This window comes from Desmodus rotundus, chromosome 10 (genome assembly GCF_022682495.2).
Source record: "Desmodus rotundus isolate HL8 chromosome 10, HLdesRot8A.1, whole genome shotgun sequence".
NCBI lineage: Eukaryota > Metazoa > Chordata > Mammalia > Chiroptera > Phyllostomidae > Desmodus > Desmodus rotundus.
Genome location: NC_071396.1, coordinates 611,880 through 1,150,757, shown reverse-complemented (window position 1 = coordinate 1,150,757; position 538,878 = coordinate 611,880). Strand labels below are relative to the sequence as shown.

The window sequence follows — 538,878 nt, the reverse complement described above, 5'->3', positions numbered from 1 at the left end:
TTCTCACCTTCCTGCCCTCACCCCCTCCTAGCCCAGAGGGGTTTCAGGGTAGATTTTGGTCAGGGCCCAGGGCTGCTCTGGGCCATTCAGGGTGGAATCCAGTCCCACCAGTGCCCCGCCCCACGGTCCCTTCACCTTCTAGAACCACCTGGCCAATATGCATCCCTTCCCCTTGTCCATTCGAGTCCCTCAGCCCCATGGTCCGGGGACAGGTGGATGTGAGGTGCCTGGTGAGTTATCTGGGTCCAGGACCAGCCGTTGGGGGTTCAGTGGTGAGGGGACTGCAGGAGCGGGGGCGGTGGGCCTGGGGCAGAACTGGATTCCAGGCGTGGCCACAGCTGGGACAGCTGGGCTGGGACGATTGTTGATCAATTGTCTACAACCCCTACCCCCTCAGGCCCCAACTCTGCCCCTCAGGTGGGGGGCTGGCTGTTTGTCGAGTTGGGACCTTGTACGGAGCTCTTCCTGTCCCCTGCCTGGGGACCCATGCCTCGGGCAGTCCCATGTGGGCGTCTGATTTAGGGTAGAAAGGGTGTCACCAGACACCTCCTCCAGCAGCTGGCGTAGCCAGGAGTAGAGGCCTCGGTGGGAGGCTGACCCAGGAAGCTCAGGACACAGGGTGTGACCCAGCTCGGGGGCCAGATCTCTGGTTGAAGGCCTGTGGCCTGCACAAGGACACTGCGGTCCCCGGGGCTCTGAGAGAGGGGGCAGCATGGGTCCTCCCTGTGCCCGCCTGGCGGCTCTGTGGAGACCACCGTACCCCTGTCCCCACAGACGCTGGGAGGAGCTGGAGAGGGAGGTGGCCCCTCGGTGCAGCTCAGCCTCTGCTGGGTCCTCAGCAGCCTCCTGCCCATGGGTCTGCAGCTGCTGGGGTGGCGGAGGGTGTGGGGGTGTCACTCTGCTACCACCACTGATGGTGCTGCGTGACGGGAGTGGGGAGCGCTTTGGGAGGTGGGAGACTCTGAAAGCTTCTTCGCTCTGGAGGAGAAACCCTGCCTGTCCCGTCCAGATCAGAGGAGCCTCCTCGCCCCCTCAAGTCCTGTCTGGTCAGACTCCGTGTCTGGGGCAGGGGAGGGGACCCAGTGCTACCCAGCGGTGCCCGCTCTGGGGCGGCTCTGCAGGCCCCTCTGGGCCCTCCTGGGCAGGGAGAGTAGAGAGGGGCCAATAATTAGGAGCTGAAAGGCATTGGGAGCGAAAAAGAAAAAAGAGCACACAAACCAAAAAGGGAAAAGCAGTAGCCACCCCACACCCTTGGGGGCTTCATCACACCCGCCCCAGAGCGTATGTGGGGCAGGTGAGGCAGGTGAGAGTGACTAGTCGGTGCTTGGTGGGCGGCGGGGAGCGGGAGGTGCTGCCACACCAGCGGGTGCTCTGAGCGGGATTATCAGCTGGCGGGCAGCCCCGCAGCCCTGTCTGCAGGAGGTCTCCACCTGCCCACCCAGTAGGGGGCCCCCATGGGCTCTGGGGCCTGGGCCGTGTGCCTCTGGAACCCAGGAACTGAGTGGATTTTATTCCACTGGCATCAGAGTAGCCCCACGTGGCTAATGGCTTCGGGTTGGCAGCTCCGAGTGTCCAGCAGCTCTGGACACTCAGAGTCTGTGAGGTAGTGGCCGCGGGCCCTGTTCCTGGGCTGTGCAGTGGGCACCCTGGGCCGGGGGCTGTGCCCACCCCACCCCCGCCTCCTTTCCACCATTGACCTGTGGCCTGTGAACCACCCCCTACTTGTCCCTGTGAAGATTAGGAGTGGTGGGGGTGGGTGTCCGTCTTCCCGGACCAAACTCGTGACTCCGCCCCCAGCTGCCTGGCACATGTGAGGGCAACTGCCCCACCGTTTCTTCAAGCTGACATTTGCAAAGAAATCTTAATTCTTCTAAAAGAGCAGAGGCAGGTGGCCAGAATTCATTAAGAGGGTATCTCTTCGAGGGAGGCCCAAGGCAAAGGCCAGCTGAGGCAGCATGGGGTTGGCCGGGCTCCAGGGGCGGGACAGGACGGACGCCCTGCAGGGTGGACAGCGGTCCGGCTGAGGAGCTCGGCGCAAGAACTGCCCGGGCCCGCATGGCCCATGTCCCAGTCACTCGACTGCCCGCCCAGCCAAGGCAGCCGGACGTTGTATAAGCAAATCCGTAGCTGCGTTTCAGGAAAACTTTATACAAGTAGCCAGTTGACCAGAGTTGGCCACGGGCTGTCCTTTGCCCGTCGCTGTTATAAAAAAGCTTTGAAGCGGCTGGGTGTTTGCCTTCGGGATTTTCTGGGTGACGGCCTCGGTGTTAGACCCAGTAAGGGGAGAGAGGGTTCCGAGCTGGCTGCGGTCAGACTGTGGAGGTGAGAACTCCGACCGCCCCCCTGTGGGCAGACTGACCGCCACGGCGTCACTCCTCCGGGCTCAGTGTCCTGGGCGGCTGCCTGGAGGGGCTCAGAGCAGTTTACCTTAGAGGGGTGCTGGGAGGAGCCCCTGAGTTGACACAGCCAGAGTTTGATTATCGGCAGGATGGAAATACTAGTGGGGACCCCGCCTTCCTCCTCTTTGTCCTCACACCTAGTTGAAGGTATCCGTGAGGTCCCCCCGGGTCACGTGAGGCAGATTCTTACCATCAGAAGGTCGCAGTTTGCCGCAGGGCAGCGGCCAGCACAGGTCCCTCTGCTTTGCTGGGGCCCGGCTGCGCTCTGTGGCCGGTGGAACACCCTCATCTGGCCGACCCAGCCCAGCAGGGTCCCCTGGGCTCTCGGCTCAGAGCCCCGATCGACAGCTCTTGCTGCTGATGCAGTTCTCCCACTTGGGGTCCCTTGCACCTATAATGGCCAAAGACTGCAGAGAAGTTAGCAAAGTTCCTCCATGCCAAGGGCCTTCCAGAACTTTCTCTCCCCTGCCAGCAAACGCTGGCTGTTTTTGACCGATGGGGAAACTGAGGCCCACAGCGTCAAACGGCTTATTCAGGGTTGCAAAACTAACGTCAGCCAGGAGGAAAACCGGATTTCCTGACTCCTGGCTTCTAACTTCTGACTTTTTTCTATTTCCAATAATAAGTTCACGCCCGGTAGAGGATTGAACACACAGCGGGCACTTCCTGACGGGGATTGGGGGGGGGAGGGGGCAGGGCCAGGCCTGGCAGCCCCGATACCTGTGCCCGCTTCCTCAGCTGGTCTCCTCTCTCCCCAGAGCTCTGCGTCTCGGACGACAGCTCTCTCTCGGATGGGCTGCTCCTAGAGGAAGGTGAGTGGGGCCGAGTAGGGATGACTGTCAACACTGGGCTCCTGTGGCAAGACTCCAGGGCTCGGGCAGAGTTCACGGGTGAGGACTGCAATCGGGGACCGGGCTTTAGCAGCGGGTGGATGCAGCCGCCCCACCTACCAACACTGGTGTCTCCAAGCCCCAGCCCATGCTCAGCGGGCGTGGGGACACGCTGGCTGCTTTCCCTTCTAGATGCTCAGTCACTGAGTCAGGAAAGGGACGGGTCCGTCCCAGCCGGGCCCCAGGTCTCCCTGCCTCCATCCGGGGCGTTTATTTCAACGAGCACCTGTCAGAGCTGAAGGGCCGTCTGGCGCAGCCGTTGCTCGTGGCGGGAAGCAGAAGTCCTCAGTTATGATCCCTGCTTATAAACCGCAAGGGTGCTGGGGGTCAGGGTGGCTGAGAAGGGGGGCAGTCCTACCCAGAGGAGTTTCTCAGGCCAGTGAGAAAACAGGGCGTGTGGGCACAGAAAACAGGTACACAGATGGTTCTAGGCAGACGCGGCACCGGTAGCGAAGGTTAGGGAGTGAGGTGATGAGAGCCAAGGAGAGTCAACCTGGGCAGGCTTCTCGAAGGAGGCAGGCGTACACTAGGGCCGTGAGGCAGGGATTGAGCCCCAAAGGAGAAGACGTTTTCGTTCCTGACTCTCTGGGCCCAGAGCCACAGCCTGGCACAGCCAGACAGGCAGCCCAGGGAGACAGGTTCCTGCTGGGCTGGTTCCCCAGCTGCTGCCTCCACAGGTCTCTCTACTCCTGCAGAGGAGGCCCGAGTGCCGAAACCTGCCCCGGCGTCCCCGCCCCAGAGCCTGGAGGGGCTGCAGCCTGCGGGGCCTGAGCCAGGGTGCCTGGACCCAGCCCCCATCCAGAACGGCCCCTGGAAGGAGACCAGCCTGGACCAGCCCTACGAGAAGCCGGGGAAGACTTCGGACTCCAGTAGCGAGTCTAGGTCAGGGAGGGGGGCAGGGACACGGGGCTGGGAGCGGGGGTCAGCTGTGGGGCCTCCCTGTCCCTAGCTGTGAGCTACAGGACCGGGGGGCCATTTCTATGCACAGCGTGAGCCCTGAGTGGCGGCATCCACCCTGACCCACCTCTAACCCTATTGCAGCAGCCCGGCCACCACGCCGCAGGACTGGCCTGCCTCCTGCCACGCGGTCCCTGTCCGCAGTGTCCCCAGCCAGCGGCAGGGCCAGACGAGTGCCCCCACTACACCTGACATGCAGGGGCGGAGAGCCCAGTCGCAGTCGCTGAGGTAAAAGGCAGGCCACCCCGGAGGCATAGGGGGCGGGGTCCCACCCTCAAGAGCTCACGGCACAGGGTGGTGGCTCCTAGGCACAGGCAGGCACCGGGGGGCAGCACTGGCCAGGGCCTGCTCGGGGACCCTCCAGCAGAGGCTGTGCCCCAGCCCGGGACGCCTGGGCAAATCGTTGGAGAAGCCTTTTTCTTCCCAAGCCTCCCGTTGTGTCTTCCTGCACAATTCACCAGCCCCCGCCCCGGCTGCCGAGTTCTCAGGGACAGATTGTGGGTGTCGGTGGTACTTGACAGTTGGTCTCGGACCACGTGCCACCGATTCTCACCAGTTCCGTAGTTTAACATCCCGTGAAGTTGCTACAAACACTGAATTCACCAACACCACGCCGTTGCCCCCAAGGGAGTGCGGTGTTAGGTCCCTGAGAGTGTCTGCCCACGACGTCCCTGTCAGCCGGCATCCCTGACCTTGTTTTACGGGGTTTTCTGTTAAAAACGCCGTATTTAACGCATGTCGTTGACGCGTTAACTCGGAACTCAGGTCCCGATAAAGCCCGTTACCACCTTCGGGGTGGGCAAAAGTAGGCTTCCGGCTGTAATGCAAACTACTAATACAGTAATTAGTGAATAATAACACAAGAATGAACTGGGACTTGTGCACTCACAGCTGTAACCCTGCCCTTGCCCACCCCGTGTCCTCTGCCCGAGGCCTCTCACCCCCCTCGTGCCGGGGACACTAGACAGTGTCCATGTAGAACAGTGACGTCCCCAACAAAAAGCATGAAAATGCAAAAACATGGCCCTAGATTGGCTGGAAAAGACCTTTGCGTACAGTATGAGCGGAAGCCAGAGGTCCCCTGGCGCAGTGTCGGCCAGGAAGGGGCCGGTTCCGTGTTCTGTCCCCACACACCCACGAGAGTGCCGTGCGTGTCCATGTTGGGTCACAGGCCCATTGTAGCTGCAGGAGGGTTTGCTCACCCCGACCCCGTGAGTCACGAGAAGCGCGGCATGTCTCCGTCTGCGCCCGCTGCGGCTCCGTACCGTTGTGAGGGGCCCGTCGGGGCAGCCGCACCGCACGCGTGCACGTCCGGGGCGCCAGCAGGGCCCGGCAGGGTCCCCGGCCAGTTTCAATTCCATGTCAGGCAGCGTGACTTGGGGAGCGGCCTGGGACCACTTACCCCGTGAAGAATGGCCCTGGGCTCTCCGTACGCCAGCCCTCTGGCGAACAGTGCCTTGCTGCGCAAGAGCGAGAAGCGTCCCCTCTGGGCAGACAGCCCCGTGTCCCCGTGTGTCAGCCCTGCTGGGCCTGGGCTGGTGCCCTCAGGGAGGGCCGGCCAGCGTGAGCTGCGTGCCTGCGTCTGCCGGGGCTGTCGCAACAAAATGCAGCGGACAGTGGCTGTGGTGGTAGAAATTATTGTCCCCGAGTTCCGGAGGCCTCTGTTGTCGGGCTGTAGGCCACAGATGGTGTCCCCTCGTCCTGTGATCTTTCCTCTGTGACACAGGACAGCTCCTTTTTTTTTTTTTTAAAGATTTTATTTATTTATTTTTAGAGAGAGGGGAAGGGAGGGAGAAACATCAATGTGTGGTTGGCTCCAGCACACCCCCTGCTGGGGACCTGGCCCACAACCCACGCATGTGCCCCGACTGGGACTTGAACCATTGATGCTTTGGTTCGCAGTCCTGCACTCAGTCCACTGAGCTACACCAGCCAGGGCCCACAGGGCAGCTCTTACGCATCGTTTCAGTTACGTGGCGGTGGCCTCCTGGACAGGTGCTGTGGGTGGAACGCCCTGAACCCAGGGTCCCTAGCGAGACTACGTGGCCCTGCGGTGGCCCAGGGGACACAACACAGGGAGGTGCGTGTGGAGTGAGGGCTGTGAGTGTCCGGCTGGGTCAGGCCGGAGCCCGTCCGTTTGCTGAGGTCCGAGCTGGCCTCCTGCCTGGCCTGGCCACTGCCACCCCTCTCAGACTCAGGGTGTCTGTCTTTGCCGCCAGGATGGACTCCTTCCGGGCGGGCCCCCGCCGCCGCCCCACGCACTACACGGTGACCGTGCCCAGCTCCTGCTGGCCCCCGAGCGGGCCCCCAGGGCCGCCCCACGCCCCCCACTCCTGCTCTGAGGACAGCGGCTCCGACGGCTCCAGCGCGTCGCACGCCACCTCGCCTGGCAGCAGCAGCCCCGACATCTACGCTCTGCAGCCGCTGTCCCCACCCAGGGTGCCCCGCTACCACGGGGCCTGGGGCCCGGACGCCCCCCGCCCCTCGCTGCTGCTGCCCCCCGGGCCCTTCCCGGCCGAGCTGTACATGCTGGTGACCGAGGGCTACCTGCCGCCCGGCGAGGCGAACCGAGTGGCCCTCGAGGAGGAGCGGCTGGCCCTGCGCCTGCAGCAGCTGCAGCAGCTGCAGCAACACGTGCGTCCCCGAGGACGCCCAGTGCGCGCACCCTCCCTCAAGGACAGCCCCGCCGGCCGAGCGCTCTGCCGGGCGGCCGTGAGCCAGGAGCTGCAGTCCTGGCACGAGCGAGCCCGGCTGCGGGGTGCGCGCCCCCACTCGCTGGACCGCCAGGGCGCCTTCCGCGTGCGCAGCCTGCCCCTTGGACGCTCCCTGGGGCCCCGGACACAGGTGAGGGTCGCTTGTGTCCCTTCCAGCCAGAGGAGGGTGGCCAGTCCCGCAGTGTGCCGGCCAGGAGATCACCAGCTAGAAGGACAGGCCCACACCATCCCCTCGTGGCTTTGGGAGGCACCGGGTCCCCCGCTGTGTGTCCCGCTCACGAGCACAAGCCCACGCGTGCTGAGGAAGAGGGTCCCCCGAGAGCTAAGGTCTCACCAAAGTCCAGCCCACATCAATGCCCCGGCTGTCCCGGCTCAAGTGGCCAGGACAGAGGGAGCGTCTGGGAAAGGGTCGACTGAAGCCAGAGCCTGGGCAGCCTGGCGGTCAGCGGCCTCACTGACACCCTGCCCACCGGCAGGCTGGAGAGCAGGGCGACGTGTTGGTTAAGTGCACAGACCTGAGGGCAGACCGTCCGGGTTCAGATCTCAGCCCTGCCCCTTGCTGGCGATGGGCAGGCGAGTGAACTCCTCCCGGCCTCTCACGCCCTCAGTAGGGAGGGAGCACTTTCATCCTGGACCGTTGAGGACTTTAGTGAGTGGCTACGTGCAAAAGGGTTAGGGGGGAGCATCGTGAGCACCAGACAGCTGGACCTGGACTGGGCTGGGCAGCTTGTGGGGCTGAGAACCCTGGCCTAGGATGTGGGGTGGCCACAGGGGTCCTGCAGCCAGTATCTTCACTCCGAAATGGGGGTAGCGCCCACCAGTGCGTTCTTCTCCTGGGGCAGAGGGCTCTGCAGGGGGCATGCTCCTGAAGTGGCCCACAGGCTGCTTCTCCGAGACCCTAGATGTCACTGGCAGGCCCAGCTGGACGTGGGCGTCCCCCGCCTTCCACCACCTCAGGCCTGGCCACACCCTCCTCCTTTCCTTCCCTGCGAGCCTGGACCTGCCTGTGGCCCAGGCCCAGCCCAGCACAACCTGCCAGGCAGGGAGGGTGCTGAGACGGAGCTCAGGGAAGGGGGGTAGGAGGTCAGGGTGCCCGTCATGCCCCCGGGACAGCTGGAGGGGAAAGGGGCTGAAGGGTGACTCCCTGGGGGACAAGTGGCCTCCTGGGGAGGCTGGGGCTGCCACCAGTCATGTGGTGTGGGCTGCCTGCCAGGTCTGCTCACCCTCCCGCCTTTGTCCCCGGCAGGTGCCCGCCGTGTGTGTGCTCCGCCGATCGCCCGAGGGGGCGCCCGTGCAGGTCTTCGTCCCCGAGAATGGAGAGATCATCAGCCAGGTGTAGCCGCGGCCTGGGCGCCCCGGGCCCCAGGTGCTGCTCCCCAGCGGGGCTGCAACCCCCCTCCTGTGCCTTCCGCAGCTCCCCCGTCCCCATCGCAGGCCGATGGCCTGGAGCTGAGACTTCCTTTTTTTTTTTTTTACACCAGTTTTTGTTCAGAAGTCCTGCTCTGTGGATTTATATTGTCATTTGTTCTCAAATCGCTGTCACATGGTGATGCGTTGCTCCTCAGAGACTGGCCACTTGGACCCGAGGCCTCCCTTGCCTGTAGGACCGACAGCATGTCTCCTTATGCAACTCAAGTGGCGGGATGCAGGGGCAGCTGGGGCCACAGCGGGTGCCCCCACACCGTGCCCTCTGGTTCTGAGAGTGTCCCTGAGAACAGCTGGGCACCCCAGCCCCGCTCCCCAGGTCTCTGGGGAGCCCCTTCCCCCCGACACTGTGCTCTGTGATGCACACACCAAGTGAGGGTGACCAGTCTGTGTCCTGGTGGGGGGCTGCCTTCTTGCCCCCCCTAAATCCCACGTGGGGTCCCCGTCACTAACTGCTCTTGGGACCCCATGGGTGCCCAGCATCTGCCGGACTCTGAGCCTTGGGCACAGGCCGGGCTGGGGGCCAGCCCGCGGTGCTGGCCGGAGAACAGCTCACTGTGACCCCTGCCCCGGGGCATCAAAGTCCCAAAAACCAGCCCTGCGCAAACACTGTGGAGAGGTGGGCAGGTGGGGCGGGGTCACGGGCCCTCCCACTCCCCGCCCCACCCGACTCAGCTCTGCGAATGGACCCGGGCCACGGGCCAGCCCCTGCTTTCACCAGCAGCGGGGAGTGCCCACGCTCAAGGGCGTTAACGACCTGTCCCAGCTGCCCAGACTTGAGCAGGCCTGGGCGGCCCGCTGAGACCATCGGGCGGTCCCCCACTCCTGGCTTGTCTGGGGCCTCTGCCGCTGGGCGTGGTGCCCGGGGCAGTGCGGGGGGCTGCTTCCAGGAGGCAGGCACCAAGCCCAGGCTCCAATTTCGCCCACGCGGACCCTTTCCCTCAGAGGTCCCTGGACTTGGTCGGCAGCACAAACATAGCTGCAGCCTCCAAGAAATTGACGTGTGACCCCCAAGAGGCCCCGCCGTCCCACTGGACAAAGGTGGTGCTGCCCAGGGGGCCGTCCGAGGACTGAGGGAGGAGGGGTGGCACCTGCATGCACGAATGTCCTGTGGATGTTGTCCTCACCCAGTTTGTCTCTCAGCCCTTCCCTCGGTCCAGCCGCCTCCCCGCCCAGTGTCCTCTGAGGTGCGAAGCCAGGGGGCGGTGGAGCACCCCACCTGCCCACACATACCTGAGCGTCCTTTATGTTAACTTATTGGTCCTGGAAGGTGCTGGCTGTGTCCTCAGCGGTAGGGCTGCACCTGTGTGGATTTTAGTGCCAAATACTCCAATAAAGTCTGTTTTCTGTGACCGGCTGAGCCGACTGGGTGAAGGTTCTTTTGCGCCGAGTAGCCCAGCTCCCAAGTTGCCTGCCCGAGGACTGCATGGTCCGTCCCTGGGCAGTCGGTGGGCCGGATGGGGTGGGAGGGGCCTTTCGGGCCACCTGCTTCCCCGACAGGGTGGGAACGGGTCTCCCGGAGCCGGGCTGGACTGTGGTCAGCGGTGAGTGTGGCTCAGTCTCCGGCTTCTCTGGCTGGTCCACCAGCCTCTGCTGCCCCGTCTCCAAAGCTGGACAAGTGGGAGCTTCCTTGGGGCGGGGTGGGGGGTGCTCTGAACGGCCTTCCCCCTCCTCAGGGACCACGGAGTGGGAAGGGGGCTCCCACCGGGACCTGCCCTGCCTGTCCTGCAGGGGTCGCCCTGACCTGGATGTGGGTGTGGTGCCCCCTAGAGTTGTGGGGCCCCCTGGAGTTGTGGCGCCCCCTGGAGTGCCATCCCTGGAGGAGGAGGAGGAGGAGGACTCGTGCCTGAGTCTGAGGTACCCGCACGTCAGGTAGGGGGCCCTGCCCGTCCCCTCCCAGCTAAAGGGGGGACTGGCAGTTCAGCCTCACGCCTGGTGCTCAGCCCTGGGGACCGAGGGTCCTTGTGGCTGGGGGTCTGGCTGGCTGAGGCCCTGGGCGTCTGTTCTTGGGGGAGGAGGGATTGGGGGGGAGCCAACTCAGTCTAAATGCATTGTGGACACACGGCACTTGGTGAAATATCTCAGGCAACTGTGAGGAGTTAGTCCCCAGTGTTGGGGACTCCTGGGGACAGCAGCTCCCCAGCCACAGGGTGGTCCAGGAGCAGCTCAGGGGAGGGGAACAAGGGGAGCAGGCGGGACCCCCACAGAGGGAGCTGCTAGGGGATGCTCTTCCGGGGACCCTGAGTGCTGGGTGAGGAGAGCCAGGTCAGGCAGGAGTTCCCGGCCCTCGGCCATCTCCCTGGGAAGGTGACCTTGGGGACCTGTCCGAGGACAGACTGGGATTCCGAATGGGGGATGTGGGGTAGGGGCCTGTGTACAGGGCCGCAGGGCCTGAGCAGCAAGACTCCCAAGGCACAGGGGTGGACACATGACTTAGGAGGTCACGTCTGAGTCTGAAATGTCCCCTGGATGGGAGACTCCTGGGAAGCCAGGGTGAATCAGGCCCTTCAGAGGGTGCCCAGTCTCCCCCCGGGGAGACGCAGGAAGGCTGGTGCTGCAGCTCAGCCACTTTCCGTCCCCGACAGGACCAGGGCCTGCCTCCTGCATCTTCGCCCCTCCGTGGACAAGCTACGTCCCCAGGAAGGAGCCGCTCGCCTGGCCCAGTTCCCACGGTCATCAGAAGCTGCGGACCACCGCCCCTCGTGCACAGATGAACCCCAAGCCCAGCAGGCCAAAACCGAACAAAGTGACCTTCGCGCAGACCCCCGAACATGTGCCCTCGAAGCCTCACCTGACAGGTGAGCCCCTGGCCCGGCCACGCCTCAGGTCACCACAGCCGCTCAGAGGCGGGCGCAGCCTCCTCTGTCCCCTTTGAGCTCCGCAGGCCTGTCCCTCTGCAGACTGAGCTGGGCGGGGACTGGGACCCCACCCCGGTACATCTGAGTGAGACCCCTCCCAGCCGACTGCAGAGCCACCCAGCTCCCAGATCGGTGTCTGAATTCCAGATTTTTAGCAAACCTCCACTTGGACACCTAGCAGAGGTTGCCCGTTTTTATGTTTTGCTTTCAAACATTTTTTAAAAATTCTCGCCCAAGGGTGCATTTATTGGTTTTAGAGAAAGGGAAGGTGGAGAGAGGGAGAGAAACCTCCACCGTGCCCGATGGGAGGTCGAACCCACAATCCCAGGTGTGTGCCCCGACTGGGACTCAAAGTCACGACCTTTCGGTTTACGGGACACTGCTCCAACCAACTGGGCCGCACCAGCCAGGGCAGAGGTCTAATATTGAGTATGTCCCCACCTGTACTCCCAACCCCCAACCCTGCCCCACATCCGAACCAGCGCCACTCTGTCCCTCAGGCCTGCCTGAGTCTGGTCTTTCTCTCAGATGCCCCGCGGGCCCATCGCTGCTCCTGCTGGCCCCACCTGCAGGGTAGACACAGCACCTGACCCCTGGTGACAGTAACAGACACATGGCGGCCATGCCTGTGATAAGCTGGCCGAGCTGAGACAAGGTGTGGGGGGGTGTGTGTGCATGACCTCGTTTAACCCCCACGGCAATGACAGAGGCTGCCTGTCACCTCCCCCACCGCAGAGACAGGGAAAGGAAGTCCAGGCTTTTATTTGCCGAAGGGCATGGAGCTAATAAAGTGGAAGGCGTGAGCTTTGAACTTGGTGGTTTGACACTTAACAGCCGACTTGTGGCTTGGAGCCCCACCCCTGGGGGCAACTTTGCAGGCAATGGGAAATGGCCTAGTGGCCCATGTTGCTTGGGGTCCCAACTGATACCATCTCTACCCTCTTCCTTCATCCCCTGCCGATGCCCCCTGGGGTAGACAGCCTCGGTTCCTAGCCTCACCCCAAGCAGCCTAGCCCCTCACGTGGACACTCGAGTCCCTGCTGAGGGAGGCTTGCCTGGATGGGGGCTTCCAAGGCTGATTTGGGGTTCGAGGCCCATTCACATCCAAGAATTTCAAAGCCCATGTAGGATAGGACAACTCCAGTGGTTTGGGGACACAAGGGCTGACCCCCACATCTCTCTCTTTGCAACCTTCCCTCACGGGCCCTGCCTGACGCGGGAAACCGCTTAGCCAGGTCCCACGTAACCACCTTTTCCTGGGGGCTGCTGAGGTCCACGTGGGGCCGAGGGCCTGGAGAAACGTGTTCTCAGGCTGGGACCAACCCCACAGGACCCTGCTGGCTCCTGGGCCTTCCCAGCAGAGGGCCGGCTGGGTGGGGGGGCTGTGCTTCCCAATGCCACCCCGAGGAGCCAATGACGTCCTCTTGCAGGACTGCGCCAGTCAGAGAGAGAAGCCTATTGGTTCATCCTGGAGTTTCTAAAGCAAGAAGACGTGGTAAGGAAATTCTCAGGAATGTCTTGAGAGCTGGGTGGGGAAGTAGAAAAACAAGATGCCTCCCTGCCCCCTTGGGGTTTGAATACTAGCCCTGGCTGGGGAAGCCCCTGTGTTCAGTCTGGGGGCGCCCCCGGCCCGGCCCACCTCAGGTGGCTGCGCCCCCAGGCAGATCTGCATGAAAGGACGTTCGTCATAAAACCCGAGCCCCACTCACTGACCCCGGGGGCTGCAGAGGGGCCTGGCCACCGCGCTGGCTGCTCTGAGAGCTGGGCTGGGCAGGCGTGAGCGGCCCAGGTGTGGCCCGCAGGAGGCTCGGGGGAGCAGGCGTGCTTGTGATCTGTCCTAGTCCGAGTTCGACAAGCTCGAGTTCCTGAGGGCTGTGGACACTCTGTGCGGCGCCGTCCGCGCCCAGACCGGCGGCACCATGAACGATTACTTACCCAAAACCGTTCTGGCCAAGGCAGTCGAGGTGAGGACGACCAGCTCTCCTGGGAGGAGGGTGGCAGGTTCCCCCCCCCCCCGCCCGGACCCCAGCATCTCTCTCTCTGATGGGGATTCTTTAAAAAAAAATTATTTATGTACTTTTAGAGGAGGGGAGGGAGAGAGGGAGAGAAACACCAATGTGTGGTTGCCTCTTGTGCGCCCCCTACTGGGGACCTGGCCCACAGCCCAGGCATGTGCCCTGACTGGGAATCGAACAGGCTACCCTTTGGTTTGCAGGCCGGTGCTCAATCCACTGAGCCCCACCAGCCAGGGCTCTGATGGGGATTCTTGTTTCTTCCCGGCCCTTCCAGACTCTGATCCTTAAAGAGGCCGGCGAGCTCCTCACCAGCAGCGTGTGCCAGCAAGCCATGCTCTGCATCGTGGACCTGAGGTGGCCCCCTGCTGTCCCCTCCTCCCAGCCCTGGGGTCTCGACGCTGAGACATTTGGGTTGGGAGGAAGGGCAAGGTCTAGGGACTTGATTTCGGGCTGTGGGTGGAGGGCCCCATGACTGCCACCTCATCCACCAGCCTCCGGGTGGTGGGGGGTCCCCAGCTTCACCACTGGGATCCTGTTAGGACAGGAGTATGGGGAGACTCCCCAGGGAGCCAGGGCCACCATCCCCGGCGAGGACTCGGGCCTCCGTCACGCCCTGCGCCTGAGGGAAAGCAGCAGGCGAGATTCTTCCCCAGGGTCCTGGACACGTCCCCCAGAGCCTTCTGTCCTCCCTGCCCTCACCCAGCCAGGTGGACCCGCCCTTCCACTTAGCCCAGAAGCTGGACCTGGTGGGCGCGGCCATCTCCTGTGTGTTCCCCCTGCCACCCATCACGCCCAGCCTGGACCACAAGGATGGCGCCAGCCTCTACCTGCAGGTGAGCCCGCACGCGCCGGCCTCGGCTGGAGTTGCTGCGGGGGAGGAGCCCTGTCCTGGAGGCTCCACCTGCCTGGCTCCCGTCTCCCCGGGTAGCTGCTCCTGCACACCCCCACACTCCGTCTCAGGACCAGACGGTCTAATGAGAAAACCGGAGTCTGGGGAATAACAGAGCAGTGGGTGCCGCGTCCTCTGGCGTTCAGGGTGGAAGTTTCCCTCCCCCTCACCAAATGGCTCTAATGGGCAGGGTCCACAGGGGCTACGTTTGTCCGGGAGGACCCCCATTGCCGGCCTTTCCCTCTTTGCCCCCACTTCGAGTAGGCTCTGGTCCCACCCACTGTGAGGCCCAGGAAGATGGGGGCACGGCAGCAGAGCTGGACTGTCCCCAACTGTCCTTGCTCCTGAGGAGCATTTGAGGGGACGGGGCTGCTGTGGCTGTCGGCCCCCCAAGCCCCACGTGTCCTGGCTTGCCAGACGGTCCAGGCCTTAGACGACATGTTACAAGCCCTCGTGATGGACCATCTGGCCCCCGACATGGTCGTGCTGCAGAAGCTGCTGGAGGTGAGTGGCCGGAGCAGCCAGGCAGTGCCACCTGGCGCCCGCCTGGCATGTGGTGTCCCAGGGCAGCGGGAAAGTGGAAGGAAATGGACCCCAGGGTCGTCCGGCCGTCATCCTTGACCAAGGTTTCAAACCTCATCCCAGTCGCCTGGGGACAAATTCCTCAGTATCCAACAGAGGGTTTAATGCTCTGGCAGAGAGGCTGCCCTCGAGGGTACCTGTTCCACAGCTAGGAGGGTGGGGCACGCTTTCCGAAAGGTTTGTGCCAGCACTGGGCCCCTGCCCCGGACAGTTCAGCCTGGGGGGCGATGACTGTGCCCATCCCACAGGGCTGTTGGGAGGGTCAAGTGAGCTGTGTACAGGGTACTGGTCCCGGCAGTGCCAACCTCCAGAAACGGGCGTCTCCGCGTCTCCTGTGACGAGAGGGCCTCGGCCCGGGGCCGGCCAGCAGGCTGCAGGCGTGTGGCTCTGCCACAGGGAGCCCCTTCTCCCCACTGTCCCCTGCTCCTCCTGGCCCCTGGCTCTGCAATTCAGGCAGCGCTGTCTCTGAACATTCTGGTAGGAAGGGCCAGAGACGCTCAGACACACCCTTGCTCTGCCAAGTTCAGGGTGCTGCAGAGTCTGCTTGTCTTTTCGGCTGTGGAACTCATGACAGGGAGGGAGGGGGCCGCAGAAGGGCATGGTGACCCCCCTCCCTCCCAGATTGTCCTGCCGTGGTTGACGATGTCAGACAAAGAGCAGGAGCAGACCCGAGCAGCATACACCATTGCCCACCTGCTGAGGTTTATCTGCAATTTCCCGGAGCTGCTGGTGAGTGCTGGGGGCAGGGGCGCCAGCTGGTCTGGGGACCTCTCTGCCCACAGGCACCTGGCCAAGCCTGAGGCCGTGCCGGACAGAACTAGAGGGTGGTCAGAGCACCGGCTCTGCTCCACTCCGATGGGGCACTGCCTGTGGCCCCGTGAGTGCCCATTGGCCGGACACAGACAGACTGCTGGGTTGGGTCTGCAGCTTTCTGCTGGCTAATGGGTTGCAGGGGGCTGGCTGCCCGTTTCCCTGGGAGCTGATGTGGAAGGGTTCTCCTTGTGCGGAGCCGACGAGGTGGAGCCCCCTACAGGCCAATTGAGTGGAGGCTGGGGGGCCGTGGCCGTGGTGGGGGGACTGTGCACGGGACAGCTTCCTCTTCACGCAGCACCTGGAGGAGTTCTCCGTCAGCGGGAGACTGATGGGCATCCTGGGGATCTTCTGCGTGAACGCCAACCACGATGTCAGCACGGGCGCCTCAGAGGGGCTGCATTATTTGTTCAAGCTCCTGGTGCTTCACAGGAGTAAGCGATAGCGGCCCAGGGGACCATGTGGCAGATCTGGGGGGCACCCCCTGACCCGCAGAACCAACCTGTCCCAGGCACCCCAAGGGGCAGGTCCAGTGGCGGGGCACGGGCTTGTTTTATCTGCACAAACCCAAAATCAATTGCTGAGGCAATGCCCTCTTGTAAGAGATTCTAGAAGATTCTCGGGGGAAAGGGGGAGCTGGACTTGCAGCCACCTGTGAGACCACCTTGGATCCACAGGACCTGCCAGCTGTCCCATCCTGGCCGCCGGGGGTAAGGCGCAGGAAATGAGCATGCTTTCCAGGGAGCAAACCGGGGAGTCCTGGCCTGGACTTTCTCTGCCCCAGGAAAGCCAAAGATGCCGACAGCCAGGCACACCTGCGGGGCTGGGGCAGAGGAGTTTGTGAATACCCTGAAGGGAGGAGTCTCAGAAACCTTGGCCTCTTGTGATTCCTATGTGGGATCCGCTCCCCAGGAGGGTGTTTGCCTAGCAGGGGGGTGGGGGTGGGAACGTGCCCACCTGTCAGGGGGCGGACAGCAGCTGCCACCTCCCAGCCACCCCTGCTCCCCACCACCGCCAGCCCGGCTCCCTGTTCAGCAGCCAAACCTTCTCTGCCTTGGAGGGGCAGTGGGGGAAGGTGCATTCCTTTTCCCCGGTGCGGCCCCACCCCTAACTGCTGTTTTGGATGCAGGTGGGCCGCAGAAGAGAGAGATGGTCCTGAAGGATTTGCAGAAGCACTTCCGTGGGGCGTGGCTCGTCTACATACAGGACCTCTCGATGGTGACCCTCCCTGCCTGCTGCTGGGGGCGTCCCAGGGGGAGTGTTCCTTTGCAGGGGAGAAAGAGGGCCTGGCTGGGGCCACATGGGGTAACCCTCCCACAGGGGAATGTCCCCAAAGGTCAAGGCCCCTTGTCCTTGCTGCGCTTGGTTGGTTGAAGTTTGAGGTCGCCCCAGTTTCTGCGCTGCAGTCAGGGAATTCTTTCTAAACTACAAACACCCCGTGTTGTCCCCTTTCCAACTTGGCGCTGACTCCCAGCTTTTCTTACACTGAAGCCCAGCCCAACGTCCTGTAACCCCCGAGGGTGCACCTTACTGAACTACTCACACTCTGGCCTCACCTGGTCTCGGTCCCCTTTCCCGCCCTGCCAGTCTCCCCTGCAGGACGAGGCAGCCAGGCTGAGCTCTGTTCCACTTCACACCTTTGCAGTCTGTTCTCTCCGCCTGCAACTCTCCCCCATTTTCACCAGGCAGGGACTTTAGAGGGACCCCCTCCAGGAAGCCTTCCCTGATTATGCCTACCTTGTCCCTCACCAGCATGTCCCACCCTGACTTCCTCGAGGGCAGGGGCAGTGGGCGTCCTGTCTGGGGTGCCCCCGCCCCCAGCAACAGAGCCAGGCAGAGCCAGGGTGGGTGCTGTCGGAGCGAAGGCGTGCCTCGGGGATGTGCAGATTTGGGTGTGAGGCACGCCGTTGGAGACCATCGGTCGCCTTGCTTTGGGGCCTGACTACCACGCCTCGTCCCAGTGGGCTCGCCGATTCCGGAGTTGCAGACCTGGCAGAGCAACGCCTTTGGCACTGCCCTTGGTCTGTCTCACAGTGTCTGGACCACGGCTCCTGCCCGGGGACCTCAGAGCGGCAGGCGCTCTGGAGCTCAGCCTCCCACCAGGGACCAGCCGGATGCCGGCCGGGGCTGCCTCTGTGGCACCTGGTGGCCAGTTGCTGGGAGTCCCGAGGCTTTGGGTGACGCCCGAGGCTTTGGGGGCTGCCATGGCAGAGACCATGGTTCTTTTCTTTCTTCAGTTCTTCAGGAAGCACCTGACCCCCGAGGAGAGAGCGGATGTGATCCTCGTGTTGATGGAGGCCGCGGCCAGCGCCAGCGAGAATGACGTCAGTGCGGCGTCCAAGATATTGAGGGTGGTCCTGGGGTCCTCCGTGCCGGACATCGGGAAGGTAGCAGCCCCGAGGGCCTGGGTGGCACTTCCCTTCTGCTCTGTGCAGGATCTCTGCCGGTGGGGGTTGAGGGAACCGCAGTCCTTGAACCCAGAGGAGAAGAAGGTTCAATGGCGAGGGTTTTTTCTTTGTGTGAGAGGACTTCTGCGGGAGGGGTGACCGCCGGGCGCCCCTCTGCCTGGGAAGGGACAAGGACGCGCGTCAAAGCTCTAGGAGTAGGTTAGCATCAGCACGACCTACTGAGTCACCCTCGTGCTTCACGTTCGGGCTGGGGGGGCCTTCTTCGCTCTGGTGGGAGATTCCACTGTCGGGACCTGTGTACACGCCTCTCACACGTGTGTGGACCTGTGACACAGACATGCACGAGGGATGGAACGCCCAGACTCTTGTGAGAGGTGGGCTGGCTCGCCATCCAGTTAAAGACCACAGTGCAACGCTGAGGTGGATTCTTCGATTTCCTTTGACGTACGATGCGATGCTGATTTCAGGCACACACTATGTGTGGCCCCGCCCTCCCGTGGGGGCCTGGCTGGGGGTCTCCTGATGCCTGGGCTTGAGTGTCCAGGACAAATTCTCTCTCTCTTCCCGACCTCAGGTCCCGGAAATCGTGCGGTACATTTATTGCAACATGAACAGCATCCCAGAGCCCACGGCCCAGGGGACCGTGAACACGGTCCTGCAGCTGCTGGCCCAGGCCTACGCCGACGACGTCATCCTGACCTTGTTCAAGCTGCAGGACCAGTGCCAGAGGTGGGTGGCTCTGTCACCTCCACACGGACCAGCCCCCACGGGCTTCCGATTGGCTCGTTCTCAAAGGGACCCAGTTTCTAGCGCAAGTCAGTCCCTTGCTTATTTGGGGTGAGGTGATCGTAAACTCACGTGGGCTTGCTGCTGAAAATTTGAAAGCATGTCCACCTTGAAAAAGCAAAACAGAAAACACTTAAACACGCCGCCCCCAAGGCACCCTCTGCTAACACTTGGTTATAGTTTTACAATCCACCTACCTTTTAAGAACGGTTTTAAAAAATGAATAGTCAAGCTTGCACTGTAGCTGCCGATTAGCGTATTTTCCCTTTAACGTTGGAGCGTGGCATTAAAAAAAAAAAAAGACAAAAGAACAACAACAACAAAACATTTGAGCGTGGCAGCAAAAAAGAAAAAAACACACAAAAAAAGACAAAATCAACAACCACCACCACAACGAAAACATTTGAGCGTGGCGTTTCCCCAAGTTAAAACCGTTTTGCAAGCATAGTTTCAATGGCTGTGTCATATTATTTTACCTGCACGTCTGATGCTGTGCATCTCCTCTACTCAGCATTTCAGTTCAGGTTGTAGGTGGCACAATCCTCCCTTTTGCTGTACGGTTCTCCACGCGTCCTCACGTGAGCAGTTCCTCGAGTCTCAAAGCGTCCTTGTCACCCCCCAGTCCCCTCCTGCTGCTGCCCCCTGGAGCCAGCTCCTGCCGCCGCCCCAAACCCTGGGGACCACAGATCTGTCCCCACAGTGGCAGAGTCCCGCTTCTGTCACTCAGCGCGGTGCAGGTGGGACCCGGGAAGGGGGCTGTACATGTCTCCTAGCTGAAGCGCATCCCAGGGTGTGGACGGCTGCACTTGGTCCATTCGCCTCTGGCGGTGTTTCCAATTTTGCGTATTTATGAATAAGGCCGCTGCCAACATTTGTGCACAAGTTTCAGTGGGAATCCTTCACCTTTGTTTTTCTTGGAGGAGTTCCCAGCTGGGCGGGGTGGGGCGGTTCCCGGACTATCTGGGGGATGCAGGGTCTCCCACAGCAGCTGCAGCCCAGCGTCCCCACCAACTACACGGGGGGGCCCTCAGTTCCCACCCTCACCCGCGCTTGGAACCACCTTTAAATGAAGCCCGGCGGTTCCAACAAGGGCGTAGCGCCATCTCCCAGGGGTTTGAATCGGCCTTCCCCTAATTCATCTGCAACCGATGGTGTCGAGACTCCCCGAGCGTTATTTATCCCCCGTCCGTGCATCCCCTCTGGCGCCTGCCCAGATCTACCCGCTTCTTAATGGGGCTGTGGGTTTTCTTACTGCTGAGTTTTGAGAGCTCTGTGTGCATTCCGGATACAGTCTTTTGTCAGACAGGGTTTTCGCGTATTCTGCCCTTTTTTGTGGATTGCCCTCCGTTCTCTGGAGAGCGTCTTTGGCAGCACGAACGTTTTCGATGGACAGAAGTCCCGTTTATCTTCTTTTCTCTCTCACGGAGGAAGGTTTTTCTGCCAGCTTTTCCTCGGGAAGTATGTTTTATGTGTAGTTAGGGGTTCCTTTTTAGTTAGCTGTTGTAAGGTCCGAGGAACGGCCCCTCAACTCGTCGTGAAGGTGGGTCCAGCACCACCTCGTTGCCGGCAGACGTCTGATTGTTCTGGCACCGTCAGCCCGGCAGACTAGCCTTTCTCCACTGGGTTTTTACAGCTTATCAGAAACCAGCTGATCGGGGCACGTACAGGAGTCAGCCAATGAATGCACAGAGAAGTGGAAGAACTGATCAGCATTTCCCCCTTTCCCTGTCTCCCTTCTTCTTCTTTAAGACATCAATCGGCCACATTTGTGCCTACTTCGTCAGTGCGTGTCCAGTGTGTGCATTTCAGGAGGGGGTCACGGCACCGAAGTGGTCATACTTGTGGGGAGGGGGCAGGTGCTCTACTACCTAATAAGGAGCGGCCCTTTATCACCTGTGCACGCCGCCGGTCGCCACTGCCCCGCTTCGTTCCCGACGTTGGTCGTCTGTGCCGCCTCTGGCTGTTGGTCCGCCCGGCTCGCTGTTTGCGAGTCCCAGTGCTCTCCAGGGCGCAGCCCTTACTGACCTGTTCCTCCACTGCTTTCTGTTTCCATTCCCTCAGTTCCGCTCTCATCCGGGTGGTTGCTCTCTTCTGTCTGCCTTGCATTCAACGGGCACGGAGCCAGGGGGGCTGGCGGAGCCCGTGGCAGGTGGTAACCAAGCCGGCGGGCGTCTGCCTCCACAGGGGCGTCCGCAAACCCTGGGGAATCCTGGCGGCGTTTCCGAAGTGCTACGAAGCAGTCATGGGGCACCTGCTGCAGAGGCTGACGCTGCGCCCGAGACCCGGGGACCCGGAGCCCAGCGCCAGGACCCACGTTGAGCCACTGCTGGTAGGGCGGGGCCCCGCGCAGGCTGACCTGAGCTCTTCAGGCCTCCGCCTTTCCATACCAGCGTCTGGCTGACCATTCCAGAGTCTGGGGTTGGGTGGGTGGGAGGGTTTCCCAGGTGACCGGCCTTGGAGGGAGACAGAATAGCTCCTGTTCCTCCCTGGGTGGGCTCAGGGAGGACCAACACCCCCCGCCGCTCCTTCCTTCTCAGGGATGGTGAGACAATGAACAACCACCAGGATGACGAGGGTGCTTTAAGTCAATGACATTCTAGAAGTTTCCCTCTATCTTCCTGGCTCACGCTGATTTAGCCTCCCACGTGGGTTTTCTGGGCCAGCCCATCACGGTAACTGTGGGCTGAGGTTTTCCGGGGACAGGACCCGGAGGTTTTACAGGACCCACGCGTGGACACTGAAGACGACCACGCCCCACTCCCTGCCCCGTAGGCCACCAGAGCCATCCGAGAGCTGCTGCTGCAGCCCAGCCGGCGGATGGAAGTACAGGCGCTGTTCCCGCCCCTGTTCATGGCCCTGCTGTCTCAGACCTCCTTCCTCGTGGTGGAGGGGGGCGCCGAGACCCTCCAGGATCCGCAGCATGTCACCGAGTGGATGGACCCTGTGAGGTACCTTTGGGCTCCGGGCCACAGTTGCTACTGACCGTGCTCCCGAGCCCACCCACTGAGCACCCAGGACTGGGTGTTTCTTGCCACCCGCCTGCCTGATCCCACCCCCTGCTGGGGCGCCGGGTCCCCGCATCTCATTTCAACAAGTCTCAGTGGCATTTTTAGAAGGCTCACCAGGCTGAAGCAGCCATTCTGGGCCCAGGGAGAGCATACAGTGATGGGGCCCCTGAGCCCACGGCCCTGGCTCGGTCCCCGCCCACCCCCTGCCGCTTCCCGCCGCGGACACACAGCTCTCTCGGCCTGTGTCTCCAGGGCTGTCCCACCAGCAGCCAATCTCAGGGAGGTTTGGGCGGCCAGGCAGGTTGTGGGTGCAGGAGGGGAGCACGGGGTGAGGGAGTGACCTCCTGTCTGTACATCCCCCAGCTCCACCGTCGAGACTCTGAAGACCTTGATTGGAAGCGCTGGGTATGGAGACCATGTGTCCTATATCCAGAGACTCGGGGGCTGGCAGCTGCTCAGCAGCCCCGAAAGACACTACGAGGGGGTCGCTCTGCTGGCCAGGTAAGCCGGGGCTGCATTCCCGGCCCAGCCGCCCCCCGTGGGTCCCGTCCTGAGGCCCAGACCCGACCCCAGTGCCCGCTCCCGCCACAGGGCCATGGTCGTCAAGAACTGCTGGCACAACCGCCCCGTCTTCGGCCTCATCCTCACGACGCTCCGGGACCCGGGTGGCAGGAACCACTTACCCGCCTTCGTGTTCCTGTCGGAGGTGCGTCTCCTGGGCTGCCAGTCAAAGGCAGGCGACCGCCGCCGGGTGTTCTGTGGACACACCCCTGTCACGAGGGCCACACATGCCGTCACACACGTGTGCCTCCAGACACGAGCATAGCTAGTTCAAATGTGTCGGGGCCGCTCTCGTCTTTTAAGTTTTATTTCTGATAACACATGCCCATTTAATTGCACACACATGGGGCATGCGTGTGCAGAGAAGTCACGCATGCCACATTCTCTGTCAGTGCAGCCTCCTTAAAATTGCCCGGTTTGCCTTCTCCCGTGTAGCCCATCGGGCTTACCCCCGCCTCTGTCCCCCAGGGTCTGGTGGGTGCGCACGCGGCCTCGCCTGCATCCGCCCTGCCGCAGCCTCCTGCCGGCTGAGCCATCCCTCGCAGATGGGCCTGACCGGCAGGTCACGACCTCTCTAGCTCTCACACCTGTGTAGCACGTTGGGGTGCGCTTCTCACTTTCACCCCACAGCCCCCGAGGCAAGCTTGCAGCGTGGAAGGACAGGGTGTGAACCTGCGCCCTTCACTGGCCCCACACCAGTTCTCCCCACCAACCCTCCCTGCCCTTGGCTCCCACCCGTCTCGGTCTCTCCCTCCAGCTGCTGCGGTGCCCGGACGTGGCAGCCATCGTGGATGACGCCACCGTCCACACCCTGGCTGGCTGGTTCCAGTGCGAGGAGCCCACCACCGTGAAGCTCCTCCTGCGGGTGGTGGAGGTCTTCAGGCAGCATGGGAACATGGTGACATGGGGCGGGGCCAGGGGCGGGGCCTCTGGGGGTTGGTCGCTCAGGGAGGGAGTAGAGACCGGAGGGGCAGTGTGTCCATTAGCCACGGGGCAGGCGCTCTTGGGATCAGAGCGAATCCTCGTGAGGCCCAGGCTTCAGCCACTGATGGCTGCGCCCCCCCCCCCCCCATCCGGGAAAGGGAAGGGGAGGGTCGTTTTAGAGAACGGCCAAGCTGATCCCAGGGTCGCAGCATCCCTGAGACTGGCCTCATCCCCAGGATGAAAGGCAGTGGAGGGAAAGCTCACGGGGACAGCGAAGAAGGGCTGTCCTGTGTCTTCCCCCCCTTGATTGGCAGCTGCCCACCCCTGTCCCTCCCCAGACCAGGCAGCTCCACCTCCTGCTGCCCTACGTGCTCAACTGCTGCTACTCCCTGGACGGGGACGTCGTGGCAGAGACGCTCCTGGTGCTGCGGGGCCTCGTGGACAGTCTCAGGTGGCCGCAGTCCTCGTCCTTCCTGGCGCAGCTCACCTTCACGCTCGGGCCCTTCTTCGAGGCGGTACGGTCCTCTGACGGCGTGGCTCCCGCCTCGGGGCGGCGTGGGGCAAGGGAGGCCCAGCCAGACTGACTGGGACGCAACCCTGGGGGGCTGATGGCTTATGTCCTTTAGAATAAGGACTATGCAGGGGGCAGGGGACACTTGTGGAGGGGAAGGGCCCAGGGCGATGGGTGGACAGAGGCGGAGGTGTCTTCCTGCCCAGGAGAAGGAGTCCCTGCGCCTGGCAGCCTTTGAGATCTACAGCGCTCTCTTGGCCAAGGTCATGGGGACACACCTTGCATTCCCTCTGAAGCACCAGGTCCTCAACCTGCTCGTCCTGCTGGTGCTGCACCTGGCGGACAGGAACGTCAATGTGGTCCAGGTGAGGGGCCTGCCCGAACCCAGCTCCAGCCCCGTTCTCCCTGGCGGGCTGGGCGTAGGTGCTGCTGGGATGGGGCACACTTACAAAGGGGCTTTGCGAGACTGGGAGACTTGGACGGGGCCACCCACCTCCGGCCCAGAGAGTTGCAGGAAGGGGCAGGGACCCAGGTTTCTCAGGCTCCAGGCTCACTCCCGCTGTCCCCCAACGTACAGTGGACACACTCCCTCCCCAGCCGGCAGCACGCCCCCTCCCAGTCCTGCCCCCCCATCACTACTCACGCCAGGCCTGTGTGCCCAGGTCTGCCGGCTGGCCCTCCGCCATGCGGCCTCCATCCTGGGCTGGTCGAGACTCAAGGCCGTGTTTGCCGAGAGGGACATGTGGACAATCCTCACAGCCCTGGTGAGCAGCAGCCTTCCCACCGGGGCCAGGAGGCTGGGAGGCCGGGAGGCCGGGGACCCAGCTGTCCGGGTCACCTTCCTGCCACTTTGGGGTCCGACCTAACCCAGCACCTTGTCCAACAGCTGAAGCAGGAGGCAGGCAAAGCCCTGTGGTTTCTGAAGCAGAGTGTGACCCTCTTCAAGAGCCCACAGGCCCCCGTCCGCCAGGCGGCGGTGTGGTTTGTAGGTACGGCTGCAAGCCCGCACTTACCCCAGGGTCCTCTAGACAGCCTGAGGACCTGGGACACGAGGAAGGGGGACGGAAGGGCTGTCTCCGGCTGCTCCGTCCCCTGCAGGCTCCTCGTTGGGTGGGTGACCTTCCTCCTGTGGAACGGGCCTTGTCCTGGGAGGCCAGGCCACCCATGCTCCCAGGGGGCGGGGTCAGGGCCTCCAGTGCTGCCCTGCAGGAAGCTCAGAGCCTGGGGGACTGCCTCGCGTCTCCCCAAGGCAAAGAGTCTTCGGGGCACAGGGGTTCCCTCCCCTCCCCCAGCTCGATTTGCTTCAGACCCTTCCGAGAGCAGGGGAAGCGCTCCAACCTCATGGGAAAAGCCCGGACCCGAGGCTGGCGTCCACAGCCAGTTGTGGGGAGGGGAAGACAGTCAGGGAGGGCGTGTGGGGGTTCGGGAAGAAGCCCAGAGCAGGGGCAGCCAGGGCCCCTGTCCTCTGTGGACCCTGAGGCGCCGTGTGCCCTGCAGGCCAGATCATGCAAGCCCTAGACTCGGACGCAGGCAGCGCCATCGAGGAGGCATACGACGGTGAGTGGCAGCCCACTCCTTGCAGGCTTCGCGGGCTCGCGGGAATCACCACCCGGGAAGGGTGACACTGGCCAGGGCCCTCCTGTCCCCCTGTGTCCACTCGCTGACCCCCCTCCCGCTGAGCTGCATCCCGTTCGCCAGCTGGGACTCTTCCCGAGCACTTAGCGCAGGGACATCCCACCTTCTCCCACCAGAGGGGCCAGGAGCTCCCCCGCCAGGGTGGTGGCCCGCGGGTTCCCTCCACCTCGCCTTGCTCCAGCCCACGGCTCTGCCACCACTTGTCCCTGAGTGCTGGCTGCCTTGGGCCACAGCTCTCTCTGAAGTTGGGGGGCTTTACTTGCAGTTGCAAGTGAGGCTGGTCTGGGCACAGGGCTGGGAGCAGCCCACCTGGCCTTCCCGAGCCTGTGCTTGTGACCACGCAGTGTGGTCCCCAGGAGGAACTGAAGCTCGTGTTTCCATTCTGCCAGCGACCCCCACTGCCCTCTCTGCACAGCCACCCTGGCGAGTCCCCGCCCCCCGCCCCTGGGCCCAGCCTCCCGCCCCCTCCAGCCGGCACCTCTGGGCAGAGCGCCGTGGCCTTTCTGTTACAGCCCTGAAGTCCATGAGGGAGGACCCCGACCCTGCCGTCGGCTGCCTGGCCGAGCAGACCTTGTACGTCATGGAGGCCAAGGAGCAGCTGCCGCCCAGGACCCCGACCTCCTGCCTCTGCTGCAGGAGGCTCTGAAAGAGCTGCTTCTGAGCCAGGCCCTTGGGTGATGGCTGTGACACAGGCCAGGCTCTGTAGCCCTTCATGGGAGAGGAGGCCGAGTGTGCCCTGCCGAACCTCAGAAATAAAGGGAGGAGCGTCTGTGGAGCGGGTTTCCCGGTCTTTGTGTGGAAGAGTCCCGGCCAGCCAGCCGGGCAGGCAGGGCGCACGGGCCACCACTTGAAAGCGGCCTCGTGTGCAGCGCCTCGTGATACAGGCTGCCCGTCTTCCCCCCACTGCCCCTCTCCCACTCAGAGACGAGGCTGAGGGCCTGTCGCTCGAACCCTGTCCTGGGACGGGAGGGCTCTCGGGGCAGGGCCCGTGGCGGCGGTGAGTCATGCCGGTGCCATAGGCTGGAGAGGGTTTATTAAGAGGCTGTGGAGAGCTCGTAAAAGCTCTCGGGGGATCCGCGGGTTTGGCTGCTGCTCTGCAAAGCCTGTGCGGGCGGGAGCCTGGCCGCCACTCCTCAGGGCAGCCAGACGCTGCCTCCTCCCACACCCACGGGGCAGCTGCGTGGGCCCAGCTCTGGATGCAGGGACAGTTCACCCAAAGTCCTAAAAAGTGGTGTCCCCCGTGGCCAAAACTGCTGTAACTTGGAGGGAGCTCCACCTGGCAGGGCCAAGTCCCCCCGGACACGGACCTCCCCCCGTGCCTGATTCCCTCCCAGCACTATTTCTATAATAAGTAGATATTGCTCTCATAATCGGGGGGGGGGGGCAGAATTCCATATTAAAGGAATAAAGGAACCAACGCCCCTAAACCTGGTGTTTCCACCTTCCTACCCCCAAGTGCCTTGGCATCTTCAAGACCCAGGGTGTCCTGAGTTTGGAAAAACCAGCTTTTTGGCAAACATTTGGGTGGGGTGGGGGTGGGGAGGGGAAGGGCACAGTCCCAGGGTGGAACCCGTTGGCAGAAGTTGGTTCCCCACCGTCCCTGACAGGTTCAGCCGCTCCTAGGCCTCTGTTTTCTGGGTTCACCCCCACCCTCCCGGTCACCTCCTGCAGTCGACCGTGGCTCTGACCCGTAGGGGAGCCTGGGTGTGGCTCAGCTCGTCAGCCAAAAACAGCATCCTCAGAGGCCACCTACGTCCCAGGCTGGGAGGCACCTGTGCCCACAGCCCGAGGGGTGTGGGCAGTTAGGTGACTCTGCCCACTGCGTTCCCTGGGCGGCTCAGGTCCCCTCTCGTGTGCCAAGGTCCCTGCATCTGCGGGCAGGAAGCCCCCCACGACTTCTGCTCCTCCAGACTTCCGGGAACGCGGTCCTGCAGAACACCCGTGACGAGGTGCTACTGGGCCGGAGCGGCTGTGTCTCGGAGTCACGCTCCCGTGTCTTCGGGGCGTGGCGCACGTTCCAGGCTGCCTGGCATGTCACAGACTCAACAATATTTTTAAGTTAAAAACAGTGGAGTAAAGTCAGAGCGCAGGAGAATTTCAGGGGGAGAGGGGACATGAGTTTTAAAGATTGGAAAACCCTGACCAAGAACTGGGGACCAAGGCCAGCGTGGGGCTGGGTTTCACTTTTACGTTTTGTAATTTTTTATTTTTAGAGAATAGGGAGGGGAAGGAGAAAGAGGAGAGAAACATTAATGTGTGGTTGCCTCTTTCATGCCCCCTACTGGGGACCTGGCCCGCAACCCAGGCGTGTGCCCCGACTGGGGATTGAACCTGCTACTGTTTGGTTCGAAGGCTGGTGCTCAGTCCACTGAGCCACACCCACCAGGGCTGGAGCTGTTTTCTTCCATGAACTTTTCATGTTTCGTCACCTCCTCTTCAGCGCTACGGGGAGGCAGGCACCTGGCGCGAACACGCAGCACGCTCTCTGGGCCCTCCGAACCCCCGATTGGACAGGGGTGCCGGGGACGGCAGATCCGGGTTCCGATCCTGGCTGTCCTCACAGCTGTGACCCTGTGCAAGTCACTTCCTCTCTGAGTTTTCTCATTTCAGAGAACGAGGACCTCGCCCATCACAGGGCAGAGACGACTCAATGAAAAGCCCGATACTGTGCCTGGTGGGAGCCCAGGTGTGCGGCCCAGGTGTGGCCCATCCTAGGAGGCAGCACACGAGTCTTGAGGAAATGCAACACACCCCACCGCTTCAGAACCGAGCCAGCCCCACCCTGCCCACCCAGGCCAGCTGGGCCCTGAGGCCTGCCGCCCCCCTGACACCCCCCCGCCCTGAGAAGGGCCATCAGGCCAGCCAGCAGGCTCAGGGACCCCACCACAGCGGATGGCAGTCACCCGGGTTTTATTCAGGACAACTTCTGAGGGCAAACACACATCCAGTCTGGGGACGGAAATGTACAACGTGAGGCTTAAATAACTTCCATACATCTGTACAGTCACGGGCAGAGGTACGAAACACATGTGCACCTTGTGCTGGCCGCAGAGCAAGGGGGCACGCGCCCATGGCCCCTGCGGCCCAGGCAGGGGCGGCGGCTGGAAAGAGCTGGTGGGTGGGGCAGGGCCCCGATTCACTTCAGAGGTCCTCTCAGACCCTCGGCTCTTCTTCGCAGAGTAGTCTCCACCTCCGTGCAAGGCCCTCGGGACGGGGGTCCCAAGGACTGGACTGGGGTGTGGCTCACTGAGTGCTGGGGAGGGGCAGGGGCTGGGGAGGAGAACAACGATGCCCTGGGAGAAACGGACCTTCCTGGTACTGAGGGGGCAGCGAGGGTCTGGGAGCCAGGAGAGGACCCGGCCCAGGAGGCCTGTGGGGGGGCATCGGCCAGGCTCTGGCTGCTAAACCTGGACTGGAAAGCTGTGCTCTGTGGGGAGCGCAGCGTGCAGCTCCCCGTTTGGGATGGTGAGGGGGCAGAGGACGCAGGCTTGGCTCGCCCCATGGGGAGGAGCTCAGCGCTCTAGCACAGACCTGGCAGAGGCACAGGTGCTGGTGGGGTGGAGCACGCTGGAGGGGAGGTACCCTCACCCAGCCCTGGCTGCAGGGGAGAGGCCGGGACAGCCCAGTACTCCGACTATGCAGGAGCCTTGGCCTTCGGCCCTGCCTTCCTGGTGGGAGAGAGGATGGGCCGGCCACTCCCAGATCCACAGGAGACCCCAGGTGCAGCCGCAGCCGGTGGCCTTTCCTCCTTCTTGGGCCATCTCCAATGGCCACTGCCACGCTGCCCTGGGGGACTCCGGCTGCCTTGGGGGAACCGGTCGTGCCCATGAAAGAGATGGGGGATGTGGGTCCAGGCTCGTAGGGACCCAGCATGGGCTCAGGCAAGAGAAGATTTGGGGTGTGGGGTACAGACAGGGTGTTCCTCCTGGGCCACAGCTTTCGCACGCGGCCTGGCCTGCAGTGGCCCGGCCTCACGCCCTCAGAGGGCCACATTACAGGACGAGGATGATGACCAGCACCAGAATGAGCCCCGGGCAGCCCTGGTTGGAGGAGGGCCGGCCCCCACAACGAGTCCCCCTCGGCCCCAAGCTGCATGGAGCCGACTGGGAGGAGCCGCCCGGGCCCAGAGAGCGCGGGCCACCTGCCTTGTGCTCAAACCACGACCGACCAGTTTGTGCTTCCAACACGGGGGCGCTTGTGCCATGAGGCCAGGGGGCTGGCCCCCAAACGTGTACCTTGGGCCCCACGAAGGAGCGGCTGGGATGCCGCCGTCACTCCGGGCGCTTGGCTCAGAGAGACTTCAAGTGTCAGGTCAGTGCCGCGCCGGGACAGCAGAGCCGCCCGCGGTGAGGTAGTGCGCCCATCAGCAACAGCAGGGGAGCACCTTACAGGCCGCAGGGCCACCCCAGCAGGACGCCGGCTGCCAAGTCTGGGCGGGGCAGTGGCCAGTCTGTTTGTTTATGCGGCCTGCGAAGTCATGCAGACAAGTCTTCCTTACAGGTCGGAGCTTTCAGCTCAGGAGGGCAGAGGTGGGGTCAGGGATGGACCCGGGGGCGTTGCCAGGTGCCCCTGGGCAGCCGGAAGAGAGAGGGTCCAGTGTGGAAGACAGTTCCAGGGGCCCGAGAGGGCGCGTCCGGCCTGCACAGAGGCTCACGGAGACGTCACCACCACGTCCAGCGGGGCCACTCGCACAGAACGGCATTCTCAGACTGGGGACGGCTCCGAGCGGGGTGGGGACAGAAGGGGACAGGCCAGGCTCCGGCCCCAGCAGGTGCTCTTCCCTTTCAGAAGGCAGCTCGCCCTGGGCCAGGCGGAGGAGGCTCCCACACCCTGGCCAAACGGAGGTGCCGGGGCGGAACAGAGCCACCTCCGGAAGGCCCGGAGTCCTGTCCTCTGAGCAGAGCTGGGCTCCTGGCCCAACACGAGGCGGGCAGCGCCGGAGCAGAGAAGTGTCCTTAAAGCGGCGGACAGGCTGGGGCGCAGGGGCTGTAGTGGCCGAGCTGCCCCAGCAGGGGCCCGCACTCACGTTAACAGTGTCCCTGGGCGGAGCCCCCAGCCCCAAGTGGGGAGGAGTCCGGTGAACCCGGCATCGCTTTCCTGGAGGGGAGCCCCTGGCCCACGCCAGTGTTAAGGCTTCAGAATGTCTCCTGAATACACAATAGAGAGAAGGACTGAGGGGCTTCCCGCCCCGTCAGGGGAGGATGTGAGGGACTCGGGACCATCAAGCCGTTTCCTACTGGCCACGGTCCTCGGAGCTGCTACCCATGTGGCCCACGAGGGACTCTGGGGAGGGGGCTCTGGCCCTGGGCTCAGGGTGGGGTACCCCGCCTTCTAGAGGCAGCAGGCATGAGACCCACGCGTGAGAAGACACAGGTGGTGCTATTCCCCAGGAGAGGCTGGTGTCGGGCTGCCCCGTGCGGGCGCCAGGCCTGGGGTGGACGGAGGAAGGCACTGGAGCACCAGGTGGCCGAGATTGGATGCACAAGGGGGCCCTGGGGTGATGCGGGGACGGCCTGGGCTGCAAAGCCAAGGGGGGCATTTCCCTCCTCTGCACAGCTAGAGGGAGGGTGACGCCAAGGGCTGGTGGATTCCTGGCCCCCAAGAGCAGAGGGATGGAACATGTGGAAGAAACTTCAAGTCAGTTTCCAGGAGGCAAGAGCAGAAAATAAAATAAATAACTGAATATGTCTGACCCTCTGCCCAAAGGAATCTTTCAGCAGCCCTGAAAGCTGGCCCGTCAGCAAGGGACCCCAAGAGTTGCCAGGGTCAGCAGAGAGTGGGGGTTCATGGCCAAGGCGCTGGGAGCCCAGCTGCCTGCACGGTTTCCACGGTTACCTGAGGACAGCGTTAAGGGCTCAGAGGCAGCAGGTGCGGTGGTCTAGAGGCTGGGCTGGAGTGCGGGGAGCTGCCTGGCGCCCCCTGCAGGGCCAGCCCTGGGCCCAGGGCTCCAGGAACGGCTCAGCCAGCTCAGCAGGGGCAGTCTGGCCAGTCAGGGGAGGCCACGGGGCCCCAGGAGAGGAACAAGAGGGGAAAAACCCTTTGGTGTCACAGCTTAAATTCCCTCTACGTCTGCCTCCCCAAGACTGGGGTCAGCGTCCATGGTGGGAAGGTCCAGGGAGGGGAAGGAGAGCAGGGTGGGGCACAGCCATCACCCACACCCTGTCCCCAGGGCAGCTGGCCCTGCGGTTGCGGCGTCCCTTCTGTACAGTGCAAGCTGCTGGGGGCCAAAGGCCAGGGCTGTCCTCTGACCTCAGTCCTAGGGGGGGCCCCTGGGTAATCGCCGGACGCTCCAGAGCTTCACTGTCAGGTCACTGGGGGGACAGCAAGTGGCTGGTCAGCCTCGGCCTGGGCCTGGCTGGCCGCCCCTGCCGCCCCCCAGATGTGGCCAGGGACCAGGGGCAAGCCCTGTGAGGACTCGGGTGCAGGGTGGTGGGTGGGGCAGGGGCCCCCATTTTCCTATCGGCTCTTCCCTGAGACTGTTTGGCCTCGTCTGGCCCTAGCTGCCCTCCCTGCTCTCTGTGGCATGGCCCCCTGTCCTGGGGTCGCCCCACCGTTCCTGCTCGGAGAGGGGCTGGAGGTGAGTGGCGCGGAGGAGCAATGGTCTCATACCGTGGAGAAGCAGCTCAGGTCGAAGTGGAGAGAGAGGGAGAGAGGGGAGAGCGAGAGGAGGCGGGGTCAGGGCAGGGTGGTGGCACGGCCCTTTATGGCCAGGACCCGGCGAGGAAGGCAGGGGGTGAGTCCGGGGACGTAAGTCCACAGCTTCACCCTGCAGTCGCTGTGGGGGACAGGCGGAGAGCGGAGGAGGCGGGAGTGGGTGGACAGAGGAGGGACAAGCGCGGAAAAAGAAGGAAAGAGAAGGAGAAAGAAGAGACCTCGGTGAGTGGCTCCCCATGGGACAGAGCGCCTGGGCGTCCCCTGGACGGGGCCAGAGCCTGGCTCTGGGGGTGGCTGGGCTGTGCTGTGATTGAGGACACCTGCGCAGGTGTGAGGAGAGAGGGGTGGGGCCTGCTGGGTGAGGCGTTGGTGACTGTGGGTGAGGCTCCACCAGGGGCCCAGCACCACTGGCTGTGCCGCCCTGCCCCGGGGCCCTGGGGTGGGGTCCAGCCCTGGGAGCCCTCCCACCCGCTCCCCACGCAGGGAGGGCGGGGCACCCGCCAGCCGCCCCTGCCTGGCGCCCACCTGGAGGCAGTGAAGATGTGCTTGGCGTTGGTGCAGATGGCGTTGATGGGGCTCTCGTGGCCCTTGATCTCACCGATGGGCGTGAAGTTGTCCACGCTCCAGACCTTGATGATGCCCGCCCGGCAGGCACTCAGCAGCAGGGGGCGGCCCGGGACGAAGGCCAGGGCACACACCCAGTCCTTGTGTGCGTTGGGGATTTGCTGGGGGAGGACAGGCGGGTGACACAGGGCCAGGGCCCCTCTGCTCCCGGTGTCCCCAGGCAGGCAGGTCCCAGATGAGGGTCTGTCAGCTGTCCCAGGCTCGAGCCTAAGACCCTGCCCTGGAGAGGCACCTGTCAGCCCTCGGAGGGATCAGGGAAAACGAAAGCTCCAGCAGCAGGAAGGGAGACCGGCTTCACAGTCAAGTCCGGGGCAAGGGGTTGGAGAGGGTGGAGAGCAGGCTGGCTGGGGGGCCTCTGGCCTGGGCTGGAGGGAGTGCCTCCCCTGGATTCCCCACCTATCCCCCCACCTGGATGAGCTCCTGCTGCTCCAGGTCCCACTTTTTGATGCCATTGTCCCGGGAGCCACTGAAGAGGACGTCCCCGTGGATGGCCAGGCACTCGATGCCGTCGTAGTGCGGCGGCTCGAAGTTGTGGGTGGGGCCGATGGTGCCGGCCACATACTCCCCCAGCTCGAACATCTGCGGGGGGCGTGTAGGGAGGCCCATGAGTTGCCCACCTTGGCTGCAGCCCGGGGTCCCAAGAGGCACGGTGGACTGGCACTTCCCGCCCTCGGCTCTGGCCTCTTCGGGGCGAGGGGCAACGGGAGAAACGCTGAGCATCTCAGGCACCTTGACGTAGTGGTCCTTGGAGCCGGTCACCACCAGGTCGTGCTGGCTGGCCGTCCGGGTGACCGTCAGGCACATCACGGGCCCGATGTGGCCGGTCAGCTTGCCGATGGGCTGGAACCTGTGAAAGGCCCAGCGGGGGCAGGAGGGTCAGCAGGCCTGTCCTGGGCAGATGCACCTCTCCTTCTCGGACAGAGTTGCTGTTCCCCAGGGGCCTCGGAGGACGTGGGGGACAGGAACACAGCGGGTCCTGCAGCCCTGGGGTGGCCACCAGCTGAGACCCGTGTGCCCTCCATTGGCCATGCCCAGCCTGTCCCGCCCCACCCCCAGCATCCCCGGACCTGTTTAGCTCCCAGATGCGGACGGCGTTGCCCGAGGCGGCGTACAGCATGGTGCCCGAGGGGCTGAGGGCAATCTGGTTGATCTGGTGCTCCCCCGGGGCGCTGGTGATGACTCGGGTGGATGTGGCCGCGCAGGCGTCCCCTGAGACCACCTGGCCCGAGGACCTGCCCGTGATGAAGAGAGGCCAGGTCAGAGATAAAGCTCGCCCATCCCACAGTCCCAATCAGGCCTCATGCAGAACAGGCCCGTCACCCACTTCTTCCAGGAAGCCTTCCCTGACTGACGGACCAGAGCAGCAGCTTCTCCCGGAAGCTTCTGCTCCGATGAGTGGGACCCAAGGGAGAGCAAGACCCACACCCCCGCCATGACCTTCGGTCTGCCTGAGCCAGGGCTAGGAGCTGTCACACTAAGTCATGACCATGGGTTTGCCGCTGGGTCCTGTGGGAACCTCTCTGACCCCCGGCCTCTTCCTCTGTAAAAAGGGGTGACACACCCAGCCTGCTTCCTCCGCCTTCATCCAGAGCAACGTGGAGCGGAAGGCGCCAAATCTGAGGCTCACTCCCTGCCACCCCACCCCTGGCCCCTCGGCCAACACCCTCACCAGCTGGCACATTTGTCACAGCCGGCCACCCTGCGCGGATGCACCGCTGCCGCCAGGGCCCACGGTTTGTGCGAGGGTCACTCTCGGCGTGGTGCATTCTGTGGATTTGCACAGGGGTGCAACGACAGGCCCTCTTTGTTCCCGTGTCATGCAGGGCACCCCCACTGCCCCCAAGACCCTGTGTTCACTCTTTAAAGAATCAAACGCAGTGACAGCCCACAGCCTACAATGCAGGCATGGGAGGACGCGTGGCTCTGCTAAGAATCAGTTTCGCTGTGTCAGCTCTGCTCTCTGTCCACCGCCCGGCTCAGGCTCGGGGAGCGGGACCACCTGGGGCTGGTTGTGCAGGCAGGTGGCCAGCACGGAGGAGGCTGCCGCCTGCTGGTCTCACCCTTTTCCCCAGCTCCCCTCTCCATCTCAAGCACAGCTCGCGGGACTGGACCAAAGGTGCGGCCAGCCAGGCCAAAGCCTCCACCAAACTGCTGCCCCAGATGCTGCCCCCAGCCCAGGGGTGTCACTTCATCCCTCAGCGTCAGGTCGTGCCGAGTGGGGCCCCTGGGCCGGGCACCGGCGGCCAGCCCGCCGAGGGGAGGAGCACTCACGAGAGGGTCCGAATGCACTTGGCCGAGTCCCGGATGTCCCACACCTTGATGTAGGAGGTGGACACTGAGAACACGAGCCCTGAGTGGCTGCAGTACTTGATGGAGACCACGTTGTTGGGGTGGCCCTTCAGGGCCGCGATCTCCTGCCCTGTGACCAGGTTCCACATCTTACAGCTGCGGTCTGTGATGGGAGAGCCGAGGGGAGGGGACAGGCGTCAGCGCCAGGGACAGTGGGTGTGAGGCTGGGGGCTGGGCTCCAGGTCCCAGGGTCGGGGGGACCCAGAGAGCAGGCTGGCTGAGCCAACTCCCTCCCGCAGCAGCAGCAGCAGCAGCGCTCCGTGGCGGGGCGCCAGGGGCTGTGCTCCACGCCCGCTCCTCCGATCGACTGCTACTAGCTGCTAGGGAAGGCGTGGCCAGCGAATCTTACGGGAGACACTCAGACTCCCCACACCACGGCGAGACTGGGCACCGCACAAGACTGGTCTGCAGCTAAAGCTTTCCTGACTCTGCTGGGGCCAGTAACGCAGGCTCCGTGGGGTCCTGAGGTGTGATCTCAGGTGGGGTCATGGCGGAAGGACTGGGACCAGCAGGTGAGCTGGGCACCCAAGAAGCTTCCTGTGGTTTCCCAGGGTGGTTTGGGAGGCCGTGCTGGACAGCAGCCCCAGGGGCAGACGGGATGGGAGCCCAGGGCCAAGGCAGGAGTCGCTAGACAAGTTCGAAAGCAAGTCGACCCCGCGTCCTCCAGTCTTGGGGATATGTGGGCCCTCCCTGGCCGGTCTGGACCCCAGCCACCTTTGGACCCTGTGAAGAGCAGCTCGTCCGTGGCGTCCAGGCAGAGGATGGGCTTGGTGTGACCTTCGGCCATCGAGACGCACTGCAGCGGGGCCGTCCGTCCACCCTTGGCTCCTCCGACCGGCGAGATGATGCCCCTTCCAGGACAGAGGGAGAGGGGGCACCCATCAGCCAGGGACACCGCACCAGGCTGAGAGGGGGACAGGGCAAAGGGGGCCTGGGCCTGGCCAAGGAGACCCCAGAGATGCCAGCCACGGCCAGCAGTCTGGTGTTGGGAAGAAGGTGCACAGGCAGGGCAGGCGCCGGGTCACACACAGCCAGCTGTCTGCCCCCATCCTCCGTGCTTCTGGGAGCGAGCCCGGTTTAGTCATAGCCCTGCCCATAGGGAGCTCCTGCTGATGCCCACCAGAGCAGGTCCCAGGGCTGGGGGGCCCCTGCACCCCCACAACTGCCCCATGCTGCTCCAGGTCACCCAGGCAGGCGAGGGGCGCACAGGGCAGGCGCTGGGGTCGCCCCCACACCCTTCTGCCAGTGGCTGCCTCAGGCCTGCACCCCCCATGCAGGAGGGCTCACGCACACACACCCCACCTACCGCCCCTTGGACCAGCGCAGTCAGACCTGAGACTGTCATTTACACAGGACCCTTCAGGGACCCGGAGCTCAGCTCTGGGTTGAGGGCTCTGGGGTCCCTGGCGGATGTGGGAGAGCACCTCCTGCCCCACAGTCCCCACACCGCCCTCCCACAGACGCTGGGGATGGGCTGTTCCCCAGGGATACGAGGCCCCAGGTGAACACACACCCGAGCTCTTCCGCAAGAGCACTCGGCCCCCGACAGGAACACTGTGGCTGGGACGATCCACATGCCTCCCACAGGCCTCTCAGGGCCCCGGGGACTCAGTCAGCACCCCCCCACCCAGAACAACATCAGACAGGCCCAGCTGCTAGCCAGGGCCACCCACGGGGACAGCCCCTGCCACGCCCTAGCTCCCTGCTTCTGACCCTGCCCCGGGCCCAGCTGTGCGGCTGGGAAGGAGCCAAGACGGCTGTGGGCACCGTGTTAACAAGTCAACCCTCCTCCGTGAGAGACTGGGGGCTGGCTAGCCTGGGGGTGCACCTGGCCCCTGCAGGAGGGTTGGCAGGGTGGCTCATGCCTGGGGTGGGGGCACGGCGAGTGGTTATCGGGGGCCACGTTGGGAGAGTGGGTGGGCGTTCCTGGCCCAGGCATGGCCCTTTGCTCGGGCACCCCAGTGGGTCCCGGGAGGTGTTCCCTGTGGGGGCTGCTGTGTGGGTTGGGTGGGGGAGAGGGGCATCCCAGCAATCCGGGTGTCCCCCAGCAATCTGGGGGATAGAGCCAGGTCTGCACATGCCCACGCTGGCACAGATGGAGCAAGTCACCGGGACCCTGGGCAGAGCCCAGCCCAGCCCAGCCCAGCCCAGGCTCCATGCTCCACGCCCCCACCCAGCTGACAAGGGAGGAGAGGACAGGGCCTGGGACAAGCACATGCACGCCCTCCCGAGCCCCCAGCTCCAGCCGGCGGCATGGTCAGAGGCCCAGCGGCCACCCTGAGAGGAGAACCAGGGGCAGGAAGGGCCGTGGAGAGGCGGGGTGCATGCTGAGGGCAGGGGTGCAGGCAGAGGGGCCAAGGGGAGCAGGGAGGGGAGCACTGGGGACCAGCATGCAGCTGTCTGTGTACCTCAGGGCCTCCGACAAAGAGGAGTCGCTGTCATCAGACCTGGGAGGGGGCAGAAAATTAGCTGGATTAGGGGGAGGGTGGGAAACACACAGGGGCGGAGGCAGCAGCGGGAGGTCAGAGGGCGGTTATTCTCTCGGGGGGAGCGGAGAGAGGCGGAGGGATGCGGCGGAGCGCTGAGGGATGGAGGGCAGGAGCTGGGGGCGGGCTGGCCTGGGAGCTGGGGACACTCCTCTACTACGAGGTAGAATGAGGAGGGGCTCAGGGAGCCGCCGGGGCACTGGCCCCGCACTCGGGGGAGCCCCTTTCTGGGCTGTCTGTTGTCCCAAGCCCTCCAGCTGCCCCATTGCACAAGCTGGGGGCACCTATCTCACCGGGCAGCGCGGGGACCTGCCGGCTCCTCCCGTTCTGGGAAGCTGCCAGCTTCCAGCCATTCCTCAGGGACTGATTGGGATACAGAGCCCACTGTCCCCAGAGAGCCCATGGGGACGTGCCAGGAGCTGGCTGTGCCCCTTGCATGAGCCCCAAGACCTGGACCCCAGGAGAGGACCATGGGCCGGGCGACTGACGGCCAGGCAGGGATGGCGAGAGCCCACCCCACCCCTGCTGCTTCTGAGAAAGGGGCCTGTGGACTGTAAAGCTGTGGGGGGCGCCCTGGTTGGTGTGGGCCAGGCTCGGTGTGCCCCCCCACAATGGGACCCTGCCCAAGCGGACCCAGAAGGGGTGTTTCTGTAGGCAGTGCTGGTGTCAGGCGCCCGCCCGGTGCGAGGACCGGCACTCTCTAGCCTGCAGGACGGCTCCGTCCCCCTCACCCCGGGAGAGGCCAGCGCAGGGCCACCTGAGATCATGAAGAGGAACTCCAGGCGGACAGGCCCCCGTTCCCCAGGCCAGTCCCCTGCTATGGACACATGCCACCGCAGGTCACAGCCCCAGGGCCCCTGTCCAGTGCTGGCACTTTCTAGGGGGCTGCTCTCGGGACCCCTTGGGCCCCATTTACTATTGTGTAAAGTAGGGGCGACTGTCCCCACGGCTGACTGACGGCTCAGGTGAAACCGCGGGGGTGAAAGCAGGTTTGTGTAGGCCCACTCTCTGCACCTGTCTGACCAGCAGGGGCTGCCCCGGTGGGGTCAGCTGACTGACCATCTGAGCCTTTGCAGTGGGAGGGGCTTGATGAAGCTGGAGGAGGGGGCGTCACAGAATCAGGGCCTCAGCCGAGGAGGCTTCCAGGGCAGTTCAGGGGGTGTCTCTGGGGTGCCAGAATATCCCTTCCGTCCCTGTGGCTTTCTGCGCACTCTCTCCCGAGATCCCCGCTCGCTCCGGGATTGGAAGCGTCCCCGGTCAGGACGGAAAGGGCAGAGAGGCCAGGAGAGGGGCCATCCTGGCCCTGCCCACGGCCACGAGCAGCCCCAGGCTCCCTTCCCCCAAGGAGCCGGCCGCCTGGCTCTTACTTGTCCAGCGCCGACCCTTGGCTCTGGTGGCTGGTGAGGCGGGAGAAGACGTTTCGATCATTGCGTGGCCGAGTGGGAGGGGATGAGGGGGGCGTGAACCCCACGTCTGTGGACCTGGCGAGCGGGGACAGAGCAGCGTCGGTGAGGGACCACGGCCCGGCCCGGGCCCCGCTCTCGGCTGAGCTCCCAGAGTTCTCCCCGAGCTGCCCAACCTCCTGCGTGGTCCCCCAATTCGCCACCTCATCAAAATGTGTTCGTAGTCCTGAAACAACCCCAGTGCCTTTGCGGTCAGTGCAGACCAGAGGGCAGCGTCCAGACATCAGGGTCCCCGGCCACCCTGGCTGCTGGCTGAGGTCAGTGAGGTCACACCCTCTGCCTGTGGCCTCCGCTCACACTGCTTGCACTGGGCCTCCTGTGGTCTTAGTGCTACGGTGTTTGCAAATCTGTGCTTTTGCTGGTGATTTCTGCTTAAATGGCCCCCGGTGTGCTGTCGAAGCGCCGTCCCGTGTTCCTGACCGGGAGGGGCCGTGACGGCCTCGCGGAGAAAACCCATGCGCCAGCCAGAGTGCAAGGCCCATGTTGGGGCATCGGGGACGTACGTTAACTAACCGTCTCTGAGCAGAAACCCAGGGCACGAGGGCTCGTACTGACTGGGTGATGAAAAGGTGGCCACCAGAGGCCCTGGGAGTGAGGACGGCTCAGTGTTTCGAATTCAGTGTTTGGGAGAGGACTACCGGGAGTGACGAAACACCCCCACCTATGGCCAGCCACTCTGCGAGGCACCGGCAGGGGGGCGGCTGGCACTGGAGTAAGTCCTCCAGCCTCCCTCCAAGGCAGGTGGCGACCCTGCCCTTCCACTCCTCAGCTTGTGACCGGGGCGGCCACCCGATGTCCCAGAAAATTCAGTAACAGACCAGAGGACCCCAGAGGCACCAGCGGTCTGCAGAGGCTCCGCCGGGCCGGGCCAGGGAGCGGCTGGCCTGCCCGAGACTTCCCGGTCCTGCCTGGTGGATTGACCATCTGTGGGTTGTCTTTAAGCTCCTCCCACATGACAAGAGCCTAAAACGGGCTGAAGTTCGTCCAGGCAAGGGCAGCCCACCGGCGCTGAGCGCACCCTGCCTACGATTTCAGCCGCGGGCTCTGCCCCCAGTTCTAGGTGCTTACGGAGGCTGCGCGCCCTGAACCCACTCCAGACGCGGGCAGGTAAGTGACGCAGTCTGGCCCTGACAGGCGTCTGGTGCGCTCTCTCACCTGGCGGGCTGCCCTCGGTCATACGACTTCCTTCGCGTCAGCGGGGAGGTGTCGGCGCCTCGGGACTGCCGGGGGCTGGAACAGAAGGGGCCAGTGAGGCGCCGCCCGGCTCCCTGCCCACCCCGGCCTGCCGCCTGGCCGCCCTCCTTACAAGGTGCTGCCTCTGGTGGGCAGGCTGACGGTGCGCGAGACCTTGTCCCGGAGGAGGGGGTCTCGGATGGAGAAGCCCATGCCGTCCTCGGTGATCTCCACCAGTGAGGCCAGTGACTTGGTGATGTTCTTGGTGGAGATGTCCAGCGGGGGCCCCAGACACTCAGCAGACACGGCCTTTATCTGGGCAGACAGCTTGGGCTCACCCTGGAAAGGAGGCGCCAGGGTGGCCTGTGACCGGGCAGGCACAGAGGGTGGGGATGGTGTGGTTGTGGAAGGACGCACCAGACATCACCCAGAGCCTGTCTCTCGAGGCTTCTGGACAGTTCAAAGCCACAGACATGGGTTTCCTGTGCTTCCTCGGACGGCGCAGGCAGCCGCTCACCAGCTGGTTGGCCCCGCACTCTGCACAGGCCCACTAACTGGGCCTCCGTGGGCACCTAAAGCCCCTCACTGCTGACCCTGCTGGTGGTCCATCTGCTCGTACAGGAACCAGAGATCTAGTCTGTTTCTGACTCGGGTCTGGGGTGGGGAAGAGGGAGGTTTTGAAAGTGGGGACCTTGGCTACAGTGGTGTCACCAGGCAGTGGCCCTGGCCCCTTTGCCCATCTTCCACACCCTCCAAAAAGAATGGGCTGTATTGGGTCACACACCTGGCCCCACACCCCCTCCAGTCCCAGGCTAGACCCTTCCCGGACCTCCACCCCAGCTGGAGGCAACACTGGGTCAGGGCCGGGGGTAAGGGCAGAGCTGCGGGAGCGGGGACCTCCGCACCTCACCTGCCTCCCGAGGAAGCTCACCTTGAACTTGAAATCGTCGTGGCTGGTAGAGCCTTTCATGGTGAACGACTGGGAGAAGCTAAGGAAGAAGCAGAGGGAGGTCAGGACCCGGTCAGCCTACTCCCCAGTGCTCTGGGACCTCGACTTGGGCCCCAAAGAGCCCCCAACCCAGGCTCCGCCCTGGCCCTGGGGCTCCCCCCACCCTTAGCCCCAGGGGGTGCTGGGGTGGTCACTCTGGGTGTGGGGCCTCACCTCCCCTCGGAGAACTCTGAGACCTCCTCATCTGTGCTGGCGTAGCCGTTCTCTGGGGAAGGGGAGAGAAAGGGGGGATCGGGACGTGAGAGGCCCCAGTGAGGCCTCCCTCCCGCGTCTCGCCCACTGGGATCAGGTGGGCTTCTGGCGGCGTTCTGGGGAGGCTCAGGTCCCAGGGTCAGAGCCGGGAGCCCTGGAAGCGCCCATGCACTTGGAGGCCCGAGCCCCCCCGCCCCCCGCCCCGTGCACCTTGCTGCACGTTCTGGATGAGGGCCTGCAGCTCGGGGTGCGCCTCCGCCTTCTCGCGCAGCGCGTCCAGGAGCAGGTGGTTCTGGGAGGAGCCCGCAATGTCCGTCTGCCTCAGCCGTCCCTCCAGCAGCCGGATCTGGGCCTCCTTCTGGGCCACCTGCAGCCCCTGGGGGCAGGGAGCCGGGCCTGGGTGAGCCTCCCTGGCCTGGGACAGCAGGCACCCTGTCACTGCCCCCACACCCCCTGCTCCCACTGAGACCCCCTGGAGGGCTCCCCAGGACTCCTGGATGTCACCCTGTGCTTGTCACAGGCCTGAGATGCACCCCAGGCCCCTTAACTCCCCCTCACAGACACACACTCACGGAGGTCCCCTGAGACACACTCCTGTTACGGACTGAAATGTACCCCCAAATTCACGTGCTGACGCGGTGACCCCAGGACCTCAGAATGTAACCGTGCTGCAGAGCGGTTCTTGAAGGAAATTGCTAAGTGGGGACTTTCGGGTGGGCGCTGACCCACATGGCTGGTGTCCTTCGAAGACGAGGAGATTGGACCCCCAGAGGGATGGCCAGTAAAGGGAGGGGATGGCTGTCTACAGGCCGAGGAGGAAACCAACCCTGCCCTGACCCCGGACACGCATCGTCCAGGACTGGGAGGAGATAAACCTCTGTGCTTAAGGCCACCAGCTGGTGGCACTTTGTCACAGCCGCCCGATTAAGTCACGTGGTCCCAAAGACACAAGGCAGAGCTGCGAGCTCACTGGGGGCTGGCGAGGAGTCGGGAGGACAGGCTCCCGCTCTCATCCAGAGCTGCGTACGTGCCCGGTGGTGCCTGTCCCCAAAGACCCCAGCGCCGGGCCAAGGAAGCACAGCCTTCGTCCGGCTGTCTGTCCAGCAAGGAGGAGAGGAGCACAAGACACACCCAGCACCACCCGAGGTCCCAGCATGAGCCCTCCTGCGGAATCTGGTCCATCTGTCTGTCCTCCCCCAAGTACATGAGCATGCACTTTCCCTCAATCTCCAGCAGACTCCAGCCAACGGGGCTCCGGACGGGCCTGGGTGGGCACACAGGGTCCCCTTTCACGGAGGCCACGCTCCTTGCCTGTGTCAGCTCATTAGAGCCATGGGCGCGGGGTGTCATCGGCTTGGCTCTCTAGCCTGCCCGAGTTGGTCCGAGATGTGGCCCACAGGAGCCCGGCCGGGGGGCCCCGCCCAGGGGGAGAGCTGCGCCCACCTTGTCGATGGACGCCTTGAGGAAGTTGTCTAGCAGGAGGCGGGCCTCGGCCAGGGAGCAGGAACTGATGACCACGGACGTGTCTGTGGAGTCCAGCTCCTCCTGGGGGGCGGGCGGCAGAGAGCTCCAGTGTCCCGGCCGCCCCCGCCGCGCCCCCCAAACCCTTGCAGCACCCTCCCCACAGCACCTTGGTCTCCTCCAGCTGCACGATGGTGGCCTGGCAGTCGGAGATGCTGTCGTTGACGTAGTCGATGTTGGCCGCCAGCACCTCCATCTCCTCAGTCAGCTCCTGCAGCCCCTTGTCCTCGGGGCTCTCGGCCTGCAGCCGCTCCCGCCTCCTCCGCAGCGCCTCCTGCAGGAGGAACAGCTCCTCCCTTTTCTAGGGGTGGAGGGGTGCCTCAGGATGCTGTCCAGCGCTGCCCATGGCCACTCCCTCCGGGCCTCTTGGGGACCCCAGCAGCTCTGGATTCCAGAGCCACCATGAGGAACAGGGGGCAGGGGATGAAGAGAGGTGGGGAGAGCCAGAGCAGCCACAGCAGACGGTGGGCACACGAGCGGGTAGGAGGGGGCCATGCCCACCTTGATGAGCCGCTCCATGTCGGCCTCCAGGTTGACAATGGTCATCCGCTGCATGACGATGTCGATGATCCTCCGCTCCAGGGACTGCCACTTGAGCCGCGCGGCCTTGCTGAAGCTCTGGCTGGCCCCCTTCTTTTGGAACTTCTTCCTGGACCCAGAGATGAACAGGCCTGGGTGGGATCCTCGCCCGGAGCTGACTGTCCCGGGGCTCATCTCCTGCCGGCCCTGCCCCAGGTCCCCAGGCCCCGCTCACCTGGCCGGGCGGGTGCCGTGGCCACTGGACGCGGGGTGGTCCAGGAAGTGGTTGATTTTTCGGTTCCACTGGCGCACGATGCTGGAGACAGAGCGGGCCCCCGACTCGGCCTCCGACGAGGTGCTGGCTGACACCTCAGCCCCCGAGTCCAGCATGGGTGGCTTCAGCCCCACACGCCCTGCCACCCGGTCAGACATGGGCTTGGCCAGACGTCTCAGTGCAGAAACCTGGGGGTCATGGAAAGCGGGACCCAGTGAGCAGGGCACCCAGAGCCCAGAAAATGCCCAGATAGGGGGAGGGAACCCTCTTGTCCTGGCCTGGGCTGGGGCTGTGAAGGGGCCTGTGTGTGTTAGGAAGTGACCACAAAAGAGAGATTTTTGTCCTTTCAAAGAAGAATGAAGAGTGTGGGCATTGGGACCAGGGCCTGCGGCCTGCTCCCCATCCTCAGCCCAGGCCACACCTGCATCTGCTGGAAGGCTGGGGGGCCCCAGGCCACTCGCTGGGGGAGGGGAGGTCCTCAGGAAGGGGCCTCGCTCACCTCCTGGGTCTTCCTCCTCAGGACCAGTTCCTGCTGCCGCTTCTGGGACTCCAGGGCTCGGATCTGAAACTGCGGGTGCAGAAGAGGGCCCACCGGCTCAGGGCCGGGCCGGCTCGTAGAGGAAGCCCGGCCTCGAGACCCCACCTGCTGATCTGACTCGCCCGGGATCTAGGCCCCTGTCCCAGAGGTCACAGCAGCCCCCTTCTCCGCCACATGGGCACTTCTGTGGCCTCTTGGCTGGTGACCTCGGGCAAGTCCCGGCCCTTCGCTGCGGGGCCCGGCCCCTGCTCTGCGCAGCTCAGGGCTGTTCCAGGAGCCTGCAGGATCCGGCACCCGGGGGGAGGGGCGCCCTCACCTCCTGTCGCCGATGCTCCTTCTTCAGCTGCGCAATCTCCCGGTTCCTCTTGGTCTCCATCAGCCGCCGTCGCTGCTGCTCCTCCCGCATCTGCTTCATCAGGGCCACCTGGGACAGGCAGAGGGGGCGGCGGGACAGGGCTGAGCAGGCGGTGAGGATGCTGGGTGGGCCACGGGCAGTCTCTGTCCCCTCTCCTCCGCAGGGGCTGAGCTGCCCCATCTCCTGGGCCACCCTGCCACGGAGCAGTCTTCCCGCTGGCCCCGCGGGGTCCGGCGCTGGCCCCCACTGCTCCGAACGTGATGGGGCTTCCCCAGGGGGCAGTCTGGAGCAGGATTCCCTGGACAAGCACCCAGGCCCAGGCCAGGTCATCCATAGGGACAGAGTGACTGCCGAACGCGGGAAGTGGACCCCAGGGCAACACCGTGGCCGGCCGCCCACCTTGGCCTTCTTCATCTCGGCCACCTCGGCCTGCAGCTTCTTCAGCTCCCTCTCGTAGCGGGACTGGTTCTTGAGCAGCCGTGCATGCTCCTTCTGGGCAGCCTGCAGCTTCTGCAGGTCCCGGTGCATCTCGCGCAGCCTCTTCTCATAGTCGGCCTTGATCTTGTTGGCCTTCTCCTCGGTGTAGCACTCCATGGTGCCTGGGGCGGCGAGACAGGCGGCGTCAGGGCCGTGTCCTCGGGGCCCCGCCCCAGGCCCCTGCAGGACCACTCTCTGCACCTGCTTTTTGATTTGGACAGTGACGGGGTCAGGCTGGAAGACACCCCGGGACCTTTCCGCTCAGCATGCCACGGACTTGGACTGGTGTTAGCATGTTAAGCTTCCCGGGAGGGTCCTGACCCAGGATTGGAGGAAAGGGCCAGGCCAGTCAGAGGGTTAGGGTTAGAGACAGAGCGATGGGGGCCGCAGCCAAGGGAACAGGCTGACCTGCACCCCTGACCCCCTCCTACTACGCCTCGGACCACCCCCAGGGGAGTTACAGCCACCTCAGGGCCCACCCCCACCCCTGCAGCCTTCCTCCTAGCAGGTGTCATCCTCCTCCTTCCGGATGCTCACACCCCAGCGGCATCATCGGGCCTCCCCTCGCTCCACACCCCTCACCAGTCCATCCACAAAGCCTGTTTCCCGCTTCAAACGACACCCACAACTGACCACTTCCCACCACCTCCCGCCCAAGCCGCCTTTCACCAGGTCCCTTGTCACAGCGCCCAAACGGGTGCCACGCTTCCACGTTCATTCCCCCCAGCCAGCAGCCCGAGGGATCTTTTCAGAGTGCTTTTTAAATTCACATTGAGCCCTTCTCTCAAAAGGCCACGCCTTTCTCACCTCCCTCAGAAGTCAAGGGCACGTCTTCACCCTGACCGACGTGACCTGAACCCACGTTCTTCTCTGACCTCCTGTCTTGCTACCGTCCCCTCCCACGGAGCTTCAGCCAGTTGGTGCCCTCAGCCTCCCATCAGCAGCCAGGCAGATTTCTGCCTCAGGGCTTGGCGCCTTCTGTTCCTTCTGCCTGGAATGCCCTTCCCTGCACTCATTCTGCTCAAGCCCCGTGTCATCTCCTCATCTGTGCAAATGTCACCGGCTCCGGGAAGACTTCCAGGACTGTCCTTCTAAGACTCCAACCCGCCCTCCTTCCCTGCTGTATTCTTTCTGTCACACTTATCACTGCCTGACACGCTAGGGCTCTGGGATTCGTCTCACTTCTGTCTGTCCCACTGCCAGAATGCTCACTCCAGGACCCCAGGGACCTCACCACCCCAGTTACTGCTGTGCCCAGGACAATGTCTCCCCGCGCTGTGTTGATTCATTCAGCAGACGTTTGCTGAAAACGTGAGTGAGGGAGCGAGTGAGCGAGTGAACGGGCTGGAGAGCAGCGTAAGGAAGACGATGTGGGAGCAGCGGGCTTATAAATGGGTTCAGAGGAAAATACCCCAGGTACTGAACGCAGGAAAAAAGGTGGGAAAGTGCCCTGTTTGTGTGCCTGGGGACATGATGGACTCTAATACTTAAGATGATAGTAAAATAATAAAAATAATTTAAAATGTGGCATAGACCTGGGGTCGGACAGAAGAACCCTTTGACTATGGGCAATGTCCAAGCCCCACTCCCGGAAATCAGGTAAATCCCATAGACACCAGCCAGGGGATGGGTGGGGCTTTGCACAGGGTACCGCCCACAAGGGTGGTGGGTGGGCCCAGTGGGCGGGGCCAGAGGAGGGCGGTGGGCGGGGCCTCACTGAGGTTCTGCAGCACTCGGTCGCGCTCCAGCTGGGTGTCCCTGATCTTGTTCTGCAGCAGAATCAGCTTCTCCTCGTACTGGTGCTTGAGCGTCTGCAGCCGCCGCTGGCTGTTCTCCAGCTCGTCGATCAGCTTCTGCTTGATCTCGATCTCGCAGGTCAGGTCGGCCAGATCGGCCTGATAGTTCACCTCTGTGGGGCAGACACCAGCCCGCCTGACCCAGGGCGCCAAGGTGAGGGGCGGGGGCGGGGGGCCTGGGGATGTCCGGGGTCAGGCGCCACCAGGCGATGACCCGAGGCTGGAGGAAATGACACACCCGAGTGGGTAGGTGCTGCCAGATGGGAGCACAGTTACGAGCAGCCCACGAAACGCAAGGCCAGGTGGGAGGTCCAGGCATTCCCTGCTCTGACCCAGGGGCCACTGTCTTCCCGTCTGGACGACCCGGGGGGCAGCCTGGGTGGAGGTGGGGGAGGGAATGGGGCGCACCTCGCAGGGCCCTGGATTTAAGACGACATCAGGGCAGAGCTGAGGGGGCCGGAGTCCCCCGTGGAGGGGACCGCAGCACCAGCTAGACCTGCCTTCCAGGCCCAGCCCTGTAACGCCCGCACGTGGAGACACGCTGTCCCCTGTGAGCCCGCCCTTCCTGGTAACGTGGGGTGAGCCCCCAACAGTTCGGGGGTGCAGGGGCCGGGGAGGACTGGGAGAGCCAGGCTGCCCAGGCGTCAGGCTGCTCAGAGCCCGGCAGGCAGGCGCCGCCCGCGGGTCCCAGCCGCTGAGCTGCTGTGGCCCTTGATTTCACATCCGAGGCTCTGGGCCCCGGAGAGCCACTGTGTCTGAGACCTGACACCTCGGGGGCCTGTACCCACCCCAGGGGCATCCGGCTCAGGCTCCGCCAACCAGGAGGTGCCCTGAGTGCCCCGAGGGCCCCGGTGGTCACACGCACCCTTCCCTTCATTGTCCGAGTCCGAGTCCACCAGGCTTTCGTCGCTGCCCGAGTCCTCATCCTCGTCCTCATGCCCTTCCTCCTCCTCACAGCCACTCTCGTCCGGCTCTTCCTCCTCCTGGGCACCAAATGCCATCAGGGTGGGCTGACGGCCCCCCTGCCCTCTGCACGAGCTGGACCCAGCCTCAGGGCTGCAGGGCGCCCAGAAGCAGAGGCCAGTCCGGACCACACCGCAGGCGTGTCAGGAGGGTGGGGGACAGGGTGGTCTCACAGGGCCCTTGGGCCCAACCCCCCAGCAGCCTGGGCAGAGCCCTGTGCGGCACTGGGATGAGGTAGGAGACTGAGGCATGGAGATCCCCATGGTAACCAGGCAGCCTATCGTGAGGCAGACCAAGCCTCTCCCCTTGGTGCAAAAGGAGGCAATGGGCCCCTCCCAGCAGAGGTGGGGTGAGCAGGAGCTGGGGAGAGGCGGGCGGGCTCACCTCCTCCACCTCGTTGTCTTCATTCTCATCTGTTTCCTCACTGTTTTCCTGTTGGAGTTTCGCCCTCTTTTTGAAGGCCTCCTTCTCTGGGCTGCCCAGGAGCGAAGGGGAGGCCGGGTTAGGGGACCACACCTATCTGAGAAGGGGGGCGGGGTGGGAGAGGCCAGTCCTGCCCAGAGGTCAGAGGCCCACCCAGAGCTAACTGGAGGCTCTCCACCCTCCCTCTCCCTGGGGAGGCTGCAGTAGAAATGGGGGGGCCTCTGCCCAAAAGGCCAGGCCAACTTGCTCAGGGAGTCGCCGGGTAACCCTGGGCAGCATCCTCCTGGGGGGCCACCCCAGGGCGCTCACTTGCCTCTTTCTCCGCTGCCTGATTTCCTTCTTCTTGAGGCGCTCCAGGTCCTGCTTAGCCCGGCGGATCACCTCGGAAGCATCCTCCATGGAGCTGGCTGGGCTGCCGCCAAAGCCCGGAGCCACCGGAGAAGCACCCAGGGAGTAGGGACCCCGCGCCGAGGCCCGAGAGAGGCTGCGACGCAGGGACTCATTCATGGCCTCACTCTCCAGGAGCTTTGTCCTGCGGGGAGGCAGTGGGTGGCCAGCGTTAGCTGGGTCACCCTGGCCTGGCTGAGCCCAGGGCCCCCAGGTATCCCGGGTGTGCCGGGCTCACTCACCGCAGCTCCTCGATCTCCCGGATGTAGCTCTGGATCAGAGCTCCGATGGCCTCATTGCCATCACCTGGGGGGGAAAGTCACAAAAGGACCTTCAGCTCCAAACCCGTGGTGGCCTTGCCTCCATGCCCCCCGCAGGGCCACACACATGGGCCTTTTCCAAAGAGGGGTCTGTGTTCGAGAAAGGCTGTCCTGTGCACAGGTCTGCACGAGCAGGTCAGTAACAGTGAGACACTGGACCCAACCACCGGAGTGGGTGGTCACCACGCACAGTTCTTTGCCACCACAGACAGGGCACTGCCATTTACAAAAACTGGGTCGTTCACAGGTTTTAAAGCACAACGCTGGGCAGAAAGTGGACATCGTGGGACATCTGAACTCCGGTACAGAGAAGGAGAGACTGTTTCGTCACCATGCATGTGTGAGTGTGTAGGGAGGCACACCCACCCGGGGAGCACTCGGTCGAGGAGCTGCTCCCGGAGGCTCCAAGCAGCAGAGCCAGAGCTGGGTGGAGAGGGCAGGGAGAGAGGGTTAACCTCCCACTGTTTGTGTGCTTGTGAGTCACAAAAGAAGTCACAAGTGACTGGCAGGAACGCACAAAGGAGCCGATCTGTGAGCCTCTCGGCTGCCTGGCCCGGCCTGTCCCAGCCCGCCCCACATCCTGGCTGCGGGGCGGAGAGGGAGCCCTTGCCCACCAGTGCTCCAAGCCGCCCGGGGCACCGACTCACCGGCCTTGGCCAGCAGCAGGTTGGCCTCCTGGCTCATGAGCTGGGTGACGCGGCTGTTGATAGCGTCGATGGCCTCCTGCATGGCCTTCACCCGCAGGCGCAGGGCCCCGTTCTCCTTCTGCAGCATGGCGTTCTCCCGGAAGAGGTCACTGTAGCCCTCGCTGCCATCCTCCCCAATCACCCTCTTGCCCTGGGAGGAGGGGCAGCGGGGAGCAGTCAGGTGCTGGGGCCCCGGGAGAGGGGAGGGGCCACTTGCTTTGGCCCCTGCCCCAGCATTCCTAAGACACAGCCCCTGCCTCCCATGCTCGGAAGCTGTACGTGGCTCCCCGTGACGACAGGAAAGTCCGAAGTTTGGGACCTGCCCTCGCAGGCCTCCTGCTGTGCTGCCTTGACCTTCCTTTCCTTGGCTCCCCTTCCCACCCCCACACTCTACCCCGAGGGCCAGACCCAAGGGGCCCCAGGCAGGTGGCGCAAATGAGTCAGTCAGTCTGGGTGTCCGACAACAGGGAGCGGTGGGGATTGGAGCGAGCAGAGTGCCACACTCCATCTGAGAGGGGCCGCCGCTGTGTCCCTGCAGCCAGCTCTGTGCCCCATGTCGGGGCAGCTTCAAATGTTTAAAGAGAAACAAAAACTACCCAATTTAAAACAAAACAAAAACAGAAACTAAGTCACATTCTTTTAAAGTCAGGGGCAAGTCAAACCAAACCCCACTTGTGTGGCAGCCCCAGGCCTTGGGCCACCCACCAGTGACCCCTGCCTCCGTCTCAAGGAACAAGGCACGTCCCCCAGGGCACCCATTTTTTTCCATCTCTGTTGCCCGTGCGGGGCACGTTCTCATCCTACAAGCCTGCTCCACTTGCTTTTGCTGACATCTCATTCATTCTGCAAATTCCAGGTGAAAAGCCTCCTCCTCCATGAAGCCCTCTATGACCAGCTGAGGAAGTAGGGCCAACCCCCTCCTGGGCCTGCCCCGGCTCCACCCACTCTCCTCCCCATCATGCGCCGCGGTCTAGGAGACTCCTCCCGGCCACACAGCAAGCAGACAGACGCCGTGCAGAGCAGCCGCCCCGCACGAGGGCGTGCGAGGCGCGCTCACCGCCTTATACTCCAGGAGCTCCATCTGCAGGCGCGCGACCTCGGCCCGCAGCGCACCGATCTGCTGGCTCGTCTTGTCCTGGTTCACCACCACCTTGTTCTTGATGTTGCGGGCGCGGTTGGCGTACTTGAGCGTGTTGAGCGTCTCCATGAAGTCCCGGTCCGAGGGGCTCACGCAGGCGATCATGATGGTCTGGCTGCGGGGCGGGGGGTGGAGTGAGCGTCCAGGGGCCCAGCCGCTCCTCCCACCCCCACCCCGGAAGCATGCATGGTCTGGGAGCGGAGCTCCTGCCACACGCCACCCCACCCGCCCCCTGCGGTAACTCCCGGGGACCTGGACCGCCCCCAGCGCAGGGAGCGAGTCCAGGTCAGCGCCAGAGTGCCGGCCCGCATCTCCTCACCACCTCACCACCTCACCACCTCCCATCTCTTGCCCCATCTGGGCTCCCTCACTGCCTTTAGGACTGTGCCCCCCTGTTGTACAGATGAGGAAACTGAGTCCCCCATATTGGCCAAAGGTCATGGGTATCTCAAGGCGCCTATGGCCCACACAGCCCAGAACGGAGGTGTCTCCTTGCTCTGGGGCCTTCACACTCGAACCCTCGATCCTGTTTTCCTAGGACACCCCACCTCCTGCCCCTCCCTGGGCATTGGTGAGTACCTGTTGCCCCCGAGTGAGTCCTGCAGGAGCCGAGTGAGCTTGGAGTCCCTGTAGGGCACGTGGACCACCTTCTTGCTCTGGTCCCCCAAGGCACTGATCACGTTGCCCAAGGCCAGCTGCGAAGACAGACCCCGGCACTGGAGAGGCACTGGGAGGGCCGGCACAGTCCCTGAGCCCTGGCGCCTCCCCTGGCCCTGCGCCTACCAGGCCGCAGTTGATGGAGATGCCCTCCTTGGCCCGCTCGCCGGTGGCCCCTGTCCGCTTCAGCCGCTCGGAGCCGGCCAGGTCCACAAAGTGAAACTTGGCCGTGAGTGTCTCGTACTCCCTCCGGGGTGCCGCGCCCTCGGGAAGCCCGGGCACTGTCTCCGTCACCTGCAGCGGGAGGCGGTGGCTGGCTCGGGGCTCCCAGCACCTGCTGCTCCCTGCGCCACTCCCTCCCAGGACCCCCGCGCTCCTCACCAGCTCGGGCTGGGCGCAGACCCGCATCTGGCAGACGTGGATGGTAAAGATGGCGTGGGAACGGGAGCTCTGCACGTTCATCTGCGTGCTGGCCGTGGTGCGGGAGAGGGCGCCCTGCCGCAGGCACTGGACCAGCTGGGACGGGAGGCGGAGGTGAGGGCCCGGACAAATGGCCCTGGGGCCGCCCCTCGTGCCCCAACCCCCCCTGCAGGCTCACTCACCTCCTCCTGAGAGTTGATGAGGCGGGACGTGACGCCCGTGGTGTAGATGCCGCCGTTGGCGTCCTCGTGGATCTTGATGTTGGACTTTCGGTGGCGGGCGTCGGGGTCCCGGGTGGCATCGAACAGGTCCAGGATCTCCTCATTGTAGAGCTGTGTGGGGAGGGGACAGCCGCTGGGACCTTCTCCTGCCTGTGAACCCTCTCCCTTCTGCGGACATGGCAGCTGCAGCTCGGGGCAGCCAGCTGCTGGCCAGCCCTGGTCCCCTCTGGCTCCTGACTCTACCACCTTTCTCCTGGACAGGGGTGGGTGGGGGCATCTGGGTCCCGGGTAGGATGGTGCTGAGGCTGCCCCTCCCCCAGCAGTTACGGTGGAACACTGGGGACCCAAACGGGACAAGGGGCCTCAGGTCCTACATATAGATGAAGAGATGCCTATGACTTGGGCAAATCCTATTATGTGACCGCCTGGGAAAGACAGGGTGAGGATGCACTCCCAGATTTGGGAGGGGAAGCAGAGCCTGGGGGGTCTAGGTGACGACCACCTCACGGTGGGGGAGACACCTGTCTGCGTGCCCTGCACTCAGGGGGGAAGGAGGCTCAGCCTCCCGGGGAGAGCCTGGTGAGGCCACGAGGGGCGGGGGCCTGGCCAGGCCCAGTCAGCCGGTTTCCGAGTGTCTCCGCCTCAGACACACCTGTGTTTGGAATCGCTAGCAGGGGAGTGCCACCTGCGGGAGGGCTGGGGTGCTCAGCTCAGCAGGCGGGGCATTGGGGCTGGGTGTGGGGGGTGGGAAAAGGACCGGGCAGCTGGGGCAGCAGCCAGCAGAGCCCTGCAGGGGGAGGGGCGGGCTGCTGTCCTCCAGACATCCGAAGCTCTGATGGCCTCACAGGGACAGAAATACGCACAGGAAGGGGAAGAGGAAACGGAAGGGGGCTGGTGCCATGGTGTCTGTCTGTCAGGACGGACCTGGCACCATTTAACCCCTTGTGGTCCACCCTGGGACGTGGGTTTTCTACGAAATGGCCTGCCCTTTGGGGATCTCCATGGCGACGGGACAGAGAAGGGAGGAAAACGAAGAGATGAGCTTATACAGACTCTCATCGGTGGGAAAGACAGACACACACACACAGAGGAAGTCTCTGTATCCAAAAGTCCGGAATGACGAAAAGGCAAACGCAACACAACAAAACCCCACAAGGTGGCCCAAGGGAAGGGCAGCCGCCCTGTGCGCTTGGGAGGGAACGATTGTGGGGCGGTGGGCAGGGCTGGGGCATGGCGACCGAGAGCCAGCTCCCCGCAGAGGACGACCTGGGTGCAGGCAGAGCACAGGGCAGGTGGGGTGAGCACTCGGGCCAGGGGATCTCTGGGCTGGGGTAGCAGATGCTGAGAAGCAGAGCTGCCTGGCTCAGGTGTCCCAGAGGAGGACCCTGGGCAGGTCCACTGGAGACCACTATGGATACCCTTTGAGAAGCCCCTCTCCAGGCCCCAAAGCCCCTGGCAACCTGACATCTCCCCGAGGGAGGCAGGCCCTTCCCGGAGGATCTTCCTTCCTGGGGTCAGAGAAGACTCAGGGGATCAGGTGGGGCCTCCACCAGCAAGGGACAGGGCAGGTTGTCTGGAGGCTGGGAGGCCAGAAGGATGGGTGGGAACCCCAGTTCTCACTACGTGCCAGGCATGTACTTCCTCTCGTGGTCCCTAAGGAAACGTGTGGTCACCCCGTTGTGCAGAGGCCTGAAGTGACTCGCCCAAGGTCAGGGTCTGAAGGGATCCCATTGACTCAGGCCCCATCAGACACAGGGAACTCCCTGACAGTCCACCCTGTGGTCTTCCAGTCCTCACTTGGATACTTCCAGCAGCGGGGAACTCATCACCTACAGATGCCTCCAGGGCTCCCCGGCCTCCTCCCACCACTCTGGAGGACGGCCCATCTTCTATGGTTTCCCGGTTCCCAAGTGGCCCCCCTGCCCGCCCTGTGAGGCCACGGCACCTCCAGGAACTGAGCGCTGACTTTGAACTCCGGCTCGGCCACTCCCTGCTCCTGTGCCCGCTGCTTGCGCTCAGCAATGCCCCCAAAGAGGTGTGCGATGGCCCTCGGGATGATACCCTGCTCCTCCTCAGCCGTCACCGTGTCGAAGCCGGTGCCCATGGTGTAGGTCTTCCCGGCCCCCGTCTGTGTGGCGAAGATGGAGGGACGTGTTAGCCAGTGCCCCCCATTCCCTCACCATGACCTGCCACCTGGTCCCCTGCCCCATGAGAGTCTCGAGGCCACACCCTGGGGCTGTCATTCTGGCTGGTAGCCCTCCCTCTGCGGCATCCTCGGAGGACAGCACACCTCCACGGCTCTCAGGTGGGGCTCTCGCCCACTGCTGGGGCGGCAGGGCTGGTGCAGCCAGGGGGGTGGGGGGGCTCACCTGCCCGTAGGCCAGCACTGTGGCATTGTAGCCCTCGAAGCAGCCCTCGACCAGCCTGCGGACGCAGGTTGTATAGATGTGCTCCTGCCAAGTGTCCAGGTCGAAGACAAAGTCATAGGTGAAGGCCTTGTCCTTCCCCAGAAGCACCTGGGGCTCGCCCGGGGTGACGGAGGTACAGATGTGACAGCCCTCGATTTTCTCCTTTGACAGCTGCGGCCGGATCCTGCCGGGGATGGGGGGGGGACAGAGAGCCGGGGTCAGCCCTCTACCCTGGCCCCTGCAGAACCCCCACAGCTGGAGGAGAAGGAAGGAAGCTTAGGAGCGCCCCCCCAGAGGGCAAAGGCAGCTTTTGTAAAAACACCACAGTAATAGTAATAACATCAACACCGCCCGCATCCACGGCTGCCCACGTGATTGAGCTTTCTGTCAGACCTGCATGGAAAGGGTTTTCATGTGTTCATGTTAATGCGTGTGTTTGCCCGAGGCAGGTGCTGTCCGCTGGATTTTACAGGGGAGAGAGCGGGATTGAGAGAGTTTGAGTGACTGGTCCGGGTTGAATAATGCAATGTGACCCCAGGCCAACCCCAGGTCTGTCTGACCTCACGGCAAGGGGCCAGGTTGGGGACTCAAGGAACAGGCCCGGCCACTCCCAGGGGCTCAGCTCTCCAGCTCAGAAGCCCTTCCCCTGTGCTAGAGCCTGGCAGAACCTTCTTGGGAACCAGCTCTGGTTCTTCTTCAGGAGCCCAGGGGGCCAAGCCAGTGTAGTCCTGCAGGACCAGGCCGAGGCCAAGCGCGCTGGAAAGGGCAGGGACCCCTAGAAGGGACACCTGGCCTGCCGCCACAGGAGGGGCCCACACCACAGATCCCGGCCGGGGAGGGCTCCCCTGGAATAAGGTAGAAAAGCGGCAGCAGGGCTGAGTGGGCGTCAGCGGTGGACCAGGCTGTCTCCATCCAGCCTGGCTTCCCCCGTGTCTTCCCAGCAGCCATTGCCATGACGATGTCACCATGGCAACCAGAGGTGAATCAGTGAGCATGTGCAGGGATTGGCAGACAGCACCTCTCAAATGCCTAAAGTAAAGGGGGATGGGCTGGCGCTAACACTCCTGGGCCCATCAGAGCCAGCCCTTCACTGTCAGCACACTCACACAGCGCCCCTAGTCAGGCCCTGGCTCCCTAAGCCAACGCTCACCCCAAGAAGGACCGAGAGAGACGCTCCAAGGGCCCAGGGCTGCTGGCCACAGAGCCAGGGCTTCCCGCCATCCTGTCCCTGCTCCGGAACACTGCCAGCCACTCCGAGCTCGCCCGAGCCTGCCCCTGCCCTGTGCTTTGGGGACGGGGAGGGGGAAAGCCTTGGGGGGTGGGGGTGCGGGTCCTGCGGGCCCAGCTCTCCCACGAAACATGGCCTGGGTGTTCGCAGAAGCGCTTCCCCTCAGACCAGAACGGGGCCCCTTGGGTCAGGGCTACCCGAATGGACGGCAACAGGACGGAGGCCCAAGGAGGGTGCACGCCTACCCACCCGGTCCAGCGGTTCCGGGCCAGCTGAAGCTAGAACCCAGCTTCCCAGGATCCCCCAGAGTGGTTTCCTCTCATCAGACCAGACAACTGACCAGCCAGCCAGACGCCAAGGCCAGCACAGGCTCCTCCTGCATGGCGCATGGCGGCGGCCGACACCCATGGGCTCTCTCTGTGTGCGCCAGGCAGAGCGCCCCACAACCTCTGTTCGACCTAGAGGAAGTGAGGGGCCTGGCAGCCCGACAGCGGGGGCATGGGGGCTGGAACCCGTGTGTCTGCAGCCCATCAGTGGCTCCGCTCTGCTGTGCTGCTGAGGGGCAGGCTCAGCGTCCTCTGGGGACGGACGCGCACATGCCTGGGACAGAGCCCGCAGCCACCTGAGCAGCCATGGCGCCGAGCACAGGCCCAGGCAGGACCTGGAGCTCTGGCCCTCGGGCTGGCTCTGGCCCGCGCCTCTGGGACTCAAGACCAAACACATCCAGCCCCCGGCGGCCTGGTACTGCAGGTGAGTGGGGCCCGGCTGGGCAGCCCCGGGGACCCTGTGGCTTTGCACCAGCTCCCAGGACACCCGCGCCCCCACCACCATCACTCGGGCTGCTCTCGATGGGAGTTCTGGATCCAGTTCAAAGACCATTTAATTACCCTGGGCTGCTGGCAATGCTGGCGATTGGAGGAAATCGAATCAGGGTCCCTGGACACTGGGAGCAGCGGGAGGGGCAACCGCCCTGTCCATGCGCTGTGCAGTGCTGGTTCTTCACCAGCAGCCCCCATGCTGCGGGGTTGCCTGCCTGGCAGGAAGGGTGGGGGCAGTGTGGGAGGGGACGAGAGCAGGGGATGCTGGGATGTTAGGGTCCGGGAGCGGTGGGGTCTGTTGGAGACTTCCCCTGGGACCCTGCCATCCCATGTGGGGTGCTCTGCAGTCAGACAGAGCCGGCCAGCCTCACACCAGCCCATTCTAAGCACCAGGGTGCTGTGCGGGATGTAGATGGGTGAGCGACGTCACCCAGAGGAAAGGATGCCGGCTGGGAGACGGGAGCCGTGGCCGGGGAGAGGCACTGATTCCCAATGCGGCTGACCTGGACACGGGAGAGAGTGCCTGTCCCGGAAATGGGGCTGGAGGGGTGACTGAAGACGGAAGCAAAGGAGAAGTGAGGTTCCGGGGAGATTTCTACGCTGGTGCTGGGCCAGGTGTGTGCGGCGGACCGCCTCTCTCAGCCCCGCCCTGAGCGGGGGGGCCTCCAGAACCCGTTTATCACTCGTGGCCCTGCTCCTCCCTGGGAGTTTGGGGAGTTGGTGCGGAAGCCCATTCACAGGTTGTTACAGGACAGACCCAAGGAGCTGAGGACCAGACCCAGGACTGGGGGGCGAGGGGAGCGAGGCGCTGGCTGGCCTCAAGCTCAGTTTAAGGGGGCGTGAGAAACTCCAGGATGAAGGTCAACTATAACTTGATGTAGCGTTTGAGAACCTCAGATTGGCTGACTACGGCCCGTGGATCTGCTCCCTGCTTTTCTCAGGGAGGTTTTCTGGACCAAACCTCCAGTCTCATTTTCATCCAGGACCTCCTGAAGCTCATCTCAGGCCTCTCCCCCGAGCCCCACCCATCCGACGCCTGCACCCCTTCCTGCAGGGAGGCAGCCTGACGGCCCTGCTCAAAAAAGCCCGGAACCTCCCGGAACAGAGCCTGGTCTATGTGCCACTTGGCACCGGCAGCCTGAGCATGGTGGGAGCCGGGCAGGGACGCGGAGAAAGGGCCAGAGCTTTTCAGTGGCAGGATTTGGCACTGGGCTTCCTCTGTTCCTGGCTGAGCGGGAGCTGGCCGCTGTGGTTAGTGATTCTCAGACCCACCCCCCACCGCCCCAGAAACAAGCACACTGCAGGGATGAGACTCAGGGCCCACCCCCCAGCTCGGAGCCTGCGGGAAGAGCTGAGCTCAGCTATTCCTCGGGCCTCCGGGAGCCACGAGGACAGGGCAGGAGGGAAGGACAGAGGAGACAGGGAGGAGGCGGCCAGGGGCACAGAGAGACAGCCAAGGAGAAAACTCCCTCAGCAAAGGGTGCCCAGAGCTCCACACCCAGCACCGGGCAGGCTGGGGGGCGAGGCCGGGATCAGCTCTCTTCCCCTCCACCCTTAGTGACAGATACACAAAGACAGCCAGTCCCGGTCCCCCAGGCGCCACCCAGTGACCTTGGGCTCCTGGGGGTTTGCTCAGCATCTCAGGTGAAATTAGTCCCACCGCTCAGCTGGCAAGGGCCCCTCCCTTGTCTTCTAACCGACCTGCCCCCAGTCTTGACCCTGAGCTCCTACAGGTGCAGCCCAGGGGGGGAAGAGTCTCGGGTCCCACCCGGAGGCTGTGATATTAAAACAATGAGCCAGGACAACAGTGGTGTGTGGTCTGGATTCCTGACCCTTTCTCGGCTGGCACCTGAGACCCCACACCCCTCAACTCCTTCATCTCCCCCAGTCACAGCCGCACCACTCCGGAGCGGGGCCGCCTCTCTGCCAGATACTGTGCCCAGCTGCTTCGCACAGGGCACGTCATGGCACAGCCGTTTAGGTGTAAGGCTGGAGTTTTTGCCCCTGACTGAGCGCTCAGCAAAACTAAACAACTGGTCAAGGCCACACAGCTAAGAAATAACAAGGCCTTCCAGGCAGACGCCTCCAATTGCCATCAGCCCTGAGGCTGGCTCCAGGAGGAGAGCTGGGGAGGGCCCACACGCGTGTAGCTGTTCACGCATGAGGCTGGCTGTTCATGTGCGAGAAACGTGCACCTCTGGGACTTCCAGGTGGAGAGACACCCTCTCAAAGGCTGGGAAAAGAACCCGAGACCTGGGCTGGAATCGCCCCTCACCTGGCCCAAATAACCAACTAGTCTCTTTGGAAACAGCCCCAGGGGAGAGAGCCTGTCTGTTCTTTTCTCCTGTGGGACCCTGATGCCTGTCTGAACCCAGAAAGGGAGCCCCAGGGGCCAGTGGGACCGCCCAAGAGGAGGGCCATCACCCTGTCTCGGGGTGAGCTGCCCTGAAGACTGAGGGACAGAGCAAACCCACACCCAGCCCACTGGCAGCCTGCAGCTGAGCTGTGGAAGGCCCACTGTGAAGGGGTGTGTGTGTGTGTGTGTGTGTGTGTGTGCGCACACACATGGCAGGGACTCGAGCAGCCCCGTGACCTCTCATCTGCCTGTCACACTGAGTCACGAGCCACCACTGTGACCTGCCACAGAGGAGCCAGATCAAAGGGGAACTGGGCCACAGCGGGGGGGATTCAGATAAGCCAGCAGAAAGAAAGAGCTTCCTCCCGGCACACCGCTGACCTGGGAAGGGGTGCCTGGCAGTCTGCAGTCTCCTTCCTCAGAGTCACAGTCGCCCACGGCCCTGATGGTTTGGAGAAGCCGTGTCCAGCTCGCTTACACAAGTGAACCCCTGGAATGTGTCAGGACGACCCCCATTGGGCTGAGGCTCTAACACGCCCGACGCCACACGACTGGCGGTGGTGGAGATGGAATCCCAACCCATCTGTGTGCAAACCTGCAGCGACGCGGAGGGGCCCTGCGCCAGGTCAGGCAGGGCGGCTGCAGAAAAGTGACCCCTGGAGAATGTCCAGACCGGTACTGCCGGCAGCTGCCACCACGCTAGGAGGGGAGCGCAGAACTGGGACGAGGAGGACCAGGAGGACGAGGAGGCGGCTGCCGCTGAGGCAGGGAGCGCATCCTCCTCCGGCTGCCCGCCCCGTGTGGCAGCCCGCCAGCCCTGGATCCCCGCTCTCCCAGGGGAGTCTGGCTCACAGACACCGCAGCTTTAAGTGGACTTAGCTCAGAGAAGGCATCTTCCCACAGAGGCCAGGCCCCCTGAAACGGGGCGGGGGGTGAGGTCTTCTGTGGGGTGCTGGCCCTTTAGCTGCAGGGCTGCAGTGTGGAGAGAGGCAGCCGGAGGGTTCCTCTCTGGGCCTCTCAGACCCTCCCCACCCACCCAGCAGAGGCTGCCCTCAGTGAAAGGACCTGGTTGGCTCTGAACCCCAAACAAGAAGGCTTTGTATTGGGGGGGGTCAAAGGGCACGGGTTAACGAGGTCCTGGCAGGCCTGGTAGAAGAGTCTGTCGACCCTCTCTGCCTGAGTCCTGCCGCCGAACACGTTCGTGAGAGCACAGGGCGAGGGTGCAGACTCAGGGAGCCTGCGGTGCAGGACTGTGACCCCACTTCCCTGGGGCGAAGTCCTTGACCTTTCTTTCAGTTCACCCAGAGTCATGGCCAGGGACAGGCAGTCCGCCAGGGAGGGAACTGGAGGACCTCCTGGTCCACGGCCCCCAGTGATCCCAGCCGTCTGGCAGGGCACCCCCAGAAAGGCTGGAACAGGCAAGGGGAGGAAGCGGACCACCCGAGTGGAGTGACAGGTCAGCAGCAGGGACCTGGATAGACCCCAGCCTGCCACACAGGCGGCCCGTCTGACTCCTCTATGGCCAGGCCCGGGAAGAGCCGAGGGAAGAGTCAGGGACCCTGCTCCACTCTGCTCCAGCATCCTCGGCATCACGGCCCCACCCCCACCCCGGCATCTGGCAGGGGTTTCCCATGACCTCCCCGGAGACAGAGCTGCGGAGTCAGGCTGAGCTGGAGCGCCCGGAGCCACGATGGCATCTGCATCTGGTGGGGACAGCTCGTGGGGACTGGGCCCTGGAGACCATCTCTGCTGAGGAATGCAGAGCAACAGGCTCCTGGCTGCGGGCGGCCGGCTGCGGGGGGCAGGGAGCCTCTCCCCGCCACCCTGGCCAGGGTCTTGGGAAAGGGGGATGGAGGCGCACGTGCAGGGAAAGGAGAAGCTCCCTGGACACAGGGAGCAGGGGCGTTAGGAGCTGGGACCACGGTGGGGACAAGCAGCCTCATGCGAAGCCGCTCCACAAAGGGAGAGCCTCGACCACCAGGCCTCACCACACACCTGCATGGCTGTCGGTCTCCAGAGCACCGCCCCATGGGCACTCAGACAGCCACGCGCAGTAGGGCAGCCGTGCGCAGTACAGCATTTGAAGAAACTGAGGCACGAGACTCGCAGCAGCGAGCAGCACGAGGAGGGTGTGCTTGGAAGGGACTGTGCCCCGGACTCAAAGTCAGCTCCTCCCTCTGCAACGGCAAGAACCTCAGGTACCTCCCGGGGCTCCACTGGGGTGACGTGGGCACACACCTGGCACAGAGGAAGGTTCTGGAAATAACAGCGCTTAGCCACCTGAGGTTCAGAGTCCTTTCCCTCACAGCAGCCTCCTGCGATCAATCCACTCACGACTGGGGGTGGGGGTGGGGATTCTGCATCTCAGCTGACAGTCACTGCAGCTGAAGCCACAGGGCTGCTGCCCAGATAGCCTCGTTTCACTCCTACTGACTCCTGCGGAGCCCGCCAGCTGCCCCATTCTGCGGTGGGTAAAGCGGAGGCCCAGATGGCCCAGCCCTTTGCCCCCAGAGCTGTAAGAGTGTGGGTGCCGCTCCCCCGGCCCCGCCCCACCTCCCCAGAGGGTTCGAAAAGCTCCAACCAGCCAGGCTGCCGGGTAGGGGAGGGCACGCGGCTTCCGGGGCCTGTGGTTACTCTAGTCCACTTCCTCGTGATGACATAAACCCTGTTTCTACAGCAGGAGGCCACCACCAGGGCCTTGGGTCTCCACCCGGCCCCCAGAGGTCCTGCTGGGGCCTGCACGGGGCACAGGTGGCCTTGCTTGGGGCTGATTGTTGGGGGGCCCCCACCCCCACCCTTGCACACTCCTTTGTGTCTCCTTCAGCCTCTGCCCCATGTCACCAATTCTCTTAATTCAAAATTCAGACGGATACTCTGAAGACTTCAGAGCGGGGGTAGCTAGGGAGAGATGGCAGCGAGAGAGCCCAAGGGGGACAGGGCTGACATGCTCTCAGGGTCCCTGGGGTCCCCTTCCCAGTCCCTGCTCCGCCCTGTGGTGTCCATGAAAGGCTGTGGGCTGGCCGAGGTGCCTCCCCCTCCCCCACCGACCGACCAACCGACTGGGAAGGAAGCTTAAGGAAACTGGCGGAGATAAGGGTAAGGCCATACTGAGGGCGGCCCTCAGGGAGGGGGCTCAGAGCTGGGGCCTTGGAAGAGTCTTCAGTAAACACACCGTATACTTGGCTTCCTTCCCCAATTTGAGCTATGCCAGCTTGCATTTCCTAACAGCTTCCCCCTCTACCCGCCCCCCCCCCCACCAGTCGCCCTGGTGTTGCTGGCGGGGGGAGTGCAGGTGGCAGCTAAGGCTCACCTCTCTTGCACACCCCACCCCCAGACGGAGGCCAGCTCTAGGTCCTGATCCTGCACGGGGATTAATGGACGAGGGGATGGCAGGCAGGCTGCCGGGCCGGCCTGGCAGTCTCAGTGCAGACAGTTCAGGGGCAGAGGGACCAGACTGCAGGGAGGCATGCGGTGGGGTGGGGCATCTGGGGTTGGCTCACACCTGGACCTGCCCTACTTTCCCACAGCCCAGGACATGAAGGCTTCTCCCTCTGGCCCTGCCCCAGCCCAGGCTGCCCTGCAGTGACCTGCTACAGCCAGCTTGGACCCTGTCTCAGGAGCTTCCCGGCCAGCAGCCTGGGCACTCCACGCATCTCCCCTCAGCTAAAAGCTCCCCTGCTCCCCACCACACACACACAGGGCAGCCCAAGTCTGTCTCCTTGTCTCACTCCTGGTCTCCCGGTCCCAAGAGTTGGACCCAGGGCTCACAGCAAGTGATTCTCCTGGGGACTCAGAAAGCACTTCAGTTAGACACAAGAAAGGACTTCCACAGCGTCAGAGAGACAGCGACACCCGGCACTGGCAGGCTCTCAGCAATCCCAAGTCCTTGGTCCTTCCCACTCCACTCCGGCCCATGACCCAGCCCTGTAGTGGCGAAAGAGACTCCTGGGGGTGGGGGTTGGGGCTAGAAAGAGATTCAAAGGCACGAGGGACTGCCCCCTACACCAGCCCTATCCTCAGCTCTCTGATTAGAAGCCTCCTTCTGCCCAGGCACTGTCCGCCTTCCACGGCTGGCTGCCCGTTGAGGTCTGGCGTGTGCTGGGCACTCCTGCTGGGGTGCACGGGGCAGTGGGGTGGGGGGCCTCACCCACCAGGAGCCCTGAGACATGGTGATGCTCAAGTCTCCCCACCCCTCCACCCAGATCAGCAGCTCAGGCAAGGAATGGGGCACCCGGATCTCCCTGCGAGACCCGAGGGGGAAGCAGGGAGGAGCGGGGTGCAGTGGGCAGGCCCAGCCTCCTTTCTGTGGAAAGCGTCCCAGGGACCTGGTGGTGGTGGGGAAGGGACTCCAGCGAGTCCTCACTCCTCTACACAAAGTGCCAACCCCAGGGGGCTTTCCCACTTCCAGCCGTGCCCCAGTCCAGCCTGGGGACCCTGCCCCGGGGAGGGGGCTTTGTTTGGCTCTCCCCTGCAAGATGGAGTCTAAAGGAAAGCCCCCACGGTGGGGCACCCCCTGCCCAATCCTTCCCAGCCGTGGTTCCGTGGGGGGGGGTTGCCTTTTCCGTGCACTCAGACTTCCCGACCCGCAGATGCCACATTTACACTTCTCACCCACCCCACCACCACCCAGGCACCTCCCTCCCTCGACCTCTCCGCTTCCTGCTGCAAAGTCAGCTCTGCAGCAGCCTGGCCCCACCCGCCGGCTAGCCCACCAGGCACCTGCGGGCTCCCCTTTGTCTGTTAGGGCCAGCAAAGCAGAGCTCAAGGGGTGCCTGGGTGCAGCCTGGTGCACGGTTGGGGATGCCTCCGTCTCCCTCCCTGGACTGCAGAGCCCGGGAGCCGTGCCCCCTTCTCTGGGCAGCAGAGGGCTGGCGAGGAGGCTGAGAGCATGTGCCCTAGGGCAGGAGGAGGGATGCCTTTCCAGAGCCGGTTCCAACCCTGTCTAGGTGACCTTACTGGGCTCCTGGAATACGGGTCACCTACCACCTGCCTCAGATCCCCACCCTAAACCTGGACCCCAGACCTCCACACATCACGCAGGGCTGGGCATGGCTGGACGCTCCTGTCCAGCATCCCTGCCTCAGTGGAGCAGTCCCCAGCAGCCCTCTCCCACCCACCAACCCCTCTCCAATGGACAAACCCAAAGCAAGAACAGTGAGAGGGGGTGTGGTGTCTCCACCCAACAAAGGGCACCGGTGGCTCAGCTCACCTTTGCAGTGTTCCCTGACCTGCACCTGTGTGTCCCGCCCCGTGGAAGCCCCAGCCGTGTCCTGTCCCCACCTCCAAGGTCAGGGCATCACTTCAAACCCCAGATAAGTCCATGCAGCCCTCCCCGGTCCATTTTATCACAGCGCCTGAGCAGCGTACGCCGGGCACACCCTCCTGGCCTCTAGCAGTGGAACCCCGGGGACATCTTTTCCTCTGTCCCCAGTCCCCCTGTCTGCTTGGGGCAGAGCCAGCAGCCTCCTCTGCCTCCCCACTGAGGCAGGGACCGTCCCAGCCCTGCACTGATCTTTGTCTGCAGGCTTGGGGGGAGGGGGTTGCTGCCAGCCCGGCAGGACCCAAGGCAGAAACAGCCCACTAAGGTAGATGAGGGGAAATTTCCCCCCAACATCCCGGTATGAGACAGCAGCCCCGTGGGGAGGCGAAGAGGAAACACACAGACTCTCAGCCTGGGCCAGCCCTGGGTGTGAAATACCGGATTTCCTTGTTTATTCGATTTTCTGATTATTAAGGGCTCCCAAGAGGGGCCCGAAATTACCACCCAAACAAAGCCACCTTCCAAGAACCCGCGGGTCCACGCGGCCCTCCCTTCGGGCGTGCGGGCTCCGGACCCAGCGGCCCCGTGGCCACGCGACACAAAGCCCGAGCCCCTCGCGCCCGCCGTCCCCTACCTGACGGCCACCTTGACGCAGCAGTCCCCTTGGCCGGCCATGGCCCTCGGGCTCCAGGGTCTGGGCCTGGATCTGGGGCAGGGGTCCTGGGGCCACTGCCCCAGGCAACGGCGGCGGCCAGAGCGAGCACCGCAGGGGGGACGGCGCGGTACCGGCGCACACACCTCCCGCCCGAGCGCACCGCCCACCTCGCTGCCACCCGCGCGCACAGCAGCGCGGACAAAGGGGGCGGGGGCCGGCCCGGTCCAGGCCCCGCCCCGAGCTCAGGCCCAAGCCACGCCCCAGCCACGCCCCCGGACTGGATGACCAATCGAGGGCCGGTGCCCGCAGCAGGGGTGGGGCTGGAGCATTTAAAAGGACCTCTTGGCGCGCGTTCCCCCGCGTGCTGGGGGCCGGCGGAGTGGCGGACCCGGAGGAGGATCCACGCACGCTGAGCAGACAGCGCCGGAGCCTTGGCCTGGAGGGGACCCCGGTTTCATAAATGAGGAAACTGGGACTCAGAGAAGGGAACTGCCCAAGGTCACAGCGAGTTAGTGGCTAAGCGTGGGTAAGAACCCAGGTCTCCAGGCCGACAGCTTCCCTTCCCAGCACGCACAGCGACCTGCCCTTGGTACGTGAAAGCCCCAGGAAAGCCCCCCTTTATTCCAGTGAATCTGCGACCTTCACTGAAGGATATTCGGGCCAGTGTTTAAGACGCCTTCCAGCTCAACCCTGCAGCATCATAAAGCCCGTCTTTTGGTTAATCCCTGGCCAGGCGCCCTGCCCTTCTACCAGACCTTTGTGACCCACAGGGGGTCGCCACACTCCGCTTGTTGTGACCTGGGGGGACCGGCTGGGGATCCGTGTGGGAGGCCTGAGCTGCCCTGGGGACAGGAGGGAACAAAGGGGGCACTCAGCTGACACCTGGGTGGCGGCTGGGGGGCGAGGTGGGTGGGGGAGGGGGAAGAGCGCAGCTGCCTTTCTGTGGGCACAAAGGACAAGGGGAGCCACGGAGGAGACTGGAGCTGCGATAAGTCTGTCTCCCCTCCTGCTGCGCCCGGGCATCTTCTCTCTGCCGGTGCCCAACATTGGGGCCATTCACAGCCCCGTCACTTCAGCCGGCTCCCTTCCCTGGAAGGGGCCCAAGCCGAGGACCCAGCTGCAGCTCCAGATGTGCAGGGAGCTCTGTGGAGGAGGGGAGGGCACGGAGCCTGGCTCCAGCCTCTGGCAGCACCCTGGGATGATGCAACCAGGTCATTGATTTGGGCACGGACGCCTCTGGTGGTGCCCTCCTCCTCCCCTTCCCTCCCTGCCCACCCCGCAGAGCCCTAGACCAGCCAGAAGCCCAGACCCCTTTGTAACCCCAAAACAAAGATAACTCCGAGGGCGAATCACTGTCCCCCATCCTGGTGGAAAGTGGGAGCGCCACCAGCAGGGCGGAAGAGGGGAGGCAGGGGGTCTGGCAGGACTCTGCACCTTTTACTGTCATCGGGACCCACAGGCCCCTCTGCAGAGCAGGCAGTCCCCGTCTGCCAGAGTGTGTGGGGGCAGCAGAGTGCTGAGTCAGATCCCCGACATTCTCTCCCCACCCATCCACCACAATGAGAGGTGAGGAGGAGACCAGGGTTAGGGACCTTCTACACGGACAAGGTGCTTCACAGGCGTATTCTCACTTCACCCTCAAACCCTGTGAGGGAGGCTTTACCACTCTTTCAGTTTTGCAGAAGGGGAAACGGTCTCGCCCTGCACAGAAGCAGCGGCCCGGGGAGGGGCCACGTGGGCCCAGGGTTCTGCTCCAGGGGCAGCCCTCCCCATGGCGATGGCGGGGCCGCATCTTGCAGAGGCGCTCTGTGGCCCACCAGCTTCTGGACTTCTCTGGGTTCTAATTCTGGTTTCCTGCCTCCAGGAAGTCCTTCTGCCTGCTGAGAGTAGGTGGCCCTTCTGACTCGCAGCTTCCCTGTTGGGAAACACCAGAGCCACTGCCCCACTCGTCCCTCCAGGACACAGGGTGTCAGAGCCAGGGGCACAGGGGGTGGAGACCCAGGTTTCTCGGAGGTCAGGGTCTCAGGTCGCCAGGCCAGCCCCTCAGCAGGGACTGCTGGGCCTCCGGGAAGCAGCAGGGTGACTAGAGGCCCGGACCCCAACTCCTAGGTGCTGCAGCCCCTAGGGGAGGCTAAAACTGGGCCAAGAGGTTGGGGGGTGGGTGGCCAGAGGCGGGACAGGGGCTTAACCACAGCTCAGGAGATTCTGGTCGGCAAGGTCAGAGGGAGCCTGTGACCTCCCCTCAGTCTCTGTCCAGCTGCCACTCAGCTGAGGCCTCCTCTCCAACTGGTTCCCACCCCACCTCCGCCCAGCTTCCTTCCGTCCTCCCTCCCTCCTAAACCTGAAGTTTCTCCAGGTCGGCTTCCTGTACACACCTCCCTCCCACCTCAGCCCTTTCTTCCTGGCCTGATAGAAACATGCACACACATACTCACACACTCATACACACTCAAACACACTCACATACAACCCTGTGTTTAGCCCTGAGACCCTAACTGGACTGGATTTTGGGCCCCACTCTTGCCCTGAGCTGAGGCCCTTCCCCCAGGGTTCTGGGGTCTCCATTGCTCAGGAGCTGTGGGGAGCCAGGCAGTTAGGAACCTGGGGGAGTCTGGGCAGGGGGGTGGGGAGGCCCTCTCCCAGGCAGCAAGCTCCCACGCCATGTAGTTAAAATACTCAGCAGTGACTCGGGGCTCAGATCTCTCAGCCACGGACCTCCAGCGACAAATCAAAACACCCAAGAGATAGATACTCTTAGGCCCTAGAAACATCTCCAGGGGTGGCCTGATGGTGAGTTCTGTTCCCCTTCATCTTTAGGGCTGGAACTAGGCATCGGCATTTGCTGAAGCTGTCTGAGCTTCGACCTCACATTGTGGGTGGAAAGTCCAGCGTTCTGGACCTCCAGTTCTAGCACCCAGCCCCACCCAACGGCTGCACTTGGCTTGGTGGAAGACCCTGCCCAGCTGGCTGCCCACACCCTCCAGTGCTCACCTGGAGACAGAGCCCAGATCTGCCTGCCAGCAGGACCCCAGAGAGGGTCTACTGGGGCGCAGACTCGGAGGTCTTAGCCCCAGCACGGGCTGAGGCCGACTTCCCCTCTTACAGAGGAGAGAGACTTAGCCGTAGAGGAAACCAGAATCTGTTATAAATAGCAAGAGGGAGAGAGAACTGCTGTGGATTACAAACTCCCCAGCCGGTCTATGAAAAAACAACTATTTTTGGTTTCGAGTGTTACTGAGAGGTTAGTTGCTCTGTATAACCTCCAATACGGGTCCTCACCCGCCCTTCTCTGCAGTGGCTCTGATGTGGGACAGGGCCACAGCGCCCTCGGTTGGGAAAGACCCTGCGATCTCCTAGTTCAGCCCCTCTACTTTCGGGTGGGGAACCTGAGGCCCAGAGAGGGAGAGAGACTTGTCCAAAGTTGCACAGTAGTCTAGTGGCTGAGCAGGGACTGCAGCAGGGTCCCCAGGCTCCCCAGGCTCCCGGAGCCAGGCAGGGCCCAAAGGTAAGCACCCGAGGCTGGGCCAGGGGAGAGTTTGTGGTAAAGGCTAAGTCAGTGCGTAAGAACAAGGGACAGCCCGAAGCCAAGGGTGGTGGTGCCAGTCTCAGAGACCTGGGTGCAAATTCCAGCGACTGCCCTTCCACGTGACCCCAGGCCGGTCCCCGGTCCTCAGCATGACGATAACCACGCTGGCGTCCTCTCAGGAGGTGGAAGTGAGGTCGCAAGCCCAGGCACCCAGAGCAGATGTGAGTCTCCATGTTCCACGGACCTTCCATCCCCTCCTCTATCGGTCATAAGAGTGACTTTGTCACAGTGAGGTCTCTGGTGGGTAGAAAGTCTCAGGGATGAGTGTGGATAAGGCTGGGTACAGGGGAGAGCGGTGAGGATTCCTGGCCTGAGGGGTCATTGATCCCGGGGAAGTGGGAGGGGCCGATTCACAGGGAGTGGCTCAGCCTCTGCTGACCACTCAGGGCAGGCCCGGGCTCCAGGCTGAGTGTCTGCCGAGGCAGGAAGGAGCCCTGGCCTGCTGACCCCTGCTGGACACGACGCCCCAGGTCGCAGCCTCACAGGGGGCCGTGTGCAGGGGCGTCTGAGTTCCCGCTCAGTTGCCCCGTGTGCTGCCCTGGACCAAGGGAGTGGCACGGGTCTCACTGAGCCCTCACAAAGATCCCTGAGACGCCTGCTGCCGTTGCCCCTGGTCTGCAGAGGAGGAAATGGGCTCAGAGGTCACTTGGCTGGTGGACTGGTCATTAGTGCTGATCACCAGCTATTTCCACTCTCTGCCTTCTGGCTCAAGGCAGGCCTGCCTATCCTCACTCTGATGTGGGCGGTGGCCACGTGACTGGCTCTGACCAATGTAAAGCTGCCAAGGGGTCCGAGTACCTTGGCGGACTAGCTGCTCATCGAGGACACCCAGAAGCTCCTTGGGTTCTGATCTCCTGGGTTACCTGGAGTTCTATGGGGCAGGCGGAGGGGGGCAGATGGCTCTCCACCCCTACCTGTGTCCACCCCCAAGTTTACTACGGAACTGCCGTCTTTCCACATGGCTGGGTCCTGGGGGTTGGCTACGTGCACTGGTTTCCTGTTAACCCTCTGGGGGCTCAGAGCCTTCTGGTCAGCTGTGCAGGGCTGCCCATCAGGGACCCCTGAGAAGTAACTAGGAAAGTGCCAGGGGATTCCAGGGCCACTGCCCCTCACCTGCCTAGGAAATAGTCACTGAGGTACAGTGAGGACAACAGCTGAGTTAGCCCCCAACTCGCAGACCAGCCCTCGTCCAGGCCCTCCTTTCCCTTGGGGACTCGGACCCTCCTCCGTGACAGGGGTCCAATGTCAAAGGTTGGGGAGGTGCGCCGAGATCCTGGATGAAGCCAACTTGGGATTCTATGGAGCTGCTGAGGGGCCCATGCAAACTAGTAACAGCTACCACTTCGTGGCGCTGGGCATGGTGCTCACAGCAGCCTTAGGACAGAGGGAGAATGACCACCCCGTAACAGCACAGGTCACCCTCAGTGGCCGCAGAGCAGGTTCAAACCCAGGCGAGATGGTTTCCTGTTTCCTCTGGTGCTGGGTCACAGGGAAGGATTAGGGGTGGGTCCAGCCAGGCAGAGCTGAGGAGGCCCCTGAGGACTCGCCCTCAGGGTTCACAGCAGCTCCGTGCTCATGGCCCCAAACTGGCGACAAGCCCGATGTCCGTGCCCAGAGGAAGGGCCAAGAGGGCCTATCACACCGTGGGACACTGTTCAGCGACCACCAGGAGCGAACTTTCCACACGGACATGGCACCGATGAACCTCATGGTAACTACACAGGTGAAGGAAGCCAGACCCCCAAGAGCTCAAACTGCGGTTCCATTGGTAGAAAAGTCTAGAAAACACAAGCCAATCTAGCACCAGAGAGCTGCTTGGTGGTTGCCCGGTGCGGGGGTGGGGAGGGGGCGGAGCAGCAACAGGCACCAAGACATCTTGGTGGTGGGACGGTTCCAGGGGGGGAATTCTCCAGAAATAACCAAACCGCTCTTTGAACATGTGCTGCTCACTTCTTGTTAATTATAACTCAGCAAAGTGGTTTTAGAAGGGCAACGTGCTCCAACTTCTTTGCTCAAACAGAAGTGCGGGGCAGCTGGTGAGGCATCCGGAGTCACTGGGGCAATTAAGAAGAGTCCTGGCCAGCTAAGGGGAGCTGAGCCCACTGTCCTGCCCTATGGAGCCTGTGAGCTTCTAGAGGGTCCCCCGTCCCCTAGATGGGGGACAGTGGTGGGGAATTAGAGAGCAGAGAGGAGAGTGGGGGAAGAGAGATGGAGCCACAGGCCTGGGTACAAACAGGGAGGGAGGGTGGGAGGAAAGGAGGAGGCCTCCAAGGCAGTCCCCAGCAGGGTCCCCGGAGCCCCAGTGGCGCCCTGGGGGTCCCTCCTTCTGGATAAGGCAGCGCACATGCCCACCCTGCCCAGGAGTGGCCGATTTCCAGTCCCCAAGGATGCACCCTTCTTTGGATTTTAATGAGACATTTGCCTCAGCCAGGCTCTGCAGGGCCCGAACATGAGCATTCAACCCTTTACAAACAGGAGGAGGTGGGGAAGGGCGCTGGACACCAAAGAGGGAGCTGGTGGGGCCGTGCCAGCTCTGATCTGCGGCCTCTCCCGGAGCCAGCGTTTTGGACACTTGTGTCCTGGACAGAGGAGACGCCTTTCCTGGGAGGACTGGAGCAGGACTGGTGGGCAGGCAGAGAAACCTGGACAGGGCTTTTCTTCCTCTTTAACTTCCAGGGTAGGAGGCAGGCACCAAATTGAAGACCAGGACTAGGGGGTTGGGGTTTGCAATGGGCTGCAGGTCCTAGCCAAGGTTAGAAAGAGCCAGAAGGCAAGACTCAGCCTCTGCCTCCTCTCCCCTCTCCCCCCACCCTGGATAGAGGCCCAGGCCTTAGAGGTCAGCCCCCAAGACAGAAGGCCAGATGTGGGGTGCTCCAGGAGAGACAGTGAACCCCTGACAGTGGCTGGAACTGGGGCAGCTGCCCCCGCCCTGCAGACCAATGAGCCCCCTGTTTAGGCACTTGCTCTGGGGGCAGCCCAGAGCCCTGGGGCTATGCTGGGAGGCTGGCAGAGGGAGTATAGTTACCATAGCAACAGCCAGAGCGCTCAGTGGAGGGAGGGGAGAAGAGAGAGCAGCAGAGTGGGAAGGGGCCACAGGAGGGACAGGACGTGGGGCCTCACTGCCCCTCGCCGGCTGTGTGACCAGGCACGCATGTCACCTCCATGTGCCTCCCCACATCCCCAGGCTACGGGGGGCACGAAATGGGTGTCGTGCGGGCAGGTACTTTGTAAAGAGGATGGTGGGCACGGCCAAGCCTGAGGCTGGGGCTCAGGAGGTGCTTGGTCAATCGTGGCCGCTGTGACTGGTTGTGACTCCGTGTCGTTGACCATGGGGGGCCATGAAGAGGCGCAGCTGAGGCTTCGAGGCCTGGGCTGGCAGCAAACTCTGGCCCACAAGACACGGCCAGGGCTCAAACAAGGGGGGCCGCGGTGACAGCTGGAGGTGGGGCTGCTGGGCACATGCGAACTGACAGTCCAGGTGGCCCCTCTGGCCTTCCCAGGCCCAGGCCCACCGGGAGGGCTCCTGGGGAAGCCCGAATGAACAGGTGACAAGCAGAAGCCAGGTGCCCACATCACAGGCCTGGAGACTTTAATATCCTGCTGGGGGGTGGATGTGGCTTGTGCCACACACACTGGCTCTCCCTGTACTTCGCCTCGGGGGGCTGGCTGGGTCCTCCCCTCTGGCTGTCTGCTGTGTCCCCCATCCCCACCATTCACTCCGTGGACACAGGGAGGTGGTCTGCACTCCAGCTCCCACCCCCGACCCCGGCTCAAGGCCTGGGGGGAATGAGTGTCTCCTGGGAGCCCTGAGGCTGGTCAAGGCTGCCCAGGGAGGACTGGAGGCTCCGGGATCCCAGGGTGCTGGCCGAGCCCTCCGAGGACTCTCGTCTTCGCAACAGCTCTGCGGCTGCCACCTCCACTTCCTCTGGTTCCATCCGGCAGGCCTCTGCCAGGGCCTGGCTTGTCGCCTTGATGAAGCCGGCGTCAGCCGCCCAGGAGTCCAGGCCCCCTCGGAGCAGAGCCTGTGGGCAGAGAGGAGGTGGGTGGGTCTTCCTGGATTTGCCCCAGGGGCCCACCCTCACCATCCCCACCCCTGCCCCAGGCCATCCCAGGGCCAGCCCTGCACGTGGCCCGGCCTCACCTCTTGGATCAGCTGGGCCGTGGCTGGAGCCTGGCACCTGGAGGGACTCTCTGGGGCCCTACTGCTGTGGGGGGCTTCCTCAGGCAGAGACCCTGGCATGGGGCTCCTCCTCACCTCAGGCACGGGGGACTCCGCCCTGGGGCGCTGTTCCAAAGGCACAAAGACCCCAAGAGGATGCTGGGGCCACTGGGACCCAGCGAAACCCCAGCTCTTCCGAGTGGACCTCAGCCAAGACCCAGGCCCTGCAGTACCTGGCAGGGGGCAGGAGGGGCCTGGACTCCAGGCGCGGCTCCCCAGGTCAGCTGTCCTCTCCACTTCCCCTCACAGGACTTGCTGTGCGGTGCTGCGGGCGAGATGGGGGGAGGGCTGGGTGGTTGTCAGCAGACCCCCACCTGGCCAGTGGGCCACACTCTGAGACCCTCAGGCTAGGAAGGGCACCCTGGAGGGTGGACATGCTGGGGACAAGCACTCCAGGACAGCAGGATGCCCTGTGCCCTCCAACCCCCGCTGTGTGGGCCGTCTCTGTCCTGTGGGTGGGGGAGGGGGTCAGGCCAGAGCCTGAGTGGGGGTGTGTGCTCCTGTGTGTGTGTGCGCGTGCGTGTGAGTGGTGGAGCAGGGTGAGCTCCCACATCTCCATGGAGCTCCCTAAGGGCCCCTGTGGTCACACGGTACTGCAGGGCCTGCTGGGAGACTGCTGGGCCATCTGCTGCGGGACCCGGAGCCCTGGTGTCAGCATGTCTGGGGCTGTCCTCAGGGTGTGTTTCCTGGCCAGGGCCCCTTTTATGGTGCACACACTCCCCTGCCCGCCTCACTCAGCCACCTAGATGGCACCCTAGTCCTCTGCCAGCTCTCCCACCCAGGGCCCAGCTGGCTCCCGTTATACCAGGCCACCCTGCCAGGCTCCCGGCCAGGGCCAAGCGGCCTCTTGGAGAAGGCTCAGCATCCGTGGGCAGGAGACACTGGCCTGGGGCTGCGCAGGTGGCAGCGGTGGGCGGCTCTGCCTCTCCGGGGGACTCCCTGTCATAGTGGACGCTGAAAGAGAAGCAAGGCCGGGGAACTGGTGGACCGGGGAACCATCTGGAGCAGAAGCTCTGCGTGGAGCCCGGCGCCTGCACTGTTTTCTCCACACGGATGTGGCCACAGGTTTGGGGCGGTGGGAGGGTAGCCACCCAGCACAGTGGGCTCTCCCTGAGCCCCTCCCCAACGACCGACCCCCAGTTGACGGCATTTTGAGTGAGTGCTGCTGACGGTCCCCCTCCTTCTGACCCAACCTGTCCTGTAGGCCTGGGCTCCTTGCCCTGCTGCAGGTGCTGCTGCTAAAGCATGCCCCGGCCAACGCCCGCACGCCGCTGCCCCCTGCCGGCCACCGGAGCCTCTGCAGACCAGGCCCTCCCAGCCCCACCCCAGGACCCCTACACCCAGGGCTGCCAGGCGCTGCCACTACCTGGCAAGCACTGGGCTCCTGCTGTGGTGGCTGTTGCCGGGGGCGGCGTTGGCGTTGGCGTTGGCATTGTTGGTATTGGCACGAGCCAGCGGGTGGGTGCTGGGACCCGGAGGGAAGTCCTCCAAGAAGACGGGCGACTCCAGCTCCTCCATCTCTATCTCCGAGAACTGGAGGGGTCTCTGGTTGGCCATGACCGGGGCCAGGGAGTTGGGCCTGTCCAGGAAGTTGTCCACTTGGCCGAACAGGCCTCCGGTCCTCTAGGGGCAGGGAGGAGAGAGGAGGGGCTGAGAGCAGGGGTGGGGGGTGGGGGGAAGCTGAGAGCACAACTAGCTTGCTAAGTGACATCGGACATCTCAGGGCCTCTGCTTGGGCCACCATTTCATCACACAAAACCCCGGAAGATTTAACCAGGTGGCCCTAAGGACAGACCTGCTCTGCAGTGCCATAGGGACATGAGAGCTGAGGCTCGAGGACCCTCATACCAGATGGCTTTTGAGAGGAGGGTTGGCTCAGGTTGGGGTGGGGAGGAAAGCGTGAGGCTTGGTGGGTGGGACAGGATGTGTCATATGAGATCCCTCGATCAAGGAGGTTGGGTCATTGATTTTGAGTCCCCAGAGATGTGGCAGGGGGAGGTCTTTGGCTTCCGCATCCCCTCCTGTCCGGCCGGACTCCCGGCCCTCCCTTCTGTGATATGCAGCTGCCCATAGGAGGCCCTGCCTCACCCACCCGGAATATCCCTTCCTCCATGGCGGCCTCCACCATGGCTCTCTCCAGCTCCTCCTCGGCGGTCAGGTCTCCAGAGATGGTCCTGCGGATCTCGGGCGCGGCCTCCTCCTCGATGGTCCGCAATCCAGCCTGGGGGTGGAGAGGAGACCCAGTAACCCTCAGTGCAGGAGCAGGGACCAGACTGCAGCCCATGGCCTCCTTCCCTTCCAATCCTTGCCACTGGGGCTTCAACTCGGGGCCCCTCTCTCTCCGGCCCCTACACTGTCTGGGCCCTGCCCGGCCTCTGGGATAGTCCAACCCCTCATGGCCCGAGGAGTTTCCTCTCTACCTCGTGGTCGGTTTCACAGCCCCCAGGCCTGTGGGGTGACGTCCCTTTGTGCTCAGCATGGTCTTCTAGACAATCTCTTTCAATTGCACACGCCATTAACATAATTTTTTGAGCTGATCAAAGATCCTGTCGCCAGCCACGGGACACATCCAGATTGGTGTCCCTGACAGTTTGCACCAGGAACATAGCATCACTTCTGTGACATTCCTGTCCTAGAAGCGTACCCTAAACCTATCACGAGGGGACGTCCCCCAGACCCAAATGGAGGGATACCCTGTCCTGCAAGCTTCCCAGCATCCAGGTCAGGCCAAGGAGAGACCCAGAAGCGGCTCCGGATGGACGAGACTAAAGGGCTATGAGCACTGAACGCAGTGTGGTTCTGGGTCGGGCCCTTCTGCCGTGAAGGGCACTGTGGGCCGTGGGGGCACCTGCATGGGCTGGCAATGTGCCATGTCCATTGCCCGGTTTTTGGGGTGGCACTGTGGCACGGAGGGGAATTACGTAAGAGAACGCCCTCGTTTGCAGAACATTGACCTTAAGGTGCCCTGAGTTGATAGAACCTCATGCTGGGAATTAGTCTCAAAAGGTTCAGGAAAAAAAAAAAAAAGGTTCGTGTGTTATACATGCCACTTTCTCAGTTGTGAGGTTGTTTCAAACTAAAAATTGCAATGGGAATAAATTTCTGAACACACAACCCACGGGCGTGTCTATTTTTGAATTTATAAATCATGTGCATTATAATTAACACCAAAAAATAGAAATAAGGAGCAGATGAGCTAAAACCAAGTTGTCCATAGCTTTGCATGCCCTGTGGTTCGTTTCAAGCGCGACCTGGGAGAGCAGTCTGCTTTGGAGATGGATGCTCTGATCGACCTCTAACCCCTCCCTTGAACGGGCCCTGTTGCCTTAGGTCCTGTCTTCCAGAGATGGAAGGGCTCCTGGTTCTTCCCTTGAGGCCAGGCCGCCTTGGTCAGCAGGAACGCCTTGGTCACTGTTCTGGTGTGGGCCACCAAGACCCCTCATTGCCTTTCCTTACCCATCCTGGCCCCCTTGTCCCCGCCGTGCCCCCATCACCAGCCCTCAAGGATGCAGAGAGGGAGCGGGGTCCTGAGACCCTGGAGCTCGGGCGGGGCTTACCTGGATCTGCACGGTGTCCTTTTTGGGCCGATACCCATAGTACTCCTCCTGGCGCTTCATGAACTTGCGGAAGTGCTCCTGGATGAGGAACGTGGCATAGAACTTGCCCACCGTCACCTCGTCATCTGTAGAGGGGCCGACAAGGGGTGTCCTGAGGCCGACGAGAGTCGGCTGCAGCTCCAGGGTGGGGTGCTGGAGGCCAGCCCTCCTCTGGCTGACCTGGTGAGGGACAGTTTCCACCCCCAGGTGCTGCATGCCCTGATGGCCGCCCTGGGCTCCATCCAAGGCATTTGTGGAGGGTCCTGGCCATTCCCAGATGCCCCCAGGGCCCCCGGAGAAGCCTGTGCCTCCCGCCCCCCCCAGCTGCCTCCAGGGTCTGCTCTCCCAGAGCCGAGCGTACCTCCAATGGGCGGGATGACCTGGTCCAGCAGCTTCATGCTGGTTCTCTTCCAGATCTTCTTGATGATGGCCCTCAGCTCCTCGTTGGCCTGCTCGAAGTTACCTGGGGGCAGGGGATGGACACGGGTGTCACCCCAAAGTCACCCAGGTCAAGCCAGCCACACCGGACACAGCTGCCCAGGACTCTGTGAACCCCTCACCTTCCGTCTTGATCTTGAGGGCCGTGCGGACCAGGGCGAAGAGCGTGGCATTGAAGGTGACTGTGCCATCGCTGTTCAGGGGCATGTTCATGCCCACGAGCCGCTGTGCAGGGAGAGGGGGGGTCACGGCTGAGTGGGGACCGCGCCAGGCCTATGGGCCAGGCGGGACTGGGACCCCTTCATGAGGGGTGGAAGGGTAAGTTGGGGATGTTGTCTGACCGCGGGGCCCAGCAGACAACTGCTCTGAAGTGACACCAGCTTCCCCGCCCCAGACCCGTGCCTCTTCCTGTCCCCAGGGCCCCTCTCCCGCAGGTCTGGTTACCTTACAGGCTACCCGGTGGGGGCAGAACTTCCCGAAGCCCAGCGGGGGCTGGATCCTCCTCAGCAGGGTCACCACGTCCAGGTGTTTGATTCTGCCTCTGCAGGAGGTCGTGGCCGTGAGCCTGGCAGCCCCCTCCCCCACCCCACGGCCCTCCCTGCTCAGAGAGGGCCCAGGAAAGAGAGCCAGGAGACAGGCGGTGGGTGGGGGGGGGAGTGGGGAACGCTTCCTGTGTCCCGTCCTGTTGGGCAGGTGGGAGCAAGCTCCCTTCTTAAAGAAGAAACAATGTTTGGTCTCCTGGCCGCCCACCGTGAGGAAGGGCTCTCTCCTGGAGGCAGGTGGAGGCCGGAATCCCCTCCAGGCCTGGCACCTGGACCTTATTCTCCCATGGCGGGGCCTCCCTTGGGTTTTGGTCAAGCTGGTGGGGGGCCTGTGGGCTGTATTACTAGAAGTAGAGGCTAGGGGTCAAGGCAGGTGCGAGTCCACCTATGACCTGTCTCGTCAGTGGCTGCAAGAATAAATGAGATAATACTCGCAGCGGTTAGCATGGTGCCTGGCCGCTGGAAAACAGTCCTGGACTAGGAGCCTGTTGCCTGTTCAGAAAGATGGGCGGGCAGGCAGCAGTGCATGTGGACCTCCAGGGCGGGGTTAGGAGCAACGCGGATTCCGACCCAGTCATTCTGGGGGTGGGGGCGGGGGCTCTGCGTCTTTATCAAGTGCGAAGCTGTTGGTCAGACGACCAACCCTGAGTAGCCTGGCGGGGGTACTGAGCTGTCTGCTCCTAAAAGCATCCTTGCAGAAGCTGGGCAACCGTTTCCCAATGAAGCCAAGGCAGTTTCTGCCCTGGTGGGGTTGGGGGTGCTATGGGGTCCCTTCTGACCCTGAGAAACTCCAGTTCTCTGAGCTGGGGCCTCGGGTGTTGGACGGAGAGGCAGTGGCTCGTTCCCTCCAGTGCCTTCTGGTGGACCCAGGACGGGGCCTGGAATGGAGGGCTGACAGGGGAGGGAGGGTCCAGCAGGGGCCTGCAGACGGGACTCACGTGGCCTCGGGGTCGTACTCAGCCCAGATGGCCTTGAACTCGTCCAGGTGGTGGGGGCCCAGGATGGACCAGTCCCGAGTCAGGTAGTCGAAATTGTCCATGATGACAGCCACAAAGAGGTTGATGATCTGTGGGAAGGACAGGCGTCTCCCAACATGGAAGGCAGGGGGTACAGGGAGGAGGTGGGGGCTAGGGCGTCTGCCGGCTGTGGGGTCCACAGTGTCTCCCTCCCTGGGCCCTTCTGAGTGACCTGCGGCCCCCACAGGGGCAGCTGTGCCCCTGTGCTTGGACCCAGCCGGCGTCTCTGCCCAGTGCTGGGTACCAGCCTGAGCCCCCACACCCAGGAGACCATGTCCCTGCCTAGGAGCCCTCACGGGACCCCACCCCGATGCTGCACTGGCCTTTTCTGCATATACAGGGGGTGGGGGCTCCCCTGGAATTGCAGGGTGTGTTGACACATGACTGCTGGCCCTCGTGTCCCGCAAGCGCCTGCCTGTGGGTCCAGGACTGGGTGTCACGTGCGTCTCTGTCCCCTGCACCGAGCCCGGGGCCTGGCCCATGGGAGGCGCTCACACAGTGATCTGATTGAATTCAGGAAAGAATACAGAGCGAAGGAGCGAGGGCCCCCCAGACGCTGCCGGCTCTGCATCATCTCCACACGAGCTGACAGAGGCCAGCACGGTCGGGGCCTCCGGGGGGACCTGCTTCTGGGGTCCCGCTGCCTCGCCGCCCGAGGAACAGGGGAGGGCCTGCCTAGTGAGGGCGGAAGCTCATTCCCCCCTTTCATTGCTAACACACAGAAAACTAAAACCTTTTCGCACCCCTCTGGGGACAAGAGGGCAGGCGGAAAACCTAGCCACACCCAGATGACCAGAACCAGCTGGGACCCCCCAAGCAGAGCCTTCTGGAGCCTCCCGCGCCCCTGCTGGCCCGGAAGGTGGCCAGGGCGGCTGCCGAGGCTCACCAGGAAGGCGCAGAGCATGTAGAAGCTGATGAAGTAGTAGTAGGCGAAGTTGGTGCCGCAGGAGTGCTCCTCGCCCGGAGCGTACTCCGACTCCGGGTCGCACAGCTTGCCGTAGCTGCTGGCCAGCAGGACCTCCTGCCACGCCTCCCCCGTCGCACACCTGGAAGGGGGGCCCTCTTGTTAGCCCCGCCATGCCTGGGCTGGGGCAGGAGGGCTGATGGGGGCTGCCCCCCAAATTGGGGGGTCTGCTATGAACCGGGCCTCAGCTTCCCCTTTACACTGCCACCCCCTGCTCTGCGTATTGGGGCAGCAGAGTGGGAGTTAAGTAACAGAAAAGGGGCTTCTTGGATGGAAGGGCCAAATCAACCAATGATTTGCGTTGTTGGGAGGGGGGTGGCAGGGGAGGACATAGGGCTAACCGAGGGGAGGCAGCGTCAGAGGTCATCCAGGCCTCACTGCCCCCCTGGAGGACATTTGGCCTCTGTCTCCAGCTCCTGGGGTGAAACTGGGGGACAGCCACCCTGCACTCAGGCCCGGCTACATCCCACGTGGGGCCCAGTGGGACGAGACGGGGACAGGGGAGCCTTGGGCTCTGAGCCCAGGGCCCAGTGTGGCCACGCAGGCCACTCTGGCAGTCCGCCCGCTCCGTGCAAAGGCCCAGTGGTTGGGGGTGGGCTCCTGCCTGAAGAGCAGCAGCACAGCCTGGGGGAAGGTCTGGAAGTTGTTGTTCCGGTTGATCGGGGTCCCGTCCACCAGCGCGATCTTCCCGAACATCTGCAGAACACACAGGCTGCCTGGGGACCCCGACGGAGTCTGCACGGCGCCCTCCCCACCCTGCCCTCACCTTCCTCCAGCTCCCCCAAGTCCCCTTCCCTTCCGGACCCTCAAGGTTGCGTGAGGCTCTTCCCATCGAGTCCCAGAGAAGTGGGGGGTGGACAAGCGTTCTTAACAGTGAGCCGACTTGGGGACTCCGTGCGGAGAAGGGGGGAGGGCTGTCTGGGGAGGTGGGCTAGGACTCCCTGGGCCTCTGATAGGCTTTAGAGATGGAGTCGGGTCCCTGGAATGGTGGGATGGCTTCCCCGAACTCCTGCTGCAGCCACCAGGTTCAAGGGGCTGCCAGGGGGAGCCAGGCAGGAGGGGGAGGGGGAGGGGGAGGGGAGGGGAGGGGGAGGGGGAGGGGAGGGGGAGGGGCAGGGGAGGGGAGGGGCAGGGGAGGGGAGGGGCAGGGGAGGGGCAGGGGGAGGGCCCACCCCTCCAGGGCCCACAGACGCCCCGGCTCACCTGCATGCCGATGACGGCGTAGATGAAGAACAGCATCACTATAAGCAGGGCCACGTAGGGCAGGGCCTGAGGGAGGGGCCAACGTGAGGCTCTCCCTGCCCCACGCCCACTGCACCTGGCTCCCTGAGCTCCCCAGGGACCCCGGGTCCTCCCTGGACAGCACCCTGGCCGGAGGGCTGGCACACACACCTGGAAGGACTTGATGAACGTCCACAGCAGGGTCCGCACCCCTTCTGCCCGGCTCAGCAGCTTGATCAGCCTCATGACCCGGAAGAGGCGGAAGAAGGCGCTGGAGATGCGGGCGCTCTCATCGGGGTCCTGTGGGGCAGCGGCCCCAGAGGTCAGTCTGGGGGCGGCACCTCCGAGGGGCTGGGGTCAGGGCAGCGGGGCGGGAGGGGCAGGTGTCCCTGGAAGGGCAGGTGGCTCCTGCGGTGCCCTCTGCTGGACCTTCCTGGGCTCGGGGCTTCAGGGCTCTGGGCTTGTACGGCTAGGAGGAGGGTGGGGGGCGTGGAGCGGCCCATGCGGTGAGCCCCCCACAGGAGAGGCCACAGGGCCTCGGGCAGGGGTCAGGCTGTGGCCAGGCCCTCGGCCTGCCCGTCTGGGCCTCCTGCCTCATCTCCCCTTCTCTTCAAGCTGCCGCTGAGCCGAGGACCCTGGCAGCTCTCCTGCCCCCGCCCCTGCCCAGGGTCCTCTCAGTGCAGAGCGTCCCCAACGCTCACTCACTGTGCTGTCCCCAGGACAGGGCCACGCCCCAGCCGGGCGGCCGCACCCTGTGGAGCTTTAGATACCCCGTGACCCTGGGAGGGGGAGGCCCCCTCCCAGTGCCCTGTGTCCCCGAAGACTTTGTGTTTGAGACCTGTCCTAAGGTCCTGCATCACAGGCCGCTCTGGGTGCCCCCATCTGCACATGGAGAGCCCCTCGCCCCACTTCCGGGGCTCTCAGAAAGCCACTCCGTCCATGCACCATCTACCGCTGGGCCCCGCCCCCACCCTGTCCCGGACCCTGGGGGTCGCTGCTCTGGGAAGGGAGTGCTGAGTGCTGGGACCCCATGCACCGCGCAGCCAGGCCTCGGCATGCCAGCTGCAGGGGCACTCATGCAGCCCGGAATTACAACGTTCCCGCAGCCGCCACCGAGGCAGTACAGTCCCCCGCTGGAGGCCAGGAAGGTCTGCGGAGAGAAGAGACGAGGAGGGGGGGACACGGTGGGAGGGGGTGTCAGAGAGGAGGGACACGAGATCAGTTAAAGAGAGAGAAAGACAGGGAGGCAGGGACGGAGACCCAAGTGGCTGCCCGTGCTGGGCGTCGGGATGAAGCGGGGGCGGGGCGGCTGCAGGCTGGGGGCGGGAGCAGGGAGGGGGGAAGACTGGCTCCCAGGCCCCTTCTCGTCCCCAGGTGCGTCTGCAGCGGACCAGGGGCGCTCGGGCTCTGGCTTGTGTGACGCTGACGACGACTTTGGAGAGTCATGCCTGCCCACCGGCATAAGTGAGTTCACACCCTCCACCCCAGTGTGTCTGGGCCAGGGACAGTGTTGGGGGGTGGGGGCAACCCCAGAGGAGATGTACCCGCCCTGGCCTGGCAGAGGCCGGTGGCCGCCAGCTGTGGCCAGGCTCTTGATGAGCAGGCGTGGGGGGTGGGGGAGCAGCTTTGCTCCTGCTTATACTCAGCTTCTCCTTTGGCTGCATGTCAGGAGCAGCCTGTTCTGGGGTCCTGGGATGGGGGTGTCCTTGCTTTATGTTCCCACTATTTACGGGTGGGCTGGTTCCCCGCCCCCCCACATTCTCTAGGGCAGCTCCGCCCTCGACTACCGGTTTCGACCCTGACATCAGAACCACACAGAAAACTGAAAAACACATCCCTTCGCCGGGTGTCCAGCCAGGCCTCTGGGGGCGGGGCCTGGCTTTGGGGCATAAATTCACCGTGAGCGGTTCTAATGGGCAGCCAGAGTGACCGCAGCCTCCCGCGCTGCCCAAATGGCGGCCACCGGGCTCACGCGGCCGGATTACAGTGAAAATCAAATACGATTAGAAATTTGTTTCCTCGGCGGCACTGGCTGCATTCTGAGTGACCGACAGCCACGCGTGGCCGGTGGCCTGTGTGCTGGAGAGAGTGCGACGTGCCTGTCATCACAGGAAGTCCTGACACACGGCGCTGTCCGCGTCTGTCCCCCGGCCTGTCCCCTGGCCTGTCCCCTGGTCTGTGCGTCAGCAACAGCAGTCAACGTTGGGACCTCGGGTCTTACCGTGACGTCAAACCAACATGACCGGTTAAGGACACCTGATGCCCCTGATAATGACCGATGACACCTGCGCCCGTCCTCCACCACCAGAGAAACTTTAGATCGAGCAGGCGTCCCCTACGCAGACCTGGGTGGTTCGTTTAGAGTTCCCTCCTGACTGAGCTGGTGAGAGGCTGATCTCCACCCCGGGCCCGTGGGGGCCGTGTCCAGCAAACACGGAGCAAGATGGACATGTATGACACACTCATGCACGCACACGCATGCATGCGCCTGTTTCCTCCCGAACCCACCCACCCCTCGGCGCCGAGGCAGGAAGTCCTGTCTGTCACACTCTGTTCCCCAGGTGGGGGGGACAGGACCCCCAGGCCAGGACCCCGCACCCCTGGGTGGCCAGCATGGCTGCTGAGTCCTGAGAAGGTGACGCTCCCCGCCAGGGCTCAGCCTTCCGGTGGCTCAGGTCGAGGGCCCTTTCTCTCAGCTTCCTCTCAGACTCCAGACCTGCCTCAGGTGCTCACGCACCCACCAGCATCAGTCAGGGGTCGCTAGAGCCATCGTGACCCCACCTCAGCCTGCCGTGGGGTGGGGTTCGTGGGCTCGGTGCTGGGTGTGGGAGGTTCAGAAGGAAGCCTCTGCATGGGTGAGCCCCTGGCTTTGGGGCTGATCCCCCGCTGGGCTCCCCTGGCCAAATCAGCGCCCTTGAGTGGACTCCCGCCCCTGCTGCTGTTCCTACTACACCCATATCTCAGTCCAGCTCCTGCTGAGCCCGGGGTCCCCAAAACATGCCGTGGCACCCACACCAACTCGTCACCACCTCCTCTTCCCTCGGGCCACACTTCAGACTGTGCTGCCACCACCAGGAAGCCTTCTGTGACCACCCACCCAGCAGTGACTCCCTCGCAGGCGGCTCTGGCCTTGGCCAGCCTAGCACGCCCCTTAGGTCCGCCTGGAGCCTGAGCTGTCTTCTGCTCTGCAGGACTGTCCCCCAGGGTGCCAGGCTGCACACCCACTGTGTCCCCCCCGCAGACATCTGTTCACTGAACAAGTGACCCCCCGACCCCTGCCCAGGGATGGCTCCGCCCCCCAACACTCACGTCGATCTCACTGAGGATGACGTCGATGATGCTGCCAATGACGATCAGGAAGTCAAACACATTCCAGGGGTCCCCAAAGTAGCCCTGGGAGGACAGGGACGGGAATCGGGGTGAGCACTTTGAGGAGGAGCTCTGGAGGCCAGCCAGAGGTGGAGGTCCCAGCCAGCTATGGGAAAGCAGACCTGGGGCCAGGCCCAGGGCACTCCCCTTTCCCCTGGGGCTCCCATGAGCCCCCACTCCCATGAGCCCCCACCCCCATGCCTCCTGCCTTTGGCTCCTTGTTTCCTCCAGAGTGAAGTGGTTGGTGGGGAGGGTGGTCAGGAGCTCAGGATTTGGAGTGCAGACGAGGGGCACCTTCACCCTGTCCCCCTCAAAGCCTCGGGCAGGACAGTGCAGCCCTGACAGGGGTGGCTGGGCTGGACATCGAGTAGTGGACTTGGGAACCGAGGCCACCGCAAGGACCCCGGCCCTGGGCTGAGTCCTCAGAAGCTCGGGAGGGGCAGCCAGTGCCCACTGCATCCTCGGCCAGCTCAGCAGCCCGACTCTCTTGCCCGCCCTGCTCAACAGGCAGGCGTGGCCCCAGGGGTGAGCAGCTCGGGAGCGGGGGAAGGGCCTTCTATAGAACGAGGCCATGGAGTTGGGGGGCAGTCCACCAGAAAGGCCTCCGCCAGGCCTCACCAGCTCCTGGGGCCCTGGGGCCCCCACACTCACCCTGGCCTTGAAGGCCACGAGCTTGAGCAGCATCTCCAGGGTGAAGATGAGGGTGAAGGCCACGTTGAGGATGTCTGAGACGTGGTTCATCTGCTCTGACTGGTTGTAGTGCTGTGGGGGAGGGGCACAGGGCGTCTGGGGAGGGGGCGGCCTGGTAGCCTGTCCCTGGGCGAGGGAGGGCTCTATCGCCTCGGGGCTTAAGAGATCAGACGCTTAATGCAGGCTGGATAACGCCACCGGCTGTGGCGTGGCCTGGACCCTGTGCTCAGCTCCCGCGACACCTGTTCTGCGAACACTGCACCCAGTCTCGGGCCAGAGCCAAACCCACAGCCAACGCAACGTCCCAGATGGGCAGCAGAAGACAGACGGAGAGAGCGCACTCTCTCCTCCCGCCCCTCGTCCTCCGCACGCCCATCCACCCCCCTCACGGAACTGACCGCTCATGAACCATCAGGCCTGGGTCAAGTTCACTTCTCTAACCCTCGAAGCACCTCACCAGCCAGCAGGTGCCAGGAAGAGCAGTCGGGGGTGGGGGCGGCCTGGCGCCCGGGGCCCTCACCTGCATGCCCAGGCAGATGGTGTTGAGCATGATGAGGGCGAACATCAGGTACTCGAAGTAGGAGGAGGTGACCACGTACCACACCTGGTACTGGTACGGGTTCTTGGGGATGTAGCACTTCAGTGGGCGGGCCTTCAGGGCATACTGCACGCACTGGCGCTGGGGCGGCACAGCGGGGTGTCAGGGGTGGGGGTGGGGAGCAGGCGGCTGGCCCTCCCTCTCCAAGGCCCCACTGCCCACAAGCCCGGAGCCTGGGCCGAGGGGCCTGCCGGGCTATAGAGGGGAGAATCCCAGAGGCGGGCAGGCTCCCTCCGAGTCACCACGGGCCTTTCCGAATGTGGCTCCTGTCCAGCCTGGGCTCTGACAGGCTTCCTCCCTCTGGGCGTCCTGAGGGGCCCATGAGAAGACCCCACCCACCAGCTCTTCGGCGACGGTGGATGGAGATGGGGTGGGGTGCGAGTGGGGGGCCTGGGGTGGTCCTGCCCCCGGACCCTTCCCGGGCAGCAGCCCCCACCACTGCCGGGCACCTGGTTCTTGTTCAGCTCGCAGTTCTTGTATTCCGTCTCCCCCTGCTCCTGGAAGGTGACGATGACGAAGCCCACGAAGATGTTCATCATGAAGAAGGCGATGAGGATGATGTAGATGATGAAGAAGATGGCCATCTCCACCCGGTTGTTGTAGACCGGGCCCTTGTCCTCTTCATACGAGTCAATGGCTCTGTACAGCAGCCTGGGTGGGGGGACAGGGTGGGCTGGGGGCTGGGCCAGGCCAGGCGGGCTCCACCCCTCCAGGGGCTTTGTGAAGGGCGAGTACGGGGACAGGGGTCAGGGTCGTGCCAGGGAGGCTGGAACAGACCCCGGAACGGCCTCCTTGCCTTCCTGTGGGGCGGCCCCTCTACCTCACCGGTTAGAGGCCTACGCCGACGGGGCACGGGGACGTGTGCTTGGAGGCCCTGCTCCGCTCCCTTCGGAGTGACCACACGCACCAGTCCTCCAGAGCACCCCAGCCAGTGCCCCCAGCACCCCTGGGAGCAGCCGAGGGACCCCGGCCCGGCCCCCACTCACTGCGGCCAGCCCTCGAAGGTGGAGACGGTGAAGAGGGACATCATGGCGGACAGCACGTTGTCGAAGTGGAAGTCATTGTGCACCCACTCGCGGGGGCGCAGCTCGATCTGCGTGGGGTCCCCATCCTTGTACACGTAGTAATGGCCCCTGGGCCATGGGGGCGCCCAGTCACTGTGCTGTGCGTGGCTGCGCTGCCCGCCCACCATGTCCTCTGGGCTCCGGGCATCGAGTGTGCAGGCAGCCGATGCCCAGACGGGACCAGAGGGGACCCGCTGGGCACTCCCTCCCCACAGAGACCCAAGGAAAGGTGCAAGGGGCTCCGCTCCCAGCTCCCACAGCGGGAAGGGGCTCCAGCCCCCCACACACATCCCCATGCGGTGGCCCTCCGCAAGACGCACCTGCATTCCTCCTCTGTCATCTTGGACAGGTCGGTGCAGCGGAAGAACTTGCCCTGCGTCCAGAAGGAGGGAGGGGCAGACACGTGGTCATGGAAACGGGAGTGCAATGGGACAGTGGGCAGTCTGGAAGGAGGAGTCCCTGTCTTCCTCCCAGAGGGTGGCCAGACCAGGGGCCAGGGCCCCAAACAGTCCTCCTCCACCATCGCCCACCCCTCAGCCTGCTCCAGGCCCCAGGCCGGGCTCAGGAGCCCTCGGCCCCGCCGCCGAGGCCCTGGCCCAGGGAGGCAGCCCTGTCCGGGCTTGCGGGAGGAAGGGGCGAACGCCGCAGCACAACTGACTGAGTGTGGCCGAGGTTCTACCTCGTGGGTTTCAGACAGGACACTTGGGGGGAAGAAGAAACTGGGTCATGGAAGGGTGAGCCAGGGTGCCGGTGACGTGCTCAGGTGTCAGTGTGGGCGACCCAGAGGTCTGCTCGGTGGGAGGGACACCTGGCAGGGCTGGTCCCTGGAGAGGAACTGAGGACGGGGCGGGTCTGCTCCCAGACTAGCGAGCGAGTGAAGATGGCCCCCTCCCTCAGGAGCTCCCGGGAGACTGAACGGTGCGGCAGCACCTGCTACAACGGTGCGGCAGCACCTGCCTGCACTGCTGCAGGCGCCCAGGTGACTGCGGAGGTAGGGCTGGCTGGGGGTGTGTTTTAGCAGGTCTGGGGGTAGGGGTGGGTGAGAGTGACGGAAGGGGGCCGTTGCAGGGCCTGGCAGGTGCAGGGAGGCGCCCCCATCCTGAAGGGGAAACCACAGAAACCCGGGAGACGGCAGGTGCGCTGGGCGCCTGGGGACAGCTGCCCTCCAGGTGCGGGGCTCCCTTGGCTGACAGGCGGGAAGGGGCCACTCCGGCCTGGGCCCGCGGGCTGGCCCCCTGGCCGGTGGCTCACCTTGAAGAGCTGCACCCCGATGCAGGCGAAGATGAACTGCAGGAGCGTGGTGACCAGGACGATGTTGCCGATGGTGCGAATGGCCACGAACACGCACTGCACCACGTGCTGTGGGGGAGGCGCGAGGGGGCCCGGTCGCAGTGCCCCACCCTCGCCTTTCCGGCCACGGGGACCCCTGGCCACCAGCCTCTCTGGGCCCAGCTGGCTGCCCAGCCTCACCCCCACCACCGACGACAGGCAGAGCCGGAGTTGGGCCCCGCAGCCCCCTCTTCCTTCGCCCCCGGGGCCATGTGGGGCCTCTCACCTTCAGCCCTTTGGCTCTGTTGATGGCTCTCAGGGGCCGGAGCACCCTCAGCACCCTCAGGATCTTCACCACGGAGATGGAGCTAGACCTGCACAGGCGGCCGAGGGTGGGGCTGTGGCGGCTGCTCCAGCCACTCCCCGCTCCTGCCTGTCCCCAGGCTGGGTGTGGGCTGCCCCGGGGAAAGCTGCCACCAGTCCTGGAACAGGCTTCCTGGTGGCAGGGGGTGGGGGGGGTGCAGGCTTGTCTGCCCCGTCAACTGGGAGCCCCAAGTGCGGCGCCAGGTTCCCCAAAGGGCTGCCGATACGGCCTTCTCCTCTCTGATCTCCTCCTGGTCCCCAGCTCGTGGCTCTGCCCACTGGGCACTGTGACTCCAGTTGGTGACAACCCAAGGGAACTGGCTCCTCGTTAATGGCTCTGAGACACCCTCCCCAGGGGATGATTCCCATTCTCAGGCCCTGGGGGGGGGTGGGCAGAAGGGTCCACGCCCCCCCTCCGGCCTCTGCTCACTCAAGCCTCATGGACACCAGGGACACGGCCACCACCAGCAGGTCCAGGAGGTTGAAGTAGTTGCGGCAGAAGGAACCTTTGTGCAGGAAGGCACCGTAGGTCGTCATCTGTGGAGAGACAGGCAGCGCCCTGGCTGGGGCCAGGTGGGGGATGGGCCTGCGGCTGACCAGGAGGGGCTGCTTGAGGGTGGGCCCCCCTCGGTCTGCTCTGAGGGGGCAGTGCGGCCAGAGAAGCGGTGGGGTGGGGGGCTGTGTCAGCCCACGCCTCCTCCTCGTGTCCTAGGGGCTGTGTGTTCTGTTTTCTACTCCAGTTCTGGGGCAGCCATGCTAGACTTTGACACAGGGAGCCCTGGCTGTGTGTCCTCGGGGGGCCACAGAGTCCGGAAGCCCTGGCCTCCCCTCTCCTGCAGGACACGACACAATTCCTACTCTGCCTCAGGAAGCTTCTCCAGAAGTCCCGCAGCCCCACAGATGGCTGAGTCGGCTAAATAACCCTCGGGGATTTGAAGACTGTCACCAGGCCCCTGACCTCTCTCTTTCCAGCCCCGGGGCCACTCCCCTCACTCACCTTGCAGTTCCTTTCATAAATTCTTGATAACCTCCCAGGCCCTTTGCTCAACCACCTGTGCCCTTCACGTCTGATGGGGCTGAGGCCTTCGCTGTTCGCCTCTGAGCCAGGCTGCCCCTGGATGCAGGCATCTCCCCACCACAAGGAGCTGCTCTCTGAGCCCCTCCCAAACGTCTCCTCACAACGCCCTGCCACCATGCAGTCCTCCTGGACTACCCCTGCTCTCTCTTCCTAATGAAATCCTGTCGAACTCCAAAACCTGCCCAGGCAACACCCTGAGACCACCTGGAGGGGAGGCCTCTCAGCCACTGGTGATGCAGGTCTGGGGACAAGTCACAGCTCCGCAGGCCGGCTGTCATGCTGGCCGTGCCTTCAGTGTGGGGAAGACACCCGAGGCTCCGCACACACTCGGCGGTGCGGCTGAGAGGCATGCGGGCTGCAGGTCAGCTGCGTTGCCTGTCTCCTCCGGCTGTCCACCCGCTCAGCCCTCACCCCGGCTGTGAGCCGAAACCCCTTCTGGTCTCCTGGCTTCTGGCTCTTTCCCAGCCTCTCTCCACCTTCTCGCTTTTCCCTCACCTTGCCGTCCAGCCCGAGTGAGTGACACGTGAGGAAGTTAGAGCTGTTCTGGGTCTGGTTTCCGGACCCAGAGATGCCCCATGCCCACGCTGAAGCCTTCCCGCGGCCTTCACTTACCTTCAGGATGATCTCCACGGTGAACACAGAGGTGAACGCGATGTCAAAGTACCCGAGGATCTGGGGACAGAGAGGGAGGCATTCAGTGCGCGGAAGGGTGAAGCACAATATCAGTGTCACCATCAAAACCACCACGACCCCCATCACCCCCATCACCATCATCTCCATCACCATCACCACCACCACCATCACCACCATCACCGTCATCTCCATCACCATCATCACCATCACCACCATCACCATCACCATCATCTCTATCACCATCACCATCATCTCCATCACCATCATCACCATCACCACCATCCTCACCACCACCGCCACCACCACCACCATCATCTCTATCACCATCACCATCATCTCCACCACCACCATCACCACTGTCATCATCATCACCACCATCATCACCATCATCATTCGATCCAATTACAAGAGTCTGACTGTGCCTCGCACTGGGACCACAGTGTTCAGAAGGAGCGGACTGGGCAGTTTTGTCCTTCAAGGACTTGAACTCTAAGAAGCTCTGATGCCCATGGCCACACAGAGGACACAGCTTCCCCCAGCCCCAGAGGGAGGCGTGTGCTGGCTGAGGGCTGCAGTGGGGGTGGGGTGGGGGACACTGAGCCAGCAGAGGGCAGGTCTGCCTGCATCACCTGGTTCCTCATGGACTCGGCCCGGATGGGGTCCTCGGCGGCCAGTGCAGCACTGCTGAGCATGATGAAGAGCAGGATGAAGTTGGTGAACCAGGTGGCGTTGACGATGCGGTGACACAGGACGCGAATCCTGCAGGGACGGGGGGTCAGGAACAGTGAGTTGCTCGGGCCTCACTGGCCTCTGTCCTGCGGGGGGAAGTGGCCCCTCCCTCCTGGCCTAGTGGAGGGCAGCCTCCACCTGGATGGGCCTCAGCTGGACACGCAGGGCCCTGCCCCCTTCTGTCCCTGCAGCCTCAGTCCCACCCCAGCCAGGCCTCTCCCACGACCCTCCCATCCCCAGCACCCCCCCACCACCCCAGTCTCCCCACCAGAAGAGGCAGTCAGAGAAACACCGTGAAGACCCTAGTCCCTGTGTGTTTGTAAAGGCGTGAACTTGAGAAGCCGTTGAGAACGACAGTGTCCCCAGCCCTGGTCCCCTGTCTAAAACTGCCCTCAGAAAGGAGCCAGTGCACCCAGCCGGCTCGGTGCCAGCAGTGGGCGGGGCCGAAGCCCTCCTCCCCCTGAGCTGCAGAGTTGCAGGCAGGGCACAAGACCCCAGACTCAAGGAGTGAGTTCTCCTGGTGCAGAGAGTCAGGAGACGGGGGTCTCGGGAAAGCCAGGGACAGCCCCGCCCACCAGAGCCCTGTAAGTCACTGCGCACAGCGGCCAAGGGGACACGCACTTATTGGTGGAGCTGAAGATGAAGAAGGAGCTGGCTTCTGGGATGGGCACCGCTTTCTCTTTCAGCTGCAGCTCAGCCAGGGGCCGCGGCCGGGGGCTCACTGGGATCTCGGGCTCATCTTCTTCATCGTCCCCTGCGGGGCGGGGGGTCTCGCTGTTGGATTGTCTGTCTCAGACACTCACAGGCTGGGGGGCGGAGGGGGTGCCGGCTGGGGACACATTCGAGAGGGCCCCTGGGGAAGAGGGCCCAGGACTCTCACCGGGGAAGTCAGCCGAGGGGTAGGGGTCCTTCACCTCATTGACGTTGGACTCAAATTCGTCAATTTTTAGCTGTAGGAGAAACGGGAGGAAGAGGACGATGAAAACGAGACCTGCCGTGTCCACGGGACCTTCTCAGGAGGGCCTGTGTCAGCTTCCGCTCCCGGAATCTTCCCTACGGCCCGGGGACAGGGGTCACTATAGCCATCCCCTTTTACAGATAAAAGCCAAGCCCAGAAAGTCAGACAAACTGCCCCAGCTCCCGTGCGGTGGAGCCAGGACCCCAGCCTGTGGGGCGGTGCACCGTGCCCTTGCCCCACTGACTTCTCCAGGCTCCTGCCCCCGCCAGGAACCCCAGCCCCTCGGGGGTCACCCTCTGACCCTGGGAGTCTCAGCCCCCAGGAAGGCTGAGCAGAGCCAGGCTGGGACAAGACAGGCAGGGTAGGAGAGTGGGAAGCCAGTCTGGGCCTCTCTGTGGAAAAGGGGTGCCAAGTCGTGGGGCAGGGGTGGGCGCTGGGACTCTGAGGAAGTCTGGGTACCGGCTCGGGCATCTGCACTTCTCAGCACAAAGGTTCACCTGCGGGAGCTGTAGCTGTGGACTGTCCCCTGCTGGAGCAGGGCAGGTGCCCTCACCTGGCTGAGCTCCTCTCTCCCACCTCCCACCCTACCCCTTCGCCACTCTCAGGCTCAGGGTGGGGGCGACCAGAGGAATTTCCGAGTGGAGCCTGTCCCTGACCTGCCTCTGAAACCCCCCTGTGCTGGGCTCACCTTGGCAGTGGTGGGGATCCCCTCCCCCTTGGGCTTCTGGTCCAGCTTCTTGGCTACCACCGACTTTTCCTCCTCTGGCTTGTCTGGGAGACCCCTGCGTTGGAAACCAAGAAGACCCAAAGTGGAGCCCGGGCTAGAAAGTTCTCGAGGATCTGCTGGGGCTGGAGGCCCCTTGGGGACCCTGCACCAGAGACCCTGAGACTCAGGCTCCAGAGAGCCACCTGCCTGGAGCTGGGACGCCAGCACCCCTGGACAGTGCCCTGCCGAGGACGCAGCACTCACCTGGACATCTTCCTGCGCTTCCTCTCCTCAGCCTTGGCCTTCTGGGCGGAGGTCAGGCTCTCGGCCTCGGCCAGGTTGTCCACCGCGATGGCCAGGAAGACGTTGAGCAGAATGTCTGGGGGGTCCAGCTAAGGAGATGGGGCTGCGGGAGGGGGGGCCCGGGTCCTCCCTGCCTGCCCCCTGCCTTTGCCCCTGGCTGGCTCTTCACGGCTCCTCCCCCAAGTCCTGCCCTCCCACCATCCTGCAGGGGCCTCAGGGGGATGAAGTCCTCCCCTGCAGCCCGTCACCCCGCCCCCTGATGGGCTGGAGGAAGGAGCTGTCCCACAGTGACGCCTGCACTTGCCCTTCCCCCTGTCCTACCTCAGTCCTCCCCCCAGGGGCCTGGGAGCTGCCCTCCAGCCAGGGGGCACCCTTCACCACATTCTCAGCTCCTCTCCCAGCCCCCTCCCTACGCTCTTCCCTGCACCTGCGCACCAGGGGATACAGTTGCCGCAGACGAAGAGGATGATGAAGTAAATGCACACGAGCATGCCGGGGTAGTAGGGCCCACCGTAGGCCATGATGCCGTTGTACATCACGGAGTTCCAGTCCTCCCCTGTCAGGACCTGGGGGACAGGGAAGGATGGGAATTCTGGTCTTCCCCTGTCAGGACTTGGGGGACGGGGAGGGCTGGAGAGGGGGCGTGCAGGGACTGAGATTCTGCCCCCAACCCAGACCTTTCCTCCCTCCATCCCCCGCTGGGACCAAAGGTCCCTGCTCTAATCCCGGCACTCTTGCAATGAGTGGAAATCTTACCACTGGCTCTCCAGGGCCACGGAGTGTGACTGTCACCGAGAGCGGCCACTGCTTCCCCGTGCCCTGTCCCTAACTGCATGGCTCTCACCCAGGCCTCCTGTCCCTCCAGCCTCCAGAAAGGGCACAAGGTGGCTGTCAAAGACGCTACACCCGCCCAGCCAGAGGGGTGAATGGGGGACAGAGAAGCCGTGTGTTGGACTGGCCGAGTGTCGCGCACCTGCCCCTCCAGTGTCCCCATGGGGGTGTTCCTCACAGGGGCCCGCACAGCAGAGGGGAGTGCCTTGGCTCTGCACAGGGCAGCCCCCCCCAGGGGCCTCTCAGGGAGCCCCAGCCCTGCTCCCTGGGGTGGCTTCCCGTGCGCCCTGGCTGAGGCACGCCTGCAGGGTGAGCGACGGTGCATGCTTCTCAGGAGGACACAGCCTTTTGGGCGGAGACCCACCCGGTCCGGCTTGGCGCTCAGAGGCAGCAGCGGCACACGTCAGACAGGCGCCTGGACCCCCAGCCCACCCCAACCCCATTCGTTCACAAACTGCCATCCGACTGTGGGCCAGCCCTCGGCCGGGCACCAGGGAGGGACACACAGGACGAGCTCAGGAGTGTGGAGGAGGCAGATGAGCGACTGTCATGGAGAGAGCCACAGGGGACGAGGGAGCCTGCAGAGGGACCTCGACCTCAAACCCACAGACCCGAGGCGGCTTCCTGGAGGAGGCGACGCCCGCCCTGATGCGGAGGAACAAGAAGCGCCCGGCCCCGTGGGCGGCCCACCTGGAAGACGCTGATGAGGGCCTGCGGGAAGCTGTCGAAGTTGCTGCGGCGCACCTCGGTGTCCTCGAAGTCATACCTGCCCCCGAAGAGCTGCATGCCCAGCAGGGCGAAGATGACGATGAAGAGGAAGAGCAGGAGCAGCAGCGAGGCGATGGAGCGGATGGAGTTGAGCAGGGACGCCACCAGGTTGCTCAGCGACGTCCAGTACCTGCAGGGGGCGGTCGCGAGGTGGAGAGGTGGCCCTCCCCACAGGTGTTTGTGAACTGGAAGACCCCAGACCGCGGCCGCCGTCCCGCCCGCCGGCTCACTTGGTGATCTTGAAGATCCGCAGGAGGCGGATGCAGCGCAGCACGGAGATGCCCAGGGGGCTCATGGCGCCCGACTCCACCAGCAGGATCTCCAGGACGCCGCTGCACACCACGAAGCAGTCGAAGCGGTTGAAGACGGACATGAAGTACTGGCGCAGCCCCAGCCCGTACATCTTGATCAGCATCTCCACGGTGAAGAGGGACAGCAGCACCCGGTTGGCCACGTCTGGGGGGCACAGTGCCGGGCTGAGCCGGCCGCCTAGGCCTCCCGCCCCCGTCTCCAAGCCGTCACCTGTCCCCCAACGCCTCCTCAGTTATTTGTTAATATCTGTCTTTGCCTCGGGCTAAGCAGCCTCATGAAAGTGTGTTCCTTCTCTCCACGCCCTGAGGCCCTTCTCCACGCCTCACGCTGAGCGTGTGGGCGATAAAGACATGGTGGACAATCCCTGCTGTTGGAAGCTTGGACCCCGAAACGACGGCTAGGCTTTACATCTGGTGTCGGTGGCGGGACGGTTTGCACAGACACCTGAACACGCTCCTGGAGGTCTCCCAAAGCGCTGCTGTTATCGCCCAGAAGGGAGGTACCACCGGTCCGTCCTTGCTAGAAGCCGACGTCAACATCTAACTGGCCCCTTCTGCCAAGCCCTCGGTGCCACGGACTGGCCCCTCCCTGGCCCGCCTCACCTTGCAGGTGGGTCAGCCACGCCGGCTGGTGGTGGTGCTCGGAAGCGATGGACAGCGTGTTGAGGGCCACAACCAGGATCACCAGCCAGTAGAAGGCTCTGGACTTGATCATGTCGTGGCATTTCCAGCGGAAGACACGATTCCACTGCCTCCAGTGTCTCCTGGGGAGGGGACAGAGCAGGAGGAAGGCCAGGGGCTGCTGTCCCTGAGCCCTAGCTTCCCGCCTGGCTTCCAGGCAGACCCCGGCAGGCCACGCAGGGTCTGACCGCCCCTCCCCCCAGCCACGCGAGCGGTAGAGCCACGCAGGTCTAAGATCTCTGCTCTTCCTGGCTGCGCGCTCCCTCCTTCAAAGGCGAGTGACCCCAATGCCCAGGACAGAGGACCCAATGCAGTGCTGGGCACAGCACCCAGCGCGGAGCGGGGCTCCGTACTTCCCGTCTTAGTGAGGCCAGCCCTGGGCGCCGCATTGCTCCCGTTTCGGGAGCGATTCTTTAGCAAATCAATGGCATCGGGTGGTGGGGAGGCTGCGGGCCGGGCGCTTGGACCGTCGGTGCCTTTTGGAGAGCAAGCTGGCAGCGTTTACCCGGGGTTGCCGTCCATGCACCTTTGACCCAGCAGGTCCTGTTCGGGCGATTTGCCAGCAGAAACGTTCACACTTTGGCAAAACTGCTCCCCGCGGGGAGTTTGTTCGCGAGCCCAGACCGGAAAGCGTCATTCGATCTGCCTCTAAGTCTGCACACCATGAGATATTCTGAAGTATGGCTAAGTACCCACACCGTGGGCTCCTTAAAGTATTAGTAAGCACCCTACTGTGGAACATTTGACATCGAGGTTAAGCCAGAAGAAGGCGTGTGAGCGATCAAGCCACGTGAAGGCCGGGACTACGTGAAGGGAGCCAATCAGAAACTGCGGCGTTCCGCGCACGGCCCGGCCACGGGGACTGCGGGGAGCACGGCAGGGGGCGGGGGCGGGGGCGGGGGCGGGGGGAGGAGGGGGCGAGCGCGGCGGCGGAGGTGCTGTGGCAGCGGCGCACGGGCACAGGTCGTGTGTGCACTTGTCCAATCCCAGAGGGTGTCCAGCACCAGGAGCGGCCCTGGGGCGGCTGTGGACGCTGGGAGACGGTGAGTGTCAGTGCAGGTTCATTTGGGCGCCAGATGCACCATCTCGTGGGGGTGTTGATAGTGGGGGGGGCTGTGCCGGGGGGCGGGGCATGAGGGATACGGCCACGCTCTGTACCTTCTACTCAATTTTGCTGGGAACCTAAAACTACTCTAAAAAAATGTCTTAATAACAACAAAAAGAGACATTTGTGTGAAGTTGGCCTCCAGAGCTCATTTTAAGTCACAAAGGTAAGCCAGTAGGTAATGAGTGCCTGACACGCATCTGTTCCCCGAATACCCGGCAGCCCCTCCCGGGTGCGGGGCCCTGCCCTCGACTCTGAAGTGACAGTAACTACGTAAATAGCCCTGCGTGGAAGAGGCCCAGACAAAATCCGGGAAACCTGCTCTGTGTGCATGTGTGTGTGAGACAGAGAGAGAGGAAAACGTGGAAAGGCCCCGGGGATGCTGCTCTGTTACCATGGTTACTTCTGTGCAGGGAGAGGGGCCTTCATCTTCCCTTTGATGTGTTTCTCTGCCACCTCGGTGATGTTTGAATTAGTAAAAGACGGCAGCCACCCAAACCAGCCCCGCCCACGCCACTCTGGTCCTCGGGCAGCAGCAGCAGTCCATCAACGGGGCATCTGCCCATGCCCTCCCTCTGGGTGGGCTACGGGACTGGGGCAGTGGCCCTTTAGCACTCGGAGGGAGGTGGCGGGGCTCTGACGCACGTCCTGGGGCCCCAGGGCTGGGGGCCTGGCGGCGGGCGGGCACTCACACAAACTGGATGAGCTTGTTCAGGCCCTCGATCTCGTACAGGCTCTCAGTGTCCGAGCCACCTTCATCCAGCGACAGCTTCCCTGAGGGTAAGAGAGACAGGGTGGGCCGGCCCTCTGTGCCCCTCATGGCTGGACACACCCGGAAAGGGCAACGGGCTGGGGGCCCCTGAGACAGTAGGCCCTGGGGGGACCTGGGTGTCCCTGCCTTCCTGGGACCAGGTTGCCAGGAGTACAGGAGGGGTGTGGATGTGCAGGTGATGGGCAGGCAGGCGGGGCTTGCGCTCCAGAAAGAGTGCTGGGCCCACAGGAGGCCACTGTTAGGAGTCGTGAGGCCTTGGACCAGTTGCTCACCTCTCAGGGCCTCGGTTTCCTCACCTGCACAGCACAATGCTATACCTGCTCTGTGGGCCACCCAGGCTTGCGGGGGCTTCAGGGAGGGGTGTGCACTGGCAGGGGAGCTGGGGCAGGCGAGGGCCCGGGCCCGAACCTTCTCTCAAGTCCTCCACGTCCATGACCTCGCCCTGCGTTATCCAGCTCATGTAGCCCCGCAGGTCCTCCTCCAGCTGCTGCTTCTCCCGGAGCTTCTGGAAGGTCCCCCTGGACTTGGCCTTCTCCCGCTCTTTGGTGAACTCCCTGTGGCAGGGCAGGGGGACATGGGTAAGGAGCAAAGGGGCAGTGTGGGAAGGACTGAGCTGCTCAAAGACAGACAGAGCCCAGACTGTGGCTGGGTGTGCCCCCTCCCTGAGGCTTAGCTGGTGCCTGGGATACAGGTGCCCTTTCAGGAGGCTGAGGGACGGCTCTCCCTGCCCCTTTCTGTTCCCCCTCCAGAAGCCCTTGGGAACACTCAGCCCCCTCCTCATCTCTTCTCTTCCCCCCTCAATTCCTCCTGCCTCGCCTTGGGGGGCATCAGGGCTCAGTGACCAGACAGTCTGTTGTCCGAACAGAATCAGCCACGGACGCTCCAGTTTCCCAGGGAGCGCTCCCGGGCCTTGAAAGAATCGGGGGACAGGAACGGGCCCGAGGATCAGGGAGGGATCCTCAGGCCACCATGCGGGGCAGAAGGGAGCTTCCAGCACAGCTGGGGACTCGCGGCCCCTTCGGTGCTGAGCCCAGGCACAGCCAGGGCCAGGAAGCTGGGGACGCGGAGGGACAGAAGGAGGCTCGAAGGGAAGGGAGAAAAAGAGAAATGGAAGGGCTCCTGCCTCATCGTCTGCCTCTTCCTTGCCAACCGGGGAGCAGGCCCATAGCTTCAGGGGACGCAGGAATGTGTGGAGCTTCTAAGTCACAGCTCCCTGTCCTGTTCTTCCTCCTCCTCTCTCTCCTTCCAGCTGTCTTTGGGCTTCCTTACCCACTCAGGACACCCAGCACCAGGTTGAGGATGAAGAAGGACCCCAGCAGAATGAGGGTGACAAAGTAGATCCAGGGCCACTCGTTCCCGATGGCATCGTTGACCTGGAAGGACAAAGGGGTGAGTCTGGTCCCCTGACTGGGTTGCCCGTTCCACCAACCCTGGGAGACAAGGACACAGGCCGCCTGGGCCACGGGAGGGGACTTTTTCTCTCTTGAAAACGCAGGACCTCCTAAAGGGGAAGGGCCTGGCTGACCCTCTTCTTGGCCCAGGTGGCGCCGACCCATTTCTCCCTCCCTCCAGCCACCTCCCTGGCCTGCCTCTCTCAGGGAGTCCACCTCCACTTGGTTCCTTTGCAGTCAAACGTTTTCAACATAGAAGCAGTGAGGAGTCTCAGCCTGAGCCTGCCGGCAGCCTCACAACCAGCATCTGAGACCTGAGATAAGCCGCCCGGCAGGTCTGAGCATTATTATATCCGCCTCCCGGGGCAGTGGTACGCCCTGGGGCCGTGTAGCCCAGCTGAGGCCACCCAGGGGACTGCCCTTTCAAGTGGTGAGTGATTTGCTTCCATGGTGGGAGCTCATAAGAACTGTTGACACGAATCCTCCATACTTGCAAAGCATTTGACACGTTACAGTGTTTCCCCCACCGTTACAGTGTTTCCCCCACTGGCAGCTCATGCTGCTGCTGCTGAGTCTCAGCATGGGAGCCACATGGACTAGAGTTCTTAGTTCTGTTGCTCACGAGCTCTGTGACCGTGGGCAAGTTACTGAACCTCTCTGAGCCTCAGTTTCCCCATCTGTGAAATGGGAACAACGCCTCCGACGGTGAGGCGATTAAATAGGAAATGCAGCCTAGCTCCCGGTAACACCAAGTAAACAGCAGACACCACACGAAGGTTTCCGTGGCATCGGCTGCGGGCCGCTCTGTCGTGATGAAGCGAACCCTCCCACTCCCCCGTCGGTGCTGGCCCAGGACGTGGGCAGCCCTCTCCTGTCGCAGATGAGGAAACTCACGTCCAGTGTTTCTCATACGGGAAAGCAGTCCTGCCCAGTGGCCAGAAGAAAGACTCAAAGGGCCCGTCATCCCCCAAGAGATCTGAGACTCCGGGCCCTAAGGAGTGAGTCACACCAGCCAGGCTGAGGGACGAGTTAGGAGGGGAGACCAGAGCCAGACCCGCAGCTCCTGGCTTCTGACCCTCTGCTCGTCCCGAGTGCTGCACAGAGAGGCCCCACACTGGCGGTGTCTCAAGGATGCTGGGACACACGCCTGGGGACCAGAGGCGGCTCCCCGGGAAGAGCGAGAAGAGGCAGGGCCGCCCCTCTCCCCGCCAGCCCAGAGGAAGGGAGGGGCTGGGCAGGTGCGGCCGACCCACCCAGTACAGGACCTCGGTCCAGCCCTCCATGGTGATGCACTGGTACACCGTAAGCATGGAGAAGCCGAAGTTGTCGAAGTGCGTGATGCCATGGTTGGGCCCCGGCCAGCCGCCTCGGCACTCGCTGCCGTTGATGGTGCACGGGCGGCCCGAGCCTGTCCTGGCACAGGGGGACGGCTTCTCGTTCTCCACGGTGGCCACGATGTCTGCAGGCGGGAGGGTCAGACACAGGAGACGGTGGGTGACGGCAGGAGAAACCTTGCTGGAATCTGTCCCAAGGCCGGCAGCTGTGGCCGGCAGCGACCCAGTGTGCGGCGGCTCCGTGGCAGGGCGGTCCCCCCCCCCCCGGGACGTGTCGGGGCCCCCGGGACTCACCGGTCCCGGTGAAGTAGCAGGTCTTGTGCATCTTGCCCTTGAAGAGCTCCAGGCCGATGATGGCGTAGATGATGACCATGAAGAGGACCAGCAGGGCGATGTGGAACAGCGGCAGCATGGCCTTGAAGATGGAGTTGAGGACCACCTGCAGGCCTGCAGCGGGCGGCGGGGGAGGAGGGAGGGCGGGTCAGCGCCCCAGGGCCCCCTCCCGCTCCCCCCGCCCTGGGAAGCCTCTGGGACGCCAGGGTAGGAGGAGGACCCAGAACTGGGCCAGGGGGCAGGCTGGGGCGGGGTGGGGGGCCTGCGGGGACACTGCCACCCACTGGGCACCCCGGACACCAGCCGCAGGGGCCTGAGCACGCGGAAGGCTCTCAGGGCCTTGGCGTCCAGGCCGGCGCCTTTGCTGCTCAGCGGGGCCGTGTTGCTCTGGATGACGTCCACCTGCTCCAGAATCACCGTGAAGACCCTGGCGGGGAGGGGAGAGGGCCCAGCGGTCAGATGAGTACTGTCCTTGGGACCCCATGTCCTCTCTGTGCTCAGGGGACCCATGGGAAGGCCGAGGGAAAGGACAGCAGATGCGGTTCCCCCATGGCCAGCTCTGCTTCAGGGATGCCTGCCCAGGGGTCTCACTGCAAACGGTCCTGAGGCCAAAGTCAGGCTCTGTGACGAGGATCGGATCCATCTGTGATGTCACCTCAGGGCACGGGTTGGGGAGACCTGGTGTCCACGTGTCACCTATGACCAGAATCCCCAGCCCAGGGGCTTGGTAACCCCACGGAGGGCTGCCGGGCGGCAACAGCCCCTCATCCTTTGGGACCCGGGAGGAAGCCCGGAGCTGTGCTTCCTCTCCTGGCCCCTCCTCCTCTCTTCCTCCTCCTTCTCTCTAACAGACCCAAACATCCATCGTTCCTCGGGAGTCCATCTCAAGCCCTTCCTCACAAACCCTGCTTTTGACAACTGAACCCGGGGACCCACTGTGTGCGAAACAGTGGTGCCCAGCGTGGGGCCGCTCCTGACACTATCGTTCTGGACGCCTGTGTCTTGGGCTCCAGACGGATGCTGGCTCACCACAACCCTTGGCTCCCCGGTGTGCCCACGGCAGCACCAGGACATGGGTGAATAGTCAACAGCGTACACGGCCCTGAAGGGCCATGTGGTGGGGAGGCAGCTGCCTCTGGGGCCCAGATGGCCTTGGTCTGGGTCCGGCCACGGCCCCTGGGGAGCAGCGTGACCTTGGGCAAGTTGCTGGACTCCCTGGGGCCTCAGCTTCCTTAGAGGGAGAAAGTAGCCGGGTGATGGGGAGAATCGAATAAGGTGTCGCGGCAAGCAAATCGGATGTTGCTAGCAACTGCCTGACAGAGGCCGCCGTTACAAGGATGTGGTCACGCTTAAATTATCTTAGGGGCTGACCTGTGGCCCCCGAAGTTATAGGTTGAAACCCTAACCCTCAGGACCTCAGATGGGGACTGTGCCTGGGGGCAGGGCCGTTAGAAAGGTCGTCAAGGAAAACGAGGCTGTGAAGCTGGGCCCTCATCCCGATGGGTGTCCGTGGAAGAAGAGGGACTGTGGACCCACGGAGAGATACCAGGCGTATGTGTGTGTGCACGGGGGACAGGCCCTCGAGGGCACGGTGAGAAGGTGGCCCTTGCGACCCGAGGACAGAGGCCTCAGGAGACGCCGATTCTGCTGGGACCTCGACCTGGAACTGCCAGACTCCAGAATGATGAGAAACACACTTCTGTTGGTTAAGCCCCCGGCCTGCGGTTCTCTGTGATGGCTGCTGAGCTGACTGACGCAGGGGAATGCATGTGCATTTTGCGACCCCCGAATGACAGGTACTCAGCGCAGTCCTTGGGTTAAATGACTGGATGGGGGCAGGATGGGGAGAAACGGGCGGCCACTGGGGACACACGCATCCTCGCTGGTGTGACTGGCCAGGCAGGGTGTCCTCTCGGGACCCCCCATCCTCTTGGCCTCACCCCAGGAAGACGATGGTGAAATCTAGCACGTTCCAGCCGCTGCGCAGGTAGGCGTCCTGGTGGAAAAGGAAGCCGTAGGCGATAATCTTCATGGCAGCTTCGACGGAGAAGACGACGAGGAAGAAGTACTCCAGCTTCTCCTGTGGGGGCGGAGCCGTCACCCTGGGCACCCTGAGCCCACCCTCACTGTTCAGCCCCCCCACCCCAGAACCCTGGCCCTCAGCGCCTCGCGTCCTGGGCGGCTGACTGGAGCCCCCCGCCCACGGGCTCCTCACTCCCTGCAGGTCACCCGCACCGAGGCTGTCGCTGGCCACCAAACTCTGTCTGAGCCTCTGCGGACACTTGGGCCCCTTCCCCTGTGTTCTCGTTCACCCCTCGCTAAAGTACCGGACATGGTTTCCTCCTCCTCGTCCTGTCTCACCCACTGAAGCATAAACTCCATGGCATGTGGTGTGTGGGGACCGTTCAGCTTCTACTACCCTTCTTCTGCAGGCAGCCCCCCGGGAGGTGCAGCACGATCAGGCAGGGGAGGCACGGGGTTGGGGGGGGTCAGCCAGCTCCACCCTGCAGAGGGCTTTCCTGACTCCCCCAGGCCTCTTCTGTCACTCCATCCGTGCCCTGGTCACCCTCCTTGCTCCCGGCCCAGGAGAAAGCTATTTCTAACGGGGAAAGCAGGTCCCTGTTGGGGCTCCCGGCTGAACCAACTCCCCGCACAGCCATCCGAGCTGGGCCTGGTGGCTTTCAAGAGCTCTGCACCCCGCCCCCCTCCCCTGGGCCTCCCCTGACAAGCCCAGTCTCCCCGGGGTGTCGCCCCACCAGCTGCCACTGGCAGCTGCAGGAGGCTGATATGGAGAACCTGGCACCTCTGCAGCTGACAGGGGTCCAGCCCCACCGTCCACGCTCACCCCGGGCGCTGTCCCCAGGCCCTCCATCCACGCACTGTGGACGCATAGCTCCTTTATGCCAGGACAGGGCCACGCACCAACAATTTGGAAGAAAACTCATTTTCACCCAAGGCGGTGGGCATGGGAGGCGAGGGGCAAGGTCTCCCCCTCAGGTCAGTACCAAGTCCATGGTCCCAGAATCCCCCCGACTTGCTATTCAGAAAACAACCACATGCGACCGGAGTGGGAAACCGCGCCTTCCTGCAAAAGGGCCTGTGGTTGGGGACTGTGCTCAGCGTAACCCTCGGGGTGGATCGTGGGGCTCCCTGCTCCCTGGAAAGAAGTTGCGGAGGGTGGTCTGGGCGCTGTCCCACTGAGAGGGGGCAGCCCCGGAGGGCACCCTGGGCATGGGCAGGGGTCCCATTCCTGAGCAGGGTGGACTCCCCAGGGGCCAGCCCCATGAGAGGCAGGGAGCAGGTGAAGTCACATCCAGGTGCTGCAGCCCCAGGGGCCCAGCAGGAGGGGTGGGGCTGTACGACAGGGCCCGAAACAGTGGCCGGGCTCACAGGCAGCGGCCAGCCCTGTGCCTGTGAGGGCAGCCCGCACCTGCTGCCGCCTGTCCTGCCACCACGCAGAGCAAGGCTGTCCCCGTCCATGGGCCGCAGAGGAGTCACCCAGGGTCCTTGCCCGCTAGCTGCAAGGCCCAGCTTCCCCACCCAGCCCAACGTGGAGCACCCAGGACAAACCCATTGCCACAGGGACCCTGTGGGTGCACAGCAGGAGGAGGGCACCCAGGTCCTGCCCTGTGTGACGGGAACCATGTCCCACTGGGTCGCACGACCCGAGGCCCCTCCAGCCTGGGCTCTGGGTCTCACAGAGACATTTGTTCCAGACGAGTAGGAAGGACTGGCCTGGGCACCCTGGGGAGACCTGGCTGCCTCTCCAAGGCAGTGTTCCCGAAACATCCCCCTAGGGTTGCTATGTGGGAGGGCCGTCACTGGGCACCTAACGCCTGTCACCGGCTCTGTGCCCGACTCGGCCCAAAGCCTCCAGGAGCCTCGGTTCCCTCCTTTGCAGAAACGAGGTGGCAAAAACCACTTGCGTCCTGTGGGGACATGTCTACCGTCACCGTCACCCTCAAAGGCTCCGTAAACCCCAGGCCTGTGGGTCTGCTCTCCTGCCAGCACCCTGTCCATTGGTCCTCGCGGGGCTGTGGATGAGGCCATGTCTGGGGGCTCTGTCCTACCCCGGGCTCATCGTGCTCGCTCTGACGTCTTCCCCACCCCCGGACCCGCTCGTCCACATGTGTCCCTGTCTCTGCTGGTGGCACCCAGTGTCTCTCGGGACCCAGCACCTGCCACTTATGCTTCCTCCTCACCAGAGAGGGGCAGCGGGTGCCCGGGCTACTAGGCCCTGGCCCACCCACGTGACGGAGTTGGCAGTGCTCCAGGTGAGCCAGCCTGTGTGACTCCAGGTGAACCGCAGGGACCATAGGTCTCAGGGCCCCGGCCTCCGTCCCCATGCCCACGGCAGCCTCCAGGTTTGGAAGATGACCCGTTGGGGGTGAGGGAAGTGGCTATATTTAGCCCGATGAACTCTTGCCCCACCGACTGGTCTGAGCCAGTCTGGGCTGGTCCGTCCTACCTCCTCCCCCAGGACTGGGCTCTGTGGGACCTCAGCTGAGGGCCAGGAGGGCCAGGAGGGCTGGGAGTGCAGAAAAGGAAAGAAATGATTTCCTGAGTGCCAGGCGGGACCCGCGGCCGGGCACTCATTGAGGGGCCATGCTGCCCAGGAGATTCCGTTGCCCTTGTGCCGAGATGGGGAGGCCGGGGCTCAGGAGGGTGGAGAGCTGCCAGCAAGGGGCCGGCTCCAGGCAGCCTGGTCTGAGTTGAAACCCTCTGCCGCCCCAGTGATGGCCCCGCTGGGCTTAGTGCTCAGGGGTTATCCACGGGGCTCCTGTTCACCCTCAGTGAGCGAGGGCTCTGGGGGAGGGGTGGCTGGTGCCTGCGGGGACAGGGGCAGCATCAAGGTGGGGCCTCAGGTCATTTTGCCAGGCTCCTGCTGGGTGGCCAGGCTCCCTGCCTGCGCCCCGCAGGTCCTGGCCCTGTGACGGCCAAGGCTGGAGCTGCGGCAGGCCGTCTTGGGCACATTCCTGACCCTATAAAAAGACAGCCACCCTGCCTGCCAGAGGCTCAGGCGCAGCCTCCCGAGGACTGGGCAGCAACCTGAACCCCAGGAATGTCCCGGGGGCCTGGCCCTGTCTGCTGACACCAGAGGGGCAGGCGGCCCTGTGAGGCCAGGGAGGGGTTGGCCTGCCCCTGCCCCTGGACAGCACCAACACCTACTTGACGACTGGTACCAGAAGTCACCCACAACCCGGGAGTCCGACAGAAGGGAGGCACCAGGTCCCTGCGGTGTCACAGTGGAGGGTGTTCTGGCCGGCCAGGCCAAGGGCTGTTTCATCACTGACTTACGGGGTTTCTCACCCTCAGCCCCAGTCAGTTCAGGCCGGGGGGCTCTTTGTGGGTGGGAGGGGGGTCCTGCGCATCAGGCAGTGTTCGCGGCCTCCCTGGTCCCCACCCACCGGAAGCCTGCTGCCCCTGCTGCCCCCGTCCTCCCCCAGGTCCTCTCGAGTCCTCAGAGCTGTGTTTGTGACCAAAGCAGCACCTGCCCTCCCTGGGCCCACCAACCGCGACAGCCGCCGGCCCGGACGTCCGAGATGACGTCATCGCCTCGAAAAGCTTCCTCTCCCAGGGAGCTCGTGTCCCTCGCCCTCGAGCCCCAGGCTGGGGAACTCCAGCCCACGGCCAAGGCGACACCCACGGGACCCTAGGAAATGTTTAGGGCCATCATTCTGTTTCATGATGGGAAACAGCGGAGCCCCCACCCCGGGGTGACTGAACACCCTCCCAGGAGGCAGATCCTTCTCAAAGGAGTCAACTTCTTAGGGAGCTGACGTGGAACCCAAATCCGCAATCCCGAAGGGTGGGTGGATGCGAGGGATGGGCCCAGAGCCCTCCCAGACTCAGGACCAGAGAGGAGGCCCCTGTGGAGGCGAGGGGGCGGGGCTCTGAGCTGCCAGTCGGTGCAGCTAAATTGTGTGGCCCCGCCCACGGCTGCCCCACCCTCCTGCGGAACCCAGGAGGGAGCCGAGTTCTCCGCAGTAGAGCGCAGGTCACGCAGAAGCCCACCCACCCAGGACCGATTCCCTGGAACCCACGTGAGGAGGGCCAGGTAACACCTTTGTCTCAGACTCCCCACCCCGGCAGGGTAGGGGCAGGGACAAACCTGTTGAGATGTGTGTCCCTTGTCCCCACCCCTCGGGACCACGGTGTCCAGGGACATCCCCTGGAAGTCCTCATGCCGTCACTACGGTGGCAGCACAGCGGTCCCAGGGTAGGGCTGGAGGTCACAGGCCTGCGTGACAGATCCCCCGAGGAGGCGCACCTGGGGTGTCCCTGGGCCCGGCGCCCCCCCTCTCTGAGCCTGCATTTCCTCGTCTTATGACGTCAGTCCCCCACAGGGGGACTAAAACAGACTGTCAAGGAAAGTGTTCAGCCCTGAGCTGGCATCCAATAAGGATGTAAATGGGAAGCACTTTTACTGGCTTTGGGTAGGTGGGCCCTTTAAATTAAGCCTCGATTTTCTCCCCCATAAAACAGGGAGGCGGGGAGAAGAGGGCCCAGTTCTGGACCGTCCTTCCAGCCCTGGCCTGTGCCTGTTCCATTGCAGGTCATGCCTTCCGCCTGCGTGCGGTCCTCGACGGGACCTCCCAGGAAGGTGAGCTCGGTGGGGACAGGGTTTTCTGGATTCCATCCAGGAAGGGAAGTGGACACTCAGCCCCCGAGCCTCGGTTTCTGCCCCTGTCACATGACACTGTGCAGGGGACCCAGGAAGGGACACCCAGGAAGGTGCCCGGGCACAGTGACGCTCTCGCGGGGATGGGTGGCAACGTCGCAGAACCCAGAGGAGCGGAGGAGCCCCTGGCCAGCCCTGCCGGTGGCTTGGAGGTGTCTGCACCCTTGGGGCGAGAGCTGGTGCAGACCGGGGCGGGGGCGGGGCCTCTTACCAGGCCCACGTTCAGAGTGTTGTTGTCGTCCTCCGGCATCGGCAGGTACACTGCCAGCGCCACGCAGTTGGCGAAGATGGTGAGGAGGATGATCGTCTCGAAGGGTCTGGCACCGCGGTTAAGGAGAGCCCTCTCGTGACGTGTGGCTTCGCAGGGTGAGGGGCAGGAGGGCGCTGAGGGTCGGCCTGGGCTGTGGCTCTAATGCCCCGGAGGGAGGGCCCCCCTCTGGCAGGTGGAGAAAGGCCCGGGATCCCCTGGGGGCAGGAAACATCCCTCCCGTGCTCTGAGGCCGCCAGGTGCTGGCTGGGGCTAAGGCCCAGCAGCTTCCAGGGCCAGGGAGCCTTAAGGCTCCATACCTGCCCCACGCCTGCCTCACCTGCCCTCTCCCCAGGAGCCCTGGCCTTCTGAGGTTCTGCCCAGACAAACTGGGGGAGCTCCCTGGGGGAAATGGGGCTGACGGGGATATGCGAGGGGCCCAGAGAGCAGGACCAGGAAAAGGGACAGTGGGGAGGGATTCCTGAGCCCCAGAGCCCGAGGAGGGGGTGGATGCCCACCAGTTGGACCAGCACCCTCAGAGCCACACACAGCACCCCCACCCCTGACATACCTGCCCCTGCACAGTCATCTTCTGGGGCTGCCCAGGCCAAGCCAGGGGAAGCGGCATTGAGGGAGAGAGTGGAGGGAGGGTGGGGGGCTCGGGTGGAAACCCCATTCCCCAGGTGCTGCAGGGAGAGAGGCCTGGGGGGGAAGGTCCAGAGGGCAGAGGCTGGGGGAGGTCTCCGTGTCCCCAAGCCCAGCCCCAAGGAGGCAGGGCCGGTGGCTCAAGCAACTGAGGCTGGATGGGGGAGCGCAGCTGGCTCTGACCCAAACTACTCCAACCCGGTCGCTCCCAGAACCCTTCAGAGACATTGCAGATGCGCCTGCTCTTCTCTAACAGCCCCACGACCAGACCGCCCTCCGCCTGCCTTCTCCCTCCTTCCCCAAACAGCCCCGATACCTGCCGCCCTCTTCCTCCCAGAGCCGGAGCAAACAGAGCCGGGCTCCAGCCCCTGAACCCAGGTGCAGTCTGAGCTCGGGTCGCCAGGCTTGCGGCCCTTCCTTCAAGCCCGGTCCCTCCACCCCATCCCAGCTCCTGCCTCTGTCCACTCTCACCCCGCCCATCAAGGGGAAGGTTTCCTTGCAGCCCCCCCCCATCCTATATAAAAACAAGGCTGTTGCGTCAAAGCCCTCGGGGAGACCCGCGATGACGTGGACTCTGGAGCACCTGCCAGCAGCCCGGGAGCACCCAGCCCAGCCACAGAGGTCAGTGGACATCTTGGGTGGGGGTCACCAGGACCTGGCCTCACACTCAGGCCTCAGAAGCCCCCCCACCAAGTCCTCCTCCTCCTCCCTCTCGCCTGAGGGCTTCGTCCAGTACAGTCACCATCTCCTAGTCCCCCTCTCCCGTCTCCCGAGTGCATGGCCCATGACCGGCCGTCTCTGCGTGGCACGCACCACCCCGCCCTGGGCCTGGAGGATACTTCCACTCCACGATGCTGATGCAGGCCTTCCTCAGTGGGTTCTCGAGGGTCAGGCAGAGCAGGGCCCGGGGGGGCCTCGGCAGGATCTCAGGGGCAGGCTTCTTGGGCTGCTTCTTCCTGAGGCCCTCGTCCTGGGGGGAGGACGGCTCCATGATCCTGGCAGCCCTGGTTCCTCCTGCTGCCCGCCCCACAGCCTCTCCTCCCTGCGTCCCTGTGCCCTCGCCTCCGGGACTGGCCTCAGTGTCTGCAGGGCCCAGGCTGCCTGCTGGGCCAGCGGGGGTGGGGCGGAGGATTACCGTCCAGGCTTCGGGAGTAAAATTAGACCCTCAGGCCAGGCAGCTGTCATTCCTTCCCAGCCCAACAGTGACATCCCAAAAAGTCCCTGGGAGGGTGGGGGTGGGGTGGTGGAAGGCACAGGGGCCTGGAGTGGGCAGAGGGAGACGGGAGGGAGGTTCATGGCTGGGCAACACCCTCCACGTGGACCCCCAAATACGGACTGGCTCCCTCACGCCAAGATTAGCTCCACCACCCCCAGCCCCGTGACACCCACCATTCAGAAAAGGTGTTGGGTGGCCCGCTGGGCACGATCCACAGCCCTCCCACCTCAGCACAGGCAGGTACCAGGCCAGGACCCTTCCCCACCCTCACCCCGCACACCCCGTCAGGGAAGTGAAACCCACACGCAGGGCGGAAGGCTCCCAGGACAGCCTGGGATGTGCCTACCTCTGGCTCAGCACCTGCCACACCCCGGGCGGACTGTCTGCTTTGTGTCCGCCCCCCCCCCCCCCCCAACTGCGTGAGGGCCGAGTGCTTTCTCTCTGGGGCTCTGGCCACCCTGAGCCTGCAGGGCGTGTGCCCAGTTCCCTGGGAGTGGGAGTGGAGCACACCCACACACCTCACACAGCCAGGACGGAGTGAGGATGAGAGGGGTGGGGGGCTGGGCGCGAGGGCGGACCACAGTCCAGGAAGCACAAGCTCGATGCATATTTTATTTCGTCCCTGGGTGCAAACGGTGCCAGCATACATACCCATGCGGTCCCACCGCCCACAGAGACAGACAGCTGAGGGGGAAACCGGTCCTCACCCAACCGGGCAGGGGAGATGCTGGGAAGCGAGGAAAAGGCCCTTCGGGGAGGAGAGGGCCAGTCGATCGCCCTCCCTCAAGCAGGCTAGAGAGCGCCCCCGCGGGGACAAGACGGGGTTGCAAACAGGCTTCCAAAGAGGACACTGTTATCTGAGGCCATCTCGTGGCGAGTCCAGCAGGGTGCATCCGGACCCAAGCGCGTGGCTCCCCTCCCAGGGACTAGCAGACCCAGGGCTACGCCTGAGGCCCAAGGATACCGAAGGGCGCCGCGGCCGGCTGTGCACAGCCAGGAGCTGGGCCCCAGCTTTCCCCAGAGCGGGGCTGAAGCTGAGCGGGAGCCAGACCCGCGGGTGACCATCCTGGGCCACTCTCTTGCGGCCTGTGGGGCAGTGTGGAGAGCACTGGAGCTTCTTCCCCAGGCCCGCGCTCCGCTGCGCCCACACAGCTCCTGGGCACGCATCCCTGCCCTGCACCTCCGTCCAGCTGGGGAGGAGGAGGTCAGCCGTGGGGCAGGGAAGGAGGGGTCGTAGACGCGGAGCGCTCGCCCCTCGGACTGTCCGCTGTGCCGCCCCGCTGTGACCCCGCAGTCACGGGCGCCTTTGGCAGTGTGGCGGCCCTGCGAACCCCGATCACTGGCTGGAGTCCTCGGACTCCAAGGCCGGCGAGGAGGAGAAGCGGGGGCTCTCGGGCGGCGGGGCGTCCCCCGGGCGCTCGGGCCGGGGACCATCGGGCGCGGCGCGCAGCAGCTCCTGCAGGTGCCGGATGTAGCGGATCGCGGCTCGCAGCGTCTCCACTTTGCTCAAGCGCCGCTCCGCCAGCGCGCCAGGCAGGTGGCCGCGGAGGCGCGCGTAGCCCTCGTTGACGCAGCGCACGCGGTGCCGCTCTCGCTCGTTGCGCTTGTGGACGAAGGCGGGCTCAAACGCGTAGTCGTAGCCCCCGAGGGAGCCGGGCCCGGGCTCGCAGGGGAACAGGCTGGCGTAGGCGGCGGCGGGGCCGGGGAACAGCAGTAAGGGAATGGCACCCGGGGGCTCCGCAGGCGGGGGCGCCGGCCGGGGAGGGGGCGCGGTCCCCAGCTGCAGGACGCCGGGAGGCGCCGCGGGCCCACGGTCCATCAGCGCCCGGCAGAAGTGAGTGTTCATGGTGCCGCGGGGGGCTGCGCCCACAGCCAGCCGTTCCCCGAATCGCCCCTGCTCGGGGTCTGTGCGTCCCCACCGTGGGGACGAGTCACATCGCCAGCAGCAGCTCGGGGGTTCCAGGACAGGTTAGGGTTGCTCTTTGCTCTCTGGGGTGGCTTCCGCGGCCCCCCTAGCGGGCTCCATCGCTGCGGACTCTGGTGGCACCAGGCAGAGCCTCAGAGCGCACAGGCTCGAGTCAATCCCCGAACCGCAGGACTCGCTCGGTCTCCTCTGCTGCCCATGGGCACCTGCCTGGCCGCAGTGCCGCGTGCTGGGGCCACAGTGCTGGGGCCTGGTTCCTCACGGCCTTGGAGTCCCCAGGCCGTCTGGGGGTGGGAGGGCGGAGGGCTGGAACTGACTGCTGCTCTTAGGGCCTGGCCAGCTCCGCAGAGAGTCCGGGAATGGTCCTAAAGGAGAGAGTGGACAGACATACCAGTTAGGAAAGGCCCACAGTGACGGCCCCGTGTCACCTCACCTTCCAAGGGGTCTGTGGGCTTTGGAGGGGGAGGCAGGGCGCCTGCTGAAGAAGAAGGGCGCAGAGTGGCACTGCAGCCCCATGGCCGGGCTCTGTTTTGGAGGACTGAGTCCCGTTCCTCAGACGCAGGGAAGGGAACCCCTCCCCGAGGGCAATGGCACACGGGAACTGAACGAGGAAATATACACCCCAGACACCCCTGAGGCTTCTGACGAGTGCCAGCGATGGCACTTCCTCTGAGAGCGGGGACGAGTCTCATCGCTGACACCTCGCAGGGCCTTGCATCGGTTCCAGCAGCACTGCTTGGTACCACGCAGGATCTCACTTGGTACAGAAGGACATGGGTGTTCGGACATGTGGTTGGGACTTTGACAGCCCTCTCTGTGCCCGGCAGAGGGGCATCACCAAGCCCCCCACACCCTGTGTGGACTCGCACACCAGCCGTCCTGGGGGCCTGGGAGTGTCTGCCCTGGGGCGGCCGTGTCCAGAGCCGGGCCCAGCTCCAGGCACGTGGAGACGCTGCAGAAATTTGTTGAAGAGCCCAGAGAACTGGGCAGAACGGTGGGCTTGTAGCCCGTGTTCCGCCCGCCTTTCCCAGACTCCAGGAAGCTGAGCATTTAGGGGTGCTTGGCCAGTGTTGGGTGTAACTGCCACACCCTCATCGCTGCTGCACCCCTGGGAAAGTGATGAGGAACCCCCTTGTCTGTGCTCAGAAAAACGCAGTAGCGGTACCCCTCCCCAAATAAAACCCACGCAGAACCCAGGCAGGACCGTGTCCAGCCTCTGGACTGGGCAGAACCGGTGGAAAACAGTGTCACCATGTGCCCACGAGAAGCGATGGCAGCCACAGGTGTGGGTAATTCCAGGTCCAGCCCTCTCACTGGTGGACGTTTCCACTCCCTGCTATGCCCACCCTTGGGGACCGTGGGAGTCCCCAGGTCTTTGGGGAAATTCAGGTGGCACCTAATAGGAACGGAGTTACTAGTGTCTGGGATTGTTGGCGGGGCAGGGGCAGCCTCGGGAAGGCCTCCTAGACGTGCTGAGAGCCCTGGACGTGGCTGTGGAACACCCAGACAGCGTGAGCCGCCCCTTGCCACCCTGGGCACAGCGCTGACTGCATGTCCCGATGCTGTTCACGGACACACCTGTCCTGGAAGAGGAAAGTCCCACCCACACGGCTCTGTCTTTCTTTTCTCAGGACCGGCTGGGGCCGGGCTCCCGGGGCACAAGCTCAGCGCTACCCCAGTGTGGCACTGGCGCAGCGCCCACCACACCGCCAGCGCTGTCCCACGTGCCGGGCCCTGGTCTCAGTGTCTCGGCCACGGACGGTGCCCCCAGATTACAGACGAGGGGACAGAGGCTCAGAGAGGTACAGCCACTTGCCCAGGGTAGCACAGCTGCTACCGGGCAGAGTCGAGAGTCACCTCTGGGCATTTGGGCTCCTGTGCACACGTGAGACAGGGAAAAGCTAGACTGACCTTCAGAAAGGGGCCTGCTGGCTCAAGGGCCACCGAGAGGTGGGAATCTGCCTTCTGGGACCAGAGAACACAGGTAACCTGCAAGCCAGGCTTCCTCTTCGTCGGGCACGATCCTAAATGCCCGTGTGGGCGCTCCCACACACTCACCGCCGTGCGATCCTCACTGCCGGCGGGGACTAGTGTTCCCCTTTTTCCACAGACAGGAAAGCGGAAGCACAGAGAGGCGCAGTAAGTTTCCCAAGGTCACACAGCCAATGAATGGTGAACTTGGGCTTCAAGAGAAATGGGGATATTCCCTGGGGCCGGCTGGGCCTCACCACCCTCTCCAGGGCAAGTCTCCCTTAACAGCCGAGAGAGAGCATGAGTAAAGCTGAGATGTGGGAGAGCCCAGGCGTTGCTCTCTCCTTGTCTGGAAGGCCCATGCTCATAGGCGGTTAGTGTTTCACGGAGAAAGCCCATGGGCTCCCAGGATGACGGGAGTGTGAGGTTTCCGGGGGCCGTGCGCCACCCCAGATTCAGGGGCTCTGTAGGTGGGAAGCAATGCCCCTGTCACCAGGCTTCAGGGACACAGCGCCTCCTTGGCGTGAAGGTATGTTGCTTTGTCCTTGCAATGTGTCACACCCTGGGTGTCCGGATGAGGAGGTGTCTTCTGTCCCCCTCCACCGGGAGGAAGCTGGGGCTGCGAGAACATGCACTTGTGGCCATTTGGGACAGTGGCCCTGGCTTCTCACGTCCCCATCCCAGGTCACTCTCCTGGTGGCTGAGGTGCTGGGAGCTCCGTGGGCAGAGTCTTCGCCAGATTGCCCCGTCCACCTCTTGTTGTGCGGTCTCCCACGCTTTAGGGGGAACAGGTGTTTTCTGCGTCCTGTTGAAACTTAGCTGATGACCGGGGACTCAGGCCAACGGAATGGGCTTTGGACCGTGACTTTGCACCTACCCAGCTCCAGGACCACGAGCAAGCCCGTCTTCTGTCCTGCATGCGGGTGGGGACAGCGTCCACACTTCCTTCCTGCAGTTGCTGCGCCGTTCAGGGAGACCGTGTCTGAGAACGCCTGTGCCCGGGACTGACGCGGGGCCACCGGTCCCCCGGCTCTGTCTGGCCCCACACAAGCTCTCTGCACGCAGCCAGATCCCTATCGGTGGGGGCTCCACTTACAAGGAGACTGCCATTGCCGCAGGAACTGAATCCCCTCGAGGGAACTTCCCGCCCCCCTGTTACAGATGGCAAAACTGAGGCTCAGAGAGCTTCCGTGAGCTTAGGCAAGACCATGCTTCTGGGAAACAGCGGGGTTTAAAAAACAACAGGAAAGCCCGCACAGGCCTTGCTCTGGTCTGGACACTCGCCTGAGCTTGCGTGCCACCCACGACAGGGCTCTGGGGCAGACACTGTAGCGGCTGACCCTCTTCCAGGAGATGGGGCAGAGACCCAGACAAACGGAGGCCTGAGGGCACCCAGCTGCTCAGGGACGGGGCTGGGCCTGTGCCCCCTCTCACAGCCCCACACCTCTCAAGCCGTCTCCCACCGCCACCTGCAGCCCAGCGCTCCCAGGCCCCCAGCCTCCCTTCCAGGGAAGCCCCCAGCTGGCGTCCCCCCCACCAAAGCCCCGCTTTGTCTCCGAGTGTGTCAGGCATCCGGCCAAACCCAGTGCCCTGGGGCAGATCCACAAAAGCGCCCGCAGCCCCCCCGCCCCCCCAGGCAGCAGGAGAAGCCTGTGTCCCTGCCTTTGGGGAGGGAAGCAGTCGCGGATGAAGCCCTCGGGGAGCAGATTCCTGGCCTCCTGTCTCTGGCCGCCACCTGTGTGCGGTTACCTCCTGGGTTGGCACCTCCAGCACAGCGACCTGCAGCTCGTGGGCCTCTGGGCAGGGAACAGTGGGGCCTCCGTGCCGCCCGCCTGCCCTGGTGCCTGGCAGCCTCTGCTCAGCTTTCTGACACAGCACCAGGAGCCAGGTATGCTTTACCTGATGGAGCTTCAAACAGGGACACACCCAGAAGGGGAGAGGGGAGGGCGGAGGGGGATCGGCTGGAGGAGGAGAGAGGGCCACTCCTGGCCTGCTGTGATTGGCCACCCGAGCCCTGGCAGGTGGGGATGCTCTGCCCCCAGGGCACTGCCCTGCGGAGCCCAGGACTGATGGCCGCCTGCAGTGAGTTTGCAGGGCAGAAAGACACGGGGCCCCTGTGGGGGAGACCTTATGGCCAGGGAGGACACCTGTCTCTGAGTTCAGGGGTCGGGGGCTATCAGGCGGCCCCTGGGCAGGCCCGGAGACTATCATGTGTAGGTCCACTTGGCGTCCAGCAGAGCCCCTTGGCCCCACGGCACCAGCAGAACGAAGACCCCCACTCAGCATTCCTCACCCCCCCCCCCCCCGAGACCCCGGGGGAGCCTGAGCCGGACAGGTGCAATCCGCGGGGGCCTGAACCGGCACAGTGGCACCAGGTTCCTCCAAAGTCGCCGCAGCCCAGGGGCATGCTCTGTTGGCTGAGCTTTCTTTGCCTCTGCTCACCCCCCTCACCTGCCCTTCCCATTGATGTCCACGGAATCTCAAAGCTGGTGTGCTGCAGTTTTCCCCTAAAACTCATTGAAACAATCACGTGACTACTAGAATGCGCGTGTGGGCACCACCGGAAAGGCTTGTGGTGTGCGCCCCGTGTCGGCAAGGAACAGGCTGCTTCCCCACCCTCACCCCGACTGGAGAAGACCAGCAGCTCCAGGGCGGGGCCGGGGCTCCTGCCTCGAGGCTGGAGTCCTACCCTCCGTGCCCGCCACCCGGCCGGAGGGGTCCAGCGTCCTCAGGGTCAGCCTGCCTGCGGCCTTGGCTCCCACTCAGCTCCGCGGTGGGGCACAGCCGGGGCCAGGGGGTCCACCAGGGTGTCGCCCCAGGAGGTTCTGAGTGGAGCTCCCCCAAGGCTGCTTTAGCTGCAGTATGGGTTTTCTGGCCACGGAGGGAGGCCCCTGTGACCCCTGAGAGCCCGAACTGAGGGGTCCCGCTGCAACTGGCAAGAGGGACAAAGGCAGCAGGCACTGTGAGTGTGTCCTTATGTGGGAGGCTTATCCTCGGCTCTGTACAGGTTCCCTGTCTGCTCCTGACCACCGCCCAGGGCTCGAGGCTGGCACCCCACTCCCAGCGACGACACAGAGGTACAGGAGGCTTTCGGGGGGACTCGGTGGCCTTGCTGGCGAGTGGCAGTCGGCCTCTGCACCCAGGCTGCCGGGGAGCACGGGTCGCCACCCGGCTACTTGCTTTACTAAATGGGGGGGGGGTTGGGGCCTGGCCCCCACAACAATCCCGTCTTCTGATGGGCAGCTACAGGTGAGGCCCTGGTGTCCTTGGAGAAGGGCTCAGGGACAGCTGGGGGTGCCGCAGGGCCAAGGGGGTGGGAAGCCAGTTCTTTCCAGGCCTTCTCACTGCCGGCCTGTCCATCCGCCCTGCCGGGGCCCCTGGGAGTCGCCAGGTCAGCAGAGCACAGAGCTGGACAACTGTCCCCCAGCCCTTCGGCCACTTCTCCAGGCTCTGCTCCCTCCTCAGCCCCACACAGGGCAGTGAGCTGTGGGGTCTGGTAGGGAGCCAGCCACCTCCCAACACCCCCTACCCCTGCACGGGCTGGCAGGGGCCCTGTCACCCCTGCCAAGTGGCTCTGGGGCCGCAGGCCCGGGGGGCAGGCAGGTTGTAGCCTCCCCCAAGACCTGCAGCCTCAGGAGATGCAAGCCTTCGATGGCTGTGCAGGAGGCAGGTGACATGATCTGTTGTGGGCCCTGAAAAATGACAAGGACATGGACAGGGACCATGGTGCTAGGGCAGAGGGGACATGAGGGGACGGGTTCCTCGGTCACCCAGAGGGAGAGCTGCTGGGACTTTGTGAGTGAGGGGATGGCAGAAAAGGGCAGAACCTCCAGGTTTCAGCTGGAATAACTCTGGTCCAGATAGAGGAAGCCAACCACAAATAGGCTGAGGTCTTGATGCTCCTTTTGATGGCTACGTGGCACCCTGGGGTTGGGTGGGGGGTGGAATCCACCCAGGAGCCAGCTAGACAGGCCTGAGGCCCCGGAGTCAGGTCTGGGCCACAGACAGGGACTCCAGCACAGACACTGGGAGACCAGGAAGCAGAATAGCCGTTTGGGGAGATGCTGAACCCCAGACGGAAGGAGCCACTGGGCTGGGTGGGATCCTGGGAACCACGACCTTCCGGAGGGGAAGGGGCACCCAGAGAGCAGGGAGCACTAGAGGCTGGGGCCCCAGAAGCCAAGTGCAGCAGCTCGCCAAGGGAGGCCCACGGTGCCCCCTGTGGTCGACGGGGTTGGGGGCAGAGGTGAGAACAGGACTCGCCCCTGCCCGACCTTGCTGCAAAGGGTTGGGCTGGAGGCCTGAGGTGGTAGGTAGGGGAGGGTGGGGAGACAGAGGGAGGCTCCCGTGTCCCAAGGTGGATGTGGAGCCCACCAAAGGCTCTTTGTTGGCAGGAAGCTCGTGCACGTTCACAGGCTGAGGAGGACACCGGATGGGTGACATTGAAGTGGCAGTGGGGGCCAGGAGAAGGGACAGCAGGCGGCTGACGTGGGACAGGAGGGGCGTGCTGCCCCGAGGCCGTGTGAAGGAGGCCAGGACCTGCCCGAAGACGGGCTCGAATGTGGGAGTGGGGCTCGGCTCCTGGAGAGGCTGAGCTCACACCCACTGGCCTTGGTTTCCTTGCAAGGTTTCCTAGGGGAGGGGAAGTGCAGGAGGGGTGCCCAGTGGCCGGCAGAGAGTGAGCCTCAGGGAAAGGGTTCACGGCCCCGTGAAGGGGTGGCCTGGCAGCCACGGACCCGCGGAGACCCAGCAGTGTCCCTGACCGCAGCGCTGAGCGGCAGGGGTCAAGCGTGCTGGACCCACGAGGGTAGAAATGTCCCCAGCGCTGGCTGCTCGGGCTTGGCCTCACTCACAGCTGTGGCACGGGGACTGCTGTGCTGGCTGAGCACACCTGCTCAGGGTCCCACAACCAACTCCGTCCCCTCTCGGCCATTGTGTCCTGCAGGTTTCCAGCGCCAACCCATCTGTGCTCCTCCTGGAAGCCCGGCCAGCAGGTCACCCCCCGCCCCCAGCACTGGCATGGGGCTTTGCAGACCGGGCCCCCGCCTCACCGAGCACCCAGCCTGGGGCCACACACGAGGTCCCCAGTGCCAGCTCCCCGGGTGGCCTGGGGACAGACACTCGGGTCATGGGTCCCTCAAATGCCCCAACATCCTGCTTCTGCCTGGGCCCCGGACACCCCACAGCACTTTCTGGGTGGAGGTGGAGCGACCAGTGTGGCTCCCACTTCTGTCTCTTCCTGCCACCCCACCCCCAGCAGTTCTGCGTCGAGTACCGGCCGAGTCTGAGACCCCGGTGACATGGGCTCATTCCCAGTCTCAGGGGACAGTCCTCGAAGGTGCAATGGAAACAGGCTCTCGGGGGAGCTCCAGGGGCCGCCGTCCCATGCTCCTGGGAGTGGAGGGACCCATGCACCTTCGCTCTTGGAACCTCTTGGAATGCAGAGAGTGAGAGACACAGACAATTTACTGGTGACTTCCGAGATTACAGACCACAAAGGACACACTCCCTCCGTCTCCGTGCACGGGCACAGCGGAGCTCGGGGACGAGCGGGGACCCGAGCACAGGCACCGTGGCGTGCAGAGCCTCTCGTGTCCCACGGTGCCACCGCTGTCTGGCTCAGCTTCGCAGACACAGGAGGCGGGGCCGCCTCGTGTCCCGAAGTGGGGTGAAGGCCCGGCCAGCAGTCTGCAAGGGCATATGGCCCAGGCCGCTCGGTGGGGGACCAGTGGGGAAGGAGGGGGCCAGTGTCCCGGTGTGCTGACCGCCGGTGGCTGTCCCCCCACACGGAGTGGCGATGGCCCAGCTCCGCCCTCCGGGGGTAAGAACATTCCAGATATTTGGAGCTGGAAGGGCAGCACCGAACGCCTCCCTCCCCACTGGCTGCCCATCAACGGGGATGTTGCTACAGAGGAGACGGAGGACGCGCCACACGCCTTTACAGGGAAGACCTCGGAGGGTGGCCCAAGAAGGGGACGTGGCCCCAGCTCCGTCCAGCCGGAAGCCAGTGCCGTGGCCCGCGCCAGCCTAGCTGAGCATCTTTTGCCGGTCGAAGACCGTCTTCCTCTGCTCCCGCACCTGCAGCTTCCACCGCTGCTGCGCGCCCTCCACGCGCCCCAGCACCGAGTCGGCTCGGGGGCCACCAAGCGAGACCGCGGCGGCTGCCATGGAGCGAGCGTCCTGCAGCGGGAAGAGAAGAGGAGAGCTGAGCCCCACAGCAGGCCTGCCCTCCCCGAGGCCCCAGGCTGTGGGATCTGCAGGGCGGCCCTTTCCCCCGACTCCGGGGCCTGGGAAGGACCTGGAGGCACCGCACAGGCTCCTTCTCACCCACAGGAGGAGGACCCTGGATGTCACAGGCTCACAGCCTGCACGGTGGCAGGAAGTCCAGCCAGGGGGCAGACAGTCCACTGCACTGAAGGGTCTGGGATCTGCTTGGAGGGGGATGGCAGGGACGGGCCTCCACGCTGGACGCGGCACTGCCCCGCAGGGCCCACCCTGGACAGAGCAGGACGGCTGGGCACCCTCCCTCTGCCCCATCTCCGCCCCTCTGCTCTGACAGCATCCCTGGCCTCAGAGGCGGCATCCACCCCTAATTACCACTTCGCTGCCTCTGAAGCCGGTGAATTTCCTGCAGGACCCGAGCCTGGTCGCTGGGGGAGTCGCAGCCCATGGCCGGCCCACACGCCCATGGGGATTTCCTCCCAGCTCTCCCTGCCTCTCATCTCCCGCCACCCGTCTCTTAAGGGATTAGCACAGCCATCTAAGCCAGAGCCGCCCCGTAAATGCAACCTTGCTTCTAACACCAGGCTGGCACGGCTTCTGTCACCACCCAGCTGCCAGGCTGGGGGATGGGGGGCGGCGCAGCACAGCAGGGCGTGGGGGCTGAGCGAGCAGGTGGGCAGCTACAGAGAGGGGTCTGGCTAGGGCTGAGGCTGGCAGGCAGCTCCTGGCCTCCATGGAGCTGGGCCACTCATCTTGATCACTGCCCAGGGAGAGTCAGAGGCGGACCATGTCCCGGGGGCCCAGGTCCAGGGCTGAGTAAGGGCCGTAAGCCAGGACTTTCCTTCGGCCTCTGACCGCCCGGGGCTGTCACAGGGCCTGCCGCAGGCACCAGGAAGGAGGGACGGCCGACCACTTGGCGGCTGGCTTTCCCCGGACAGTGGTTTCTCCAGGCTTCAATGTAATAATTTAACAAGCCCACCGTTTTCAGACTTTCCAGGCTGCAGCGTCAGCAGGGGTCACACGCACGCACACAGAACTCAGGCCGCGCGAGAAGCAGCAGACAGGTGAAACGTGCTGCCCCCGACACCAAGTCGGTGTTGTGACCCAGTGGCCGCGACCCACAGCTGGAGAAGCGTGGTTTACAACCAGCGCGAGTGTAGCCAGCTCAGTGGACCGTGGGAGTGAATGAGGCGCACAGCACACGGGCCACCCCAGAGCAGGGGCTCTGGGACTCGCGGTGTCCCCTCACAGCTCAGTGTGGGACTGGGGCCACAGCGGACTCACAGTCCCAGCGCTGACCACGCCCAGAGCAGGACCCGGCCGAGCAGCCCTCTGAACCTCCGCCCCTGTGCTTAAGGGAGGCAGTGCATGCAGAGCCCTCAGCTGGCCCTCCACGCACGGCAAGAATTACCACTGGACCCGGCTCTGGTGGCCCAGGCAGGCACAGGGGCCCCTGCCCTTGGGAGTTCCCACGGCTTTGCACACCTTCCCGCTTCAGCCGCTTCGAGGGCACTCCACGGTGCCTCGGACTGGCCCTCCACGGCTCGATGGCTGAGGTGGGCGCTGAGGCCCACTTCAGACACTCTGGGACACCAGGACATAGCCACCCTGTCCCCTCTGGAAGTGGCGAGGAGCCGGGGGAGCCCCGCAGGCAGCTGGAGGGCAGGGAAAGGCTCAGCCTGCTTCTCCTCCCTGCTCAGGAGGGGAGGCTGGGGGCGGGGCCACGCCCACGCCCACTGCAGGAGCAGGCTTCACCCAGCCACCCTTCCTGTAAGGTCTTGACAAGCAGCTCCTAAGAGGTGGAGTTGCGGGGGGTGGGGGGGCTCCCTGCCAGTAGTCTGATTAAAGGTGTTAAAGACCCCACTTCTGTCCCAGCGATGCCAGCGTGGGCCTCGGCCTGGCCTGCGCTGCAGTGGGGTGGCAGCTGAGGGCTGGACAGGCACTGGCACCCCGTCCCCTGTGAGGTTCGGTCTCAAGAGGCTTGGGGAGCTGGAGGACACAGTGGGGAGGAGGGGTGAGCCCCTCTCTAAGGACAAGGAGACGAGGAAAAGACTCCTCCACCCCATCTCCGATCCTGGGCTCGGAGCTGGGCAGGCCATCTTGTCACTGACCCAGCCGCACAGCAGAGAACACCCCTGGGGCCAGCCCGTCAGAAGGTGGCCACAGCGCCTCCCCCAGGTCTTCACGTGTCTCAACCTCCCTGCTGCAACTGCCCCCACCGCGTCTGAAAGGCCAGGCTCTCCCTGGCCCCCACACCCCTGCCACTCCCACCTCGGAACACTTCGCATAAGACCCCCGGACCCTGCTCCAAGGCCTCGCCTGGCCACCCCACTGCTGTGGGTGATGCACACGCCTGATCGCACCCTGCTGGCCACCCAGCCCCGCTGGTCTCTGAGGCCTTTCCCGGCAAGGCGGCTGCCCGCCCTGCGAGGCCGCTCCACCTGCTGCCCTCAGCTGACCCTCCTACAATCACAATGCTGCGTTGGTGTGAAGACCTGAGCAAACCACCTCGTCGTAAGGAAAAGGAGCACTTCTAAAGCTGCCTGCGCACCATCGTGGTAGGTGAGAGCTCCCCATGGATCCCAGGCTCAAGAAACGACCCCGGGGTTCAGCACCGCGGACAGCGATCGGCAGCACGCGGAGGGCAGAGTCAGCGCCCCTCACCACGGGCTGGGCCCTGTGGCTGCTTCAGAGCGAGCACCCTGGTCCCTTCATGTCCCCAGGTGCCATCACCATCTCTCCTGGATTTCCCGCTCACCCTTCCCACAAGGCCCAGTGCTGTCCCCACGCCCTGGGGGTGGGAGGACCACTGGGGCCCCACTGTGGGCAACAGACACCCAGAGCCTCCGAGAAGACCTGCCCCCTCTTCAAAGAGGACCAAGCCCACAAATCTGAACAGCTCTGTTTCTGTCCCAGCAAACACGCTCGCTTCCTCCTTTCAAAGGGCGTCTGAGCCCGGGGATTAGGCCCTAATGCCACTGGCATCCTGGGGGGGCAGCGCCCAGCGCCAAGGCTGCCAGGCCTTCAAAGGGACACGCCAGCTTTCATCTCCCTGCACGGTGCAGTCCCCGGGCAAGAGAGCTCCCTGCTCAGGAGTTGGGAGGATGGAGCCAAGGGCCCCCAGTCCTGGAGTGTGACCAACCTCCGTATCTGACCCCTGACTGGGTCCCAGACTCGGGTAGGGCTTAGGGGCGCAGGGCTGAAGCCCGGGAGCCAAGGCAGAGTTCCTGTCTCACGGCCACCGAGTTGTACCGGCTGAGGCGAACGTCCAAAGAACCTGAGAGGTCTTATTCTGACTTCACTCCTCTTGGGGCAAAAGCGAAGCCCCCCCAGCCCGGGGGCGGTCCCTCCCTGGTGCTCTTAGGGAGAATTCTCCAGACCACTAACAAACTCAGAGACACAGCCTCTGCCCGCCCCAGCCCTACACCCTCCAACATCCCCACCTCCATGTGCCCAGAGAGGGGAGGACAAGCTGAGTGTCCTCACCATCCAGGACCAGATGGGACCCCGCGGCTCCACTCAGCCCTTGTGCTCCCCAGCAGTTGGGTGGTCACTGTCTTCAGAGCTAGTTTGAAGGCCCCCTCTGCCAGGAAGCCCTCCCAGACTGATGAGAAGGAAGGGTAAGTCCCCACCCCTGGCCTCCTCCCCAAGCATCCGTGTCCTGGACGGGATCCTGCCCACACCTTTGTGTTCCCCACCTGCTCGGCTGGCTCAGGCTGTCCTGGGTGGACACCCCTAGAGGTAGACACGAGTCTGTGAGCCCACACAGTGTGGGCAGAGGGAGGGAGAGAGGCATGTGCACGGGAGAGGAGCCACTGAGCCCCAGGAAGGGATGAGCAGGAGTGCCTAAGGCGAGGCCAAAAGAGGCTGTGCAGAGTAATGGGGCAGTCCTGGGTCTGAGCACCGGCAGGGGCCCTTCCTGTAACCGCGGTGCAGCACCAGCGCCCCTCCGCTCAGACATCAGAGACTGGACACGTGGCTTATTCCCTCTAGAACCCCCCTTTCCCCGGACCCCCTGCCCTGCCTCCCAGGCACCCCGACACAGGGCCCTCACTGTGGACAGTCCTCCTTCCTACTCCGCCAAAATCTGCCCCCAGATGTCCACCCTCTGATCGGTCTCTGCTCCAGGAACTGCACTGACCACACCTGGCCCCTTCTCCCCAGAACCCCCCACATGGAGGCAGCCCTGACTTGGACTGAAAGTGGAGAACCCCGCAGCGGACAGGGGCCAGGGCCCGGGGCTCATGCCGGGAGAGCCTGCCCCTCCTCCTGCTCCCGGTCCAGGCGGCAGGGAGCCTGGCATTCCAGGGAAAGCCAGCCTGCCCGAGCTGTAATCAGCACGCATCTCTCAATTACGCCCCTTCCAGGCCTGCAATTAGCACGGTGCCCTAATCGCTGAGTGTTTATTAGCAATGCCCCCACCCCCGGAGCTGCTATTACCTTGAATTAATAACCAGGTAGGCCAGCAGGGTTTCCTCCTGAACACAGACCACCCAACTCCAGCGCTCCCCTCCCACCCCCAACAGGCAAGGCTCAGCCTCTCTGCCCCACCTCTGGCCCAGTGGGAGTGAGCCGAGGGCCGGGGCGGCTGGTGCCTGTCCGGCAGGTCCCGGGAGCAGCAGCAGGGCCACACCCCCGGCACCAGGCAGCTTCACACTCAGGTCTGAGCCCGACCCTCCCGTTGGGAAGCCTGCCCTGCCCCACCTCGGTCCTGTGCTGGAGACGCTCTGACCTGGGGCTCCCAGGGGCAGTTCAGCCTAGGACTGGTGACCCTGAACCCCGAAGTCACTGTCACACTGCAAGACTGCTCCGCACTGGGTGTTAAGTCCCCGCCCCTGGCCCCGACTCTGGGTCCTGCTGCCCTGGCTTTGCTCAGGGGAGGCCCAACTCCCCTCTGAAACGTCTGAATGCCCCGCCTACTGGAGGTTTCTTTTGTTTTGTGTTTTTTTTAAGTTAAACATCTCCAGTTTCTTCAACCAACTGTCCCAGGGTGGGGCGGAGACCGAGACTCCCAGGGGGACCGCTGTCCCCACAGCGCACGGCCCCCCGACGCCCTCCCTCTGCCCACCCTGCTTCCCCTGCAGCTCGTCCAAAACTCTTCAGCAAGGGGCAGATGGGAAGGGGGTGACAGCGGTCATTCACCATGCCGGCCCCCACCATGCCAGGGCCCAAGGGGGGTGCAGGCTGCCTGGAGTCAGGGGTTCCCCATCTAATAAAGCAGAGACCCCTCAGAGAGACATGGGGGGCCTTCGATAACTTGCTGTAAGCTGCCGGCCGCACGTCAGACATGCCCACCTCAGCCCTGAAATGCCCAGCTCCGCAGGTCGACCACCCGCCTGGCGCCCTGATGGTGCCCGAAAGCCCACTTTTCCCTCAAGCCCGCGGGGCCATGCTCTGCGCTGAGTGGTGGCTGGAGTCATGGGAGATAATCCTGCCACCTGAAGCCCACCGCCAGCCTGACACCACGGAGCAACCAGGACGCCACTCGTCACGGGCTGGCCGGCTCCCACCCCCTGCCCCACAGTGTGGCTGGAAGACCCAGCTGCCCAGCTGCCGACGCTGGGCATCCGGAGACACCCAGGGCCGCCCCCTGCGTCATCTGGGGGCGCACAGGGCAGGCCCTGCCGAGGAAAACGCTGGAGTCTGGGGGCCTGCGGGACACTGAGCGGGGGGTGGGGGGGCCCGGGGTGCAGGACCGTGTGCAGCTACCTCGTCCTCCTCCACGTTGTGCAGCTGCTCGGTGTATGCGTCCGGCTTCCGGATCAGCGGGTCCACCAGCATCAGGAAGGCCATGTACAGCAGCAGGGCCCCCACCACCGACAGGTAGAGGACGATGGTGACCTGAGGAGACACCCGGGCCCTGAGGCTCGGAGGGATACCGGACGGCGGCGGGGCCCCCCTCTGCCTGACCCCTCACTGCCTATCAGTTTCCCTGCACAGAGAGACAAGAGGCAACGGACCCTGTGGATCAGGACGCCCTGCGATGCCCCGGCTGGCGGGGGGGGGCAAGGGCCCAGCAGCCGCCAAAGGGTTCTGCACTGGGTGGTGAGCCGGGGTCACCGGGTAGCTCGAAGAGGGGCTGCCGGGGGAGGGGCTGAGAGGGAAGCTTCAGTTCTGAGGGCACAGCACCGGGTGGGGGGGGATGGGGAGGGCCACCCCGCAGGGAGCGGAGAGCCAGGGACAGAACGGCAGCCTCGAATCTGCTGCGCCCGGGAGCGCCTCCCAAGCTGGACTGGTGTTTGCTGGGCAGAAGTAGATGGCTTCGAGAGGCGAGCTCGACACTTCTCCGTGGGCGTGCCCTGGGCACGCGGGACAGGGCTCTGGGCCCCCCAGGACACTGAGCACCGAGGTCGCTGGACCGGCACCGGTAACACCTCCGGTGATTGGGAACACAGAGACGCGTGCCTCCCCCAGAGGGCAGCGGGCACCGGGCACCTGACTGAGGACAGCGAGGCGAAATCCTTCACTGAGGGCCAAGGCTGGAGCCCGGCAGGGTGTCACTCACACCCAGTTTGGGGGCTGCATCTCAGACCTCCCGACGTCTGGCCATCAGTCCCTGGCCTCTGACCCCCGCCCAGTCCTGAGCACTCAGACGAGAGGTGAAAGGAAAAGGGGCCTCAGGACTTTCCAGTTTGCTGCCCCTTCAGTCCGCACCAAGTTCAAGGGGGCCCTCCTCCAGTGACCTCCTGCCTGTCCTGGGGGGGGGGGGGCAGGGGATGGAGCCTGAAGGTGGGGGGGACTGCAGTGAAATTTCAGGGATTAAGCATGTCTGATGAGGACCCCGCATCGGGGAGTCCCTCCCTGCCAAAGAGGGAGAGGCGACATCTGGCTCAGGGCTTGACTCGCTCCGGCAGCCAGTCGCCTTGGGAGCAAGTTCAGAGACGGGAAAGGCGGCTGCAGGAGGGGCAGCAGGGAGGGAGGATGATGGGGACCGCGAGGACAGAGCGAGGGTCACCTCCTCTCCCCGTGAGCCTGGAGGGAGCACCCAGCAGGTGGCCACATTCCCGAGTCACTTCTGAGTGACACTTCCTCTGGACTCTTTGCAGGTCGAGCAGGAATGAGCTGAGCGCTAACACTGGCTCTGGAGGGCCATCAGAAATCAGGAAGCGGGCTGGGCTCGGGCCCAGAGGGGCTCTGGGCGGCGAGTCCCGGGGAAAGCCGGTGTCCAGGTGAGTGTGCGGGGAGGCCCAGGACAGAGGTCACAGGACAGCTGGCTCCAGGGGCGGGAGTGGGTCTCTGTGCCGGGGACAGGCCCACCCGGAAGCCAGCCCCAGAGCCACCCGGAATGTTCTGGAACGGAGCCCCGGCCTGTGCACGCTCACCTTGATGGTGGTGGTGCTGCGCTCCTCGTACTGGCACTCGCACAGCAGGCAGTAGGCCTCCGCGTCCACCGGCATGGGCTCCACCACGCGCAAGCAGTTGCTGCGTCAGACGGGCAGGGTGCGGGCTTCAGGCCTCCGCCACGGCCCGGGCGGGGCCGGGGTGACTGGGTGCGGTGGGAGCCTCTGAGGTGGGCTGTCTCTCAGCTTTCCCCACCCCCCGGCGCTCTCTCAACTGTGACCACAGCAGACGAGGTCCCAGGGCTCCCCCAGGGCTTCATGTCCTAGGGCTTCGTGAACGAACATCTTTGGGGGATGTGATGGATGGGACAGGGACTGCCGTTAACAAAACTGTATATTTATCGTCCCCTGGAAAGCTGCTGAGAGTAGACCTCCCTGTTCTCACCACACACACACACACACACACACACACACACACAGCAACTGAGTGAGCGGACGGAGGTGCTAACTAGCCCTACATACGTGTATCATGTCATCCCCATGCATCTCAAACTTACACAGTGCTGCATGGGACTCGTATCTCAATAAAGCCGGGGAAAAACCACCACCACAAAAGTCCAAACTCTTATCACCGTGGGATCACCGGATCCCACCGTGTGTGCTCAGCTCCCTCCAGAACGGGGCAGGGCAGCACAGGGCGCCCCAGGTCCTGAGAAGCCCGGTGTAGAAATGCTCCCCCAACCCACACAGACACCCTCGGCCCCAACTCTACCCAATCAACATGGAGGGTGATGGATGTGGTAGGTGCGGCGAACCCGCACCGGCCAGCGTGACCTTACCAGTCCTTCTGCGACACATTCTGGCTGTAGATGTGCCCGCTGATGTTTCTGTACGGCGGGCAGGTGCACTTGCACCTGGTGTCCTCGGAGCTCTGGGGGAGACAGCAAGCATCAGGGGGGCCCCGGGCTCACCTTCTAGCAAGACTCCAAGTCTTGGCTCCCCATTCCCTACGGCGAACATGTGAAGGCTCTTGACCTTTCCCCATCCCCAAGTTCAGCAAAGAAGGACGTTCGCAGGAAGGGTGCTCCATCACAGGATCCTCCAGACAAGCTGGCCAGGTGGCAAATGACCACAGGAAGCTGCCGAGGGTAGGGGGCTAGAGGGGTGGAGGCGGCAGGGAAAGTGGCAGTTCTCTCCCCTGTGCCCACACCAATGTGTGCACCTCTGTCCTGGTCTTTGTAGCTGGCCTCTCCTCCCACCCTGCCCTCCAACTTCCTAGGTTAAGATGGGGAAAGAGACAGGGCAGAGGAAGGAAGGAAAAGTGGGTCATTTCCATGAGAACACTCACGCTGCCCCTCTGAAGCCATGAGAGACAGGGCCACACAGACTTTCACCCGGGGCAGGGACTCCCCAGAGGCAGTGGACGCAAACCCTCAGTCGAAGAAAACCCCACGGGCCCTGGATGCTGTTCCGTGTGCTGCAGCCCATGACTCCAAACCAGGATGGAACACCTGACCCAAGCACAGCCGCAGCCTTTCCCAGAAACATCACCTTCATCAACCAGTCTGGGGTTTTCTGGCCAAGTGCCAGGAAAGTCACGTGACACATGGTCCCTCTCTGTCCCCCCGCGGAAAGAAGGGGCAGCCTGCAGGGTAAAAACCTTCCCTCTCTCTTCCCCAAAGAAAAGATGCCCAGGCCAAAATTAACCCCTCGTTTCCTCTTGTCCAAAGCTCCCTTCCCCACCCTTCTTCCTGTAAAGTCCTTCCAGTCTGCACACCCCTTGGAGCCCATCTAGCTGCTGGGTGGGCTGTCCCCCGTTCATGAATTGCCTGAAAAAGCCAGTATATGCCCTGGCTGGTGTGGCTCAGTGGACTGAGCAGCAGCCTGCGAACCAAAGGGTCGCTGGTTTGATTCCCAGTCCCAGCACATGCCTGGGTTGCAGGCCAGGTCCCCAGTAGGGGGCACTGGAGAAGCAACCACACATTGATGTTTCTCTCCTTCTCTTTCTCCCTCCCTTGCCCTCTCTAAAAATAAATAAAATTTCTTTTTAAAAAAGCATGTAGATTACTATTCATGCTTTTAAAAAAACTCAGTATCTTCAGAAGTGCTTTGCTGAATTTTGCTAACGCCTCAGGCCTCCCTCCAAGCTTTGGTATGATCCGAACTGCACGGACCTACCCACACCCAGGTCCTGGTCGCTTCCCCTGACAGAGTGGAAGTGACCTTAGCAGTCCTAGCCCTACGGTGGTGGCCCTCCACGCAGAAGCTTCCATCTGTGGAGGACCTGACATCGAGTGAGCGTTGCCGCAGAACCGCTGCGGTGACCCAGGAGCCGAAGATGGTGCGGACACCTCAGGCCACTGCCGCAGGCACGGAATCCCAGGCTGGAATCCCACCTGGAGGTCCCGCCCCCTGGGAAACCCCCGAAGGCAGGGCCGCTGGGGAGTGAGGGCGTTGCCCATCTGTCCACAGGGGTGCAGGCCCCTCCCCCTCACCTTGTTGGCCTGGGCTGGGGGTGCCAGCAAACAGCCGACTGCGGCCACCACGCACAGGAGCTTCATGCCAGTCATCCTGGGGGCCCGGAGACCAGACACCTGTGAAAGGACTCGGGGTCAAACGGGGCCAGTGGCCGCGGCCTCACCTGGGATGGGTGGGGGCTGGGCTCCGGGGTTCCAGGGCCTCCTCGACCTGGCGCCAAATGCTGCGATCCCTCCCTCTCCCCAGTGTTGGGGCGCCCGGAAGAAAGAGGGGGTGTCCTGGGGCCCCGACCCCCGCTCAGGCCCGCTGATCCCCCGCCCCGAGGCCCACAGCCCACTCCGCCCGCTGAGGCCCCACGAGACCTGGGGCGCAGAGTCTGGGAGCTCTGGCCCTACGGCCAAGCAGGCGCGGCCACACCCGCGGCCTGGGGTCACTCGGGGCCCCTCTGGGCCGTCACGATCACGCACCCCTCCCCCACTCCCGGCCTCACCTGCCAGCTCCGCGGTGGCCGCGCGAGACCCGGCTGGCCCCGCCCCTCCAGGCTTCCATTGGCCGCCACCACAGTCCCTCAGCCGGTGGCGCTGTCGTCCAGGCAACAAGGCCCGCCTTTGCCTGGGTGCGGGGACTCCGCGCAAGGGACAGCAGGCATTTTCCAACCCGGAGCAGACGAGAAAAGCGAGCGTCGGCCTTCCAAACGGGTGATAGGAGGGGTCCGGCCCTCGTGGGCCCTTCGAGAAGCAGCCCTTGGACACCCGGATTATAAAACTCCGGGTTCAGAGACGGGCTAAGCTGGCTCCGCCTTGCTGTGTTCAAGAGAAAGCACTATACACAATAAGCCAGCAAACACGGCAAGAAGAAGAAAAATCGATCAGAGGGCTTTGTCCGCAGTCATGAAGCGCTACTTAGGGATTTGAAGGGTCGGAGCCAATCCCCGCAGGGGAGAGCAGACGCCGGGCTTCGGGGCCCGTCGCCAGTGTGGACCCGACCTTGGCTGTGCCCGGCCGCTCTCCCACTGGGACAGATTCCGCCGTCGTCGCGTCTCCGGGTTTCAAGGTCACTTCACCGTCTTGCGAGCACACCATTTGCCGTCCACACGCTCCTGTCGCCAAGAAGGGGCAGCGTGGTGGACAAAGGTCTCCAAGAATCGCATCTAAGGTCAAAAGATGCTTTGTGAAGATGGCGGCGTGTAGATGGAGGGTGGGGGAGGGTAGGGACGAAGGTGGACACGGCGGGGGTGGACAGGTCATTGTACCTGCCTGGTCACAAGCAACACCTCGGTCAGAGCACTATTTTATATTGTTGGTTGGAGTGGGTTTTCATGAGCTGTCAAATGAAAAGTAAATACATCTGCCATAAAGAAACCCTTTAAGGCGGCGATTTTCAGCCGGCGTGCAAGAATTCGTGCAACATGCAACACCTGCGGATGTAGGCACCGGCCTCTTTCCCCTCAGATTTCATAACAAAATGCCAACAGCCAACCCAACAATAGCTGCCTGGTGTGAATCAAAATTGCACCTATTTTTTGGTCAGGTCTTCAAAAAATATAATTGGTGTATGAGATGCAAAACACTGACAATCACTGCTTTACGGTTACGACGCCCTTCTGAACCAGGCGAACTTGGAAAACTCAGAAGTGGGTCAATGTCATTGTCGTGAGCAGCCCGCACTGCCCTCTGGTGGCCACAGGAGACATGGCTCGCGGGCTTCCTGGCTCAGGGTTCTGTCTGCAATGGAAGCTGAGGACAAACCGGGACGTCTCGCCAGGTTTGCTGCTAGACCGAAATGAATTCTGTGGGGGTCAGTGTTTGGGCGTGCCTTCCAGTAGAAGTCACCGTCCTGCTGTTTCCCACGAGGAGGGCGCGGGCCTTGTCCCGTGTCCGGCCTTTCGGGGAGTGTGTACGGAGCTCCTGAGGCAGGCCCTGGGTACCAGGACAGGAAATGCAGACGAGGCGCCACCCCCGGCCCCGCAGGGGTGCGGCAGGGAAGCCTGGGGGTGACTGGTCTGCGTCACCGTGCCTCTGTCTGTTGGAAGAAAATAGCGCGTCAGACCAAAGCACAATCAACATGAAACGGTAAACATTGAAGGGAATGGGAAAACTAACCCCGCTTTCGGCGACATTCAGACATCAAGTTACTTATCACAAAAATAAGATGGCCTCATGTTCTCAGTCACTTTTCACTTAATGTGACTAACCCCCCCTCACCTTCCATGTCTTTGGGTCTGTGGTTTTCACCGCAGCGTAGTATTCCTTATTAGATGTCGTGCCTAACTGACCTTCCTGGGGTCCCAGCTGCTGCCCCCCTCCGCCAGCTGCACCTTCTTTATCTCTGAGAGCGGGGCTCAACTGCCGTGAGCTGCAGGCAGCCCCCAAATCGAGGATCATTTCCCGGACGTCGGAGCACGGTCCCTTTCTCCTTTTCTCCTAGGGTGTGGGGAACGACATCCTGTCTCATCTTCTCTTGGTCAGGAGCTTCTCCAGGACACGGTGCGCTCCGTCGGGTCCCCATGGAGCTCAGCACAGGGCTTAGAACCGTGAACCTCAGTAAAGACGGGAAAAACCCCACAATTCTAAACGAGCTACTCACGGTAGCGGAGAACTGGACGTGCCCGTCAGAATCCGTTGTCGCCTGGGGCGGCACATCCCAGCCTCCCTTGTGGCCCTAGGACGCTGTCATTTCCAGGGAAACAGGACAAAAACCAATGTGTACCGTTGCGGACCTGGCGGTACAATCCCCCAGCATGCAATTCTCCATGTTCTGCCCCCTCAGGCTGATGGAAACAGGGGGAGGTGACATCCTAGGGATGGATGGATGCATCCTAGGGATGCCTAGGGCACGTGATAGAGGAATTCTGGGTGGCCACCTTAAGGGTGTGTCTCTCCGACCTGCACACCCGCCAGGCACTGGGACGTGGGCATAGTGACAAAATGCTACAGAAGCTGGGGGAGGGGTTATCTGGCCATCCAGCTTAGCACACCCTGAAAGGCCGGAATCACGGGACTAACGGACATAGTTATGGATCTGGTCCATTTACAATGACCAAAGTCGGTTTGGCTCTGACAGCTGAGCTGGTCAGTGTGCAGACAGACCCTCCCAGGTGCTCACTCAGCACCTGCACCTGGAGCGCCCGCACTGCCCCGGCTGGAGAACAGCCAGCCAGCTCCCCACCCTCCAGAGTTCCCGGGCCGGAGGGGAAATAGACAACCCCACGAAATCAAAAACCTGGGGAAGGAAGGGGCCATGGCGGTGTGGACACAGGCAGGGGCCCCGCGGAGGCCACTGGGACAGGTGACATCTGTAGTCCCAGCAGCATGGCCTGGAGGAGCCGGCCCGGCACTAACTCAGGTATATTTAGCCTGGCGGAAGGCCAGCCGGGCAGACGCTCGGGGGCGGAAGGTGTCTGGACAGAGAGGAGGCTAGAAAGGAGGTTGGTGTGGCTGGAGGGCGTTTGGAGGAGATGGGAGAGGGTCAGGGTCAGGGCAGGGCCGGGAGACCGGACAGCCGCACGGCAGCCTGCTAGGTGCAACACTGTTACTCCACGCTCAGTGGCTTAACCAGCAAACACCGGTCATCTCCCCGTCTGTGTGGCCGAGTGGAGGCTTCTGCCAGGACTCTTGGGTCCCCAGGTCTGTGGCCTGTCTGCCGCACTCAGGACCCAGCTCAGTTGGGGGTTCTGGCTGGACTCCGTGTGGATGGACGCCCTCTGTCTGCTGGTCTGTCTCAGAGCAAGGCCGCATGGGCCTCTGCAGAGGGCAGCTCTTGCGTAACACGGAGCCTCGCTCCCCAGAGACAGGGCCTGAGACAGAGACAGAGAGAGCACAGGTCCGAGCGGACAGGCGGGCAGGGCCTGGCTTCCGAGAACCGAATCTCGGAAGTGGCCTTGGATCCCTTTGCCGTCTTCTGTGCGGTCACTGCTGCAGGCCACGCCCAGGGCAAGGACGTGTCCACCGGGCAGCAGGGAGCATGGGGGCTGTCGAGGGGACAAAGGGAAGGCCCTGAGGGGGTTGTGCCTGCCTGGAATCCCCAGCTGGTCAGAGTGCAGAGCTGGGGGTGGACTCAGTTCTGTGTCCTCGAAGCTTGGACCCTGGTTGTGCCCAGGCGTCCCCAGGGGCTCTGGCAAAGGCTGTGGTGCTGTCATTGCCACAAACACAGAGACAGCCTGGGGGCGGGGCCGGCCTGCGGCTACCTAGACAGGCATCTAGCCAGTTCTTGTGCGAGGAAGAGCCTGGCGGGGGTGTGGGGGGACCACTGCGGTGCCCCACTGTCCACGCCCCAGCCAGGGTGCCCGAGCGATGTGCCGTTGCTGTGCCCTGACTTCCCGGGGCTCCTGCTTCCCGAAACCCCGCAATGGGGGTTTTTCCGGACACTGCAGATGTGAGTTCAGCCCTCGTCCCCAACGTCTCTGGCCATTTTCCAGGAGACCCTCTAAGGCAGGGGTGTCAAACTCATGTTCACTGGGGACCACATCAGCCTCAAGGTTGCCTTCAAAGGGCCGAACGTGATTTTAGAACTGTGTAAATGTAACTACTCTGGCTGGGGCTGCCACCAGGTAGAAACAAGGTGCTGGGCTGGATAAAACAAGGTGGAGGGCCGGACTCCTCCAAACACAGGTGTTTGCCACCTGTTCTCTAAGGAAACAAGGCAGCCTCCGGGGGCCCTCCCTGGGGAGCCCCCACACTGGGGGGCCAGGTACAGGCCTCCAGCAGTCTGCCCCCTCTGACTAGAGGTGTGCAAAGGCAGCCAGGAGGCCCCGGCCAGCTGCTCTGAGTTCAGTTCACCGTGATCCCGGATGAACCAAGTCACCCAGGCTGGACACAGCCCACAGGGATGCCCGGGGTCCTGTGAACTGGCTGAGGATGGATTTCCCTCATCCTTGGTCACTGTCCCGCATTCAAAGTCCAGGAGAGGGTGTCAAGTCCCGTGCTCCTAACGCTCCTCGGGGGTGCCAGCTGATGCGGTCATCTGCAAGTAGTGTCCACGGTGTTGGGGCTGAGACGAGACAAATTCACACGGACTACCGAGTCCTGTGGAGGAAAAGGGACCACAAGGCCACTCTCTCAAGGGGAGAACACCCCGACCCTTGCCTTGGCAGGCTTTTATTGCTTTTTTGGCCCATTACATTGAGGATGATCCTCATTTACTATGCACAGGTTCGCTTTGGGTGGTTACCTTTTACAGAAACCAAAGGAGAGGGTGTTGCTAATTACATCAAAAAGGAAGGATATTTGCAAATGTAAAGGGAAAAGTGGTTGAACTGGTTACAGTTGTCCTTGGAAGATTTAGCACAGATTTTAGGAAGTTACCTTAAAGATACACAGTAAACGTTTACTGCCTCAATTCAGGGAGAGGGAGTTTTAGCAAAAGCAAGTCTCATAGTGGCCTAGGTTCAATGCAGGCCTGACTCCCCACCGGGAGAATAGGGGGTGGGGTGGAGCGCAGCCCAAGGTCGCCCTGTCTGTCAGGCCAGGGACGGCCCGCAGAGCTCGGGAGCCAGAGCTCCAGTGCCACACCTCAGAGGAGTAATCCTCACTCCACGCCGGTCGGTCCTTGAAGGTGAGAGCCTGGGCCCTCGGACGCCGACGTTCTTACGAGCAGCACGTCAGCCACTTGTCCCAAGTGCATGGTGAAAATTCCAACAGGGCCGAGAACATGACTGCTGGCAGCCAGACGAGCGGACGGACATGCGGACCGACAAACAGGCGTCAGGTGGCTGCGGTGTGTCCAGCCCTGTGCCGGCCGCCAGGCACTGAGCACTGAGCCGGTGCAAAAATGGAAAGGGTACACGTTCGCCCCACGATTACAGACAGAGGGTAAGCGCGGTGTGCAGTGCTAACCAGGCCGGGGCCGGCCAGGGCGGGGAGCTTGCGGCCCCCGGCCCCACTCACCCGTGACCTCATGGTGCCCGTCCAGCTCACCGCTCCCCCCATCTAGACCCTCTAGGGGGAGGGCGGTGCCCTCACAGTGAGGACATTTCTGACCCGGGCCAGCAGCTGTCATCTGAGCAACGCGGAGATTACCCCACCAGGCGACAGGCTTGTTGTAGAGAAACAGGGGCAGCTCAGATTCCCTCCCGAGGCAAAAAACCCAGGGCAGAAACATGGCCCCTCTCCCGGGGCCTCCGCCCTCCAGCCAGCTGCCCACCCAGACAGGGCTGAGCCAGGGAGGAGAAACCTGCTGGGGCGGGGGTCTCCTCGCCTTCCTGGGGAGCAGGGCTGGGGAAGCACTTGGGATGGATCTCGAGGGGACGTCCCGGGCCACAGACCTTGGCCCCCTGCCCAGGCCTGGGCGAGAAGCAAAAGGCCACAGAAAGTGAGCCTGGCCACCGGGCTCCAGGCGCCGGCTGAGCCCTGAGGTCACTGCTGGTGTCCTCACCAGCTGCCCGGATCCTGCTGGCCCCAGGGGACATAGCAGGGCAGAAACGCTAATCCAGTTTTTACACACGCTCGCTTCACACTTACGCAGCACGCAACGCCCTCGGAGCGGGAGGGGCTGGTGGTTTGGGAGCCCTGGGCCCTGGAGGGACTGAGCCTCAAGGGGCGCCGACCGATCCCAGAGCTGCCACTCACCCTACCCCCTCCGTCACAGCCTCTCTCTGCACCTGTGTTCCCATGGACAGTGGGTTAAACGAAACCTGCTTCTGAAGGGCCAACAAGAAACCCCGAGGAGATGTTCGGGAGGTGGACACGGGGCAGAAGTGGAGAGGTCCCTGTGTCTGAGAACCTCACGGCCTCTCGGGTGCACGGCTGCCCACCCAGCAACCCAAAGCTCACTTTTCGTATATATATTTACTTACTCACCCTCACCCGAGCACGTTTCTTCATTGCTCCTAGCGGGACAGGACGGGAGGGAGACAGGCATCGATGTGGGAGAGGAACACGGATCGGCGGCCTCCTTGTACGCACCCCGACCGGGAAGCGAACCCGCAACCTTTCAGCTGTGCGCTGGCGCTCCAGCCAATGGAGCCGCGCTGGACAGGGTCCCAAGTTTATTTTTAAAAAACGTCTATAACTGACTTGAAGGGAACCCACGGAATTGCTTGGTCAGGAGGGCAGGAGCCCCACGGGGGCGACGGGGGAGAGGGCTGCGGGGTTGTCCCAAGGAGGCGGGGCTGGGAGGAAGGCCTGGGTGGGGGTGACTTCTGTCTAGACGGCTGCCCGCAGAGCCGGGGAGAGTCTGCTGACCAGAGAGGGAGGCCGGGCACCGCTGTGAGCTGGAGTCCTCGTGTAACAGATGGAAACAGAGGCCCGGGTGGGGTCATGGCCCCCACCCCGCGGGCGTGCTGCTGGTGGCCCGAGTCAGTTCCGGGTCTCTCTGAGGCTCGTGTGACCCCGTCCTGCCTCCCCTGGCCTCCAAGCCCCGGTGAAACCAGGACCCAGGAGTGAGGCCTTTCTCCCAAAGGTCCAGAGCCTGTGGCTTCGGCTGGTAAGCCCACACTAGCCAAGCGGGGGAGGCAGGTGTCGGGGTTCGGGGGTGCCCCCTGCTATGGGCACCCAAGCTGGCTTTACCACCCACCCTAACTAAAGGCCACTAACCCCAGCAGCTGTGACGGGACCATTCCCGATAAAACTTTATTTACAAAATCAGACCGCAGACAGGGGGCGGGGGGGGGGGGGGCGGGGGTTCCGCCCTTCCCTTCGGGGCTGCATGTCAGCAGCCAGTCACAGCTCACAGGGGGCGCCAGGCCTGTGACTGAGAGCCGTGCTCTGGATTACAGGCTTTCGTGCCTTCGAGGGGGTAACCTCTGAGAAATTCTCTCGGGGGGCCACTGCAACAAGCCTGCCTGGACGCTCAGCCAGGCCCAGGTCACAAGAAGGCCATGTGGACGGGATAGTAAAAATAGATCGCAAACAAATACATCGCTCCCTTTGCATTCCTGGCCATTTGCCGCTGGCCTCTCCTCCTGGGGCCCTTGAGGCAAGGGCTGACAGGCCCAGATCCCCCTCGATGCCCAGATCCCCCCGACTGCCTGCCGCGGGCGGCTGGCTGCCCTCCACGCTGGTCTCCGCCCCTCTCTCCTTACCAGCGACAGCCCTCGCAGGGGAGCCTACAAAGCCGCTGACAGCCCGGGCAGCTCCTGAAACCCTAGAGCTGCGAGGTGCTAAGTCTTCCCCAACCCGCCAAGGGCGCCCGCCTGCAGGCCCTCCAGCAGGGCAGGTCTGCCTCCCGTTCTGACATTGGCCTCATGGGCGAGGAGCTGAAGGCCAGCACCCCCGGTTCCTGGACAGACGCCCGCTCCGCCCCCCATGCTGCCCATCCAGTCGCGTTTCCTAGTCATGGGCCAGTGGCCTAGTCTTCAATTTCTTGACCCCCAGTTTCCTCATTTGCAACAGGCGGTGATGATGTTAGCAGGTCGGACGCTGGGGTCAGGCAGGCGCGGCTGACACGCCGTGTCCCCGACTGGAGGCCGGGACCTGAGGGACTTGGGCAGAGGGCAGGTGGGGGATGCCATTGGAGAGGCAAGGTGTCCGCCACCACCAGGGACACACGCCCCCGGGCACCAGGAACTCCGTCTCAGATTGGAAGCCCTTCCCTCCTGTCTCATTGTTCCTCTCCGAGGCCTGAGCTGGGGACAGAACATTCTCCTGCTGCGCTTTATCCCAGCCCAGCGGGCCCCCCAGAACTTGGCTCCAGCATGTCCAGTCGACGGCCTCCTTGGCCGTCCCTGAGCCTGGCGGTGAGGGCACCTAACCCGCCTTTTTTCTCCGCCGAGCACCCTAGTTCACTGCTTGTCGAAGGCCCTCATCTGCTGGGAAGCCTCCTGGTCAGTCCTTGGGACTCACTCGGCCCCTCCCGCCCCTCCATCGGCTATCCCCACAAACTCGAGGAGGCTGGGCATGGCTCCGCCCGAGTCTCGTCCCCTGTCCCCTGCCTCCTGTTGGTCGGCTCACATGGCCCCACGAGCTCCCCAGGCCAGCACCTTCTCCGCCTCCCTCTGGGTCACCCCCTAGCGCCCCATCCTCGGTTCTGCCCAGGAATGACCCACCCCTGGGTGTTTTGCCAGGAGGTGGGATTCTTTGGGCAGTGACCTGAGCACCCCACTCCGGTCGCACATTCACAAGAGACCCGTGGTGGGCAGCATGGGGGGCGGAGCGGGCGTCTGTCTAGGAACTCGGTGCGCAGGCCTTCAGCTCCTCGCCCATGAGGCCAATGTCAGAACGGGAGGCAGACCTGCCCTGCTGGAGGGCCTGCAGGCGGGCGCCCTTGGCGGGTTGGGGAAGACTTAGCACCTCGCAGCTCTAGTGTTTCAGGAGCTGCCCGGGCTGTCAGCAGCTGTCGGCTCCCCTGCGAGGGCTGTCGCTGGTAAGGAGAGAGGGGCGGAGACCAGCGTGGAGGGCAGCCAGCTGTTGCTAATCATATTCTTGATTATCTGCACATTTGCAAACCCCGGCGCAGACCGCCCCCGCCCCGGCCTCCCTTTCTTCTACCTAGAAGGTCGTAAATGTCCACCAGGGCAGACCGGGAAGTAACTCCGTTGGCAGCTCACATCCCTTCCACCACGTCCCCTCTAATTTATGATTTCATTTCTTCTCGGCCTGAGGTCTCCGTCCTTTTAGCCGAGATTCAGTTTAAACTGATCCTGGAAAGTCAGCCCAGGATTGGCGATTCTTCTTTCTTTAAGTCCTCACGCTACCTACACACAAGGTCAGGGCCGTTTTCCGTCTGAAGACAGCCCCAGACTCCTGCAGAGAGGAAACCCAGGGCCAGGCTGCAGGGAGGTGGCCGAGACAGCAGCGTTCCTGTGTCACCAGGGGAAGCACCGTGGGGACAGAGGGTGACCCTGGAGAGTGCGAAGGGGCCAGGGCAGCAGCTGCCCTCGGGGATGGACACAGACTGGACCGGGAAGGGCCCCAGGTGTTCAGGTTCCCGGTCCCCTGGAGCCACCACGCAGGAGCCCTGTCAACAGGTTCCTGATCGAGCTCCTCCAGGGCCACCAGTCAGTCATTAGACAGCAAAGCCCTTTTCCGCCTTGGGCTTCAATGAGACCCAGCCGCCCCTGTCAATCTCCCCAGGGCGTCTAACTAACGACCGGCTGACAGGTGGCCCCTGGGACCAGAGGTCTCTGGTACAGCCCGGGCGCTGCCTGCCGGGGGCATTTTCCAGAATTAACTGCGGGGAGCTGGAATGTGTGGGGGATTCAGGGAAAGGGAAGTGGGGGCGGGGGGGGGGTGGGCACACACCCTGGGTTCTGAGATCCCTTGTTGATGCTGGCTGAGCCTTTGGAAGGTGTCGCTGAGCTCACACAGCAGCAGGGCTTGTCACCTTGTCACCTTGCTCTGTGCCTGGTGCTAATAGTGGTTTCCTAGTGGGTTCCTCCCTCCCTCCCTCTCTCCCTCCCTCCCTTCCTTCCTCCCTCCTTTCCTTCCTTCCTTCCTTCCTTTTTTTTTTCTACCTTCTTTCTTCTCTCTCTTTCTCTCTCTCTTTCTCAAGGGGGTCTTTCTCTCCCTTTCTCTCTCCCTTCTCCCTAGCTCTTCTGTCTCCCTGACCGTCCAGGAGGACGTTCAGTTCCCAGGGGACAGGGGACAGGGGACAGAGCTGCAGTAAGTCGGATGAGCTCTCTCTTGTTTTACAAATGGGAGACACCAGGTTCCGAGGAGCAAACTGCCCCACCGCCTGACCCCACGCCCAGCTCTGCCCCAATCAGGGCGGCCCCATGTCACTTCACCTGTCACTGTGTCAGGCTCTCTCTCTGCAGGACTAGGGCAGGAGCCCCACCTCACCCCGCAGCTGTGGCATTAAAGGGGCTCTGGAGCTCACGCCTAGCACGGGGCCTGGCACCCGGTCAGGGCTCTCAGCTATCTTGCTGGTAAAGGTCTCCACGCCCGCCTGACCATTCCATCACTCGCTGGAATCTGACCACTGCGCATACCTTCTGGAATGTGGAATTCAATCTTTGGAAAAGAAATGAGCGTCTGTTTGGAGCCATGTTGGGAAATCAAATGGGTGGGACTCCGTTGTGGAGCAAACATTCAGGGGAGGTCAAAGAAGGGACGCTTGTCTGGGACCAGAAGTCCTGGCACCTGCACCCCCATGGGGACACCGAGCAAACAGCTGTCACAAAACAGGAGGAGAGGCCTTTGTCCCTTTCTGCTCGACGGCTGCGCTGGCGAGAATGTTTCAGTCTGGGGCGGACTTCCAGGCACTTTGCCCCTCAAACCCTGGTGGGGCAGCTAAACCCCAGACCGCTCTCTCTGAACCAAAACCAGCGGAAAGGGGTCCGTTTAACTGTTGGCCTCGGTTCCCTTCTGTCTTCAGATGTGAACCGACTCACTCTCTGTGCGGAGCTGGAGGACAGGCGGTCTGTGTGACCGTTTGGCGGCCCTGTAGTTCACGCTGACTCAGGCAAGCGTCCTTCTGTCTGTCCTACCTCTCGACCCTCAACCTCAGCCCCCAGCGTCGACGACAACTGAGGACACTTCCCACAGCTGCTCCCCGTGGGCTGTGCGAGCTCCGTCCCGGGGCTCATTGTCCCTTTTACAAATCTGGGACCTCTCCCTTCCGTGATATGACACACAGACAGAAGCACAGTGACACAGCAGTCTCCAGACGGGCTGGGGGGGGTGGGGAAACTTCGTCCTGCCCCCCAGTTAGAGTCGGGGCACAGCCACTCAAGTCTTCAACTCAGGGAACAAAACGGACTCTCTCCCCGTGGGGTCTGCACTCCAAGTTGGGGAGAGAAGCAATAAACAAACGCACAGATGGGACCCAGCCACTCCCACCCGGCGTCACAGAAGCTCCCAGCCAAGTGACAAGGTGACAGCGAGGCAGAGGTGGGCGCCGACACCTCCCGACAGCCCAGTGGAAGCAGTGAAGGAGATTGTTCAATGACACAATGCCACCGAGGGCCCAGCTAAGTCACCCAGGGCTGAATGCACACCAGTCCCCGCCCCTACTCGCCCCGAAGAGCTGGCGGTCCACAAACCACGGCGATGGCAGCCACCATTTACTAGGGACATGACTGTGGGTACCAGGTCTCCCCAGTCTCACGGAGCTCTCCCTGAGGACTGGGGCTGGGCCGCTGCCACCACGGAAAAGCGGGTCCCCATCAGAGGAGGAGCCCCGGAGGGCAGGGACAGTCTCCTTTCCTGTCCCCCAGGAGGGTCCTGTCCTTTTCTTCAGCAGGAGACCGACGGTCAGCTCTCCTCCCCCAGGACTGGGCCTCCCAAGGACGCCGAGCGCCCGTGGCCCCTGCCCAGCCCCCGCCCAGCCCTCAGCCTGGGCTCTCCTGCGGCGCGCGCTCTGGCGCGGTGCCCCGGGGCCAGGCCGTGGGCAGGGATGGGGTTTCAGCCTGATCTTTGCCACCAGCTGTGTGCGGCCAGGCTGCCGGGAATTTGAGAAGCTGGTGCCAGAGGGAGAAGAGCTGAGCCCGGGGAAGGAGACGCTCTGCCCTCAGACCCAAGGCGGGGGACCATGTCGTCCCCGGGGTCCCGGTCTCTGCAGGCCACTGGGAACAAGGGGTGCCAAGAACAAGTCCGAGGGTGAAGGCAGGGACGCGCCCCTCTCCCTCCTGAAGGAAACGCCTACCAGGAGGTGTGACAAGGCTGTGCCACGGGGAGAGGCGGTGAGCAAATGCCACCGCTGCGTCCCGTCTGGGCCCGGGAGAGATCACTGGAGGACGGTCAGGGCACCTGTCGCCGGCTCGAGTGGCAGCCTGCAGATTTCCGAAAAAGGCCGGGCCCCCTCCACCCCCCAACCTGCTGCCCATTCCAGGATCGACACTGGCGTCTGACCCAGGACCCGTCACCCAACTGGAGACGCCGCCTTCGCACATGGGGCACTGCGTGTCACCGAGGGTGGACAGAGGGCAGAGGCGCGTGAGAACCATTTGACCCATCTCAGTTCCTAGAGTCCAGAAACTTCCATCTATGGCAAAGAGCGGGACCCCAGTGTGGTGCGGGGCCGGGGACAGGCTCCCCGTGCAGGCTGCTGGCCACCTCCAGGCTTCAGGGGAGATGCCCCAGCACCCTGGGGGCCAGCGGGGCACCCAAAGTGTAGAAGGACCCCGTGCCATCCTGGGGCTCAGGATGTCCCAGGAGCCCAGCGCCCCACTGTGAGAAAGACCAGTGGGGGACCACAGGACCGCCCTGCTGGGAGCTGCCTCTCTCTTCCACCCCCTCGGACCCCTTCCACGCAACACCCGAGTGAGCTCTCGAAGTGCAGGTTGCACCTGGTTACCCCTCCAGCCGAAACGGCCCCCTTAGTCCTCAGCACGGAGATCTAACTTTCCAGGTGGCTTCCAAAGCTCACCCGGGCAAACGTACCTCACCCCACCCACCGCGCGGCACCCTCAGCTCCCTGCTCTCTGTAGGTCCGTCAGAGCATGAATGACAGTTAGTGACTGGCCATTTGACATCTGTCCACCTCATGGGCTCTAAGCTCCAAGGGGGGCCCATGATTTGGTCACCTTTGCACCCCAGGGCCTGACACAGGGCAGTTGCTGGGTCAGGTGGAACACTGGCGTCTGTGGTACAGCATTAGAAGCGCTCAGGGACACCCTCGTCCATGTGTGCACACCCCTCCCCCGTGAGCTCCCACACAGCTCTGTGCTCTCCAGGTCGGGGGCCTCTCCAGGGTCCCTCGAAGGCAGGACTGACCCCATTTTACTTCATTTGAAGCCTCCATCGAGCCTGGTGTGTGGAGGACAACACCCAGGTCTCCGCTGTTAAGGGGAGAGCAGGTGGTAGACCAGGCAGCCTTGGCACCTCAGCTCCTTCTAGGCCTCACCTAGCCTTCACTCTCATTAGGAAGATCTGTTACCAGACACATTGTCCCCAGTCCCCATCTTTCCTCCACACAACCAACCATCTGCCCACCTGGCTGGGTCACCCCTTCTGTCCCAAGAAAGCTCACCTCCTCCAGGAAGGCCTCCTGGATGCGCACAGCCCCCAGGGTCTCTTTCAGGGGAGTGCGCCCCACAGAGCCTGTGGGGTCACGCCCTCTCATCTGTCTGGGTCTGACTAGCTCCCAAAATGTGCTGTCTGCTGGGGGAGACTGGGTTGTGATTCCCAAGGGGACAGCGGCTTTCTGCCTCTGTGTGACGGGTGGTGTCCTGGGCCCCCAGGATCCACTCAGCTAGAGAGCGAAGGCTTTGGGTACTGCAACACCCCGGCTAAGAGGGTTCATCCCCATGGCGCAGGCATAACTGAGCCTGCCTGGTTCCGAGCTTAAAGCTTTGCAAGAAGAGGCGTCTGAGGAGCCAAATGTCACAGGACCCTTCCATCTCTGACCTCTGGGCAGCCGGACACCAGCCCTGGGGGGCCTGGCCCTGCCAAGCCCAGACTAAAGGAGGAGGAGGAGGAGGAGGGAGGCGGGGCGAGTGGGAGGGGCAGCAGAGCCCAAAAAGGCCACCATGACCTACATCTGCCCCAGCACCGCCTGTCCACTGCAGTCCCTCCAGAGGAGGCTCCTGCAGGGCACAGCAGCTGGAGACAGGGAGGAGGGAGCAGACAGGAGGCTGGAGGCCGGCAGTGCGCCCAGGTAAGTGGGCACCACACACCTGGCTGCCCACCTGAGGTGGAGGTGGGGCGCAGATGGAGATACCCGAGTGCTCCCTAACTTGTCCACTCCAGAAAGGGCCAGCGGAGGACAAGGTTTGCCCAGGACATCCGCTGGTGGCCCTGGGGTGCGTGGTCATCCCCTGGGGACGACTGCGGGCTCCCGGAGGAGAGGGTCTCAGTGATGCAGCCGGTGCTTCTGTCCCGGCTCGGCTCTCCCAGGCTGTGCTTGGCTTAGAGTGTGTGACGGTGACCAGGTCAAGATCTGACGAGCCGTCCAGAATGAGGTCTCGGGCCTGGACTAGGGGCACCTCCACGCAGCCGAGAGCAGCCCCAGCCGAGGACAGGAAGGCAGCCGGCGCCAGGATCTGCAGGCCGAGGCCCAGGGGAGGGCAGGGGCGGGGGGCCGCCACGTCGCTGGGAGAGGCTGGCCTACGGAGGCTGCGCTGAGAAGGACCGGACTCTTCTCGGCGGGGAATGGAGCGTGGGGATGAAGGTTCCTTCTGTCCCCCCACCCTCCAGTGGAGACCATAGTCCCCGGTCTGCAGCCCAGCCAAGCTCTTGCCCATCCGTCGTAGACTTTGCACCAAATCTGGTCCTTCCTGAAGAGAATGAGGGTCCAGCAGGTTACATGGGTTTTCCCCGGACCCCCTAGCACCGAAGGCAGGGTGGGGCGCCTCTCCCTCTCAGTGGGGACCTGCAGGCAGGAGGCTGGCGGACAGGACCGTGTTCGCATTACCTCCTGGAGGTGACAAATGTGAGGCACTGAGCTGGTGGTGATGATGACAGGTGACGGAGGTGACAACTAGGAGATCCATGTTGCGTGGCTGCAGGGTGGGGCCGTGGACAGGTGCCTGGCTGCTGCACCGGGTACGGGTGGGATGGGGGCCCCTCAGCCAGCTGGGCAGCTGCCCTCATCCTGCCGCTCCCTTGTGACTCTCTGCTGCCCCGTGGCCATGGCCTCTCCAGAACGCCGCTGGCACTCCGTGGCATTCCAGCGTGGCGGGGTTGGAGAAGGGACGCGTGGGGCAGGAGTGGAGGGGTGGGGAAAGGGGGTGTGTGCAGCGAACTGCTCTGTCTTGTGAGCCCACTGTGAGCGCAGGGCTGTTTGGGCAGGACGCGGAGTGGCCGAAATGGAGAGCCATGGCCACGGGCCAGCCACACCGGACGTGGGGTGGCTGGAGAGCCCTTCCGAGACATCCCCTCCCTTCCCATTCAGGGGTCTCCCCGAGGGTCTCTCCCAGCCCAGAGCCAGCTCCCTCTTGGCCACAATGGACGGATGCCAAGAGGGGGTGGGGGACAGCAGTGGTGGCTGGAAGATGCTTGGAGACACTTGTTCCCCAGACACTATAGTTCACCGGCCTCAGAGCAGGGCAGGTGGATTCTGGGGCACAAGCCTGAGAGCAGCTGGGGGCTGGGGGGAGGTTCTTCTGCGGACCTGGTGTTCAGAAGGACCCGGGCTGGCTGACGGAGGGAGGCCCAGGGCTGTGGGGACCCACGGCAAAACCCTGGGACAGTTACGTCCCACATGCAGCGGGCCAGGCTGTCAGAGCTGCGAGAGTCCTGGATGCGGGAGCTTGAGCTCCTGAGATGGAGGGTGCTGTGTCACCTGCCCGTGAGCGGCCACAGCACAGTGTGCAGGCTCCGCCCCCGGTGTCTCCTCTCCCTGGGAGAGGGCAGCACCCAGCCCCTGCTTGTCTCTGGGACATCGGTCTTGCAGGAGACCCGTCAGCGTTGTCGGCTGGGGTTAGACAAGCTCTTGGGAGGACGGGCAGCCACTGAACCCGGTCCCCGGATACTGGCCGATGACGCTGTGGGAGGGACGGGCTAAGGCCAGGGGCCTCCGAGGAGTGATTCCGCCTTCTGTTCTCAGGACTCACCGCACCCTCGGGAGCCTAGGGGAGCCTGACCATGGCAGGTGAGCCCCTCCCGCCCTCCTTCCCCGCCCGCTCCCAGGGGCGCTGCAGGGGTGGGTCAGAGCTCCACCCTGCTGAGGGCGCCATCTCCCATCCTCTGTGTCCCCAGGGAAGCCCCTCAGGAAGCACGGAGTGACCGTCCGGCAGCTGGTGGAGGAGGTCCCCGCAGGACGCAGCCTGCCAGACTTTGAGCAGAAGCCTGTCACCATGGCACTGGCGGAGGGTGAGGCCAGGGCGGGGGTGGGGGCTGCTGGGGGGACCCCATTGCCCCGCTTCCAGCACGCACAGCCTCCCCGGTCCCCAAGTCCCTCACCAGCCACGCCACATGTGCCTGCCTGGGCCCCAGGAAGGGCAGAGTGGGTCAGGGGAGCAAGCCTGCGAGAGGCATCTGCGAGCCGGGCCCGGGAGATGCTGGTCTGGGCACAGGGAGAGGCGGTGGTTGTGTCCTCCTGCCCGGCCTCCGGTGGCTGCAGGCGTCACCCTTCCAACCGGAGTAGTCCCCTTGGGCTCCTCTGTCCAGACACCCGCTGCTCCCTGGCCCCCAGGCTCCCGGCTGGGCTCGGGCAGCCTTTTCCTGGGGGCCCTGGAGAGAAGTGCCCAGCGGGGTGCCAGCACCTCAGTTTACAACCTTCCGGCATCAGAAAATGTGACACATTATTTCCCTAAACCAGACTCCAAGTCCTCAACGACAAGGTCACGGGAGACTCTCTCACCTTTGGGAGGGGCCCCTGGGGGTGTGTCCTGCCCCCCACGGAGCTGTTCCTGGGGGAGCTGAGTGGTCCTTGAAAAGGAGCCCCTCCGGGGCTTCTGGGCCGAGCATGGGGTCTTAGGACCAGCTCCTCCTGGCACCCAAGAGCCAGCCCTCTCTAGGGTTGTCACTCCCACACAGAGAGTGGCGTGAGAGTCACAAAAGACCCATCCCCTTCCCAGCCTGGGGACTGTCCTTCAGACCCCTTATCCCTGACACTTGCAAGGAAAGACCCCTCCCTCCCAAGCCCTGCTCCCTGGACACAGTTCCTCCCTCAAGGACCCTGCCATACAAAGCTACGCAGCTACCCCTGGGTGCCAAGAGACAGGAGCGTGGGAGCTCCGGAGCCGGTGGACAGCGCCAGGCCCCCTTCCGGAAGAGGGCGGTCGAGATGCCCAGGCAGTGGGGTCACACTCACGAGCGACTCAATAACAGGCACTGTCACCCTCCTCGCCTGCTCCCCCTCCCCAGGGAGAAACGCCATCTTCCGGGCGGTGGTCTGCGGGGACCCCATGCCTGAGGTGCGCTGGGAGAGCAGCAAGGGGGAGCTCAGCAACTCCAGCAAGTACCAGATCTTGTCCGCCCCTGGCAGCAAGGACCACACCCTGCAGGTAAGAGCCCTCTGTGCCCCCGGCGGGCCTCCCCAGCCCTTTTCTTTCCTGCGGGGCTGCTTGTGACCTCCAGCTCTGGAGTTGGGCTGCGGGGTGACAATCCTGGCCCACTGTCCTGGATGGAAAAGTCACCTTCTCTGAGCCTCTCTTTGCTCACCGGGGCAGGGGGGCAATGACAGTGTCTGGTTCAAGGTGGTTACGAGCAACATGGGTTTGGGCAAAGTGTCGGCCATTGTCCTGGCCTCCAGCGGGTTGGTCTGTATGAGTAAGACTTGTAGCTGCCAATCATGAGATACCTACTACCTCGTCCTACCTACCTGCTGGATCTCAGACGAACCACTTTCCTAGATCACGTCTTGTGACCCCGACCACTCACTACTGTTTGAGGTATTGCTAGCCTCACCTTCGAAGGAAAGACACACAGGTTCAGAGAGGTGAAGTAACTTGCCCAGGGTCACACAGCTTGAAACGCATGACAGAGAGGACACTCGGCCCCAGACGCGCCTGAGAGACAGCTCCCTCTGCCTCTGGCCCATGCTGGCACATCCACGCTCCCCTGCGGTCTCAGTTTGCCCGGGGCTGTGTCTCCTGACGAACAACACCAGCTCTCTGGGCACAAGGCCAGGCCTCTGTGCCCCTCGTTCAGAGCCACGTCCAGTGACAGAGGAGGGGAGAGGGCTAGCCCCACTCCTCTGCCCTTGGCCTCTCCACAGATCAACAAGCTGACCGGTGAAGACACAGATGTGTACCGCTGCATGGCCGTGAACCTGTATGGAGAGGCCGTGTGCTCCGCCAGGCTCACCGTCATCGAAGGTGGGCTCATGCTCCCCCTGCTCTGGCCACTGGGGAGCCCCAGAGGAGGCAGAGGCGCGCTTGGTGGGGGAGGGAAGGGAGCACCACAGCGGAGGGCGTGGGCGACTCAGGGGCGGCCATGGCTGCAGGACCAGCCAAACAGCTGTGGGACGCGTTTGGCGGAATGGGGCAGCTGCCCCTTCAGATGTGGGTCAGCTGTGGCCCCTGGGGGGCACACACCTCATGTGGGCCGCCACCTGGTCCCTGTAGACCTTTGAGTGGGTCGCCCCACAGTGGTGGGGTGTCAACATGTGCATGGGACAGACCCTCTGCCCTGCTCATCCCTGTGGCTGGGCTGTGCCTGTGCCTTGGGGGACAGGGAGGCCGGGGCCCTGGTGCGTCCTGACCTCAGGGAGACATCCGGTGTGCCTGGCTTCCCCCGCTGCCAGCCCACCCTGACACCCTCCTCTTCTCCCCGACGGTCCAGTTGGCTTTCGGAAGAAACGGAAGAGGGAGGAGCCCCAGCAGGGTAGGTGGAAGGGTGGTCAGTGGTCTCCTGGGTGCCTTCAGGGGGTGGCTGGCTCCTGGCCTAGTGCCTCCCACTTGGCCAGGCCCACATGGGGGCTTCTTGGGCCCTCACCTGTCCCTAGACTACACAGCTTCCTTCATCACTGCCCCCCAACTTCCTAGAGGAAAGCCCTGCCTTGGCCCCTCGGACGCCCGCCCTGGGGCTGGGGCCTCACTCCCATTCCTTCTGCAGACCTCAGGCAGGAGCTGATGGACTTACGGAACATGCTGAGGTGGGTGTGTGCCTGGCGGTGGGGGTGGCGGTTCCAAGGTCCCCATCCCTGCAGCTTCTGTTTGCATGCAGGGCTCAGCCCCTGAATGCACCCCGGGCACTGGCAGGGGGCCAGGCTGCAGGTGCAGGGAGGTGGGGAGAGGGTGCAGCTCAGCCACTCCTGAGCTCCGTCCCAATTGAATCATCACTCCTCGCTGGGGCCCGACTTGCTCCTTGGTAAAGCAGGTGCCCCACTAACACAGGGGATTTATAACATGTTTTAAAGCAACAGGACAGTCACCCCTAAAGACATCTTTCTCGGAACTCCACCATGCAGGTCGCTAGGTGCAGGTTTCCCCCAGGAGTCTGGAGCTGTGGGCAGCCCCAGACCACAGTCAGTGCACCCCTTTCCCAGAGGGCAGAGAGGGCAACCCCCAGGCCCCTCTGGGTATCAGTTCCTGAGGCTCCCAGGCCTCTGACCCGCTGGCCCTGCTCCCCAGGGCCCCGCCTCCCACTGCCCAGAAAGTCATCGACCCGCAGCAGGTGTGGCAGCTGCTGCTGTCGGCGGACCGGAAGGACTACGAGAGGCTGTGCATCAAGTACGGCATCGTGGACTTCCGCGGCCTGCTGCGCAAGCTGGAGAAGCTGCGCAAGGAGCGGGAGGAGAGGATGGCACAGGTACCCGCACCCACGTGCGCACCCGCGCAGGGCCGCGCGGACCAACCCTGGGAGCTGGGCCTGGGGAGACCAAGCCTGATGAGGTGTCTGCCCACACTAGCCCCAGTGTGCTGTCCAGCCAAGGACCCAGGCTGGCCGTCAGTGTCCTGGCTTTGAAACCTGTCTGTGACGCTAAATCTGGGCTTTGGAAGGAAAGGGCCACTCTGTCTTAGTTTCCATATTTTCAACACCGGTGTCACAGTCACACCCATCTCACAGGGCTCAGAGCAGGTGTGAGGAAAGCATGAGCCGAGTGCTGGCACTTAGTAAGGGCTTCCTGTCAGCCATCACCATCGCCATCGTCATCACCATCAACCTCACTGTCACCACCACCACCATCACCACCATAATCACCATCACCACCACCATCACCATCATCATCACCACCACCATCGCCACCACCATCATCACCACCACCACCACCATCACCGCCGCCACCACCACCACCACCACCACCACCATCACCATCACCACCATCACCACCACCATCACCGCAGACCTTGGGGACCTGTCATATTTCCAAAGCCCTCCAGGGGAGGGGTTTCATGGTCCCCCTGGCACCCTAATTCCAGTGTCTTGTAAAGTGCACAGGAAGTTCTTTCCTGTGTCAAACCTAACTACAGTCTAGTTCTAACTTTTCTTCCAGGAACACAGACAACTAGCTTTCACCATGCTGAAAATGCTATTTTATCAACCCTCCCATCCTGGGCCTTGCCCTGTCTCCTCCGAGCTTTCTCGTCTGCTTTAGCACAGGCCCCAGCAGGGGACTTGGCACACAGCCGGTGCTCCCCTGGCTTTTATGGGACAGGCACGAAGCCCTCCTATGTTCCTGGAGCCCCCGAACACCTGAGTTCTTCCTTGCTCCCCCTCCCAACCTACTGTCTCCTCTTGGGGAATATTCTGCTTCACAGGGCTACTTCTAAAGTGGGGGATGCGTGTTGGACTGAGCTTTTGGGGTTCCGTGGTCAGAGAGGCTGGGGTGCCCTGGAGTGAGCTCTCCTGGGGGTTTTGTCTCCCCTAGTATGTCCATAGCACCTCCAACATGACTCACATCACCGTCAACAAGGAGGGAGTCGCCTCCTTTGAAATGGAGCTGGACCTCAAGGATCCTCAGAGCAAGGTCTCGCTGTGTAAGGTGAGGCTGGGGGCCAGCGAAAGGGGTGGGCTCTCACGGGGAGGCTGCAGGAGCTGGGGCAGGGGCCTCGGGGGTCCTGGGTGCCCCTGCAGGGACCACGGCATGCACAGGTGGTGAACCCTGCATGCCGGCTGGCGTCAGGTCGGGCCCTGGGTTAGACATGCCACAGGGGCCTCTTGCCTCTCAGGAGCAGCCAGGTTCTCCAGCCGGGACCTGCGGGTACAAAGACATTCTGAGAAGTGAGCCCCCTTCTCTGCGGGCTCTCTCCAGAGACAGGGCCATCCCTGTCCGGGCTCCAGGGGTAGTTACCCCTCACTGGGGCAGGTGGAAGGGGCAGCAAAGCACAGTCTTGGTTCTGTGGTCAAACTTGTCCTGGCTCCACCACTTACTGGCTGTGCCTCAGTCTCCTCGTTGGTGACAGGAGGGAACTGTAGGGCCAATCCCAAGCAGACATGGTGAGCTGATGCGTGAGAGCCCTCCCTCACTCTGCCCCGACCTCCTCCCTTTTCCTTCCCTCAGCGGCTCCCTCTGCCTGCCAGCTAGTCCGTGAGACCCCCACGGCCCCCGCGCTGTCCTGGCAGCCCTGAGTCCACACCCTCCTCTCTTTCCTTCTCCCAGCTCTATCGCTTTCTAGCAGGCCTTGCATTACCTACTTCGGATGTCTCACACGTGTCTGTCTCCCCGGGAGCGGGGTCCTCGCCTTTGTCCCTGGTGCGTCTGTCCCATGTGCCTATAGCAGAGCCCGGCACACGGCGGGCACCTGAATGCTGGGCGATGGGCTCAGTGGTTGGAGTCGTGCGCATTGCTACAGGCTTATTTCCCTGCAGCCTGCTCACCACACCCCCGCCCGCCCCATCTCCTCTAAGGCCCAGGGACATGTGGCCAGGTGCCTGGGCCAGTGGGAGACCAGAGCTGGCTGCTGCCAGAGTGGGACAGGGGCAGAGGCCTTGAACCCCCCTTCTCTCCCGGCCTCAGGACGGAGAGGAAGTCCCCTTCAGCTCCGACGGCCACGCCAAGCACAGCTTGCAGCAGCTGGGGAAGCACTACAGCTTCCAGATCCAGGACGTGTGCCCTGAGGACGCCGGCATCTACGAGGTCAAGGTGGAGGACGTTGAGATCTTCACCACCGAGCTGGAGGCCGACAGTGAGGGGATGCCCTGCGGGGGACAGGGGGACAGGGCTTCGGGGCCGTGGCAGGGACACGGGTGCAGGAAGATGAGTGTGACAATGACGGTGGGGAGGGGAGCCCACGGCTGAGGGGTTTTGTGATGACCTCCCAAAGTCTCTGCCAAGGTCAGTGTTCTCGGCCTGGTGACTGGGCCACGCTGGGCCGTGCTGCCCCCATCGGCCTCTGCGGCTCACTCCTTCCTCCGGCCTGCCCTCCTCACCTGCGGCTCCTTAGCAACCCTCCACCAAGTTAGCCCACGGTGCCGGAGACCAGGCAGCGCCCTGCCTCCCAGGCCTCTCCCCGCACCTGGCGCTGTCCCTTCCTCCTCATCACACCCGGTCCTGTTCCCACAAGTAGTCGTGTGCACTTCACCTCCGAGCACCCGAGCACCACAGGGGCCAGCGGGCATCAGGAGAGGCCGGGGAAGGAAGCTGAGCTGGGTGGGGGGAGAAGAAGGGGTGAGACCCCCACAGATCTGGGCGGGGCCGGGAAAGCCGGGGCCTCCTCTCAGGTGTATGAGACAGTCAGGCCCTTCAACTTTTAAAGCCCGTGCTTCCTTACCTGTAAAAGGGACAGAACCACGCCTGCCTCGGAGGTGACCGGGAGAACCGATAAGGTGACATGTGCAGAGCACTAGCTCGCCGCACGCCAGGGTCCTCACGCGCCCCCCTTGCCCCAGATCCGCCTTGGGGTTTGGAATTAACGAATTCCCTGTCCCAGGTGACAAGGGGGTTTGTGGTTGAGCTGGTCGGAACTGGATGGGTTTCTAGACAGCCGGCCCCACCATGCGGGGTCACACTGGGCCCCCCTGCCGAGCTGACAGCCCGTCCCTGCTTTCCCAACAGCTATCCCGCCCAGCGTGGTGGTCCCATTGACCGAGACGCACTGTGAGGAGGGGGGTGACGCTGTCTTCGAATGCGTCCTTTCTAACTCCTACCCCGATGCCTCCTGGAAATTCCAGCACCGGCCGCTCCAGCCTGGTGACAAATATGAAGTGTCTGTTTCCCCTGATGGGCAGACCCACCGGCTCGTGGTGAAGGGGGTCTGTTCCTCAGACACGGGCCCCTACTCCCTGGACACTGGGCTCCAGGCCTCCACCGCCTGGCTGGTGGTTGAAGGTGAGTGGGCCTCCGTCTCCCTGCCTCCACCAAGGCCAAGGGTGGCACGTGGGAGGCGGAGCAGGGGTTGCCTTCAGTCACGTGTGCCCTGGCTGGCGCCTCCACTCCTTAGGTCTGTCCGGCCCCCCTGCAGTGTGAGGCCTTCACAGCCAGCCCTGTCCCCCTCAGCTGCCTCTGTTCCAGGGCCCGTGGGATTCTTCTGGGGACAAAGGTCCAAGACAGCCTGGGGTCCCAGTCAGAGCTTGAGACAGGGGCCCAGGTCCAGTGGATGAGAAGACCCTGGATGACCCCCAAGAACCCCAGGCTTGGGGGTCAAAGGGATCCCAGGAGACCAGGAGCAGCCAGCAGGGCAAGCGGGTCTTTGGAGAAACCACGCAGCTCTCGTGGCATTTTCTCCTGAAGTCCTCGGGAGCCCCCACACGGCAGGTGGGGGCGGGTGGGTGCAGGTCTGCTTGCATCTCTCCTGGGGAAACTGAGGGTTGGGAGAAGCAGTTGGGTTTGGACAAGTGACAATCAGCCTGATTTCACGGCTCTTTTCTCTGTCTCTCCATGGGGGCGGTGACCTGTCACCAAAGCCGGCAAGGACAAAGGCCTTCTGCCCACAGGCGCTGACCACCAAGTTCAGGCTCAAGGAGCCTCGACCGCAGACGAGGGAGAGTCCAGGAGCCCCAGTGGCCAGGGCAGGGAGCCCAGAGAGCAGGGCCCCGCGGGGGGCGCCCTCAAGGCTGCTGGGCGAGCTTCGGGGCTCCAGCTCACCACCAGCCTGGAGGGAGGCAGCCTCGAGGGGCATGGCCAGTCCTTGACAGGGGGCGAGGGGGCAGCTTGGGGACCTGGGCAGGCAGGAAATGGCTTTCTGGAAGCAGACGGACACAGAGCCACTCTCCTCGGGGAAGACCAGCTCCATAGGGACAGGGGCTGGGACACAAGCCTCAAGGGGAGGCCCCGTCCACAGGGAGAAGGTGCAGGGTCGGGGCTGGGCCACCTGGACGGTCACCAGCTACAGCAGGGCAGAGACAGTGACAGAGACCGGCGCGGTGGGCCAGCAGGGGGCTGGGGCGCTGGGTCCCAGCCCCATGTAGCTGGAGGACTGGGGTACAGCGGGGAAGGACAGAGGCACAGCGGGGACAATAGGAGCCAGCTGGACAGGGACAGCCAGGGACAGCTCTGGGGGGCTAGGCTGGGCCCTGGGACAGGAAAGAGGGCCCTGCAGGGGTGGCAGCCCAGTCCCACGGGGTCTCGGCCAGAAGGGGAGGGCGTGGAGAAATCACAGCAGGAGGGGCGCCTGGGGCGGGCTGGGGGTGGCTCTGCTGTAGGAGGGGGTCCAGGTGACCTGGAGCCCCCTGAGAGCAGAGGGTCCAGCTCCGAAGCAGGCAGGGGCCCTGGGGCCTGGGGCTCTCGGGGATGGGGTACTGGTGACCAGGGGGAAACCCAGGGCTTTGGGGGCCCAGGACAGTCTGTAGGACGGACACCTGCTGGCCAGGACCTCACGGGCCCTGCAGTATCGGGGGGCAGAAGCCTCCTGGGGCACGGGAGTGCTGAGGGCTCAGGACAGGAGGCAAATGGTCGGGGCCCCAGGGAGCCTGTGGGTGAGGGGCGGGGCTACAAAATTCGAACTGAAGGCCCCGGAGGCCCCGGCGGCTGGACAGGCGAGGTCCAGGGGGCACTGGGGGCCTCGGGCAAGGTGGGGGATGGCAGAAGCCTCCAGGGTTACCCCAGCAGGACAGCAGGTCAGAAGGGAGCCGAAGGCGGCAGTAGAATGGAGGTGGGGGGCCCAGGGCCATGGGGCAAGTCAGGGTCCAGCCTCAGCCAAGCCGGGACGCACCCTGGGCCGGGCATGCAGGGATCTGGGGAAGGGAGAGGGGGGGCAGCTGGTGCCCAGGCTCCCGGGCTGACAGAGTCTGGTCAGAGGGGCGATGCCAGCAGCCACCGGCTAACTGGGTCCCCAAACCAGGGTGCTCAGGGGCTCTGGGGGACGCGGGGAGGTGCAGATGGAGCAGGAGGCCAGGGGGCCATGGGGTCTGGGCCAGATTTCCTCAACGGGACATGGAGTTTTGGGGAAGGAGAGCCTGGAGGAGGAACAGGCTCTGAGGCTGGCTTAGTAAGACCCCAGGACGGTGGCAGCCTGGGGAATTTCAGGGGAATGGGGCCCCAGGATGGGGCTGGGTACCATGCAGCCTCGGGTGCGCTGGGAATGGGCTCTGCTCCCAGACCCGGGGTCCCTGAGGGTGCAGGGCCTGAGGAGAGGGGTGGTCGAGGGGACGGCTCGTGGGTTGCTGGGGACAGGTGGGTTGGAAACCAAGATGGCAGTGGTTCTTCATGGAGCGGGCCAGGGACACCTGGTGGTCTCCAGGGGGGCCCCAAGGGAGCTGGGTCGCAAGCAGAACCCTGGGATGCATCCAGAACCTGGGGTGATATCGGCCCTGGGGAAAGAGGGGGACTTGGGGGCACTGTAGCAATGGAGACCTTAGGGGGGACACATGCAGGAGCAGAGCCGGGGGCCTCTGGGATAATAGGACCTTGGGGTTCACCTGGAGACAGTGGGGGCTTCAGAGCCTCCGGGGCAGTGGGAGCCTCTGGAGAAGGAGGCCCTGGGGGTCCGGGGGGCCTGGGGCTAGGCTCTCTGAGGGCAGGGGACAGAGGGAGTGATGGCACCAAGGGACCAGGTGCTGGGGCCCCTGGAGCTGGAGCGGGTCGCTGGGAGGAGTCCAGGTGCCCCGAGGCACAGACTCCTGACTCAGGGGTCGGATTTGAGAGCCAGGGGCCTGGTGGGCCTGGCAGTGTGCCAGGCTATGGGGAAAGGTCAGGGATCCCAGGGCTGCAGAGCATGGAATGTTCTGGAGGAGAGGCAAGGGGTCCAGGGCCCGGGGGGGTGGGGTCAGGGAGGGAGGGTGGCTTTAGAGATGGTCCAGGGAGCCTTGGAGGCATGGGGTCCCGGAGCAAGGCAGGTCACAGGGATGGGACGGAGGGTGCTGGGGACGTGGGGTCGGTAGATGGGGTGGGTCACAGGGATGCTTTGGGGGGCTCTAAGGGAATGGGGTCCCGGAGCAAGGCAGGTCACAGGGATGGGACAGAGGGTGCTGGGGACGTGGGGTCGGTAGATGGGGCGGGTCACAGGGATGCTTTGGGGGGCTCTAAGGGAATGGGGTCCGAGAGCGAGGCAGGTCACAGGGATGGGACAGAGGGTGCTGGGGACGTGGGGTCGGTAGATGGGGCGGGTCACAGGGATGCTTTGGGGGGTTCTAAGGGAATGGGGTCCCGGAGCAAGGCAGGTCACAGGGATGGGACAGAGGGTGCTGGGGACGTGGGGTCGGTAGATGGGGCGGGTCACAGGGATGCTTTGGGGGGCTCTAAGGGAATGGGGTCCGAGAGCGAGGCAGGTCACAGAGGGGGATCAGGAGGGTCTGTGGAAACTGGGCCAGAGAGCGAGAAGGGCTACAGAGACGGTCCCGGGGGCTGCAGGCTAGCAGGCTCTCTGGCTGCAGGGGCTCATAAGGCTGGACCCCAGGGCCAAGAAGCCCAGGGGCCCGGGTCAGGGAACTGGGCAGCATCAGAGGGGCCTTACGGAGGTGCCAGCTCCACGGGGGATCCCAAGAGGGGCAGGGGATTGGGGCTGGTGGACGGGGCTGGTGCCAGGCTGGGCTCTGGGACGCCCGGAGGGGCAGGCGCTGCAGCCGGGCAGGGCTCCAGGGTCGGCCCTGGAGGCAGGGGGGATCCTACTGGGGAGGGTGGGTCTGCAGGCCAGGCAGGGGGTGCGGGGGCTCCTGGCTCTCACGATGGTCGGGGGGCAGTGGTCGGTGACTCCTGGGCAGGGACCACTGTTCCAGGATCCAGACATGAAGGGGACTCCAGGAAAGCAGGTCCGGGAGCAGCAGGCAGGCAGGGAGCAGCTGGCCAGGGAAGACAGGGGCCTCCGGGAGTGTTGGACTCGCTGGGAGGCGGGAAGGTGGCAGAAGCGCCGGGGACAGGCGCAGGCCAGGGTCTGGACAGCAGCCAGGTGCCCAGGGAGAGGGGCAGGTCCGTGTCAGACGCTTCGACTGGGCCAGGGCTCAAGCATGCTCGGGGCACAGGCAGGAAGGACCAAGGGTCTGAACAAGGCCTTGGGGGAGCTGGGGCCCAGCTTCCTGGCTCCAGGGTTCAGGTGGGGGTTGCAGGCCAAGGAGAGGCTGGTGGGAGGCAAGGCCCAGGGTTCCTGGACAGCAAAGCTTCAGCCCCTGGAAGGGACAGGTCTGCTGGCCCGAGGGACCTAGATGTAGCCCGGAATGGCCTAGAAGGTCCTTTGGGCGGCAAAGACTCTGGGGGCCTGGGCTCCCCGCTTGGCAGAGGACAGAGAGGAGACAGGGGGCTCCTGGGGGCTGAGAATGACAAGACCCAAGGCCTAGGGGCCATGAAGGAGGACAAGGGACAGGGAGCAGCCGAGTCCAGAGGGTCAGACAGGCCTGGCCCACTTGGGGGCAAGTCCCGAACACAGCGGGGCACCAAGGGTGGAGCCACGGAGGGGCAGGCACAGGATGAGGCCAGAGGCAAGGGGCAGCAGCCTGGAGGAGGGGACGCAGGGCACACTGGGGAGACTCTGCGTGAAGACGGAAGCTGGGAGCCCTCGCATCACCTGGGCGGCAGCAGAGGTCGCACAGAGGGCAGGCTGGACATCGATGGTCAAGGGGAGGACGCCACCCGGAGTCCCCGATCGAGACGCAAGCCCGGCGCTGGTGTTCTCTCTGAGGAAGCCCAAGGTGGGTGCTATTGCCTGGCTGGGGCCCCCCGGTTCCACCTCCAGCCCCAGGTGATTTTCCTTGTCAGTGCCCCCCCCATTTTGGGGGGTCCTTTCCCCAGTCCAGGAAGCAGCCCTCTCCTCCTTGCTCAGGTGGGATCCCGGCCGAGGGGCTGGGGGTCCCCGGTGGCCTCCCAGGGTAACATGCGGCTGTGGCCTGGGAGGCTGGGCCTTGGGGGCCTGGGTGACTGTCCCCAGCCTCTGTCTGTGTCTCTCCAGGCCCCCGGGGCCACTTCTCCCAGGCCCTGGCTGACACGGAGGCCCAGCTGGGGGAGGCGGCCGTGCTGTCCTGCACCCTCAGCCGGGACCTGGGCCCTGGCGCCTGGTTTAAGGATGGAGTCAAGGTACCACCCCCTCACCTCTACCAGCCAGCTGGGGGCGGGGGCAGAGGGGGCGCACTTTCCTTTGTTGTCCCAGTGCCTCTGGGAGTTTAAGAGCCAGCAACATGGTGTGTTTACAACACTGAGGATTTCGGACTCCTGCGTCCCGGTCACCGTCCCCCCACCCCCACCTCCCGCTCTCAGCTGCCCCAAATGTCTCTTCTGTTCCAACACCTGTTGCCTTCTGAGTGCCCTTCAAGGCCCCACACAAAGGCTGCCCTGTCGGCCTCACCAGGCGAGATGTCCTGGCCCCGGGACAGCCATCTGTCCTCCGGTCTGGCTGTCATCTCGGAAGGGGACACATCACAGTGCTTCAGAGTTCTGGCTTCTGGGGCCACTCGTGTGGCCTCTGGTTCCATCTGCAACTTGGGCTACTAATGGCCCCCGCTGCTTGAGGGTGCAGTGGCCACTCAGTGAGGCGGCAGAGCACGGAGCGTAGGCACGTGGCTGGCCCATGGTCCCGTGCGATTCCTGCCTGGCTGCCGGGCCTGGAGGAGCCCCGGGCTGGGGCTGACCGGCTCTGCGGTGGCCTGTTTCCAGCTCAGCGCCCAGGACGGACTTGTCATAGAGCAGGACACGCTGGTGCACAGGCTCCTCATCGCCCCCGTGCAGGAGGCCCACTCGGGGAGGTACGCCTTTGAAGCCGGCGGCCAGAAGAGCGAGGCCACCCTGACCGTCCGAGGTGAGGCCCGGCCCGCCCTGCCCCACCTGGCCGTCTGCCCCAGGCGGTAGGCGGACACCTGGGTGTGGGGGTGGTCTGCGTCCAGTTTTGAGGAGACGATTTTAAAATTCCTTGTCAGAGGGTCATTCCTGCTAGAGATGAGACCCCCCCATTAGTCCTCAAGAGGTGGGGGGTGGGCGCCCTGCCTCTTGGCCCCAACTCTGGTCTCTGGGTCCCTCCTTGCCGGCCCCAGGTGCCAGAGCCCTGGCTTCTTTGACCCCTTGCCCTGTGTCCTCCCTAGATCCCCCTGTCATCGCGCCAGATGTGACGGAGAGGCTGAAGGAGCCACTGGTGGTGAAGGCCGGGAAGCCCCTGACAGTGAAGGTCGACTTCCAGAGCCGCTTGCCGGTCCAGGCCTCCTGGACGAAGGATGGAGCTGAGGTGGACAGCTCCGGCGGCAGGCGGGCCCAGGTGGCCCTGGGCAACGACTTTACCAGGCTGTGCCTCCCCAGCGTCAGCAGGAAGGACAGCGGCCGCTACAGCGTGACGCTGCGGAGCAAGGGAGGCTCCGCACAGGCCGACCTCACGGTGCAAGTTCTAGGTGCCTGCCCGTCTCACGCCGGGGCCTAGGCTCCAGGCTCTGAGCACCCCCTGCTGGCTGTTTAGCACCCAGCCTGCCGATGCCGGTCCCCTGGCCACCCTCCGCGGCCTGGGCGGGAAGAAGCAGTTCCCACAGGTGGAGGGCTGGCTGTGCTGACGCAGGATGGACCCTGAGATCCTTGCTGGGTGGGATGGGGCCCTACAGGAACGGTGCCCGCAAGATGGGCAGGAGGGTGGAGCGGGGTGGCTGGCCCAGGCAGGCACCCCCCACAGGGCGTCCTGGGTGTGTGTGCAAGTCCCCACAGCAGGCTTCTCCGCTGACAGGGGGCCCAGCTGGTTCCGCTGCAGTCCCTCTGACGCCCCCTCCCTTCCTCTGCTCTCCCGGGGCCCAGACAAGCCCCAGCCGCCCCAGGGCCCCCTGGAGGTGCAGTACTGCCGGGGGTCCGGTGTTTGCTTGAGCTGGCGGCCCCCACGAGACGACGGGGGCCGGGCGGTGGACCGCTACGTGGTGGAGAGGCAGCAGGCGGGCCGCAGCACGTGGCTGAAGGTGGGCGAGCCCCCGGCGGACAGCACCAGCTTCACCGATGCCCACGTGGAGCAGGGCAAGAAATACGCCTTCCGCGTGCGGGCTGTGACCTCAGAGGGGCCTGGGGAGGCCCTGGAGTCGGAGGAGGTGCTGGTGGCTCCTGAGGGTGAGAGGATGGGCTGGGCCGGGGCCGCAGGCACCATTCCCTGGAGGCAGGGAAGGGTCTCTGGCCCTCGGAGGGCACCATGGGGTCTGGGAGCTAGGTTGATGGGGTCCCTCCCAGCTGCGGCTCTCCAGGCGGAGGGGACAGACACGTGGTGCCCACGCTCAGGACCCTGGATGGGCTGGCATCACCCTCCACTGGTGCCCCATCTGGAGCCTTCTGGGGCCTGGGGGCCAGCTGCGCCCCTGGGCTGCCATGCTTGTCTGTTCCCGTCACTCCCTGAGGAGCCAGAACGGGGTCCCGGAGCACCAGGCTCAGCCCCCAACGCTCCCCAGGAAAGGACAGAGTGCTCCCCAGACATCCCACTCGGTCCCCGGGGCGTTTCCCCAGCCTCTGGCTGACTGCGCCCTCTGCCCCCAGCACTCCCCGGGCCCCCCTCGGCCCCGACCGTCCTGTCGGCTTCCAGCAAGAACATCACTCTGACGTGGACAGCGCCACGTGGCCCAGGCAGCGCCCACCTCCTGGGCTACCTGATTGACAAGCGCAAGAAAGGAAGCAACACGTGGACGGCCGTGACTGACCAGCCCGTGCCCGGTAAGCGGCTGGCTCCTGGCCTGCCCTGCTGCTCCAAGGGGTCCTCCCGGGTCCGGGTCCCAGAATGCCCTCTCGCCAGGTCTAGTGCCTTGGGTGCCCCCGGGTGGCTCTTCCCTGGGGACATCGGGCAATGCCTGGCCATTTCGAATTGTCACCACTGCAGTGATGGAGTGACACCTGGTGTGAAGAGGCCAGAGATGCCGCTAACCACCCGGGACAGCACCCTGCCCCCCCAACTTCCCCAGCAAAGACTCAACGTGGCTAAAATGTCCACAGTGCTGGGGGAATGGGAAGGCCTTGGGTTAGTGGGCATCTCGGGAAGGAAGCCGGAGGTAGAGCGGTTGCCCTGTCCGTCCGCCTGCCCCGGGCAGCTCACCCTCTTGCCCGGACCTCAGCTCTCACACCCGCATGGTGACAGGTCGAGCATGTGCCCACGGCCACAGGCACGTCTGTGGCGGGGACTTGGGCCCGATACCCGGGGCAGCACCCTCCCCCTTGGAGAGGTCTGGGTCCCCCACTGGCCGGAGCGGAGGGTCGGGCCAGGGCCCCAGGCCAGTCCTCTCCAGGCACCACCTCCGTCCCTGTGGCTGGTCCGTCTGGTGGCACTGACGTGGTGGGCCTTTCGCAGAGCGCAAGTGGACTGTGACGGACCTGAGGCCCGACTGCCAGTATGAGTTTCGGGTCACGGCCGTGGCTCCCTCCGGCCCTGGGCAGCCCGGACCCCCGTCGGATGCCGTCTTTCCCCGGGACCCCATGAGTAAGTGGGGCAATGACCCAGAGTGAGGGTGGCAGGGGTGCGCTGCGGGTGGCCCTGGAGCCGGAGGGACGGGACAGGTGGCCGCAGGTCAAGGACAGTCCCGGGGAATGGCCAGGAGGGCTGGAAGATCAAGGTCGAAGGCCTCATGGTGAGGCTTACCTTAGGGGCTGGGGGAGGCTCAGGCCCCACACTGAGACCACACAGGCCTGGGGTCAGGCAGCCAGGTCACATCCCTCCCTCTTCACCTGGGCCGATGGGTCCCCAGTCTGGCCGACCTGTCCCATCCGTCAACCACAAGCTCACCTGAAGGAGGGGCAATCCTCCCTGCAGGGTGGGCGGGGTCACAGCAGAAGCTCCCTATCCGGGGACTGCTGGCTGCTCCGGAAAGGGATTAGCCTGTGGGGGCACAAAGTTCCCAACCCTGCCGTCTGCGCTTGAGGAGTGTCCGGTCTAGAACAGCGCCTCCCTGTGCCTGGTCCTGGGAACAGCAGGGCACAGAGAAGGGCAGCAGACACGGCGAATGGCAGCCACGACCAGAGGTCCGCGTGACCAAAAATGTTTGACGTGAAGCCGGGAAACCCCTCCTACAGGAAGGAGGCTGGTCCTGCTCTGTTCAACCCAAATTTTCCAAATCTGAGCAGAGAATACCTTTTCCACAAAACACCTCCCAAACCCTCACGGGGAGGTGCACAGCCCCGGGAACGCAGCTCTGGACCCTCCGTGGGAGACAGTGGTGACCAGCAGCTTAGAGCTCGGGCAGACAGATACAGGATGCTAGTCTCCCGGTCTCGGAGCCTGAGATGCCCCCCACGGCAACACCAGGGGTCAGGAGCCACAGGAGGATGGCTAGGGGAAGGGGCTGGCATGTGGAATGAGTCAGGGAGACTGCCTGGAGGAGGTGTCATTCCTGACTCCCCACGGTGCTCGGCCAGGACCCCCTGGGCCCGTGCGGGACCTCCAGGTCACAGGCACGTCGCACACCAGCATCAGCCTGCGCTGGGCCCAGCCTGACACAGAGGATGGGGACGAAGCGCAGGGGTACGTGGTGGAGCTGTGTGCCTCGGACAGCCTGGAGTGGGCCCCCTGCCACACGGGCACCGTGCTCGCCACCACCCACACAGCCAAGGGGCTCCGGCCCCGAGAGGGCTACTTCGTGCGGGTCGCCGCAGTGAACGAGGGGGGCCGCGGCCCGCCCACGGCGCTGGACATGTTGGTGCACGCCGTGCCCGTGTCTGGTGAGTGCCAGCTCCCTGCAGGATGTTTCCATCACTTAGCCACGATCCCCTTCCCTGGCTCAGTCAAGTGACGTTTATTGAGCACCTACTGGGTGCCAGGCAGGCTCTTTCTCAGAAATGTTTTCTCGTGACAACTTGTAAAAATCCCGTGAGGTTAGTATTTGTCACCCCAGTTTACAGACCAGGTCCTTTGCCCTGGGTCTCAGGCCGGCTGGGGCAAAGGCAGGATTTAAAGCAGGCCACAGATTCCAGAGCTCGGGCCGTCCCCAGCACCTCGGCTCCCCGAGCCCAGCCCGGAAGTCCCAGGCGCTGTCCTGCACACTCAGCTCGGGGTCCAGGAGGCCCAGCCTCCTGCTCTCCACAGGTGGCTGGCCTTGCTCCTCATGCTGTGGAAGCAGCCGGCTCATCTCCAGCTCAGGCTGACCCCAGGCCATCACAGTGTCCTCTGGTGTCACTGTGACAATAAGGGAGACAGCCCAGTGAACAGACACTGCACCCGAGTCCAGGATCCCGGGGCCCCATCCCTGGGGGCTGAGGCGGGTCACCTCCTGCCTCAGACCCGCGGTGGCCTGGTCTGCAGAAGAAGGGGTAGGTTAACTTTCTCCGCATCCACCTCTGCTCCGGCCTCCCCTGACCCTCCCCGCCCAGCTCCCTCTCAGCCCTGGGCAGACACCCATCCCTTCGGGTCTCCGCATCAGTGAGCCCGGCCCCGCCAGCTGGCCCCCAGGCCCCCTGCAGAGGGAGGTGACACACCATCTCGTGTGTTGCAGTCTGTCCCAAGTTCCTCATGGACTCCAGCATGAAGGACTCGCTGACGGTCAGAGTTGGGGACACCGTCCGCGTGCCCGTTCCCTTTGAAGTGAGTGTGTCTGCCTCGCGGGCGTGGGGAGGGGGCCTGTTGTGGCCAAGGGGGCCAGATGCAGCCCTGTGGTCCCCTCTGGCCCCCGGCCAGTGCCCGCGGCTTGTGCTGGGCATCAGGCCAGAGCAAGGGAGGAAGGAGGAGGCTGCCTTTGAAGGCCTCTCCCGGCCCCTCCCAGGGCCTGCTCTTCGCCTCGTCCCTGCCGGCCTGGCTCACAGGTCATGGCTTTTCCTCCTCGGCCCCCAGGCTGCCCCCATGCCGGAGGTGACCTGGCTGAAGGACGGCCTGCTGCTGCCCAGGAGATACGTGACCTCCACAGAGGACGGCCTCACTCAGCTCCTGGTGCCGGTGGCCAGCCTCGCAGACAGCGGCGCCTACACCGTGGCGCTGAGGGGCCAGCAGGGCGAGGAGGCCACCTACACCTTCTTCCTCAGGGTGGCAGGTGAGGCGGCCTGGGCCAGAGGGCCGGTCTCCACTGTCTTGCCTCCCAGGCCGGGCTACACAGAGACCCCACCTCAGCCCCCTTGGTGCTGACAGCTGACAGGAGGGGAGGCCAGGGGAGTCAGGGGGATCACCGTGCTCCTGCCCGGGAGCTCGGGGACAGGGAGGCCCCATCCAGACTTTGGTTAGTTGTCCCTTTGGGTCTTAGAGGACAGGCAGTCACCCCCCCAACGTCCCTCAGAGCCCTGGGAGACCCGTCTGCGGTCCTCCTAGGAGGTGTAGCCACTGTCCCCACGGCCCGCCCGGGAGGTGAGTCCTGGAAGGCAGGAGCAAACGACTAGCCGGGCTCTGTAACTCGGCCTGAGAGAGCCCAGCTGTCCGCTGTCCCTGCCCTGGGGTCCTGGGTCACGTCACTTACAGACCCAGGGGAGGCTCCCACCCTGCAGAGAGCGCCCTCTGGTGGCAGCTTCCGGCCCAGCAAGAACACGCCCCCCACCCCCCAGGCAAAGATGCAGGGAGGGTCACGTAAATGCCCATGGGCCTCAACAGGCTCCCTGCTGGGTCCCCCAAACCCAGTTCTTCTGGCCTCTCCCCCGCAGTGAAGCCGATGGCGCCCGGGCCCATCAGCCTGAAGGAGAACGTGCCCGGGACGGTGACGGCCGAGTGGGAGCCGTCCCCCAGCGAGGCCCAGGGCGTGCCGCTGCACTACACGGTGCTGACGCGCAGCTCCGGGAGCGGGCCCTGGCGCGAGGCGGCCAGCCGCGTCTACACCAACCGCTTCACCCTCCTGGGCGTCCTCCCCGGCCACGAGTACTACTTCCGAGTGGTGGCCAAGAACGAGCTGGGAGCCAGCGAGCCCTCCGACACCAGCCAGCCCTGGTGCCTGCCGCGGCAGCGAGGTGAGCCCTGGGGCGGCGGGGCCACTGGGGCTGGAACGACCTGCAGCGCGTGTCCACGTAGTCGGACCCGGAGCTGTCGCTCCCCTGCTCCTGTCCCGCCCCCCACCCCGCGCCGAGGTCCTGCGTGTCCCCAACTCGGGGGTCCTCCTCCCGTGGGGAGAAGGGCCGGGGCTGTCGGGGTCTGGGACTCCAGGATGCCTGTGGGAGGCAGGGGCGAGGCCAATGCCCTTCTGAAAACATGGTGTGATGTGTAGCCTAAGAGACGGGCTTGCAACGCGGTCGCTGGGAAACGGCTTCTAAAATCAGGGGCCTGGCGTTTTCTAAAGTGCAAGAATGACGGAAGGTCCCGCACCAAACTGCGAGATTGTGCCTGGCTTCCATTCTTTCTCCTCCTGACTCACTCTGTGTTCTAATATGTGCACAGTGGATGTGCATTAGCTTGTAGTTAAAAAAAACAATAAAACCCAAACCCTGGTCCGTGTAGAAAAGGATAGAAGAGCAAGGGAAGCTCTGGGGGAGGAGACTGAAGGAGGGAGGTGCCTGCGTCCCTGCAGGAATGACCGGCCCTGCTGTCCCCAGCCAGCCTGTCCACCTCTGACCCTCCTGTCTGACCCCGGCTCCCCCACAGACACCGTCACAGTGAAGGCCCCTGGCCACCGGGAGCCCAACCGGAGCCAGAAGCCCTGGTTTGCCGTGGGCCTGCGCTCCCACCTGCTGCCGGCCGGCTGCGAGTGCCGCATGAGCTGCGCTGTCCGGGGCTGGCCCCCGCCCCGCGTCACCTGGTTCAGGAACGGCGAGAACCTGGACGGAAGCCCTGCAGTGTACACCACCGACACACTGGGCGTGTGCTCCCTGGTCATCACCAGCGTCTCCCTCGAGGACAGCGGCCTGTACAAGGCCGTGGCCGAGAACGCGCTGGGCCAGGCCATCAGCACGGCCACCCTCCTTGTCATAGGTAAGGCGCCGCCCCGTGATGGCCAGGCTGGGGAGGGGGGGGAGTCAGAGGAGGGACCACCTGCCTGCCTCCCAGGGCCCGAAGGGGACCCGCCCTCCCTGGAGCAATCGGCCAGGATGCCGGGGTCTTCCAAGCAGCTGCCTGTGGACTCTGTCCTTGAATCTGGCCATCACTGGCCACCACTGCCCTCCTGGGGCCCTGACTGGCTGTCTACTTACGAGCTGTTTGCACTGCGTCACTGATGAACAGGCACAAGGGGCTCCATGTCACCCACCTCGGCTGCCCAGGATGGGCTTGGGACACCTTTCAATGGGGAGGGAGGGAGGGGCTGCTTCTGTGCTGTGCCTTCGTGAATACACCCACATTCGGACATTTGGCGCCCCCAAAGCCACACCGATCCTCTCGTTGGTAAACTTTTCAGTAAAGCAAATGATATATGTTAATAAGAAAACATTTCCCCCTGTAGTACTGAAACATCTTCCAGTTAGAATAGCCAAACAGATCAATAGATAAATAATAACCCCGAAACACTTTAATTATTCAGAGTTGTCCTTTGTGACTTTCTGGCCCAGGACTCCCTCCCACGCCCGGGCCCCAAGCTCTCTGTGCCCAGCACTTGGGGAGCTTCCCGGAGGCAGGGGCAGACGCCAGTGTCTGGGCAGTTTGGTTTGCCTGGGGGGCCGGGAAGGGTTCTGCCTGAGCTCAGAGAGCACCTGGTGGCTCAGGATTTGAACCCACGCCCCCGATGGCAGAGCCCCCAGACCTGACCCCCTTGCTGTGTGACCTTCACACTAACAGGAGGGGCTATAGGCTGCTGCTCCTCCGGAACCAACGACAACACCCGGTGCTCTGTGTCTTCCAGACTCCAGCTCCTAGCCTGGGGAACCCTGGGGTGGCCTTGCCCGGCCACCCAGCCAGGGATGGCGAAGCCACCGACCTGACTCCCACGCTGGCCCCGGCACTGCCCAGAGCCCTGGGGAGGCCGGAGGGAGGGGCCGCTGGGGAGAGCCCACCAGTCCCCTGGGAAGAAAAGGAAGGATCCAGGACGTCCGGCCTCTGAGGAGCAGCATGAGGGAGAGCTGCCCTCCCCCTGGGGCTTCTTTCCTCCCTCCAGCCCCAGGGAGAACCTGCCTACTGGGCGGGGCCAGGCCGTGGGGTGCAGAGCAGGCCTGCTGTGGCCCAGGGCAGGGGCAGTAAGGGGGCCGGAGGAGGGTGGGGACCGGGCCTGGAGGGCACGCGTGTGCGTGGGAAGGGGTGCTCTTTATGTACTTCTCCTCATTAAAGCATTAGGCTGATGCAGGCAAACCTGTGTCCAGTGAGCTGGAGCTTGGTGTGCTGGAGAGGCGCGGGGCTGGGCCTTCAGACTGGGCTCCAGTGGGAAGTGGGGGAGACTGTGGAAAGAATCCGGTTGGAATCAGGTAACAGCCAGGCCTGCACAGCCTGCTGGGGAGGCGGGGCGCCCCACTCCTAAGCTGAGTCTCCGGCCCTGGTGGGCCTGGGCCTCCCCTGCATTTCACATAAGCACATACCCCATCTGCGGGCTCTCTGACCCAGTATGGCCGTGGCTGGGGCTATGGGGGCCAGCAGCTCAGGCTGCAGGCAGCTGCCTCTCCTGCCTCCTGGGGGGCCTGCGGGCCAGGGGTGGGAACATCAGCCTCCTCAGCATCCCCAGGAAAAGTGGCCTGCCATCCCTCACTTGACCACCAGGTGGTGCCACAGGCCCTGCAATGGCTGGGAAGGTTGCAGGAGGAGAAACCTAGGGACTAAGGTGGGCTGGGGCCGGTGGGGGCACCAGTGGGCCTCTCTGGGGGGCTTTTGCTGGACACAGGAGAGCAGCTCCACAGAGCAGACCCCCCTCCTTTCTGGGTCCAAAGCTGGGGCCTCCCTGAGGTCGTAGAAAGGTGCGGAGGGCGCAGCCAGAGCGAAACCCCTCAAGGCCCAGGCTCAGCTGCCCCGGAGGAGACTGCAGTGTCCCACTGAGGACGCCATGAAGCTATGGCCAAGGAGGAGTGGACAGGGCTGGTGGCAGGGGACACGGAGGCTGAACCTGGCCAGGGGTCAGGCCCAGAGCCACTGGCGGCCACTGTGTGGCGCGTGGCCCTTCCCCGGCTCTTGCCCACCTCAGCTGGGAGCCGGCCGGGAGGGAGGGCCTTGGGGCGTGCCCGGCCGCTGACAGCTGGTTGCATCCCGGGACATAGTGTCCTGGGTGAGGTGCCTGGGATGTGGGACATGGGCTGGGCCCAGGCTCCAGAGGGAGGGAGCCCAAGGGCAGGGGCAGGTGCTTCTCCAGCACATGCCTGCAGCTGAAGCTGGAGTGGCAGACGGGGGCTGCCCACACACCTGTGGGAGGGCTCCGCCCAGCGCAGCCTCGGTGTCCATGCCCCCTGGGCCATGCCTGCCAGCCCTGGCCGCCCCCGGAGGGGAGCCTTCCCCTGACCATGAAGCCCCAGACCCTGACGGTCCTTGGAGGAGCTCTGCTCGCATGGGACCTCTGAGGCTCGGCCCTGTCCCTCCATCCCCTTCACCCTATCTTCCCAGCTCCCACACCCAGGCGCCTGTTCTCCAGGCCGGGGTCTCCAGGGCACCCTCTCGGTTCAGCCTGGGCCACAGAGAAAATGCACAGGTGCCCCTAAGGCAGGAGCCCGCCCATACCCAACCTGCCCCGAGCTGTCCCTGCTCAGGGACCCACTGGGACCACGGCCGTGGAGCAGGTCTGATACCCACGGGGCAGTGGACCTGGTGGCCCACTACCCGCTGCTGTGTTGTCCACGTTTGCAGGCAGCCTCACCAGGACGGCCTGCCCGTGTCCAAAGGTCGGAGAAAACGCGTGTGCGGGACCACTCATGGGGCCCAGGGCCCTGGACTTGGCCTGAGGGCCCTATGGGCTCAGGCAAGTCCCTCCCTCTACCTCTTAGTTTTGAGGGGTGGGTCCCAGTTCTGCTGAGCCTACCTGTTTTACTCCCTTTCCTGAGAGGTTTTTTGTTTTTTAATGGTGAGGGAGTCGGTCCCTGCTGGCTCCTCCTGGCCGCACCACCAAGCCCTGTGGCGGCCCGCCTGAGGCCCTCTGTCTGCCCTGGCGGGAGGGCACTGGCCTCCCCTGTGCTGGGGCAGTGGGTTCTGTCTGCTGTGTTAGCAGAAGGCAGGCTGGCGGACATGCCACCATGCTGGATACAGGAGGTTGGGACGGGCAGGAGATGTGTCTGGCCCAGGGAAGGCAGGAAGGCGCTCACCTGCTACAGGTGACAGTGCTGTGGCTAAGCTGTTTCCTGGAGGCTCGGCCCGCCCAGGGAGCTGCCACCCGGGAGCCCTCTGGCTGTGGGGCCAGGACAGGCTATTTGTCCCTGTGGAGGCCCAGCCCAGTTGTGGGGTCCGGATGCCTCTGGAAGGACCCTGGGTCCATGGGGTGCTCACCTCAGGGCTTCCCCCACCTCTAGGCCTCGGGAGGCTGCGGTGGGATGGGGGGGACTGTCGGGCACACCTGCCCCACCCCCCACCCAGCTGTGTCAGGGGAGCTGTCTGCACTTGCTCTGGCTTCCCAAGCGATGAGACAGCTCCCAGCCTGCCGCCCCACGCCACGGGCGGCTCACGCCCTGTCCTCTGGGGTTCCCCAGAGACCCCTCCGCAAGAGGCCCTTGGGATTCGGGACCCCAGGCCCTGGGTTCAGGGGAAGATGAGGAAGACCCAGGCCGAGCGCCCACTATATTGGCTGGCCAAAAAGTTTGGTCGGTCAGCCAAAAAGTCCGTTTGCTTTTCTGTACGACGGCTCTAGTAGGGTTTAGCTGTCTTCAGCTTCACTGGAAACCATTTTGTTCGATTGTAATGTGACATCGACGCGCATTTAAATAAAAACTTATCGAAATTGGTGAATTTTTGTGTAGCCACTGTAATATTGAAGATGGAAGAAAATAAGCAACGTTTCAACATACTTTTACTTTATTATTTCAAGAAGGGAAAAACGCAACTGAAACACAAAAAAAGATAAAAAAAAGATGGGTGCAGTGTGTGGAGAAGGTGCTGTGACTGATCGATGAGCTGAGAGCGGTTTGTGAAATCTCGTGCTGGAGATTTCTCGCTGGACGACACGCCTCGGTCGGGTAGAACGGTTGAAGTTGACAGCAATGCAAGAGAGACATTAACTGAGAGCAATCGATGTTATACCACACAGGGGAGAGCTGATACGCTCAGAATGCCCAAATCGACGCAGTTATTGGTGAAAATAAAAAATGTGTCTTTTATTTTATGGAAAAAACTAAACGGACTTTTTAGCCAACCCCGTAGAAGCAATTGCAGAGAAGAGAGGGGTTTGGAAGATAAAAAATAAATGAAGATCAGCTGGTCTGAGAATAATTATTACTGAGGTAGAGAGCCAAACAATCAAAACCGAAACGATGTCCAGGTCATGCCAGAAAACCAACAAACCAGAATGCTCGATGCCAGGGCATAGCCCGTTTTAGTTACTGGACTTCAAAGCGTTCGGGGTTCTCCAGGTGCCCCGGAAGAGGAAAAAACACGTCCTCACGAGGGGAAAAGCTAAGGTGGGCCTCACACTTCCCCACCTTCAACACCAGAAGACCATGAAGTAATGTCCACAAAATCCAGAGGGACAGAACGTGGACCCACAGAGACGTCCTCGGGCCTGGAAACCTGCCTGAAAAAAACTGTGTGGCGATAGGAGGCAGAAAACCATGAATGATTCAAGCGGAGGAACTCAGGGGGAGAGAACCCAGGGTCAAAGGCGGTGAAAACATTGTATCCTTTACGCGTAGAGCTGTTACACCACAGCACACAAACATTTAAAACTCCCAACAAAATAGATGCCGTGTAAGCACCAAACATCAGGCCTTGGGAGAAGGGGCAGGGCCGAGTGCAGGGTGCTGACCACCTGCCCGTCACAGCCAGGAGTTAGCCGCATGGTCAACAAAGAAAGCGTAGTTAAAAAAAAAAAAATCAATGACTGCGACATTGGAAAAGGATTTTGCAAAATCATCCATTCTCTTATCTTTAGAGGAATCTTACAGGTACAGATGTCTCTTGTGATTAGGAAACATTTTTTCAAGATAGAATCATGCCTTTGGCTTTCTTCTTCTTTCGTTTTGTTCTAAGTACAAATAAATGCAACACTTTATTCTAAAAGCACAGAGCGTGAGGTCCTGTTCTTATACATTGTTCCTGTTTGTCCGTTCTGGCTGCCATGATACTTCGAGATCGGCGGGAGACATTTCGCCAAACATCCACGTTGGCTCTCTCTGGGGGGTGGAGTCTGGGTTACTTTCTAGCTGTAGATTTCAGGGTAGCTTGATTTTTATAATCAACACGTATCACTTTGACAAAAATCATCGAACTCACTGCACAGAAAAAGAAAAACTTCGGATAGGTGTCACCTAAAGTGAGTCCCGGGCACAGCAGGGTGGGCGCCTCAGGCTGCAGGTCGAGCACACGTGCCAACCTCCTTCCCCGACCTGCATCGGTGGCTGCAGAGGCGTGGCGGGACCAGGACGAGGTCGGAGGAGAGGGGTGTGAGCTGGACCTGGAGGAAGGGGCGGGTGTGCAGAGCATGTGTCTGACCTGGCGTTTCCCAGATCAACTTCCTCAGCCCTCTGAGGTCTGGGGTGTACGTCCTATCTTGTCTGAGTCACAGATGAGGAAACTGAGGCCAGAGAGAGAAAGCAAGGGCAGGCCGTGGCAGGCAGCAGAGAGCACGTGGCCCAGGGGAGTCAGGGAGCCAACCTGCAAAGCCGAGCCCTGTCCCCAGGCCCAGAACTTCGAGGGGGAGTGTGCCCCAGGTGGAGTGAGGGGACATTGACTCTGGGTGCCACGCTCAGGGACTGCCCTCAGAACTAGGGCCTGAGGGGGAGGAGGCTGGGCTGGGGAGGGAGCAGCGACTGGTTCTGGGACCAAGTCCCCCCACCCCCAACCCCACAGAGGGCAGCACCTGGTCCAGCTGCAGGTCCTCCCAGGTGACCCTGAGCCCATGAGAAGAGGGGCCAGGAGAACCGAAGCCTTGGAGCAGACCGAATTGGTGACTCCACCCACGGAGCCTGTGGGCACAGAGCTCAGCACTGCCCCGGGCCACGCTCCCAGAGGCCACACGTGACTCCTTGGACCTCCCGAAGTCATTAAGTCATTCATTAATGGGTGGCCAAAAAGTCCCTTCCGTTCAGGTATCGAGTTGGCCATAGCCAAAAGAAGTCTGTTCACTTTTTCCACGAGACGGTGGATCGGTCCTTTATCAAAAGGTAGGGTCCCTTTCTGCCTCCAGCCACGGTCTTTCTCTGCAGTCCACTTTGTCCGAAACTGATGTAGTCACTCCCGCTTTCCTTCCGTAATTTTGCCCGGTAGTTCTTTCCCCTCCTTTTACGGCCAGCCAGCCCGTGTGGTTATAATGTATCTCTGCCTCTTTTCATCTGATTACACTGGTTTCGAGCCTTTGTGCCCTCCCATGTTTAGCCTTTTTTGCTGTTGTTTTTCAGCCTTTCATTAGACAAGCGACTGTATTTAGTTCTCAATTTTGTTTTCTGAAGCTGCAATCTCTCCTCGCCTCACTCAGTTTTATTACGGCCTCTCTGAATGCACACTGCGCTAGCATGCTCTCTAAAATGCGGCCATGGGTGAGGAATTTGTTTCTGTTTTTAGCTTGTTTTTTTTCCCAGGCGGCCTCTGCCCACTGTTCCCGCGGTCCCTCCCATCTCCGGGCCCCCGTGAGTATTTTCATAGCTGCTGTGCTGTTCCTTTTTCATGTGCTTACACTAACACGGCAGTGTGTCCGCACCCTCCGTGAGCTCGGAGGCAAAGCGGGTGAGTCACGTCTGTCCTCTATTGTTCCCGGGATTGCCTCATGCGTGTAAGTCTTGCCCTCCTGCTTCAGCCCTTGTTCCCTGGCACTGCGGGCCCAGCCCTCCGTCCAGCCCGAAGCCTGCGTTCATCCACCCCGCAGCAGCCTTCGGAGTGGGGCTGGGCTCAGATGAGGCAAGGGTGGGGCCGGGGAGGCAGAAATGCATGGCCTGTTCCAGGTCCGGGGAGCAAGTGGCGGAGTTGGAAGTGAGAGACAGGGCTGGGTAGGACCCAACAGCGTCGAGAGCAGGGACTCACACGGGCGTCTGTCACCCACACTCATAGCGGCGCTATTCACAACAGCCAAACGGCGGCGCAGCCCAAGTGTCCACCCACGTGTGAACGGGCAGACACAAGGTCTGTGCGTAGACAGAACGGCGCTCCGCCGTCAGAAGGACGGAGATGCTGAGACCGGCCGCAGCGCGCGTGTCCCCGGCAGACTCAGGCACAGCAGGACAGGCACACGCTGCGTGACCGAACTTCTACTCCCTGACTCGTTGAGCCCAGGGAACCGGCGCAGCAGAGGGTGGTGCTGAGGGTGGGGGATCGATCACTCCCTGGTTATTTTCAACGGGCCTGGAATTTCTATTTGGGACAATGAGAAAGTTCTGGAAGCTATGGCAGTGATGGCTGCCCAACAGTGGGGATGTGCCTCAGGCCTCTGAACAGGGCCCTGAGAAACGGTCGCGATGGTAAATTCTAGGTTCCGTTTTAACACGATGTTGAAAACGTACCAAAATAGCTAGGCCTGGAGAGCTCTCTACAAATGACAACTCCTAGGCCTCCCCACCCCAGCTCGGGGGGGTTCCTGAAATGAGCCTCTGGGAGGAAGTCCCCGGCTCTCCATCGGCTCAGGCTGTCAGCGACAGGAAGCTGGGTTGGCCGAGGGCGTGGGAATGCCGGAGCCCCCGAGGCTGGGGCTGCCCAGCAGCCTGTAGGAAACCTGTGCACCTCAGAGGTTCGGCTTTCCCTGCACCCTCTCCCTGCAGACTGATCCTGCACCTAAGGGGGCCGGGGGTCGATCCGCTCCTACTTTGACCCGATCCCCTAACACCCTTAGAACGAGAGGCACTGGGGGTGGGAAGGGCCTGCTGCACCGTGACCCTCCCAGGCCAACTCGTCTGCGTCCACAGGGAAGTTTCCCCAGAAGCGTCTGGGGGAGGGCGGACACCCGCTGGCGGCCGCAGGGCTGTGCTGGGTCACGGGAGCCAGGGCGTGTGGCAACGCCAGGCGCTGAGGAGCTGCCTCAGTCCCTGTGCTCATCCCTGCTGCCCGGGCCACTGCCCTGCCGTGCTCCACACGGTCCGTCCTCAGTCGCCGTGGGGCCCCGTCCAGGGGACGCTGCGAGGCCTGCCCTTCCTCGCTTCTCTCCCATCCATGGCTCTCCGGGCACTGCTTCTCTGCTGGTCAGTCCACAGGGCTCTCGAGCAGGGTCCCAGCACCCATGCAGGCTCCCCTGTGGGCCCCACACTCGGGGTGCACGCCACATGAATATGACACGGCCACAAACCTAAACGTGGGGACAAAGCCAGAGACCCGAGGCCTGGAGCAGGGTGTGGCTCCGGCCCAGACGGGACGGGACTGGGCATTGGGGTCCCTCCGATCCCCCTCTCCAGTGTCCTGGGCTCTGGGCGGCCCAGGGGCTCCCTGGACCAGGCTGGGTGACTAACACCTCTCCCATTGTCAGGCTGGTGATGGCCGGGCACCCGGCACGGGTGACAATTAGGGTAATTGTTCTGTTCACACATAACTGGACTCCACTGCTCAGTGGACTCCTCACTGGGCAGCCCGTCCTGGGCCTGGGTGGGGGGGCAGGCTGCACACCCCGTGCAGGGCTCATGCTGGGGTGGGAGACACGGCTGGGGGGCGTCCCTGCCCTGACGGTCTGGGAGCTCTGAGTATCCCCCACCCCCCGGCATCCAGTAGGTGCCCCACCTCATGCTGCATGCTGACACCACAAACCTCATCGCCTTGGAGACCGGCAGGATCCTGCCGAACCCAAGCGCCTTAGAGCAGCAGGCAACTTCCTGAGGGAAATGCAGCTCAGGCCCCCGGCCCAAACCCGGTTGCGTGTGCTCACAGGTTCCCCAGACGCTCCAGGGGGCGGCCCCTTGCCCTCGGGGGTCTTGGCTGAGGGAGCTGCCCGTCCAGCCTCCAGGAGGGTAGGAAAGTGAGACTCTTGGGCAGGACCTGGGGAACCCAGGGGACCGAGGGGCCACTGTGTCCTGGCCTGGCAGGCTGGACTGCAGGACGAGGAGGAGAGCAGGCGTGGGTAGGAGCAGCCCCGGCCTGGCCGTCCCCACGCTGCGAGGAGGGGGAGAGCTGACCGCACATGTGTGCTCAGAGGTCTTTAGCGACGTCTCCTGAGCAGCCCGTGGGGCAGCGTCTGGCACCCCACGGCCCAGGCTGAGAGGACTAAAGGCCTGGGGTCCTGCACCGGGTCCCTGGCTCCCAAATGCCACATCTTTAATGTGACTGATCACCCCGATCTGTTCTTCAGAGTGCCCTGGGGGAGGCGGGGACGGCAGGCTGGCCGCCGGCCGTGAGATGCAGCCCTGAGCCTGGTCTGAGGACCCGCAGCCCCGAAGGCAGTAGGTGCCAGGTAGAAATGCAGCGTCTTGGGCCCCGCCCCGGACCCGCTGGCACGGAATCTGTGAGATTTCCCGGTGACTCGCGCACATTAAGATTTGAGAGGGGCCGAGGCAGAGCATCTACCCCAACCCCTGGTTTTACAGGTGAGGAAACTGAAACCCGGCGAGGGCAAACGACTCGTCCGCAGCCACAGCGCAAGGTGGCAGCTGAGCCAGGCCCGGGGCCGGCCTCGCACCAGGCAGACTGAGGCATCGAGGGTCCCCGGAGCCCTGCGTTCTCCCTCTCGACCCACCTGCCTCCCTCGGCTCGTGCAGCCGGGCTGAGCCTCACGCTGATCATCTCGAAGAAGGTGCAGCGAGTCCTGAGGGCTTTTCCGGAAGGAAGCAGAGCCTCCCGGGGAAGCCAGTATACCTGGCTAACGGGAGCCCCATGGACCTTCAGAACCAAGTCCTCGGCCTGAAGACTGAGTGGTAACTGGCCCTCCTCCCAGACAGTCCCTCAGTTTACCCATCTCAGAAGGGAGAACGGGGCCCCCCAGACTCCCCCCAGTGGCCAGCTGTCAGGAGGAAAGGCCTGTGGAAAGACAGAGTCCCTTTGTGTCCTTGTCTAATTGCCACCATATGGCACTGGCTGCCGAGAGCCGCCCTTTAGGTGGGAAAGAATGGGAGGGAGCGCGGCTGGTCACTGGAGGCCGGGCCCCTGACTTCCGGGCAGGGCGTGGCTGGCTTCCTGAACCCCTCCACTGTGGGGGAGCGTGGGAGCGTCACCTCTTCTCGGTGAGAGGCTGGCTGTCTGGGGCTGGCGGGAGTCGGCGGGCCCTGGCCTGGCACCCTTTCTGAGGGGCTGGCTCATTCTGCTCGTCCCCTGGGGCCAGTCCTGGGTCCCATCCGCTGGAGCCCAGTGCTGAGTAAGTTTGCTGAGAGAGGCTGGCAGCTCACAACAGGTGCCCGAGACAGTCTCAGATTCATGGCCGTTTCCTAGGGCCGGCCACGCTGTCACGTTCTCCAGGGGACCAGGGACTCTGAGAGAAGACCGCGTTCCTCCACCCCTGGCATGGCTGGGCTTGGGGCAGCGTGGCTCTGGGCCCTGCCTCTGTCCTCAGTGGTTTCTCCTCCCTGACCCGGGTCTCCCCACCTCTCTCTCTCCAAAGGACACTTGCCTTTGGATTTAGGGCCGACCCTAAATCCGGGATGATCTCATCTTGAGGTCCTTATGTCTACAAGGACCTTTTTCTACATGTGGCCACGTTCACAGGGCCTGGGGGCTGGGCCGCGGGTGGAGCTGCTGCGGGGGGCCGCCACCCCACCTGCTCCAGGTCCCCCCCCCCCAGGACCATGCGCTGCAGCAGCTCTCTGCTCCCCAGGGAGGTGGTGTGGCGTGGGTGCTGGAGAAGCACTTGGCTTGTGGTCGAAGCAGGAACCTCTTCGTGACCAGTGGAGAGTTAAGCCCAGAGACGGCCGGAGGGTCAGATTGCCCTGGAGCCCCCTGACACCCAATCCCTTAAGGGCTCTGTGTCAGAATGGGCCCAGCCCCAACCCCACAGGGCCCGAACTCAGGGCCTCAGTAGGAAGACCCAGCCGGCGAAGAGGGTGAGGGAGGAGTGGGTGGAAAGGGGCCAGGCATCTGTCACGGACGCGTCACGGGACACTGGCTGTACCTCCTCGCGTGTCGGTGGCCAGGACAAGCTCTCAGGGAGCGGTGCTCAGGGCGAGGGGCAGGTCTGCCAGCGATGCCAAGGGCTTTCCGTGTGCTGGGGGTGCTGATGTGAAGGGCGGTGCAGATTGCTCTGAGGGTGGGGGAGGGGAGGGGCCGCCTGACTGTGGGTGACTACAGACCCTCAGGAGCAGCCCGAAGCTGGCCCCACGGAGCGCAGGTCTGGGAGGTGCCGGCCGAGGCCCGTGATTGGCGCTCCCCGTGGGAAGGCACCTGGGCCGGGCTGCCTACAGGAGGCCTGGCCGGGGATGGGGCAACGCAGACGGGAGGCGGTTCCGCCACTCAGCAGCTTCGTGGCCCGGCCCACGGCCCGGAGCGTCTTGGCTCCCCGTCAGTGCCCCTCTACCGCCTGGCAGGCTGCCGGCTCAGCAGCTCAGAACAGAAACACCGTCCGGGATGCCAGCTGCCCTGGGTGTGGCCGCCGGTCTGCAGGCGCGGGTGGGTGACTCATCAAATTACCAGGAGGCCGTGCCGGGCTGGGGCCGGGGCTGGGGCCGGGCAGGTGACTGAGACAGAGGGCAAGAGCGCAGGGCCGGCTCGCTGCTCTCTGCTCGCGCACACACCCGACGCTCCTGCCAGCTCTGCAGCTCCCACGGCCTCTCCTGGGGCCTCACTCCACCTCCCAAGGGCCATGATCTCCCGGCACTGGGCGGCAGCAGTGGCACCTCCAAGAAGCCCTCTTGGATGCCTCCCCTGCCTGGCTTCCCTTCAAGCCTCAAGCTTGTTGCCAGGCCCCCCCACCTCATTCTGCCCCCAGGGGGGGGCCAGGCACCCAGGCCCCCACAAGGCCGTGCCCCGTGCTTCTCGGTACGTCTTCTGACAAACCAAAGGCCAGACCGGCATTTTGTGAGGCTCCTCCCCCTGCGAGGGTCTGAAGTTCCCACGGGCCGCGTGGTAGCCCCCGGATGCCGGGATGTGGGCCGGGCCAGGAGGAGAGGCCCACAGGGGACCTGGGCCTGGGGGACGGCAGAGTCCAGCAGAGAAGGCAGCTAGAAGGCCAGGTGGTGCGGCTGGAGGGAGGAAGTTCTGTTCATTAGTAAGCTCCTGCAGTACGCCAAACCCTCGGCTAGGCACTTTATGTATTTTCAAATATATATTTCTGGTCACGGGACCCCTGTGAGGTAGTACTGATCCCGTGTTAACAAAGAAGGAAACTGAGGCACAGAGGCTGAGTGGCTTGTTCCAGGTCACGCAGCCAGCGGCGGGAAAGCTGGGCACACACATGTCCCGTTTCCAGGCCACCTCCCCGGGCCTGGGGTCTGTGCCTGAGTGCTGTTTGGTCCTGGGAAGAGCTGGAGGCCCCTCGGACCCCGAGGCCAGGGCTCAGGCCCGGAGCCCCCGTGGACCAGGGGGAGGGGCCGGTGGAAAGGCGATCCCAGGTGTACCAGCTTCGGGAGGCCAGGACTGGAATTTTCGGTTGGCAGAGGGGAGGCGGGCAGAGCCAGCCTAGTGCTGACGGCAGCCGGTTGGGATGGGGCTGGGTCGCTGCCCTGTTATTCATCGCTGTCCCGGCCGCCCCACCCCGCTCGCCTGGAGAGACCAGAACGGCAGCTCGGAGAGAGTGCGGGCGTGCCGGGGGCCCAGGTGCACGCCCCGGCCTCGCCCCTCCGCGGGGCTGGCCCAGCCCGCTGTCTAGGCCTCGACGCACGACCTCCGAGGACAGGCCGGGCTGGTGGCCCTGACACCCCGACCCCGCTGTACCGGCCATCAGTCCCCCGGCGGCCTCTCCCACAGCACTGAGCGGCTCTGAGCGGCTCATCCACCAGCTCCTGCTCCCCAGAGCCCCCCACGGATGTCAGCCACGCAGTGTTAGGGCAGGAGGGGTCTGGTGAGCTAGCAAATCGCCCCCTCACCCCTCCGGTGCTGGGCCGAGAGGAAGGGGCCTGTCTAGCCTCAGGAAGCCAGCTAGCGACATCCAGGAGCCGGAACCCCGGTGGCCTGATTTCATGCCCTGAGAGGGGCTCAAGTGCTGCTGGGACTGGTCCGTGGAAGGCGGCCCGGCATCCAGGCTGCCTGTGCTGGACCTGTCTCTGGCCACTGAGCAGCAGGGCGACCTCCCCGAGCCTCCATCTCCTCATCGGAGAAAGGAAGGTGGGGCAGCGGTGCCCGCCTCCTCGTCATCACAAGGAACCAAGCGCGACGACGGGCATTGTAAATTAGGGCCAGGGCCGCGCCTGGTTCGAGGGCACCCAGCCTCGGCTGGCTCCTGGTCTGAGCCTGTCACAGCGGCGTCGCTGTCCAGGCAGAGGAGCACCGGCGAGAAGCACTGAACTCCGTGCCCAGAAACAATTTCAAAGATTACGTGTGCCGGCAGCGTCCAGAGTGTGGCCTCCCACAGCAGTGCGGGCCGGTCCAGTCGCCTCCTTGGGGCCCCGCGCCGTCCGGAAGGCAGCAAAATTATCGTTCTTTACAGACATAATTAACATGGACTGTGGCCAGCCTATTAGGTTTTAGAGCAGCCAAGTGGGTGACACGGTGCATGTTAATGTGCTGTCACTTGGACTTTACGGCACTTCAGGGCCCTTGGTAACCCGTGTGCAGGGGCCGTAATGCCCACTTTATAGGACTTTTATAAGGGAGGCCGGGGATGTAGGGGAAGACAGTGGCCTGGGAGCCACCGGGCCTGATTAGAATGGAGGCTTGGCCTGTGTTGACGGGTGACTGCAGGCAAGCCACCTGCTCCCCTCAGAATGGCCAGAGGCTGGGCAGGGTGGCCCCCAGGCTCTGCCAGCCCTGGGGGTCTAGGGCTAGAAGCAGAGTCGTAACATTTTAAGGGGTGAGAGGGGCCCCCCTGCTGCTGAACGCTCGTATCCATGACGTGTCCTTGGTCACATCTCTGGTTTATTTGACACTCAGCTCTCAGGCACATGGCCCTCAATTAGGAAACTATTTCTATTGGACCCTATAATGTGCTTTACAACATTCTACACCACACGTGGCGACTGGGAATGCCTGCGGGGGAAAGCTGCGGCTCCCGGCATAGAACACCCATGTCCCAGGAACTGGACCCCGAGACTGTCCCTCGGGCTTCGCCACCCTCCCTCGACATCAGGTGCCCAACAAGTGTAGACTCTGAGGGTCTGTTCCTCCGTGGATTAGAAGGGGCCCCCAGAAGGCCAGTGTGAGGGCTGCGGGCAGCAATGAGAAAGGGCAGCCAGTGGAGTCCCGGACCCGTGGGGGCTGACGGCCGGACGGGCCCTGTGGGGGCCCCACCGTCATCCGTGGGAATGCTGAGTCAGCAGGGAGCATGCCGGGCTCAGGGTCTGGCGCTGAAGGAGGCGACGCAGGGTGGGGCACCTTTTCTGGAGATTTCTGTCAATGTCATTAAAAAAATACTCAGCCCATCACTCACCCAGTGGCCTGACGTGGGCTCCCGGCGCCCAAGGGCGATGCTGCGACAAGGGAGTGGCACCCCACACGGGTCCCTGGGGATGAGCATGGGGTGAGGCATCCTCGAATCAGAAGTCCACCCTGGGGGCATTGTGTGGGCGAGGCAGCCTTGGGGGGTTTCGGGAGGGGTCGGCTGGGGCTCCTGCTGGACTCAGTTTACCTGATGTTCACCTCCTTCTGTTCGGAGTGTGTTTTGTTTGTTTTCACTGAGCCTCTAATCTGCGCCAGGCGCCATTTCAGGGGCTGAGCCTGGAGCTTCAGGAGGATCTCCCCGGGGACCCACGCAGGCAGTGACCGCTCCGTGTCTCACATTCTGGGTCCGGGCCCTGGTCTCGCTGCGTGTCCCCACCCCACGCTCTGCAGGCTGGAGGTGGCCTTCAGGAGAAGGGGCTGCCCCCAGAACATGGAGGAATCCCTTCCGGCAGGGCCTGAAGCTCTGCCGCCAGACCAGGAGCCTGCAGTGAGGGATTCTCCACGAGTTGGGGACAGAGGGGGGTGGGTGTGTGGCTGTCCCGGGCTCTCAGGAAAGACTCTTTCTTCCTGGAGAGAAGCCTCCCTGAGTTCCTGAGTTCCCCAGCTGAGGACATAGTTTTTCCATAAGCAGAGGTATAGGGCGAAGGGGCGGGATCTCCCCCCCCCCCCCCCGTTTGTAGGGGAGGGAGGCAGAGAAAGGGAGAGACAGCAGCCCCACACTCGGGAGCACGGCGGGTGGGGTGGGTGGTGCGCGCAGGGGCGGTATATCCAGTCTGACGGAGGGCGGGTCCCGCCAGTGCCTGGGGAGAGACGAGCCCGGGCGGAGGCCCAGGAGCAGCGCGGAGACTCGCTCTGTGGGCGCAGGGAGCCGCTGGGTGAGAAGAGCCGCCGCCGCCCCACGCACCTCGCGCCTCCCGCTCTCCGCTCTCCGGGCCGGGCCGCGCCGCCGCCGCCGCCATGAACCACTCGCCGCTCAAGACCGCGCTGGCCTACGAGTGCTTCCAGAACCAGGACAACTCGACGCTGGCGCTGCCCTCGGACCAGAAGATGAAGATGGGCACGTCGGGCAGCCAGCGCGTGCAGCAGCAGGTGATGATGACGGCCAAGCGGCAGAAGTCCAAGTCTTCGCAGTCGTCCACCCTGAGCCACTCCAACCGAGGTAAAGTCCCGGCGCGTGCGCCCCTGTCGGAGGCCCCAGCGCGCACACGCCTGCGGCGGCTGGGGACCAGGGAGTGAGGCCGAGGCCAGGGCTGCGTGCGGTGCGAACTCAGAGCCCCCAGCAGGTTCCGATGGGGTGGAGCTGCCACCCCAACCGACCAGGTGGCCAGCTCCTGGAGTCAGCACAAGCCGGTCCCCCCCCACCCCCGGGCGGCTCCCATGCCACGGACAGGATGTCTCCCCACGGGCCGATCGCTGTTCTCTCTCTCTCATTCCCAATCCTGCTGGTTTTCTGCCCCGGTTCCCCTATGGGCCACGGCCCCGGGGCTCACCCTCACCAGCCCCATCCTGCCCGAGTGTGGAGTTCCGGAGCCTTCGGCTGGCAACCACCAGCCACCAGCCACCAGCCACCGCCCAGGCAGGTGGGATCCCGGCTGAGGTGGGGAAATGCATGGCTGCCAGGCAGTGACAGTGTCATCAGACTGGAATGGGGGACAGGAGAGGTGCTTTCAGGCCTGGACAAGATCTTGTTGCCTCTGCAGCATTTTAGCAGGTCCTGGAAGAGGCCTCCACAGGGCTGGCGTACTCCCTGGGGATCCGCAGGGGGCCTGGAGATGCCCTCTTTCCCTGATAGCCAACGCAGAAGCTCCCTTCCCCACGGATTCTCCCTACTGCACTCAGCTGCGCTGGGGACAGTGTCGTGGGGAAGAGTAGGGATCGAGGTTGGTGAGTGGGGGATCCGACTAGGCCCCTGGCTGAGCTCTCACAGGGGGCACTTGTCCAATCCGGGCACTCATCTGACCAGACAGCCCTCCCAGGGCCCCCACAAAGTGCCCCCACTGTGTGAAGTGAAGAGGGAAGGGTTAGGGCCCCCGAACCTCGAGGAGGGAGGCGCAGTCGCTGGTGGGCCCGTGCGGAGAAGTATTAGACCCAATGCTTTAACACAAACAACTCCCAGTGAGAATGCACGCAAATTGGAGAAGCTTTTATTTCTTTAGCTGAATTTAGTCAAATGCTAGTGAAGAGTGAAGACTTCAGACCAGTAGCGGTCAACCGGGATTTGTGTGTGGGGTCAGGCCCTGGTGACAGAGATGGGTAGGGGATACAGGGGAGGGAGAGGGAGGGGACAGACCCCAGACTGAGCAGCCCAGGCCAAGGGCTCTGCGTTCCCTGGCGCCTCCACGCAGAGCCTGGGCCTCCTCCTTCATGTGGAGCCTCGGTAGCTGCTTCCCAGCTGTTTCTGGAAGCAGGTTTGGGAAAACCAAGTGCCCTTTGTCCAGCCGAGCCCAGTCATAGCTGAAGCCAACCCACTCTGTTCTCCACACAAGACTCACCTGTCCTCTCCCCACCCCCACTGCATCTCTGGCCTGCTTCCGGCCCACAGCTCCAGAGAGACCGCAAACCGGTGCCCAGACACCGGCCACCCCAAGGTCCTCCAGGACCTTCAGCCAGGTGAGGGGTGACTCTCGTGGCCCATACATGCGTCCGCAGACCCGGGGCTCTGCAAGTCCTGCCCCTGTAGGTGTGTCCCTGCCCCTCCAGCTATGGTGAGGATCCCACAGGGCCAGCTCCCCCGCGGCATCAGAGCTGGGGAAGCCGTGTGGCTGCTTGGGGCCGGAGCTTCTGGTTTAGCTGGCTCCTTCCACCAGATGCCTCCTCTGCGCCCGGGCACCCAAGGCTCCCTGTGTGGCCACTCACTCCTCTCCCTCTGTCCCAGGCACCCGCCCTGGTTCCTAGGAGGGGTCTTGGTGGCTCTGGAAGGGCCATACCCCAGGCCATTTCCCTCACCCCGTGGGATAGGCTCGAACTCTGCTTCTGTCCCATCCACGGGGGGAGCAGGTCCTTCCGGGGCCTTCACTTCTCCCAGGCCCCTGACTCCTTCCAGGACCCTTCTAGTGGAGCTGTGGCCCTGGGGAAGTCCGGCCACACCGCACTCCTTGGGCCCATGAAGGAGAGTCTGGAGGACTCCTGGGTTCTCTCCTGTTTGTCTGTGAGGGGAGCTGAGCGGCCGGGGCTGGAGAAAGAGCTCCAGGGAAGGAGCCAGGGCCCTCGTGCCCATCCCTGTTCAGGCCCAACCAGAAACAGGCCTCGAGATGGACCCCTCACCCTGGTCGGGCCGCCCCGGGGGCAGTGAGGGCCTCTGAGGCCCGGAGACCCCACTGAAGGAGGCTGCTCTGTCTGCCTGGCCAAGTGGCTCTCTTCTGTCCTCTGGCCCCTGAACATCCAGAGGGTCCCCTGAGCTCGGGTCGTCTTCCAGGCTGTGTGGGAAGCAGGGGGCGTGGCTGCCCAGAGAGACCTCTGTGGGGCATTCGGCCACCTGGGCTGGGATTCCCTGCAGGGAAGGGTCGGTCGGGGGTAAAGGGGATGCTTTCCCACGCTTGGGTTCTTTGTAACTGCGCTAGAATCTCTTCTTAAAGCTTAACCCAAATCTCATTTGACTGCCCCCTCGCCCACCCCCAACCGCCGCACGCTGATACCACCCACAGGGTTTGACAGATTCCACTTTTTTCCCTCTCCCATCTCAGTCGGGAAACCCTAACACTTAGCTGGGATTTGCCAGCCTTGGGCCTGGTGTCTCGCTTCTCAGAAGCATCATTTCCATCTCAAATGGCCAAACCTGTATTTCTCCCTGGTCAGAGGCGGGGGTGGAGGACACTGGGCGGGGCGGGGCCTGTCTCCTGGTCCTTCACAGGGCAGAGGTACTTGGGGCCTCCTGGAGGCAGGCTTGTGCTTGGGCGCATGCGCACGGGCGAGGGGCCACCCTCAGCTGGGGGGCCTCCCGGCACGGCCTTGTCAGCGCGCCCGCCCGTGTCTGTCTCAGCCTGAGAGCGGAGGGTCGGCTCACCTTCCCCTCCTGGGTCACAGGCCGAGAGCGGGCCTCCCGTGCAGGACTGTGTTTTCGGGGCCAAAGCAGAGATGGGGGATGGCAAAAGGTGTTTGTGCCGTAGCTTGTTCTGGCAGCGAACCACTAATTAAACTTCAGATGAACCAATTTTTGTTTCTTTACAAGGCATCTTGGCTGGAAGTTGAGGTTTGGGCCTGAATTTCCGTTCTAACACATGCAAAAATGTGGGGTATTTGGGTGTTTCCTAGCAAATGCTGTTTCCTGGATCCTGCTCCTTGGCTCAGCTCATTGGCAGATTTTTACAAAAAAGACACACACACAAAATTCTCTCCCCACACACCGAACTGTAAATATCCACTGGCCATTGTTCTCAGCTCAGAAATCTGGGCTCCACTTCTGCGACGGGGCGCGGCTCCCAGAGTGTGTGCGATGTTTGGACAAAACAGAACAAAAGGACATTAGGCGTCCCCGTGTGGCATCCTTCGCGGGCACATCGCACGTGCGTATGCGCGAACACACACCTGCGCCCAGGCCGTGCACGTGCGCAAACAGGCGCGCATGCGCGCACACTGCTGCGGTGGCTGGTGCTGTGGCTGCGGCCCTCCCGGGGTCAGGAGAACTGGGCGCTGTCTGGCTCCGTTGCTGACGGATCTGGGCCAGTTGCCGCCTCCCCCGAGTGTCTGCACCTGGGACAGATGGGATTAGATCATCTCCCAAGCGCCGGGTGCTGGTGACGCTCCTGGGAAAGAGGCTGCGTGGTTCCCCACCTCTGAACTCAGCCCCCAGCCCGCCCACGGTGGACCTGCGGGGTGGCGCCCCCTCGAGGCGGATCGCTCACCGTTTCTCTCTAGTAAACATCCAAATACTCGGCTGTGCATGGGGATCCCCTGGGATTCTTTAAAAAATGCCAGCACCCTGGCTGTGCCCCAGAGGCCCTGGTGTAGTTAGTCCTGGAGACGTACAGCCGAGCTCCAGAGTCCCGGTTCCCATGCCCTCCCTCCCTCACATGCAGACCTGCAGGGGCCCCCCGTGACACGCAGTCACTCGCTGGCGCACACACACATGCACGCACACTCAGCAGGTGCAGGGGCCACGCTGCCAGGGACACTCGGGCCAGCAGGAGGGTAGACGGAGTGCTGGCCATGTCGGCTGCAGGGCGGGCTGTCTCCAGGGGTTTGTGCAAGGCCTTGAGTGCAGGGAGAGGGTTTGGGTGACAAGAGGGGAAAGCTGTCTGGGCAGGGCGGGAGCTTGGGGGTGGGGGGAGGAGTCATCTCCTCAAAGGTCCCTCTGTCTGCCCCCCCCAACGCCCCCCCCCCCAGAAAAGAGAACTCTGTGTGTCCTAACAAGGGAGCTGCCTGCGTTTTCCAAGCGTCTGTTGGTGAGAAAGCTTAGGGGCGTCAGAGGGAAGCCGGCTCCAGGGATGAGCCACCGGGGAGGCACGTCCTGAGATGGCGTGACCAGGGCGCTGACCAGAATGACAGGGGCGGTGTCCCTGGCGTCCTGGGAAAGCAGCGCCTCCCTGAGACTGTCGCTGTTGGAACTTGGGGTTCTGCGGGGGTTGGGGGGGCAGAGTCCCCCTGGGGACAGGGCACAGGTTGAGCCAGCTGCCAGCGTCCCTCAGCCACGCCATCCTTTGTCAGAAGCGCATTCGCCCTGCAGGAGAGACAGTGGGATGCGGATGGTCACCTGGGAGGTGAGGATGATTCTGGGGGGAGCGCCGCATGCCGCGACCACCTCCCCGACCACTCCTGGGCCAGGAATCCTCCTCAAGGGGATGGCCTTGGTTCTGGAGCAGTGCCAGGCTGCTCTCTTTTCCTGGTTTACCGCACCTGCCTGGAGGGGGGCCTGGCTGAGCTGGTCCAAGGGCCCTGGCCCTATGGTCAGGCAGGGGCACCCCACTTACCCTGTACTGAGAAGACAGTCTGCCCAGGGAGGGGATCAGGGCCAGTGAACCAGCAAAGGCTTCTAGGAAGTTGGGGACCAGGTGAAGAAATGAAACCTGTCACACCTGGCCCCGTTACTCTCGTGGAGAGGCCCTGTGTCCTGGCTGTGGACCTTGATTTCCAGAGCGTAGAGCTTCCTGGCCAGACCCCCAGGGCCCAGAGAGGGAAATGTTGCTTCTGTTTCCGGAGCAGAAACAGAAGCTCTGGAAGAGAAGCTCCGGAGCAGCTCTCTTCCAAAGAGAGCTCACCTCCCACCTGCGCCCTTGAGCTATGAGGCCCACTGCAAGGGGTGACTTCAGGTGTGCAACATCTCTGGACTCCCCGCCCCCCCACAGCCTGGGGCCCAAACACAGACCCCTCTGCCAGAGAAGCCGTGATGGCTGGTGTGATAGCAGCCTTGTTCCCACAAGGAAGCCAAGCAGAGCAGCTTAAGGTGGGGGTCAGATGGTCCAAGTCCCGGTTTCACAGGGGACATAGGGGGGCCATCAGGGGCTCCTGGGAAGGGCCTGGAGGCCTTGGCCCTGCTGGAAGTGAGTTGCCACCTGTTACCACCCATGTCACCCCTGGGACATGGGACTGGCATTCCAGAGGTGGCCCTGTTCCCCTCGCTCCCGCTTCTTCTCCATGGCAGGGAATGCCCCACCAGCCCCACCCAGGGAATGAGGGAGCAGAGGCCGGCTGTTGGGGGGGGTGCTCCCTGGTGGCCGAGGGGGTATGACTTTACTGCTGACAGGTCTGTCTGGAGGGGGGCGGAGGCCTGGGTGCTGCCTCCCCAGCAGGACTCTGTCACCACCCCAGATTTTCCATCCCAAGCCGCTGGCTGACCCACACCTGCCCTTTGGTGAGAACTCCCTGCTCATGGGCAAGAGCCAGGTGAACATGGGCCTGCCAAGCCCTGCAGAGGGGAGGGAGGTGGACCAGCCAGGCACGCACCTGGCTGCAGCCCCCTCCCAGGGCGGCTGACAAAGCCGTCTCCTCCTGACAAAGGCTGCCTTTTCAGGGGGGCAGCTGCAGGAGAAAGGGGGACAACGAGCCACCCACCCACACTCAGTGAGGATCATGGATTCAGACAGAGGCTCAGAAGCATGTCCCCTGTGGAGCCAGGGCCCGGCTGGGTCTGGAGGCCCCCAGGCAGGCAGCGGGGGGCCAAGGTGGCTCTGCTGTCTTCGTGTCTTCCTCGTAACAACCCTGGACCCTGGAGAAGGGCAGCCGGGCTCCTCCTGTGCCACTGTCATCCCCCATCCAGGGGACCCTGGGGCCATGTGGGGCCTCTGGGAGCACAGAGTCCCCCTTCCTTATACGAAGGAAGGCTGAGGCTGCAGGGCGCACCCCACCTGCCCACATGCTGGAGCATCACCAGTGTGAGTGCCTCTAGGCTCCCAGGGCCCCAGCTGAATGTGCTGAAGGCCGATTGGTCCTCTGTGGCTGGGGGACGGGGGTCAGGAGCAGTGCCCTGGCCTCTGAGCTCTGGGGGGCCAGTGACATTGCACAGAGGAGGTGGCACCAGATAGCGACCCCAGTCCCCCCCCCACTAAGGGTTTGGGAGTCTGAGCAGGTGGGGCAGGTGAGGGAAGGGCTCCCTTACCAGGTGAGCACCCCCAGCTCCCAAGACAGGGCCTCTGCCACTGCACCCCAGCCATCACCTGAAAAAGAGGGGGTGGTTTCCCCCCCAGGAGGCTCTCACAGCCCCACAGAGGCCGTCATTCTACCAGAGCAGGGGCCAGCCCTGCTCTGGTGTCCTGCTCAGAGGCGTCCCTAGTACGGCAGGCAGTGTGGGGATGGAGCACCTGCCGAGCGGGACCTGGGCACAGTTGGCAGGACGGCCGTGAGCAGGGCTAGTTGAGAAAGGCTCCCCAGAGGGGTGGGGTGTTGAGCTCACCTTTGAAGCGTGGGTGAGGTGGGTGGTGGAGGCCGAGGAGAAACGGCCGACATGACAGGCAAGGTCATGGCCTGTCACTGGCAGCCCTGTTCCAAGGACAGTAGGGACTGTCCTCTAGGACCCCTGCCATCTGGTGAAGAGGGGAGCAGAGGGATGGCCCCCCCCAGGAGCCCAAGTCCAGTCTGATATCTGGGATGCAAAGCCACTTTGCCACTGGTAACCCTAGTGACACTCTGTCCTGCAGAGCCTGTCATTTGTGGGTCGCTAAGCACCCCCAAAACATTAGTTAACCCTCTGAGGTTGAGGGCCACCCCCTTCACCAGCTGGAGCAGCTAAGAGGTACAGGAAGGGACAGGAAGAGGCAGGAAGGCCCCTTGTCACTGGGGGGCCGGGCTGAGGCTGGAGCCAGGGTTCCGCCCCAAAGTGGCTGCTCTGTGTCCCTGACCTTGAGGCTCCGATCCTGGCATGTCCAGGTCCTGCCTGTCTTCCCCGAGTGGGAAGCCTCTTTGTTGGACGTGGGGTCAGGATTCCTTGGAAGGGCACAGCGGCCCTCCACCTTTGCCAGGAACAGGGAGCCATGGGGTCCCCAGGAGGGGGCTGTCCCTGCCCTTATAGGGCCTGCCCTGGGCCCTGCTGGTGGAGGGCCGGGGGCTGGAGGCAGCACTTGCAGCCTGGGCCCAGCCCCTCCTCCTCCAGCTCAGACCGGGACTCCTTGGGGGCTGGGGGACCTCGGGTGGGAGTGGTGGCGGGTCAGGGTCTGGGCAGTGGGTGACCAGCACAGCCAGCCTGCCCTAACCTTGCCTCTGCCCTCAGGCTCCATGTACGATGGCCTGGCCGACAGCTACAACAACTACGGGACCACCACGCGGAGCAGCTACTACTCCAAGCTCCAGATGGGGAACGGCTCGTGGGGCTACCCGGTAAGAGCTGCGGCCGCTCCGGGGCCCCTGGGACGTTGGTGGGCGGTCGGGGTCCGTGGGGCAGAAAGTCGCACTGTGGCTAAGGGGGCGGTGGCGCAGGGAGGGGCCGCACGAGACGAGACCCAACTCTGACCAGGTCCCTCGGTGTGGCCAGTGTTTCATGGGGCTCGGCACGCACGCCCCGTGTGGGCTGATGGGACATGTCAGGATGTCGCAGTGAGAGCGGTTCTTACCGAGCCTCCAGGAAAGAAGGCTGGTAGAGTCCCTTTCGCCGCGTCTGCTGTGATCACACCACAGACGTGAATTCCCGAGGCCCATCTGCGGGTTACATTAGACCTTCCCAGGAAAATCCTGGGGGGTCTCCATCTTCGGCAGGTGCTGATGACGGAGGAGGGGGCCCTAGAGGGTCCCCCAAGGCCAGAGGACGCGGCCAGCTGGACTGAGAGCTGGCCACACCAAAGGCTGCCTCCTGGGGTGTTACCAGGATTCGATGAAATTATGTCTATCCAAACCGATTTCATCCGTCTTAAGGTTTTGTTTTAATTAACATGGATAGAGATGATTCTAGATCCTTTGATCCCGGCCCCTCGCTGTCTTTCTGTGTGACCCCCGCGGTTTCTGCCAGCCCCCCAGTCCCACGGCTGTCATTTATCTTGAGATTTCAACACGAGCCCACGCTGTGGTTGGAAACTCGTTTACGAGGCCCTGGAAGCATGGCGCAGGTGGGGATGGAGGCTGCTTCTCTCTCCGCGGTGCTCCAGGCCCTCGGCAGCATCGCTCGGAGATGCCCCCTGACCGCTGGGGTGCTGGGCAGGGGACGGTGGGTGGTTTACCAGTCAGGGGCTCTTCTGTTGTCTGTGTGGTCTCTTCCTCCCTGGGTTCTTCTTGGGGCTGATTTTGGGGGGCTTGTGCTTCTTGTCTGTTAGTGGTCAGGGACTAAAGGGCGAATCCATCGGGTTGCTGAAAATGTACTTTCCTCCGTTTTTTTCTGATTCTTAATGTCAGTTGACGCTGTTGGTGCAGTGTGAGCACAGGGGACTGAGGCAGGTGTGAGTTGGGGGCTTTGGCTCCGAGCGGTGACCCCCCCAGATTGTGCTCACACGGGGGGAGGGCAGCTCAGACCAGGGAGGGACCGGCAGCTGGCTGGCCCATCGCGCTGACGATGCAGATGGTCCGAGAAGGTTTGGTCCTGCTGCTGTGACTCCAGGTACACCTCTGGGCCCCCCCAGTTGCCAAGGTTCTCGTCCATGAAACGGGATGTGCAACCTGGGTATGTGCTTCACTCACCAGTCGATACCATGTTGTGTTAACGCCAAAGTGTTGCCAGCGTGGTTACAGACTTGAAAATTTGTCACCAAGCACTGTAAACATGGCCACCAGGCCCATGGCGAGCATTTCTTCTGCCTCATTCACTCAAACTCACCGGCTTTTGTGTTCCCAGCTGCCCCCACCCCCGCCCCACCCTGCCTGTTTTCTGACCACCAGGGGCAACCCCTTCCCTTTCCCGCACCCAAAGGCCCACCCTCCTTGCCCCTCCTTCGCTGGCAGGACCTCAGACATGACTCACCTTGGGGCAGCTGCTGGGGCACGTCCCGTCTCCTCTCAGCTCAGGAGACTCTGGGAACAGTGAGGCGCCGAGCACACATAGGCTTTGGCACGGGGAGGCTGAAGGAGGAGGAAATGGAATCACTGGCATGGGAACCAGAACTACAGTCAGACAAGGAGTAGGCAGACCACAGGGGCCGGGACCTGGGGACAGGGAGAGCGGGGGACGATGAGACAGAGGTTGGGGCCGAGAGAGGCCCCAGCCTATGGGGTTTGCTGTACAGCAGGCCCAGGGCGGAGTGCTCCCTGCCACACCGAGACCAGCATGGCGCAGAAGGCTGGCTGGGGGAGGGGGCGCAGCCCTTGCACCGGCCGTTCCCTGCCAGCGGGTCCCGAGCAGCTAGGTGGGCACAGACACGGGGACGGCCTTCGCCCTCCGTGAGCTATGAGGTCCACAGACCAATGGAGCATGTCGGCTGCTGTCCCAGTCGGGCACGCCAACACTGCCTTCGCCCCGGGTCTCTCTAGACCCGCTAACGTTTTTTCACTGATTGTCCACCGTGTCATCTCAGGGGCCAGGAGAGTAGTTTTTTCCTTCCCGGACTCAGGCTGGAGGGCTCAGCCATAAGCACTGGAGCAGGTCGGCGCTGAGTGCCCGGATAAAGTACGGTACTTGGGACACACTTCTGCTAGAGAGTGCTTGGTTGTTTCCCTGAAACTCAAATGGAACCGACGTTCTGTGTGTGGGCGCCTGCACCTGGCAGCCCTGTGATAGAAACAAGGCCCCTCCACGGCCTCTCCCGGGGGCGGGCCTGGCTGAGCGACTTCAGGACGCAGGTGTCGCTGGGGAGGAACAGAGGTGATGTGACGCATCGGGGCCCCTCATCATGGCCCTCGGTGCCTTCCCCGGTCGCCGAGACCAGGCGGAGCTGGAGGCACTGCCAAGCATGGCCCGTCCTCCAAAGCTGAAAGCAGACTTCCGTCCCGTGGGTCTGTTCTCAGGGAAGCTAAAGCCAGTGGTCAGTTTTCATTCCCAGGGGGTGACCTGGGTTAAGACAGCAGCCTCTCTGTCCAGCAGCTGCAGCCCCGACGGGTTCTCCTATTTACAAGTCCAAGAGCATAGCACCCTGGGATCACCTGGCCAGCAGTGTGTGTGGTGAAGGGTTGTCCACGCCCACCCCACCGGGGAGCTGCTCTGCGGTCAGCCAGGCACTCTCGGCCAGCGCTCAGCATGGGCCATTGCCGGCCCAGCTCAGCCACAGCCGGTCGGTGGCCCTGAGGGACACGGTCCCCAGGACCGGGCCTCAGCCCTCACTTTGTCCTGTTCCCTGACTTCATGTCTCCACGTGAGGCCAGGGCTGGCCAGTGGCCTCTCTCCCGGCCCTTCTCCGTCATACTTGACAAAGAGACACAACAGCATTGGATGATCCCACGGTGAAAGGGCCCGATGGGACCAGCACCACCTGGGGGAGCCTCCCTTACAGGTGCAAGGCCAGGTCACAGCAGGTCCCCCAGGGGTGGGGAGACCCGAGCTCAGCGCACCCCAGTTAGCCGTGGACACGGAGTGTCCACGGGGGGGCTCTGGGTGGGGTCTCAGAGTAAAATACACAGGCCCTGAGCCCCTGGGACAGAGAAAGACCGGCCCGCGGTTAGCACAGTCCGGCCCCAGAGGCGGCCTGCTGTGGAGGGACGGGCCCTGGGCTTCGGCCAGAAACTTTGGGTCCGAACTTGATTCTGCCCCTTCACCAGCTGTCTGGCCCCAGATGCTGAGCACCCACAGCTCGCCCCCTCTGAAGTGGGTGGAACCCCGTCACAAGGGGCTGTAAGGGCTGTGGATGCAACACAGCAGGTCAGCCGTGGGAGGCCAGGGTCCTCAGCTCTGCTGGGCTGCCACATGCCGGGGACCGGGGCGGCCTTCACCTCCCCAGACCTTGGCTTTCCATCCTCGGAGCCGGGCAGCCAGACCAGATCCAGCAGGGTCTGACCAAGGGGCGGCAGGGACCTGTAGCCCAAGCCCTGAGGTGGTCCAGGGCTTGGGCAGCCCCTCCCGCTGAGCAGTCTCCCTCGGGCTGCACTTCCTCTTCCTCTCTGATCTCAGGGAGCAGCCAAGCAGCAACTAGTTCACCCCCCCATCCCACACCCCCCAGGACAGGAGGAGGCAGTCCTTCCTTCCTTTCCATCTGTGAAGAGAGCGTGTGGTCCCATCCAGCAACTCCCTGACTTGGGTCCCCCGGCCCAACCCCTTCCCTCCTTCCCCCACCCCTCCTCCCCCTGCCCAGCTCTGAATGCTGCTGCCCACGTGCGCCAGCAGGGCGGTGCCCATGGGGCCTTGGCCTGTCCTCACAGAGACCCAGGCAGGGAAGCGAGGGACACGGGCCCCGTCTTCCTCCCCAGCGGGACCAGCCGCTGCTGCGAGAGCGAGCGATGGATGTGTCTGCCAACCCCATGTCCCTGTGCCAGTGTGTGACTCACTGCCACCCAGCCCGGGGAGACAGGAGGCCCCAGGCTCTCGCCCAACAAGAAGAGACAGGGATCCCACTTGCCGAGGGACAGAATGTGCCTGCAAGAGGGGAGCCGGGGAGCTGGCAGGGATGGGCTGCTGCCCGCCCCCCCTTCACCCCGAAAGCAGCAGCCTGCTCTTCTCGTGTTTTCACAGACTCCTTGCTGAGGCCGGGGACACTCCCCATGTTCAAGCAGTGGCAGATGCCAGGGGCAGATGCCCATGTCTGCCGTGTCCCCTGGGGATGAGTCCCCTCCATTGGCCACTGTCCACAGTGGGGGTGGTGCCTGTGAGTGGGCAGCTCCCCCTGCTTGGGGGCTGAACAGGAGGAGCCCCCTTTTGTGCTCATGTCCCCGAGTCTCAGGCCCACGGTCCCTCCTCCTGGCTGAGGCCTGGATGAGGCCTGGGTCCTCCCTCACTGTCCAGGGGACCCACAGGCCACAGGTATATCGTAAGTTGCTCAGCTCAGCCCCATGTGACCCTGACACCCCGTATCCTTGCTCAGAGAAGTCAGAAAGTGTGCCCCCCATCAGCACTGTGGGCTTGCAGCTGGCGGGGAGGGGGGGTGGCATGCTTCCAGCAAACACATGCAAGAGCTACCCATGGGCCGGGGCCGGGCGCAGGAGCAGACAAGCTCCTGGTGTGGGGACAGCGGTGAGAGGAGGGGCCGTCTTAGCAGAGAGGAGGGGCAGGGGCGCAGGAGCATGGCTCCCGGGGCTGGGGCTGGGCTGGACAGTAGCCCTGGGGCCTCCTTTCTGACGGGTCACCAAGGAGGGTAGCTGGGTGCCCGAAGCCTTCTCTCGGGCCTCCTGTAACCGGTGCCTGGGGACATGGAACCCACGATGCCCCTCTGGCTGAGCATGCACGCTGGCCGCCCTTTCCTCCTGCCCCAGTGAGGAGTGGCAGCCTCAGGAGAAGGTAGAATCTCACCTGTCACATCCTGGATGGGCCTTGTGGGGAGCGGAGGCCAGGCAACTTGGTCTGAACGTTCAGGGAGTGAGACCACTGCCAAGGGACTCGGTGTGACAGCCGTCCAGCTGGTGGAGGCACCGGGCTGGGGCGGCCCAGGACACTGTACGGTGGGCCCTCCCAGAGGGCCCATAGGGAGGGGGCCACTCTCCTCGCAGGAGACAGGGCCTGACAGATGTGGGGTCCGCGTGGGTGGCCGTGGGTGCCCGGCCCGCGTGCTCACACTCCGACCCAAAGCAGAGGCTCTGGCGCTTCCGACGGAAGATTTGGAGAATGGAGGATACTTCTAGATGTCTCTGTTTCACTTCGGAAGAACATCAGTGGGGTGTTGTTTAGGGCCCTTTTCCCTCCGGTCCCGACAAGGACTCAGCTTCTCAACCCACGAGTCTTCATGTCCTTGGACAGCAGGCAACATCAACGACCGAAGCGGCAGAACAGAGGCCCTGGGGTTAAACCGAAACGCTGTGGCACAGCCCCCTTCCACTGGCCTCTGCCCCGTGACCTTGTCTGCAGGGGGCGGGGGACCAGGGGGACTCAAGCCTCACCCAGCCCCGGGCCCCATGTTCTGAGTACTTGGGGGTGAGCCCTCGGGTTCTGGGTAGCAGGGGAGTGTCAGCCTGCAGGGTTGCCCAGCCCTGCCCCCATCTCCAGTGGCCCTCACATGGGGGGGACTCCAGTCTGCAGCCCCACATTTAATAATCCTGGAGGGGGTGCCACATTTTGAATGCACACCAAGTGTCATGATCCCCTCCCCCACTGGCTCTTTCAGGCTTTGTGAGGCCGGCCAGCGAGCCAGAGTTGGTGGCCAGACTCGATGTGCCGGGAAGTCACTCTAGAGGAGGGTGGGCTCGCCTGGTTCCCCCCGGGCGGACCGGGCCAGAGCCCAGTGGGCTTTGTTTGTGTGGGGGGTGGGGGGAGGAGGCACCAGGGCCCTGAGAGGAGTGACTCAGGGTGTCTCTCCTGCCGGGCGAGGGCAGGTAGCCAAGGCCAGCAGCAGGGACGTGAGGATGGACAGACCACAAAGCTGGAGGGGCTTCTGGTGCCTGTTTTCTGGTTCGCGTTTTCCTCATGTCACTGGGCTCGCGGAGACCCAAGCTGGTGGGAGAGCCGTCCCCACCCTGCAAAGGGAGAGGCTCAGCCTCCCTCAGGGCCCCGGCATGTTCCTGCAGAGGCCTTCCTGCCAGAGGGAGTGCTAACTCAGCTGAAAATAAAATCAGGTGCGGGCGGGGGGCGGTGCGTGGAGAGATAGCTAGGGAGAGAAGCAGCTTTGGCTCCTGGGGGCCCTCCCCACCCACACCCGCACCCGCACCCGCACCCGTACCCAGGAGGACAGAGGCGGCTGGTGGGCCTTGTGCCCAGGCCCCGAGCAGGCCGACATTTGGGCAGTGGGCAGTCGCATCCCCAGCCGAGCAGCTGCACCCCTCCTGTCCCTGGGACCCCAGTCTGTAATCCTTGGGAGGGCTCTCGGTGGGGCGGGGGCGGCTTCCTGCAGGGCGCCCTGCCTGTGGAGGCTCTTAGCTGCTCAGACGTGATTCGAGACACCAGACTTGGTGGCCGAGTGGCTGGAGGACGGACATGGAAGAGGGTGGTCGGAGACCGGGTCCAGGTCCCAGGGCCGCCACATCCTCGCTGCGTGGCCTTGGCCCAGCCCCGAGTTCTCGGGGCTTCTTGCACTAACAGAGACAATGGACATTGGTGGGGGCAGGGGAAAGGGCACCGTGCGGCTCCCAGGAGACAGTGCGTGGGGGAGCTCCACGCCTGCCTGGGTGTTGTTAGGGTGGATGTGCTCGGGGAACATCCCTGCCCGAGCGTGCCCCCATGTCGGCCGGCGGGCATCCACACGTGGCTCTGTGTGTGTGTACGTGTGTGCGCACGCCCTCCACACCCAGCAGGCATCGGGACCTCTGAGCAGTGGGGCTTGTGCGTCCATCACACTCTACACAAAGGGAAAGAGCGCGGGGTCCCCCACGGTGGGACTGCAGACCCTGGCCGCAGGGGGGCTGCTCAGGAGGAGACGGGGACTGGCACACCCCCACCTAAGTCCCACCTTAGTCCCACCTTTGCTGACTCAGGCCCAGTGGCTCCCCGTGGCCTCACACTGCAGAGCCAGCTGAGCCAGCAGCGCCCCCTGTCCCTGCCAGGAGCTCCCCAGCCCTGGTCTAGCGCCCCCCTCCCAGGCAGTGCTGTCTGAGAGGAGAGAGAACCTGTGCTCTCCCCACCCCTGGGGAGGGCAGAGCAGAGCGGCCAGCACCTGCCGACGCCCCCCAGCCATTCTGTGACTGGCCAGCTCTGCCCAGACGTGGCCCAAATCCCAGGAAGTTCCAGGGGGCACTGAGCGGGGAGTCCCAGGAGAAGAGGTCCTGTCCCTGGGCCCCCCAGGGCAAAGCCCTCCCTCAGGAGAGCCCTCCCCAGGACTGAGAGGCAAGAGGACCCCACGACACCTTGGGCTTCGCTGTCCTGAGGTGGGTGTCGGACACGGCCCTGCTGGGCTCTCTGCTGGGCGTGTGAGCGGGAAAGGAGGGGCAGGGCGTGGCCCTGGGAAGCCGGTTTGGCAGCCCCACCTCGAGGGCAGAAGCTGGTTTCACCGGGGCTGATGGCTGGGCCCCAGAAAGCCTTTTCATCTGGGCCTGCTCCGCACACCCCTGGAGCCCACCAGCTTCCACCTGGTCAGCCAGGGCTGGACACAGCTCTGTGGGTTTGGCCAGCCAGCTTCTGTCCCCCAGGTCAAGGGGCCCAGGGAGGGCTCGTGGGCCTTGCTAGCCTGGTCCTGTGCTGGGCCTCCACACCGCTCCCTGAGTGCCCCGGGGGTCGAGGTGCCCGCGCCACCCACGCTGCCCACAGCCCGAGTCTCCAGCCCCCACACAGACACCCTTCTGCTGAGCACTGAGTGCCCGGCCCTGTTCTGGGCACAGCAAGGGGCCTCTGTGTGAAGAGTTCAGGGTGACGACAGAGACTGACAGTGGCAAAGGAAGAGCACCCCGGGCGCAGGTGGCTGGCTGTGAGAGTTGCCGGAGATGCCCAGAGCAAGGCCTGGGGGGGGGGGGGGTGGTCAGAGCCAGCTCTGCAGTGCTGGCACATGGAGCTGTGGCCTTGGAGAAGCACAGGCCAGCATGGACAGGAGGGGTGAGGAAAGGCCTCCGGGACGGGCGACCCGCCCGAGCCGAAGCAGGGAGGCCAGGACAGGCCGATGTCACGGGGCTGCATGAGCAGTGGGCTGGGAGGGGCCCAGCCAGGGCGTTTGTCCTGTCCCTAGCTGAGAGACGCAGCCGGCTCCCTGCAGACCAGGGCTAATGAAAGCTTTGTCTGAGGAAGGCCCGCAGACTGGGAGGGGCTGGCGGGAGGCACTGCAGGTAGCTGTCCAGTGGAGAGCCGAGGAGAGCCACCGGGCTGGGTCTGGGCCCGGGAGGGGAAGGGAGGACAAGAGAAGTAGCTCCTCCCTGCCGGTTTAGTCCTCAGCCACAATCCTGTCCAGCGACCCCAGGCTCTGTCAGCTGGGACCCCTGCACACCGAATGCGCCGCGTTCAGCTCCTCGCGACCCCGGCCCTGACGCTAACCCTGCTTTACTCTGGTCTGGTCCGTCCAGGACTGTCCCCGCGCCTACAGAGTGAGGGGGCTGGCCTCAGAGGGCTTCCTGGCTTAGAAGGAGCGGGAAGGAGAAGAAGGTGCTGGGCAGGGGAGCACTCAAGTGGGGGTACAGTCCACACACCGGAGAAGGGAGGGGTCAGGGCAACAAGCTGGGCGAGTCACGAGGCCAGAGCGTTAGCAGAGGGGCCCTGCTGGGGGGGCCCCTGTCTGGCCCCCCCGGGAAGGCAGGGCCAAGGCTCGGCCCCGCTGCAGAGCCCCACTGGTCTCCCAGGTGGAGACCCGCCCCGGGCCCCCCTCGCTGTCCAGCCCAGGCTGGTCAGCTTCTTCCCTCTGGAATGTTCTGCTCTGTGGCTCCTCCCACCTGAGGCCAAAGTTTCCCAGGAAAGCCTGAGACAACCAGACAAGAGGGGTGTGTGTGTGTTTCCCTGTCCTTTGTATTCAAAGTGGGGACGCTGCCAGCAGATCATTATCGGCGTGTGGGGTGGGGGTGCCCGGGCCACACAGAGCAGGGCTCTCCTGCCTGCCCAGCACATGGGGCCGGGGGGGGGCGGGGCAGGGTTTGGAAGGGAGGGGGCCTTCTGGCAGTCACTGCGGCCGCAAGTGAGGAGCTGTCCTCCCCGAAGGCTGGCCTCCCTGTGTGTCGTCTGGGTGGACCCCCAGCCTCTGGTTTTCCGAAACTAGCGAGGCCTCACCAGTGGCCCCGGTGGGGGGCGGGGAGACCACCAGTGTGGACCCCTTTCCTTTTGGGGCTTCGGGGTTCATCCCTCTCCTGATCCAACCTGGCGGCCGCTCTGGGTGGGGCTTCGGCTGCAACCCGTCAGCCGGGTCCCGGAGTCAGCCAGCCTGTCCTGGCTGGGTGTCAGCAGGGCACAGAGGCGCCTCTGAGCAAACCCAGTGCGTTGCTGTGCTGGGTGCCCTGTGACCACGCGTTCACTGCGGCAGTTTGACCGGGGGGGACACTGAGCCCACTGGGTCCAAGTAACTCGCCCCAGGCTGCCCACTGGGCAGGTGGCTCAGCCAGAGCTGGCCCGGATGGTCGGGCCCCAGAGCCATGTTCCTGACCCTGGGGCTCTCTCTGCTACGGGTGTCTCAGCCCAGCGAGCTTGAGGGGTGTCCCTGGAGCCCCACGGTGCCCCTGCCACCTCAGCCCAACAGAGAAAGGGGAAGTGTAGCTGACTTCGTCCAGGACACAGGCCATCTGTGCAGGGAGGGCTGGGCGGAAGCTGCCCTCAGCCACCCCCAGACAGTGCGGCTGGCCAGCAGCAGGGAGACAGGGGCTAGGTTGGGGTTTCTGGAACAGGGAAGGCTGCTGGCATGTGGCTGGTGGGGGGCTGGGAAGTGCGGGCCACAGGGGTGTCCCTACTTGCCCCGCCACACCCAACCTCCCCCCGGCCCCTCCGCAGGTACAGCCCACCGCTCCCTGTGGGCAGGGTGGCCCTGCTCCTTCCCCAGCCAGCAGAGTGAGGCCCCAAAGCCTCCGGGAGCTTATTCAGCAGGATCGCCTTGGCACTGGGCCAGGGCCAGGATGAGGCCCTGGGAGCCGTCGGGTGGTGGAGATGACGACAGGGAGTGTCATTTCCCGAGAACAAGGGCCCTCCTGCCGCATTTCAACGTCAGGCCTCAGCAGCTGGCCGGTTAGGGAGTCTTTGGCTTTCCCTCCGAAGTGCCACGGTCACCTCCCTCGCCCGGGAAATTGAGGCGAGAGGGTGGAGCTAATTGCATATTTTGCGAGTTATCTGCAAGGTGTGCATTCCTGGTCCAAAGGCTCGCAGAACTGCCCCCTCCCCTCCCTCCTGCCTGTTCCTGCCCCTTCACCCCTCCCTACACCCACACACCCACCCCCTTGGGGGAGGTCGGTTAGACCAGCTGGGGGAAGGAGGCTGCCTTCTGGCACCCAGCTGGGTGTGCTGCGGTGTGCGGGCACACACTCACACGCACTCACACACTCACACTCACACTCACTCGCAGGTGGGGCGGGCGGACTCCAGGCTGCAGCCCAGGCGAGTCCCCTTGCAGCACCTGTGTGGAGCTGACTTGTCAGGCTCTGCGTTGGTCCTCTCGTCTCTGGACAAGTTGGCGCAGGCAGAACCCCGGCTGCGCTCTGGGAAAGTCCTCTGTGGGCGTCTCTCTTCCCAGCTCCTTTCCCAGCTCCTTTCCCAGCTCAGTCTCGGGCTTGTCAGGCTCCGCCCAGGGGGGCAGGCTCCCAGGTGGGCTCCCCCAGCCCCAGGGGCCTCACTGTCCTGTGTTTTCCTGCTGGGTCCAGTTTCTGCCCGGCCTCCCGCCGCAAGCCTGACGACGAAGCCCGGGGGCCCGCGGCACCCCACACCGCTGACCCCACTCCATGTGTGCAGGCGTTGCCCAAAACAGATGGCCCCAGAGCAGGTGGCTGTTCCCCCTTAGGCCTTTGACGGGGACCCCCTAGAGAGCCTGCTCCACTTGGCTTCTTGCCTGCAGAGGGGAGTTTGGCAGAGAGGCAACGGTGGGAAACCGTGGCCGCCACAGCGGCAGACATCTCCCCACACCGCGTCCAGTGGCCGAGGAAGGCCTGCACCGGAGCCTCTGGCGTCCGGGGCTGGCGTGGGACAGCAGAGCGAGGGCTTGGGGACACGGGCTCAGGCCCCACTGTTGCTCTTCCCTCTGTAAGCCACTGTCGGCCAGGAGGGTCCTCTTCTCTCAGGCTGGGCCTCAGGCTGCCCTCGCATGTGGGGCCAGATGCAGCCCGCAGAGAGGAGGCCTTTCACGGGGCCGCCGGCACTGGCGTCAGATAGTCCGGTTCATGTCGTTCCAGTCTGTCCTTGGGAATGATGGTTTCAGTCTGATCACATAACGGGCCACAGCCTATAGCTCAAAAAATAACACATCAGGTACTGGCGGAGGTTCCTTGCCCCCCCGAGCCCTCTGGTGTCCCGCAAGCATTGCTGTGGGGCCCAGGGACCTCCACTGAGCCTTTGTCCCTCCCTTTGGCCAGATCTACAATGGGACCCTCAAGCGGGAGGCTGACAACCGGCGCTTCAGCTCCTACAGCCAGATGGAGAACTGGGGCCGCCACTACCCCCGGAGCGGCTGTCATGCGGGCAGTGACATCTGCTTCATGCAGAAGATCAAGGCCAGCCGCAGCGAGCCCGACCTCTGCTGCGACCCGCGGGGCACCCTGCGCAAGGGCACGCTGGGCGGCAAGGGCCAGAAGACCGCCCAGAGCCGCTACAGCTTCTACAGCACCTGCAGTGGGCAGAAGGCCACCAAGAAGTGCCCCGGGCGCCCGCCCTCCTGCATCTCCAAGCAGGAACCCGTGTGCGTCCCGCCCACCTCCTGCAACAAGGACATGTCCTTCAGCCACTCAAGGGCCAGCTCCAAGTGAGTGCTGGGGGGGGGGGGCGGGGAGGGTGCAGGGGTAGGAGACCTCTGCCTGGTGCACTGGTGGGAGCTTCCCAGACGGGAAAGACCCAGCCTCTGTCCCCTGGGAGTTCCGGGTTCCTCCCCGGGGTGTCCCCAGTGCAAAGGGGCTGCACTGAGTCCACAAGCACCGACACAAACGTGCTGAGTACCTGGGCTCTGAAGGAGCCACAGGGAGGCTAACTGGAGCAGGTGAGCTAGGCCAGTGGTTCGGGAGCCGAAATCCTGGGAACTTGGGAGAAATGCTCGTTCTCAGGCCCCGCCCAGACCTGCTGACTCAGCCCTGGGAGAGGGGCTGGCACCCAGCTCTGCCACACGCCCTGCAGGGACGTGACTCATCCAGTTTGATGTCTCCGATCTCAGGCATCTCGCTCCGTTTCTGAGAGGGGCTAGGGGTGTGGACCCCGGCTGGGGAAGGGGCACCGTGAGGACCAGTCCCTCAGGAGCAGACCCTGTGAGGGGCTGGGGAGTCAGGCTCAGTGGAGCCCAAGGATTAGGTTGAAAATAGGAAATTGCTGCGTTTGCAGCCCAGAAAGCGTTGGCTGTCAGCCATTCCATGTGGTTCGACCGAACAACCACCCTTGGGTAGCAGTCCAAGCCGTTCGCCCTGGCCCTGTGGCACAGAGGGGACACGGATGGGAATGCACAGTCCACCGGGCTTAGGACAGCTCAGCGGGGCCACAGGTGTCAGGTGGTAGGTGGGGGACGCGGAGGAGAGCGCTGGCTGCGGGGTCTCTTGCTGTGGTCTCTGTGAGAGTGGTCAGGGTTGGAAGGGAGGCGGCGGCCCTGAGGGTGGGAAGAAGCAGATGTGAGGATCTTTGTGTGAGAAGAATTAGCTGGACTTAGGAATGGCAGGAAGGAGGATGGATGGACGGAAAGATGGAAGACGGATGATGGATGAATGATGGATAGAGGGACAGAAGGAGGGACGACAGATGGAAGAGTGGGCGGGCAGGCTCACAGCCATTCCCTTCCATGTCCCAGGACCAGGCACAGATGGCAGAGCAGGTGGGGAGCTTGCCTCAAGAGCAGGCAGAGGTCCCTTACCTGCTTGAACGTTGACCTGAGGCCCGGGCCCCAGCCCAGCGAGCGCTCACCATGGGGTGCAACTCTCCCTCCCCCGGGGGGGGGCAGTCCCACAACCCTGTCCCCGGGTGGGCCTGGCTGCCTGGTCCTGGCTCTGAAGAGCGGATGATGAGGCTGCGACAGCTTGGGTGTGCAAGGGGGACACCGAGTCCCTGCACCAGGGCCTGTATGACCCACGCCCACGGCCATCCCTCGCAGGATCTGCAGCGAGGACATCGAGTGCAGCGGGCTGACCATTCCCAAGGCTGTTCAGTACCTGAGCTCCCAGGACGAGAAGTACCAGGCCATCGGGGCCTATTACATCCAGCACACCTGCTTCCAGGATGAGTCGGCCAAGCAGCAGGTACCCGGCGGCCTGGCCCTGCACTGACAGATGGGTGGGGACGTGCCGGGGGCTTCTGCCCACCCTGCCCAGCTGCCTGGGGCAAGCAGTGCGCTCGGCGTTGCCCCTGGTCAGAGCCGGACAGCTGCACTTTCAGTGCAGAGCACAGCGCTCTGGCCGAGTGGACATTCCTCCGGTGTGTCCCCCATCGGTGACTGTCACTTCAGTGGCAGCTATGGGTCCAACAGGAACCCCCCGACGAACATGACGACTTCCCACTCCTCAGCGCCGTCACCCATCCCCTTTCTGTCTGTCTGTCTGTCTGTCTCTCCGAATCATCTGTGGTGGAGTTTGGGGCTTGTCTGTGCCTCCCAAGCGTGGCTGGTGGGGGGACACCGCAGGGCTCTGCACTCGGCCCAGAGCAGAGAAAGCTTCTGTGGGAGGGTCTCCATCGGGTCCATCCTGCTTCAGGGGCTTGAAGTGCATGAACGCCCATTTCCCCTCCGGTCCCCACCCCGGACTCCAGAGGAGGAAAGTGGGGCGTCGGGGTCTCAGGCCCCATCCCGGCTCCTGGCCCGGGCCATTACCATTTTGTCATTCCGCTTGCCCCTTTGGGCTGGCGTGGGTGTTCTGAGAGCCCGCTCCCTGACCGGCGCCGCGGCGCCCCTGTCCCCCAGGTCTATCAGCTGGGCGGCATCAGCAAGCTGGTGGACCTCCTGCGCAGCCCCAACCAGAACGTGCAGCAGGCCGCGGCCGGCGCCCTGCGCAACCTGGTCTTCCGGAGCAGCACCAACAAGCTGGAGACCCGGAGGCAGGGGGGCATCCGGGAGGCCGTCAGCCTCCTGAGGAGGACCGGGAGCACGGAGATCCAGAAGCAGCTGACCGGTAGGGAGCCTGGCCACTCGAGGGGAGACTGCTGTGAGGGCGGGGCCGAGCCCAGTCACGGACTCATATCCTGGACGCCCAGTGCACCAGCTCATGGGGTCTGCGTGGTGACCTGGGCATTGTGCAAAGTCACAAGGGGTCAAGGTCTTTTGGAGGTTAGTGGGGGAGGGGTGGAAGGCTGGTGTCCATCCTGAGCAAACCTTGGGGCTTGTAGGGGAAGGGGACAGGGGCCAACAGGTCTTCCGCATCCACCCTGTGTCCAAAAGCATGCTAACCCCAAGGGTGGGGCCCAGAAAGTCACTCTGCAGCCCCCGACCTGACGGGGAGGCTCCTGAGACCGTGGGCAGAACGCCCGTGACTGGCAGGCCTGGGACGTTAGGAGGTTCTGAACGTGACAGTCCCTCCTGAAAACCACCGGCCAGTGCTCTCGACCGCCTTCCGTGGGCATCACTTTGACCCACACAGAAAGCTCTAGAAGGCCCCATGAAGCAGTGGGGCAGGACATGGGGTCACCAGGTCGAGCGGGCAGGTGACGGATGCCCCAGGAGGCTCATTGGCTAGAGCACTGGGTCCCGGGAGTCCTCCTGGGCCCGGCCTGAGTCGTCGGCGGTCCCTGTCCCCACGTGCAGGGCTGCTCTGGAACCTGTCCTCCACGGACGAGCTGAAGGAGGAGCTCATCGCCGACGCCCTGCCCGTCCTGGCCGACCGCGTCATCATCCCCTTCTCCGGCTGGTGTGACGGCAACAGCAACATGTCCCGGGAAGTGGTGGACCCTGAGGTCTTCTTCAACGCCACCGGCTGCCTGAGGTGAGGGAAGAGGGCAGGCCTTCGGGGCCTCGGTGTCCAGCCTTCCGCCGGCCCCCCAGCCACTCCCTCTCAGCCGAGACTGGGCCAGGGCTCAGTGCAGCCCACCGGGCCCTCAGGGGCCGACCCCAACATGGCTCCTCGCTTCCCACCACCCCTGTGAGGGGCCCAGCGGCCTCAGGCGTGCATCCCAGAGGGGGAGTGCCCGCTCCCGACCACCCAAACCAGCGCCATTCTCCCTCCCCCGCCCGCGAAACCCGGCCTTTCATGCAGTGTCCCGAAAAGCATTCTTTCAGACAGAAGTCGACTCTAGTTGCTGAGTCACTTCCAGGCCGTGGGGCCGAAACCCTCACATCCATCGGCGTGAAGCTGGCACTTCTTCACCCAAGTGCCCTGAGTTCCTTCCCAGGGTGGGGCAGAGCGCCCGGGGGCGGGGGCGGAGGGCCCTGGGTGCATTCCTTTCCCGACAGGTTTACAAGCTGGGAGTGGGTGCCGGTCCTGGGTGGAGCAAGTGCTTTGGTGTCACACCTGCCTGAAGGGGAGCCCTGTGCTGGACTGGGTCGGTGGGCAGGGGCCCTGTGTCTCAGCTTGTGTCCCTCCCCCCAGCAGCCTCCATGGCAGCCTCTGGGAACAGGGGCTGGGTAAGGAAGAGACAGGGGGCTAGGGCTTCGAGGGGCTGCCCCAGACCTGTGGGCCCAGGGTGTCTGGGAAAGAGCCTACTGCAGGGGGCGGAGTGCAGCTCCATAGGGGCAGGTGGGCTTCTAGCGCCAATCCCAGGCCACCCCACACCCCACGGAAAGAGACAGGGAAGGCAGGAGCCCCAGCCCCTGTCCCACAGGATCCTGGGGCCACACTAGTGCCCCTGACACTTGTGGGAGCTAGGCTGGTGTACCGAGTGGGCAGATAAAAAGGTAGAAAGAGCCGAGATCCAGCCAGACCACCCCCGACCCTGGCCTTGGCCAGGGCTGCCAGGGCTGACCACCTCCTCCTTTCCTTCCTTCCTTAGCCCTTTGTCACCCTCCAGTCCTGTCTGCTGCCCCTCCTCCCAAATCTGCACGTCCATCGTGCCCTCTGACCCTGCTGCGTGTCCCCCATTGCTGTCTTCCCTCTCCCTCAGGAACCTGAGCTCGGCCGACGCTGGCCGCCAGACCATGCGGAGCTACATGGGGCTCATCGACGCCCTCTTGGCCTACGTGCAGAACTGCGTGGCAGCCAGCCGCTGTGACGACAAGGTGAGAGAGTGTCCCCAGAGTGGCATGCCCACTGGGGACAAACCTGCCCCCCCGCTGCTCAGCTGGGCACCAGTGGGCAGCTTGTCTCTCTGCTCTGGGTGGAACAGCCCCTGCAGCCAGGTCCCCCGGATCCTGGAAGCAGGCCACATGCCCTGGGGACAATGATGGACCTCTGGGGACAGTGGTGTGCAGTTGGCCTTGGGTCTCCTGTCCGTGTGGACGGGCCAACACTGTGATGCTGGGGGCAGAAGACCAGCCACAAAAAGAGGGACCTGTGGGGACATGGGGCTTGGTGGCTTTGAACCCACAGAGCCCAGGGCCTCTCCTGAAGGCGCCCACCCATAAGTCTGCCATCCTGCCAGGGGCCAGGCACCTGATGGGCACTTTCCGAGCACATCCTTCCCAAGGCCCAGCAGCAGCTACTTCAGCCCTGTCTACAGCTGGGGTGGGGGTGGGGGGCAGGGAGCCTGAGGCTCTGAACAGCGAGGCGGGTCCCTCAGCTCACACAGGCAGGCACGAGGGGACCGGGCGTGAGGCCAGGTGCCCAGGGCCCTGGGGGCAGCAGCCGGAGGGGTGGCTGGGCGGGCGGAGCCGGGAGCCCGGAGCCCGGAGCTGGGGGGACTCCAGCAGCGGCTCAGGCGCATGCACCCCCGGCCCGCAGTCCGTGGAGAACTGCATGTGTGTGCTGCACAACCTGTCCTACCGCCTGGACGCCGAGGTGCCCACCCGCTACCGGCAGCTGGAGTACAACAGCCGCAACATGTACACGGAGAAGTCTTCCACCGGCTGCTTCAGCAACAAGAGTGACAAGATGATGGTGAGCAGGGCCAGCCCCCGTCCCCGCCCCCGCCCCCGCCCAGGCCACCCTTCCCCTCTGCCCACCGCAGCCTGCTGGCCTCCAAGAGAAGACAGAGGGGTCCCTGCAGACAGGGGTCTGTGTGTTGGGACAGAAGGAGCTCAAACCGCCCCAGGTCACAAGCTCCAGACCCCTTGGGCCTCATAGCCTGCCCGTCGTCTCCCGTAGCCCTGAGGTTCAGAGTAACCAGGACTCTAACCCTTGTCCAGACTGGTTCCCCGGGGCCTTCAGTCTCCCCAGGTTCCCCAGAAGCAGAAGGCACTGTGGCCCCAGGGGACAGACTTCATCCACGGGGCATGATGGTGGCATCCAGGCAGGGGCCACCTGCCCCTCTTAGCCCAGGGAGGGTCAGGCTTGAACCCTGTGGGGGTGAGAAGCATCATGCAGTGGGAGTGGGACCCAGAAGCAGCCTCACCTGGCAGGGAGGTTCAGATGGAGGCCAGCCACACTGCCCAAGGGACTGAGAGGCCCTCTGTCCTCGGCCCCAGCCCCAAGAACCGTGGCCGGTCCCCTCTCCTCGCAGTGGCCGCTGTGAGGGAGGGGCTGTGGGCAGGCATCTCCTTGGTTCCTCAGGCAGGAGCCCGGCCTCTGAGGTGCGAGGGGGCAGCGTGCATGGGTTCATGGTTCATGGGTTCAGTCCCCTCTGAGGCAGCCTGCTGACCTTCCCACTGTCCTCAGAACAACAACTATGACTGCCCCCTCCCCGAGGAAGAGACCAACCCCAAGGGCAGCGGCTGGCTGTACCACTCGGACGCCATCCGGACCTACCTGAACCTCATGGGCAAGAGCAAGAAGGACGCCACCCTGGAGGCCTGCGCGGGGGCCCTGCAGAACCTGACGGCCAGCAAGGGGCTGGTGAGGGCCCTTCCCACCTGCAGTGCCCCTGCCCCTGCCCCTGCCCTGGGTCCCCCACTCAGGGCAGGTTGCCCCCTGCCATCCCCAGCCCCTCCTGCGTCGTGTCGGACACATGGGGGCCGGGAGCCTCGCTCTGCAAAACCAGAACGCAGGGTCTGCCGTGTGCCCAGCTCAAGGAGAGGATGAGGGACCAGAGGTGGCCCTCCGGGGAGAGGGGAGGTGCCTGGGCGCCTGGTGTCCCACAGTGCCTGGTGAGCACACGGCCACCCATCGGTGGTTGTGTGGCCAGCGTGGAGGAGGGGGAGTGCCAGGTCTCTCTGTGGGGTCCCCTGCCCCCCTTCTCCTCCATGGGCCCGGGGAGCTGCAGGCCGGGTCCTCATCCAGCCCTTCCGTCCAGATGTCCAGCGGCATGAGCCAGCTGATCGGGCTGAAGGAGAAGGGGCTGCCGCAGATAGCCCGTCTGCTGCAGTCCGGCAACTCGGACGTGGTGCGTTCCGGGGCCTCCCTGCTGAGCAACATGTCTCGTCACCAGCCACTGCACGGCGTGATGGGTGAGGCCCCCAGCCCCAGCCGCCCCTCCCCGGGTAGCATCGGCAGACCCCACTTTCCAGAGGCTGCGGAAAGGTCACCCTCTAACTGCTCCCTGGCATGTGCCTTCATTGGGGGGAAGCTCAGCAGTAGGAAAGGGCAGGCCACCCGGGATGGCCAGCAGATGGGCACAGTCCTACCAGGGTCCTGAGCCCCCAGAGGTGCTGGAAGGGAGCCTCAGGGCCCGCTCCTCCCAGCCCCTGACCCCGGGCCCGGCCCGCCTGCTCTCCCAGGGAACCAGGTGCTCCCCGAAGTGGCCCGGCTCCTCACCAGCCACACTGGCAACACCAGCAACTCGGAGGACATCCTGACCTCGGCCTGCTACACCGTGCGGAACCTGATGGCTTCCCAGCCGCAGATGGCCAAGCGGTTCTTCTCCAGCAGCTTGATCAACAACGTCATCAACTTGTGTCGCAGCAGGTAGGCAGGCGGCGGTGTCCCCTCCCCCCCCCCAGCGCAGCCCCCAGCCCTGCAGAGCACACGTCCCCAAGTGCAGCGGGGGCGGCTCCAGTGCAGACGCCAAGAGCACCTTGGGGCTGCGGGTCCAGCAAGCAGCCAGGTCTCAGGGTAGCGCCTGTCTCGGCCAGGGGCCCCCAGGGGCTCTGAGTCCTCAGAGGGCCCGCAGGAGCCTGGAGCAGCAAGCAAACCCAGCCATGCGGGGGCTTCATCCTGCTCTAGGGGGCTCTCCTCCCAGGACACGGGCGTGGAGTTGTGCCTGCTTTGTAGAGGGGCCAGCTGGAGGCCGAATGCAGTTCCTCTGTCAGGCACCCCCGGGACCCCTGTGTCTCCAAGGCCTGGCAGTGGGGGTAGGGGTGGGGAGGAGGGCCTGTCTGCATGTGTCCCAGACTGTCACCCACAAATGAACCTCCTGCCTGCCCAGTGTCTCGTCCAAGTCCGCAGAAGCTGCCCGGCTCCTCCTGTCCGACATGTGGTCCATCAAGGAAATGCAGAGCATCCTCAGACAGGTGTGGCCCCCACGCCTCCCCCGCACTGCCCCTGTGTGAGCCAAGTCCCCTGGACCGAGAGGGCGGGAGAGGGGATGGGGGCGAGCAAGTCTGCAGGGAACTCGTGACCTCAGGGACCCAAATGGTTGCGGTCTGTCCCCTTGCAGCAAGGGTTCGACAGGAACATGCTGGGGACCTTAGCCGGGGCCAACAGCCTCAGGAACTTCACCTCCCGCTTCTAAGAGAGGGCTGCCTGAGTGGGATCAGTTTGCAGGTGAGACTCGGTGCCCCCCAGGGTGGAGGGTAGGGGGCAGGATTCCAGGCCCAGCAGCCTCAGCCGGTCTCGGACCCAGGGGCCAGGCCCGAGCTCCCCAGGGACCCGGACAAAGCCCTCGGTCTGGCTGACCAAGGGGACAGCTGTGTAGGCCACTCGGCCAGGGCACCACGGCTGTCCCAGCCTGACGTCAGGGGCATGCGATGTCCTGGCAGCATCCACAGGCTGAGGTCTGGGCCAAGCTGTGGGGTAGCAGGGAGCTTGCGCACAGCCCCACCTGGGGCTGCCGTCCGCGGGGTCTGCAGACAGGATACATCTCTCTGGGCTGGAACAGCTGCCGCTCAGGCCCCTGCCTTCTTTAGTCCACTCCCAGCCTCTGCACGTCCCCAGGTCTGTGACAGGAGCTTGCAGCCCTAGCTTGTGTGAGGACCACCCAGGAGCTTGCCCAAATGCACACCCTGGCCCGGCCCCAGCCTCCGGGGCTCTGGAGTGGGAAGTGCGTTTGTAGACAAGCAGGCCACGTGTTTCTGGCACTCCAGCAGACATCGGTAGGCCACCAGAGGCAGCCTCGATGAGGAGCCTCTGCGGAGAGCCAGGGGTGAGGACAGGGACTCCGGAGCTGCCAGCCCGCCAGCCCCACAGAGGGTCCCAGTGGGGAGGCAGCTGCAGCAGGACAGCAGCAGCCTGAGGGTGGAGAAGGAGAGGGAACTACATCCACAGCCCCCGCCCCCCCCCCCCTTGACTGTCAGGCCACTGTGCATCCCTGCGGTGTGGGGGGGGGAGGGGCCTCTTGGTTTCAGGCTGGTCAGCAGGCTGGTCACTAGCCACACTCATGGGAGGCCCCTCCTTTTGCAGACACCACAGGACCCCGAGAAGGGGCCTCAGGCCTGGCTGGAGGGTGGCTCTGGCCACCTGTGCAGTGTTTGGAAACGTTCAAAGCAACAAGAACAAACCTGGAAGCTGCGGATGATGAAACTATTTTTAGATTCTTTTTTTTTCCTTGGGAGAACTTGCAAGCACTGGGGAGGGGGGTGGGAGGGGGGCTGTTCTTGAGTTAGGCGGGCTTTTTCTGATGTTAATACTTCTTTTGCTCAGAGTTGGTACTATGTATGTTGTATCACGTGTGTGTGCAGCACCCCTGTGTGTGCGGAACTGCCTACCGGCGTGACCACGGACGACACGGATTTAGTCGGGTTGTCAGATAGCAGGTCAGAGGCGGTAAAAGTCTCTCCTGTTACTCGTAGTCAAGGGCTTCACGTTGCCACGGGAACCGTCTCCTGGGGGGCAGCTTTGCAGGAAGGGAGGCTGGCTGGCGTGGAGAGGTCCAAGGGTCTCCTGGGAAAGTCTGGTTGTCTCACGAGGCCACTGTCCTGCAGTGCCACAGCACGGGGCTGGGCAGGGCCTGGGACCTCAGTGAGGCTGGTCCCAGGGGCTGTGCTCCCCGGGGCAGACTCAGCCTGTAAGTGGGACCACCTTCTCCAGGGGGCTGGACACCCACGTGTCGCAGGAGAAGGCAGAAATGGTGCTCAGAGTCAAAGAGTTGTCCAGGCAGTGGCCTGTGGGGCAGTCACAGGCTGCGGCTCGACAGGGGCCATTTGGAAATTCAGCAGAGGGCATGTCCCCCGGGCTTGGGGGCCTGGGCGCCTCAGTGAGGGAGGGCTCGGGGCTCAGGACCACTGGAGGGAGGGAAGGATAGTCATGCAAAGGGACTGTACTGTCAGGCCACCGACAGGCTCACCCCCCAGCCAGAGGCCCCCACCTTCCCCTGAGCCCCAGCGAGGCCTGTCCAGGTCCCTGAGAGCCCAGCCTCCCGGACATTTCAGGTGGGAAGTGCAGGGCCCCCTCCGCCAGGGCAAAGCTTGCTGTAAATAGGCCTTAATGTGCCAGTAGATGGGGCAGAGCACAGAGGCCCAGGACATTCCTGCCCCAGCCTCCAGGCATCAGGTCGGAGCTCACTGCCTGGCCCGTGTCCTCCTCTGGTGCAGTGTGAGGTGCCCTTTGCCCCCCGCCCCCTCTGCACTATCCCTGTCCAACCAGCAGTGGGGACAGAAAATGCCCTTCCGGGCTGAGGGGGTGCCCTATCAGAGACTGGGCACCTGGCACAGACCTGGGAGGACGGCCGTGTGCCCAGGTGGCCTCGGTGCTGGGGGTCCCACGGGAGGTCCTGGCTCACCCCCTCCTGGGGCGCACATGTGGGCCCCGTCCAAGGGGGCGTGCTGGGAGGGGGTTCAGGGATGACACCCTGCCCGTCCCCAGCGGAATGCCTTTCTGTAAAAATCAGGGCACACATGAACAGACCTTGTCTTCGTGAGTAGACGCTGTCCTGGACAAGAGGAGGAGAGGGTCCTCAGGGTGACAGGACTGTCCCGTCCTGACAAAGGTGTCCCATGAGGCCAGGCCTGATTTTGGTAGCCTCCCTTGTGCCCCTCGGGCCGGCCAGCTGGCCTGTCCCCTGTCGCTTCGGGAGAGGCAGGGCGGTAGAGGGGGGGCAGGGGGGTGGGGCCACGTGTGACCCCCTGCAGCCAGGGCCTTTGCTGTCGGGGTCACACCCAGTGAGAGAGGATGTGGAGCAGCCAGGCTCTCCAGTCCCTAGTCCCTGCCCCGGCCCCAGCACCTCCTGTGCTTAAGACACACCCCGTCACTGGCCAGCAGCGCTGCCTGGCGGGACCGCGCGGGCAGCGGGGCCCCCACACTTGTCCCGGTGCTCAGCAGCAGTGACACGCTCTCTCGCTCACCTCGGAGCCTGGCAGCGGGGGAACGGCTGGGTGATGGTGGCCAGGCTATGGGGTGGACAAGGCAACACCGTGAGGTGTCCGACACCCCTCATCCCCTGCCCCACGTTTGCATGACAGCTCTGTGCCGGCCAGGCCCGTCCGCTTGTGAGATACGCTGTATATTCGCTTTTTTGGAAATAGAGGAAATCAATAAATTGCTGGCATTTCTGTGGACTTTTGAAGCAGTGGATTATTGGGGTGCTGCTGAAGGAGGAACGGCTGCTGGCTGACCATGAACCAGGCACCACCCATGGGGACAGAGGTGTCACCAGCCAGGCACCTGCTCTCTGTCAGTTCTGGGAGGTGCGCTGGGTCCTGTGTGGACGTGCGGGTGATGGGAAAGTTTCAACTCACAGAGCTCAGCCAGCAGAGGTGACAGCCAGGGTCCCAGGGTGGGGCTAGCTGGTTCAGTTTGTTAAAATACAGGACCAGACCCACAAGGCAGAAATATGGGTCAGTGACTCCAGCAGGCACCCCCGAGGCACCAGCAGTGACCCTAGCCATCACCCTGCACCTGCTGCTGGGTCAGAGAACACAAATGTCACCAAGCGGCATGTTGGCCCCCCAGGGAGGCACGTGAAAGCCCATGACCCACCCGCAGGGGCGGGGGGAGGGGGGTCGATCGGGCAGCAGACACACCCCAGCCAAGCAGGGCTCAGAGCTCCACACCCTCGGTCGGCCGCTCACAGCGCCCTGATGGCGAGGGAGGGGGAGCACTCCAGCTCGTGCCCGGGCTCAGAAAGGGGCCTTCTACCAGGCCTCCTGGGCCAGGGGGCCCCCACAAGCCTCCGGGGGTCCTCAGTCCTCTCTGGCCCACACCCCTGCACCCTGCAGCCCGAAGGCTTCCTGCAGGATAGCTGAGCCAGGGCTCAGGTTCAGGCCTACACAGGACTGACCGCCTGTTCCTGGACCCCACTGATGACCGGTAATCTTTCTATCAGTGACGCCACAAAGCGGGTGTGGTCCTTCGCATTTCCTGAGATGCTGGGTGGAGGAGGGGGCGTGGGGGGGGGGGTCTTTGCTGTGTTTGCTTATGCTGCTGACCGTTCAGAAGAAACTGAGGCAACAGGAGGAGGGCCTTTCAAGCTGCTTCCCAGCCCCACCTGGGGCCTCCCCGTCCTCACCCGGGGTTCCAGGAGTTTAAAACCAGCTGGGACACACAAGGCAATCCCTACCCACCCAGTCGCCCGAGCAAGAAAGTCGTCTTCAATGCCTACTTTCCCAGCCAGGCACCAAGTCCTGACCACTCCACCGTGTCACTTCGTCTCCACGCCCACTGCCACTGTCCCAGCCTGGGCCATCTCCAGAGCCTTCCCAGAAACGACATGGATTATATGCTTTCTTGCCTCGAAATGTCGGCCTGCTCCCAGTTTCCTGCAGCCAGCATGCTGAGGCTGTGCCCCAGCCCCCGGGCGGGCCCCGCACACCCTCTCCTCCGTCTCTGCTTCTTCCCACCGCTCGCTGATACCCTGCCTCCACCCACTCGAGACACGTCCCAGCCGTGCCTTGTAATTCTGCTGTCCCGTGCGGTCTCTCCTGCCTGTGAGCCCTGCCCCACCCTGCCCGGCATGGCCCTGTCTGTCCTCGAGGCCTGCTCACTGGCGCTCCCCCATGGGACAGGGAAGCTCACAGCTGATTGGAGGCCCCGGTCGGGCCAGGACTTGTGAGCATGTCCATCGTTCCGTCTGTGTGACGTGGAATTCCCACACACCGCGCTGTGTCACGGGAATCCGAGAGTCCCACGTAGGACTGGCCTGAGAGCCTCCCAGGCCTCCCTCCCGCCTATGAGACTAAGGCCCGTGGTCACCACAGCCTCCCCAGTGGCCAAGCAGCCGCCCGAAGCAGCCCTGCCCCTAGACACGGCCACATCTGCAGTGGACGGACATGAACATTCCCACACTTTGTACCTGCACAGTCAGCAGCTATTCGAGTATCCGTTGACAGCTGCAATGTCTTTAAAATGTGCTTTTGCCCTGGCTGCTGTGGCTCAGTGAACTGAATGCCAGCCTGCCAACCAAAGAGTCACCAGTTCGATTCCCAGTCAGGTCACATGCCTGGGTTTCGGGCCAGGTCTCCAGTAGGGGGCGTGAGAGAGGCAACCACACATTGACGTTTCTCTCCCTTTCTCCCTCCCTCCCCCCTCTTTCTCTAAAAATAAATAAATAAAAATGTTCTTTGAAAGAATGTGCTTTTCCTTGTTTCTATCAGCTACCCGACTGGGTACAGTGTGCCATGCAAATAAAAACATAAAACTCAAAACAGCCAGAGCTCAAGGTCGCCCCGCGTCTGGGAGCTGCGGTGTCCTCGTGAGCAAAATGGGGTTTTTCACATAGTAACTCTGCAGTTCCTGCAGGTAGGGAACGTGTGTGAGGGGCTCAGCACACTGCACAGCACCCCGTAGGGCTCAGTCCTTGGCAGATGGGAGGTCAGAGGGGGCGGGGTCCCTGCGTCAGGTCGAGAGAGAAAAACTCCGTTTGCCCTGTACCCCCAAGCAGCAATGAAGTGACATCTGCCTTCATGCATCCTGGTGGCCGTCTCCTTTGGGGAACTGGCAGGATAGGGGCGTGTGGGGACAGGACAGGGGTGAGGCCCCTTATGCTCAGCAGGTCACCCTGTCCCCCCCGTCACGACTGCGTCAGCCCCAGCTCAGCCCGGAAGGCGCCTGGGAACCAAACCACCTCTCGGCCCGCCCTCGTATTCCTTAAGAGCAGCCCCGCCCCGGCCTGATTTCCGGGAGCCTGTTTTGGGGTCGGGGCGTGCGGAGGGTGTGGCTGCTATGTCTGAGGCCTGAGAGCAGGCCACGGGCGGGGCGCCCCTGGGGCCTGGGCGCTCCAGGCCAGGGAGAAGACAGCGTTCCCAGAGTCTGCAGCGGACAGCACTTTTCATCCTGGTAGCTGCTGGGGTGGGGCCGGGAGGAGCCGCTGGATGGGACCAGGATGGGCGGGCGGGCGGCACCCAGACCTGGTTTCTGTGAGTCACGAGCCCAGAGAAAATGGGCCTTCGGTGTGGGTCCTCCAGGAAACATGAGGGGCGTTGCCTGCAGAAGCCACTGCACTCAGGAGGGCCCCCCAAAGACTGCTCACAAAATCAGGGACTAGAGCAGGCCCTTGGGGATGGGGATGAGCAGGCAGAAAGGTGGGGCGTTCTGGGGGAGGGGCGAGCAGGGACCAAGGCTCTGGCCTGCCCTGCCCTGCCTCTGCCCGCCCCCACGCTGGCCTGGGACATCAGAGAGCCTGGCACCAGGACTGTCCCTGAGAGAGGACCCACCCTTTCCAGAAACCAGCTGCAGAGTCAGGGGTGGAGCCCCTGGAAGGGGGTTCTGTGCCTCCATGCTGCCCTGGCACAGACTGGGCCAGCAGCCGGGGCGGGTCAGTCAGCAGCCGCAGGTTCTCGACTTTCCCCTCCTCCCTCTCCGGCTCGGTGTGGACACCCTCTTTTCCAGAGGCCCCCCTGTCATGGGGACTCAGGCCCCGGTGTCTGGCAGGGGAGGGGCTGCTCTCCTGTCGGGTGAGACCAGGGTCTTGCCTCGGTTTCTCTCCTTCTGAAGGGGAAGTGACAGAAATGCTATGCAGTGTGCGGTGGCTTTTATTAAGGGCATGATGTGGACATGGGAGGCAGCTGTGCACGGCGGCTCCAGATGGGCCCGTCCTGGAGTCTGAACAGGAGCTGCCCCCTGTGCCAGGGGGGCCCCGGAGCTGGGGGCATGCAGGGCGAGGATGCAGCCAGGAGCAGAGCTGGGCTTTACTTCCAGCGCCCAGTAACCTTGGCCTTCCCGCGGGTCTTGGAGCTGCAGGAGAAGCAGGACTCCGTCAGAGGGGACGCAGGGCAGGGCGGGGGCTGAGGGTGGAGAGGGGCAGCCTGCAGTGGGCAGTGGCTAAGGGGGAGGAGACAGGGAGGCCCTGGAGGGGCCCCAGGGGGGCATGAGGGCAGGAGCGGGGTGGGGCGGGGCAGGAAAGGCCACAGGCAGAAACTCACACTTTCTGGTTGTCATTGATTCTGTTTCGGAGAACATTGATCTGTACGAAAAGTGGTCGAGACAGGGTCAGCCACAGCCCCTGCGGCTCAGGCCCCAGGTGGCCTGGGGTGGGGGCAGGCGGCAGGGCATCCCTGCTCCCCTCACCACGACCCTGTCGACCCTGTCAAGAGGCAGAGCCAGAGACCGGATGTGGGCAGTGTGGCTCCAAAGTCCTCCCTGTCAGCAAGGGAAGTGTGTGGGGAGGGGGGACCTGTGTCACAGGCCTGAGCTATGTTGGGGGATGCAGCAAAGTGGACCCCGAGAGGGAGGCCTGCTCCGGGGGGCAGTGAGGTGCACGAGGGCTGGTGCTGGCTGGGCTGTTTCAGGGCTGCTGTCTGACCCCTGGGGCCCTGCAGGCTGCGGGCTTGGGGCTTAGCCCAGTGCTTTCCCACCAGGCACCAAGCAGTGAGTGTGTCTCCGGTGAGGCTTCCTTCCCCCCCGGGAGGCCTATTTCCTTGCATCCTTGTCCCCAGCCTGGCTCAGGGTATCTGGCTGCTGCCTCTTAGCCTTCAGAGCTGGTCCCTCTCCGGTGACAGGGAGGGACATCCCAGGGCTGGAACCCCAGGACGGTGCTCTTGCTCAGCCCCAGAGAAGCCTCGGACCTGCCCAGCCACGGCAGCCCAGCGGGCGTCACTGACCACTGGTGGGGACGAGGCACCTGGGCAGGTGCATGACTTGGATGGGTGATGGGCCGGGGGCATGGGCGTGGTCCTGCATCAGGGTGGGACCCACTCAAACCAGAGGAGTGGGCTGGGGAGGGGGCGCTGGGCCAGCTCGCCTCGTATTTCTGCTGCTTGAACTTCTCCTGCAGGTCGAACTTCTCAGCCTCCAGGTTGTAGATGGTCTGCCACAGCTCCTTGGCCTTCTCCCTGCGGCCAGAGTGGGGGTGGGGGGTACTGAGGACAATATGCCTTCCTCCACATCCTGACCCAGCTCCCAGGGGTTCAGACCGACTGCCCGACTGCCCACCTGCCCGCCTGCCCACCTGCCCACCGGCTCAGCGCAGGCCTGGAGGGCAGGCGCCCAGGGCTGGGGACCAGTACGGGGGGGAGGCAGTTGGGGGGGGTGACGAGGACACCTGAGACAGGTGACTAGTGGCACCTGCAGACGCCAGTCTCCCCCAAGTGCACCCTGGCAGGATGTGTGGGGTGGCGACGCCCCCTGGTGGTCGCAGGGAGAACGTGCCCTGGCCGACACCCTCCCAGTGCACAAGCTTGCAGCCAGGCATAGGCCCCACCTGAGCTGGTCTTCATTCAGGTGGTCGATGGACAGCACCTTCCTCCTCTCGGCCAGAATCTTCTTCTTCTTTTCCCGCTCCGTCTGCCTCTTCCCACTTCTCCGCTCCGTCTGGCGAGCAGAGGGCGGGGCATTAGCTAGAGGACATCCCGTCCTGCTCCCCAGCCCCCCAAAACCCAGTGGGGAATGGGCACAGCTGCAGAGGGGCCAGGTGCTCATCCTCTCCCCACAACGCCTGCCCCAGCCCTGCCCGGACCCCCAGAGAAACTGAGGCGTGGGCAAGGAGAGTCATTTCAGCCGACTCCCTCGGCCACAACAGGGTCCGTCTCCACCCCCGCCCCTCGCTGCCGGGATCCCCTGTCCAGGGGGCCCCCAACACTGAGAGGAGGCGTTGTACCCACCTGTGCTTGCTAAACCAGCGCACCATGACAGAAAGCGCCCGAGAGAAAGGCAGAGGAGACGACAGAGACAGAGAGAGTGCAGGCCCAAGGCGGAGAGACAGGGGGACAGGAGAAGGTGGCTCAGACGTGTCTGGGGGTGACCTTGGTCACCAGGACACCAGGACGAGAGGCTGGGGCGGGGCAGGGCTGCTCTTGACAGCAGGGCCAAGCCAAGAGTTGGGGGCAGAGGCGGGGAGGCAGCTGGCTCTGAGCTGGGGACTTCAGAAAGTCACAGGCACCCCCCTCGCCCCCGTCCCGTGGGAGTGCATGTCCCACAGGCGGGACATGGAAGTCAGGAGTGGACAGTAAGTCCCCAGGAGTGAGCCACCTTCCCAGGGTGCTTCCCATGGGGGCTGGCTTGACCTCAAAGCAGCAGGTGGGCAGATCAGGAGGAAAAGGAGGCCACCACGGCTGTCCCCAACCCAAGTCCCCTCCAGCAGGAGCTCTGAGTCCAGCCTCGGGGGCTCCTGGGTGCAGCAGGGGTGTCCGGGCCTCACCTGCATCCCCCACCCCAGCAGGTCCCTCTCATGAAACCACAGTCAGGCCGAGGGGCTGGAGGCTGCTGTGTGGAGGCCCTGCAGTCTCACCTCCAGAGGCTGGGCAGCTCCTCCTGGACCCCTGGTCCCTCAGGACCCCCGCCCCCAGGACCCCTCAGCCGCCCACCTTCTGGATGTAGCCTCCAAAGTGCATCATGTTGGACAGGGCCTTCTTCTTGCGGGCCTCGTCCTCCGCCCGCCGCCGGCTCTCCTCCTCCTCCCGCCGGGCCCGCTCCTCCTGGGGGCACGGGCAGCAGGTTAGGGTGGGGCTGGGTTCTGGGCCTGTGGACGGATGAACTGTGCTTCCTCTCCTCTGGGCTAGAAGCTTCTGAGGGACCCTGCATAGGGGCTCCACCCTTGGGGCTGTGCAACCTTTGATTGTTGAGAGAGGAGCGAATGTTCCATCCAGGCCCTGACTCCTGAGCTGGGGCCCCATCGCCGCTCGGCCGGGAAGAGGGTGGCAGGACTGAGTGCCCACGGGCTGGATGTTCCTGCCTCGTTCCCCGTGTGCGATCAGTGCCCACACATGCCCGGCGGTCACTACCTGCTTGTTGTCTCTTGACCGGATCGGTGTCTGAATAGAGGGGAGCTGGGGCATGGGGGCGCCCTGGGCTGGGGGCCACTCACCGCCAGGCGGGTCTGCCGCTCCTTCTCCCGCTCGCTCCGGATGCGCTGCTGCTCGGCCCGCTCTGCCCGCCGCTTCTCCTGCGGAGAGAGGCCGAACCCGCGCAGTGCTCAGTGTGTGCGTGGGGGTCCTGCCACGCTAAGGCCACACCACGCCCGACACCTGCAGACAGCCCTGCCCAATGTCACTCGCTGGGGGATTGGCCTCTGAGATTTGAGTGAGACCCCTGCCCCGCCCTGGCCTCTGCCCTGTGCTCGGAATCCCACCTCGCCTTCCCTTCACAGTGGGGCAGTTGTGCCCGGAGGTGGAAGGCAGGGGCAGGGCAGTAGGCGCTGGCCAGCCACCCCACAGCCGGGACCTGGCTGTCCTCAGCTCCAGCCCTCAGGGAGCATCCAGGCTGCTGGGGAGCAGGTGGGGCTCCTGATGGACAGCCCATGCCAGCAGGGTTTGGGGCTTCAGGGAAGGCTGCCTGGAGGAAGTGAGGCCTAAGGATGGAGAGGGGAGGACAGACACGGGCCTTGGGAGTCCTTGGTGGGGAGGCGGGACACCTACAATCCGGTCTTTGAGGGAGAGGAGCTCCTCCTCCTCCTTCTTTCGGTTCTCGAAGTGCGCCTCGATCAGCGTCTGCAGCTCATTCAGGTCCTTCTCCATGCGCTTCCGGTGGATGTCCTGTGGGGGCGCCAGAGCTCCAGGGGAGGGGCGGCAGGCCACGCCCCCTCATCCTCACCTGGGGCCCGGCCTTGCTGGACACCCTCCCCGGCCATCTTCTCCCAACCCCCAGGGCATAAGGTCTCACTTTCCAATCGGGGCCCCTGCGACCGCCCCAGCCAGGCCTGCCCTCCCCGCAGCCCCCACTCACGTCGAAGTCCACTCTCTCTCCATCGGGGATCTTGGGCGGCACCAGGTTGGGCATGAAGGGCCTGTGGGAGAGAAGGAGGGGCCCTGAGTGCCCGCCGTCCGGAGAGGCTGCCTCCTGCAGAGCATGGCCACCTCTGCATCGCAGCAAGAGCCCCCACCCCGGGGACACCCACATTCTGTCCTCACATTGTCACTGTGAATCTCGGGCACCCACCCTGAGGCCCAGGGAGGGAATGGGTGCTCAGAACCTTGCCCCAGGACGTGGAGAGGCTGTGACACTGTGACAATGGGCTTGTCAGAGTCCAGGCCCCCATGGTGGGCCCCCCAGAATCTTCCCAGGGCCTGGGAGCCCTGCGGTTTGCCCCTTGCCCTGACACAGGTGTGCCGGGACGCCTCAGCCTCCTACCCACCCACAGGTCTGTGTGGGGCAGCTGTGTGCACACCGGTGACCGGGGGGGGGGGGGGGGGGGGGGGGCGGGTGCTGGACAGGTGACAGCCGGGGTGTCAAGCTGGGCTGGCCTCAGTCTGCCCCCTGAACCTGGATGTGTGTCCCGGGAGTGTGCCTGCCACGCCCAGCCCACAGACCAGGCCACCTTCCCTCATAATCCCTCTGTGCCCAGGGCCTCTCCGCAGGTGTGTCCTGCTCACCTGGGCTTGGGTTTGGACTCCCCCACGGGGCCATCTGGAGAAGAGAGGGGCACACAGCCGCCGGGTCAGGAGGCCTCGGATCTGGGCCCGGCTCTGTCCCAGTGAGCTGGGTCCCGTGGGCCTCTGTCTCCCCGTCTGCACAGCGAGTCCCCTCCAGCCCTAGAGCCCCTGGTTCCAGGAGCGCCCCAGGGGTGGCAAAGCCCACACATCCTCTCTGAGCAGCTCCCTGGGGACAGGGGCCCAAGCCCAGCTGGCCGCTCCCCACACCCCGGAGCTGTGACGATGGCCACAGCCATGGCCCACTGCGAGCACTGGCCGTGCTCGGGGTTTTAGCCCTACAGACCCCATGCCCTGGGGACGCTCCACCTGAGCTCCCAGAACCTCAGGTGTGGACATGGCTTCCGGGAGCCCTGTCTCGAGTGGGGTCCCCGACGTGGGCCCCTCTCCCATGGGGCAGCCCCAAGGTAGCTTCTCTGGACTGAAGCGGGCACCAGGGCTGTCTTCTCCCCGTGAACCCCTTCTCCCCACCTCCCTGAGAGCTGTCTCCCCCACAGCCATGGGGAGGAGGCCCCCGCCACCCCAAACTTCTCTCCTGGGCCTGCACTGCTCACCTTCGGCCTCTTTAACTTCCTCTTCTTGTTTGTCTTCTAAACAGAACGTGAGAAGTGAGTGAAGCCCTAGCTCTAAGCTCAGGACCCCTCGCCGAGAGCCCCCCATAGACAGGATGGGACCCAAGTGTGCCCTGCTGGCTTCTGGGGTCACGGAGCTGTCTGTTCACACAGGCAGGCACACACATGCACGCCTGCCCTGGGCCCAGGCTTCCCCAACACAGAAGGAGCTCAAGGTCTCAGTTCCTTGATGGACAATTGACTGCTGAGTCCCAGCCCAGACGGGAGGTGCGGCTGCCCAGGTGGGAAGGCAGGTCCGGTGGATCCCTTCCTGCCAGAGGCAGAGTGGCGGGGCCCAACCACCCGGCACCCTCCCCCAGGGCCCACCATCTGCATGGGTCTCCTCAGGCTCTGCCTCGCCGTCAGCCTCCTCTTCCGCTGCCTCCTCTTCCCCGGCCTCCTCCTGCTCTGGGTGAGTGACAGCCACAGTGAACCCCCAGGCCCCACCCGCGCTTCACGCAGCTCCCAGGGCGGGAGGGGTGGGCAGGGGGCTCAGCGACCCCGAGTCGGCACCCTCTGGCCCCGGTGTGTCTGGACACAGCACTGGGTGGACATGGCCTGCTGCGCAGGGCGCAGAGCGGAGCGGGGCCACCGGGCTGAGTGGCCCGTGACCTCACATGTTGACTCCCTGCTTCTTGCAGGAAAGCCTGCCGAGCCCGGGCGCCACTGGGGACATGGCCGTTGAGTCTGTGGTCTGGGGACTGGGGCTCCTTACCTTCCACGGCCTCTTCTGCTCGGAGGAGGCCACGACCACGTGGAAGGAGACAAGAGGTAGGTCAGCGTGGAACCCGGCAGTCCCCGTCCAAAGGAGTGCCCGGGCGTGTGCTTACCTTCCTGCTCCCTGCGGGGCCGGAGGAGACGCTGTCAGGACTGCGCACACGCACTCACACCCACTCTCACACTCACACACGCTCTGCGGTGTCCTGGGGCGGACCCCGGGCCTTGTGCCCTCACTGCCGGCCACAGTGCTAACACTGAGCCCTGAGCTGGGCGTTTGAAGGCAGGGTTAGCCCTGTGGCTCTGGAATCTGTGGATCCGCGTTCCAGGGACCCAGCCTCCAGGCTCCTCTGCCTGTGACCAGTCCCCCAGCCAGTCCTGGAAGGCAGCATCTTTACCACCAAAGTCCCCGAGCCTGTGCTCAGCCTGGGATCGGCAGCCAGGGGCACAGGGATGGGAATGAAGGGGGTTATCTCTCCTCAGTTCCCCAAGACAGGCAGAGCTGCACACACACACCCCCACCCTCCTGCTCCCAGGGCTGCTCCAGGGACAGGTGGGAGGGGACAGTGCAGGTGCAGGTGGGAGGGGACAGCAGAGGGACAGGTGGGAGGGGACAGCAGAGGGAGAGGTGGGAGGGGACAGTGCAGGGACAGGTGGGAGGGGACAGCAGAGGGACAGGTGGAAGGGGACAGCAGAGGGACAGGTGGGAGGGAACAGTGCAGGGACAGGTGGGAGGGGACAGCAGAGGGACAGGTGGGAGGGGACAGCAGAGGGACAGGTGGGAGGGGACAGTGTAGGGACAGGTGGGAGGGGACAGCAGAGGGACAGGTGGAAGGGCACAGGAGGCTCCCCCACTCACCCCTCATACTCCTCCACTGCCTCTTCTGTGTCAGACATGGCCTCTGCTGTCCCCCCAGAAAGAGAAAGACGTCAGTGTGGGGGGCACCTGGCTTCCTCAGCACAGCCCCTTGCCAGGTGGGGACCGTGGCTGGGTCAGAGCGGGCTGTGACCACGTCCATGTCCCAACTGTGACTGGTAACACAGTTGTGCAAGTGTAGCCACGGGGGGTCCAGGCAAAGTGCCCAAAGGTGCTGCCTCCTCTGCTACAGACGCTCCGGTCCTCAGCCCTTGGGGTCGGTGGGGAGTCTGTGGCCCACAAGCTCTGTCCACCCCCGGCCTGGGCCCCCGGAGACCCGCCATACCGGCAGCTGAGAACCAGGGAAGCTCCTCCCAGAGCCGTTCTCTCTGCCCCTGCCCTACCTCCCACCAGCTCGGAGCCGCTGGCCCTGGGGTGCAGCGCATGAGGGAGCAGTGTGGAGCCTTCTCCCTGCTCCTGGGGGCACACCAGCCCCCAGTGGGTGGGGGAGGGCTTTCAGATGAGGATGCTGCCAGGCTAGTGGCCGGAGACAGGACTGATGAGGGGCAGGGACAGGCTGAGCAGAGGCCAATCAAGACCCTGGCGGAGCAACTCTACCTCTCTTCCACACCCCCCACCCCCTTCCGCAGAGTTGGGGTCACCTTTTTGGGGACTACATCACACACAATAGACAGCAGAAAGTATACTGGCCATGGAGTCAAAAATCTTGGTTTCAGAAAACCTAGTTTTGCTGTGTGACCTTAGTTCAGTTACTTAACCTCTCTGGGCCTCAGCTGACCTCTGTAAAATAGATGAGCTTCAAGTTCTAGTCTTGCAGAAACCCTGAGATTCTGAGGAGTGTAGCCCCACCCCTCCGCCCTTGTCTGCCACACTCTGCAGGGGATGGGAGGCTCGGGGCAGAGGGCAACTTGATCCTCACAGATGCTTCTCCTGCCCCGGGGGAGGACTGGCCCTAGAAGATCCGGGTCAGAGGGAAGTCAGGGGCCTGGAATGTGCTGGAAATTCCTGACACTCCAGGCAACCCCTTCCCCCAATATTTTCTCCACCTGCAGAGCAGAGGCTGAAAAATCAAGGAAGTATCTGTGCGCGTGTTGGGCGGAGCCCGACTCTGGTCCCTACAACCCAGTGAGCTGGGCTCACACTCCCTGAACGGACCTCCCAGCCCTGCTCTCTGGCGAGGGGAGAGCACGGGGTCTCGGCCTCAGGCTGCAGCCTCTGCGGCCCTGGGGAGAGACTCTGACCCCCCCGACCGGCCCTGGCCACTCTCTCTCCGCTCTCTGGGGACCTGCCTGGAAAGTTTCGGGGGGATGTCAGCCTGGACGGGGGCAGCAAGCAACCTGGGGGGGCCCCTGTTGTTGGAGCTTCATTGTACTCGGAGCAGACGATGGTGCCGTCCGTCCTGCTGATGAGGAACAGGCCCCCCCATCCACCCAACAGGTCTGCGGTGGCCCATCCAGACCCCACCACCAGCCTCTGGTGTCTCTTTGAGGGTCCAGGCTACTGCCCTTGGAGTCCCCCACCCCACCCCATCCCACGCCACACTCCTCCAAAGTGTGGCCTCCTCGCCCAGGGAACGTGGATGCCTGTGACCCCGATAGTGCTCAGAGCAGACGCAGGCCCCCACCCCTCCGCTCCCCACTGCCCGCTCAAGCGTCTGCCCGAGTCTCACCTCAGACAGGAGCTGCCAACGGGACAGGACACGGCGCTGCTGCCCCTGGGCAGGGACTGGGCCAGGGCCGGGGCGGGCAGAGCTTTAAGCAGCACTCGGGCTGGGCCGCGTGAGCCCGGCCTCACAGGGGGAGGGGGGTGTGTGGGGGAGGGGGGTGGCCACGGGACGGGGGTGTTGGCTGCTTTGATGGCAGGTGACAGGGACAGGGCTGACAGGACATTTACTCCTCACCATATAAGCCCATGCGGTGGTCCGGCTGCCGAGATAAGCTATTTAAAACCAGACCAGATAGCAGGGGCCGGGCTGCGGGAGGGGAGCAGGCGTGTCACAGAAGCCAGCTGTCCCTCTTGACAATCCTGATAGAGCAGGTGCCAGCAGCCCGGGCCTGGGAGGGAGGCTGGGGGCAGGGCAGAGCTGGGAGCAGGAGGCACCCCCCCACACACTCCTGAGTGTCCGGTGGGCAAAGACATCCCCCAGGCCACCGGCTGCCTCTCATGGGCTGAGTGGCCTTCTCAGAAGGCGGGTCTACCGGCCTCCTGAGGACATCTGCAAAGCCGGACTTCTCCAGGACCCTAGAGCCACTCGACCAGCCCTGGGCCCGGGAGAGGGGCGATCTGGACCACAGGAGGCCAGATGGAAGGCAGGGCTGACTTTCAGTCGCCGGTGACGGTTCTCCCGGGACAGGCGGCCGTCCGTGTGAGGGCCGGGGCGCTCGTCCTCGAGGGCTTTCAAAGGAAGCCGTGACCTGCTGGACCTGCCGTTCCGTGAGACCCGTACATACGGGGACCGGCGTTTCTGCTGCCTGGAGGGTGCCGCAGCCCCCAGTCCAGGGCCTGGGACACTGTGGGACTAGGTGTGTGACCGGCGTGAACGGGCCGAGGAAATCGAGTCTGGTGGTGGCCGAGCTCTCTGTCCTTGGCCATTCAAGAGTCCCTAAGGCCCCCATGCGGACTTGGGGGAAGGGGAGGCGCTCGTCTGGACCGGCACCCCAGCCCTGACCCCTCGGCCCTCCAGATCTTGCCCTTCATAACTCACATCCTCTGTGGCCAAAGGAAGTCTAGCCCACCCTCTGCCCGCTTCTCCCCTTGGCTGACCATGAGCCCAGCCTCCCCAGCCCTGCCGTCTTGGGGACCACAGGCTGGAGTGGCCGCTGACATCCCCCAGAGGCCTCCCTGGGCCAGATGGCCACTTCCTTCTCACCCACTCTGCTCTTGGACTCCTGTCCCATCACTCAGCTGAAACTGTCCCCACCATGGTCCCCAGGGGCCTTGGAGCCCAGTGGCCTCATTCCCCCCACCCCCACCCCAGGCTTATCCCCGCCACACGGCCCTGCACCCTGCCAACAGGACAGGCTCGGGCCATGTGACTGCCGGCCAGCATCCCGGGGTCAGGCCCAGAGGGGCGGGTGCAGGGGCAGAGTCACAGAGGAACGGCAACAACCAGGCTCCCCCATTCGCGCCCCCCAGGGCCCGCCTTGCTTTGGGTCCCGGCCTGGAATCTCCTGGCACTTAGGCGCTGCGTTGCCGAGACCCTCCCTTGATCCGAGCTGCTTCGGTGGGTCCTGGCTCCTTGTAAGCCCCACGATGCTTCGAACACGCCTGCGCCCCAGAGAGCCCCACGGAAACCCGCATGTTCCTGCGTGACTGTGGGGGGCTCTTCCTAACGGTTCGGAGGTAGGGATCGGATTCGGAGAGCTGGGAGGCGGTCCCTCAGCTGGTGTGACCACCTACCCGCCTCCAGCAGCCACACCGTGACCCGGAAGGGCTGCTCCCAACCTTTCTCTATGTCCTCTGTCCCTGCATATGGGCATAAGGCCACCAGCGCCGAGAGGACAGAGACGGTGCTCATTCAGGGCTGTGCTGGGAGAAGCACAGGCTGAAACGTGTTCGAGGACCTGAGGACGCACGAAGAGGACAGCCCCTGGCGGGGTCCCAGGCCGTGGGGACAGGAAGGCTGGCCCGGGAAACTTCTCGGGAGCCTCTTCTAAGAGAAGCTGATGTGAGGACCGTGGTGCCTGCTGGGCACGAAGCTGACAACCCTCGAGGCCCCTTGTGTGAGCCCAGGCAGTGCCCGCTCTCCCCTCTCCCCGCCCGGCTGGGTCCCCACACTCTCCAGGTACAGCCTCATTGAGGGGGGGCCAGGGTGCTCAGGAAAGGCCTGGGGCCGGCACAGGGGACCCGCCAGCTGGACACGGTCCGGCCGGGTCACACATGGGGCTCCGAGGGCCTCCTGTCCCTAGAACATGGGATCCAAGACAGAATGTGCCTCCCTGAAGGGCCGGGTTCTGAGAAGCCCTCTGCTTCACAGGCCTGCAGAGGGTGGGGAGTGGAGGGGGGGACAGGGGGTGGGGCCAGGCACCTGTATATGTACGTGTTTTAAATTACAGCATTAAGAGGTGTGATGGGGCGCCAGACGGTCACAGTCTGGTTTGCCCACACCCTCCGATGGCACAGCTTCTCCAGGCTCTCAGGGGCCACAGTGTCATGGGACCAGGAAGCTGGGTTCGGGGAGAGTGCGTGTTTGAGGGGGGCTGGCAGTTCTGCCCCCCCAGAATCAATCACTATGTAGGACAACTGAATGCAACCCAGCTGCATGTGAGGAAAACGGGGGGGGGGGGGTGCCAGGAAAAGGGTGACTCATCCCCCAGCCCAAATAACCCCCTCCCCACACCCCGCAGATGATCCCTGTTAAAAAGCAGAGCCTGCAGACAGAGTCCGAGGAAGGTATTATTGGTCACTTACACCTGAGAGTGAACGGGTTTACCGGATCTTCCTGAGAACAGCGAGCGGTGAGGGCCGCACTGGGGACTGCCAGGCAGTGAGGGGCGGACAAGCGGGCGACGGTGGGCTGAAGGCAGGGCAGCTGCACCCCAGTTGGGCTCAGCCGGCGGGGACCGGCCCCAGAGGAAGGTGGGGAGCACACCAGACAGGAGGCCCGGGAGTCCCTGAGGTTCCACGCTCCCCGACCCCAGAAGTGAGCAGAAAACAGGAGATGCCCCAGGCCAGGGCACCGAGGCCCCAGGTGTTGACGTGGGTCCCAGCTCCACTGTGCCTGCCTCGGATGGAGCCTGGGCCCACCTGCCCCTGAGGCCGCAGGGATGGGGCTGCGGGGGTCTCCCAGACGGACGGTCCAGCCCAGGTCCAAGGCAGGGAGGGATCAGGGTGGTGTGAGGCGGGGACGCAGCTGCAGGAGGCAGGCCTGGCTGGAGGGAGGGCCGTGGGCACAGAGCGGCCAGCTGGTCACGCCTGTGGGACAGAGGTCTATTTGGTCAAGGGGAGGGGGACAGCAAGGCATTCCCTTGTCCAAGCCCCACACCCACACTGGGCCACAGACCGCCCTGCGTGGGGTGGGAGGGGGTGGGGCTCCCAGGGCTTCAGGGCACAGCCAGCTGGGGTGCACCAGCCTGAGAGCAAGACCAGGAGCATTCTGGGTATGTGGGCTGGCCCACCGCAGGCCAGTTGGTGTGTGAGGGTGTATGTGGGCATGTGCAGATGTGTGCGGGAATGATGGGCATGTGTAGGCATGTGTGGGTGTGGGGCGGGCATGGGGTACCTCCCGGGCATCCCTTCTCCACTCCCCTCACCTCAGCATCTGGGGATGAGTCTGCTTTCTTCTCTCCTGGGGTCCTCTGGGTGGCTGCCGACTCTCTCTGTACCTCCTGATTTGGGAGTCAGGTTGGGGACCAGGGACTAAGGCCTACTGCAGAGGGGCTCGGGATCCTCAGCCCCTCCCCCTTCCTGGGAGGACCCCAGGCCCACCCTCCTCTCTACTGCCCCCCTCACCGACCCGCAGGCCTTGGCACAGCCCTGCCCACTCCCACTCTCCCTTCCTGCACGCCCCTCACTCTCGGGGCACCTCATCCCACCACGAAGGGGCCCACGGCTGGAGGCCTAAGGCAGGGCCCGGGCACCTGGGGGTCCTCCTCTCTGGGCTCCTGGGTCCTGCTGATCCACAGATTGAGCCTTGACGTCACGACCCCGGAGAGCTTCAGGTTCTCCTGAAAAGTGGGGCTCCATCAGGGCTCGGGGCCACCACCCCATTCCTGGGGGCTGTGGACACTGGGACTCAGGACACAGCGGTGACTCAGGTCAGTAGCAGGTGCTGCCAACGGCGGCACGTGAAAGCACGGTGCTGTCTAGCAGCACCAGGGCCATAGCTCTGGGTCCCGAGACCTCAGGCCTCCCAAGGCTGAGCCCCTCACCTTCCGGCCGGAGGCCGACTCCGCTCGGCCCGGCCCTGCCAGCTCCTTCTCAAAGAGGTGGCGCTTGCTGGCCACCCCCACGGGCGCCACGAAGAACTCGGTGCGGGAGGAGCCCAGAGCCTTGATGGACTCCGACCTCTGGGGACAGAGAGCAGATGCTGACCCTGGGGTGGGGGGTGGGGCAGAGGCACCCGCACACCTGCACACCCGCACACCTGCACACCCGCACACCGGCCAGGGCCACCGCTCCGCCCACCTGGATGGCTGACTGGTATCTCTCCAGCTTCTCGCCTAACTTCACCGGGAGCCTCACGCTGGCGCTGCAGCACAGAAGGACAAGACAACACGAAGCAGGTGAGCCCCCGCCCCCAGGGAGACACAGTGTGTCCCGCCCCCGTCGCTGGCAGAGGCCACCTCGACTCGACCCAGGGAGAGTCTACTGACCCCAGGACGGTCCCCACTGCCCATCCAGTAGGACCAGAACCCTGCCATCCCCCCTGGGCCTGCCACTTGTACCCCCACTTGTCCCCTGAATCTCCTCCTCATCCGCACCCCCATGCACTCACCCCCCAGCCCCATCTGCCACGTAAACTCTCTCCCCACCCGAATCCCATCCTGTGCTTCCAGCGCGAACCGTCAGGCGCCAGGACAGGGACCAAACTCCGGGCCCAGCCAACAAGGCTCCCAGGGTCTGGCCCCTCCTCCCCTCCAACCCAGTCCCCCTCAACCCCCTTCTCCACACACTTGTGCCCCGAACCAGACACGTGATGCCCATCACACTTGGCTCTCCACAGGCTGCTTCCTGCAGTTAAGATGCACCCCCCACTTCCCATGTGGAAAGCGTGACTCCCACTCAGATGCCAGCTGCCCCGCGACACGCCCTCCAGCCCCACAGGCCCGCTGGGCACCCTCATGGCTTCGTCGTGACATGAGTCACAGAGGGCGGCACGGAGTCATTCCACCTCTGTACCCTGCCCCCCGCCCGGGCTGGCCTAGGGTGACAGGCCTCAGTGCCTGTCCAGCGTGATGGACCCGGCGGGGGGGCCGGAAGCCCCTACCCGCACGCCAGCCGCTCTCCAGATCCAATCTCAGGCTTGTTCTTTGCTCTCAACATGCAGTCCTCACCGCACTTCCATCCACATGCCCACTAACCACACAGGTTCCCGGGACCCCACCCCCTCCTCTGCCTTCCCAGCCCCACCCAAGCCCTCCTCCTCCACCTCGCTCCCCCGGATCTGCCCTGCCCTTGGCCTCTCCGAGGGCCTCAGCCTACCCGCACTCGCTCCGTGAACCCCGTCACCCTGCTGACCCTGGAGCCCTGGGCTGCCCCCTGCATGTGGCCTGCAGAGCAGCCAGGCTCAGCAAACACCAGCCCACACAAGAACATGACCAGATGGGACAGGCCACACATCCGGCCCCTGACCTGCGGGTTAGGGTTGCTTCGGAGCTGTTTATCCGGGGGCTCATCTGAAATGAGAGAGAAAGGTTCTGATGAGTCAGGGGTACCCAGGGAGGCCATGCCCCCTCAAAGGGGGGCTCAGCACTCAGAGCAATTCCTCCTCGCGCCTCCCACCCCCTCACTGCTCAACCCCCAACCAAGCCTCTGGGGAAGGACCCCTCCTCTCTGGGAGACACCTGTCCCCACCTACCAGCCTGGGTCAAAAGCCTCTCTTGGGGCCCCTGCAGGTGTTCTTGGGGCCCCTGCTGTGTTGTCTGCTCCCCACCGCCCATGGCCCCTGTCAGGACCTCTGACCTCCACCCCAGACCCCCCCACAAAACACAGTAAAAAACGAGTGAGTGACCCAGGGAGCAAAAGAACTGAGAGTAAGCACTGGAGTGGGCAAGGAGAGTGTCCACAGGGCAGGTCATCTGTACTTCTGGGGCTGAGCAGAACCCTGCCTGCTTCTGCCCTCTCAGGTAGGGCCGGAAGTGGTGAAGGGAGGTGTGTGGCCGTACCAGCACCCCACCAGCATCCCCTCCAGCATCCTTTCAGCATCCCCTCCAGCATCCCTCCAGCATCCCCACCATGAGCCATCTTCCTGCAGCCCCAGCTCTCACCACCAGGGGGTGCTGCTCTTGTGTGTCCACACACACTTTCAAGTCACTAAGCTTCCTCTCCTAACTCAGCCTCCTCTGCTTTGGCCCCCAGGAGAATCCGAAGCCCCCCTCTGTCCAGACAGTCATCCTGATGTCTGACCCAAGGCCCCTGTGCTGTGGCAGATGCTGCGGCCCCGGGCTGTCCTCCAGGGGACAGACAAAGGGGCCCAGGGCTCTCACCCGGAAGGAGATGGTCCTGGGGCTGGACCGCCGGAGGGAGCTGCTGTAGGTGGCCCTGGGGGATGAGGACGTGCCCTCCTCTTCCTCCTTCCTAGGAATTTTCACCTGGATGGATGGGGGAGGGTCACACAGGCAGTCTGGGCAGCCCCAAGCCCGAGCTGCCACAGGGACGCCAGGTGACCAGGCCCATCCCAGGAGCTGCAGGAGGAGGGGAGGGTGGGGGTAAGAAGGTCCTGGGCCGGCCTCTGCTGTGGGGATGGTGGGAACAGCTCCACAGAGCCAGATGGCCAGGCAGAGTGCCAGGGGAACTTCCAGAAGGACCCAGAGTCTGGGGTCCTGAATCCCTCTCAGCACCAGCATCCTGCACCCCCCCCCCCCACAACGGTGCCCCCTGTTCTGACAGTGAGTGGGGGCAGACAGGGAGAGAGGACACGGCCAAAGTCAGCCTGAAGGTGGGAGACGGGGAGCCGCAGACACTTGGGCAGGACTGGGGCGGGGCGGGGGGGGCAGCACTGCCAACCTTGAGTGTGATGGGAGGGAGGCTGGCAGTCCTGGGTGGAGGGTGGCATGTCCCTGGCCCTGCTGAGGACAGCTGGCTCTTCCCAGGGAGAGTAGTGGCTTTCTGGCTTCCCTCAGCCGCTGGCTGCTCCTGAGCCTGAAGCTGCACCTGGGCCTGGGGCTGCTCCTGAGACTGAGGCTTCTCCTGAGGCTGAGGCTTCTCCCGAGGCTTGGGCTTCTCCGGAGGCTCAGGCTGCTCCCCAGGCTGGTGCTGCTCTTGGGCCTGGGGCTGCTTTGAGCCCCAGGATCTCTTCGGGACTAGCTTTGTCTCTGAGGTTGAGGACTTCTCAAAAAGCAATGTTTTCTCAGACACCAGACTCCTTTCTGAACTTGACATCTTCCTTGGGGTTGGCAGCTTTTCGGAGATGCCTGTTTTTTCTAGAATTGTTTTTTTTTTCTCTGACACTGCCACCTTCTCGGACAGTGATGTGCTCTCAGAGCTGGAGGCTGCCTGTGAGCTTGGCCTCTTCTCCAGAGCTGCCACCTCCTCTGGTGCAGAGGGCTTCTTCTCCGAGCCTGGGGACCTCTCCGAGACCCCCTTCTGCCCGCCTCCTGGCTCTCTGCCCACCAGGCTCTCCTCATCCCGGGCCCAGGGGCCCCGCTGCTCCCGGCTCAGTTTGCGGCGAGGTGGTGCCCCCACCTCCTTCTTGGGTGTGGGGGACTGCTGCTCAGCCTGCCCAGGGCCTGAGGTGTCCCTTCCTTCCTCTGCCTCCAGCTGCTCCCGGTCGGGGGCCTGTGAAACCTCCACCAGCTGCCGCCTCTGTCTCCGCTCCTGCCGGGTCCTGGGGACAGCCTGGACATCCTCTTTCTCACCTCGGGAGGCTGGGGATGGTGGCTTGGGTCCCTCTGCTTCTTCCACACTCGGCAGTCTGAGCCAGAAGATGGGAGACAGTCAGAGGACATCGGAGCGGGGAGAGACCCTGGGCCTGTTTGGAGGGCAGGTGAGACTCACCTCATGGGAGAGCCCAGCACAGTCCTGGCCACTCAGCGAACCCTGGGCCTTTCTCCTTCTGCCCTCAAACCCCAAAGCCTGGGTGGCCAGGCCTGTCCCCACACCCCCCTAGAAGGGAATTACGGAGAGTCTGAGACTGGGGCTCAGCCTGGTTTAATGGGAAAACCGGAACCTCGGAGCCCTGCAGGTCAAACCGAAATGCTGGCCCTGCCACTCCAGGTGTGTTACGTCAGCACGACACCTGTGTACGTTCTGACTCAGTTTCTCCACCTGTAAACGGGTTCATGGGTCCTCTCTGGGGGAAATTGTGAAGCCTGAGTGAGGGATGTCCATCAAAGGCCCAGGAAAGCTCTGCCTCCCAGATGGAATCCAGGGATCATAGCAGGTTGAGTTGTGAAGTGAGGGGGGCCGGGCAGGTGCAAGAGGGCCTGGGGACGGTGGGGCAGGTGACATTCCTCTCCATGGCCTGAGCCACAACCCCCGGGCAGGCCAGATGCCGCACTGAGTCATCACCGGGGAGAGGATGCAACACCTGGCCCCCACCCTGCTCGCGCACCTGACCGAGGAGGGCCGCCCTCTGTCCCGGGAGAGCCGGGGTGCCTCGTCCTCGTCCGTGGTGGAGCTGAGGTTCCGGTGGCGTCGCCGGCGCTCCCGCCGCTGCTCCTCCTCATCCTCCAGGCTCCACTGCTGGGCCAGGCTGCGGTGGGGGTGGGGTTAGTGGTCAGCGAGGCCCCCAGACCTGGACCCTGGCCAGCCGCCTCTAGGTGGCACCCTCTGCAGGTGTCCACGGGCGCTGAACCCACGCACCTTCAGCGCAAATACACACCGTTTGGGGAGGAAGGTTCAGAAGACCGAACTTAAGACATCTCAGAAATAATTCTGTGCGTGGGTCACAGGTTGAAATGATATTTTGGAGTAAGTCCGATGTCATTTTAGAATTAAAATCTCCTGTTTCTTTTTACTTTTTTAATGGGTCAACCAGAAAATTTTAAATATGGCTCATATTCTACATCTATTAAGTGTCTCTTAAATTCCTGCTAAAGCTGTAGGGTTTGGGTTGGACCGAGTTTCTGGGTCGCAACCTGGCTGAAGTGGTGACAGGCTAGCTCCGTGGGCGGGGTTGCCCTGAATAGCAGCACCCCGCCCCCACCCACGGGTTGCCCGTGGGGTCCCCACCCCTCAGTTGTTGACAACCAAAACTGTTCCCCGACATTGCTGGGTGTCTCCTGGGAGAAAAAGCACCCCCCACTGAGACCTATGGGGTTGGCCTTGACCGTGGTCCCACAGTGGGAGTGTGGCTGGGAAGGCGGGAGGGGCAGGAGAACTTGACTAACATCCCCTTCTCTCTGGTCCTAGGCTCGGTGGACAGCGACATTGTCCAGCTTTTCAGAGGGGAGACTCACGAAGAAGACTGCCTGCCCCTGAAAGAGTTCCCCATGTCATCGTCCCTTCACTTCCCAGGCACTCTTGGGTCTCCTTCACCTTTAGAACCAGCTCTGATCTGCTCCAGAGCGAGGGGACACTGCCCACCCTTCACTGTCACAGACGCCATCACAGCCACCCACCGGTGCCCTAGCTGCTTCCTCCAGCCATGACCCACCCACCACCTGCCAATCAAACACCCCCGCCCGGCCCCACCCCCTGCCCACCCACCACCCACCGCCCACTGGATCCACCTGTCCTTCCATCCCAACCAGAGCAAACACTCCCCGAGCCAGCTCCACATCAGGATTGTGGGGTTCGCCAAACAAGGCAGGGTCCCCGCCCCGGACACACCAGCCCCACCAGAGCACAGAAATCGCTCTGCGGAGGGAGTGGGAGTGGGAACTGCAGATTGTCGGGAAGGTTCAGGGTGGGGGTGGGCAGCCCTCCTGCTTCGGGGGTGTCTCTGCTCCCTCAGTGGAGATGGGGGGCTCCAGTCAGGGCCGAATGGCCTTGGCCCCGGAATGAGGGCAAGACTGCCCTGGCCTTCACACGACCCGGCAAGCTCTGCGTATCACTCCCTCATTCATTCATTCACCACCACAAACAAAGGAGGGTCTCTCAGGGTCCAGGACCCTCGGCTTCCCTTGGGCAGACTCGGAAACGCCAACAGCAATCCGACCGTGTCCCCAGCTCGCTCCCTCTCTGGACCCTCCCCTGCCCCTAGTCCACAGTTTGGGATCGGCACCTGGCCTCCAAAGCTGAGGGCTCTGTCCTCCAGAGACAGTGACCCACCGAGCGGAGGCTCCGGGCCCCTGACAGTTATGGGAACCCCCACCGTGGGAAAGGGTAACTCAGGGCTGAGGAAGGGGCTCACTGGACCTTGAGGGGCACACCGATGCCTGCTGGAGGGAGGCTGGCAGGGCGAGGCCCTGACTGCGGTGCCACCACCCTGCCTGGCCCTGTCCTGAGCGCCCTGTCGGCCTCAGCGAGCCCCCACAGCCCTGGGGGAAGGCAGTCTTGTCCCCATTTGCAGGTGAGGTCTTGGAGGCTCGCAGCAGGTAAGACCTTTCTCAAGATAGCCCAGTGAACAGAGAGGGGTCAAGACTGCCTCAGGAGAACCTCTCAAAGCCAGATGCCCGTAAAAGGCCACCTTCCTGGAGCTGGCAGCGGCGGGGAGGAAGGAGCGGCCACAGAGGGTGTGGGATTCCCCACCCAGGACAGGCTGAGCTTGAGGACAGCCGGGGAGAGTGGGGTTGGGGAAACCCCGTGGCCAAAGCACTGACCTTTCGGGCTCCAGAGCCCGGGGTGGCGCCCGTGGGCCCCAGCGTCCGGGGAGTCCCCGCCACTCTCACCAGCTGATGGCCTCCCCCTCCCTGTGGACAACCCTCTGCTCCGCCTCCACCTCCTCTGGGGCACGCATCCCCTCTGCCTCCCTGTGGGGCTGCGGTCCCCAGCTGCTCTGGTTCAGGGGGGACAGGAGTGAAGGCTGCCCCAGCGCTGAGTGTCCCATGGCTTGGGGGGCACAACCTGCCACCCTCAGAGGACAGAACAGACAGCACCACTGGCTGCATGACCTTGGGTCAGTCCTCAGCCCCTGAGGGTTCCACACAAGGAGGGTCACCCTGGGTGGTCCCTAAGGTCTCTCCTGGCCCTGGTGGTCCGGGAGAGGTATGGGGGAGGCCGAGGGCACCTTGTGGGGGGGGTGGCTGCTTGAGGCCCGGGCAGGAAAATGATTAACCACGGGCTGCTCAGGGCAGGAATTCTCAGATCCACCTTCACCCCCCGCAAACAGGCCCTGCCCAGCCCCGCCCACAGCCCGGCCATCCCAGGGAGGAAAGGACAGGGCCGCTGGCCAGGGTGCCCAGCCAGCCAGCCAGGCCTTTGCTGCCCCCGAGCCAGAGCATTGGCATCAGAACTCGCACCCCATGCCGAGGGTGGACTCCAAGCTGGCCCTCTGCTCCCCCACAGTCCTCCCAACCCAACGGGATGGAAGTGACTCACAGCCCTCTCCCTTCTGCCGCCAGGCATGCTCGCCAGGGAGTGGCCCTCTGCTCCCGGCGCCTCATCGGGGCCCCTGGACACCAGTGGGAATGGAGCCCCACCCCTGCTGCCGAGCAGGGGACAAGCTCAGACCAGACCCCGGGCCCACCTGAGAAGTTCGTGGCACCCACAAAAGGCACACTCCCAGCACACACACAGGTGGGCGCTCGGACAGCATCCCCCACATCTGAGCAGAGAGCTCCAGGGGAAGCGTGTCTGCTGTGTGCTTCTGACCCAGCGCGCTTCGCTGAGGTCTTCAGTCAGCACTCAGAGGGGCTCTCCTCACACACCCAAGACCCAGACGTGGCCACGTGGGGGCCTGCCGCCCTCACAGACACCCACTCGCGCCACAGGCCACAAGCACGCCCGTGGGCACACTTGTGCACACACACCCGCAAGAGGCACACCCACATCCTGCCCCAGGCCCGCCGACCCACATGCAGAGTCCAAGGCCGTGACGCGGCCCCACCCGGAGCGCATACCTCCCCTGGGGTGTGTCCAGCCTCCCGGGCAGCCTGGGCTCCTCTCCCAGATCCCCAAGTCCCCTCCATTCCTGGGGCTTAGCTTCCCCCCTGAAGACCCGAGGGTCCTGCTGTGCTTCAGGGCAGTGGGACCTGGAACCCCGCCCAGGCAAATGAGTCACCAGGGGGAGGCTGAGTGAGGCCCTGGAGGAGCTGTGGACACCCTCACCAACAGGGAGGGGGAGACGGGGGTCCCAGGGCCCCCTTAATGGGGGAGGCTGGGAGGGCAGCAGCTGCAATACCCCGGTGCCCACTTGGGAGGGGCCAGAAGCCAGCTTCTACCAGCCAGAGCCTGCGGGCAGGGGGAAGCAGGGGCCTGGGTGGGAGTTATATGGGCCTCAGTTTCCTCGGGGGGCAAGGTGTGCGTGTGGCAGGGCCTCGGGGCTAAGAAGACGAAGGTGCTCATGGGAGAATTTATGGGGGGAGGTGCAGCGGCTCCAGGACAAGCCCCCCTTCTCTGGTCCTCACAGGATGTCCAGCAGGCAGGGGACGACACACCCAGTCCCCAGACCCTTCGGGGCCCCACTCACAAATAAGACACACTCGGAGGGAGACAGCATCTGTCCTGAGGTCACCCAGCCCAGACAGCGCCCAGAAGGCCACCCTCGGACTTGAGGCCCACCCAAGGGAGGGGCTCTGTCCCTGCAGCCCCTCTCCTCCTGGCCAAGAGGGGCGGAGGGGCTGAGGGGCACCTCGGCCTAGGGACCAACGGCTGGGAGACGCACTTCTCTGTGCCAACCGGTCTCGGCCGCAGCTGCCGGCCTCTCAGTCCCCAGGGGCGGGGGTGGTGGAGCTGGGGGCTCTCCAGGCCGCTCTCCCCTGACACCCTGTGTCCTCGACCCCAGAGGGGAGGGGGGGACGCCTGGGCAGCGGGAACACCGCCCCTCCCCCTGAGGGCCCCCCAGTTCTCCCGATGCTGTTCCCCTGAGGAGCAGCCAGACGGGTCTGGCCTCAGTGCCAGGATCCCCGCTCCCCGGCTGCCCGCTCCCCGCCACCCGGCTCACCTGGACAGCGCCGACCAGTCCTTCCTGCCCGACATGCTGCCGCCGAAACCGCGAGCTCCGCAGGGCCGTCTCACCTGCGCGCCCCTCCCCCGCCGCTGGCCCAGGTAAGTCACCAGGACTTATATCCCCTGCCCGCCCCACAGCGCGCGCTGATTTGCCGCCGGGAGCGGCCCCGGGGTGTGGGCTTCCGAATCACCGCCCTCGTCCCCGCCCCGGCCCCCGCGCGCTGGACAGACGGCCGTTCGGACCGCGGGACCGAGGCCCGGGCGGCGCGGAGCGCGGGCGGCCAGCTTCCTGCTCAGAACCAGTCGGACCAGCTCGGCGCTGGGCGCCTCCTCGCGCAGGTGTCGCGGCCCAGGGTGCCGGGCGGGGGGCGGGACCGCAGATCGGGGTCAAGCTGAGCTCACTGCCGGGAACGACTTCGCCCGAGAAACCCAGGGCAGGAAGCTGGGGCGGGAACCGGGCGCAGGCACCGTAATCTCCGGGGGAGAGCGCACTGTGGGCCCCGGGCTGGGGGCCCCGGGCTGGGGGCCCCGGGCTGCGTGCGGGGCCCGGGCTCGGAACAGGCCCTGGGACAGGCTGGGCCGTGCCGCTCCGGAAACGCGATTCTTAGATTCAGTTCAGCAAGATCGGAGCGCCCACACCGCGGACGCCCGCGGAGAAGTCCCCCGCGCTGTTCTCGGGCTCTGGTGACGGACTTTGGGCTGGAGGGGCAGGCGAGCAGCAGGCCAGAGGAGGCTTCGATTCCCCAGAAGGAAGATGTGGACACGGATAACTGATTCCAGGGCAACTTGAGGCCACTTGGGCACCACCAGCTCCTGCCCACACAGGAATCAGCGTGGGGAGCGTATCTTCCCTGAAGGGTCAGAGCTGCAAGGTCAGCGCCCCGGGCACCCCGGTGCGGGGACCCGGACCTGGGGGCACCTGCTGGGCTTCCCTCCAGCCTGGCCTCCCTGTGGCACTGTCCCAGGGTGGAGGGTCCTGGATCTCCCAGGGAAGGCCAAGCGGCTACGGAGCAGAAGCCTAAACACGCACAGCGCCCACCCACTATGGCGTCTCCTTCCCCAAACACCCCCTCCTCCAGGGAGCCTTCCTTCCTGGCACAGGAAGCAAGGACGGGGATCCAGGGCTGAGTGCTGGCCTGGCCTTGAGCTCAGATTCGGCCATTTGTGAACCACGTGACTTGGGTGCACATCACCTGCTTCCTCACCGGGCTCCTGGAAGTCAGACCTTGCCCTGCCAGCTTCCTGGCGGGGGCGTGGGGTTCAAGTGAGTGATGGCTGAGCATCAGTGTCGCTGGGTGAGCAGTGTGACAGGGGACAGGCCCCAGAGAGCCCTTCACAGAGGCCGAGGCAGGGCCGCCAGCCTGTTTCTAGGGACGGGGAAGAGGGGTGGGCAGCAACCTCTGTGCCTGGGTCCTGGGCCTTACAGGGCCCGACTCTGGGAGCCCCTGGGGGCCTCTGTCTCCCTGGGCAACGGGCATCCCCCGGTATCAGCGTTGGTGCCCCAAGTTGGGAAGAAAAACCCTCCAGGCACTTGGAGCCTGGCCCTTCCGAGGACACTTCCTGAGGCCAGGGGACCATCGCGCATCATCTCGTATCTCAGACTTCAGGGTCGAAGTCTGACGCTCTCTCTGCAGACATAAGAGCCCACAGGCGGACGGTAGGCGTGCGGACCACGCGTACAGGTTGTGTGTGTGTTTTCCAGCCCCTGTGCCCGGCGCCGCCCCTGCAGCAGGTCCTTGGACTGCGGTCACAAGGGCCGCAGCTCGAGCTCCATTCCTGGCGGCAGACGTCCAGAAACCACCCCCGCGTCTCTCGAGAGGAAAAGGGGGGACAAATGATGGCAGTTTGGTCCTTTCGTCCCTCCGCCTCAGAGAAAGCGAGGACACGGCCTCCACCCCGATCACTCGCACAGGACAAAGCGGAGAGCGAGCGCGTCCATCAGGGTGACGGGAAGACGGAACGGCCGCGGGTTGTGCAGGAATTTGTGCACGCACGCCGACGCTACACAGAGGAGATGCGGGTGGACACACACACACACACACACACACACACACACACAGCCCCCCTGGGGTTCCGCGCTCACACCACCAGCCCAGGTACAGCCACACTTCCCCCCTGGACCAGAGCACAGGGCCAGGTCCCCAGCCCCAGCGAGAAGCAGGTGTTGGCACTGGCAGCAGGCACGTGCTGAGAGGGTCAGAGGTCGGCTGCCAGCCCAGGTGCCCAGGCCTCCGCCTCCGGCTGGGACATGGAGCTCTGCCCACGCACAGCGCTCTCAGGGCACCGCGGGTCCGAGGAAACTGCGTTCCAGTCCCAGTTTAGGTCAGTGACCACGAGCAAGACACTGTCCTCTCTGGGCCTCCAGGGCCCAACTGCCCCCCCCACCCCGCTCTGTAGCCAGGGCTACGGAGCTTGAGCTGCTTGACCTCCAGGGCCCCCAAGGGCCAGCTCAGGAGGGTGTCTCGGGAGGAAGCGTGCCCCGGGCCCAGTGCAGGGTCTGCAGGTGGCCGGCTCCGGGGCTTTTTGAGGAGAGCGCTCTGCTGGGTCAGGAGCGGGGCTGCAGTCTGTGTCGGCCCCAGCAGCCTGGCCTGGGCTTCGGCATCCTGGTCACCCGCCCGGAACGGAACTGCCCTCCTGGCAGTCCCGCCCAGAGTCTGCGGGGAGTCTGGCTCACTTCGCAGGGGGCCACTGGGGCTAATGTTTAACTGGCGTCCTCCTTGTCGGGGCACTTCAGCCCGGGCATCCCTGAGTGCCGGGCCTGCTGCGAGGCGGGCTGCAGACAGGCAGGGGCCTCGCCGGGCGGCGGCTATCACTGGCCACCCGAGGCTCAGACAGCCGGGGTGGTGGCAGGTGGCACCCTGCCCTGGATGTTCCTCCCGAGGAGCCCCAGGCCCCTCTCCAGCTACAGAGGGGGCCCTCACCACTGTTGTGTGTGGGCTTGCCCTGAGCACCCCCCCAAGGAGCTCCTACCCCTCCACCCTGCCTCACATCTGATGCCATTCGCACACGTCCCCTTGGGTGGGGCTACTGGACCTTGCCAGGCACAGGTGGAGGACCCTGACCCCCAGCCACGTCCCCATGGAAAATGGCTGGCTAGGCTCTGTGGACACGAATCTGTTCCCAGAACAGAGCAATCCCCAAGGCCGGCTGACCTGCGTTCCAGTTCCCAGTCTGTGGCCACCAGACCCTGTAACTGAGGGTGGCCGACTGACACTCCCCGTGCCTGCGTTTCCTCCCCCGTCAGTCTGAGGCCACAGCACCTCCCCTCAGGTTTTTGTGGGCGCCTGTGACTTGGGTAAAGCATGCAGCATCCCGTCTATCGTGCTGAAAACAGTGACTGAGCGGTGGACTAGGACACCCAGCCGCCTGGGGTGAGTCCTGGCCCTCAGTTTACTGGCCGAGTGGCCGTGGGGGGCATGCACCTCTCTGTGCCTCAGGGACCCCGTCTGTGCAATGGGGGTCGCCCCCGTCCCCGTCCCCTTCTCAGAGGGGGGCTGTGAAGGCTGGAGGAGTCCAGTGTCAGCGGGCCCAGCGTGCAGGGAAAAGGGGCTGTCTTCCCTCCGTGGGGGCCCGGCTCTGCCCTCCGCATCCGGTCCTGGTGCTACTGGCCCTCCCTGATGACAGGAGGCTGCAGTGGGGTTGAGACCCCTCCCCACCCGCACTGGCCCCTCCATGGCTACAGCTCAAGTCCCAGCCCCTCCCTGACTTGCTCCCTACCCAGGGGACCTGTGGGCCTTCCCCAAAGGGCCTTCGCTGGGGTGTGTGCCACGGCCCCACCTCCTCCGCCCACGGGCTCTCTGCAGCGGGTGCTTGTTTTGCGTCAGGCCTTGGGCTGGTCTCTGATCTGGTAGAGCAGGGTGGGGACCCCAATCTGCCCTGGCCCCAGCTTACTGGTGAACTAGCAAAACCAAGATTTGGCTTTGGGACCTGGGCCCGGCTCCCCTAAAGGGCTGACAAGAGGCAAGGCAAGGAGACCAAGCTTGGACCCGGGCCAGCTGGGAGGAGCCACGGCAGGCAGGGAGGGGGTTCCATGCCACCTAGCCACGTACCCCAACCCCTTCCTTGGAGGCAGGGAGGCCCCGCAGGTCCTCCACCTGAGGGTGAGTGTGTGTGTGTGTCCCCTAGAGCACGGCCACTGGGTGTGGTAGGGACGGAGTCTCTGCACACCTGTCTGCCTTTGTGCCCGCTGAGCTGTTTGCAGCAGAGACCCAGGCACATCGCTGCCTCCCCTGACGTGTGCCACCGCTGGTCCCTCGCTGGCTGGCGCTGAGCGCCCCTGGGTGCCAGACCCTGCCCCAAAGCGAGTAGCTGGCCCTGAACTTTGCACCCGGCTCCTGGCATTTATGGCAGACAATATGCTGGGGGCAGGGGGCAGAGGGCAGAGGGTAGAGGGCAAGATGGGGACACACGGTAGTGGCAGGGGCTCCTCCTACCCTGGGAGCAGAAGGCCAAGGGGCTCAGGTCAGGGGCCAGACATTTGCTCTGAGGGCCGAGTTCAGCGTCTCCAGGACACGCACTGTAGGGGGGTGGACTGCCCCCGTCCCACATTCCCCCCAAGGCTGGCGTCCTTGCTGGGTGGCTAGAGTAAGAGAGTGAGGGGGGGGGGTGGGCAGGGGCTGTTTGCAGTCAGGGTGGGGTGAACTGTGCGCCCAGTGGGGCGGGTGTGCTGTGGGAGCCCACCGGGACAGGGCACAGGGTCCCAGGGGTCCTTGGCCACCCCGCTGACCCCTTAGCCCTCATGCTGACCAGGCTGCTCGCTGGCCGGGACAGAGGCAGTGGGGGCACCAAACCCTCTGGACACAGACTCCCCAAGACGCTGGCAACACTGGGCTTTTAATGGAGATGCCACCAAGCCTGTGGCCACTCTGCAGGTCAGAGCAGCGAGGACGGAGGGGCACCAGGCTGTGTCCACTGGTGCCAATTCCAGGGGACAGAAATGTCACTCAGGCTGGAGGAGGAGGGGGTGCGGGGGGGCCGGTGGAGGTGGAGAGACATGCAGAGGAAGAAGGACCTTGCAGGGGTCCAGAGCCAGTGCAGCCGTGGCCTGTGGGGGGAGAGTCGGCCATCAGTCCCGGGGACCTGTGTGCACCTGCTGGGTGCCTGTCTTGCCTGCCATGCCCGAGGCCCTGGGGTTCAGCACCCCAGCCACTGCCCACAGCGGCCCCCCCACAGCCTCCATTCAGGGGTCCAGGGCCCCTCCAAGCCCCTCTCTGAGGCTCCATGCGGGGCTCCCTGCTCCCTGGCCACCACCTCCAGGGCAGCCACCTCCCCTGCTGGGTGTTCACACCCCTGCTGTCCTTAACCTTCACCTCTGACCCCTCCCACACCTCCCACAGCCCCGCTCCCTGGACCGGCTTGCCTCCCAGAGCATCTCCTGGGGCCTCATTTGCTGCTCTGTCCAGTTTCCCCAGAGAGCGGGAGTCTGTCCTCTCCACACGGAGCCCCACCCCACTTTGGGCAGGACCTGGGGTGCAGGACCCCTTGCAGACTCCCCGGAGCTCAGACTCCCTGAAAGTCGGAGCCCGAGGGCCCTGGCTCAGAGCCCCCTGGAGGGCCGGCCCCATCCCCGGTTCCCTTTAGTGGCGCCAGGTGGTGCCCACATGGCTGGTCCACAACCACGGATCTGATGCACCTAGGGGGTGATCTAGGGGTTAACGGAACCCCCTAGAGGCGACCTGCCCAAGGCCTCAGGGTGCTGAGCCAGGACAGAGCCACGAGCGCTGACCTCATTGCTCTCCTCGCCCTGCACCAAGCTGTCCACCCCACCAGCCTTCTCCCGGGTCGCTGTCACCCTCCGACCCCAGTGGCCTCAAGTGGTAGGAACCTGTCTGCAGGCACCTCTAAGGTGAGGTGGGACCCTTGGCAGCGTCAAACATCTTCTTCCGGCCCTCCATGCCGGACATGGCCTCCACGTTCTTCCTCCAGTCTCCCACCTCCACAGGCCGCTCCTGTGGGCAGACCCCACGCTCAGAGACGCGTCGGCCTCTCCTCGCTGACCCTCCACAGGGGACCTGGGCTCACAGGCCTGTGCCCACCCAGGACCCACAGCCCAGCCTCACCTCCAGGCCCCACTCCCCCCACTGCTCCCACTCAGCAGCCCAAGGCCGCCTCTTCTGAGAAGCCTGGCCCTGCTAGTTGGGCTCCTTTTCCCTGCATCAGCATCCTGCCTGCCAGGCCCTGTGGGGGAGGCCTCACCTTCTCGGAGTCCTCCTTCTTCACGGACTTCAGGTTGGCCCTCAGGTCCATGGACACCTTGTGCTTGGAGCCCAGCAGCGCACGCAGCATGGCATCGGCGGAGACGCGGACCCTGCGCAGGGGCGGGCGCTTGAACTTCCCGCGGAGGTCCTGCACAGTCAGCTTCAGGTCCTTAATCTGCAGGAGGGAGGGCCAGCGCTCACTGGGGAGGGGGTGAGTGAGAGGGGCCAGTCCTGTCAGGCAGAGGAGTGCGGGGCCTCAGGAGGACCGTGGTGCCCTCCATCTCTGTTCAGGCCCAGCCTTGTGGGGCCCGAATGAGGGCTCGGGGGGCCACTGCGTCCTGCTGAGTGGCCACCCCAGACCATGCAGAAGTGGCGGGACTCGTTCCCCAGCTGCACATCTGCACACCCACACCGCCTGCTGGTCCCCAAAGGCTCACCTCCCTGTTGTTGTGCAGGCACTTGGCCTCGATGTCGTACCTCTCCTCGTCTACCGTCTCTGCCTTGGCGTGCAGCTCCCGGCACAGGTCCTGGGGGAACGGGATCAGTAGAGGGGTGGGGACCTCCTGTCCTGCCTGCCTACCTGGTGCCCAGGATGCCCCAGCCCCTCTGCCCCGCCCGTGTTCCAACAGGAGCCCCTTTTCTCTGAGGTTGGTGATGTGGACGGCCCAGCGAGGAAGCCTGTGTCTTCCGTTCTGCCGAGGCCTGTTTCCCGGAAAACATTTTCTTCTGGTGAAAGTAACAGAGGCTTACTGGGCAAAGTTTGAGAGCTATGTAGCAAACAAAAGTGATAAAATAAAAGTGACTAGTGATGCCACCACTGGGGGTGACGGTGGGTCACGTGTCCCTCCATGTCTTTCTCTGCAGCTGCTGGTATTCAACAGTGACTGGTGTGTGGCCGACATGAAAGCCCACTCTGGAGGGGAGGACCATATGTCTTGGAGAAGTGGGGCTCCCGAAGTCCTGCCACCTCCCCCTGCAACACCACCCACATCATCCACATCTGCCCGCCTCTGTCCACTCCGTCCGCACGGGGCACGGACTCCGCCCAGCTGGGAAGCCTCTGTTCCCGCGGCTGGTACGACCAACGGGCTCTAACCCCACCACGATCCGGGAATTGAACCAGTAAAAGCTGCTCCTAGATTGCAGAGCTGGGAGCCCTGTGAGGTGAGAAGCCTGCCACCTGGTCCCTGGACTCTCCCCAGCTCCACCCCCAGCTGCCAAGCTCACCTGCAGGGCACTGAGGGACAGGCCACGGGTCTCCAACTTGGGAACACGCTCCGCCAGGTAGCGGGACTTCTCTGCCTCTCGCTCCTCCTGCTCCTGGTCCCAGCACTCCTTGGCCTTGGCCAGCATCAGGCTCTGGGCAGGACGGGGCTGGTCAGCCAGGGCCGGGCCCCAGTTCCTCCCCACCACCAGGCCTGAGGGGAAGGTGGACCCCCAGCTGGGCTGGCTCTGGTCTCAGTGGGCTGTGCGGGCTCCCTGTTCTCACACCCTGGGAGCCTGGGACCAGGACAGGCGCTGAGTGTGGCAGTGTGTGAGTGGGCCGTGTGAGGACAGACACCCTGGGGACCACACACCATCGGGGTCCCCAGGCCTGATTTTCCTCCTAGGCTCTTTCTGCCCGCTTCTGTTGACTCTGCCCACAAGCCTCCTGAAGGAGACTCTTACCTAAATGGAGCCAGTCCCTCACCCCGTCGTGGCCTGCCACCCTGGCCTCCCACCCTGCTGCTGCTCACTGCCACCTCTCAGGACCCACAGACCCAGGGGACCACCTCAGAACCTGGCTGCAAGCTCACCTTCAGCTGGAGTTTGCGGGAGGCAGAGATCTTGGATTTTCTCTGCAGGTGAGAAGGGGAAGACAGGTGAGGCTGAGGCTACAGAACCAAACTGTCATCTCCAGAATCCTGGCCTGAGGGTCCCTTCAAAACCCCTCACTGTGACTGGGCCAGAACTCCCAGAGTCAGAGAGGGCGATGGTGTCAGCTCCCTGGGCCCAGAGGCCGAGCCCTGGCTTGGATCTGGCTCTGCTGGGGCTGGTCACCTGCCAGGCACTGGGGGCACGTGGCCTCTGGGGGCACCGCCCTGCTCATCTGCAGACAAGGACGCTGAGCGCCCCAACTGCGTGCAGAGTTATCACAGCGAACAGCCCCAGAGAGGCGCTCTGGATGCTAATGCCTGATATCTGGGCGGGACAGGCTCTCAGAGTGGGTCACCTGGGTTCAGTGCTGGTGAGGGTGCAGGGCAAAGATAGGGTGCTGAGTCACAACCAGCTCTGCTGCCCTCACAACCCCAGGGTCACCTTCCTGTGACCCTGTGCACTGGGTACCCTTCCCCAGACCCTGAGAAGCCCATGGTCCAAAATCTATACCCACAGATTCTATTCTGGGAATTTGCTAAGCCACTGAGCACCGCCCCCTGCCCCGGGTCGTGACCCAAGCTCGCCCTCCTGTCCCCCAATGCCCACCCACCTCCACCATCCTGAGTCTTAACCCAGACAGAGCTACCCCACACTGACTCACCTCGCTTCAGGCATCCATCACAGAAGGACCAGGGAAAGAGCAGAAGGCAGAGAGGGCACGTTATTCCTGCAGCCGCATCCCACGGGTGGGCAGCTCATGCACGGAGGTGAGGTGACATCGGGGCCCGGGAAGGCCCCGCCCTCAGGGAGGGGACCAGTCCAGGGTCCCCTCAGAAGAGAATAAAACACACAGCCCTCTGGGCTTGCTGGACGGGGCTTCCCATGCCAGGGGGGTGGGGTGGAAGGTCAGGGAAGCCCGGACTGGGGGCCTGGCAGCGAGAAGCTTCACTCCTGGGCTGGCAGGTAGGGCCCCAGCATCATCCATCTACTGGTGCATGTGATTGATTGGATCGGAACAGATGGACAGATGCTGGAACAGGCCGGGAAAGTCTTCCCCAGGCAGCCTGAGCACTTGAGTCCTGCTCGAAGGCCCGGAGGAATTGGGGGACACGGGGCACCCCGGCACTGAGGACTGCTTCCGTTTTAGGATCCAGCCTTCTGGGGACCGGACTCGGGGGGGAGCTGATGAAGCCCAAGTCTGGGGGTGAATCCCGCTGGGAGTGGGGAGCCTGCAGAGCCCGAGCGGGGTGGGCGTACTTACACTTCCGGCATGGTGGCGGCGGGGCAGCACCTGGGGGCGCGGAGGACTCATTAGTGGGGGGACTCACAGCCCAGCGCCCCAACCAGGCAGGGAGCGAGAGCCAGACCCCAGGAAGAAACGCCCAGGCAGAATGGATTGCAGTGGGTGGGACGGGGTGGAGCCTGTGCGTCTCTGCAGGGGGCCATTCCCGCTCCTCACAGTGTAGTTGTGCCGGGGGTCACCCCGACCGAGTGGGGCTGCACCCGGGCAGGGGCCGAGAGGAGGCCCTGGTGGAGTCTGAGCTGGCGGGAGGCGGGCGGACCTGTGTCTCCCCTGGTCTTCGCGCTGACTGGCCCCAGGCCAGTGGGCCTCCCTGCAAAACCAGGGGCTGGAGAAGTCGATTTCCACTTCACACTTAGCTCTTGACCCTTGTTTGACTCGAATGTTCCTTGTAGCTCAAATAATCCATCCTTGAGAGTGGACGGCTCTGGTCGCAGGGGTCACCATGGGAGCACAGGGTCTTCCAGGGGACCACCAGCTGGGCGGACAGTGAGAAGCCCCTCACCAGTGGATGCTGGGCTCCCTTTAACCTGACAGGTGGGTGACCGGGCTGAGTAGGGGTCCTTGAGGCTGCCGAGGGGCCTTCCAGTTCAGGCCTGACCCCTAGAGGGGTGGGGTTGTACAAAAGGCCAGGGGAGAGAGGGGCCAGCTGGGGGCAGTGGCGTGCAGGCAGGCCAGTAGCCCTGACTGGGGCAGGGAGGGAAGGGAAGGGCCAGTGTGTCCAGGGTGAGGAGCTCCGGCCCAGGTTTTGGATTTGGCCCAAGGAGCTGGCTTGGAGCAGGGAGGGCACCATCCAGAGGACACCAGCCAAGTGGCTCCCATCTCTGCCTGGAGACTCTCCTTTCCCTTGTGCCCCTGAAGCATCTCCCCATCGCATGGGGGAGGCTGGACCACGACTCCTGAGTCCCTCCCATCTGGGACCCTCTGGCCCCAGCTCTGCCTCTGCTTGGCATGGGGGTAGGGGTGGGAGTTGACCCTGGGGGAGGGGAGTGACCCCGGAGTCTCAGCTGTCACCCTCTGCACAGGGGGATGGGTGGGCACCAGTCCATCCCTACATTCCCGAGATGTTTGGCTGAAATTAGATTTCATCTCCAGCTGTTGGTTCTGGGACTCTGCTCCTCCAGAGACACTGAGGAAGTCCTAAAGGAATCTCTCACTGCGGCAGAGCCACCCAAGGCCGGTCTATCCCTGCAGCCAGCCCTCCCAGAACTCCAGTCCGTGTGCCAGGTCTCGGCAGTGCCTCTACCCTCTCCTTCCCGGGATGCGCCTTCCCCTCAGTGGGCACCTGGCCGGGCTCCCGCCTGTGCAGTGGGCCCCTCTCACCAGTGTGGAGCCCACCTGCCCAGCACCTGCCAGTCCCGGCCTCCTGCCAAGCTCCAGGGCCCACCCCCTGACAAATGCCAGGCCAGGGTCCCCAGCCTGGGCTGTGACTCCCAGCAGACAGGACCCCCTGACAGGTCCCGTGGAAGACAGGCAGGGGCCCGATAAGGAGTCAGTATGCAGACAGCAGCCAATGGGAGGTGGGAGGCCAGCATTCCTTGCCCCCCACAGTGGCCCACAGGAGATAATCGGGACACCCACATGCGGGGGGGGGGAGGGGAGTGGGACTCAGAGCCGGGCTCACAACCCCCTGAGGCCCCGGGGGTGGGACTGAGACTGGGGACCCAGTGGGCAAGTGTGAGTGTGTACGTGGCTGTGTGTGTTGGGGAAGGACTGGTGTGCTTGCACAGCTGGAATCAGGGACTCACATTTCATGTGAGTCTCCTGCTCTCCCTCCTGGTCCCCACTCCTGTCCTTGGACCCAGTTCAAGGGCATCTGGTCCGTCATGACTGGCCATTAATAGGTGTTGCCCCTTAAGACTCATCTCAGGACTGGGAGGGGCTGTCTCCCAACCTGGCATAGGTGCCGCCTTCAGCCCCCATGGTGGACAGAGGGCCTGGCCCGCCCCCAGATGCGCAGCTCCAGGGAAGGTGCCCTGAGTGCAGACTCTCGGGCTGCAGCCCCAATGCCAGAGCCACCTGCCCCTACCGCCCAGGGCTGGGCAGTCTGCCCTCACCTGCTCTTGTCCCGCTGTGTGGACGGGCGGGCACGGGGAGCTCAGCCATCCCTCAGAGACAGAGACAAAGGGGCGAAGGAGGGGTGTCCTCGCTCAGGGCACCTGGCTCCAGTCTTCCGGGCCCCTGGGTCCCTCTCTCCAGGCCCCCTTCCCTCTCTGCTGCAGGCACTGGTCACTGTCAGTGCCCACCGGGCGCCTCCTGAACTTCCACATGGGGCCAGCACCCCCCACTCTGTCCCCACCGCCTCCCCTCCCAGAGGCGCCCTCTCCCTCTGTTCTCCCCACACCCCACCCAGGTGTGGAGTCTGAGCTCAGGACTGCAGACACTCACCTGGGGCAGCGTGGGTCCGGGAGCTGGGCTGGCTTGTCCCAAAGTGGAGGGTAGACTGTGGGGCAGCTCGGAGGGGAGGCTTTGAGGGCTGCCGCCCACAGAGACTGGCCGCTAAAAATAGAACAGACCTGCTGGCCCTCCCACCGCCCCCTCCCACCCTCACCTCCCCCTGGCCGACACCACACAGGCTCACACACAGCTGGCCCAAGGACTGCAGACACGTGGGGGGCTCAGAGGACACCCAGATCCTGTGTACACAGAGGTCACCTCTGAGTGACCCCCAGGGAGCCAGGATCCAATGAGGGGAGAGAATGGCCAGGCTGTCCCAAGGGGGCTAGAGCAGGGATGGGACCTGGGGTGGGGGCCACCAGGAGTCCTAGGGCTGCATGGCTGGGGCTGGGGGCTGGGGGACTGTCTCCATGACTGGACACCTGTGTCCTGGAAAAGGAAAAGGGCACACGAGGACCCAAGCCCACATTTCTAGGGACCCCTGTGGTTTTAGCTCGAGACTCCAGCAGGTGTCTGGGGCTGAGCTGGCCTGGACGCTGTCGCCCAAGAGAGACTGAAGGTCAACAGACGTCTTGTGTCCTGGCCACATGGGTCCTTTAGGAATCCAGGTTTCCCGGGGACCAAGGGGCACCCCACACCCCAGGCCTGGACCTCAGTGAGACTGTGTCCCCCTCTCCCACGACCCTTGTCCCCAGCCACTTGTCGACAGGTCTGCACCTGTTTGTGGGGTATTTTTAGGATGGTTGAAGAACACATAATACCCACCCATAGTCAGAGAAAGACAATGCCTGCTATGTTAATCCTGCAGCTATTATTGTCGGACATCTCCTGGTGCTGAACCCAGGCTGGGCCAGGACAAATGGGACACTGGCCCCTATTGGACGCCCAGGAGATGCCTAGCCAGTAGCCGGATGTTAAGGAGCTTCACCAGGCCCTTATTGGTGGGGAGAGCTGGTGGATGTTGTCTAAGGAGATGTACCCAGAGAGCCCAGGGAGGAGTAAGGCCCTGCCCTCCTCTCTGGTGAGGACAGGAAGTGATGAAGGCAGGTTGTGTGGTCCCTCCAGCACCCCAGCCACCATCCCCTCCAGCATCCCCTCCAGCATCCCCTCCAGCATCCCCACCAGCATCCCACCTGCATCCCCTCCAGTATCCCCACCAGCATCTCCTCCATTATCCCCTCCAGCATCCCCCGAGCATCTTCTCCAGCATCCCCCGAGCATCTTCTCCAGCATCCCCACCATGAGCCATCTTCCTGCAGCCCCAGCTCTCACCACCAGGGTGTGCTGCTCTTGTGTGTCCACACACACTTTCAAGTCCATCCTCTCCTAACTCAGCCTCCTCTGCTTTGGCCCCCAGGAGAATCTGAAGCCCCCCTCTGTCCAGACAGTCATCCTGATGTCCTGGGCTCTCACCCGGAAGGAGGTTGTCCTGGGGCTAGAGCCTCAGGAGGGAGCTGTTGTAGGTGGCCATGGGGAAGGAGGACTTACCCTCCTCTTCCTCCTTCCTAGGAATTTTCACCTGGATGGATGGGGGAGGGTCACACAGGCAGTCCTGGCAGCCCCGAGCCCGAGCTGCCACAGGGACGCCAGGTGACCGGGCCCATCCCAGGAGCTGCAGGAGGAGGGGAGGGCGGGGGTAAGAAGGTCCTGGGCCGGCCTCTGCTGTGGGGATGGTGGGCACAGTTCCACAGAGCCAGACGGCCAGGCAGAGTGCCAGGGGAACTTCCAGAAGGACCCAGAGTCTGGGGTCCTGAATCCCTCTCAGCACCAGCAGCCTGCCCCCCCACCCACAGTGCCCCCTGCTCTGACAGTGAGTGGGGGCAGACAGGGAGAGAAGACACGGCCAAAGGCAGCCTGAAGGTGGGAGACGGGAGACAGCACGGGAGCCGCAGATACCTGGGCAGGACTGGGGCGGGGCGGGGAGGCGGCACTGCCAACCTTGAGTGTGATGGGAGGGAGGCTGGCAGTCCTGGGTGGAGGGTGGCATGTCCCTGGCCCTGCTGAGGACAGCTGGCTCTTCCCAGGGAGAGTAGTGGCTTTCTGGCTTCCCTCAGCCACTGGCTGCTCCCTGCGCTGGGGCTGCTCCTAGACCTGCTCCTGGACCTCAGGCTCGGGCTTATTCAAGACCCTGCCCTCGCTGGGACCAGCTTTGTCACTGAGACCACTGACTTCTCAAGGGTAACTTTTTCTCAGACACCATGTCTTTCCTGAACCTCGTGTCTTCCCTGGGGCCTGAGCCAGTCTGTTCCCACGGCTCCTGTGAGCCCCGGGGCGGCAGCTTCTCTGTGGGGCCCTCCATGGTGTGGGGCCTGTCAGAGCCTGGCAGCCTCCGAAATGACTCCTTCCCCGCCTCCCCAGGTGGGTCCTGGCCCAGAGGAGTCTCCCAGGTGTCCTAAGTGTCCCCCAGCTTCCCACCAATACCACAGCTCACCCAAGGGAGCGTGACCGCCCCACGACCTGCTGCCCAGACAGGCGTCCAACCCCACTGAGACACCGGCCCAGCCCTTTCTTGGCCACCCCGGGCGGCATCATCCTCTGGACAGGACACACAGGGAAGGGGGGGCAACACAGGGACGAGGGTTGGTCTCTGGCAGGGAACTCAGTGGGTGCAGTTATGGAAACCCCCACATACAAAAGGAAAAATCAGGGCAGAGAAAGGGGCTTGTTTGACACTGAGGGGCACAATGACACCTGCAGTGTGTGTGTGTGTGTGTGTGTGTGTGTGTGTGTGTGTGAGAGAGAGAGGGGGGGGGGGGCTGGAGACTCTCGGGTGTGACTTCCAACCCAGCTGGTGTGGGGACAGGGATTCCCTGGGATCCCCACTCTGGCCTCTTTGGGGAAGGAGAAGCTGCCCTTTGAAGGCGGGGGTGGGGGTGGGGGATTCCAGAGCCTGACGCCTGTTCTGGCAGCAGAGATGGGGCCCCTTCCCACCGCTGGCCGGAAGTCTTGGGGGCTCGTGGCCTTGACCCGGGGCTTCCCCCAGAGGAAGTGAGCAGTGCACACTGACAAGCGTTTAATGGACAGACAGTGGAGAGAAGTACAAAAGGAGCAACTCTCACCTGGTCTCACCTGGAGACCAGGAAGTTGCACCTGCCTCAGACCCCTGGGCCCCGTGCCCTTCATGACCTTCTCCCTCCCAGGAAGCAGAGCACGGTCGGTCCGCCAGCATCTCCTCTGTGTAACGTCGGCATGCGTGCATGGATTCCTGCACAACCCACGGCCGTTCCCGTCTTCTCGTCACCCCGACGGACACGCTCACTTTCCGCTTTGTCCCATGCCTGTGAGTGTGTGTGTGTGTCCCCTCGAGCACGGCCACTGGGTGTGGTAGGGACAGCGTCTCTGCACGCCTGTCTGCCTTTGTGCCCACTGAGCTGTTTGCAGCAGAGACCCAGGCACATCGCTGCCTCCCCTGACGTGTGCCACCGCTGGTCCCTCGCTGGCTGGCACTGAGCACCCCTGGGTGCCAGACCCTACCCCGGCGAGTAGCTGGCCCTGCACTTTGCACCCGGCTCCTGGCATTTATGGCAGACAATATGCTGGGGGCAGGGGGCAGAGGGCAGAGGGTAGAGGGCAGGATGGGGACACGCGGTGGTGGCAGGGGCTCCTCCTACCCTGGGAGCAGAAGGCCAAGGGGCCCAGGTCAGGGGCCAGACACTTGCTCTGAGGGCTGAGTTCAGCATCTCCAGGACACGCACTGTGGGGGGGGTGGGGGGGTGGACTGCCCCCGTCCCACATCCCCCCCAAAGCTGGCGTCCTCGCTGGGCTTTGGGCCCAGATGTCAGGGAGGTAGAGGAAGGCCCTGACGCAGAGGACAGACTAGGATGGCCCACCCCAGGGGCGGGGCCGGGACCATCCAGGATCCTGGAGGAGATAACTGGGACCAGGGAGGATGCAGGTGAGGAAGCCCTGGGAAAGGCGCCACCTGGTGGCCACCTGGGCACCTGCCCTGTGCCTGAAGGACTGGGCAGTGGGGCTGAGAGCCCCGTGATGGCTCCACCCAGGACAGCCTGGAATGTCCAGCAGCAGCGGGGAAGGTGTCCTGTTGCAGAGGAAGGGGCGGTGGACTCAGGCCGCGTGGGCTCTGGGTGCCCGGGCCCCGCTGGGTGGCTGGAGTCAGAGGGTAAGGGGAGGGGGGGCCGGGGCTGTTTCCAGTCAGGGTGGGGTGAACTGTGCGCCCAGTGGGGCAGGTGTGCTGTGGGAGCCCACCGGGACAGGGCACAGGGTCCCAGGGGCCCTTGGCCACCCCGCTGACCCCTTAGCCCTCATGCTGACCAGGCTGCTCGCTGGCCGGGACAGAGGCAGTGGGGTCACCAAACCCTCTGGCCACAGACTCCCCGAGACGCTGGCAACACTGGGCTTTTAATGGAGAGGCCACCGAGCCTGTGGCCACTCTGCAGGTCAGAGCAGCGAGGACGGAGGGGCACCAGGCTGTGTCCACTGGTGCCAATTCCAGGGGACAGAAATGTCACTCAGGCTGGAGGAGGAGGGGGTGCGGGGGGGCCGGTGGAGGTGGAGAGACATGCAGAGGAAGAAGGACCTTGCAGGGGTCCAGAGCCAGTGCAGCCGTGGCCTGTGGGGGGAGAGTCGGCCATCAGTCCCGGGGACCTGTGTGCACCTGCTGGGTGCCTGTCTTGCCTGCCATGCCCGAGGCCCTGGGGTTCAGCACCCCAGCCACTGCCCACAGCGGCCCCCCCACAGCCTCCATTCAGGGGTCCAGGGCCCCTCCAAGCCCCTCTCTGAGGCTCCATGCGGGGCTCCCTGCTCCCTGGCTGCCGCCTCCAGGGCAGCCATCTCCCCTAATGGGTGTTCACACCCCTGCTGTCCTTAACCTTCACCTCTGACCCCTCCTACACCTCCCACAGCCCCGCTCCCTGGCCCAGCCTGCCTCCCAGAGCATCTCCTGGGGCCTCATTTGCTGCTCTGTCCAGTTTCCCCAGAGGGCGGGAGTCTGTCCTCTCCACACGGAGCCCCACCCCACTTTGGGCAGGACCTGGGGTGCAGGACCCCTTGCAGACTCCCCGGAGCTCAGACTCCCTGAAAGTTGGAGCCCAAGGGCCCTGGCTCAGAGCCCCCTGGAGGGCCGGCCCCACCCCAGGTTCCCTTCAGTGGCGCCAGGTGGATCCGGTCCTTATGCTCCTCGCCCTGCACTGGGCCAGGCGCCCTGCCAGCCTCGTCCTGGGTCCTTGTCACCCTCCAACCCTGGTGGTCCCGACAAGAGGGAACGGGTCTGCAGCTACCTCTACTGGGGGGCCGGGGCCTTGGCAGCATCAAACATCTTCTTCCGGCCCTCCATGCCGGACATGGCCTCCACGTTCTTCCTCCAGTCTCCCACCTCCACAGGCCGCTCCTGTGGGCAGACCCCACGCTCAGAGACGCGCCGGCCTCTCCTCGCTGACCCTCCACAGGGGACCGGGGCTCACAGGCCTGTGCCCACCCAGGACCCACAGCCCAGCCTCACCTCCAGGCCCCACTCCCCCCACTGCTCCCACTCAGCAGCCCAAGGCCGCCTCTTCTGAGAAGCCTGGCCCTGCTAGTTGGGCTCCTTTTCCCTGCATCAGCATCCTGCCTGCCAGGCCCTGTGGGGGAGGCCTCACCTTCTCGGAGTCCTCCTTCTTCACGGACTTCAGGTTGGCCCTCAGGTCCATGGACACGTTGTGCTTGGAGCCCAGCAGCGCACGCAGCATGGCGTCGGCGGAGACGCGGACCCTGCGCAGGGCTGGACGCTTGAACTTCCCGCATTGGTCCAGCACAGTCAGCTTCAGGTTCTTAATCTGCAGAGGGTGAGGGGTCAGCGCTCACTGGAGGGGGCCACCACTGGGCAAGAGCTGCACCCCAGATATTCCAGACGCCCCGGAACATGCAGACGCACCCTCCCTCTGCGAACAGCCGCGTGTTCGTCAATAGGTGAACATTGAGTAAAGGGACAGACGAGGCCGCCTGGCCTCCCTGCCTCGGGGGCCGTGAACAGTGCAGCACCCTGCTCAGAGACAGTGCAGCCTCCTGAGCCCCTCTGCCGAGCTCATCCTCCCCGCCCAGCCTCAGTCTCGCAGGACGGATTAACCCCAGGTCCTCACCCTGGAGGACTTTCCAGGGTGTGACGGCTGGGGAGTTGGCAGACCCACAGATGTCACTGGGACGGAGAAGCAGGCAGTGGCCCTGGGACCTCCCTGTCCCGCTCTGCGTGGCCCGTGCCCTGAGCAGCTGGGGATGGTCAAGGGGGCAGGAGCCGTGGTATGTGTGATCCAGGCCCCTCTGGCCTTCAGTGCCCCCCTGGGGTGCCCAGAACAGCACCAGACTGGTCCGCAGGTGTGAGGGAGGGACAAAGGCACAGGAAGGCCGATCCCACAGGTAGGAAGTCATTCACCAGCACCTGCATCCCCGTGGTGAGTGAGAGGGGCCTCTGTGTCAGATGCAGGAGCGCTTGACCTCAGGAGGACCTCTGTGCCCTCCATCTCTGCCGGCTCCAGCCCCGTAGGGCCCATGTGAAGGGCTCAGGGGCCCACCGAGTCCTGCTGAGCGGCCGCCCAGACCATGCAGAAGTGGCGGGACTCGTTCCACAGCTGCACATCTGCACACCCACACCGCCCGCTGGTCCCCAAAGGCTCACCTCCCTGTTGTTGTGCACGCACTTGGCCTCGATGTCGTACCTCTCCTCGTCCACTGTCTCTGCCTTGGCGTGCAGCTCCCGGCACAGGTCCTGGAAGAGCAGGGTGAGTGGGGGCACAGGAAGTGGGGGACAGGAGTCTCCTGCCTCCCTAACTAGTGCCCCAGGAGCCCCAGCCCCTCTGCTGGGCCAGGGATCCCGACAGGAGCCCCTTCTCTCTGAGGTTGGTGATGTGGACGGCCCAGCGAGGAAGCCTGTGTCTTCCGTTCTGCCGAGGCCTGTTTCCCGGAAAACATTTTCTTATGGTGAAAGTAACAGAGGCTTACCGGGCAAAGTTTGAGAGCTATGTAGCAAATAAAAGTGATAAAATAAAAGTGACTAGAGATGCCACCACTGGGGGTGACGGTGGGTCACGTGTCCCTCCATGTCTTTCTCTGCAGCTGCTGGTATTCAACAGTGACCGGTGTGTGGCCAACATGAAAGCCCCCTCTGGAGGGGAGGACCATATGTCTTGGAGAAGTGGGGCTCCCGAAGTCCTGCCACCTCCCCCTGCAACACCACCCGCATCATCCACATCTGCCCGCCTCTGTCCACCCCGTCCGCACGGGGCACGGACTCCGCCCAGCTGGGAAGCCTCTGTTCCCGCGGCTGGTACGACCAACGGGCTCTAACCCCACCACGATCCGGGAATTGAACCAGTAAAAGCTGCTCCTAGATTGCAGAGCTGGGAGCCCTGTGAGGTGAGAAGCCTGCCACCTGGTCCCTGGACTCTCCCCAGCTCCACCCCCAGCTGCCAAGCTCACCTGCAGGGCACTGAGGGACAGGCCACGGGTCTGCAGGGTGGGGACACGCTCCGCCAGGTAGCGGGACTTCTCTGCCTCTCGCTCCTCCTGCTCCTGGTCCCAGCACTCCTTGGCCTTGGCCAGCATCAGGCTCTGGGCAGGACGGGGCTGGTCAGCCAGGGCCGGGCCCCGGCTCCTCCCCACCACCAGGCCTGAGGGGAAGGTGGACCCCCAGCTGGGCTGGCTCTGGTCTCAGTGGGCTGTGCGGGCTCCCTGTTCTCACACCCTGGGAGCCTGGGACCAGGACAGGACAGCTGAGTGTGGCAGTGTGTGAGTGGGCCGTGTGAGGACAGACACCCTGGGGACCACACACCATCGGGGTCCCCAGGCCTGATTTTCCTCCTAGGCTCCTTCTGCCCGCTTCTGTCCACCCTGCCCACAGCCTCCTAAGAGGAACTCTTACCTAAATGGAGCCAGTCCCTCGGCCCCGTCATGGCCTGCCACCCTGGCCTCCCACCCTGCTGCTGCTCACTGCTACCTCTCAGGACCCACAGACCCAGGGGACCACCTCAGAACCTGGCTGCAAGCTCACCTTCAGCAGGAGTTTGCGGGAGGCAGAGATCTTGGATTTTCTCTGCAGGTGAGAAGGGGAGGACAGGTGAGGCTGAGGCTGCAGAACCAAACACCCTGGCCAGGCCAGGGTGACTGTCATCCCCAGAATCCTGGCCTGAGGGTCCCTTCAAAGCCCCTCACTGTGACTGGGCCAGAACTCCCAGAGTCAGAGAGGGCGATGGTGGCAGCTCCCTGGGCCCAGAGGCCGAGCCCTGGCTGGGATCTGGCTCTGCTGGGGCTGGTCACCTGCCAGGCACTGGGGGCACGTGGCCTCTGGGGGCACCGCCTTGCTCATCTGCAGACGAGGACGCTGAGCACCCCAACTGCATGCAGAGTTATCACAGCGAACAGCCCCAGAGAGGCGCTCTGGATGCTAATGCCCGATACCTGGGCGGGACAGGCTCTCAGAGTGGGTCACCTGGGTTCAGTGCTGGTGAGGGTGCAGGGCAAGGAGAGGGTGCTGAGTCACAGCCAGCTCTGCTGCCCTCACAGCCCCAGGGTCACCTTCCTGTGACCCTGTTCACTGGGTACCCTTCCCCAGACCCTGAGAAGCCCGTGGTCCAAAATCTATACCCACAGATTCTATTCTGGGAATTTGCTAAGCCACTGAGCACCGCCTCCTGCCCCGGGTCGTGACCCAAGCTCGCCCTCCTGTCCCCCAATGCCCACCCACCTCCACCATCCTGAGTCTTAACCCAGACAGAGCTACCCACACTGACTCACCTCGCTTCAGGCATCCGTCACAGAAGGACCAGGGAAAGAGCAGAAGGCAGAGAGGGCACGTTATTCCCGCAGCCGCATCCACGGGTGGGCAGCTCATGCACAGAGGTGAGGTGACATCGGGGCCCGGGAAGGCCCCGCCCTCAGGGAGGGGACCAGTCCAGGGTCCCCTCGGGGCTTGCTGGACGGGGCTTCCCATGCCAGGGGGGTGGGGTGGAAGGTCAGGGAAGCCCGGACTGGGGGCCTGGCAGCGAGAAGCTTCACTCCTGGGCTGGCAGGTAGGGCCCCAGCATCATCCATCTACTGGTGCATGTGATTGATTGGATCGGAGCAGACGGACAGACGCTGGAACAGGCCGGGAAGGTCTTCCCCAGGCAGCCTGAGCACTTGAGTCCTGCTCGAAGGCCCGGAGGAATTGGGGGACACGGGGCACCCCGGCACTGAGGACTGCTTCCGTTTTAGGATCCAGCCTTCTGGGGACCGGACTCGGGGGGGAGCTGATGAAGCCCAAGTCTGGGGGTGAATCCCGCTGGGAGTGGGGAGCCTGCAGAGCCCGAGCGGGGTGGGCGTACTTACACTTCCGGCATGGTGGCGGCGGGGCAGCACCTGGGGGCGTGGAGGACTCATTAGTGGGGGGACTCACAGCCCAGCGCCCCAACCAGGCAGGGAGCGAGAGCCAGACCCCAGGAAGAAACGCCCAGGCAGAATGGATTGCAGTGGGTGGGACGGGGTGAAGCCTGTGCGTCTCTGCAGGGGGCCATTCCCGCTCCTCACAGTGTAGTTGTGCCGGGGGTCACCCCGACCGAGTGGGGCTGCACCCGGGCAGGGGCCGAGAGGAGGCCCTGGTGGAGTCTGAGCTGGCGGGAGGCGGGCGGACCTGTGTCTCCCCTGGTCTTCGCGCTGACTGGCCCCAGGCCAGTGGGCCTCCCTGCAAAACCAGGGGCTGGAGAAGTCGATTTCCACTTCACACTTAGCTCTTGACCCTTGTTTGACCCGAATGTTCCTTGTAGCTCAAATAATCCATCCTTGAGAGTGGACGGCTCTGGTCGCAGGGGTCACCATGGGAGCACAGGGTCTTCCAGGGGACCACCAGCTGGGCGGACAGTGAGAAGCCCCTCACCAGTGGATGCTGGGCTCCCTTTAACCTGACAGGTGGGTGACCGGGCTGAGTAGGGGTCCTTGAGGCTGCCGAGGGGCCTTCCAGTTCAGGCCTGACCCCTAGAGGGGTGGGGTTGTGCAAAAGGCCAGGGGAGAGAGGGGCCAGCTGGGGGCAGTGGCGTGCAGGCAGGCCAGTAGCCCTGACTGGGGCAGGGAGGGAAGGGAAGGGCCAGTGTGTCCAGGGTGAGGAGCTCCGGCCCAGGTTTTGGATTTGGCCCAAGGAGCTGGCTTGGAGCAGGGAGGGCACCATCCAGAGGACACCAGCCAAGTGGCTCCCATCTCTGCCTGGAGACTCTCCTTTCCCTTGTGCCCCTGAAGCATCTCCCCATCGCATGGGGGAGGCTGGACCACGACTCCTGAGTCCCTCCCATCTGGGACCCTCTGGCCCCAGCTCTGCCTCTGCTTGGCATGGGGGTAGGGGTGGGAGTTGACCCTGGGGGAGGGGAGTGACCCCGGAGTCTCAGCTGTCACCCTCTGCACAGGGGGATGGGTGGGCACCAGTCCATCCCTACATTCCCAAGATGTTTGGCTGAAATTAGATTTCATCTCCAGCTGTTGGTTCTGGGACTCTGCTCCTCCAGAGACACTGAGGAAGTCCTAAAGGAATCTCTCACTGCGGCAGAGCCACCCAAGGCCGGTCTATCCCTGCAGCCAGCCCTCCCAGAACTCCAGTCCGTGTGCCAGGTCTCGGCAGTGCCTCTACCCTCTCCTTCCCGGGATGCGCCTTCCCCTCAGTGGGCACCTGGCCGGGCTCCCGCCTGTGCAGAGGGCCCCTCTCACCAGTGTGGGGCCCACCTGCCCAGCCCCCTCCAGTCCCGGACTTCTGCCAAGCTCCAGGGCCCGCCCCCTGACAAATGCCAGGCCAGGGTCCCCAGCCTGGGCTGTGACTCCCAGCAGACAGGACCCCCTGACAGGTCCTGTGGAAGACAGGCAGGGGCCCGATAAGGAGTCAGCATGCAGACAGCAGCCAATGGGAGGTGGGAGGCCAGCATTCCTTGCCCCCCACAGTGGCCCACAGGAGATAATCGGGACACCCACAGGCGGGGGGGAGGGGAGTGGGACTCAGAGCCGGGCTCACAACCCCCTGAGGCCCCGGGGGTGGGACTGAGACTGTGGGACCCAGTGGGCAAGTGTGTGTGTACGTGGCTGTGTGTGTTGGGGAAGGACTGGTGTGCTTGCACAGCTGGAATCAGGGACTCGCATTTCAAGTGAGTCTGCTGCTCTCCCTCCTGGTCCCCACCCCTGTCCTTGGACCCAGTTCAGGGGCATCTGGTCCGTCATGACTGGCCATTAACAGGTGTTGCTCCTTAAGACTCATCTCAGGACTGGGAGGGGCTGTCTCCCAACCTGGCACAGTTGCCGCCTTCAGCCCCCATGGTGGACAGAGGGCCTGGCCCGCCCCCAGATGCGCAGCTCCAGGGAAGGTGCCCTGAGTGCAGACTCTCAGGCTGCAGCCCCGATGCCAGAGCCACCTGCCCCTACCGCCCAGGGCTGGGCAGTCTGCCCTCACCTGCTCTTGTCCCGCTGTGTGGACGGGCGGGCACGGGGAGCTCAGCCATCCCTCAGAGACAGAGACAAAGGGGCAAAGGAGGGGTGTCCTCGCTCAGGGCACCTGGCTCCAGTCTTCCGGGCCCCTGGGTCCCTCTCTCCAGGCCCCCTTTCCTCTCTGCTGCAGGCACTGGTCACTGTCAGTGCCCACCGGGCGCCTCCTGAACTTCCACATGGGGCCAGCACCCCCCACTCTGTCCCCACGGCCGCCCCTCCCGGAGACGCCCTCTCCCTCCCGGGACCTGCTGGGATGGATGCCCTCGGTAAAGACAAGCCAACTCCGCTGTGCCCTGGACTCCTGGAGCCACTGGGGAGGAGCTCTACTCTGGGTCCGTCCCTCCTGGTGGACGGGGCCCTCCTCTGGACGAGTCCCTGTAAGTGGGTTCAGGGGGCTGCTCCCCCCAAGACCCTGCTGAGTCAGCATGTCAGTCCTTCTCCACCTCTGAGCCCTCCGTCTCTGATGTCCCGCCCAGGTGTGGGGTCTGAGGCCCAGGACTGCAGACACTCACCTGGGGCAGCGTGGGTCCGGGAGCTGGGCTGGCTTGTCCCAAAGTGGAGGGCAGACTGTGGGGCAGCTCGGAGGGGAGGCTTTGAGGGCTGCGGCCCACAGAGACTGGCCGGTAAAAATAGAACAGGCCTGCTGGCCCTCCCACCGCCCCCTCCCACCCTCACGTCCCCCCGACCAACACCACACACACACAGCAGGTCTGGGGCTGCAGACACATGGGGGGGTGAGAATGGCCAGGCTGACCCGCGGGGGCTGGGGCAGCGATGGGACCAGGTGGAGGCACCAGAATCCTGGCACCACAGGGCTGGGGGCTGGGGGCTGGGACTGTCTCCATGAACAATACCTCTGTCACGGGAAAGGAAAAGGGCCTCGGTGAGATGTGTCCCCTCTCCCGCTGCCCTTTGTCCAGCCACACTTGCACAGGTCTGCACCTGTTTGCAGGGTATTTTTAGGGTGTTGGATGACACATGATAACCACCCAATAGTCAGGGAAAGACAATGCCCACTATGTTGATCCTGCGGCTATTATTGTCGGGCCTCACCCGAGCTGGACCCAGGCTGGGCCAGGACAAGCGGGACACTGGCCCCTCCTGGAGGCCCGGGAGCGGCCTGGCCGGCCGCTGGACATTAGGGAACTCCACCAGGGCCTCATTGTGGGGGAGCGCTGAGGGACGGTGTGTAGGGAGAGGCACTCACAGTGCCCAGGGAGTGGTCAGTGGGAGGCCCAGCCACGGCGACTCTGAGGCTCTGGCAGGTCTGCTCGGGGAAGCCTCTGCTGGACGGCTGCCTGGGAGGGAGGACAGGGTCCGGCTGTCCTGGGAGCTGGGCCAGCTGGGGGGGACCACGTGGGACTCCCAAGCCAGGAGGAGCCAGAGGGCAGCTGGGGTCAGAGAAGGAATCGGGGGGCTGGGCTGAGACCACAGGTGTTCGTGGTATTGGTTATGATGACGTCTATGAGTTGGACAAGAGCTTTCTTGTAACACAGGAATACGCACACAAAAACTGAATTCTCTGCATGGGTCAGCCTGCTTCTCGAGAAGGAAAGACGGACAGAGCAGACTGACTGACACATGAACAGTAGGCGGTCAGACGCGCCCGGAACCTGGGGTGAACAGGAGCCCCTCCGTGCGGGGAATCGCAGACTCTGGGGGTCTCGGGTGCAGTTCCTGCCCAGGCGCTGCTGGGGCAGAGTGGGGGCAGAGTCCCTGTCCCCAGTCCAGAGTCCCCTCCCAGGACGTGGGAGGCCACGGGCAGGGAAGCAAGTGTCTAGCCAGGGAAGCTGAGCCTGGTAAGGCCGTGGGTGTGGAGTCAGGGCCCCATCCCTCTGCGGCCCGCACCTGTCAGCCCTGCTGCCTGGCACTGGGTGGGAAGCGAGGAGCCCAAATTAGCCAGTGACCAGACTCAGCAGCATCTGTCTTCCAGGCTCCAGTCCTGCTGGGGCCATGGCCTCAGAGACAGTGGCCTCAGCCCCCTCTGCCGCCTCCTGCACCTCCAACTGAAGCCCCCTCCCCCACTGCTCCAGAGCCAGGTTTCCTGTGGCTGAGTTCTGGGTGGAGGCCCAACGTCCTCGCCCCTCAATTCTGTGCCACAAAGGGGCTCACCGCTCGGGCCTGGGGCGTGGGAGACACAGCCCAGGGACACTCACACCACACTGGCTGGAGTGACGTTCCCAGCTGAGCCCTCTGGAGCCCCCCCCACCACCTGTGACCCAGGCAGCCCGCGGGCCCAGCCAGCAGGCAGCTAGGAGCTGAGGAAGGACCCCCCCAGTGCCTGCGGGGAACCCCTGACAGAGGTTCGCTCGCCAGCGTCCCCCGGAGGCAGGTACTGTTCTTAACCATGTTCTGGGAAGGAGGAAACAGGCTCAGGATGGCTAAGCAACCCCCCTCAGGGCCCACAGCTAAGGGGCTGGCGGGGCCTAAGCAGCCCTGGACACCTGGCCCAGAGCACAGGCTCCGCCAGCCGCTGGTGGGATTTCAGCCAGCGCAGCAGCCTCCCCTGGGACCTTGGAATGAACCTCAAACTCATTGTGACACCAAAACTCTGCGTGATGCTTTGAGTGACTGATTCTCTGCGAAGCTCACTGCCATCGGTTTGGCTGTGTAAACAGAGGGTGTTAGTGTCATTTTCAGGCTGAGAACCGGGAGGAGGCGGCCTGGGTGGGGCCAGGGGTGAATGAGTGGCAGCTCGAAGGGCCAGCTGGAGCGGGAGAAGAGGGAGGGCGGGCCTGGTCAAAGCCACCTCCCTCCCCCCCCCCCCCCCGCCCCCGCAACTTCCTCCCACACCCACCCCAACCCTGTAGCCTCACTTTTGCCTGGAGCTGCCCGCCCTTCAGCTCTGCCCTGCCCACCTTGTCCCATCAGTCCAGTCTGAGGGCCACCCCCAGCCCCCACCGCACTGCCAGCTGAGCCTTCACACCTGAGAGCCTGGGGCCAGGTCTCGGCAGGTCCCTGCAAACCAGGCTGCTTCTCCAGAAATCCCATCATAAGCAAATGGGGTATAGGACTGATCCTGTAGAGCTGGGGTGGGGTGGGGGGCACAGAAGTGGAGAAGGACCTAGCAAACCAGGCTGCACCCCACCCTAGAACACAGGAGCAATCAGCAAGTCTGGGATGGGAGCCCAGCTCCCTGTCTCCCAGTGAGGTGGTCTCCTCCCAGGTCCCGCCCCAGGTCTACCCTGCCAGCTCCCAGCTCCCAGCTCCCCAAACCTCCACCCCTGCACCCGCCTAGCGGTGCCTCCCAGCCCAAACACTGGGGTTCTGCCCTGCTCCTTGGAGCCCACAGGTTTCCACAGTGGGAACGGTCCTCCCTCCCTTCTGCCCGCCCCCCACTCTTCCTTCCAGGCCTAGGGAGCCACCACCTCCCCAGTCTCCACCCCAGACTCCACCCGTCTCTCCAGCCACCACACCCTCTGCTGGAGACACTCCCTGGGTCCAGGGGTATTGTCCCCTCTCTCAGGGGCACATTTTCCGTTTCCGCTGAGAAGCTGTTTGGGGGCAGGTGAGGGGCTCCTGCTCTCTGTCCACCCCCACCCCCACCCCAGGACTCTGCGTGGCTCCAGGCAGGGCAGGCCCCTGCGAGCCTGTGGTTTTCAGCCAGTCGGATGCGCCAGAGCCCCGAGGGCTGAGTAACCTGAGTAACGCAGGCTCTGGGCCCCACCCAGAGTACCTGGCTCCGCAGGTCTTGGGTGGAGCCCGGAAATTTGCATTTCTAACAAGTTCTCAGGTGATGCTGTTCTTCTGGGTGCCCCACTCTGAGAACCAGGGCAGGTAAATCAATTAGGAAAAGACACACCCTTTGGGTGAACTTGACCTCACCCTGCACCGCCCCTCAACAGGGCCCTGGAGTTGGGCACCAACAACCCAGCCCCCCGCTTACCACCCCTCCCTCCGAGCTCCAGACGGGGAGAGCTCCACAGCCCTGCATTCAATTGCTCCTGCAGCCGGATCTGACAGCCCCGCCCTCACCTGCGCCCGGGCCTGGGGACAGCCCTGGGCCCTGAGATGCAGCCCTTCACTGTCCAGGTACACTGCTCCTTCCCACGCTGCCGACGGGGAGGGCCAGGCATTGTTTTCTTCTTTGTCAGAGGGACAACGTCATCCTGGGGCTGTGCGCGGAGGGTGAGTCAGAGGACCCAGGATCCTGGCTGTCCTAGGGGCCCAGGCCACCCCCAGCATCCTCGTGAGCACAGCCGCCCGTTCCACATGGTGGCTCAGGTGCCTGCGGCCCCCACCCATGGGTCCCACCCTGGCCCCCACGACCGCTTCTCCTGCCACATCCCAGAAGAAGGCACGGCCACTGTCCTCGGGCCAACCCAGATCTCTGAGGCCCCTCCCTCAATCCCTTGCTCTGCTCAGTGCCCAGTTTTGCCCGACACCTCATGCCGGGCCCCCAACCTGCCCGTCTGCCGTCTCTGCCCAGGGCGCTGCGTTCTTTGCAGGCTCCCCAGTACCCCACTGCTGCCAGAACCATGGTCCAGGAATGAACATGGGGTCTGGTCACTGCCCCATTTCTCCATGAGCGACCGCAGGATGAAACGCGGGTTGTTCTCCAGCCGCCACACACGCCCGGGACATCCTCCCAGTGCCCCTGAGTTTGGGGCGCACAGGAGGCTCCTCAGACAGTCCTTCTCTGCCCCCAGACGAGCTGCCTGCTACCCTCCCCCAGGTCTCCATGGAGCACCGACTCCTCCAAGAAGCCTGCCCTGACTACACCTGGCTGCCCCCGTGTGTCCCTTCCCTGTACGTAACCTCCGTGTTGACATCATCGATTTCCTCCTTGTCTTTTTCATGTTTCTGTCCTCAGCACCTGGCAAGGTGCTTGGCACATAGTAGGTGCTCAGGAAGTGCTCATTGAGTGAAGGAGTGCCCAAGAAACCAGGAGCGAGCCGGCTCACAGCACTGCGAGGGCTGCGTCTCGGGGTTCAGGAGGGATCCTCACTGTCCCCTGGGTCCTGAAACGAGGTTGGGGAGCCTGCGGCTAAGGGCACAGGGACAGGGCTGCGGGGGAGCCATCTTGCTTGGGTCCTTGGAGCCGAGAGCATCCAGGCAGCAGCCACCCCCAGGGAGGGCAGTCACAGCCAAGAGCTGACCTTCACATTGGCCATGGACCGCTGTCCCCTCCAGCAATGTGCTCAGACGCACATGGAAACAACAGGTGGGCCACTGGGCCTTTGTTGGTGTCAGACTCAGCCCCTCAGGTCACCCTGAGCCGTGACCACCGCTGCCACCCGTGTCCAAGCTGAGCTGGGAATGTCGGGGCACGCAGGTGCCAATGCACACAGAGGGCCCGGCGTGGTGCCTGGTGAGCACCGGCCTCCCTGCCCGACCCCCCCACCCCGTGTCCTCTCCACACCCCAGACCTCCGCACGCACCACACTCTCCTGTCCCCACTCCCTGGCTGTCCACAGGAGCTCCGGGGAGGCATGGGCCAGGGAGGGACCTTCTCCATCAGAGATTCTAGTGAAGTTCCGTCAAGACAGCAGCCCAGATGAGATGACCTCCCCCAAACACCGCCCCTCCTTCCCAGAGCAGGGTTTCTGGGGGTCCCCGCCCTCTCCACACAGCAGGCAGGGGGGCTGCCTCCGCCTCTCTGCGCAGGAAATAGGAATCATCTCCTTGCGTGTGTCCCCCTCCCCAGCCAAACACGGGTCACAGCCCGCACCCACCTCTCCTCCCCTTGTCCGTCACACGAGCCGCCTGCAGGAGAGGTGAGAACCTGAGGGGCGTCGGAGGGGTGGGGGGTGGAGGGATTTGTCCTCCAGCCACAGCTGGTGGCCGTGGTGTAGGGCGGTCACCGGGCCCTCCCGCCACACACACACCCACAGGGGACCGCCCCAGTGAAGCAGAAACAAGGTGGTCGGCGTGCTCTGAGCCCGTGGGGGCTGCGCCCGGTGTGACGGAACACCGAGCTCCCAGTCGGTGTTTCCAGCGTGTCGTGTTTATTTGAAAGAATGACTGGAAAATGACAGGTGGCAGTCTTGAGCGTTGGTAGATATTTTCTCAAACATGGCCAAAGTGGGCCTTTGTTCCGAGGAAAACTGCTGAGCGTGTTGGTGGCCAATTGTAGAAATCCCCGCTGAGAAGGGAAAAGTGAACCTTGGAAACTGTGGATCTGCCGCTGGGAGGGCTACGGCTTCCCAAACGTGCAGCCTTTTCCAGTCGGATGGGGGTTGGGGGTTAAAGGCCGTGGGGTCACCGGTCACTGTGTGGCCTAGGGAGCGTGGGAGCATCTGGAAGGCCCGTGTAACTCGGGACACGCCTCATGTGGGAAAATCGCGCGGGGTGGCGGTCAGCTCAAATGCCAGGGTACCACCGGGGTTTCACAGAAGGGAACGAAAACTTCCCTGTGCCCTGGCCGGGCGGCTCCGTGATTCGGGCGTCACCCCACAGAGTGAAAGGTCGCCAGTCCGATTGTGGGTCAGGGCACATGCCTGGGTTGCGGACCAGGTCCCTGGCTGAGGTGACCAATCCACGTTTCTCTCACTCACAGGAGTTTCTCTCCCTCTCTTTCTCCCTCCCTTCCCCTGTCTCTAAACATAAATAAATAAAATTTCTAATAAAAAAAAAGGAAAGAAAACATTCTTGAGAAAGTTCCAGATTCCACGCTGTAGCTAACCCTTTAAGAAACTCCCACTGTTGAGTTTTGAAACAGTAACCCAAGAAGAAGACCCACAGGTCTCTGAGTAGTCCATTAAAACCCTCCTCTCCTTGCCGGCCGCGTGTCTGGGTGAGGCTGGATGCTTTCAAGGAGCTTCAACCACTACATCTCAGCACAGAGGACTCCAGAGGAGAGACAGGAATCCCGCTGCCTTCTGGTAAGCCAGATGGGGAACAGATTTGTAAAACTGTGAAATAGTTCCATTGTCTTCTTAGCATTTTTATTTTGTAATTTTACTGTTAAAATTTTTCTTGATAAGAATTGCTTTATTTATATTTATTCATGTTTACCTTATTTATAATGTTATATTTATAAAACTATTTTATTTATGTTCCCATGTGAGATAGGCTTATGGTTCTAATTATGAAGGGAATTAATCAATATTTTAAAAAATTTTAAGTTTACTATCTAATATGGTAACTATTGGCAGCTATGACCTACAAAGGTCTCTTTTAAGTAGATTATTATTGTTATTATCCTGATCACTTATTTTTATCTCTAAAAGAAAGTAACAAACAAAAATGGTCAAGAAAAAAGGAGTCTGAGCTTTGATTCTGTCCCTGGCGACAGTGAGGGGAGTCAGTCCAGAACCCTCCAAGATACTGAGTGCAGGATTGGCCGCCGTAGAGGCCCGGGGCACGGTGTGGCCCCCTGGTCTCATAAAACGTCCCTCGAATAACAAGTTAGGGACGTTTTCCTAAGGAACCGCCCGGTTCAGTCTGGGCCTTTCAGTCCCGGCCAGAACGTGGGTCTTCGAGCCAGAAACCCTGGGTCTACGGGCATGTTCCCAGAGCCGGAGGTGAAGTTCTGCTCATCGCCACCAGAGGGAGCAAGTGCGTGAGCGCGCTGTGTGCGTGCCTGTGTGCTCACGCACATGTGATAGAATGTAAACGTGACTTCCCTGTGCCCTACCCACTCTGGACCTGAGATCGGGCGTGTGTGAGCATCAGGAGTGGCTGCCAGTCTGAGGGTGTCCCTTCTCTCCACCCCACCCCTGCCCACGTCCACCCAAGTTTTTCAGTCCCAGGCCCCCATCCGGTCACTGGCTGAGCCTCCGTGGCTCATGGTCCTGATGGACACCAGGTGACCTGAGTCAGTTCCAGACCCAAAGCTTGGAGAGCAACAAACACAGCTTATCTGATGCAACTGTTTCACAATGCAGTTCCTGTAACCTCCATGTTTCATAAACTGTGAAAGTGTTTATCTTTCTTAAAGTGCCGCTCGCCCTTCCCCTGAGCATCGAAGTGGTTCCTCTGCGGGGGCGGTCAGGGTGGGGGTAGAACTTCCTTTGAAAACTTGGGAACCCCAGTGCATTCACACACACTTGGAAATTCATAAGTTTTCACACGTGCCTGTTCCAGGGGCTCAGACACCCTCGGAAGTGCATTCAAGGACACACGTGGGAGGGGTCCCTGGACCAGCTGTGTGCACAGCCATCTCCAAGGACTCATGGGTCCTTCTTGCAGGCCGGGGGCGCTGCAGCCCTGCCACTCTGGGCCAGTGGGTGATGCTGAGGAGCAGGAGGCGCACTGGAGGGCGGTGGGTGCTGGGAGTAAGTAGACCTTCTCTCAGCTCCAGAGACAAAAGGCTGAAGGTGTGAACTAACCAGGAGCACTCCTACTGTTTACGCTGAGGACGCTGAGGTCCCCAGAGTGCCTGTGTGGCCACCAAGCCAGGTCATTTCACAGCCAGAGACAAAAGGATGCTCATTCTCACCAGCCCTGCACCCCGGTGTGCAATCACATCCCAGGATTGAGGAGGCTCAGCCTAGGGGGAAGGGCTCCTCTACCCTCCCCCTCCATGATAAATGTGAATTCTGCATGAGTCAGACCAAAGTGGGCAGAAGGCAGCCTTCCTCTCCTGCTGGGCTGTCCCCATGGGCATGCTCCTCACACATGTCACACACGCAATAACATGTGTGTTTGCGTACTGAGAAGGTGCAATAAATTGGCTCAGGAGGAACTCACAGTGGCTGTCACGGAAGGGGGTGAGCCCCAAGCTGGGTTTTCAGGAAGGATCTGAGTTTTCCAGGCATCCAGGGAGAAAGGGCATCTCAGGCCCAGAGGACAGGCTGAGCGGGGACGCGGTGGCAGGGAGAAGCGTGGGCGCGGGGGACCGCAGGCAGTTTGCTCGACAGTGTGGAGGACTATGCTGGGGACATTGGTGTGTCACTGAACCAGATAATTGAGGAAAACCTCCGACTCGGAAGACAACTAATACAAGCAGGTTAAAAAGCAACCTGGAGCTGCAAACAGTGCAAAGAAAGAACAGAACAAAACTTAAAACCAAAACTATGATTAATAAGGAGAGAGAGAAGTGATTTTGTCTAGGAAATGGGAAGAGAAAACTGTGTAAAAAGGAAAAGGAACATTCAGGAAATAAAAATAACTCTTGGAAATTAGGACTATGATAGCAACAATGAAACGTTCAGTAGAAGGGCTGTCGACAAAGTTGAAGAAATCTTCCAGAAAGTCCCTGCCCCCCTGCAAAAACAAAAACAAACAAACAAAAAAAACATGCAAACTAGGTCAGGAAGGATCACCCAGGAGGTGCAATAGTGTACTAGCTAGAGGTTAGAGAACTTAGGAAGTCATCAAAACGTAAATAAATAAACCCACACCTTCCAAAACCCAGGGGACAGGGCTCAGCCAGCACTCGGCTCTGGCACTGCAGACACCTGACACTCGGGGGTGGAGAGAAGAGGGTCACACCCAATCCGTGGCTGCACTGGCACCCAGGACGTAACAGACAGCAACGATGTATCAATACCCATTCATTCATCATAACCTGCCGGACAATAGGAGAAAGTGTGGGTGAGTGAGGACAGCATTCAGGAATCTTTCTGTGAAATCTTTCTGTAAGCCTAACACCGCTGTAAAAGAGAAAGTACCTTTTAATGGAAAAAAAATGCTTTCAAAACTCTAAGTGAGAATTATTTCCAGCCTGACCGCCTCCCAGGACCGCTTTCCCACCCCACCCAGGGGCCCTGGGACCAGGACGGGGTCCGGACGTCGCCTAGAAGAGGACATTAGAGGGTGCTGGTCACCAGCTCAGCGGGGCACCGCGGTGCATGGTGCGGACCGGCCACCAGGGGGCGCGCACAGCCCCGCCGCGCTGCGCCACGCACTGGGAGCCCCGCGGTCCAGGGAGAGGCGGCTGAACAATGGGGTGATTGATGCAAACGCACATGAAAGACAAATTGTTCGCAGGAAGCGCTCAAGGCCCAGGGTGTGTGGAATTTCAAGGAGAAGCTGAGGAGAGTCGGGCTGCGGGCCGCGACCTGTGCCTCTGTCCTGGAGCTCTGCAGGACTGGCCTGGGCCCCTAGAGGCCTGCCCGGGGATGAGGGGTGGGGGCGTCGGTGGAAGTGGACGGAACACGTGGGCGATGGCTGGGGGGCAGCTCCAGAAGGGACCGGACACCCGCTGCTCAGAGTGCACTGGGCCCTGAATAAACTCCTCGCGCCCCCGCCAACCTCATTCCCAGAGCGCTGTACACCCCGCTCCCTCCTCCTCCCTGGGCGGCCTTGGGTGAGGCGGCGCCTCTTTGAACCTCTGCTTTCTCATCTATAAAATGGAAGTACCACCCTCCCGTGTCTGCCTCCCCCGGGCTTGAGGGTCAAATGAGAAGAATCCTGGGGCCTCGGCCCCTCTGTCCCCTTCGGCTCCGAGCCGAACACCTGGGCGCCACCCACCCTGCCTCCTCCAGGCCCCAGACCCCCCACCTTGCTCCCCAGCTCCCCCTACGCTCCCTGAGACCTCCAGGCCCCATCCACGGCCTGCAGTGGGCGCTGGGGCTCCTCCCACCCCAGGGTCTGAACTTCCGACCACCCCCAGCCGGGGAGGGTGGAGCAGGATCTGAGGCGGAGGCACAAGGGCGCCTTGTCCCGCTGGGCAGGCTGGCACCACCCGTCCTGTCCCCAGGAGGAGCCTCTCTCCGAGCACTACTGTCCTCTGCTGCAGCTTGGGGGAGGGGCCCCCCGGGTCCACTCGGGCCAGGCCAGCGGGGGGCTCACCGCGTGGCGCACCCCGCAGTGTGCAGACTCCTCACCTCCCTCCTGCTGCAGCGGCCAACACCTGCTAGCCTGATGCCTGTGCCCCGTCCCCTCCGAAAACCTCTGTTCCCACCCTGTTCCCATCCTCACAGCTTCCATCCTGTCCCGGTTCCTTTGCTGTCTGTCCTTAGTGAGTGACTACTGACAATTCATACAGTGGCCCAAGCGGAGTGCCCAGCCACCCCCTCAGTCACCCAGGGCAGGGGCAAAGTGCCCTCCTGCCCGCCCCGCAGCCCCAGCCCAGCTCTCACTCTGGCTCCAACGCCGCACAATCGCTGGGTGATGCCGAACTAGTGACTAGCCGTCTCTGGTTCTCAGTGTCTTTACCCGCTGAGTGGGAGGGTTGTGGGTGAGATCAAATAAGACAGCAGCCACGAGGCCCCTGAACCGGCCCCCCAGGCCACACAGCAGGGAGCATGAAGGGCTGATGGCCAGCCTCCCCTTCCCCCCAGCTCCTTCTCACGCCCCTCAGCCCATCATAACTTTCCCAAGTGCATCCAGTCGGGAGAGCGAGGGAGGGAATGAGAATCGCTCCGGGCAGCTGGCAAGGTCAGCGTCCTTCACCCTTTGGGTCATTTGTAGGGAATTTACGATCCGCCAAAGGCAGACAAGGTTCCGGCCCCTACACCCCCGGAGTCTGGTGAGGAGAGCACTCAGTCCACCGAGCCCCTTTCAGCGGCCGGCCCGGGGCTGGGGCGGGTCCGAGGTGCACCCCAGAGCCTGGTGTAGTTCACTTCGGAACAGAGACTTTGGGGACTCTGGGGTGCTAGTGGTGACCGAAGAGGAGGCAGGCATATGTGCCCCTGACTGTCTCCTTCCTGCCCCTGCCAGTCACGGCAGGCGCTCACCCGACCTGGCCAGACCCTGCCCGGGTTCCGGCAGACCCTCCACACACAGTCCTGGGGCCGTGGCCAGCACCGCGCTCACGAGCTGGAGCTCAGGCCCAGGGAGCGGTCAGCAGGCCTGGAAAGGGTTAAGTCCACAGGACATGTGCCTGGGACCCAGCTGTTCCCCGTGGGCGTGTGGATTTACAGGCTCCAGGGCTGGGGGCTGCCGAGCCTGTGCTGGGGGGAGACCAAGCTCGGGGAGAGAACAGGCAGGGTCCTCAACCTGTGGCCAGATGCCCCCGTCATGCAGCCGGGGCCTCCCACGCAGGCGCCGCCGGAGAGGGCCAGGACAGAGGGGCCAGGGGGCCAGGAGCGGGCAGGGCTCCATTCAACACCAGGAGGGTTGGAGGCAGAGCTGGCCCTGTCTGTGCTGGGCCTCTGCCCACTGGGCAGAGTTAGCACAGCAGAGAAGTCGGCCTGGGAGCTCAGACTTTAACTCCAGGTGAGGGTACGATGCCAGGCTGCTCTGTGCCTCAGCTTCTCCCCTTCTGGGCACACCCTGCAGGGTTGCGTCGATCATGGACCCCCACAGTGTCCCCATTCTGATCCCCAGAGCCTGCGCCTGTCGTCCTCAGTGGCCAAGATGTGGCAAGTGTGGTTGCGTCAGGGATCTCGGGGTGGGAGAGCACCCTGGGTTACCCAGGCGGGCTGTCAGCGTGGTCACAAGGGATTGAGAAGATGGGGCACGTGGAAGTGACAGACAGAAGAGGAGGCAGCAGTGTGACCCCAGAGGCAGAGATGGGGGGGACACGGCCACTGGCCCAGGGGCCCTGAAGTTACCAGAAACCACAAGAGGCAGGGCCTGATGCTGACCCGGAACCTCTAGAGGGACCCGCCCTGCCTGCACCATGACCTCAGCCCCGTGTCAGCCCAATCAGCCCCGATTTGGGGCATCTGGCCTCCAGAACGGGGAGATACTACATTTCTGTTGTTTTAAACCATCAACTTTGTGGCAATTTGCTGCAGGGGCCCCCGGGACGCCGGGGGTCACACGCTTCCGGCCCACAGGCTGCAGAGAGCGTGGCTGGGTCTGGCTCCTCGCAAAGCTGCTCTGCTTCTCTCTCAAGTTCACGTCCCCGCTGTCAGCCCTTGTAAGTGGCCAAGGATCGTCCCAGCCCGAGACGCCGCAGGCTGTGCTGAGGTAGGAGGTAGGGTGTCCCAGCTACAGACGCCGAACTGCTCTTCCTGACTCGGTGCTGGGCGCCCTGTAACTCCCGGTCACCAAGGCCCTGGATGGAGCCCTGAGCATGTCCTCTGTGCTCGCCAGGCCCTGGGGACTCCGTCTCCCAGGAGACCTAACCCACTTTCTCAAAAGGCCAGATCTGGGGAGGGGACGGGATGGAGATTCAGAATCTCAGTGGCTCAGCGAACCCTTACTGAGGTCCCCCCATGGGCCAGACGCAGGCCAGCACTAGAAATGACAGTGGAGAAAAGGTGGTCCCTCCCAAGAGGGGGAGCGAGGAACTGGGGTTACCGGAGGGGGCCTGGTGGGCTCGGTCCATCCTCCCATCTCTGAGCACCAGCCTCCTTTAGGATGAGGATGCTAATCCTGCAGGGATGGGAGTCTCTCCGGCCGCGGCCTCGTGTTAGAACAAAGCCCTGGTGAGCCGCTAATTCCAGTGTAACTGCAGGCGGCCTTCTGCAGGGGGATCGGGCGAAGCCAGGTGGCTGAACTCTCGCGTGGCCGCCCGCCGTCCACGTCCTCATCTCCTTTGCAGACACGCCAACTCTCACAGCGACTCTAGGCTGCCGCCATCCCGCTTCCGTGTGGTGACAGCTGCCTCACCCAGGTCACACAGCTAGTCAGAGGCACAGTGGGCTCCCCGCTCAGGCCTGTGACTGGAACCCCACGTGTGACACGGGTACGGTCCCCCCTTTGCACCCCACCACGGTCAGGCCGTCCCTGTCCCCCACGGTTCCCCTGCCCCCGGGGTCTCCTGACTCTGTGACCACACCCCTTGCAAAGTGCCCTGTGGGGTCCCTCCCACTTTGAGAATTTCCCTAGAGAAGCAACCAGATCTCCCTGGCTCTCCCTGGCTGGTGTGGCTCAGTGGATTAAGTGCCGGCCTGCAGACCGAAAGGTCGCCGGTTCAATTCCCAGTCAGGGCACAAGCACAAGTTGTGGGCCAGGTTCCCAGTAGGGGGCGCTCAAGAGGCAACTACACGTTGATGTTTCTCTCCCTCTCTTTCTCCCTCCCTTCTCCTCTTTCTAAAAGTAAAGAAATACAACCTTAAAAAAAAAAAAGTAGCAACCAGAGATAGAAACGGACAGAAACGGAGATTTCAAAAAAAAAGTAGCAACCAGAGATAGAAACGGACAGAAACGGAGATTTCAGGAGGCAAATGTATGTACAACAGTGAAAGATGGAAAGGACACTGTGTCCAGCCAGACAGGGCTGACTTGTCAGTAGGTAACAGTAACTGCAGTGGAAGAGCATGCAGGCCTGCACCCACTTCGGGGTGTGGCCTCCTAATACGTCATGCTGACAGGTAAGAAATAGGAACGGAACGGAATACACTCGGGGACCCCACAGTAGTTACACGTCACGTCACACACGTGTGTATAGAGATCACGTGGAGGGGCGCACACCGAGATGCCCCTGGCGGGACCACTGCCCACGGCGCCCACGGTGCCCACGCACCCCCTCTTCGGGGAAAGGCCAGTTTCAGGGTTCCACATCCCAGTGCCCTGTAGGTCTGCCCTCCTCTCTCCTGCTGCTATTCGATCAACAGACTCCTGGAGGAGCCGCTGCTTCCGCCCCACTCGCCCTGACTAGCTAAAGCTGCCCCTCCACCCGCTGGCCTCCCCACCCTCCGGCCCCGTCCGACTCCCCGGGGCCGGGCTGGGACTTGCCCTGTCTCATTGTCCTGAGGATGACTCACGCGGCCCCAGAGGCGGGCAGGGCTGAGGCAGGGCTGCCCAGGCCAGGGCAGAGATGGTGGCCACCGCCCCGTCCCAGCCGTCCAGCGTCTGCAGGCCCGACTGAGCAAAGTTTTCCATCTCGTGCATGTCTGCTGGCACTGCCCGGCCTGTTTGTGCCCTTGCCAAGGCCTTGACCCCACTCTGCGGTCCAGCCAAGCGTTCCTGAGGCCAGCACTCCTTCTCCAGAGTTCGGAGTTGCCAGCACACGGGGGACACCCCGGAACCCAGGAAGCAGGCCGTGCCCTTCCCTGGCAGAACAACACACGCTCCCCACAGAGGGCACACACGTGGCGTGGGAGCCCCATCTCCGTGCCCAGAGTTCTTGGGGCCTCGGGAAGCCACGGACTCTTACAAACGCTAACCGATTGTCCCCATCACAGCAGCCACCACTTGCGAGGGACCCGAGAGCAGCACCACCACCAGGGCTGGGACCCCCCAGGCGCAGGGAGAGACTGAAGCTGGGTTTGGAAGGAGCCACCCCACGCTCAGGGCCGACAGGGCTGGGTGTCCTCAGGCAGAGAGCACTGGAGACCGGGGCTGCCTCCCCTCGGCTGTGCGTGCCCTCCGCCACCCAGCTCCCAGAAGGCTTCCTCAGAGAGCGGCTGAGGCCAGTACAGAGCGGCTGAGGCCAGTACGGGCAGGGCACAGGCTGGGCCTGGTGCTCCCTGGCTGCCCACGGCCAGCTCTATGGCACCAGCTGGCACTTTGCGTCCCCGCTAAACTTGGCTCCTCAGGGCAAAGCCCCGCCCAGGGTCTGCCCACGAGGCCCTGCCTCACTGGATCCGACCTGCTCACCAACACTCGCCTCTTCCAGAGGGCCTGGGCGTCTGCTTGGGGCCCGAATCCCCAACGAGGGTTGCCTCTGGTTGGAATGGAAGAGCAGACTCTCTTTGGGGGCCAGGGGGTGGAGAAGCTCACCCTTCCTCATTCCATCCCCCGAATCTCTCCGCCCCTCCACACCCAAGTGAGTGGGCATGGCCACATCCCCACGCCCTCCCAGAATGCACCCAGACCCCCACGCTCCAGCCAGGCCCAGGTCTTTCTCGGGCCTCACTGGGGCTAACACGGGAGAGAGGCCATGTGTGGCACCGCAGGACCAGGCTATCCAGGGGACACGTGAGCAGCCACGTGAGACCACGAATGGCATCTCCGCAGAGATGCCCGGCGACCTGTCACCCCCTTCACCAGTGAGGGGCAGTTCCCGCATCAGAAGAGAAGCTGCGCTGGGGACCCCGAGGGGCTGGGGCAGAGGATGGGGTTCTGGTTGGATGGTCAGAGAAACATGACAGGGAAAAAGCAGGCTGGGGGCGCAGAAAGACTTGGCCTTGAAGAGGACCCCTGAGCCCCCTCTGCTGCAGAGGTGCCTCAGGGGAGGCAGATGTGAGCGGGCGGCGCAGACAGGAGGGCTGAGGGCCTCGTGGGAAGGCCTCGGGTCCCCGATTAACAGTCTCCACGGAACGTGGGGCACCGCTACTGTGCCTCAGTTTCCCCCAGACTGACCTCACTCCTCTTAAACCATCCATAAGGAGCAGTCACTGTGTAAAGGTTTCAAGCCTTAGTCTGCAAACTCGGGAGAGAAACGCTGCCCAGAGGCTGGGCCGCTGCCCAGGACAGCAGGGGAGGCCACCTTCCTACAGGAGAGGCGGCATCAGAGCTGACCAGGCCCATGAAACATCCGTCGGTCCAGGCCCTGCGGTCGCCCCTCCCTAGGACCACTGAGGCTGTGTCTCCTGGGGTCGCGCTGCCCACCCCCACCCAGGCTGTCGACTTCAGGTCAGGCTGTGCATCGGGAAGGTGGGGTGAGGATAGGGACGCTGGAGGCACTGGGCCTTTGAGACCAAAGAATTTCGCGCAGCAAACAGTGCAGACACCGCCCCCTGCAGGGCGTCTTCATTTTGGGATAAGGCATGAAATGGTAACGGCCTAGCCTCCACCCCACCCTGCCACCTCCAGGCCTGGCACCCCAGTGGGGGCAGAAGGGCGGGACGGGGGAAGAAGTGTGCAAAGAGAGGGCCCGGAGGGACGGGGGTCTCAGAGGGACCTAAGCAGCAGGAGACCCCCCAGTGTGGGCCTCAGGCCCGTCAGCTCCCCCCACCATGGTCAGTTCCGAGGCTGAGCTCACCGGCCCCCTCCGGTGCGGCAGCAAGCCGGGGACCAGCAGCAGTCTGCAGAATAGGGAGCAGGGCCCTGGGGCGGGGACTTTCCCCCCAGGTCTCCATCAGGGTCCATCAGTCAGGCCTGTGGCTGGAAGGCCCTTAGCTGGGGATGTCCTCCGAGGCGGAGAGGGTCCAGGGGCCGAATCTTCATCCTCAGCCCCGAGAGGCCTTCTGCCCTCCTGCCCAGGGTGTCTGACCCTTCAGCTCCGAAGCCTCCTGCTCGTGACCGTGACTCTGCCCCGCCAGGTGGAGCTGGGTCAGCCCCCGCATGCCACAGGGGGCCGTGACGCTGCCAAGAAAGAGAGAGTGTCTGCTATGGGCCGCTGTGCACCAGCTCCCCGACTCTCCCACAGCGGGACCAGCACAGAAAATAAGGTTCATCAACGCACAGCAGTTGATGGGGGAGCCCGCCGCCCCCCCAGACCTGAGGGCTCAGGGAGGCAGAGTGTCAGGCTGATCGCCACCCCCAGTGAGGGGACATCTACAGGAGGAGCGGGGGGGGGGGGGGGGGGCGGGGGGGGCGGGGGGGGGGGCGGGGAAGGCCCACAGGGCCCCTGGCTCGCTGGGCCCCTCCTGGTTAAGGTGGTGAAGCTACGGGGCAGGGAGGCCAGGAGTGGGGGGTGAGAGCCAAGGGGGACTCGGGTTCTCAGCAGGGAAATTAAAGCCGGAGCAGTACAAACAGTTCCCAGGGGAGGGAGTGGCATCTGGGGCAGAGGGCACGGGGTCGGGAGCCAGGCCTTCCACGTTCTATTCCTGGTCCCTCCCCTGGGCCTCCCTGACCGCAGGCCGGCCCCCACCCCCTGCCCACTGCTGCGGGAGGATGAAGACGTGACAACCACGAACCATGACCCTCTTCCTGCCTCCATCCCCCTACCCGCCCCAGGGCCCCGCCCCTCCAGCTCAGCCCTGGGACCCACAGCAGAGGGCAGTGGAGCCCAGGCCAGCATGCAGGGCCCTGCTGCCAAGGCCCCTCCTGGCCAGTGGGGCTCCTCCGTGTTCCCACAACCCCTGAGGACCCTGCCAGCAGAGGGAGGCCATCTTTCTGCCTCAATCCCATGCTCAAATACTCCTACGAGGAGCATCCATCCTAGGGGCAAGCTTCAGTACCTCCCACCCTGGGCTCTCCCAGCTCCAGGGAGGCACTGCCCAGGCACTGGGCCCCAGGCAGCAGCAGAGGCCCAGCAGCCTGGGGGCCTTGGGGGCCAGCCCCCTCTGCCGGAGTCAGAGCAAGGCCCCGCTGGGGCCCACATGGTCAGGCTCCTGGGCTCCTGCTGTCTGGTGGCAGGAGGATGGTCCATCTTTCAAGTGCAATGCTGGCAGAAGTGCCCCTTCTCTCCAGACCGGAAAGAGGGGAGCAAGGGCGCTCGGCCCCAGAGGGCTTACCCAACGTGCCCCCGGGCGCCGACTCCTTGGGGAGCGGGGAGGTAAGATGATGCGCCTGGACGTTCAGGACACGAGGGTTCCGGTCCCCAGGCTCTGCCGAGCCCGCACTGTCTGGATGGCTTGCTGGTTCTTGAACTTGACCAGGCCCAGGGTGATCTGGGCATTCCAGCCGGGGTCTTCGAGGGGACAGCGGAAGTCGATCTCGCCGCCACCCTCGGTCACCAGCGTGAAGTAGATGTGACGCCCGGTGCTCTCCACGCACTCCACGGCCTTGATGCGCGCGAAGCTGAGCTCCTTGGGCCGGCCGCCTGTGCCCTTGGCCTCGAACAGCTGCAGCCCGCGTTCGGTGAGCACGCAGCGCTTCCGCTTCCACTGCTGCAGGAGACCGCCGCTGCGCTTCTCCAGCACGCCCTCCTTCAGCACCGCCGCCGCCGCCGTCATGGGGCCGGGGCCCGGGCCCGGGGACGCCGCTGCGGGCCGCGCGCGGTGCGCCCTGCCTGCCCGCGCCCGGACCGCTGGTGCGCGCGCCCCCGCGTCCGCCTCGTCACTCCGCGCCCGCTTCGGCCGCAGCGGCCCCGCCGCCTCTGCCCGGTGCGCCCAGCCTCGCTCGCACCCCTGCCCGATCGCTGGCTCGCCTGGGCTCCGTCTGCGCGCTGGGCGGCAGCTCCGGGGACTTGCCCTTACTTGTCCCGCCGCTGCCTCCTGCGCGGCGCATTCCTGCCTCGCTGGCCCTCCCTCCGCACCGCTCGCCCGCCCGGGCAGCGCCTCGGGGGCGGGGCCGGCCGGGGGCTCCGTCACGCCCCGAAGGCTCTAGGCGCCGGCGAGAGGGCTGGTACAGAGAAGGAGCCGCTTACACAACAGCCCCAGCCTCTGGACCCCGATCTGCCCCTTCTTGGTCCCACTGCTCCACGGGTCCCGGCTGCAGGGGAGACAGTGCGGGAGGAGGGGCAGGCTTGCACTCACCCGCTGGGACCTGCGTGGTGGGCGCCAGGCAGCCGCCGGCGCTTTGGGACCGCTGCCCCCTTTCCCAGCGTGGCCCGCTCCCCCGTGGCATTGGGCGGTCAGAAACTTGAGGAGGACCCTGGGTGGGGGTGGGGGTGGGAGGAGGACGGGGAATGCAGCCTGGATCCCTCCCCCAGAGGCAGAGTTCTCTGTGCAGGGCCCTCAGGGGCACCCACCGCTGCCCCTGCTGGGAGGATCCACCCCTCCTCCCACCCTGTCCCTGGAGGGGCCCCCCGCAGAGAGAAGCCAGGGTGAACTGGGGTGAGGTACCTGGAGGCCACTCAGCCTCTGCTTGGTGGAGGAGAGACCTGGTGACCTGCTTGCCTCCTGTCCTTCACACCCACAGCCCGCATCTCCCTCCTAAGAGAAAGGACCCCCCCACTCTGAGCCCCAGGGGACGGGGTGTTGGGGGGGCAGCGGGCTTGGCTCTCTTCGCTGCCTGAAGAGCACTGTGGAGACTGGGGCTTTGCAGAGCTGGGTTCAGACCTCCGGCTGGGCCCTGCCCACCTTGGGCAGCTTCACGACCTGTCAAGTTCCTCATCTGTCACTGGAGGATGAATTTATTCTCATCTGCGGATCCTGACGTTAGATTGCTGTCTGGAAGGCCCCGACGCTAAGGCCTGGCAACTCCCACAGTCTCCACAGACATGATTCCCCTCCCCCACTGTCCCGGCCTTACCAGGGGAGGGGGCTGGGGGTGAGGCCAGGCCTGGAAGGCGAGACTCTGCCCCATCTTGCCCTCCCATGTCTCAAGGGCCTAGTCATTGACGTGTTAATCACAGACGATTATGGAAATAATGAGGGTAGTAATGACACTAACAAGACCTCTCTGTCCCCACACCCAGGGTTCCACCCGCCTGCCGGTGAGGCAGAGCCTAACGGCAAGAGGGGGGTCCGGTGTGGAAGGGGGGGCCCTGCCCTGTAGCACCCAACCCAGGAGGCGGGCAGAGGGGGCTGCCAAGATCCCATCCACGGTTCTCCAGCCCGTGAGCTGCAGGGGCCCCCGACACAAGGGACCATGAACTCCCTGACCCCGTCTGGGAGAGAGAGTGGGCAGCACCGTGAGAAGGGAGGGGGCCAGGATGGGTGTCCCCTGAGGCCCAGAGGGGGCAATGAAGGGAGTTCAAGGTGCCCCACCCCCAACTTAGGGACCTCCAAGGACTCAGTCCTCTGCTAGCAGTGCCCTCCCATGGTTCCTCTCTCCAGCCACCCCCACCCCACAGCCCTCCGTGGGAGTCCCCTGAGTGCCCCCGGGCAGGCACAGTTTTGTGGTCTCTGTTACTTCCTGCTCTCCCCGCACGAGGCCTGGGGCTCCCAACGATGCTGTCCAGCTACAGGTTAGTTCTCAAACACCTCTCACAGGTGTTTGATTCCCACAACAGGTACGGTTTTACTGAGGAGAAAACTCAGAGAGATGAAGCAACCTAGATAAGGTCACACAGCTTCACCACTGGCAGAGCTGGGATGAGAATGGGGGGTGGCCAAGAGGACCCGGCTCTGTGGACGACACCGCGCTGGGTCCACGTAGGTGTCTATAGCCCACCTCCCCAGCGGCCTGTGCAGGTAGGTCCTTGGAGCCTGGGAGTCCTGTCCTCTGGTCCCATGAACCCCTGGGGCAAGGGCAGATGACCCACTCTGAATCTTGCCCCAGAACTGGCGTCTTGCCTGGGAGCCTCGTCTGGGGGAGGCGCAGGCCCAAGGTGGGTGACTTGAGCCATCAGAAGGGTCGGAGGCCTTTGGGGGCCAGGGGTGCAGGGTGCAGGGGCTGGTGCTCCGTCCCTGTGGGGCACCCCTCCCCCACCCCAGCAGGGGAGCTCTAACTCAGCCTTTCAGGGGCACTGGCTGGGGCAGTGCCGGGCCCTAGGGACACTCGGTTCTTACTGACGTGCTGACTGCACACTGGATGTCCCCCGGCCACTGCCCAGAGCCGGCTCCTCCCTCTGCCCACCCTGCAGGAAAGCCAGTCTGCGGCCATGGGTCTGTCTGCACCCAGCTGGAACGGCGGGACTGCACCACAGGCCCCAGAGCTGCGTGCTGGAGCCACTCCCGCTAGGTCCAGGCCGTCCCCTGCGCGGGGACGAGTCTGAGTCCCCTCTAGGGCCTCCTGGGACAAGGTGGGAGAAGATCGGGAAGGGGGGCGCCCAGCGGGGCACAAAGCCCAACACCGCTCTCCAGAAGGCCCGTTACAGATTCTGGTTAGTGGCCACCCGACAGGCCCTGCCTTTCTCTCTGACCTCTGTCCTCCCTCGCCCAGGCTGCCCGAGTCTGACTCCTGTCAGGAAGAGGTTTCTCCAACTGAAAGTGCAGATTCTCCCTTGGTAGGTCCGGGATGGGGCCTCAGATTCCACATTTACAGAAGCTTCCATGTGACACCAGTGTCGCTGGAACAGGGCACACACTCTGGGTGGTGAGGGTCTAACCCCATGCTTCTGGGTCCAGCCTCACCCTGACGCAGGGAGCCTGTTAGAAACTCATTGCCAGAGCTCCCCGGGCCTGCCCAGGCAGACCCCCTGGGCCTGGGGCACAGACCCCCTGCTGTACACACGCAGGGTGCAGGGACCTGGTGCGGAGGAAGGGGCCCCGAGCAAGGACACCACAGCACCCGCGCAGCCCTGTGACTGTGTCCCTCTCCTTCACACAAAGCCATGTGGCCTGTATTAGGTTTGCGAGAATGCCGGCTGGGTCATGGGGGCTAGGGACTGTCCACATCGGTGGCCCCCCTTTCAGGTAAGGCCAGAGGATGTGGCTCCTTCCTCCTCAGCCTGACGATTTGTCAGGCCAGGGGGCTCCTGCTCACACAGACAGAATGGAACCGGAACCAGGGCTGCTCCCCGACCTGCCCAACCCCCAGCTGACCTGCCCCTCAGGCTTCCCGAGTTGCCCCACCCCTTTGATGTGGGGCCTCCTGTCCCAGGGCTGTGGTTTCCTTGCTGGGAAACAAGAAGCAGGAACAGATCAAGGTTTCAGGTCTCTGAGGACCTGGGCTTTATGGGGTTCCATTGCAACAGAGCTTGAGGGGGCAGCGCCCGGCCAACCCGCCCTGGCTTGCTCCTGGGCCGGGCGGCTCTCTCCCTCGCTCTCACTCTCTCTCAGTGGAAATCCCCGCCCACACTCAGCTCTTTCATCGTCTTCCAGCCCAATTACTTTCCTGATTCCCAGGGACCCCTTTGGTCTGGAGGGTGCCCCCTGCCCCCGTTGATGAGCCCGGGCGTGATGGCATTTGATCCCAGCTTGGGTCTGGCAGAGACTGGACTTGTGGGTGCGGGGTTCAGGTTGGAACCTGCAGAATTTTCCCTTTCCCAGGGCATGCTGGCATCCGCACACCCGCAGTGTAGGAGCCCAGGGGCCTCCCCGGCATGACCCTTGTCCCTGGGGACACTAAGCCAAGGGGCAGGGACACCAGAGGACTGGCTGATGCCCAGGGAACTCAGGGCCTCAGCCAACCTGCCAGTGCAGCTGTGCGAACTGGACACGGGTTCCAGGTAAGTGCTGCGGGCCAGGCTCTGGGCTCCGTGCTGGGACACCACTCTCTTTTCGGTGGGGATTGGCCAAGGGGGGCAGCAGCGTCCCTGTCCTCAGGCAGCCCCGTCCGACCCGAAGAGGATCCCAGAGTGACTCTTTCACCAGCTGGGACCTCGACTTTGCAGAAACCTGTCCCCCAGGACTGGACGCAGCTGCCCCAGGTGAAATCCCTACGTCACCGCTGACGCTGGAGTGTGCTTGTCCAGACAGGCTGGGATGTGCCCCACTAACAAACTCCCCAAATCCCACAGGCTGGACCAGCGCAGGCCACCCACTCAGCCCACACGTCCGACGCGGCGGACGGGGCCAGCCGCTGGCCGATCCAGACGCTCAGACCCTTGCAAGTGGCGCAGGCTGACGCCCAGCTCACAGGCGGATGCAGGGCCAGCAGAGTCCACATCCCGAAGGCCTGCATTAGGCTGTGACACATCGTCAGGGCATGTGACGGGTGGATGGCACTCTCTGTGACAGGTGACGAGTTTCGCCCACAAGTGACATGTCTCGTCTCAACTCAGAGGCCAGAGCAAGCCACGTGGCCACATCTCACTTCACGGGAGGAAGAGAAGTGTGCCTTGAATGCACCCACGTGGGGCACATGCGTGATCAGCCCTGCAGGGCTGGCAGTGTGGCCACGGGGGGGGGGGGGCGCCCCCAGGAGGCAGGGAGAAGCCACCCCCACTCCAGGCCCAGGACCAAGCCGTGACCCTCTGGAGGAGTCTGGCTGAGGTCAACAGAGTGGAAATGCGGACGCTCAGGGGCAGGCACTTTGGAGATGGCGCCCAGGCCTGTCCAGGCACGAAATGCCCACAAAGGGCTTTATTCAGACAGCCCGCTTCCTGAATTTTCCTGGCCTTTGGGGCGCGTCATCCCAGGCCCATAGACTCAGAAGCTGGGCGTCAGGCGCCCTGGAGTGCAGTCAGGGCCACAGCGGCAGCACCATCCTCCCCTGGGAGCTGGGGGTGGGGGGGCACCAGGGCGGGCGCAGGCCCCACCCGGCATGCCTGAAAGTCATCTGCATTTTCACAAGGTGCGAGGTTCCTGAGAAGCCTCCTCTGGCGTTAATTGAGGCCAACGTCCCATTTCACACGGGGGCAGGTGACACCCAGACGGGAGGAGGAGACTGGCCCGAAATCACACAGCTGGCTCCAATGTCGCTGCCATCGCTTGCCAGTGACTTCGACTAAGTCACCTAAAACTTCACCAACTTCAGTTTCCCCTTCTGTGATAAAAGGATCCTGCAACCACCTCACGCTGCTGACGTAGGAACCGAGTAAGACAACATGGGAACCAGCGCAGGCCCCGGGGTGGACTCAAGGCGTGCTGCCACTGCCGCGGCCCTAGCAGGGCTCCCCCACCTCCCCGCCCGCGGAGTCTTCTAGAGAAGACGCCGGGGCAGGGGTGCGGGAGCGGGGCCTGGGCCCAGCTGCCTGCGTTTCTGTCCGGCCCCGCCATGGGACCTCAGGCCGGTTCTGGGCTTGTCCTTGGTTTGAGCACTTGTGGTGGGTACGATGGCAGCATCTACCCCCGGGTTATTGCGAGGACTGTGACTTAATGCCCTAAGGTCCCTCAGAGGCTATGGCACAGAGTGAGTACACAGGGTGGGTGGTGACGATGCTTCCAAAACGTCCTGGGCAGAGAGGCTGGGGGGTGGAGCCAGCCTGGAGGAGAGGGAGGGCCTTTCGCAGAGGGCGCCACTGCCGCCCCGCCCCCTGACCTGTTTCTCGGCGCAGGCCCGGGTCTGTCCTCTGGGCCCTGCACAGCCGCGACCCCTGCTGGGCGTTTCGTTCTCAGCTGATGAAGTGGCGCTGCCGGGCTCCCCGGGCCTCGGTCGCGAACCGCTGGGCGGGCGGGCAGCTGTCACGGAGGAGGGGGATTAGACCCGCGGGACAGAAATAGGAAGTTCCAGGAAGTCCTCGGTAACCATCAGAACCGGTCCGAGCCCAGCGGCCAGTGAGGCCGGGCTGGGACGGGGGGGGGGGGGGGGGGGGGGGCTTTGCCCACTCAGTCCCCAAGCCCCGCCCAGGCCTATACGTCAGAGCGCCTGGGGGCGGGGCCGGGAGTCCACTTTAAAAGGCTCCAGTGATTCTGGTAACTGTCCGGGACTGGAGGCGGGGCCGGGGGTGGCAGAGCCGGGGCGCCTGCGCCAGACTCTCCCCGAGGGGTCTTCCCCTGCTCGGCCCGCTGCCTTCCCCTCACCTGACCCGGGGGGCGGCCCCTCCCACAGAATTTCCTGTCCTGCTCCGAGATTAATTGCCCCACACCTAAGAGCAGCTCTCCCCCAGTCTCCCTCCCCGGGGCCTCACCCCTCCCGTCCCGCTCCTCTGATCTCCGTCCTCAGCTCGCAGGTGACCCACACAGGTTGCGAGGGCTCTGGGAGGAAGGACCTCCCTGAAATTGGCCTCCAATCAGGAGGGCAGCTCTGTCCCATCGCCCCCTCGGAGCCAAAGAACAGCCACTCCTGCCCCGGAGCACCCGGGGGCCCGCTCAGAGATGGGAGAACCGAGGGAAAGAAGCCCGCATGGACGCGAAGACCTTAGCCCCCTTACTATGGGTCAGTTCCGCGGCGCGCTGCGCCGCAGGCTGGTCAGCGGAGGGCCCTCCCAGGGAGAAGCTGTCACCTGGGATTGCAGGTGCGAGCCCCGCGCCCCCAAACCCCGCTCCCGCAGGGCCCTGGAGGAGAGGAGGTCGGGCGGCCCGGAGCCTGCCGGCGGCCGCGTCCCAGCAAGGGGCCCACCCCAGGTGCCTGTCCCTGCTCTTTCAGCCCCGCCCCTCCCCCACTACCTGCCCTCGGGGCGCTTCTTGGCCAGTGACCTGACGTACCCGGCTTCGCTCCAAGGAGGTGCGTCCAGCCCGCTCCCCACAACCGGGTTGGCGGGTGGCTTCGTGCAGAAACCTGGCCGAGCAGCCAGCAGAGGGCAGCCTGTCCCGAGCTCTGGGCCCGACTCCCATTCCGGCGTCTCCCAGAGCAGGGAGACATCCAGACCATCCCTGCATCCTCCTTCCCCACCTCCCGCCCACCGCAGACCTCTCGGGACCCTGAGACCTTGCCTTGCACCGTGCACTCCTCCACCTGCCACGGCCCCGCTACCTGTCCCCGGGCACTCACCCTGTCCCCGACGCCCGTGTGGGCCCCATTCCCAGGGCGAGGCAGGGTCTGTCAGGCCACAGCTGGACCTGTTCCAGCCTCTGGTTACTGTATTCCACTCACAGGGAGGGCCAGGGAGCCCAGACCCCAAACACCGGACAGGGCCCCTAAGATGAAGGCCAGGCTGTGACGAGACCCCTTCCAAGCCAGCCTCCCAAGGCATGTCTGTGCCCCCCGAATTCCTGTGTTGAAATCCTAACCCTCAGGTGACCCCAGGTGACGGTGTGAGGAGGGTGGTCTTTGGGAGCTGACTGGGTCAGGAGGGGGGAGCCCCTAGGAGGGGATTAGTGTCCTTGGAAAAGGCCCAGAGAGCTCCCTGTCCCTTCCACTGCGCGACAGCAAACACTGCCCATGCTTTGATCTGGGACTTGCAGCCCCCAGAACTGTGGTTTGTAGGCACCCCATTTGGTAGCGCAGCCCAGGCAGATGAGGGCAGGGGGCCCTGGCCGTGTGGGAGCTGAGTCAGGTCCCCTGCCCCCCACACCGGGCAGAGCAGAGTCTCTGGATCCCACGGGGAAGTTCCCCGGGCCAAGTTTCCCTCGCACGCCGGGGCTTTCCAAGCCAGGAGAGGTTCCGAGCACAGCTCTGGGGCCTCACTGAGCCCCTCAAACCCCGAAGTACACGCAGCTTCATGTCCAGGGCAAGGGAGGGGGGCTCCGGCTGAAGAGCAAGCAAGAGCACAGCAGTCCAGGCCCACAGGCCTGCGGCTCAGGCGAGTGTCCTGTCAGGCGCCACCCCCCCCCCCCCCCCCCGCCCCCAGCCCGGGCAAGACCCAGAGCTCTGCTCTAACAGCGTTTATTGACCAGATGAGGGATCTGCTCGAGGGTGCGCAGCCCCAGCCCACAGCCCTCCCAGGCCCCAGCCCGCAGCGTCCTCGTCCTCGTCTGTCCCTGGGAGCAGCACGGCCACCCCTCCCCTACTCCTGCTGCTCCTGACCTAGGGGCCGGGGAGGGTGGGGGTGACCCTGGGGAAGGGCAGGTGGAAGGGGCGAGGCACTGCGTGGGGTGGGAGGTCCGGAGGGCTGGGTGCAGGGCAGGGGGTGTCCAGGAGACCGAGGCTGAGAGCCTCTGCACCTGAGGCTCAAGCAGGCGTGGTGGAGGCTCACTGGCCTGGGCGTGCAGGGAAGGGAGCTGCGGTCGTGGCCGCCTCAGGACCCCCAGGGGGAGGGGCAGATCCATCCAGCCCCCCATCTGGGCCTCTGAGAAACAGAAGCGTGTGTTGGGGTGCTTCACGGGGGCCGCCCCTCCCATGGGGAGACGAGGCCACATCCTGACTGGTTCTCAGAGCCGGGTATTCTCCGGCCCCGAGGGAAGGACAGCAGCCCCCCACAGCCTCAAAGGCTACGGCCTGCAGCCCTCCGCCCTGTCTGCTGCCTCTCTGTCCCTTCGCCCCCGCCCAGCGACCCCTGGCTGGGGGGCTCCCCAGGCCTCTCCAGAGGGATGCCCAGAGGCCCACCCCCTTCCCTGCAGGGCAGAGGCTCCGCAGTTGACGAACCGCAGCCTCCCCGCTGGCTCCGGGCCTGGGTCAGACAATGGTGGGCGCTCAGACCAGGAGGCTTAGAACAGAGGGCTGTGGGGTGGTGGTGGGTTCAGCTGTCCCATCAAACTGAAACCGCTGGGGTGCCTGCTGGTGACAGCGGCAGACCCCAGGCAGGGGAGCCCCTGAGAGGTGGGAACCTCGGGCAAACCCCAAACCAGAGGGTGTCAGACACTGAGTTCCGGTCCCTAGTGACATGTGGCAGGGATGAGAAGAGGGGACCAGGGTGGCTGGGGCTGTGGGAAGGGGGGCAGCGAAGACAGCTTGTGGGCGGGCAGCTGGCGGGCAGGCCGGCCTCACTCAGAGTGCACCAAGGCCCCTGCTCCTTGCCCGAAGCCAAAGCCCTTGGGCCCGAAGTTTTTAGCGTAGCATCCTGCAGAGAGAAGAGACGGTCAGGACCCTCCACCTCGGGCCCCCTCCCCTGCCCCACGGCAGACTTACCACCCCCTGGGCCCGGCCAGGCCTCTGTGGCAGTGCTGTCCCCAACCAACCCCAACAGTGAGGAGGCCCCTGGCCACACCCCACCCACGCCCACACCCCTGAGACAAGAAGGGTCTCCTAGATGCTCTGGAACTGCCCCCTCGGCCCCCCACGGGCTCACTCCAGGGCACCACCGCTCAGCCTGGCCCCGCGCCGGAAGCGACGCACCCACCTTTGCAGTAAATCTCGCCGTCCTTGTCGGCCAGGGTGGTTGACTCGAGGCCTTTGCCGCACTTGGCACAACGGAAGCAGGACTTATGCCAGGACTGTGTGGGGAGGGCACAGTGAATGCCGCCCCCGGGGATGGCGGTGTCCCCCCCCCCCAGCCCCATTCCCCTGACATAATGACCGGAAATCCGCTCAGCCAGGGCTCCTGGGAGGACATGGCCTGGGGCTGGGCAGTGGAGGTGTGGCAGGGACCTCACACCACTGCCTACCATCGCCAGCAGCTGGAGGATCAGCACCACCAGCTGTACCCACCAGAGCAGACAGGCCAGGGTGTGGGACGACTGCCCTGCAGGGCCAGCGGCATGGACAGGGCTTGCGAGGCCCTGCCCCTTCCTAGCTGCCTGGCCTCTGCTGCTCCCTCCTCTGGGGCCTCTGTGCCCATCTTGCAGAAGGGATTGAGAACTAGAGATTCCCACGGGCAGGGTGGGCTTTGGTCCCACCCTGAGCTCCCCGGAGACGGGCTGGCCTCTGAGCTTCTAGAACGGGTGCCTCATCTGCCCGAAGGCCATCGGCCCTGGGAGAGGGGCCGGCAGTGGCTCCCTCACCAGGCCCCTGACAGGACCACAGGGCTTTGGCCCGGAGGAGCCCTGAGCCAGTGGCGCCTGGTGCTGCTCTGGAAGGGGGCCAGGTCTGCGCAGCGCTGTGATCGCAGCAGGAAGGTCCCAGTGTACCTCCTCCAGGGGACTCAGGAGGCCCCGCTGGCTCCAAGGGGAGCTGGGAAGCTGCACAGGGATAGTGGCCTGGCAGGACCCCAGCCAGCTCTGCACCCAGTGACGGAGCTGCCAGGGCAGGAAACTTCCCAGAGGCTGGCAGCAGCCGGCAGGCCCAGTGGCTGACTTGCAGGCAGCTCTGCAGGGGGCCGGTGGGTGGCACATGGGCCAGACAGCACCAGGCCTTTTAAGGGCAAAAAGCCTCCCTCAGCCCAGTCCCCATCTGAGGCTGGAGGGCGAGATAAGAAGCGGGACCTCCTGGGGTCCCGTGGCTGCCAGACTTCTGTAGGCCAGCCCCTCCTCCCAGACAGGGGCAGCCTACAGACCTTGGCCCCACCCCACCCCCCCAGGCGGGAGGAGGAAGGCTTGCCGGCAGACCACCCACTGGCTGGGGCCTGGCCTCTCTCCTGCCATCTCCCCCAAGTGCTCCTGCTCCTCCCTCTTTCTTTCTTGGCCCAGGTCGGGGCAGGGCCGGGGGTGCTCCTCCCACCTCATCTGCTTGGACGAAGAATTCTCTCATCCTAATTCCTTAGCAGAACAGCCTTAACCCGGACTGTGACCCACATAGGCCATGGAAGGAATGATTCTTCGCTACTTCTCAGCAACTTAGTATAAATATGAATATCTCCTGTTTGCATTACCCCCTAATCAATGGGAAGGGCCTTCCCTCTGACCTCACAATCCCCCAGAGCAAACACTAGCCGCCGCTGGCACTGGGCGGTACTCCCAAGTGATCCCATTTAATCTTAAGGGGACTCTGTGCTGGGGTCCATCATTTCGGACTGGAACTGGGGCCTGGAAGGTGGCAGGACCTCCCCAAGTCACACAGCTAAATGGAAAAGCTCCCGGTGGGCCAAGCTCCAGAACCCGCGTGTCAGGAAGCTATGTCCCGGGCCCGGCCCTGTCCCCGCTCCCATGGCCCCAGCTGCCAGCTCACCTTCCCAGCTCCGATCACCTTCTCAGCAGCGTAGACCGCCTGGCTGCAGCGGGGGCAGCGCTCGGAGCTGCCGATCTTCTGGGCGAACTTGGACGCATTGGGGTTGGTGGTGGGCCTGTGGCCGGGGGCCCTGCAAGGGGAAGGATGCCGTGAATCACTCGGAAACTACTAAGGAGGGGCTGAGCTGCGTGGGCTCGACCGTGGGGCAGGGCCAGGGCCTCAGGGGACTCTGGGGTGGTCTGCCGTTTCACAGATGGACAAACCCAGGCCCCACACAGCGCACTTTTCCTGGAAACACCTTCCTGCCCCTGTCGCTGGAGTCCTGTCACACCTCATCCCTAGGCCCTGCTCCCCCCATTCCTGCAGCCTGTCTGTCATCAGATTCTGTCCTGGACAGATCTGCTGAGAAGTCACTTCCCCTGGGCCATGACCTTGGCTGGAATGTGGCCACACATCCATCAGTCATTTCCGTGCATCCCCCTGGGCCAAGGAGCCAGCCAGGGTGACCTTGGACAGCACCCTTTAGAGCCGGCCAGAGGTCAGAGGGTGCCGGTGAGCTGGTGACAGCCTAGTAGCATTTCCGAGGAAGGGACAGACTTCCGGCAGCAGGGGTGACTGGTGGCTGAGTCCGTCTGGCTCCGATGCGCACTGGCCAGGGGACCCCTGACGACGGGTCATGGGTGCAGGGCTGGGCTTTCTCATCTGGGAAAGGGGGAGCTGGGATGCAGTCACTCTTGGGGTGCTCTTGGCTGAGCCCCAGAGGGAGGCGCGGGGCCTGCCTAGCCCCGCTGGTGGGCCTGGCACGGACTGGGGGCTCCGTGGTGACCGGGAAGTGACCTTCTGAGCTGTGGGCACTTCACCAGCGGGGGTGAGGGGTCGGCGGGGCGGGGGGGATGGGGGGCCAGTGGGGCCGGTACTCACTCCTCGTGCCGGATGCCCAGTGACTCCCCCTTGTCGGTGCTGAGCGTGCCGGCGCCCTGCCCGTAGCCGTAGCCCTTGGGCCCGTACTTCTTGCCGTAGCAGGACTTGCAGTAAATCTCCTCGCCGTGCACGGCCACGGTCGTGCTGTCCAGGTTCTTCCTGCAGACCACTGCGGGGAGGGGCAGGGCACATGAGGGGCACGGAGGCTCCCACCCCGCTGGACCCCCGTCTCGCCCGACCCCTGACCCTGGAGGAGCAGCTGGGAAGTGTATTGGGGCGGCCCAAACTGGGAGGAGACAGGGAGCGGTCTGAGCCCCCTCCCCCGGGAGCCTGGGGGCCTCCGAGGCCAGGCACCCACCCCTCCTCCTCCCAGGCCGCAGTGCACCGTGGGGTCCAGGAGGTGGCAGCAGCCTAAGCTGACCCCAGCCACTGGAAGCCCGGTGCCGCCTTGGCTCCGCCCTCCAGAAAGAGACCACGTGTCCAACCAGGAGTGGAGAGAAAAAGAAAGGAAGGAAGAGAAGGGCAGGGCCTTCCTGCTCCCAACACCGAGTCCCGAGGACCACAGCGCACACCTGCAGGGAGGAAGGGGAAGAATGCGCCCAGAGGCAAGTTCAGTGTTTCTTAGGTGGGCTCGCAGGCCACACTGGCAGCGTTTGAAGCTCCCAGTCTCGGCAGTACCTCTGGGCCAGGAGGATCGGCGGGCAGACCCTGGAGGGCGCCCCAACTAGCTCCGTGGGCCTGGGTACCTCCCCGAGTACCCCGGAGGGGAGCTGGGCCCGGCCTTGCAGGTAAGACAGCTCAGAGCAGCTGGAGGCAAACCCTGGCTCTCCCTCCGGCTCTCCCAGTCGTGTGACCTCTCCGGGGGCAGTGTGACCTCCGGCCAGCTATCGTGATGTACATGTACAAGTGACACTGAGACTAGAGAGGCAGAGTCCCCCTCAAAGAGAGGCTGTGAAAAGCCAGTGAGGTCTCACACAGGAAGTGCTTAGCGCCACACCCCGCACACAGTCGGTGCATAATGAATGTTGACCCCTCTCATTAGTATCTGAAATTAGAGCCATGGGGACCCAGGGAGGGACAGGCCCAGGCTCCAGAGACTCCACTTCATTCTGTCTCTCCAGCTCCTGTCCTAGGACGTTGAATTGGTTCCACAACATTCCGTGAATAAACATCGGGATTCAGTGCCCCTCCCTCCCAGGAGGCTCTCAGCTCAGCGCCTTGTAAGTGGCTGCTCTTGCCCTTAAAGGGCCAGTTCTCTCCCTTGGAGCCCCAGGTTAGAGCCCTCAGGCTAAATAAGGCCCCCCTCTCCTGCCCGTGAGATCCCCACCTCACTCCAGCTCTCCGGGCAGCCCAAATACGGAGCTCCCATCACCGCCCACGGCCTGGCCCCAGCACGGAGGGAGAAGGAGCAGCAGGCCAAGGTCCCGACATTCCCTTGCAGGGTGGGACGCGGGGTGCTGCTTCCTGTAACACCCAGGCTGAACTGGGGATCCCAAGGCCAGGGAAGGCGGAGAGCGGAGACAGGGGTCTCTCTCTGGACCTGTCTCCAGCAGGAGCCCCAGACCTCAGCCAGAGGAGACTCCAGGGCCTCCAGGGGGGTCCCTGCCGTGTGGGCTGAGCCCCGACTTCTAGATCTACGGCAGCCCTCCTCCCCGGCGGTTTCTGCTCTGCCTGCTCTCCCAGAGCCTGCCCTGCCCACCTGGGCCAGCCCTCTGCGCCTCCGCCTCCCCCAGGCCCTGTGCTCCGCTGGCCTGCCCGCTCCACCAGAGACTGTTACGGGGGATTCTGAATGCAGGCCTCAGCGCTTTCTACCAAACGATGTTAAGCCAATAAAGAGAGGTTCGGGTTAGCTATTTGGGCTAATTAATTATGTCTCTGGACACTAGTGCTGAGTGAGGCCTAGGGTGCCGTTTGGACATGCAGAGAAGAGGCAGCCCCAGGTGAGGGGTGGTGCCTCCACACCCCAAGTCTGAGGGTGACTCTCTCGGCTTTCAGAAGGGAAACCAAGGCCCACAGAGAAGCTCAAGCCCCCAGGACGGGCAGAAGCGGGGCCAGGGCAGCGGGACCTGAGTTTCTGCAGCCCACGGCGGCGCCAGGAGCCGAGTCCTGATGGCACCCCCTGCCCCCCACTGTGGACGAGGAGACAGGAGATGCTGGTCCGAGGGCACATGGCTTCTGGGAGCTTCCCTGGGCTCTCATGGTCTTTGACCAGCCGCTCCATCAGCCACCACCATGGGCTGAGGCCAGACCACCCCCCTCAACGACTACCCCAGCAGGGAGCCAGTCACAGCTCAGAGGTGGGTACTCACTTCCCCCTGTGGCAGGGCCCCGACCCCGACCAAGAGCTAGCTGAGCATCCCTGCCTGCCAGTGGGAACTAGCTGTCCCGGCCACAGCCCCAGGGGCTCAGAGCAGGAACGCTGCTCTCGTCCCTGCTCTGGGGTCGAAGGCCAAGCCCAGGGCAGAGGCCGGTCTCCACGAGTCGTTCTATCGCTCCATCTGTCTTCCTGTCGGTTTCAGACCGAGGAAGGGAGCATAGGCAGAATCCAGAGCCAAGGACTGGAAATAGCCAGAGGAGCTCTGGGGACACACTCAGGCCCGGCCAACAAGGGGCTGTGGCCCTTCACGCCAGCCAGACCCAAACCCCACGGCCACTCGCTTCCTTAGAAGGGAAAGTCCTCTGGCTTGCGGGTTATTCTGGATTCCTGAACACAAGCTGGACAGTTTTCACTACACAAGAGAAGTGAGACTCCGTCCACCCTAAACAGGCTGCCAAGTGCTCGCTGCTGTTCTGGGCACTGGAGCAAGCACATCGCGGAGGTGCCTCCCACCTCGGGGAACCCTGGAGCTCAGTCACCAGGAGAGGCCCCGAGACAAGAGACTGCGCCCTACAGCTGTTAGTCCACGACTCCCCCTCCGGAGACTGGCTCTGACAACTGTCACTAAGCCTCCACGCCCCCTCGCACCTGACCCCGCTGGCTGCTTCCTCTGTGCCCCCTGAATTCCCGACTGCCTTCAACGGCCTGACCCACAGCCGCCTCCACAGGCAGGACCGCAGGCGGCGGCCACAGCTGGCCCCTTCTCGTCACTGATGGAGCAACATCGGAGAGCAGAGAGGCCCCAGGGACCCCGGCGCCTGGACCCTCCTCCCGGCCAAGCCATCCTGCTCCCTCTGAAAAAATAAACGTCCGGAACATTCCTCGGCCAGTGAAGTGCTGATAACACGAAGCTGCTGTTTGCGGCTCTCCCCCGGGGCAGGAGGGGGCAGCAGTGGACCTCGCTGACTCCCCATCCATCAGAATCGCCTGGCCGGCGGGCTGTGGGCAGGGGTGGAGCCCTGCGGCCTCTGCTGGTGGCCTGTGCTGATCCACCGGGAGGCAGGCAGCAGCAACCTGGCGAGCAGGTGGCCTGTGGCCCAGCTGCTTCCTACGTGGGATTACGAGGCACCTGGAACTCGGAGGCCTCTCCTGCCGCCACTCCCAGGAGGCAGAAGGATGGGACCAGTTCCCAAGTCTGCTGGACACCGGCTGGGTCTCCGGCCTCGCCTGGGGTCTCCTCTGTGACCCCGTCTGCCTGTGTCAGCTGTGTGGGTCCAGGAGTGTCTGTCACTCACTGAACACTCACACTTCCTTTAGATGTTCGATTTCCCAAGCTTCATGTTAATGTCACAACAGCCTGGTGTCATTATCTCCCCCGCAATAACGAGAAAACTCAACCAGACAGAGATGGACTAACTCGCCCATCGCCACACAGATAATAAAACTGGGTGGGACGCAAACCCCGGCGACGGCCTGGCTCGGAAACCGGCGCCGGTCCTTCCTGTGCCCCTCTGCCCGCCCTCAAGGGTGACATGCCAGCTGATCACAGTGAACCCGGGGAGGCCCCCCACACCCTCTCTTCCGGGGGGCTCTGAAAGCACCCCTGGCTGGGGTGGCGGCCAGCACAGAGCGAGGAGTCGAGGTCCTGGGCGGCTGAGGTCTCTGGGTCGCTAGGTGTTGGTTGCCCGGCTCCCGCTCCCTCAGGTGGTGACCGGAGCAGGCCTTGCTCTGGGCCATTGGGAGAGGGTGTCACAGAGAGCTCAGGCTCCTGCTGGCCTGTCCCAGGCTGTGGGGGCAGGAAGGGGAGTGCCAGGGAGTGACAGGGTAAGTGCTGGCGGGGGCATGGGGTAGGAAGGGACAGCCCGCTCTGGCCCAGACTCAGCTTCCCCTAAGGCTGCAGCCAGCACTGCCTCTGAACCAGTGAGGACTCGGGCCCACAGGCTGGTGAGCCCTTGGGCTGGATGTGCCTTCCGCTTACAGGGTGGGATGTGGCAGCCACAGAAGGCAGAGATAGCCAAGTGGAAAGTTTTCCTAACCGAGTCTTCGCAGCTTGGCTCTCGGCCCCCGAGTCCCCCACCCCCCACGGGCCCTGGGCTCTGTCCCCATGGAGAGCTGCTCCCGCCGGAACAAAGAGGCCCTGAGTGTTTCCCGCCCCAGCTGCGGGCTGCAGCCAAATGTCAAGCTGTTTACATCCCACAGGGCCAGTCCCCTGGGGAGCTGACAGGCCCGAGTGCCCCATCCCGCCCGTCCCCATGGTGACCGCAGGGCCTGGCCATACTCACTGCACAGGAAGCAGGACTTGTGGAAGCTGCTGCCCTCACACTGCACCTCCTCGGCGAAGTACACGGTCTTCTGGCAGACCCCGCATTTCTTGCCTCCTCCCCAGTTGGGCATCCTGAAACTGGGCACAGAGAGGGGAATCAGCGTGCCGGACGGTAGAGACGCGGGTTGCCCAGGAGAGGGGACCACAGCAGAGCCTGGGAAGAGGAGAAAGCCAGGGCGGGGGAGGGGGCAGGTCCTTGAGGACACGGAGGAAGGGAGTTGTGGGGACCCAAGAAAAAGCACCCCGAGCTTCTGAGAGAACCTCCTGGAAGCAGCCCTGAGGTCAGGGGCTCTGGGCCACCATCTCCAGGGCACAGGCAGGCCCAGGGTGCAGCTGGCAGCAGGGACCGCAGAGCTGAGAGGCAAAGAGACCCAGTGCGTGCCGACAGCTTCCAGCCACTGCGCTCAGCCACACTCTGAGTTTTCCAGTCCAGGAAACCGGCACGTCCCCTTGACAGTGATGCCTGGGGGCTGCTCTGGAACCTGCGCCACAGCCATCAGTGACTCCCTCGTGCCTGAGAAAATCAAGCCCCCACCCCAAGCCCCACCACCACATAGCTTCCACTGACTGTCCAGCTCTGTCACCTGTCCCTGCACCCACACGCGATTGGGGCTGGTGATTCCGTGCCTGCGCCCGCCCGTCTGGTGCCCAGTGCAGGGCCTGGCCATGGGAAGGGCTCAGCCAGGCCTGTGCAGAGCTGGGGGCTGCACGAGGTGGGGGGGGGGCCTGCTGTTCCTTTCCCCTCAGCGGCTGCTGCAGGCCGTTTGACCGCTGCCTGCGTCCAGCTTCCCCTGTCCAGGTCTGGGCCAGCCGCAGCTCACACGCATCCCAGACACACCCACAGGTAGGGTTTCCGCACCTGACCTCTAGGTGCCTTCCTCGGACACCCCACCCCCAAAACGGGCCTGAGCTCCCAGGTCCCCAGGGACAGTCCTCGCGCCCCACTGTTCCTCCGCCCCTCTCTGCCCTGGGGACTCCAGGGGCCAGCTGCCTGGGGGGGCAGCGCTCAGGGCTGCAGAACCACGTGACGTGGAGGACAGTTAGTCAGGAGAGCAGCGAGGATCGCTGTCTGCCTCACCACCAAGCTTCTCCTCCTCCTCACCCCAGAGCCCGGCTCTGTCCAGACAGCCACCTCTGCCCCGAGTGACACCGCAAGGTGTCCCCAGCCCTAGGTCCAGGGCACAGCCTGGTCACACAGCCAAGTGCGGTCACGTCCCACATTTGAGGAACCGTGGCAGAGGTGGCTGTCCTCACGTGCTGTGAGGAGAACCTCCTGTCCTCAGACCAGTAAAGTGATAAACCAGTCCATGGCCTTAGGTCCAGTGGAAAAAACCCATCCCTCCCGGCCCTCCAGACCCACAGCGCACGTTCCCTGGGGCCAAAGAGCAACTCTGGGCAGAGCTCGTGACCCCGCCCGCGAGGTCTGGCTGGGACCTGCCAGGTGTGTGTTGGGCTGGAAAGGTGCTCTCACATTACCTGCACTGGGCAGCGTGTGGTCAGGTACGCAGGACAGACGTGCTCCTTCCCAGCACCACAGCCTGGCCTCTGCCCGCACAGGCCCCGACAGGTCCAGAGGGCGGCCAGGGAGAGGAGGGGCCCGCTGGTCAGGGGTCAGGGCCGAGGCTTGGAGGTGACAGCGGGAAGGCCAAGGAGAAGACCTCCCCTGAAAGCCACGGTCCCTGGCAAGGACAAACGGCCAACGAGGAGACGGAGGCTCACCTCAGCCCCACACCTCACCAGGGTTTCTTCAGAGCCCCGAACTCAGCTGGCCTCTCTCAGCAGCTGACGGCGCCACCCAGGCCCCTCGGCCCCCATCTCTGCCGGTCCCTCCAGCTCAGCTCGCTCTCTCTGCCCCCTGAGTTTTTGCTCTCGGAGGCCATGTCCACGGCCCCTGTGGGACTGTGTATGACCAAGGCGGGGCTGTCTGTGTCTCTTCCTTTCCTGTTGCCACCCCCTCCCTCCCCAGTAGAGCACAGAGCTCTTCCCCCTTGGAGTCAGAAATCTGAAGGTCAACCAAGGTAGACGCTGGGGTGTACGGTTTCAGCATTTCAAGACTCTCACAGGAAATCCTACATTATAACAGGTCCCCCAGCGTCACCCACAGATCCGGTCCCTTCGCCTTCAGTGGAACCATGTCAGTGCGGCTCGGTAACCACCGGTGACCCCAAGCTGTCAAGGTTGCAGTGATTTCTGTTCAATTCACTTGAAAAACAAGTCAGCACCTTCTCTCACACAAACGTCTCAGGGAGCCCGGGCCCAGGCACCCAGGTGAAGAGCACAGGGCACCATCGGGTGGAGGGCGTGGCGGGAGGCTCTGGCCGAGCTTCCGCCCCAGGGGCCTGCTTGGTGGCTGGAGGAGGCAGTGCCCTGCGGCCCTGGAGGCACTGGAAAGGCCGGTCTGGAAGGCTGCCTCTGCCTCGGAATTTACACACTTTACCATACATGGGAATCCCTGAGAGCTGACGTCAGACGGATTCCTGGGGAGCTGCGTTGACAGCCAGCCACCGCCACAGCAATTACTAACAACTGGAAACCACAGGCTGGGGGCTGCTGTCAGAACCCGGGACCCCTCCCCCCGCCCCCACCCCCACGGGCCCGCTGTGTGTCTGTGTGTATGATTCCTCAAGCTCACTTTCTTCCAGGCTTTTCCCTTCCCGCAGACCTGGCACCAAAATGCAACCACACGTCAGACCTGAAGAACACATGCCCGATGGGATCAGGGACCTTCCGGGGTCCCCTGTCCCCAGCCTGGCCATGCAGCAGAGTGAAAACCTAGAGGTGTGAGTTCTAACCCCAACTCCATCCACATTCGTGCTGACAAAGCCACATGGCTAGTTTGTTTCCAAGCCGCTGTAAAGCATTTTGTGGAGAGCTTTTGTGTGTTTTGTCTCACAGGGGCAGGTATTTCTTTAGTGAGTGGCTCTTGAAAGAGGAAACAGAGTAGCAAAGAAAATGGTAACATCGGGACTGAGGAGGGTTCGGTGACACCCGACGCCTGGGGGTGAGTGCGAGCCTGTGACTTAGCACCTCTGAGCCTCAGTTTCTTCCACGGTACAACGCAGCACACGGGCACCTGCCTCATAGATTGTTCCGGATAACACATGGAGGGCTCAAGCCGGTGCCAATACCTGCTCGCTATTACCTTAAGGAAAGACCAACCCGGGCACATTGCTCAGTTCTGGGTCTTTTTCCATGTCTGCCAATTTGCCTGAGTCCTGGCAAATGGCTGACCTGGAGAAAAAAGCCCTTTCATGCCCATTAGCTCCTCGTGATCCTCCCCCCCCAGAAGCCAACTTTCACAATAAGCCGGGTGAGCACAAGAGTTTAACCCCTCAGCAGCCTATCAAGGAAGCCTTCCCCGTGAGCTTTCCTACCTGGAGACCCACAGTAAACAGAAACGACGCCTCCCCCCTCGCCCCGTGCTTGCTCACTGCCCCTCGAGCCAGAAACTGGCCGGTGGCTGAGAGCAGGGGCTATGAGTGTCCACCCCTCGGGGCAGCTCAGCGGGGAGCCCAGAGCTACTGCATTTGTCACTCATCGCCAAATATTTACCGACGGCCAGCTGAGTGTCAACACTGTACTCCCAGGCTGCAGCTCTGGCCGGACTTCTGGCTCCAGAGGCAGACGTTTGCGATTAAAAAAGAAAACATGGGGCCAGGAAGGAAGGGGCTGGAGCAGACCAGAGGCCAAGGCTCTAGCCCTGCTGCTTGTCGGTTGTGGGAGCTGGTGGGTCCTCACTTCTCTCCTGCATCCTCCCCAAACCCTCCCACTGGGCAGGGCCCCTCTCCCCCTCCTCTGGCCCCACCGCACCCTCTGCCTCATAAACTTCCTTCCCTGCCTGGACCCTCCCTCCCAGAGGCAAAAGGTCATCCCCAGCCTCAGGGCACTGAGAGCTGAGGACCCTCTCAGCAAGAGGCCAGAGCCCAGCAACAGAATCAGGTGACCACCGCGAGTGAGAGCAGAGCAGCTCAGAGCCTGCCACCCCCAAAACCCCACCTGGGATGCACCCCTAAGATAAGAGATGGGCGGCCAGCACCCCAGCCTCCCTAGCTTCCTGGGGGGAGGGAGGGCAGGGAGAAGGCAGTGGTTGGCCCCAGTGCGTGCCTGGCCTGTGCACTCTGTCCCCAAAAGGAACCGAGCAATGAGATGTCATTTGTCCACTGTCACCCACATATGAAGAGGCAGCTGCACTGTGAAGAAGCAGCCGGTCTGCCTTCCAAACCATCTGTCCCTGAGACGGCAGGCTGCCTCTTCCTGGTACACTCTGTGCCATGGCCCGGGGACATCCCCCGTGCACCGTCACGGGGTCCCACGCAGAGCCCTCTCGGCTGGGAAGAGCCTGCCCCGCTACCCTTCCGCAGAGCAGGGACGTGTGGCTGGAGCCCAGGCCGCAGGGAAGGGCCGAGGGCTGGCCCCAGGCCTAGACCCAGGTCCTGCGTAATTACAGCAGACAGGAGTTTCAGAATGTTCTCCACCCCCCCACCCCCAGCACCCCGCCTGTGAGCAGACAAAACACCTGTCCAGCAGAGGCATGCCCGGGAACACACTGCAACTGGCTTTACCTGCACTCACACCAGCCCCCTTCCTGCACCCCAGCCTTCAAGGGCTGAGGCCACAAAGCACCCACTGTGGGTTATCTCTGGCTTTGAAATGTCTCCATTTGGCACCAAGATGTGGGTGGCGGAGGTGAAAGGTTGCACAGATACCCCAGGACAGACCATGCGGCCAGATGTCCCTGCGCCGACCAGGAGGGTGGGGGAGGGGTGGCACGGATGCCCTCATCCCCTTGCCGTACCATGGGCGGCAGAGGCGCGCGAAGCCGCCCATTGTTCTGCCGTGGGACCTGCGGGTGGCGGGGCAACCGGGTGCCCGGGTCAGGGCACGTGGGAGCCCTGGCGGGGAGGGACCCAGCGCCTCCCGGAAACAGAAGCGCCGCCGGGCTAACTGCGGCCACTTGTCCCCACTCCGCGCCCGCGACCCGGCTGCGCCACTTCTCCTTCCAACTTTCCTGGCAGTAGGAAGGACCCGAAGGCGCTCGGGAGGCATGGCGCTAGGGGTGCAGCGGAGGGTGGGGGCGCATGGGGCCGGCTAGGCCGGGGGCGCGCGGTCGGAGGCGCACTCAGCTGATGGGCTCGCCGGCACACTCACCTAGCGCACTCACCTGCAGCGGGATCCGGCGGCTGGGCGGGAAGCGCTCAGGAGCGGCTGCGGGATGCGCCCGCGCGCGCGCGCTGTTTTGTTCCGCTCCGGCAAGGCGTGTCCCGGCCCCGCCCACCTGTGGGCTCTGCACACCGCACCACAGCAGGCTGACGTCAGGGCGCCCGCCAGTGGCGCGGCCCCCCCAAACCTGGGTGGCCTGACTGGAGACCCGGCTTCGGCCTACCCTGTGGACCCACTGTGCGCTCAGAGCCTGTCCGGGTTTTCCTGTCAGCCAGATGGTAAGGTGGACGTGTGATCTGAGACCCCTGATTACCTTGTGCCCCAAGGGAATGGGGGGGCGGGTCTCACTGTTGCAGGCCCGGTGGCAAGGTGTAAGGGACACATTTGGGCGCCAGACTGAGACCCGTCTGAGATTCGATTCTGCCCCTTTGCTGAGCTCTCGTCCTCAACACAGCCCCTCTGGGCTTCTTTAAAGTGGGGGCCGTGACCCACAGGAGTGCTGTGGGGGACAGGTAAGACCCTGTGGGACACGGTGGCTCTGCCCTTTGATGGGTGCTCAGTAAATTAACTGGCCTCCTCCCCCCCCAACAGCTCTGGCCCCCTCGGTTTCCCCAGCCGCCCCTGCTCTCCAGGGGAGAAGGTCCCGCCCCCCTCCAAGAGCAGCAGTTTTCAAAAGTGGGGGCCTCCACGCTTCAGTAGGACAGGCTCGCGTCCTCCAGCCTGGAGGGAAGCCCCCAGCTGCTGAACTCGCTCTCCCCCAGGAGTAACGTCAAGCATCTTACAAGGCAGAAAAATAAGTGTTTATCGAGTGTTTCTTGCTCTCTGCCATCAGCACCATCGATCCTTTGACAGGCCTTTCCTATCAACAGGGCTCTCCAGGGCGAGGACGCCCACCAGGACATTCAGCTGGGGCCTCTCGGAAGGATGCAGAACCGGGGAGATCCCTGGGCACACCACCCTGAGCAAGCAGGTGATGAGCAGGTATGGAAATTACATTCCAGCGCCACAGGCAGGGTCGGACGGCACGGGCTTGCTGCCCGAAGATCATGCTCTCCTGAGATCACCACCTGCCCCCCTCCGGTTCTCAGGATCCTGGAGAGATGAGCTTCGGAGTCTCGCCCCCCGCCCCCTCCAATTTCACAACAGGGCAAAACTGCTGCATTTTCTTCTTTGGTCTCGTTTGTCCTCTCAGCGGTCTGGGGCTGACTCGGTGACGTGCCACCTGCACCGTGAAGTGTCCTGTGGAAGGTCTGGAAAAGAGAGGCGGCTGCCATGCACCCCCCGCCCCGGGCTGACGTGTTACCCAGCCTGCTTGGATGTGAGGGGCGCGACGGTGATATTCAGGCAGCCTCGGGGCTATCGCGGTTCCGTTCCAGACCGCGGCCGTAAAGCCAGTATCGCAGTGAAGTCGGGTACACGGATTTTTTAGGTTTCCCAGTGTGTATAAGTTACGTTTACACTTTACTGTCGTCTGTTAAGGGTGCGATGGCACTGTGTCTAAAAAACAGTGTGTGTACCTTAATGTAAAAAATGCTTTAGTGCACCCTGGCCAGTGTGGCTCAGCTGGTCAGAGTGTGGTTGATTCCCGGTCAGGGCACCTACAGGAGGCAACCAATCAATGCTTCTCTCTCTCTCTCCTTTCCTCTTTCTCTCTCTAAAAGCAATGGGGGAAAAATATCCTTGGGTAAGGATAAAAAATATTTTATTTCTAAAAAATGCTAACCATCATCTAAGCCTTCAGTGAATTGTAATCTGTTTGCTGGGGAGGGTCTTACCTTCAGTCTGCACCACATGAGGTGAGCCTGTCTCCATAACCCCGTGGAAGCCGCGGGACCGCCCCCGGCAAACCGGAGCTGGCCACCCTGCATGTCCACCCACAGACTGTGTCAGGACGCTCGTCCCAGGAGCTGTCCAGACAGAGCTGGCGATAAAGGAAGCCTAGCAGGCCCAGCCTTGCCTGCCGTTTTTCCGGAACCTTCCAGCTTTGGGTCACACCACCCTCTTGCCTTGGACATCCCCTTCCCACATAAGGAGGACTCAGGGGTCAGGGAGGACCTTGGGGTGGAAGCGATCAAAGGTGTCTGGGAGTTGCCCACCAGGCACGCAGGCATGGGCCTGAGGGTGAAACCGCAGAAAGGCCATTGGTACTTGGGACACCACACAGGCGGAAGGCTCCCCCGGCTGACCTCCAAACCTGCCCGCCGGCCAGCAGCCCCGCCGCTGCCCTGACAACGCAGCCAGAGCTGTGGGGGCCCCGGCCGCCTCTGAGCAGCAGGGGCGTCTCTGAGGCCCCTTCCCCTCTGGACCTTCCTGGTACGTCTCCCTGGATCGGCTGTGACAAGGCAAGTCCAAGGGGACCGGGCCCAGCAGTTCTGAGTGGGACCCTCAGTCTCTGCCTCCATGTTCCCTAGGGTGGGGCCTGGGGCTGGGGTGGGGGGCTGCAGGGGGTGAGCGACTGCCTTGCAGAGGTGGGGAAGTCTGGGAGACCACACAATGCTTGGAGGCAGGAAAAGGGGAAATCCATCTGCAAAGGAACCGAGGCCCTGGGGACTGTGAAACCAGGAGATTCAGTTTCCAGTGACCACTTCCCCCCTCTCCCCTGGGCCTTGAGCCAAGAGGCCGCTTCCGCTCCTGCTCCCCCTGCAGCCTCCTGCTACTTACTGCGGTTGAAAATGGTCCTCTGGGGGGCGGGGCGCACCTCGCCCCTCCCATGGGCAGGGACACCAAGGGGCAGCAGGGAGGGAAGGGCATGGGAGCTCAGGAGCTACCACAGGTCTGGGTGGGACTCTGGCCACAGGCAGGCGGGCAGGCGGCTAAAGGCCAGGAGAGGTTCCCCTGATGGACATAGCAGGGTGTACCCTGTCCTGGCTCCTGATCTGTGTCCCCTCCTGCTCCATCCAGGACACGCCACCTCCTCTGTGGCCATTGGCCAGACAGCAGAGGGTTAGGGCCGGCAGTCGACTGGAAAGACAGACCTTAGGAAGACCTCCAGCCCCGCGGAGTCCGCCATCCAGAGACAAGCTCGAGACAGAGCTGACCTGGTGGGAAAGTCTCGGAGGGCAGGGGCCATCGCCTGCTCTGCTCAGCAACTCACCACCCTCTGCCCGAGCAGGTGCTTTATTAATATTCACTAGTTTACAAGCGAATTCCTCGCCCAGTCCATGAAGTAAGATGTGTGAGCAGCGCTGCCACCTGCTGGTGAAGTTGTGAATGACGCTTCCCCACAGCCTCAGCCGCCCGCCTCATAGGAAACCCGGGGTCCCTCAACCCTGTTTTTCCCAGGATCACATGATTCTGACAATTTTTAGTGACATCTTAGGTTTCTAGCAGAGAAGGCAAAGTGTCTGGGACACTGGTCGGAAACAAGGCCTCTGAAGGTAGTGGGAGCTCTGTTCTGTCCTGGGCCCTCCTCTCCCTGTGGGCAGACGTTTGCTCCCCCGATGGCTTCCCTGTCGTCCCCCTGGGTGAACACAGGAGCACCGCCCGTGCCCGGCGAGGGGCGTTCGGGAGGGTCCCCCGCGGGAGGAATCGGGGAAGGCGGTACTGGGGCTGGTGGCCAATGCCCAGGAGCAGGTCACGTGGGCGGTCAGGCGTGGTGGCCACGGGCAGCATTCCAGTTACCGGTTGCTGGACGTCACCCCGAACTTAGCTGCTGAAGGCAACAGCAGCTTTGTCCTTCCTGCGCGCGGTTCTGGGGTTCGCTGAGGTCAGCGGGAAGCTCTCTCTCAGGACCTGCCATGGGGCCGCTGCGCTCAGCCGGTGGCTGGCTGGGGTCACCGCAGCTTCCTCACCCCCGTGGCAGGCAGCTGATGCCTGCCGGGCCCCCTCCTGGTCTCTCCCCTGGGCCTGCACTCTCACACGGCAGCTGGGCTGCGGGGCCAGAATCCCGGGAGGGAGCCTGCTGTATCCCAGCCTCGGAAGGACGGACTTCGCCCAGACTCTCCTAGCTGAGACAGGCACGAAGCCCCACGCAGCCTCAAGGACAGGGGACAGACCCCCTGTCCCCTGGACGTGTGAGTAGCGAGTCCTGGAAGAGCACATGGTATGGACCTAGTTCTGCTGAGCTTCTTGGAAAATACAATTGCCGCACCCAGGAAGGTCGTTCCGGTGGCCGCCATCACTGGAGGTAGCGCCGGAGATGCATTTTCTGGGACAGAAAGCGGCTTTGGCCAATGAGCACCGCTGAGAGAAAACCTGAGCTGGTGGAGGCGGTCACCGGGCCATCCCACTAAGCCGGGTGAAGACAGCTCTCCGAAGGGAAGAGTCTAAGAATGCAGTTTCGGTGTTTTCTCCCAAAGGGCAGCGGGAGGCTGAGATGTGGGCCAGCACCTCTCGGCCACAGCAGGGCATCAGGGGCATTGAGGGAGCTGTTGTGTGAGGCTCGGCTGGGGCTGATTCTTAGAATGAGAGGGCTGGCTTCGCGTCCCCACAGCAAGCGGCCAGGAAGCCAGTGGTGGAGCGCAGCTGTGGGCCGTGACCAGGGAGCAAACGACAAGTACCAGGACGCTGCCGTGTGTGGAGAGCGAGCAGACGCGCCTGCGTGGCAGCTGCCGGTTTGGGGCGGCACAGAGACAGGAAGCCGTCCGCCGGCCAGGACAGCGCTTGGTCGGAGACGATATTGACCCCCGGGGCTGGAAGGCAGGGTGTCGCCGACATGCTACACACAAAATGTGGGTCACAACGGAAAGGTCTAGAAGAACAGACGCAGCGAGACCGAGTCACACGGTTAAAGTGTGCAGTGGGGTGAGGGTCAGGTGATCGACACCACCCCGTTCTGTGGGTGTTTCCTCTGGGGGGAGCAGGGAGGGGCTCCAGCTGCGTCTGTGCCGATTGATTTCCTGCACCGCGTGGCACCCCTGGGGTGACGGGTACATTTCATGTGTCGACCTGGTGGGGCCATGGGGTGCCCAGATGTTTGGCCAAATTGTTCTGGGTGTTTCTATAAAGGTGTTTCTGGATGAGATTAACGTTTAAGTCTGTGGACTAAGTGAAGCAGAAGCCCTCCCTGATGTGGGTGGGCCTTGTCCAACCAGTTGAAGGTGTGGCGAGAAAGACCGTCTCCCAAATAAGAGGGAATTCCTCCTGCCTTTGAATGGGACGTCGTCGGCTTCCCCCAGGATCTCAGGTGCTGACCTCCGGGCTGGCATTACGCCCCCAGCACAGTTCCCAGGCCTTCAAACTCAACAGGAACAAAACCACTGGCTGCCTGGGTGTCCAGCCTGTCCTGCCCACCTGCGGACTTGTCAGGCTCAGGACTGCCTGAGCCGGTTCGTTATGATAAATATGTCAGTGTCCTATGGGTTGTGGGTCTCTGGAGATTCTCGACTAATAGGCCTGTGTCCTGTGTTCCTTACGGTGCCGTTCGCATCACTAAAACCTTTCATAATACCATTTGAGAGCAGCGACAAAGGAGTGTGGGCCGCTACAGAGGTCAAGTAAAGTGAGAACCGGGAGGAGCCCATTAGGTTTTGCCTGTAACAGGCCAAGGGCCGCCTCTGCTGGAGCAGATGGGGGGTTGTGTGCAGAGCGGAGACGGCCTGGCCACGGGTTCGAGGACGCTCCCAGCCGTGGGGGAGTTTGTGTGATGGGAAGGAGAGCCCCAGGTCTGTGCTAGAGGCAGGCGCCGCGTGGAGGAGGGGCTGGAGCCTCAGCGGCTTCGCTGCCTGAGGCTTCCAGACTAATTCTCTTGAATTATCAGAGTCTCCACGTTCCTGGGCCCCTGAGGTTCTTCCGGTGAAGACTCCGGAAGGCTTGCATTTCATGCCTCGGGCGTGCAAAACGGCTTTAAAGATACCTAATCACAGATGCAAGAACTCCAGGCGTCTGCCTTCTCGGCAGTGGTTTTCCGAAGAGTGTAAGGCCAGCCTCTGTCAGGGGAAGAAAGCTCTCGAAGCCAGGGCTGTCACAGGGCGGCCCGGGTCGAAGGGGAGCATCAGGACCCCCTGTAAGTTATGTGGGGAGAGTGGACAGGGGGTGGGGAGGAGAGTTCTTCCTCTCCAGCTGTGTGGCCGCACTCACCCGTGCGGTGAGCTAAGGGTTTCCCAGCTGCAGGCCCAGGGCCACAGGCAGCGGGGCGGTTCCAGGCCGTGGCTGCTGGCCTGTCTCCCTGGGCCTGGCCCGAGACTCCCTCTGGGTTGCGTTCTCATTTCTTCTTGGTCTCACCAAAGGCATTCCAGACGACCGAGCTGGGTGTTTCTTCCCACCCCTCCCAATGCACGCAAGGCTTTTCCGCCCTCCCTGGGGCTGCGGAGAGCAAAGCACCAGCAGGGGTCAGCAGCGCCCCACGGGTGGACCGCCTGGTGCTGCCTCTGGCTGGGGGTCTCCCTGAGCGCCAGGGCTGAGAGCTCCGCCCGCCCAGGCCTTGGCACCGCTCTCTGAGTGGCGGCTCCGGCTACCTGGCCCCGAACGAGGCGGGGGATGGGGAAAGGCAGAGACCAGTGGGTGTGGGTGTGATCCCAGACGGCCCCAACGCCAAGTCCTCATCTGGTTCTCTCTCTCTCGAAGGGGAGGTTTTATGTGTGTTGGCTCCTGCGATGCCTTTGGCAGCTCTGGACGTCCTCGTCGAAATTTTCTCAGAGGCCCAGGGTTTCTGGACTCGCTCCGCGTCCAGGCGCTTGGGGCAGGGGTGCCTCACAGCTGGTAGGAGCCCGGCTCCCACGGTGCGTGCCAGTCCGCATCCCACGCAGGCTTGGCGGGGAACCGCACTGTCCCCTGGCAGCCACACCAAGTGAGTGCTGCCGTCACCTCCAGGCTCAGCCTCATCGGCCCCACGTCAGCCGTCTCCCAGCCCCGGTCCTCGGCCGCACTGCTCCTCAGCCCTGCAGCGTCCCCCTTCCCAGACAGCTGGAGGGCCCCCTCCCAGGCTTCTGCTCCTCTAACCCTCATGTAGTGGTGGAGCGGCCTAAGGGGCACAGCTGGAGGGGCCCTGTCTGCAGCTGAGACCCCTGCCCCAGCAGCCTCCAGGCGCTGCTGTGCCAGCAGATGCCACACCTCCCCACCTGCCCTTGGGGTGGAGGGCTTGGGGCAAGCCTGGGCACCTGGCCTGCTTTCCCGGGGGGGAGAGGGGGGAGTGACAGCAGCTGATCCAGACAACAGGTGTGGGCCCCGAGCCCAGCTGCTGCCAGGCCCACAGTGCCTCGGGGAGAAGCTGCCACAGCGGGGCGTCAAGTCTCCCAACACCCAGAGGCAGGGGTTGGGGGGCAGGGGTGTGGAAAGGCCAGGAGGTGACAGAGCCCTTCCCTGCTGCCCGCGTGGCCGCTCTCCCTGCACACAGGTGGTGAATGAACCCGGGGACTCGGGAGCTGGGTGCTGGGTTCATATCCTGGCTGTAGCAGGTGCTGGCTGGGAGCCCCTGGCCTCCTGACCCCTGTTTCTTCGTCCATAAACCCAAAACTAAAGTGGCGCCTCCTCCCTAGGGCTGCTGCCAGGAGTCCGTGGGGAAGGGCTGGGAGCCGCGGGGGGCACACAGCACAGGCTGTTGAAGCACCAACTCTCAGCGTCTTCTCCGGCACGGCCATGCCGCAGCTGGCGTCTTAAAGGGGACCGTCTGTCCCTGCAACCCCACCCCTATATGCCCAGGCACTGAGAGAAACACCTCTCCTCAAAAGCCATCTTTGGAAAAACACAGCCGGACTCCAGCTGATCTCCTTCCTGGTAGTGGAGAGAGAGGGAGGAACGCGGTTTCCCGATAAGGCAATGACTCGCTCACTCCTGGGAAGCACTCCTGACTCCATCGCCAGTCCCCACAGGCCGCGTTCCCCAGGCCCTCAAGCTCCGGCAGTCCCTCAGAGCGCCCTCCTTACCGGGGCCCTTGAGGCCGGTCCTGGGCCAGAGTGGCCACGACAGGGACTGGGTTCTGCCCATGCCCCACGTCACACACTGCCAGGAAGCCCCCCGCTGGGTGCTGAGTGGGGCCAGGGAGGACGAGGGTGTCTGTGCACGGTCAGAGCTCCGCCTCTCTGTCCGGAGCTTTCCAGCCCTGAGCGGCATAGTCAGGGCGCCCCTTCCCGTGGGGACGAGGGGCCGGGGACCAGAGCTGGGGCTTCTCTTCCACCACCTCCCCTAACACACCCCCAGCGCCACTGTTTTCCCCTGGGTGTCCTAACCGTCTTGCTGATGAGCAGACAGAGGTGATGCCCGTCAGCTAGTGGCTGGTCCCCGGAGTGGGCTCCCGGTGATTTTCCGCTGGGCCGAGAGGGGAGCCCAGAGCCCCCATGGACTCTGCCTCAGAAGCTTGAATGTTTTAGTGCTCAGGAAAACATGGACAGGGGTGGCCTCCACCTCCCACCGAGGGCCTCACCCACTGCTCCGGAAGCCAGAACAAGGGCAGGAGGTGGCTGGGGTCCCTGGCCCCTCCCGGGCCACAGGCCCCAACGCCCGCAGTCCAGCCAGAGCCCAGCGTGCTGAGACAGGCTGGCACAGGCCCAGCGGCCTCGAGGGGCAGGAAGGTGGGCAGGGGCCCCAGGAAGGGAGGCCGAGCCTGGGCACGTCCGTTGCTCACCGCCCTCGTCGGCTGGCCCCCGAAGCTCACGCCGGCCCAGATCTGGGAGGCTGCGGGGTCACACCAGGCTCCTGGGCAGATGTTTTAAAACCTATTTGCCACAGTGGCTTCAATGCTGCTGTTAACTGTCTTCTGCCCCCTGAGGGTTGGTCCGAACTGCCCGGGGAGGAGGGGCCAGGGGAGCTACCGCATGTTGGGGAGCCTCAGGAAGGTCAGAGGGTCCTTCTAGGTAACTGGGTGGGGTGGGGACGTGGTGAGTGACCAGGGGCTCCCCACAGTGAGCCTGAATCGCACCCCCAGCCATCTCACTCCCCCGGCCCGCCCCCACCCTGCTCTCCTCTGATTGATTTTCATATTTCAGGAAAATCCATTTGCTTGATTCAGAGCAACTGAGTCATCAGTGCCGGGCTCGGAGGAAAACCACTCGCAACGCGGGCGCTTGGCCGAGGCCCCTGCTGGGGTGGGTGGGGGCCTGGTCTCGCCCTGCAGCGCTCTGTCCACCGCCCGGCCACCCCGATTCAGGGGCCTGCCCTTCCTCCACCTGTGGCCCCAGCCAGACTGGCCTTTGGTCCCTGCCCCCGGCCTGTCCACATGCTACTGTGGCTTGTCCTGGGGACCCAGGGAGCAGGGCAGCGGGGCTTGTGGGACAGCCCTTCCCAATGGGGGAGACTTCACCCCACAAAGTGCTGGCTTCGGCCCCCTTTCCGTTCTGGGGAAAGGGCGTTGCCCCAAAATGAGCCATGAGGGTGGGGGCCCTGTGTCCAGCCCTGGTGAGTCCAGTGTCTCATGTCCTCAAGTCCCTGGTCACCGTGACCTGACCTGATGGGGCTCGGGCAGGCCCAGGGGGGCCTCTCATGCCGCCTGCGCTCCCTGCTGCCTGGTGCTGCAGGGAAGCTGCCCCCACCTCCTCAAGCCCCAACCTCCAACCCCCCCCCCTCCCCCCCCCCCCCCCCGGCCTGGACTCAGCCCCACCGTTGATCCCTGGAGCTGGGAAGTCCTGGGCCCCAATCTGCTGGGTCCCTTGCTCCCAGGTCGCCTTCTGCCCTCCTCCGCCGGCCAGCGGGGCGCCCCCCACGGCCCTTTAAGGAGGGAGGGGGGCCGAGTAAGGAAGTGGGAAGAGGCCGCGCGTTTTACTGAGCACCTACTACTGCCGGCCCTTCGCCGCCCGCGCTCTGCTCAGGCCGAGGCCCCCGCTCAGAGAGGGGCGCGGGGCGCGGGGCGGGGGGCGGGGGGAGGGGGCGGAGCCAGGAGCCGCCGCGAGGCCGGCGGCCCATCTGTCCCCTCGTCCCGGGAGCTGCGCGGCGCAGCCTGAGCGCGCGTGCGGGGCGCCGCGGGTCCCGGCACAGGAAGGGCTCAATTGTGCGCAGGCTTCCGCCCCGCCAGCCCGGGCCCCAGCCCGTCACCGAGCTGCCGCCTTTCCGTGGCCGGGGGGCGGGGCGGGAAGGCGCAAGCGGAAAGGGCCAGGGGATGGCTTCCCAGTGACCAAGTCTGGAGGGACCCGGGCTTCCGCCCCTCGGCGGGTCCAGCTGGCACCGCGCGGGAGGCCGGCGGGGCGGTCCCGCGGTGGAGCGGCTGCGGCGCGCGCCGGGGGCAGCGGGTCACCAGGCCCCGCCCCGGCCCCGGCCCAGGGGACGCACTTTGTGTTGCACGCGCCTCCCTCCGCATTGTGGGCCGGGGCCGGCGGCCGGAGTGCGCGCGCGAGGAGCCCCCGCCCGGAGCCGCCAGGAACTTTCTCAGCGAGGCGAGGACTGGGGCCGGCGCTGCCCGGGATGCGCGACCGTGCGCGGCGGCGGCGCGGACCCCGGGATCCGAACGCACACGCACCGGTGAGTGGCCCGCGCGGGGTCGTCGGGGCCGGGGCCATCGGGCGGGGGTCCGCCGGCAGGTCCTGGGGGCCGGGGCCAGCCCCGGGGAGGTTCGCTCGGTGCCCGAGGAGTCTGCGGGCGGCCCGGGAGAGGCGCCAGAGTCACACGAAGGGGAGCGGCCGCCAGGGAAGCTGGGTTCCGACGTCCGCAGGGGTTGTGCGTCTCATCCAGGAGCTGACTCACCGCAGCAGCCAACTCCGACCCTCTGCGCCTCAGTTCCGCGTCCTGGGGAACACGTGCCGCTTAAAGTGCGCGGAGACCGCGCGGTCGGAGCCGCTCCGCGCTACGTGGTCCCTACCGTGTCGCCTCGCATCCCAGCGGAGCGAGCGGAACCGCGGGGCAGGTGACCTTGGGGGCAGCCAGAAGCTCCCTGGGCGCCAGGGTGCGCGGAGAAGGGGCCCGCGGCGTCTCCCCGAACTGTGCTCCTTGGCGCGCGCCCAGGGAGCGCGTTCCCGGGGGTGACCCGGGAGGAGGAGGAGGGAGAGGTCGGGTGATTGCGGGGGGCCTCACCGAGGGCGCTCCAGGCTCGGGCCCTGCGGTCCCTTCTGTCCTCAGAGCGACAGAAACTGGTCCCAGGATGAAGCATCAGCCAGGTCTGCAGAGCGCAGGCAGAGAGGGCAGGATGCGAGTGGGGGCAGAAGGGGCGCTGTGCAGGGGTGACGTCCACCCGCAGAGAGGGTGCCCCCCCCAGGCCAACACAGGAAAATCGGCTGCTGAGTCAATGGGACTTTGTGAGGCCCGCCGGGGCGCAGCTGGCGCCGGCCTAGGGGAAGCTCAGTCCCGGCCGGCCTGCTGTTCCTCTGGCTTCCTGTTTCAGCCGTTGGGAGGCCGTTGGCTCCTTCAAACCAGAGGCTGAGACGCTGCCGCCTGGCCGCGCTGCAGAGGCCGCGGTGCCTGCCTTTCCTCTCCTGGCGCTGCGCTCCCACTGCATGGGGTCCTCTGCAATTCACTAACGGGGTGGGGGGCAGCTGGACTCACACAAAGGACCCTCCAAGGGGGGCAGAGGTGTCACTCGGAGAGCGAAGATCCAGGTGACTGCAGCCTGCAGGCGGACCAGGGCTTCTACCTGGCTGTGCACTCTGGTTGGGGTGTGTCCTGGGAAGTGATGGGGAAGAGCCTGTTTGCGAGTTGTCTCCACCCCCTTTTCCCCCAGGAAATGTGGTCCCCGGGGCGGGGGGGTAGGGGGGAGGCTTGGTTTGCCTGTAGGTGAGCTAGCTTCCAGCCTGTGGACCTTGCCTGGGACCTCCTGGGGGAGCTGGGAGAGCCTGAACACAGGAACTGCTTCTCCTTCCTCCCTCACCCGGCCCTTCCCAAGTGCACACAGGCCCTTGCTGTCAGCCCCGGATAAAAGCGGGGCCTGCAAGGGAAAATCGTTTGTCCCTCCTTGAAAATCTGTCTCCTCATTTTCCCTTTTTTTTTTTTTTTTTTTAATCAGCGCCACTTCCCTTTTCTGTGAAAGTTCTTTTGAATTCTTAAAGGGTTTGGCCGGAAAAACTAGAATGTCGCAGGCAAAAGGGTGTCTTCCCTCCCACCCTGCTCTGTCCTGGTCCCCTTTACAGAAGGGACAGAGGGGCTCAAAGCCACAGAGCTGGGCCCTGCAGAAGCCGGCCCAGAGCACAGGTCTCCCGGCTCTGGGCTCAGGAGCCCCCGGCAGGGCCCCTCCTAGCTCCCCGGATGCCTGGCCGCCTCTGCTGCCCGAGGCCCCTAGGCTGCAGGCAGGAGAGGCGGAACCAGCTGCAGCTGGGTCTGGGAACGAGAACGGAGCGATGTGGCAATGCTTGGCCAGCACAGCATCCTTCTGGCCCCTCGTCACAAAACAATAACTAAGAACACTTTTAGTTTCTCCTTCAACTTAAACCCCCCCACCGACTTTTCTAGTGCAAACCACCCTCTTTAGTCAGCAGCTCCCCGGGTCTAATCTGTCGCCTCTGCCCCCTAGGGAAGGCTGGCTGACCCAGGCCAGCCCCTCCCCAGCTTCCTGTGGCTCTGGGGACGTGACGTGAGGCAGGGAAGCTGAGACCCAGGCCACGCTGACCCGCGGGGAGAGGTGGCTCCACTTCCACGCCCGCACCGCTGCCTCCCTCCCGTCCATCTGCTCCCCTTATTGTACTATGAGATGTGCTCGGACGCCGGAAAAACCACAGGTCCCAGTGCGTGTGCCTGCGCGGGGACCGTTAATAACAAGATGTTTCCACTTCAGGGGACCCAGACTGCCCTGCTGCCCAGTCCTCAGAAGCTCTGGAAGCTTCCTGGACGCGGCTGCGGTCTCATTTTCTTCTCCGAGGGCTTGTGGCTGGTGCAGAGAAACGCAGCTGGTCCGCGTGTGTGGGTCTGTTCTCTGGGTCGTTGCTGAGTTTGAGTTCTGTTTCTCGTTTTTCTGTGTGCATGGATTCTTTGAGATTTTCTGTCCACATGATCGTGTCAACCGTGAGTAGAGAGAGTTTTTTTTCTTTTATCTCTTTTCCAATTCGAATGCCTTTTACTTCTTTCTCTCGCCTCCTGCCTTGCCGTGGCTGGACCTTGCAGCACGGTGGGCGGCGGCGGCGGCCAGCGTGGGCCTCCTCGTCTCGTTCCGGATTGGGTGGGAGCTGATGTCCATCTCTCCCCGTGACGGGATGTTTGTCGTGGGTTTGCCGTAGAGGCCCTTTATCAAGCTGAGGAAATCCCCTTCCCCTCCCAGTTTTCTTGGCGTTTTTATCGCGAAAGGGTGTCGGAGTTTGTGAAACGACTCCTTTTTCTGAGTCAGCTGAGGCAGTCGGCCGTGGGCTTGGGTGTATCACGTTGCTTTGCTGGGTTGCAGAGCCTAATCGTCCCGTGATGAATCCCTTATGAAAGCTTTTTTTTAATCTGCCAAGTTTCTGAAGACAATGTAACGACGTGCTGACATTCTGCCGTCGGGCAGACGGGTGGAGGCTTCTTACATGTTTGTTAGGGTCAGTGTCCTTTGAGCACTTGAAAGTGTTTGTTGTGGTGAACCGCGCGGCACCACGCGTGAGGGTGCAGGCCAGCGGCACACGCATTCACGCTGCCACGCGCCCCGGTCTCCTCCATCTCCAGGACGCTTCCCAGACGCCCAGCGTCGGAGGGTCACTTTCCAAACCAAAGCCTGGTACCCGCTACATGCTGACTGCCCGCCCCCACTCTCCCCGCCCCTGGCCATCACCATCCTACTCGGCTCTGTGCGAATTTGCAGAAACTTGGTAGAAAAGTCAGGTCTCTGAGGCGCGGATGGCGGGAGGAGCGTGCTGGGGGTGTTCCGAGTGGGGGCTTCTCAACAGCCGCCCACGAGGGGGCCCCAAGGCATCTGGCCCAGATGCAGCGAGGAGCGTGCCTGCACCGGCCCCTCTACACCATGCCACCGGGCTCCCCGAGCTGGGACGCCTCTGTCCCTGGGGAAATCCCCTCAGCTTGTAGCTGGACAGCACTCTTTCAGAATCTCCCTGGTGTTCATCTGTCGCGGTGTGGCTTCCCCATCGGTGAACTCCACCACCGCAGAGTGGGCTTCCCCAAAATGCACCCCAAACGAAGTGGGTCGTTCGGGACAAACCGCGCACAGTAGACAGGGCTGCCTTCTGCAGGGACTCTGGGCGGCTGGACCCGGCTCCTTGGCTCCGCGGGCCTGTCCCTCTTTCCTTGGGTCTCACTGGACAGGTGCTGGGAAGGCAGGTGATGCAACAGGAAGAATCTGGACCTTAAGATGAGCCAGACCTGGGTCGAGGTTCAACTCTTGACTTCGCTCACGAAGTGCTGAGCACCCAGGGGTGTTCAGCCAACGTCAGCGATGTGTTCCTCTTCCTCATGTGGGCGCTGCGGGCCCCTCGGAGGTCCCAGGCAAAGCGGAGCAGAATGGCTCACTGCTGCAGTCAGGTTTCCCCTCTTGTGGATCTAACTCCTTTCTCCCTCACTCCTCCCTCCCCTGGCACAGCCACCCCAGCGACGTGGCCAGTTTGGGAAGCACAGAGCGGTGGCATGAAGTGGGTGGGACAGGTCTCTCACCCTCCTCCTTACACGACCCCCCCCACCACCACCAGCCCCTGCTTTGTCTTCAGGACGAAACCCAGCCTCATCCGGAGCTCCCGGCTGCATCAGCCACACCTGTCACCTGCTGCCAGCGGGGCGGGCCTGGGGGACCTGGGGACGTGGAGACGGGAAGAAAGCAGAGTCGGGCTGCCTCTCGGGCCTCGCCCTGCTGGCTCGCTGTGTCCCTGCGTCACCTGAGTCTTTGTGGACATCAGGTGTGGCGTGGAACACGGCCTCACCGGTGACGGTGGAAGCCGGCTCCCGGCATGCAGGGTGCAGGCGCTTAGCGGACCCAGAGGAGCGCCGGGCTGGGACCATGCTGAGGCGCCAGCTGCCCGCCTTCCTCTTTACAAAGTGGGGGGGGGGGCAGCTGCTGACGACCCAGCTCTCTGTGCCCCCCGCCCCTCCCACCCCTGCCTGTTCGGCCTGTCACCCCCAAACCTGCACGTTCCTGGTCACCTCCTGGGCAGGCCAGCTGGACCAGGGGCTTTAGGACGAAGTCAGCCCAGCTGGGGAGCCACCCGACCATCAGGGGCTTCCTGGCATGAAAGCTCTTTTCCCCCAGAAGGTTCTGTTCGGACAAATGTGCAATCGGCAGAGAAGGTGAGGGACTCAGGGACTTTCACTTCTCGCTACTGATACAGCCATCGGTGTCTCTCTGCCCACACGTGTAGGTGTGAGGACACTTTCCTGCCCCCTTGGAGACCAGCCTGCTGGCATCGTGGCCCCCAACCCCTAACTGCTTCCTGTGCGCGGCGGGAACGAGGACGTTCTGACCTCGGTGCCCCGGACGTCACACCAGCACCCTGGCTCTGGCAGAGTGATTTCACACCTGGGCTCACGCAGATTTCCCGGGTGTCCTCCGAGCTTGCCCCTTCAACAAGCTCTGCCATGTGCGTGGGGCCTGGGGCAGCTTTCTCTCCCAGAGAGAGGAAGAGGTCCCGTCCCCGCCCCTGCCCTCCCCTCCCCCGTGGTGCCGCCCTGAGTGCAGAGCACCTGGGTCTCGGCTGCGTCCGTTCGCCTTGCCGGCCACAGTGCTGGGGAGAACCTGCTGTTCGGACAGTTCTCTCTGCCGCCCCAAACTCCGCGCCAGGCCCCCCCCTCCCAGGCTGCGTGTCGGGGACAAAGTATGGGCCACAAGACCTGAGCCTCCTACCTGCCGTCTGCATCCTCAGGGTCTGCCCTGGTCTCCGAGGCCTTGGGACCTTGGACCGGATGGGTGGCGGGGAGATGCTCCCTCAGGCTGGGGCTCAGTGGTGCTTAGGGTCAGGACGACGTAAGTGACATTTACTGGTGACTGCCGTGCGGCCAGCTGTGGGCGGCAGGGCCTGTGCGGACTGCGTGGAATGGGAGCAAAGTGCATCGGCCGGGAGATGGGAGGAAGGGGGTGGGGGGGATGCTGCTCTGTTGTTCCGTGCAGGGAGCTGGGTGTCTGGGGCCAGAAACCGAACTCAGGGTTAAAGGTGCAGAGTCACCAGCAGAAGGGGCTGAAACCGAGCGGTGGGAAGGAGAGCGTGGGGTTCAGCAGGGACCGGCCCCTGTTTCCAGCCACGCGGTGGGGGAACGGCAGGTCCGGGGGTTACCTGGGGCGACTTGCTGGCCAGCAGCACCAGGGCCGTTTGGGCAGCACACAGGGTCAGGGCAGGGTGCGGGGGACGGGGGGCGGGGGCTGCGGCTGGTTTTCAGAAGGTCCCCGTGCAGTTTGATGGTGACAACTGTCTCAGGGGTGTGGAAGGCTGGCTTCCACGGCAGGTGACCGGGCAGCTCAGTGCAGGAGGGGCGGGACCGGGGCCTGGCCGGGCAGCTTCTCTGAGGAGCTGAGCCCCAGCGGGGAGGCCATCCTAGGACCTCAGTGCCCCCCCACCCCCGCCCACCCGGCATGCTTGCCTGAGGGAGCCCAGGACACAGCCCCCTGGAACAAGACCCCCTCACTCCATACCCCACACCCCACAGGAAGTGGTAATGTCGTTGTTGTAACAATTTTTAAAGATTTTTATACTTTTGCCCTGGCTGGCATGGCTCAGAGGATTGAGCACCGGCCTGCGAACCCAAGGGTCGCCGGTTCGATTCCCAGTCAGGGCACATGCCTGGGTTGTGGGCCAGGTCCCCAGTAGGGGGTGTGTGAGAGGCAACCACACATTGATGTTTGTCTCCCTCTCTTTCTCCCTCCCTTCCCCTCTCTCTGAAAATAAATGAATAGAATCTTTAAAAAAGGATGAAAGCTTCTTGAAAGCACATCCCCAGTGTTATCACTCGGGCTAGCATTGCCCACGCAAGCACAGGTGCGGGTGTGGTCTTCCTAGTCCTGCTTCTCGCTTCCTCCTCCGAGTGGGCGATCCCGGCCGAGCGTGAGCCGAGGCCTGGCTTAGGCGGCCTTTGCCACTGTTCTGGGCGTAATAAGCTGCCCCCTCCCTCCCCGCTGACAGGTCTCCCGAGACACCCCCGCCCCTCCCTGCTCCTCCCCGCCCCTGTCCGCACAGTACATCACCATGAAGACCTGACCGTTGAGGCTTCGTCCCACCTCCGATCACCTCCCCCACCGACGCCCAGGCTGCCACAGCCGAAAGAAATCAGAGGCCACTACAGAGGCCTGGAAAGTGACCGCAGGGCCGGGGTGGCTGTGGGCGGCGGGCGGGAAGGCCACTGCTGGACTGGCCACAGAGACAGTGACATTCCTGCAGCCACATCCCTCGCAGACAAAGGCCGCTGTGTTTGGGAAGCGGCCGGGCCAGGCCAGATGCCAGCGGGGGTGGGGGGTCTGGTAGGCAGATAGGGTCTGGGTGAGGCTCCTGGGGGCAGAGATGGGCCTGCAGGCCACACCCAGCTGGACGTGGCCCTGGAAATGGCCCAGCGGGGGTCCTGCATGTGGTCGGAGTCATGGATTGGGGGGGGGTAAGGGAGGGGCTTGTCCTTGAGCTGAGGGACAGGCAGGAATGAATGTCTGTCCCTTTCTCTTACACCCTGAACCTCCATGGCTTGCCCACTGGCACCTCCGTGCCCCTGGGCTTGGAATCAGTCTGGCCTGGGCCCCTGCAATGCCCCAGCTTCGGTTTCCTCACCTGTAAAACGGGGACAGTGGTGCCCACCCTGCAGAGGTGCGAGGTTGTCCAGGAGGGTGTCACAGCGTGTGGCACAGAGCTGATGTCAGCTGCCCCCCTCACCCTGCGCCGGGAGCCCCATGGCTCGCTGCACGTGGTCCTTTGAGACCACACGCGGGCTTGGCCGAGTGACCGGCACAGCCGGGGTTGTCATGGACATTCAGCCCCCAGCCCTGCGGGCCACACTTCGCGGTGGGTTTTCCCCGGACAGCTGTTTGAAGTGTGGCCCTGTCTGAGGGTCAGACGGGGGAGACGCATGGTCCCTGGGGCCCCCCTAGCTCTAGCTGCACGCCCCTTGGGGGGTGAGAGGGGACGGATTGCTGGGTTGTGTTTGGCGAAGCTGCTCATTATCTGGCCCGGCTGGTTCCAGGGCAGTATAAATAGCCCCGCTTCAGAGGAGGGGCCGCAGATGTGACCCAGGCAGAACGCACGGGGAGGTGGGAGATTTGAAACGAACTCAGCCCAGTGAGCCAAAATGCAGGCTGGGGCCGGCTCCACGGCAGGAGGTCCCCCCCACCCCCCCCGGACAGTTCCGCCTGGACACCTGGCTTCTCCGCCAGGAGGAGCCGTGCTCAGCGGCCCGTGGGCCCCAGCTGCCTGCTCCATTTGCTATCGTCTGCCTCCGAGCAGGGACGGGGCAGCTGCCTGGACCCAGCCAGGGCCCAAGCACAGGCGGAGCGAGACCCCCAGGGGAGAGGGACGGGCGGAAGGTTAAGTCCCTTGCCTGTGCATCTGCAGAGGGCGGGGTGGGGGGGGGGACCGGGGAGGGGGGGCGTGTTCTTCTGTATTTGGATTGAAGTATGATTTACAAACACCCCAGTGTAACCCGCACCCCAGTCCCTGTGGAGAACACCCCCCCCTGCCCCGTGTCCTCCTGTCCTTCCATCAGTCGCCTCCCCCCGCACCCGAGCGAGCGCTGTGCCTGCTCTGGGACGTCAGGCACACGGACTCAGGCCGTGCACCCCGAGGTGCGCCTGGCTCCTGCAGCTGGCACTGAGGCTCCTCGTGCTGAGCAAGCTGCCGCGTCCCTTTCCCTCTGGGTCGGCACCTGCCTCTGTCCGCGTGGCCCTTCGCTCCACGAGCCACGCTGCCCCGCGTCCACGGGGAGTCTGCGGGATTGTGAGAGGTAAGAGGAGCCCGCCGTCCGCCGTCCACAGCATCGCCTTCTTTGTTCCCAGACCACTGCCCGCGTCCGGGGCGGCTTGTGAAAGGCCATGGTCACTCTTCTGTCCCTCGTGGACGGGGACCCACCTTCCCCTTGGAGGCTCCTCACCTGTCAGGCAGGTATAACCAGGCGCCAGTTTGCTAGAACAGCCCCAGCACGGCCAGGGGCTGACACTGCGGAAGTGGACGGTCAGTTCTGGGAGCTGCAGTCCGAGGCCAAGGGGTAGGCAAGGCTGCGCCCCCTCTGAGAGCTGCAGGGGACATCCCAGTGTCTCCAGCTCCTGGTGTGGCTGGTGACCCTCACCTCCTCCCCCTCTGTGCCTCTCTGGGTCCCGAGTTCCCTCTTCCTGATTGTGAGGCCAACCCGACTCCACTGTGACCACACCTTCACTAATTCCTGGTGGCCCTGTTTCCGAACAAGGCCACATTCTGAGATGAGGAGGGTTAGGACGTCGGCTACCTTTTTTGGTGACTCAGTTCGATCCATGACATGCCACGTGCCTCGCGGGACCGACTGATGAAGCCCACGAAGCCCGTTATAACTGGGGTGCGTTAGGTGTGTCTCGGGGCCGACTTTGGCTTGGGGAACTGACTTCATCTTCACGTGTGGCCTTTGCACACTCCCCCTCTCGGAGTCTCCACTTCCTCATCCAATCTGGTGTCGAAGTCCTTCTCCCCAACTCAGTCCTGTGCGTGTGGCTCCGAGGTTTGGAGCTTTGAGGCCCTGGAGCGCTGGGGTCCCTGGCAACAGTGGGGGTGGCAGGGGAACCCGCGAGTAGTTTCCTACCCCTCATCTAGGCGCCCAGCGTCCTTCCGCTGGTGGCTGGGACCCCTGCAGGCCCTGAGGGTCTTCTCCGGGCACCCCATCGACCTGCCCGCAGGGAGGCCCCGGAGGAGAAGTCGATGGAAACAGCTCACGAGTCGAAGGCCCCCTTCCTGTTCAGGAAGCTCTGCGGCCTAACCGGCAGGAAAAAGGTGTTTCCGAGAGAGAGAGGGGCCAAGAAAAGGAGAGGACAAGCGGGGGCAGGGGAGGGCAGCTGGGGGAGGGGCAGTTGGCAGGGCTCTGCCAGGGTCGCCCCTTCCAGAACGCGTGAGAACAGCCTGGGAGAAGGGGCCTGGAGGGGTCTGGGCAGGGAGACGGGACTTCAGGTCCAGAGAGGACTCTGGGGGCACGTTCTGATGGGGCGTGGGCACCCGGACATAGGCCCTCCACCGTGGCTTCCCGCCAGCTGTAGCCTCAGCCCCTGGGCGGTGGCGCTGGGGGCCCCAGAGAAGCAGAGCGGGGAGCAGGGTCTTGAGGTGCCAGGGGAGCCGTGGACCAGATGAGGCCAGGGCTGCGTGATCGCGGAGAGGGAGCGGCCCCCGGGTGGGTCCGTTAGAGCCGTCAGGCACGGGTGGCTCTGTCCCTGCACCGCTCTGAGGACTGAGGACGGGGACCGGGGGCGGCCAGTGGTGCCTGATAAAGGCAGGAGGCGGGATTCTGGGAAAGGGAGCGGGGCCGGACCCCTTTGTCTGCGCGTCCTGCGCTTCCCGTTGTCGCCACCAGAGGGTGCACGTGCCCCGCAGAAGCCGGCGGTCCCCACCCTCCTGGGCGCGGGCGGCCAGCAGGGGCAGCAGCGAGCAGGGTCGGCGGCGGGGCGGCCTGGGGCAGAGCTGGATCGCGGTCCTCCGCTCCGCGTCTGCCTCCGGTTTGCCGGCTGCATCAAAAACTCCCTCATTCTCGCTTTTGGGTGCGTCTCCCACTAACCGCCGCCCTCCCAGCCCCAAATCAGCGTTCCTGCCCTCGTCCCTTAGGCCTCCCCTTTCGGGACGCGGAGCCCACTTGGGGTCTTGGGCGACAGGCTCCGGCGCTCGTGGCAACAGCAAAAGGTCCGAGGGTTTCCAGGCTGGCTGCTGCTTCCCGAATCTTTTCCCCTTTGGGTGATGGGGCCCTGAGCCGGATCAGCCCTTCCTCCCCCATCAGGCAGGACAGCTTGCCCAGGGCCGACGGGCTGAGTGTCCCCAAACCACAGCCGGGCTGGCCTTGGCCTTGCTGGCCAGCGGCCCTGCCCTGGGTGGTCTGGGGTGCCGAGGGGCCGACACCCCAGAGTGAGGCTGAGGAGTGTTAACTGGAGCTGGCCTGGTTCCTCGCCCTTTGGGGGCCCCGAGAGGCGGGGACCTCGTGAAGCCTTGCCTCCTGTCCCCTCAGGGCCCAAGTCACAGTTTCCATGGACAGAAGCCAAGCTCTCAAGGATCTGGAGCTCCTGCCGCGTGGCAGCTGTCCGCCTCCCTCTCCGCGGAGTGCTTTCAGGGGACAGAGGAGCCAGCCACAAGAGCTTTGGGACATGTCCCCTGTGCCCCGAGGCCCCTCAGGTTCCGGCGCAATGACAGGGTGGCTCCTGTCCAGGCCAGTGGTGGATGTCACAGAGCAGACAGCTCAGCATTTCTAGGGTGTGCCCCCTCCCCTCCGACTCCCACCCCAGGCTGTCCTGGGGCTCCTGGTCACTCCCCTTCCCACAGTCCTGGGCTTCATGGGGGACTGGCTGGTGGCCAGACTGGGCTGCGGCCTCGTTGCTCTAGGACCCCAGAGTCCCGGCTGGACCAGAGCCTCCTGGTGGGCGGCTCCCAAGGTTTTCGGGCTCCGCCGGGACTCTGGCTGTTTTAAAGGGATGGCGCTGGCAGCCCCGCTGGTTGCCAGGGCAGCAGGGCGTGTCGGCCAATGAGATTGTCTGAAAGCAGGGATGCACAGCGGTGTGCCAGGTTTGCCTCGGAGTCCGTCTTCCCTGCCGCTGGACACAACCCCTCAGGCCGGGGCTGTCCCCTGTGGGGCTGCAGGCCCGTAGGGTTTGGCCTGTCCCCTCGTTGGGACTCACTGGGGGGGGCAGGGCTGTGTCCCCAGCTCATTGTGGCGCCGATGAGGTCAGCGCCAACACCCGTCACCGGGAGCTCCCACGTCCCAGCTCGCAGGCAGTAAGCAGGGCTGCAGAGCCTGGTCTTCACAGCTGGAATGGAGGCCCCAGGGGTCCGCAGGTCAGGTTTGAGGACCGCTGATGGGCCGAGGAGGGTAGGTGACAGATGCCCCATGCTCTGAAGTCCAAGTGTGCCCCGGCTGTGGCGCTGGGGGCCCTTGTCAGCAGAGGTGCCTCTGGAGGGGGCCAGTGGAGGGGCAAGTGTGGGAAGTCCTGAAGGCCCCGACCCCAGTCTCTGCGACTCACCCCCATTGCGACAGCCCTGGGCAGTGGGGCCGCACAGGTTGGTGGGCTTGGCCTGGCTGGGCTTTTGTCCCCACCCCAGCCACAGCTGCCTGTCATCAGGGAAGGTCGGCGGGGGTCCTGGGGGCCTGACCCCTCTGGGAATTGCACAGTTCCAGGCGTGCCCACCTCCCCCACCCCCGGGTGCAGCCGCACACGCTGAGCTCCGCAGGCCACCCTGTCTGTGTGAGCTCGGGGACTGCGGGCTGCCTTGCTCTCCTGGGCGGTGGGGATGCGGCCCGGCCCATGCTCGCCCAGGGGCAGCGGTCCTGAGGCCACGAGGGGGCACGGAGGCTCAGCCGGCGGCTCTGTGGGGGACCCTCACTCTGCCACCAAGCAGCCACACTCACGGGTGCCACGCGCTTCACCGTTGTTTTTACAACAGAGCCCCTGAGACCCGGGTGTCCGAGGGTCATACCTCTCCCCCGCCTCTTGGGGTAAACCGAGGCCCACACAGTTGGAGGCAGGACCCCAGGCCACAGGATGAGGTCTGGTGGCTTTCGACTGTGGGTGCCAGACCCTCCTCCAGCCGCCGGTTCACTGAACAGAACCCCAAAGCCCCTCGGCCCCTCAAGACTCAACTCTACAAAGCGCGCTCACAGCCACCCTCGCCTGTCTGGTCCCTTCTTTCCCATCCCAGCTGTGCCTCCAGCCCCGCACCCCCTGGGCTCCGGCCCTCGCCTGCCCCGCCGCCCCACCCTGCCCTGCCAGCACACACAGGGAGGGACGGATAGACAGCACCTCTCGGGGTCCCCGTTACTCATTCTGTTCTCCCCAGGCCCACACGACACCCGGCACCCAGGGGGCCTGTGTGAGACCCACTGCCTCCGGGACGGCTCCCTGCTGAGCCCACACCACCCTGGCCCCCCAGCCCGTCTCCTGTGCTCTGCCCCAGGGCCTTTCCAGCCCACCCACATACCCAGAGGCCGTCCCCTCAGGACAGGGCCGGCCCCGCCCATTTCCTCAGGAGTTCTCTCCCTGGTTATCAGAGCTCATCATAGGAGACAAGAAAACCACTGAGCGGCCGTGAGGACCCACCCCCCTCGGTGTCTCTGAGTGGAAACCCGTGACGGGCGGCACCGTCTCCGCCCCTCGCTTATCTTCCCCAGGCCACAGGGCCACCGCATCCCTGGTCGCTGTGGGAGGGCCCCGCCCCCCCCACCCCAGCCACCAGAAGAGAGGTGACCGGCTGCTCTTCACCCAGCCCTGATTAGGTTCCGGACCCCGGGGGTGGCTGGAAATCGGTCTCTTGCCCTTCCCGCACCCTGCTCTTCCTGCCTGATGAGGGAATGTCCGCCAGCACCCTGCCCAGCCCGTGAGGACCCCGTTTCCATTGGCACAAGGCCTCTTTGCTGTTTTCTTGGCCTGGCTACCGCCCCCCGACTCCAGGGCAAGGGCGGGGTCAGGCAGATGGGGTTCACTGCCCACGGGGGGGTGGGCTCTGCCCCCTCACCATTAGGTCTGCAGGCAGCAGCGCTCAGAGAGGCGTCTCCAAGGTCCCTTTGGTCTCTTGGAGCCACCAGTGTGGACCTACTGTGCGCAGGGATGACGTTAACGTGCCTGAGGTGTCTGCACAGGGGCACGGAGTTCACAGCTCCACAGGCTGGGCTCCGCCGCTGTCCACCCATGGGGCCGTGGCTTCCGCCCATGGGTTCCTGCTCCCAGCTGTGCCAGGGCCCAAGGCTTCACCCGCGTCACGGCGGGAGCCCAGGCCACACGCCTAGCACGTCCCTTCTGCGAGAGGTGCAGAATGAAGGTGCTGACTCACTCCCCTGAGGATCCGAACTGGGAGACGGAGCCTCCCCTGGGGCCCGTGGTCCAGCCGTGACCCCCCATCATCCGAGAGTGACCGTGGCATCTGGCCTGTGGTGTCAGCTCCATGGCCTCGGTTCCCCCATCTGCATGCAGTGACGTTGGCCACACGCACTCACAGTCGCCGTGAGGCTGCCTGAGATCGCAGTACGAGTGTTTGTACCGGGCCCGTCCCGCCTGCGCCCATGGGAGGGGCTCCTTTGCTGGGCCCTTGGGTGCTCGGCCGCTCGGGGACCCTGTTCTCTTGCGGGGTGTGTGTCTGGCCTGAAAGTCCAGGGCGGTCTGTGTGCACACGGCCGTGTCTGGGGTCCCCTGCAGGACACAGGCCCTGGCAGGAAGGTCAGACTCAGACGCTGGGAGAGGTGGGCCAGGGCTGGGACGGCTGTGCCCAGGGACCCCTCCTCAGTCCCCGGAGCTGCCTCCCAGCTGCTTCCTGTTAGCAGGACACCCGGGGGTGGGGCCGAGTGTCTCCTCCCTGCACCGGGCAACCCAGGCCACTCCCTCGGCCCCATCCACAGCCCTGCGCACAGGTCAGAACTGGAGGAGGCCTGCCCGGGTGGACAGCCAGACCTAGCTGGGGATGCTGAAACCCACCTGGGTCTGTGGCAGGTCCCAGTTGGTACCCAGGGCCCGCCCCCCGGGGCTTTGGTTCACGAAGGGGTCCCAAGTCAGGCCCCGGAGCGAAGGCCCCAGGGACCTCCCAGCACCCTCTGTGCAGAGAGAGCCCTGTCTGCCTGCTCATAAGGGCGTCCTCTGTTTCAAGGTCGTGGCAGACATCCGCCTGGGCGCGGATGCCCTGTAGGCCCCTGCAGACCACGAAGCACATGTCCGCACTTAGACAGAAGGTCAGAAAATTAGATGATGCACTTTTTTTAAATTGATTTTTTTAGAGAAAGAGAGAGAGGGAGGGAGAGAGAGAGAAACGTTGATTTGTCGTGGTGGTTACTGATGCAGTCATTGGTTGATTCTTGGATGTGCCCTGACTGGGGATTGAACCCACAACCTTGGGGGACTGGGAGGACACATGAACCCGCTGAGCCGCCGGCCAGGGCTGTGCTTAGAAATCCACGCAGGAGGAGCCGGGACAAGTCAGTGTAGCCCGCGGTCGGAACAGGGTCTCTGTGTTCCGAAGGACACTACAGACAAGGGGTAGCAGGTCCCCACGCGAAGGTCGTGTGCCGGGAGTAGGAGGCACTGACTTGTGGCAAATAAAACTGGAAAGGGACCAGGGTCAGGGCGTGTCAGCAGCTGACTCTCAAACGGTTCAGGGGGGAAGGTTCCTCATCCTAAAACTTGGAACTTTGCTCTGATTGTAAGACGATTTCTAAAAAGTTAATAAAAAATAAAGACATAAAGGGGAAACCTTTGTGAAGAACCAACCGACCTTCCGCGGGCCCAGCTGGAGCCCTTTCGCTCTATCTGGGGCGCCCGCGGCTCTTCAGGGGGGTCTGTGCCGTCTTCTCTATTTCGGGCCCAGCCTGAACTCACACAGTCTTGGTGGCTGACACGAGGCATTGTCGAAGGATATTTATATCCCGAATCTGTCGCACCAGGTCAGCCGGCTTCCACCCGCAGAACCAAGTTAGTCCATGAAGAATTGGAGCAAGTGGAGGGGGCTTCTGCAGGGACGGGGTCTGACCCCAGCTTGAGAAAGGGATGTATGATGAGCAAACGTGGCAGAAAAAAACAAAAACAAAAATGTGTCTGGCTGGTGTGGCTCAGTGGATCAGGCACTGGCCTACAAATCAAAAGGTCCCAGGTTCGATTCCAAGCCAGGGCACATGCCTGGGCTGTAGGCCAGGTCCCCAGTAGGGGGCGTGAGAGAGGCAATCACACGACGATGTTTCTCTCCCTCTTTCTCCCTCCCTTCTCCTCTTTCTGAAAATAAATAAATAAAGTCTTGTCAAAACAAAATCATGTTTCCCGGGAAGGTACAGAGGGGTGGACCTGCCCAGTCTCTGCTCCCCTTGGGTGGCACCTGGCGCGGGAGGTGGTGGGAGGGGGTGGTTCTCCCCAAGCTGACAGCCATGACCTTGCTGAAGCCACTGCTTGGACTCAGGAGGGGCCCTGGGCAGCTGCCTCCCCGTCTGAGGTGCTGAGTGAGGCCTGCTCCCGGGAGCCCAGGTGTAAGAGGATGCCTCCTCGCGGGGTGGCCCCTGACGGGCGGCCTGCTTTCCACTGTGAGGCCTGCAGCTGCCTCGGCTCCGTGCTGACCCTGTCGCCCGTCTCTAAGGCCACAAAGCCCTCGAGTTTCCTGAGCATCACGGAGTCTCGGTGCCCCTCCCCCGACCCCGGCCGAGGCCACCCCACCCCGCCCGGCAGGAGGTGCCCTGTGGCTGCCCTGTCCTGGTTGGGGGCCGTGTCCACCACTGGCCAGAACGGCTATCACCCCTGGGGAGGCTCCATGGACGAGTCCTCCCCTTCAAAGTCCATAATCAAACTTTGTTTAAAGCCCCGATGTGGTGTTTACTTGTGTCTGTTAAGCTCAGGTTGCATGACATGGGCACAGGGCCCGTCCCTGAGGGACTTGAGGGACTGACCGTCTAGCACAGACACCTCAACTCATTCAGAGGCCACATGGACAGCCGGACATCAGGCCAAGGCAGAGCACAGGGCACGGACACCGGCGCGTGGAGTCCTTGGTTATACGGTTGCTAATGGAAGAGTTTTCCTCCTGCTGACGGTGTGCCCACGTGTATGTATGCTGTGTGTGCACACGTGTGTGCTTTGTGCATGCGTGTGCGTGTCCACATGCACACAGGCCACATTCACACTTTCTCAGGGGGAAGAAGGTGGGGCGGGGGGAGGGAGGGCACCACGAGGAAATCTGGCAGGAGGGCCCGTGTGACCCCAGGTGACCCCGTGTCCCACGCAGCCTGGCCCTGCCCCCCCCCCCCCCCCCCCCCCGCCAGTGCTTCCCTGGGCAGATCTCTGGTCCCCACCCCCACCTCTCCGCCACATGCCCCCTTACAGCGCAGTCAGGACCCTCCATAATGACAGAGGGAGGCCCGAATTGTCTTCTGCCCCGGCTGGCCAGCCCTGGCCCTGTGGCTGACCCCAGATGTGGTCGCCCTGGGCTCGGCCACAAGAAAGCCCAGCCCGGCCCAATCGTGGGCTGCAGTGGCTCTGGGTGGCCTCCGCCAAAAACCCCCATTTCCCAGAGGGCAGCCCCACCCACCCTGCCGGGAGATGGAGGAGTCAAGCTGGGGGATGGGCAGCTTGTCCGCTGACCTCGAGCTGCCCTGGCCCAGCCCCGGGCCCACCTAGTCCAGCCCAGCGCACACCCGGCTCTGCCCCAGAGAAGCAGAGAGAGGCCCTTGTCCTGTAGGGCAATTTGGACGCGTGGGGCTCAAGTTCAGTGTTTGCTGTGGGACCTCGGGAAGTTGACCTCTCGGAGCCTTTGCTTCTCTGAGCGCAAAGTGAGGGTGTCGCTGACTGCTACTCCCTGGGGTTCCCGTGACGATGCAGTGAGCTACCACAGGAGCCGTGTGTGAGCCTTGCCGTGACGGGCGCACGTCCCACGCCTGGGGGGTCCGGGCCCCAAGTGAGAGCCCCGAAGCGGCACCAGTGTTTGTAGAACTCTTCAGTGAAACCATCTGGGCCCGGGGATTTCTTGGAGGGAGTTTTTGAACTATGAATGTAATTTTAAAAATAATTCTAGGTTGTTAAAATTATCCGTTTCAAATTGGATGAGTTATGTATTCATACTTTGTATTTGTTGAGTGTTTCTCTCTCTGCCGATTTCTCCCTTGTTGCTCTGTGGTCAGTTGTTGAAAGGGGGGGTTAAGTCTCCCACCGTCCTTCCTCGTGGGTTGTCTGTTTCTTTCGGTTCTACCAGGTTTTGCTTCGTGCACTTTGCGGTCTGTCTGTTTGGTGGGCACACAGTTGGGATTGTGTCCTCTTGGTGGATCGATCCTTTATCAAAACATAATGTCCCTTTCTGCCTCCAGTCACGGTCTTGCTCTGAACTTGACTTTATCTGAAACGAATGTAGTCGTTCTGCTTTCCTTTCCTTAATTTTGCCTGGTAATTCTTCTCCCTCTTTGCATTCAACTACCTGTGTGGTTATATTGAAGCGGCCCCACAATTCGGTTGGCCAGAAAGTTTCTTTGGCCAGAAAAATAATTTGCTTAGCCAAAAAGGCCCTGCCGGCCAGAAAAATTTGGTCAGCAGCCCCAAAATTCGTTTGCTTGGCCAAAAGTCCGTTCGTTTCTCCCGTACGCTGGCTGTAGTCATGCTCAGGTGTCTCTAGTTTTTTCATTTGAGACCATTTTGTTGGATTGCGTTGTGACAGCTGTCATATCAGTGTGCCCGAAAAACTTACCAAAACTGGTGAACTTTTGTGCAGCCACTTTAACATTGAAGATGGAAGGAAATACCCAACATTTTCGGCACACCACGCTTTGTTATTTTGATGGTAAAGATGCGCTGAAATGCAAAAGAAGACGTGTGGGTTGTGGAGAAGGTGCGTGACTGGTGGGACGCGACGCGTGGGGAGTGTTGTCGAGGCTCCGGGCCAAGGTCTTCTCGCGCGGAGGTGCCCCCGGTCGGGCGGACCGGTTGCCGTCAATCACGACCAAACCTACACGTTGACTGAGGATGCACCACAGGACGCGCCACGCGGGAGACAGGTGACGCGCTCCAAATGCCCCCGTCCAGCGTTGGAGATGACACGCACCAGCCTGGTCGTGTGAATCGTGTTAAGGTTTGGGTTCCCCATAAGCAACCAAAATCTTGACCGTATTGCGAAACACGTGGTTTTTAAAACAAATTGTGACCCTCGGGGGAAGCGCATACTCCGCAGCAGTGTGGAACACAAGGGCGGAGCAGAGACACCCGCTCCTGGGTGGACACGCCGGGAGAGGGCCTGCCAGCCGGGCAGCAGCAGGTGCAGAGGCTGAGGGGGGTAAATGGCTGCAGGTTCGGAGAACCCAGGGCAGACTGTCAGCTGTGGCCAGGCCTGGAGGGAGGGGTGGCCAGGTGGACCTGGGGAAGCTACGGAGGGAGGGAGGGGGTGTGGCCGGTTCGTCGAGGACATTGTGCGCCCGGCTAGCCCTTGAGGGACAGCGCAGGTGGCGGAGGCCAGCAAGCAGGTGTTTGTTGTGGCTCAGGTGAGGCTGACCCCAGACCGCAGTGGCGGACAGGGCCGGAGGGTCAGGCTGGAGGGAGAGTCCAGAGACAGGACTCCCAGGAGGGAATGGATGAGGGACGAAGGAGGAGCTTGGCCCCTTGGCTCTGTGGCCCCAGTGGAGAGCAGGAGTATCCAGTTTGGAGACAGGAAGAAAGAACAGGAGCTCAGCTTCAGATGGTGGGATTTGGTGTCTGAGCAGCCCTGGTGGGGGGGTCAGATGGATGGCTGCCTCTGCGGAGACGTTAAGGCCAGAGACAGCTGGACGTCATCGAGTGGGGCCACACGGGGCTGGTCTGCCGGTGCCTCCTGTTGCACAAGCGAGGCAGAGCTCAGGCCCCTGGGATGAGCTGCGAGTGCGGAGGAAACAGGACAGCCACGGGGGCCGAGGGGCAGGATGCCCAGGAAGGGACGTTCAGCAGCGTGCGTGCGGCGCCTCGGAGGCGCCAGCTGAGCATGGAGCAGGGTCCCTGCACTGGGACAGTTGCAGAGCACTGGTGACTCGGGAAGCACTGAGGGCCAGTCGGGCCCTGGCACCAGCTTCCCGACTGAAGAGCTCATGACACAGCCCCAAGGCCACACTGCCTTCTGAAATCCGGACCGACACCCCTGCCGATCTAAAGTTCTTAATCTGGTGGCTGGAATTTCCCTGGTCGTGTCCTCTGCCACACCTCTGAGACGGGGGCCTGCGGCTGGGTCAGCCTGGGCCGTGATGGCTGGTGTCCGAGCTGGCCGAGCACGGTGGCTCTGCGCCTCTGGGGCACAGCCTGTTGGGGGGTTTCCTGCCCCTTCCCTGTGTGGATTTCTTCGAGTGCTGCCCAGTGCGCCGTGTGGGTGCAGTGGCCCTTGTTCCGGAGCTGGGGGAGAGGAGGCAGCGGGGGGGAGGGGCGGCAGCCCGGTGCCAGCTGTGCTGATTGTCAGGCCCCCAACAATCGACCCTGTTTCTCGTCTGCAAGTAATACAGAAGCTCCTTCTCTCCCCTGCTAAGGGCCTTTTCTGGAGACTGGCACCTGCACGGGCTGACAGGGACGGGTTAACTCCTTCCACACTGTGGTCGGACCGAGCCTCAGAGCCAGAGAGGTGGCCGAGGAGGCAAGGGGGCCTCGGTGCGGCTCCGAGACTCGCTGGGTGGCGTCGGGCCAGTGCTGACTCCTCCTGGGCCTTGGAAAGCCTTTCGTCCCCCTTCTGCCCACGGAAGCTGGGCAGGAGAGCAAGACGCTGTCTTCTCGTCGGCCTTCTCGAGTGGTGAACGAACCCGCCCGTGTTCAGGGCTGGCAACGTCCCCAGGAGTCAAAACCCTGCCCAGGAAGCCTGCAAACCCTGCACAGCCAGCGGTGCCCTATGGGGGGCGAGGGGATTTGTGGCTCAGCGAACCAGAGGGGGTGGTTCGCGGGTGTGCAGCTCCACCTGGCCTTGGCGGTGTGTCCTTGGTGTGTCCTTGGTGTGCCCTTGGTCTCTGCCTCTGGAGAGTGATCGGGTCCCCCTGGGCCGTCTCCAGATCCTTCCCAGTGAGAAATCCATTCTCTGCAGACAGGAAGGGACCTAGTTCACTGAACTCTGCGACCTCCCATGTCTGTCACCTTCTCATTCAGGGTGATGTCTGTCCGTGGCCAAAGGTCCTGCACGTGGGGGCCTCTGGGCTGCAGTCCACGTTGACCAGGCTGTAAAGCCACCGCTTTTCATGACACCGTGTTCTGGGGCTGCCCATCGAAGTGGCCCCTTATAGGACCAAGGAGAGCACAGAGTGGCAGGTCACCTAGCCGAGGACACTCACCCGGAGTCACGGTGCTCTTCTGACAGGCAGGGACAGCCTGGGCGCTCTTCTCCGCAGAACGCACTTAGATAGACCCTCAACGACAGGACTGGGGGCTGCCGGGACTCAGCACCCCCTCCTGTCTGTGAGACAAAGCTCTCCAAGGCCCTCTGTGATCTTTTTCTCACTCCCAGGACCCCGGGTTCTGGGGAGAGAAGGGGCAGAGGAGGGGGCTGGGGAAGTGGTCACCCCTTTGCAGTGAGGGACAGGTCTGTCAGACACGGAGGTTTGTGCCCAGCGGCCTCTGTCCAGAGGTGAGGAGGGAGAGGGCCGTTTGCTCCAGGCTTCCGAGCCAGTCCAGCCTGGGCCCTTGCCCTTGGCCGAAGGAGGGAGGGTGGACTGGGAGATGCGCATACGCAAATATATGCAGATGTATGCAAATCGGCGCAACTCTGCAGCCTGCTGCTGGCTCTGGGAGGGAGGGAGGGAGAGCCTGGCCCCACCCTGGTCACAACCCAGGTGCGAGGCCTCCGTTGGCCTCAGATCCTGCTCCCTGCTTCTCCCTCCCAAGCACTTCCCTCTCGGTGCCCCACCCCCACAGGAAGTCTGGCAATGTGAGAAAGCTGAGTCACCAGGTGGAGAAGGGAAGGGACAGGGCCCCACACTGGGATGACAGCACCTGAAAGCCACAGGGCCGGGCCTTCGTCCCCCAAGCTCTGGGCTGCATGTCCTGCTCCGCCCCAAAGAGCAAAGTGCCACCCCCCAGTGTGGGCCACCAGGCTCAGGGCCTGGGGCCACGTCAGGCTAAGCTGTAGGGGGGCAGGCTGTGACGGAGCCCCGCCTCGCCCTCTCAACCCCGGCCCGCCTGCAGAGCCCCTGGGGTGGGAATCCGGAGGCAAACTCTTGGTTTGGACTTGAATGTTCAAAATCTCCACCTGCCGCCCCTTTCCCTGTCCTCTCCACTCCCACATGCATCCCCCCATCTGCTATTGGGACCCCCTGTGGAACAGGGGATAGCACAGTCCCCCCAGATGCGAGGGACAGGCTCAAAGAACCAGCAGAATGTATCCAGCACCCCCGGCCTGGAGCGGAGAGGGCGCCCAGCCCAACCCCACCGTGGGTTGCTCGGGAACCAGGCCCAGGGGCAGACAGGACTCCCCTAGACCACAGACCTGGGTGGCAGTGCTGGGGCGAGAGCCGGGGTCCCCCAATTTCCGGGCTGGTGCTCTGTAGGCCACAGCTTGCTCAGTTCTCCCACTGAATGATGGTGAGGGGACAGTCGGTGAGTCGGGCTCATGGTGGAAGGATGGGGCCTGACCCCGAAGGCTTCCTGGAGGAGGGGGTGTTGGTGTTGTGTTCCTCAGGCCCGCCCCAGGAGGAGTGGCAGGGAGGCCAGTGGGACCTGGTGGGGAACCTGAGGGAGGCTTAAATGCCAGCCCTGTGGCCCAGGTGGCAGCATGGAGGTTCACGGAAGAACGGCGCAGAAGGGACCACGGCCAGCGGGATGGGGGGTCAGCCGCACCTCGAAGCCCCCAGCTCTGCTCTCGGGCCTGGAGTGTGTCCAGTGAGGACCGCGGTTTCATGGGTGGTCTCTCCCAGACCCTGCCATCTAAGCCTGGGGCTGTGTCCCCTCTTAGTCATATTGTCCCCCCTCTTCCTGGCTGGGCCTCTGGGGACTCTGTCTCCATGCAGGGGGCCTCCAGCCTCGCAGGCAGGTCCTGGTGGGAAGGCGGCGCCAGCCTGGGGGCCCTGGCGCGGGGAGCTGGGAGCTGTCCAGCGCGGGAACCTGCTGAAACCAGCTGGGCCTGAGAAGGCCTCTGGGGACAGGGATGGCGGCTGTCCCGGGGAGCCCTCTGTGCTCACCCCCCCTCTGCTCCAGGCACAGAGAGACCGGCTTAGAGGGTCAGCCCCAAGATGGGGTGGGGGGACGCTGAGTCTCTTTCTGACCTCCACACACCTAGCCCTGCCTCTCCAGACCTTACCGGCCTCTGGCCATCTGAGGCAGCCACGGGACAGGTGGGGGCCACTGGGGCCGCTGTGCGCGCAGTCGCTGTGAGTGGGCGGGCCTGGGAGACCTGAGGCCTCTCCCCTGGGGAGGAGTTCCAGCTCACTGACATGAGCAGCACCCCCGCACCCCCTCAGTGGTCACTGCGCGCCTGCCACCAGGACGTCCCTCCTGCCGCCCGAGCCACGTCCTTCCTGACCAGCATTCTCCCCCTCCAGGCGTTAACCCACTGGTCCAGCTGCCTCCAGGCCCTGTCCCCAGCAGCTTGGGCCTCGCTGGCATCAGATGTGCTGCAGGGCACAGGGAGGAAGGCTAAGCCACACCCACCCCGTTCCTTAGTGTGGGACTCAGGCAGGTGCCTGCCCTGCCCCCTCCCAATGCCCTGGGCTGAGGTCAGTCCTCCCCCTCCCACCCTCCGGAAGCTCTGCCCAGCCTTCCACCTGCTTCCTGTTTAGTGTGGATGCTTCCTGGCCAGCTGTGGTTCATTTCCTCCTCCTCCTCCTCCCCTGGTGTGCCACCTCCTGCCTGCCCACACCTCACCCCCACCCCCCCCGTCCCCCCAGGGTGCCGGGGCGTGGGATGGCTCAGCCTCCATGGAGCATGTGTGACCCGTGAGGCACTGTAGCAGGTGCCAGGGGTCCAGGCCCAGGGAGACTGTGTTCTTCAGGAGGGCCGCTTGGGAGAGGGGCTGAGGAGACATGGAGCCTGGGAAGCCAGAGCTGCGGGTACTCAGGGGCCACTTGGCTCCCCCCAGAAGATCAGGGAGGCCTTCCTGCAGGTGGTGATATCTGAACATCTGAGCTGAGCACCTAGGATGACTAGAAACGAACTGGAAAGAAAGGCTTGAAGCCGCCAGTGTGCGGACACCCAAGAAGCTGTTTGGTGACTCTCCCTGAGGCAGGGGGGAGCCACATGCAGGAGGGCCTCCGGGACCCCCCCAGAAGCCTGATTTCATTACACGGGAGAGTCACAGTCAGACCTCAGTCTGGCCAGGGCTTCTGGCCTCGGTGCAGAAACGCTGTGTGGGGACCGGCCGGCGTGGGGTCTGGAGAGCAGCTGACCAGAAACAGCGAGGGCGGGACAGCGCTTGGCGCTCAGGAGAAATGGCCGGACCACGGGTCCAAGAGGCCGAGAGGACACCGGGGCCCGGAGTCAGGGACGGGGCTTCCGGCCAGCTGGTGGCTTTGTGATCCAGACAATCTCTCACCCTCTCTGAACCTCGGTCCACCCTGCATCAACGCCGCCCCCTGTAGCGGAAGGAGCGGGATGGACCTCAGGGAGGTGGCAGCAGGGACAGTCGCCTCGTTGTCACGTTGTGACTGTCAGGGCCTGCTAGGGCTGCAGCACGCGCCGATTCTTCTGCTCGGGGACAGGTCCCTGGCGGGAGGTGCTGTCTTGTTCTGTGGCAAACCCTGGAGCTGGCAGGGCCCTGCTGAGGACATGGAATCTCGGCCCGTCCCCCGGGCAGGTGGGGCATCAGAATCAAGAGGCACCCGCCTTCCAGAAAACATTTCTGGAAGCTCTGGGGGTGTCCGCCTGCTGGCCTCCCCGCCTGGGCTCGGCCTGGCCAGGGCAGGCCCACTGCAGTGGCTCCCACCGAGGAGGGCTTTCCTGGCTCACACGCCCGGGTTCCTCACCTCATCCATTCCTGTATCCGCCCTGACCCTGACCCTTCCAGCTGGAAGGGGGCTTCCTCCTCCAAGGCCAGTTTTCATGGGGACGGAGAACAAAGGCTTCGTTCTTACCTGCGAAGCCCTGGGGCCTCCCTCCCGTTGACCTGCGCTGTGGGATGGGCCTCAGGTTCACCAGCCTCTCGCTGGTGGGCCTCCGCCCTGCACCCAGCCCCTGGGTGTCGTTCCTTGTCCCCCTCTTAGGCTACAGAGCACAAAGCGAGTTGACAGGGGGTAGACCTCTGGCAGCTCCGCATTTGTGGTGGCCAGCCAGCCAGTTCAGGGCTTGTGGCTCTGATGCCCACGTCCTGGGGGCATCTCTCCACTGATCTGCATCCCTGGGAACCCAGAGCCGCTTCCACAAGCCCCCCCCCCGACGAGGAGGGGGCCCACCGGGCAGGGGCCCTCGCCTGCTCTGAGGCTTCGTCACGTAACTGTTATAAAAGCAGCCCAGGGACGGGGAGGAGGGGAAGGTGTCTGTCGTAAACAAGGAGAGCGATTTAGCAGCTTTTAAGTGGCAGCGTCACCTCCGGGGAGAGCTTGAGAGGGGAGAAAATAACACTTTATTTGGAAACAATTCTGCTGAGACGCAGCCTCGTCTCAGCTCCGCTTTCCCTGCCATCCATCACCACGCGCTCTGTGCTATGACGTCAGCGGCCTGCTTGGGCCCTGCGCTGGGGGCAGCTGAGGCCGGGTCGTCTGTCCTGGGGGCTGGGGCGGCCAGCGCAGGGCGCCTTGTTCTTGGGGTTCCTGGGGACAGAGGCCCCACGGTCGTCCCTGAAAGCCTTAGTAGCGCCGAGTGGGCTCCAGAGGCCGAAGCAGGGTCCTCCAGGTGTGTCTCCGGGAAGCTGTCTCGTCCCTTCATTCTTGCCCAGAACGGTGCGGCTCTGAGGACACCTGGGCGCACAGGGTGCGGCGTGGTGGGGACCGGCTGCCATTTGCCGAAGGACGTTGGATCTGAGACGGTACTGGGTTTGGGATCCGAGCCCGGAACAGAGGAAGGAGGTCAGTGGACGCTGGTGACGCCAACCCCTCAGGCTGCCGGTTCTGGCCGACGACATGCCCAGGCCAGCTTCTTTGTTTCCACAGAGGTGCTCACATGACGTAAAACCGTAGCACCGGGGAAGCAGGGGAGGGTATATCGGGATGTGGTGCTCTCTTTGCGACTTTGCTGTACATCTAAAATAACTCGAAAATAGAAACTTTATTTATTTTTTTAAAGCTGGAGGGAGGAACCAAAACCAGACAGAGACGAGTCAGGAAACTCGAGACCAGTGAGGCTCACACACTTCGGAGCCTGATCCCCAGTCCAGGGCAGGAGCCTAGAGCGCCCCCCCCAGGGAGAGCCCTGGGGTCCCATTGGTCCTGGGCCAGCAGCCCCCAGCCCCTGACGGGTTCCTGCCTGTGGTTGGTCGGCTCTGGAGCTTTGTCCCCCGCCTCCCCAGGTGGCCCCTCCTCAGGCCTCTGCAGAAACCATCAGGAAGCCTGCATCCCTCTGTTCCTCTTTCTAGACAGATTAAAGCCCCAGTGGTCACCGTCCCTTCTGGCTCTGGGAAGTGACCCAAGTGGAGGGGCCTTCACAGCGTTTTCAGCAGGCTACACATGGTTTAAATAAGACCTGACATGGGGAGCCGGGACTTAAAGCAGATACACTTAAAGCTCATCCAAGCAGGGGAGCCCTCAGCCAGCACCCCTTTCCATCAGTCAGCTCTTTGGAGCTCACCAAGCCCCACGCCAGCACCTCAAGGTGAGCCCACCTGTGTGTCTCACTCCCACCCTGCCCCGACCCCCTGCAGGGAATGGTTTCCAGAGTCCACCTTCAAGGGCCCCGAATTAAAAACTACCCGACACCAAGCTGTCAGGAGTGTCAGGGGACTGCCCCCCGACCGGCTCCCCTAAATCTCTCCAGCTGCTGGAAGGATACACGTTGTGCTTCCTCCCAGAGCCGGACAAAAAGAACTGGGCCCCCTCAGTCCTAACGGAACCCCGTGTTCTCGAAGCTGCAGCCAGCTCTTCTCTGCAGCTCCTGTTACCCCGAACACTCGGTGCCCTTCGGGCCGGGGCTGCAGAGCTGGGCCTTCTGAGCTCCGGAGAAAGGGTCCCCAGGGAGGGGTGCTCCAGGCCAGCCGCTCCCCAGGGGCAGCTCTTCCTGCCCGACAGCCCCACTCACGCCGCCCCCTCCCTTGAGGATGGTCCCGGCTGCCCGGACATCTGCTGACGTCCCTAGAAATGTCAGCTGTGAAACTGCCTCTGGTTTGGAGTGTGCGGGGCCAGCGCTGGGGTGTCGAGGGATGACACAGGGTCTGCCCGAACCCCTGCCCTCTGCCTCCTCCCAGGCCCCACAGGGACCTCCAGCGAGGAGACCGTCACCTTCTCGGCCAGGTGCGTCACTCTGGAGACAGGCCGAGAAGGACTCGACGGAAAACTGCTGCAGGGCGGCGGTGGGCTAGACGGCAGAGACCATCCCCTGGACTCCCTGAGCCCCGAAGGACTTAGGGTGTCTCTTTCCTGGGACGCCTCCGGGAGTTTGCCAAAGTTCCACCTGCCCCGTGGTCACCTAGGTCGGGCCTGCCCCTGAGTTTTCTTCTTCTGTGACCCGGTGCCTCCTGCAGGGTCCCAGCGTGGCATGGCTGCCTCACTGTGAAGGGCGCAGAGGCGGTGGTTGGGGGCCGTCCACCTCTGCTGCCTTTTGCTTCTCGTGACGAAGTCCTCATTTTGGCAAAATTATGTCTTCCCCGGGCCTGCATCATTCTCTCTCTCAGTATCTCCTCCAGAGTCACCCATGGGTGCGGGCAGGGCACCCAGGCACACCGGATGCGCCCCTTGCTTGAAGGAGGATTGGGAGAGGCCCCGGTGCAGCACCCGCAGGTGGGACGCTGGGAGTGGGGGCGCTTGTTTGCAGGACACCTCAAGGTGCTCAGGGTGTGGTGACTGGAACGGACCCTCCTGGTCAGAGGTGGCGCTCAGGGTGAGGGATTAGGGTCCCCATGTTGCAGATGTGTCCCAAGACCTGGAGAGGCCCAGGCAGCGGGAACAGGGCTCCTCCCGAGCCGCCACACAGCCCTTCACCTCTGGTCATCACCGTGGTGGTCAGGGCCACACTGAAGGCCAACGGCCGTGGCCGCTTGTCCACCTCTCCCTGAGCTGTGCGCCCTGCTCCCTGCGGGAGAGGCACACCGTGTCCCCACCTTACGGAGGGGAAACCCGGAGCTGGAGGGGCTGTGGTTGGGCGGGGTCCCAGATCAGGGAGTGGGCTCTTTCCCCCATGCCCGTCTCCCACAGAATCTTCCGGGTCTGCTGCTCTCAGCCTCTTTCTACCTGACCCGCTCTGCCCTGCCGCTCTGCAAACACAGCTATGAAAACAGGTCCCTGTGTTTGTTCTGCTCCGTGTTTGCACTGAGGGTGTCGCAGCAGGTACCCGGCCTGGCCGGGTGAGTCCCTCCTCTGGTTCTGGTTTGTTTTCCGCATCCGGAGGGTCTCCGCCTCTCTCCCAGCCTGTGCCCCGAGGGTGTTCCTCCTTCCTCTCCTCATCCTTGCTGCTGGTTCAGCCCTCCGCAGCCAATCCTGTACCTCCGGCATCTTGTTGCCAGGCAACAGGCTTCCTACCTGCCCCATTGTGTTAGCGTCTCCATGACAACAGGTACTGCCAAAAGAAGGGGGGGGAGTTCGGTGGTGGTGGGAGGGAAGGCGCAGTGTATCTGAGGACATCGTGCCGTTTTTCCAGCAGCCGCTCACACGCTCTGCTGGTCCGCAGGGGTCTCATGAGCAGCCTGGACCAAGTTCAGGAGACAACGGGTCAGGGGGGTCACGGTCTGCATGTAGGGACAGAGGTTCTGGCTTGGGGACACTCCGGCCAGGACCACGGATGAGGCCACGGGTGTTCGTTTAGATAACGTGGGATGGGCCACTCGTCAGTTTCCATGGGAAAGTTCCAGAAGGCAGTGGACAAGAGAGGATTTTTCCATGGTGGCCCGAGCTTGGGAATGGAGAGCGTTTTCCAGTGGGACACAGGTAGGGGTGTGTCCAGGCCAGGCTGAGTCTGAACCAGGCAGCATCAGGGAAGGGATAAGGCCACGGGCAGGGGCGCAAGACTGTGGGCCCAGGGCCCTTGGGGGTGAGATTTCCCCGGTCAGCTGGCTGCAGGTGTCAGCTGGTCTGGGCACCTCTGCACCCCTTCCCTGAACTTGGCCTTCCTGCTCCCGAGGCCTGGAGGGCACCTGAGGGGGAAAGAGGGAAGGAGCCCCGGACGGCAGGTGGCTCTTCCAGCCACAGTCCCCAAGGGCCTGGCAGGTGTTTGCCAGGGGACTGCAGGGCTGCCCCTAGGATGAGAAAATCAGGGGGAGATCTCAGAAAAAGTGAAGGACTGAAAAAAGGAAGAAACCCTATGGATAAGCACCTGGGAGCCATCTACCTGCACATGTGGCCTGGACCCTCGGAAGGCAAGGGCCACATGCTGGAAACCCCTCTTCTGGGGGCACAGCAGGGCCTCGGGGCTCTGTTTCTTGTTCAAGACCACCAACACCAGCTCCTGCCTCCCACCCTGCCCCCCCAAGCCCCCATCATGCACTCTGAGTCTTTGGTGAAGGTCAAGGTCGTGGCCTGTGTAGCCAGCCTGCTGCTGCACTGACCTGGCCGGCGGTGGGGTCCACACCTCACAGCCCAGCCTCACAGCTGGGCTTACAGGCAGACCCAGAGGCCAGCTCTCTTGGACATGGGGGCAGGGCGTTCCAGCCCAGAGACCCCCAACACCTCCCATCCCTGCCGGATAACCCTGGACTTGGGGGCCTGGGAAGTTCGCAGGTCTTGTGGAGCGACCCCTCCTCCATCCACCTGGCTGGGAAAACCATCCAGGAAGAACGCTGGACGACTCACTTTGGGGGAGAAAAGTAATAATAAAGTGTGAGCGAGATGTAGCTGACAGGTCGGCTCGGAGGCTGGTCATCTGGCCAGCTGCCTGGGGGTCCACTCAGGCTCCGGTTTCTCCGTCTGCAATGAGCCCCCACCCCTAAGGCTCGCTGACTCCTGCCCCACCCCCACCCGCCAGCTCGGGGGACCATCTGGAGTCTGAGCTATTGCTGGGGAAGCCAGACCTCTGGTGATCCCGGCCAGGAGGAAGTAGTGAGGGAGAGAGAGGGAGTGATGGGAAGACAGACTTCGGAGCACGTCCCCAGGGGCCTGGGCATCGCACCCCGTGATTTAGATCCCGGGCTCCCAGGCCTGACAGGAGGGCCCCTGCCTGCTGGGAGCACCCAGAGCGGGTGCAGGTGCCGGGGGCCGTGGCTCGGAGGGGCCGTGCACAGCTGCCTACACGCCGCCCCCGCCCGACACCCTGGGAGGTATTTAAACCGTAAGCGAGGCCGGCAGCCCCCTGCGATTTGTGGGATGGCTTTAAACCATCGATTTTCATTAGCACTAAATCATTGCTCCTGGCTAATCGACAAGGAACCATGGAGACTGGCAGCGAGCTGTTTCCAGGCATCAGATCAGGGGAACATGACGGTGTGTTGACAAAGCCCAGGTCTTCAGCGGCGGGCCCCTCCCTGAGCTCCGACTTCGCTTCTCTGTGGGCGGCCAGAGGCCGGGAGAAACAGACCCTGCCCCCGCCCCACCCAGTGGAGAACCAGGGGTTCAACTTGACTCTTAGCAGGAAGATCGAGGCTGAAAGAACGTCCAGCCTCGATGGGGGGCGAGGCGGGGAGGGCAGGTGCTGAGGGAAGAACTGGAGGAGCCACTCTGATGTAGGTTGTTTGAGATGACCGGTGTCCTGCCTGTCAGCCTGGACCTGGCCAGAACGGACTCAGGGCTGGGCACGGTCCCCGGGACACAGAGTGAGGGACGGGGTGGTGCAGCATTTGGGCTGGACAGGTGGCATCTTGGCACTGGCTCGGTGACGTCCTGTCTCTGCCAGGAAACTGACCTACTTGCCATTCCCTGCGTTGGTCGCGGCCAGGCCCGGCTTGGCTTTGCAGGAGCGCACCGCCGTCTGGCCAGAGAGAGAAGCTTCGCCGTTTTAAGGCTAAAGGAACCCCAGAGGGTGTTGGCCGAGCCCTGCGCTCTGGGGGAGGGGAGGATGAGCCCCGCAGCTCACTCTCAGATGGTCCCAGTCCCCTTTCGGAGTCAAGAGCCCGTCAGGCGGGCGCGGGAGGACTGAGCCTGCCCTGCTCCTGCTGGGCCCCCCGAGGTGCCCACCCCGAGGTGCCTGCTGGCTGCCAGTCCTGTCTTCCTCTGCCAGGGACCAAGCCTGGCTGAACGGCCCCCAGCCAGCCGCTGGAGCCCAGAACCAGGGTGACAGGCCAAGAGCCTGGGGCAGGGGATAGCCTCCAGTTCCTTCTCCTCCCAGCCCCCCCATCTCAGACCTTCCTTCATCTGTCCTGAGCGACGGGCAGAGATGAGAGGCTGGACACGAAGGAACACATTCAGGAAGTGGCTGCCGCAGCCCTGTTCTCAGCCCTGGGGTCTCCCCACAATGCCCCGCATTGGGGTCTTATTAGAGGCAAAGAAGCTGTGTGTGCACAACACACCCAGGAGCTGTGACTTGCTCAGGACCGCAGCCGGGAAGCAGCTGGGTTTGCACTGGGGGAGGGGGAGAGTAGGGAGGGGGCAGCTCTGGCTCCTGGGCCCGTGTCCTGGACCCCACGCGCCCCTGTGCTGGAGTTCAGACTCACTCGTCCTTCCCCACGCTTGGCCAGCTTTCTCCCCCCACCCCTCCATTTCAAAGCTGCTGAACGAGGCACCAGGGAAGAGAAGTAAGGTGCCCTGATTTATTTGGCCCACGACAGTCTCAGGGGACCCTGCACCCAGACTCCCACCTTCAGACTTTTCTGTTTTGTTTTATTTATTTTCTTTCTTTCTTAGATTTTAAAAAAAAGCATATCCGACCTCTTGGTGCTGTGGGCACCTTGTTCTGACCTTTGGAGACGCCCATCCCAGTGCATGCGCTCCAACGGCCCATCCAAGCCCAGGCCGGGGGAGCTGTCCCATCAGCACCACGGTGCCCCACCCGCCCCGCCCTGCTGCTGCGGGACCCCCAGCTGGACCTGCAGCCTGGCAAGCCCTCCAGACCCGGGAAGGACCCCGAATACAGTGCCCGCCTTCCCTCTCTCCTCCCACACGGCCCCAGAGCTGAGGGAGCTGATGCTTAAGCTCTTGCCACCACCTGAGCCGGAATGAAGTATTTATGGGCCAAAAAGACTTCCTGGCTCTGGGTTTGCAGAGCACTGAGCCAGTAGCCTGCATTTGTCCCGATGGGGCTGGAGCCAGGATGCTCTTGCTGAAAAGCTGGGAGCCTGGGGGTGGAGGGGCGCGGGGGAGGCCTGGGTTCGGGCTGCAGGGTGAGCGGCGGGGCAGAGCTGTCTCAGGCACGGCTGGAGCCAGGCTGTCTGGGCCCAACCTCGGCTCTGCCGTCCACTAGCTATGTGGCCTCTCTGTGCTTGGAGTCCCTGCCCGGCCAACGGGAAGGACAGGAATGGCACCCACACGCGGGCGCCCTCAGCAGATAGAGGAAAAGCACTTAGTGCCCGCCTGCGCCCGCACCTGCGGCCGAAACCGAAGCGGTGCCGGGCAGGAGAGAGAGCAGACAGGTCCCAGAGGGAAGGCACGTGCAGGTGAGGGCTGCACCCCAGGACAGGGGCCGGGACCGTCCATCTGAGTACCAGCCTTGCCATTGGCCGGCCGCCCCCCGACCGTCCCAGCTGTGTCTGACCGTGCCCCTCCCCTTCCCGTGGTTTCTGCCTTGGCTTTTGTTGTTGTTTGGTTTTATTTTCCTCACCCGAGGACATCAACATCCTCTCATTGCTTTCAGAGAGGAAGGGAGGGAGGGAGGGAGAGAAACATTGTTGCAAGAGACAAGCATGGATGGATCGGTTGCCTCCCGTACACGCCCACACCCTGTCTGGGTATCCAACCCGCAGCCTCAGCAGCTGCCCTGGCTGGAATTTGAACCTGCAGCCCTTCGATTACAGGACAGCCTTCCAACCCACTGAGCCACACCGGCCAGGATGCTGCCATTTCCTGAGCACCTACTATGTGCCAGACACCGTGCTAGGTGTTCGCCCTCATGCTCTCCTTTAATCTTTACAAATCCCCACGCTGCCTGTTGCGGGTGAGGACCATGGACTCAGGAAAGCCCAGTAACTGGTGTAAAGCTCACGGTAAGAGGTAGCAGAGCCGGCCTTGAACCCTGCTCTTCCTGCGTCAGAGGCTCCACACTTTCTGCCCTCCTGTGGGTGGGCAGTGAGTGGTGTTTTCAGGTCCAGCATGGACTGTGGGTGCCACAGGTTTCTGATCCCCCCTCACACGGGAGGCTCTGGGGGGCACCAGGCAGCCCAGCCTGTAACTTGGGCACCTGGGCTGGGGGGCGGACACCTGAAAGGGAGGGTGCTCTGTCCTTGTCACCCGAAGGACAGCCCTCGACGAGTCCTCACTGTGTGCCAGGCCAGGTGTGCGTCCTGAGTCTGGGCACCCCTCGGGTGGGCGTGGCCCACGGACCTTCCTTGCCGCTTCCCCTGGGCAGCTCCCTCCACCTCCTATCCTTGGTCTCCTGACCCAGGAACCAGGATACTAAACGCAGCCTTGCAAGATTGTTGCGAGGACGCAAAACAACGTCTCAATGAGGAGAGACACTGTTACAGTGTCTGGGGCAGGGCTGGGCTGGGTCCCTTCTGAGACCTGTGCGGAGACATGAGCACCCATGGGCCCCTTTCCTGCTGCCCTAGCTTCCCAGTGTGGGGAGTGCTCTCCCTGTCCAGGCTCCTCCTGGGACGGGGTGCTGTCACCTGGGGAGGAGGGAGAGCAGGCCCCAGCCGAGTGACCCAGCATGGGGCTGTTTTAAAAGCCTCTTCCTATGCGGAAAAAATGACGGGGAGTGACAGCGGCCACTGCGTCTGCTGGGTCAGCCAGTGAGGTAGAAGCGGCTGCCGGACCTCCGCACTGTCTAGCTGAAAACCCAGCCCACCCTAGATGTAGGGACAGATGGGTCTGAGCCAGGGGAGCTGGGGACACATTGAGGACAATGGCGGTGAGTGGGCTCCTGGGGGGTCCAGAGCAAGAGGCTGGGTGGGCAGTACGGCTCCCAGGAGAGAGTTCCGGGCTCTCGCACCGAAGTTGCTCCCAGAAGACTGGTCTGGGGTGTCTATGAGACTTTGTACCCACGCTGGGACTTGGTGGGGACCGGTACTGAGGGGAGAAGCAGAAGTGGCCCGGGTGGCCATGTGCCGAGCTTGGGAACACGTATGTCACAGAGGTGGGGCTGCAGTGGGTCCGTGGTCTTAGCCCTTCTCCCGGGAAGTCACTGGGTCAGCTCAGCTGGTCAGCGCCTGGCCCAGCTCTGTGCTGAAGGCCAAGGTCAGCAGATTGGGCCCACAGGAGCCTTTGAGCAGGTCCACCCTCAGGCCTCGAGTCCGACTTGGCACTTTCAGAGATGCAGGTAGCGGACCTGGGGTTAGGGTTAGCTGATAGAAGGAGACAGCGAAGCAAACTTCGTCTCCTGTCCCTCTGCGGGGGGTGGGGCGGCCTTGGTCCCCCCAGTAATGCCATCAGGGACGACAGCACAAAGGAGAGGAAGTGGGTGGAGAGTCCAGCGTTCTGTCTCGGGGAGTTCATGTCACCTGTCAGCAGCGAAGTCCTGTGAGTCCCAACTCCCACGGTGATCTTGGCTGCAGCTCAGTCAGTCCGTCCATGCGCAGGGGTCCCACTGATGTCTCACAGTAGGTCAGAGTCATGGTCAGGGGATGGTCAGCAGCAGCCCTGACCCACCCTGTGCACTCTGGACAGCTTTATCCACGGCTCAGAAGGGGGCATGGCTGTGGCCGCAGGTGGGCTCCCCTCAGTTCAGAGGCCCACCCAGCGCTGGGCCGCCCCCCTGGGGTTGTGCATCCACATTCGCCCCACCTTGCTTCCCTTGGGAGGGCACCCTCCTGCTGGAGGGCCCTGTTCTCACCGACGTCAGCGGCGGGGGTGGGGGTGGGGTGCCTGCCGCCCTGTGTCAGGCCCATTCTGGGTATTCACCGTTTTCTAAAAGGTGGTACATTGGATCACACAATGGGAATCTCTTGCGTTTTAACAAAGCCTTTTACATTTGTTACATTCTGACCAATTTTATTTATTACTCTGTGTGAGTTTCTTGGCCAACTCCCTTGCCCTTCCTTCCAAGGGGTGTTTGCTTTTGATACTGATTTGGTTGCGCTCCCTGCGTGTAAAGGCACTAACTCCCTCTCTCGCAGAGATCCTTTCCGTTTACTAATGGCACCGCTCGAAAGGGCTTGTCATCCATACAAAGATGCTCCTATCGCGCTCTCAGAGGTACCAGGGAGCACTCCCTCTGTGAGGCGGTGCTTCCGAAGGCCTCTCCCAGGACAGAACTGTGGGAGCACTTACGCCTGTGCCCTGCAAGTTCTTTTCTGGCTGCACTTTCTGCCCTTAACTCTTTCGTTCGTCTGGATCGATTGCTGGTGTCTTTGTAAACTGCTTCGAATTCCCTTTGAAATGAAAGTGATTAACGTCAATTCATTCATTAACGTGGCGGGGAGGGGGAGCTGAGGTACAGCAGGAGATGGGCAATTAATGGGGCAGGGTCAGGAAGGGAAGGGCTGGGCGTGGGAGAGGGGGCAGGGGCGTCTGCCTGGATCTGAAGGTGGGACAGGGTCTCTGGGACGAGCGGTGGGCGGCAGAGTTCAGCTGGCCAGGTCAGGAGGTACATCAGGAGGGCTGTGAGCCAGGTGACTGAGAGGTCGGGATGGCGGGAGGAGCGGGGAGAGATGGCCTGTGAGGAGGACAAGGGACTGGTGCGAGCCAGGTGGCAGGAGGGCGCCGGGGGCTGGGGTGGAGAGGTGGGCAGGGAATTGTGATTGGCCGCCCCACCTTTAGGCACAGTCGGGTCCACAGGGGGGACAGCCAGGTGCCAGGTAATGTGGCAGGTAGAAGGGAGGTGTGGAGATAAGGCTGGGGCACAGGCAGTGGGCTGACCGGGGACTGTGTAGATGCAGGGAGCCAGGGCAGGTCTGGGGGGCGGGGCGTGAGCAGCAGGGTCATCTCCACCGGTGGGCAGGAACTGAGTCGGGGTTGGGGGGAATTGACCACATTGGTCCGGCGCGCCCTCACCTGTGTCTGCGTGGGCCCTCACGGCACAGTTCTGAGCAGGCACAGAGGTTCCCTGAGTCGGGCAGGGACCCCCAGGAGCCCGGTGTTAGCCTGGTGCTGTGGTCTCCTGCCCTCAGCGTCCTCTTTGCCCACCTGGGGACAGCAGCAGGGTACAGCGCCTGACGGTCTTTTCTCCCCTCTCTCCCAGGACGTGAGCCCGCCCCGCCGGCCGTGCTGACCAGGAACAGGATGGCCACCGTGGGCTCCGCCAGCCGCCCACACTGCGGCTCCTCCATCCCGGTGCCCCGCGCTGCCTCCCAGACCCGGACCCACACCCCGGGTGCCTCACCCCAGCTGCGCCCACGCCAGGCCGGCCTGGCCCTGAGCCCTCAGCGAGCGGCCTCCCCGAGGCTGGGCAAGGCCGCGGGGCCCTCCCGGGGCTCCTCCCCAAAGGCCTCCCGGGGCAGAGGCTCCCCGAAGCCTGCTGGGGCAGTGAGGGAATCGGCCGAGTGTGCTGAGAGCCTCTCCAGCTCCCCATGGGGCAGTCCCAGGACACTCCCCAGAGCAGCCCCATCCAGCCGGGCAGGGCCCAGAAGAACAGGGGAGACACAGGGCTCGAAGGGGCGGAAGAAGGCGGCCCGGGAAGGGATTCCAGTCCGCCAAACCCGGGGCAGGAGCCCGGCCCGGATGAGTTCCCTTGGAGAAACCCAAGCGCCAGGGACTCCTGAAGGTCCAAAGCCTCCTAACTGCCCAGGAAAAGATCAAAGAGACAAAAACTACAACAGTTCTGGGGTCACCGGGTCTTCAGGGGCCTCCTCCCCAGCCTGCAGCCCTGAGCAGAGCCGACGCCCTGCACCAGCACTGGGGCCCATCAGCTTCTCCTCCGTCCACCCCCAGGGCCCGCCCGCCATGGCCACCGTGGCCCCCTTCCAGTACAGGTGAGTGGGCAGCAGGCCTGGGGTCCGAACCTGCAGGGCCCTTGCTGGTGGGGGGCTTGGGGGACCTCCGCGTGTGGGAGGGTAGGCAGGGTGGCCTGCAGAGGGGGGCCTGGGCGCTGTCGTGGGGCTGGAGACATAAAACAGGAACAGAGCCAAGCTCCTCCATGCTGGGGCTCCGAGCAAACCGAGGTACGAGAGGAGGGTACGGCCAAATGCCCCTGGGAAGGGATGAGGCCTTAGTAAGGTCTTTTTAAAAAAGATTTTATTTATTTATTTATTTATTTTTAAAGAGGGGAAGGGAGGAAGAGAGGGAGAGAAACATCATTGTGTGATTGCCTCTCACAACCCCCCTACTGGGGACCTGGCCAGCAACCCAGGCGTGCGCCCTGACTGGGAATTGAACTGGTGACCCTTTGGTTCACAGCCTGTGCTCAGTCCACTGAGCCACACCAGCCAGGACTGTGTTAGGGTCCTGTGGAGGCTTCAGCAGCTCCTTGGGTGGGTGGGTAGGTCGGCCAGTCTTGCTCAGCTCAGCTGGGACCACGTACGTTGGACAGACTGCACGGTTGTGGGCCCCTTGACTTCCGGTCGCTGTGAGCGAAATCTTAACTGCCCCTCCGTGGGGGGCCCGTCATGCATGTGTCTGTCCATCAGTCCGTCGTGTGTTCTCTCTCTCTCTCCCCACTTAGCATGTTGCCTAATGTGTGTCTGTTTTTGTGCCTGGCATACCGAGGAGAGTACGTAAGGCTTCTGAAACGGTCGTAGCGGGCGGCCAGCTCTGCAGGGGGTGGTGGCCAGGCCCCTGTTCCAAGCACCACGGTCAGCCAGCTGGCCTGTCCAGCTTTCCTCAGACACAGCGCGCTGAGAGCATAGAAAAACAGACACTCCAGTCAGCTGTGCTTCTCCAGTAAAAACACAACTCTGCAGTACAAGCACCCCAGGAGTAAACTGCACGTTAACGACCGAGCATCGCACAGTCCAGAAACATCCGCACGCAGAAGAGGCACCTCCCGGACTCGGCTGACTCCCTGGGGTCCTCCCGGCCGGGATGTGCTAATGCACAGGTGTGCGGTGTAGGAGAGCTTTCCCGTCCTGGCCTGGGCCCAGGGGCTCAGGCGGCCCAGCGTCCGCGGGTGGGGGTGGGGTGGGGCCGCAGCGAGCCTTAACTTCCACGCGAGAAGCCAAGAGTGTGACGGTCTCTACAGCGTCTAAGGCACTCTGCACTGGGGTCGCTGCTGCCTGGGGTCGGGGGCGAGGACGCACAAAACCACCTTCAGAGCAAGGCGGACAGGTTGGCGAGGGACCCTGAGAAAGGCACATCGCAAGTGTGACAGAAGGAGCCGAGCGGGTGGCTTGGAAGAGAAGGGCCCCGCCAGGGTCTGCCAGCTGTGGGCGACTCTCTGAGGTGAAGCTGGCTTGCTTTGCACGACACAGCGGCAAGGAGCGGAGCCAGCGGCCCGGGGCTCACGCATGAACAGGGACAGCCTGGAAGTTCCGTGGGAAGCCCTTTCCAACCAGAGAGGTTTAGAAGTGACTGGCTGGTGTCCTCGAGCAGCGGACGGTCCTACTGGGGGCCCTGCCTCCCAAAGCATGTCTTCTGGCTGCACAGCCCACACACGAGTCCCTGTTCCTGAGAAGCCTTCTGGCCCTGGTAACCCTCTCCACGGACACAGCATCTCAAGGAGGCGGAAATGCATGGCAGACCCTCCCACAAGGGGCAAGGTGCTTCCCTGGGGGCCCCACGTCCTTCTCCTACCCAACGTCCGGCATTTTGAGTCCCGTCTTTGGGAGAGGTCGCCTAGGCATTAAATTGCTTCAGTGTTTCCATCTTCCACCCTGCAGGTCCGCTGCCCTAGGGGGATCTGGCATTTTCCAAAGGGGACAGAACTTTCTCCTCTGAATATTCCAGCAAAAGCTGAACAGAGTGGGCCCTGATTTGCACCTCATACAGAAGTACGAGGGGGTTGGGGTCTCTTCGCCACCCACCCCCAGACCCCGCCCCTTCCAGGCCCTGGATTCGGGCTGTAGGTCAGGCCCCAGTTCGGGGAATGGGAGATTAGGACCAGGGACACCCCGAGGCACAGCAGGCAGACGGGCAGGCGCCCAGCTCACCTGCCAGGCCTGGCGCTGGCACTGGGGCAGCTCTGCCAAGGGCCAGTTTCACAGCCGGGGACGTGCCGTCTGCGCCCTGGAAACCACAGCCCTGCCGCTTTCGTGGAAACCTGCTCCCCACCCCCGCGCCTCAGCTTCCACAAAGCTCCCGCCCAGTCGCCCTGGCCTGCTTGTCCCGGCAGCGGTCCTGCGAGCCCCGCTCCCCGGCCCTGTCCTCACAGCCGCCCCGCGTCCAGGGTCTGGAGCAGGACAGCCCTTCCCAGGCGAGTTTTTGCCCTGCCTCTCCCCCGACCCAGCCCCCACCTCCTCTGGACACTCTGCTCCTGGGACCACTTGGTTCCCTGCGTGGGGGTCCCGTGGGGTCTTCAGCAGCGTCACCAGTGCTGTGTGCCATTCCCACCTGCCAAGTGTCTTCCCCCGACATCCACTCGCCCTTCGGGGGCTGCGCGGGCTCCGTGCAGAGCCACTGAGGTGGGGAGGTGATGGCCACCCTGGCGTTGTAACAATGGCAACAGTGACCGTGGCAGCAGTCGAGTCCTGTGTCTGATACTGGCCGCCGCCCCCTGCGGTGGGTCAGACCGACCCCACTCTGCACACACGCCGTCATCCAGCGAGACCTGCAGACCTCACGTCCCGCCCTCGATCCCTTCCAGGACGTCCGGCGCCTGCTGGACAGCGGGGCCTCCCCCACTGCCGCCGCCCAGGTCCTCTCCCGTTGCTTGCACAGATCAGCCCCAGGCCGGCAGACGGACCTGGGCCTCGGGCTCTTGGCTCCCACCCACGATGACACGCCAGAGGCCTGGCCGTCCAGGTGTCGAAGAAGTAAAAACTAGAGAGAGAGCCGCGCCAGTAGTGGGGCCCCCTGGCTGGGCCCCCCCACCCCTGCCACCCCAGGACCAGATGCATTTCCCCTCCTGCCTGCACAGCCCTCCCCGCCCCCTCCCGCCCAGCTGCCAAAGGGCCCATTTAGCTGGAGCCAGCCAGAGCAGGGAGGCTCCGGAGCCCAGGGTAATTGCCTGTAATGAACGCTCGCTCAGCCTTTGTTCCTGGGAGCGGCCTGCGGAGCCCGAAGCTCCCTGTGCTCTGGGAGCCGGTGCTGGGAGACCCGCCCCGCCTGCTGCCGCCACTGACAGCTCGAGGCGTGAGTGGTCCAAGCTGAGCCTGCCCTTCCTCTTCCCGGCCTCCCCGCCTGGACGGGGGACAAGCCCGGGGGCCAGTGTCCCCCCCACTCCCAGCTGTCGTATACAGTCAGTGACCTCAGCTCAGAGGGAGCTCTTCTCCCTGTGAAGTGTGTGGCTGTCACCCACGCACAGCCCGAGGCCCCTGTGCTGTGTGGGTTGCCTATGTTTCTGGGGGCCTGTGCCCTCGGGGGCCCCCCCAGCTCTCTGTCTGGAGACTCGCTGCCTCCCAGCGTTCGCACATGGTCCCGTGCTGGTCAGGGAGGCCCAGGTACAGGGGTGCACGTACCAGCAGGGGAGACCCAGGCTCTGGGGGGCTTCCTCAGCCCCATGGAGAGGCTTCAAGGCCACGAGTGACCACAGTTCTCTGTCCCACAGGTTGCAGACAGACCTCGAACCCGGGCCCCTGCCCCAGGGCAGCTGGGCCTTGGATGGCTACTCCACGCCCCCTGGCGGGACTGAGGACGGCTTCTCTTGCGTGGGTGAGTGATCTGGGAGAGGGACTCCCTCCTGGGGCGGGAGCCCAGTGCACTCCTGGACACGCGGGGCCAGCACTTCACCGTGGAGTGCCAGTCACAAATACACTCTGAGCTTTGGCCAAGCTTGACTCAGCCCAGAGCTGGGCCTCCAGTCCAGGAGCACTCGAAGGTCAGGCCAGGAGGGTGGCCAGCGGGCGCCACGTTTACCCACAGCTCAGGCTGTGGGAGCCGCCTGGGCGGTGGCAGGGACCTGTGCTGGGAGGGCAGAGCCAGTGGCAGGCAGAGCCCAGGTCCCCATGCAGGCGTGGGCACCAGGCCCGCAGCCCGGGGCCCTCCTGCCCCCTGCTGGACACGGCTTCTTGCCCGGGCCCACCTTCAATGGCCATGCCCCCAGGGCATCCCTAGTCGCACACGGCCCCGCCCTCAGGTATGGGTCGTACTGGTAACTGGGCCTCAGGAACCAGGTGAGACTTGCTGGAAAGAGCAATGTTTCGAAAGGGCAGAGGTTGCAGGGGTGTTGACCTCCCTACAACCTTAGAGAAATACCTGGGCAACAGTCGGGATCCACATGGGGTGGCGGGAGACACGCCCTGCAGGAAGCAGCTCTGTCCTCCAGTGTTGCAGAGAAAGGGACACTTGTCTGAGGAAAGGCATGACCTGGCTTTTGGCAAACCCTCGACTGCCACTGCTCCAGCTCGGTGGCCCGGTCCAGGGGGCACCGCAGGGCAGAGGACACAGATGCCCCTGGACCCGGCCAGTGCGTCATTCCCGCCTTCGTTGTCCTCTGCTGGGCAGGGCTTGGCTGTCCCACTCGGCCTGGGGCCTGGGCCCCCGGGAGCCGCCTCCAGGAGCACCCCTGCAGGCCCGAAATCAAAGCGGCCCCTCACTCTGCCCCGCAGGCCTTGGGGAGGAGGGGCAGGGGGCGGGGACCAGGCACTGAAACAGCAACCCCATGGCCTCCCGCAAGAAGGAGTCACGCGGGGGGACCGGGGCACGGCCGAGGACAAAAGGAAGCCCAGCTTCACTGGCAGTGGGAAGCCATCCGGATTAGAATGTGGTAACTGGGAAACTATGTCTATTTTTACATCTGCTGCTTTGTTAGCGTAATGGCTTCCGTATGCGAGCCACATGGCTACCCCCACGGTCGCCACCGAGCTGGATCGTGATGGGGATTAACGTCCGATGCACGGGGTGACCTTAGGAGCCCCCCCAGGCTTGTCAGCGGGCAGACCCCTCGCCAGCTCGATCTGAAAGCATGTGTTACCCTGAGGGGCAGAGTGCCGGGGCCCTGGGAGGTGGGCTTCCTCCAGGCGCCTGGTGATGGGGGCTGGGGGCAGGTCGTCGTGGTGACCCATCAAGGCCAAGGCTCTCTGGCAGGTGGGGTGGCAGGGGGGGTTTGGGATCTGCCTGTGCTTGGTGGGCCTGTACTCTGCTGAGCTGCAAGAAAGCAGCCGAGAGAAGAGGAGACAGGAACTGGTTTCCACGTATGCCCTGCGCACCCATCCCCTCCAAACTTCACTCAGGACTTGGCTGATTCACTCATTCATTCACTCAATCAGCAAACCATCGGGGAATGTTTGCTGACCCTCCCGGAGGTGCAGGCAGCCCGAATCGGTGCCCAGGCCGCCAGCACACCTTCATGTGGGCGCCCAGGGCAGCCAGGCCAGAGCATCTGCGCCCACGTGTGAGGCTGCGTGCAGGGTGACTCGGAAGGGCCGCCTGGGACAGACCCTTAATTGGGACCACGCTGTGACACGTCTGAAGGAGTGCTAAGTGGACACAAATGAGGGGACTTGCCTCATCGGAACACGTGTCTCTGGGGACAGCAGAGCCCCCGCGTGCAGAATGGGGGTGGTGCGGAGCCTGTTCTCACGCTGGGTTCGCTCCCTCCTGCGTCCTCACCCCGTGTGGAGCGGGCTCCACCTCTAAACCACAGTGAAGTGTTTCGAGTCTCGTGGCCTTGGGAGCAGGGACAGTCTTGCTTCTACGAAAACGTGCGACCCTGGCATGCCCTTGGCCGGGCGGAGCAAGCTCTGGCAGCTCTCCCTCAGCAAGGGGGGCTTCTGGTGGGCCTGGGGCAGCACCCAAGCCCAGTGCTCTTCTGGGAGCGTCAGGCCAAGTCCGAGCGTCCGGGGCTGTGAGTGACTCGGCATCACAGTACACAGGAAGCCACAGCTGTGACGAAACCCACACGTCACCCCATATGGGATGCTCTTCTGGGGGGTGAGGAGTAGAGAGGGGCAGTGACTCCCTCGAGACGGCACCGTCAGCAGCGGGTGACCACGGCCTTACGACCCCCGAGCACCCCGTGACCCAGTGGTGATGACGACTGTCATTTATTGACCACCTACTACGTGCAGGGTGTCACATCCTCCTTAAGCACCAGGCACAGCCCTTTGCAGGTGGCTCTGTTGTTCGGGGGCAGGCGAGGAGACTGGGCTCAGAGAGGGTCTGGGGGCACACAGCTGGGGGCCGCACCAGGATTTCAGTCCAGGCTTGTCAGAGAGCCACACTCATCCGGTGTCACCCCGTTAACTGTTCCAGCTCAGCCTGGCCCCCCAACCTCTGCCGAGCACGGCGGGGGAGGAACCGGGTCAGTGAGCCGCTGTGCCCCTGCCCAGCAGACCCAGGGTGCCCCCCTGCTCTGCCCCCCAAACCTGTGTCATTTCACGCTGAGCTCGCCCGCTGCGTCCCCCGCCCCCTGGGGACTTTCGGGCAGAGCTGAGCCTGCTGTCCCAGCCATCCGTGCAGAGCGGACGTGCCGACAATTGGCTGGGCCTCCCTCGGGGCCGATGGCATTAGCTGTGTTCTCGGGGCTCACCTGGGTCAGTGCCCTATGTGGGGAGGGTGCCAGTGCCTGGGGACCAGGTTGGTGGACAGAGTCACCACCTGGGACCAAGGAGACTTCTGGGAGCTGGGACAGAGGTCAGACGAGTCGGAAGACAGCAGCTGACAGCACCTTTGACCCCCACACTTCAGACATCGGGACCCCTAGTCCTATGTTGGAAGGACTCAGAAACCTCCCGGGCCGGGGAGTCCGGCTTCAGGGGGAGCTGGAGGTGATGAGGGTCACGGTCAGGGCGGGGGAGGGCAGAGGAATGCTGGGTGACCCCTGCTCTCGAGTTCCTCCCACCTGCACCCAGGGACAGGCAGGCACTGGGATGCGAAGCGTCGTCGGTCAGGGTCAGGTAGACAGAGGACTTCTGAGCCCCACCGCTGGGGGGGGGGGCGGCCCTTGTGCTCTCGTGGACCAGCACCGTCGGGGGCGGGCGAGACCCCCGCGCTCACTGCGTCCTTCCTGCCTGAGCCCTCTGGGTTCCGTGGGGGCAGGAGGCACTGGGAGGGGGGTCGGTCAGCGCCTGGTGATGAAACCCGGCTGCGGGGACGGGAAGTTCTCGCCCCGCACTGAACGCCCACCCAGCGCGCCCCCGAGTGTTCCTCACATTTGCAGTGTTTTTATACGCCCAGTAATTGCCAGCGATTATTCTGTTAAAATCCACGGAGTTGTGGATCCACGGCACACCTCCGTGCAGCTCAACGCCTCGTCAGAAAACCCACAAACCCTCGTAAAGCACAGAGGTGCCGACTGAGACAGGGAGGACAGCCGAACACCGCGGGCAGTGGGGCGGGGGCCGCAGGGTTTCTCCAGGGCGGCAAGCAGGCCCTGTGTCTGTCCCGGCTGGTTCAGGGTCAGGTGCACACAGGTTCTCCTTGCTCTTGCAGTTGCCTCCTAGGCACGGCAGGACCTATCCCCAACGTAAATCTCGTATTTGATGGTTGGCCTCATGGACCCGCTGAGTCCAGGCTGAAGGCCGCAGGGCCGCCTCCGTGGGCTGGGCAGGCCACCTCAGGGTGGGGCCTCGGGGTTTTGTGCGCCGGGGGTTTGGGATTCCTTAGCCCACGCTGAGGTGATGAGACTCATTACAACCAGGTCAGCTCTGTCTTAAGGCAGAACGTGGTGTGAGGTTGTCTCTGAGGTTCCACCTGGCACTGGGATTCGGTGACCTGAAAGTGACGGGCTCTGCAGGGACACGGACGGGTCAGGCTTGCGTCGCGTTTGTGCCCACATTGAAGGACACTCTCCCAGGCAGCACGTACGTCTCCATCCGACACTCGGGCACAGCCGTGCGCTTTCCCCTCATCCCGCCCGGAGGGCCCCCTCGCAGGCCCGCCACTGCCGAGACGCCAGCTCCGGGCGGCCCTGTCTAAGGAAGGTGCATCTGTGAGGCACGGAGCGGACCAAATCAGAGACCCACTTCCCAAGGGAGGTTAGGGAGCCCTGGCTCTCACAGAAGGAAGGTCCCGGAACCCTGTCCTGTGCCTCCTCCGAAGAAGGAAAGGAAGGAGAAACCCAGAGCCCCCTGCTGGGGGAGAGAGACCCCCCCCCATTCCAGCCTGGGGCTCAGGACAGGAGCTGCAGCCCACAGCCCAGGACCCCGGGGTCGCCACCAAGGGGCCCATGGCTGAAGGAGGGTTCCTCCTCTGGGCTCAGCCCTGGTCCTCAGGCTCTGGTCTCCGAGCTCCCATGTCGCACCCCCGGGTGGGGGTGCTGCTGGGTAGAGGCTGCGGGTGGGGGGCGCAGATGGGTCCAGGTCCCAGGAATGTAGGTTGTTGGCTGGCATCTCTCAGCACATCCACCCTCCGGAAGCCGTCCCCAAGAGAGCGGGGTCAGAAGGCAGACTGAGGCCCACAGCTCCTGGCCCCGCTCCCACCTCAGTTTGCTGAGCCTCCTGTTCCCCCCAGACAGGCAGCCAGCGGGTCTCCGCTGAGCCCACACACCTGAACTCCTGGCCTGGAAGAGAAGTCCCCAACCCTGGCAGGGATAGAGCCCGACACTGCTGCCGCGCCAAGCAAGGGTGGTGACAAGGCTCCAAGGAGGCTAGTGGATGCATCAGGGAGGGCTTCCTGCATGAGGCGTGAGCAGCTGCTGCCTCTGCGTTGGAGCACTGGCCCTTTTTCTCCCCCAGGTGGCAGGGAGGGTGGGGCTCAAGTTCCAGCTAGCACGGCCACCGGTGCCGGGTACCACGAGGACACCTTGCCCACTCCTGCCCCTGCCTCCCAGAGTGGGGCAGAACTCTGCCCCCACCTCTGGGCAGAGCACAGATGGGGGAGGAGAGGGTCTCAGGTGTGACGTGAGCTGGGTCGTTCCCCTGAAGGCCTGCTGCACAGAGAGGCATGTGCTGGCTGAGCTGTGGCCCGGGGCTGCAGGGAGGGAGGGACGCCGTCCCGGACCTCGGCTCCCCCTCAGCACACCAGCTGCACCGTCTCTGGCCGTGGGTTTCCGAGAGGTCACTGCTGTTTACGTCCCGGACACATGTGCTCTGAGTCACACGCTCATTGACTTCACCCGCCGTCATTCAGCAGATATTCCTGAGAGCCCCACTACGCGCAAACAGCTGGGAGGGGGTTGGAGAAGCGGCCCGTCCTCAGGACCAGCTGACGCAGGAACACGACGGGTGAACGAAGAGTGTTGGCCGTGGGTGTTCGGCAGGTGTCCGAGGGGCCGCTGGGAGCGGTGTGGGGTCAGCACTCGGACGCTTGCCCCAAAGCCAGCTCCCCCCGAGTCGTCCCTGTCCTGGCGATGCCCGCCCCAGCCTCACTCCACGCGGGTCAGACCGCTGGCAGAGTCCCGATGCCTCGCTCCCACTCAGCCACCTCGGCTCCGGCAGTGAACTCGGACGACACAGTCAGGGCTCTGCAGATGCGGCCGGGGCCTGACTGCTCTCTCTGCCACCAACGTCCCCACCCAGCTCCGAGTCACCCACAGCCACCCGCCCACTGCCCTGCCCTCAGACCCCACCTACTTGCAGGTTACCTTTCAAGGTCAACCTCGCAAGGTCAACCTTGCAGGGGTGGCCCTGCCCTCCTCCCACCGGCTCTTCCTCTCTCCCCACCCCCAGCAGTCCCAACCCAATCCAGTGGGCAGAGGCCCCAGACCCTCCCCCCACCAGACAACGGGGTCTCCCCGACACAGTCGCAGCGCGAGAAAGTGCAACTTCGCTGTGTGCCTTTCCTTGGTTCTGAGCCTGTGTCTTCATTCCTCGACTTGCTTTAGGTTGTTGCTCAGCACATGGGGTCCAGCCACTCAGCCCACCCCCATCACAGAAGGAAGGGGGGCAGGGGGAGGGGCAGGGCTGGGGGAGCCGGGGTTTGGGGACTTGCATGATTCTGAAGCTGCCTCTTTCCCTGCCCCAGCTCTGGAAACCGGGCAGGACCTAGTCCCCTCTGTAAGCCACCCAGCATCCCCCCCTGCCCCTTGTCATGTTGCTCCTCTTGACCTGGCAGCCTCTCTCTGCGGGGGGCCCTTCACAGCCTGTCTGTCTGGCGAGTGGGAGGGGCTTGGGGCTGGATTTGGAATGGGGTGACAGGGGAGGCCCCTCTCTTCTTAGGACTCACTGGAGGAGACCTGCTGTACACAGTGGCTTTAGGGACCGGTGCTGGGAGTGGCTGTCGCCACGGCAGCAGAGCCTCCCTCTGCAGCAGGGCATGGTGGGAAACTCAGGGGAAGTGAGAGGAATGGGAAAGAGGGTGCACTAGGGAGTATCGGGCAGTTCCGGCGTGTGGAGAGGATGGAGTAAAGGGACCAGCCGCCACGTGGCCAGCCGTAGGAGCGCCCTTTAAAGGGTGACCGGGGAAGGTGGCCTGTGTACAGAGGGAGGACTGGCCCTTGAGGGATCCCTGCTGAGCGAGCTCATCAGATCAGCCTGGCAGGTGTTTCTGCCGCAAACGGTGACAGGTGGAGACGCCTTCCGAAGCACGTGCGGGGTTTGGGGGGCACGGCAGGGGTGGTGCTGCTTGTCTTGAAGAGGCAGCATTTCAGGGGCTGCTTACCAGAGGAAGGGAAAGGACTTGGGGTTTGGGGTGATGGCCCTGGAGAGGAGGCATGCAGGAACGAGAGGAGGGATAAAGAGAGGGGGTGGGGGAGTCAGGTCACCAGGGGGAGAGGACGACGGGATCCCCAGGCATCCAGGGAGGCGAGGTGCCAAGTGGACAGAGTGACGAGTGGAACTGTGTTTCATGGGGTCCCAGGGATGAGTGTGAGGGGACCAGACCCAGAGCCATGGTACCAGAGACCGGGCAGGGGTCGCCCAGGCAACCTCAGAACAGAGCACCGGGCTCTGCCTAGAGCGGGACCCCCACGCCGGGCGGATCGGACAGCACATGCCCCCAGGTCCTCGAAGGGCTGTTCCCAGGAAAGGGGAGCCTCCCTTGTGATTGGGTCACGTGTGTCCCGTGCATGTGAGAGAGCGGCCCCGGGCAAGGACGGGGAGTTTGCAAGTGGCCGGGACCTCACTGAAGGGGGAGGGCCTGGGGGCCCGGAGGTTTGGTGCTCGAGTCCTTCCTTGGGCCGGGACCCGGGTTTTGGGCGGAACCCTGAGTGGCTCCTGTGCCCAGAGAGGACCTCTCAGGATTGGCCTCCTCCGTGGGGCAGCCCTCCTGTGCCCAGCTCAGGCTCTGGCATGGCACCACTTCAGTCCCTTCAAGCAGACCCTTCAAGCTGTCACAAACCCTGGCTCAGCCCTGAGCTTCCGAAGGGCTGGACACAGGCCCCGGGGCTGCCCTCGGGCACAGGACCTCCTGGTGAACTTCTGCTCACAACTCCTCCCTCCACGCCCTGGAGGTGCAGTCAGTGAGGGGGGGGTGGGCGCTGGGGCCAGCCAGCTGCCAGCCCCGCTCTCCTTGTCTGACTCTCCTGGTCTGACCCTCGCTGTGACTGTGCCGCAGCCCAGGGACTGCCGCCGCCTCCACCCTGACCCCGTCCTGCAGGCCCCAGGCTTGCTCTTGTTCTTGCGCTTGGTAGACACACAACTGCATGTGTCTTACCTGTGATGGAGGTGTGGGCCTGTGTGACGCCGCTTTTCCCCGGGGACAGGACTTTTCCTTTCCCAGGTCTTCCTCGTCTGTCTGGTACTCCCTGCCACACACTGACACCCGAGGGCAGGATCTGGGTCCCGAGGCCCGGCCAGGGGGTCCAAGCTTCTTACCAAAGCCCCCTCTGCCAGAGAACCCCGAGTGCCCAGCACTGTGAGCAGGCCGGCTGCTCTGCTGGGGCCCCTATCCCTGGAGGGGGCGTGGCCTCTCAGCCCAGCCCTGGGGTTACAGAAGGTGGGACCCTGACACACACCAGGGGCAGGCAGGGTCCACATCTAGTGTCCAGCAGCCGGGCCTCCGAGTCCATTCAACCCACCCAGCTGCAGCGCGAGCCCCACGCAAGGTGCGGAGACACCGCTCCGCCTGCGGACGGCTCTGGGGCTGGGGGGGGGGGGACAGACATGCACAGGGGTCCTGGTGTGAAGACCACACAGCACCAGGAGGGGCGTGAACTGTGGCTTGCAGGCACATGCCTCTTCAGGTGCTGGGCGAAGGGGAGAGGGAGGTGGAGTGGGCTGCTTGGGGGCAGGTGGGCAGAGTGTCTGAGGACCAGTGCTGGCCGGCGCAGGGACGGTGGCGTGTTACCGTGGGGGCTGCCCCTCCTGGAGCAAGCTCTGCCTTCAGAGACACCCCTCAGGTGTCTCAGACCCACTTTCTTGTCTGAGGACCATCTGCTCAGGCAACTCGGCCCTGGTGTGGGAGACCAGCCCTTACTGAGGGACAGCCCCGGCCAGCCTGCTGCCTCTGCTCCCCCATCTCCTCCGGGCCCCGGGGGCAGCCTCCCTGTAGCTCTGGCAGGCCAGGAACCCGCCCTGGGCCTCGCCCTGCATCGCTGGGGTGGGCCCTGCACTTCAGGGCTCCAGAGCCCTTCCACAGGTGTGGCTCGCATCACCGCCGGGAGAAGAGAAGGCAGAGAGCCAGGGGTGCAGTGACTTTGACAAGGTCATGCAGCCAATTAGAATGGGCGCCCAAAATCCTGATCCCAGGCACTAGCCGCCTCCTTCAATGCCCCGACACCCCTCCCGGGTCAGCCCAAGGCCCTCTGTCTCCAAGCCCCCTCAGCAGGGCAGCCTGGTGCCTCAGAGGCTGAACGGGGTAGGACCGGGAGCCTCCTGGGTGGAAACCAGAAGGTTTGAGGAACCGGCCACGGGGATATTCCTTTCCCACCCCTCCCAGCAGCCGTCCCAGGACCCGGGAGCCCACCCTGGCCTGGCCCGAGCTGCAGTCTCAGTCCTTATACCTGCGCCCTCCGTCTCCTCCCCAGGTCTTTCCCACCCCCTCCAGGCTCAGCGGGAGCCACCCCCTCCCCCTCCCCGGCCCGCTTTGTGCCCAAAGCAAGCAGGAAAATTCTGATGCGTCGGTTACCTCTGCCCACCCCCGGCCGGGTACCCCAACTCGTCCTCCCCTGCATCTCTGCCGCAAATACCACCCCCTCTAAGCCAGAAATAGACACAGCCCGCGCCCCCACCCCTCCCCGCGCACACTCCTCCCCTGCCTGGTTGCGCCGCCTCCCCTCCCTCCTCCCTCCCGCGGAGCCGCTGCCGCAGCCCCGGCTCCAGCGGGCTAGCGGGCGGGCGGAGAGGGCGCTGCCGCCGAACGCCCCAGGGCCCCGGGGCGGGGGGCAGGCGGGGCAGGCTTCGGGGCTTCCATTCTTCCTCTGATTGATTTTTACATTTTAATTTGTATTTCCCCGCCCGCCCCCTTTTCTCCACCCCCTCCCCTTCGCTCCACGTTTCCTCTCTCTTTCCTTTCCCTGGCTTCCTTTTCCTTCCTTGCGTGTCTTCTCCTGCGCCCCCCGGCTGGGCTTGGCTTGCCTCCCTCCCTCCGCCCTCCGCCCTCCCCCTTCCTCTCCCTTCTTCCTCGGTTTCTTCCGTCCTTTCTCTCCCCTCCCCTCCCCCGACCCCTCCTCCCTGCGCTCCCCCGCCCGGTGCCTGCAGACGCGCGGATCGTCCACGCGCTCCTCGCGGGCAGAATGCTGGGCAGCAGCGTCAAGAGCGCGCAGCCTGAGGTGGAGCTGAGCGGCTGCGGCGACGAGGGCGCGGACGAGCCCCGGGGCGCGGGGAGGAAGGCAGCGGCGGACGGCAGAGGCATGCTACCCAAGCGCGCCAAGGCGCCGGGCGCTGGCGGCGGCGGCATGGCCAAGGCCAGCGCGGCGGAGCTGAAGGTCTTCAAGTCCGGCAGTGTGGATGGCCGAGTCCCCGGCGGGCCGCCCACCTCCAACCTGCGCAAGCAGAAGTCGCTCACCAACCTGTCGTTCCTCACGGACTCCGAGAAAAAGCTGCAGCTCTATGAGCCCGAGTGGAGCGACGACATGGCCAAGGCGCCCAAGGGCTTGGGCAAGGCGGGGTCCAAGGGCCGCGAGGGCCCGCTGATGTCCAAGACGCTGTCCAAGTCGGAGCACTCGCTCTTCCAGGCCAAGGGCAGCCCGGCCGGCGGCGCCAAGACCGCCCTGGCTCCGCTGGCGCCCAGCCTGGGAAAGCCCAGCCGGATCCCGCGCGGCCCCTACGCCGAGGTCAAGCCGCTCAGCAAGGCTCCGGAGGCGGCCGTCAGCGACGACGGCAAGTCGGATGACGAGCTGCTGTCCAGCAAGGCCAAGGCGCAGAAGGGCTCCGGGCCGGTGCCCCCAGCCAAGGGCCAGGAAGAGCGCGCCTTCCTCAAGGTGGACCCCGAGCTGGTGGTGACGGTGCTGGGAGACCTCGAACAGCTTCTCTTCAGCCAGATGCTGGGTGAGTCCCGCCGCCGCCCCCCACCCGTCCCTGCTTTCTCCTGTCTCCTTTCTCCTAGCCAGCTGCAAGGGAAGGTGTGGGGAAGGCGCCTCCCCCACTGCCCCCCCATCATCCCCCCCCCCCGTCGGGCTCTCCAGATCTCAGGGCGGCTGTGAGAGGGCACTGCGCCCAGATGTGCAGGGCTGGCCCACTTCCAGATGCCGCGGCTGAAGCGCACCTTCTTACAAATGTCGCCAGCAGGGAGCCCTGCTGGAGCGTGCCCGGGGCGAGGCTGGGCAGTGCGGTGCAGGGCCGTAGATTCTCAGAAACACAGCCTCTTAGCTTCCTCCTCGAGCCCGAAACCCCAGAACCCGAACGCCGCAGAAGTGGGGCCGGTGGCGCCTCCGCGGTGCTGCGGTCTGCACCCCCTCAGCGCATCCAGCGTTGCTGCGGCGGGGGGGTGGGGAGCGGGGTCCCGGGGACACGTGTGCGGGAAGCAGATGTGTGGCCGCCGGCCCTGAGCAGAGCCAAGGCCCCACTTCCTCTGTGGATCCCGGTGGGAGCACGGGTCTGTTGTCCCGGGTGCGGGGTTCTGGCAAGGGGACGCGCCTGGGGCCGCTGGGGCGGCGCGCAGGCAGCTGCGCGCATCTGGATGCGGTCCCGTCCCTCCGCCCGGCTCCGGCCCAAACCCCAGCCCCGGGATTTTAGAGTGTGGAGAGGTCCGGGCTTTCGCCCGAGCCTCCTGCTTGACGGGGAAGCCGGTGCCCTAGGGCTAAGGGAAGCCCAGCCGCGGGAAGGGAGGAACAAAGCTTGCTCTGGCGGAGGAAGCCCAGAGAGCGGCTCCATTGTTCTCCGAGCCGGGAGTCTGTACAGAAAGCCCGAGCGGCCCCGGAACTGCGCGGGCTTGCCGGAGGTCCCCGGCCGGGAGAGGATAGATGGGGCCCGCGCAGGACGCGGGGCCGCGGTACCTCGGGAGCCCGCACCCGCGCTGGGGCCGCGGGAGGACAGCGCCCACCCGGAGCCCGGGGAGCCACCTTGGCTCCGCCGACTTGTTGCCGTGGTTGGGATGTGGGTTCTGGGCGCCCGGGGACAGAGCTTCCCGGGTACCAGGCTGGTGCCCGCCCCGCGGGGGCTGGGAAGGGGCGTGTCCGCGCGCGTGTGCGGGGGCGGGGCTGCGTCCGAGTGACCGGCTGGCGCAAGAGGGGCGGGCGAGAATGGACACGGACGGAGGGGTGGCGCGGCGGCCTGGAGAGGTTGCGCTGGAGGCCGGTGGGCCCTGCCGCAGTGTCCCAGGAGCCCCGACCCCGGTGCGGGCCAGGGGCGAGGATCCGGAGCCTCGCGAAGAAGGCGGCCTGTGGGCTTGGCAGGGATGAGCAGGGCTGGGGTTGCGGGTGCAGACGCCGACCGGTGACCTCAGCGGTGTGCCTACCTGTGCCCAGGGCTGCCAGGGGGTGAGACAGACCATAAGAGGAAAGAGAACCCTGGGCCAGGAGGACAGCGGGGAGGAAAGGAGAGGAGGGGTCACCCGATGGGGCTGAGCGGCCTGCGCTGGGCCTCGGTCAGGGGGTGACCCCTGAACTGTGGCCAGGCCTGGGGAGGGGGTGCCAGGTGGACGGGAGTGGGGGCAGGCAGAGGAGAGGAAGGCACGGGGTGCAGGGGGCGTCAGAGACTCAGGGGCCTCAGAGACTCAGCAGCTCAGAGGGCAGACGGTGTTTTCAAGGTCAAGGCTGTGCATCTTTAGGGTGGTGGGGCTGATCCTGGCTGTCCCCAGGCCGGGAGGTCCCAGCTGTCCCAGCACCTGGCTGCCTGGACGAGGCCTCCCTAGTGGCTTCTCAAGAGGCAGCAGCCACAGACACCCTGACAAATGGCTCTCAGGCTGGCTGTGGTCCCCACTGCTGCCCAGCACTGTCACCCCTCAGAGCCCACCCCTAGGGGCCTCTCAGCAGTCTGGGAGGTGAGGAAGGAGCACGCCCTCCCGCTTCCAAGGGCGGAAGGCAGGTTGGCAGCTTCCAGGGCCGGAGACTCCTCTGCGGCCGGTCGTGGTGGAAGGCAGACTTCTCGGTCCAGCTCTCCCGAGGAGGCCAGGCTGAGAGAGGGGCCTCACCCAGGCCACCGGCCCTTCCCTGGGGACTCCTCAGAGGGTGAGCTCTGGTGGGGCCAGAGGGCTGGGAAGTCTGGCAAACTTGCTGTCCTATCCTCGGCTCTGAGGACCCAAAGTGGGGGGGGGGTAGAGGGCAGACTGGTGGGCGGTGGACAGTGGAGCCCGCACAGGTGCGCTAGGTTGTCGGGACAGGCCCTCCATGGGGAGCAGGGATGGCTGCTGCCAAGATGTCTCCCAAAGGCACGGGGTGTTTGCTCCCTGCTGTGAGGCTGGGAGACCGGTGACAGGCACTCCCTGGTACCGTCCCAGCCCCAAGAAGCTGCCAAGAACCAATTTCTGAAGGAGGGGGTGAGGCAGCTCCCAGTAAGAGCCTTTCTGGAATGAAAGGAAACAGCTGAAACCTGATCGCCCCTCCCCGAAATCAGCTGGGGCCCAGATGGCCCAGGCACGCCGCCCACCCCACCCCCGCCTCGGAGCTGCCAGATCCCCAGGGTCCCAGCAGAGCTCCCCGAGAGGAACCCCAGAGACTCGCGGGCTGACGGCGGCCGCCCAAGGGTGCAGCCCCTCCCCAGGCAGCAGAGGCCTCTGGGCCCACCGTCTGCGCATCAGGCAGTGTGGCCCCAGGCCTGGGCTAGCGTGCCAGCTGCAACGTCCAGTCCCCTGCCTGGGAGTCCTGAGCTTCGTGACCTCCTCTGGGACCCAGAGTCCCCATTCTGAGTGGAAGAGACCCTGCCTGGGCCCCTCCTCACTGACAGGGCTTGGGGAGCAGGGCAGAGTAGGTGGCTGGACCTCGAAGCCGCCCCAGGCCGCTAGAGGAGAGCCCTTCCTACTCCGTTCCGGCCCAGGCCCCGGTCCCTGCCACCTCCGCCCCAGGGCCAAGGATCCCAACACCATCTGTCAGCCCCCTAAACGTTTTCCCTCTAACCTCCCAGGAAAAGGGGCGAAGAGGGGCGGGGAGGCAGCCCCAGGTCAGGGTGTAAAGGAACCCAGGATGGTGTTGGTGCCACCTCCTCACCAAGGTGTCAGCACCCAGGTGAGGGGTTGCCATGGCAACAGCGAGGCCCTCGGAGGAGCCAGACAGACCTCCTCTCTCAGCCTGCTGGTCAGCGTGGGTGTGGGGGATGTGTGTGAGGGTGGATCAGCAACATGGGGGGTGTCCTGGGACCCGGGGAGGAGGGGAGGGGGGACACGGGTTTGAAAGCTGCTTTTTCTTCCTGTTCCCTGGCCTGTGGGGGTGGCCGGGTGGTCTAGGGGTCGCTGATGCGCAGGGCAGACAGGTGAGGTGTGCAGGCTCCCCCAGCACCCTCGGGTCAGACACCGTGCACCGTAGGCCATGCGATGCTTCCCCTGAGTCCTGGCAGGAGAGTAAGGCTCACTGCTCACTTCCCACTCGCGCCCACCCCCCGCAGAAGCTGGAGACCTCTGTGGAAGAAGCCAGGCTGACTGCGGGTGGTGGCCGTGTGGCCCAGTGGTGGACAGGAACCTCCTGGGGCCCTTCGAGCTGTGAAGCGTCCTCCCGCCTGAAGCTTGGCCTCGAGGGGAACTTGTGTTTTCTCAGAGTGTTCTGGAAGTTTCTTCCCAGGCAGAGCCTCCTTCAGACCTGTGAGCCAAAGCAGCTCCCCTGTCTCATGCCTCCCAGGGGAGCCGTGGCTGGGTGAGGGGGTCCTGGGGCGGGTCCTCGGTGCGGGGAGACAGTGCAGGTGGCCCAGAGCGTCTCTGTGAACCAACCCAGGGGGCCGGGGCTGGACGGGGACGGGACGGGCAGCAGGACCAAGTCCCCTGAAATCCTGGGCTGTTTTCGGACACGTTCCTCCTGTCCCTCATACGCCCACCCCCCCCCCGCCCCCACTTCCGAAACTGTGACTGCGTCCGACCTGCCCCAACCCTGGGCTGCCAGCACCAGGCACGTTCTGTGCTCGCCTCCAGTCTCTCCCCGCTCCGCACCTGTTCCTTTGCATGTGTGCCAGCCCCTCTCGGCCTCTGACCCCAGGGAGGCAGGTGCAGGTGGGGCTCAGCAGAGCCGGTCCTGCTGACCAGGCTGAGAGAGCCCCCAGGGTGCATTCCTGCAGCTCAGCACCCTGCCGTCTCCCTCCTCCGAGTGTGGCTGTGTCTCCCTGCATAGCCCGGTGGCGAGCCCGCCCTTCCTCTCTGCAGAACACGCTGCCCCTCACCCATCCCTGGCATCTCACAGAGAGCAGAATGGGTGAGCCGCCCACCTAGAGCCGAAATGAGTCCCTCTGTGGCACCATAGGCAGGTGGGTATTCTGTTTACATACTCCTAGTGACAGTGTGCTCACTACCTTATTTTCCTGGAAAGCGCTCATTATTGGAAAGCTGTGGAGCCCAGATGCTGTCTCCTGAGAGTGTCCGCCTGTGGTCCGAACCCGCTGCCTCTCACAAACGCCCTTTCCTGTGTTAGAGGTCAGACCCCTGTCCGTTTTCCGCCCCATCTTTTCTTTTGAAATAAGACGATGGAAGGAGGAGCCAGACCTTTTCCCCTGATTCCTGGGTCTGGTCTGGTCCAGCCCCCACCTGGACCCCCTCCCCTCCTCCTCACATCTGCACCCCAGCACCTGGCTGAGTTTCCTCCTGGCTTAGCTGGGCCCTCGTCCCTTCGCCTGGAAACCCGTGTCAGCTGCTAGCGGAGGGGAAGTGCGTGCCGCGTGTTTCTCTCTGGTGCGGGCTGACCTCCTCCACAACCCGTCCGGATCACCCGGCCCTGCAGCCCTGCCCGGGAGCCCCAGGAGCCCCGGGAGCCCCGATCAGCGCTCCAAGCCAGCACCACTCCCATGCCTGCCCCATACTGTTGCCTCTGGGCTCTGGGCCTCCTTTGCGGGGAGGAAACCAGAGCCTGCCGGGTCCTCTCTGCCTGTGCTGGGAGCACAGGCCCCGGCCGAGTCTGGGTGCAGGCGTGACGAGGCCCCAGGAGCCGCGTCTGTCCCCCAGCTGGAAGAGGAGGGAGGATCAGATGTGCCCGGTTGCTGGCATGACTGCTGCTGTCAGCCCAGTGTGGGCACAGCGGGTGCGTGCTGGACGCGGCGGGGGGCTCGGGGCTCCTCATCTTTTGTCAGCACCCCCGCTCCAGCACGGCAAGGGGGAAAAGGAGGTGCCGGTCCTGGTACCACTGCGGGGTGGGAGCACAGGACTCAGTCGACCTGTGGTGCCAGGCTCAGCCCAGGAGCTTCAGCTCCGGGTGGCTCCTGCCTCTCACTGCCAATGTCACCGCCCTTGTCGTCCTGTGTTTGACACTCGGCCCTTCTCCGGCTCAGCTCCAACCCAACCTCAGCCAGGCGGCCAGGGCCCGCCTGGCCGGAGCCACCCCGGCTCTATTTTGGATGTCGCTACCCTGCATTCCGTGGCCACAGGGCGGGCGGCATCTCCGCAGAGCCAGCTGACTTCTTAGCAGTAGCTCTGGCCTCGAGGGCCCCGCGGCTGCGTGTCTGTGATGAGGGCGTGGGAGCCTCGTGCCAGGGCAGGCCCGTGTACCGGCAACACTCACGTCGCTCCCAGGGTCCCGGGTGCTCTTGAAGGGTGCCCACTGTGGCGTCGCCCTCGGGTGTGGTCTGTTCTGCAGAGGTCGGTGAGGATGACATCAATGACCCAGGGCCGTCAGGCTCCGAGTGGGAGGAACGGAGGGAGGAAGCCAGCAGCACTGGGCTCTGCCCAGGGGCCAGGCCACCCTCAGCCGACCCAGTTTGAGAACCAGCAGCAGAAAACTTCGGTGGTGGGGGGTTCAGAGATGGCATGACTGGTGCGGCCACACATTCGATCCTGGCTGACTTGTTGCCACGGAGCTGGAAGGTGCGCAGCTGTTTGAAAGAATCCAGATGAAGAGAGGAGGAGGTGTCACGTCCCTCGGCTTTGCTGGATGGAGGGGACTGAACTGGGACCCACTGCCCGGCAGCCCTCAGAAGGGTTAGGAGACTCACCCCAAACTCAAGTCTTCAGCCTCCTCTGTTCTTGAGGAGCTGTGGGCTGCTCCCGTCACCCCGCCCTGGGCATGGCCATGGAGTTTCCCTGTCTCGGGAGCAGGGCTGCTTTGCTGCAGTGGCCTGTCCCCAGGAGGAGTTGTCCTAGAGCTCAGGGGTTGCCTCAGGGTGTAGGCCCTGCCCTAGTGTCCCGGCATTTCCAGGATCCTCGGCAGTCCCCAGGGCCCGGGGGTGACAAGGCATCCAGGGCTCGCTACAGTAGTTACTGCAGGGCCTCTCGGCCACCCTGTCCCCACTGCAGTGCGGAAAAGGCAGTGGGGCAGGGAGATGGGCAGGCAGGGCCCCCATGGTGACAGAAGAGTGTGAGGGGGGCTGTCCTCAGCCAGAGACCAGCCCCTGTCCCAATGCTGCCCAAGATGTTGCCAGGTGGGTTAGGTCGCGGCTCCTCAGGCTGCGTGGAGAGGCCGTGCCTGCTCCTGCTGCACCACCAGGGACCTCCCAGCCCCCGGGAGCACCAGAGCAAGGCTTCCCAGCTGGGCCCCTCAGCCCAGCCTGAGCTTCGGGGCCCCCAGGAGCCTGGCTGCAGGGGCCGGGCCCCTAGAGCCCCAAGTCAGGCCTTATCCTCGGTAGTTGGGTCAGAAACCTTGTCCGCAAGACCCGGGTCCACAGAGATCAGCAGCGATAATGTTTGCCGGCGAGCCGAGCCCTTGTCCTTGTCGACTCTTCCCGCCCTCACGTGAGATGTTGTTATTCAGGGTCCGATGCACAGTGCTTCACACCTGGCAGCTGCAGGGCTGGGGGCTGGAGGCAGGGTCCCGGGGCCCCTGCCCTGCTGGTGTTAACCCGGTGGGGGCTGGACAGGGGGCCGCCCGAGTTAGGGCCCGCATGGTGGGGGGACTGCTCCAGCCAGCACGACCCTTCCTGCTGGTGGGCAGGGCAGGACCAGCCAGGGTTCCGGGGAGAGAGGGAGCTTCATCGAGCATGTTTCTGCTCGGCGTTCCCTCCGTGTCTCCTCTGCACCACGGGCCGGCCCTCCTGCCCCGTCTGCGTGGCAGACTGGGGATGCCCGCCGCCCACAGTTCCATGCCCCTCTGCCCACGAGACCAGCCAGGCTCCCGGTGTGGAGTGAGGGCGGGGACTCTGACCCGTCACCCAGAGAGAGGACGAGCACTTTCTCCAGAAGGCGGCTGTGTCAGAACGTCATAGGGTGACGTGTCGGGGCCGCGGGTTATCTGGAAGTGACGGGAAGGCCAGGAAGAGGCAGGAGGAGGAACTGGAGTGGACTTGAAGGCGGTCGTCCACCGTGGCCCCTTCTGCTCCCGTTTCCAGGCCATTCCGATCAGGGACCCTGCCTGGATCAGGGCGAAACGGTCAGCACCCTCATTTCCCGGCAGGCATGGGATCAGGCCCGATCCAAAGCTTGACCTTGGGCCTGTCTGTCCGCTGTGCACCCCAGGGCCCCTGTTCCAGGTCCTTCCATTGGCCGACAGCCCCCTGGCGTCTTGGAAAGGTCCTCCCAGGGCTGAGGCATTAGATCCTTCCCAGTGGCCTCTCTTCGAACAGCTGGGAGGACATCTGGGGGGGAATGAGGCCAAGACAGCCTGGCTCCCTCCCTTATCTCGGGGGGGACAGGTGCGCGGGCGGGCGGGGGCTGACCCACTGGTTCCCACCAGCTGCGGCCGGGCGGGGGCCAGGGTGCTGGGCCAGGGAGGGCTGCGCCTCAGGGTGGGATGTCTGGTGGGGGTGGGAAGGAATTTGCCGCAGAAGATCCCGTGGCCGTGTTCCCACACTCTGCCTGGAGATCGGGTTTCCTGCTGAAGCGGCATCACTGTGTCAGTCTTAGAGTCCCCAGCTTCTCCACTCAAGCTGCTGGCAGCCGCTCTGGCTGTCTGAAGTCACCCCCTTACTCCCTCGGGGTCCTGGAGGAAGGGCAGACTACCAGGGTCAAGCGTACAGGGATGGGGGCAGACGGGCCAGAGGTCCACACGGCCTCTGTGCTCCGAGGCCTGGCCCCTCCGAGCTTCCGTGTCTCCCCTGCTAACCTGTTGGACGGTGGCTGCCTGCCCGGGTGCCACTGTGTGATGTGTCTGCGCCCAGGCTGAAGGTGCACGCATCTGTCCACACGGGTGCGGCGTGAACGTTGAGAAAAAGCCCTTCCGTCGGCCTTGCCGTGAGGTTTCGGGATGGCAGTTTTACTCTCTGGCTTCTGACCACTGTTGACTATGGCTGGTGTCCACTTCGACGCCCTAAAGTCAAGTGAGGCTGTGAAGGAGCTGCGTGCGTGGGCAGGTGGCGCTGAGTCCCTCTGTGGGGTCGGAGGCCGTGGGAACAGGCACAGGAGGGGCCGGAGGCTTCAGACCCCCCGTCTTCCCCACAGGCCCTCCGTTCCCAGCCCACAGCCCTCCCCCTGTGGGGGAGGCCAGCTCCCCGCTTTCTCTGGCTTTACTCTTGCTTCTTGCATGTTCGGGGACTGCAAACTGACACTATTGTCAGCCTGAGCCAGACAAAATTGGAAGGGAATCTGTCCCCACACCCACTGTCGTTCTCCCTCCTTCCAAAGAAAAAAGAATCTACATCATCTCAAGCAGCCCCGTGTGTAGGAAACGAGCCTGGGAGGAAAGACAGATGGGGTGGGGGATGGCGTGTGAGTGACTGTCCCTGATACCCACTGACGAGGGACCGGGAGAGAGTGAGCAGGAAGGGAAGAGCTGGTGGTAGTGACAAGTGAGACCTCGCTGTGGGTGCCCATCCCATGGGTGGAGACACCCAGGTTGCTGTTGCTGGAGGGAGTCCCCCACCTGAGTGGCTGTAAAGAACCTGCCAGAAAACCTGGGCCATGGGAACCCACAGCCCGAGCTGACTGCCCTGGGGGTGCCCGCGGACCGACGGGCAGGTCTTGGGCCTAAACGAGGACCTCTGCCCACTGGGCAGTGGACGGTAGGACACTTCTGAGTGGAAGGAAAAGCCTGACTCTGGTCTTGAGGAAAAAATCGTGCTGTTCGTTCTGAACAAAACCAAACGCTTAGCCAAAGGGAGCACGAGCACTTTCTCTGCGTCCTCGTGAACTTGCTGTCCTGGGCTCGAGAGAATGCAGCGCAGTCTGGAAAAACTCATTTCAGACGCAGCAAGGACATGTCCCCAGACTTGGTGTGCGGCTTCTTATCCGTGAGCCTGCGGCCGGGGCCGCGGCACGTGGGCCGACCAGCGGCGGCAGATGGGAGAATCGGGGCGCCGTGGGAGGTGTGCACACACAGATTGCGTTTCTGCTGGCTTCTGCTGGCGTAGTAGCAGCCGGCGGGCGGTGGCGCGGGGGCGCGGGGTTGTGCGGCTGGAATATGCACATCCACTCTCCGCAGACTGGATCTGCCGTCTCCCAAACCGTGATTCGCCCTCCCAGCCTGCCCCCTCGTCACAGCTGGGAGTGTGGAGCTCCCGGTCGTGGGCCACGCCCAGCTCTGCACGGCTTCCCTGAGCCCAAGGCACAAATGTGATGCTGGGGACAGACTGTGCCCTTGGCCTCATGGGGAAGAAAGGACCCAGTGGACAAGCCAGGGTCCTCCGGGCCACGGAAGTGGGGCAGCCGTGGCCCATGGCCAGGCAGCAGGTGTGTGCCAGCCCTGCCAGGGCCTGGAGAGCACCGTGGACCAGGAGCTGCACGAATGTGGGGCTTCCTGAGTGCGTAAACACCGAGATCGCCTGGGAGTGGGGGGCTGGGGCCTATGCCGGTGGAAGAGGATCTGAACAGAGGGCTGAGAGGGCAGCAACAGCTTGGAGAAGGAAGTCAGGCCCTGTGGACCTGGCCAGTGGGGTCTGGGAGTGGGCACCGAGGAGGAGGACAAGCCTGGGCCCACGATCCCCAGCCTCCTGCCACCCCTGCGCCCACCACAGCCCAGGCTTCCCTCCACCCTCCTTCACTCAGTCTTGGGAGCCTCATGTGACAGATAAAGTCCGAGGACCCTCCTCAGTGGTGGACGCAGAGCCCAGTTCAGTCGCTATGGCAACACTCTGGCTGATAGGGACTTTGGTTGCTATGGAAACTTGTCTAAAACCAAAAAGTATTTTGGGGGAGGGGTTTTGGCAGAGAAAGGATGGTGGGGACCATCTGTGGCCAGTCGCATCCTGCCCAGGATTCTGCGTTTCCTGCTCAGGTCCCTGAAGAGGGCAGGGGCTTCCCCAGGACCCACCTCCGGCTCCCAGTGGCCTCAGAGCCTCAGAGCCAAACACTTGCCCCTTTTCCCTGGGGACCATCTGACAGCATCTCTCAGTGCCCAGTCTGCTTCTTGACACACCATGAAAGTAGCCAAGTTGACGTCCCCCGGTTGTCTGTCCCCTGTGTCCCCATGTCCCCCACACGTGCCATCTCCCTGTGACAGAGCTCCTTTCGCCCCAGGCCGGGACCAGCCAGCCTCGGTGTCCTGACTACCTCTGGGGGTGGAGAAATACACGTCCCCACTTCTCGGGGGACACTGAGAAGCGCCCGTGTGCTGTGACCCGGGCTCTCGGAGGCCTCTGCGCGGCGGTTCCGCCTGGTGTGTGCCCAGCTCTCTTTTCTCCAGGTGGGTGGTGCACTTCAGGGACCCCGCTCTGCCCAAGGGCATTTCTCATGTCACTCGACTCTCGTTACAACCCCCCTGCCCACTCGAGCTTCCTGGGCTTGGAGTCCTCCTGAGGCTTTGATCCCCCCGAACCAGCTTCTGCAGCTGGAAGTCAGGAGGGGCCTCGAGGAGGGAGGAAAAGAGGCAGCATTTCATTGGCCCAGTGCCCTGGGCCCTGAGTTACCGGCCATGCTTAGAGGGTGTTCCCAGATCCCCACGGGCCTTCCTTCCCCACCCTACGGGGGCACCATTCCTGTCCCTCTTCCAAGATGGGTCCTCGCCGGGGTCCTGGGGGCCTCCAGCCAGCTTGGAGTGACAGGAGGCTGCTCACGGTCCCCAGGGAGGTCAGAAGGGCCACACTCTGGAGACTTCATTGTCTGCTGGCCGCTGCCTCCCTCTGTCCCTTGAAGGGGAAGTTTGCCTCCATCCGGAGAGCCACTGCCTGGAGCCAGGCCCGCTCGGCTGGCCAGGCCAGGGGTGCTCTCGGCCCCTTTCTCCCGCTTTGCTCCGCCCAGGCCTGTGACAGGCTTCTGGGGCACCACACCAGCTCTGCCCCTGTCCTCAGGCTGGGAGGCTGGGCCCTCGAGAGGAGGGGAGCCTCAGAGAGGTGAGCGGGGCCCACGTTATGGGAACTTTGGGGACAACAAGGGAAAGTTCTCCCCTGTGCCGTCAAGGCCAGGATAACAGGGCCTCCCGCGGTTCTCCCACAGCCTAGTAGCCCGGCCGGAAGATAAGCCCAGTCTGGGGGCCTCCAGCCCAGACCCTTTCTGAGCCGGGTGGGCCTTTCCTGTTCTTCGGCAGCCGAGCGTCTTTATACCAAAGTAATCCGGCAGTCGGTAGCCAAGTCGGGCCCTGCGTCCCTGGCTCTGCACTTCGCAGGTTGGAACCGTGTGCAGCAGACTGAAGGTCAGCCCACAGCCCAGGGCCTCCGGCGTGGCCCTGTTTCGATCGTCTTCACGTCCATAATTTTAATTCTGAGCCCCCACTCACTGGAGCGGAGGGACATTTCACAGGATGGCCTCGGTCCTTTCCTGCCCCCAGGCTTGGGGGCAGCAGGGTGGCTCAGATGCGGGCTCGGTCAGCTCTGCAGTGGTCCCGCAGGCTGCCTCCAGGCCCTCGGCTGGCCCGTTCCTCCACAGTCACGGGGACCTCTTTGCGAAGCCTGGGGAACCCATGGCCAAGGTCCCCTCCTTTTTACACTGCTCCGTCCTCCCTCATGGCGTGGTGACGCGCCGGGCTGCTTTGCGCAGGGACGCGCGGCCTCTTCGTTCCTCCGTCTGGAGAGCCCGGCACCTCTCTGCTTCCCAAAGGTGGTCCCCTTCCTTCCCCTGAGATCGCCTCCCTTGCAGCCCAACGCTGTCGCCACGTTTCTGGTGGTTCCGCTTCCTCCCCTAACCAACATGCGTGAAGCTAGGAGTTTTCGTGGCCCGGTGACCTGTCAAAATGGGGCCTGGGGACAGTGGGGGTGCAGGGAGAGACACAGCTGGTTAGGTCTCTCGGGGCTGCGTCCTGCTGCCAAGCACCTCCTCCCCCCACCCACGGTGTGGGGGGCACCTTCCTCATGTGCGGCCAAGACCCGGCCACACCCCAAATCACTGTGCCACCCTCATGCCTTGTCCCTCCATCCACAGTGCCAGTTGCCACCTCCCTAGCTTCCTCCTTCTGGTCCTCGCCCGAACCATCTGCCAGCACCTCCCCAGAGCGTTCTTGCTAATTGACATGAACTTACAGATAAAAGGCCCTGAGGTCGAATAAATCTAGGCAGCTCTGGGCCGGAAAAGGTTACGCAGGGCCCCGTACTGTAACATTTCTCCGAGTCTCCAGGGTTTCTGTCTGCCCGGGGACTTCGGGACTCCCCAGCCTGTGGGGAAATGTGCGGACGAGCCGGGCTCCTTGCTCTTCCCAGAGTCCGCCCCAGATTTTCTGGCCTCTGTGTCTTGGGTGAAGCCATATCCTCAGCCTGAAAACACCTGCTTCCTCTGTTATCACCTATAAAAATCCTACCCAGCTGTAAAAATGTTTTTTGTGACAGTCTCCCTGCCCCCCGATCGTGAACCTCTCCTGGGCCTTTTGAACATTTCCAGTAGCACTTCTGATGGCAGTTGAAACTCTCCGTTCTGTTTTGCCTCTCGTGGGGCAGCGATCCCCCCACTCTCTCCTGGGTCGCACTAAGCGTCTCGGGCCAGGGGCTGTTTCTCGTCTCTTTGTTTTCTTTGGCATCCCCTACGTGATACAGGTGGGCACAGTATGCTTGCCGTTGTGAGTATGCAAAACACAGAGTCTGCTTGTGTATTGTGATGTATTCATGGTATTATTTTCCATACAAACAACTGTAAACCTGCTTTGGCCCCACCCTATCTATCCCCCTGGCCGTGCCTCACAATCATCCTGGCAGCTTTTCCAATACATTGTTAACATTTAGAATAGCTGTAGATTTGCCACAAAGTAGCAGGGATATTACAGAGGTTTGTCCCATGGCCCAGGCCCAGGCCCTGCTACTGCTGGTGACTCTGATACATTTATAGCAACTACGGGCCCACGGTTACTCAGTGAAGCCCGTGCTTCACTTGCATCTTCTTAGTTTTCACCCAATGCCCTTTTCTGTCCCCAGATCCCACCCAGGAGGCCACTTTCTCTTTAGTCATCAGATCTCAGGCTCCTGTCGACTGGGACAGCTTCTCGGACTTCCCTTGTTGGTGGTGACCTGGACGGCTTCGAAGGTCTCACTTCGAAGGGGGTAAATGCTCGTCAGGGACTCTGTAGAAGGCCCCCTTGAGAGGGCTTTGTCTGATGGTTTCCTCGTGGGCAAACAGGGCCGAGACAGGCTCGGGGGGGGGGGGGGATGAAGGGCACAGAGAAGGTCACTCTGGTGACTTCGAGGGAAGGGTGCACACACTGGCAGCACGGCTTGTCATTGTCAGAGTTGACCTCGGGCATCTGGCTAAAGTCAACGCCCGCCAGGCTCCCCCTGCACGCTCTCGCCCTCCCTTCCCGGCGGCCTCTTTGCAAGGAAGAGCGCGGGTCTTGGACATAAATTCTTCGTGTGGGAGGTTTGTGTGTTTCCAGCCGTTTACTTCCTTAGAGCCCTGTGTACTCATGGAGACTCATTTATACTTCGAGCTGGGCTCTAACAGCATGTTGTGTTGCGTTCTGTTTTGTTGGTATCCCTTTGCTTTGGGGCCCTCCACGAGGCCCCAGACTCACCTTGCATGTCCCCAGCCCCCGTCCAAGAATCAGCTGTTCCTCCGAGGAGCGAGTGCTGCTGCCATTGGAGATGGTGTCAGAGACCCGGATCTGAGTGCTGGGCGTGCCCAGCGCTGGTGGGGCGTCCCTGCTGCCCGCCTCTCAGGGACAGAGCGAGGAGACGGATCTGTGTGTCCATACCTGCGTGTGATTCCATTGAATGTCACCGATGTCGTAAGCGTTAGTTAATACTCATACCTCCAACTGGATTCTAGCGCCACAGGCTTCATTCTCACCTTCCTTTTATGCAGCTTTTTAAATCCCATTTCTTCTGAGTCACCGTCTCCAAGGCTGGGCCAGACTGTACTCTGAAGGCTGAGAAACACTGTAGCAACGTGGCAACGTCTGTTACGTTTGAGTTGGGAGTGCCCCGCCCCCACCCCCAGGCGGGGATGAGCCCGTTGCTCACTTCCCCCAGGGACACGCTCTGCAGGGAGCAGCCTCACGCTGGCCCAGGCCAAGGTGTTTGGCCCGTGTTTGGGTGTTGCTCTCATTTCCTCTTGTAGCTGAGACTTCCTGGTGTGAGGCTAGCCTGTCTGGGACCCATTACCGCCGGCGGCAGGACCTGCAGGGACAGCCCGGCCCGTGCCCTTGGCTTCCTTCCCGTGGTGACAGGGAAGGCGCACACACGTTCCCAGACAGTCCGTGAAGACATGGATCGTTTCACATATGGGGAGCAGATCCAGGGAAGAGCCAGTTAGGGGCAGAGCAAGGAGCAGCGCCCAGGCCCTCTGTGTCCTTCAAGTCCACCCTGTGTCTGTCCGTCCACCCTTCTGGGCACCCTGAGCCAGCATCGCGATGGTGCCAGACAGACACGTGGGGAGCCCTCAGCTGCGGGGGCCCATGCGGTGAACTGTATGAAGTGCCCCTGAGCTCTCGGCCTGCCTTCTGTCCCCAGACTGTCCCTGGAGACAGCAATGGCCTGACACGCTGCCACAGGTCGATAGCGCAAGGGGTTCTCGGCTCACGGCTCTATTCCACACTCGCCTGAGGCTCTGAGCCCTGTCCTCCAAGGGCGGGGGTCCCGTCACTCCTGAGTGACACCCTGGCTTGTCTCTAGCACCCGGTCCCACCCCTGGATCTGCTTGTCTCCTCAATCCCCCCACACGCACTCCTCCCAGGCGGCCGCATCTGCACCCTTATCCAGCTCAGCCGTCCCTGAGTCCCCACCGGAGCCCTCATTTCTCTGCCCCAGGCGTGGGCACGGCCGTCCAATGAAACTCAAGGACACACGCTCTCCAAGGTCACAGCTTTGTGGGCCCGTTTGCACATTCGGGGGTTTTGTGTTCAGGGCGGCCCTGGCGTCTCCTCACACATCACTCCTGCTGGACTGGAACCTGCGATTTCATTGCGAGAGAGGCACTTATTCCTTCCCCTCCCCTCCTGCATCCATTCGCTTCTTCCAGCAGCTCCCGGAGGCAGGCTCTTCTCCTAAGGAGCCCTTCGACGGGCTTCCGGGCAGGCGGCGGCGTCTCTCCTTTTCTTTCTGGAGAATAGCCGCCTCCAGTCCTACGTCCAGCACCGCCCACCAGGGAGCTGGGGAGGCTGGAGGAGGCTGCTGTGTCACCCCATTCCAAAGCTCCTTCCTGGTGTGAAAGGTGTTTTGCGATTATGTTTAGTGACCCGTTAACAGAACGCTTTCCTGCTCCTGGTGAGCTCCCCTGCGTGCCTTCCCTTTCCTGCCTTCGGAAGTCTCCGTAAGCAAGTGGCCTCTGGCGAGGTGTCCTTGGCCGGCACGTACCGTACTGTGTAAAGGAAGCCACAGACCCGCCAACCAGGGACCCTCTACCTAGGACGGGGAGGAGGCAGCAGCAGGTGGGGTGTGGGGCCCGGGGAACCTCTCCTGCAGGAGGGGGCAGGGAGGCACATGGCTGCGGCCCCCCACTCCTGTGGAACCCAGGAGGACTTCCTGGGGAGAGTGGGATGGTTTGAAGAACCAGCTGAATGAGGGTGTGGGGAAGGTTCCGAGAAGGGATGACAGTAGATGGTAGAAGTGGGACGTTAGCAGGGGTAATGTTTCTCTGAATAAAGGGTTCCCACGTAGACCATCTACCCAGATCAGAGCCGACACTCGGCCGCCGTGGTATTTACATCCTGCTCACTGTTCAAAACCCGAATTCCTTTCCGTGGGCTGCGCACACCAGAGAAGAAGAGGCTCAGATAACACTGACGCTCGCCGATAGAAAATAATTGTTCAGGGGGTTCTGAGAGCCAACGTAATTAGTCCAATTAATCTCTAGCGATGAATTATTCTGTCCGATAATCGTGCTCAGTAGCAAAGGGTTCATTAGCGTCCCTGGCTGACAGTGGGAGTCACATGTCCTTCTGTCCCTCCCCCCTGTCCCTGACACGCTGGAACGAGATTGGCTCTCCCTTTGATACATTCTGTCTCCATTAACAAGGAGCCGCCTGGGGGAGGAGCAGAGCCTGGGACGGGGCGGCTGCTCGTGTGGCTGGCTCACCCCGGACCTGGGCTGTGGCGCCTCAGTTTACCCAGCGGAAACTTGGGGACAGTTGAGTGTGAGTTTGTGACCAGCCAGCAGAGAAACAGGGCGTCTCCGTGGCTGCCAAGCAGCAGTCCCAGCACCGATGGGAGCACGCAGCTTTCCCTGCCCCGACCCCTCGAACACTAAGGCCAGGGGCCTCTTCTCGGTCTGGAGCTCACCTGGCGGAGGTGCTGATGGTGAGGTCCAGCGTGAACCCAGGCAGTCTTGCCTGCCCGCCCACCTTTCTGATCAGAATCCCAACCCAACTTGACTTTGGGCGGAGGAAGGAGGCATCCCTGGGGTGTCGGGGAAGCTCTGCTGGGGGTCTCGGAATAGTGGGGTAGGGCCCATGCCCCCCAACCTTTCTGGCCGCAGACACCCCTCCCCAGAGCAGTAAAAGTCACACACGGGTGCAGGCCTCACACAGCCTTCCGGGCAGTGCCCGGGCCCCGGCTGCCTTCGTGGCCTCGCACAAGCATCTCAGGATGTCACGATGCAGGGTGCGCAGTGGGGCTGTCCTTCACGTCCACAGTTCTGTATGTCAGAGAGGCCACGGCGTGACTGGGGTCGGCCTCGGCCCCACCGACCTTTGGGGGCTGTGCGGTGGGCCGGCCCGTGCCGGGTGACACGTCTGATGCCACAGCTTCCTGTCCCGGGTGGCGGCCATCACACACGCCCCCGGACGTTTCCAGCGCCCCTGGTGGGCACGACCACTGGCAGCCGGGAAGTCTCTAAGGGGCGCCAGCGGCCTGCTCAGCCCTGCGGAAGCAGGCACATCTTGGGGCAGAGGAGCGGGCTCCCCGGGAGAAGAGCGGTTTTTCTTTTCCTTCAGTTGATTCAGCTTTTCATCCCTGGAGCCTTGCCCAGTTCTTGGCACAAAGAGGAAGCCCAGAGTTTGCTCACTGAGCAGATAAACGGATGGAGGGGTGAACGAGGAAGGGTGGGCCTACAGAGAACGGGGGATTCATGGTGCCCGGGTGACAGGACCAGCGCCAGCAAAGGGGCGTGGGGGGGCGTTTGAGGAGGAGGGCAGACGTCTCCAGGCAGCCTGCTCCCGGTTCCAGTTCCGGGGACCTGACACCGGGGGGTCTTGTTAGTGGAGACCCTCAGGAAGAGGGAAGGGGGTGGGCCAGCTGTGAATACGCTTCTGCCTGTGGGAGAGGAAGTAAACCTCTGCCACTCCATCACAGAGTCCTTCCTGGTGAACTTGGACTTGACCTTGGAATATATCTGAGCATAGCCCTCCAAAAGTTACCACTGTCACTTGGAGTCTCAGCAGCCTGTGTCACCTGTCCCGATGGCAGATGTGTGCAGGGGCGTTCTGCCTGAAGCCAGCCCCTCATGGCCACAGCCCCGCCCTGTGTCCACGCTCTCCTGGGCTCTGTCTCCCTTCCCTTGACCCCACCCCGTTCCTCCTTGGCCGTGGAGTTGCTCGGTGGCTGTGCCGCCTTCTCTCCTCGCCGTCTCCTGCTTCTCATCCTCTTGCAGACATCGGGCGAGCCCGCGCCGTGTGCCTGGGGATGTGGCAGCGGATGCTCCTGCTCGCCCGGAGGGTCTGTCTGGCCGCCGAGCGAGGCTCTGGGGAAGGACCGATCGCTGGGAGCGGGGTGCTGGGGCTAGGTGACCGCAGCTCCAGTCTTCCGAGTCTGGAACCTGAGTTCTGTTGTTTCCTTGCTGTGTGTGAAGAGTCGTATAGTATGTCAGCGGAAGGTGTATGTCCGCCTGCCTGGGGAAACCGCAGGCTCCCCGGCACCAGGAGTGAGTCAGGGCCTAGAGAACCCTCAGGGCGAGTTCCTGATCCGCCCTAACAGCAGTTCTGGGGCCGGCGGAGCCGTTCCCTGTGACCTGTGCCCGGCGAGGGGCACCGGGGCTGAGACGGTGGGAGGCTTGTGGAGGCCCACATGTGACCGGAAACTCAGGTGTTTGTAGGGCCGCACCACAAGGAGCGGCCATCTCTAAGTCCACCTGCCCCCGGGACCTGCGGCGGAGCCTTGGATTCGGCAGCTGCGGGGCAGAATGTGGGAAAACGGGGTCCTTGCCTCTGGAGTCGGCCCGACAGGGAGAGGATCAGAAGCTGGCAGAGGGAGCCGCTGCCGTCGTCTGAGACAATAGGTTGGGAAACGGGGGTGGGAGGGACGGTGTGAAAGTCCTGCTGAGGCAGGGGGGGTGCCGCAGGGTGGCGATGGGGGCGCAAGGTTGCCTCCCAGCCCACCTGGGAGCCGAGAGGCCCATCAGGTAGGACAGGTGCTGTGGGGGTGGGGGAGGGGTGCCGCCAGACTCCAGGCCCAGGGGACACACACGTGTCTCTGGGTTTTACCGAGGGCCTGCGCCAGGCACTGGCACTGAGGATGGGTGGCATATGGTCCTTACCCGGGAAGGGCGGAGGTGACAAGGAGATAAGAGGCTGTGTGCAAGTCTGTCCCAGGCTCCGGGGGAGGGGATTCAAAGCCTAGTGATCCCCTCCTGAGGGGCAGGGGCTGCACTGTCTTCCAGGGGACAGCCTTGCTCACTCTGTGGGTCACGCCTTGCCCGGGTGCCTGCTGTGTATCCATGACAAGTGTCGAGTGTAATGGGGGTGACAAGACCAGCTGGCACTGGGGGTCGTCACTGCACAGGGGGTGCACGCTCGGGCATGGCCTGCCCATAGCTTGCAGAAGTCTTCCCCCGGGAGGGGTGACATGGGCAGAAGCTGCCCCAGGGGAGCAGAGGTGGGAATGGAGGCAGCTGTGACCCGGCGTGGATGGAGAGAAGATGGGGGGGAATCATGGGAGATGAGGCCAAACATCCATTGGAGGGGCCTCGAACACCAGGCCCAGGGCGTGCGTGTCCTCTGAGAGACCCTGAAGTCTTGTGCTGCAGGGGCCCACGGTGGGCGGGTGGCCTGTCCTCAGACCCCTTGGGCTGAGGGATGGGGGAGGGGCCTGTCTGAAGTCACCTGAGCCATGGCCCAGCCTCCAGCCAGGGGTTGGCTCTCCTGTGCAAAATTCTCTCCCTGGTGCGTCCCCTTGGCTTCCCAGTGGGGGAAGGGACAGGCACAGACATCCATTCGCTCAAGTCTGCTCTCCGGTCCCCAGGAGCATCCTCGGCCACAGTTCCCATGGCAACCGACAGCCAGTGCTGAGAGCAGGAGAGCTGCAGGCCTGAGTGTCGCTGAGGGCAAGGAGGGGCGGGGCGAGGGTCACAGTAACAGAGACGCCAGGACACCTGTGGGCCAAGGACTCCCTCTGTCCACTGAAGGAGAGAGAAGCAACGAGCTGGCTGGAGGGGCATCTGGCTCCCCGTCCCTCCTCAGAGCCCGCCTCCCCCTCTCCTTCCTTCATCTCATTAAAGATGATGACCCCAGGGGGCACAGGGCAGGGGTCACCAGCTGCCAGGGCCTCTTGCCCAAGATGGGCTGAGAATCACTTGCAGGGAGAACACGGCCGCAGCAGCTGCAGGGAGTGCCCGGGGACGGTGGCCTCGGTGGGCGGCTGTCAGCCTACCCCTGAGAATAGCCACCCTCTTGACCAGCATCAGAAGCTGATCAGCAGACCCATCAACAGCTAGGAGTCCGTGTTCTGCATGTTGCTTTGTCCCTGAAAACCGGGGACGGCCCCACGTGGAGCCCCCAGAGTGGCACCCTGGGGCTGAGCCCCGGGGTGGGAGTCAAGAAACCAGGCGCCAGTCCCTGCCGCCACGGCGGAGCCCGGCCCCGGGGGCAAACTGCAAGCCCGTCTCCACAGTGAGCTGCCACAGCAGTAGGCGCGCAGTAGGCATTTGGCAAATGTCCGTTTGCCTCCTTGCTTCCAGAGGGGGACGGACAGGTGAGATCAGTGCTGTCAGACGGGTCTGCGGATTTCCCCTCGCAGGCCGGCCAGGCCCGAAGCTCTCATTTCTCTTGTCCGAGCTCTCTCAGCGCCCGGCCCCCAACCCCACTCCAGCCTGGAGGGCATGCAGAGTGGCCCTGTCACATGTCACATGTTACGTGTCACGTGTCATGGGCACTGTGCCTCACGCCCACCGGGGGCACCCTGGCAGCTACGTCCTCTCCTGGCCTCCCCCCAGACCCTTGTGGCCCGTCCACATCCCCAGCCCCGGCCTCCACCCCAAGGTCTCCCCCAGAGCTGGCTCCGCCCGGTCACCCTTCCCGAGATGCGGTTCCCCATCCAACCCCCTGTCAGCCCTGTGGGGCTCTTCCCGGAACCCCAACGCTGGCCAGTGGGGACTGGGATATGGGCTAGGGGCTGGGCGTGCCGTCGCTGAACGTAGATGGGGCTTTGAAGCTCATGGACCTGGAACTCTCTCCTGGGAAGATTTTTCCGTGGGAACCTGGCTGCATCCACACAGTGACTAATCCTGAGCTGCCTGGGCTGAGGCCCAGGGCCGGGGCCTCCGCGGGCTGTGCGCAGGCCTGGCCAGTGTGGCCGAGGGTGCCCCTACTCCTCTTCCTGGCCCTCTGACCCTCCCGGGGCCTTACTCTGATAGGGGTCCGAGGCTCCGAAGAGGGGCCCCACCCTTGCCCCCACCCCACCTGTGGCCTCTGGTTGGGGCCCAGGCTGCTCCTGCAGAAGACACCCAGGCCACGGCTGTGGCTCACTCCCTGTCTCTCCTCACACCCCGCCCCCACCTGTGGGAATGGGGTTAGTTCTCTCTCAGGAGGAGAAACGGAGGCCCAGAAAGGCTGGCCAGCTTGCTCCCAGGCACCAGAGGATGCTGGGACTGGGACACGGGGGCCTCCGCTTCCAGCTCGAGCTGCCTTCCAGAGGAGTGGGGGCCCCATGGCTCCTGGGGGGGCAGTGACAGTACAGGACCGGGTTGGGGGAGCGGGTGGGAGCCCCCGCCCGTACCTGTGCCGCCCAAGAAGGAGAAGGGAGGGCAGGAGGAGGGCGGCGGGGCTGAAGCTCTGCTTTGGCTGCAGCTGGTTCCCAGGCTCCTGCCTTGGACGGGGATGAGGAGAGTCTGCGGGACCTGATTAAGCAGCAGAGCACAGCCCTTGGTCTTGGCAGGCAGGCCCCACAACCTGCCTGCCAGACGCTCTCGGAAGGTTCTTCCAAGGCCAGAGATGTGCAGGTTCCAGAGAAAGGACAAAGCTGGGTGGGGGGAAGGGCCCCTAAGGCAGCCTGGGGCAGGAGCGGTGCTGGCCAGCAGGCCTGGACTGGCTGGAGGCCGCGCTCTCGGAGGGAGCGAGACCGGACCTGGCTGGGAGCCCGGTACTCACCCGTCTCCTGACGATCCCGAGGCTCATTCATCCCACGGAGGGGGCGGGGCTCTTCCTGTGGCTGGGCCAGGCCGCAGTGCGACCAGCGTGTCAGCCAGGCGGGGCCCCTGGTGTCCAGCTGCATGGTCTTCATTGTCACGTATAATTTATCTTGGAAAAAGCATGGCCTTCAGAGGCAGGCTCGGACTCGGGTCCCTGTGGCAGTGTTTGCACAAGCCGTGTGGCCTTGGGGGCGTTCGCTGGCCTCTCTGAGCCGAACGCCCGTGGAGTGGGGCAGCCACACGCGGGGGCGCTGTGTCAGGGGCAGGCGGGCAGGAGCGTCCACGCCCGCGGGGCCCAGAGCACACTAAGCCAATGTTACTTCCTGTTCTCCCTTTCCCTCCCTGCCTCCGAGAACACTGCCTGTGTGTTTGTTTTATCCTCACCCGAGGACACATTTTTATTGATTTGAGAGAGAGAGGAAGGGAGAGAGAGAGACATCACTTGGTTGCCTCCCATACTCAACCTCCGCTAGGGATCAAATCACATCCTACAGAGGTGCCCTGACCAGGACTTGAACCCAAAACCTTATGGGGTACAGGACGACGCCCCAACTGACTGGGCCACCCGGCCAGGGCTTGCCTGCCTCTGATGACGAAGCTTCACTGCAGGGTTTCGCTGCCTTCTCAGTCGGAAGTTGTCCTTCATGTCAACCCGGAGACTTCTTGCTTTGGTTTGTGCCCAAGCCTTATGCGGACCCTTGGCCTTGGTCCAAGCCTGACGCTTTTGCTGGGTGGTGGGGCCGTCTTGGAGGTAGGGAGACGCGTTGTGGCAGATGGGCTGAGCCTGAGGGCCCCCAGTGTCAGGCCGCAGAGGGTCAAGGGGACCGGTGACCCAGCAGTCTTTTCTAGAAATGGGACCCTCCAGGGAGACGGCCGTGGCTTAGAAACAGATGCTCTGCAGGGAAGCGGACGTCTGAGGGGCTCCTGGGGCAGCAGGGCCTCAGCGCCCCCCCACCCCCGCTTCCTCCCACCTCCAGCTCCTCTGCCCCCAGCCTGGCTCTGAGGTCAGCAGGCTCTGTCATCCTGAGCACCACACTGCCACCAGCAGGTCCCGGGACAGGAAGTGCTGTTGGGGATTAGGAGCAGGCCTGGGCTGGGGCCCTGGACAGGGAGTCGTGGGCAGAGCGGGTGCGGGACATGGCAAAGGCGCCCATGGCCGGAGCCCGGCCTCACCATTGCGGTGGGTGCTCCTCTGCCCAGAACTTCAGGCTCCTGCGAGTCTCTGACCCACTCTGGGCTCCGTGTCAGGGCCCCCAGAACCTCAGGATGGGCCCTAAAGTGCCTGAAAAGCGAACCCTTCTGGAAAGAGCGGGTGCCGTCGGCACGCCCGCTGGGCTCCAGCAGGGCCGTCCTCGGGCTCTCTGAGGCGGCACAAGTGATGCTATATGGCGGTCACCAGCCGACGGGATGTCGTGGCTGCTGAGCCCTTGAAATGTGGCTGCTGCCACCGAGGAACTGAATTTTAAATTTTACTGAGTTTTAATTGATTGAAATATAAACGATGCTGAGCATCATTGGTCATTAGGGAAATGCAAATTAAATCCGAGTGAGGTCCCGCCGCGTACCCACGAGGACCGCAGTAACCAACCACACCGACGCCGCCGTGTTGCCGAGGGTGTGGAGACAGCCTCGCACCGGCTGGTGGGAATGTGGGAACCCGCCCGCCGGTCCCTCGGCGTGTCTCCCACCGAGTCGCCGTTAACCCAGTGTCCCAGAGGGTGAACACAGGTGTCCGTATAAACACTCGCGTAAACACTCGCGTATGGATTCCACAGGGGCTTCATTTGTACAAGAGGCACAGAGTGGAAACACCCCCGAATGCACATCAGAGAGGAGCAGATAAATAAATGTGTCCCTCCCACGGATGATTATTCAGCCGTGAAAAGGAGCCGTGATATGAGGTGCAGTGGGAAGGAGCGGAACACCCAGGCGTAGGTGGTCACAGAAGGCCACGTCGTACGGGTACTTCTGTATAAAACGTCCAGAACGTTTGATGCCAGAGTGACCGGTGATGCGTGTGGAGTTTCTTTCCAGGGGGGAATATTCCGGAGTGAGATCGTGGTGATGGTTGTGTGGCTTTGCACCAAGGGGACTCAAGCTGTAGAGCTGCACCCTTTCAAGGGGTGAGTGTGACGGCACGTGGGTGACGTCCAGTTCTTTGTGTCCATGTCTGCATTTGCGGCTGGTGGCAGCTGCGATATTGGACAACGCGTCTCCGGAGTCAGATGATCTGGGTTCAAATCCCGGCTTTGCCGTTTACTGTTACTGCTTTAGGCAGCTCACACCTGATCCTGTCTGGGCCAATGTCCTCGGCTGTAGATTGGGGGTGGCCACTGGGCTGGGGGTTGGCATGAAGAGTATTAAATGGCCTCGTGAGCCGCAGCTCCTAGACTAGGACCCCCACTCAGGCCGTCCAAGAATCCGCCGATACTGATGTTAGTGGTTTCACAACCAGAAACTCCCAGGCCCTCCCCAGAGGTCGTCCACCCCCAGGCCCCACCCCCTCTGCCTTCAGGTACTCTGCTGTGTCAACTGTTGCCATAACAACCACTCCCAGCTCCCAGCAGCCAGACTTCGCTGGAGCAGGTGTCACAGATGGAAACATTTCCAGTACCTCTGGAGCGAGGTCCACTGGGCAGGAGAGACAGGGCCGGTCAGGGACTGGGGACTGTGTCCCCAAGCGAAGGCAAGCGGCCATTTCGGGAGGGGCCCTGCCCTCTGAGCTGAGCCTGAAGTTCAAGTCTGTGAGTGGGGGAAGACTGGGTTGTTTGCGGACCACCTCTCTGACCCCGTACAGACGGGGCGGAGAGCAGCCCAGCACCCCTTCCAAACAGGAGGCCAGGCGCCCCCTCCTGGTCCTGCAGCCCCTGGCCCCCGGCCGACAAGTCCTCGCTGGGAGATGGGTGCCGTGCGCTGTCACCTCCCCTGGAGCCTTGTGCTCAGGCTGCAGGCCGTCTCCCAAAGGCTGTGTTTGCTGACAGGCTGGGCAAGGCTGAGCTCTGGCTCCCGTTGTCCTGCCTCCGCCGCCGGAGCTTGCCAAGTGGAGCCCACAGGTCCCCCAGCCCTCCCCTCCATGCTGCTCCAGGTCCCTAGGAGTGGGGAGACTCCCCCGGGGGGCTGCTGCAAACTCTCAGCTGTTCTCAGGGTACAGCCCGTGGGGTGCAGGGCCCACAGGAAAGGAGGTGTGCTGAGCAGAGTGCAGAAGCAAAAAGATGTTTGAGACAGCTGCTGCCAATCCTGACAGCTGCCAGCCCTGAGCCCTGTGGCAGAGGACCAGCAGCACCCCCTGGTGGCCCTTCTCGGCAGCCCGCCCGGGAGACCCTGTGGGGGGCTGGACAGGGCTGCTCCTTCTGAGAGCCGGACAGAGGGGCTCCTCTCCTCAGAAGGCGCAGAGGAGTCCGAGGGCTCTCCCAGACATGGCTCTGTGCCCGGGAGTTGGCCTGTTTCAAGGGCTCAGGACCCAGCTCGGCCCCTGGCTTCAGGAAATCCAGCCCCCGGTCAGTGAGGTATCCTGGGGGCATGCAGCACCCTATCAGCGCATCTCAGAACGTGACCCTGTATGTCACCTCACCCTCAGTGAGGGCTCGCACCGTGGTGGGCTCCTGGGTCCCATCCCACCTGCTGGGTGTGACCTCTGGCTGACACCTGGTACCTGCAGTCTGAATGTGCCCTGGGAGAAAAAACACACTTCTAATGGGCTTCAGCCAGTGACAAAGCCATCGACCCTGTCAAAGTTGGTTAGGGGCCTTGGGACCCCTTATGTTACAGATAGGGGAACTGAGGCCCAGAGAGGGGAAGTAATGTGCACAGGGCCCCACAGCTAATCAGTGGACTCAGAAAAACCGCTAGAACGATCTGCCCCCAGCTGCCTTCCTTCCCCACCCTCCTGGGCTCACACTTCCTCTTAGCGCAGTGCCTGCTGGAGACTCAGGACTGAGGGTCTTATGGTGAGGATCATTTTGCAATGTATACAAATGTCCATGTACACAATGTTTACAGTGATACAGTGTATATGATATACACAATGTATACAAATGCCTGTGTACACAATGCTTACAGTGATACAATGTATATGACATATATAATGTATGCAAATGTTTATATACACAATGTACAGTGGTACAATGTATGCAACACAAGGTATGGAGTGATACAATGTATACGGTATATACAAATGTCAAATCTTTACACACCCAAAAAAAGAAAGAGAAAAGAAAAAAGTCAACACTGTAGGTGGTTGGAAGAGACCCCTGCCTGGCGATTCCAGGCCAGGGTGAGCGTGCATGGCCCCCTTTCTGGCCCCAGATTCACTTTGCTCTCCGAGGTCCCTTGTCCTTGCCCAGTGCATCCACGTGGCCCTGCATGCCAGCTTCAGTCCCGGTTCTGTCCGGGTGTTGCTGCCCCCGCCGCTGGGCTCTCAGCGCCAGTTCGCTTCACTAGCTGGGCAGGAGGGTGCAGGATTCTTAGAGAAGGTTAGAGGCCTCCAGGAACTTGCCTGGGGAGCAGGAGATTTCAACGAGGAGCATGCAATTTGTCACGCTACAGGGTTCGGTGACAACCACTCCGGCAATATTGTGACTGACGTAGGGGGTGAGTGAAATGATCGGATTAGTAGCAGAGCAAATGGTGCCCCATCGGCGTGCTCCGTGGAGGTGGGGTGTCTCTCACACGGAGCCCCAAGAGCCGACTTTCTAGGGCTTCTGGGCCATGAGACAGGGAGGAAAGGGGTGGGTGGTGGGGTGGGGGGGTTGTGGGAGAAGCCGCCGTGCTCTGCTGGAGGACAGAGATTTGTATGTGGGGGGCCATCCAGCTGAGGCCAAGGGCTCCTAGGCCAAGAGCCTCGGCCAGGAGACACCTGCCCCCCATCACAGCCTGGGTGATGTCGGCGAGCCTGCCCGCTCTGGGCCTGTGTGATACGTGTCCCCGCCATGTGCACAGTGAGAAAGGTGACCCTTTCCAGCTCTGAAATGGCACCACTTCGAAGTGTCCTTCCTTGACTCCCCTGTGGCCCTCCTGCTGGCCTCGCAGTCTGGCCATTCACAGCAAAAGCCAGTCTGGCTGTCGGGGCAAACCCCGTTCTCCGCGGCTGTGCCCTGGGCGAACCCGCTAACGTGGGTTCGAGAACATGAGTGGAAGTAATCAAGGGTTCCACAGGCAGTTACTGAAGTTGACTTCATTGTCAGTGAACAATTAAAATTGTACAGGACTTGGGGAGATTTGCCTGTGGGGCAGCAGGTCTGCTTGAGTCCCTCCTCCATTCTGCATGTCCCTGATCTTCGGGGTTACGACCCTTGGAGGGGAGGCAGCCACATCAGGTTTTAGGCTGCCGGCCAGAGCTCGTTCCCACAGCTGAAACTTGCCACAGGTGTGACGTCAGTACCGTGGGGGTCAGGCCTGATGACCCTGGACAAGGCCTGTCACTGTGTGAGCACATCCCCCAGCCAGTTTGAGCCCCAGAGGAGACTGTAGGCTCCTCCTGAGCTGTGCCCAGTGGGGATGGCTCCTTCGGGGTGTGCCCGCTGCTCCCCACCCCTCTGAGCCCCTGACAGACACTAGCTGGCCTTTGCAGGGCGCCTACTATGTGCAGGCCCCAGGCTAAGCCCTTCCAGGAGGACACCGTCACTCTCCCCGCTTCAGAGGAGAGACGCCCTGTTCTAGGTCAGACGTGCTGGGAAGGGCAGTACTAGGGTCTGATCTCAGGTCTTCCGACTCGGAGAGCTGCCACTGTCCCTTCTGCTTCTCAGAGCCGGGTTGGCGCGTCCCCAGCCTTGCCCTGCTGGAGCAGCCTGCTCTGCCCCGATGTCAGGGTAGAGAGAAGAGCTCTGTTCGCACTCCCGTGCACCCCTGCCCTGGCAGGTGTGGCTCAGTGGTTGAGTCCCGTGCACCCTGGGCTGTCCTCCCCCCGGATGAATCACCCTCTGCTCTGGGGTCCCCCCCCATCAGCCACGTGGGCGGCATGTCCACACGTGTCCCTCTGTGCCCGTCTGCAGAAGTGCTGAGCTGTGCGTGTCTGATGCTGGGTGGGGGGCTGTCCACAGCTACTGGCTGGACCGTCGTGGGGGCGCCCTGTATTTTGAGATGCTGCTGCACCCCCATGGAGGGAAGAGCGGCTTTGGGGTCGGACAGACGGGGAAGTGTCCAGTGGGTTTGGGCGCTGGGCGTTGCTGCGTCTGCGTGTGCGCCCGTGGGCCAGGTGCACGTGGCTGCTGGTCCGTGGGCCAGGCTCGACTCAGACGGGCATTCTCTGTGGCCTTGTGTAAGTGGCAGCAGCGTGTGCGGAGCAACACCCCCGACCCTGCCGATTGACGCCCAGGGCACACCACACAGCTGTCACCTTGGCAACGGCACATCGCCATTGCCAGGGTGGAGCTGTTCTTGCTCTCTTGCAGCCAAGGAGCATGCACACACGTGTGCACCCATGTACATACACACGTGTACACACGTACACCCACGAGCATTTCGGTTTGGTGGGGGGTGAGTTCTTTTGCAGATGCCACTTACATTTTCAAGCTGCAAATGCAGGCTTGCCCTGGGGTGGTGGATGTGAACGTCCAGGATTGTCCCCTGGCCTAGGCGAAGGGCCTGCAGCCTGTTGAGCTCTGAGGCCTTTCCTGCATGTTCCCGTCAGTCCGTCGTCCTGGGGCTACTCTGTCACCCAAGAATGTTGGGCACAGCCAACTTCTCAGGGGCCCCCATGCCCCAAGCCCGCCCTGAGAGGAGCCCTGGAGAAGCAGAGCGGTATGCCCACAGTGACCACCAGAGGGCACTGCTGGGCACAGGACCCCACCCAGCCACCCCCAGTGAGCCAGGCTCTGTCCCAGGCCCACCTTCCGCTTGCCGCGAACTTGCACCTGGGGGAGGCTCCCATGAGGGTGTCTCTGGCCTCCAGCCAGTCGCCCTTCCCTGTACCTCAGCCCATGGCTCAGTGGCGGGTGGGACTGAGCCCCTCCCCAGGACTCCGCAGCTCTGACTCCTGGCCTTCCAGGTGGTCCCACGGGCTATGCTGACGGGGAAATGAGGTAGGGCCGGGGACGGGCTCCTGGAAGGAAGCAGGAGGGGAAAGAGGGCGCCGAGCTCAGTTCAACGAGACGTGAGGAAGTGTCTCTCTTCCTGTCACAAGCCCTCTATGACCCAGGAAACCCCGGGAGACCTTCCCGAGGCTGGCCGCTGGGAGTTAATACTTTTCCCCTAAAAAAGGACATCTTCCTGACGGGGCCTCTGTCCACCCGCTCCCGTGTGTGTGTGTTTAATTGTGGCAGCGACGTCCACTGAGCACCTACTGCGTGCCGTCGTCAATGCGGGAGTGCAGAGACTTGAAGACTCAGTTGTGCGGGGGTGGGCACACTCACGGTCTCGGGGTGGCTCCTGGCCACCTCCTCGTCAGGACTGCACGCCCCCTGGAGCAGTGTCCTCTGTCCAGGCTTTGCCCTCGTCCCTGCCAGACCCGGAGGCAGCGTGGCCCCGGCCCGGAGCCCCCATCTTGGTACCACACTCTTGGTCCCCACGCCGCCCTTCGAGAACCAAGCTTCAGAAATACACACCTGACCTTTCTGATCGTCCACGCTGCCTGCCAAGCCATCCGTCACGGCCATGGGGCCGCTCACGAGGTGACACGTGCCAGGATAAATAGGCACAGTGGCCGCAGAAGTGACATCGGGCTGGCGGCAGCTCCCTTCTCCCAGCCACCAGCCAGGAGGCCTGGATGCATGGTGCTGTCCCCAAGAGACGCCCCGCCCTCCAGCCTCCTACAGGCTCCCGGGAGGGCAGGGAAGGAGAGGGGTGGGCTGGGTGTGCAGCTGGTTCTCAGTAAAGGTGACGCCTGGCTCCCTGCCTGCTGGCCAGAGCAGCGTCTTAGGGGAAATGCCTCTTGAAGGGACTCAGATGTGTTCCCTTTGGCAGCTCAGGAACCTCATTCTCTGGCTGAGTGGTGGGGGGTGCGGTGGCACCGAGTGGGCAGTTTGGTTTTCAGGCAAGGGCTGCAGAGGGCCGGGGCGGCGGGCCAGAGCTGCCGGTCTGTTCCTCGCCGCGGGTCCCTGCCTCTCTCCCAGGCGGTGTCTCAAGGAGGCTTTGGGGGGTTGATTCTGTTCAGGGGCCACAGGTCCCAGAGTCAAAGATGGGCACGGGACAGATAAGTCAGGTCCCCCACGTAGTAGTGTCCCCCGGCTGGCTGTGCCCTGCGGCACGCACTGTGTGTGTGACCGCGGGCTGGTGGGCGGGCTGGTGGGAACAGAATGGTCCAGGGCCTGTGTGCAGGGCTGCACAAGGCCTGAGAGGCAGGGGACCAGCGTGCCCCCGGACCGGCCCTGGGGAGTCAGTCAGTCTCTGCTTCCTGGACCCCCAGGGTCCTAGCAGGGAGCCCTCCACTCACGCCATGCTTCCCCTCACCCTCCCAGACCCAGAGTCCCAAAGGAAGAGGACAGTGCAGAATGTCCTGGACCTTCGACAGAACCTGGAGGAGACCATGTCCAGCCTGCGAGGGTCCCAGGTGACACACAGGTACGCTGAGGGGCAGAGGGGGATGGGAGGGGGTGGTCACGTCCTCTACTGCCCTCTTCTGTCCTCCGGGGCCCCAGGTCTCTCCCATCGCACTTTCCCTCCTTGACCGCCCCTCCCGTGTGACGTGGTGTCACTGAGTGCTCTCCGGTCCCTGCACCCAAGTCTCCCTCAAGGTAGGATGCCGGGAGGCTGCCCTCCCCGCTTCCAGGGTCTTTGAGCTCTGCCACCAGGGCGCCTCTTGGCTCGGTGGGGCACACACACTGTCCCCCAGACTCTGTGCCATGTGAGTGAGCCCCCCACCCACCCCAGGGACCTGCGGCCTCCAGCTGCGTGAGCATCACTGTCTTACACACCCCCTGCAGGGCATCCTGGCCACAGCCGTGACTCAGAGTCTCCCCAGCCGCCGCCTCCTCCTCGGGCTGCTCCGCTGAGCTCATGCTGCGGCTCCAAGGGGGGCGGGACAGAGGGCCTGGCTGCAGCCGGCAGGGCAGTGAGCAGCAGCCAGGATTGGGAAATCATGGGGCTGTGACACAGGAAGGCACAGAGAGAGACTGGTGGCCTCTCCAGCTGGCCTGGAAATCGGTTCCTCCCCATCTCCTGGGGCTGCAGGATGAGAGCAGAGCTGGGACACAGGGAAAATGGAAAAAGGATTTTTTGTTAGCCCAAGTGTGTGGCCAAGCGATATCCAGAGTAAATTTACATACCTCCAGTGACGGAGAACTCATTATCTCTCAACCGCCACCCTCCAGTCCATGTAGGACGGGGGTCTGACTCATTGCGTTAAGAGACCCCACGGATGAGGTCTGGAACCTCTTCCTTCCCCATTCAGGGAAGCTGCTGGATCGGCACTCAGCATCCGCAGAAAGCACTTAGTTGCCAAGAGGGCCACACCCCGAGTGATTCGATGCAGGGAAAGGGCAGAGGCAGCGGCTGCAGCCTCCTGGAGCCACTGACTCTGACAAGCCAGCCCCTCAAGTTCAGCATAGCCTCTTGACCACAAGCAGGAGCTGTAGTGGGGGGTAGGGGGGACCGATAGCCTTTTGCACACAGCTGACCAGTTTGGGAGCACCTCGGGCCTCTGGTTTCTGTCTCCCCAAAGGGGAAAGGGAACTGAGAGCCCCAACCCTGGTTTTCTGTTTCCACGGACCAAGGGCCACTTCTGCTCTCAGCCTAGGTTTCTGTTACTCCTCTCCCACGTGGGGAGAGTGGACAGTGGTCTCCTGAATTTTTACCCCTCCTTGACTCCCTTGAGTGCTTTCTGTCGCTCATCCCCTCCCTCATCCCTGGGCGTGCACAGGACGGGCCCTCAGTCCCCGGGCGGAGAGGGAGCGTCCCGGGTGAGTCACAGGCCAGTGCGGGCCAGTCTGTGTCCTGCAGGCTCAGGACCCATATGGCCGGTGCCAGCACCGTGCAGCACCCCAACCTGCCGAGCACCTGAGGGGCCCACAGCCCAGTGAGTGCTCTGGCAAGGCCATCCTCGCCTGGAGCTCACAGGCTGGTGCTGGATTCAGTTCCTTCCAGAAACTTCTATTCCTGCCCTGCTTCCCCTATTCCCCAGCAAGGGGAGCATCAGGTCAGGGGGATGGACTGGGGAGAAAATGAAACTCCCTCCCTCTACTCCCCGGCCCACTGCTCCCCCAAAGATTGTGCTCCCCAGATGGAGGCCTGGGCGTGGCTTGGAGCCCTCCCTGCTGCCCCCAGCCTGGGCAGAGGCCAGTCTCCCTGGGAATCAGCCACCCGCCCCAGGTCCCCAGGGCTTTGCCTGCGCTCCCTGCACCCCACCCCAGCCTTGCTGCCTCGGTTTGGAATGAATTAGCCCTGTGCTCATCAGTAGAGAGGAAGCGAACAGAGCCGGTGGCAGGCTCCAATGCTCAGGGGGCCAGAACCTGCCCCCATCCTCCCAGGCTGCCAGCAGGTCTCCCTGGCCTCTGCCCGCTCACTGAGCACGTCTGTGCACCGGGCTCTGTGTCAGGGCTTCACGCGTGTGAGCTGGGAGCCCTGAGAAGTAGCTGTTAGCTGTTGTCCCCACTGGCCAGCAGAGGACAGCGCGGTCCTTGGCTCGCTTACGAGCAAATGGCCGTCAGCCCCCATTACAGAATCTGTGCTGTCAGGGGTGCCTCGGGTGGCCTTCCTGGCCTCAAAATCATTCCCTCCGACAGCCTGAGATAACAAATAACAGGAGTAACACACACAGCGGAGGCCTCCTGGAGGGGGTGGCCCGGGCAGGCCGGGGGCTCTGAGGAGCAATCGGAGGGCCTCCTGGAGGAGGTGGCCCGGCAGGCAGGCAGGGCCCAGCCAGCTGTGCACAGAGTAACCTGACGCCCCGCCCCCACCCAGCTCCCTGGAGATGACCTGCTACGACAGTGATGACGCCAACCCCCGCAGCGTGTCCAGTCTGTCCAACCGCTCGTCCCCTCTGTCCTGGCGCTACGGCCAAGCCAGCCCGCGGCTGCAGGCAGGCGATGCCCCCTCGGTGGGCGGGGGCTGCCGCTCCGAGGGGCCGCCCGCCTGGTACGCGCACGGGGAGCGCGCCCGCTACTCGCACACGATGCCCATGCGCAGCCCCAGCAAGCTCGGCCACGCCTCCCGCCTGGACGCGGACGACGCGGACCTCAAGTCCGGCTACGTGAGCGACAGCGACCTCATGGGCAAGACCATGACGGAGGACGACGACATCACCACCGGGTGAGGGCGGGCCCTGCCCGCGGGGCGGGGTGGGGCGGCCACGGGGACTGGCCCCGGTGCCCTGGTTGGGACGCCCCGGGAGGCACGCGGTCCGCGGGGACTTGGCGTGGGGCGCAGGGCCTGCGGCTCAGGTGGGCGGGGCCGGCGCCGGTCCTCATTGGCCCCGGGGCTGTCGTTCTGTGGCTGTCGCCGTCCCTGGCCCTCGACCCGGCGAGGAGCGGCCCCGGAAAGAGTGCGTGGGCCGCGGACGACCTCGCCTGCCTCCCCGTTTGTGCAGAGAGGGTGATGAGGCCGAGTCTGGCCGTCTGGAGGGCTGCTGGGGAGAGGGCGGGCGTGCGCACGCGACAGCCGCGTGGGGCGGGATGGCAGGGGCGGCCGCTGCGCCAGCCCGCGGCCCGTTCTCCCCGTGGCCCCCCGTGTCTGACCTCCGCTCCCCTCCTGTGCCCTCGCCCCGCGGGACCCGTGTCCATATCTTTTCCGGCCCCAGTTGACGGGGCGGAGTCTGTGGAGCAGCTCGGACACGACCTGCGTGACAGCTGGGGAGGGAGGGGCGGTTGGGAAGAAATGGGCTGGCCAAGCCGCATGGGTTCTGGAGAATTCTGGAAGCTTCTCGGGCGTCTCAGCGGACCGTATTTCCACCCTCTAAGGGACCACACAGGTAGCGGCAGGGACGACCTCTCCCCAGGAAAACCTCCAACTTGGAGAGAGTAGAAGGACGGGAGTGAACTCAGGCCACCCACGGCTCCTGCCTGGGGGGTGAACGGGGGAGGGGGGGGGACCTGGCAGGGCCTGTCCCGTGGAGGAGGCGGCTCTGGAGCAAAACAGCTGACACACGAGCGGGGTTGTTTACTGCCCGTAAACCCCAGGGCCGGCCTCTCGCTGGGCACGCCAGCCTGCAACTGGGGTTAGGGTGAAGTCGGCCAGCCCCGCCCGTGCTCCACAGTCTGGCCAGCCGCTCTGCCCAGGAAGCCCCTTGTCTGGTGGGGCCTCCTGGCCAGGTGGGGCAGAGGGCAGCCCAGCCCTTGCTCCCAAAGTCCCCCAGGTGCTGGGAGGACCCAAGCCCTGGCCCTCAGGGAGCTCCCAGACCCCCCAGTAGCCAGGACAGTTCCCCAGAGGTTGGGGGACAGAGGACCCGGTCCATGGACTCTGCCGGATGTCAGTGAATGCTGGGAACCTTCTTTTCAAGAAGGCAGGTTCCGAATCTCATCTCGGACCTTGGCCAGCAGATCCTGGGCTGCCCCAGGAAGCCGTGGTTTTCCAAAGCTCAGGAACTGTGGCCCAGTCCTCTTCCCACACAGTACAAGAGTCCTCACGGGCAGCCACTCCTTCAGCCTGCACTTGCATAGGCTCAGTGGCCGGGAGCTTATTCCATTTCAGATAGAATAAAGTTGCAAGAAAGTTTCTAAATAGTCACTTAAAATTTGCTTCACTGCAACTTCTGCATGTTAGCGATTCAGATTTTGTTACCTGGGGAAGGAAATAGAGGAAAATAGAGGAAGTGTGAATCTTCATTCAGATGTTTCAGCCTCTCCCTCCTGCTGTGTTCTCTTCTCTGGACCGCCCCCCACTCCCCCAGAGACCCCCTTTTATTTTAGTATTTTCTGAAGTGGCCCAGTTTTTCCTGCTTGTCCTGGTCACTCCCTGGAAGCTCTCGAGTTGTCTGTGACCCTCTTAGAATTCGTCACCTCGACGGGTCACCACCTGGCACTGTCCTGCCGTAGTAACGCCCACATCTGACGCAGCAGACAGCTCGAGTCGGCTGCTCGCTGCCCTAGACGACAGCTCGGGGCATTTTTCCCTCTTGAAGAGAGAAAAGGAATTTGTTTTTCTAAAAATAGGGAGGCCTGGAATTTAATCTAATAAGAAGATAAGGTGCACGGCCATCTGTCCCCCGACCCCAGCACCCAGTCGGAGGGAGGGCGGCCCTCGCTGAGGTGGACGTGGACACGGGGTTTAGGGCCACGTGCGCCCAGTCGGGAAGGGGGTCAGCCCGGCCTCCCTGCGTCCCCTCCCCGCTGTAACTTGGATTTGCCTCCCCGTGTTTCCAATTCTGTCTGTGTCAGTGGCCGCCCGGGCGGCTGTGCCCCAGCTCTGCAGGGTGGGTGGCAGGGGCCCCAGGCCCAGCCCGCCGTGGTGGCGCTCACAGGCCTCACAGCTCCCGGGGAGCCACTCACCTGGAACCGAGTTGTGTCCTCAGTGGCCCTGGCAGGACGCTGGTCCAGGGCCCCACGCTTAGACTGAGCCGCGGGCCCCATCTTGAGCAGGCTCCGTGGGTGTGTGTCGGGACAACGGGACCCCGCGGGGGGCTGCGTGTGCCGGGGCTCTGTGCCCGCCACGCCTCCCCCGCCTCCCGCAGCCCGTCCTCTTGGACTGTGCCTGGGGGCTCGGGAGCAGGTGGGAGTTGTTTCCTGCTTGGCTCTGAAGTGCCCTGACGTTGACAAACGTCAAATAAAATAAACCGGGGGCCCCTGCCTTCGCCCAGGCTGGCTCTGTGCGCCCGGAGGCAGTGAGCCCGGGCCTTAAAGAGACACCGCCCAGCCTCCCGAGAGGGAGCTGGTCGCTGCTGGCCAGTGTGGTGGAGGTCTGACCCCGCACACCCACCCACCCTCGGCCACAGCAAGTCCCTCGCACGGGCCCGGCTTTGCAGGCTTGTGCTAGGAGGAGAGAGCCCTTCTGAGCTTGGACGAGTAGGGAGAGGAGCCGTCTGTTTCCCCTGCCTTGGTCTTCTGTTTCCTGGAAGCTCTTTAGGCGGCCCACCCAGTGGAGCACTGGACCGGGCCTGGCTTTGACCCGTGGAACACAAGGCTTGGAACAGAGGAAGGTGGGGGCCACCCTGAGGGGGCCCTGGCAGTCAAGTTCAGGGTCAAAACAGTTTCTGCCCTTGAGTTGCCTCAGATCTACAAGGAGGAAGAGGCCTCCTGGGCCCAGGGCAGAGGCAGCCCCAGGCGGCCAGACTGCCTGGGTTCGAATCCTGGCTCCCCTCGCTAGCGGTGAGTTCCGGCAAGTTCCTCATCACCCTCCACTGCAGCTTGCTCAGCTGGCAGCGAGGACAGGAAGGCGCGAGGGTTCAGTCAGTTAACGCGTGGTGTGTACGTACCAAGTGCTACTGCTCATCAGCAGCACCACGTGCAAACCCCCAGTGATGACAGAGGTCGGGAGAGTGTGTGTTAGTCCTCCCTCTTGAACTTGATGTTTCTGGGGCTCCCTGGGAGGGCCGGCTCAGTCGTCTGCCCAGCAAAATGGCCACACTCCGACCCAGGGATGCCATCCTTGCAGGGTGGCTGAGCCAGGCATGCGTGGCGCCCACAGGTGAGCGGCCTCTTCCCCATCCCGCCCTGGCTAACGGGCCTGTCGCCCCTCACTCGAGTGTGGCCGTCACACATGAAGAGTGTCCTGGGCTGGGGTCCTGCAGAAGTGACCCAGAGACTGAGGTGTGAGAGCGAGGCGTTTATTTGGGGGATGACAGAGCCCTGGTCAGAAGCAGGGAAGGGAGTCGGGGGGAAGGACCCCAGTGAGGGTCAAGTTCACCTGCAGGGCTGCAGGGCAGTGGGGTGCAGGGATTTCTGGGACATTCTGCAGAACCCAGAAGACAAAGAAGTGTGGGTGTCTGTCTCCCATTGGGTCAGGCCTCGGGCTGCGAGTCCCCGGGGCCTTCAGGGGCACTCTGTCGGCACCCACGGGGACTGTGGGTACAGAGGGGATGCAGGTGGGGCACAAGTGGCATCAGTTATAGAGGGAAGGCAGGAAGGAGGGTGTGGAGTCAGACTCCTGCATCTGATGAGAGGGAGGGGGTGGCTTCAGAGAGCCCCTGGCTCTTGATACACCCTTTGGTGCCTAAAGCAGAAGGGTGGTAGCTCTCCACAGTCTGTGTGGGGTTCACCTGCATTGCTGTGTCTGCTCAAACCCAACAGGGCTGGTGGATGGCGCGAGTAAGCCAGGTATTCCAGAGGGGCGGGTGGAGGGATGCTAGTTGCCATGGCAACTATGCAGGCTGAGCTGCCAGGGGCCCCTTCCTCCGTGTGTCCTAGTAACCTACAATTGAGCTGCCGGTTGTCACAGAGTTTGGTGACATGCACTGTGGTTGGCAGTCAGGGTGGGGATGGAGGTTGAGGCTGTGGAGATGGGTTTGGCTTTTCCCACCAGCCGCGCCTACCTGCCTGTCTGTCTCCTGGTCCTTCTCTTTTGCTGTCAGCCCCTGCGTTTTCCCACGAGGCTTATGTTCTGTGATCAGCCAGCTGGGCTTGCGAGGTGCCTGGAAATGCTGATGCTACGGGAGAAGCACAGGTCTGGAGGTGTGGCCAGCCGGGGTTCAGGCCCCAGCTCCGAGGCTTCAGGAGGACTGTCCCCGTTCCGGAGGCAGTGGTGACATGAGACTAGGACTGTCGTTTGCACACCGTACAACGTCGTGTTATACATACGAGGTGCTCAGGAGGGGCTCTCTGGAGGAAATGTTATCTCCCTGCTTTTGGTTGCGCCGGGAACACCAAACCTGTGGCAATCCTGAAGGCTTTAGACTGGAGCTTCCCTGCCCAGGTGGTCATGCCCACTCGCCCACTTGTCTTTCCTAAATCCCCCTCCTCCAGGAAGCCTTCCATCATTCGCCCCATTGCGGGTGATTGCAGTCCCACCTTGCAGCCTGTGTCTCATCTGTACTCCAGGGACTTGTGATGGTTTCACGATTCTCTAACGACAGCGTGGCGCGTATGGTTTACAAAACGCCCACGTGGCGCTGTCTCATTCAGTCCGAACAACGCTGCGGAGTGGATGAGGAATTGGAAGCCGGCTTCACTGGCTTGCCGGGATCCCATAGCTTAAAACTGGCATCTCCACGACAGAACTCAGGCCTCCATCCCGCGCATCCCCACAGTGCCTCCCTGCAGCCTCTCCCCTCTGGCTGCGCCCACGTGTCCCTAAGCCTGGGAGCATGTCGGGGGCAGGATCACACCCCTTCCTCCAGAGCCAGAGCTCCCCTAGACAGTGGCCCTAGCATCTCTCGCCTCCCCTCGACACGGAGTCCAAGGCCATGCCGGGGGCCGAGTGCAGAACTGTGTGAGGGAGCGCTGCTGGAATGCCCCCAGGTGACCCCCCAGCTTCCCACAGGGTCTGGCTCAAGAGGACCACAAGCAGCCACAGAGCCCCGGGCAGCAGGCGCACCCCCCCCAGGCCTCTGTGAATGCAGCTCCTTGTGGGCCTGCTCAACGGCCCCGCTGTCCCGGGACAAGCACCGGGGGCCAGCCCTGGGCTATCTGGCATTTCTGGCCAAGCAGCTGATGACAGGCCAGCAGGGCAGGCAGGGGTCTTGCCCACAGGGCTGTGCACGGGGAGCCCGCGGGGGCTGGGAGCTGACTTTCTCCCCCACAACGCCACAGCCACGAGGCGGCACGCACAGGCGGATGCCTGATAGTCGGCGTTTGACAACCAGGAGGAAAGAATCGGGCTCCGAGACACAAAGCACAGAGCCACCTAAGAGACAGGTTGCCACGCACTGAGATGGCACTCAGGGTCTTGGAGAGACCGGCGGGAGGGGCCAGTGCAGGGGTCTACGCAGCTGGCAGAGCCAGCACACGTGTGGCAGGCGCTCCGAGGCAGGTGGGAGACAGGCAGACACTGGGAGACCCATCTGAAGCTGGGGTGAGCGGCAGCTGCATACAAAGAGTCTGTATGCGCCCTGGAGCCCCTGATGGGGGACATGGGATGCAGGGCGCAAAGGCAGGGGGTGTGCAGCCTCCACACAGGCAGAGCGAGTGGTGGGGGGACTCTTCCAGGCTGCGGTGAACGCCCCTGGGGCAGGGCAGGGCGTCCTCACCAGCCTGCCAGCTTGTCCTGAGGGGGGCTCTCTTGTGTCTTGTCTCTTGCCCCTTTGTCCCCGTGGGGCATCTCCAGCCTGGGAGATGGGGACAAATCGCTGGTCCTGTCCCCACCCCCCTTATCTGACTTCCTGCCCTCTCCTGGCCCTTCTCCTCACTGTCACCTTCTTGGTCTCTCCTGGCTTCCATCTCTGCCCGCATGCGATCGATGACAGGGCCAGTCTGGGAGTGACGGGGCCATGTGGACAGACTCAGGTGGCGGGATTCCCAGGACTACTGACATTCCGCCGAGGGCTATTGGGCACAGAGGGGCAGAGCTTATCATCCAGCTGTCACCGTCCCTCTCCGACCCCCACAGCCTCTGCACAGGGGCCGGGGCACCGCCAGGCGCCCATGCCCACATGGAGCGGACTTCCTCAGATGACCCCAGTTTTCTGGGTTTCTGCGGAGCCGGGAGCTCTGTGCTGGAGGCTTCTGCTAGGAGCCGGGGCCCCGAGGTGTGGAGGCAGCAGCTGCCCCGACTCATGACGTCCCCGTGGTTAGTTCCTGTCCTTAGAAGGCAGGTCGGCAACCTCAGGGGGACATTCTGGAGTCCACGTTACCGGGTTTAGTTCTGAGTTTGCCCCTCACTCCCTGCGTGACCTTGAATGAGTCGCTTTGCTGCTTTGCCTCTTGGTGCTTCCTGTCACTGTCTGGAAGGAGCAATGGTGCTGTGTCTTCCTCGTGTATTTGCTCATAGAACCACAAAGTATTGGTAGAGCAGCCACTAGACCCCACATCTGGGGACACAGCAGGAGAAAAAACGAATCATTTTTAAACTCACGTACAGGAAAGAGATGGCGAACTAGTCACGTATTGCGGTAACGGAGGCGGCGCCACGTGCGGTAGGGGAAAATCAGGCGGGCGGGGCAGAGCAGCGGGCTCCTGGCAGTGGGGCTCGGGGCAGGCGGCTCTGCGAGGACAGCACGCGCAAAGGCCCTGAGGCGAGGGCGGGCACATGTGCAGGGCCCTGCGGGGGTCCGCGTGGCCGACACAGAGTCACAAGGGGACAGTGGTCAGAAATGAGTTCCAGAGGTAGCTGGGGGTCTTGGACAAGGACTTGGGCTTCCCTGCTGAGTGAGGGGGGGAAGAGGAGGGCTGGCTCCGATATGTTTGCAGAGGGTCTGCCTGGCAGCTCCAGGGAGAACAGACCCCTGGGAACCAGAGAGAGCCCGGGAGCTTGGAGAGGAAACCATGGTGCTTAACCAGAGTGGCCCGGTACAGCTGGTGCGAGGGGCCGAGGACCTAAGGAGACGGGAGACTCGCCGTCCCTCTCAAACCTAAACCGCAGGAGACTGTTCTCTGCTTCTCTGCAGAGGCCAGAGACGCAGCTCGGTGAGGGGGAGCCTGCAGCCATGGGGACTCAGGCCGCTCTGAAGTCACGGCTTCCAGCCTCCGGGACCTGAGCTGGGACAGTACAGACACACGTGCACACACCTGCATGTACAGTGTGCACACGTCTGCACACAATCACACACAGCCCGGGGAGGCCGGCTGAGGGTCCGTCCGACTTTATTGGAGAGGCAGCCTCTTCCCTGTCCCCGTCCCCAGTGTCCTCAGACCCACACACAGAGGCGGAGCTTTGGCCAGTGGGAGGAGGGCCCTGAGCGAGGGCGGCGAGAACAGTAGTAGCTCACTGTAAGGTCCAGAGGCCATGTCCCTTCTGCTGCCTGTCCCCCAGCCGCCTGTGGGGGCGGTGAGGAGGCAGGTCCCCTCCGAGGTTGTGTAAATATTTGCAGAGCAGCAGCAGCTGGAGCGGGACCCCTTCCTCCAGCTGGCCCGCTCGCTCCCCAGAGACACCGCAGCTGGACTGGGGCTGCGCCTTGGGACACCTCCTGTGCCACCACCCAGAGCGTGCTGCCGACCCCCAAACCTTCCGTCTGAGCCCCAGGCTGCGCTGGGGAAGCAGCGGCACCGACCGGTCCAGACAATGCACCTGCCCCTTGCCCTCTCTGAGCCCTAACTTCCGCTCTGGGAAAATGGGGGGGGTTGAGCCACGTGATCTCGAAAGTGTTTCCAGCTCTGACACCCTGGATCTCGGCCCACGTGAAGGGCTCTTTCCAGGCCACCTGGCGTGTCCCCAGGGTGGGGGCCTGGAGGTGACGAGTTGAGGAGCAGCCAGGCCAGGTCCTGGGCCAGAGAAGCTCTCCAGGGTCACGTACAAGGAGCTCTAGACTACGCAGCATCCCTGAGAGGTCAAGAGCCCCGCCTGGGACTGGTGTTGCCGTGGCTTCCATGCCCGTGGCCGGACCATTTAAGGCCACTCTCCCAACCTTTCTGGGCCTGGACGCTCTCAGTGCATAAGGACCCTGCCTCCCTAGGTCCCCATGCTGCTGGGGAGCGAGGTCACGGGTGTGAAAGTGCCAGGCTGGGTGGTTTTGTAGACATTTCAGTCAAGGTCGCACAGATGGCTCCCCGAGACTCAGTGGGGTCGTGGGGGTCTGGGATTAGTGACGTGGTCAGGTGTTCCTCATCGAGAGCAGTGTGACCGTGGGGCCACCTCACCGAGGACCTGCCCCAAGTCCTCTGTCTTGTCCCTGTCCCGCCGTTCTGCCTGGACCCCCTCTCTCCCATCACCCCCTCAACACAGTACAATGCTCTTTGCTCTACTTCTGCCCGCACCACCAGCTCACCCGGGCCAGCATGCACGGGGCCTCTGGGCCCGTCTCTTCCCACCGGCCAAGACTTGGGGGGCAGGGGCACCCCCACCTGTGGGAGCTGATCGCTTCATCACTGATGGGAAGGAGGAAGTGAGGGCAGGTTGGGGACAGCGGGGCTGCCTCCCTGGGACCCTGTCTCCTCACGGCTCTCACAGGAAATGGATGTGCAGTCAGGCCCCAGGCAGGTGACCCTAGAAACCAGACCGTGCGGGGCTTCCTGGCAAGTCCTTCCTCCTGGCCTCACTGTGGCCGACCCACCCACCTTCGAGGTGCTTATCAGGGGACACCCAGAGACAGCCCCCCCAATCCTTTGGGTGTCTCTGCTGGAGATGGAGCATTGGTCTTGAGGACCCTGGGCCTCAGGGGACTCGGGCGAGCCGCCCCTCACAGGAATCTGGCAGGAAAGTCCTCATGCGTGTTAGTCTGGGCTCTGCCCCTGCTTTGGGCACTTCCTGGCCTTTCCGTGCCTCGGTTTTCCCCTTGTAAAGAGCCGCTGTGGTGTCCTGGCCTGGGAGACAGGTGAGCTCGTGCTCCCGTGGGCTCCCTGAGGAGCACGGAGGAGGCCTGTACCGACCGGTTAGCAGGGTATCGCCCCTCCTCCATGTGGACCTCAGCTGTGCCCCTCCCTCTGCCCCCCGCTACAACTGTGCCGCCTGGGGCCCAGAAAGGAGAGCTCAGAGCCCCTCCCCGGCGTGTGTCCCTCACCCCCTACTGTATTGAGTCAACCAGGCACCCCCCATGCTGCCACACCCCCCGACGGGCAGGCCTGTTTCCCTGGGGTCACGAAAGCCCCACAGCCCTTCCCTGGGAACACAGGTAGCCTGGGGCTCTGGGTGGCTCAGTCACAGCAGTGGCCCAGTGACCCAAAGGGTGTGGGCCTGCTGAAAGCACAGGTGCTGACTTGCATGCTGTGTATTTAAGTGGCAAATCCCTGGGGCCCTGTTCCTTCCCCTGTAATAGCCCCTCTAGTTCCCACCAAGGGGACAGGGGTCAGAAGGCAAAGGAAGGTGGGCCACCCACCTTCGTCATCAAGAAGGAGCAAGAGGGCCAGCTCCCATTCTGCTGAGTTCCACCACCTCGGCTCAGGACTCGGACCTGGTGGTTGGGGAGACGGGGGTTGGAGATCCCCCAGCACAGAATCCTCTTCGGGGTCTCAGAAAGCTGAGAATCCCGACCTGGGCTAAGCTGCTGCCTGAGACTTCCTCCTCTCTTTTTATAAAACAATGTATTCTAGTTGACATACAATGTTACATTAGTTTCAGCTGTACCACTAGTGATTCAACATTTATGTACCTTTTGACGTGAGACTGGTTCTTTCTCGGGCCTGTCCCCCGCCCCCGTGGGAGGTGAGACACAGGGGAGAGGCTGCCCGGTACGAGGGGCTCCGCAGGACTGGGAGCCGTGTCCAGGGACAGTGAAGTCCCCCGGACCTGACCCCTGTGGGGCCTCCTCTCTGGCCCTCCAGGCTCTGCCCATGTGGAAAACGTGCACGACTAGATCTGGACAAAAACATCCCCCGCGGGGGACAGCCTCCGGCCAAGACCAAGTCGATTTACTCAGGATTCCACGCCGGCTAAAGAGAATCCCCGTGGTTCCGTCCTGTAAGCTGTTCCCCAGATGAGCCTGCTAGTCCAGCCCAGCTGCACAGGCAGAGCCTCCCCCTACCCCCACCAAAGGAGGGGTCCTGGGAGGGTACCAGGATCCCCCCCGGACTGAGATAGGAGACTGTACAGGACAGAACCACCTGCCCAGCTCTGATCCCCCTCAGCTGGTCTTTCTGGGACCTGGTGGTCTTCCTAAGTCTTACCCCCCAGACCACTTAGGGCGAACAGGGTAAATGTCCATTTGCGCCTTTGAAGTCCTAGAAAGCACGGACAGGAAGTGAGAGACAGACCCTCCCCAGTGTGCAGGGTCATAAACAGCTTCGCCCAGAGCTGCTGCCGGTCACGCCGGTCACTGCGGACTTTAGGGAGGAGGGCTCTCCTTAGGACGCAGCCCCACCCACACCCCTGGGGCGCCAGAGGGGTTGGGACAGTGCAGACCGAGCCCAGAAGGCTAGAGGTGATGACGCCACAGGTCTCTGGGAACACAGGTAGCCTGGGGCTCTGGGTGACTCAGTCACAGGAGCAGCCCAAACACCAGAAGCAAATGTGGCTCTGAGGTCCGAGGCCGTCTTAATTCAGTGCTTGGTGGGGCCGCTTTTTAAAAATAATTGTTGCTGTTTGTGTTGCGTAAAGAAGTTGCAGACGTTGCCCTGGCCAGTGTGGCTCAGTTGGTTGGAGCGTTGTCCCTGTAACTGAGAGGTTGTGGGTTCGATTCCCAGTCGGGGCACATGCCTAGTTGTGGGTTCAATCCCTGGGAGCAGGCCCGTGCAACCCCTCATCCCAGCCCCAACTGATGCTTCTCTCTCACATCAGTGTTTCTCTCTCGCTAAAAGCAACGAAAATCAAAAAAATTAAAAGAAATTGCAGATGTAATCTGTCCATTTCCAAAATCTGGCGAGCCCGGCTACCAGATCCCGTATTCCTGACTCTAACTAAACTGTCGTCCTCACCGTGGGACCCTTTCCGGCCTTCAGTGGACGATGCCCCTGGGCAGAGGGAGGCAGAGGTGCTCCCGGTGTGACCTGGGTGTTCTCCCCACAGCACACTGGGCGTCCAACCCAGATGCTGGAGAAATGCAGGCCATGGGCCTGAGGCAGTAGGGAAGCGGGCGGGCTCCCCTCCCCCAGTGTGGGTAGGCCCGTTGTGGAGCCAGCCTCTGCCCTACGGTGGGCACCAGGGCCTCACCTCCAGCCCCTCCACCCGCCTGCCCGGCTCATGTGTGGGTTACCTGCACTTTAATGTTCCAAGCCTAGAAAGCCTGCCAGGAGGGAGCTGGGAGGAAGCCCCCCTGGGGTTCAGGCGTGGGGGGAGGGGGGAGAGCCCAACCGTGTGCCCACCACCCAGGCACATCGGAGACCTGGAGATGCCCCCCCTCTCGTCCCCTCCACCGCCGCAGCCCAGGAAGGGCGCCCAAGGGTCTGCAGCTAGCATCCCAGGGGTTAACTGCCCCGGCTCAGGTTGGGGTCGGCTCAGGTCGGGGTGGAGGCCGTGGCTGGGCTCCATCACACCCCCCCCTCCTGCTCTCCAGGGTGGGAGCACCTGGCCACGTAATACCCGGGCTACCGAGGGTCAGGGCCCCCCATCGCCGCTGCACCCCAGCTCCTGGCCCAGGACCGCGGCCGCACTGTCTCTTTGTCTACCTGCCCAGGCGTTAAAGGGCCCGCCGGCAGCGCGCGCCGCCGGGCCGGGGCGGAGTCGGCGCGCGGGAAACGGGGCTCTGCGGCTTTAAGGGCGGCGGGGCGGTGGGGCGGGGAGGAGGGGGCGGGGCTCGCCCGGGCTCGGCTCTGGCCTCCGCGTGGCCCGGCTCTCACCTCGGTCCCCGCGCGGGCGCCTGCCACCAAGGACCTCGGCCGAGAAGATGCTCCACCTGCCCCCGCCCAGGGCGCGGAGGACTCTGCGCCTGCCCCGCAGGTGAGTCCCGGCGCCCGGGAGCAGGTCCTGGGGTCGGGTGTGCAGTCCGGGGCTGGGGGGAGGGGTCCTCCCTGGCCGGGACCCGGGCGTGTGATCGTGGACCTCGGGGTGAGCAGCGGGTGCAATGCGGGGTCCGGGAGGGGGGCGCCGAGGTGAGGCGCTGGGACTCCCCAGGGACAGGGACAAAGCTGAGACAATAGCACAACTTGATGGAACTTGGACGGTGGCCACCAGTGCCCCGGCGGTGGACGGACCTGGGAGCTCAAGTTGGGCTGCAGTCCCCGGACCCGCTCGTGGAGGGGCCCCCAGCCCCGGAAGCTCCTGTGCCTCCCGGATGAAAGGAGGGGAGGGGTAGAAGAGTGAGCCCGGAGGGGCGCGGGGTTGAATGAACCCCTGTGGGAGGGAGTGAAGCCTGGGACTGGCTCTGGGAAGGGATGAGAGCGCCTGGCACTCGAGGGGGAGAGGGATTGGGGGTGGCGGTCAGTGCTGAAAGGTGAGAGCTTTGCACTGAGGCTCCCGGTGAAGCCGGGGGAAGTGACCACAGCCAGCCCCACAGAGGGGATTAGGGGATCCCCCGCGGCCTGAGAAAAAGGGCTTCCTGGTCTTTCCGGGAGCTTCCCACCCCCCACACTCCCTCCTCTACGCCTGAGCCTGACCTGGCCTGGCCTGCAGGACACAGCGGGTGAGGGACTGAACAGGAGGTGGGCCTCCTGGTGCCCCGACCATTCCCACCCCCAGAGCCCCTGCTTGAGCGCGCCAACCTGCTCCTGCATCCCCTGGCCTCCTTGGAGGGGGCCCAAGTGCCCCCACAGGCTCAGTGGAGGAGTGAAAGGACTGGCTGAGGCGGGAGGGACAGCCTGTGGCCTCTGGGGAGCCAGAACCCTGGCGGCCCCGCTTGGTGGGACAGGCGGCAGCCCCTCTGGATGTGACTCGGCACCTTGCGGGCACTGTGTTAAGATGGCCAGTGGGGGCATCTTCCAGAGGAACCAGTTCGTGAGCAGAGAACAGGGGTCGATTGAGGGACTTCGGGTGGGGCTGGGGGGTTACTTCTGGTGAGATCCTGGGCCTGGGCCTGGGTCACTGGGCCCTGGAGAAGGTGGAGAGAAGGGGCCACCCGCGGCCCCCCACTTCCACAGCCACTGTAGTTCAGACCCAGATGGGTGCGCCCACAGAAAGTTCTGATTGGCTCCACCCTGCCTCTCTTCCCTCCCCGCCTCCACCTCTGCAGGCTGTGAAAATCCCGTAGCTGACTCCGCCACCCTTTCCTAGCTGATCACACCTTCCTTCCTCACCTTGGCTACTTGACTCCTTCATTACTTTTGAATTGGTTGCCCCTGCCCCTGCCCACCCCACCCCCAAGAGCCCAGGGCTTTGTGCTGTGAGCTTCGTGCCCTGTCCTGGGTACTCACCTGGCTCCTTACCAGAAACCTCTTCCGGGCAGGTGTGCCCAGGCGAGGGCCTACCTGCCATACCCAGGGCAAGGTGTCCGCAGCCTGACCCTGCCTCAGCCTGCCGCTGGGGTGGGGCTGGGAGGGCCGGCAGCTTCCTCTGCACTGTCATTAGCCGGCTCAGAGAGAGAGGGTGTCGTTAAAGTGTGGGTCAGGCCTCGAGTTGCCAGGGTTCAAACATAAAACTTAACTGCCCTGGCCCCTGGCCACAGAGGGACTGCTCGGAGCCGTCCTTGTAAACAATGGTCAATTGGGGCCCATCCCTGCAGCTCCCGTTCCCCTTCCGCCGCACAGGGGGCTGCAGAGGGGGTGTGGGGTGTGGGCCGGATGGGCCCCCGGCACCTCCATGACCGGCTTTTGGGAGCTGAGCTGGCCTCAGCCCTGGGTCCCCTCATTTCCCTGGAGGCAGGTGACTTCCCTCCCGCACTTTCCCACTTCCTTCCGCATCTTCCAGGCAGGAAACCTGGAGTCCAGGTGCCTGTCCCGCACCCACACCTAAGTGTCCTCCTGGAAAGGACCCTTCTAGTGCCGAGGGACCCGTGGGGGCACGACCTGTTCACCCCCCCCCCCCTCGGGGCAGCGTCAGCCTGTGAGGGGACCGAACGCCGGCCTGCACGCCAGAGCTAGGAGCTGCTGCTTGTTGGTTTGATGGGGCTGGGTGCGCCCAGCACAGGAAAGCCGCACTTGCTGGCGTGCCCTCTGCGGGCAGAGCCCCTGCCCTCTGCCTGGGAGGCACGGAGGAGGCACCACTGGAAAGCAGGCGGAGTGGCAGCCTCGGCGTTGGCCACCGTTCCACACCGGGACACTGAAATGTCGCTTTCTAAGCATCGAATCTCCACAGCACTGTATCCAACCATATCCAACTGCAGGGGATATTTTACGGTCACCCCAGGGCCTGGATGAAGAATCAGAGGCACAGGGAGGTTGAGTCAGCCCACCTGAGATTTCAGAGGTGGGATCTGTCTTCACACCCAGGTCTGTCGGACTCCAAAGCCCACCCCTGCCCATGGCTGTAGGGGCTGCCTCTTCCTACTGACGCTCGGGGAACCCTTGATGCCGACAGGGCAGACGGGGAGGGCGTTGGAGTTGGCGCCAGCCAGGCATCCGGCGGGAGAGCCGAGTGCTGGACGCGGGGCCCACGGACCTGATTTGGGACTCGGCTCCGGTACCGGTCAGCTCTGTGGCCTTGCAGAGCTCACTCAGCCTCAGGCCTCTGCTTCCTTCGCTGTGAAACGGGCCTGTCTCCCTCCCGGGATGCGGGATGCGGCAGTGACAGGGAGAGGCAGGCGTGAGGGCAGCAGAGGCCCGCCACCACCACCTCCGGGGCCGGGCTGCTCCCCTTCCATCCTGCCAGGACCCCGGGGAGGATTTCTGTTGGCAGAACAGAGCCAACAACTTCCCCATGGCAGGATCTTTGCTTAAATTCTGTCACCTCTCTCCCAATTTCCATCCAGCCCAAAGTCTGTGCCGATGAGGATGGCTCGTTTATACATCCAGTTTCTGATGACAATTTATATAAAAACAGATCAAGTAAAAGTTAATCCATTCCTTTAAAAAAGCAAACCTCGTTTATCCGACCGTTCCTGTGTGGTAACGTCGTCCCAGGCACTAGCCTCCAGCCCCCCAGGAGAGCTGCCTCCCAGCCTCTCCGTGTATTTGTGGGTTCCCCACACTCGCTCCCCATGTGGTGGAGGTTTGTCCAACCCTAAGTGCCTGGGGGCCAGGGACCCTTGCAGGGGATGAACACGCAGGATTTAATAGTGGTCGTGGTGACAAAAAGTGGTGAACAGGAGCCCATTCTCAGAGCTGTGGGGCAGCTCAGATTTGCATGGACCACGAGTGTCCTGGGCCACGTCCCTGAGAGCTCTGCAGATGGGCCCGGACATGCCTCCTGGAACAGCACGCAGAAGCAGACCCATCAGGCGCCCACGGTTATTCCCAAACCCACGCTTCGAGCCCTGTGCTGTGCTCATCCCCTCGGCCGCAGCGAGAGGCAGCTTCTCTCGGCCCACATAGCGGCCTGATCAGCGTGTCGGGGGCTGGATGCTGGCTTCTGACCCCAGGGGCAGCGGCAGCGGGACGTTGGAAGCTAGTGGGTCGGAAATTCGCCGGAAGCTTTATGCTCAGGTCGAGGCACCTTGGAGGTAGGAGGGCGTGGAGATTTGGGGAGAGCGTTCAGGATGGAGGCTGCTTTCCTGTTGAGAAGGTGAGCGAGGTCAGTCCTGCGCCCGGGGTGCACCTCCCATGGGAGAGAACTCACGGGGTGTGGCAGAGCAGACAGGGGCCGGGCTGCTACCTCCGCCGTCCGACGAGGTCGTGCAGGAAGCTGCCTGTCAGCTGCCCGGTACCCACATGTGCTCCCGTGAGTGTGCCTGTGGGAAGCTGTTATTTCCCAGATGTGGTATGTCTTCCCCTGGGTTAAATTCTTCTATGGGGCTGTACCAGGAGACCAGGTTTTGATCCTGCTGATCTGCCAGGTGCGTGACTTTAACGATAGGTATTGAAAGGGTTTAAAACAGAAGTGGCTTTTCTGCCAGTGGGTAGAATTACGACTCAGAGACCCTCACGGCAGACAGACGCTGGGGAGTCACCCCTGGCTGTCCTGGGTTCCTGGAATCTGACCTCTAGGCTCAGCGGCTAAGAAAACAGCAGCGTCTGCATGCACGGCTCTGGAACGCAGGGGGAAAGAGGCACCTGAGTGGTGGATCGCACCCCAAGATGCAAGCCCGTTGTCCAGAAAGAGTCCCCTAATGCAACCCCTGGTCACGTCAGTGTGCTGACTCTCCTCCACTGGCCGTCCCCACTGTCCTCGGTCACGGGGAGGAGGCAGGTGTGAGGCAGCACGGTGTCCCCACGCGGGGACAGAACTTCTTTCACCTCTGTTGCTCTTTCTGTGGCTTCCTGTTCCCGAGTCCCTGTCTGGAAATTAGGGAGGGTAGTGGGCCAGGGCTGCACTTCAGTTCCCTGGCGGGGGGTGGGCGCAAGGCTGGCACTCCACTGGCCTGGCCTCAGACCCCAGCGGGTCAGAGACCTTTCCAACCTCCCTTGATCCGAGAAGCACCGCAGTGCGCCTCTCAGTGGAGGAGGGAACACGGCTTGCTCACTCGTGCGCAGCGAGCCCAGGGAGCCCTCCCTGCTCTCTGAGAAGCTGCCGCAGGGACTTTGCCACCCCAGGGGCGTCGAGACTCCTGGGTCTGGTGTGTGGGTTCGCATAGCAGCCTGCAAGCTCCCAAGCCCCTCCTGTGTCTCTGATGAAGTTGAACCAGGACTCCCTAACCCCAAGCACTTCTCCCCATAAAACAGCACCGTCCGAAGGAAATGAGGCTGGTCATGTGGCCTGAGCCCGAGGATGCAGGCAGAACCCAAATGTTACTCCCACCAGCCCCACAAGCTCATCCTCACCTCTGCTGTGTACTCGGAGCGAGAAGAGAGATATTCGGAGAAGCGGGAGGGGTCACAGTGGAGCTGTGGCAATGCCTTCAGCCTCGCGAACGCCGCTCTTGTCCCCTAGACAGGTCTGGGTGTCGGGACAGCAAGCCCTCTTGACTGGCTCTCCGGGCCTTGCATGCCAGTCACCACCAGGCTACCATCTGGGGAGCCCCCAAGCTCCCTCCAGGCAGGAGCTGCTTGTCCCCAAACCTGTTCATGCTGGTTAACATCGTACCACTTAATTCCTACAAGCACCGATGAGAGTGCGAGGGTTGTTTCTCCAAGAGCCACGTTACCGACGGCTTTGGGACGCTTGAGAGGCGAGCGGTCAGGAACTCATTCTGAGCTGGGGTGGCGTTGCCTGGGGTCATAGACTCCGGAGGACTTTGCGCTCGGACCGCCCTGTGCCACGGGAACAGGCCCACTCCTAAGAAACGGGCGCCGGGTGTCCTCTTGCGTCGTGGGTTCGGGTGGAGAGAGTGGATCTGGAAAAGCAGCGGAGCGCCGGGGAAGTCCCGCTGGTTCTGGCACTTTGCCGGCACGCGGTGCCCGGAGCTCCCTGTGTGACTCTGTGATGTGTGACTCTGTGACGAGCACTTCCGCCCTGTGACGAGTGAGCACCGAGGAAGGTGTGGGTGGCTCGACCGAGACAGACACCGTGGTCGTTCGTGGTTTGGGGGGGCCTGGGGCAGGGACGTTGGGCCCTGAGTGTTGCCTCCCTTTCTGTGTTGTTTTTTTTTACCCAGTTTATACTTTGGGGGCTGTGGTGTAAATGTTATTAAAAATGGATTCTCTTACAAAAGAGCTTGCAAACTACTGAGTGAGGCCCTTCTGCGTCTCCCTCCAAATCTCTTCAACTGCCCAGCGCTCTCCCCCGAGACCACGGCTGTAGTTTTAGTGCCCAAGTCGCATCTTTTGTCGTTCATCTCCACTTCCTTTTGGGGGATAATGGGCGGATTTCATGTTTCTCAAAACCAACACTTGGTTGAGGCTCAGGGGGCCGTGGCCTGAGGGGTGCCCCGCTGGGCCCTCTGGAGGACAGGCGAAGGCAGCTGGGGGCTGCCAGGCCCCCCTTCTGAGCTGAGAGGGTCCAGAGCCACCCTGCACCCCCAACGAAGGGAGACACAGCACTGTGCTCTTGTTCCTGTCTGGTGCCTTAAGGCACCTCCCCCCAGAAACAAAACCAGTTTGATTTGGATTACCTTTCCCTTTTTTTTCACTTCAGTCTTCCTTTTTTCAACTGCTTTAAGAATTATGCCAAAAGCCCCAGACTGAGTCGAAAGCCTCGGAACCCAGATTTCAACTCTGAGTTGCCCAAGAAAAACATGTTGGGACCAAAAGTGATTTCCTAGCCAGTCACTTCCTGTGTTCTCAGAATTGTTCGGTTTTCCCTAAGAGGTGTATCTGCAGATAAAAAGTGGTTCTTCCTCTCGCCCCGGGGAGGCAAGGTCGCAGAAGGCACTCTGGGGCGGGGTTGACGTTGGGCCCAGGACGGGGGGCTTCAATCCCACCAGAGTCAGTACGCTCTTGACGCTAAAGCAATGAAGCCCCCAGAAGTCCAATATTGACTTTGCCGCTGGCCTGTTCCATGACCCAGGACAAAACTTCCAGCCTCTGTTTCCCCTTCTTTGATGGAGAAGGAAGGTCGCCAGCAGCTGGGAGTTGCCGGCAGCTTCTTGAGACAGTTTGGAGGGAAGGGGCTCTCTGCCGGGCGCCAGGTATGTGGCGATCCAGCCCCACGGGGTGTGGAGAGCAGAACCCACTCACAAGGAGGGCGCCGCAGGTCCCTCCGTCACCGAGGGCTGGGCCCCTGCCCCCCAGAAGGGCGCGGGGTACCTGGCGTTTGCGGGTGGGGGGGGGGTTGGAGGAGTTTCAGTCTTTTCAGTTCCCTCCGGTTTTTCCTCCGTTCAGCCTTCCCTCTTCACTGGCCTGAACGCCGCCAAGCCCGGGCCTGGAAAGGCTTTTTTACCTCGGACACCTGCACACGGTTTCTTGTTCTCCGGCGAGATCTTCTCTTCAGCCACTCACTGGCTCAGAGTTAAGGGTCCTTTCTCTTCCCATTGTTTTTGTTCAAGGCTTTGTAGCAGGTGGGAGGAGACGGGCTTACCCTCCCTGCACGGAAGGCTCGCCCCTGAAAATGAAGGTCTTTCGCCCGGCTGAGCAGGGGTTCCTCTGTGGTGCTGGCCTCTGACCCCACGCACAATGCAGGACGCAGCTGCCCGGTCCCCCGGAGTGCGAGCCTGCAGGGCCCTGCAGAGAGACATTTCAGCGAGAGTGAGCGGACTGGGGAGGGAATGACTCAAGACCAGGAGGCAGTTAACTCTGAGGTGAAGATGAAAACAAGTGGTCTGTAAAATTCACAGTGTCCACCAAGACCAGGTCACTGACCCCTCCTGCCCCTCCCCCAGGGGGTGGGGGTGACGACCAGCCTTCCTAAAGACACAGATGAGAGAGATGAGAAAACTTCTCTCCGGGGGGATTCTCGTGCTGGCCTTCCGCGGGGACAGACCTGTGCCGTGTTCCTGGGCAGACCGATGGAAGAAGAGAATCTCGGCGGGAGAGAGAGCCTCTCGGAAGGCACAGATGGAGAGAGCCCCCGCGTCCTCTTGAAATCCTCACCAGATACTCTTGTTCTGAGGATTTCGGTCAAGGACACACGCTTTTATGGGCTGGTGGGCAAGAAAGAAAACTTCACCGACGCCCCACAGACCGGGTCACGGCGCTGAGTTGGGGACGGAGTGTACAGTGCTGCCATTTCTTTTTCTTTCTGTACTGCTCTCTAGAAACGTACGGAAAGACGAGCCCTGGGAACAAGCCTCGGTGTTTAATTGTCAGGTTGGTCGAGAGGGAGACAGAGAGGCGAGGCGGGGGACAGCCATGGTTTGGTTTACCCAGAAAAACCCTTCCCGGGGCCTGCTGAGAATGCGTGCCTGCCAGGTCAGCGAGGACGGCCAGATTTCCGCGGTGCGAGCGAGCTCTCGGCTGCAGCTGGTGACTCGCAAATTCTTCCCCCGTGAAGCTTTATTTTTGGAGACCGCAGAGACTGACATGTTGGGACCTATTATTAACTGCCAGCTTTATGCTGTTACTGGAAATCTTTACATTAGGAAAGAATGTATGGGTTGTTTGGGGGGGAAGGAGGTTCAAATGAAAGGTTACCTTGTACCGTGCCTCAGATCTGTCTGGGGTGAGAGATTGGATTAGAGACCCACGTCCCCACAGGCAGAGAAGGTTCTCTCGGTCGCCCGGAACTGTCTTCCCAACGTAAGAGCATTCACGTATCTCAGAGTGGCTGTTGCAAAGGAAAAGATGATAATGCAAATACTTTTCCAAGTGTCTGTTTGGGGGCCACTGTGTGTGAGTACTGAATCCACCCCAAAGGACCAAATGGATGAACTGTCTCATACCGACATGGCCTCTTCCATCGACGGGAAAAGCTGGAGTGTGGAGCTCCGTGGAGTTCCAGCCGTCACTGGGTAAAGGGAGAAGCCCCCTAAGTCGTTCGCCCCAGGCCGACAGCAGATCGGGTGCCAGATGCCTGACCACTGCCGGGACTTGGAGAGGTTGCCCGTGTGTGTAAAAGTGCCCAGCAAAGGGCTTGGCACGTGGGCTTAAATCCTGGACACACGGTAGCTAGTGTCTCAGCAATGTTCTGGTGACGTTCTCAGAGCAAAGTGAGACTGGGCTTTCTGTGTGGATCAGCATCTCCACTAGAACACACCGGAACACGAGCACCCGTTGGACAAAAGCCAGGCCGTGGCCCAGCACAAAGGCAGCATGGCGAAGACGCTGCTTCCCCGTGAGCTCATGTGGGAGAAGGGAGAAGGGCAGCGGTGCCGGGACTGCAGGAGCGAGCACACGAGGGAGCCGGGCGCTCGCGCTGACCGCAGGCCGACAGGGACCGTCCCCCAGGCCTCAGCGAGTGTCGCAGAGACCTGAAGTGTTCCTTGCTCTCGCTGTTCATCTTCTCAGGTTCCCCCGATACTGAGGTGGTCTTCCAGGAAGCTGTGGGGCCTCAGGACAACTGCACACGGTCCTCGGGGTGGGTGTGGGCCACACTGCCTGTCTTCCAGCCCCGGAGAGGCTGTCGGTCGTGTGTGGTTGGTGGGCGTGAGCGCCTGGCTGCTGAGCTGGGCACCGGGGACCGGCCGCTTTCCGGAAGTCAGGTTGCTACAGCTTAACCATCGTAGGTTACACCGCAGGCCCCGAGCCCCCCGCCTTGTCGCCACCATGTCCCCTGAAACACTGGAGTCACGTGAGCCCCCAGGGACAGCTGGCGAGCCTCCCTGGGGGACACACTGCTCTCCTTTGTGGACAGGTCAGAGGTGAAAACCGCCATCACCCCCGCCACCCCGTGGGGCTGGTAGTTTCACTAGGAGTCACGCCGAGGGTAGGCTGTAACGAGGACCTGCCCCCGTGTGGGGAATGGACAAAATCCAGCCGGGCACCGGCTCAGAACTTCAAAGTGACCTAAGAAAGCCGTATGAGAAGTTTCCACCACCTGCAGAACAGCTTCATCTTTTATCTGTGATTCCTCACTAGCCTGGGGTATTGATTTTTCTTCACATCTAGTGAAGGGACAAGGATTTTGGGGTGACCCTGTGTTTGCCTCGTATTAGAGTAACTGTCATCCAAGGTTGTCCACAGAATTTCTCCTGAGGGATCCCATGAGGGTGTGGCTTCCCGAGGAGTGGCAGCCTCCTGCTGTGGATTGGGTTCTCAGGATTGGTTTGGAAAGGGAAGAGTGGCTGTGGGCGTCCATGGATTCGGGTGGCACTCACGGGCATGACTGAGTGTCCCACGGCCACATGCGGTGCCTCGCTCCCGTCCTGAGCTCGTCGCCTGAGGTGCTCAGGCCTCTGGACCCAAGGCAGCACTTGGCCTTGTAGTTCACTGTGACGGTTGGCAGGCGGGCAGGCGGGCAGGCGTGCGGAGGGAGAGGCCAGGACCTTTCGGGTCTCAGGATTTGGGTTTGTGGTGGTTTCTGTCCTCTGGGCTTCCCGTCCGATGTCCCCCGTCCTGGTTTCCTTTGGTGGGTTGAATACGGGCGGCACTAGGGGGGGACGGGCAGAAAGCTCGGGTGGCAAGTTCGCCTCCAGTAGGAGTCAGGGTTCTGGACTAAACAGGGAGGCTCCGTAGGCAGAAAAAACGACCCCACCCCCAGCTTATGTGGGAACAGGAAAGAAGTTGGAAAGTGGGCTTTTACTGAAGAGGGAAAGGGGAGAGAGCTGACCCCGGAGGGCCGGGGGCGTTCTGGAGCGAGAAGGCCGACTGTGATGCACACAGAGAAGGCAGAGGAAGGGGCTGTGGCGGGAAGCCTCGCTCTGGGGGCGGCCGCTTACAGGCTGGCGGCGTTTGTGGCCAGCTCAGCGTTTCACACCGCGGTCCGGGCTGAATCTCGGGGCTGCCAGAGTCCTACCCTAGGAGGGCGGATCCAGGGCCTGACGCCCCCACCACACCCGGGACTCCTGCCCCTTGTCACCTCCTGATACGCGCTCTGAGCTAATGGGGACACTGACTGGAGGTCCCAGGGGAACGGCAGCTTGTTAGTATCGAGGGCTTTTCTCTGTCACCGTAACTGTAGCAGGGACACGCACAGCACGTGGGCACTCTGTGTGACTCCTCGCAGCCTGCCTGTGATGCCCGGTCCGCCCTGCACCAGCCTCCCAAATGTCCGAGTCCCATCCACCCTGAGGCCCTGCCCGATCCCGGCCGGGGCTGGCAGGGGGCACGACGACACTGTGCTTCTTTCCTTCTGTCCTTCTGTCCTTTCCCTCCCTTCCCCGCTCCCCTTTTTTCCTGAGTCAAAACCAAGCCAGTGGCATTGCTGGTAGAAAAATCTTGACTTGTGAACTGAACAGGTTAGGTCAGATGACAGCGGAGGTCCCTCTGCGTCCCAAGTGGCATTTTGGTCCAGGACTGTCCTCCGAGGGGTCATTATTTCTCTGCTCTTGTTTTTAGTTTGGTCTCGGCGTGCAGTCGGCAAACTTTGGCATCCTGGGCCAAGACCGGTCCACCGCCTCTTCTTGTCTGGCCACAAGGCTGAGAGTGGTTTTTACATTTTTAAGTGATTGGGGGGAAAAAAATCAAAAGAAAAATAATACTTAGTGCCACGTGGAAATACAGCCGTCTGGACGTCGCCGCATCCACTTGCCTGGGCTCCAGCCACACCGATTTCACGCCGCAGGGCGGGTGGGGAGCCGCGTCCCAGACCACAAGCCCCTCCAAGCCCGAGGCGGGTACTATGGGGTGCCGTGCAGGGAAAGACCGCCACGACTGCCCCAGGCACGGACCCTGAACCTGCCCCGGCTCTCTGTAGGCGGCAGTTGTCTTGATTCCTTCTTGGTTTAAAGAAGGGCCGCAGGGAGAACACACAGCAGTCAGGGGCGGGGCGGGGGGAGGTGGATCCCCATTATCCATGGTCCCCTACTTGTGTGGCGTTTTCGTTTTCATCGAGATGGTTTTTTGTCCAAGTTAAGAATCAAGTACGCTCCCTGATGTTCCGCTTGGCAGACATTTGGTTCCAGGTGCTGAGGTTGAGCTGAGATGGGGGAACTCTCTCAGCTGCAGAGGTGAAGGTCCGGGGGGGGTGGTGAGGCTCTGCCTTAACCCCTGGGAAGGGACATGCTGGCACCCCCGAGAGTGTCCCCATTCCTTGGGAGACGGTCCCAGTTCCCTTCTCTGTGAAGGATTCACACATCCTCCCGGGAAACACCTGAAAAAGAGAGGAAGGGACCCTGTTGTCCCATCTGTACCTTGTGAGAAGCAGAAGGGGGGGCAGCATGGGGCAGGAGGGGGGGAAACCGCTGAAACCAGAGAGAAGGCAAACAAGCTGAGTCAGCGTTCCTCGCCCGCAGTCGGTCCTCATTACGGAGACTGGTCTCTGCTCCACGGCCTCGCTCCCTCTGCTCCGTCCTGCCCACAGCATCTGGGAAGCAGCCTCTCGCCTCTCTTTCTGAGCCCACCACCCTGCAGCCACCCTGTTGCACATGGAGACCCCAACAAAGCCCACCGATGCTGCCGGTCCAGGTGCCCCCGTTGCGCCCCGCAAGGACTACAAACTAACAGCGTGTCGTGCTGTTTGGGGGGCACACAGCCCTGTTCCCTCGTGCACAGCGGGGTCCTCCAGGTCTCCCTCCTCTCTGCGCGGCTCCCCCTGAGCCTCTCGGGCTGGGGGGCGGGTATTTCACTTCAACTCCAGTGACCTGTGGCGCCAGGACCCAAACACCACAGCGGTGAACCTGTCGCTGGGGACCAGCCCGAGGGTGGAGGGGGCCAGTGTCCTGTGCAGCCTAGTGGGGGCATCGAGGAGTTGACGCAAAGAAGCTCCCTTCCGTCACTCCGTGGTTGTGTTTTCAGTCCGCGAGGGCTGCTGTAGCCAATCGCGAGGGGGGTGCAGCTCCAACCACAGACAGTGAACCTCTCGCAGCTCTGGAGACTGGAAGTCCAAGGTCACGGCTGCCCTCTTCCTGGGGCCTCATGTGGCCTGTGCCCCGTGCTCTTGGGTGTCCCTCCTCTTACAGGGACACCAGTCCTGTCAGCCTAGGGCCCCACCCTCAGCACCTCATTCGACCTTAATTACCTCCTGAAAGGCCGGCTCCCACTGCAGTCCCTGGGGGCTGTGGCTTGAACAGGAGGACTGGGGGGTGGGGGAGACATGCAGGTCAGCTGATAGCGATGGTCCTCAGCGCACAGCTTCCATGCCCAACCAAGAGGCGGTGCTAGCGGTGCAAGCTGATAACTGATAAAAACTCCCCTGGGTCGTAGACGTTGGGAATCACACTTGTACGTCTGCAGAGTCCCCTATGAAACTGCCAGGTCGTCCCGCTTCTGACCTGCTTCGGAGCCCTCCATGCTGGCAGGCTGGTTCTCTCTGAGAACGTTCTCCGCCACCGCGAGGTGGCGTCTGGGCCGAATCGGGCACAGGGACTGGAACAGAGACACGTGGCTTTACTTTGACTGAGTGGGGCTCTGCCCGGGGCCCTGCCGCCCCCTCTGTAAAAGCTTGGGGCTCGGAGGAGAGGGACGGTGGTTAGAGCCTGAGCTGGGAAGAGTCAGAGGCAGGGGGCACCGTGGTGACCCAGCAGACAGATGTTTTCCCGCCCTTCGGTCACGTCAAGGACCGTCACAGATAGCAGTCCTCTCTCGTGGGCACACTAGGGCGGCACTCCGTGTTCCTGGGGCAGAACAGCCCTGTGCTGCTCGACACTGACCCCTGTCTGTGGGCCACCGGGATCTCTGGCCGGGACTGAGGGTGGCAGTGCCGTCTGATGTCAGAACATCACGGAAGGTCAAGCGGCAGGAGGGCCCTGCAGACTAACATTCTCGGCTCTTAGTCAGCGGGGTGGGTCTCTGCGAAATAGCTTCAGATCCTGTGGTGTCGCTGCTTCTGATCTTCGCACGTGGGTCTGAGCAAGAATTCATCCGCCTGGTGCTGCAGATGATACAAAAAAGCCGCCGGCTCCAAATGGGTGGTGCTGCTTTCTCTGACTTCGACTGGGCCAGTCAGGGCCGCATGGCCAACCTGTAAGGATGAATTAAGTCTGAAATTTGGGGTCCCTGGCCCATGGCCACCCCCAGCAGAGCCTCAGCACTTATGAGTTGAACCAAGTGAATCGGATAGTTCTGTGATTCCCGCTGGAGCGTAGAAAGCATCTTTAACAAGTGATAGAAGCACTGGTTTTCTTCCAGGCTGGGACTGGGCGAGCTCACCGCCGGATATCTGGGGCCAGATACATTTTCCTCGCCATGCACACCCTCCAGTTTGGGGCCAGACTCTGGCTGCAGAGCTCCTTCTTCCTGGTGACCTGCGCCCCTGATTAAGACTTGGCCGACCCTTAGCTCAAGAAATCTGTGTTGGCTGCGGCTCTGCCCCACCCTTCTTCCTCCACGCCTCCCAGCGGGTGCAGTTCACCCTCCCGCCCAGCTGTGTGGGCCAGATCCGGCCGGCTCGCTGCGGTCCGCCAAGCCACAGATGTGGAGTGGAGCCAACACTGTCCCCCTGGCTCTCGGGGTGCCCTGAGGTCACGCGTGGTGGGAGCAGGCGAGTTCTCGACTCTGAGGACACTTTCTCTGTGTGGCTTTGATTCGTATTCAAAACTGAGCATCACGGAATTGCCCGATTTCACGCTGACTCTCCCGTCGTCGTCTTTAAAATCACGTGTCCCCTCAAGCCTCCCAAACACCCTCGGAGGACTATGGCTGGGAACTCAGCGTGCGCACCCAGCCACTGGGGCACGTTCGGTGCCGGGGACAGGAAGACGAGCCGGAGCCCAACTGCAGGCTGTGGCCGTTTCCAGCGGTGGGACAACTGCCATAGTGTCGCCGCGAATGAGCCGCTCTTTGAAGCTGCTGCGTCACTGACCAAACGTTTCCTGCTCGGGACGGTGCCTCCTAACAGAAACCTCGTGCACGTCCTAGAGGGTTCTACGTCTTCTGTAGACATGGTTTAAAAAGTAAGACAGGTGAAGTTACGATGTTTTCCTTAACCCGGTATGTCTAAGATATTACTGGAACATGCAGTCTGAGATTAATAAGGTCTGCCACATTGTTTTTCATACTGAGTCTTGGGACGTGTGGCAGATATGTCAGGAGAAGGTGGAGTTCCACTCACAGAGCTCTGGTCCAGCAAGTGGCAGAGGACCAGCGCAGTCTGGCTGCTGAGTCACCAGGCGTCTGCGTCCCAGACAGAAGGAGTCGGGCCCACAGGCCGAGTCTGACCCACGAGAAGCCCACTGTGCCGGGGAAGCAGCGGACTCTTTCCTATGCGGTCATGGCGGACCCACCCTGCCCGCTGCTGGCTCGCCCACACCCTCGGCCATTCCCGGCTGTGGGATGGCTGGACCTGCCCTGGGGGAGGGGACCGTGTGAGAGAAGTCTGGGAGGGCGGCCAGTCTGGGCCAAGAATCGGGGCCCTTCCCGCAGGGGGGTGGGGCAGCGGCTCCCTGCCCCGTGCCTTGCCGCGTGTCTGCTCCGGTACAAACCGAGCGAAGCTCTGTGGGGCCTGCTGACCCCGGCACAGCCTTATCTTCACCCTGCAGAGAAGACAGATGCCCCTGCATGTCCCTGAGACGGAGGCATCAGTGCTGGGAAGTGGGCGAGAGAACAAGAGGAGGGGTCATTGCCGTTCTCCAGCCCTGGCTGAGGTTTGCGGAATCAGCACTCCAGGCTAACATATCGATGGGGACGGAACGGCACACCCTCGCTCCCACCCTATCAACAAGGAGAAGCTGGACAGGCAACAGCCTAGAAAGGCAAACAGGTGGGTGTCTAAGGATGAGAGGTTTCTAGCTGGACCCCATTCCAGGAAGGCGTGAGCCCACCTCGGGGAGAAGCGGCGCCTGGCACGTTCATTGGTGCGTCCGGCGGGAAAGGAGAGCACGGCCGAGCGTCACGCAGACTTCTGAGGGCCGTGTGTGGGCTGCCTGTAAGGAGACCCGGCCCCTGCCCCTGATCTCCCAGGAGGCCTCCTTGAGTGCACACGGTGGCCGTGAGCTGAGACTGCGGGCCAGGCAGACAGCAGGGCTGGATGCCTGTCCCCTGCAGGGTGCGCAGGACAGAGGCCTCTGCGGGCAGGGCGTCAGGGTGGAGGAAGACCCTTCCCACCACCAGGCCCTTCGGCAAGTGCCCCGACGGGCCCCCCAGGAGCTGGTGGCTGTGCGGTGAGGCACGGAGAGCCCTGCCACCAGATCCACTAGGAAGGACCTGGTCCTGCCTTCAAAACGCCGGAGACCAGGGATGATCGGACTTCAACCGAAGCACCAACAAGCCCAGACCGAGCTCGCACACGGCTCTCAGGCCTGGCAGCCTGACTGAGGGAGGGGCCAGCCCTGTCCTGCACATCCAAATCACCGTTCTCGTTCATCCGACAGATCGTGAAGATTCAGGAAACTCTGAGAGCAAAAACCAGTCCACAGGAGCAGGACCTACAGATGACTCAGCCGCTGGCACTGCTGGACCAGGGCAGTAAAACAGTTTTTCTAGATAGTTTCCAGGGTCTAGTAGAAACAGTGGGTGGCATTTTGGAATCAGTGGGGAATCTCAGCAGAGATCTGGAATTTCTAAAAAGAGGTGGCAAAGTTGTACCTCTGGAGAGAGACACAGAGAGAGAGAGGGGTGGGGAGAGAGCATCTCCAGAGAAGAGAGCGCGTCTTGGGGAGAAGGAGCAGCGTGCGACTGTCAAAGTGTCCTTGGAAATTGAAGGTGTGACAGCAGAAATGAACACCTTAATGTAGGCGTCAGGAGAAAGGATTGCGGCCCCTGCACGAGGTTTTAGTAAGTAGACAGGAAATAACAGAGAAAGGTAGAGAGAGTATCAGCCTAAAAACTTAGATGAATAGCAGACCTCCTAGAAGAGAAAACTGAAAAATGGAGGGGAGAAAATTATCAAAAAAATAATAATGAGGGAAAGTTTCTCAAACCCCAAGAGCTTCTAGACTCAAAGGGCCAGTGAGGTAGCTGGATGCGTGGGCAGAGACCGGCCGCATTGTCGAGGATGTCCCAGGACAGCAGGAAGGTGCTCGAAGTTTCCGTACTAGGGACAAGGACTCAGAATGGCGGCCCTCGAGGCTGGACGATGGAGCAGCACCTTCAGGTTCCAAAAAGGAGATTGTCGTCAGCCCAGGAGCCCACGGCCGGCCCACAGCTCCCCTGTTAACATAAAAGAGACGTTTTGTAACAGGTCGGATCTGATGATAGGTGCCTCTCGGGCCCCCTTCCCCAGAACCTGCTGGAAGGGGAGCATGTCGCTAAAACGAGAGGGTAAGCCCACCGGCAGAGGAAGGCCGAGGTCCCCTGCCTCGAGGACGGTGAGGTGTGGCCCCACGCTGCGGCTGTCCTGCAGGCCTGGGCGCGGACAGCAGAGGACAGATGCACAGGGACAGAGAGGGGGACACAGGGCTCGACGCGGGAGGGCGGCGAGGGGGCGTCCTTCCTTCTCCCCTCAGCACACTCGTGTGTAAGGCTTGCGTCTTAACGGCGGCTTCCTCCTGTGGAGCATCTCCGGCCTCTAAACCCTTTCTCCAGGGGCATCTCCCGGGTTGTCGGACAGCGGCTGACCTCTGTGCAGGGCGGCGGGAGCCTTCCACAGCGTTTTTTCCACTCCAGGACCTTGATTTCCAATAACTGATCGCAGATGGAAGGCTCAGGGCCCCAGGCTTACTCCGTCTCTGACCTGAGGGAACTTGCCGGGAAGACTGCTGGCCAGAGAGCGGTCCAGACCCAGAAGAGCTGATAGGATCATAAATCCAGAGCTGACCCTTCCTCCTTTCTGTGCCAATTCGGGTGTGATGTCTCGGCCCAGGACGTGTGGGAGTCACCGCAGTCATGAGTTGGGGGGACAAGAGGTTGACTGTCACTTAATCCCGGCTGTATTTCACAGTGGTAAACTTGAAACCGCTCTGCCGTGTGTTTAAATCCCCGAGCCTTCTCCGCTCTTCCTCAGTGTGTTTGGGTTAATCCCTACAGAGCAAGCCAGCCAAGTGTGCGAGCCCCCCGCCTCCCCGATCCCAGCGCCTGTATGGGGCCGGGGGGTTGGGGGGGGACGGACACTTAGATGACTTGCTCGCTGATACTTTGTTCCATGATGTGAAACTCAAATCAAAAAGGGAAAGCTGTCCAGCCACTAGCTGACTCACGAAACACGTCTCCAGCCTCTGGCCCCGTGCGCGCGTGCGGAGCTGATGGACAAACCCACCGGGAGCACAGACGCAGGACTTAAGACGTGACTTCCTACGGCACAACCATGGCGGGTGGGGTGTCTTCCTGATGTTCCGGGTGCAGGTTTAGACTCAAAAACCCGAAAACGTGTTAGGGTCCTGCTGGAAGTAATAAAAAAGAGGAAAGTGTTGGAAAATGGGACTTTGGGAGAAAGGTTGTGTAGGAGACAGAATTTGAGCTTAAAAATAACGTGTGACCGAAAGGCAGCCACGAGTGGCCAACGAGTTTAGAAGAAGCAGCAGACGTAAGCGGTGGAGGCAGCGTAGACCAGACGCTCCGAGGGAACCTTCTGGCTCTGAGGCCCGTCACTCACAGGAATGACAACTGGGGAGCCTGAGGAGCCCGATCCCCACGGTCACTCAGTGCTCGGGCCAGGGTTCCCCCTGTGACGACCAGCACAGCTGGGTGACAAGGGTGACGGACCCTTTGGGACAGACTCGGCCCCGCTGTCGGCCACACCTGGGCTGAGCGGTCTGAGCCCAGTGTCTGTTTGGTGGCAGCACCTGGTCCCAGGGTGGAGTGAGCTGTAGAAGCGGGGGTGACCCTAGTGACAGGTGGGAGTTGCCCAAGAGGGGATTTCTTCCTGGACCTTGTTTAGAAAACGTAGGAATTCAGAAAAGGCGGGGAACACCCGATCATGTGTCAAAATAATGAAGGCACAGTGACCATGAGAACGGAGGGATCGGTTTGTACAATTAGGTACAAAATGAATCTTTTTCATGCATTTCCTGTTGAGACAGACCCTCCTTTTTGGCCAGAACCGTCTGCCCCTTTTACAAACATCTCCCAATTACACGGCAGCTTAGGTTGCATGTGGAGTAAACCCAGCCCCCACCTCCCGAATTTTCTCCTTTGGCTGACCTTCCTCACTGTGGAAAATGCTCCCGTAGCTAACCTCTCCCCACCTCTGCCCCCACCCCCTGCAGCTGGGATGAGAGCAGCTCCATCAGCAGCGGCCTCAGCGATGCTTCTGACAACCTCAGCTCGGAAGAGTTCAATGCCAGCTCCTCGCTCAACTCCCTCCCGACCACTCCCACTGCCTCCCGGAGGAACTCCACCGTCGTGGTAGGTGGCTTCGTAGACCCCTGGCTGGCACCTCCCTGCGCGGACCCAGGCGGGGCCTGGGGTAGGTGGTCTCCGACTCCCTGATGCCTTGGCTGAGTCCTTCTCAAGGCTGCAGGAGCAGCCTGAGGCCGTCACACGGTCACCTGGCTGTGAGCGGCTGTGGTGCCGGTGCCCACACCAACTTGGAGCCTTTCCAGAGGGAGGAGAGCAAAGTCAGAGACCCATGGGTGTCTTCTCGCTGACACCCTAGGTGGGTGGAAACTGCAGGTTGACTTAAGACCCTGGGGGGAGCAGGGCCACCCAGCAGCCAGGATGAGGGCCCCCTGGCCATCCTCCCCACACCCTCCAGTGAGCGTGTGGGCCCCCTGTCCCCCTGCAGCTGCGCACCGACTCGGAGAAGCGCTCCCTGGCAGAGAGCGGGCTGAGCTGGTTCAGCGAGTCCGAGGAGAAGACGCCCAGGCGGCTGGACTACGACAGCGGCAGCCTGAAGACGGAGTCGGGCAGCTCCAAGTGGCGCAGGGAGCGGCCCGAGAGCTGCGATGACGCGGCCAAGGTCGCAGAGATGAAGAAGCCCATCAGCCTGGGCCCCCCGGGGTCCCTGAAGAAGGGCAAGACCCCGCCCGTGGCTGTCACGTCCCCCATCACCCACACAGCCCAGAGCGCCCTCAAAGTCGCAGGTGAGCCGGGACGGGGGCGGGGGCGGCCGGGCCTGCCTCTGGCTTTGCCGCGGGGAAAGCAAGTCAGAGAGGCTCAGAGGCTGAGCTGGGGACACGTCCAAGAACCGGGGGCAGGGGTGGCGAGGGACACGCCACACATCCTGGGAGGCCCTAGAAAGCCGTCACCCAGACCTGTGCTGCTCCCAGAGCGGCCCCCTGACCCCTCTGGTCTCCGATGACCGCAGACATGGCCACTTTCTAGCCCATGTGCCTCCCCCCTCGTCCTCCTTCCTTGGCCAGTTGCTAGATTTTCCGTCTTGAAAAGCCTTTGTGGTCGCTTCTGCCATTTTAACCAAAATGGAGAGTGTTACTCTGGAAGCAGAAAACCACCCCAAAACAAAAGAAATCAATGAAAACCCCCAGGCCACTCGCTCCAGCTAGAAATGTCGTCCACTTCAGTGGTGGCTGCTTCCCCTGCGTGGGCGTACGGGACCCTGTGACGTGGCAACATGTCCCCTCCTCTCACGGGGGGGAAGAAGAGGACGTTTATGTTGTTGGCCGATTCCTCCTGCTCTTACCCCATTTCCTGGCCCACACAGGCAAGCCCGAAGGCAAAGCCGCGGATAAGGGCAAGCTGGCGGTGAGGAACTCCGGACTGCAGCGCTCCTCCTCCGACGCCGGCCGGGACCGCCTGGGAGATGCCAAGAAGCCCCCCTCGGGCATCGCCCGCCCGTCTACTTCGGGGTCTTTCGGCTACAAGAAGCCCCCTCCTGCCACGGGCACGGCCACCGTCATGCAGACAGGTGGTTCTGCCACGCTCAGCAAGATCCAGAAGTCCTCGGGCATCCCCGTGAAGCCGGTGAACGGGCGCAAGACCAGCCTGGACGTGTCCAACGGCCCGGAGCCCGGATTCCTGGCCCCCGGAGCCCGCTCCAACATCCAGTACCGCAGCCTGCCCCGGCCGGCCAAGTCCAGCTCCATGAGTGTGACCGGTGGGCGGGCCGGGCCGCGCCCCGTGAGCAGCAGCATCGACCCCAGCCTGCTCAGCACAAAGCAGGCCAGCCTCACCCCCTCCAGACTGAAGGAGCCTTCCAAGGTGGCTGGTGGGCGGGCCGCACCAGCCCCTGTCAATCAGACAGATCGGGAAAAGGAGAAGGCCAAGGCCAAGGCTGTCGCCATGGACACAGACAACATCTCCCTGAAGAGCGTCAGCTCCCCAGAGAGTACTCCCAAGAACCAGGCGGGCCACCCGCCAGCCACCAAGCTGGCAGAGCTGCCACCAACCCCTGTCAGGTACCCACGCTGCACCTCCCCACCCCGTCTGCCTACTCCGGCATTCGCCCACAAACCCCTGCACCCCGGGCTCGGGAGGCCTGGCCTGGCCGCCATTCTCCGGGCCTCCCCCTGTTCGCCCGGCCCTTCTCCCTCTTCCCAGCTGCTCCCCAATCAGCCTTTACCTTCCTCAGTGTTCGTGTGGGGGTTTCACCGGTTTCATTCACAGTCACACACACCACTGCGTACGGTCTGCCTGTCCCTCCCACCGTAGGGCTCCACAGGGCCCAGGCCAGGCGTCTGGTTCCCTTCCAGCACGTGCCACCACCTCACTGGGGTCAGCCTCGGGGCGCAGCCAATAGCCGCAAAGCCAGGAACTCGTCCGCCCCGTTTCTCTGACTCCTTATTCTCGGTCTTGTCTTCAGGGCCACGGCGAAGAGCTTTGTCAAGCCACCCTCTCTGGCCAACCTAGACAAGGTCAACTCCAACAGTCTGGACCTGCCGTCCTCCGGGGACGCCCACGCCCCGAAGGTCCCCGACCTGCACGCTGCCAGCTCCGCGGCCGGCGGCTCCCTCTCCTCCTGCTTCACCCCCAGCCCGGCCCCCATCCTCAACATCAACTCCGCCAGCTTCTCCCAGGGCCTGGAGCTCATGAGTGCGTTCGCCGTCCCCAAGGAGCCCCGCATGTACCCCAAACTCTCGGGCCTGCACCGGAGCATGGAGTCCCTCCAGGTGCCCATGAGTCTGCCCAGCGCCTTCGCCGGCAGCTCCCCTGTGCCCACCCCACCAGCCCCCCCGGCCGTGCCCCCAGAGGAAGATGTGGAAGAGCTGGCCTGGAGTGGGAGCCCCCGACCCGTGCAGGTGGACAGGTGAGTGGGCGGAGACGGTGCAGAGCCCACGTCCGACCCCGCCCCGTCCTGGCTCTGTGAGGAATGCAGTCCTAGGTCTGATAGCTGTCTTGCAACTTCCCCATTCTCTTCCCTACATGAAGTGGCTTCACCTGCTTCACACCTCTGTGGAGTAGGTAGGGTGGTTTTGGTTTTTAAATTAGCATCTCATCGGTGGGGTGCAAAAATGTGACGGGACTTCACCGAGATCGAGTAGTTGGTTCACCCCCCACCCCCCCCCCGAAGTGTCTGCCTCCCATGAAATCAGTTCTGTGACATCACGTCCTGGTTTCATCGACCACCGTGCGACCCTCTCAGCAGTTCCCATGCCCCGATTTCTGGTCGGAGAAACACATCTCACAGTGCGCACACATTTCTCAGGCCGGGGCCGGGAGGCGGCAGCCGTCCGGCTCCGTTTGCGGAGATCCCGGGCCGGCAGGCCGACAGGCCACACAGCACTCACACGGGCTCCAGGCTCTAGTTTCCCAGATCAGCTTCTCCTGTCCTTTCTCCACAGTGACCAGCGGGACCGGAACACGCTGCCCAAGAAAGGGCTCAGGTAACCCTGACCGCGCCCCCCTGCCCGGCCCCCGGCCCTGGTCCCTGTAAAAGCCTCCAGTGACCCTGCCCAGGCCCGGCTGTGACTCAGGGATGCGCCCCCCACCCCCCAGCACTGACTACAGGTAGTGCCTGAGTCAGCTTCAGAGCCACCGCTTCCTCCTGGTGCTGGAGGCAGGAACAAGTGTGCACATGACGCCCAGACCCTCACCTGTGCCCACCTGTGTGCCCCAGTTCTGGCAGCACTTCCCCTCTGTGACTGTCCCGCCCCTAAGTCGAAGGGAGGACAGGCCGCCTCGGGTCATCCAGAGGGCCAACCTTGGGACCCAGCTGGGTGTTGGCATTCACTGCTGCGTTGGGCCCCTTGGGCCCAGGGGCTCTGTCCCAATGGGGCTCTGAAGCCTCCTCCCTCCCTCCCTCCCTCAGCCCCACCCCCAGGCTCCCGCAGAGTGGGCTCAGTCCTGCAGCCCTTGTGAGGGTCTGTGGCTCCCTCCCTGGGCGTTCCTGCCTGCCCCTCCTCTCCTTGTCCTGCTCAGGCCCCGCACACCGGCGCGGCTGGGGCTGAGCTCAGTTCTGCTGCCTCCTTGACAGGTACCAGCTTCCATCCCAGGAGGAGGCCAAGGACAGGCGACACTCCCATACCGTCGGTGGGCTGCCCGAATCCGTTGACCAGGCGGAGCTGCCGTCCCCCCCTGCGCTGCCCGTGTCCTTGAGTGCAAAGGGCCAGCTCACCAACATAGGTCAGTGGCCGGGGCTGAAGCGGGGTCACTGGCAGGGGCAGCCCCCCAGCAGGGCTTTAGATTTTCTCTGCTATTCGCCTCCCACGGTATTGGGTGGCCCCATGGGGCCCCAGCTTATTCACCCAAAGTGAGGCCGGCGGCAGAGCGCGCCGAGACCCCGAATGGAGCACAGCCCCAGGCACACGTGCTGGGTGCCTGTGGCAGTGGTGGGTTCACGAGGCTTGGGGAAGCCACAGACCCAGGCCATAGCTGTCACTTCCGGGGGGAGCCTGCACCCCACGCAGCACCCCTGGGCTGCTGCGGAGGGAGGAGGGGCAGCTGGTTGACTGCAAAGGGTGGGACCTGCCTCCTAACCCGGAAAAGTCCGGGTCCCTGCTGCTGGGGCCAGGCCAGGACCATCCCAACCCTGAAGGCAGAGTGCCTGCCGCACCCGGGCCACACCCTTTCCAAAGCCTCCAGAGCAGGGTGAGAGCGATGGAATGAGCGCTCTGATTCAGAGATGGGGCGGGAAAACACCCAGGTGGGGGTGGAGGGTGCAGTGGCCCCAGCCGGAGCCTTTTGAGGACGGCCTGCCCTGGCCTGAGGTTTGCTCGCTGTTTACAGCCACCGCCTCTTCCCACCGAGGGTGGGGAAGCCTGGAGCACCCTGTGGGGCAACTGGGGGCATTTGAGGGGAAATGAGGAAGCAGGATGTTGCCTCGAGAAGGGAATGGTTCTTATGGAAAAGTTGTCTGGTCCCTGAAGGGCCATCACGTGGAGGATGGGGCCAGCTTGTCCACTGAGGGGCAAACAAGGGGAAATGCATTGGCAATGCCAGCCAAGAGGCCGTACTAGACAGTGACCACTCCGCACTTGGCAGGACTCTGCGCACATCCGTCTGGGGAGACAGCCAGTGTCCATGGCCTGCGTGGTGCAGACCTGGTGTGGGGGACTGTGTGTGGGGTGAGCCCCGAGGTGGTGAGCCCAGCAAGGGCGGCGGGAGCAGGCTCTGCCTGAACTGACCCTCACCTGCTCCATTGGTCCAACACCTCACCAGGGAGAGCTGGGCAGAGAGGCCTTGTTTCCTGTTGCTTAGACTTACCTAAAACTCAGGGGGAGCGGAGTCTCAGGCCCCGCCTCCAGGCCCCTGGCCCCCTGGCTGAGCCCCCTCCTCTAGCTGGCTCTTTTCATTGCTCGGCTCTGAGTCTCGGTCTGAATCTGCATCCTCCCGGCTGCCTGTGTTTTTAGCAAAAAAGTCTGTGTTCGTGGGCACATCCGAGTGATGTGAAGGTTTCGGGAGCAGTGCCCAGCCCCCAGCCTCACCTTCCAAAGCCACAGCTCCAGGGCAGGCAGGACACAGGAGATGCTGTCCACCCTTGACCACAGACAGCAGGAACCCCCACCCCCATCCTCCACTCTGAGCCTGCACAGCCCCCCCCACTCCACCCTCTCACTCCTGGTGCCCCAGCCCCAAGGCCCGGAGCGCTGACCACCCTGCCTCTTCTCCTGCCCCCTCCCGTCCCCTCCCTCTGTCCTTCCAGTGAGTCCCACTGCGGCCACCGCGCCAAGAATCACTCGCTCCAACAGCATCCCCACCCACGAGGCGGCCTTCGAGCTGTACAGCGGCTCCCAAATGGGGAGCAGCCTGTCCCTGGCCGAGAGACCCAAGGGCATGATCCGGTCAGGATCCTTCCGAGACCCCGCGGACGATGGTGAGACTCCACGCAGCGCGGTTCCCGCTCACCCACCACCGCCTGCGCCACCCCCCACACACATGACCTCCACGACATCGAGCCGGGCCATCTCAGCTCCTCCTTCCCATCCCCTCGAAGGGTCTGGGGCCCCGAAACCTTGGGGCTGGGGGGGTGAGTGAGTGTGCACAGCCCGGCGGCTGCCTGAGGGCTCTCCGGAGGCTGAGCCCCTATCCTCACCCAGCCGCGGGCTGCGCCTGTCGCTCAGCTCCACGAGGACATGCAGGGACCTGACAGTGGCCCCGAGGCCCTTACGGAGAGCTAGGCGTTCATTCCTCTCCCACAGACGCAGCAGGCAGGCCCGTGGTTGTCGTGGTCTCGGGTTCATGGTCAGCCTGGGGGCCAGGCTTCTGGAGGGGACGTCCCTTCCTTGCTTGAGGGCGCGCCTGAGTCCCCTCCACTGGGCTCCACCGAGTGATCAGAGCAAGAATTTCATACCCTGTGGTCTGTCATCTGCTGGCCCCCAGGGTTCCAGCCTGTCGTCCCCCGTGCTGAGAAGAGGTGGGGCTGGTAGACGGCAAGGCTTCCCTGAGGGAAGACCGTTGGCACCCACCCTCGAATGTCCCCGCTCCCGCCCGGAGCCCCCGTGCAGCTGAGCCAGGGCCCACCGCCCAGGCCAGCGCAGACTGGAGCAGGGGGCCACTCTGCAAGGCACACCCAGCCTGCTCTGGGCTGTCGGTACCAGCTGGGTCCCCGTTCAGCTCTTTCTTCCTGTTGGCTCCAGGGTCAGTGCCAGCTGCTGCCACAGGCTCCTTCTGGGAGCCGTGCCTGGGCCCCGGAGCCCGGCGCTAACGCCCTGCTCTCTTCTCTTCCAGTGCATGGCTCAGTGCTGTCCTTGGCCTCCAGTGCGTCCTCCACTTACTCCTCAGTAAGAGCGCTTGCTTCTCCCCTCCCCACCCTGCGCGGCCGGCCGGGCACCGGGGTGGGGGTGGGGGCCGGGCCCTGTGGACCTGGGGTGGGTGTGGGGGAGCCCTCATCAGGGCGCTTCAGCTGCTTGGGGCCTGTCTGGCCTCACCACTAACTCTGGAGCTACTGTGTGGCCACACGTGGACAGCTGGAGCTTGCGCTGGTCACGGAGCCGGCTCTGTGCCAGGGGGAGCGGGGGAGCCTCTGTGGTGAGGTGGCGTGAGTGGGTGTCCAGGGCTCCAGAACCGTGTGCCCTCTCCCACGTGTCCTTTGTGAAGCAGCAGGAGCCGCCCTGGGCTCTCACGGCTCCCTCTTCCTTGGATTCCTTTGGCCCCGGTTCTTAACTCCTTCCGATCAGCCAGTTCTGTTTCCCAGCCTTCTTGGTGGTCGCGAAGCTGGCTGGACTCGAGCTCCAGAGAAATCTCCGATCGTAACCCTGGTGCAGGGTCTGTCCCAGTGCGGTGGGGGGCCAGGGCCAGGGACCTGCGTCAGCCTCTTTGTACCTCCGAGCCGCGCTTCTCCAAGCGCTCTGCCGGCCGCGGCCTGGCGTCCTCGCCTCCGCAGTAACCTCCTCCCCTCTCTCTCTCTCCCCTGCGCTCCCTTCTTCAGGCGGAGGAGAGGATGCAGTCCGAGGTAGGGTGCCCGGCCTTTGTCTCTGCCTGCTGACACCCTGCGCTCCAGACCCCCTCCCGTCTCCCACCGCTGCCGCCCTCAGCTGCCCCTCTCCTCCTTCCGCAGCAAATCCGCAAGCTTCGCCGGGAACTGGAGTCGTCGCAGGAGAAGGTGGCCACCCTGACGTCCCAGCTGTCTGCCAACGTGAGTGTGGCCCAGGCACTTAGTTGTGTGGCAAAAGTTAGAGGCCTTCGGCCAGAGGAGGAGCCTTACGGCATACGCCGCCCCCCGGGCTCCGAGGCCAAGGGGGCAAGGGCTTGAGGGTCCCCCACCCCATCTGAGTCTCGATTTTTGTAGCGAATGGTTCTGCCCTGAATGTAGTCGGGGAGTGTGGGTGACTCCACGTCTGACGGCCTTTGAACTCCCTGGAGGAAGAAGAGGGGCTGATGGTGGTTTGGTGGGGGATGGCACAGCCTGGCCATCGGCCTGGACAGCAGTGGTTATTATGGGCTGGAATTACCAAGCCGTTCGCACAAGTCACCCCTGCCCATGTCTTTGTTCATGCCACATAACTGGGCGGGCCCGAAGCTGGCTTCTAGAACTCTCTCTGGTGACCAGGACACTGCTTGAGGCCCACCCCCCTCTAGCCCAGCCCCTCCCCTCCCCTCCCAGCTGCCTTTCCCAGGAGGCCCCTGGGCAGCTGGCAGAGGGGATCCGAGCCCCAGGTGAGGAGCCAGGACTCCTGTCTGTGCCCTCAAGCTGCCCCACGGGGCTTCCACCTCGAAGGAGCTTCTCCTTCAGACCTTAGACCCCCCCCAGCACCGTGAGGTGGGGACAAACGCAGCTACCACTCCGACCGGGCTGCAGCCGGGGTGCAGACACAGAACATAGAGTCATTTTCTCCCGAAGTCGTAAACACCAGCTGAGCCGGATCTGCTGGAGCGTTCCAAGTGTTTCACAAAAGTGGCCGTGTCTCCAGCTTCCGCCGCGGTTTCTGGCTTCTCCTCTCCCCTCCTCTCTGGGGGACCCAGCTGTCAGGCCCCGGGGTCTCCCTCGGGATTGGGAAGGAGGCTCTCCCAAGATCTTGCCTGTTTCCAGTCCATTTCAGCAGCGGTTCCCTCACACACCGGCTGTTGTCTTTCTTCTCTGTCCCAAGCCCTCGATTCAGACACTGTACGTGGTTTGCTGGAAACTGTTATCAAGTACTTTTCCCACTCATGGGACTCACAGGAATTGTAACATAAACAAGAGCCATCCCCACTCCCTGAACCCCACCCAGCGCGGCGGTGGCCTGGGTCGGGTCCTGCACAGCCTGGGAGAGTCACATCTGGGAGACACTGCGGGAAAGGAGCCCGGGACAGGGAGAGCGTGGGCCGGCGTCCTCGCCGTTCACGCGGCCGTTGTCCGCCAGTGTGCTGCCTCGGTGGCACCGGAGCCAGGAGAATGAACTCGGGACCGTTTTGCTTAGAACAGGAAGTTCCCTTTGCGTCAACACAGAAACAACCCAAACACCCAGGCGTGAGAGGTTCTCAGCGTTCAAGGCCAGTGCTGGCTGAGGTCACCGCCCCACCCTCAGGCAGGAGACCATGCCCGGACTGGGGCAGGCTCCACCGAGCCCTGCTGGATCCTGATGCTGGACTGAGCTCTGGTCACGCTCCATGAGCGCCAGGCCACCCACGCAGAGGGCACACACGGACCGCCGACCCTCCCTGATGCCAGCCTCACTCCAGCACCACCACGCAGCCACGGGTCACGCAGACAACCTCTCACGGGTCAGGCCTAGGGAGGCTCAGGGTGGGGAGTCACCCACTGGATTTGTGAAGGAGTCCGCAGCAGGAGAGGCTGGCACAGAGGAACACATGAGAGGCCAGACATTGTGGGGGTCGTTCGTGGGCAGATTCCCGGGGCCACCAGCAGTCTGTCCACAAACACGAGCAGGGACACAGGAATGAACAAGTGACCTGAAGCCTCGGAGACCGGAGCTCCCTGCACGGAAAGCATAAGCAAAGTACTTGGGGTCGTGACAGGCGCCAAGGAGCCCAGGCCCTGGCTGAGTTTAGTCCCCAAGGATGAGGCGGAGGGTCATGCAGGACCAGAGGCACTGCCGGCAGCCACTGTCAAGTGAAAGTGCCTCCGGGGTCCTCAAGGGCAGTGGGTGCAAACTGGCTGACCTCCCAGGAGGAAATCATCAGCTGACGGGAAGCAGTGAAGACGTCACCTTAGAGCAGGCAGAACGTGCCTATCACTTCCTGCCGGGTCTCCCACTTGCTCACACCCCCTGCACAGACGGTGATTCCTCTGTCCCCTTTTACAGCGCTGGTCTCATTCCCTTCACCTGTCCTCCCGTCCCCTGCATCCGGCACCGGTTCAGGCCCTGCCCAGGTGGCCTCAGCCTGCCTCTCCCCTCCCATCTGGTGGCCAGGCTGTGGAATGCCCCAGCTGCTCCTTGAGCTCCTCCCTCTGGCCCTGCAAAGAGCCTGAAGGAGCCAGGAGCAAGGAGAGTCCCCAGGAGCCCTAGAGGAGAGATACAGTCTCACTGGCCACATGGGGCAGCTGGCTGGACAGCAGCACCACCCCCAGGGGTTGTGTCCTCTGGGGAGCAGGGACAGGCCCACCCTGGCAGATGACAGGGACCAGCCCCAAGGCCCAGGAGCCCCCATGGCAGGAACTAGAACCTGTCCCCGCCTGAAGGGGTGCAGTGCAGTTTGTCCGCTCAGGGAAACCTCACATCAAGTCCCCGGGAGGTCGGTCAGCCCTGAGACAGAAGATCAGCTGCACTGCGTCCCCCTTGGTCCCCCCTCCAGCCTCAGGCAACTCCAGGGCCCCTGTGTGCTCCTTTCAGGCGAACCTGGTGGCGGCTTTCGAGCAGAGCCTGGTGAACATGACGTCCCGCCTGCGACACCTGGCGGAGACAGCTGAGGAGAAGGTGAGAGGCCTGGCATGGGGACAGGCCGGCCACAGCCACCTCCCCCCGCCCCCCACCGACGGCTCTGATGCCCTGAATGCTCACCTTGCCCCTTAATGAAGCTGTCCCGAAGCCCCGCCCTCTGCAGCACGTCTGGCAGAAGCCGGTGCATAGTAGGTGCTCCAGTCCCCGCCAGTGACACCTCTCCCGTTTCTGACCAAGGACACAGAGTTACTGGACCTGCGGGAGACCATAGACTTCCTGAAGAGGAAGAACTCCGAGGCCCAGGCTGTCATTCAGGGGGCGCTCAACGCCTCGGAGTCCACACCCAAAGGTAGGGGAGCGGCTGGGGGGAGGGGGCGGGGCGGGGATAACGGGGGCGCTGTGCCTGTGGGGGGCAGAGAGTGGATGGGAACTCTGCACCTTCACTTTTGCTGCAAACCCCCTACTGCTCTAAAAACCTAACAAATCAGCGCTTTGTGTTTTTACGTAAGTGCCGTGCATGTGCACACGCACATACGTGATCCCCTGTGATCCTCACGCTAGTTCTCCACGGGCGTGCCATCCACTCTTCAAACGAGGCAGCAATCACATAGGTTGGGACATGGGGCTCGAGTGACAAGTTGGCCTGGCCTCTGACAGCCAAGCAGTCCAGCATTGCTGAGGTCCAGGCCGACGGTGGGCGTCTTTCTCGCCCACTGCCGAGATTCCTCAGGCTCTGCAGGGCCTCTGCCCTGACTCCCCGTCTGGACGTAGACGTGGGAGCCCTCGGCCAACTGTTCCCCGGCTTCGGTTCATACACATCGATCCTTGGTGGTTTTCCTCCCATTGTCGGAAGGAGCTGTCCCTTCTCGCCACCCTGTCTGGCTTTTGGGGTGACCCCTCTGGCTGTTGCCCACACACACACTCTCATTTCCACATCTTGGGCCTCTTCTCTGCCTGCACCTTCCCCTCTGCTTATCACGCTGCTAACAGCTCTCTTATCCTCAAGGAAAAAAGGGTGCGTCCGTCTCTGTCCTCTTGGTTATAATCTTGTCTCTGTTCTTCCTCCCTCCCTGGCACCCCGGCCCCACTGTGACGTGGCTTCTGTCACCTGCACCTTCCAAAGCTGCTGTCACTGAAGCCACCAGCAACCCCTAGTTTCCCCAAATCTAACCTCACCCGAGGACCCTTGTTTCCATTGCTTTGAGAGAGCGTAAGGGACAGGGAGAAACACCGATGAGAGAGGACCAGGGGGTGAGACCCGCCGCCCTTCACTTACGAGACAACCTCCGACCAGCTGAGCCACGCTGGCCGGGCTAACTTCCCGTGTTTACCGCTTATTTTACACTCTCCTGGACTTCTGTAAAGTGGGGATAGCCCCTGAGTTTGTTGTACTGAACCAGAGAATGTCTGTTAACATTCACCGCACTGCCAGGCGTGTGCTCGGTGCTCAAAACACGCCGCACACGCACACACACAAATAACACGCCGGTAGGGTCTCCTTTCCCCCCTCGCTTCCGAGCCGTCGCCCCCGTCTGGTCTGTCCCTGCAAGTCTGACTCCGCTCTTCCAAGGACACCGTGCAGAAAGCGAGCGGACGGCCCGCAGGATGGGAGCGGCTGTCTGCCGGTCCTGTGTCTGATGAGGGTCTGGCACCCAGAATAAGTGGAAAACTCAACAATCCAAAGGACAGTAACCTGCACTGTAACAATGGGCCAGGGGCTCGAATGGCCATTTCTCTGTAAAGATGTACGAGGGGCCGGTGAGCGCAGGGAAGTGTGCGGTGTCCTTGGTCCCCTGGGAAATTTGGACCAGAGCCACAGCGAGGGGCCACTCGCCGCCCCTGGGGTGCTGGCAGGGATGTGGAGAAGCCGGAACCCCACACGGGGGCGGGAATGTGCCGACAGGCCCCGTGGCCACAGGAGCCCACTCTGTTAGCCTGGGTGGACCCCTTCTGCTTGTGCACCGGGAGTTTCTCGCTCACGTTCTGCCTTCAGCGTGTTTTTTACGTGGAGGCGTGAGCGACACGTAATACGTGTTTGTTGAAAGGACGACTGGTACCTGAGTGATGGGACCTCCAGGAGCAGTCGGTCAGCCCCGTCCCTACCTTCTGCAACTAGACTCGCCTTCGCCTCCCTCCCGCCTTTAACCCCGCCCCGTCTGCTCCCCCCGCCCCCCAGAGCTCCGGATCAAGAGGCAGAACTCCTCCGACAGCATCTCCAGCCTGAACAGCATCACCAGCCACTCCAGCGTGGGCAGCGGCAAGGACGCAGACGCGAAGAAGAAGAAGAAGAAGAGCTGGGTGGGTGAAGGGCCGTGGGGGGGGTTGCGTGCGGCCTGGCAGGCCACCCCCCCACACCAGTGCAGGCAGCGGGTCCTTCCAGCAGGGACCTCGTAGTCCCTTCGTCCCCAAGCCCCAAGTCCACGTCTGCTCAGAGCAAGCTCTGCTGACGCACCTTCCCTTGGCCCTCTGTGCTTGTCCTGCTTCCTCGTCCCCAGCCGCCCCAGCCTGTGTTCCCAGGGCTCTCCGTACAGGCTGGGTCGACCGTCTCTGTCAGCAGAAAGGGGTGTTCTGCGGTCCCCCGCCCCGCCACCCCACTGCCCCCCTCTACGCCGTGCGAGGAAGTCGTGAACAAAGCCGCCCACCCTGGTGCTCCTGGGGGCCACTTCCGCGTCTGGGGGGTGTTCGCGCAGCTGGGTTTGAGTGTGCCCAGGTAACCCTGCCCCTGGCTGAGCGTCCAGGCCTCCTCGGCTGGGGTAGGGAGGGGCCGAGCGCAGGCTTCGTGCCCTCTGCCCCGGGGAGTACTGGCCTGCAGAGCCCGTGCAGCGCAGGCAGGCAGGCAGGCAGGTGCCCGCTGTGCGAAACGAGTGATTAAGTGTCGCTTCTTTTTTTTTTTTTCCCTTCAAAATGCTGACTTCAAATCCCCATTTTTTTCCAGGTCTATGAGGTAAGACACATGGTTCCCCTCCCCTGTCTTCTCTTCCCCTCGCCATGCCCCCCATTTCCACAGCAGCTCTCCCCCCCAAAGGCAGACCGGCCGCTCACAACACTAACCTGACCGACCCCGAGCTCCTGGCTCACCCCACTGCATGGCCCCCATGGCCACCCCCACCTGCACAGGAGCCAGCGGGGGGCCACAGCCCTGCTCTGCTGCCTCCTGTCCCAAAAGTGAGCTTCTTGCTTTTGCTCCGCCAAACCCTAGGAGCCCCACGAGGGAAGAGAGGAACCCTCTCTCCACCCCACCTTCAGGGGCCAGTTGGGGTCTGTGGGCAGATGAACCTGAGTCAACTGAGGGATGGGGCCCTGTCTGGGGCCCCTTGAGTTGTCCTGGAGCCCACAGCCCCCTCAGCACCCACAGGGTGTCCAAGGACAGTCCGGGGAGGAGGGCTTACTCCCGCCCCCCAACATTGGGCTGGGTGTGGTGGGGGGTGCGGAAGTGGACTCTGGTCTTGGCCCTCAGGAGCCCGCAGATTTGCTGAGGAGATGAAAGAAGTGGCCAGGTCCTTGATAACAGCCCCACGGGGGCATGCTCACTCGGTGGGAGTGTGGCAGGACTAAGCACGGAAGGGGGGCACGCGCCCAGAGGGGGGTAAAAGCCAGACGACCCAGGGGGTTGTGTGGGAAGAGGCACCTCCGCGTGGACTCTGCCGATCACCGGGAGCCGTGGGCAGGGCAGGCAGAAGTCCACCCAGCCGGGCACTGACCAGGGATGGGGCACGGAGATCATTTAAACTCGGTCCCCTGGTGTGCTCCCCCCAGCCATCAAGATACTCCTGAAACAGTGGTGCCAACGGCTGGCCGAGGCCTGAATGTCCACAGCGCACGTCCACCCAGGGAGACTTCCCAGGGGCCCCCCTAGCCCCCGAAAGAGCGCCGGCTCATTGGGCTACACGCAGTGTTTCCCCACCCCATGTGACACCACAGGGCCCCTGACGTGTCCCATCCCGGCCACACGGGGGCGCACTTCCCACGGAGGGTTCCCGCTCAGGCACACACGTCACCAGATGTCTCTGCATGTACGCATGCACAAGCACACACAGCATACATGTGCATTTGTGCACACGCGGCTGTCTTCGAGGCAGCAGGCCTCGGAGTCATTGGGTTGGAGCTGCAGGAGCCCGAGTCCCAGCCCCAGGGCCCCTCAGCCATGCTGTGCCCAGCAAGCCAGCTCTCTCATCTTCCGGCCTCAGTTGGGCACCTCGGCCGAGACCCCAGCTTTGCGGCACTTTTGGCCTTGTGTGCTCACGGAGGACAGACTCCCGGCCCACGTCCTCCCACTCACTGCGCACGTACCCTGCCCTCATCCCCCATTGTGGCCACGTGGGTGGTCGTCCTCGTCTGCCTGAGCAGGGACCCAGACACTCACCCCCGCCAGCCCCTGCCATCACCAGACAACCCTGGGGACACACTCAGAAGTGTCCCCTCAGACCTCCCCTCTGCCCTTCCTGCTGTCCCGAAGGCCCGGTTTGCCCTTGTCCCCCGTAGCCTCCCTTCACTGTCCTGCTGCCCCCCCATCTGTGTCCCTGTGTGGTGTGCATGTGGATGCATGTGCTGGGCGTGGGGCGAGACCCGTCCCCCCAAGCTTATCGCTGCCCAAGACGGACACACTGCGTGCGGTCACAGGGTAGTGTCCCCAGGGCTGCGGGGACACGTCCCTGGTTCTCGGGGCCTCGAGTGGAAGCGGTGGAAGGCACCTGTGCCTGGGGGTGTGCCAAGCACAGAGACGCCACAGGAGCCCCAACGCCGCTCTGCTCTGCGATTTCCCCCAAGTCACCACGTCAGGCTCGGGTTGACGGGCGTGGAGACGCCGATTGGTGCGCCCAGTCAGGGCTGCACCCTCAGGCCGCTAGGCTGAGCCATCCCTGGCTGAGAAGTCTGCCCTGTGACCTCTGGGGGCTTCTCTGTTTCTCAGCTCCCCCAGGGGAGAGAAGCCCCAGACGATTCTGTAGCCTGCGGCAGCAGCAGGCTAGAACCCCTTTGTCTCAGCCCCGAGCTCCAGGCCGCTCTGCTTCTACTCCACGAACACGGCAAAGCCCTAAAGAGGGAGGCTGCGCCCCAGCCAGCAGAGGCCCTGCTGTGTGCCAGCTGTCTCAGAGGCCCCAGACCCCGCCTCCAGTCTCTACAGGGGTCCCTGACGCCGCTCTCCCTGGTTCTGCTCTCTTCCAGCTTCGAAGCTCCTTCAACAAAGCCTTCAGTATAAAGAAGGGGCCCAAGTCGGCATCCTCCTACTCCGACATTGAGGAGATTGCCACCCCCGACTCCTCGGCACCCTCGTCCCCCAAGCTGCAGCACGGGGGGTCCACGGAGACAGCCTCGCCCGCTGGCAAGTCCTCCCACTCATCCTCCCTGGGCGTCGACGCCCCCGAGTAAGTGCTCGCCTGTGCCGCCCCCAGCCTGGCACCTGCATGAACCCCTCCCACAGCTGGCAGTATGCCCCTCGCACCTGGACATACAGTGGCCCACACAGGCCTCCCCCCACTGGGCCTCTGAGACCAGCTGGTGGGCCGTCCCCATCACTGCTGAGCACCCAGGGCAGGTCGGCCCCCCTGACACCTGCATTCCCGCGTGTAGCCAGCCGGTTTGACGCTCGTTTTCCCACAGGGTCCCTGCTCACCCAGCCCCCCACACGCGGCTGTTCCCCACCAGCGAGGAGGAGGAGCCGGAGAAGAAGGAGGTGTCGGAGCTGCGCTCCGAGCTGTGGGAGAAGGAGATGAAGCTGACGGACATCCGCCTGGAGGCCCTGAACTCCGCCCACCAGCTGGACCAGCTCCGGGAAACCATGCACAACATGCAGGTCAGTCGGGGCTGGGCCCAGCTGCAGCGGGAGGCCAGGCCCCAGCGCCGCCCAGCCCCGCCCCTACCCTGTCTCTTCTGGCCGCAGCTGGAGGTGGACCTGCTCAAGGCAGAGAATGACCGGCTGAAGGTCGCCCCTGGCCCCTCATCGGGCTCCGCTCCAGGGCAGGTCCCTGGGTCGTCGGCGCTGTCGTCCCCTCGCCGCTCGCTGGGCCTGGCGCTCACCCACTCCTTCAGCCCGAGTCTCACGGACACGGGTACCTTTGGGAGAAGAGCCTGTCTGGGGGGGGGGGGGGCCAGAGTCCCACCCACTGTTGCACAAGCCACGCACTCTGGTGGCATCTCCCCGGGGCCAAGGAGGTGGCGAGGCCACACGAGGCAGATACCACGAGGCACGGAGTTGCTCTGGCCCCTCGGCTGTAGCCGCTGTCCGGTGTGGGGCCACTGTCCCCTCTGGGATGCTTTGAGAATGAGGCGGGAAGGACGAGGACCGCAGGGGATGGGGGGGAGGCCGATGGGGGCCCCGCCACTGACAGTCCCTCTCGCTGCCCGCAGACCCGTCCCCCATGGACGGCATCAGCAGTGGCCCCAAGGAGGAGGCCACCCTCAGGGTGGTGGTGAGGATGCCGCCGCAGCACATCATCCGCGGGGTGAGCACTCGGGGCCCCGGCACACGCTCCACCCCAGGGAGACCTGGGCGCGGGGTGCCTCAGGGTGTCCCTCCCCTTGGTGGCGCCTTCCCGGGGGCTCACGTGCTTCTGGTCTGGCCTGGCAGGACTTGAAGCAGCAGGAGTTCTTCCTGGGGTGCAGCAAGGTCAGCGGAAAGCTCGACTGGAAGGTGCTGGACGAAGCTGTTTTCCAGGTGTTCAAGGTAAAGAGACGCATGTTCCCCCAGAGGTGGCTCGTCCTCCCATTGGCGACTGAGCCGCACAGACACTGGGGCCCTGGGACCTTGGGTCTCGGGTGGAGAGACGCTAAGTGGGAGAGCCACGTGCCCCTCCCTCTCCGCCTGCCTCTGTTCCCGCTCATGTTTCTTTTCCTCGTGCTTTTGCGTCTGTGCGTGTGTCTCCTCGGTGTCCCTCACTGTCCTCTTGGTCCTCTCTCCTGTCAGGACTACATTTCCAAGATGGACCCGGCCTCCACCCTGGGGCTCAGCACCGAGTCCATCCATGGCTACAGCATCAGCCACGTGAAGCGGGTGTTGGATGCGGAGCCCCCAGAGATGCCGCCGTGCCGCCGCGGCGTCACTAACATATCCGTGTCCCTCAAAGGTCAGTGGTATCTCTGTGGCCCGGTGGGGGGGGGTGGTGGTCAGGCACCCACCGTGTGTTCATCCAGCTCCAATTCCTGAGAAGCTACAGCACAGTGAGGTCCGCCCTCCAGGTCCCAGTTCCAGTTCCACATCTTTGGATGCCAACACACCCAGATGGGAAAAGCTTTTTACCCTTGATATTAGCCAAAAGGCTGAGAAGCGATAAAATTTTTTTTTTAACGTTACGTTGTTGCTGACATGTTTCTTGTAGTTAGGCCTGTGATTGTATCAGACTTTTTCTCGTCATTATTCCCTAAACGGTACAGTGTAACCTTTACATAGCATTTCCATTGTATCAGGTATTCAGAGTGTCCACAGATGGTTTGAGGTGCACAGGAGGGCGTGTAGGTCACGTGCAAATACTACGCCATTTATACCGGGACTTGAGCACCCTGGGGTTTTGGTGTCTGTGAGGGCGGTGGGGTAGGAGAGTCTGGGATCCAACCCCCCGCAGATAACGGATATCAAGGGACGACTCCTGCAAGATGTGAGAAGATAGGGCCCAGCCCTGACGTTTGCTCTCAGGGACATTTCTGCCAAGTCACCCCCATACCCGCAGCCACTCCCTAAAACTGCAACACACGTGGTCAGCCTTCAGGGTTGGGGCTTCCTGTGGGGCCCGGGCTCCGAGCTTTTCGGTGGGCTCCCACACAAAGAAGGAAAAGCCCTCGGGCCCGGGCCCGCCCTCACGCTCTCTGGGGCTGGATTCCAGGTCTGAAGGAGAAGTGCGTGGACAGCCTGGTGTTCGAGACGCTGATCCCCAAGCCTATGATGCAGCATTACATCAGCCTGCTGCTCAAGCATCGGCGCCTGGTCCTCTCGGGCCCCAGCGGCACGGGCAAGACCTACCTGACCAATCGGCTGGCGGAGTACCTGGTGGAGCGCTCCGGCCGCGAGGTCACCGAGGGCATCGTCAGCACCTTCAACATGCACCAGCAGTCTTGCAAGGTGGCCGCCTCCTGAGCCCCGCCCACCTTCCTTCAGGGCTCAACCTCCCCCAGACCTTGCCCAGGCCCCTACCCCTCCTGCCCTTCAGGGCCTCTGCCTCAGTCTCCCTCCTGCCCCCCTCCCTGTCGCGTCCCCTTTTCCACTCCTTTCATTCCAGACCTTTGTCCCCCTGCCTGGGAAGCTCCTTCAATTGACCACTGTCTAAGCCACATCCCCCCATTTCCATCCCATGCCTGCCCTTCCTTCCCCTTCCCTCCACCTTCCTTTCCCGGGGCACTTGCTGGCTTGGGGCTTTCTGGAAGGAAACTGTCAAAATTAAGTGTTCCCAATTGCACAGTCCCCTGCCAAGTCCCGACGTCTCTGAGCACGCCCCAGCACTCAGGGATCAGACCTCAGTTCTCCCAGGTTGGGGATATGATGGCACCAACTAATGAAAATCCGCTTAGTGTTCACCACTTCAGGGTGTGTGGGACCACTGCTTAAGACGGTGGCTCTGGAGACCTGGGACCCCTGTTTATCCATCTGTGGCATCTGCCCCTACGGTCAGGTGTCAGGCGCGCTGGGCGGGGGGCAGAGGCCCCAGGGAGACGCAGGGCTGGTGAGGCCGCTCCGGGGGACCGCCGCTCCCGAGGGCTGACCCCTCCTTCTGTTGCGGCAGGACCTGCAGCTGTATCTCTCCAACCTGGCCAACCAGATAGACCGGGACACAGGAATCGGGGACGTCCCCCTGGTGATCCTACTGGACGACCTGAGTGAGGCGGGCTCCATCAGCGAGCTGGTCAACGGGGCCCTCACCTGCAAGTACCACAAGTGGTGAGCTGGGGGCGGGGCCGTGGGAGGCGCGGGAGCCCGGGTGGCCCGGCCCTGCGCCCTCCACCAGGGGGCGCACCCACCCGGCAGGCAGCCCACGTTCTCGTGAGCATCAGTCAGCCCTTCGGCTCTTTGCTCCCACAGCCCCTACATCATAGGGACGACGAATCAGCCCGTGAAGATGACACCCAATCACGGTTTGCACCTGAGCTTCAGGTGAGCACTTCCATCCCTGCCCCAGAGTCTAGGAAGCAGCTGTGTCCCGGGACCTGGCCGGAGAGCCGTGGGCAGCAGCAGGCCCGAGAACTGGGCAGAGCTGTGGGCTGGGAGGAGAGGATAGGTGTATTGCCGAGTCGGTCACAGGGAGGAGGTGGGCCCGGGGCAAGCAGAGGAGATGGCAGCAGAACTCGGAGGGGCAGTCAGGTTGGGCTCTCTGCCCGCACCCCCTGAGCCGGCCGGCCGAAGAAGGTCCTTAGGGCAGCCGCCCCAGGTTCAGCAGACCCCGCCGAGGCTTGAGAAGAAACTGAGTGGGTGCTGGTGGGAGGCCGGCCAGAGGAGGGACGGACTGGCAGGGGCTGACCCCTGCTGGCGCCCCGTTGCCGCCCTGGCCTAGGATGCTGACCTTCTCCAACAACGTGGAGCCGGCCAACGGCTTCCTGGTTCGCTACCTGAGGCGGAAGCTGCTGGAGTCGGACGGCGACGTCAACGCCAATAAGGAGGAGCTGCTGCGGGTGCTGGACTGGGTGCCCAGGCTGTGGTACCACCTGCACACCTTCCTGGAGAAGCACAGCACCTCCGACTTCCTCATCGGTGGGCCGCCCCCCGCCGGCCCCCGCAGGGTGCCCCCCGCCCCCCGGCCACCGGCGTCGAGGGGGAGCTGTGGCTTTGGACCCAGAGCCTCTGAGTCGATTAACGAGATCCCCAGCACAGCGCCGTGATTTGGGGGAAGCACTGGGCCACAGAACGCGAGGCCCCCTCCCGTGTGTTTTCCCCACAATCACGGGAAAACAGGAAGGAAGGTGCCTGGGGACTTCGTAGCTGCCCCCCGCCCCCCGCCCCCCCCCCCCACCGGGACGTGTTGCTCAGGAGGATGCCAGCCGGGCCGTCCACACCCCTGTGCTGGAGCCATCTCAGCATCTCCCCGAGCTGAGCTCCCTTCCTCCTCGGCGTCCCCGAGCCCTCTGCCCAGGGTCAGGGAGACAGAAGCGGGTCCCCGGGGCAGCCAGGTTCCCAGCCACCTCACAGCCTCACGCTTCTCCGCAGGCCCTTGCTTCTTTCTGTCCTGCCCCATCGGCATTGAGGACTTCCGGACCTGGTTCATAGACCTGTGGAACAACTCCATCATCCCCTACCTGCAGGAGGGGGCCAAGGACGGGATCAAGGTAAGCCCTGCCCTCGGGCTCTGCTCGGTCCCCAGGGTCTGGCTGTCCTCTTCCAAAGCAGGAGGGCTTCCTCCGTGGTCGACACAAGCCACCGAGATGGGCTAGGTTCCCTTCCAGATGGGCAGGCAGGGGCATCGGGCAGACAAAGCCACCCTTAGCAAGTAGCTGCACGGGTGCTGCCCAGGGCCACATGCCCACCAAACTTGGGCTCCTCTGGGGGTCACAGCAAGCCAAGAAAGAATCGCACTAAGAGTTAAGTAAAGCCCTATGATCACCTTTGCTCATTACTAGCAAAAACTGTGGCTTCGGCCAAGTTCCTTAACCTTCTCGACCTCCTCGCGTGAAAAGGACGGTCAGCTCGGCTCTGCCCCCGTCACCGGGCTGTTCTGAAGATGAGGAAGTGTGTGGAGAGGCTTTTAAGAGGCAAGATAAGGACTTGGTGCAGAAGGAAGATGTCACTTTTCTTAAACCGCTTCCGTTGTTGTCACCTGTGACTCAGGGTGCAGTGAGCACATGAGCCCCTCCCTGTGCTCACGAGCCATGACGCCGTGGCTGGGCCCACCGGGCACCTATTGTCCGTGACAGTGATTTGTCGTGGTGACAAGTCTGTCCTGTTGACGCGGTGAATTCCCAGAGATGTTGTCTGCCAGACGAATGCCAGAAGTCATTGTTTCACTTAATTTTGCATCATTACTGCAAAGTAATGTAAAAGCATTCTTTTATTTTTACTTTTTACTCTTTTTTTTATTGATGTTGAAACACAGTTGTCTCCATTTTCCACTTTCCCCCACCCTACTCATGACCACCTACCCCTTGGCCCGTCCACGGGTCCCTCATTCATGTTCATTTACGTCCCTTCTTTCCCAGGTCATTTCCCTCCCCCCTCCCCTCTGGTGACTGTCAGTTTGTTGTCGATTTCCATGTCTCTGGCTGTGTTTTGCTTGCTTGTTGGTTTTGTTGATTATGTTCCAGTTAAGGGTGAGATCATATGGTATTTGCCTCTCACCACCTGGCTTATTTCACTTAGCATAATGCTCTCCGGTTCCATCCACTCTGTCGCAAAGAGCAGGAGCTCCTCCTTTCTCCCTGCTGCGTAGTGTTCCTGAATGGACCACAGTTTATTGATCCGCTCATTTACCGATGGGCACCTAGGCTGCTTCCAGCACTTGGCTTGGTGTATTGTGCTGCTACGTAAAAGTACTTTTTACACAGATAATCTCTGTTTCAACACGGCCAATAAATTCTGAAGGTGTTATTACTAAAGTAGAAGCGTTTCCTCCTTGAGAGGTGAAATTGTGGGGCCTCAAGAGTTGTGCATGTTACGTTCTAACTCAGCCAAAGTGTCCTCCAAAGTGCTTCTACCAATTCACACCCACTTACTTCCCGTGCTGGGGACGCAAAGAAAATTCCACAGGATCAGAGCATCAGGATTTGACTGAGAAGTGTGGGCACCCTCAGGCGACGGTGTGACCCAGCCTCTGATCTGTGGGCCCCTCTCCCCTGACCCTGCTTCTCCTTCTCTGCAGGTGCACGGGCAGAAAGCCGCTTGGGAGGACCCCGTGGAGTGGGTCCGGGACACGCTCCCCTGGCCGTCAGCCCAACAGGACCAATCAAAGCTGTACCACCTGCCCCCACCCACCGTGGGCCCTCACAGCATCGCCTCGCCTCCTGAGGACAGGACGGTCAAAGACTGCACCCCGAGTTCTCTGGAGTCGGACCCTCTGGTGAGTGGGCAAGCATTGCAGACAACCCCAGGGGGAGACTGGAGAGCATCCGCAAGGCCCGAGCCTGGGTGAGGCCCGCAGGAGCCCTGGCTGTCCGAGCCCTGGGGGCCAAGGGCTGGAGCCGGCGGGAGGTATTCTCTCAGGACCCGGGTCCCGGGCGGGTCCCAGACAGGAACGCCCACTGAGCAGAGTGAGCAGCAGCAGGACACACACTTGAGCGCGGCCTGTGGCTGCCTGTCCCCTTTGCCTGGGGACAGCGTCCACCCAGGCGCCTCATGAACCCTGCAGAGAGCAGGCCGAGGCGAGTGACAGAGTGGGGGAGGTATCAGCAGCGCCATAACCCAAGGGGACTGAACCTAGAGTATAGAAAGCATCCCCACATACTTCCAAATGGAAGAGGGGACAGAGGCCACCCACAGGCTTTGGGCCAGAGGGAATGCAAATGGCCAGAGAAAACAGAGCGGTGCCCCCTCTCCAGTCACTGGGGACATGCAGACGGAAATGGGGAGATGGCACTCGTGTCGGCCCCATGCGGCAGTGGGCGTGTCCACGAGGAAAACCTGAGGGACAAACCCTGTGACCCTCAAGTTGGACCTCTTCCCCTGTGGTCATCATACATTTTTCTTTAAATTGTTACTTTATTGAAAGCAAGTGTAAAAATGCTTAAGTTGGAAGACTTGGTCAGTAGGGTGGAGGGCAGACAGAACAGGGTACTGACCGGGCTTAGCTGAAGGAGGGTCACAGACCAGAAGCAGCAACAGATGCAGGGGACATAGGGGAAGACCCTGCCGGGGTCAGACCTGACCCGAGCGCTGGGGTCTGGGAGCTGGGGGGCAGCCCGCAGCGACCTCCTAGTCCCGCTATGGGCTGATGCGCCTGACAGTGCTTCCCACACACCTCCCGGCATGAGTGGCAGTCCTGGGCCTTCTGCCTTCTACTGCGTCAGCACCTTGCACACAGCGGTGTCTTGTTCCACTTGCCACCCCACGTGCCAGCGTGGGGCACCTGGGGCCCGGACGCTCCTAGAGCGTGTGTTCAGAGAGGGCCTGTGCCGTTGTGGCTGCCCACCCCCCGTGACCCACGTCTGCCTGCGGGGCCCTGAGTCGCGTGTAGACCGAGGCTCGGATCCACACCGAGGTGGTTGACGACCCCCTTCTGCAGGCAGGACCCAGGTCCACACTCTCGTGAACCCCTCTTTCGTTCCTCCCTAGATGGCCATGCTGCTGAAGCTTCAGGAGGCTGCCAACTACATCGAATCCCCAGACCGAGAGACCATCCTGGACCCCAACCTCCAGGCGACGCTCTGAGGGTCCGGTGGTCCCCGCCACCCCGGAATGCAGGATGCTGCTGCAGCAGCTCCATCTGCTTCCCGCCCTCCCGAGCCGGCTCACCAGTGAAGCCACCACGGGAGGGGGAGGAGGCGCAGGAAGCCGGCGGGTCCTCGGTGCTGCACCTTCGAGAACTTCCTCGGAGGGGCTGGTGGGGTGGCATTTGGGAGCTTGTGCCCCTGCACCCGTGAACTGGCCTCCTGCCCTGACTTTGGGGAAAAGACAGTGCTGGGTCTTTTTCCTTGATTCTTGTCTCAGTGACATACTCCTGGGCTTTCGGGGGAGGGTTCGGACGACATCAGACGAGCCCGCAGTGGGTCCTCACCAATTCTCAGGAGCAACTCTGAGAGAGACCATCCCTGCGGGGGCCCTGAGGGGGGCGGGAGCCCCCAGGACTTCTGCAGACCCCTCCCGACCCGTCGCCACTGCCAACAACACTCCCCCGAGATCTGGGTGGAGCCCAGGAAAAGAAGCATGTGGTTTTAAAGATGTTCCAATCAATCTGTAAAAGCTTTCAAAACAAGGAAAAGATGAAGCTGGAGAAGGGAACCAGGTGCCAGGTAGAGAGCGCATTGGCTGCCCTGGGTGACAGAAGGGACAAGACAGCTGCCTACCGGAGAAGTGGCCAGACCACAAAACCACATGACACCTGCCGAGAAGGACGGCCAGCTGTCCCACACCCGCTAATCCCACATGCGTGGGCGTCAATAAACTCTACTTCTTTATTTTTTGTTTTTGTTTTTGTTTTGTTTCTATTTTTTTCTCCCATTTGCCTATTTATTTTCATTTTTTCTTTGGGGTTTTGGTTGGTTTTTTTTTTTTTTTCATCTCCTCACACGGTCATGAGATGCTTGGGCTGCTCTTTCTGGGGCTGGTTTGGCTTTTCCAGGTGGGTTTTCATCGGAGAGTCTGACGCCCATAGCAGGCACCAGCAAGGTACCTGCCAGGCATCCGTCCTTAGCACCCTCGGGGCTCACAGGAGACACGCAGCCTGGTGCAGCAGCGGCGGGAGGAGGGGACCTTCCTCTATAGAGAAAGCACATGTTCTGTGTAGGCGCTCGCAGCCAGCCGCCGGCGTGAGGGCCCGGTGCCCGTCTTGATGGGAGATGGGCCTGAGCTTCACCGTGGAATCAAGGGAAATCAGAACCCCAGGTATCCTGATGGCAGCCGCTTTGCCCCGCGGAATCCAAAGCCCGAGCTGGCCTCTCCTGTTTGTGACGAGTGTGAGACTCCCAAACCGAACAGCAGGCTCAAAGATCGGCCTTCGCCCGAGCCATGGAGGTCTGGCAGCCTGCACGCCTTCGTCCGACAAGCACCGAGGGAGCAGTCGAAAGAGAAGGCGCGACTTGGGCCCTGGCAGCCCCCTCCCCTTGCTACCTAGACCTTCAGGGCTGTCTGCGCATCCCAGCCAGAACCCCAACCAGAACCCGAGGAGGCAGCCAGAAAGAAGCCTTCGATGAGCTGCACGGCGCATTACGGGCAGAAGATCCAGGGTCCATGACGATGGCCTGAAGGATGACAGAACCTTGCTTCTCTCAAATGGACATCAGCTTCCTGCCATTTCTGGAAGCCCCACAGGCCCAAACCCAGGCCGAGCTGCCTGGTAAGGCTGCAGCCTCAGGGCTGTGGGATGAGCCTGGGCCCCAACACCGGCTCTTCACACTCCTAAGTAGCACAAGACCTTCTCAGAGACCACAGGCACCCACTCTGCTGGCCCGGACCCTCTGTCCCACCCACCGTGGAGTGGGTGCGTCTGAATCTTCGCTTCAGAATGTTATCATTTAGGTCTAAAAGGTAGCTCGTACCATCCCTTGCCTGCTCCCACGGGCGGCGGGGTCCCCTGGGCTGGAGCCTCTCCCTGCTGTCCCTGCTGAGTCCGTGAGCTGTGAAGACCCCCAGCCACCTCAGCTGTGGCACCTGCAGTTCTGCGGTGGGAAGCGGCTCTTCGTCCCAGGATGGTGCTGACATCACTGCCTTATGGTCCCCGCTGGGCGGACGCGGAGGCCCCAGCGCCCGAAGTTCTAACTGGGGAGGAAGACCGGACGGGCCTCCTCTGACCCCCCACCTCAGCCCCTGTCCCGTGGCAGGGCTCAGGCACTCGGTGCCCTCCCCACCGGGCGGCCGAGCCTGTACCTCTCTGTCTTCTGGTGCTGCCCGGCCAGTGCCTTCTATCATGGATGTTACTGGCTACTTGAGAAAAGGGAAGGGAGCACCCCTTCCTCCATTCCAACTGCCTCAGCTCCCCCGAGGGATGCTTGTCTCCCTGTAACCATGGGAACCACCACGAATTGTCTCCGGATCCTTGGCAGGTGGATTCTCGAGGTCTCTCACTGTACGCGCTTTCTTCTCTGTTCCCGGACCTGCCTCCTGCTGCTCTCAGCTGGAGGCTGCATTTCACCCAGGTCTGCAGCCACTCTCCTCCAGGGGGTGCCTTGCTGTCCAACGAGGTCCCTCTTGGAGCCTGGACCCTGCAGACAGTCCTGTGCCCAGGCCACTCCCCGCAGGGCCCGTCATCTCACCGAGGAACCACGATCCTGCGGCGACAGCAGGAGGCCAGCCTCCTCGTGGTGCTATGCCTCCATCCAGGCTTCTCCAAAGCAGAAGACCGGAACCCCCTCCCTGCCCCAGGACTCACAGCAAGAGCAAACCCACAGCGTTCTCCTGCCTGCACACCTGCCTCTGGGTGGGGACTCCTGGGGTCCCCCGAAACACAAGAGCTGGGTCATCCCGCAGCTCCATCCCCATTCCACAGGCACCTTCACGGTATCTCTGCCTGTTTCGCCCAGAGTTTGTGCTTGCTCCTTCCAGCACCCAGTGTCGAGCTGGGACAGCCACCCTCCAGGGAGGGAGGCAGGGTGCGCCTCAGCAGAGTCCCTCTCCCTTCCGGGTGAAGGAGAGCAGCCTGTTTTGTTCGGTGTATTTGTCTCTGGAACCCTGCCTAGGCACTAACAATAAAACACTAGGTGATTGGAGGCTGACCCGGGACCTGATGTCTGTGTGTGTGTGTGTGTGTCACGAGAGCAGTTCGCTGTTGCCGTGTCCTGTCTTCTGAGCCTCCCTAGACCATTGTACCTGTTGGCCCTGTGGCAGCTCCGCGGTGCTCATCTGTCCCTCTGAATGCACCTGCCACCGTCTTTTTCAGGGAGTCTAACCACTGGGGGGCTGGAGGCCACCCACGGCCCGTGGAGAGACCCTCCAACCAAGTCCCTGCTGTTTGCACGCTTGGTCTGGAATTACCTGCCTTCCGCCTCATCTCTCCATACCCCACAGGCGCTCCACACAAAATAGTGATGTTTGGGTTTCATTTCTTGCATCTGGTTCTCCCGGTTGGCAAGGCATAATGTTTGCCTTCCTAGCTCCCCAAGACAAGGGCCACAGTGTTCCCAGGGGCACCCCTTTCCATGGTCTGAGATACCCATTTCCTGCAGTTTTCCAAAAGGAGTCGGGAGAAATCGGCAGCAGCCCCGTCTTCCTCAGACACCTCAGCGCCATGGACAGATACCCTGTGACTAAGTGGTTTGTGGTCCCGAGAGCCAGGAAGCAGGGGGACCCATGTCAGACTTGAAGGAGGTCCCCTGGTCTTTAGGGCAGGAGGTGGTTCAGTGCTAGTCACACATTTACGCACAATTCGGGTGCTAAGTTAGTCTGGGTCACCAACCTTAAGTCGCCCTATCTTTTTTCCTTCCCTGCTCCTGGGCCTCAGGCTGAGCTGAAGCTACTAAGCAGACTACAAGCCAACCCCACTGTTTGGCCAAGGGGTCACTAACGGAGATGGAAGTAGTGGTGGAAGGTGGTCCGCTCTCAGGAAGACTGATCGCTACTGACGGGGTCGGGCCCGTGGTCCCACTGCAGAGGCCATTGGCCACACGGCGCCCCGGGGAGTGCTGTGTCCCCCAAAGGCCAGAGCCTGAGCATTCCGCCCTTTATCATGGAATCAACATTTAATACATATACTCACGAGTCCTCAGTCAACCCGGTCACGGACCGGGGGGCCACCACGAGGCTCTGTCCTCAGCCAGGGTCCATGTGTGCCTGTCAGCTCAGCCCGGCCCTGGGGAAGAGGAGGGTAAACTGGAAGGCGGTAGCATCTCAAAGCGAGGACACCAATTAAAACTCAGAGGCTTTGGGGGAGACCAGTGCAGTTGAAACTTAGACCTGTGTGACCCTGGATCTTCCCGGGTGGGGGTTTGGCTATTTTTCTTAAGGAGCATTCCCTGGAGAAGTTTCCCTGGCCAGAGTGCTCACAGCAGCAGGCGAGCCCTTGGTCCCTTGGTTCCACAGCTCTCGTGTGCGTGCAGACCAGCAGCTCCGGGAACTTGTTACAAATGGAATTCACAGGCCCCATCCCAGACCTACTGAACCCAAAATGCCAGGATAGCGCCCAGAAACCTGTGTTTTCACAAGCCCTTGGGGCAATTACGACACAGAATTGATTTGAGATTTGCTGTTTTAAAGGAAAAGCCAAATAGCAGAGTCCCCACCCTGAGGGGCTTTGGGACCCAAAATAAGGAGGTCCTCAATGATAATTCAGACTTTAACATTAATTTCAAAGTCCCCTGTCTCAGGCTTCCTTATGTTTATTTTTCCTTTCATTTAACACAGGAAGGAAAGGTATGCGTGCTTTTGGAGAAGGGAGTTAAGGGGGTGTTTGCAATTTGCACCTTGCCAACTAAGGGGCTTTGACGGGAAGCAGCCGGAGGGCCCGCCCAGACTGCTGGATGATTTGTGTCTATTCTGAGCCCTTTGTGCACGTGAGTTACACAGGGTACAGCGGGGGCCTGAGCACGTGGCCAGAGCCCTTCCCCAGGGCAGCTGACAGGGGTAGGGCTCCAGAGTCCCAGGAAGGCCCCTGCTCTTGCTCCGCTTGGCTCTCAGGACTCAGTCCAGCATGACGACAGAGGAACAGCACCGGAAACGAAGCCCCTGGGTGCATTTTCCTTCCCCCACACCAGGACTTGGATGTGGAGCTACTCGGCCATGGCCGCAGAACAAAATCCTTTGAAAAAGGAACAGTGTCTGTTCAAATGCATGGACTCTAGCTGGTGGGGCCTCAGGGGAGAGGAAGCTGTTCACACCGGCTGTGTTTCTAAGTCAGTCCACTTTCTGTGCGACAGGGTTTGTGGGCAGAGGACAAAGAAGCAGGCTAGTCCTCAGCCTCTGGGCTCTGGAACCCCGCCTTTTGGAGGAGGGACTACCGCTGACGAAGGTGGGGCAAAGCCATTGCACTCACATCACCCCTCTGTCCCCGGAAGGCCGACGGTGGGCCTGGTCACCCGTGGACCTTCGACCTCCCTGCTGTTTCTCAGAGATGGAGATGCCAGGTGTCAGGCAGGAGCCCCCACATCCCCTCCAGTCTTGGCTGCTGCTGTGTAGTAGCCTCCACCTCCTGACAGCTTTTTTTTTTTTTTTTTTTTTAATGGAACAGTCTTTTAGGAAACAAATTCCAACGCCTGCTAGATCCCCGCCCCCATCCTGTTTCAGGCATCACTGCTCACGTGACGGGCTCCGTTTCTGAAATGCATGGTGAACCTCAGGGGGGAGGTGGCAGGCGTTTTGTGACACTTTTTTTTTTTTTTTTAATTTATTGGGCAGAAACCTCCAAACCAAGTTATGTGTGTGTCTGCGTATTTATGTTTTTTCTCATTTGGGCCCCTCTTTCCCTCCCTCCCTTTCATCTCTCAAGCGGAGAAGGCAAACTGAGTCTGGAGAGCAGAGAGATGTATATAGTGTGGTAACGATCACAACGGGGGGCAGGCTGTCCCCCCAAGTCACTTGTTTCAAATAACAAATCTGTTGAAAATTTACATCCGTGCGGGGCCAGCTGAAGAGGCCCCCAAGCCGCCTCTCTGTTCGTCGGGCACGTCCCCTCCCGGCAAGACTCATCTGTCTGATGCCCTTTGCCTTTCAATAAAGTTATCTCCTGAATGGTCCATCAGACTGAAGCTCCCTGTCTGGTTTCTGTCGCCGTGTATCTTGGAGCACAGGCCTCGCTCTGGAAGGTAACTGCTTGTGGCCATCCGCCGAAGGCAGAGGTAAAAGCATCTGCCAGGGATGTCTGCTGATCCCTTTGGGTGTGGGGAGGGGCGGGGCTCCTGCTGGCATGCTGTGGACGTAGCGTCCTTCACCCGGACTCACTGGCCCAGCCCAGATGTCAGGGTCCACAAGTCCTCCAGCCACTGCCCCAGCGTGGAAAACGGACCGTCCTTTGGGGGTGTTCACGTGTTCTTGGGGTACAGGCGACCCTATGAGAACACAAGCTGCTGGCCCCCGAGAAAGTCCCACAGAGCCCCGCTGGGAGGCTGCAGGGCGTCCTAGAAGCTCTTCGCTCTAGGACGTTGCAGTGGGGACACGCTCCAGCTCTCCCTCCCACCTGGGAGATGACAAATGTGTTTGGAGCTCTCCTCAAAACACATGGAGGGGTCATCCGATGGGAAGAATCCTCAAATGAGGTGACTTAAGCCCTGACTGTCTCCAGCTCAGCATCGCAGTCTTAGGACTGGACGAGGCAGGGCCAGTTGGCTTCCTTGGCCGCTCGGGGTTGAGAGTCTGGGTTCTTAGCAGCCTTGCTAAGAAATACCTGGGCCTCTTTGATCTGGAACCTCCCACTCCAACAGTACACTCCTTCCACCCCTTCTGCCACTACATGCTACCCGTCCTGTTGTTAACCCCTCTGGGTGATCCTCTGCACTCGCTCCGGTGTTCAGGGGCATCTTTATCCCCTGAGCTCCTGGTGAGACCAGCCAGGGTACTGCCTCGAAAGACGATCCTCTACCACCTCCACTCCTTCCACGTCCAGCCTCCGGCGGAGAAAGGCGCAGTCCTCTTCCCTGCCGCAGGAGGCGCTGCCTGCGGAGGCCGGCGCTGCCGCCGCCGCTGCCGCGCAGGCGCGGCTTCGCGGATTGGCCGCGCACGGGAGCCGTCGCCGCGGCGGGCCGGGCCGCGGGGCTGGCGCGCCGAGCGGAGAAAGATGGCGGCGGCGGCGGCGGCTGGCGCGGCCTCGGGGCTGCCGGGGCCGGTGGCCCAGGGCCTGAAGGAGGCGTTGGTGGACACGCTCACCGGGATCCTGTCCCCGGTGCAGGAGGTGCGCGCGGCCGCCGAGGAGCAGATCAAGGTGCTGGAGGTGACAGAGGGTGAGTGAAGGCGGGGCCGCCCGGGCGGAGGGGTCGCGCTGGGGGCCCGGGGGCCGGGCCTGCGCCGCGGAGGCTGGGGTCGAGCTCAGGCCTTGCGTTCCGCTCGTAGTGCGGACGCCGGTGGCGCTGCGGAGGGCGGGCTAGTGCGGCTCCGCGTTACCGCCGTCCCGGGCCCCGGAGTCCGGCGGGAGCCACGTGCGCTGCCCCAGCCCCTCCAGCCCCGGTCGGCGCCCCGAGGGACGCGCCTTCGCGCCGCGCCGCCAGCCAGGCTCCCACCGCCCTTTGTTTGGGCACTGTCTTCGCTCCCCCGCGTCGCCGCCCCAAGACGGGAGGGGACGGTCCTCCCTGAAGCGGCCTGTGCGCCTAGTCGGCGAGAGTCTCAATCCTGCGTCCACACCTTCCAGCGCTCGCGCCCCCCGCCGGGACGAAGCTCCCCGACGGACTCAGGACCTTCCTAGGAAAGAATGGAAGCCAGCCTTCCCTGGAGTTCATCTTGCATCGTCCCACAGCGCGGGGGAGCTGGGGGCATGCGGGGAGATTCGGGGTCCGGCAGGCCCAGGGTCACATGGAAGGCCTGGTTGTCACTGCCCGTGACCTGCACACAACGACCAGGCTGGACAGCGGAGGGCCACGCAGGTTGTGGGTTGACCAGAGGGAGCTGTTCTGGCTTCCATCACCTTGCTGCGTTCCAGTCGGAGTCCCTGCCCGCTTGGGTGTGAAGGAGGACAAGTGAGCAGTTAGAGGAGCCTCACCGTAGTTGAGTTACTACGGGAACGACGTGGAGGGCAGGGAGAGCCCTGCGCCTGCCTGCTCCAAGGGTTGGGCCAGTGACAGCTCCTGGGGCCATTGGAGGGCAAGCGCCCTGGCCCTAGCTGGGCCGAGGCAGTTACACAGCTCCGGCCCCTGGCTTTCCACAAACCTTGGGGTTCTGAAATAAAAAATTGAGCACAAGTGCAGGATTCGGCATTTGATCTGGGGCGCTGGTGGGAATAGATTGAAACCCACATGCGAACCGCACCTGGAGGTGCAGGCGTTGGCTGTGGGTGCAACCGCCCTTCCGGGTGCTGACCCCGGTGGTCTGCGGGGGCAGCGCCTGCGTCCAGCATGGTGGGCAGGCTCGTTCAGGTTGCTCGTTGAACGCACTGTTTTGGACCCTTGGGAGGCTGCCTGTGTGTTTCCGTAGTCTGGTTCCTTAGGTTTCCGTAAAAACTGAGGACGCCCTCCAGCCGTAACCCGTGTCTAGAGGGAGGGTGGTGGGCACCTCCTGCGTCTCCCGCCCTCTCTGGAGGCTTGAACAGGACAGTTTGCCTTCGGGTGCAGAGGACCCTCGTCTCCTGTTCTGTCTGAATCCCAGGTGTTTCCCTAACATGGTCAGCCGTTCCTCCTGCACCTTCTTCACGTGGGGACATGGTGCCTGCTTCCCGGCAGCCTGGGCAGCCACGGGGCCTATGGAAGCCATGGGGTGTGGCCCCTGCCCCAGCTCACCCCCGTGCACAGGGCTCACCCCTGCGGAGGTGCGGTCTACTCTTTGGAAAGGAGCTTCCTCTAAGCTGGAGGGTGATGAGGGAGCTGGGAGTCAGTGTTCACTGTCTGTGTCCTGGTTCCATGGGCCCAAGGTCAGGCGACAGCCAGGGGTGGTTGTTCCTAGTCCCTCTGTCCCTGCCATTGACCTTGGACCATCCCACAGAGGCTGACCAGTCTGTCCCCCTTGGCAAACTGGTGTGCTGTCCCCTGGCTGCCGGGCGGCCCCTGGTTTCGAATGCTGAGTGGGAGAATCTCTGATGTGATTTTGGGGAATGGGTGCATGTCAGTTCTCAGCTCCGTCACATGGACAGACAGGAAAGGGGGGTGGGCTCTGACTAGGTTCTGGGGTAGAGAAGATCTTAAGAAGCAGTTATCTTAGAAAATTGAGGTTTCTGGAGCCCAAGGTACACGCTGGTCATTTACTCTGACCGCCGGTGCTTCCCAGGAAGTGACTTGCCTGTAGTGAATGACCGTCCTCCAGAGGGAGCCTGTCCATTGTAGCCGAGTAGGGAGTGCACACGAGGGACTCGCCTGACTCATGGTGGTCAGTTTGGAAAGGGTCGGCCTGGGCCCTGGAGGAGCTGCCGGGGTCCAGCGAACACGGCTCAGTCGTGAGAGCCTCGCTCACAGGGCCCTGAGAGGAGGAGGTGCCGCTGACCACCCTCAGACAGCACCCCGAGCTGCGGCCCCGAGTTACTGGAGGGTGGGGAGTGGCGCAGGAGGTCGGGGCACCTTTGCGTCTCACCAGCAGGGTCAGCGGGAAGCTGCTCTGCCCCAGCAGAGCCGGGATTAAAGGCTTTTTGACTGCTTAGAGCAGGGGTGTCAAACTCTTCTTCACCGGGGGCCACATCGGCTTCGCGGTTGCTTTCAAAGAGCCAAATGTGATTTTAGGACTGTGTAAATGTAACTACTCCTTAACTAGGGGCAAGGACCTCGGCGCTGCCACCAGGTAGAAACAAGATGCTGGGGTGGATAAAACCAGGCGGAGGGCCGGATTCAGCCCACAGGCCTTGTGTTTGCCTCCTGTGGGTCAGAGCGTTTCCCTGATTCCCTGGCATCTAGCAGGCAGGTGGCCCCAGGCCTGGTGTGAGCGCATGGCTGAGAGGACCAGGCGGGCAGGGGCTGCAGGTGAGCTCTTACCCAGAGTCCGCTGGTCGGTGCTTGGCTGCGTCCAGCGCTTTTTGTCTGACTTACAAGGTGACGGCTTTTGAGAAGGAAAGCTCTTTGTTTTTGGTGTGTTTGTGCTTTCCTGTTCCGTGTCTGACAGTTTTTTCCTGTTTCTTCTTTTTCCTCTACTTTCCTGCTAAGAGCAGCATCGCCCACGGGGTGGAGGGAGATGACTCCTTCCCGGGCTTCAGTGCCCAGGGCCACGCGGCCAGGCCTGCGGTGCAGCCGGCCTGCACCACTGTCCTCCTAGTTTCCTTCTGTCTGTGAGAAACGAAGGCGTTTTCCTGTCGTTTGGCCTTGACTTTGTCTTTCTGTCGCTCCTGGCAGATAAGCTGCAAGGACATGTTTTCTCCTCTCCCACCACACTCAGTTGCAGGGGGAGGGGGGGCAGTTAAGTGCCTCTCGGGACAGGGTCTTCTCCTCTCCCCCGCTTTTCCGGCATTCAGACGCTGCCCACGATCTGTTGAGCCCCCTGTTAGAGGCCTAGAGAGACAGACCTGCCGCGGAGTCTGCTGTCCGGCGCGCACGGGCGTTCTTCTGGCTCTCTTGCAGCGTAGCCTGCGCACGTGCCCTGCGAAGGCAGCCCTCAGACTTGCTCGTGGGCGTGAGCCGAGCGGAAGGCGGCCGCGCTGGGGAAAAGGCCAGTGGTGGAGTTTTCTTTCTCCTTTCAGCTGTGCTTTCGTGGTGTCTCCCAGCCCCCATGAGGACAGGGGGCTTCCCCAGGGCTGCACTCAGGCCTCCCCATCCCCAGCGAGCCTGCTCACTGCTCCACGGCCGGCCTGTGTCTTGTCCTTTGAAGCCAGTTTTACACAGATAATGCTCTGGCCTGGTGGGGAGGAAGGGGCGGAAGGATGGCGTGAGACTGGAAGGCAGAGAGGTGGGAAGGGGGGTAGGGAGCGGGCTCTCTCAGGAAGGCAGGCAGGGTGCCGTTCACATCAGAGTAGAGATTCAGTCCGGAGCCTGGGCTCAGGGCGGAAGGAACCCCAGCCTCCCTGAGTGGTCCGCCCCGTCCCACCTGGCAGTGGGAACTAGCAGCGTTCAGCTTCTCAACACAGATGGCTTTAGAAAGCTGACCTCGTGCCGCCCGCTTGGGAAGGTTCCCCCCGGCTCCCTCGGAGGTGGGATTGTAGTTTGCTCTGAGCTGGTGCTTTCCGAGTGAGACACCACACGACAGCGAGCGTGTCTGTCTCTCCGGTTTTCCTGCCAGGTCATCTCAGAGGCCGTTTTTCAGCTGTTCTTTCTAGTGCTTTCCAAAGAAGTGACGTTAAAGACGCCGTCCGGCGAGGTTGGACACCCCTGAACGCATACTACATTAGGTTAAAGTACCTTCTCCTCTGTAGATACACCTAGTTGTGTTTCTTCCAAAGCGTTGCACGTTCTCTGTTAAGTGTCTCTCGGGACAGGGTCTTCACTACTCAACAGCATGGGGTGCTGGCGGGGCGGCCTTGTCCACCGGACCTAACACAAGGTGGGAGGTGTTTTCTGGCTCTTCCTTCTGTGCATGGGTGGCGTGGCGTGGCGTGGCATCTAGCGTCGCACCTCAGCCCCCCCACCCCGCCACGCCCTGTGAACAGCTCCTGTGGCTTTCAAGTCGAGTCGAGCTCTGTGGCATGAAGGTCTGACCTGGTGACTGATTCCCCTGCAGTTCCGATGGGTATGATTGGGTTAACTAATGATCAATACTTTTCCTCTTCTGCCCCCCCAACCTCATGCAAATAGTTCTGTGTCCTTGAACTGGGGGGTTTCCGAACCGGAGTTGGCCGTGTGGTCACTGGTTTTCAGACAAGGAACCTGCGGACAAGAAGACCTGTCTGCCCCCGTGTTCGCTGTTTAAACATGTCTCAAGTTAGAGGTGAGGCTCTTCTCTGCAGACTCTCTTTCCCGTGAAGGCTTTGGGGCAGCGGGTCATGTTCCTCAGGCTCTCTGGCTTCTCTCCTGTGTGGGGGCGTGACCGTGCAGGGGACACCTGTCTGTCGGGCTGGCTGACCCAGGCTCCGGCCCCTGGTGGATTGCAGGATTGCAGTCTTCTGACGGCCTCTCGCCAGGCTCACGGTCTCAGTGGCCGGTGACGTGGGGCGACCATGGAAACGGGTGCTCTCCGCAGGCTGGTGAGGCTCGCTCACAGAGCCAGGCGCCGCCAACGGGAAGGGCACCTGCACTGCACTGTTCACCAAGACAGTCGGTCTGCAGCTCTGGGGGGTGGGCCGGGGGGCGCCTGGGCCTCGCGCTGTGATGGCTCTTCGACGTGGTCCTGTAACCCTCAGGGGGAAACCTCCCCGAAGACGGGCTCAGGTAAAGGCAAAGACGTGCGGTCCTTGGGTGGGCCACTCCTCCCCGTAGGCGGTCAGCCGGCCTGACTCTGAAGTTCACGGAGGAGGGTGCTCGGAGGAGGAGCTCCAGAAACACTGGGAAGAGCAGACTGCAGTTGAGACGTGGGAACGTCTAACGCGTCTGTCATTAAAACAGCAGGCGCTGGCACACGAGCGGGCGGTCACACCTGTGAGGGCCAGGGGAGGGCCCAGACACAGCCGTGCGGCTGAGGGCGGTGTCTGGGGTCGCTGGGGGGAAGACGGGCCTCTTCGAGCGGGTGCTGGGGCGGCTGGGAGTCCTGCTCCAAGTCCGCCCGCTCAGCACAGCACCCTCGTACGCGCTGTGGCAGGGGCACCGTTCCTTCCGGTGCGGCCGGTGCGGGGGGGCCCGTGTGTGCGCCCAGCGTGTCCCCCCCCACTCCGCCATGCGCATTCAGGCCGCTCCCGCACCTCGACCACCGTGAGCGGGAGCGGAGGCGCCTCTCCGTTTGTTTGCTTGGGAGAAGTGCCCAGAGGTGGCATTGCTGGGTCATATAGTGGATGTTTACTCATTCATTTATTTACCTTTAATCCTCACCCAAAGATTTATTGATTGAGAGACAGACAGACACTGACGTGAGAGAGGAACATCAACAGGTTGCCTCCTGCACGTACCCCGAGTAGGGGTGGAACCCACTGCCTTTCGATGTGCAGACGGCGCTCCAGCCAGTGGAGCCAGGGCAGCAGGTCTGTTTCCGCGCCGGCTGCTCCGGGGCAGTTCCCGCCAGCGCCTGTTTGTGGTCTGTCGGCCGGTCGGTCGGTCTGGGAGCGGCCATCCTCATGGCTGGGAGGTTGCATCTCGTGGTTGTGATGTGCGTTCACCTAACCACCCGTGACATGCTTGCTGGGCACCCGTCCGTCTTCCTTCACAGACTTGCCTATTCAAGTTCGGGGCCCGTTTTTGAGTCGGGTGGTCTGTTTTTGTTGAATTTCAGGAGTTCTCCATGTGTCCTGGGTACTGACCCCTTACCAAAAGCATGCTGTGCAGATGGGTGTGTGTCCCCATCAGTGGGTGGCTTTTCACTCTGACAGTGTCTTTCTTTGCAGCACACTAGTGTGATTTCACGAAGTCTGATGTGTTTACTTTTCTTCGGTTTTCTGAGCTTTTCATGTTGAGCTGGGAAACCATCTCTGAACCAGTGTCGGGAAGCTCTTACCCGCTTTCTCCGGAGCGGGTGCTGTTTTAGGACTTCTGTTTCGGTTCTTGGTCCATTTGAGTGACCGTTTGTTCGTGGTGTTGTGTGAGGACCTAACTTTGTCCTTGGCGTGTGGACGTCCCGTTCTCCCAGCTCCGTTTGTAGAGAAGGCTGTCCCCCGCTGGGAGTGGCCGCGGGCCCACTTCGGGGCTCTGGGCCCCGATCGCCGCACGTGTGTGGTGAGTTTGGAAGTCAGGAAATGTCGGTGCTCCCATTTCGGTCTTTTTTTTTGGCTATTCGTAGTCCCTTGAGTTACCAGATGAATTTTAGGATGGGTATTTCTATTTCTGCAAAAAAAAAAAAAAAAAAGGGATTTGCTGGGGGTTAAGGATTGAAATTTTAATGCGGGAGTAAGAGTCGTTTACCTGCCCAAGTGCGTATCAGGGTCACTGCTTGTGCTGCTTGTTGGGAACTGGTAACTCACAACGGTTGTACTTTTAGGACCGAGCCTGTTAAAGCCAGATTTCCTTAGACTTGACCGTCTTTCTTACCTGGTGGCGGGTGCCTGAGCAGCCCCTGGAAGCTCACCTTTCGTTCCCCTTTGGGGCTCACCAGCACGGTGTTTGGTGGGGCACCGTGCTCGCCAGTTGATGGAGAGTGCTGCCGGGGAAGGTGAGCCAGTGCCGGGGCGGTGCTCCGTGCCCGCAGGTTGCCGGCTGGCCCTGCCTGGGGTCAGTCTTGGCACTGCTGTCGGCGCCTGTGGAAGCGAAGGGTCAGGCTGCTCGCCAGAGCCGCCCTGCCGCACCGGCCGGGGCTGGTGAGCTGCTGCACTGTCCTCTGCACGCTCAGGCTCACAGTAAGGTTTTCTCTTTCAGAATTTGGCGTCCACCTGGCTGAGCTGACCGTGGATCCCCAGGGGGCCCTGGCAATCCGTCAGGTAAGCGCAGCCCGATTGGTCCAGTTTGTGGGTCATTCCCTGCACTTGGCGATGAAACGTTCTCAGGGGAGAAGGGAACCGGGAGGCCAGTCTGTAAATCACCTGGGACTTGGTGCCAGGCCTCACTGTGCTTGGAGGGAACAGCCAGGCGTGCGCGTGACTTTTCCGGGAAGAAAGTCCTTTCTCGCATGGACCCTGCAGCCCATTCTCTTCGCAGCTGGCGTCCGTCATCCTGAAGCAGTATGTGGAGACGCACTGGTGTGCCCACTCGGAGAAGTTCAGGCCTCCAGAAACGACAGAAAGGGTGAGACAGCGCCCGACCGGGCTGCTGGGACGGTATGGTGCCATCGGAGCCCTGGGTGGGGAAGGAGGGGGACGGGTGGCCAGCAGGCGTCATGGGCATGGGCATGGGCTGTGGGTAAGGGGACATCGGATGTGCTCGAGCGGCGGGCCAGCTAGCGCTCAGGCCCCAGTCTGCCGCACTGGGGAAGCGTTGCTCTTCTCAGCTCCGATTTCCTAAATACCTTAGAGTAGAGCTAGAATTGTGACTTCCAGAGAATTGTCTGAGTTAAGTGAAGGGGCGTGCCTGTTTGGGGCAGAGCTGTGTGGCCGTGCTGGGCCCCGGGAGACGTCGCGGAGTGTCTGTGCTGCCAGATGGTGGTCACCGGGCACTCGGGCCCCGCGCGCTCACAGGCGGGGTGGCCGCGCAGCTGCGGGCCTGGGGTTTTCATCCTGCTTCAGCATGGCTGGTTGCATGCGAGTGGCCGGTGCCGCTGGTGCCACTGGTGGGAGGGCTGTGGGGGGCTCTGGGGTGGGCAATGTGCCGGATTTGTGCATCGGAGTTCTCTACACAGACGCAGCGTCTCGGGCACGCAGTGCTGCTGATGTGCACACCAGGTGGAGCCTGCTGACCACTCACAGCCTGGTCCGACAGCAGGTGGGCTTCTCTCCTCTGCAGGCAAAGGTCGTCATCCGGGAGCTGCTGCCCAATGGGCTGCGAGAGCCGATAAGCAAGGTGCGCTCCAGCGTGGCCTACGCGGTGTCGGCCGTCGCGCACTGGGACTGGCCCGAGGCCTGGCCCCAGCTCTTCAGCCTGCTCATGGACATGCTGGTGAGCGGGGACCTGCACGCCGTCCACGGGGCCATGCGTGTGCTGACAGGTACGGACGCTGGGGCAGGGGCCCTAAGCAGTGGGACTTGACGCGCGTGGCCCCCCGGGCCTCTGCTCCCTCCCAGCCCCTTGTCTGCATGTCTGCCCGCCCCGCCCCCGTCACAGGGAACTCAGTCAGATGGCCGTGCGCGGGACAGGGCACCCCAGTGTCGGTGCACACCCTGGCTCCGCCCCAAGCCCGAGTCTCCTCCTACGAAGTGAATGGCAGTGCCTGCCTCCGAGCAGCTTTGGGCCGTTTGAACGAGCCGACCTCCGCAAAGTGCTCCTTCAGCACGGTGACGTCGGGGCACGCTGGTGAACCTTAGCCGGGGGTCACTGTCGTCACGCAGGGTCCGGCACGGGTAGCGCCCTGTTTCACCACGCAGGCGTGAGCGTGTAGCTCCGCAGCAGTGTCGCACGCACTCACGCTCACTTGCTACGTGACGCAGTGGGTGCGGTGCTCAGGTTGGGACTGTGCGCCGGCACACCCGTGTTGTCACCTGCCAGCCACACTCAAGCAGGCCGCACCTCTGCCGGGCCCTGTGAGTCCTCTTCCAGTTAGTCCGCCCGGGACAGAGGAGACTCAGGAGAGTAACGGTGCTCGCACTTCCGGTCCAAGGAGATGGGAGGGTGTCTCTTTGAAGCTCGATTAATTCCTTCATCGTCAGCCCGTCCCAGAACCTGTCCCCACACGCCCCCAGTTGGACCCAGTGTCCCCGTCTCGTGCAAGCCCCGCCCTGCATCCTGCCCCTCAGCAAGGGCACCCCTCCATCCCCCCTGCACGCCAGCCATCTGGTACTGGCCTCCTCTTGAGTGAGTCCATTTCTGTGGGGTGGCGTGGAAGAGCAGGAAGAAGCAGACACGGCACCTCGGGGCGCTTGGGCTCCCACACAGAGTCCTGGGTCCTTCGCCCTGTCTTAGTACTTGCGGGGGGTTTGGGAGCAAAGGAGGACGTGTGGCCCGTAGTCCCCTTGCCTTTTGCAGCTCTCCCCAGCATGTAGGCTGTATCTGGGCACACTCGGCTGGGGGCACCCCTCCCCCACCGTGCCGGGGGCAGCAGATGTCATTCCCGGGAAAGAGTGGCACAGAGAACAGGGGGGGACCACCTGCCCGGGAGGGCGTTGGGAACAGGGCCAGAGGCACCTGTGGGGGCACCAGCTGCACTCTGGGCCTGGGCCGCGTTTTCTTTGGGTGGCCACCCTGGGGCCTGCCCGCCCCCGGTGCAGACTCCGTGCTCAGATGAAGGTCTCTCTCCCGGCTGTGGGGCCTTCCCTTGCCTGCTCGTTGCGCTCACTCTCCTCTGCTGCCGCAGCCAGGCACTCTCGCTGCCGTCATCCCCCAGGACAGGCCACCAGGCCATGTTGCAGGGCTGCCAGCTAAAGGCAGTTGGAGATGGCCACACTTCCTGTCCCTCCAAAGCGGGTGTTTTCACCGTGCCCCTTGTTCCTCCAGAATTCACACGAGAAGTCACAGACACACAGATGCCGCTCGTGGCCCCTGTCATCCTCCCAGAGATGTACAAGATCTTCACCATGGCCGAGGTACGGGTCGCGGCGCTGGGCTGCAGCAGAGCAAGCCGGGTGCGCAGGCCCCCAGGGACGTGCTTGCTGCTGCTTCCGCCCCAATGACTGGCGACGAGCCAGACCGCTCCGTGTGTCGGAGGCTGGGAGAGCTGCTGTCCTTCGTCACACACGTCCTCCCCCTGCTGTCTGGGGCCTGTTCCCCACTGCAGCCTCCAGCGGAGGCCTTGCCCCAGAGCCTGCCCGCCCCACAGAGCACTGGGCGCAGCCTGCCGCTGCACTGCTCACAAAGACCCTCACCGTTCTTCCCATAGACACACTCCAGGAGCTCGTGGTTGGGGCTCCCTCACAGTCAGGCAGGGACGCCAGGCGGGGTGGTGGTGCCACTCGACCACGGTCTGCACGGGGGCCAACAGGCCGGCCGTGCTGGGTTTCCGGACAGTGAGGCCCCCGGTCCCATAGCCACATGCCTCTGTTCCCCAGGTGTATGGCATCCGCACCCGTTCCCGAGCTGTGGAGATCTTCACCACCTGTGCACACATGGTCTGCAACATGGAGGAGCTGGAGAAGGTAGCGTGGCGGCGGCCGTTGTCACTGCGGCACACGCTGCAGAGAATCCGCCGGGTTGGGGGCGCTGAGCGCCGGGGGTGGTTTCCAGGGATGTGTGGGAGCCCCGTCTCTTCCAACACCTCGTCCCGGCCCCAGTCCCGCCGCCAGCCCCGTGAGAAACAGCTGGCTGCAGACACGGGCCACTGTGGCCAGGGGTGGTCTGGAAGGGCTGGTCCTGTGCGATGGCTTCGAGAGGCCACAGTGAGGGGCCTTGCCAGGGACGTGGGAGCCACGTCCCTGTGGCTGGGCCTGACCCAGGAGAGAACTTCCGACCTCAGCAGTGCACGCTGGCCAGGCGCGGTGCCACCAGCGGCGGTGGCCCCGGCACTGACCTTGTCCCCTGGTCCCAGGGTGCGGCCAAGGTGCTGATCCTGCCGGTGGTGCAGCAGTTCACCGAGGCCTTCGTGCAGGCACTGCAGGTGCCCGACGGGCCCACCGCCGACAGCGGCTTCAAGATGGAGGTCCTGAAGGTGAGCGCCAGCAGCCGCTGCACCCCTGGGGTCAGAGGGCGGCCTGCGACCCCCAACATCCCTCCCTCTGTGGGGCCCGTTCTCTGTGACCCCGCAGGCCGTGACCGCCCTGGTGAAGAACTTCCCCAAGCACATGGTGGCCTCCATGCAGCAGATCCTGCCCATCGTCTGGAACACCCTGACCGAGAGCGCGGCCTTATATCCTTCCCGGGCCGCGAGGGCCTGGCGTGAACGCGCATTCGCGGGGGCTTACGGGTCCTGCTCTTGGCGCTAGCTGGGGTCTGCCCTTAGTCTCTGCCACCCTCCTACAGCGTCTGCGAAGCAGACCCCAGGTTCTGAGTCTTAACTCCTCGTCATACTTACGTGAGGACAGAGGTCAACTACACAGAGGAAGTGGAAGACCCTGTGGATTCCGACGGTATGTGGCGCATCTGGTCTTGACAGAGGAAAGGGATCTGCCCCGGGGGTGACGGTGTCCTTTTAGTGTTCCAGGTCACAGACAAGACACCGGGAAGGGCGTCGTATCTGATTCTTGACAACTTGGAGTGTTCATGCCCCCAGAGCTGCTGTCTCTGGCTCCCGCCATTAGCATGTGCTCTGCGCAGTCGTTGGTTGAGCAGACGACCTCACTGGTGCCCGGCCCACGTGCCGCGGCCCTTCGCCTCCTGGTCGCTGAAGTCCTCGTGGCACTTCCCCTAGGTGAGGTCCTGGGCTTTGAAAACCTCGTCTTCAGCATTTTTGAGTTTGTCCACGCTCTCCTCGAGAACAGCAAGTTCAAGAGCACCGTCAGGAAGGCCCTGCCGGAGCTGATCTACTACGTCATTCTCTACATGCAGATCACAGAGGAGCAGGTAGGGCTGTGCTGGGCCAGCACACCCGGGGTCCTGGGCACTCGGCAGCTCGTTGCCACAGACAGGCAGTGGGGGGCTGCTTCCCGTGAAGCTGTGGGGGAGCGGTGCTGCTGCAGCCCTGGGCGCTGGGGTTGCTGGGCTTTCAGAACACTTTGACCTCGACCTCTGTAGGGTCACCAGCCAAAGGCCCCAACCCCTGGAATAACCTGCTGCTTCTGTGTAAATAGTGGCCTACAGAAACCGGGACTCTGGCCCGGTTGGGGGTCACTGGACCGGAAATGAGCGTCTAAAACACAGGAGGCAAACACAAGGCCCACGAGCCGAATCCGGCCCTCCACCTGGTTTCATCCGGCCTGGCACCTTGTTTCTACCCGGCAGCAGCACCGAGCTCCTTGCCCCCAGACACTTATATGGTCCTGAAGTTACATTCGGCCCTTTGAAGGCAACTGCAAGGCTGATGTGGCTCCTGGTGACAATGAGTCTGATGCCCCTGGTGGAGCATAAAGACAGCGCCTGTCTTACGATAAACCACAGAATCGGTGCCAGTTTCGCCTTCAAGGTCCCGTAAGGTCTTGTCCACTTGGAGAGTCCGCCTCTGAGGCGGCAGCAGAGCGCTGGTCACTGCTGTGTCTCCAAGTGTCACTGGAGAGCGCGGCCGACACTATGTTCCCCGTCACTGTCTCCGCATCCGAGAGAACAGTTGGGAGCCAGGCGCTGGTTCAGGACGGAGACAGGCAGCCGGCGTCCTCCCGGGTGTGCGGACGACCAGAGGGGCCGTGTGACCCAGTTGGCAGCCTCCCAAAGGCCTGATCCCCTTGTCCTTGCAGATCAAAGTGTGGACGGCCAACCCGCAGCAGTTCGTGGAGGACGAGGACGACGACACCTTCTCCTACACGGTCAGGATCGCGGCCCAGGACCTGCTGCTGGTAAGGGGCTGGCTCCCACCACGGCCCGCCCTGTCTGGGCGTCTGAGCAGCTGGGCGACGGCATCGGGCAGCTTCCTTGTAGACTTCAGGGGGGTGACAGGGAGCATCCTCAGCGAGGCTTTCAGTGCAGGGACAGCAGAGTCGTTGCTTCCGGCTCTGACTTGGCCGTCAACACCGGCTGGACCAGGCGTGCGGGTAGCACAGGGTGGTGGTGGGAAAGGATGGGCAGGTCACAGGCGTTGCCGCATCTGCTGTCCAGGAACATCTGCGGGCAGCCCAGGGTGGTCGCAGCACAGGCCAGTTTGCTGGTGGGCAAGCCCCAGGCACTGCTGCCGTTGTCTTTCGCTCCCACGGGCTGGGAGTGCCTTCCAGGCCGACATCCTGTGGGGAAGCTGCCACGGGCCGCCTGCCACGCAGGAGGCTCGTCCTCCTCGGCGGTGAGTCCGCCCATGTCCCTCTAGTGTGTCCAGGCCACCTAGACCGTGCCCAGTTCTGCCTTGTAGGTGAGCCTTTCCTTTCCAGTCAGGCTCCCCGAGAGCAGCATCTGGCACAGTGCCACCCAGATGCAGCCCGCCATCTCTCCCCCACCCTCGGCCAAGGATCACTCCTGCCGTCAGCTCCCCAGGGCCGGGCACTGCGGCCCCAGAGGTGCTGCTCAGGTTCCATCAGCCCTGGCACCAGCCCTGGCACCGGCAGGGCCGTGTGTTCACACTCAGCCTGTGGGAGCCTGTGACCACGCCGTGTGCAGTTGCAGTTGCGGTTTGTACCTGGAGCAGGTACATGTTGCACAGACAGATGTCTCGGCCCCTCCCCTCCCCCAGGCCGTGGCCACGGAGTTCCAGAACGAGAGTGCAGCCGCCCTGGCTGCTGCGGCCACGCGGCACTTACAGGAGGCTGAGCAGGCCAGGAGCGGTGGCGCGGAGCACTGGTGAGGGGCCCTGGGGGCTTGAGCCGCACTTGGACCCTCCGCTTCAAAGCAGCTGTCCGTAGTCTGGCACTGGATGGTCCAGACACCGTCCTTCCTTCCACCCCTTCCTAGCAAGCCTCGCGGGTGGACCTGACTTTGGTTTTAACTGGGACACTAAGTCTGTCTCGGCTGTAGGTTTAGCTGGGATGGTCAGACCAAGCTGGAGGGCTCGTCCCCACATCTCCTTCCCTCGAGGACTCACCTTTCCGGCAGCGCGGTCTGTCTCACGGGCGCTGGTGTCCCTGTCACAGGTGGAAGGTCCATGAGGCGTGCATGCTGGCGCTGGGCTCCGTGAAGGCCATCCTCACCGACGGCGTGAAGAACGGCCGTGTGCACTTCGACATGCACGGGTTCCTGACCGGCGTCGTCCTGGCGGACCTCAGCCTCTCGGGTACGCTCTGCAGCGCTGGCTCCGTGGTTCCCTCCCGTCACCTGCTCGCTCGCGTAGTCTGCTGAGGTGGGTGGGCCAGGCATCCGTGTGTCCTTCGGGGACGTCCTTTCCGCCCAGGAGCTGGCCCTCATCTGACCCTCAACCAGCCCAGAGACCTGGGCTCATCCTCACCAAGAGACGCCTGGTGTCGCGGTCACGGCCCCAGACACGGATGCAGGCGTGGCTGCTGCACCTTGAGAGCGCTGGCTGGCGCCCCACTGTCACGGCAAAGTTGGCACCCCCTCGGCAGCCTGAGTGGGCCCTTCCCGCTGTGTCCTGTCGTTTTCCTCACATGGGCTCTCGGCCGATGCCCAAGGGTACAGTGTTCTGTTCTCGAGGCCACACCAGCTGCTTGCGTTAAAGGGAAAGTAGCCCCTGGTCTGTTAGACCGACTTCCCCTACTCCTCAGGGCAGCCCCGGAGCCGTGGGGTGTTTGTGTCTGTGGCTGGCGTTTCAGCGCCTTCGTCTCTGCACTGTGTCTCACCTCTCCACCCAGACAGGCCCCACCCCTCCCCACTGCCTTTGCTTCCTCTCCTGCACGGGCAGCCCTCTGGCGGGCATCCTCTGCCCAGCAGCAGTCCCCTGGTAGGTCGTGTGTCGTGGGCTCTTTGTGCCATCGTGGCCACTCTCTGAGCCACAGGATGAGACGGTCAAGCATCCAGAGCATAGACCCAGGAACCGTCCTTCTCCCTCGGCATCTGCCAGGCGCGGCACTGGGCCAAGGAAACATCTCCTCCTGCGAGACGTGAGGCTTCACCGAGTGGTCCTTGCCCCTCCAACCCCGTGGTGTCCCCGGCGTCCTAGGCATGGCAGTTACGTGTTCGGTGGAAGTGCTGGTGCTTCCCAAACCCCTCGTTGTAGTTCCGTAGGGTTTGCCTTAGCAAATGCTCTCGAGAAAGTGTGGATCTGCGGGTATTTAGTGTGAAGACTGGGAAAAGCTTTACTGTGTACCATTGATGATCCTGCCTGAAGCTAAGAGCCACCCTTAACTGTCCACGACCCATAGGGATTTTTCTGTGAACTTTGTCCAACTTAACGCATTGGCAATTAAAACTGAAAGATACTTGGAACACCAGAAACACGAGGGCTTATGCCATGGTGTCGCACGCCCCCCGGCCTCTGGAAGAGCCCTGCGCTCCAGGAGGAGTGGGGGTGAGAGGACCGGCCCGGGGCCCGGTCAGCGTGTGCCATCTGACGGGCTGGCTGGGCTCTGTTCGGGGACCTCGTGCGCCAAGCAGCAGAGTCCGCCAGGCGCTGTCCTCAGCGTGGGGGGAGCCAGAGTGCCACACGGTGCACGCACATGACAAGGCCAAGGACGCCGTGCTGCAAGGGCGCAGAGGCAGTCAGGGGTCCTGCGGCCGGCGGTCCGCGGCGGGTGGGGACGAGGTCTGAGTGCCCTCCGTTCGGTGGACTGCCGTTTGGGGACGTAGTTGGAGTGAAGGAGTGACGGCTGTCGTCTGAGGTGTTCCAACAGTGGCCCAGGAGTCGGGAGAACCTGGCTGTGGAGAAGAGCAGGGTGGGGGCGCTCTCTAGCCTAAGAAGACTCGGTCTGCGCTACAGACAGTGAGAAGAGGTCACTCTCGCTCTCTCTCCCCTGAGTGTCCAGGCCACATCGCATCCAGGGGCTGCAACAGGCTGAGGGGCAAGGTCGGGGGACGGGACGGACGAGCGACAGGGAGGCTGTGGCCCCGCCCTGACTGCCCTCTCTCCCCCCAGTGTCTCCCTTCCTCCTGGGCCGGGCGCTCTGGGCTGCCAGCCGGTTCACTGTCGCCATGTCCCCTGAACTGATCCAGCAGTTTCTGCAGGCCACCGTCAGCGGCCTTCATGAGACACAGCCCCCTTCGGTTCGGATTTCCGCTGTGAGAGCCATCTGGGGGTGAGTGTGCTGCCGTAGGGCACAGACACTGCCCTCCGAGAAAACTCCTTGGGGTGGAAGTTCCCCAGCAGCGATTGTCGGGAGCAGGCCATTTGTGGGGGACCCCCTCAGCACCAACCAGGAAGACAGGGAGGCAGCCAGACCAGGGACGTGGCCTCTGGACCTGCCGGGGAGAGCCTACCTGTCCAGGCTACACCGTGGTGGGCAGGTGCAGGCCGGGCACCCTGGCTGGCTGCCTCCACTTGGGGTCAGGGTGTTCAAAGGAATATTTTATCCAAACTGGAGTCTCAGTTGAACCCCGAAAGCTGCCAGGATTCCGGAAGACAGTCTGCTCTGTGCTGTGTGACCATCGACGCAGAGCAGGCGCTGCGGGCCCTGGCATCAGCTTGGTGGCTACCTAGATGTCCCTCATTCGCGTCCCTCTGCCCAGTCAGAAGGGCCCTGTGGGAGCTGTGGGACCGGAGGACATGGCCAGGAGGCCCAGGCCGCGCCGGGTCCGAGCGTCAGTGTCACCAGTTGGCCGTGGGCCCAGCGGCTGACACGCAGTGTGGTTATAAGGCACTTAGTTTTTTTTTTAAAAAATTCATCGAGTACGTGGGGATGCCCTCGTTTCTGATCTAGGATTTTTTAACACGGAGACGCAATGTTTTTTATTGACTTTTATTGCTGTTCTGAGGGTGAGCAAAAGCAAGGACTTGATAACTGTATCCCACTGGTCGTGCTCAGCAGCACCCAGTGAGGACTCCCCAAGATGTGAGTAACGAACGTGGGACTGTGCATGGCAGGCTTCAGACCCTGCGGACAGCGTGTCGATTTTGTAAGAATATTTACATTTATTCTGCGCTGGTGCACAGAATATTTATAAAAACTGATCTCATTTTAAGACGCAGAACATCCCCCAAAAGTACACGGTTTTTATAGCATGGAAGTTTAGAAATAGTCTCTTGCTGAATAACGGCTGCGTTGACGACACTGAGTATGTGGAAAACGACGAGACTCTACCCAGATCTCGGGGACAGAGCAAAGTGGCGGTCGTGGAGCTCGAGGCCTCTGAGTGTCTTCCTGGTTTGGACACGGTCACGTGAGGGGATTCATTTGAGGACAGTGGGAGGAGAGTGAAAGACGAAACAGCAGAGACCAGAGCAGCTGTCGGTTAGGAGACACGGAAGCAGCGGGGCCGGTGTTTATGAATCAGGCCGCAGGAAGATGTCGAAACTAGCTCCAGGCTCAGCTGCCTAGAGCTGTGCATGTAAAACCCACACCGAGCAGGGTGATGGGGACCAGCCCTGAGGGGCAGCGCTCACTTCTCTGCCCCCCCAGGTACTGCGACCAGCTGAAGGCCTCGGAGAGCACCCACGTTCTGCGGCCCTTCCTCCCCAGCGTCCTGGACGGCCTGATCCACCTGGCTGCGCAGTTCAGCTCCGAGGTCCTCAACCTGGTGATGGAGACGCTGTGCATCGTCTGCACGGTGGACGCGGAGTTCACGGCCAGCGTGGAGAGCAAGATCTGCCCCTTCACCATCGCCATCTTCCTCAAGTACAGCAACGGTAGGCCGCCGGCCAGGCGCTGCAGCTGGCCGTGCCCCTGGGGCTGAGGGTCTTCGCACCCCAGGCCGAGACAGGCCGTCAGTCAGCGGGGCAGGGGCGGGGGCGGGCGGACAGTGGTGCCGCAGCCCCGAGGGTAGGCTCCTCCTCTGGTCAGCCAGTCTGACCGGGAAGGAAGGGGAGGGGGTGTGCTGGCCAGGCAGCAGGACATGGAGCGGCCAACTCAGAGCTCCCTGAGCTGCAGGCCAGAAGCACGGCCCTGAAGGGAGCGGGATGCTGGGGCCCTGGGAGCAAGCTGTGGAAGAGTGAGGGAGAGTGGCGTGCCCCGTGACACGGGGTCCTAGACAGCCATTGAAGCCACACGTCCGAGGACTGTTCGTGGCAGTGGGAGAATGCTCACAGAGGAGGGAGGGGACAGTTTTCCAGAGTGGGCAGATGGAGTCCCTGATCTGGGGTTGTTCTGGAAAAGGACGTCTGTGAAGGCTTGCGGGTAGAAAATACACTCGACGTCAGGGGCGGGACCTCTAGGTGGCGGAACTGTGGGTGTCTTCTCCACTCGCGTGGCCCCGGCCTTGTCAGCGCCACTGTTCTGTGGGGCGTCTCACCGAGACTTTGCCCTTGGAAGAAGCACTGGGGTTGTGTCTAAGGACAGAGCCCAGTCTTGCAGGTCAGGAAGCCGTGCTGGGGCGGGGCGGGGCTGTGAACGGTGGTGGCACTGTCGGGCGGTCCTCCGCCGCCGCCGCAGTCATAGCCCTTAACACGCCCCGTGGGCTGGCCTGTCTGTTGGCGGACAGCTGTGCGGCATAGCCCTCCGTGCCTCTCGTGTGCAGGGACGGTTGCCTTGCCGGTGCAGTTCCGGCTGCAGAGCTGCGTCTGCCCGGGCTCATGTCCTGGAGTGCCAGCTGCCTCTGCCCCGCACACAGTGCCAGCGGCACTGCCTCCCCATTAGGTGTTGGGCCTCACGGGGGTGAGGACGCTAGAGACTATCCCAGAGAACGAGCCAGGTTTGGTTGGTTGGACCCCACCCCCACCCCCTGGGTCGGGGGGCCTGCTGTGCCCATGGGGCAGGTGTCCATCCTGTGCTCTCAGGATGATTCCGGGCCCCCAGGTCTCGACAGAGGCCGTGAGCACCAGGTTAGGGCCCCACCGTAGACACCCCGAGGTGAAGGGCATGTGCAGACAGGCGGGCGGGGGCCCATGTCACCTTGTCCACCCCAGACCCTGTCGTCGCTTCGCTGGCTCAGGACATTTTCAAGGAGCTGTCCCAGGTGGAGGCCTGTCAGGGCCCCGTGCAGATGCGGCTGATCCCCACTCTGGTCAGCATCATGCAGGCGCCGGCGGACAAGCTCCCCGCGGGGCTGTGTGCGGTGAGCGGACCCAGGCGCTGGGGGTGGGCGTGAGCTGGGGGGTGGGGAGCTCCGCCCAGCTGGAGAACAGCAGCGACCTCCGAGGTTCAGGGCACCGTTCACTGGCTGCTTTGCCCCTGGGGAGCATGGCTCTTGTTCCAGGGGCGCCATCGTCACTGAGCATGTCATCTGCTGCTCAGTCCCTGCCGCACGCCACCCAGCCCTGTGTCAGTCAAGAGCCGTGGGAGGAGGCTGGGGCCCCGCTCCCTTTCCGCGGCCCCTTTCCCTCATCCCGTGCTTGCTCTCCCTGCTGGGCGCTGCGCACAGGGAGCACCGTGGCTGCAGGGTCCCTTCCGCACCTCGAGCGGTGCTGACCCCCCCGCCCCCTGCAGACAGCCATCGACATCCTGACCACGGTCGTGCGGAACACGAAGCCGCCCCTGTCCCAGCTGCTCGTCTGCCAGGCGTTCCCCGCGGTGGCCCAGTGCACGCTGCGCACCGACGACAACGCCACCATGCAGGTGCCCGCTCCCGCCAGGCTCGGACGGCAGGCCTGGAAGGGGGTCCCCCCGGTGTCCGGGGGTCAGCGCTGTGGGAGAGGCGGCAGACATGCATGCCAGGGCTCTGTGGGTGAGGTGGGCGAAGGGCCAGGCTTCTGGAAATCTCCAGGCAGCTGGAGTCCCCCCGGTGATGCTGTGTGTCAGAGGTGTTGTTCCAGCACCGAGGGGTCTTCCTGGTGAACACGAGATTCGCCTCCTGCTGTCCTCGGTGATCAGGACATGCGTCCGTGGGGTGGGCAAGGTGGGGGCTGGGGCGCAGGCGAGGGCCTCCTGCAGTCTGCTCCCAGCTACTGACCTTGCCGGCTGCCCCGTCCCCACAGAACGGCGGAGAGTGCCTGCGGGCCTACGTGTCGGTGGCGCTGGAGCAGGTGGCCCGGTGGCATGACGAGCAGGGCCACAACGGGCTGTGGTACGTGATGCAGGTGGTGAGCCAGCTGCTGGACCCCCGTACCTCTGAGTTCACCGCGGCCTTCGTGGGCCGCCTCGTCTCCACCCTCATCGCCAAGGCCGGGCGCGAGCTGGGTGAGAACCTGGACCAGATCCTGCGCGCCGTCCTCAGCAAGATGCAGCAGGCGGAGACGCTGAGCGTCATGCAGGTGAGCGGGCACTTTCGGGGCTCCCTGCCCAGGTGGGGGTGGCAGCGGCACCCTGGCCCCAAGCTCCTGGGTGCTGGCCGCCCCCAGCGTGGGTCGGGTGAAATGGATCTCACAGGCGCGGACCAGGGGCTCCACAGCCACTGCTTTCTGACGGCCCCTCCCTGTCGCCGCGCCCAGTCCCTGATCATGGTGTTCGCCCACCTGGTGCACACCCAGCTCGAGCCCCTCCTGGAGTTCCTGTGCAGCCTGCCCGGGCCGACCGGAAAGCCCGCCCTGGAGTTCGTGATGGCCGAGTGGACGAGCCGGCAGCACCTCTTCTATGGCCAGTATGAGGGCAAAGTCAGGTGTGCCTGCCCTCGAGCCACCCTCCTGCCCCCACCTGCGCCCTGGACTCCGGTTGGGAGTGTCCACTGCCCCTCGTGTTCCTGTGTCCCCGACAGTCGGATGCAGTGTCCAACCTCTGTCAGCCAGAGGTCCTGCTCTGCCGAGACTGCACCCCGCCTCTGACCTGGTTCTGGACCACTCTGTCCCGCTGCCCCCCCCCCAACCCCTGCCCCGGCCACGCTCAGCCGCTCTTCCCCCGGACCTCGCACGAGTGCTGAGCCCCACGTCCAGCTGTGAGTGGAGCTTTGCCATCCGAGAGTCTCAGGACTGGCTGAGCGGCTCAGTCCCTGCCTGGAGTGGCGTCCGGGGGTGAGGGGTGACCTGCCACTTCCCCGCAGCTCGGTGGCCCTGTGCAAGCTGCTGCAGCACGGCATCAACGCGGACGACAGGCGGCTGCAGGACATCCGCGTGCAGGGCGAGGAGGTCCACGGTGCCGACGAGGGCGTGCGCACCCGCTCCAAGGCCGCCAAGAGTGGGTGACTCGGGGGCGCTCTGGTCCCTGCGTTCAGCCAGACTTAGTGGCAGGCTGGACAAGGACAGGAAACGGGAGCAGTAGGTCAGAACATAGCGGTTCTTCCTGCTGCTGACCACTGCCAGACGCTCTCGGGACTTTGCGTCCATCTCTGTCCTGGGGCTTTGGTACCGAGTCCCGTGCGCCTTGGTCATCGGTCACCTTTGGCCTGTGACCCAGTGACTCGGAGGAGGGAGGGCCTGCTCCCCCACCTGCAGGCTCATCGCCCCCTGGGCCACTTCTGAACTGTAGGTCGGGGGGCTGGCAGTCGGGGCTCCCTGCACGTACTCAGAGTCTGCACTTCTCCACTGGCCGCAGCCTCTCGCCTCATTCTGACCTCCGCTCTGGTAGCACTGGGCAGATGACACGCGGTCACTGAGCCGTCCTCCGTGGCGGGTGTGGTCTCGGGGAGGCGTCGCCAGGGAGTCCACAAGCCTGACGGGCAGCCTCCCCTTCCTCCCAGACCCTGAGCGCTGGACCAACATCCCGCTGCTGGTCAAGATCCTGAAGCTGGTCATCAACGAGCTGTCCAATGTCATGGAGGCCAACGCCGCCCGCCAGGCCGCTCCCGCCGAGTGGGGACAAGGTGCCCAGCCCGACTCCCAGCACCCAGAGCGTCTGTCGGTTGACAGAGTTGGGTGTCCACTGCTCACCTGCTCCGGCCGGCCTGCTGGGCGCACAGAGAGCTGCTCTCGGGTCTGCCTGTGAGGTCGCAGGGGCCAGGGCGGAGCTGCGGGCGGCCAGCCACGTCAGCCCACCCTGCGTGGCCACCTTGACCTCCCTGCTGGAACTCGCCCCTCTGGGAGGTGCGCCCGGGGCCCTGCTCTGCCCGGTGGGGAGGGGCTGCAGCTGCTCCTGTCTCCCCAGACGACTCCAACGACATGTGGGAGGACCAGGGGGAGGACGATGAGCAGGAGGAGGACAGCCTGGGTGGCCAGCTCTTATCTGACATCCTTGCTACGAGCAAATACGGTAAGCTGTGGGTGGAGAGGACAGCCGGGCAGGTGCCTCTCCCGCTCCCTCCACGGCCCAGGCAGAAGGGACCCGTGGGCCCACAGGGAGGGCCCAGCCTGTCGAGCTGGGCCCATTGGGCTTGGCCCTGACCCTGCCCCGGTGGCGTGTCTGACAGAGGAGGACTACTATGAGGATGAGGAGGACGAGGACCCTGATGCCCTCAAGGACCCTCTCTACCAGATCGACCTGCAGGTGAGGGTGCCCCCGGTGGGGTGCAGGCTCACCCCCAATTCCTGCCCTGCCTGTGCAGTGGGCCGTGGGCGGGCTTCACCTCGTGCCTCATACCAGGGCCATGGGCTTGTGGGCTCCTTGCAGCCAAGTCCAGGTCCTCGGGGCAGCTGGGCGGGGTGCCCCATCTCTGGGTGGGCCCTGGATTGGGAGTGCTCTGGGTGCTGGCACTCATGGGGGCCAAGCACAGTGGGGGTGCCTATGGCCCTCTGTGACACGCCCCCTCACCCCCAGGCGTACCTCACGGACTTCCTCTGCCAGTTCGCCCAGCAGCCCTGCTACGCCGTGTTCTCGGGCCACCTCAGCGACAGCGAGAGGCGGGTTCTGCAGGCCATCGGCATCTGACGGGCGGGTGTTTGTGCCTCAGTCCCCGCGCGGCCAGAGGGCATGCAGCCTTCTCCACCTGGAGCGGCCTCCTGCCTGGGCCCCCTCTGCCTCGACCTGACCACAGCGGAGACCAGGCCCGCAGGCACGGCCACGGAGCGACCCTGGGGCAGGATGCTTCTCCGTGCCCGCCTCCGGAACCCTCTCTCCCCACCCGTGCCCTCCGTCCCCGGAGTCCTCGGCCTGCCAGTCCAGAGACATGTGCCCACGAGGGTGCCAGGTCCACAGGCCGTGTGCCCCTCAGGAACGGGGCTGTGCCCGGCACACTCTGGAGTGACCTGTTCGTGTCCGTGGGGCATCTGGCGTGATCGGATGGCAAGGCCTCTGCCCTGTTCCGCAGACGCTCGGTTCTCGGTGAGGCCGGGCCGTGTGGAAGCCGCGGCCCCTCCCTGCCCTGCGCAGCACTGAGGCCTCGCCGGATGTGTGCCCCCCACTTGCATGATGGCCCCCACGCTGCTGCTGTGTGCGCGTGTGCACACATGGCGGAAGCCGCGCAGATGGCAGTCTGTTTCTCCTTTTTTAGGGGAAAAAACAGAAAAAACTGATTTTTTAAAGTCCACCTTCCCCGCCTATATTTAATACACCCCTGCCCGGACACGCAGAGGCCACCCACTCCCTTGGGACTCGGCCACGTGGCGCGTATTTTTCTAGGAGAGTAAAGTCCTCTTTACAGATGAGTGCAGCTTTCCCCGAGCCTCTTCCCTGGGAGGGAGGGAGGGCGGGGAGGGGCTGCCCCACACGGGGTCTGCTGTGGGTTCCTGGGCATGGGGAGGGGGCTGGAGTCCCAGGTCCCCTTGTCTGCTGGGTCCCCCCTCTGGCGCCAAGTGCCCGCCGCTGCAGGAGAGTCCCTGAGGCTGTGACCACACGGGCAGGAACTGGAATGTGAAGTGAGCCTAGTCTGGGTGTCCGGAAAGGGTCCTGGCATGGGGTGTTCACAGGACAGTTTCATGTCCCTGGGCGTCCGCCTCCCCTGTCCAGTCAGGAAGGACATGTCTGCTGCCCACCGGTTCAGTGCTGAGGCCACCTCTGCCCCTGCTGTGTCTCCCTTTGGAGTTGGGCACAGGCCAACATCAGCAAATGCAGCTGCCTCTGCCCTCTGCCCACTGGAGTTGGCTGGAGGTCGCTCAAGGCCAAGCCAGCCCTTGCTGTGGGCACCCAGGATGGCCCCAGGCAGTGGCACCAACAGCTGTGTCTCGGGGGCTCAGGGCCACCCATGGGCTGCTCGCCCGCCACACAGGAATGGGAGTCATGAGGGAGAGTACCGGGACCAGGACACCCCTGCCCTGCCGGCACCCAATTGGTGGGCTGTGTGTCAAGCGCTGTAATATTGCCCCCCTAGCACCTCCACGGTGGGTGCCCCTCCCACTGCTGCTCCCAGGGTCACAGCAGGTGGGAGGAAAGGGGTCCAGAGCCCAAGGTGCTGCCCCCAGCACAGAGCCGGCTCCTGTCCTTTGTCCTTCGGGCCGAACAGACACCCTTCGCTCTGGGAAGAGCAGGGCTGGCCGCTCAGGAGTCATGGCTCAAGATGAGACAGAGCAAGAAGAGAGCACTGGGCCTCTCTGTGGTCCTGTAGGCTTCCTGGCCCTGGTTGGGGGCAGCAGGGACCCCCAGGGCTGCCCCAGGGGTTGCTGAATGAGGTGGGCAGAATTGAAGGGAAGGGGAGGAGGTGGCAAGAGTCCAAAAAAGGAAGCTGATCATCACAGGTCACTGCCTGCCAGTTGCAGAAGGTGAGCCCCTGGGCGAGAAGGATGCTAAGGACCAAGTGCTGCATCAGGAGCCTGGCTAATGAGCAGATGGGGGGGACCTGGACATGGGGACAGCAGAGGACTAGGCAGACAGGCAGTGACTAGACACCAACCGGCAGGTTGCAGCAACCCCCAGTGAGTCAGCTGTGACAGGAGTGACGGGGAGGGTCCTTGCTGCCTCGCCATTCCAGAGGGAAGTGGCAGACCTTAGCAGAAGGAGGTGGGGGGCGCCGGTCATGCCTCTGTGCAGCAGGACACCTTTAGGAGGGGTGACCATTGAGGAGCCAGACACCTGGGTCTGCCAGCTGTGGATCCAGGCGGGTTTGGGAAGGAGTCCCGGGCGAGGACTGGGGCCCTGGCTCCCGGTGACGCTGGAGTCTTCACAAAGCTCCAGGTCAGCCCACCGGGGTGGCAGGCATGCCGACCTGTCCCTCGGGCTCCAGCCTCTGCCCCCTCCACTGCTCAGGCGAGGCCCCCTTACCTCGCCCCATCCCAGGAAAGCCCAGCAGCCAAGTGCCCTCCCCAGGGAGCAGGGACCCCAGGAGGGCTTCAAGCCTGGGAGGGACCTCAGATTTGCACCATGGGAGCCTTTTCCTGTCCGGACAGGCCTGTTGGGGGTGATGAGGCCCAGGACGTCCCTGCTCCCAGCTGCACTGTGGCCTCCTGGCTCCCATCTGGGATCCCGGGAAGGGGCAACCAGTGTCTGCCCTTCCTCGGAGGCCAGGACGGGACTCCTCTTTGCCCTTCCCTGAGCTGTGTGGAGTCTGGGGACTCTCATGCCCCACCCTGGTCCCCTCACCTCAGAGCCCCGCCCACCCTGTCCACTCTCTGGGGTGGGGACCTGTCTGGGTCTAGAAGGCCCGGCCCCACTGTCTCCCTGCCATACCCTGGGCCTAACCAGAGCGTGTCCTTGGGCTGTCGGCGTCCCTGAGCCAGTGGAGCTGTGGGTCTCCAGCAAGTTCTAGGTCCATGTGCCTGGTGAGGGGCTCTCTCTCTCGCCCGGTCTGCGGCCCCTGGTCAGGGCACCCATGTATCATGGGCGCAGCCCCCAACACTCCGTGTACCCCTGTGGGACTGACGGACCCCCCAAAGAACACGGCACTCTGCCCTCCCACGCCCAGCCAGGCTACGCCTCTGCAGGTGGCTGGGTGAGGGAGGGGCCTCTGCCCAGTGCCATGCGGGCAAGCCCCCCACCCCCCCGGGCGCACCAGTGGGGCCCACTTGCGGGGGCGGGGCCCTCGTGCCACTGCGGACAAAGCAGCTCTGAGCTGCTGCTCAGTGGGGCCTGTGTTCCAGGAGTGGGGGCGGGGTGCCCCGCCTCTTCCCCGTCCCCTCTGCTGGGCGCCCTGGGCCGTCCCTGCCCCTCTAGGGTTGGCCCTTGTGCCTGGGGCAGGCAGCCGGAGCCACCCTGGAGGGAGGGGACAAGCCGGGGCTGGGGGTGTGGCTGGCAGGCAGTGTCACTGGGGTCCAGCCTCGGCCAGTCTGGCCACCGCAGCGGTACCTGGCAGCAGGCAGCCCCCAGCAGCTCTGGTCCCCACAACACCCCTGTTCTGCCATGCTGCTCCCAGCCTTCACCCTCCTCATGCTGGGAGCTCCCCTGGGTAAGGGCCGGGAGCCAGAAGTGGGGCCCCTGAAGCCCTGGGGGTGCTGGCAGTCGGCAGGGAGCTGCAGGGGAACAGGAGGGAGCTTGGGCCCTGGGAAGCTGGCCCTGGGGTCGGGCTGAGCGCCTCAGGGAGGGAACAAGGGGCAGCTCGCAGGTTGCAGGCACCAGCAGTCTGGGGACCACCAGGGCCTGGAGCTTACTGGGGGCACCCCTGGGGTTGGGGGACCGTTGGACAGGGGTCACCGGTGGGGGGGAGCTGAGAGCAGGCAGAGGACCAGCCTGGCAGCCCCGGGCACCCCGCCCCACCCACAGCACTGGCCGGCACAAGCTGCCTGGGGCATCTGGATGAGAACGACACCTGGCACCCGGGGTTTGGCTGCCAGCCCTTCACCTTCTGCTGCGGGACCTGCCACCGCCGGTTCTGCTGCAGGGACCCGAGCTTGGCCATCTCAGAGTCTCGGCAGAAGCAGTGCCTGCGCTTCAGGTGGGCTGGCCTCCTCCCGGGAGCCTGCCTGGGCCGGTCCATCCTCCCGCCTCGCCCACCGCCCCGTCCAGAGCCCAAACCCAGGCTCGCCACAGCGACCACTCCCTGTCGGCTGGGGCTGGGGTGCCCTGGATCCCATGGAGGGAGGTGCCGAAGGAGGGGGTGGGTCTGACTCCCAGGTCCGCCGCTCACCTGCGGGGTGGCCTCAGCACGCAGTCTGTGCCACCCGTCATGCCCCCTCCTGGGGCTGCTGTGAGGTGCGAGGACCCCCTGTTCTGTCTCAAGTCACAAGGTGGTAGCAGGCGTTGCCTCGGCCCTGATCCTGTTCGTGGCCGTGGTGGCCACAGCCCTCTGCTGCTTCTTCTGCACCTGCCGCTACCTGTCCCGCCGCCGCCAGCGGCTACAGAGCCCCTTTGCAGGTATGGACAGTGCTGGCTTGAGTGTGGGACAGGCTGGGCCAAACTTGGGGGCAGCAGGAGCTCCGGGGTGTGAGCCCATCCACACACCTGCCGGGGGTGCACATGGGTGCTGGCACGTGGCCTCAGATGTGCCCCGGGTGCCTCCTGTCAGTGGGGCATGTGCATGCGCGGGCCCAGCAGGCACAGGGTGCCGCTGAGTGCGGGGCTCTGGAGTCGTGAGCGCTGATGCTCTGTGTGAGTGATGGGCCTGGGACGTCAGTGAGAGAGGGGGAAGGGCTGGCAGATCCCCGGGGCCAGCTCTGGGAGGTGCCACCAGCCCCGAGATGACACCAGCCCCGAGCTGCCCAAGTGGGTCGCTCCCTGGGCTGTGCTCTCAGGCCCCTGAGGTCTCAGAAACCTATGAGGGGTGGTCAGCCAGCCAAGCCCAGACTTCCCCGCCCCGCCCCACCCCGCCTCACCCTGCCAGGGCACGCCCAGCTCCCTGCCTGTCTCTGACCAGCAAGGTCTGGAGGCCAGCCACCCATGGTGCCCGGGCAGGAGGTGACGGTGCCTGTGGGAGAGGAGCCCCCAGGCTGACCCTTGTCCCCCACCTAGGCCAGGAGATCCCACTGACAGGCTACCTGCTGCAGCCTGTGTGCCTGCACCCCGCGGGCCCCCTGTCCCCGCCACCCAGCTCCGTGGGTCCTCCTGGGCATCCTCTCTACCCTGAAGGTGAGCAAGCCATCTGCAGCCCTTGCTCCGCTCCCCAACCGGCCACACCAAGTCCTCCCTCCCCATCCCCCATCACACCCTGGGTCCCTGTCCAACTCCCTCTGCCTGGGGCTCAAGTGCCCCCTAGGTTGGCTCTCCCCACACCTGCATGCTGAGGGTGGGGGGGCACTTCACTGCTCCTGAGCCCCCCCTCATCCCGTCTCCTTGGCTTTCAGCTCTTCCCACTCAAGCGCCGCCACAGCCTGCCTTCCCCAGAGCCTGAGGGGCCCGGACTCTCTGCTGTCCCTGCACAGATGCCCCTCCTGTCTCTGCGTCTGGCCCTGCCGGTGGGCAGGGGTCCTCCACTAGTCAGGCCCTCGACCAAGCCACGCCCCTGGCCTGCAGAGGACAGAGCCCCAGGGGAGTGGGCGGAGACTGAGGGCAGGGGCGGGGCCTCCGGGTGCTGTACTATTTTTATTGGGGTCCAGGGAAGATCCTGCCAGCGTGGGTCACAGCCTCTAGATTCCTGTAGCCCCTCCACCCCCGGGCCTCCCTGTTTGCTCCTGTGGGGTGGGGCACGCCTCGCCGGGCTGCTGGAATAAAGCCGGAGCGCAGGTGGCCCAGCGTCCTCCCGGCCCAGAGACGCGCCCTGCGCGGGGTGCGGGGCGGCGGGGGACCGGTCCACGCAGCACCACCAGGCCCTCCTCAGGCGGAGCCACCAGATGAGCTCTGCCCAGTGAGGAAGGCGCGCCCGCGTGGGTGTCAGAGCTTCCCCACTGGGCCGCGGCGCTGCGACCCGCCAGCCCCGCCAGGTGCACAGGCGGGGCCCAAGCCTCGGCTCATCGGCGGGGGCTGTCACGGGGTTGAAGCTGCCCCTCCCTGCCGATCAGAGGGCGCAGGACCAGGAGCCGAGCAGGGAGACGGGCGCACGGTGCTTGTCGGCTGCTCGGGCCTCGGCCGGATCCCCCGTCCGCCCCTGCCGCCCTAGACCACGGGGAGGGCTTCTGAAAAGCAGGTGGCAGGGGGAGCAGCAGGGACCCTCGAGGTCTGGGGTCTCACAGGGTGTCCGCGGGACCCTATGGTAGTCCTGGGCGTCCGTGATGGAGATTTCACATCAAAGCCAGCGCACTGTGCCCTTGAGCACAAGGACGTACTCATCGGCAGGAAACCCCACTGTCTGCGCCGCCAAAGGCTGGCGCGGACCAGGACGGATCCGTTCCGGTTCTGGCACCCTTGGTGTCCCCGCAGGGGGCCCTGCGGCCCGGCGCCGGGAGGGTGACGTCGCACAGGCGGGGCGCTGCGCGTGGCCCGCCACCAGGTGGCGCTGCGCTCCCCGCTTCAGTCGCTGCGCAGGTGGGAGTGACATCACAGGGGCCGGGGCGCTGCACGAGGCCCGCCGCCAGGCGGCGCTGCGCTCCCGCACCGGGAGGTGACGTCGCACAGGCCCGGCCGCGCCCAAAGGCTGGAGGCCGGTGTCGTCAGTGCGGCTAAGCCTCGTCTCCGGTTTGGAGGGAGGCTGCGCTAGGCGGTCGGGGCGGAGGAAGCCTCAGACCCGGAGGGTGCAGCTGCGGCGGCTCCCGGACCACGTGCGCAGGGGCAGCGCGGGCGCTCCGTTCTCAGTGAGCGACCCCAAGCCCACCGGCCACCCTCTCGGGCCGAACCTTCTCTCCGAAGCTCCCTGCGGAGCGGGGGTGTTGCCGGCGTGGGGGTGTTGCCGGCGTCCGCGTGGGAGAGTGGCTTCGGCCGAAGCCTCAAGCCCCCAACCGAGCACTGAGCGCGGCACAGACTCGGGGATGGCCGCGGGCACCCTGGAGGGCGCTCCCTGGTGGCTGGGGGGTAGCAGGCCGCGGAGGGGGTGCCTGGGGCCCCGGCTCCGCTCGCAGGGCCAGCCTGCCCTCTGCTCTTGGTCGGACCTAGCAGAGACCCCGCCCGCACCCCAAAGATGGAGAAACTGCCTGCGGCCTGCCGAGCCGCAGACTCACACGCAGCTGCACAGTGCCAGGGAGGCCCTGTTAGGCCATCGAACCACAGGGACGCCCGTGACGCAACCCGAAGGAGGACCCAGGGGCCACTCGGACCAGGACAGCCCACAGCCAGGACAGGGCCCGTTTCCCGGGCCGTGGGCGCCCTGAGGAGCTGGCCGCACCCTGGTATTCAGGGAGTGTCATGTGAACGTGCCGAATGCAGCTCCCAGTCCTGGGCCCGTCAGCCGACCCCTGAGACAGGACAGGAGCGGCCCAGCCGGCCGAGGCCTGGCCACTGGGCTGGACAGCTGGCTCAGCAGGGAGGCTGTCCTCACATCGCCCTTCCTGACTTTGGGAGCTGGGCTGTGGCCACTGGGATGGCGTGGCTGGGCACCCCCAGGGAGCCCTAGTGGGCATCATGTCAGGGCCCTGGGCACAGGACAGAGGTGGGCACAGCCTCTCAAAGCTAAAGGCTTGTATATATTATCAAAATCTTATGGAAAAAGACACAGCCATTCACAGCAGCAGCAGGTGGGTGTAGGGAAGTGTCTGCTTTGGCATCAAACCTTCAGGTCTGGCTGCTGTCTGTCTCCCCCGAACCCCCAGGCACATCCATCCAGGCCAGCTGCCCTGATACCATGTGCCCTGATTAGCCCTGGGGGGGGTGTTGGGGTATCCTCAGCCCCTCGTTCCTCCCCCCTCTCCATCTTCTGCCCCTGCCCTGCACAGAATGCCCCCACCCAGCAGCTTGGCCCGGGGCTCCTCAGAGGCCTGGATCCTGGCCCCAGGGGGGCGGGGGCTGGGCTGTGACATGGGCCCCGGGGGACACCCGGGATCCCACCGTCATGCCGTTTTCTGAGGGACGTGCGGGAAGGATTCTACTTGTCCAGAAATGTCCGCTCCGGGTGCAGAGGAAACGCTGGGACAGGAAAGCGAGGCCCGGGCCTCCAGGGTCCCGGCAGACCCGGACGGGGCAGCAGGCCAGCCCGGGCTGGGAGCAGTGCCCGGCAGCCTGGAGCTACTGAAGCAGTTTGGGCACCTCCACCTGTAAGGGCAAAGCAGAGGGTCAGGGGGCGGCCCGAAGCAGGCTCCACAGCTCGGGTCTGGGGGCGAGGGCACGGGCGGTTTCCCTTTCAGGAAAAGCAGGTGCCATCTGGGACACCAGTGAGCCCGTCCTTTCTCTCCTGCCGTCCAGTCCCTAGTGACGTTGTGGGGCAGGATCAGGTGACATGCCCCTGTCCCCGGGGAGCAGAGGGACCAGCCGGCTGGTGTCCCAGCACTGCACGTCACAGGGAGGCTCTGCGATGGAGGGCCCGGTCTTTGGGCCCAGAACCTTGGGGCAGGCAGGCTGGGCTGGTCCTGAGAGGGGCTTGGAAAGTTGTGGGGGAGAAGGGCTGAGGCCAACACCCTGTGGAGAGGCTGCGTGTTGCTTCTAGGAGGAGGTGCAGCCCCCTTAAAGGAAGGACAGTCCCCTCTGAGGGACAGACCTGCCGCCTGGAGGCTGGGGGAAGACCCATGACCCCGGGAGTCTACATGCTGCCTGGGGCCTGACCGGCTCCTTCTGCCTGTCCCCTCCGGAGTCCCCTCCCCCTCAGCAGCCCCAGCCACTTAACTTCTTGAGTTGCTTCAGGTTGCTGGAGCGGATGGCAGCCAGCAGCTGGTCTCGGGAGTTCTTCTCCTGGGCGGGGAGGACCTTGTCCCCCATCTTCCTCTGGGTGGCTGGCGAAAGCGAGTTCCTCAGGTTCTCCACCATGAGCGGCGGGGCCAGGGGAGGCGGTGGTGGGGGCGGGGCGGCGGGGGCACCCCCTCTCTTAGGCGAGTTCTTGGGAGAGGCCTTTGGAGACGGCTGGGGAGAGGGGCCGGGGGAGCCCTTGGCTGGCGCGCCGGCCTTGGGCACCTCCAGCAGCCCCTTCCTCTCCGCGGCCGCCTCCTGCGCCTGCCGCTCCTGCAGGCGCTTCTGGCGCTGCCTGTCCATGTTGCGGCTGAGCAGGTTGGTGACGGTCATGCGGGGCCCCGCCAGCTCGAAGTGGTAGCCCAGCTTGAGCAGGGTGGTGTTCTCCTTGAGCAGCCTGGCGATCTCCATCTCCGTCTTGCCGCCGCAGATGTGCCGCTGGTTGTGGAACCGCAGCTCGGTCAGCGCGCTGTTCTGCAGCAGGGCCCGGAAGATGGCCAGGATGCCCTTGCCCGTGATGTGGTTGGAGTCCAGGTTGAGGCTGGCGATGGTCCTGTTGCTCTTGAGCATCATGGCGATGGCGAAGGCCACGTGGTCGTCGGCGCGCGTGTTGGCCAGGGCGAACACCCGGACCGCCGTGTTGAACTCCAGGGCCTCGGCGAAGCGCACCAGGATCTCGTTGGTGATGCAGTCGGAGTTGTTGACATTCACCTCGGTCAGGCCGGGGTCGTTGCTCCGCACTCTCTCCAGGGGCTCGTCGAAGATGCTGGGCGCGGCCTCCTCCTCTGCCTGGGCCGGCCCCTCGGGGGGCTTGGCGGGGCCGCAGGGGGCCTGCTGCTCGGCAGCCTTGGTCTCCCTCTCTTCCGTGGGCCCCCTAGCGCAGGGGGGTGCCCCCTGTTTGACTTGGTCACCATCCTTTCCTGTGTCTGGGCCCCTGCTCTCTGGTCTCAGCTCCTGGCCCTCCTGCCTGGCAGCCTCAGGGTGCTCGACCCCGCCTTTTACCTTCCCGTCCTCTCTCTTCTTGTCCTTGTCCCTGCCTCTCGGCTCCTCCTCCTTCCTGGGGGCCGCCTTGCCGTCCGCCCACCCGACCCCCCCGGCCTCGGTCTTGTCCACGGCAGCCCTGACCCGGCCCCTGTCAATGCCCCGGAGCAGCTTCTCCTCCCTGGGCTGCTGGGCGCCTTTGCCCTCAGGGTCTTCTTGGTCTCTCGAGAAGCTTTTCTTCAGGGCCCCCCGCCTGGGCTCCCTCCCCAGGTCTGAGTCCCGCCGGGGGCCCAGGGCCTTTCTGCTGGCGTCGCTGCCCTTTTCCCCTCCGTCCTTGGCGTCTGTCTTGGTCTCTGCTTGCTTGCTTTCCTAAGAATGTGGAAAAGAAAAATAAACATGAGGAGCCGGCCCCAGGGGAACAGGACTGACGATGGGACCAGCGTGGGGAGCGCCTGTGTACCCGCCAAGGGGGGCACTGGGGAGGGAGCGGGCTCAGGCGGCGGAGCTGGGCTGACCAAAGTCCCCTTCCCGGGTCCCTGGGTCCCCCGGTCCTCAGGCCAGCGCTGCCCTTTCCCGCCCTGCCACGTGCAAGGATTGCGTCCAGGTGGGCCCTGCTGAGCCGCACAGGAACCTGAGGCGAGAGGAAAGCCCACTGAGTCTGGGCCCGTCTTTATTGACAACTTGGAAGCTGTGCTCCTCGGGGCTTTGGCATCTCACTTGATGTTTTTACGATAGTCATGAAAACATCACTCCTCTCGGCCTGGACGCTTTTTGGTGCCCCTGCCGTCCCGGACTGCAGCCTGTGCCGCACCTGCTGTGCCTGCCTCGCCCTGGGTCCCGCCCCGCCTGCCAGGGAGGTCAGCGGTCCTCAGACTCAGGGCCTCGACACCAGTCCCTTTTCACGTGGGGACGAAGGTCAGAGGGACTAACATAAAACTGCTGACACTGGCCCTGGCTGGTGCCGCTCAGTGGACTGAGTGCCGGCCTGCGAACCAAAGGGTCACCAGTTCCACTCCCAGTCAGGGCACAGGCCTGGGTTGTGGGCCGGGTCCCCAGTAGGGGGCGCACGAGAGGCAACCACACATTGATGTTTCTCTCCCTCTCTTTCTCCCTCCCTTCCCCTCTCTCTGAAAATAAATAAACAAAATCTTTAAAAAACAAACAAAACTGCTGACATTTTGTTCTCCCGCTGAGGGTGTTTCTACACTCTGCCTGCCGTCCCCACGTGTTGAAACTGGGCGTGACGGCAGACCGGACGTGGAGTGCACGAGGCTCTCTGATGATCCTCAACATCTTCCCTTTTTCTCCGGTGGAAACTTTGCTAAGGAGCCGGTGGGGCTGGCCGACCTCCGGGCCTAGGACCCCGTGGCCGCGCTCTGGTCACACACACACACACACACGCTGCGGAGCGGTGCCGCGGGGGCGGGTGGGCCGCGCAGCAGGGGCCACTTCTGCATGAGACAGCGCAGAAGTCGGGGCCTTGGGCGGACAGCACTTTTTCTCTGTATTGGAGGAGGCGGGGCGGCCGGCCCCGCTGAGAGCAGAGATGAGAGGAACCCACCAGCAACGCAGCGCCTGGCACAACTGGGGCCTTGGGAGCTCAGCGCGTCCTTCCTTCAAGGTCGGTAAGAGGCTGTGGCCTGGGTGTGAGGAAGGCATTCTGTCTTTCGGGGTGCTGGGGACCAGGGGACGGGGGACAGGAGGGATGGAGGACTCCGTCGCCCCCACTCCCCCCCGACGGGGTGGAGAGCCGGTCAGCCCTATGGAGACAGTTTGTACCTGCCGCACAAACCCAGGCAGCTGGGACTGGCCTGGGGCTTATTTAGCAGCAAAAGTCCTTGGCTCCCCAACTGGAGTCACAGCCGAGGGCCAAGGGGCACAGGGCCTGGTGAGACAGGCCCTTGGAATGTGCCCACCCCCTCCTGCCCCCTGGGCCCGGCGGCGGCAGCAGGAGCTGTGGGGCTGTGGGGAGGAGTGGCCCTCACACTGGCTCTGGCTCCCAGGGACTGGCTGTGACCCTGTGGGTCACCCTTCCAGGCTGGGGGACAAGGGGTGGTGACTCCACCCAACCTTGATTTGAAAGAGGGCGAGGAAGACAGGAAATGCACAGTCACAGGAACCTGAGGGAACCTCTCAGGTCAGGACATGCCTGTGGCCTGCGTGCAGTCTGGCCGGCAAACCGCCTCTCCCTCCCCACCCCCGTCCTTCCGATGGTCTCAGCGCGGGGCCCCTGCAGGAGCTCGGAGGTGGCGGCTGGGTGCAGCAGCCCCAAGCAGGTCCAGCCTCGCTGCCCCGGCTCTGCCTCGCCCCGGCCCCAATGCGCATGCGGCAAGGCCTCTCTGGCCCCAGTGCCCTGCCAGGCGCCCTCTGCGGAGTTCCCACGCCACTCCTGGGCCTTGAGTAGAGGAAACTGGGGATCTGGAGAGATGAGAACTTAACCAGTTTCACCCACAAGCTCAGGAACACCTGGGCTTCAGAGCACTAGCAGCAACCAGGTCACCTCCTCTGACCTTGCCCAGCCTCCCTCCGGTGCCCCGCTGCCCACGGCGCCCCGAGCCCAGACCGGCCCGGCCCACGTCAGATGGGGCTCCCTTCAGGGTGCCCCCCCACTCCCTCAGTGTACACCCCGGCCCTGCGGGATCTGCCACGTGTCTGTACTTGGGGAGCGGTGCCAAGCCTTTAAAAAGAACCTCGTGAAAAACAGGCTGGGGGCGGAGGGCTGATGAATTGGTTTCCTCCGAACAGAACTGCGGGACGAGCGGGCTGGTGGCTGCTGCAGCCAGAGGCCGCTTTGCCTTAAAAGGAGACGGAGCCCATCCAGAGCAGAGCGGGGCTGCCCCCTCCTCCTCCCAGCGGAGTCCGGGCCAACTGCTCTGCCTCCAGAACTGGGGGTGCGTCCTGCTGGCCCCCAGAGGTTGTTCTTGGCCTGGGCTCCTGCCTCTAGGCTCACTGGGTGGCTCGCCCCTTGTAGCGAGAGGTGCTCAGGTTAGATGTTTCCAGGGGCTTCCACGGAGCAGGGGCCTCTGGCCGAGATGATGCAGCAGCCGTGGGCTTCCCTTTGCGGGGGCGTTGGGCTGGGGCTGGTTTGGGAGTCCCTCCTGGAGGCGGGGGTGCAGAGGGGAACCCCTGGAGACCTCCAACGACCTGTGACACATGCGAGGACCCAGCTGTGCACCCTCCCCGTCTCCTCCAGGCCACATGGCCACGTGGCGTGGCTCTGCGTCTGTCCGAGGGTCGGGGCCCACGGGGAGGGTCTGCAGGTCCCGAGGAGCAGAACCCGGCCTTCTGGGCCTTGGGCTGCCTGGGCTGCCCCTCCGAGAGTTTCCTGACCGGAGGACATTGGCCACCTGCGTTGCGAAGGGGCAGAGGAGAGGAGCTGTCGCCTGACCCAAGTCCCTAAACCACAGGCGCTTGCCCAGCGAGCTCAGGCCACACCAGGCCCTCTCCTCGGTCCCAGAGCCGTCGCTGCGGCCAAGGTCTCTGCAGGGGAGCCTGCCCTGGGGGTTTTCAAGGAGACCCCACCTCCCAGGGGCAGCACCAAGACCGAGCCACCTCGGAGGTACAGAGCCCGGGGGAGGGGACTGCGTTTGTCCCTCCCCTGGCGCGAAGCCGAGGAGGTGCCACTGGGGTGTCAGGGCCTGCTGCGTTGTCTGCAGGTGGCCAGAATGTCCTGGCTCAGGCCCCTGGATGGGGGGCAGGGCTGTCCCCAGACTTCGGCTGAAGTCCCTGCGAACACCAACTGCCCAGGGCGTCCCCAGCGAGCTCGTCACGGGTCTGTGCGTTGCCTGCTTCTCCTCTGAGGAGGGCCGGGGCCAGGGCCACGCTCCCTGCAGCCACCTGGGGGCCTTCGGAGATGGGCCAGGGTCCTGGCTCTGCGAGGTCCCATGGGAGAGCGGCCCCCATGCCAGGTGGGTGTGAGGGCAGGACAGGCACAGGCCTGGGTTGTGGGCCAGGTCCCCAGTAGGGGGCGTGCGAGAGGCAACCACACATTCATGTTTCCCTCCCTCTTCTTCTCCCTCCTTTCTCATTTCTCTAGAAATAAATTAATAAAGTCTGTTTTTAAAAATTAAAAAAGGAAGGAAGAGGAGGGTGTGTGTGTTCCCTTTGGGGACACCAGTGAAATAAAGGTGGGGAAACACCGCCTCATGGACACTGGGGTGAAAAGGGGCAACTGAAATGTGGGGTGGCCGCCAGGAGCCAGGGGCAGGGCTGGCCTGGGGAGGCGGCGGCCCGTAGACAGACCCCCACAGGTGTGAGAGGCCAGCGCCAAGCCGCAGGTGACCGCTGTGTTCCCGTGTTTCTGCTTCTTGCCCAAGCACCGAGCAGCTGGGGCAGGTTCACCTCGAGCTAAGTAGCCGACCCCAGAGCTGCCGCCACACAGCGCGGCCCTCTGGTGGCCCCTCCCTGGGCTGCCGCGGAAACCCGTCTCTGAGACTGAGGCCGGGGGGGACCCCCAGCTCCCCAGGTCGCCGGGGCCTCCTGCTGCAGGGAGGGTGCGGGGGTGAGGGAGTCTCACATCCTGCACCACGGACGGCATCACTGCTGAATGCGGACACTTCCCAAAGGAGGAACTCGGAATGTCCTTCCTTCTCAAGGCAGGACAGCATGCCAGCGAGTGGCCGACCCCGTCTCGGGGACCCACTTATCCGCGGACAGGCGTGGGGCCGCTCCCTGGGTCCGAGGTTGGGGCCGACGGTGCTGTGACTGGCTGTGCACGCCTGATCGAGGGCCGGGATCCATGGGAAGGGTCTGTCCCAGGCCCCACTTTCAGTCCCGCGGGTGTGTCCTCGGCGCTGACTTATCTGCACCCCCTGCTCCAACCCTGCGTGTGCGTCCCGTGCTGGTGGGAGCCTGGCCCTCTGTCCAGCCCATGGCAGGCCACACTGTTCCTTCACCGGTGCCCAGGCCGAAGGCCAGGTCCTGGGCTTTGCTCTGAGGCGCACTTGGGGTCATTGCCCTCCCAGGCTCCGGTAAGGGCTCCGCAGAAGCGTGGCCACGGGTGGACGCAGGGAGCTTTCAGGAAGTGAGCTGCTCACAGCTGTGTCTCTGCCCCTCGGACCTCCTGCTCCACGCCCCTGAGGACCGGCCCCTCTACCTGCTTCCCAGGAGTAAACAGAAACCACGGACAGACCAACAGATGGACAGGCAGGATGTCAGTGCTGAGCAGGAGACTGGCGGGTCTCAGGCCATGCCTGCAGCCTCTGGTTCATCGTTACCTCCCGGGACCATCCCCGTCTCTGGGGCTGAGTGGTGGCTAAGAGAAGCCCGGTGGTGGTGACCCTGGGGCAGGACGACGTGTTCAGACGCCGTCCTCAGACCTGGCTCCCACGGGGAGCGGACGCCACCCCCTTCAGTGTGAGTGGGTGCGAGGTGTGCAGCGTGGTGGGCTCCGGCGTGAACCGTCCCACCAGCCAGAACCCCGAGTCTTTGAGGAACAACAAATGGGAGGGTCACCCGGCCACAGGGAGCCCTGTGTGGTCCTCACTGCCCCAGCACCGGGCGGAAGGGGGGCCCTTTGCCGCCCCACGTGCGGCCAGGCCTGGCCGTGCCACTGTCCCGCCTGGCGGTTCTGGGGCACCTGTGAGTGTACAGGCTTAAGGCCCTGGCGTCTGGCGGCCGTCCCTGCAGCCAGCAGCCAGTGACTCATCCTGGGACGCTCGCACAAACCCATTTTTGGAGAAACTGGGAAGTCTCTTCGTAGAAACAAACAAGTCCCGTGAGCGCCCTGCCCCCAACACGCCTGTGGCCACTCTCTGCTGCTCCTGTCCCGTCCTCGGAGAGGCTGCAGACTGCCCTAAGGAGCCACTTACGTGGACGCTACGTGTCTGGAGGGCCGGGTCCTCGAATGTTCCTCACGCCGAGTGGGCTGCGAGGGAGCCCTGGCCCCACAGCCATCTCTGCCGGCTCCAAGCCGGAGGGCTGCCTGGCCTCTCCCGCAAGCCCCGGGCTGCAAAGGGTCTGTGCTCACTGTGGTCATCGCGCATGCTAACAGTTCCTGAACGAGGGTCCTGGCAGATCTGTGGCTGCCCCGGGCCTGAGAGACACAGGGACAGGGAGGCTGGGGTGGAGCCCACCTCTGCCGGCTGTACTCACCACCTCGGAAAGGGTGCCCCAGCTTCGGGCCCCTCAGCGACCTCAGTCCTGACTTCCTGCCTCCGCACCTCGGCCCTCGGTCCACCTCCCCAGCACCCTCACACCAGCCCCTGACCGCCTCAGGCCGGGCCACCGCCCCTCTGGCCCCCTGTCCTGCCTCTCTCCACGCCATGTGCGCCCTGCAGCGTGAGGCTCTTCCTGAGATGCCAGTCTGATCTGGACGGAGCCCAGACCTCCGGGCCTGGCGTGCACCTGCCCCACCCGTCTGCGCCGGCCTCCGCCGCCCAGCCCCACGCACTTGGCCCGGTCACACGAGGAACACGCGCCCTCCCCCTTCAGCCTCACTGCCTCGAGGCCACGTCTGGCTCTGGCCTTTAGACCGAGCGTCTCCCCCCTCGATGCCTGGCTGCTGTGGGAAACAGCACTTGTCCGGGCTCCTCAGGGTGCCCGCCTCCCTGCTGCCGCTTTCCGACCCCTGGCCTGCCTGTCTCAGCTACGTGCGGCCCCAGGCAGGCTACTTCGGGCGTGAATATTTCCCTGTGTATTTTTTCTTTTTCAGGAGATAGCTTCCACACTACTCTCTCACCTAACAAAATGAGTAACTCCTCGTAACGGCCCCTCCTCACAGGGCCTCGAGGGCTGGCAGCCACCCGTCCGCACTACTCCAGCCAACTTGCCTGTCGCTGGACTCGATGGTGAGCAGCTTGTGGACAGGAGCCGGCCCTCCCTCTGTCCCCAGTACCTGGCCTGGCGGAGGGCCGTGCACGTAACAAGCACTTGCTGGGGTGCAATGACACCATTTCAGTCCCCTGCAACGGCCCCGGCACGCCGGCTGTGCCCAAACGCTGCCGGCGACACGGAGCTCAGCCCTCCCTGTTCACAACATGAGCAGACTCAGAGGCCCCAGGGGCCTGTGCACACAGGTGCCCTCTCTGCGCAGGGGCCTCTGGGGTGTCTGAGACGCTCCGGCCAGGGCAGCGCATCAGTTCGATTGAGCCCCTGAGGGGAGAGGGGGAGAAGGGGAGAAACGTGTGACTTCCAGGAGCACGGCACACGGGGGCTCGAGAAGCTCTCTGTCTCCGAGGGGCTGCGGAGGCAGCGCTGAGAGACGAGGCTGGAGCCCGCAGATGGCAGACAGCCTACCTTGGGCCGACTGCAGTGGAGATGGTGCGGATCTGTAGCCAGAGTGGGGGCATCAGACTTGGACTTGACAGTGAGTCCTGGCAGGTGCCTGGGAATGGCCTTGCGGCCGGGAGAGACGGGAAGGAAGGAGATGGGTTGGAGGCCATCACTGAGGTCCGGGCGGGAGGCGCTGAGATGCTGGGCCCAGGTTGAGCAGGGAGCCTGAGGAGCACGAGGAGGAGGAGGAGGTGATGGGAGCGTCTTCCTTTCTTCTTCGGACAGAAGCACTGCTTTGCAGGTGATGTGACGTGGCGTGGCATCGTGGGGTTTGTCCGGTTTGGGCGGGGCCCCTGGAAGCAGGAGGTGGGCCTGGTCATCCTCCCCCGACCTGAGGTTCTCCAGGGCCACCGTCCGGCTCTCTTTGTAGGAGGTAACGATTCTCTCCCCCCAGACAAAGGGGCCCAGGCACGTCCGGTCCACCGTGGCTGTGGCCGCACAGACTGATGGCTCCCAGAGCCACAGGGGGAGGGGGGCGGACCCTCCACCGTCAGGAACTGGGCCCTGGGCTGGGGGTCTCTGGCCAGTGCACGACCACCGGCCTCATTTCTGGGTCCAGTTGATGTCCCCCCCGCACCCCTGGCTTTGCACCTCTGTGTGAGGGGGGCACTGTGCTAAGGGCTCTGTTTATACCCCGGGCTTGGCCAGCTCCCTCTCCGGGGACGGGCGCCACCGGCCAGAGCAAGGAGCCTGGTGCTGCGGATCTGTTTGGGCCTCAGGAAGTGTGTCTGTTGGGAGCCCCGTCCATGTCCAAATAAAGGCAAAGGGCCTGACCCAGCCGTCCCCGGGCTGCGATAGCATCCGCTGAGCATGGTGCTTAGGGAGGGCTTTCAGGGACACGCGAAAAGGACCGTAAGGTGACTTTTTAGAAAGTAGGAGACAAAATGTACGTGATGTGTACGTGTGAATCTCGGCCACAAAGGAAAGGTGGACACAGGAACGCACGGCGCTCATCTCCTCTCGGCGAGTAAGGCAGACCGTTGCTGGCCGCTTCCCTCTCTCCGGTGCTCGGCATGTGGTCCACAAGGAGCCTGACTACACGACAGCTGGGGGGCATTTCTGAAGCAGCCGCCCCTGTGCTGCTGCCCTCCAGGTCAGTGGTGCGGGGCCTGGGGACCACCAGGAAGTCCCCCCCACCGGCAAGGTGCTTGACCCCTGGGACGCTGGCGTCTTCTGGGCTCTGGGGACTGAGGAGTGACAGCTGCTCCCAGGGCAGTGAAGGAGCAGGGACAGGCCGCCCAGCGCCATGCAGAAGGCAGGGATGCTGCCGCTCTGCTGTGAGCCCCGGGCAGCGGGGGCCCAGGAGGGAAACCAAGCCCTCGGTGCCTGAAGCTGCCCTCGTAGGTGATGCATTCATCTCTTTCCTGGGTGTCGAGCTCAAGACCTGCTGGTTAGCTTCTTTGGGGGAACGGAGGAAACAGTAGCCCCATTGGCCTCGTCTGGGGCTAACTCTCCTGCGGTGCTCCGGCTGGGGGCCCGGGCCTGGCTGGCCGCTGCCCTTGGCTCTGGCCTCGAAGCTTTGGCTGCGGCGGGTGTAGAACCGGCCTGTGCAGACCTCTGGGCCGCCGCGCCCACTCTTCCCGATGCCATCCTTCCGCGGGGTCTGCTCACGGCAAGGCCCTGCAGGGGCCATGCTACGTCTGGCAGATCTGGAGATTTCTCCAGCATTTTGGGGAAGGGTCCAGACGATGGGAACCGGCGGCCTCAGCAAATTATTAATATCTGGTTGAGGGTCCGTCTGTGGCCCCAGAGGGCAAACCTGTGTGGGTCAGACTGGAAATGTCAGCCTGCAGCCTCAGGTCCCCAGAGAGCTGGGGACACGAAGAGCCAGAGGAGGAAGGAGAGACGGAGTCAGTTAAAAGCCAGTGCTCCAGGCCCTTCCCGTCCAGGATCGCCAGCAGGCCAGCCCTCAGCTCCCAGGCTGGGGCCTTCGCCCTGGTCTCTCGGGCCATCTACAAAGCTGAAACAGAGGCGCCCCTGCCAACTGTCCCTTTCCTGGAGGGTCTGATCACAAAATCGTTCCAAACAGGCTCCAAAGAGCATTGCGAAGGTGCAACTTCTGCGGGTTCAACCCAGCAGGACCAGAAGGGCACCTGCTCACCCCTCGTTCATTCAACAGACACTCAGAGAGCCGGGCGCCACGCTCGCCGCAGGGGCCTGGAAGGACACAGGCGGGCCCGGTCCTCACAGATAGCTGAGTGCGTGGGGTACGAGAGGGAGAGCACGCGGTGCGGGGGCTGTCGCCCTGATGGGGGGTGATGGCAGGGCAAAGGCATCAGGGAGGAAGATGAAGCACAGGGCCCTGGAGAGCTGAGGGCCAGGGCCAAGGGGACCAGGAGCTAGAGAGGCGGGGTGTCAGGCGGCAAGGGCCCCCCACTGAGCCGTGCTGAGGGGCTTGTGGGCAGCAGAAGGCCTGGACGCAGCACGGTGCTGTCCCTTGGTGACGAGGCCCCGGCTGCTGTGGGGAGCCTGGGTCACAGTGGGGCAGGACACTGGGGGGTCGGGGCTTTCTTCTAGCTGGTAAAGGATGCGGGTGACGGAGTTGGTACAGGGAAGAGGCTGATTTCAGGGGCACAATTGCCCAGAGAGTCTGGGGAGCCTGGGGGGGAGGTGGAGTGGCTCAGTCCAAGTGGTGACCTAGGTGCTCTCCTGCTTAACCTCTCTTCCCCACGGTGCAGAGGCGGGGGAGCAGGCCCGGGGCTGGGGAGCGGGGGCGGAGTGATGGCTGCTTTATTTTTAGACGGGCTGAATTTGAGACACTCGAGGAGTCCAGGAGGCAAGAGAATGATCTAGAACTCAAAACAGAGATCTAGGCCAGAGATGGAGTAGGCACGTGGCGGCAGCTGACCAGGGCCCTGGAGCACAACCGGGCTTAGGTCAGAGGGAGAGAGGCCCTGAGAGAGGGGACGGGGGACGAGCTGCTGATGGAGAGGAGCCGGTGAGGGGGTTGTCCCGGCAGTGAGTCGGCGAGCAGGCCTAGTCCCCTGGGTCCAGCGACAGTGAAGTCCTTGGAGACAGGCCCAAGCTGACGTCAGTCAGCGAGGGGCGGGGTAGGGACCTGCAGTGGGCAGCCTGGGATGGGTCGGGGTGGGGGCTGCCCCTCCATGAGACAGAGGGGGCGGGGAGCCAGCCCTATGGAAGCTTATCCGTTCCCAGGTGGCAGAAGAGGAACAGGAAGGTCTTCTCACCTGAGGGCCTCAGGTTTCTCGGTGTAATACGGCACCCGGCCCTCTGCTGAGGGTGGTGGCAGAGCCCGTGGGACCAAGGGCTCAGAGGCGAGGGCGTCTTCCTTGGGAGGGAGAGAGGGGCCTGCTCGGGCTTTGTGGGAGGCCTGGGCTGGAATCCACAGTGTCCTCTGTCCAGGTGTGACCAGCAGCTGGAGGGGTGGGGCCTGAGCACGCGGCCGAGGCTGGGAAGGAGCACAGTCAAGCCAGAGCTGGACAGGAAGGTGGGCGGGTGGGTCCTCCTGTCCTCGCTGGAGTTGGCACAGGGAGGCAGAGGAGGCGGGGCTCCCTCCGCACCTGGCCAGCCCGCCCCGCCCCGCCAGCGGACACGTGTGCGTGTGAAAATGCTGCTGATGCCACGTTCTCCTCTGGTCTCGCCCGTGACTCCTTTGCTTCCCAGAAACAAGGTGCAGATGAAGGAGGCTGGTCCGCACTCTGCGTCGGCCGTGCCCAGCTCCCGCTCCCCCGGGTCGCACATCCCCTTGGCGAGTGTGAGCCACTCCCCACCCATGTGGCCGGGTGCCGTCCCTGCCTTGTGCAGCACCTCATGAGACCGAGTGCGGCAGGTCTGCTGGCCTCCTTGGAGCCCCTGCCTGCCTCCTGCCTGCCCCACGCTCCTCCTCTGGCAGCGCCTGGGTCGCGGCCCCTGCCCTCTGCATCCACACTCTCACCCCAATTCAGTGTCCCATGGGCCTCGAACACCCTGCATGAACCTCCAGCCCTGCCTCCCCGCTGAGCTCCAGGCTTGCTGCCTCCCCAGGACAATCCGCCCTCTCAGAGGAGCTGACCTTGTTTGAATCAGAACTCTCATCTCCTTCGAACCACCCCTCCGCTGCTGCCTCCTCTCTCAGCAGATGGCATCCGATTCGCCAGGAGCCGGGGCAGGGTGGGCGGGTCCCACTCCTCGCTACCCACTACCCGGGTGTCAGCCAGGCCGGCCAGGGGAGAGCTCCCTGTGCCTGACCACCCCTCAGGCCTCCCTGAGCTCACGCCTGTGCCCCCTCCTCCGGGGGCCCCTCCTCCTGGAGCTGGGGGGTCACGCGGTGCCCTGCTCAGGACCCTCCCCTGACGTCCCTCCTGCAGCCAGTGGCTGCCCAAAGGCCGGCATCACCGAGCCCTGCTTGCCTCCTGGGCTGCAGCTCCTCAACCCTCCGCTGAGCCCACTGGCTCTGGCCACACCAGTCTGGCCCTTCCTCTGACCAAGCAGACCTGCTCCCCCATTCCCCGCCCCCCGAGGCTTCTGTGTCTGCTGTCCCCTCAGCCCGACCGGTGGCCGGTTCCTCAGGCCCCTGGCTCAGCTCCAATGCTTGTCAGCGTCCTCCCTGGCCACCTGTGCTCTCTGCTGAACCTGCATGCTCCTGCTTCATGACACACACATGTCACATGTGCATGTGCCACGCATGATCGCTGAGAGGCGCAGTAACCTGTTCAGGTCACACAGCCGGCAACCAGCAGGCAGGGCCCAACCCAGGTCCTCTGGGCTCTGAGGACACTGCCCCAAACACCAGACTCCGTACATCCTCACCCAGAGCTTCGTGGGAGCTCCACCCCCACCCCCACAGTTGCACCTCTCGCTCGCTCAGTGGCCTCGGGCAGGGGTCCCACTTAACCTGGAAGTGAAGGCTGAAGACCTAGCAGGCTGAGGAGCCCTGGGCTCTGGGAGGGGGGGGAGGGGACGGACGGGGGAGGCTGTGGGAGCAGGAGGCCGTCTGTCTATCCGGCTGTTTGTAAACAGTGTCCTGACGACCGCGGGCCCCAGGGACAGTGGGCCAGCGCCCTGCCAGAGCGTCCCTGCCCTTCACAGAAGGTGCCGGCACGCAGGAGGATCCGCCCCGGGTGGGCTCGGGCTCCTCGGCCTCCACGTTCCCTCCCTCCTCCCTCTGACTTCTTCCCCCGGGGGTGGGGGTGGGGGGGAAACTCTTTACAAAAGGTTGACTGGCGCAGATGTGGGCGTAAAGTCTGCAGCGTGAGCCTCACGTCCACTCTGTCCTCCAGGGCCACTGTCGGTGACCTGGGGCTGCTGGGGCCCTTCCCACTCACGGGCTAAGTCACTGGCCCCAGGAACCAGCAGCTCTGCCCGCCCTGTGACGGCTGCAGAGGCACTGGGTGGCGCAGCTCACAGTCCCCCACCCACTCATGGGAGCCCCCAGTGCACGGGCTTAGGGAGAGCTGGCAGCAAGCGGCCCGGGACCCTGGGCTGTTGGTGGCCACACCCAGGAGCTCGCCGGCCCTGAGGGAGCGGCCGCTCTTCATCCAGACCCTCTCCTCTGACCAACAAGATGGCAGGGCCATCTTGTGTTACAGCCCAGGACCTTGCTGGCCGGCCGCCCGGGCAGGCCCCCCAGTGTCGGCGTCTGGCCCCCTGCCCCGCCACGCAGGCTCACGCATGCAGACTTCACAAGCAGGACGGCAGCCCTGCCCCTGGCCTTCTGGGCCTCCAGGCTCTGCCCTCGGCGGACACCCCAGTCTCCCAGGAAAGGGAGGCCGAGGTCGGGCAGACAGGCTGGCTGAGGGCTTTGTCCCCACTGGGGATCTGCTCAGATGCACCCCTTCCTGCCTCAGCCCGGAGACCCCGAAGCCCCCAGCCTGTGAGATGCTGGTAGCAGCCCCCCGTCCAGCCCCATCAATGGGAGGCAGACTGGACCCCTGACCACCAACAGCCCCTCACAATTGAGCCATGTCCTCGCTCCTCTCAGCTGGCCCTGCCTCCCTGTCTCTGCACTTTCACCCTGCTGGGCGCCTGCTTCTGCCTCCCGGGGCAGCAAGCCCCACACCTCTTCTGCCCTCCCCAGCAGCCTCCAGGGCTATTTTGGGTGTGTACCAGTCGGGGTTAATCCCCTTAGTCCAGGGCACCACCGACAGGGCCCAACCCCACAAAGGGCGATCGGAGGGTTCGGGCAGCAGCCTCGGCCTCCCCAGCGTCCCCATCCCTGGGGAGAGGCCTTGGACGCTGGGCCGTGACCTGGGTCGGGAGGGGGAGGTTCGGGCGAGGCTCTGCAGGCCAGCGAGCAGAGGGGAAGGTCAGCAGGTCGGTGGGGTGCTTTTGGTGAGCTTCTCTTTACCCTGGGGAGCACCTGGAAGCGCTCCCTGCACCCCGGCGCAGCCGCCTGCTCCTGGCTGCGGCAGGTGCTAATCCCCAGCGTGGTAGTGCAGGAGGAGCTCGGGGAGGCAGGCTGGGAAGGAAAGCGGACACACGAGTTGACCCAGAGGGGATCCGGTTCCCGAAACCTGAGCCAAGGGCAGGGTTTCACCACCGTTGGCTGCACACCTGCCCAGGGGCTCTGTCTTCTACCCGAGGGGCGGACCCGGATGGACCTGCTGCTGAGAGCTGAGAGCTCTGCCCCTTTAAAGGGGGGCAGGAAAGCCAGGGGTCAGCTCTGCCAGGCCCCAGCCCGCCTCACCTACACCCCTGCTACCCTTGGCTGACCAAGCAGAGGCTGAGAAAGAAAACAGAAGTGACAAGGAGGTGCCCCGGTTGCAGTCTTCACAACAGGTGTGGTCCTGACCCACTGGGAGGAAGCGGGGCCTGAGACCCCAAAGACAGAGAAGTGTTGATCTGGAGGAGTCCAGGGTGGGGGTGGGGGGACACATTCATGACAGAGGTCATGCCCCCCATAGCCTAGACCCCCCATAGCAGAGCTGGAGCATGAATCTCGGGTCCCCCTCCCTAGGGAGATCCAGGGCTTAAGACACACACTGGTTTCTGCTTATAAAAGAATGAGCACAACCCTGGCTGGTGTGGCTCAGTGGATTGAGCGCCGGCTTGCAAACCAAAGAGGTGCCGGATCGATTCCCAGTCAGGGCCCGGGTTGCAGGCCAGGTCCCCAGCAGGGGGTGTGCGAGAGGCAGCCACACAAGGATGTTTCTCTCCCTCTCTTTTTCCCTCCCTTCCTGTCTGTCTAAAAATAAATACATAAAACCTATACAAGAACAAGCATGGAAATGCCCAGAGAGTGGGGAGAGTCGCCCGTTTCCCCACCTTGGGCCCCGTCCTCTGCCTCAGCCCACTCAAAGCCAGGTCCCTGGTCCCGCCAGCATCCCAGGGACAGGTCAGTGTCCTGTCCGCAAGAGGAGGGTCCTTTTCCAAGTGCAGCGTCCCCCAGGGCCTCATCCCGCCTGTGAGGGACTAACTGCAGCCCTGAGCACCAGGCAGGACTTGCTTCCCCTGATCCGCACCTGCTCATAATCGCTTAACAGTTTTACAGAGCGGACTCTCAGGCCTGCGGCTCAGGACACGCCCTGCACTCCACCAGCCTCACTGCCTCCTAGGCCCTGGGACTGGGAGAGGACAGCCCGTCACCACGAGGGAAAGCGGCCCTGAAGGTGTCTTCTCCTGCAGAGGGTGCCCCTGCGTGCATGCACACATAGGCACTCAGCCCCCAGCTCCCTACCCCGGGCTGTCTGCACAAACAAGTGTGTGCCTGGGTGGGCCTGGAGGGGGCTGGCGGGGAGGGGCGCGGGCCATGGTGTTGACTGGCTGAGGAAAGAGGCCTGTGAGGGTGAGACTTCCAGAAGGGCAGAGCCCCTCGCCGGCTCTTGTGTTGGGAGGGACCGGCAGCTGTTTGACTCCAGTCTGGGGGCACCCCATGGGAACCTGAAGGCCCCGGGCACAGGGGGGTCACGCACACAGAGCTGGAGGACTGGGGGGAGCCAGGGCCCAACTGCAGACGGGGAGCGGGTTCCCAGCGGGGCATTTGGAGCAGGGTGAGGCCTTGGGGTGCATTTCCTTTCTTCCCCGTGTTTGCTGACCAGACCCTCACAGCAGGGCGCCTGCCCCTCTCATTGCCCTGACCCACCGGGAGGAAGCGGGGCCTGAGACTCCAAAGACAGAGAAGTGTTGATCTGGAGGAGCTCGTTTTAGGGTTCACTCATTGTTTCGCTCATTAGTGTCCTCTGTCACCCAGAGGACAAGGGACCCCTGACTCCCCAGTCTCCCCGCTTCTTGGCAAGGCCTTAACCATGGCCAGGGTGGGGACTGGGGGTGGCACAGCGTCAGAGCCGGATCCGCTCCCCCCACACTCTCCCATCTCTACGTGTGCACCAAGCCAGGGCTGCAGCCACAGCCTGCTCGGTGACGAGAGTCCGGGTCCGCAGTCACCATGCCCAGACAGACGTCCCACAGAAAACGTGGCCCTTCTCAGCTTCCACGTGAGGACAAACCCGTCGCCAAAGCTCTGAGCCCCGGTTTCCACGAGAATTGAGGGGGCTGAACTTTTTCTGGCCAGAATTCACAAGTAATAGACAATGTGCGAGGGGCCGGCGGCAGGTGCTGAGTGGGGGGACCGGCGCGGAGGCTGGACACCGGCGCCCTGAGGAACAGCCGCCCCCACGGACGGGGGTCCCTGCAGAGTCCTCCACAGGTGCAGCGAGCCCGGTGTGTCCCCAGAAAAAGTCACAAACCAATGGACACAGAGAACCGCACGCCTGCCCAAGACGACGGGGACCAGCTGTGCATGCACCCACCGAAAGGCTCACCGCCCTCCTGGGGGACAGGCTGCGGGACCTCCCTTCCTGGCCCAGCAAAGGGGCCCCGGGGCTGATAAAGCCCTGACTGTGGTGGGGGGGGGGTTGGACGTTCCTCTGGAGGCTCCCCCAGAAAGCGCAGCCCCCCACTTCTGGGAATGACATACCCTCCCACCTCCCATTGCTGTGGGAGACCCCCCCCCCAACCAGAGGGCTTCACAGGAGCCACTCTCTGCGAAGAGGGCTCAGTCCTCCTTGCCTGGCTGCCCGAGACAGGGAGCATCTTGTCCTTCCTCCCCGCTCGCTGGTCTGCCCACAGCCCCTCTGACCTGCGTTCTGCCAGCGTCTCTCACCCCTGCTTCTCCAGGAAACTGGGGCCGACGGTCACAGTGCCAGCTCAGGCAGGGTGTCGCCTCTGCGTCCCCATCCCTGTGAAGTGTGAACCCTGGCCTCCCGCCCTCTGCCCGCGCCCCCTCCAGCCCCGCTCACTCACGTCCAGGGAGAGCTCCCTCTGCAGAAGTTTCTTGGTCTCCTTTTCGCAGAAGCTGAGCATGGCCTCCCGGTTGTAGGCTCCCGTGGACGGCTTCTCCGTCAGGTTCCGCTGCCGCAGCCCCACGGGGACGCTGCTGTCGGGGTCAGCCACGTCCAGCTCCTTCTCCAGCTCCTCCATCTCCTCAGGGGACAGGGTGGACAGCAGGCTGTCGATGTCGGGGTCCTCGCTCACCTGCCGGCGGTACTTGGCTACCTTGGACATCTTGGCAAAGCGGCTGCGGCTCTGGCAGGGGCTGCGGCAGTCCTGGTGGGCCGAGGCGGGGAGGGACAGGCTGGTGTGGATGCAGCAGAGTGGGCTTGGGAGCAAACCCTCCGCTGCTGAGGACGGGCTCCGGGCCCTGCGTGCCGCAGGTGCTGTACTGTGGACTGGGATCGTGGTCTCCCCGGGCACGGGGCTAGTGGGCCTGGCTGGTCTGCCCGGCGGCCAATAAGACCGAGCCACTGCCCGGCCCTGAGAGGAGAGGCCAATCCCCCAGTGGGGGCGGGCCTGCCTTGCGGTCTGAGCGGCTTGAAACTTGAGGACGTTCCAGGGAATCTTGGAGCGCGGCGTGACCAAATTTAGTACAGAGCATTTAGCCTTTTAAAGACAAGGGGCCACGCTATGAGAAAAAGATGCAAAAATGCAGAGGCCGGCAGAAGCGGGTTGGAGCCAGGGAGAGCCAGGAGAGAGGGACAGCCAGCCCGGGGTTGGTGCTGGTTCCAGCGCATATTTCACTCCTCACCCCCACCCCCGCCCCGCGCTCCGCTGCCTGGACGCCCTGTGGTCGGTGCGTGGCCCACTGACCCCTTTCTCCTGTGTTTGGCCCTGCAGTGGGGGGTGGGGATGCTCCCAGCCCTTTACAGCCCAGGAAGCACATCCCGGTGAGGACCGTGCCTGCGGGAACCTGGCGCTGAGCACCAGCAGCCTCCGCGGACGTGGTCCCCTTTCTGAAGTTGAGAGCTGGCTGGCTGTTTGGGACGAAGGTGGGCCGTGCAGTCAGGAAAGTCCGGATGGGCCGCCCGTTCCCACGCAGCGCCCGGGCTCTTGGGAAGGGAGTTCGAGCCTCCCTCCCTCCCTCCCCGTCTGGGTCTTCCAGGGTTGGGCGGGGAGCACCAAGCACGGAGGGGGAGCCGGCCAGCAGGCGGCCACAGGCATCCAAGTCCAGAGCACGATTCCCGTGCCTTCAGGGAAACCTAACTCTGGGCTGCGGGGAGCCGTCTGTCCCAGCGGCTCTGGCCTGGGTCATACAAGGGCCTTCCACCGCTCGCCCATCACGCCGCCTCGCAGGCACGAGACATTCAATCTCCTGCCCCTCCCGCCTGCTGCTGCGTCGCTTCGAGCAGCCCTGGTGTAACCCATCGGGGTAGATGCTTCGATCTTTCCTGGCGTCTTTCCATCCCGAGCCAGAGGCGGACATTTGATCGGTACTTGCTGAGTCCAGGGATCGTCTGGGACAAAACTTGGCCCTGCGCTTCATGCCCACAGGCCAGCTCCAGGGGAGGGCTGAGGGGGAGGGCGCTGGCAGGTGGGACTGCGGAGCAGAGGTGATGCAGGGCGACCTGGGAGGAAGTGTGGGAGGGGGCTCTGCGCGTCTGGGGTCTCGGGCAGTGTGTCCCCGAGTCCGGAAGCATGAATAACTGCACGGCAGCCGTTCGGAGAGCCAGGGCTGCAACCAAATCAGAAAGCTGGTGTGGCTCGGCCTTCTCGGCGCTTCGCTGTGAGCACTGGGGACACTTAATCAACCAATAAAAACTTCACAGAGGTCACCCAAACCTAAAAGTCTGCACCCGTGCGCGGATTCGGAGAACAGGAAGTGTGGGGGAAGGTTGTGGGGAGGGAGAAGAGGGTGGCAGGATCCACCATAGGGTGATGGAGGGCAAATGCCGTGCACAGTGGACAAACACCGAATTACAATGTTGCACTCCGGAAATGTATATAATCTCACAAACCCATCTTAACAGGATAAACAGCAATGGCGGGCTCTCCAGGCCGACAGACCTGTGTCGGCTCCTCCTCTCGCTGAAGTGTGAACAGCAGGTGCACCGACCCGGCACAATTGTGACGAACATTAAGCTCGAACGCTCACACGGAACTCTCAGTAGTCACGCCCGATGCCGGCAGACACTGGGTAGCCCTCAGCAGTTACTCTCAGCGTCACCGTCTACTCTCGTCCTGGGCCTCTTCCCCCTGCCCCACATCCTCCCCACCCTTTCCCTCCTGCCCTTCAGCTGCCACCGCCCTCTGTGCACAGGCGCACATGCACCAAGGTTCTCACCTGGCTCTCGCTCACTCACGTGCGTTGATTCAGAGACTGCTGTGGGTGCACAGCCCCCTGCCACGCACTGTGGGGAGACAGGTACAAAAATAAGGACAACATGGCCGTTGTCTTTTATTTATTCATTTTTAAGATTTTATTTATTTATTTTTAGAGAGAGAGGGGGAGGAAGGGAGAAAGCAAGGGAGAGAAACATGGGTTGATTGCCTCTCGTTACGTGCCTGGACCGGGGACCAAACTCAGGTGTGTGCTGTGACCAGGAATTGAACCGGTGACCTTTCGTTTTGTTGGATGACACCCAACCCCCTGAGCCACACTGGTCAGGGCTGGTTATTATCTTTTAAATGTATAATTTGTGGGATAAAAAATAATTACACTGAAGTCCAAGGGAAGCAGGAGGGCCAGAAGCAGATGGCAAGAGCCCAACAGGAGACATGCGAGTTCTGGGGGAGCTGGCCTGCAGTGGGCTTCATCAGGCTGGGTGGAGGTGCCCCCTGCTTCCGCCCCTCCTCAGGTTCCCTCCAGCCCCAGAGGAGCTTCCTCCAAGGGACATCGCCTTCCGGATCCCTGGCTCCGGACCTGCCTCAGCCAACCTCCAGTTTCCTCCCAGCTGAGAACAGCTCCCTCCCCAGCCTCCAAGGACTCTTCCTTCTCAGGCTTTTTGCCAAAAATGTTCACTCCTCCTGAAGAGGAGTCAGGGCCTGATTCTCCAGTCCACCCCCACCCCCCACAGCCTCTGCACCGTGTGGTCTCCCTCATTGTCTTCAGGCCTCAGCAGTCCTTGGCCAGGGACGCCCATACCGACAGGCCCACAGCTGCTAGGCTGACTCAGGCCGCCCAACCACCCGTTTCCGCCCCCCACATCTCCTCTGCTGCAGACCCCACAGCTCCAAGCAGCGGGCCCTTCTGGTTTGACTCAGCCTGAAGCCTTTGCCCCTTGAGCCCCAGGACCCCCGCCACGGCTCTCAGGCTCTCCAAGTCTTCCCTCCAAAGGCATCACCGCGGGAATGGACAGCTCAGGAGTCCGGAGCGCAGTAGTACGTCCCCCCACCCCCAGGCCCTGCAATGAGGGGCAAAGGTCATCCAAGCTCAGACCCCACTTCCACCTGAAACAAGAGCATCTTGGGGGTCAGGGGTTGCTGGCATGGCCTGCTCCCCAGAGCAGCGCACACTGTTGTGCAGGAGGGCGGGGGAGACAAAGGAGGGGTGAGACCCTGCGCTCCCCCCAGAGCAAAGCGCCTGCGCGCCGGGTGGGGGGACCAGAACCATGGAGCTACCCTTGAGGGTGGTTCTCGATGGAGCTAAATACTCCTGGGAAAGTCACATTTTCAGGAATACAGGGTGGCAGATAAGGCCACAGGCTCTGGATTCAAATGACATGGACTTGGACCTGAGGTGTGTGACCTTGAGCCCCCTAGGGAGCCTCTTGGTGTCCTCGGTAAGGGACAGCGAGGATGTGGCGTGGTCCCACCCAGAGGAGAAAAAGATGGCCCCGGGGTGTGGAGGCCTTGGGCAGAGGAGCAGGGCAGCACGCGCCCAGTGCGGAGCACGGCGCCAGGCACACTATGCGCTCCGCGAATGGCGCCCCACTGGTTGCCTTCTGGGGCGTGGGGCAGGAAGTTTCTCCCCAGAGTCGCTGCCTGCCCCGCCTCCTGGAAGAGAGGACACAGGCAGAGAGCTCTGACACTGAGCTCAGGCGGAGGAACTGAAAGGCTGGAAAGGGAAGTGAAGAGGGCAGAAGAGAGGAGAGGTTGCTCCCCACCCCACCCCGGCCCGAACCCCCTGCCCAGCAGACAGCCCCAGACACAGAGTGGAGCCCCAGACCCTAGAGCTGGCTGTGGGATGCACCTTACTTGTCCACGACAGTCGGGGTTTTGGGTGAGTGGGCCAGGTGGGGGTGGGGGTTTGAAGCCACAATCATGGCCTGTGACCTGCTGGGCTGGAGCGCTCTGCGCCCCCAGTGCCCTTGGGCCCCCGAACTCCAGGGTAGAAGAACAAGGTTCAGAGGGGTGAAGTCCAAAGCGTCCACACCCCGTCCTCCGAGGGCGGCAAGAAAGATTCCTGGCCCTCTCGGTCACTTATGGTTGGTTTTCTAGCACATCCTCTAAGGAGACAGTGATGGAGGCATTGTGGGAAGCGATGACTCCGGATGACGGATGACGGAACCCACGGTATCAATAGACACAAATAGTAGTACTTCGAATGTGTCCCCCTTTCCGGATGAGTTTCTTGTAACACTTCCTGTTCTCTAGCTACTTCATTGTAGGAATGCCGTGCAGGGTGCTAGGGGACCATTTATGTCCACCCTATCAACAGAGAAGCGTGGGGGGACCAGCAGTTACACCCGGGGTTGGTCCAGGTCAACTTGGACGTATGCAGCAGTCCATTTCCTAAGGTCGGCCCGGATTGGAATGGCTCAGACCCTCTGAGGACACTGAGGGAGGCTGCGGTCGCTGCCCGTGCCCTCGAGCGCCCCGAACTGGGCCCCGCACCTCATCCGCGTCTGTGGGACCTCGCGTTTCAGACACCGGGACCCAAGGGCCCCTGTCGTCGCTGAGAGCTTCTCAGTCATGTCGAACTGGGCGGTGTCAATTAATAACCCAAAGCACTAAGGAAGGGGTACATATCTGGGGAATTTGGGAACCGCTCCGGGACAACACCAGAGCCCTCTCGGGGCACCACGCCCCGGTAACAGGGGACGGGAATCCCTGGCCGCCGGTTGCTTCCTGCCCTGTCGGACCTGCCCCTGGGAGGACAGGGGCGGGGCCAGTGTCACGCTGTACGGCTTCCATTGGCTGTAGACGGAAGCGGCGAGCCAATCCTCACAGACGATAACGCCCTCATCTAAGATTACTTCCGCCTCCGGGTCAGGCCCCATCCCTCTCTCCCGGCGTCTCTCACGCGCTGGAGTCAAGATGGAGGAGTACGCGCGGGAACCCTGGTGAGTGTGAGCGGCGTCCTCGCCCTGTTCCTGCCCGTCTGCCCTCGCTCTCCCCGGTCCCCAGACTCTGAGGTCTTCGACGCGGGCGCGGTGACCGTGGGCGGTGCGGGCTTCAGCGGCCGGTCGGCTCCCCGGCGTGGGCCTCACGCACTCAGCCCCCCGTGACCTTGCAGCGGACGGTGAGAGATCCAGGCTTGGGCTCGAAGCAGCTTCGGGCCTGCCCCCACGCCGCGCCCCCCGACCTTGTGCGGGTCAGTCATTGCTCCCGTTGCCCGCGTCGAGGAAGGGAAGCCAAGCCTCACGGGTGCCTTTTCCGCGGCGTTCGTGTGATGTGCGTCCGCAGGGCGGAGCGTCTCAAAGAAGCGGGCATTGATGGTACCCGAAGGGTCTGGGGAAGCCCGGGTAGGCAGGAGCCTAGTTTTCGCGCTTGGAATTATGGGGGACAAGGAGGCAGAATGTGCTTTCCGGAACCGTGAACAGCAGTCGGTTCATTCATTCCTTGAGTATTTACTGAGTGAGGGCTCTGGGCACAGCATTTCGTTGGGTTCAGGCAGTAGAAGCACGAATAAGACACACGGGTCATTGTAAAGGGCAGGATCGCTGTGAGGAGTCTCAGGTGGCTCAACTTTAAGGCTTCTGGGGTCATCAGCCAAAAATCAGACCTCGTTATTTGGGTCAATCACCTTTTTTATTGTGTCATCAGAAACCAAGGTGTTTTCAGGTTGTGAAAGTGCTTTCCCCCCACCCCAGAAGTGGGGTGCAGGCCACCCGTTTCAGTACCTCCTAGCTCTCTAAAATTCCCTTCTCCAGGGGAATTGCCCCCGACTGGACAGGCGCTCAGATGGGCGGCCTGCACTCACCAGTTGCTGTTAGACATGCAGTGACACAGGTTGGCAGGAGGGTGAGTCACCTAACTTTTGTGAGTTAAAGATGTGAGTACAAGAACAGACTCATAGATACAGAGAACGGACAGGGAGCTCTCAGAGAGGAGGGGTTGGGGGCTGGGTGAAAAGGGTGAAGGGATTAAGCAAAATAAAAAACCTCACGGACACAGGCAACAGCATGGTGGCGACCAGAGGGAAGGGGCGGGGGAGGTAGAAGAGGGTAGAGGAGGTAAATGCTGATGGAAGGAGACTTGACCTGGGGTGGTGAACACAGTACAGTGGACAGATGATGTGTTACAGGACTGCACACCTGACACGTGGGTAATTTTGTTACCCAGTGTCATCCCAGTAAATACAAAAAGAAAGCTGTCCCAGGAATAATGAGTTTTCATCCGATTCTTTAGGCGCCCCTTCGCTTTCTCCTGGCACACACGCTTTGAAGCAGTACAGTCTGTCCGGTTAGTTTTGGCGTCGGAAGTCAAACTCCGATCTGCGTGGGCCTGTGTGGTGGAGCATTTTCCACCAGCCAGGCTCCCACTGAGCACCTGTTCCTCCCTCCGCAGCCCTCCCCTCCTTGTGCAGTCTGAACCGTTCCTCCAAACCTCTGCCTTTCAGTTCCTGTGGCCGCGATCTTCCCTGGTGTCCCCAGTGCCTCTTACAGCAGCTTCCCGGTTGCTTCCCTTCCCTCCAGCCCTTTTGATGACAGCGTGTGGAGTTAACACCCTGAGTACTCTCCTGTTTCATTTTTAAAAACCCTCTCTCTGTGAAGCAGGGGGAGGGCTCCGGAGCCCCGGCAGGGCTGCGTTTGTACCGAAGTTGCTTCTCTAGTTACTTCTTGAGCAAGTCGCTTAACCTCTGAGCCCTTGTTTGTCTGTAAAACGGAGAGGAGACGAATGCTCTTGCACAGTTAAAAGATTAGGTATTCTGTGGGAACATAACCTAGCTTTCTTGAAAATCATAGGCCTTATTCGCATTACGAGGCACCTAAAACAGTTGGTACTTATTAAATGGTGACCTGTGACCTTGCTCCTGTCACTGGTTCTCTGAGCTCTGCTTGTCTGGCACCTTCACTCTGTTAGACTCGGGCTTCAGCCTTTCGGGTAGCCCTCACGGACAGCCCTGGCAGGAGTGTTTTGCTGTGGCCGCTCTCTGGTCAGAGACTGTCCATCTTGCCTTGTGCTGGACGTCCTCTCCAGGAATGCGCGCTGTGGCCGTGCTCTGGTCGGAAGCCTGCTGCTCCTCACTGAGGTTGCGATGCTCATTCATTGCAGCCCCAGCACGTGGCAAGACCATTTAAAGCCACTGACCCAGCACTCAGGGGCCATGGACTCATCTGTCCTTCCTCTTTTCTTTCTGGTACTGTCTCCACCATTTAATCGGAATTGCACAGTTTTCAAACTCGCAAAGTGCAGTCGGGTTGCCTGTGGACTCTGATCAGCAGGTCCTGGTGGAGCCCAGGTGGTGCCGCTTGGGCTCTCAGGACCCCAGAGGCGGGCCCTGGGCAGCGGGGCTGCGGCACCCTGCCGCCTGCGACGGTCCTTCTGAGTGAGGTCCTGGGCTTCGTTGTCCCGGAAGAGGACAAGGTGTTTTCATAGCAAGGTTTCCGTCTGGCAAAATCAGAAATTACTCGTTATTCAAATTCCCCAGCAGCACGAATACACCAAACTCACAAGTTTACCTGAGCAGGCAGATTGCCCTTATTAGCTCATTATAGCATTTGACCCTGGTCGCCAGATGAAAGAAGAATCTCGCATTGAAATGGATTGAAAGTGGCCCCAGCTGGTGTGGCTCAGTGGATTGAGCACCCGCCTTCGAAGCAAAGGGTCGCCAGTTCGATTCCCAGTTGGGACGCATGCCTGGGTTGCGGGCCGGGTACCCAGTAGGGGGTGCATGAGAGCAACCACACATTGATGTTTCCCTCCCTCTCTCCCCGCTCTCTAAAAATAAAATAAATAAAGTCTTTAAAAAAGAAGGGATTGAAAAGGAACTTAAGTTCAGTCTTTCTTACAGACCAGATTCCGAGACTAGTGGTGCTGGCCTGGCCTCCTGGTCAGTGTACCGGGTTTCGGCGTGTGGTGTGAGTTAGGGCGCTGCCTGTGGAAGCGGGGTGCAGATTTAACCTCTAGTCGCTGGACATCAGAGTGCGTGTGTGTGTGACATGGTCCCGATGCAGACTGGAGTTCTGAATGTCGGCTTGAATTTAATCAGCCCGGAAAGAACTTCAAGCTTTAGGAACTCTCTAAGATTGGTCTTCCTTTGCACCCATTGAATCTTCGTTTGTTTAGCTGTAACTGCTCCTGCAGCCAGAAAGCTCACCTCGCTCCCAGGAGACGGGGTGACACTCGTGGTGGCATGCGGCGTCCCAGATTTGTTTGTGCCTCCGCGCGTGCCCGGCCTGCAGCACACTCCCGAGTGCTGCGTGGGAAGGTGGGGCGTGCCCAGGATGGAGTCAGCCAGCTCCATTCCCCTGCCTCTGTGGCTAGGGCTGGACGCACTGGCCCTGGGCAGAGTCCTGCAGCTTTGCCTGCCCGTCGGGGTGCCTGCAAAGGTTTTGTGGTTTATGAACAAGAAATAAGGTCTCTCTCCCTCCTCTGCTCATAGCCCCTGGCGAATCGTGGATGACTGCGGAGGGGCCTTCACCATGGGCACCATCGGGGGCGGAGTCTTCCAAGCAATCAAAGGCTTTCGCAATTCTCCAGTGGTGAGTGGGAGTCTTGCTTTCTCAGCTCGTGAAGGCTAGGTTTGCTCAGGTCCCGGGCGCCAGTCAGCGGGTGGGAAATGATGGTGCTGGTGATACATTTTTGCTTGCTTTTTTACAGGGCATAAGCCACAGGCTGCGAGGGAGCCTGACAGCTGTTAAGACCCGGGCTCCGCAGTTGGGAGGTGTGTGCTGCAGATGCCCTTCCTGCTCCCGTGGAGAGGGGGCTCCTGTTTCCTCCCTCCTAGACGACACCAGCCCCCCGTGTCAGTTCGGTCTGACGGTTTGTCACGAGTGGAGACCTCTGGGCTTGTGGCTCATTCCGAAACCCACTTGGGTCCTCGTGTCCAGTTGGAGAGTCTGTCCTTGTCTTCCGCGTGCTGGGTTCCCTCCTGTCCAGAGGGCAGCGGGGCTCCGGGTCAGGTCTGCGCCGGTCAGCAGCGACGGCTGCCGGGGCGGCAAGGCTGAAGAGAGCCCGCGGTGAGGGCGGGGTGTCGTGAGAGACGCCGACTGACCGGACAGGCTCCTCACCAGGGCTGCTGGACACTGCAGGGGTCAGTGCAGGGTTTCCAGGTGCTTGTTCAGAAGCTGGGCGATTGAATCTGTTCACGAGGACACAGCCAAGCCGGGGGACACTGCTGTCTGCTGCTGTTTCTTGGAGACTCTGTAGTCTGGAAGAGTGGTCTTCTCTCAGTTTTTAAATGTTCTTTTGAAGACAGCAGCTGATGCCACCATGGACTGTGTGCCAGGCCACTCCTGGCGCCCCGCAGTGCCGCCTCTAAGGGGGGCACTGCCAGCCTGTCTTGCAGACGAGGAAACGGGGGCCCGAGGGCTGTGGTGACGGTGCCGTCCCCCTTGCCTTGCCTCTGTGACAGTCGTGTGCCCTGCAGAGGAAGCAGTGGCTCTCTTCCCTCCAGTTCAATGGGCCGGTAAACGGTGTTAAATGTCAGAGCACGCGCCACGCCGAGCCCCTCACGTGTGCAGAGGTCACAGGTCTGCGCGGGCCTCCGCGCGTTTCCTGAGAGGCTGCTTCCGGCACATGGCTTTTTCAGTGAGTGAAGGACAACCGGGTGCTGCCACAGCCCAGAGGGAGCCTGAGGACACACGAGGACCCCCTGGGAGGCGGCTTCTGTGGCAGAAGCCGAAGGCGCCCAAAGTGCAGCGCAGACTCGAGCCGGTCGTGGGCGTCGACTGTGTGGCAGGTGCCCCAGGGGACGGTGTGGGGGCTGTCCTCACAGCCCTCTGCGGCTCCGGCACGAGTCTGAGGCCAGAGGCCATGGACGAGGACCAGGATGAAGTCGGGGGAGAGGACGTCACGGCACGCGTGATGGGATCGTTTGTTGCAAATCCGTAGGGTCCACCATCCGAGGGACTTAACTCTCCCTGGAGCCCTGGGTTTTAAAGGGCCGGGGTGGCGTTTTCAGTGTAGTCCCATGGGTGCTCCCTGGGCCCCTCCAGTTAAGGTCCGGGGGTGGGCAGCTTGCAGAGCTGTAGCTGTGTCCTGGGGGGTCTTCTGCCCCCATGGGGGACAGTGGGCTTCAGGCAGCCCTGTTCTTCAGGCGCTTCCTTGCGTGTTGGGACGCGGTGCCCCAGGCACGCCCTGCGCTGTCCCTGGCTGCACCATGTGGTCGGCCCTCTCCCGGAGAGCGGGCCCCTCCTAGTGCAGACAGGTGTTCAGGGCCTGAGTGTGTTGAGGCCTTGGCACTGCTGTTCCCAGGCCTTCTCACACTAGAGCTGCGAGCGACCGGGTCTGTCTCTGAACACGCTCACCACTTGTGGGACACACGTGTTGTGCACGTGTTTCTGTATCTCTGGCCCGTGCATGTTGGGAGCTGTGAGCTCACACAGGCTACCTTGTCATCCTCTCCCCATGAGTCCCTCCTCAGGCCCCGGCCGCCATGCCAGCCCTTCCTCCACCTGGACACAGCAGTGCCCCTGCCAGGCTGTCCGCAGACCCTCCTCGCCCTGCTTGGGCTGGGGCCCCACACCCAGCCATGGCCATAGCGCTCTCCGGCCGCTGTCCCCAGGGTGGGAGCGTCTTGTGTGAGTGACAAAACGAAGGGAAGTGACTGTCCTGTGCCCAGGCAGCCCTGCTCTGCAGGGCGCAGACTGCTGAGTTAGGAGGGAGAACTGCTTCTCCTTTCTGTAGCACGCGGTGTCCAACGAGGGGCTTGGGCTGCACTGCTGGCAGCAGCGCCCAGGCTCGGCTGGTGCTGGGAGACCTGGGAAGGGCCCTGCTGGTGACCTGCAGGAGTGGGGCGGAGCCCAGCTCCAGCGGCCCTCAACGCCACTGCTGTGCGGTGCCCAGGGTGAGGGGCGATGTGGCTGGGCCCACGTGGTGTTGCCTTCTTTAGCCTCAGCGAGGGCGAGCGCTTCCTGTGGTGCGGGCCCCGCCCCCATCGTAGGAGATTGGGGGCGAGAAGCCCAGAGGCATTGATCGTCCAGAGGTGCTGACGGCGCCACGGCGCAGTCCGGATTCTGCGCGTGTGGGTGTGGGTGGTGGGTTGCAGGTGGTCACCGTGTTTCAGCGGAGTCTGTTCTAGAAGCGGGGTGACCAGATGCAGGCTTGTTTTGGTTTAACGTTTGAGGACTAAAGGGTGGGAAGGAGAAAGAACGGTGGCCTCTGTCCCTGCGGGGCTCCGTCACTCCCACTGCGCCGTCCCATGCCCGCTGGCACGTACAGGTGGCCCCAGGACACGCCCCAGAAGAGCTGGGCCTCTTGTGTCCCTGACGGTGGTTCTCGTAGGGCAGGTGCTCAGGGATGTTCGGCGAAGGACGGGGCGGATGGAGGCGGGCAGAGCCGTCAGGGAGCAGGGCAGGGTGTGGCACCGGCTGTGTCTGCAGCTCTGCCAGCAGAGGCCCGGCGCTTGGCATCGGCCTTGACTTTCCCAGCTGGTGTGCTGCAGCCCAGGCTTCATTAGCAGGGGCACCTCCCGCTCCCCATGCTCATCCAGACTGCGTGTGCGTTTGGGGGAGAGAGTTCTAAGAACATAGTGTTACTGAAGCTTATTTTTTACGGTAACGTTTTAGATGTAAGATGAAAAACTGAAATGCTTATTGTCTTTAAATAAAATAGGGAGCTTTGCTGTCTGGGGAGGCCTGTTCTCCATGATCGACTGCAGCCTGGTTCAAGTCCGAGGGAAGGAGGACCCCTGGAACTCCATCACGAGCGGGGCCCTCACGGGAGCCGTCTTGGCCGCCAGAAGTGAGCACCGATCACGAGCCCACACTGGGCCCACGGGAAATCTCCTCTGCCTTAGCTGGTCGACTCCTGGGGCGCATGTGGGGATGGGGGTGGAGCAGGAGGGTCTGTTAGGGTGCACGAGGGTGAGCGTGGGAGCTCTAGCCTGTGTGCTGCTGTGGCTAAGAGCCTGCCAGTCCCAGGTCCCCCAGGGCATCTTGCAGCTTGCTGTGGGCACCCCCCTCCTCGGGCCTCCGGGCTTAGTTGTCGTGCCTGTTGGGGGGGGGGGGGCAGTGCCCATCATGGATAAAGCACATACAACCACCTTCTGGGTCCTTGGGATAGAGGGCGGCCCAGGATTCCTCTGGGCTTCGTGGTCGAGGCCAGAGCGGCAGACGCTTTGCGAGGAGCCAGGCAGTAAACATGTTAGGCCTCGTAGGTCATGAGGTCGCTGTGATGGCCATCACAGCCGGAAGGCAGCCACAGACCATGCGTGGGCGGGCACGGCTGTGCCAGCAGAGCTCTGTGGCCGTGAATGTGCCGTGGGCCGCAGTTTGTGGACCCTCGGTCTCAGCCAGCAACAAAGGGGGTTTCGAGGGGGCAGTTGTAGGCACGGGGGCAGCTCTTCCCTTGACCACGTGTTGCGTTGAACCCGATCTCTGCTAACGTGCTCTCTCTGTCGTCACTGCACCCAGACGGACCAGTGGCCATGGTCGGGTCGGCCGCGATGGGCGGCATCCTTCTGGCTCTAATCGAAGGCGCCGGCATCTTGTTGACGAGATTTGCCTCTGCGCAGTTCCCCAACGGTGAGTCTGTCTGCCGCCTGCGCCCTGCGGGTGTGAAGAAAACGCGCTCTGTCTGCGCCACGCGGTGGTTTGTGGTGCACGGCACGGTTACCGTGGGCCGTGAGGGGCACGGCAGGCCCGTTCACCTGAGAAGCAGGGCGTGGGCTCAGTCGGGTCCGTCCCCGTCACCGGAGCGCACTGGTTGAGCGACTTGCTGCCCGTGCTCACTTGCGCACCCTGGGAGGGTGCTGCTCGAGGGAAGGGCCCTGCAGGTGTGCGGCGAGAGTGGCTGTCAGTGCACAACTCGCCGCTGTCCGCCTGCAGGCCAGGCCCTGTTGCAGGTGCTGGGGACTCTGCGGTGAAGGAGGACGCACCTGCTGGTGGGAGGACAGGCCCCCACGTTAATGGCTCCATGGGCTTATGTGACTGCGTCCCTTGCTCAGAAGGGTGGGGGGAAGTGACTCCTGTTTGGGAGGGTCACCTTGGGTTCTCAGGGGCAGGGCTTCTGCTGCTTGTGGTCCCTCTTACCCGGGGTACTGGGCAAGTCCCCTCGCATGCCGAGCCATCCTTGTGTTGTCGTGGAGTGAACGTCAGTGTCCCCTTGTGCAGTTCCTCGCAGCTGTAGACACCTGGATGGTCTCAGTGAGGATGTTCCAGACATTGGGGGAAGCAGGAGTACAGCAGTGAAACCTAGACCTGGCCCCCAGGGAAGGCAGGGTGCAGAATAGTGAGACGTGCCAAAAATTGTTTTTGGAGCTTGGAAAAGCTTCGCATAGAGCCGGGAGTGGGTCGTGTCTCCCGGTTTGGTGTGACCTCCCCAAGGCGCCTCACCCGAGAGCCCGTGTCTTCTGGGCACGTTTCAGCCGCCCTGCTCGCTGGGTGCCCGCACACCTGTTCTGTGCCCAGCTGTCACTTTCGAGTTCCAACTCAGTTACACTGGCCACTTGCTAACTTGTTTTTACCACATCAGAGCTGTGGACTCCGGCGCACGAGGGAAGCCCCGCTCACGCCGAGTCGGAGGCGCCTCGTGGAGGTTCGGCAGGTTTGTGAGCAAATTCAGGTCACAGTTCCAGTGGACACAGCGTTTTCACTGAGTTGGTTGCTATACTTTCTGCAGAGATTTGTTCTTTAATTTTGTAACGTTCAAATGTTTTTTAAAGTTCTTTCCTCTTAACCGCAGGCCCTCAGTTTGCTGAAGACCCCTCCCAGCTCCCTTCAGCCCAGTTACCCCCCTCGCCTTTCGGAGACTATCGGCAGTACCAGTAGGCACCTCCGACGGTGCGCAGCATTGGGGAGGGGCTCCCGGACCACCAGGTTGCTTCTGAAACCACAGGTGGGACAGCCGTGGCCCCAGAGGCCACGCAGAGACATGTAGCACTTTCCGTCTACTTGAAGGAGCACGGGGTGGGGCCTCAGAAGACAACCCGTGTATTTATTCACCCGAGGACTGCATCTGTGGTCAGAGTGGCGTCGGTGTCCTTAAAGAAGACACGCGGTGCCGAGAAGACACAGGGCCGCGGGGCAGATGGCGGGCCTAGCCGTCCTCGCCTGGGGGGCTCCCGCCTGGTTTCGTGTTCTGCTGGCCAAACAATAAAACTCCTGGAACTCGCTCCTTCTTTTAAGCTAAGCTGTGGACTCTGCGTTTTGTCCTCGAGCCCATCGGGGAAGGCGCGCCTTGTGTCAGCCCCACCTCATTGGCGGCGAGTGGTGTGTGGGGACCCCCACAGCAGATGCTCGGCGGACTGAAGGCCGGACACCCCGGTACAGGGAACGGAAGAGGCTCCCGGAGCCGCCGGACTCGGCCTCCTCCCTGCCCTCTGTCACCCCGCAGTGTGGGGGCGGCTGTTGGCTTTGCGTTGTTTTGGTGCTTTTCTCCTCTCCCCCTTTTCCCCCATATTTTTTTCAGTGAAAAGTTTCAACCTGTAAAGTTGAGTTTTACTGAGAGCCCTCTTAACCCACCACTTAGATTCCACTGACCTTAGGTTTCGCAAATAGTAGAAAACTAGTAGTTTAGAGTCCAGTAAATATTTTCCTAAATATGCAAGTTTACAAAGTTTAATAAATATTCTAAAGCTAATTTTGCTATGCTAGGGTAGAGCCCAGAATAAAAGGTAAAATAACCAGATTACTTTAATCACTGAAGTAAGTACCTGGGAGAACAAGCAGACCGGAGGGCGAGTCTGCCCGGGCCCTCCCGGAATCATGGCATTGGTCCCTCAGTCTCCCAGCTGAAATGCCCCTCGGGAAGGTCCCACCCGCCTCTCCCTGCTCTTCCTGGTGTCCGAGGCTGCGTGCCAACCTGGTGTGGAGTGCGCCTCTGAGCCGGGTTTGGAACCTCGGGCCCGGCGGCACCTGGGATTTCTCGTGCTCCTGTTCTGCACGTGGTGGCCCAGGGGGGTGTGGACTCCCCCACACCACCGTGGTGCCTTAGTTTTCGTGAAGACTCCTCGTCTGAGTCCCGTGCACTCTTACACGGTGGGTGGGTCAGCAGCTGCGAGCAGCCTGCGTTTGTGAATGAGTTGCTAGAGCAGCGTCCCATTCAGACGCAGTTGTCAGGCTGCTTTCTTGCTACAGCGGCAGAGCCCTGTGGCTGTGACAGAAAAGGGGCACGGCCAACTCGGGGGGACCGGAGGGGGCTCCGGAGGTGCTGGAGCGAAGTTCTGCGGACAGGACCCACCTTTCATAACAGGTGCGCAGTAGCTGCCGAGCGGGCGACCCCGTCACAGGCAGCTCTGTACCCGGGAGAAGTCTGAAGCTTTTCCCGGAGACGTGTCGCTTCAGGAAATGCCCACCTGCCGTCCACGGGTGTGGGAGGAGGGAGGAAACGCCGCCCTGTGGCTGGACCATCCTGTGCGAAGCTCCCTGCTGCCCTTCATCGTCCTCCCCACGAGAACTCGCTGTTGCCTGACTTTGGGGTTAGCATTTCCATCCGATCTTTCTACTTTTAGCGCATCTAAACTTGAGGTGACTTTGTATTTACAGAAGAGTTGCCAGAGTAGGTCCAGTGACGCCTCCCACCCAGCTGCCGCTTAGGTAACATCTTACCCCATAAAGCAGCCACCAAAGCGGAGACTCGCAGGGTCCCGTTCTCTCAACCACAGCCGTTACTTGAATTTCTCGAGTTCCTCTAATGTCCCTTTCCTGTGTCAGGATCTGACACGTGACCCTGATGTTATGGCTCCTCGGTGTCCTCCAGCCTGTGGTAGGTTCTCAGTCTCTCCTTGTCTGTGACCGTGGCACTTTGGAGAGTAGGGTAGAGACGTGTTCTTTTGGATGCGCCCTCCATTTGGGTTTGTGTGATATGTTCTCGTGAGGCTACGAGTTGGCCCTTCTCTGCGTCGTGTCTGGGGAGATGGTGTCTGTCTGCATGGCTGGTGCTGTTGACCATGACCCCTTGATTAAGGTGGGGTCTGCTGGCTTTCTCTGCTGTGAACGTAGTGTTTTTCCCTTTTCAAGTTACCGTCCGGGGCGCTGTGTGCTGGGCTGTCCTGCCCTTCCGACGCTGCTGTCTGGGAAAGCCTGTTTTCGAGTTGTCATGTCCGAGCACAGGATGCGCCAGGCTCGCCTGTCTCCCTGCCCTGCCCTGGAGTCCGCTCTCCCAAGGAGCCCGCGTGCCTGTCTTCGGAGGATGTCATTCGGAAACCGAGATCGGGTGCTGGGTGTGCTCATGGCTGCTGCTGCTGGTGCCTTTGAGTGGAGGCTCTGCCTGCTCCCTCTGACCGCCAGCTCAGCACCCAGCACCCGTCTCTGGGGGCCGCAAGAAACTCGACTCTCATCTACACTGATTGGCTTATTAGCTCACTCCCAGTTGCGTGGAAGGTGGTCGCAGACCGCTGACCCGCACCTCTGTGAGACAGGGCTGCCGCCAGAGAGCAGGGCTGCTTCAGGTTTGTCGGCGTTGGCTCAGAACGTCCCGAAGGCTCTTCAGGTCGCCCCTTCCCTCCCTGCAGTTCCCGTGCGGTGCAGGTCGGTTCCCTGGCTGCTGTGTCATCCTGTCTCTCTGCATCCTGGTGGGTGTTCAAAATGTGCATTTGACATCATCCACTGTTTGTGGTGTGCACTTCTCTGGAGTTGGACAAATGTGCACAGACAGTCACCACCACCACAGTTTGAGTCGCCCCCAAATATTGCCAGGCCGCCCCTTATAATCACCCCTCCCTCCCTCCCTCCCCCTCTCTGGCCGCAGTGGGTGGGTTGCTGCTTCCGGTCGCATCTTTTCAAGAGTCGCGGAAACGGAGCCATACAACAGGGAGCCGTGGGCTTCTGTTACCAAAGCGCATCCCAGCTTCTCCTGTGATGTGTGGTCGTGGCTCACAGGCGCCGCCGTTTGTTCGTCTGCCCACCGGCTGATGGACGCGGGCATTTCCGTTGTTGTGGCAACTGAATAAAGCTGCTGTAAACATTCACTTGCTGATTTTTGTGTGAACGTGTTTTCATTTTTCTTGGTAAATCCCTAGGACTGCTCGGTCATAAGGTAGGTATATATTTAATTTTAGAAGAAACTGCCCAAATATTCTGGCTGTTCGCACCCTGACCAGCACCAGGTACCAATTTTTTGTTCCTGTTTCTTAAATTGAGCCCCTCCTCGAGGTGCACAGCGGTTCTCGTTCTAATTTGCGTTTCTCAGAAGCAGTGATGTGCGGAGTCTTTCCTTGTGTGCTCGCCATCCCTGCGTCTTTCTGACGGAGCGCTCAGGCCGCTCGCCGGTTTCTTTGTCTTCCTGGTTTGGTTTTGAGAGCGCCGTTATGGGTGTGGGCGCAAGTCCTCTGTCAGACATGCGATCAGCAAGTCTTTTCTGCGCCTTTGTCCAAACTGGGACGTATGGGTCTCTCCCCAGTGTCGCACTGGGGCTTTCTGGAAAGCTTGAAGTCGGGCAGTGATTCCCCCAGCCTCGTCAGCCCTCTCACCACTGCCGTGGCTCTTCGCGCCCCTTTGCCTGCCCCTGTAACTTTTACAACGAGCTGGTTGGCATCTACAGGAAAACCTGCTGCAGTCAGGGGTTTTTATCAGGATTACCCGTATCAGTGTTCCATCATTTTTAGCACATAGATCCTGTGTATAGCGGTTTGTCAGATTTAAACCTAGGTATTCATTTTCAGGAGTGCTAGTTAAATGGCACTGCTTTTCGGATTTCAGATTTTATTGTCTGTTAGTGAGTAGAAATACAGTGGTTTTCATATATTGGTCTTGTACCCTGAAATCTCGATGAACTCATGCTTGTCACCAATTCGGGGAGACTTCCAGCCATTTGGGTGAGTCCCAGAGGTGTCACGTTCTGAGCGCTCAGAAGTAAATAAAATAATACCGAAAGCCCTTTGGGGAGGAGGCTGGCGGTGGTCACAGTGTCTCCTTTCTGCAGTGGAGAAGGTTCTGGGGCGCGCGGGTGAGTGACCGGCGCGCAGCCCCACGGGAAGCCAGCGGGAATGATGGGGCGAGGCCACTGGTGTTCCCAGGAGAACGTGATGCTGAACAAGGAGAAACCTACCTCCAGAAACGTTTAACCCGACAGCCAAGGACAAAGGCCCCTTCCTCCAGCGGGGTGTCCAGCCTCGCGTCCCCGTTGCACTCTGTCCCCGTGGAACTGCCCGGACCCCTGGTGCGGGAGCTCAGAGTGGGCTGGACGGAGCCCGGCTGGTGGCCGGGAGGGCCCCGCGCTGGGAGGTGCCAAACCCTGTGCTCCCGCCACCGGAAAGGGGTTTTCCCGTTTTCGGATTTCATAACCTGGAAGGTGGAAGAGAAAGGGAGATTGACCATATATGGAATTTTTAAAAAACAAGCATTTCATCAAATAGGTATTTTAACACTGCAAAACTAGGGAACACATACCAGCATGCTCTTTCCTCTTAGGAAAAATTCCAGACTGGGGTGTGGGCCTGGCTCAGACTTCGAGCTGGGGGTGGGCGTGGCCCGTCCTGGTGCCCCGGGGCGTGGCCTGTGGGGGCGGGGTCAGGCCCGGGGCGGGGCCTGGAGCAACGCAAAACGCTCGGGGTGTGGCCTGCGTTGGGGGCCGGGCCTGGCCCTGCACTGGGCCGGCGGGCCTGCCTCCCGGCAGTCAGCAGGAACCATGGCAAGCAGCGGGGCTCTGGGCGGTGGCGCGGCCCCACGGGCCCTGCACTCGGCACGGGCCGTGGATGTGGCCTCGGCGTCCAACTTCCAGGACTTCGAGGTGCTGCACCTGCACCTGGACCTGCGGGTCGAGTTCTCGAGCCGCACTCTGAGCGGCACGGCGACCCTGGATCTGCGCTGCCTGGTGCCCGCGGGTGCGGCCGAGCTGCGCCTAGACTCGCACCCGTGCCTGGAGGTCACCGCGGTGGCGCTGCGGCGGGGCCCGCCCAGCCCGGGACAGCCGCCCGGCCCCGATGAGCCCGTGAGCTTCCACACGCAGCCCTTTGCGCGCTACGGCTGCGCTCTGTGCCTGTGCTTCCCGCAGCCCCGGCCCGCGGGCGAGCGCTTCCAGGTGCTGCTCACCTACGGCGTCCGTGAGGGGCCCGCGGTGAGTGCTCAGATGTCTCCCAGGTGTCCCCGGCGGAGGGAGAGGAGTAGATCCCCATCACCCGTCCCCCAAGGCCTGGAGCCCCAGTGCACTGCACGCCCTTCTCCTCCCGGCGATTGCAGTGACCTGGCCAGATTGTTCCTCATTCTCAGTTCCTCCCAGGACGCCGCGTGTCTAGTTTCCATTTCTGCTAGAGGAGGGAACCTTGTCCTGCGCGGCTTTGTGCATAATCTTAACTTTTTATCAGTTGTTGGATTTAATGTTCCAGGACGTTGGGGTCCAAGTCCAGTCGATTTCTGCTTTATGGTGGCAGGTGAATTAGCCCCGAGGCCGACTGGGGCCTTTGTTCCGTGTGTCCTTCCTGCCACCGTCCACGACAACTCTGAACCCAGATGGTGACATTTGTTTGCTTCTGGGTAGGAGACGCATCTCAGTAAAAGTCAGAGCTGCAGTCCAAGTGCTGGAGGCTCCGTAGTAGCGTGGCCTTCTCACCGCCGGCTGGCCCCTAAGACTCACGGTGGGGGCCCATAGTGGCAATCAGAGGGGGACAGAGGGGAAGTCACGCGGCCGAGGACTGTGAGAGCCAGAACCCCCGAGGAGGCAGACAGCTCTTTCTGAGAGTGGGTGGGCTCTGAGTTCCGTACAACATTGGTTGCCAGTGCCTGGAGTGGGTTTACCCTGTGAGCCCTTCGCCTTTTGCTCTCAGAACTGACTCAAAGCACAGTCGTTTCCATCTTCCTTCACCTGGGTAGTGAATGAACTTTACGACACAGCTCGTTCTAAAAATGAAATCCCAAAGCAAGGCAAACTGACCTCCCTGGCAAAGGGAAAGCCCAGGGCCTCCCCGCCCTCCCCAAAGCGATAGCATCACTTTCGGGAACGTGTTTGGTTTCTCTTTTATATTCTGCTCCTGGTTTCTGGCAGGAACCAGAAATTAAACAGGAGAGCTAGAAAAAGTAAGCCCTCCATGGATTTACCTACTGAAAGTGCCACCTGAAATTATGTATCAAAACAAAACACCGGTAGCTTTTGCTTCAGGCAGAAGGGCAGAGACCCATGCTCCCATGCTCTGCTCCACACCTCGCAAAGGGCTGCCCTTGGTGTCCGGGGGGTCTCATGGGCAGACTTGCGTTTGTTTATTCCTTCTTGCCACCGTCTGCCAGGGCCCCCATGCAACCACCGGGCCGGGCCTCTCCTGGATGCCAGCCTCTTTCTCTAGCATGCAGGCTGCCTGCTCCTTCATTGCCTTTTCTTTGTGTCATTGAAGAACACACCAGCAAAGACGAAGAGTGAGGCGTTAGGGCCAGCGTTTGGTAGGGTGTGCCAGGGCCCAGTCGGTGTGCCTGAGCGGGGGCTTCAGTGAGTTGTCTCTGCCGGTTCCCACCGGGTGCTTGGCCTTAGCTCGTGGGGTCAACTCCTTCCATGTTTTCATTAATAGGATTTATTTACTTTTTTTAAAAGACAAAACAGTTTAGATAAACAGAAAAATCGAGCAGATGTAGTTTCCACATACCCCTAACCCCCTCCTTGCAGTTTTGCCTCTGAGCTTTTTGCAAGTATGATACATTTGGTGCGATCGGTGCGCCAGTACTGACACGTTATTACTAGCTGGAGGCTGCAGCTGTCTCAGATCCTACCTGTTACTTAGTGTCTGTCTCGGCCCTAGGAGCCTGCCCAGAATGCCATAGTGCATTGTGCTGCCCTGTCTCCTTAGGCTGCGCTTGCTGGTGACAGTTTCCCAGACTTCCCTGGTTTTGGTGGCCGTGACAGCCTTAAGGCGCATTGGTCATGTGTATGGTAGGGCACCCCTCTCTGGGGATCTGCCTGGTGTTTTTCTCATGGCTGGACTGGGGGTGTGGGTTTTGGTTTTAGAAAACAGACTACTTTTTAGAGCAGTTGTAGGTTTACAACAAAACTGAGTAGAAGGTTCATAAGGTAGAGGCCTTTTTGTCCCATCATATGGAGGGAGCGTGGTGTGCACGTGGCCGGTGACTGTTTGGTGCTGACCCGGTCACCTGGTGGAAGGAGGGCCGTCTGGTTTTTCTGCTCTGATCTTGCTCACCTGCCCCTCTTTCCACCTCTGCTGGACTCTGCAAGGAGGTGCACCGAAATTTTCACATACACTAAAACAAAAAGTCAAGCAGAGAAAAACCCAGCATCCCCACGTGGTGTCCTGAGGTCCCCAGGGCCTGCGTGCCCAGAGCCCCTCAGGAACCCTGCCCAGGCAGTCACCCAGCTCCACTGTGACCACCCCCACTTCCCTCCATGCCTTTCTGCGTGGAGCCGCCCAGAATGGCCTCTCCCTTCCTCTCCTGGCTCCAAATCCTGCTCCCTTTGGAGGCATAATCCCAAAGTTTTGCTTTCCCTATGAATTTCCTGGAATTCAGCCCTTTCGTGAACTCTGGACGGCATTTAGTGCTGATACGTCCTCCTCCCCTCCACAGTTATCTGTGTCTGTGTTATTCGAGAACTTAATTTTGCTGTGACCATTCCGATTGATCTGCCCCGGGGGAAGGGCTACCGGGAAACAAGGAGGATGTTGGCCAGTGCCTAGGGCTTGAGATGCATTTGTTTTGAGAGGGCAGGCGCCTTCAGAATGGAGAACACACAGGAACCACAGGCTCCTCCCACTCAGGTCCTGCTTTTCTGTGTCTTCGCTCTCAAGTTCAAGTACAGCTGCTTTGGTTTTCGTCATTTGATGAGAAATACTAGGGAGGAAGACAGGGTCACAGGGTCAGAGGCCAGGTCTGCGGTGGGGAGGGGCAGACCTGTGAGGTGTGTGCCCTGGGAAGTGGACGCCACACCTGGGCATGCAGGAGAGGCTGGCCCAGCAGAGCCAGGCAGGGGGCAGACATCGTGGGGGTGACACTGACCCTGAGACTCCCGGCCCGCCCCTCCTCCCAGCTGGGGCTGAGCTGGCACAAAGGGTGGGCTCTGAAGTGTCTGTGCCATAGGTCTGCTGGCTGGCCCCCGAGCAGACCGCGGGGAAGGAGAAGCCCTTCATGTACACGCAGGGGCAGGCGGTGCTGAACCGGGCCTTCTTCCCCTGCTTCGACACGCCCGCCGTCAAGTGCACCTACTCGGCCTTGGTCCAGGTAAGGGGGCGCGGGTGCCTGCCCTGGGGACCGAAAGCGTTACTTTCGGTTGGTGAGTGGTGACATCCGTCCAGGAAAAATTCCTCTGTCTGTGAAAACGTCTTCTGGCCCCAGCCGGGTGGCTCCATTGGTTGGAGCATCGTCCTGTACACTGAAAGGTTGAGGGTTCGAACCCTGAGCGGGGCGTGAAGGGGGTGGGGGAAGGGCAGCCGATCGATGCTTCCCTCTCACGTTAATGTTCCTCTCTGTTCCTCCCTTCCTCTCTTCTCTAAAACTAATGAACTTGTGCTCGGGTGAGGATCGAAACAGCAGATACGTAACAAATAAGTAACTGCGAAAGCCCATCCGTTCGGCACAGGTTTGGATTCTTACAGCCTTTGGGGCCCAGGTGGACTGGGGTCACTGCTGTCACCAGGCAGGTCGCTGGTCCTGCTGCGGCGCTCCAAGCTCAGGAGCAGCCCAGTCTCCCAGCAAAGCCTCCTCCACGCTCTCTGCCACCAGGTGCCGGAAGGCTTCACGGCGGTGATGAGTGCAGACACCTGGGAGGCACGGGGGCCTGACCGGTTCTTCTTCCGCATGAGCCAGCCCATCCCCTGCTACCTCATCGCTCTGGCCATCGGAGACCTGGCCTCCGCAGAGGTGGGACCCAGGTAGGAGACAAGGCCCCTTGGGCAGGGTTGGCGTGACCCCTGTGGCAAGGAGGCCTCTGAGCCTGGCAGTGCCAGGTGGAGTGTGGGTGTGGGTGCCGCGCCGGGCGCCTGCGTCAACTGGAGGCTGGGCTCAGTCTGCGGTCTGCTCCCTTCTCCCCTCCGTCCAGTCCCAGTGCTATGTCTGCCACAGGATCGCTGGCCCCATGGGTCCCAGCTGCTGCCTCTGGCTGCCTGAGGGTGGGGCGCAGGCACAGGTCTGAGGACTGGTCTTCACCAGCGCCTGTGTGTTCTGAGTTCCCTTCTAGCAGCTGCATTCACCTCCTCATCTCTGCCCCGAGTCTCCCCTTTTCTCCAGCACTTGATTCCTGGAGTATACGTCCTTGACCTCGGTGCTTCCCTCTAGAGAGGAGAGTGCCCAGGGAACAGAACCTGTGGGGCAGAGACCTGGGGACAGTGAGCTGGTGCAGGGAGACCAGTGAGGGTTTTGTGAGTTTCTGGAGATCGTGGCTGGGGCTGGGTTTTTCCTGGCTGCCCCGCGGCCTGCTGGCCCAGCCTCTTCCCGGCCTAGGGGTCACAGGTTGGACAGCAGCCCTCAGATACTGCCACTGGCTCTGTCACTGGCCCTTTACCTGGCTTTTTATCTCTGGCCCTGCTTCCCTTTCCTGGAGGAGGTGGGGTCCCGGGCAGGACTAGCTGCCCTCTCAGGCCTCAGCTGGGCACATAGCAACACCAGGGTCCCAGGTCTTCCCTCCGGGGTCTGCAGATGTGCACTCAGGGCCGCTAGAGTCCTTTCTGTCTCCGTCTCACTCTCCTTAAGCTGCGCTGGGCTTGGCTGTTCGGTCCATTTTCCACCCAAACCCCTTGCTCCACGCGGACGACCCAGTCTCCTCTCTGCCGAGCATTTGTCACCTGTCAGATGGGTGACGGCGGCCCGGCCTGTTCCCTGGAGACCCTGGTGAGGGTGCGGGTCTGTGCAGAGCCCCGAGCCTTCGCCTGCCGCAGCCCCTACCTCAGGCGGCTGTTCCTCTTGGCCCTGACCTGCTCCCGTCCCAGTGCCTTTCAATGGAAAGCAGACCCACGCTGGAGCCAAGTCCTCCATGGCCTCTGTCACGGCCTCTTGTTCCCACTTCTGGCCCTGTGGCCGGTTTCTCATAGGAGCTGAAGTTCACCCTGGTCCCCGCATCCACCCTGCCGGCTGTCCTTGGGTGGGGACCGGCCTTCCATCTCCTGGCCATACTGTCTGTTTGTCTGGCTCCAACGTGAGACCGAGGCCGGTTTTCTCTGGGCCCATCCCCGGCCGGCCCTGAGCCGCTTCCTCTGTGTGCCTGTGCCCAGGAGCCGGGTGTGGGCCGAGCCGTGCCTGATCGAGGCTGCCAGGCAGGAGTACAACGGCGTGGTCGAGGAGTTCCTGGCCGCGGGAGAGAAACTTTTCGGACCCTATGTTTGGGGAAGGTGCGGCACATGTCTCCCCTTCCATCCCCCGGAGCCACGCTCTGCCATCCCGGGGGCGGGGGGGGGGGGGGGGCGGAGGCAGGAGCCAGAGCGGGTCCCCCAGCGCTGAGAAGGGGACCCAGTGACAGTTCCAGTAGTAAGAACGGCCCAGTGGTTGCGGGTTGGGAGGTCAGGACCTTCGCCGAGTCGTCTCCGGTTGCTGGAAGCTGCCTCCCGCCAGGTCTCCTTTGGCGTCTTCAGACTCTAGACTCCTTAGAGAAACGGCTCCCTTAGGTCTCTGTGACCACCAGTGGCCACCGGTGCTGGTTGGAAGCAGAACAGGGAGCAGGTTTGGGGTCATCAGCTGCCCGTCCAGTGTCCGCGTCTCCGGGTGGGGAGTGAGGAGGGAGGCGGGGTCTGCCCCTGCCGGCCTGCGACCCCCGCCATCCCCAGGTATGACGTGCTCTTCATGCCGCCGTCCTTCCCGTTCGGAGGGATGGAGAACCCGTGTCTGACCTTCGTCACGCCCTGCCTGCTGGCCGGGGACCGCTCGCTGGCGGACGTCATCATCCACGAGATCGCGCACAGCTGGTTCGGGAACCTGGTCACCAACGCCAACTGGAGCGAGTTCTGGCTCAACGAAGGCTTCACCATGTATGCCCAGAGGAGGATCTCCACCGTCCTGTTTGGTGAGCCGCCCGCGGGGCCTCCCGGGGCTGCGGGGTCCTCGGGGCCTGCAGGGAGGAGGCTTCGACGCTGGGGGGCGTCTCGGAAGTAGCTGCGGCCTGGTGAGCCCCGCTGGGCTGCAGCCACAGCTGCCACTCTGGGGAGAGGCCCGTGGCTGTTCATGCGGGAGGCTGGTTCACTCCTGAGGGAGCCTGTGTGGTCAGGGTCGCCGCCCGCCCCCCGTCCCTGCATGCGTACAGTGCAGCTTCGCCCCAGCACGTCCAGGAGAACGCACCGTCAGCAGCCTCGCAGTAGCCCGTTGTGTGGGATGGCTGTTCTGACTGGGAGGAGGACACTGCGCCGGCCACGGAGCAGGCATGGCGGGCCCTCGAATTGCGCCCGAGTGCAGCTTAAAACACTTTCTCTGCGGCCTCATTGCAGAAACCCCCATGGGCCAGATGCTTTAAAAGACAGCGTGTCTTATTTTCTTGTTTCTCTGGTCTAAGTCAGTTTGGGCGTGTGTGGGAAGGCGGAGGAGGCGGTTTCCAGTAATCTCTGTGTTCAGAGACGACTGGTGGGACCTTGCACGGGTTTCTGCGCTGAGTCCATAGGAGGCCTTCCAGCCGCCTCTTTTCAGCTGCACCCGAGAAAGCTCTTCCTGCGCCGTTGGACGCCCTCTGGCGGCGGCGGCGTAGATGGGAGTTGCGTAGTTGGTTCCCTCCCCGCGGTCAGAGAGGTGGTTTCGGGCCCCAGTGAACACGTACCCGGAAAGGTGAACCCCTAGAACCACAACTGCCGCGTCCCAGCGTCCTACGGGTGCGTTCTCAGCCCGTGGCCAGGCACCCTGCAGGCACCTGCGGTCACCCCGCTGCGCGGGCGGGAACCAAGGCTGGGAGGGGCTAGGAACGTGTCCAGGTCGTCCCCTGCCGTCCGCCCTTCCCGCAGTCACTTCTAGAGCCTGAGGGAGACAGGGAAACCTTAGAAAAGTTTGGGATGACAGTTTCTCTTGTCTGGCGGGAACAGTCAGGTGAAAATACTGTTTCCATAGGAGATCGGATTACTGTCTCTGAAAATAAAGATGCGTTGGTAGGGGAAGGCGCAGGTCAGAGGACAAGGGGTGGTTCCCCAGCTGGAGCTGCTGGTGGGCGACCCAGAGCTGCGGGAAGCTGGAGGGTTCCCAGACGTCTGCCGTCCTTCTTCGGGTGGCCACCAGGGGGCGTCGCTGTGGGGACGGCAGACTTGAGGTGCTGACCATTCTCCGGGCCTCTGGTTTCCCTTCTGCCCAGGGGCTGCCTACACCTGCTTGGAAGCAGCCACGGGGCGGGCGCTGCTCCGCCAGCACATGGACGTCAGCGGCGAGGAAAACCCCCTCAACAAGCTGCGCGTGAAGATTGAACCAGGTGCGGAGGCACCTCTGGGTGACACCCCGCCCCCCAAGTGTGCAGCGGTCGGTGGGCTCTGAGGACACCCCCTGGGGTGGAGCCGAGCCGACCGGCTCTGTGTGTATCTCCGGGAACCAGCCCGCCGCTCCAGGCTCCTGGACTGGGTGTGAGCCTCACCGAGCGGGGACAGGCATGAGCACCACGGCGGCTGGTGGCTTGCCCAGGCCCTGGGCTTTTCTTGAGTCTGAATCCCCTCAGCTGCACGTGGGACTGATCCTGGCCCCACAGAAGCTGAAGTTCACAGTCCCCGGTGCTGTGCACTCTGAGGGCAAACTTCTTGTGAACGGGGACATGTTTGAGGCTAGAGCATTATAGGGTGGCCTGTGTCCTGGGAGGGGCAGGTTGCGGGGCTGGTGGCCACAGCCTGGGGAGGTGGAGCCCATGCCCATGCCTGGCTCTGGAGTGAGCAGCGGGAAGGCTGGCGTCGTGGTCCTCCTGCCCGGTCCCCTTGGGGGGGGGTCCCGAGGGAGCCCAGGGTCGGCCCAGCGTCCGGCCTGCAGTCCATGGGGCAGCTGTGCCGACCCCTCTGGTTACCCAGTGAGTCTGGGCCTGAGGACCATCACGGAGGTGACCGGCGTCTGCTCCGCTGCCAGGCGTGGACCCAGACGACACCTACAATGAGACCCCCTACGAGAAAGGCTTCTGCTTTGTCTCCTACCTGGCCCACCTGGTGGGCGACCAGGATCAGTTTGATGCATTTCTCAAGGTATCGGTGCCCAGACAGGGGAGAGAAGGGGCAGGTGGGGGCAGGCGGGCGCCGGCGCAGGGCGAGGGGTTGGAGGAGGCCCGAGCAGCAGGGTGAGGGGTTGGAGGAGGCCCGAGCAGCTGAGAAGACCTCCCTCCGTGCAGGCCTACGTCAGCAAGTTCAAGTTCCAGAGTATTTTGGCAGACGACCTCCTGGACTTCTACCTGGAGTATTTCCCTGAGCTGAAGCAAAGGAGGGTGGACTCCATTCCTGGTGAGCAGAGGGGTGGGCCCACAGGCTGGAAGGGCTGCTGGGGGTCGTGGCCTCCAAGGCCCTGAGCAGGTGGCTCTTGGGAGCATACCGAGGGCCCAGGCTCCGAGCCACAGAACAATGCCGCCCCCTCCTCCCTCCTGGTCTTCCTTGAACCGGGATCCTAGACTCACCCCCTGGCTCGGCCCTGGAGCCCAGGCAGGCACAGAGTCACCTCGTGCAGTCTCCTGAGCAAAGAGAAGCCCCAGCCCCAACCAGGGGAGTGGAGACCACCCACCCCGCCACAGATGAGTGCCTGCTGGACACGGCCCCCTTCATGCCGCAGGCCCTGAGTCATCCTTCGTGGGTTTGGTCCCACTCTCGGCTCAAGGGCCCCCGTTTCAAGGCCGTGAGCCTCTGTAGCTGGTTCAGTGAATAATGACTGTGAATAGTAATGTCTGCCCTGGCCGCCCGCTAGCTCCTGGTGTGTGTTAGTGTGGCTCCTCTTCCCCAGTCTCCATGCCAGTGGAGCAGAGGTGCCGAGAGGCGAGGCCCCAGACCACAGGCGGTGGATGGTGGAGCCCAGAGACGGTGGATGGAGTCTCAGCCCCGGGCTGTGGCCACACCTGCCCACGTGGCAGAGACAGCTCGGGACAACCCGGAGCAGGCAGCGCTCAGTAGAGACGGGGCACTGCCCTCTGACTGCCCTCTGACCTGGTCGTCAGCACAGGACCCCTGGCGCTTGGTGCCGGGCACGGGGCTGGAGGGAACCAGCAGGGAAAGCGTGTGGGGTATGACGCTGAGGTTCTGACGGTGTCTTTCCTCCAGGGTTCGAGTTTGATCGATGGCTGAACACCCCGGGCTGGCCCCCGTACCTCCCAGACCTGTCCGCCGGGGACTCACTCATGAAGCCGGCGGACGAGCTGGCCCAGCTGTGGGCAGCCAAGGAGCCGGACATGGAGGCCATCAGGGCTGTGGACATCTCCGCCTGGAAGACCTACCAGCTGGTGTACTTCCTGGACAAACTCCTGCAGAAGTCCCCTCTGCCGCCTGGTGAGAGAATGTGGTGGCTTCTCCCGCGAGGCGAATGGAGGCTCCTGGGTGTGCAGCTCTGTGTGGGGCCGGAGGGACTCGGAGGGAGAAGTGGGGACACTTGGCCTGGGTGATGGCCGGGGGTCCGGGAGGGCAGCTGGTGGACACGATGCCTCACGGGGGACAGAGGTCACGCACATCGGGGGTTGCCTAGGGGACGGGGTCGCGAGCCGGTGTTCATCCAGGCCTCGGGCCCTGCGTCTGCTGATCCTGCCCGCTCTGTGGGGTGGGCGCCGTCACTCTCATCCCTGGGCACAGACGGGAGACAGCCGGAGAGCCGCCCCTCTGGTGGGTGAGGCCCTGAGCAACCCGTGCTGCTGCCGCCCAGCCGGGCTCGTGGGTGCCCAGCTGCCTCACGGAGCGGTGACGCTGCAGAGACTCGGGCCGTGGGCACACTGGGGCGGGGTCCCGGGTTCATCTGCCATACCCCGAAGGAAAGCAGGGAGCTGCGGAGGGGCTGGGGCGCTATCTGCCGAGGGGCGTTTGCTGGCGGAGCCCCGGGGATCCAGGCCATGGTGACGACAGGTCATCGTCACCGTCTCGGAGCAGCGGGTGGGTAGGGCGAGTGCTGAAGTCACCGACACCCTGAAGGTGCTCCCAGTGCCCGGGTTGACACGCGTCCCGGGATGGGGACCCACACTCGGCCGGCAACGTCACCGATAGCCGTCTCTGTACCAGACCAACCTGGGGGGCCGGGGGGCACTGCGTAAGGCATGAACGCCTAATCTCTGGGCTGCACGCCCGAAGGCAGGGAGTGGGCGTCAGCTGTCCTTGAAAAATGACCAGCCGGGCAGCCCGACAGCCACCTCCTCTCCCAGGGAACGTGAAGACTCTGGGAGCGACGTACCCAAGGGTCTCCGGTGCCTGCAACGCGGAGCTGCGGCTGCGCTGGGGCCAGATCGTCCTGAAGAACGACTACCAGGAGGACTTCTGGAAAGTGAAGGACTTCCTGCAGAGCCAGGTGGGCGTCCCTCTGCGTCCCCAGGCCCCGCGGGCCCTCAGCTCGCTTGGGGCCCTGTGGGCGAGCTGGGCCTCGCTCCCGTCTCTGCAGCAGAGGGCGGGCGAAGTGGGGCCGTGCTGCCCTGGGCGGCAGGAGCCAGTCGGAGCTTGCCCCAAATGGGAAGGGGTGGCGCGGGCACTGGCCTCGGAGTGAGACCAGAGGGCAGGATGGAGTGACTGTGAGGTCATAGAGCCCACTCCCCGGGAAGTGTGTGCCTTGGGGAGGTTCTGACAGCTGCTGCATCTCCGGTCATCTTGAGGAGCTGCCCTGCTGGGGACAGGCCAGGGCCCCCAGGGGACATGCTCCACCCCAGAGCAGGGTAGGGGGTTCTGGGGGTGGAGCCATGCTTGGTCCCCCAGCCCTGTGGTGGCAGCCGCGCCCTGGCTTGCAGGTCCCAGACCGCGGAGGCTCTGCCAAGCCTCTGGGTTTCAGGGACTGGGGGGCTCGCACAGGTGCACACTGGGGCCCCACGCTGGCTTCTGTGCGGCGGCAGTCAGACCTCCGTGCCCTGGGCGTGGCACTAAGCCTCCACTGTGTGCGGACGCATGGTGACCACCACCTGGGGCCTTCCCAGCAGCCTGTTCTGTTGGGCGTGTGCCCCTGTCCTGCCCTGGGTTGGAGGACCTCTGGGCACCTGCCTACCACCCCCGGGACGGTCCCGGCTGGGGGCTGGACGGTCCCCGACAGGCTGCATGGGCCACGCGTGTCTCTTGCAGGGGAAGCAGAAGTACACCCTCCCACTGTACCACGCGATGATGGCCGGCAGCCCGGCGGCCCGGGCCCTCGCAGAGGAGACCTTCGCGGCCACCACCGCCCAGCTGCACAGCAATGTCGTCCGCTACGTCCAGCAGATCCTGGCGCCCGCGGGCAGCTAGAGGCTCGTCCACAGCACAGCCTCTGCCTCTCCACATGGCACAGGCTCTTGGGATACTCGGCCGCGTGCCGGCACTGCACTCCCCTCCCCAAGCTTGTGTCCCTCAGGGGTCTGCCCCCCGTGTGGTGTCTGTGACTCCTGGGGACCCTCTGGGCCCGAGGGCTGGGACCCCCCACCCTGGCCCTCAGTCCCGGCTCCGTGGGGCAGGGCCACCCTGCTCCCCTCTGGGGCGTCAGGGACAGGTGCGGGGTCCTTTGGTTTTTCCCGCTGAGTCTTGAAGGGCGGTGCCAACGGCTACGCTTGGGCAGTTCTCAGGTCTCATCTCTGTTTTAATAAATCTTTGTACCTGGAAAGTGTGTGACTTGTGGATTGAGTGACGGCTTCTTCCCCTGGGTGGCCCCTGCGCACGTGAGCTGGGACGGTCATGGCACCCAGAGCATGAGCATCCCCTGCCCTTCGAGTGCTCCTGGCTGCGGGGGGCACAGGCCCCGCCCCCACCGGCACCATTACCCCCTCGTCCTCTCCAGGGCTGAGTGTGAGTGTGCGCTCCATCCCTGTCTCTGGAACGCTCTCCCAGGCCCGGGCCTCGCCGGGCCTCGCCTGCCTCGGAACCAGGACACCAGGACGCCTGGGGGTGCAGGAGCCGGGAGTCCGTCCACAGCAGGGCTCCCAGTTACCTCCTGGCTTCAGCGAGGGGGTCTGAGCCGCTCACAAGCCCGCTGTGAGGAAAATTAGGGGCAACTGGAATAGCATAATCAATAAAATGTGTGTATATATATATATTTTTAATTTTTATTGTTATTCAATTACAGTTGTATGCCTTTTCTCCCCATCCCTCCACCCCACCCCAGCTGAACCCACCTCCCTCCCCCATAATGTGTATATATTTTTAAAGATTTTATTTTTTAGAGGGGAAGGGAGGAGAAAGAGAGAAACGTCTATGTGTGGTTGTCTCTTACGTGCCCCCCATTGGGGACTTGGCCCGTAGCCCAGGCACGTGCCCTGAGTGGGAATCAAACTGGCGACCCTTTGGTTCACAGGCCGGCACTCAACCTGTGAGCCACGCCAGCCAGGGCCAATACATATATTTAGAAAAACACATCTAAATACATGTAAGTTGCCTTTCTCACGCACAGGGCGCCTTGGGCTCGCGCCCGCTCTGTCCCTTGCTGCAGAGCTGGCCTTGGCCTTGGCCACTGGCACAGGCCTGCTGGCCGGGGAAGCACACAGCCCGGCGTGGCACAGACTGTTTTCACTCAGCGCAAGCCAGCGAATAGTGTGCCCTCGTGGCAGGCCAGCGAGTGTCTCTGTCCCCGTACGCAGCTTCATCAGAGGCGAGGGGCCTGGGTCTCCTCAGGGCAGTGAGCAGCAGGTGGGCTCCTCCAGGGCTCTCTGGGTGCCTCCCCGCTCCCCAACGGGCATCCCACCTGTTGGCCTGAGAGGGTGGCTCTTCGTTGGTGTGAACCCTCTGGTATCAGGGAGCCCCGTCACAACAGGTCACAGAAGCTCTGCCTCCCACAGCCACTCTGAGTCCTGGCTTCTGGAGCCACAGCGGGACATTCGGGAGGTGTCTCCTGCCCCCAGCAAGTTGGCCACCCCCAATCTTCTGGCTGTGCCTGCCCTGTCAGGGCTGGGGACCATGCTCTAGACAGACCCTGACCCCAAAGGAGGCTGTGCCCTGTGCTGCCCCCACCCCATAGCTCCTCTGGCCCAGTCCTGGGAGCCTCTCCCCCCGACCTGCCCTGCGAGGCACTGACCGACCTCCAACCCCGTCTCCCACGCAGCTTCGGACACGGGCTGGTGAGGCACAAATGCTCAGAGGCCAGGTGCCAGCCCGTCCGGCCCCTTCACCTGCCCATTTCTCCCGAGAAGCCCCTTGAAGGCAAGGGTGCCCACACCTTTGTCTCCTTCCCTCTGTCCTTCTGTCCTCCCTGCGTGGAGCACGTGAGCAGCCCGGGCTGGAAGCCGGTTCTCCTGCATTCCAGGCTGAGTGACTCAGTGGAGGGTGTGCCTGGCCCCGGGGCTTTGTGGGGGAGGCCCCCGCAGGGCTGGGAAAATCCAGAGCCCCGTGGGGGCAGTGGACCCAAACCCCTCTCCTGGTTACCCATGGCTTCCAACCCAGGAAGGGTGAGAAGCAGGTCCCTTCGGCTGGACTCTCCGTCCTCGAGCTGGAGAGTTAGAGGGGGCAGCTCCAGAGGTGGGGTCACCTTCCCTCCCTGTACTTTACTGCTAGAGACTGCCCTTGGCCGAGAGCCACCCAGGGCCAGGGCCCTGACTGAGGAGGTGGGGAGACTGGCGCGCGCGGCCTCCACCACAGGTGCAGGAAGACTTGGGTCTGGAAGAGCCTTCTGGGGTCAGGGATGGTTTAGTCCAAACCTCCTGGCTTGTACAGGTGGGGAAACTGAGGTGCAGAATCACACAGTTGGGGAGGAAACAGAGAATGGGCCTCCTGCCTCCTTCCCTCCCCCCACGCTGCCCACCCCCCCTCGCTCAGGGTCTGTTTGGGGCTGAGTCCCTAGAGAGGCCCACAGGCCTGAGGACATCACTGGGCCCTGTCGCTGAGCGAGAGCCGGCACCAAGGCAGGTGCAGGGAGGCCGGTGGCTGTAAATCCCGGCCCCCTACTCACCCAGCCGGGTGCGGCCCGGGCGCCGAGCTGCAGTGTCTCATCTGCAGAGTGGGGTAACCGCGCCTGCATACAGGGCTTTGCAAGGGTTCACTGGGACTGTGGGGAACGGGAAGTGGATCCTGAGCCTCCTCTTTTCTTGTTGGGGGGACGCAGGCAGGCATTCGGGCTCTGACCACTAGGGGGCAGCAGATGGCGCAGGTGAGCAGGCGTGCCCTGAGAAGGGGTGGTAGACCAGGTAGACCAGACAGAGGGGCAAACACAGCCTGTGGACTCCCACAACCACCAGCACCCAGGCGCGGAGGGCGGGCTGCGGAGAGCCTGGTCTGTCCAGAGGTGCTCTGGCAACCCTGACGCTTGGATGAGGTCCCACGGGCAGAGAATGCCAAGACCTTGCCATCCAAGCAGGCGCCAGCAGGCCGGTGCTAAGGCTGGGGACGTGGGGACATGGGGGACAGGGCCCAGGGCTAAGCTGGCAGGCCCGCCACACCCCCAGGCCCCGTGAACGTTGCCGTGGTGACAGCTCTCCAGCCGGGATCCCAGCCACCTGAGCTGTGGGGTCTTCTCACCCCACCAGGCCCCTTTGTCCCCAGGTCTCCAGATGATAGCTCCCCCAGCACCCTCCCCCTCGCCAGCCCCTCCCTGACCTGCCCCCACCCCCTGGAGGAATTTTCTGAGCCCGAGGGTGGTGGAAAATACAGGACCCCCCACCCAGCGACCCTCCCACCACCTGCCCGAGCCAGCGGCGGGTGCCCGGCCCTGGAGGGTGCGGGAGGACCATCTGACAATCATTAAACCAGCTGGGCCTGATTTCCCAGCACCCCAGGTAGGACCTGGGCCAAGTGGCACAAAATATGCAAATCACCTGGGCCCGGGAGCCAGTCTGAAGGCCAGGAAATCCCCTCCGTCCAATGAGCCGCCAGCTCAGGTTCCGGCTATAAAGGCCTAACGGGAGGAGCTCCGGGGCCTATTTAGGGCGGGCGGGAGCGCTGCCGGGCACAGAGCTTTGCCTCCTGGATTTCTGGCGCCTGCTGCCCCTTAGTCCTGCGTGTCCGACTGCTGCACCCGCACCGCCACTTCGGTAGGCCCCCACCTGTCATGCTCCCCAGCCTGGGCTGCAGAAACGGGGGGTTGCCGTTCTGAAGTGCCCCGCTGGGGTGTGTGGCGACGGGGGTGTTCTGAGGGTCCGAGAGCCGAGGAACCGTCCCTGGGAGGGACAGGGTGGCCGTGCCTCAACCAGCCCCACTCGAGGGCCCAGGTGACGGAGGAGGAAGCCAAGCAGGAGGCCAGGAGTCCCCCCGGGGTTCTGAGAACACGGGGTCCGTTTGAAAGGCGGGGTGTCCGGAAATGTGGGGAGCTCTGTGCCCCGGGCACGCCTGCCCCGCTTCAGGAGCCGAGCTGCTGGGGGCATGTGCTGGCAAGGCCCTTCAGCGGCCCCTGTCCCTCCAGGTAGCCTCATGGCTGCGACCTGCGAGATCAGCAACGTGTTCAGCAACTACTTCAGCACCATGTACAGCCCTGAGGACCCCCCGCTAGCCCCTGTCCCCCCCGCCGCCTCCTTTGGTGCCGATGACCTCCTGCTGTCCCTGAGCAACACCCAGATGCCGCTGGAGGGCCCTGGTGGGTCTTGCGGGGAGGGGCGACTGGAGAGGGGCATCTAGGAGGCCAGGGAGCCAGGGGTCAGGCAGGAGGAGGGTCTGGGCCCCGAGGGGACTTGCTGGAGGTCGAGGGGCTGGGCATGGGGGGGCGGTGAGCCTCATCCCGGAGCGCCGGCTGTGGCCGGCTGACCCTCCGCTGTGCCTGATCCCTTCCAGAGAAGGCCAGCTGGTCCCGGGAGCAGCCCCAGTTCTGGTCCAAGGCCCAGGTTCTGGACTGGATCAGCTACCAGGTGGAGAAGAACAAGTTCGACGCCAGCACCATCGACTTCTCGCGCTGTGACATGGACGGCGCGGCGCTCTGCAGCTGTGCCCCCGAGGAGCTGCGGCTGGTCTTCGGGCCTCTGGGGGACCAGCTCTACGCCCAGCTGTGGGACCTCAGTGAGTGCGGCCCCTGTGCCCAGGGTCCCCGCTCCATGAGGGGGCCTGGTCCAGGGCTTGGCCCCATTGTCTGGGATCAGCGAGGTAGCAGGAAGGACTGGAGCCCCGGGGCAGGGCGTGAGCCCCACCACCTGGAGCCCCTGAGGGTGAGGAGAGCCGGGCAGCTCGGTGCTGACCCCTCTGCTCCCTCCTCAGCTTCCAGCTTTCCCGACGAGCTCAGCTGGATCATCGACATGCTGGAGCAGGACAGCACGTCCTTCCAGGAGACCCTGGGGGACCCGGGCCCCTTTGGTGAGCACCCACGTCCTCACTGCCCCCCCGCAACCTGTCGGCCCAGCTGGAGAGGTCAGCAGGTCATCCATCACAAGTATGGGCGGTCGTCCCCGTCCCTGCCCAGTCTGAACGCTTGCCTCCGCTTCCAGACCAGGGAAGCCCCTTCAGCCAGGAGACGCCCGAGGGCCTGCAGCAGCCCAGCCCTTACAACCCGAGCAGCTACGGTGCAGGGGCCCCTTCCCCGGGCTGCTCCGAAGTCTCCACTGCAGGTGAGGGCGTGCCTCCCCACCACCCACCCCCAAGGCCCCGAGCCCTGGCCCCCAGCTCTTGGGGGGAGCAGAGCTGGCCAGCAGCCTCTGCTGGTCAGAGGGTGGGGGCTGTGAGGGACTCACTGGGACCTGCCTCCCTAGGGACTGGCGCTTCTCAGAGTTCCCCATGCTCCGACTCTGGGGGAAGTGACGTGGACCTCGACCCCTCCGACAGCAAGCTCTTCTCCAGGGGTGAGTGGGGGGTGGGTGTCCTCCCCAGCCCTCCACTGCCCTCCCCAGCCCTCCACTGCCCTCCCCAGCCCTCCACTGCCCTCCCCTGCACCCCAGCCCTCCCTCTCCTGACCTTCCCCACGTCCTGCAGACGGCTTCCCTGACTACAGGAAGGGGGACCCCAAGCATGGGAAGCGGAAACGGGGCCGGCCCCGGAAGCTAAGCCGAGAGTCTCGGGAGAGGCTGGACAGCAAGAAGAGCAAGCACGGTGGGTACTGGGCGCAGGGCTGAGGCCCGTGCAGGGCAGGTGGGGGCGGGGCTATATGGCACAGGTTGCCCCCGGGAGACTGGGGCTGCTGGGGAAAGGCCCAGCCTCGCCTGTGCTTTCTGCGCAGTTCCCCATCCCACCTGCTCTGGGGTCCGTACGGCTGACTGTCACCAGCTGTGGGTGTGTTTGCTTTCTAACTGTGGCCCCACCCGGTAGCCTGGCAGTCATGCCTCTACCCATGTCTGTGCTGTGAGCCAGCC

At 63.3% G+C, this 538,878-nt stretch overlaps 22 protein-coding genes and 6 long non-coding RNA genes across 43 annotated transcripts in view; 13 read left to right on the top strand and 15 right to left on the bottom strand.

Annotated features, from left to right (window-relative positions):
- Positions 1-9,737, top strand: part of INAVA (innate immunity activator) — a 14,213-nt gene extending 4,476 nt beyond the window's left edge. For 2 of the 6 annotated variants that reach the window (XM_053913296.1, XM_053913297.2), the window contains exons 6-10: positions 3,158-3,211; positions 3,967-4,171; positions 4,331-4,474; positions 6,466-7,090; positions 8,207-9,737. In XM_053913296.1, coding sequence (XP_053769271.1) covers positions 3,158-3,211; positions 3,967-4,171; positions 4,331-4,474; positions 6,466-7,090; positions 8,207-8,299 — 1,121 coding nt within the window. In that variant the 3' untranslated portion in view covers positions 8,300-9,737. The remainder of the gene's footprint in view (positions 1-3,157; positions 3,212-3,966; positions 4,172-4,330; positions 4,475-6,465; positions 7,091-8,206) is intronic. The other 4 variants (XM_053913299.2, XM_053913301.2, XM_053913298.2 and 1 more) reach the window with 3 other exon arrangements.
- LOC139440336 (uncharacterized) lies at positions 2,135-3,201 on the bottom strand. The gene is made up of 3 exons (XR_011650500.1): positions 3,120-3,201; positions 2,590-2,806; positions 2,135-2,403 (listed from the first exon to the last, which is right to left on the bottom strand). It is a non-coding gene; the product is annotated as an uncharacterized lncRNA (long non-coding RNA).
- Positions 9,738-15,856: 6,119 nt separating the features above from the next.
- On the top strand, positions 15,857-26,662 carry LOC123478251 (maestro heat-like repeat-containing protein family member 7). The gene is made up of 15 exons (XM_045184554.3): positions 15,857-15,973; positions 16,669-16,757; positions 17,777-17,926; positions 18,522-18,676; positions 20,918-21,062; positions 21,506-21,681; positions 22,105-22,242; positions 22,333-22,447; positions 23,060-23,200; positions 23,565-23,741; positions 23,944-24,102; positions 24,400-24,501; positions 24,624-24,726; positions 25,235-25,294; positions 25,885-26,662. The coding sequence occupies exons 1-15, from the start codon at positions 15,871-15,873 to the stop codon at positions 26,016-26,018; spliced, it is 1,947 nt and encodes a 648-aa protein (XP_045040489.2). The 5' UTR covers positions 15,857-15,870; the 3' UTR covers positions 26,019-26,662.
- Positions 26,663-27,601: 939 nt separating this feature from the next.
- On the bottom strand, positions 27,602-64,921 carry KIF21B (kinesin family member 21B). The gene is made up of 35 exons (XM_053913169.2): positions 64,722-64,921; positions 54,387-54,609; positions 53,963-54,145; positions 51,979-52,128; positions 51,758-51,892; positions 51,503-51,670; positions 51,299-51,414; positions 50,639-50,834; positions 49,543-49,732; positions 48,818-48,881; positions 48,502-48,720; positions 48,150-48,240; positions 47,668-47,785; positions 46,724-46,915; positions 44,929-45,128; positions 44,491-44,598; positions 44,136-44,204; positions 43,598-43,824; positions 43,345-43,492; positions 42,953-43,144; positions 42,766-42,867; positions 41,533-41,698; positions 41,284-41,335; positions 41,053-41,110; positions 40,255-40,460; positions 40,104-40,178; positions 38,853-38,966; positions 37,408-37,446; positions 35,714-35,850; positions 34,922-35,102; positions 33,718-33,882; positions 33,380-33,497; positions 33,059-33,229; positions 32,552-32,751; positions 27,602-31,683 (listed from the first exon to the last, which is right to left on the bottom strand). Exons 1-35 carry the CDS (start codon positions 64,760-64,762, stop codon positions 31,629-31,631), a joined length of 4,869 nt encoding a protein of 1,622 aa, XP_053769144.1. The 5' UTR covers positions 64,763-64,921; the 3' UTR covers positions 27,602-31,628.
- Positions 64,922-70,574: 5,653 nt separating this feature from the next.
- On the bottom strand, positions 70,575-108,271 carry CACNA1S (calcium voltage-gated channel subunit alpha1 S). Its single transcript, XM_045184528.2, has 44 exons — positions 108,024-108,271; positions 106,504-106,609; positions 101,551-101,690; positions 99,895-100,037; positions 99,572-99,724; positions 99,197-99,402; positions 97,822-97,925; positions 96,961-97,106; positions 96,473-96,554; positions 94,598-94,758; positions 93,914-94,139; positions 93,606-93,813; positions 92,530-92,650; positions 92,046-92,160; positions 91,764-91,857; positions 90,998-91,067; positions 90,739-90,871; positions 90,018-90,147; positions 89,368-89,427; positions 88,108-88,214; positions 87,601-87,688; positions 87,297-87,404; positions 86,366-86,418; positions 85,968-86,114; positions 85,431-85,632; positions 84,904-85,062; positions 84,345-84,455; positions 83,634-83,717; positions 81,418-81,474; positions 80,496-80,624; positions 80,307-80,372; positions 79,708-79,799; positions 79,026-79,185; positions 78,062-78,189; positions 77,026-77,122; positions 76,704-76,806; positions 76,505-76,606; positions 76,105-76,229; positions 74,640-74,768; positions 73,914-74,170; positions 73,353-73,501; positions 72,721-72,812; positions 72,470-72,613; positions 70,575-72,350 (listed from the first exon to the last, which is right to left on the bottom strand). Exons 1-44 carry the CDS (start codon positions 108,173-108,175, stop codon positions 72,099-72,101), a joined length of 5,691 nt encoding a protein of 1,896 aa, XP_045040463.2. The 5' UTR covers positions 108,176-108,271; the 3' UTR covers positions 70,575-72,098.
- Positions 108,272-109,736: 1,465 nt separating this feature from the next.
- Positions 109,737-110,246, bottom strand: ASCL5 (achaete-scute family bHLH transcription factor 5). Its single transcript, XM_053912400.1, has one exon. The coding sequence runs from the start codon at positions 110,244-110,246 to the stop codon at positions 109,737-109,739; it is 510 nt and encodes a 169-aa protein (XP_053768375.1).
- A 7,497-nt stretch (positions 110,247-117,743) lies between these two features.
- Positions 117,744-128,896, bottom strand: TMEM9 (transmembrane protein 9). 2 transcript variants are annotated; one of them, XM_024576140.3, is made up of 6 exons: positions 128,766-128,896; positions 128,293-128,391; positions 126,637-126,728; positions 125,840-125,939; positions 124,227-124,358; positions 117,744-118,475 (listed from the first exon to the last, which is right to left on the bottom strand). In XM_024576140.3, the coding sequence occupies exons 2-6, from the start codon at positions 128,365-128,367 to the stop codon at positions 118,323-118,325; spliced, it is 552 nt and encodes a 183-aa protein (XP_024431908.1). In that variant the 5' UTR covers positions 128,368-128,391; positions 128,766-128,896; the 3' UTR covers positions 117,744-118,322. The 2 variants fall into 2 exon arrangements, with proteins under 2 accessions (XP_024431908.1, XP_024431907.1); XM_024576139.4 differs by lacking the exon at positions 128,766-128,896 and adding an exon at positions 128,638-128,759.
- A 13,726-nt stretch (positions 128,897-142,622) lies between these two features.
- IGFN1 (immunoglobulin like and fibronectin type III domain containing 1) lies at positions 142,623-165,694 on the top strand. Its single transcript, XM_053913062.1, has 25 exons — positions 142,623-142,750; positions 142,843-142,895; positions 144,793-144,906; positions 145,903-146,042; positions 146,756-146,855; positions 147,322-147,363; positions 147,595-147,640; positions 148,113-148,290; positions 149,351-149,464; positions 150,440-150,608; positions 151,478-151,750; positions 152,326-152,379; positions 156,367-156,480; positions 156,738-156,862; positions 157,439-157,580; positions 157,861-158,160; positions 158,552-158,851; positions 159,269-159,442; positions 160,071-160,199; positions 161,132-161,434; positions 162,205-162,293; positions 162,540-162,735; positions 163,334-163,633; positions 164,262-164,588; positions 165,451-165,694. Exons 1-25 carry the CDS (start codon positions 142,623-142,625, stop codon positions 165,462-165,464), a joined length of 3,924 nt encoding a protein of 1,307 aa, XP_053769037.1. The 3' UTR covers positions 165,465-165,694.
- Positions 165,695-179,816: 14,122 nt separating this feature from the next.
- PKP1 (plakophilin 1) lies at positions 179,817-210,619 on the top strand. Its single transcript, XM_053913295.1, has 14 exons — positions 179,817-180,246; positions 187,726-187,832; positions 199,401-199,786; positions 201,110-201,254; positions 201,911-202,118; positions 202,748-202,925; positions 204,040-204,154; positions 204,816-204,971; positions 205,689-205,865; positions 206,263-206,416; positions 206,687-206,873; positions 207,334-207,418; positions 207,565-207,671; positions 208,527-210,619. The coding sequence occupies exons 1-13, from the start codon at positions 180,045-180,047 to the stop codon at positions 207,637-207,639; spliced, it is 2,175 nt and encodes a 724-aa protein (XP_053769270.1). The 5' UTR covers positions 179,817-180,044; the 3' UTR covers positions 207,640-207,671; positions 208,527-210,619.
- A 3,393-nt stretch (positions 210,620-214,012) lies between these two features.
- On the bottom strand, positions 214,013-303,894 carry TNNT2 (troponin T2, cardiac type). Its single transcript, XM_071219565.1, has 16 exons — positions 303,738-303,894; positions 303,329-303,385; positions 301,868-301,898; positions 220,187-220,203; positions 219,799-219,879; positions 219,415-219,450; positions 218,804-218,837; positions 218,157-218,217; positions 217,850-217,966; positions 217,300-217,377; positions 216,800-216,910; positions 216,098-216,106; positions 215,698-215,807; positions 215,239-215,329; positions 214,421-214,461; positions 214,013-214,232 (listed from the first exon to the last, which is right to left on the bottom strand). The coding sequence occupies exons 1-16, from the start codon at positions 303,892-303,894 to the stop codon at positions 214,187-214,189; spliced, it is 1,077 nt and encodes a 358-aa protein (XP_071075666.1). The 3' UTR covers positions 214,013-214,186.
- Positions 225,448-235,994, bottom strand: LAD1 (ladinin 1). Its single transcript, XM_024576043.4, has 10 exons — positions 235,713-235,994; positions 231,279-231,419; positions 229,733-230,639; positions 229,213-229,317; positions 228,359-228,402; positions 227,192-227,255; positions 226,936-227,073; positions 226,645-226,731; positions 226,318-226,392; positions 225,448-225,979 (listed from the first exon to the last, which is right to left on the bottom strand). Exons 1-10 carry the CDS (start codon positions 235,745-235,747, stop codon positions 225,974-225,976), a joined length of 1,602 nt encoding a protein of 533 aa, XP_024431811.2. The 5' UTR covers positions 235,748-235,994; the 3' UTR covers positions 225,448-225,973.
- LOC112318847 (troponin I, slow skeletal muscle) lies at positions 240,359-243,900 on the bottom strand. Of its 2 annotated transcripts, none has more exons than XM_071219569.1 (6): positions 243,711-243,900; positions 243,142-243,273; positions 242,352-242,441; positions 241,913-242,089; positions 241,542-241,665; positions 240,359-240,761 (listed from the first exon to the last, which is right to left on the bottom strand). In XM_071219569.1, the coding sequence occupies exons 2-5, from the start codon at positions 243,265-243,267 to the stop codon at positions 241,558-241,560; spliced, it is 501 nt and encodes a 166-aa protein (XP_071075670.1). In that variant the 5' UTR covers positions 243,268-243,273; positions 243,711-243,900; the 3' UTR covers positions 240,359-240,761; positions 241,542-241,557. The 2 variants fall into 2 exon arrangements, with proteins under 2 accessions (XP_071075670.1, XP_053768430.2); XM_053912455.2 differs by having other exon boundaries at positions 241,556-241,665.
- On the bottom strand, positions 251,819-255,655 carry LOC112318873 (troponin I, slow skeletal muscle-like). Its single transcript, XM_045184571.2, has 6 exons — positions 255,447-255,655; positions 254,876-255,007; positions 254,076-254,165; positions 253,063-253,239; positions 252,706-252,815; positions 251,819-252,038 (listed from the first exon to the last, which is right to left on the bottom strand). The coding sequence occupies exons 1-5, from the start codon at positions 255,564-255,566 to the stop codon at positions 252,708-252,710; spliced, it is 627 nt and encodes a 208-aa protein (XP_045040506.2). The 5' UTR covers positions 255,567-255,655; the 3' UTR covers positions 251,819-252,038; positions 252,706-252,707.
- Positions 255,278-261,391, top strand: LOC123478253 (uncharacterized). Its single transcript, XR_006653414.2, has 5 exons — positions 255,278-255,494; positions 256,200-256,294; positions 257,197-257,338; positions 259,020-259,266; positions 260,386-261,391. It is a non-coding gene; the product is annotated as an uncharacterized lncRNA (long non-coding RNA).
- Positions 256,741-259,831, bottom strand: LOC139440335 (uncharacterized). Its single transcript, XR_011650499.1, has 3 exons — positions 259,744-259,831; positions 259,402-259,505; positions 256,741-256,792 (listed from the first exon to the last, which is right to left on the bottom strand). It is a non-coding gene; the product is annotated as an uncharacterized lncRNA (long non-coding RNA).
- Positions 261,759-262,963, bottom strand: LOC123478254 (uncharacterized). Its single transcript, XR_006653416.2, has 3 exons — positions 262,865-262,963; positions 262,566-262,650; positions 261,759-261,916 (listed from the first exon to the last, which is right to left on the bottom strand). It is a non-coding gene; the product is annotated as an uncharacterized lncRNA (long non-coding RNA).
- On the bottom strand, positions 275,276-277,849 carry PHLDA3 (pleckstrin homology like domain family A member 3). The gene is made up of 3 exons (XM_053912836.2): positions 277,560-277,849; positions 276,958-277,454; positions 275,276-275,863 (listed from the first exon to the last, which is right to left on the bottom strand). The coding sequence occupies exon 2, from the start codon at positions 277,396-277,398 to the stop codon at positions 277,021-277,023; it is 378 nt and encodes a 125-aa protein (XP_053768811.1). The 5' UTR covers positions 277,399-277,454; positions 277,560-277,849; the 3' UTR covers positions 275,276-275,863; positions 276,958-277,020.
- CSRP1 (cysteine and glycine rich protein 1) lies at positions 285,406-299,352 on the bottom strand. 3 transcript variants are annotated; one of them, XM_053912834.1, is made up of 6 exons: positions 299,240-299,352; positions 294,038-294,156; positions 289,439-289,607; positions 288,518-288,647; positions 286,815-286,908; positions 285,406-286,535 (listed from the first exon to the last, which is right to left on the bottom strand). In XM_053912834.1, exons 2-6 carry the CDS (start codon positions 294,147-294,149, stop codon positions 286,459-286,461), a joined length of 582 nt encoding a protein of 193 aa, XP_053768809.1. In that variant the 5' UTR covers positions 294,150-294,156; positions 299,240-299,352; the 3' UTR covers positions 285,406-286,458. The 3 variants fall into 3 exon arrangements, with proteins under 3 accessions (XP_053768809.1, XP_053768810.1, XP_024431812.1); XM_053912835.2 differs by having other exon boundaries at positions 299,227-299,348; XM_024576044.4 differs by lacking the exon at positions 299,240-299,352 and adding an exon at positions 295,555-295,703.
- On the top strand, positions 289,623-293,288 carry LOC123478245 (uncharacterized). Its single transcript, XR_006653402.3, has 3 exons — positions 289,623-290,226; positions 290,560-290,658; positions 291,434-293,288. It is a non-coding gene; the product is annotated as an uncharacterized lncRNA (long non-coding RNA).
- Positions 299,291-304,236, top strand: LOC123478256 (uncharacterized). The gene is made up of 4 exons (XM_053912833.2): positions 299,291-299,516; positions 300,108-300,219; positions 300,327-301,580; positions 302,140-304,236. Exons 1-3 carry the CDS (start codon positions 299,291-299,293, stop codon positions 300,340-300,342), a joined length of 354 nt encoding a protein of 117 aa, XP_053768808.1. The 3' UTR covers positions 300,343-301,580; positions 302,140-304,236.
- Positions 304,237-309,229: 4,993 nt separating this feature from the next.
- On the top strand, positions 309,230-447,571 carry NAV1 (neuron navigator 1). Of its 5 annotated transcripts, XM_053912827.2 has the most exons (32): positions 309,230-309,564; positions 344,768-345,497; positions 349,166-349,269; positions 359,076-359,864; positions 389,829-389,931; positions 392,269-392,616; positions 423,158-423,296; positions 423,676-423,973; positions 424,552-425,245; positions 425,650-426,093; positions 426,629-426,670; positions 427,261-427,409; positions 428,929-429,099; positions 429,954-430,006; positions 430,654-430,677; positions 430,783-430,860; positions 433,499-433,582; positions 433,784-433,895; positions 435,723-435,844; positions 438,710-438,909; positions 439,145-439,337; positions 439,425-439,593; positions 439,892-439,986; positions 440,112-440,207; positions 440,448-440,607; positions 441,361-441,596; positions 442,255-442,409; positions 442,551-442,622; positions 443,020-443,216; positions 443,670-443,788; positions 445,315-445,512; positions 446,724-447,571. In XM_053912827.2, exons 2-32 carry the CDS (start codon positions 344,809-344,811, stop codon positions 446,817-446,819), a joined length of 6,429 nt encoding a protein of 2,142 aa, XP_053768802.1. In that variant the 5' UTR covers positions 309,230-309,564; positions 344,768-344,808; the 3' UTR covers positions 446,820-447,571. The 5 variants fall into 5 exon arrangements, with proteins under 5 accessions (XP_053768802.1, XP_053768804.1, XP_053768803.1 ...); XM_053912829.2 differs by lacking the exon at positions 428,929-429,099; XM_053912828.2 differs by lacking the exon at positions 430,654-430,677.
- Positions 447,572-453,757: 6,186 nt separating this feature from the next.
- IPO9 (importin 9) lies at positions 453,758-477,115 on the top strand. 2 transcript variants are annotated; one of them, XM_053912995.2, is made up of 24 exons: positions 453,758-453,970; positions 461,021-461,082; positions 461,300-461,386; positions 462,041-462,242; positions 463,685-463,773; positions 464,236-464,322; positions 464,712-464,831; positions 464,929-465,029; positions 465,191-465,249; positions 465,531-465,682; positions 466,510-466,608; positions 467,430-467,536; positions 467,827-467,966; positions 469,722-469,881; positions 471,202-471,428; positions 472,644-472,792; positions 473,164-473,292; positions 473,652-473,927; positions 474,144-474,271; positions 474,650-474,783; positions 475,286-475,408; positions 475,690-475,794; positions 475,952-476,028; positions 476,299-477,115. In XM_053912995.2, the coding sequence occupies exons 1-24, from the start codon at positions 453,808-453,810 to the stop codon at positions 476,407-476,409; spliced, it is 3,087 nt and encodes a 1,028-aa protein (XP_053768970.1). In that variant the 5' UTR covers positions 453,758-453,807; the 3' UTR covers positions 476,410-477,115. The 2 variants fall into 2 exon arrangements, with proteins under 2 accessions (XP_053768970.1, XP_053768969.1); XM_053912994.2 differs by having other exon boundaries at positions 474,105-474,271.
- A 2,345-nt stretch (positions 477,116-479,460) lies between these two features.
- On the top strand, positions 479,461-482,066 carry SHISA4 (shisa family member 4). 2 transcript variants are annotated; one of them, XM_045184525.2, is made up of 5 exons: positions 479,461-479,794; positions 480,109-480,280; positions 480,566-480,699; positions 481,294-481,410; positions 481,626-482,066. In XM_045184525.2, the coding sequence occupies exons 1-5, from the start codon at positions 479,749-479,751 to the stop codon at positions 481,670-481,672; spliced, it is 516 nt and encodes a 171-aa protein (XP_045040460.2). In that variant the 5' UTR covers positions 479,461-479,748; the 3' UTR covers positions 481,673-482,066. The 2 variants fall into 2 exon arrangements, with proteins under 2 accessions (XP_045040460.2, XP_024431774.3); XM_024576006.3 differs by lacking the exons at positions 481,294-481,410; positions 481,626-482,066 and having other exon boundaries at positions 480,566-480,927.
- A 2,878-nt stretch (positions 482,067-484,944) lies between these two features.
- On the bottom strand, positions 484,945-503,181 carry LMOD1 (leiomodin 1). The gene is made up of 2 exons (XM_024576067.3): positions 502,459-503,181; positions 484,945-486,375 (listed from the first exon to the last, which is right to left on the bottom strand). The coding sequence occupies exons 1-2, from the start codon at positions 502,717-502,719 to the stop codon at positions 484,945-484,947; spliced, it is 1,692 nt and encodes a 563-aa protein (XP_024431835.3). The 5' UTR covers positions 502,720-503,181.
- A 4,422-nt stretch (positions 503,182-507,603) lies between these two features.
- Positions 507,604-516,888, top strand: TIMM17A (translocase of inner mitochondrial membrane 17A). Its single transcript, XM_024576025.3, has 6 exons — positions 507,604-507,713; positions 511,199-511,298; positions 511,417-511,480; positions 514,372-514,500; positions 515,172-515,282; positions 516,442-516,888. The coding sequence occupies exons 1-6, from the start codon at positions 507,688-507,690 to the stop codon at positions 516,525-516,527; spliced, it is 516 nt and encodes a 171-aa protein (XP_024431793.1). The 5' UTR covers positions 507,604-507,687; the 3' UTR covers positions 516,528-516,888.
- On the bottom strand, positions 507,851-521,196 carry LOC139440334 (uncharacterized). Its single transcript, XR_011650498.1, has 3 exons — positions 521,088-521,196; positions 520,747-520,982; positions 507,851-510,204 (listed from the first exon to the last, which is right to left on the bottom strand). It is a non-coding gene; the product is annotated as an uncharacterized lncRNA (long non-coding RNA).
- Positions 521,197-521,273: 77 nt separating this feature from the next.
- On the top strand, positions 521,274-533,294 carry RNPEP (arginyl aminopeptidase). The gene is made up of 11 exons (XM_045184467.3): positions 521,274-521,754; positions 524,709-524,849; positions 525,351-525,499; positions 526,835-526,951; positions 527,384-527,619; positions 528,883-528,996; positions 529,632-529,744; positions 529,888-529,996; positions 530,801-531,025; positions 531,883-532,025; positions 532,781-533,294. The coding sequence occupies exons 1-11, from the start codon at positions 521,326-521,328 to the stop codon at positions 532,937-532,939; spliced, it is 1,935 nt and encodes a 644-aa protein (XP_045040402.2). The 5' UTR covers positions 521,274-521,325; the 3' UTR covers positions 532,940-533,294.
- A 3,230-nt stretch (positions 533,295-536,524) lies between these two features.
- The window catches only part of ELF3 (E74 like ETS transcription factor 3), a 3,778-nt gene continuing 1,424 nt past the window's right edge, over positions 536,525-538,878 (top strand). Inside the window, exons 1-7 of the mRNA XM_024576057.3 lie at positions 536,525-536,643; positions 537,012-537,182; positions 537,377-537,598; positions 537,794-537,889; positions 538,021-538,140; positions 538,282-538,371; positions 538,502-538,618. Coding sequence (XP_024431825.2) covers positions 537,020-537,182; positions 537,377-537,598; positions 537,794-537,889; positions 538,021-538,140; positions 538,282-538,371; positions 538,502-538,618 — 808 coding nt within the window. The 5' untranslated portion in view covers positions 536,525-536,643; positions 537,012-537,019. The remainder of the gene's footprint in view (positions 536,644-537,011; positions 537,183-537,376; positions 537,599-537,793; positions 537,890-538,020; positions 538,141-538,281; positions 538,372-538,501; positions 538,619-538,878) is intronic.

What these genes read in the sequence shown, in the direction of transcription:
- LOC123478251 (XM_045184554.3), top strand. Translation starts at nt 15,871, where the DNA reads ATGGGCATCCTGGGGATCTTCTGCGTGAACGCCAACCACGATGTCAGC. An exon ending in ACATACAGGACCTCTCGATG is followed by an intron (nt 16,758 to 17,776) that starts GTGACCCTCCCT and finishes TTCTTTCTTCAG; the next exon opens with TTCTTCAGGAAGCACCTGAC. An exon ending in GGACAATCCTCACAGCCCTG is followed by an intron (nt 24,502 to 24,623) that starts GTGAGCAGCAGC and finishes CTTGTCCAACAG; the next exon opens with CTGAAGCAGGAGGCAGGCAA.
- KIF21B (XM_053913169.2), bottom strand. Translation starts at nt 64,762, where the DNA reads ATGGCCGGCCAAGGGGACTGCTGCGTCAAGGTGGCCGTCAG. An exon ending in TCAGCGCTCAGTTCCTGGAG is followed by an intron (nt 52,129 to 53,962) that starts GTGCCGTGGCCT and finishes CTCCCCACACAG; the next exon opens with CTCTACAATGAGGAGATCCT. An exon ending in CACATCTTCACTGCCTCCAG is followed by an intron (nt 31,684 to 32,551) that starts GTGGGCGCCAGG and finishes CTGTCCCCCCAG; the next exon opens with TGACCTGACAGTGAAGCTCT.
- CACNA1S (XM_045184528.2), bottom strand. Translation starts at nt 108,175, where the DNA reads ATGGAGCCGTCCTCCCCCCAGGACGAGGGCCTCAGGAAGAAGCAGCCC. An exon ending in CCGTGGAGATCATCCTGAAG is followed by an intron (nt 88,215 to 89,367) that starts GTAAGTGAAGGC and finishes GTCTCTCCACAG; the next exon opens with ATGACGACCTACGGTGCCTT. An exon ending in ATGACAGAGGAGGAATGCAG is followed by an intron (nt 86,115 to 86,365) that starts GTGCGTCTTGCG and finishes CCCATGGCCCAG; the next exon opens with GGGCCATTACTACGTGTACA.
- ASCL5 (XM_053912400.1), bottom strand. Translation starts at nt 110,246, where the DNA reads ATGAACACTCACTTCTGCCGGGCGCTGATGGACCGTGGGCCCGCGGCG.
- TMEM9 (XM_024576140.3), bottom strand. Translation starts at nt 128,367, where the DNA reads ATGACTGGCATGAAGCTCCTGTGCGTGGTGGCCGCAGTCGGCTGTTTG. An exon ending in AATGTGTCGCAGAAGGACTG is followed by an intron (nt 125,940 to 126,636) that starts GTAAGGTCACGC and finishes CGTCTGACGCAG; the next exon opens with CAACTGCTTGCGCGTGGTGG. An exon ending in ACAACGTGGAGGAGGACGAG is followed by an intron (nt 118,476 to 124,226) that starts GTAGCTGCACAC and finishes TTCCCGCTGCAG; the next exon opens with GACGCTCGCTCCATGGCAGC.
- IGFN1 (XM_053913062.1), top strand. Translation starts at nt 142,623, where the DNA reads ATGACCTACATCTGCCCCAGCACCGCCTGTCCACTGCAGTCCCTCCAG. An exon ending in CACCGAGCTGGAGGCCGACA is followed by an intron (nt 150,609 to 151,477) that starts GTGAGGGGATGC and finishes CTTTCCCAACAG; the next exon opens with CTATCCCGCCCAGCGTGGTG. An exon ending in CTTTCCCCGGGACCCCATGA is followed by an intron (nt 160,200 to 161,131) that starts GTAAGTGGGGCA and finishes GTGCTCGGCCAG; the next exon opens with GACCCCCTGGGCCCGTGCGG.
- PKP1 (XM_053913295.1), top strand. Translation starts at nt 180,045, where the DNA reads ATGAACCACTCGCCGCTCAAGACCGCGCTGGCCTACGAGTGCTTCCAG. An exon ending in TGACGGCCAGCAAGGGGCTG is followed by an intron (nt 205,866 to 206,262) that starts GTGAGGGCCCTT and finishes CCTTCCGTCCAG; the next exon opens with ATGTCCAGCGGCATGAGCCA. An exon ending in ATCAACTTGTGTCGCAGCAG is followed by an intron (nt 206,874 to 207,333) that starts GTAGGCAGGCGG and finishes CTGCCTGCCCAG; the next exon opens with TGTCTCGTCCAAGTCCGCAG.
- LAD1 (XM_024576043.4), bottom strand. Translation starts at nt 235,747, where the DNA reads ATGTCGGGCAGGAAGGACTGGTCGGCGCTGTCCAG. An exon ending in GACTGGTCGGCGCTGTCCAG is followed by an intron (nt 231,420 to 235,712) that starts GTGAGCCGGGTG and finishes CCCCCACCGCAG; the next exon opens with CCTGGCCCAGCAGTGGAGCC. An exon ending in GGGCGGCCCTCCTCGGTCAG is followed by an intron (nt 230,640 to 231,278) that starts GTGCGCGAGCAG and finishes CTTCTGGCTCAG; the next exon opens with ACTGCCGAGTGTGGAAGAAG.
- LOC112318847 (XM_071219569.1), bottom strand. Translation starts at nt 243,267, where the DNA reads ATGCTGGCCAAGGCCAAGGAGTGCTGGGACCAGGAGCAGGAGGAGCGA. An exon ending in TGTCCCTCAGTGCCCTGCAG is followed by an intron (nt 242,442 to 243,141) that starts GTGAGCTTGGCA and finishes CCGTTCCCCCAG; the next exon opens with GACCTGTGCCGGGAGCTGCA. An exon ending in AGAAGGAGGACTCCGAGAAG is followed by an intron (nt 241,666 to 241,912) that starts GTGAGGCCTCCC and finishes GTCTGCCCACAG; the next exon opens with GAGCGGCCTGTGGAGGTGGG.
- LOC112318873 (XM_045184571.2), bottom strand. Translation starts at nt 255,566, where the DNA reads ATGACAGTCACCCTGGCCTGGCCAGGGTGTTTGGTTCTGCAGCCTCAG. An exon ending in CCCGCAAACTCCTGCTGAAG is followed by an intron (nt 255,008 to 255,446) that starts GTGAGCTTGCAG and finishes CGTCCTGCCCAG; the next exon opens with AGCCTGATGCTGGCCAAGGC. An exon ending in TGTCCCTCAGTGCCCTGCAG is followed by an intron (nt 254,166 to 254,875) that starts GTGAGCTTGGCA and finishes CTGCTCTTCCAG; the next exon opens with GACCTGTGCCGGGAGCTGCA.
- PHLDA3 (XM_053912836.2), bottom strand. Translation starts at nt 277,398, where the DNA reads ATGACGGCGGCGGCGGCGGTGCTGAAGGAGGGCGTGCTGGAGAAGCGC.
- CSRP1 (XM_053912834.1), bottom strand. Translation starts at nt 294,149, where the DNA reads ATGCCCAACTGGGGAGGAGGCAAGAAATGCGGGGTCTGCCAGAAGACC. An exon ending in CAAGTCCTGCTTCCTGTGCA is followed by an intron (nt 289,608 to 294,037) that starts GTGAGTATGGCC and finishes CCCTCCCCGCAG; the next exon opens with TGGTCTGCAGGAAGAACCTG. An exon ending in CGGCGAGATTTACTGCAAAG is followed by an intron (nt 286,536 to 286,814) that starts GTGGGTGCGTCG and finishes TTCTCTCTGCAG; the next exon opens with GATGCTACGCTAAAAACTTC.
- LOC123478256 (XM_053912833.2), top strand. Translation starts at nt 299,291, where the DNA reads ATGCGCCCGCGCGCGCGCGCTGTTTTGTTCCGCTCCGGCAAGGCGTGT. An exon ending in GTTTTCCTGTCAGCCAGATG is followed by an intron (nt 299,517 to 300,107) that starts GTAAGGTGGACG and finishes TCCTATCAACAG; the next exon opens with GGCTCTCCAGGGCGAGGACG.
- TNNT2 (XM_071219565.1), bottom strand. Translation starts at nt 303,894, where the DNA reads ATGTCGGCGACACCCTGCCTTCCAGCCCCGGGGGTCAATATCGTCTCC. An exon ending in TCTCCCTCAAAGACCGGATT is followed by an intron (nt 217,378 to 217,849) that starts GTAGGTGTCCCG and finishes CTCTCTCCGCAG; the next exon opens with GAGAAGCGGCGGGCAGAGCG. An exon ending in ATCAATGACAACCAGAAAGT is followed by an intron (nt 214,233 to 214,420) that starts GTGAGTTTCTGC and finishes CTTCTCCTGCAG; the next exon opens with CTCCAAGACCCGCGGGAAGG.
- NAV1 (XM_053912827.2), top strand. Translation starts at nt 344,809, where the DNA reads ATGGCCACCGTGGGCTCCGCCAGCCGCCCACACTGCGGCTCCTCCATC. An exon ending in CTGTTTTCCAGGTGTTCAAG is followed by an intron (nt 440,208 to 440,447) that starts GTAAAGAGACGC and finishes CTCTCCTGTCAG; the next exon opens with GACTACATTTCCAAGATGGA. An exon ending in CTCTGGAGTCGGACCCTCTG is followed by an intron (nt 445,513 to 446,723) that starts GTGAGTGGGCAA and finishes GTTCCTCCCTAG; the next exon opens with ATGGCCATGCTGCTGAAGCT.
- IPO9 (XM_053912994.2), top strand. Translation starts at nt 453,808, where the DNA reads ATGGCGGCGGCGGCGGCGGCTGGCGCGGCCTCGGGGCTGCCGGGGCCG. An exon ending in TGCAGATCACAGAGGAGCAG is followed by an intron (nt 465,683 to 466,509) that starts GTAGGGCTGTGC and finishes TTGTCCTTGCAG; the next exon opens with ATCAAAGTGTGGACGGCCAA. An exon ending in CCTTGCTACGAGCAAATACG is followed by an intron (nt 475,795 to 475,951) that starts GTAAGCTGTGGG and finishes CGTGTCTGACAG; the next exon opens with AGGAGGACTACTATGAGGAT.
- SHISA4 (XM_024576006.3), top strand. Translation starts at nt 479,749, where the DNA reads ATGCTGCTCCCAGCCTTCACCCTCCTCATGCTGGGAGCTCCCCTGG. An exon ending in CATGCTGGGAGCTCCCCTGG is followed by an intron (nt 479,795 to 480,108) that starts GTAAGGGCCGGG and finishes CCCCACCCACAG; the next exon opens with CACTGGCCGGCACAAGCTGC. An exon ending in AAGCAGTGCCTGCGCTTCAG is followed by an intron (nt 480,281 to 480,565) that starts GTGGGCTGGCCT and finishes TTCTGTCTCAAG; the next exon opens with TCACAAGGTGGTAGCAGGCG.
- LMOD1 (XM_024576067.3), bottom strand. Translation starts at nt 502,719, where the DNA reads ATGTCCAAGGTAGCCAAGTACCGCCGGCAGGTGAGCGAGGACCCCGAC. An exon ending in AGAGGGAGCTCTCCCTGGAC is followed by an intron (nt 486,376 to 502,458) that starts GTGAGTGAGCGG and finishes CCACATTCTTAG; the next exon opens with GAAAGCAAGCAAGCAGAGAC.
- TIMM17A (XM_024576025.3), top strand. Translation starts at nt 507,688, where the DNA reads ATGGAGGAGTACGCGCGGGAACCCTG. An exon ending in GCTTTCGCAATTCTCCAGTG is followed by an intron (nt 511,299 to 511,416) that starts GTGAGTGGGAGT and finishes GCTTTTTTACAG; the next exon opens with GGCATAAGCCACAGGCTGCG. An exon ending in CCGGGCTCCGCAGTTGGGAG is followed by an intron (nt 511,481 to 514,371) that starts GTGTGTGCTGCA and finishes TAAATAAAATAG; the next exon opens with GGAGCTTTGCTGTCTGGGGA.
- RNPEP (XM_045184467.3), top strand. Translation starts at nt 521,326, where the DNA reads ATGGCAAGCAGCGGGGCTCTGGGCGGTGGCGCGGCCCCACGGGCCCTG. An exon ending in GGACCCTATGTTTGGGGAAG is followed by an intron (nt 526,952 to 527,383) that starts GTGCGGCACATG and finishes CGCCATCCCCAG; the next exon opens with GTATGACGTGCTCTTCATGC. An exon ending in GCGCGTGAAGATTGAACCAG is followed by an intron (nt 528,997 to 529,631) that starts GTGCGGAGGCAC and finishes CTCCGCTGCCAG; the next exon opens with GCGTGGACCCAGACGACACC.